General features: G+C 42.7%; 18 protein-coding genes across 31 annotated transcripts; 5 read left to right on the forward strand and 13 right to left on the reverse strand.

The window, feature by feature from the left end:
- Nucleotides 1-3784: 3784 nt before the first annotated feature.
- On the forward strand, nt 3785-42144 carry bgnb (biglycan b). The gene is made up of 8 exons (XM_036531094.1): nt 3785-3992; nt 28196-28480; nt 31995-32107; nt 33130-33343; nt 33796-33906; nt 34139-34232; nt 41247-41385; nt 41561-42144. Exons 2-8 carry the CDS (start codon nt 28237-28239, stop codon nt 41756-41758), a joined length of 1113 nt encoding a protein of 370 aa, XP_036386987.1. The 5' UTR covers nt 3785-3992; nt 28196-28236; the 3' UTR covers nt 41759-42144.
- A 7910-nt stretch (nt 42145-50054) lies between these two features.
- On the forward strand, nt 50055-56845 carry b4galt3 (UDP-Gal:betaGlcNAc beta 1,4- galactosyltransferase, polypeptide 3). The gene is made up of 7 exons (XM_036530383.1): nt 50055-50150; nt 51362-52076; nt 52551-52786; nt 53600-53790; nt 54076-54198; nt 55633-55737; nt 55968-56845. The coding sequence occupies exons 2-7, from the start codon at nt 51806-51808 to the stop codon at nt 56254-56256; spliced, it is 1215 nt and encodes a 404-aa protein (XP_036386276.1). The 5' UTR covers nt 50055-50150; nt 51362-51805; the 3' UTR covers nt 56257-56845.
- A 4037-nt stretch (nt 56846-60882) lies between these two features.
- LOC118778734 (death effector domain-containing protein-like) lies at nt 60883-67538 on the forward strand. Of its 3 annotated transcripts, none has more exons than XM_036530385.1 (5): nt 60883-61339; nt 62073-62732; nt 63438-63542; nt 64452-64589; nt 65185-67538. In XM_036530385.1, exons 2-5 carry the CDS (start codon nt 62165-62167, stop codon nt 65571-65573), a joined length of 1200 nt encoding a protein of 399 aa, XP_036386278.1. In that variant the 5' UTR covers nt 60883-61339; nt 62073-62164; the 3' UTR covers nt 65574-67538. The 3 variants fall into 3 exon arrangements, with proteins under 3 accessions (XP_036386278.1, XP_036386279.1, XP_036386280.1); XM_036530386.1 differs by having other exon boundaries at nt 62077-62732; XM_036530387.1 differs by having other exon boundaries at nt 60883-61124.
- Nucleotides 67539-68447: 909 nt separating this feature from the next.
- On the reverse strand, nt 68448-70490 carry cfap126 (cilia and flagella associated protein 126). The gene is made up of 5 exons (XM_036530711.1): nt 70464-70490; nt 70109-70171; nt 69881-69958; nt 69531-69722; nt 68448-68648 (listed from the first exon to the last, which is right to left on the reverse strand). Exons 1-5 carry the CDS (start codon nt 70488-70490, stop codon nt 68448-68450), a joined length of 561 nt encoding a protein of 186 aa, XP_036386604.1.
- Nucleotides 70491-76428: 5938 nt separating this feature from the next.
- On the reverse strand, nt 76429-96447 carry LOC118778914 (1-phosphatidylinositol 4,5-bisphosphate phosphodiesterase eta-2-like). The gene is made up of 20 exons (XM_036530712.1): nt 96249-96447; nt 93606-93752; nt 92894-93137; nt 89508-89637; nt 87894-88064; nt 87240-87333; nt 86718-86921; nt 86233-86353; nt 85688-85859; nt 84945-85049; nt 83775-83870; nt 83143-83246; nt 82324-82412; nt 81908-82093; nt 81667-81774; nt 81448-81572; nt 80577-80661; nt 78504-78650; nt 78044-78123; nt 76429-77829 (listed from the first exon to the last, which is right to left on the reverse strand). Exons 1-20 carry the CDS (start codon nt 96445-96447, stop codon nt 76429-76431), a joined length of 4008 nt encoding a protein of 1335 aa, XP_036386605.1.
- A 10092-nt stretch (nt 96448-106539) lies between these two features.
- On the reverse strand, nt 106540-138623 carry LOC118779107 (guanine nucleotide-binding protein G(I)/G(S)/G(T) subunit beta-1-like). 2 transcript variants are annotated; one of them, XM_036531002.1, is made up of 11 exons: nt 138518-138623; nt 119449-119557; nt 116428-116466; nt 115940-116046; nt 112904-112967; nt 112135-112297; nt 111264-111330; nt 110580-110781; nt 109081-109297; nt 107862-107977; nt 106540-107115 (listed from the first exon to the last, which is right to left on the reverse strand). In XM_036531002.1, exons 2-10 carry the CDS (start codon nt 119503-119505, stop codon nt 107871-107873), a joined length of 1023 nt encoding a protein of 340 aa, XP_036386895.1. In that variant the 5' UTR covers nt 119506-119557; nt 138518-138623; the 3' UTR covers nt 106540-107115; nt 107862-107870. The 2 variants fall into 2 exon arrangements, with proteins under 2 accessions (XP_036386895.1, XP_036386894.1); XM_036531001.1 differs by having other exon boundaries at nt 138209-138623.
- On the forward strand, nt 138408-149914 carry LOC118778915 (calglandulin-like). Its single transcript, XM_036530713.1, has 6 exons — nt 138408-138432; nt 138549-138613; nt 144707-144881; nt 148384-148528; nt 149229-149329; nt 149871-149914. Exons 1-6 carry the CDS (start codon nt 138408-138410, stop codon nt 149912-149914), a joined length of 555 nt encoding a protein of 184 aa, XP_036386606.1.
- Nucleotides 149915-155652: 5738 nt separating this feature from the next.
- LOC118779275 (kinesin-like protein KIF1B) lies at nt 155653-234885 on the reverse strand. Of its 2 annotated transcripts, XM_036531308.1 has the most exons (49): nt 234431-234885; nt 231264-231433; nt 210045-210121; nt 209357-209536; nt 209130-209195; nt 207229-207407; nt 205089-205200; nt 204492-204569; nt 202903-202968; nt 202778-202795; nt 202465-202540; nt 201720-201798; nt 201457-201599; nt 200311-200352; nt 196781-196992; nt 193520-193599; nt 192864-192939; nt 191496-191575; nt 190209-190315; nt 189550-189633; nt 188934-189114; nt 188633-188705; nt 179539-179635; nt 178622-178770; nt 177091-177269; nt 176366-176503; nt 174424-174675; nt 171960-172078; nt 170920-171005; nt 170372-170501; nt 169112-169262; nt 168711-168801; nt 168282-168400; nt 167769-167824; nt 167504-167612; nt 166830-166896; nt 166395-166479; nt 165723-165828; nt 162626-162740; nt 162390-162523; nt 162083-162144; nt 161661-161806; nt 160555-160794; nt 158805-158876; nt 158575-158696; nt 157855-158007; nt 157271-157463; nt 156590-156708; nt 155653-156224 (listed from the first exon to the last, which is right to left on the reverse strand). In XM_036531308.1, exons 2-49 carry the CDS (start codon nt 231367-231369, stop codon nt 156182-156184), a joined length of 5448 nt encoding a protein of 1815 aa, XP_036387201.1. In that variant the 5' UTR covers nt 231370-231433; nt 234431-234885; the 3' UTR covers nt 155653-156181. The 2 variants fall into 2 exon arrangements, with proteins under 2 accessions (XP_036387201.1, XP_036387200.1); XM_036531307.1 differs by lacking the exons at nt 200311-200352; nt 202903-202968; nt 204492-204569; ... (5 more) ...; nt 231264-231433; nt 234431-234885 and having other exon boundaries at nt 196781-196914; nt 202778-202864.
- A 1720-nt stretch (nt 234886-236605) lies between these two features.
- On the reverse strand, nt 236606-280612 carry ube4b (ubiquitination factor E4B, UFD2 homolog (S. cerevisiae)). 4 transcript variants are annotated; one of them, XM_036531394.1, is made up of 29 exons: nt 280386-280612; nt 268126-268354; nt 264624-264759; nt 263866-263953; nt 261785-261926; nt 260587-260809; nt 259192-259617; nt 257125-257244; nt 253901-254042; nt 253528-253628; nt 253265-253379; nt 251339-251422; nt 249362-249418; nt 248795-248911; nt 248229-248327; nt 247308-247421; nt 246757-246955; nt 245183-245321; nt 243983-244082; nt 243447-243574; nt 243140-243238; nt 241689-241924; nt 241094-241220; nt 240665-240809; nt 240118-240252; nt 239545-239736; nt 238980-239154; nt 237898-238044; nt 236606-237390 (listed from the first exon to the last, which is right to left on the reverse strand). In XM_036531394.1, exons 1-29 carry the CDS (start codon nt 280407-280409, stop codon nt 237332-237334), a joined length of 4098 nt encoding a protein of 1365 aa, XP_036387287.1. In that variant the 5' UTR covers nt 280410-280612; the 3' UTR covers nt 236606-237331. The 4 variants fall into 4 exon arrangements, with proteins under 4 accessions (XP_036387287.1, XP_036387286.1, XP_036387289.1 ...); XM_036531393.1 differs by having other exon boundaries at nt 263866-263956; XM_036531396.1 differs by lacking the exons at nt 257125-257244; nt 259192-259617.
- Nucleotides 280613-284379: 3767 nt separating this feature from the next.
- Nucleotides 284380-288607, reverse strand: LOC118779175 (retinoid-binding protein 7-like). Its single transcript, XM_036531138.1, has 4 exons — nt 288349-288607; nt 287270-287448; nt 286222-286323; nt 284380-286035 (listed from the first exon to the last, which is right to left on the reverse strand). The coding sequence occupies exons 1-4, from the start codon at nt 288419-288421 to the stop codon at nt 285982-285984; spliced, it is 408 nt and encodes a 135-aa protein (XP_036387031.1). The 5' UTR covers nt 288422-288607; the 3' UTR covers nt 284380-285981.
- A 4416-nt stretch (nt 288608-293023) lies between these two features.
- nmnat1 (nicotinamide nucleotide adenylyltransferase 1) lies at nt 293024-301917 on the reverse strand. The gene is made up of 5 exons (XM_036531137.1): nt 301833-301917; nt 295743-295874; nt 295373-295556; nt 294958-295082; nt 293024-293932 (listed from the first exon to the last, which is right to left on the reverse strand). Exons 2-5 carry the CDS (start codon nt 295855-295857, stop codon nt 293535-293537), a joined length of 822 nt encoding a protein of 273 aa, XP_036387030.1. The 5' UTR covers nt 295858-295874; nt 301833-301917; the 3' UTR covers nt 293024-293534.
- On the forward strand, nt 296870-298516 carry LOC118778917. Its single transcript, XM_036530715.1, has 4 exons — nt 296870-296943; nt 297257-297336; nt 297786-297916; nt 298427-298516. Exons 1-4 carry the CDS (start codon nt 296870-296872, stop codon nt 298514-298516), a joined length of 375 nt encoding a protein of 124 aa, XP_036386608.1.
- A 5109-nt stretch (nt 301918-307026) lies between the features above and the next one.
- Nucleotides 307027-349741, reverse strand: LOC118778864 (calsyntenin-1-like). 4 transcript variants are annotated; one of them, XM_036530641.1, is made up of 19 exons: nt 349466-349741; nt 331509-331631; nt 326317-326346; nt 324622-324817; nt 323157-323365; nt 322062-322211; nt 321406-321591; nt 320695-320943; nt 319630-319751; nt 318092-318254; nt 316896-316946; nt 314921-315078; nt 314452-314600; nt 312734-312960; nt 312041-312211; nt 310586-310731; nt 309929-310064; nt 308455-308639; nt 307027-307281 (listed from the first exon to the last, which is right to left on the reverse strand). In XM_036530641.1, the coding sequence occupies exons 1-19, from the start codon at nt 349545-349547 to the stop codon at nt 307093-307095; spliced, it is 2922 nt and encodes a 973-aa protein (XP_036386534.1). In that variant the 5' UTR covers nt 349548-349741; the 3' UTR covers nt 307027-307092. The 4 variants fall into 4 exon arrangements, with proteins under 4 accessions (XP_036386534.1, XP_036386535.1, XP_036386536.1 ...); XM_036530642.1 differs by lacking the exon at nt 326317-326346; XM_036530643.1 differs by lacking the exon at nt 316896-316946.
- A 29674-nt stretch (nt 349742-379415) lies between these two features.
- Nucleotides 379416-409222, reverse strand: LOC118779874 (beta-catenin-interacting protein 1-like). Its single transcript, XM_036532186.1, has 4 exons — nt 409034-409222; nt 399980-400094; nt 398362-398452; nt 379416-379528 (listed from the first exon to the last, which is right to left on the reverse strand). The coding sequence occupies exons 2-4, from the start codon at nt 400073-400075 to the stop codon at nt 379470-379472; spliced, it is 246 nt and encodes an 81-aa protein (XP_036388079.1). The 5' UTR covers nt 400076-400094; nt 409034-409222; the 3' UTR covers nt 379416-379469.
- Nucleotides 409223-412573: 3351 nt separating this feature from the next.
- Nucleotides 412574-456380, reverse strand: pik3cd (phosphatidylinositol-4,5-bisphosphate 3-kinase, catalytic subunit delta). Of its 4 annotated transcripts, none has more exons than XM_036532061.1 (23): nt 456315-456380; nt 435832-436000; nt 433046-433274; nt 431936-432147; nt 431125-431304; nt 430474-430629; nt 429483-429572; nt 427603-427824; nt 425340-425436; nt 424589-424719; nt 423926-423976; nt 423258-423425; nt 422143-422264; nt 421795-421938; nt 421364-421463; nt 420842-421020; nt 419083-419192; nt 418653-418731; nt 417845-418012; nt 416147-416270; nt 415555-415700; nt 414104-414236; nt 412574-413063 (listed from the first exon to the last, which is right to left on the reverse strand). In XM_036532061.1, the coding sequence occupies exons 2-23, from the start codon at nt 435967-435969 to the stop codon at nt 412929-412931; spliced, it is 3114 nt and encodes a 1037-aa protein (XP_036387954.1). In that variant the 5' UTR covers nt 435970-436000; nt 456315-456380; the 3' UTR covers nt 412574-412928. The 4 variants fall into 4 exon arrangements, with proteins under 4 accessions (XP_036387954.1, XP_036387955.1, XP_036387953.1 ...); XM_036532062.1 differs by having other exon boundaries at nt 435832-436003; XM_036532060.1 differs by lacking the exon at nt 456315-456380 and adding an exon at nt 440405-440646.
- Nucleotides 456381-457665: 1285 nt separating this feature from the next.
- foxl2l (forkhead box L2-like) lies at nt 457666-459355 on the reverse strand. Its single transcript, XM_036531520.1, has one exon. It carries the CDS (start codon nt 459290-459292, stop codon nt 458420-458422), a length of 873 nt encoding a protein of 290 aa, XP_036387413.1. The 5' UTR covers nt 459293-459355; the 3' UTR covers nt 457666-458419.
- Nucleotides 459356-465383: 6028 nt separating this feature from the next.
- Nucleotides 465384-496648, reverse strand: tmem201 (transmembrane protein 201). Its single transcript, XM_036532067.1, has 11 exons — nt 496454-496648; nt 493512-493632; nt 492973-493167; nt 489020-489199; nt 488252-488610; nt 487443-487646; nt 477215-477441; nt 469864-469926; nt 468851-469126; nt 467104-467247; nt 465384-465598 (listed from the first exon to the last, which is right to left on the reverse strand). The coding sequence occupies exons 1-11, from the start codon at nt 496558-496560 to the stop codon at nt 465501-465503; spliced, it is 1974 nt and encodes a 657-aa protein (XP_036387960.1). The 5' UTR covers nt 496561-496648; the 3' UTR covers nt 465384-465500.
- A 1558-nt stretch (nt 496649-498206) lies between these two features.
- Nucleotides 498207-509483, reverse strand: slc25a33 (solute carrier family 25 member 33). Its single transcript, XM_036531268.1, has 7 exons — nt 509296-509483; nt 505365-505538; nt 502641-502718; nt 501190-501290; nt 500497-500563; nt 499357-499637; nt 498207-499054 (listed from the first exon to the last, which is right to left on the reverse strand). The coding sequence occupies exons 1-7, from the start codon at nt 509334-509336 to the stop codon at nt 498852-498854; spliced, it is 945 nt and encodes a 314-aa protein (XP_036387161.1). The 5' UTR covers nt 509337-509483; the 3' UTR covers nt 498207-498851.
- Between the last annotated feature and the right edge of the window lie 67233 nt (nt 509484-576716).

Genomic DNA, 576716 nt, shown 5'->3' on the forward strand with positions numbered 1-576716 from the left:
AACAATAATCAAAATATCTTGAATCAGAACAACTGCAGTGTAATGAAGATCTTATCACTGGTGAGGGGTGAATCACAGCACTACCAGGCAGCTACAGTGATCGGTAAATCAGATCAGGTTTAGATCAGTAAATCATTTTAGGGGCGACTTGCAAAAGCCAAGCTTGCTGGTGCTGGGTGACTCACGCTGAGCAAAGTCAGTGGGTGCTGGCATGGCTAGGCCTAAATTAAAGGACCTCATAGAATAACAAAGCCAGCTGCCAAAGGGAAATGAGAAACACACTGCAGAAAAGCATGTCCCTGATCAACAGGAGACCTGCTTCATATTAAAGCTGAAACGGATCCTCGGAGCCGGGCACAGCGCTGTCATTTGCCCCCCGAAACAGCAGGAGAGCGAGGATCAATACAAAGAATTAATGTAGGCACAGTTGGGTGGTTTTTTTTGTTCCCGTATCTTAACAACCACTGCGTGTGTGTGTGGCCATTGGTTTGTATGAGTGTGTGACTGCATGTGTCCTTGTGCATGTGTACATTTGTAGATGTGCATGTCTGCATGTGTGTGAACATGTGTGGTCCAGAAATTGTGGCTGTCATCCCTCAGGCACCTGCAAGGACCTTCATGGTCTAAAAATGACTGGAATTGTTCAGCCAGAGAAAATACCCGCTCTGCAGGTAGCGATTCAGTCTGTGGTTAGGTTTATAGCTGAATAATAAATATAAAGCAGTGTCAAGTTAAAAAAACACCTTTTTTTTGTTGGTCCATTTTATTAACATCCATTACTTTAAAAAATGATGTGTAGGTCAGGACAATACTTCACAATGCTATAAACATATTGCTAAAGTTTAATGCCAAACAGCTTTGCAATTTGATTGAATTGCTCCCTCAGTGAACTCAGCTGTTTTCAACTCCAGAGGCACTCTCATCCCCAGGCATTATCCACAGATGAGATGAATGAGTGTTATAATTAGAGTGTTAGGTTCTTTTTTTTTTGTACGGGTCACATACCAGTGTTGTTACTATACTAATATGTGGTACTGTCACTGTAATTGAAGTGATTCACTGCTGCTGTCACCAGACGAGCTGATGAATGTGTCGGCAAACTGAGCTCACAGAAGGGAAATGGAACTGCTCCATATGGACTGAACATTTTGTAGGACGTCTTCAAAACCCTTTTTTATAATTAACAAATGGGAGATGTCAAACACGACCGGTGCAGTGAGTAATCCATCCCCTGACTAAACAGCTTTCCAGTGTAGAGTCACGCCCTGTGGTTTTGCCCATGGCTTGCTAGAACTATGGGCCACCTGACACAGACCTTCCCTCAAAACTCCACTGCAAGCTCCTAAAGTGAATTTGCGTGCGCGTTTCATCCCGCCTCTGAAGATAAAGGTGTGGTCCGGAGATGTGTGGGGATGGCTTTTTGAAACTCTGGGGAGGGTTTCTGAGCACTGGCAGTTTGCTCAGTAAGTTGTCTTTGACTGAATGCAGATATCTGATTCTCAGTGCTTATCTGTGCTAGAAAACCTAAGGAAACAGATTCGTCAAAGCAAAGTGTTTCAGCAGTGGACTGCTTTTGTTTGCAAGAGCTCCCCATGTAACCTCACAGATAATCTCACAGACACCAGCATCCTCTGCATCTTCAGGAAGCCAACACCTCACTCATAGCTGGAGAATGTAGGATGACTAGTGAACCACTGTTTTTCAACAGAAGCCTTAAGTATTCTGATATTCTGTGTTGACAGTATAGCCCTGCCACAGACACCTCCTCTATAACACCCCTCCTCTCCTCTCCTCTCCTCTCCTCTCCAGACACCTCTCCTGCTTGTATTATTTACTTCATAATTTCTACTCTCAGCATTTGGCATGTTTAAGGAAGACGAAGCCCATTTACACTGCAGCAAACACCACCTTTTTGCTGCCCTTTTGAAATCTTTGCAGCCATGTTGGACCTCATAAGCTTGTGAATTGCTGGCATGTGTATGATGTAGGCAGTTGTGTGTGAAACAATGCATTGCCTATATCAGAGCTCAAAAAAGTTCCTTACTAGCCAGCACTTCCCCCGTTTTGCCCTTAACAGGTGTGGTCAACTTGACCTATGACCCTGTGGACTGCTAGAACAGTTCCGGCTCTTCAAATTGCCCCCATATATACAAATATACACATAATACATCCAGTGCACACATACATATAGGCTTATATTACACACAGTAGCACATGAAAAACAGTGGTAATTTATGTCTAAAAAAATCTTAATTTCTAACAATACATTAATTATGGTAACATCACCTTCAAAACAATGACAGACAAATTGACTGTAAAACTCTTCTGCGGAGTGCAATTTGACTCCATTAGTGTTGTCATTTTGCTTAGTAATTAATTTTTATTTATTTCCACTATCAGATAGGCTCTTAATGCCATCTATGCCTTTTTTGTCTGAGGGGAAGGAATTTCCTTTTTTTTCCTTGGGCTGTAGGTTTTTACCTGCACGCATAACTATGTTTTCGGAAGTCCAATGCGGTAATATCTCTCCGACACCCTGATATAGAATGCATTTCTGGAATCCGACTTTTCCCCTAAGGTAGTTCACTTCATTGTCCAACCAAGGTGTGATTTAGTTCATGTCTATCACCTGCTGTCTTCAAAGACTCATGCACAACTTGATGTTGAAATAAAGTGACGGGGCATAGTCATCTGCTTTGTATATTGCGCAAGTACTGCGCGCGCGCACACACGTGTGAGTGTCTTTAATTGCAAAAGACCAAAGAAAAAAGAGTAAGCACAATGCAATATTGTAGAAAACAAAAAAAAAATAAATAAATAAATAAACAGCGTAACAAATAAAAAACGTTTTCATTAAAATATTAAATAAATAATTAAAAATGGAACGACGTAACAGGTTCCAGTCAAGTTTTTTTGGATTTCGTTTGGTATAGGTTTCCAGATTCAAAAGTTTTGGACATCTTTTTTTTTTAAATTCCGATGACGTTTACAGTTTCAGTAAACAATGTAAAATTGTTGAAAAATTATTGAAAAACGTTACACCCACCACAAGAGAGCAGTATGTTTGTTATGACTTTTTTCATTTTATTTGGCTTGTAATATATAAGTGAATCCAGTGTTATGTTGAACTTGAATCCAGTGATGAGACCAGCAGATTGTCTAGTGATAAACATATTGCGTATATTACAAAAATGTAGTATAAATTATGTCGTCAGGATGTTTTCAAACCAATGCTTCGTTCTAATTATAATTCAATTGCATATTTTAAATTTAATATACTATGCCCATCGAAACACTTCACAGCTCAAATCGTTTTTTTCATTTCAGAATATAATAAATTTAACTTGAAATATTAATTTGACGGAGCGCATTAACACCGCTTAACATTCTATATACAGTAATGAACAACTGAATGATGTGGTCTAGTTTTGTACCTCGGCGAAGGCAATAACACCAGATGTCCCCGTTTCACAGACAAGACGAGGATCCTCCGAAGGCACAATCCAAGAAGAGAAGAGGAAACATGACAATAAAAGTAATCAACGAAGGCATGAGAAACTATTGATCTACACTCAATTGCCAATTTGACGTGCGACATTATCTCCTTGCTATGCAATATATCATAAGTCTCCAATTTATTCATTCATTCTCTCTCTCGCTCTCTCTCTCTCTCTCTCTAGTGTGCGCACTTTAACTAAGCGAGCATCTTGAGGAAAGGAGGTTGGTTTAACAATTTTGGGCATGACTTTAGAATCCCCCCCATGTTATTTCCGTGGTCTGTTGGACAAGTTTAGTGCTCCGACTCTGCAGGCAGACACGGGCTCGAGGAACAGACTGCGCTTGGGAAAACTAGAAACATCAAGAAGCAATATAAACATTACGCAGATTTACATAAGTAATAAAGTTGTATTTAAACTTGAAAAACAACATTTAAAATACTTCATATAAAAGACAAAAGACTTCTTGGGGGAAATTCGTGATTTAGACTAAAGGTAGGATGGTGCTTGCTGATTTTGTTCTATTTTTAAAATAGTTGTGGGGTTGGGATTATGTAACAAAACAAATACATGCATTGTCTTTGAAGTTCTAAGTGTCTACGTACCGTCAAATAAATGCATGTTTTGGGATAGCTGTGTTGCTAATATTCACTCATAAAACACAGGAGCCACACAATGGTACAGGTTTTTTTCTCTTCACGTGTGGTTACTTGGATTTGGTTGTCTTTCGGTGGTCGTTTTATGATAATCCTCTGTGTAGAGTCATTTCAGTTACTGAATGGCTAATGTTATGCTTGCCGTGTTACTTTTTTGCTTGTCTCCGAAACAAGTCTTGCATTATGTAATTTTAAAACCCTAATGTTTCAATACATGAGACCTGCATTTTATTTACAGTTTTTATACGTGACATTAACTTTTCTGTCAAACTTGTGTGGCGTATTTGATTACGTATGTCTGCACCTGTCCCGTCCCAAACAAGTATCGTACGCATACAGTAGTTTCCCTTTATAGCTGTGTTACAGCAGTGGAGTCTCTTTTCTCTTAGTCTATTCCACAGCTTGCTACTTGCTACAGTGCATGTACGACAGGCAGACACTCACAGGGATGATTGGAATAATTAAGTTTGGTTGCAATAACTTAATATGGCAACAGGTGGCACTACAGAAGACTTAATTTGGGAATGAATTGGGGGAATTGAGAAAGTCGTTTGTCCTTAATTTACTGGAAAGATTACGTTTTGTCCTGACCTGTACAATTGATTTGTAATTTACAGTTCTCTGGCTGCGTAGATTGCATGTGACACACTAATTTTAAGTCAGGAAAATCATTATTATAATGTGCTTAATTGATCGAATACCTAAAAAGTTGTTTCCTAGTGAAAACTGAGGGGAGATCAACAATAATCAATTCACTCAGCAAAAACAGAATGCAGCTGGGGTTTCTTTGATGTCTGCCTTCATAATCAACAAGCCTGTGCTGGCACCTACATTTTGTAGGTGTAATTACTGTCATGCATGCTAGTCATCTCAGGCTACCTTTTACAGTGTCTGAGTCCTGTGGTCTGTTACAAACCCCCTTGAGCTGCAGCTACTGTCATTTAACTCTTTCTTTGAATAGAAGTTGTGCAGCCTGTTCAAATATGATGTTATGCTCAGCTCAGGCCCAAGGAATCAGTTAATCGCTGAAACGACAAGTGAAAGAACCTTAAAGACTTTGAGTCATAGACCATTTATTCATTCTGTGGGGCTGTGCTGTTTTATGCAGGTTACATGGCATTTGCTTAACTTATGCTCCCATCCAGAGCCACCTACATACTGTAGTTTACAGTTCTTATTTGTTACCTGTTTATACAGCAGGATATTTACAATAGAAATTCAGGCTGAGTACCTTCCCCAAGGTTGCAACGTAAGTGGTCCATCTGGAAATGGAACTGACCACCTGTGGGTTACGAGCCCTGAGCCTCAAACCTCTCACCCAGGCCCTCTGGTGTCTTAAGCTTGTTATCTAATGTTCAACAGTTTCGAGCACAAGCATACAGTAACATTAACATACATAACAGCTATTATGAAGTTTTCTTAGATATAAACTCCCTTGGTTCACAAATTTATGTGACTCCCATTATGAAAGGGTTTGTTTTTGGGTTGTCCATTTGTCCAGAGGTGATGTCTTTGCTAAGATGACCATTAATTGGCTCAGTGAAAGAGTGATATACCTCCATTTTTACCTTTATCTGTGTTATTTTACTGTAGCTGTTAGAGCAGTTATCATTTGTGTTTGCATGAAGTCATTGGTTATTTCTGCAATTTTATGTGCGCATACAACAACCTAGGCAGGATGGACTTGAATGAAGGTTGTCACCCCTGCCTGACTACAACAGATACAACAGTTAACATGCAGCAAGGAGGGGTGCGTTTGAAGGAGGCTGCAAAGTTAAGATTGATCAATTTTAAACTTTAAGTTTCAAAAATCAAGAATTAGGCAAAACAGTATGAAACACAATAAAATCAAGGTTGTGTGCTGGGATTAAGCTTTTATGTTTTTTTTTGTTTTGTTTTTTTTTTTTTTTGGTGTTCTCCTGTTTATGTTGTCAGGCTCTCCTCTTATATGTTTTTGCATGTTATGTTAAGGAACTCACATGCAGAAATACAACCATGCCTTTTAAACCGTGCAGCTAAAATGTGTGGAAATTATTGTTTATTAAGGTAAACTGTGAATGGAACAGGCTGCGATACTACTGTATCATTGTAAGGTTCCACCACTTCAACGCAAAAGACACTTTTGAAAATCTCAAAATGCAGAGGGAGGGCCAGATTAAATAAAAACCTTTATCCCCCAGCCCTAATCCCAGAGTTTCACTTAATGTTTCGAGTTTTCGCTGTAATAATGAAATGCAGACCCAAGTTTTCAGGCCGGAATGTCGTGGACGAGCCAAAGGACGTCAGAGCATGAAAGCATGCCTGGAGCGTCGCCGTGGGTGACGGGCAACGCGAGGGATTAGGGGCTTGCATCTGAAAGGGATCAGGCGCCACCGTAGGGTTGGGACCCAGTTTATGGAGTGTCAAGGCTGTGGTTTCTCGAAAAATCTGTTCCTCATTTTACGCAAGATATTGAAAACGAGTAGAGTCACATCTTGGGCTTTTTAGAGCATCAGAGACAGAAGAGAAGAAGAAGACCGAGAGGGCAGAGCAGAGGACGAGGGCCGGGGGGCCGCTATAAATAAACGTAAAACTAGACCTGGATTCTTTCTCGCCAGTGTTTTCTGGTAGCCGCCACATCCAAGCGGAGCAGCAGCCGACGGCCAGCCAGCGAGTTCCTTTTTTAGGGACCGAAGTCACCAAATTATAGCCAAGGCGTGCATACAGATTCCACCCGAGCGCACTGAGTCTGGACCCGCCCTGTGGTTACCATCAACCTCGGAGGAAGGGGAGGGAGGAGTCTGACCACAAAAAAAAAAAAAAACAAAAAAAAAAACACAAGGGAAGAGAGTTAAAGGAGGTTGAGGAGTTGCTCATCGAGATGGATCAAGTTTTTTTCGAATGATTTTACAGCTGTTTACGCTGAGGGTCATGCACCACAACAATGTTGTTTTTGTTCATGGATGGATGCTTGGCTAATTAAACACTGAATGGCATATGGCATGGCGTTTGCTACTGTGCTTCTCCAAATTGTGCCACTTAAGTGCCTAGCCCCCCCCCCCCCCCCCCCCCAACCTTTTTCTTTTACAAAATGCAAATCATGACAGTAAAACTGAATTGTTATACTGAACTCTTCTTCTTTATACATCCTCTTGCAGTCAAGGCCATGGTTCAGTCACTTGTCAGCCTTTTGACTGAGATGAAGTGTAGTAAGGAAGCACATCCAATTCCTATGGGTTTTTTTCCTTCGTGTTCACTGCTCCATGGCCAACGATGTGCACAGAGACATTGCATCTGTATCATCACCTCTGTGACAACACTGTCTGAAGGAGGGCCACCAGAGTGGCTTCTCCTTCCTTCCTGTGGTCAAGGCTGTGGGCGGTCATTTTCTCGAGAAGGACAGATGCTCTTCAAGATGCAACAAGGCAGAGGACTAAAAGAATATTACTGTGCTTACAGCAAGTGCTTACAGCACACCATGGCCCTCTGACTCAGCTCCTTTTCAAGAAAAGAAATCAGTCAGTCGTTGCACCTCCAAAGGAGAGGTCCGAGGCCAGATTTTTTGCATTCTTACAGATGATTTTCTTTTTCTTTGTGAACATTCATAATACATTAAGTACTCTCTAATGGGAGAGATCTTTACTTAGACAACATTCCAGTCTTTTGATGCTTTGCCCCAAGTCATGCTTTGACCTCTTGCAGAGTAATGTATCTAGACACCTCAGGTTATGGTGCAGGATGTTTTAAGCTGTCTGTGTTAAGGATTCTAATAGTAGTTGAATTGCTTCTGTCCACCCATTCAAAATGAGAGATTTCAACTGACTTCCCTGTGTGGGAGACATATCTCAGAGGTGTTTAGGAGACAGAGTGAACCAGGGGCAGTCGCCAAAGTGGCAGGTCAGAAGGCTGACACTGGGTAATTGCTTGGCTGGCTGTACCGCAAAATGAAGACGTTTCGTTTACTGGTGCTTGGGAGTGTGGGAAGATTAAACACCCCTGGTTGGTTTAAACCAAAATGTTTGCGTCTTTACTTTTTTTTTCCTTCACATTTTTTGTCTCCCTCCCTCCCTCCCTCCTCACTCCCTCCTCACTCCCTCCTCACTCCCTCTCTCCCCTCTCTCTCAGGACGGTAGCATTAGTGACATGGCCCCTTGAAACGGCTGTCTCCATGGCAATTTGTCTGGCTCTGCAAATTTTCAGTTAGCAGCTTTTTTGGAGGGTTTAATGGATAGTGGATCCCCTGAGACAGACAGAGAGACACAACGGTAAACTTTGTGGGGAATTCCCGTTGACTCTTATTATAATTTATGTGCGTTTTCCACCTCTCACTTGTTTAATTATGGCAATCAAGGCAAAGCATCTTACTCAAGGGTAAAATTCCTTGGTGCCCTCACTTTGTCATGCATTTAAGTTCACAGCCTTGTACAGACAGCACAAGACAGCATTACCTTCAGTCACATCTTATGTACTGTAAGAGCAGTTTTTTTGTTTCTGTCATCATGCTTGTAGTTAAATCTCCAAGGTCATTTTGCTTTGCTCAAATTCTGCATTGGGTCATGGTGATTTCATGCATGCATAAATCTGTACAGTGGAGACATCTAAAAGTAAGACAGATGGTTGGCAAACGGGGTTGTGGTCTATGGAAAAAGAGGAATGTTATTTATATGCCAATCAAAGGCAAAGATCAGCACCTCAAAGGAACATGGTAAGATGTATAGGAAATGTTGTTCATCAATTTGTCAACAAAATCTGTTTGAATAATTATATCCCAGGAGTCCTACTGTAAATTGTTCACATAACCACTTCACCTAAATTACAGCAAACGAAATAATGAAAGGTTAGGGAGTTGGCTGTTGCATAGGAGAATTGTAAGGAGTGATGTCAGTTTGAAAGCCTGTCAACTTGGATTATTGCTTATCAACGATGGGCGCCAATGCAAACGTGCTTTCAGACAATGCCTTTTCCACAGTGCCTGTTTTACAGAAACAGGCAAAGGCACAGGGGGAACCACAGTCCAGGTCTCCTCACCATTCACACTTTACCGTTGGTCCAGTGAGCTAATTCAGGTCCATCGTGGGTGAGTGTAGTTGGATCAGGAATTGGCCTGACTTTTCCTTAAAAGCTCTTCATCTTCGTAAGTACAATTTTCACCGCAGGAGCTGAGTCACCCACCAATCCCTCCCCTCCTGCTCCTGTTTCCCACCATCTTTTTCTTTACACTCCCTTCTCCAATCTCTCTCCTGTGCCCCACTCCACTGCCTCTTCTGTAAACAGTGGGATGAGAGCAATCTTCATAAATCTGAACAATATAATGTAAAAACCATGCGGAACTTGACACCCTACATTACATCTGCACTGAAAGAACTCTGAAAATTAGATTTTTGTGGTTAGATATTTTCTTATTTGTATCATATATATTCACATTCAGCATTGAGCAATCCCAATATGTACTGGGACCCTAATCCTTGATTTTCTTCCTCCAGCTGAAGGCTCCAGCCAGCCTTCAGTAGTCAGAGCTTTTCATTATGGTAACCAGGAAAATATAAGAGGTTTTCTAACCATCTCTGATCACTGCAAGTTTACTCACAAGGTCCTGTTTTAATACACAGCTGTTTCAGTTCTCTAGCTATGACCCAGCTCTGCCATTCATTAGCTAACTAATGAAAAATTAAGACAGTAAACTCTGTATGATTGTCTGCTATTTAGTTTGCTAACTAGCTAACTTGCTAACCTCTCACACCTATCGAGATCATGTACCTGCGAGTGGTTCAGTGTTTTATTTATGCTTAGTGATGATTTCATTGTTTAAAAAGTGTTGGAATGTGTGAGTACCTGTATGTATTCAAGCACACAAATACATCAGCAAATGTCAATTTTTGCATTTTTGACTGCTCTTCTTTGAAGACACAGAGATGGTCATACAGATGAACACAGTAGAAGGTAAATTAAAAGGTACCGGACAGAAAAGTGGTGAACACAGTAGAAGGTAAATTAAAAGTAGCACCAAAGAAAAAAGAAAGAAGACAAACCGCGGTAGGACTTTGAATGAACTGAAACCGCAAGAGTGTAAAAAAATTGTTTATGGGCATCCTCCAATATCAACCTCAATGTGTAGACAGGGGGAGAAAATGGCAGGATACCTTATTCATCACATAACTGAGATCAGATGAAGCTGGTTGACCACTAGAGGTACCCAGTCCAATTTCCATTGCAGCAGCTCAGAGTCAGGTCCAAGCTATTGTCCCCCTGCCAACCCATCCCCACCTCCTCCTGGCTTCTGCCATCTTTTCATCCCTCTCTCTTTCCCTTGCATTGCTCCCCTCTCCATTCTCCCACTTCACTGCCTCTTCGGTAAACAGAGGGATTGTGAGACACACAAGATATGAAAGAAAATGCCACTGTCCCCGACAGAAGGCAGATCTGGCCTCCTTGAATGGAAAAGAAAGGAGATCTTTTGACGGAGTCTTGCTTGGCCCCTTACCCCGGTCACAGAGAACTTCTAACAAACCCAAAATCTCCCCGTGGAAAAAGCCTATATGTTTTTCATTGAGCTGATTCCAGACCTCTCCTTCCCTGAAGAGCTCAGAACAGCATTACTTGCATGCCAGAGAGAGCTCTCTCAAATATGACACAGGTTGTTGGATATTATTTTTTAAAATTCTGATGTTATACTATACAATATTATATAACACAGTACACTGCAGTTACTTTCCAGCAGCGTTGGCTACACTGAGATTTCCAAGCGTTTCCTTATGTTTTTCCAGAATGTCCCAAAAGCTTCCAGTATTCACCCCAACACTTCAGGTGAGAGTCCATCAAAGCTGTAATCTAAAAAAACAAATACATCACTTAAGTTCTTACTGCATCTTAAGAGGAAAGACCAAGTGATCATTTCCGTTGCTGCAATGAAAAACATGCTTTGTCTTTGCTGGATATTCTTTTTGTCCAAATTGCACACCTCCTTATTCAAAAGTAGCATGCAGTTAATTCCTTTATGCACGCTTTGGAAAATACAGAAAGTCCTATCTAATTGTGCTGGGCTGCTCATCGCATTCCTCAAGTCCAACCAAAACCATGCCTTCTTTGGGAGCGTGGTATAATTTGGTAGTTATTTTTATAAACAGAGACCCAACTGCATAGCTGGGTTCTGCTTTCTGCACAGGGAAACATCGCACAAGGTTTTTGAGTTTCTCTTCTTTTTTTTCTGCCTTTTTCCATTTTTTATTTTCTAGCTCCTCTGATCTCTCTCTGTGTCGCTCCTGTGTGCTCCCTGTCACTCCACAGCATGCTCTGTCACCTCAGCCGTGACTCTTGTCAGCTGACCTGCAAAGCTATATGAGTCTGACATATGAGGTCGGGTGCCGTGGAGAGATGCTCCATGTAAAAGCCCAGGACAAGGGTGAATCCCCACAATGCACTGTTGCTCCCTTGAACTCACACACTGTAAAAAGCGTACACTGTAAGTCTTTCTACACGTGTCGTGTCACCTTACCTCTCTGATTGAATGTATGCTGTTTGACGTGACAGCCTTGAGGCACACATTTTGCGCAATAACTTCTTTTGGGAACCTTGTAGGTTCATTTGAAGGCTGCAAGGTTTTGTCATTGTACCCCAATCCTGCTGCCTTCCTTTTTCAACAATTAAAATAAAAGGCATGCATGTACTGTAGCTTACTGTTGTGAACTCTGTAACATTGCAATCTGAATACCAGAGATTTCAGTTTCCCATGGTAAAAACTGTAAAAAGGTTTGCTCAAAAAATGTTAAATTCTCTGTTTTTCATCACCATGTACATACTGAGTTGTCCAGGCGCTGGCAGCTGTGTTAGGCTGGAAGTTTGCAACAATTTTACTGTAAAAAGAACAAAGCTTACTTGTTAAAAACAGTTAAGGAAAGATTTTCATATATTTATTTATTTCTTTAGTAATGTTTATTTCACCATCAGTTAAGCCCTACCTTGCTTACTAACAAGACAGGAATGGGGTGCAATAGCAAAAACTCTGATTTGCACACAGATAGGATTTGAGGATAACTTAAGGAATTTAATATATACTGATACATGTATATAAGGCATACAACCTTAAGTACACACATTGTGTGTTTATGGCAAATATGTGGCAAATATGTGATGAAATGGTCACAACAGACACATATGTTTGTATTAGTTGGGGAGTTTACTTGTTTTAAGTGTTTTCTTGGCTCCTTTTAAAGGGGAAATTGGTACATCTCGGTGTTGTACTACAAGAACCTGACTGAGACATCTCCTGCACTGTCAAACAACTTCTTTCTCCTGAATTGGCTGTTTTTCATGAGTGTTCCTCATCATGTGCACATCTCCCAGGGAAACAACTGGATGTGCAGAAATACTTTATATCCACTTTAAGTCAATAGAGAGAGTTGTTACTGGCTTTTATTGGATAGGATGAGGAGGTAGCAGTACACATGGAGTGTCTTAGCAAAACTGATCTGAGATCACCGACGAGTTGCTGGTTTTGGCCGATCACACACAGGCTCTGTGGCCATGGTGCCTTTTAGCCAGTCGGGTCACTGCTTGTGTTTACACCAGAACCAGCACCATCACTCCTCATCCGCTGGAAAGCCCCAGGATTGAACAGCCTTGCTGCTGTGGGGTTCTGCTCCAGTTTTGCTAGGACCTGCTTTAGAGTAGCGTTCCAACAAATACCCCACTTCAACATAACACCCTTTTCCTTAAATATGAGAAACCTGCAAAGCTCAAGTAAAATTATACTTTCATTAAGCTAGGATATATACAATACTAAACAAAGACAATCTGATTCAAACTTTAGAAGATAGAGATAAGGCAGAAGAATGCCTTTTCATGCCTGGAGTTCATGCATGTTGTGTTTTTTTTTTTGACATGGGGGTAGGAGGGACACATGTAACAGGCAAGGAAATGTGCAGGCAAGCAATGTGATGACCCAGTGAACTACATGTTTGAAGTTAACCCTGTGGCTGCTCCGTTGTTGTCAGAGCAGAACCATGAAACAGTTCTCAATGCTGGACAAAGACAGGAGACAGTAGCTCTCTGGCAGGCACAGACAAAACCTGCCATTCCAGCCTGCCTGGAATTAGGGATTTAAAAGGTTACAGTTACAATAGTTTTAGGCTTCTGTACTCTCTTTTTTCCTCCCCTTTTCAGTCTTAAAAATAGTAGTAGTACAATTAAGAATGGTGATTGGAGGGACAGGAGTTTGTCAAGAAGTTAGTGAGGGACTTGAGAAGTTTTGTGTCTCATTAGTGACCTGACTCTAATCAAAAACATTCTAAGTGCATGCTTCAAAGCCAGGGAGAGACCTTAACGATGGTTAGAACTACTTAACAGGTTTTTTAATTACCTGGTTGCCTTAGAGGATTGCAAAGGCTTGTACAAGGAAAACTGCAGGTACTGGTTTGTGGCCACTATGTACTAGCCAGGATTTTATCGTTAAAAACAGGCCATCAAAATCAATCTGAAAAAGTGATTCCATATTGACCACACACCAAAGCATAGACTAGTCACTGACAAGCGCAGATTCTCAGAAACACCCCTTGTTAGTGGTCTTTCACAGCATCATCTTCTAGAATGAGAAAAGTCTGGATCCATTACATGGTTCCCATAAGCAGTTGAAACAACCTTCACAGGGTACAGCAGTGTCATTCTGTAAAACTGCCAGAGCCCCAGCAATCTTCTCTCTACATAATCTTCAAGGGAAACATAAACATCCTCCAGTCTATCTTCAAGAGAACATTAAGGGCAGATTGGCTTGTCTGTAGTCATCGCAGTATTTTCTCTTGTAATTAATAAATCTGTTCAAGAATTTTGGCATGGCTTAACTGCCTTGATGTGGTGAGAAGATCTTCTTAGCATCTTGTCTTGAGAAATAATCAATGTGTACAGAGTATATTTAGCATGCCTTCTAATGCATATAAATACAGACCTGATGTATTTATGAGACCCACATAGAATTATTCTTCTTTCAAGTTTATTTTTATAAGAAAAAAAAAAGAATTCCAGCTTTATGAATGACTTTCTCTACAAAAATGCTCTGTAACTAACAAAAACAGTGTAGCTCTCACTTCACAGTTAGGGAAGAACCATGGCAAGTTTTCAAATAGTATGTCCACTTGCTGGGATAACGTTGAGAACTATTTTAGAGATGGAGGGCAGACCTAACTTGTCCCACTATATGATCTATCCATGAATTCATGCCCCCTTCCATCCACCCCAGTTTTGGACAAATTTCAGTCAGAAGATTGGTAGTGTGAACTTCAGAGAGCACCACCCATTTTGCCTTTGTAAAGCAAAGGAATGTGATGCACACTGTGTGCTGTATTATATAAATGTGGACCCTTCAAAGTGCACCGCAGCCATTAAAGCTGGCAGAGCAACTCACATTATTTAAAAAAACACCTCATATTTTCTTCAATATCCATGTGTCATGTCAGTTATTCAAATATTTTAGTATATGTATTGTTTAGGGGTATCATTCAGGCTTGAATCATAGTTTAGATTCCTAATCAAAGTTAATGTTGTCTGTTTTTTTTCTTTAAAAAAAATACAGATACTTCAGCCCTTAATTTCCTTCCAGGAAGTATTACCACATTGCTTAGCCTTTTCACCTATTCTGCAGTCTCAGACATACAGCTGTTGGTAATGCCATGGTAATGCAATGCGTGCGTGGAGATATCTCGGAGGTGAGAGTTAAAACGCTTCAAATGTTCTTTGGGAGGAAGGCCACGACCGAGAATCATTTCCGTTGCAGATGGTACGCACTTGGAAGAGGCTACTGATGTTTGTCCAGGAGCAAAGAGCCAAACCCAGTGCCCTCATATCTGCGGAGTGACTCCTGGAATCCTGTTCCCCTCCCTCCCTCTCCACATGTCGTTTTGGCCTGGCCGTTCCTCCCGTTACTGCTGCACAAGTGACAACGGGCCTGCTGATTTTCGGATTACGAGAAAGAGTAGAATCGCTAATTCGTTACACATGGACCAGACAGTCAGATTGGTACATGTCACTTTGAAATTGCTGTCTCTGTCTTTGTTGAAGCTACAAGTGCTCTGAATTGCTGGCTTGACATAAATATTCTTAAAGAGGTGTGGTAGAAAACAGTTTTTCTACGGTCAGCATAGGGACACACATACCAATTGGAACCCTGTGGAGGATGGAAAGAACGTAGTAGATGAATATCTGGTCTCAATAGAACGTCTGTGGTAAAATTGTGACATAGTAGTGCTTTTGTGTGTCTGAATGGTTTGAAACCACAGAAGTGTATTCTGGTATTCTCATTTTTTTCACTAGAGTGAAAATACTAGAGTATTTTGAGGAAAAGTACTGTAGTTACAGTAAATGGAGGTGTGAATTTTTTATCTAGCGATGTTATTAGTGGTTTTTATTCATTTATGAGAACCTACAGACTTCTTTTCAGTTAAGTGCTATTCAAGCAAATTGCTATTCTCATGGGAACAGCAGCAGTAGTTGGAATTGGATTTATTTTTCTGATATTGATTGTTGAATACAATTTTCTGATACACCTAGTTTGAAATTTATAGATTTTGTTCTGATGATTACATATATCCAGTTTAACATGTAAAGTGTTTGTCCTGATACCTGATACATGCAGTTTTTTATTGATTTCGAGGTGGATAATTGTCAGGCTGATAGTTTGGCTTTGTGAGGACCTGAAAGGAAAATCAAATCCAGCTGCAGTACGTCCTTAAGAATCATATTCAGTGGTTTATACACTTACACAGAGCTCAGTGGTTTACACAGAGCATGTAGGGTCACATCCATGGTATGTGCTCCCACGTGTACATACCCAGCCATATGAATTATAATATGTAAACTGCATACTAAACAACTTATCCTAGTATGGACATCAGCTGGGGAAACAAATATTTCTGGTACACCCACCACTAACATTTTACCTTTATGTTACCAAGAAGTAATACTGCTCCCACCACTAGAATTTTACCAGTCAGTCCCATAGAGAAAAAGAATTTCTTTTGCACAAGAGACCCGGCCAAGAAGCCAGGTCTTAAGCTTAAAAACAGAACAACATCCAAAACAATCATAGCAAGCCATTACCTAAACTTGGCAGCAGCAAAATGGGATAAAATTGATGGTTTCATGTCATAACATCAAACCATGTGCATTTGTGCATAAATAATGATGAAAATAATCATGACCATAACAGCAAAACAAACAAAGAAAGGACAGGGTATGTTAAAAGGATAATGAATACAGTGTGCAAGGCACTTGGTAGACACTAAATATTTTATTACCTTTTAGCTTGATTACAGGGCAGCCAAAAGCTTGACACCTAAAATGTCATGATGACACATAAATTACTCACCGGTTATGCCCCTTTCAAAGTACTTGCAAATTATGCGTATAGAGCTTCCATGTTTTCCTGAAAGGCATCATAATGATGATAATAGAGTAAAATCCAAAAATTAAATGGGAAAATCTAGATCATCACAGCAAATAAAGGCAAACCTAATGAGTGAATCCATGTGTGGATATATAGTTAATATTATACTGGTCATTACTTCTGACACGTCTCACAGATGTGTAATACTTTTCAACATGGCTCCAAAACTTGTGAGCTAATGTCTTAATTGTTGATCCCAAAAGACTGAAACAAGTTGATGTACATTTCTTCCCTGAGTGGTGCTGTCAATGTGGTTAATGTTGAAAAATCTTTAACATTAAAACCACTGATCGTTAAAACAGCACAAAGTGGACAGTGCTTTCCATTCCTTTGAGGTCAACTTCTGTTTTCACTTATTTCCAACATCACATTGATTTGCCAGTGCAATCAACTCCACAGCAACACACTACCATATTGAATGTAACATCAATCATTTTTTTGAACTGCAAGGCTTATCCATTCGATTTGAGCCTATGCCTACTTTTTTCAGGCATGATTGAAAAAGAAAAAAAAACTTGCGTATCTGGTAATGTTACAATGTGCTCAGTGGCCACACTGAAAATTTCCATCTGGAAGTGCTTAATGTGGTTTGTTGAGGTACTGTTCTTTCTTTCACTTTGGCATGTGGGCAAAAAAATCTTGGATTCCAGCCAGTAACAGATCATTTCAATCCGTCTCATTTTGTGTTTTTTTTTTTTTTTTTTTTGTTATTTTTTTGGTACGTGGTGGTGAACCATTTGGGATTTCTGTACCCATGTGCCCATGTAGAGCGTTCAATGAGACCGTCTGCGCTTGTTTCAGAACGCCAGCCGATATTAAGCATGAAGCTGCAGGAAGGGAGGCACTCTCCGTGCCTCTCCGTCTCAGAAAAGGGGTTGACATTAGGCTTCCACCATCTCAGATGCTTTGGTCAGCTGTCCCTTTAAAACCGTTGCTCCCAATATTCTGTGTCGCACATGTGTGTTGGCGTAGTTACCAAGGCCACAGGGACCCTCACTGTCCTGCTCTTGGTCTATGCGTAGGATAGCTCCGGAGATAAAGCTGAAGTCTTTTTTTGTGAGAGAAATGAGCAGAACAACAGAAGCCAAATCCAGAATGCCCTCAGTAGGAGGCAATTTGTTCCCTCTCCAGTTCCAAGTACACTGTAACCCTCTGTACTGGAGTCCCCCAAAACGAGGAATGTTGGTTTGGATTTTGATGCTGAGTGTAAACAGTATTGCACGTGCAAAGAGTTTACTTTGAGAAGAAATATGGAGATTCTGAATAATTTAATGACTCGAGGCAAGTTGGTGGACTTCAGAAATGCTTAGCCTTAATTAGTCTGGAACACCTACTCTGAGAATGCAGGGTTTAGGGCCCTGAAATGAAAGTGCTCAGGACTTCAGACATTGCTAATTTTCATTCCACCTCTGCTCTTCTACAAACGAGCTGTCAAATCACTTGCTTCTTCCAAGTTTTAGGGGAGAAGACAAGCCCATGGATATCCAAAGAACCCTTCATCACTTAAAGACACAGGCTGCCATTGGCTGATGTCTGAACAAATACTTTTCAATAATGCTTATCCAGAACCAGAGACAATGGCAAAGGTCTGAAACGCCGTGTCTGATGGACTGGGTGACTGAACGGTGGGCCTTGTAATGCTTTTTTTTTCTCTCTCTCTCTCTCACTCTTCTTTAAATGGTGATCTCACCATCAGTTGTAGCGTATATTCGGCTATGACATCATCAGGGCCGTCTCTCCACCCGCATAGACACACATCACAGCGAAAGGAAACTAGAAAAAAAAGGAAATCGCCTTCCTGTCTGAATGAATGGCTGATGTGTTTCACCTCTGAGTACACATCTGACATTTTCCATGGGCGCTGCAGAGTCCGTGGTGAGGGAGTGTGGCTGGTGCAGACACCCTCACTTTTCATTGCAGTCTCCGGGTCAATATTTTGGGTGGGGCAGAGTTTCGCCTCACGGCATAGACAAACTATTAATATAGACTTTGCTACTCGCAGGCGTTATTATTAGTTTCTGCACTACTTTTCTGTGTCATGGACAGCATTATATTAGTGAGAGAATGCTGTGATTTAGTGTGCCAATAAAAGAACAAACGAGTTTTTTATAGAGATTGTAAGTGCATTTTTTACTGAGACTGAAGGCTACTCCCTGACTCTCTCATTTTCTAAATGTCCTGCGTTTTCTTCAGATCAAAATTACATCAACCACCATCAAGATGCCAAACACCTATTTAGGACATAAGAAGTTTAATGACTGGAACAGGATATTTAGCCCAACTAAGAGTCATTTTACTAACAGTTTAGTCTTTAGACCACATCTAGCACTGTGTCAGGCCTGGTTTTGAACAATCTAACGTTTTCTGCTTCTACTGTGAATAGTCGCAAGTTATTGTATACATTAATGGCTCTCTCCATGACAAAATAGTAGCCAAGGTCAGATTTAACTTTGAATAATTTGAATCTATGTCTTATTGTTCTGCTGACAGAATTCACCTTGAAATAGCTACTGTAATACTCCACTTAATTAACCCCCCAAGTGTCCTGATGTCAGAATGACCCATGTCTGGTCCTTCAAACCCCCTTCATGTTCACGTCAATGTGTTGACCTAGACTTTAGCGGCCGTCACCCCTCCATTTCCTCTGTGTAGTATTTTCCTAATGTCATCGTACTACATTTCATCCTGACCTGTATTGCCCTTGACAACAGTTTCCTTCCCAAGAATACCCAAGCTAATAAACGTGCCAGTCACAATGCCCTCCCTTATTTAGCATTCGGAAGCAGGGAACTATCATGCGGTTTCAACCCCCCGACAGCACACCAGACGACATCTGTGTACGCCCTACCGCAGATGCGCCAGTGCTGGCCACTGCATCCATGGGTGAAGTGAGACAGAAGGGGGGGGTGGGGTTTGGGGGGCTCCTTTAAGTGCACACAGATGCAACATAAACACGGGTCTCTTCTCCAAGAAAGTGTATGTTTGTGTATGTCGGGGAGCGCGGGCATGTTTCCCCCCACTTAAAGAGTGTGGTGTGGTTTTGCTCTGGCTGGGCCTGAGAAGTAATTAGCCCATGCTGAGGAGGGCCGATGTCAATGAGGAGACTGCAGGACCTGGGGAACAGACAGGCTGTGCGTCCAATGCATGCTAAACGTGCATTCAGACTGGATGAATAGACAATTTACTGCAGTGATCTGATTCATTCAGGTTTATTCAAATTACTGCAGTGCATTGAATTTTGCCCAATCTCCAGGATTCTTTAGAATGCAGCTGAATATTGTGGGCACCCACATTTGTGCCTGGAGCCATTTTATTTATTTATTTATTTATTTTCCCAAAAGCTTTTTTTTGGAGCTTTTAGTCTGGCTATGGATCAGAGGGAATCAATGAAGTTTAATTCAGATATTGTAATATTGGCACATAAGTAGCTAAGTTTTAAATAATTACAGTAGACATATTTTAAGAAATTGTGTTCAAAACAAATATCGGGCTAGAACTTTGCTTGAGTTGGTGAATTTCTGCCCGTTCGAGGTTGAAGTACCAATTTCAGTGCTTTGCCATTGGCTGAAGGCACAGTCAGATGTGGAGACAGATTCAACCTTCTGTCTTCCCTTGGACAAGCAGACACTTCAGCTGATATTTTACTATTGGGTAAGAGTGTGGAAAGGGAGGAGAGGAAGTGTGTAGCTCTAAAATGTACATCCGCATTGTCAGACATTGACTGAGGCAGCTGGCTATAAAGCTACTGTAGCTGGAAATGTGGGTCACCTGTTTTGCCTTCACATTCAAGTATCTAAAATAACAAACGCTTACATGGCCAGCATGCTGGCTGATGTCAGGAATGGAACAAAAAATAATGATTTGTATGTAGCGAAGACACCCAGTTAGCACAGGTGATATTTACAGCGATACTGTTGTTATGTGATGTGACAAGCTAGCTGTCTGGTTTGCTAAATGCATGACGCTTCAACAGTAATATCACTCCATTTAGAGAATCATAACAGCTAATTAACTATTATTCATTGGTGTACTTCAAAAAACTAAAAAAATTCTTAAATGAATGTATTGCCTTTACTTTAATGTATAAGACAATTAAAACGCAGCAAATGTCTAACTTTCTCAATGACGATGCTGCCTGGAGCGTAAGTGTTGTCATTTGCCTGCAGACTTTGGAACAAAAATCTTAATGGTAATTGTAATGGTAATCATAATGAAAAAAAATATTCACCAAAGTTTTTGAGTATGCAGCTTCGGGCAAGAGGGGCCAGAGAAGGGCTGTCATTCCAAGAACAAGCAGGTCAGGAAGTGAATGAAGTGCTCACGTGGAATGCAAACGACAGTGGATAACATCAGCCGCAGCATTAATGCTTTAGCAGGATAGTGGGCCCAACACACACTGCATGCTAATAGCAAACACAGAAAATATCATATTCATAGAAAGTCCAAATGAAGTAAAAGTGTTTCTTTACATTTTATTTTACTTAATAACAAAAATAACTTTCCGGACAAAATTTTGATAATATGGAAGGAAAAAACACAAAAGCAAAGCACAGGTAAACAAGTCAATGTTCTGACAGAAAAACTGTGAGAATGTAAAAGTTAAAAATTTTTATGATCATTTCAAATTTTTACAGACAAATTCAGCACTAATAGCTAATGTCTGCTGAAACTGAGATCTAAGGTGTACAGATGGTTCAGAAACTAGCTCAGTAAGCATCTGGTTTAAAAAGAAAAAAAAGAATATATCTGTCATGTTTGGGGTTTAATGTTGATGGTATAAATATGATCAGCGATTATCTGTCATTGTCTCTTCTTGAAATATACATGGCCATAATATATAATGAATATTATATTGCACATCATGCATACTTTGTTGACCACTCTTATTGCTGTGGAGTATAATTATGTGAATTATAATGACATAATAGCATAATAACATATTTATGGGAGCATAATTTGAAATACTGTATTTTGGGCTTTTTCTGTCCTTTATAGATGTGTCTGGTCTTCCGTTTTTGCTCCTATAACCCAAATATGATTTTTTCCCCCTGTGATTAGTGTAATTTATGTCAAACAACTGAAGCTCTTGAAATTGATTTTGATGGGGTTGCATCATGAGCCTTTTTTCAACATTACCCCAGCTTTACTTGTCTAATTGAAGCCTTTGTTTTCCAGCTGTAATGTTGCCCTCTCACACTTCTGCCTGGAGAGGATCGTGCTGTTAACATTTGGGATGCCTCGCACTGCACTTATATTTTACACAAGATTTCTCATCGGGTGTCATCCTTTCAGTTGCAAACGCATGTGGGCATGGGAAGAGAGTGACAGCATAGAGTGTACGCTGCTGTTTTCTACAAGTGCATGTGCAAGCCGATGAGTCAGTCTACCACAGGTAAACAAACCCCTGAGTGTGAGCAATAAACATCTACTTTACAACACAGCAGGCCAACCTGAAAAAAAGGAGACCCCTCCTAAAAGGGGGAAGTAGTATCCTATACTAAGCATCAGTCTGTTGAGCAGGCTAGTTCTGGATGAATGAAACAAACACATTGGACACCCTGAGAAGTCGTACGCAATCGTTTCATTAGATCAAGCACAAAATGATGAACTCTATAGTCAGATAAGAGGACAGAGAAAATAATTAACTTGGAGGTGCATCAGCAGCAGTTCAGGAAGACAATATTATGGCCTGCTTGCCCTCTTTTCTCGTATCTGTCTTCATCAACATCAACCTATGTGGCGAAGAAATTCCCGGATGGATAGCAGGGTGGCACTAGTGGAATGAACCGGAAACAAGGTTGCATGTTAAAACCCTTGGTTATTGTACAATTCTTAACCTGAAGAGACTAAATAATATCCAGCTGGCTAAATAATTAAAATTTCAGCTATGTACATTCCCTGGATAAGCATGTATGTCAAACAAACACCTCTAACAGGCATTTAATAGATGGTAGACAAGACAGTCCATAAAACAACTGCTTCCTATGAAGCTTTGTAGGTTTTGGGGACTCCCTGTACTTCATAGCAAAAGGGTGTCTGAGTGAGACTGGCAGAAACATGGGACAAGGTACATTGATTAAGTGAGCAGGAGAATGTCAAAAATTGCCAAATTTTCCATCATCTGAGGAGCACGAAAGAAGCAAGCAGTTATTCAGCAGCTGGTTTATAAATATTCCAGGTGGGGCTCGAAGGAAAAAGGCTGTATTTTTGTGCAGTGCTCCTCAGTTGAGAAAATGAAGCAGCTGAGGAGACTGCTTGGAAGGACACATTTTGTTGAGTCATGTCTGTGTTATTATTGATTTCACAGTTGCCATGAACCATCACCGTAATTTTCCTACACCGGGCCACAGCCACAGGCAAACAGGCAGTGTCCGACGTGTGCGGAAATGATGCAAAACTTTGTTATGACGGCTACCTTATTGACATAATTTGTCTGGTTGAGTGAGTTGCCTCTTTTACCGATTAATTGATGCCTTTTGGTTTGGTAAGCTATGAGCTTGGTAAGCACCTTGTTGGCGAGCAACAAAAACACCTCATGTCCGCTAACCATGGAATTTTCCACCATGGCCACACACTTTCAATATTGTGTTCTCCTCTGATGGGCCAAAAGCCTTTTTTTCAAAATCACGGGCCTTAAATTTCAGGGACTTTCTTAAAATCTTCAGACCTCACAACTGGTGCACCTTATGTTGGCTTATTTTTTGCATTGCAGATGTGATAGCGGGTTACTTTTCAGCCATTCGGCATGCGTTCCTGAAATGAGTCAAGTTCAAGCCCTTTTGTAGCAGCCATGTTTGCCACCTGCAAGTCTGTTTTTCCAGTGAGAATGGACCTGTTTTGCACTGCCATATTAGGCTGTCAAGCAAGATGGTAGCTAAACAGTATGGCATCTTTCTCTGATTGATTAATTCATGCTATTTTAATGATATGTGTTAAAAATGACCAGCAAAGAAGTTGAAGCAAAACACACGTTTTTCATAGTTAACAAAGATTTTAAAATGATTTATGGATGATGCTGAACAAGTTTATGTTGATATTAGCTGGCCAGAAATATTCCTACCAACTTCCCACTGACAACAGTAGTTAGCCTACTTTTGTTTTAGCAAGCTGAGGCAATATGTTGTAAACATCAGCATAAATACATTTCATGAGATTTTCAGTCATGAACATGAAAGGATGTTGGAAGTGTACAGACTCACCTCAGGTTTTCTGGGAAGCAATAGGTTTGATCACGTGATCGTTGAAATGAGGAATGTGTAGGTAGGATGTAGGGAAAGTAGAAGTAGAATTTGGATGTGAACAGCACTGCAACATTTTGAGCAGTGCTTTCAGTCATTGATCTTTTTTGTCAGTGCTGCTTTGACTTCAAACAGCATGCTGTCACACACTGCAACAAGAGCTGGATGCGAGTGCGGAAACACAAAACTTTATTCTAGAACGGGGCAGAATACAAACCGGGCTGGAACAGACTATCTGATGGGAGACAGGCAGGAATCGAAAAACAGGTTGCATTCAAAACATGAATCTGAGAACCCAGGCTTAGCATACCCTTGCACAAGTGTAGACTTCGTGAAGGAGAATTAAACACAAGGGTTTAAATAGGGGAACAAATCAATGCTTAACGAGGTGGAGACAGGCGAGGGAGATAATTGTTGATCAGACCGATGATTAGTAGATCGGCGACGTTGTTGAAGCCGGAGTGGGAAGAGGTGAGGTCTTTACGCATGTACAGGAATCAGAATCCTGATTTCTTTGCTACATTCCAGTGCTCCGTGGTGACTTTTATGGATGTATCTAGTGTAATCTACTGTATCTCCTGACTGTTTAAAATACCAACACATCCAGTTTAAATTAGTTCAAATCAATGATAAAACGAATCAAGCAGTTAAGTGGTGAGCTGGTCAGCATCTAAATTGCTTTCAGACAATGTAATCCTCTGCAGCCTCAGCTGAGAGGCCTAGACACAAAGCTTTGTATTGTTTTTGTTGTACCTTGAGTATATCATATGACTGATTCAAGCGGTTTTATTCTCATCAATGGTGAAGGAAGAAATTAATGTACATGTATAAATAACATGGCTGTAAATTATAAATAGCTGGTTAGCATCTACGACTGATGTGAACATAAGCTGGCAATCTTGTGAGATCATCAGTTTCTGTTAATTGCATTCGGGCGACAGATGATTAGCTCCATGTGGCACCCATCAGGCTGTGCGCAGAATGGGTGAAAAGGAGAAAACTCTGCACACTCACTATACCGTAACACCCTGCAAGTTAAAGAAAGCAGAGGTCTATGTTCAAAAGCTCCATTTAACACTATTATGCCAAAAACCTCCACCACACTGAAGGCCCTTGTTCCTCCAATTTAAGCAGAGGGGAAAATGCATGAAAAAATGATGTACAGTGTAGACAGTTAATGGTAAACAGCAACTAGTATACATTTTCAGATTTTCAGTGTGTCTTCCTTCCACTAATAATTGTATGTTTTAAATTTTACCCAATAGCCACATGCTAATGCCAGCAATGAAAGCACTGTCAATAAGTTTTAGTATTTTAGTCCTAGAGCTTCTTTACTCTGAGCCTTTGTGATACAGTGGTTGAGCACTTTTGAGAAAGGTGCAAGTGCACTGCATGGTCAGTTGTAGTTCCAGTGTTGTTTAATTAGGCACTGTTTATAGAACAATTAATATGTAATCAAATATTAATTTGCTCTACAGTAAGAAGTACTGTCTAGTAGTGATCTGCTATACTTGCCCTTAACAAATCCCGGTCAGGCTGATTTGAATCCATTGCCTTTTGGTGACACCCATGCCAGATTGTGGATGATCTTGTGGGGAGAACAGTGGTCCTCCTATCATCTGGGTTTTTGGCTTGCAGAGGTTAGATGGCATCTCTCAGCTCAGATGTGGAGTTCCACATCCTTGGTTCCCCATCATGTGTTCTTCATCTGTTTTGTTGAATATTTTGGTGTGTCCGTCTATGTTGTTCCAACTTTGGAATCTCTATGTTGTTGCAACTTTGGTGTTGAAGTCCACATTGAGTAAAGGCATACAATGCTTGGGATACTGTTGTCACATTTGTTGGAACAGGGCACCAGCCAACTGTCAGTTTGCAACATTTAGACTTGTTGAAGCTTACTCCACTGATTGGTTTCCATCCCCTGAGAGTCTTTGCTTTTGAATTAAAACTGATTGATGATCAGAGCTGTACGTCCTGTGTGTTGGTCATCATTCCTGACAGGGGTTCATCCATCTGCAGGTGTCAGTCTGTCAGTACCTACCTAAAGACTCTTACTGATGCTAATACTGCTAGCTGATACTGTACTATCTCCTTAGCCAGTCTTTAAGGTATGGTACACAGACCAGACGTTCCACATTCTTTAGCTTTGTTCTTTGTTTTGGGTCCAGGCAGATTACCCTTTGTAACCCCAAACTTTCTATTTTGGGCTTTCACCAGAGGCATTCAACCTGTGTGCTCATGGTTTGCAGGTCCATGCCTTCCTGAGGAAGAACTGGCATTAATACTGACGTTTGTTTCAGTTCTGGTGACATTCTCAATAGCGAGGTTGTTAGCCTCATATCTAGTCCCTAACAAATGGTTACAATGCAAAAACGCCTTTGCTTGCATTGCGCTGTTGAACACATCCCATACCACTGCACCACAAGCAACATCCCATCTCATACACAATTCAGTAAAAGCATGTATTTGGACATTAGTTTTTGTATTCAGACACAATGGGGATCTTCAATAACTATGTGATTACAGTGTTGAGCTTTTGTGTAATTGCTGTCACTGCATGCATTTCATACTTATGGTCACAGCAGAGCCACTATGAGATGTGTTATAAACAGATTTAGGGGGTCTTTGCCTTGCAGTGGATAGTCCACATGGTGCACTTTTATTCCAACCTCATCCCTCTGTAGTTGGGACAAGACCAATCCAATCAGGTGCCTCAGGCTCAAACACAGCTTCTTTCATTCTAAAGAGATTTCGATCTCTTTGAGGGGACCCGACACGATGGCCACTGCCATGGTAGCCCTGATAACGACAGAAGCCAGAACACAGGCAAAATGTTCCAGTGTTCCGTAAAGTTTATTGGGTGGTCTGACAGGGAGGGAGAAAAAACAAGCAGAGAAGAGCAAGACTAGAAGAGTACATACACAATGGGTTCCCGTAGAGGCAACTCCCTCAGATTGCATTTTTCTGCACAATACTGGTCATTTTTGACTCTTTGTAAACATGTTATAATATAATGGTATAATTATTGCATTTATCCATTGCTTTCCACAGAAAGTTGCATTTCTGTTCGGTTGTTTTCCTTTTAGCCTTATTGTCGGCAAAAAGTTGTTAGGCAGTCACCTAAAGTTTGTGAAGATTGTAGCCAGCTTCCGGTTTATAGAAAATGAAGGCTCCGGAAGAGATAAATAAGAGAGAGAAAGAGAGACGGAGACAGTCATGTCTGAGACATCAGATAAGCTTCCTTTCCTGTGTCACTAACTACTGTCTCCATCTTGTTTTAGTGTAGAAAAATAAAACAAGGAGCAACTGAAAGAAATCAGTGCATATAATGCATAAATAATGTTATGCTATTACATTTTTTGTCATCTCTGTCTTTGCTATTTAAAATCACTGTCAAAGACTTTACATTAATTGCCGAGCAGGTCCCCTTATCCAGAGCAGCTTGCACAGTGTCCATGTCATCCATTTGTACAGCTGGGTGTTTACTGAAAAAACGGGGGTTAAGTTCTTTGCTCAAGGGTACAACACCCTCACCCACCAGGGGACTGAACCAGCAACCTTTGGGTTGTAAGTCTTGCTTGTTTCCACTCTGCAACACAGCTGCCCTCAAGCTGTTTTTTTCCCATATGAAATATGTAGTGTCCACCCATGCAGTAGAGAGTTAATGGCACAGGAGGCTGGCAGAGGGCTGAAAGGGAAATGACCAGTCAGGAAGCAGGAGCCCAGGCAGCAATTTCTATGAGCTGCAGTGGTATAGCCCCCCCCCCCCCCCCCCCCCCCCCCCCCCCCCCCTCTCCCCGCCCCCCCCCGCACCCCCCAGCACCTTGCAATTTTTTGGGGGGGAGGCACAGTGTGGTTTCAAGCTGTTTTCCTGCAAATTAAAGAGTGGCCCTTAGGGGAAGCAGAGCAGGAGGAAGGGAGATTTTGAGCTAGTTGGTTTGTTTTATTTTTTTCCTTTTTTTTTAATGTGTGCCACGTGTTGGTGAAGACAGAGGTACAGAGTCATGGGAGCAACATTTTTGGTGTGTTTGTTGAATGTGTTTGAGTGGAATTGATTTGAGCTCTGCCCCCCACATTTTAAAGGACAACAGTGGCTGACATAAATTAGCAAAATGCCTATTTTATTGGAAACTCTACTTGACTCTATCAAACTCACAACAGAACTGAATTGAAACAACCACAGGGATGAGTGTGTTTTACAAGGATGCATTTGTTAACACTCTCAAAGCAATTTAGTTGTATTTTTGTGCTACTGAATCCTGAAGTATTTTGCAGATCGTGTGCACAGTAGTCAATAAAATCGGTATTTGCAGTTGTGTTCTTTCCCTTCCTGAACATGTCTTGAGGAGTTTAAAATGGAGTCATGTAAATCTTCTCCCTGTCGCCGCTCTACAGGTCACTGTGCTTCAGTGCTTGCCCCCCACGTTTACCCAGCCATGCTCCCGCACTCCTCGCTCTTCCTACTGCTGTGTGTCGCCCACCTGCCCGCCCCCTCTCCAGCCCTGCCCTTCGAACAGAGGGGCTTCTGGGACTTTGGGCTCGATGGTGACGGAGGGGGGATGATGATGATGAGGGATGAAGAAGAGGGCTCTGCCATTGAGGAACTGCTCCCTCCCGAACTGCCCATATGCCCCTTCGGCTGTCAGTGTGAGCGCCGCGTGGTGCAGTGCTCCGACCTGGGTGAGTACTCGTTCAGGGGAAAGTAGGGCAGCCTCCAACAAAAAACCTGCTCGTGCGTTTTAGCAGACATACCTCAGACAACCAACAAAGTAACCTGGGAGCTTCGTCAGGCAGGGCTGTGGAGCTCTCGCATGAGTGATGTGGGAGTGAGAGAGGGAATTAGCTAATATCACTCTGTGGTGACCTGCTGCGGTCAGACACTGCGGCCCCCGGGGTAAATTCTATTCTGTTCATCCCCACCCCCACCCCCACCACTCCCTTCCTCCAAAAAATAAAATAAAATAAAACACAGAAATGTCTTTGTTAAAAAAAGATAAGATACGTCTGTTTAATTTCCTTGATGGATTTATGGAGCTTTTTATGTTGTGTTTGGGAGACTGACAGGACATTTAATGAAAAAAGAAAAAGAAAAAAAGAAGGCACAAAGACATAAAGCCTTGGAGCAAAGGAGCCACAAAGGCAACAGGAAAGTTTTATTTATGTGTTTGTTTGTTTATGTAGTAAGAAATCTATTGATGTAGTTATAACAGTGCATAACTTCAAAATGGCAAGTCTGCAAGGGGAGCTGTTTCATATTATAAAGAGAAATTTGCCATTTTTGAAGACTTGTCATGGTTTGAAAGAGCTGATATTTAACTTCTCTCCTTCAGCTTCTTGAATTTCAGAAAGACATCCCGGGTGATTTTATAAAGGAATTACAATTTGCAACGGGATTAGCATATCTGTATGTACAAATCTGTTGCCTGTAAGCAAAGATAATTCCCTTTTCTCTCTCTCTGTTTTGTGTTGTTGTGTGTTGCATTGATTCTAGCATTGTCCTACTTAGATGGGGAAACATTTCATGAAAGCTCTCTCTCTCTCTCTCTCTCTCTCTCTCTCTCTCTCTCTCTCTCTCTCTCTCTCTCTTGCCCTCTCTCTCTCCCTCTCTCTATGTCTCATTCCACATTCACACACACACAAGAAATTACCTGAAGTTTCCCAAATTACAGTCTTGGGAAAAATCTACAGCTGAAGCAACAACTCAGGAAACGTGTGTTTATCATTTAAAAAAATGTCTGTGGTTTGTCCATACATGGATAAAATCATGACTTTCTTGACTCTCGAGTGAATGGATTGGGGGTTTTTTTAACATAAAAATGTGTTTTATATGTATAAATACTAATAGATATGACATGAATTGGTGTTGAAATCACCAAATCACCAAAACCAGAACCCGTTTAATTTTTTTATTTTCTGAAGCATGGTGTACATGCATAGATTTTAAAAATCACAGATTTTTTATTTTACTCTGAGAGAGATACTCCAATACAAACAGCAGTGAAAATGATAACTTTTACATTAGCAGTTTGATGTGATTAGAAAGAGGGGCAGTACAGAACTACTGTGTGTGGCTGGGATGGATAAGGCCTGGGAAACGCCTCAGTGATAGCCATCAGGAGTTTGCAACGATTATTGCTGGACTCAATGTGAGCACACTGAAATCACATTGGCTTAACAGGGTGAAGATTGTAATGTGTCATGTGCTTACGAGCTACAAAAATTACTCCTGCAAGTGTCTACATGACCAATTGACCTTTTCTGGCAGGTCAGAACGTGACAGCCAGAATATGATGAAGTTTTGGGTTTCATGAGCCAAGCTCACCTGAAAGACTATCAAAAACATTAATTAAATGATTATTGTTTCTGTAATTTATTTAAATGACTTTGACTGTAATGTTTCAGAAACTGTTTTATGCATTTATTTAGCATTAATGTTTAGTAGACATGAATTTCCACACTAACAAAGCAGGTAGGTTGCAATTGATGTGGGTATAGCAGTATTTTTATTCATTATTGACTTGAATTCCAATTAAGGGGTAGTACCTGGCCACTGGCTGATTTTGACCCTCCATTTGGACGTCATAAACAGGGAAGAGAAAGTGGGGGCAGGAGGGATGGATCAACAACTGATGTAGGAAGGAAGATTTTTGAGTTTGAGATTTTTGTAATCATGGATAAGACCAGTTTGTTTAGATTTGGTTAATTGCACAGAGATGGTGTCCCCCAGCCTTTATTTGGAAATATTATTATTATTATTATTATTATTAATGTTGTTGTTGTATATCACATTTTGGACAAGCTGTTTCCTGTAGAACATTAAGAACAAAGAAGAAAAAGAAACACAAGTAAAGAAAGCCACATTCTTCCACCAGAACAGAGAAATTAGCAAATTTGGTAATCCAGTAATAATCACAGTTTCACTGAGAAGTGGTGACACATAATACAGTCCTCTGATTTCAAATTTGATGAGATTTTTCAGAACCCAGCTGTACATTTGCTCAGAGAGAAGCTTGTGTGACAGGTGCACTTGCAGTACATTCAACTTTGATTTCTGAAAGTTATGTCTTGTGCTAAAGGCGAGGAGGGGGTGTATCAGGCGGAGTGCGGTATCCAGTAGCTTTTTTTGTGAATCACGCTCTTAACTTTTCTCTTTTAAAGTGGGTAGACCATTTCTGAGTCATTGAGTGTCTGAGAATTCAGACCACAGCATAAGGAGTTTCACAATGTGCTCAAACAAAAAAAGCGCAGTTGTGGTTTGGGTGCAGACAAAAGGGACGTGGTACTGGGTCAAATCACAGGAGTGCATCCATCAGTGCTGATAACAATGAAATCAGCACCAGCTGTCTCAATACAGGCTTGTTCTTTTTCCTGTTTTTGCACTTTTGGGGGTGGTAGTGCGGGGTTGGCAAGCCCTGCATAATACTGCCAGGCTTTCAGTCTGAGGATTTAATCAACATTGGTCTGTCTTACAAATAAATATAAAATAAAGCCTGTTTTTCCCCAACACAAGAACAATTTTTTCATTCATTTTGGTGACCTCTGACCTTGCCAGACTAGATTTGAGGAGAAAGAAACTAAGACTTGCATTTAATTGTTAGTCAAAGTTGTGGGAAAACATTCATTGAATCCAGGGGAAAGCCTGGCCTACTGTTGTGATGCTGTTGTACTGATGAACTGCTGGCCGTATGAGTGAAAGCTTGATTTATGGCTGTCTGTTGCTGCTTCCAGTGACAGTGTGATGTAATGTTCAGTGATCAGGAAGTGGTGGATTATGAGACTGACAAGCTCAGACACTGCTGTCCACATACTGTGTCCTGAACGGTCTAACACACCACAGCTCCATTTCTGCATAGCGGAGAAAGTCTTAAAAATATAATTATAAATGCCAGGCACTGTGTGAAGCTTATGGTGTCACATTTTCATTTATATTTATTTGATTTTGCTGACACTGAGACAGGTTTCTCCCTCAGAGATTCAGAGAGATCTACACCAGCTGTTGAGCATATGGTGCATGTTTGTGTAGATTGAGGATGTATTGCAGTCTCCCCTGAGATTTTGAATGCACTGAGCAACCTCCTTTGGCATAATGTCTTCATCGCTGTTATTGTGATTTGTAGAATAATCATACAATGGTACAATCAATATTGGTACAATATTCATAATGCTGGTGGTATGACTGTGCATTTGTCACCAGGACTGACAGCTGTACCAAAGGGCATCCCAGCCGACACCAAGCTCTTGGACCTCCAGAACAACAGAATCACAGAGCTGAAGGAGAACGACTTCAAGGGCCTCACCAACCTCTATGTAAGAGAGAGGGGTGTTTGAGGGCATGTAGTTAGAAAGATTATCTATTTGCCCAAACCAGAATACATTTCTTCACTCCTTGCTTTTTCTTGAATAAGTCCATGAGGGACCCTCTTGTTTCACATTTGTTTTTTTGGCCAAAATGAATATTTTAGTTCGCTTTCATTCTCAAAAAAAGGATTTCATTACTAACATTTATTCTGGAAAGATGACCAACACAATATTTGGCCTGGCCAGTACAAGAAATAGAAAACATGAAATTAAATAACTGCTAGGATTATGCCTTTTATACTTGTGTCTTAGCAGGGTTTGTGTGGATCCTCATGTGTGCTCCCAGTAGTTAGTCTTTCATGTTTAATTTCCGTTTGTTTCTCTGGGTCTCTTAAATATCTTTTTTTTCTCTAGACATTTCCTTCTGGTTTGTATTGCTTTAAGCTTCAGCTCAGACATTTATGGAAGAACCAAGTGCTTGTGTGAGTGGTTGTATCAGGCAAGAGCTCTGTCCCCCTTTCTTGCTCCCTCGCTCCAAAACGAATAGCCCTTATCACTCTTTTGCTCATATTTCTTCCTTTCCCCTCCAAATTCCACCCCTCCTTACTTCATTGGATTTTTTTTTCTATTCAGTGGACATGACTTTTTTTAAAATTCCCTATTTCACTATGACTTTTGAATTGACCATTAAGCTTATCAAACAGTTTTTATGTGTTTATATATTTTTTAATTCTCTCTTTTGATAAAGGGGCATCACCTTTTAAAAAGGGCCATCTTATGTGTGGGGCCAATATTCTGATACCCAAAGACAAAAATCAACAGTGTAGTAAAAGAACAGTTGAGTAAAACTGATGGAATTTTTTTCTCTCTCTCTCCTGTCTGGATTGCCTGTGTTGTTTTCATTACCCCCTGTCCTTTCTCTCCATACCCACTGCCTTCGCTCCTGCTCTTTCTCTCATTCTCTCTTCCACTTTCTTTTTCACTCTCTCTCTCTCTCTTTCCTTCCCTTACTACCTGTCTCCTGCCCCCAGGCCCTGTCTCTGGTGAATAATAAGATCTCCAAGGTGCACCCACGGGCTTTTGTCCCGTTGCGCTACATGCAGAAGCTGTACTTCTCCCGCAACCTGCTGACGGAGGTGCCCAAAAACCTGCCGCCCTCCCTGGTGGAGCTGCGCATTCATGAGAACCGCATCAAGAAGGTGGCTGAGGGGACCTTCTCTGGTCTGGGCAGCATGAACTGCATCGGTCAGTATTCTGCTCGCGTCGTAAGTTGAAACACTTGTTTATGCTCTGTGTACAGTATTCTAAGCCTCTTCTCTGTAATGTGCTTGTGGAGTCTTTTTTTTAAGAGCCTCAATTTGCCAGTCATATATATTGTTTTTTCAGTTTTATGTTTTTGTTTCAGATCCTCTTTCATCTTGTTTTCCATCTATTTTGACTTAGATTGAAAAGCTACGTTTTACAGTCCTGCATAGCACATGCATGATAAAGATCACGAGCATTGCTTAAAAGCAGCTCCATGAAGTGCGGGGTGCATTGCAAAAAAAGGAAATAGAGACTTCATGTGTAAAAAGCACAGTCTTGGTCTGAGAATTGTATATATACAAAGTAACATTATTATAGCAGCATAGGGAGTGAACGGTAAGAGAGTTCAAATGTAACTGAATGCTGAACAGTTGTGTTGTTGTCTCAAGCAGAAATGGGAGGAAACCCCATCCAGAATAGTGGTTTTGAACCAGGAGCTTTTAAAGGACTCAAGCTTAACTACCTGCGCATCTCTGAGGCCAAACTCACAGGGGTACCCAAAGGTATTAATATTTGATTGTATGTAATACACTACATACAATAAAATATACTGAAGTATACCCATATATTAAAATGATACAAAGACACTCGTTTACTGTTGTAGATCAGAACTAATTTCCCAGCATTTTTAAAAATAAGATCAGTAATATAGTGCTCCTCTCTCCTTCTCTCCCTCTCTTTCTCTTTCACACACACACACACACGCACACACACACAAACACATGTATATATAAGACCTCCCTGACAGTCTACATGAGCTTCACCTGGACCACAACCAGATACAGGCCATAGAGCTGGAGGATCTGAAACGATACAAGCACCTATACAGGTATGTCTGACTCTATCATCTTAGTCCCAGTCACAGAATGGATGGGGTGTAACCAAGTGACTGTGTCAGGTTCAGATAGTTGGGGTTGTCAGGAACATTTCAACTTCACGCATGATAAGCAACCTTTGCACATAAAATCTGTTGTAGAAGCATCGTGGCCCCGATGAAGGCCCAAAAGAATGTTTGGCTTGCTTTTAAAATGCTTGAATTATTTTGTAAGCACCACACCACATTTCCTCAGTAAGGACCTTTCATAAGAAAGCATCTTTTCACATAATATTTCATTATATGTTTGGATATATTCTGATTCCATTTGACGTTGAGGAGACGTATGCATTTGGCCCAATGAGCAAGCTACTGAGCTGAAAAATTTGGTCTGTACATTGGAACTGCACCCACCTTCAAATTGCTGGTCAGACATTGCAGGTGAAAGGACTGTGTTTAACCATTAACTACATGGCAAAGTATCAGAATACTGTAGGTAAACAGCTCAGGTTGAAGATTCTCCTGTTCATGAGGTGGCATGTGGAAAGCCAAATCTGATGTGATTTTTCAAAAGTACAAGTGCTGCATTTATCCAAATGTGAGCCTGCAGTGGCATTATTTTGAGCCTGAAACCTCTAATGGAAATCCCAATGCAGACTGCTGTTGACTGTTTTTTCAGGGACTTTATTTTTTTGCTTACATAGGTGGGTTGAAATTGTGGAGGCCTGAACCTGCCAAGGTTAAAAATAAAACAATAAACAAGAAGACAGGGGATTATGGGAGATTTTGGGTTGAGGGGTTTATGGAGAGTTTATGGGAGATTTTGATTCTCAGGAACATCTCTTTATGCTCTCAACAAATCCATCAACCCAAAATAAAACATAATCCATAGGATGACCATGACTGTCCAATTAATTAGCCGGTTGTTTGTAGCCAGAAATGTTCATTTTAATTACAGCAATAAATTAACCCATCTTTTGCACAGTAGCTAACAATAGAAAAGACGACAACCTGGGGTCTTTTCTTTTTTAATACTTCGGAATGCCCAATGCTTTTCCCCGTTTTTCTCCAAATTGGTAATGCCCATGGAGAATCAATTAATTACTGCAACCCCCAGGAGAGCACAGACGAACATGTGCTCTCCTCTGAAACATGTGATGCCGAGCACTGCTTCTTTCCACACTGCAATCCCCAAGCCAGGCTTACGCAGACGTGAGACAGAAGACATTGCATCTTTCTGCGCATCTTTCTGTGGGCCAACTGTACGAATCCGCTGGTAACTTAAGTGATGATATGGATGAACCACTGGCCAACCCACCGCCATCTATCTGTAGTTGCACAAAGCCAAAGCTCCTGGTCCTCACTCACTGATAGCATGGCAGGAATCAAACTGGGCCATGGAGCTCAGCTTACAAACACCTAGCCACTGAGCTACTCTGGAGTCTCTCCTTGAGTCTAATAGTAAAGTAAAAATACATACATAATTGAATACATTAAAAATAAATTTGAAAATAATGAAAAAATGCAGACATCATTAAATAATTTTATTAATTTAATTGTGTATATGCTCATCAATTTATTCTTGTATACGTCCTGACATGTTGATTCATTCTTCAATTGTTTATTTATTTTTGTTTTAATTATGGCATATCTGGTCTTCTACAGAAAATAGTGGTGTGAAGTCACACACAATTACAAAGTCAGTTGAGGGCAATTTAAATGGAATTTGAATACTGCTAGAATACTGCTACTGGAATGTGCAAATCCACTTTCTTAAGTAGCAATACACAAGGAGGCCTTCATCTGCTTCTGTGTCAAGCTCCAGTCCTAAACAATTTGCTGTTCATCCTTTAAAAAGTTACTTAGTGTAAGATGGTCCTCAGACTCACTGATGCTACGCTTTGGCTATGTTAACAGTGCTCCCTATTGGTATACTAAAAAATTGCAAGTTGAGATGAAAATGCAAAATTGAATTTGACCATGCATAGTTTGACTGTCTGGATAAGTTGAATATGCTGATTTCTGCTGTTGGTAACTGTGTGAAAAGTAGAGTACATTACATATGCAGGGAGTGCTTTAATACACAATTCATGTAGAACTCAATATTTGACATAATTAGCTTATTAATGACTCAACCATTGAAAGCACAAATCACTCCAGTTTATTTGCAACAATTCATCACCAGAACTGCACAGTCATGACAGAATAATCAGGATAAATTTGTTCAGCAGAATTTGGCATTTTTAATTTTTCATACATCACATAATTTCAGGGTGCCATTCAATGACTAGAGATGTTGCTCATCTTGAACGGCAGCAAACCATCAGGCCCTTCAAACTATTGCATTCTCTGAAAGCTCATGTCTGTTTATTCTGACAGACTTTATCAGCAATATTTCAATAAACTTGGGTTTTTGCAGTTTAAAGGAGATAAGAATAGTGTAAATGAGATTTTAAAGATGAACTCATGATTGATTTGCTGTATTTCTAGGTTTTAAGTACTATATACAAGAATGAGCTTTCCTGGCATGCCCAGCTACAAAACAAGTGAAGCCTAATACTGCATTATCAGACATGTAAGTTTATAGGCATGTTTTAAACACTGCTTAACAGGGAAATTATGCAAAATGACCATTATGACAAAAGAAAATGGGTGCAAATTTTATCAATGCTGTCATACAGTATCTGCACGACCAAAACCTAAAAATGCAAGTATAATTACATTAAAATCTCATCCCAAGCAACTACCAGCACAAAAGAACAGAAGTATATCCATTCAAGCTAAACGAGCAACAGTGTCAGACCAGGCTAACAACACTCCCTACCACCCTAAACACCTTTTTAACTTGTGCAACCTGACTAGACATGCGAAGCCAAGTATTCTACCATACATCCCAGTCACTAGATCACAGAATCCAAAACACACCATGATGCTACACATAAAACAAACAGCAAGTAACACAAGTAGCAGGTATTATGGGTTGGGGACTGAGGTGGAACTGAGATACAGTCAGAAAATATGACTAGTCTGTGTCGGAAAATTGGGTCAGATTCATTATCACACAATTTTCAGGCAACTGTGTAGACATTTCACTGTGGTTTACCACAGTCCCTTTGATACATGGTCCTGTGAACAAGTGCAGCTGTTGTCTGATTGCAAAGCCAAAGACTGAACTCCTCACCTAAACACCTAAAGAGGTGTAGATTTACGAGTATTTATTCAGAATAAATAAAAGGCCATGATGAGATGCATTCGGGGCAGCCATAGGACATGTGGGCTTCTCTTGTCATATGGGTGATGGGTGGATGGAGGATCTCTGAATACTAGGGACAGGCTCGGCACCTGGAGAAAATACAAAGGGGTGCACTTGCAATACAGTGCACCCCCAGTTGTCTCCTTATACCCCATTGGGATCCCATTGCAACTGGGGGTTCTCTGAGGTCTGCCTGAGCTCTACTCTCATAGTGCCGGCCCTGACTAGAGACTGTATTCATAGCAACTGAATGCAGAAATTTCAGAGAATAATTGGAGAGGACTCTCTTAAGTGTTATGACAAATACATTCCTAACTGCATAATATTTACATCACTTTGAAGTTTTTTGAGCCCCTTTTAGAACACTTAAGACCAGAATCTTTATAAATGCTGCCCTTAGTGGCTGAAAGTTTGGGGTTACTGGTGGACCAGTAGGGGTAGGCTTCCTTCAACACCTAGTATAACACCAGCAATTTATTGCATTGATTAGGCCACATGCTGTAGGACACTCTGCTGTGTCGAAGTAGATATCAAGCAGAGGTCCTCTGTTACTGTGGTTACTAAAAGCCACATGGCAGACATTAAATAAAGGTTGTCTCTCAAGGTCAAGTGGCACTTGTGATAAAGAGTAGGGTTTTTTCCTTTTCTTGGACAAATTCTCAATTAGACCATCTAATCATCCAACAGTATAATTTGGCTAAATAAATCCTTGTCTCTCCATTGCACTGATGCGTGGTCAGTGTTTTGAGGCAAAATAGCTGCTGTGTGTCACCCATGTGGGAGCTACGCATTGGTGATCACTAGAAAGAGTATACCTTCTTTATTGCAAAGCACAACAAGATCCAATAAAGGTGATATATAAGTGTAATTCATCATTATTATTTATGGCAGTAGTCACACTATTGACTGGTGGGATAACACAGGAGATGTAATGTGGATTTGCTTCTTCATAGTGTACTACTGATATTTTTATGTTTTTAAGGATAATACAGTTATAACTCAGATGTCAAATAACAAACCTTTAGAGAACAAATGTCCTTTATAACAAGACATGACATCTTTTCATCATTAAAAAAATACATGTATTAAAATATCTCCAGCAATAATTACATTACAGTCATTTAGCAGACACTCTAATCCAGACTGTCTTACATAGGTTACAATTTTTACATGTTATCCATTCATACAGCTGGATATTCACTGAAGCAAGTCTAGGTTAATACCTTGCCTAAGGCTACAGCAGCAGTGCCCCAGCGGGAATCAAACTAGCAATGCTTCGGTTATGAGGCCTGCTCCTTACCATTATGCTACACTGCTGCCCCAACCATGGGACACAAATGCACTTGCTTTTTTAAAATCATAGTCAACCAGTGGAGAGGTTTGTGAATTTCCCTTAAAATTTTCCTGCCTTTATCATTTCTCATGAATGACAGTGATTAAAGCAACTGTGACATCCAAAGGCCCATCTTAGGTGGCTGTGAGTGGCCTTCCGGGGAGAGAGGTGAAACGTGCATGACTTCGTCTAGGCACTGAAATTCAGATCATGAGGAGAGTTACAGTCAGGAAAAATGAAAAGTGAAGTGAAGTGCAGTCATTCAGATCAGCACAGCTGATAAGTATTTTCTAGCAGAAAAGGTGAAGACTTAGGACAGTGGAGCAGGAGGCTTAACAGTCAGTTAATACTTTAATAATCAGGGCAGTGGCAACTGCAGCACTACCTAGAGTACTCACCAGTGTGAAATGTATTGTGATGGTGACTTATATATGTTAGTTAATCACTGGACATGCTGGAACATGTATGCCTTGTTATTTATATGTTGGGTAACAAATTATAATAACAATATGACTTTGTGGAACATATCTAATTTGTTAACCAAGACACACCGGAAGCTGTTTTTGTAAAGGGTGGCAGCAACAGCTCCAATTTTTATGCTTATCTTTAATTAAACTACAATAGAGGTATTCCTGGTGAAATGTATGCATGAATCTAGGGAGGTTGCTGGTTCAATTCCCAGCTGTTGTACTGTTGAATGAGGCACTTAATCCAGAATTGCCTCACTAAATATCCAGCTGTATAAATGGATAACATGCAAAAATTGTAACCTATGTAAGTCACTCTGTTGCTAAATGACAATTATGTAATGATACAATTATGACCCAATGCTTATAGTGGGAGCAGCATGGATCTTTCTTTGTGTTAACAGGATTCATTCATCATTTTCCTTTCTGTATGAACACTGAGCTCACCTTGCTGTTCAGCAGTCCGCCATTATGTGGAGGGAAATGAACAGTGATCTGGGACAGTGCCTTCAGAATGAAAAACAAAAAAATACAAATACATTCTTGGCATAGCTTCGAGTCCATTATTAGTCCCCGTACAAAGCATTCATCTTTGTCATCCCACTAAATAATTCAAAACATGTCTGTAAAGCACAGGTATCTTTTTAATGAGGCTGTGTTTCTAAAGACTCAGATGTGCACAGGGCAAAGAATGTAACGCTGGGCAACATTTTGACCTGGACGAATGTGACTGATGTCTTCACCATTCTCAATGTAACTGGCAGCACCATTCAGGCAGACTAGCTGCATTGACACACATATTTCCGTACCACATAAGCGGCTACAGAAATGAAATGGCAAATGTGTCTTTTTATACCCCATGTAACTAATGAGTTCATAACTTGGCACAATCATCTCCTTGGAAGACTGCATGTAGGAACATGGCCACAGTAGTGACATGGATTTGATAAATGAGGTTGATGAAAACCAGCCCAATAACTAGAATGTTAGAGTTTCTGGAGAAACTTTGTTTGCATGTGAAATTACATCTCATACAAAACAGTTGCAACATTGGAGATGCATGGTTTATATACTGGAGACGAACTAATGTTCTGTGGTAGGATATGTTGGATATGTACATGTCTGTGAAAAGGACAGGTATACTAAAGGATAACAGGGTAGGCCTGGTCTGGAAAGAGTTAAAAGAGTAGGCATAGTATGTTGATGTTAAACAAAAAAAAATTAAAAACTCTTTTGATTTGAAGGTGGTTGCTGAACCTGTAAAATTATTAGCAAGCTAGCAAACTGTAAGCATCTTTACCAGCTTCAAATTATCCTTGGAAATCCATGAATGTTTGTTCTTAAAAAAATTAAAAATCAGAATTTTTCCCCCTTGATCGAATGACAACAAAGAGGATAGTGATAGTACTGATTAGGGTTGTTATAACTTAAACAGTAAGTCAATGATGCATTTGTCCCATGGCCATTTGGGTTTACTCATAAGCTGTTTTCTGAGACTTCATGTGGCCATGCAGCTTGAAATAGCATGCTGGTCATGAAACAACCCAGGCCACTTGTACCATTCTTTGGGGTGTGCTTGCACTTTTGTTGTGGTGGGTAAGGGATGGGTGCAGGTTTTTTGATAGCAGAACCACGTGAAACTGCTGTCTTGCTTAGCTAGCATTCAAAGTGAACGCCTTGAGGACTGAGCTACTCAGGAGCCCCCCTGTTGTGTTCTGAATGTTCTGTGCTGTCTGTGACTGACTAACTCAAACTTACAACAGAAATAAAAAAAAAAAGTGTGAAAGAGTTGTTTATTTTTCTGCTGATCTGGAATTTTTGAATATGGGGTGCAAAGGAGCTTGAATGCTTTAGAGTTTTATGATGTCCCATTTTGCCAGTCAGTGGTCATGGGTACTTCAATGCACACTGCCTACACTGCACATTGGTGCATGTAATACACTTCTCCTCCTGGTGTTTGTGTTTGCCTCTGTAAGGTTGGGTCTGGGCTCCAACCACATCCGCATGATTGAGAATGGCAGCCTGGCTTTCGTGCCCAACCTGAGAGAGCTGCACCTGGACAACAACCGCCTCAACCGGATCCCCAGGGGGCTTCCCGACATGAAATACCTGCAGGTGAGCTGGGACACTGTTGCACCGTTCATTGAGTTGTGATCTGCCATTGTCATACCTTTACTCCTCCTTATACCTTGGCCTTGTACGGCGCCACACTCGCACCTGCTCCCTCTCTTCCTCCCTCTCTTCCTGTTCCATAACCTAACTCCTCCGCCGCCTGTGTCCCCTGCTGCAGGTGGTCTACCTCCACTCCAACAACATCAGCCAGGTCAGCATCAACGACTTCTGCCCCCTAGGCTTCGGGATGAAGAAGACGTTCTACAACGGCATCAGTCTCTTCGGCAACCCTGTAAACTACTGGGAGGTGCAGCCAGCCACCTTCCGCTGCATCAGCGACCGACTGGCCATACAATTCGGCAACAACAAAAAGTAGAACCCAAGGAAAGAGGAGAATGCGAGAGGAGTAGGGGAAAGAGCAGGAGAAATGAAACTGGCCTTAAAAAACATGTGTATGTTAATGAGACACAAACAGAGAGAGAACAGAACAGAAAAGAACAGGTACAATAGATGAAGGAAGAGGAGATAGTGTAAGTCCCACATACATATATAAATACATATTTTAACCTCTGTTGATTTAACACAAGGATACAGCCCAAGGGATGAAGGAGGAGAGAGAGAATACCTCATTTCCTGATCCCGCATAAGTTTAAGAACTTTCTTTTTTCGTATTGCTATCTTAAATGACCAAAAAAAGGAAATTGAAATAGTAGTCATTCCCCTCAAAAAGTAAATTTGTGATCCTTTATTAAAGTTTTGTCGCCTGACTACCATCATCATTTGTGCATTTTTATCATTTTAGGAAAAGCATAAAAAGGTCAAGCATCAAGCTCTGATGCAGTGATGTTTTTCTTTATGTTACAGTATTTTGGCAAATATTGTGTTTTGTTATTATTATTATTATTATTATTATTATTATTACTATTGTTATTATTATTATATTGTTATTATGTTGTCCATAGTGAATTGATATGAGAACAAGTCTGTTAGAAAAGGATGCCTAAAAACAGATTTAATCATTACGATGATAATTACAATTTTTTGTCTCTATACTTTGTGTTTCTTTGGGTAATCACCTTTGACAATGTGTCTTTATCTTTTTTTGTTGATAATGGGATTCACCCTTGGAACAGTTAGGGAGGCGTTAGTAATGGAGTTTGCCAGTAATGCCCCCAGATCTCAAGAGCTTGAGCGCTTTGTCATTTCCATACACTGGGTCAACTGCTGTCAGTGTCTCCACTGCTAACTGTCTCCAGCAGGCTTTCTCCTAATGACTGGGGAAATTCCTGGGATAGCAATGGCAGATATATAGGCTATATATTATTTGCACAAATTTCACTCAAAATCTGATCACTCTTTCCAAAATGCTTTCTTTGTGGGGTGTCTCTGGGATTGGGACAATGTGGGTATTTGGCTGGCCTACCTAGATGCATATTGTGTGCTTTGCCATCGTTGCTGCATGTGAGAATAAAGACATTTTAGCTTCACTACTCTAGCAGAAACAAAGTATGAAAGTGGTCTGTAAAATGGAAAAAAAAAAAGAAAAATGGCTCAGACAAAATAAAATGATGCAGTAAGTAGACAGAATTCAAGAGGTCAAAGAAGCAAAACAACAATTGATCCAATCAATGGGTTTTTGAAGGACCTCTGGGTCTGTGTACAAGGTGAGTTTTTAATACAGTTTTTTCTCAACTCTAACTTGCTTCACACATTTTGTTCTTGCATTAGTCATAATTCATGATTGAAAAAGCCACAAGGGAGAATGTGTAATCCAAATGCTCCTATTTGGAGAAGAAGTCAAATGCTCCTTATTTTAGGTCCACAGTGGCTCAGTTAACCATACTTTACACAGAAAAAGATATACTGTTCCTTAGAGATTTAATTGACCTACTGTATTCCTACTGCAGAATCTAGCCCCTTATGTTCTATCAAAACAGTATTCTTAAATGCACTAATGCGAAAATGGCCTAAAACATAGCTTTCACAAATTGGACAAGCATTTAGTCATGGAGTATTGTCTGCTCCTTTGATCTGTAAATTGTTTGACATAGTTCCCTTCTGCATTTTAATAACTGAAGAACTAGTAAACACCATTGGTTATTTTAAACAATATATGTGTTCACCTGTCACTATGTTTGATTTTATTCATGCGATTAAAATTTCAGTTAAATTAGTCAATTACAGCAGCCTAACATGTCAATGATGAAATCCAAAAAAAAAAAAAAGAACCTGGAGATCAGCTGAGGTTACTGCTCCTGCTTACTTACTGTGCTTCACAGAGGCCTCACACTATAAGATATTGAGCTGAATGGTGTTACCCTGAAAAAGTCATCTGAGATGGACTCAAAACTTGGTCATTAAAACTCGACTGGACAAATGCAATTCAATCACTCACTCAAATGGCAACTTAGTTAACTTAACTTAGTTAAGGGAACCAATACTGAAATGAAGGAAATAATAGTTCTAGGGTCCTGAATGACTTTTTTTAATCCAACACCAAAGAAAAAAAGTGCTACCATAACTAGAGCATTCATATGTTAATGATATTGTGTAATTACACTATTCTTTATTGGGTTGATCATAAGGTCCTGTTGGTAGTTTTGTCTAGAAAAGAAGACTCCTTGAGAATGGGTTAGCATTTGTTTTAATAAGACACGACTGGGACATTGTTATCTCCCATGTTGTGAAAGTCTGACTGCCATATACACTAGTTAACTTAGTTGTGACAATTTTTGCAGTACTGTTTAAACAAATATATAATCATTAAGGCACAAAGGGAGAGCTGGACAACAAAGAGGTATGCAGTGTTCTTGTGGTGATGCTTGTCTCCTGGATCACTGAAAAATATTCTTGGCATGACGATTAAATCTGAATCATTTCCACTTTCTTGGCTCTGCAATTTGTTCTTCAAGTACGAGAAGGAATTTGTATCCTTCAAGACTCAGACTGGCAATTTCTTTATGCTGTTGTGTTCACATTCACTGATTTCCGGTAGATTCTCTCCTGGCAGTGGATTAGTTACCATTACTAGTGTATCCAAGAAACTGTGTGCCCACCAAAATAGTAGCCTTAAAATTAATTATGATGTATGATTTTTATTGTTCAGGTTTAATTTTTTTTTTTTTTTTTTTTTTTTTTTGCATGTAACCAAGTACACTAAGCAGCATATTGTAATAAAATTAAACAATTAAACTGTTCAAAAACACTTCTTTAATCCCTAAATAACCTAACATTAACATTGAAATACCTACATAAATAAACTAAGTGTGAGATATTAAATAAATGCATCATCTAACAATCTTAATGTTAGTAGCCTCATCAGAACAGTCTTCTATTAACATGTCATAAATTTACAACAGGCTGAACAAAAACAAATCCAAGCCAGGATTTCTCCGACACATATTGCCACCAGTCTGAGACTAAACAGCCTTCTTTACGCATAATAGAAGTTCACTCTGACTGTGGTATTTTTGAATAAATGCTCTCGTTTCGTGTTCAAAAATAATACTTTGAGACGAAATTTATGTTATTGGACTGAAATTGAACTTGCCTTCTATGAGAGAGGTAGGCTAAGCCCATTCTGTAACCTGTTTTACTTGTAGACTCTTTTTTTGTCCTCGGTCAGAGTTTTTTAACACGGTTTAATTTTAGTTAGTTTTCCTGTAGTTTGGTTGCATCGCATCAGTTTAGCTTGTGTTGTTTTTTCATACTTAAGATTTGTATGTTCAAGATTTGTCATCCTGATTGAAGGGTCAAATCGGACAGCTCCGCTCTGTAACGTTATGGACGTGCTTTCGCTTCCCTGTCATTTCCTAACAGCCATGTAAACGCTGCACTGTTTGACATCAGCCGACGCTACGCTGGAGCAGTAGATGTCATGATTTCGCTAGTCACTGACACATCTGGAGATAGTTGCAGGATACGATTCTTTATCTGTGTGGCAGTGATTTAAAATTGATGTGATTTAAACCTCTGATCATTTTTATCATACGCAGTGGCTTGGAATGGCTAGCTAGTTAGCCTTGCCCCGCAATTCACGTCATCTCTTTGCCCCTCAATATGTCGGTCACTGGGCACCGCTGCTCTTCTCTGCAAACAGAGGTACCCTTATAAATCGGAGATGTTTGATGTGGATCACCAGCGCGGATGGGAAAAGAACAGCACTGCCTGAAGTAATCGCGGAGGATTTGGCAGGAGTGGGAGAGAGCAGCGCAACCATCCGAGAGAGGTAGCTATAATGAGTATCCCACGAATACGTTTTAGAAACTGTGGCCTTTTCCTTTATCAAAGAAGCCTGGGGCTTGATTTCGATCTTGCATGAAGACAGGGATGAGTTTCAGGCTGTTAAGAGATGTTTTTTCCGCTGTAGCTAAATATGCACAGTGATAGGGGTGCAATAGACAAATCTTGGGTCATTCTGTAGCTAGTTAGCTCGTTATTCAGAGAATTCAATGTCTGAGTGACATTTTGTTGCTGCTGCTGATGTTGTTTTGACGTTTTGTATGAAATCCACACACCATCTGACATGACCCTCTGATCCTCTTGATAGTTTGTGCGTAGCTAAGATAGCTTAATACATGTCTACTGAAAACGCGCAACCAAGATATAAAAATTGTAATGACATGAAACAGTGCATTAAGGTATGGCTGATTAAAATGTTTTTATAGGTAGCAAGCTATTTCCTGTAGCGTTTCTGTTTATCAGCTGTAGCAACGTTACCGTTTGAAACCGTCGTAAACAATCTAACTTAATGGCTAGATAACAGTTCAGCTTGGTCATTTCGAAAAAGTGCAATAATGTGATTGTTATTCTGGGATGTACTTCAGGTTGAGCCTGTGCCTCTCTCATTACGTATCACCAAAAACAAATTGTTCACTGTCATCAGTGCCAACAACTGTATTAGTCTACTTCATCGGTATGCGCAGGCAGTGTGCTTTTTCATTGCTACGTAGCTGGAATCGCCTTAATTAATCATCCAGAGGAGTCCAGCGGTGTGGAGAGCTCCGTCTAAACTGGAAGGCTGTCATTCTAATGAGACTTCACTGAAGGCTGCTTCAAGAAATGAACTGATTTGGTTTTCTTGTGTGTCTGTGTGTTACATGTCAATTGTAAAATATATGCCAAATTCAAGGAAATAGTAAAGGAAAGTAAGAAATGCAGCACAGGAATTTAACAGTGTCATTCAGTCCCTTGTCTGTTTTTGACTCTTTTTCTGGAGAGGAACCTCTCCATGCCCACCCTTCTCCTCACCTGTGCTCTTCATGAGGTATAATTGCTGGGGACATTGGCTTGATGCTACTCATTGAGTGGCAACACATTTCTGTGGGCCTAATTTGTGTATTGACGGACTGCTTTAATGCTATTCCATGGGATTTGAAACTGGATTAGCATTCAACTTTGGTATGTAAATAACGGTTAGGAACATGTTCAGTCGATCCTTTGAGATGGTAAAGATTTTCCTCATGGTCTTTGGGAATAAAAGATATGAAAAGGCTCCCACACTGTAGGTCATGGTGGGTGTTTCAGCATTTTTGGAAATCCAAAATAGATGACCTTTTTTCTAACATTCCAGACAATGCCAGCAGTCTGCAAGCTGTGCATCAACAGCACCCCATGTTACAAACAGTGCACTGCACAGTTTTAAGTGGTGACATCGACACTGAGCATTGAATGCACAAGACAGTTCACTGAGCTCAAATTTTTGTGTCCATGGATTCGCTGTCAATAGCAGTACTTCTGAACGAGGAACCTTTGTGGGTAATTGATTTCTGTGAACTGGAGGCCTAAGAATAACTGTGATTCGTTTGCTTGTGTCGAAAAGCAGATATCTGCCTAATTTGACCCTGTCACTGCAGCCCTGCATGAATTACTACACCAGACAAGAAGCCATTTAGAGAGATCCAGCAAGTGCAGAGAGTTTCCATTTTGTGATACCTTGGTGAGACATTTTACCTGAAACAAACTCCTGCTGCTCGCTGCCGCTCAAAGGAAGACTGCATGTGCCCTCCAGTATGCCATCCACAATGATGGAAGTCGCTCTGGATAAGAGCATCTGCTAAATGTATGTAATGTAATGTCCTCTAGTTTCAATAGAAATGGCTCTTTGAGGGATGGATGGGGACAGCCTTGGGGGTTGCAATGAGCAAATATAGATCACGAGATGAATGTACTGATGTGTAAATGCAGGAAGTCTCATTTGTCCAACGACAGTAGCGATATTAAGAATGGCAATAACCTCTCCCTTACTCTGCTTTTACATAGTTTGCTTTACTAACTCTTTAAGCAAACCAAGAAAACAGAGAACTAAACAAAATCCAAATACATATTACCCTATACATAAAAATATTAGTGTAATTAATCTAGTCAGCTGAAACTAAAAAAGAAAAGAAATCCATATCCATGAAATGAAAATATTTCAAAGTGAAAGATGCAGTCATGCTTGTAAGCCTTCAGCTTCTTCTGGGACTCAGATTCATATTTTTTCTTTTTTTTTTTCTTCTTTCTCTTTATCCAGTTACATTTCAGAATGATGCAGATTTGACTTTGGAATGAGAAAATTTGCAGCCAGCCACAGCACAATCATTTGAATATCAATTTCTGTGGCTCTCTATGTCACAGGGGCAAGGAAAATTAGTTCCCAAATGCCTGCTGCACGTTTGCAAATAGTGTCGCAGAAACCAGAGTGAAAAGATCAAATGGTGCTAATTATCCTAAAGAAGCCTGGCACACTCTCTGGGATGCCAGACAATTTCTGCTTCACCTGCAAGACAGCGGTGGCCATAAATCCTCAATGGAAACATGAAACAGAACCCGCAAACACCATTTAGACAGTTGCAGCCAGTTTTTTGGAAACCCAAGGTGGTTTACGTGTAAAGCACAAAACTGGAGGGATTATTTTGGCTTGAGAACTGGCTGTTGTCATGCTGGTTCCATTGATGGTGGCAAGAGCTTTTGTCTCTCGCCACTTTTCCCCTCTCTGCGAGTCTCTTTCTTTAATGACGACAGTGGTCATTGCAGTGTGCGTTTCATGCAGCGCTTGTGTTTGTGCAACATTATTTAGGATTTCCCAGTCTGCGGCTGTGTGGTGCGAGGTGCTGTGCAGCCCTAAGTTGGACAAGACCAGAAGTTGCTTGTGATTGCAGTGCTTTCAGCAATGACTGCTGTGCTTCTTGTGAAGTGCGGTCTGCCGCTGTAGGTGCGTATCCCATTTCTGTGGTTTACCAGTTCTCAGAAGAACTGGCATAAACCAGTTTTTTGGCCACTCTGTAGGGTCTGAAGCATTTGCATATTAAATTGGGATTCGGAGTGGACCATTGTGTATCGGCTGAGCATTTTAAGCAGCTCAGGGGGGAGCTGTCTATTGGCTGAGCATTCTGAGTGGCTCACAAGAACACTGTCTATTGGCTGTGCACTCTGGGTGGCTCACAGGAACGCTGTCTATTGGCTGAGCATTCTGAGCGGCTCACAGGAGCATTGTCTGGGCATGTTAAGCAGCTCATTGGATTGGAAGAATCCACCAGAGCACTGGCCTCTTTATGCTGCACACTTAAAGTGTTCTAAAGCTCACCCCTGCAGGCAGAGAGGACAGCACTGGGTGGGTTAGAGTCCTCTGCCTGATATGCTGAAGGCCAGAAAATGGCATAACAAATACCACTGATTTGTACAGGAGCTATGACTGGATGAAGTATGTATTTCCAGTATTTCCAGTTACATTGCAGGCTGACAAACACCCAGGTATGCTATTGACTCTGCTGCACTTCAGTGGACAAGTCAGTACCACACTTGACAGTCTGCTGGAATGTTATCGAGTGGCAAATGCAATGAATTATTATGGCAAAATGTGCTCTTATTACTTATGGCTGGGAGGATTGACCATGAAAGAGCATCCATTGCTTTGTGCAAGCATTTGCAGTTTGTCTATTATAGTGAATGAACATTTAACAGAAAATAACCTGCCATGTTTAAGAATTAAGATGAAACATTCTGCTGTCGATTTTGTATCTGATCTAGGGGAACAGGACAACTGGGATGTTAGCCTGTCCACAATTACTACATTACATTACATTATTGGCATTTAGCAGACACTCTTATCCAGAGCAACTTACATAGGTTACATCAGTTACAGTTTATTAATTACCTCCCAGTATTTTCATGGATCATATACCATAGACCCTGTGCAATGCCAGTATGGACTACTAAGGAGTCCACGTACCCCAGTTTGGGAAATACTGCCTGTACACTGACTTAAGAGCATATTTCCAAAGAGAACAGAGAGCTCGCTTCTGGGGTTTATGCAGGGTGATTTAGAACTAGGTTAAGCAGAGGACAGCGTGTCTGTTTCATATTGCTTTCAATTGGAGGCTGTCGAAGTTGGTCCATAGAACTGCTGTTTCCTCATGGGGAAAATCTTGGGATTCACTTAGGGTGTACAGTGAGGTGGAAAGTGTCTGGAAAGTAATGAACTAGAAATGTGAACTCCTCAGATAAACAGCTTTAATTCAGGGGACACCTCATCTGCACATTCACACTTCAGTGACTCTTGGCTGATTTGTTATGAAAACTGTCTCTGCCCGTGTGCCATGGGTCTATCATGGCTGTTTCCATTGAAAATGCAGTTGCTCGAGGATATTGTTGCTGCTGAGTTTTTGACATTTCTCCATTTCCTCAGGTTGAAACATGAACCAGGTGAGAGAGACTGGGCTGGAGGAGCACTGCCACCTGGATGGTCGGCTTTGACACCACCCGGACTGCGCTGGACCGCAACAGAGGTATTGCAGTCTCACAATGCCGGCTCAGGCAATAATGACAGGAAAAAGGGTTACTTACATTTTCAGAAATGAAAAAGGCTTTTTCTATGCCACAAATCAATTGGAAATCAGAGACAATTGACCCTGCTCCCTCTGAAAATCAAAAATAGAGCCCCCCTCTCATTTGGGCCCCAATTGTCATTGCTGTGCAAGTAAATCTTACAGGAAGGAGGCCTCAGAAAATTGCAAATATGCTTGTCCTGCTGACTGTGAATAAGCTATGAGGACAATTACCATGGTCTATGAAATTTTGCCCAGACACTTACTCTCTCCTGTTTGAAGCAGGTTCTGCAAGGTTATGGCCTTGTACGTCAAACATGGCACATGGTCCTCACTTGCTTATCTGAACACATGACTATGGACCCTAAAACAGGAGCTTAGGATGCTTCTGTGGTATTTAATTGTATTCACCATTTAACAGTATTTTCCTTTCTACATCCATTGGTGAAGCACAACTACATGAGCAGTGTTTTTGTGGTTATAAACAATGTAATGTGCTAACACATTTGACATTAAAACGAAATACATTACAAAAATCAGACTTCTATGTCTTGTTGGTTTGGACTAAAGCACAGTGTAGTTAAACCCAAAGGTACGAATCACTGTTGGGACACAGGGAATCACCTGCTAGGAGTAATTATGATCATAAAGTGTTTTAATTACAGTGAAGCAAGCTGGCTTTTTATTAGCGTTCAACAGGGATGTCGTCATCTTAGAGAGGCCAGGACGCAGCACCTTCACAAATGATGAATCATGTTTCCTTCTGTTGACAGTTCGCTATTCTCTGCTTTTATGTTCTCTGAAAATATATATAATGTTCATCAGACTCATATTAAAAGCTCAGATGAAAGCTTTCTCATGCAGTTTTTTTGTTAGTGGCCCTGTAGCCTCAGTTTTATATGGAGAGAACTTTTACATTATATTTCATTTGCCAAACTCTCTGGTCATTTTTGTCTGCTTCACATCAGAAAGCCCAGAATCACATCTGAAAAAATGTTCAGTTGCATATGTGTTGAGGCTGACATGCAATGAGCTAACATCCTGCTCTAAATACCTTTTCTTTTTACTATTTTAATGAATATTCTCAGTTGGATGTTTGCCAGTATTAAATAATGTCATAATGTAAATCTCCCCTTTAGTGCCTAACCTCTTTTTCTCATTTTTTTTTCCAGAATAAATCACCGCCCCCCACCCCACCCGATAAACGCACCAGTTCTGAAGTTTCTGAAGTGGCCGGTTCTACTTTGCACACATATCTCGTGATGCGTTTTTTCGTCTTGTCGACCTCTCCCGTTATCCGCTTGCCCTGATTTCCCTCAGGCCTGCTCCCTCGCTTCCTCTCCATTATCTCCTCCTCCCCATTACCCTTCTTTCTCATTCGTTCTTATTTTCTCTCTTATTTTTCTCTCTCTATGTAGTTTTCCTAATTGACAGATCCGGTGTTGTCAGCTCAAGTCATCCTGCATCATCTGACACCCACTTCCCCATTTCTTTTTAGGCCCTGTCTGTAATATCGTTGGCCTCCATCTCCCTACCCCACACCTTGTTGTCTTTTCTGCCATTGCCCTGCTGGGCCCTCAGTCCCTCAGTCCCTCGCGCCATAGCTGTTTCACACCATGGTGTGTTTCGGACGGCCCCTCGACTCGCCCTGCACCCTCGCCTTGTTAGTCGGCTTCCAGTTTGCCTTCGTGGTCTACTTCTCCCTCGGGGGCTTCCGGGGCCTAGTCTCAGTCTTGGTGCACTCCGCTGAGCCGGAGTTTGACTACTCACGCCCCCATGACGTCTACACGAACCTCAGCCAGCTGGGGGCGCTGTTTTCCTCACACACCGGTGCCCCAGGGAAGGGTGAGCAACTGAAGGACTGCCACGTGCCATCTCCTCTTCTAGGTGGGCCTCTATCTGAGAGGTATTTGGTGTCTCTCCATTGTACATCACTGTCTCACTAGCTCATTCTCAGTGGTGCAGCTCTGCTCTGTATAGCATGGCATGTTGTCTCTGTATTTCTGTTGCATTGTTATGTTAATCTGTATAACCTTGTCTGTTCATCGGTCCTTGGTGGATTGAGAGTACTTTGCAACTAATCAAGGTCCTTTGCTCTCCACAGGGAATGGATTCAGTTGGTTTGACTATAAGTCTATTAGCAATGGTAAAACAATTGATTCACATAGTTTCATTGTGTAGCAAGTAGCTGAAATACTTTAGCTCAAATAGTTTTAGTGTTTTAGAGGCCTTGGCTTATTGTTCACAGCATCTGAATTCACCTCCCTCACTGTTGTTCTGCTTGTCCCTGGCATTCCAAAAGAAATACAGGATGTGTTTAAACTCACTCTGTCCCCGTCTCTGACTCCCCCTCATTTTCAGTGGGTCCTGTGTCTGTGCGGCTGTCTGTCCCCCTCTCCCTGGAGGAGATCCGGGAGAGGAACCCCCTTGTGACCCTGGGGGGCCGGTACCGCCCCCCGGACTGTGAGCCCCGCCACCACACTGCCATCGTTGTGCCGTACCGCAACAGGCAGGCACACCTGCGCACCCTGCTGTACCACCTCCACCCGTTCCTGCAGAGGCAGCAGCTCCATTACAGCATCTACATCGTGCACCAGGTCTGGCCTGGGAAACTGGGAGAAGAGCAACCACAGCAATATCAATTAAAACACTGATTCTCAATCCTGCCCCTGCGGCCCCCTTGCTCCGCACGTTTTCCATGCTTTCCCTGCTTTACCTACTTGACTGAACTCATTAGTGGCACTTTTGATTAGCTGAGCACACCTGATTTAATCAAGCAGCAAGGGTAAATAGAAGATATGCAGGACAGGGGGGCTCCAGGAGTAGGATTGAGAAACACTGAATTAAAATATCATTGGGACAGTTGATTAAAATGTTAAAATGTTGCACGTTGTTCCATATGTTCTTTTTCCTTCCTCTGAATGGTCTTTTTGTGTGTAAGTACATTCTTACAGTTTTACAACTCTGTAGCTGAGGAAGTTAGTGGATATAGAGATTACTTGTCCTGATTGCTTTTAAGTTCATGTTGAGTTCATAATATTCATTTCCACCAGAAAAGCTAATGATTGCACCTTGCAAGGGAGACCTGTGATTCCTTGTGGTAAATAGAAAATGAAGGAGCTGCTGTTGGGCAGAATCTCATTGCATGTGTGTCCACTAAGGAAATAAATCTGAGCCTGACAGTATTATTCTGTCCAATTTTAGAGGAGTGGCAAATGCACCTGAGTACATATTCAAAAGAATAGTGTTGCAGCCCAGCCCCAGAGACTTCTGTGACCTCCAAAAAAATCAGATTAGGAATCTTCGTTTAGCTCCAGACTCAGTGTCTCAGTTCAGGTTGGAAAGGTACCAAAGACAGGCTCCTGTGTTCGTAAGCAGCTCATAAACATTACGCTTCCTTGGCTGTGCAGATGGGAAACTCGACCTTTAACCGCGCAAAGCTGCTCAACGTGGGTGTTCGTGAGGCGCTGCGGGATGAGGACTGGGGCTGCCTGTTCCTGCACGACGTCGACCTGCTGCCCGAGAACGACCACAACACCTACACCTGCCACCCACAGCACCCCACTCACCTGTCCGTGGCCATGGACAAGTTCCGATACAGGTCACAACATCTACACTAGCTGTTCACAGCACCCCACACATCTGTGTGTGGCCATGAGCAAGTTCCGATACAGTGAGCTTCAATAGATATCACCATTATAGTCATACTGGGATGATAGCTAACAGCAGCAACTATAGACAGCATACTTGTTTTGCTTTCAAAATCTGAGAGCTGTATACAACATTGCTTCGCTATTAAAAGTAGACTGTTTAGCATTTACAGGAGCATTAGACTTGCAACACCCCCACAAAGTCATTTTCAACACCCCACCCCCTCAAAATGCAGGTTGCCATACTCCCAGTATTTCGGAGGGGTGTCAGCTGTAACTCCCGACCAGTACCTCAGGATGAATGGCTTCCCTAACCAGTACTGGGGCTGGGGGGGGGAAGACGACGACATCGCTGCCAGGTGAGGAACAGGAAGTGAAGCGAAGATGGATAGATATGACAAACGATCTCAACAACAGGAGGCAACGACCGGATGGTCGAGTGAGCAGAGGGGAGTGGACAGAGATAACATGAAGCATGTGTGACAGCATGTTTTTGGCTGCATCCCATTTTCCTTCTTTTCACCCCCCCCCCCCCCTCCACGTGCTAAAGTCAGTGTCTCCATGTGTCACAGCTCTCATTTTATTTATTTTTTCCTCCGTTTTCATTGCCTCTTTCCCACCCTCTACGACCTTGCTGCTAGCTTCCAGAAAGGTCAGTACACACTCGCATGTAAAGTCAAGTTGGTCCACCCACAAGGCTTTAACCTTTGACTTGTGTTTTTGTCCTCATAGGATGTTCTGTTTTTTCATGTGCCTTACTAACAAAGTAAAAATTCCATGTGAAGAAATAGAGTCTTACAAAAAGCTACAGACTTACTTGAGACAAAATACAAAACCTTAAGTGTTGGACAGGTGAATAACAAGAGTTAAAGCCTTGTAATTTGAACAGAACTAGACTGGTAGAGAGCGTGCTTGGCCTGGACTTTTGAAATCTTTTGCTTTCGGTTCGACTCAACAGCTCCCTCTGTTCACCCACTTTTTTTAACTGAATTTTCAGTTTCCGCTAAACAGGAATAGTTTTTGACAAACGTAGATTGTTTAAGCTGAATATAAATGCTCTGTCAATGTAAGTCTCCTGGTGAAGTGGCACTGGCCAAGCAGAACATGGAAAGACAAAAGGTGGTTCTTTGAATGCAATAGTTAGTTGTCGATAATGTCTGCTCATCCCAAAATGCCAAGCACTCTTGCGTCTTGAAGGCAAGATTTGTGCATTAGCATTTTATTGTTTTGGGTATCAATGTTCATATATACATTTTTTGACCAACCCAGATGACAGTGGAAACATGAGGACCAGAGATGGGAGCCAGTACATTAAGTGTTTAATATCTGGAGTAGAGTTTCAGATATTTTACACTCGTCTACACCCATAGACCAACATGCAATTTACATGCCAACCAAGTATGTATTTCCTTTATTTTTTCCTTTCATGAACAGGGAAACTAGGGTGTGTTTTCCCACTATGACCAAAATGGAGCCAGATCCATAGATTGCAGTCAATCACTGTATATCAGAGTAGATCACATGGTTTTGTTTTGATCACAGGGAGAAAACTTGCCCCTGGTTTCTTCTTTTTTTTCATGTTTTTTATCAGCAATGAATTTATAGGATCAGAAAAAGTCAAAGATCGCCTAATGTTATCTAGCCCCCCTCCTCTCTTTCTCCCTCTTTCATTTCATTCCCATCATGTTGCCATTTTTCTTCTCTGCCATTTGTTTTTTTGGCTTGTCTTTTTCATTGTTTCACACCCTGTCTGCCTATGTTTTTCGTGTTTTTGTCCCTGCCCCTCTCTCCAGGGTACGTCTGTCGGGAATGAAGATCGTTCGCCCCTCAGTGGCAGTGGGCCACTACAAGATGATAAAGCATAAAGGCGACAAGGGCAACGAGCAGAACCCACGCAGGTATGGGGGAGGCAGGGAGAGGGCACGGCTGCTAACCTCTCTATGTCTGTCCATTCAGGCGGATTCCTTTAACAGCTGTATTCCCCTGTCATTTGAGAAGCCTCAGGCCTGGACATAGAGTCAATTAAATGTACATGTGAACAACAGTGGAAAAAATGTTGTTACACATTTACAACCTTTTCTTATTGTCACATCCTCTCTTTTCTTCCTTCCCGTCTCTTTCACAATAGGTTTGATCTGTTGAAGAGGACCAGGATAAACTGGCGGTCTGATGGCCTCAACTCCCTCACCTATGAACTCCTGTCCAAACAGCTGGAGCCCCTGTACACCAACCTGTCTGTCAATATCGGGGAGGACCCTCGCCAGTCTCTGAAGAAGGCCACACCTCCCAGAAAAGTTACACCCCCTCCAACCAAACTCACAGAAAAGGGCATAGCTCTGACCAGAGCTGCAAAAACAGACCAAGCCCAGTTGGGAGGGGCGAATAAGACTTCTGTGGAAAGGGGAGTGGTTAAATAGGAAAGAGGGTATTCCGAGGACAAGGAAGATGTGATCATGCTGTGACAACTCCATTCAAAAGGGATCTCATGATTATAACTCTGTGAGTGTAATTCATGAAGACACCATTTAAAAAAACAATACTTAAGTATTAGTTTCTTCTTTTGGTCTGAATCTCTTCTTCACCCATATCTACATAAATGAACGGAAAAACAATGGGATATATGTACATTAACTGCATATACACAGGCTCTTTCCTTCCTGAGAAATGGGTATAGTAAGTCAACATTAACAATTGTTTGAATAACATTCAACACATTGTTTGACAGTGGAATGTAAGGCCTTCATGTCTGTTGGCCATTTTTGTTGGGTGGCTGCTGGATTTGACCTCATATTTTGTAAATATGTGCCCTAAATGAGTTGCTGTCTACAGGCCATCACACTGTATGGAAAGAGCTCTGTAGACTTGCGTCGACCTGTTGAAATCCTCTATACTCCTCCAAGGAAGCTGCTGCCAAATGCTGCTGTTTACCACCACAGTGTGGGTTTTGTTTCTGTGCCTTTTTTATCATAGATGTTGGTTTTATATTTGTGTCGAATCGTTAGCTCCCTCCAGATTTCTCAGATTAGCAGTAATATCAATATTTTGTTTTTTCTGAAAACTATCCAGAAACATACTGTAAGCTGTGGTGTTTCAGTGGATTGTGAATTTTAGTTAGAGACAATCAGAGTATTTGAAAAACTTAGCTGATTAAGCAATCAAAGTGATGAAAAAAGATAACTCATTTACAACCTTAGATGTATCAAATTTTAAAGTTCCAATCATTAGTGCTAGAATCTTAGAACAATTTTCTTTGATTAATTGACTTGGGTGTATATCTGAAGAAATGTATAGTTTTTTTGTAATGTATTGATTTAAGGGTGTTTTAATTACAATATAAACGTGCAATAATTTAAGTTATTGTTAATATCCACAGTACAGCAATCCCTTGCCATCAGTAACTATTAATTAATCATCACAAAACCTCCTTATTGAAGTTCCGCATTAAGAGAATAATTATGGTGTATGATATGATTGTCATATAATTGAGAAGAGTGAGCAAAAAGCTGACTGATCGCATGTTGTAGAGGTGCTCATCAAAATAGCACTGTATTGTTAAATGTGAAATCTAACAGTAATCTCATATAAACATAAGACAAGTTTATTTCACATTCAACCTTCCTGACAGTTTTTATTTTTCAATCATTCGTTCAAATGAAGTACTGTACTTTTGATACATATCCATTTGGGAAATACTACTGTGTTTGCTCTGAATAGCACTATGCCTAGTGCTATAAGCTTTCAATATAACTAAATACTGTGTCATTTGAGTTTTTGGGTTGTGAAGGATTTTTCTTTTCTTATTTTTGTAAAGACAAATCATTTTTAAAAACTACTTAGTCTGTAGGTGCCTCTTGAGTGAAAGAAGTGTCCATTTCAAATGTTCAAAGGTGAACATTTTCCCGATCTAGATTTTCATCTTTAGAAATCTAAACATATTATGTTACTGTAGTAATCTTGGTGGAAAATATCCTATATGTGTTTACTACAGAATTCCTTTAAATGCCTTTTTATTTATTAAATATAGTCTCAAATAGGGTGGAGATTACCATATGAGTTATGCTTTAGAGATGTGATGAGTTGTGGTATAATTTTTTATTCTTTGATTCTTTCAGTCAGTGTTTGGTATGGATTGTACTGTAGGTCTCATGGCATTGCTTTGAGATGGGGCGAAATGCAAAATGAAGCAATCAGATGAATGCTGACCATATGGATTGTTTTTCAGTTGTGCTTAGACTGAAATTGGGCCTTACCTTCCAAGTAAAAGGTACCATAGAAGGACCATAGAAGGATTCACGTGATGATTCCTGATATGTAAACAGTTCTGCACATGTAATTAATGCTGGGCCAAATTAAAAGGACTTTTTAAATGAGTGGGTTTCCATGTACTGTTTCTCTTACATAGTCTCATTCTAACCATTTTCATATAAATGGAAGGAATGCAAGCAAGTGAATATGAGCTGTATTTATTTGGCTAACCCTTCGATATTAATTAACTCCAGTGCCATGAATGGAGCAAGCAGAAGTGTAAAACATTATTATTTATTCTTATTATTGTCAATAATAATAACAAAGCATTTTATTTATAAAGCACCTTTCCAAATCCAAGATCCCTGTACAGAATGATTAAAATTAGTCAATCAAATACAGTGGAATAAAATATGTGTGACGCACAAGGTAAAAATATAAACAAGTTAAAAACAAACGAGTGAAAGGTGACCAGTAAAGTACTTTAAAATCATGAACAATAAGATAAAACAATTTGTTGTTAAGGCAGAATGGGTTGCAAGAGCAGAAGTAATCAACCCTTTTTTATTTGGTTTACTTTGCCATTAGGAAGCTAAATTTCTGTCCAAAGTTTTGTTTTTACAAGAAAAATAGTGTGCATTGTCAAATTTTGTGTAATACAGTAATACTATGGAAACGTCGCTGTAAAGGTATGCTTGTATGTACCGGAGCTAAATATATACATTCCATAGGGTGTTGTTTCAGGCATACAGTAGATGTGTTTATATATTTTTGAATATATATTGTGTTTAAAAAAAAATTGAAATTGAACAAAATCTGACATTCAGAGGGGCATACAATATAACTAATATGGTACTTTGTGCTTAGCTTTGGATATAAAACAAGAGTTACATTTTTGATGCTTACATCATAATCATGTATTAAGCAGCCAATATGTGTAAAAATAACAAAAATATCTGTAAAAATAAAGCAAATGTATGTCCCATAGTTGTCACATTGAATGGTTCTCTCAGTCCTGTAGTATGGTGCCATTTAAGAATTCAAACAGTTTTAGTTGGGTTGGTAAGTGACAGAGAGATCAAAGAAAGGTCAGGTCCTTTATTTGCCTTAAGGTTAAATTTGTATTTCTATGTGTACAGTACATGGAAATGATGCTGTTAAAAAGATGAAGTAATTAATAATTCAGCTCCTTTGAAAAGGGAGACTCAAGAGTGACAGAAATATAAGGAAATACACGTAAGGCAAGGATAATATTCACACAAATCACATAATTACAACAGATTATATAATGCTCTGTAATGCCAAGGAGGTAATGTTGCCATCTGATTATTGAATTTGTACAGTAAGATATTCTAAGATGTACTTTATAGCCAATGCCGCGCCTGTTATCTGTATTGAATTTATAGAATCAAAAATGTAACCCTGGAGCTACCTAACGGTAAGCGGTTATATTTTCGAAGTGTTTGGACTTCATTATCTCAAACATGTACAAATGTATATATATATTTACAGGTGGTTTTGTTGTGTGCAGTGATTTTGTGGTCACATGAAATATAAATGATGTATATTGTCTGAGACATATTTTATTAAGTTTGCGTCTCGAAATACATGTTTAACTACAGAGTATTATTTTACATTACACAAATAAAATGGCTATTTAAGAATTACTGAGTTATTCATGTATTTTGTCATTACTAAAAAACTGTACACCTATACAAATGTCACACCAATTATACTGCACCTTTCATCGACTGAAAGTACTTTACATGGGGAGATGATGACAGCTCATCATGGTATTTACATGTACATGTCTTACATGTACATGTACATGTCTACCTACGGGCACAAGACTTTTCATAATATTTTTGCTAGTTGATATGAATCCCAATGTGACCCACAGTATTGTATGTTTCTTTAAAATGTTACTGATTATAGCTGATTCAGCCCATATCCACAATCTAGAGTGGAAAAGCCAAGCAATTGCATACAGACATGTACCAGACGTCTTGGTCCATTTGTCATGAGGCTATAGTTTGTGTAGTCTTACTCCCTGATGTTTTTGAGGGGGTGGGGGCATATTTAGTGGGCATAAAGAGAGTCAAAGGAACAGCTGGAATCTCACACACCAGAACTGCCTGGCAAGAGAAACACTCCACACTGGCTGCACTGATGTGTGTGAATGAATCCAGAGGGCATAACACATCTATATGACGACAACCGCATTTATCATTATGTTCCTCTTAAGATTCCGGATTGTATTCTCTTCCCATGGGGGTGCCCACCCTCTGAGGTCACCTTCAGCATGCATGCTAATTCTTCCATCACTAGATACGGACCTCTGTTTCCTGAGCAGTGGTGTGACTTGCCCATCAACCTAGTTTGATTAACTGCATGAACTGTTTTAGTATTAATTGTCTCCTATACGCAGTTTTATCAATAGCAACAAAATCCGTATGCCATGTGTACAATGAAACGGATTTAGTCTAACTAACGAATGCACGGACTAATTGTACAAACATTTCACAACTCTTAGTGCAACAAACAAGTCGAGTGTTTAAAAAATGCAATACATTTTACTGCGACTCTTTGACAACGACATGGGACTATTCTGGTTCATAATCTGCGTCAAATTGGCCACCTCCTGGATATAACCGTGCGTTGATTAATCTCTACACCGACCTCCGCTAAGATGGTGGCAGCACCGCGGATCATGCACCCGAATAAAGAAATACGTCGTTCCCCGGATGTTAACCTCAGTTCGACCACTTCCCAGATATCGTTTTTTTCCCACAGGGGAACAAACATGGCCGTGTCTGTTTGACTGATTGCATAGTTTTTAGAAGAACAAGGAAAAACTAAAGAAATCGAGCCACTCATAAGAACTCTGTCGTTCCGAAGAGAAGAATATTTCAAGTTAAAGTGTTTTAGAAAACGAGGCCGTTGCTAGTTGTCTAGTAACAAAGCGTCTAAGCTGTCAGTGACACGCATTTTAGTCGGGCTGTTAGCTAAACCGAACATTGTTGCGTTTGTCGGCGATCTGGTAAGATAGCTTGTTATACATGTTTTTTTAAGTAATGATCATATACCTAATTAAACCTAGTCATCAAGGTAGTTAGCTAGATTGCAGGCTAAAAGCCCCGAAATTGAAGGAAGCTAGCAAATAGCAAGATAGCTGGCTAATATTAACTAGCAAGCTACTTAGCACTAGCAAGAAGCGACACAAGACACAAAGTAAACTGAACAATAAATTTACACGTAAGTCTTTTCATCTAAAATGTTTCCCTGTCTGTACGTATTGTTGTACTAACATGCGGGACCATTTTTAAGTTTTAAGGTTAGATAAAGTGTGCCGTTTACCTGTTTGGTTTGTTTTCCAGTTAGCTAACTACAACTTGGCTAACGTTAGCCAGCTGTAACTTACGTGTCCCGCAGTGGCATTGCTCAATGTGTTGTCAAAACCAGGGATTTTAGCCCAGAGAGCGTTTTTACCCATATTTGTTTATCTTTTCATTTTCGTTTCTTTTTTAGATCCAGTTAAAAAGTTCTGGTCGCAGGTTATGTAGGTTTACCCAAAGAAGGTGAAGAGGTTGACCTTAAATTTCAGCAACGCAACAGCCATTTGGCTGACAGTTTAACAGTACCAGTGTTTATTTATTTTTGTTGCTAACATTCTTTTCTTTAAAATGTGCTATGTGATGTAGCTCACAAGCAAGGTGAAGGGTCTGATTTTTGGATAAAATTACATTTTACCCGATAAACTGTTTGTTCGAATAAACCAAGTGTTATACTGCTAATACACCATGTGTGATATTTAATTAAATATTTAAGGTAGGGTTTAATGTCACGTTTCTGCCTTTACATGATCTGTACGTTGCTTGTGATATGCTGCCTGTCTGTATGGTTGTTTGACCAATCGATGTAACACAGATGCTATTTAAGGCTTTTTTTGAAATTGTTACAGAAGTTTTGACGGTAGTAATTTTTTTAGATAGGAAGAGTCAATGAAGTGACTTGCACTTCAGCCACAACTGGGAGTTCCTGGATGTCCAACACCTCTGCAGCCCATCCTGGCACAGAGTGATGACCTCACAGCAGCATCCTTCCCACCACGCCAACACCAACCCTCGCCTGCTCATCACCCGAAATCTAACGACCAGTCAGGCCAGGCAGCTCGCCCAGCCCGGCCAGTCAGACTCCACCCATAGCGGAGGTTCCTCGGCTCCCACTGCCGCCACGGGCGGGACGGCGTCCTCCGCTTCCCCAGCCGGCTCCTGCGGCGGGGGTCCCCACAGGGGCGGGCATGCATCCTCCTCATCCTTGTCACGCCGGCGGCCGCCGACGGGGCGCTTTGAGCCCTGGCCCGAGGAGGCGGCGGACGACTCCTACGGCCTCTATTCCCTGCACCGCATGTTCGACATCGTGGGCGCCCAGCTGACCCACCGCGACGTGCGCGTCCTCTCCTTCCTGTTCGTGGATGTCATCGACGAGTACGAGCGGGGCGGCATCCGGAGCGGGCGGGACTTCCTGCTGGCGCTGGAGCGGCAGGGCCGCTGTGACGAGACCAACTTCAGACATGTGCTACAGCTACTCCGCATCATCACCCGCCACGACCTGCTGCCCTACGTCACGCTCAGGAAGCGGCAGGCGGGTGAGTGCCAGCGCGGAGCGGGGGGGTTCACCATCCAGTGCCATCGCACATTTCCCTACCTTTGAAGCTTGAGTTTGTTCTCAGACATTGTGATGGAAATGGAGCTCTCAATTAAATTTTGCTTTCTGTATGTGGGGAAAAAAATATTTTTGTGTTAATACTTACACTTTGCCTAATAAGGCACAGGTTTTAGACCATCGAAGTGCATAAAATGTTGCTCTTGGTACAAGACAGGGACAGATGTGACCTCCAGACTTAATTTTCACATGCCACGAACTGCTAACCATGATTACTCATTCCTTTCACATCTCGCACTTACATGAGGCATGCACCGTGTGCGCAACTACTGGTGAAAGCTCCAGGTCTCGGTGTCCAGTAGTGCTATGAGTTACATTGTTTTCTACACATAGATGTTTTGCATAAATTGCATCATTCACTCATATGACTGATGTTTGCTGCATTTCTTTAACATAGTCTGTCTGTTCAACTCAGAGTCAGCAGACCTTCATTTTTAAGGCCTTGTGGTTGCCTCCAGCCTGTAGTCAGTCTGCAGTCATGTGTTCTGTATGCTCTGAGCAAAGCAAAATTCAGCAGGGTTGTATTAGTTGAATAGGTGTTGCAGGATGGGTGAACACAGCAGTATGGCAGTACAGTGTAGCTTTGTCCTACTTATTGACCTGTCAGTGCCTCTCTCTGGTTTTTTAGTGTGCCCAGACCCGGTGGACAAATACCTGGAGGAAACATCTGTGCGTTATGTGTCCCCGAGCTGCAGAGGAGAGAACCAGGGGACTACGCCACACAGGAGGAATGGTCAGACTGGGGCAGGGGCATGGGGTTGCCTTTCGGGGTATGTGCATGCACATTTAATTTGCGACAGCTGACATCCAGCAGGAGGTTTATTCTGAGGTGTTGCAAGTGGGAAATGCCTTCCCCTATGAAAGTAAAATGAAATTATTGAGATAAAAAGTTTAACTGATAATATTAACTGATGTGCAAATCAGGACAGCAGTAGAGAAACCCCACTGAAGCTAATTTGCTTTATATTGCAGGTGATACTTGAATTGTGTGTTGCTGTTTCTTACTTACTGCTATAGATGTGATTGTCATGCTTATTTACGTAAAATGAAAAGACTGTCAGAATGCACAGAACGGCTGAATGTTCACAGATGAGGTGTTCAGATTGCACACAGCTTTTACCTTGATTTTACCTGCTTTTACTCATGAAACCAGCACACTCCTCATTGCCCTTACCTCCATCTTCAGTTTTTATTATCGCATATTATCATAGGATCTTGATGTATGGTTTGCGGTCACTTTGTCAGCTAAAGAATCTTTGCTTGTTGCAGCAAACCTTTTCTATGTGTAAAATAGTCAGAGGTGCCTTCCAAGGTACGTTTCAATTTTTTTCACCTTTGCTTTTCTTTAATAGTACTAGCCGAATTGATTGAAGAGCAGTGATTTAATCACTTCTTTGTATGTGACAGCAGTATGTTTACTTCTGCAGTCTGGCAGATGGAAGTCATTGATAGATTAGTTTCTCGTCATAACACGTCGGTGGCAATGCATGCAACGAGGAGTATAAAACCGTTATAGAACAGAAGAGTACAGAGCACTTCAGAGTGCATGTGATCACATTTCGTATATGTCGGTTACTTCCTTCAGTCTTTGTATCCATTCATGTCACTCACAGTAAACCTCCTCCTCTGACCCCACCCCCAGGCTCCCAGCCAGTGATCTGCTGCTCCCCGTCTGGCCCCCAGGTGTGCCCCGCCCGGGCTAAGCCCACCCCTTCCCTCCCCAGCCGTAAGAGGAAGAGGTCCCACGCTGCCACAGACTGCCGGGAGAAACAGACCTGTGGTGAGTGGAGATAACGACCTCCTCACACTGGCACAGACTCAGAGACTGATAGAAAGGAACAGTATTTACCATGAGGAGTATCCTGACCTTAAAGTAATACAGGGACTAGGAGGGCTGTTATAGAACATTTTCCATTTTTGAAGTTGGTTGACTTGCCGTAAACATGTAGGCTGCTGTTGGTTGCCTCTCGCCTGCCTTGTGGCTGCAAATGGGTATTCATTTGTGTTTAAATCTTTTTTATATTTAAGCCTGCTGTGATGTTCATTAACACTTACTGCCAGCGTCTGGCTTTGGCTCCAAAACTTTTGTGTCCAGTGGCCAGTGAGCTCTGCCTACTTTGAGCTCTGCCTGTGTTGGATAGGCCTATGGTCATCCTCTAAACAACGTTATAGTAAGCTTTACTATACCGACATGCATGTTTTCAGGGAGCAGATTACTGGTTGCTAAAAATGGGTCACAATGTTGCAAACTGAATGGTAATTCTTTGCAGTGAGATTCAGAAGGCAAGTTTTTCAGATGTTGGGCCACAAAACCAGGACAGACTCGGGTGACCTTGACGCTTAAGCTAACATCGGTCCGTCCTTTTGTTCCGCAGACATCCGCCTCCGAGTGCGCGCCGAGTACTGCCAGCACGAGTCGGCACTGCAGGGCAACGTCTTCTCCAACAAGCAGGAGGCGCTGGAGAGGCAGTTCGAGAGGTTCAACCAGGCCAACACCATCCTCAAGTCGCGGGACCTGGGCTCCATCATCTGCGACATCAAGTTCTCCGAGCTGACCTACCTGGACGCGTTCTGGCGGGACTACATCAACGGTTCCCTGCTGGAGGCGCTGAAGGGCGTGTTCATCACGGACTCGCTCAAGCAGGCCGTGGGCCACGAGGCCATCAAACTCCTGGTCAACGTGGACGAGGAGGACTACCAGGCGGGCCGGCGCAAGCTGCTGCGCAACCTGGCAGCCGGAGGGGGCCGGGAGACGGCCGCGTAGGCGCAACGCCACCGGTCGCGGGGAAGAGGCGGCGCGCATCTCGAAGAGGCATTTCCCCCAGCGACGGGGAAGGGGATTGAGGGGACAGAGGCTCGAGAAAGACTCCATCTGTGGGAGGACTGAGCGCTGGACAAAGAGATGTCCTTCAGAATGTATTGCAGGTTTTGTGGAAGATGGACAGGAATTTGGGGGGGGGGGGGGGGCTGATGGGGAGGCTTCTGCTTTATTTGGTTGAATGTCCACATGAACTGAGAGGGGGAACGGCGCACGGAAAGCAAGCCGCTGTCTAGGTTCGAGTCAGGAAAACAGAGGATGCTGTTTTTTGTCGCATACTGACTTTAGCAAGTTAGGGGCTGGGGTGTGATATTTTGAAAGGTGGGGGGCAATGGTATGAAATTGGAGCAAATTGGAATTTTGTTTGTGAGCATGTGCAGTGGCCTTCCAGGCTGGCACTGACGGAGAGAGCAGAATGTGCATGCGCGCGTGCATGTGTGTGTGTGCGCGTGAGTGCGCACACATGTGCCTGTTTGTTGTGTCAGAGAAGTATTTATGGAGTGTGTGGCTCAGAACAGTTTGGACACTCTTTGATCCTTTTCGGGGGAAGAAAGAAATATGAGTGGAACTGCAAACACAGGTTTTTGAGTGCCTGGCTTTTTTATGTTTGTTTCTTTGTTTAGCACAGAGAGGCGTATTTCAGCAACGTTTTGTACAGACTCAAGAATGAAGATAACGGTGTTAGTGTTTATTTGCACCTGAAATGCCAGTGGAAGATGTCCTTGTGCGCTGTTTCTATCGCTAACACCTGTTCATTGTGCTGTGTATGTCAAGCTTCTCTCTGTTACATATGATTGAAAACCTGCATTCTCTCTCTTTGTACAATATGAACACATCAAAATTATATTAATATGACGCTGTGTTCGCTCAGTCAACGCATGAATGACCGGAAGTGTAGGAATTGACACAAGATTTCTCCTTCAAACTTCGTCAGTGTATATGTGGAGAGAAATATTTCACCTTATTTCTTTTTTTAATTTATGTGTTTGTGTGACGAATACTATGTTAATTGGAAGTTTGTGTGAGGTGCTTCCAAGACAAAATTTAAATGTCAGTCCATGTCAAGATAAAAATCAGTTGGGATGTGGCAAAATGCAGTTACAAAACTGTACACAGCCTGTTTTTTCCTAATGGAGTGAAATAAGTTACAATACTGGTATCTATTATATAGGTTGTATATGATGAATTTTAGTTTCTTTGAGCCTGTTTACATACTTTATTTGTTGTATTAGTATTCAGCTGTGGTCCTGGAGGGCAGACATGTCTAGTTTCCATTCCAACCAAAACCGTAATTATGCAGGTGAATCCATCAGGTTCTCGAAAGAGTAGACTTATATTCAGCCATTTTCCAGTCTATAAGTTAGATACTAGTAGGCCCTGGGAGGATAACTGAGGAACTCTGGTGGACAGAATATGGAGGACAGTTTTAATACTCAGAACATTTAATAGGATCTGTGACCATTACATATGAAGTACTGAGGTAAGGACAGGGAACGGTGGCCGCTCCTCAGCTTTGGGCTGCTTCTAAAAGTGTAAATATGTTCAAAAGTTATTGTTTTTTGATATTTTACTTCTTAGAAAAAAAAATCTCCTTCCTTGCCAAAGCAATCAAGAGTATGGTGGAGACATGAAGTTGAGGTTGGTTTTCAGAAGGCACACATTGCCCACACGTAAACAGACGGATGCAGAGCACTTTATTTTTTATGGAGTCCACATAAAAAGTCTCTTATTTGGTAATGGTGCTATTGGCTCTATCCACTTCTCAGTTAATAAAAACAATATGCCACCTTCAAGGATTGCTGGCCTTACGGCTATAATCATGTTTTTCATTTTAAAGATCCTTTCCGTTTTTGACCAAGAGATTGTGTGCAGTGTGCGTATTTTGTACCAGTGTATTACATGATCGGTACATTCAGTGTCAGTACAAATCAAAGAAATGTATTCTCAAAAACTGAATAAAATTGGTGGATAATTATTTCGGTAATTAGAGTCCTTCATTTTTTTGCAAAAGTTAGTGTGAAATATTCAGTGTCTTTTAAAAAGAAAACCCACACGTCCAAAATGTTAACATCATCGTTTGGCTCTTTTAATTCTGAAGTTTTGTTCCCGCTGTCATGTACCGCTGAATTGTGCTTTAATTTATTCTATAAGATCGCTGACATGAGCAGCACGATTTTTTGAGTGAGGGAGAGAAAGAAATACAAGACTCACGATCAGAAATTCCTGGAGACACCCTGCAGTAGTCAATTAGAAAGCAATGGGTTAGTTGCTGACCAGTCTAATGCTATCTGCTCACTGACCCTCTGCTCTTAAGAATTTATAACTAAACTTTAATTCACTTTATGGCAACTGTTCTCAGAAACTGGTTCATATGAAATCTGGCCAAGTGGTCTTTTGAAAGAGTATATACTGTCATTACTGATATGAAACAACCACTAAGATGTTAATGTTCATAGTCTTAAACGTGTTAATGTTAATTCTTGAAGTGAGAAGTGGTAGAGCAATAAGAAATCAGCCTAATTACCATGCTGTGTTGTCATGTAGGCCTAGTCCAAAACGGTGGGAACCATTTACGCATAAACATGTACACTAGTCAACTAGTGGATCCAGAGCTACCTACAAAGTATGTGGTAGGTATTCCTGAAATGTTTGTTGTCTGTCAAAAGCTTCACTGAAAAGACAAGATGAACCAAGGACAGATGCATGTTTTTTTATTGTTTATGGTATACCTCCATACTTAGTAATGCAAGTATTTAAAAACACTTAAGATTCTTTCAAAATTCTTCAGTCACAATTTGTTCATTTGATGGACAGAGTTGGTCACTGGGCCTGGATTGCTTCCTGCTGGTCAGCAGAGGTTGGCCTGGACTGGGATGCTGCAGACATAGGTGAAGTGGGGGCTGTCTCTGGCTTAGGTGAAGTGGGGGCTGTCTCTGGCTTAGGTGAGGTGGGTGATGCTTCTCGCCTAGGCGAGGCCGCTTCAGGGACCTGATCCTCCTCGGCTGGCTTGGCGAGTGTTTCCTTTATAGAAAAACAAGGTTTCAAAAATGTATTGTTACAATGTATGAAATTCAAAAAAGCCTATATATGTCTGCAAAACTAACATTTGCTAATATTTGCTTATCAAGGATATGTATGCCAGTCTCAGCTGACAGCTGAGATTACAGCTGATTACAACCATTTGTGAGTTAAGGCAGATACAATGAGGTAAAGCTATAATTTTAGCCCTCGTTGTGCACGTTGGGGCATGAAATTACATGGGTCAGGTGAAATGCATTTTTTTTTATCCAAAAGGAAAGATGAAATCATTGAATATTCCATTTACAACACATTTTAAACAACTTTGTAAGCATGCTTATTTAGGCTAAGTACAGGTAGGAAACAGAGGCACTTCTTCTGCAGAGAGACTTTATTGAGAGACTTTAACCTCATGGAAATATCAAAATGATCATGGGGGTGTGTTTGCAGAAAAATATTTAGGGAAATTGATCACTTCCACTGGAGAACTGTCATTCATGGTGTCATGGCGGCAGTGTAGTATAGAGGTTAAGGAGCAGGACTCGTAACTGAAAGGTTTATCCCCACTGGGACACTGCTGCTGTACCCTTGGGCAAGGTTCTTAACCCACAACTGCCTCAGTAAATATCCGGCTGCATAAATGGATAACATTGTAAAGAGCTGTAACCTATGTAAGTCGCTTTGGATAAAAGTGTCTGCCAAATGAATAAATGTAAATGTCATGTCCATTCATGTGATATCAACAATATTTTTGAAGACACCCCTTATTTAACACCATACAAGCATGAACAAATAATCTAAATGATGTTACATCCAAAACTACATGCATTTTGAAAGAGAGATACTGTGAATTACTAGATATGCAAAGGGCCCCGGGGTTCTCACCACATTCTCCGGTGACTTCGGGGCCGATTCCGGGCCCTTCTCTAAGCTCCTTCTCTTGGAGCGCCCCTGATCTTGGCTCCAGGATCTAAGTCTCTCCTGACCCTCCACTGAACGAGCAGTCGGGTTGATGGACGCGGGGGCAATTCTACGGGGCAGGTCCCAGGTGCCGATGAATGTGGACCGGAATCCACGCTGAGAGAAAGCAGACTCATACAGTACTGCTGGTGGCACTAGCATGTTTTAGAATAAATGTAGAACTTTGTTGTTGCTTTTGGAAGTAATGTCACCAAATGACATTACTTGTATATGGCTAGCTACTATGAACAGTCCGTGGAGACAGACAGTCAAACCTTTGCTTTCACGCCTGGGAGAAGATGCCCCCGGTCCGTGGCAATGAACGTCGTGTGACCCACAGCAGCGGAAGGTCTCTGAGGTCACACAGTGATTGAGGGTGAATACCATTTTTGAAAAGCCAGCTATAAAACTTAGACTAACATTACTGAACAGTTGACAACACACAGCAAGCATTTGACCACAGATTGACATGCCAGCAAGTTTGCAGCGCTAGACTAACTTACCTCTTTGTATTCCTTGGGTAGTGTCCAGTTCTGCAGTCTCTTCGCTTTGAAAGCACTTTCATACTGAAATAAATAGAAAAGTTGACTCACAGTCACAATATCAAAGGTAGCTGGAACCAGTCCTGAACACACTGCAGTCGTTTAATTACTCAGATGGCTAACGTTAGTTGTAGTTAGCACCCAGCAAAACAGTATCCAGCTAGACAACGTTAGCTAGCGTTAGTTCCAAGTCTTCTAATGTTAAATCGCAAATGTAAAGAAGCTGAAGTAAAATGATTCCGCTAGCTAGCTGATTGAAAACTTATCTTCATATCAATCAAGAAAACTATAGCTAGGCAGCACTAACGTTACGCACCTGATTAGCAGAAAAGTTGGTCGCCATTTCTGCCGTGTTTGTTGACGCCTGTCTCATAGCAACTGAGGACGAGCGACGCATTTTTCAAGGCAGCCACCGAACCGTAAGTTACACATCGCAGCATGTAATAAACCAAGCGTTTTGAGTGTGTTCGGTTTAAGTGTATCACAAAAACACAGCGCAAACACATTGGCCACACATCAAATAATGCCAAGCCATTCCAAGGCTCCATTCAACTAAACATGTCTCGTTAATGTGGTCACATCTTATCCTGTATCCTGTAGATCCCGTGTTTGTTGCACTTCTAATTATAAGGTGCGTGTCATTTGTATTTAGTAAATGTATTCATAAAATAGGTTATCTTCCGTTTGTCCTAGGAATAAAGATAATTGAGCACCTGTCATGAGATTTAAAAAAGTAAACTGGAGATTATATAAACTCCCGCACGGCGCATCATGCAAAATATCATTGCTTTATTTGACATAAGTGCTAACAGTGATGCGTAACGTGAGCTCCATCAGAATGCCAAATGAAAAATGGCAAAATACAGATAATTCAGCTTTAAAGGACATCAGCTGTCGGGGGGCGGGAGGCAAGGAGGGATGACACACCTGTCGTCTGCCAACTCAGTACACTCTCCATAGGTTCAGACAGGTGACATCCCAAGAAACTAAGGCACATTGGATTTCATTCGTCAGCACGTTGACAGACAGTGCAGTGCAATACGGGCATGCATGCAAATCAATACACTGCCATTTTGACATGTACAGATGAAATTTGACATTTAGACCTTATTTATATGCAGTACTACATATTTATATGACATATTTACAAGCATACAATAATTTTCATTTATAACATTCTACATCGTAATTCTGCTCCTACCTCGCCCCTAAAAAAGGACAATACATTTAGCATCAAAATATTTACATGGCAATCAGAATGCAGTCATATATTGAATTATTATTTTCAAAGTAATCTAATATAAGAAAAGATACTGATATCCCTAAACAAAAAACATATTTGTATCTCAAATGTATTATATACAATAAATTATATATTAATGAATTTGTATATGAAATTGACCCCAGGTATTGGTATTATGGTGGTGAATATGACAGTGAAACATAAGGAGAAATGGATATTTTAATGCTGATATTTTGTTGACAAAATCATTTGCTACTCATGTCACATCAAGTGGACAAAAAATGAATCTAGAACTAAAAAAATTTATCTAGAACTAAAAAATGACTGTGTGTGTTACAAATGATATTATTTTAGAACTGTATTCATGTTTACATTAGAGCATGTTATTCTTATACAGAAATTTTGTTGTCTGCCATTTCACTTTTGTGAAGAATCCAATCAGTTTATTTTTTAGTCAATCTAACTGACACACTGATCAATCTAACTGCTCACTGACACAGTGATGTTGGTTGAGTGATGTGCTTGTAGGCAAAGAGCACTGTGGTTACCATTGCTACTTTATATACTATATTTGGTCTCTAAAGGCACAGCAGAATGAAATGCAGGGGAAGGTATGGAGGTATGTTGTGTTATAAGGTGTTCAATAGAAAACATTATATAGGTGAGAGAAATTAACGTATATTTTCTGCATAGGCCCAAGGCCAAGAGGGAGAGGCAAAACGAGCTGAAAAGAGCTCACATTCAGTTTCACGTGTTTGTAATTGTGTGCTGTTTCATTTAATTTAGCTAAGTACAAGTCACTGCTAAATGTGTTGCAGCTTGGAATTTGTAGACAGATATAGATGAACACTTAAATGGCTGATAAAAATTTCGACAAAGACAGAAGTTCATGCTTGAATTTCAGGGCTTGATGTAAAAGGTAGAGAAATTGCTTATGTAGGCACCCAGTAAATGATACGTTTCCCTGCGTCAAATGAGAATCTATGACCCCCAGCAACAAGGGGACGATCTCTCTCAGTGAGATACATCGGGGAAGGCTATTCAAGCTATGGCCGTGAACTTGCCATCGGAAGAACTGTCCCAGCAACATACAAACAGATACCTGCATGCATATAAAAAAAAACTTCCAAAATAAAAATGTTACCTTTCATTGCATTTCTTCCATTAATCAAAACTGCATCCTTTATGGGACACTAGTGTAACAAATTCAATTGGATAATGTGAGGGAAGAACAACATGGCAGAAGGACAACTGTATATATAATGTAAAAAAAAAGATCTGATAAAAAAAAGAATAAAAACAGAATGATTTCAAATTACAGTAACAGCAACCCCAAGTTTAAAATTATATAAGGATGACAATAATTACAACAGAAAAGTGTACTGTGTCACACAGGTGTTGTAAAACCAATGGAAATTGGATTAACCAATATTCTGTCCAAATAATTGCATCATTTGCAAATATGCATTTGCCCCTTTTTAAATAGAAGCCAAAACTAAAATGGGAGGTTACATTTATTTACAAAATAACCATAATTAAGAGTGAATACCAGCTAACAAATACTCAACGTATTCAAACATTATGTAACAATGACCTAAAGTCAATCAGCATGTTATATAAAGTCAGGGCTTCAGAGTGGTTTCATATTGCCAATAAATTCAGCAACATGGATAACCACTCCTCTCATCAAAATCACCTACAGACTTTTGGACATAAGTATGGATGTCTTTGCAGGGCAGCATGAAAACCATCTCTTCCCAATGATAGTTAAAAAATTCAAACTGTTAAAAAGGAGTTTGTCCTACACCAAACTCCTTTAGTGGTGCAGCATAATAGTTCTTGTACTGTTGTTTTTAGTTGTGTGTCGTTTAATTGAATTTGGTCCTTTTTGTGGAATACAGAATTCTTCTTAGCTGTAGTAGCTCTCTTCATCGATTTCAGAGGGTCTTCTTCATTCCACACTGAAAACAAAATCTAAATTTTAGTCATGATATTCTTCATACAAAATAAACAGGGGACCATTCCAGTCTGTGCTGTCCTGAGAATTTTAAAATCATGAGGACCACCAGGCAGATAACAGTAAAAACATTGAAATAGGCATGCAGTTAGGAATCAGGCATGCAAGTTAAGAAAATACTTTAGCAACTGCCTGAATTCAGTACAATCTCAAGAAAGCCATTTGTAGCAGTATTTGTAATGTACAATTATATAGGGTATGTAAGATATTAGAGTATCAACTCAAAAGAGACTGATCTCCTGCCCTCACTTCCCCTACAGTGATCACTTAATTTACTATGGTATTTTCTTAAAATCACATGCATGCAACGTTAACTAACATGCTATATAAAAGCATGAGCTCCCTGGACAAATTCTGGCCAATTCAGATTGTCAATATTACATCTCAGATGTTATAATACCTAGCAATTGTTCTTTGTACTGTTTATAGCTACAGGATGGAAATCTGTTTGCCAGCACCAAGCTATGTGACTAGTCACACTATGATCCAAGCTGAAGACAGCAACACTATATCTATGAAATATGTATACAATTTTAATTATATAAATATAGATGTAAAATCACTATATAACTAAAGGATACTCACGCTTAATGAGGAAGACGTAGGTAACTTGTTCACTTCACAGGTGTTTGCTGTTTGTTCGCTAGTCAGCAATGTCAGTCTTCAAGAAAAATTCCTGGCTTTCACTGTCACCTCTTCTCAACACTTCAAAAGCCTCCATTTTAGTAACACTATCTGTAGATGTTTCTTCTTTTTCTTACAACATTGCATTCATATGCTGTCCACTTTCAGCTTTCCACTACAAACCCCCACCTGCTCTCTGACACTCTACCTGCAACAAGTCTTTGGTCTGCATGAGAAAATTTCCACTGTCATTCATTTGTGAATTGAAGACAAGATGTTTGTAAGAACACAATGGCTTCCTTGAATGGAAAGTTCAAAATGAAGTTTTAGCAGCATGCAGCCATTTCTTGCTGTTATGTGCAACTTAAGGAACCTTATTGGGTAGTTTGCAGACAGTGTTATTCTCCTCCGTTGCAAATCAGGTAATCATGACTTCTCATTAATGTAAATGAGTACAATCATTCCGCTATCAATCCTGGCTTAGAAGGGTCCATAAAGAGGAAGTTACAACCAGACAGACAGCTCACAATAAGTAATGGAGGAAAGAAGGAGGCTGCTGGGATTCGAAAGTCCTCTTCAACTTGCTCTTGGTCATCTCTGCAGTTCAGTATGAAGGGGGGGGGGGGGGGGGACCAAGACAAAAGAAAGATTTTAGCACTGAGAAAGAGAGAGAGTACATGTGACATTAAGAGTTTACAATGGTGGCAGTGGAGGCTGGGAGCTGGGGATATCTAATGGAAGTGGCTTACAGCTGTAAAGTGCACCTGCAATTATTTATTTTTATGTGGTACGAACAACAAGCCAAAACACAGGCAAATTATGTGCCCTTGGTGAAAGCTGATGGGAGATCATTACATAAAACTGACTCTATAGTATTGTGTGCGTCATTGCTCCTCTGGGGAGTCAGAAATTGCAGCAGACAATATGATCAGATCAGAAACAGGTTTCACCTCTTGTATGAATAAATAAAGCATTTCCCAGAAAGGCCACCAGAGGGCAATGTAGGGGAAAAAATCACATCACAGTAACAGTTTAAATGTAAATACTACTTTTAAAAGCAAACAGTGGTTGTCTATCTTTGACCCGGAAGAGGATTTTATACATAACAAAAGTAAAAAAAGAAACAAACAGCATTTTGTTCATTATGTCTTGCTCATTAATGAGGCCAACAAAATTTCAAAACAATCAATGAGTTGGCAGCCTCATCTCCTCATAATTATACCCATCCTTTGAGCTGCCTTGAAACTGCATACCACTCTTGATTCCAGAGTACCAAATGTTAAATATGATAACACTGAAACATTATTATATTAAAATGAAAATAAATGAGTTTTACTAAAACAGTCTGATGCCTCATATTATAAATGTGACCGTCAGATTTCAGCACTGAAAGTCCACATTTTTTGTCTATCTATATATGCCTACACACATATAATGATATATTTATATATTAGTAAATTTGATTTAGCTACTACCCTAAGATGAAAAAAGTAATGTATAAACTCAATGCCAATCATTTGAGCCTTGGAAATGAATTAAAATAATTTAAACAACTTCTTCCAAAAGTGTTCTCAGTTTGGTATCGCTAGCTAGTTACCTATTTCTAGTATTTTTTCATACTTTTTGCCATCCCTATTTTTCATGAAAAATGTAACAAAAGTTGGGCTGGCTATATAGTTTCCAGTAAAACAGTATTTTGTCACCATCAGTTAGCTAGTAAATAATGTTAGTGATAAATTAGCAACACAGGTCAGCAAGATTAATTGGATTACTTATATAAGACATTTTGTTCTTGATCTGCAGTAGTTCAGCTTCTTTGTTGTATAAAACAGTAAAAATGTATAGGTTTGTAAATGCTGAACATCAGTGAGTGGGCTATGCTTAAGAATGCCTTCTGCCTTGATTGATATTGATCATTTTATTCATGTCCTGTCCAGACAGTTTCTTGGGACTGATCCAGACACACATACACATGGACACATGCAAGCATGCACACAGACACACTTGCATAAGAACACACACAGACACACACCTTTGAAATTATTTAGTGGGAGGCTCCAGATCTTTCTGCTGTTAATCTTGAGCTGCTCCATTAGGATCTTCATCAGAACCAGATTCAGCCCCCTCTGCCTTGTCAGATTCTATAACAAGACAAATTTAACAAGTATTATATAATAATATATAATAACAATAATAAAAGCCCACAACAGTAACGAGTGGGCTGATGTATCTCTGATATACGTTTTAAGTTTTGAGACCACAAGTTCATGGTGAGGAACATCTTAGTTCAGAAAGAACAGTCCACAATCACGATGCATGCAGGTCTAGAGAGAATATAGGGGAAGCTAGGTCATCACAGAGTACTCCGCATGGATGGGTCCTGAGATCAGGCCCCCGTCAGATCTTACCTGTGAAAAATATTGGGGATTTATTGCGGATCTCCTCCATTTTCTTATCGAAGAGCGCGCTCATCTCACGCTGCAGCGTGCCCACCTCCCCGCGCTTGTAGTTCGGCCAGCGTGACGGGAGAAACTCGATGCCCTCCAGGCTATCCAGGCTGGAGTCGCTGTCAGAGAGGGTGTGGCAGCTGGACGTGGTCAGTCCAGGTCTAACGCTACGTTCGGAGTATGGGGAGCTCTGCCAGCTCAAACTGGAGCTGCTTCCCGGGTCAGGGGTCACGGGGGAGGGGACTCGCCGACGAGGAACACTCCAGGAGCGTGCATTCCGAGCTGAGGGATCAGCAGTGTGGTTGCTGCGTCTGGCGTCCAGACTCTGTCTGGTCCTCCCCAGTCTTTTACCACTGTTGCCATGTTCAGAGTGTGGTGCTCTCTGCTGGTCCAAACTGGACTTGCTGTCTGGGCTGAAGGTCACAGGGGAAGGAAACCGTCGCCGGGGAACGTTCCACGAGCGTGCGTTCTGAGCCGCGGGATCATTGGAGCGGTTGCCGTGTTGGGCATCAAGACTGCGTCCAGGTCTCTCCAGTCTTTCACCATTTTTGCAATGTTCAGAGTGTGGCACTCTCTGCTGGTTCAAATTGGGTCTGATCTCTGGGTCAGGGGTCGCGGGGGAGTTGAACAGTCGCCGAGGAATGCTCCATGAGTGAGCTTTCCGTGCTGAGGGATCAGTGGCACGGTTGCCACATTGGGCATCCAGACTCCTTCTGGTCTGAGGGGAGGGTGACATTTTGGGCAGGGGCCAGTCTTTGGGCCAGAATTCTGGGCTCCGTCTGGGCTCCGAAGCAGCTCTCTCCCGCCGGGGGCCGGTTGACCCCCCGTGCCGGAGCGAAGGAGACCGGAACTCTCGACTGGAGCCCTCCTTGGACCTGATCACCCACTTAATACAGCTGGAGGCCACCCTCGCCCTGCCAGGGCTGTCGTTGGACAGGCGGTCGAAGATCCCCTGCTTCCTCTCCGGCGGATCCCGGATCTGCACCCTGTTGGCCCGTTTCAGTGGCTCACTTTGTGCGCCTCTGTGCTGAGACTGGAATGTGCTGCCAGCTTCCTGTGAGGATCGCCTCATCTTGTTGGGATCCACGGTCGGGTTTCCTGCATGGTTCGACACAGCCTGGGAGGTACCATCTGGTTCTCCATCAGACCCGTTCTCGGAAGCGTGGGAGGACGGGCGCCGGTCCTTCTTGATTTTGGGCTGGTTTTTGGTGGGAACGCTGGCTGTCCTGCGGAGGAAGCTTTTACTGAAAGTGGGTCTCCGTTTCAGCTTACAGTCAGCAGTGCTGGTGTCCAGGGAGCCCTGCTTTTGATTTCGGTGGAATAACCCTTTTATGCCACTGGTTGGCTTGACCTGAAATCAAAGAGTGGCAGGCATCAATTTCAACACCCTGGAAATAAAATCTAATCTAATCTTAAAATCTAATCTTACCCACAACAATACATATACAACTGGTTATTACATTCTATTGATCAAAATGCTAATCCACTTAAGGACTTCTAGAATAGTTTTGTGAGTCTGGTTTCTGTTCTTTATATCCAGATCATAGACTTCATTAATTACCTACCTTACCAGTGATGTCATTCACAGCTATGTGAACAAAAATGGAGGCCTCTTCCATACCTTCCAAATACACATGCCTATAACCTGTAAAAGAAAATACAGGGCAAACACTTCAGAGCAGGACACAAAATGTCATCTTCACAGTCCATAAGAGCATACCTTACAGGGTACTCTATGGTTTTCTCAGCAGTAGGGTGTCTCTAAAACATTGCTGGGTCATTTCTCAGGTATGGCACTGTTGCCAAGGTACTTAAACTGGATTGTTTCAGTAAATATCTAATATAAATATAAATGGATAATGTAAATATTCTAAGAGCATCTGTTAGACAGCTGTAAGGTACTGTATGCATTAGTGGAAACAGGCACAGTGGTGAACTAATGTTATGGCAAATTCACTTAGTATTGTTATATTCCTATATATCACTATGACCTATATCAATGAGACCAGGTGTGACTGCACGTACCTGGCATCATGCTGGTGAAGGCAATAGTCCTTTGTCCGATGAAGTCTCGGCCAATGGGGTCGTGGTCCCACACCAGGAAGCGTACCAGCGCAATCTGGGGCATGTGGAGGGTGAAGACCAGGGTCTCTTCCCACATGGGATTAAACCCTGAGAGAGAGAGAGGAGAAAGAGTGCAGCTCTCTCAGGGGAGCTACGGAGCCAAACACCAGTTCTTGACTACTTCCTAAACTGGTGTGAGAGGTCAAACCTTCCCCTAAACACCACTAAAACTAAAGAAATGTCCATTGATTTTAGGAAGATTCAATCCTCAAACCTCACCTTTATCAATGAGGAGCCAATACAACCTGTCACAAATTTCTAGTACCTTGGCATTGTGCTCGACCATAAACTTAAATGGGACCTGTGGACTGATCTCATAAGCACTAAGACACAACAAAGAATGTACTTTTTAAAGAAATTGTTATCTTTTAATGTCCACAAGAAAATTCTCAGAATGTTTTACTGTGCTTTTATTGAAAGTGACAGCCTTCTGCATCATCTGTTGGTTTGGCAATGCTACTGAGGCACAGAAAAAGTCTGGTAAACAAAAGAAAAATGGTAACAATGGCCAGTAAACTGCTAGAGATTACATTACCAAGTATGGAAAACAGCATTGGAAAACAGCACTGTGAGTGACAAGAGGCATCCCCTTGCCTCCTCATTTGAATTGTTGCCATCTAGGTAATGATACTGCCTCCCACTATTCACAAAAAATAGATCTAAATTTTCATTTGTTCTACAAGCCATTAAGTTTTTAAATGGGTAAATAAGCAGGATGTCCAGCTGGTCTGCCCATCCTAATCTGTTGCAAGGTGCGAAGCACATATATGAGTACGTCTGCTGGTGACTCTGTATGTTTGTGATGTTGTATGGGTATGTGTATGAGTATGTCTCTTGGTTTACTGGTAACTCTGTGATATTGTGGTGAAATGCCTTGTGATTGTGCTGCAAACCAATTTCCCCACGGGGACAAATAAAGTTTCTATTCTATTCTATTCTAAAAAACACACACAGTAAATATTATCAGCGAAGGGCGAGAGCAGTGAGTGGAGCACCCTGGGGTGGGAGAAGTACAGCAGGTTAGGTTGACCCCGGTGTGAGGGACCCCAGAGATGGGTGAAGCACGGTGTGAGGGACCCCAGAGATGGGTGAAGCACTGGTGAGTGGGGCACCCTGGGATGGGAGAAGTATGGTGGGGGATGTGTGAGGGACGCCTCGTTGCATGAAGCGCATGGGCGCGCTTCCTGAAGGGGAGGGCAGTGTGACAGAGTGCTGTCACTACAGTTGAATATGCGCTTCCCGAAGGGGAGGGCAGTGTGACAGTGCTGTCACTACGGTTGAGTATGTGCTCTGACTGCCATACCAACGAGCCAGGCTCTTTGGCATTGCGGTCAAAGACGCATGGTTGGTACCTTGTAGACCCAGGTTTGAGGCTGGGTGGGGTGACTGCTCTCACCCTTCGCTACAAACGGTGTTAGAGTGGGATGGCTGGCTGCGAGGCCATCGGAGGCGTGCCTGGTGTGTGAGCCGTATGAGGGACCCCCAGGTTCAGTTGACCCCGATGTGAGGAACCCCAGAGATGGGTGAAACATGGTGTAAGGGACCCCAGAGATGGATGAAGCACTAGTGAGTGAGGCACCCTGGGATGGGAGAAGTACGGCAGGGGAATGCATGAGGGATGCCTTGAAGCGCATGGGTGTGCTTCTCGAAGGGGATGGCAGTGTGACAGAGTGCTGTCACTATGGTTGAGTATGTGCTCTGACTGCCATACCAACGAGCTAGGCTCTTTGGTGTTGCGGTCAAAGACGCATGATTGGTACCCTGTAGACCGTAAACAGAAAAGGTTTAAGTGTTTCTTAGGGCACATTTTTCATTTAAATTCTAGAATTCAGTCAAATAATGTGTGAATTTATGCACTGGAAAGTTGTAAATTTAATCAAGAAAATAATTTGTTCTCTGTTCAAAAGAAGTGTTTCCCCCCTCATCATATTGCTAGATCAGGGCTACTCTAGTTGTGGGTGAGGGCCTGCTCACCATTGTCATCCACAACTCTGGTCTGATTCTTGCAACAGTCCACCGGCAGGCCAATGATCTCCACCTCCACGAATGGGTCAATAATCTGCAGCAAAGACATCACCTTGTGGCTACAACACACCCCAAGTCACACCCCACCTACCATCACAGGAGGTGTCTAATTGGTTACCAGTCACACGTGCCTTAGGAAAAGCATGGGGCAAGGCAGAAAACCTAGCCATCGCTACTGGACTATGGCTCAGAAAGGTCATATTATAACAGCCTAAGGCTAAACTGAAAACATTAATTTAATGACACAGTCTACAGTATATCAGAATGCATGTTAGGATATAGCTAAGAACTACTGACCATTGAAGGCTGCACACTCATCTTTCTGCACTTGACTCATGACAGATCTGCGTGATTCAGGGAAATATTTCAAGGCAACACAATGTAGATTCACCCTCTCACAATGGGCCACTATGACGAGTTTATCCTCAAGTTAAAACTCGAGCTGGGATCAGCACCCTGGTCTTCCGCTCCAAAACTCAGTGACATTACTATATTTCTACCACATTACAAAATGGCTGCACCTCACATCAAAATAGAAATGTCCTGCTACCAGCACTCACAGGTGACATCACAGGGTCTGACAGGCATGATAGCTGCCCTATTCTCCCTTTAATGGAGCATGCCCCTATGTTCCTAAATGATGTGGGCATATCTACAGTTCTGAACAGAAGTTGTTACAGCAACAGGTTCACCAAATACACATTCGCGATTTCATACAGTCCAACAAACAATGACAACAAAATACACACCAGACATGGAACAAGACAGCATAACAAACACGCCACCCTAAAGGAGTAGGTCCTTTTGGAACTGTTCTCACCTCTCCTCTGTCACCGAACATGGAGTCCTTTGGCTTGGGGAGCTGCTGACCGCTGATTATCTTCAGCACCAGCTGTGTCTTGGCTTGGTCTGGCAACGGTTCCTGCAACATGGGGTTAAAGGCACCTCGGAGAGGAGAAGAGAAACGCCACGGAGTAATTCTGGCCGCTCACCATTCACAGTGCAGTCCACACCAGCTCTGGGATTGTCAGGCTCTCACCTTTACACATGCACTTTGGCTTCAGAATGTACCCACAGTTCCCGTTGCTGGAGAATTTGGCGCGGTTGAGCTGCAGCATGCGACCTTCAGACTGGTAGTTTAAGGCAACTGCACATACATACCAAACAGATTCAAAAGCACAACATATCAAAGACATAGCGGAACATCACCTGTGGGACTGTAATTCCATTCACTAGTTGCCCAAGGCTGAAGAATATGAGAGGGGAGTTCCGTTACACACCCAGGTGGCAGCCGCAGTTCCAAAAAGGCTGGGGGTTGTAGTTGCTTGAGTCCACACGGTAAGAGGAGGGGTAGATGCGGACGAGCTGCCTCTGGTTGAAGCGAATGAACTGGGTGGGCTTCAGCTGCATGATCTGATTGGCCTTGGTCTCGCTGAGGGATGACACCTGCCAGCTGCAAGTAATCGCTGTGAGGGAACACGCGCACACACAACCACACACATGGTTGTGGGGAGGTTCTCTCAGTGCTGAAGTACATCCTCTCTCAGTCTAAGAATATCGTACATTGTTCTGAGGATGAGCCACATGTGCTCAGTAATCATGGCATTAAGCAAGGTTGTACAGAACAAATGAGGACAGTATCCGCAGCCAATGAGTTGATCCTCCTGGCTCCTGCGCTGGTGATATTCCCCCTCACCTTGTGTCTCGATGTCATGGACATGCACGGATTTGGTGTACTTCACAAGGTCTGAAAGGGCTCGAGCGAGTCTCATGGTCTTCCTCCTCCTGCTGACAGCATGAAGCAGAAGCCAGTCATGTAGGGATTATTTGGTGTAACAGTTACACACATTGGCAGTAGCCTGGTGTAGCAAGAAGCAGAGGATTTTGTAGCCAAGAGGTTGCCAATTTGATTCCAGTGTGGGCAGTGTGCTGTACTCTTGAGCTACATACTCAAGCCCAGGTTGGTTCAGTAAATACCTGTCTGTATAAAAGGATGTTATGAAAGCCATGCACAGTAAGCTGCTAAGTAAGTAATAGTACAAGCTTGCTTGGTATGTACCTTTGTTCTCCCAGACATGGTGTAATATTTGAAGCCACTTGTCCATCCCATTTGAAAACATTTATGCAAGCAATTTGAAGCTACTCATTATTTTGAGAGCACACAGCAAAACAATCTTTTTGTACCTTATTACCACTTCATTTAATCAATTATTTTGAAAATCTACAATGATTTCGATGCAAATCACACACAGTATTAGCACAATATTATCAATTGTTCTCCAATGTCCACCAGACATGGACAGGCACTGGATTATAACGGTAAAATCTGGGCAATATTTATTTCTTTAATGATAAACAAATACGAAAAATGACCATTTTGTTCTAGAGACACTATTTTTGTTCTTGTCAGTTTTACCAACAAGATAAACTGTTATACACATGCAACATTGAGCCTAGCTGCAGGTTGCACATTTCTGTGGGGACTAATTTCATATTGTTGGAGGCTGGTCAGCACCTGCTGTAGTACACCACAGCTGTGCGGGTGGCACTGGACGGGCTCTCCTGATCCGTATCCGTGTCCTCAAGGCTGGACCTCTTCTTCACTCTGACCCGCCTCCTCTGTATGGGAGAGGAAGGAACAACAGTCCTTCACTGTGAGGTTCTCTCTCTCTAAACCACAGCTTTATGTGATAAGGGCACTTCTAACACTGGGTAATGCATGGACTGTGCTGCTTCAAGCTGTGGAACTACAGCTGACAGTGACAGAGAGACAGACAGCTCGATGGTCACATGAACAGACAGGTATGATAGTCCTGATAGGTCCACAGGAGAAAACCTGTTAAGCAGCATGGTCTTAAACAATAGTGATAACAGATGAGCAAAGATCACAAAACATTAAAGCGGACAACAATATTAATAAACATGGCATTAGGACATGCAATAACATCTGGTATAAAACTTCTTCGTGCTGCAATTCAGACAGTCAGTGACACAGTCACCATCACACCCTGCAGCATAAATGAAGTAAATGGCACTGTACACAGTGGATGGGGTTGTACACTGTGGCCGCAGTGTTTGGACTGCAAGAATAGAAGCAGAGGGGTACAGGGAGAGGAGGTGGGATGGGGGCCATGCAGATGGAGTGACCTTGCGTTTGAAGCTGCCCATGAGGGACCTGCCCAGGCGCTTGTTGGTGCTGGAGTTTGCTTCCTCCCCGGTGTCCGTGCCATCCTCACCTTTGCCCTGAAAAACAAAGAATGGTTTCCAAAGCCATCTAGCCCACTCAAGGCAGAGGACAAACACCCGCTGAGATTTGGTGGTTTCTAAAGAGTGGGGCAAACGGGGAGGTAAGAGCATTGTAAGGGTCTGTCTTTTATTTTGCCCTGCGTCTTTAAGAGATCTTATAAATGATGCTGTACATTTGTTAAGAGTGACACAAAACTATGGAATGTTGGGAAATTGTACTTCTTTCACTTTGGGTTGTTGCTTAATGTTTTATCCCTGCATGTACAAAACCATGGCAGGACCACAAAGTGGGCCGTTATTTGTAATTCCACCAATTTCTTTATTAAACACTAAGGTGCACCCCCACTCCATGGAGGCATCATCATTTCTTTATTGTCTTAATGCCCACTACAAGCTGGTATGTTTTCCCAAATCTCCTCACCTCACCACCATTACTGTGGAGGTAGCGAGGGCTCCCAGGCTAACAAAGACTGTCACACGAACACTACAGTGAAAGGTTCTGAGGCCATTCTCACATGTAAAGCTCCCTTCAACACAGCAAAGGGACTTATATTTCTGTGTCACTATTATCAAGTATGAAGCAATCAGAGTTTACTACAAACCAGTAAACTGGACTTTTAATGATTTTCCAGAAATTTGTCAATGGGACCAAATTCACCAGCCTTATCACTGACTCTCAGCTGTCAAGATTCAGCTGTAGTAACATTTAATGTTTCATGACTGTTGAACTTTTAAGTAGAGTATCACTTTAACTTTATATGAACTTTGAGCTTAATTTGGCTCACGATGGCTGACCATTCGGCACACAATGGATTTCACAAAATTGCTCTCTTGTTGCAGGGGAAGAACACTATGCAGACATTAGCAGAGAGAAAAATGCAAAAATGCACAGTGATATACTAAGCGCTGTACTTGAAAGGAGATCACCCATATCAGTTCCGACAAACTTCATATGGGATGTTCTATGAACTTAATTTCAGTTTGGATTTATAAAACGCATAGATATAAGAGGTTCCACACAGCCACTTCACGTGATCTCGCAGATAAAGCAGAAAGGTTTCACACACTCACATCTGCACTCATCCTACAGTCGTCCTCTATCTCATCACCGCTGTCCTCATCTGACACATCCCCTTCATCTGCATTCTCATCAATGTTTGCACCCAGCTTCTTGCCCTGAGGAAAACACATGAAAATTACTACCCCAGAACTTCTATTATTCTATTCAATTATATGTATTGTTTTGAATTTCCATTGATAATTTTTAAAGGGAAACAATCCTTAGACCAGCCAAGTAGAATGTGGGACGGATGAATAGTACACAAACTAATTCCTGTGGCAGGAAGAAAATGACTAATCAAGAATCTGTTGTTTGCTATAGTGTAACAATGAACAATTTCATATAGATGGTGTAAAATTAAAAATAATTATAGTGTACATTTTAAAAGTAAACAAATAAACAACATGCATCAAACATTTCCATCAATGAATTGTAGAACAGAATTGCACTGGTGTGGATATTAATTCTTCCTGTTGGCAATCACCAAGGCCTTAAATATGACTAGGGTGCTGGTTCCCTAAGTGTATGAGTTCACAGACCCCTTAATAGTGTTTTGAAATACAGAATATTCTGCTGTTCTTCATTTATTTGCTTGATGCTGTAAAAGTAATACTTCACAAACATGGCTTGGTCAAGCCAGCAGTTAGGCTAGTTGTAGCACAGATGCTGAAAATGACATGATCTACCTTAAGCACTAGCCTAAGCCTAAGAGCCTAACCTTTTGGCACTCCATTTTATGGAGGCACGGTTTTACCTTGACTAAAACTTTCCCTTTCAGCATCTCAGGAGAGGGCAGCCGTGTGCACTCGTGCATGTCAACATCGGACAGGTCCACCTTGTCCTGCAGCACTTCCACCAGGTACTGGGCCATCTTCTTCTGCTGGGGCACGGTGCAGTGGTTCTCAATAGACAGAATCACCGGGTACCTGGGGAAAAAAAGGGATGCAGCATCTTCACAAAATCCCACAATGTTAAAAGCATAAACATGTTGCTTACTGCATGCTTTGCTGTTATATGAAATTATGTACCATTTCTGGCCCACAATTCCCATGATTTTAAAAGCAAGTCTCACATTTTATAGCAAAATTTAATTGCTTAATGCATGCTTTGTTGTCATATGCAACTGTATGCATTGGTAGGGCACCACTGCTGCATAAATTCTTTTCTCAAAGTTATCTCTGAGAGATAACTTCCACTCTCTGTATTCATTAAGTCAAAGTAGCAACAGTGCCACAAAATGTATATATTGCTTATGTACGTCAAACAGCAGAGCAGAGCTACAGCTGGGAGCACACTTACTGGTTTTTGGCGAAGGCATATTTGTTGATGGTTTCAACGACATCTTTGAAGAGGATTTTTGAAGTCAGGGTGTACCCATGGTGCACAATAGGCTCCCCATCCGGACCATCCCAGCAGTCCACTGAACACAAAGATGCAGTCATTCAAGTCAACGGTTCTAGTTCAATATCCAGTATACAGTAGGTATAGTTTAACAGTTCATTTACAGTCAAGGGACATTTTCCCTAAACATTACCCATCCCCAAACAAGTTAATTCCTCAACATATAAACCCATATGAGAATGAAATATATTGCAGTAGAGTGACATTTATTTAATTTGACTCTATTTTGAAAGCCCAAGAATATATTGCAAATACAATTAAAATGTGTTAATGCAAACCACAAATATATTACAAATGAATGAGAGCTGAGTCTGTGGATCTATGAGCAGGGGGAGCTCATTGGTCAGAACCGAGGGTGGGTGTGTCCTGAAGGATGACCTGACCTTCCACGCAGCGACATCCTGCCTGCAGCACGTAGCCGTACATGTCCACCCTGGACTGGGACAGCAGCTGGTCCCCCACCAGGTACGTGTTGTGGGAGGAGTTGATGAAGTAGTTACAGAGGGGCTGGGTCATGTCCTGGTGCACCTCGTAGTGCTCTGGGTTGAAGATGTCACCTGCAGGGCTTCGCATGTAGTTGGTAAAGCCTGAGAATGATAACACTTCTGTGTAAATGACGTGAGGTCCTTAGCGAGCCAAACCATGGAAGTTTAGACACTCCCTAAAATTTGGCTGGAATTTGGCCTTTGACACAATGGCCATAGTTTTGGCTCACAGTTAAATTTTACTTTTATTCTTCATAAATACAATTCGGTGAGCTCAAGCAGTCACCAATGTTAATGAAAAAAATAACATTTGTACTGCAGAAAGTAACACTGGCCTTTATTTGTCATTTTGAAATAAGCACAAATGTCATTTGAATCCATTTAGTTTCAGTGGTGGAATTTTGTGGGGCTGCTTCTTACCATCAATGCCAAGAACCAGCAGCAACTGGTTTTCTGGACATGGCTCAAACTTGTTCACAATCTCCAAGCAATGATCTTTCGTCACATTGCTCATCTATAAAAACACACATACATACAAGATCAATTTAATTCTCTTTAGATGAACCAAACTCAAACCCAAAATCCCTTGGTTTTTGCACTCAGGATGGGAATATCCATCAGTTCATTAGTCATCATCATTAGTTAGTTACAACTTAGTTAATTTGATAAAATATTAATAAAATATTAATATAAAATAAATATAAAGGTTATTAAAAAATAATTTTAAAAAAGTTAGTTTTAATTTTTGTTTCCTCTAAAGTAAAAGGGATGAAATAAACAATTAAATTGTGACATATTTAATTAAAGGTTCAAAACTGGTATTGTCACTCAAAACATGCATGTAATGTAACGTAATGGATGCAAAATCATAAAAAAACTTTTTTGTTCTTTTAGTTTTAGTCAACAGGAAAAATACTTACTAGATTCCTCTGATATCAAAGTATCAATTATTTAATATAAAAAAAAACATATTTCACAAAATTATTAACACAAACTGGACGACGGCAGTGCTGCATCAATGTGGAACGACTGGAGAAGCACACCTGGACACATCCGCTAGCCTGGTCATCTTACCTTCTGCTCGATCTCCAGGAAGCGGACCAGGTCGTCCAAGTCCAGGTGGTCCTTATGGTTGCTGTAGGTGAGCATGAGCAGGTAGAGGTCGCGGCGCGTGGACATCGTCTTGTAGAAGGTGCAGAACTCCTCGAACCCCAGGGTGCCCTGGTTCTCATCTGTGTCTGCTTCCTGGGAGAGGGCAGATGAGGATGGCAAAGAGAAAAGGCGGCTTTGCTTTTTAAGGAGGCCTCATTTTTCAAGTGCCCTTGACTGCGTTGCTTGACTTGGCAAAACTCAGTTGGCCTTGACTTGGCCCAATTAACTAATCCCCTGCGTGGCCTGCCATGCTCACAAAAATGGCTGACAGCCAGGGGACAACTCAGAGGCAGACAAAAACAGTCAGAGAGTTCCCTGGCTGATCATATTAACTTAATGAAGGCATTTGGTTGCACCTGGTAAGTTTACACGAATCACCTTGTGCAGACCTCGTTTCTCATCTCGTGTGCAGCTGCTCTGGGGCCCCACGCCATCACCCGCACGATCTTGATACACGCTATCATCTGTTTTGTACTGGATAGTATCACGGCTCACCGCGCTCAACATTCTCAGCACCTCCTTGCTCTCAACATTGTAAATAAGTAAATAAGCAAACGTTTATAAACATGTCACTTTTCAATTTGTAGCAATTATTTCACAATAACATCTCTACACAATAAATGACAAAAAAGACAATACACAACTCAAGCACGTAGTAAGAAAAAAAATGCATCAGCATTAATGTAATTAGGTGGCATAGTTTGAAATTGCATTGAAATGCATTACGTGACATGAGTATAAACAGAAATGATGCACATCTGTCCAGAATATGAAATGATTGGGCAATACATGAATAAAAGCTTTGGCTTTACACCTTTCTGACATAAGATGGCAAGCTTCCGCACATTTAACCACTCAATTATTACCTGATAAAATACAGCACAATTTCCCTCCATCAGTTAAGCTTTTAAATTAGTAGCGCTATGGTGGGGCAGAGATACATAGGCAGAGACTCTGCTACCATCTTATATACTACAATGGAGTAAAGCATGGCTCTCAGCTCCAATCTGATTCCTATCATAATAAAAATAATACCATTATCAGCTGAACCAATCATATCGGCCGTAGCCACAGACTAAATCACCTCCTGGGAACCTAAACCTTGGACATCAATGCCCTTTCCAGTGTGACCAGTTCCAGTCAATAATGCAGATTAGTCAAAATTCATGTCCCTCATATAAAAAAACACCATCTGGCACCAAGTTACTTTAAGCCTTATCAGGTGTTAAGTGTTAAATGTGTCATGTCAAATGTGACCAAATTCAATTAAACACAGGGTCCAAACATGTAGAATTGCCAATACTAAGACTGTGCTAAGACTAAAAAACTGAAGTGCCCTTCTGTGACAGAAGAAACAACCAGAAACAACTATGAGAGAGACCATATACGATGGTGGGGGTGGTCCACCCCTGTGCACCGGTAAAGCTCCCTATCCCTTTTTAGCTAACTGGAATAGTTTACACTGACAGTACAGTTTTAAGAAGGCAAATGCCACATCACTGGAATATCTTTTGTAGAAAATCCAGGTGAGTATACCTTGAACATCTGCTTGACCTGCTGTCTGGGCAGGTTTACGTTCAGCTTGTGGAGAAGCTGCAGGACCTCCCCGATGCTCAGGCAGCCATCGCCGTTTTTGTCCGCCTCCTCGAACGTCTGCTTCAACCACGTGGCGTGAGAGTTAAGGAGCAGCAGCAGCGAGAAAGCATGCAGAGTTACAGCAGTGGGTAAACATTTCTCACTAAATCAGAACTCACATGTGAAGTTACATTATTTTGCTTAGCAGACACCATTATCCAGAGTGACTTGCATAGCTCTGATGTCATCCATTTTTACAGCTGGGTTATAGTGATGCTGTCAGGGCTCAGGCAAGGACTCAGGCGCGGACCACGGGAGCTTCGGGTTCCAAGCGTCTTTATTGAAATCGTCATGCAGAATAGCGAGTCAAAATAGGCAGGGTCGAAACCGGTAGAGCAGTCCGTGGGCAAAACCATGCCAGGAACAGGAACAGGCAGGGTCAGAAAATGGGAAGGCAGGCGATCAGGCAATCAGGGCAAGGCAGCTGGCAAGAACGAGGTCTGGATGCGGGCAGGGTCAAGAACGGGGAAAAAACACGCAGACAGAAACAACGGCGGGGAAGTAACAGGTGCTGCACAGTGTGACAAACTAGCAACAGGACAGAGACACACAGGGAAGATATAGGGCTGGGGTGAAGAGGAGATGGTATGCAGGTGGGGAGGCAGGTAATTGGAGGTGATCGGGCAATCAGGGGGGCGGGGACAGGGCGGAGAGCAGGGCAGAGCTAGAACACAAGGAAAAACAAAAGCACATGGACCGGGGAAAACAAAACACTACAGATAGGGGGCCGGAGTACTGACATATATATTTTGGGTAAAACTGGTGATCAAAATGGCAACCTTTGGTTTACAAGCCCTGTAGCTTACTGCTGGGCCAATGAACATAATACACTCAGTGGCCACTTTATTAGGTACACCTCTCTAATGCTGGGCAGGACCCCCCCTTTGCCCCCAGAACAGACTAAATTCTTCATGGCATGGATTCAACAAGGTGCTGGAAACATTCCTTAGAGATTCTGCTCCATGCTGACATGATAGCATCACACAGTTGCTGCAGATTTGTCAGCTGCACATTCATGCTGCGAATGTCCCGTTCCACCACATCCCAAAGGTGCTCTATTGGATTGAGATCTGGTGACTGTGGAGGCCATTGGAGTACACTGAACTCATTGTCATGTTCCTGGAACCAGTTTGAGATGATGTGTGCTTTTTGGCATTGGCATCCTGCTGGAAGTAGCCATTAGAAGATGGGTAGACCCTGGTCGCACATGGTCAGCATCAATACTCAGGTAGGCTGTGGCATTTAAACGATGCTCTATTGGTATTAAGGTGCGTAATGTGTGCCAAGAAAATGTTCCCCACACCATTACACCACCACCTCCAGCCTGAACCATTGACACAAGGCATGTTGTTTACGCGAAATTCTAACCCCACCATCTGCATGTCGCAGCAGAAATCAAGATTTGTCAGACCAGGCAATGTTTTTCCAATTGTCTGCCATCCAGTTTTGGTGAGCCTGTTCCCACTGTAGCCTCAGTTTGCTGTTCTTAGCTGACAGGAGTGGTACCCGGAGGGGTCTTCTGCTGCTGTAGCCCATCCACCTCAATGTTCGACGTGTTGCATGTTCAGAAATGCTTTTCTGCATAGCACTGTTGTAACGTGTGGTTATTTGGGTTACTGTCGCTTTCCTGTCAGCTTGGACCAGTCTGGCCATTCTCTTCTGACCTCTGTCATTAACAAGGCGTTTTTGCCCAGAGAACTGCCGCTCACTGGATGTTTTTTGTTTTTCACACCACTCTCCATATAATCTAGAGATTGTTGTACATGAAAATACCAGGAGATCAGGAGTTTCTGAGATACTCAAACCACCCTGTCTGGTACCAACAATCACCCCATGGTCAAAGTCACTTAAATCAGATTTCCTACTCATTCTGATGTTTGGTCTAACAGCAACTGAACCTCTTCACTATGTCTATGTCCTCAAGTTGCTGCCAGATGATTGGCTGATTAGATATTTGCATCAACGAGCAGGTGTACAGGTGTACCTAATAAATTGGTCACTGAGTGTATATATTTATTTTCAAATATGATTTCTCCCAATTTTATCATGATTGTAGATTGCCAGTTACATGGTCGCTTGCCCCCTGCAAAGAATTAAGCTATGTGTTACAACTGCAAAGGAGTTTACAGGAATAATGTTACAATACCAAATACAGTGTAATACATATACATCAAACATGTACAATTGACAATTAAAATAATTGCTTACACTTCGCCTTACTTCAGTTTAATTGTGTAATGATGATCACCTGTAGCTATGATAATTTAGCCTACTTCAGGGTAAATTTCCCTCAACAGGGCAGTGACGATGATGGATGAAGTGAAGGATAGGGACGATGCAAAGCAGCAGCACTGTAAATTTGGTGTAAATCTACCTGGGACCTGTGCTTTTTTTATTTGGAATGGCCAGTGATATTTACCCTTTTTCTCCCAATTTGGAATGCTCAATTGTATGCATTCTTCCCCACAATCCCCAATAACAATTTGGAAGAGCACAAACACTGCACTCCTCTGAAACACTGCTATGATGATATTAATGATATTGATATTGTATATCAATAATTGTAATAATAATGATATTGCCTGCCACTTACATTCACACTGCAGTCTCCTGCACTGTGTCAGACTGTCAGCATCCAATTAACCAGTAGGAGTCACTGGTAGCTTAAGCGATGAGACAGACAAACCTCTGGCCAACATATCCACCTATATCAACGGCAGAATGTAGCCAGTTTGTTTTGCTGCTATGGGTCCTGGTCATTGCCATGACACAGACAGGATCAAACCCTGACCATAGGACTCAGAAGATGCTTTTACCATCTGAGCCACTTAGGAGCCATCTTTGGGACCTGTTTATGAATGCTGAGGCTTCTGACACTTGGCCAGGCAAGAAAAAAACAGGCCCATGATGACAGTTATTGTTACACTAAGGGCCCTTTTCTCACCACCCTCTCAAGCAGATATGCAGTCCATCCTCTACAATGATGGCATGGATAAGTGCTGTTTAGTTAGTAACATTGTGATACATATTGCAGACAATCACTTTCATTTCTGCTTATTTTTTCCACAAACCTGACTAAACCTGGCAAGAAGCCACAATTGGCCTCTGGTCCTTAGTGTGGACATTCTGGTGATAAATTAGGCCTTTGACTTTTTCCTGAGAATTTTTTTATCCTGAATCCTCCACACTAATGCCACATACCCCAATACATACTGGGAGCCACTGTCCTACACAATGTTCCTATAGCCTCCACAATTCCCAACCTCCCCCAACAGCTGAAAGGATATTGATCTCGGGTGCGCTGTCTCTTGGCCAGACTGTCCTCATCACTAATGCCCGCCATGAGGTATTTAAGGCCAGTAATCCAGGTGCGCGCCTCCTCCCCTGTGGTGGTGACCAGGTCGAGCGATTCCACGTGGTCACCGTAGTAAACGCTGAAGCAGCAGTTGGGGTCGAAGTTGCCGCCCGTGTAGCGCTGGAACATCTCAGACTGCTTGCCTTCACACACCTCACGGATAGAGTCTAAGGGAACTGAAAGTAAGAGTACAGGCAGAGAGCACCTGAGCATACAAATACTACGTGATAAAAATCCGCATCAAAACACACTTAATGCCAATGCCAATCAATTAATGATCTTATGGTCAAATATTTAAAAAGCCCTACATTTTAAACTTCCTTTTGAAGTGCACCAAGTGCTTTGTAGCATCATCCTCCAAGTGACACAAACACTTTAAGACCATGCCATGGACAGGTTTAATTCTAGACATAATATAATGCACACCAATGGTTTTTGAAAGTATGGAATAAAATATCATATTGTGATTTTAGGTGGAGTTTTCCCATATAAATGTGTGCATCTCATATAATAAATCCTCCCTTGACCAAATCTAACCAATAAGTTTGGTCTAGCAAAAGCTTTGTCCCTATCAGGTTGGGGTGAAGCAACGAGGCATTTTCTCCTAGAGTGTGCAAGTATGGAACACGTGAAGCACAACCCACTTTTGGCCTTTTGGTTCTTCCTGGAGGGCCGCCACCGGATACAGGACTTGTGCTCGTCTAGATAGTAGTAGCGAGTTAGAGACTTGGATGACCCTCGCAGCTTGGTCATCTGAGTTCCAGCCTGCATGGAGCTGACGCATCTCTCCACTGTCATGAGGAGGGACACAGAGAGAGAGAGAGAGCGCATCATCAGATTTGGAGCACAAGTAACAAGCAAAGGGATACCAGCCATACTTATTAGCCAACTGCCTCTTTGCTTATGCTGTGTGTCAAATGGAGTGCAGTGCTCGAAGATCCTTCACCCAGACATAAAAGGGACCACTGGAGAAACATCCTGAGGACCTTTCATTGACCATTTGTGCTACCACACTTAAACGCTGCCCAGAAGACTGCAGCAAAATGCTGGACCTATACCGCGGTGTTATCAATCTGCGACAAGGTGAACATGGTGCTGAAAAAGAAATGGACACCTTCAGTGAAATTCCTCTCTGCTTCTTCTTGCATCTGCTTACTCTTACTCCCAAAGACCATGTTAATGGATAAAATGGTAATTCACATCCATTATCTAAGAGGACATACCAAGAGCATATGTAGTTAGAGCTACCTGGCAAATATATTCAAATAATATGCCAAGGTAAAAAAAAACCTCAGTTTTTGTCACTGTATAATACAGCCCCTTTCCAATGTAATATTTTCCCCATTCATCTCTTATTGCTTGAAACAACCACTTTGTTAAAAGCCATGGAACAGTAACCTAATTAATTGGTTCAATCTTTTTAGCGTTCACTTATTTCTAAAATTAAACTAACACATTTCAAAAACAAACAGCATAAAAAGCTAGCCTGTGACAACTGACCCATTATACATTACATTTATTTGGTCTAACGACTTCAGTCATTATTATGGAATAATCTATCAAAATTACAGAAAAATAGGCACCACTTTAAATTTTACAACAGTCCCAATTCTGCACTTATTCTGTGATGACTGTCAAAGGTGTGACGTTCAACTTCAGACAGCGTGTTCAGTACAACCATGAGATGAAATTAATAAAGCAGGCAATATCCTCATTACTAAACTATATCTTTTTCCCATGCTCCCTGTAAAAAACATTATCAAAAACCTGTAACTGGCAATGATTTACGATAACAGTCATATCCCACAAAACACAGAACGATAACAGACAAATATGTTTTAGGGTTTGTTCTTGTTTATTATTTCTTATTTACTGACCAAGTATGGCCAGTTGAGCATTTATTTCTCACGTACAGTGATAAACCGGGAAATGAAGATGGATAGAGTATGTGTAGCCAGTCTACCTCAATTATTTGGTGGCCTGTTGTAAAGTTTGGGAGTTTGACGAGGTAAGGACTGTTGACATCCCTACTCTGTTAAAAAGTGCTACGTGACCTTTTAAGTACTTTAAAGTAATATCACATCCTACAGTCCAGTTCCACCATCACTGAACTGGGACATTGGACTTACTTGGTCTGGATGGTAAAGTGCCCCCCACAGGCCCCCTAACACAACTTCCAGAAGCAATATGTTTCCCCCGAGAGGCCTCCAGTTATGAACCAAGCTCACAACACTTTGCCTCAGCTCTTTAATGCCAGAGCATGGCTGACTAGAGTGGCATGGCTGCCACCAACTGTTGACTAAGAACAGCTAAAAATATTTCTGTGAATTAATTGTAAAATATACTTATTTTAATCTTAATAATGCTGTACGTCCAACTAGAAAAATTCTAATTTATGTGCAAGACTTTGGAATCCCTCGTAATTTCATTTTTAAATTCTGTTTTTACTTGGAAATGTCGGGTTCAAAATAAACATGTATAAGTTACATCCTTGTTGAACCCCATTATTTGTACATTCAAAATGGGGGTCATGCTGATTATGAGGGTCTCCTGGTCAAGTTCAACTATGTGATTATTTACAAATATTGTTTGTTGTATATAAATATAATCAGGCATCACATATCTGCCAGGAGTCCCTTGTGGGGTTTGGTAGGCTGCCTTTGAGACTGGAATTTTTACTGGAATATTTTTACTGGAATGTTTCCTAACGTGTATATTATTTTGTGATACTTTAGGTTAAGCATGCATCCAACTTGATCACCTTCAAAACAGCCAAAACAGCTTCAGTGTGTTCTTGAAACCATGTTTCAGTCATATGTATTTTTGCCAACAAACTGTACTTAAAATACAGTAAATAAAAAGCAAAACGTTTTATTTCTTTTAAAATAGAGTTGGAGATGCTAACTGTATTGTTGTTGATTTCATAAATGCACCATTTTGACGAAATGTTTTCTTGATTATTTTGCAGAGTAAAAAAAATTGAATTTGTTGTAACTGATACATCAATAGGTGTTTATTGATATGACCTCCTTGTTGCTGTGTTTGTCCTGTTTCAGTTAATGTGCAAAATTTACCAAAGCAATGTTAGTGAGAATTATTGAATAGAAAATTGACACCAAGTATTTTTATTAATCAAACGGCAATTCTGCGTCGTGGCAAGCTAGGGTCTCTGGGAAATACACTTTGACTTTACAATGTCCTTGTCTAATACGATAATTAGAGGGTTAATAGGATTTTCAGACCAACTAGCCTATATGAACAAAATTTACTCTACTAGCGTGCCTTACCAATCTGCCCCATTCTCCATTTTGGCGTTGCCACAATGCTACCGCCAATCCAGAAAAACTCCTCCGCAAGCCGGGATATGGAAGCTTTCTGCCACAGTTTCGGGGACGTCATCATTACCGGAGTGGGCGACCTGAATGGAGAGGAGGGCCGCGTTCCCGGAGAGGGCGGTGGCCCCTTGCCTGGAGAGGACCGTGTCATCATGGGAGACAATGGCAACATTGTCCGGAAAGCACTCGTCTCCGTTGAGCTCACTTTAGTCCAATTCACTTTTTTCTCCATGGACAAAAACGACACCATTCAATTGATCGTCCCCACTGTGATACAGATCACCATGTTTTCCTTATCTTGGCAATAGCTTAATGACGCTTGAGATAGAAACACATTGATTATAGCCTACTTCACCAAAGAAAAACACAATTTTTAACATCTGAGAAATTCTCTGCTAATACGTTATTTAATGAAGGAGTTCCTTTAGATGGCTTTTAGTCGGTCTGTTAACAGTTAAACCTGCTCAGTGCAGTCCAGTGTTTATTTAAATTTACTCTACTTCTGCTCGGTAACACTGCCCCTTTAGACTGTACAGTAATATTGACCAAAGACGAAGACAGGTGACGCTTCTTAGCTGCGTAGTGCTGTCCATTATAGCGATGGCTACGAAACATGTCGAATTCACACCTGTGTGAAAACATATCCTTCAGAATATCCACCGGCCCTAACCAGGCTTCCGGACTCTTCTTTTGGAGGTAATGGCTTTGACGGGACCTTCCTTCTCCTGCGTAGCGTGAACACCATTCTCATATTTCGCTTTCAAGTCGCTTCTGTTGAACAAAACAAACCCAAGAAGAAACAGGCATCGTGCTGTGGCTTTGATTGCCTCCTTCCTTCATGGTACTTCTGCGAAGTTGTCAATTAACGGTTTCATAGGACCGCGGTGAGCTTTTGCGTTAAATCAACAGGCTACTGCGGGGAAACTGTGCAACACGTGTCAGTCGGATATCTCAAATCCCTTCTCAATCTGTGTAGTCTAATCCATGGCTGGGGCTACAGTCCTGCTCAGGCAAGAGGATTTAAGTGTTGCTTAGAACCGTTTGCAAGGAAAACAGTGAGACTCTTGGAGTCTTTGTGCTTTTTCACATAACGGCTAGTTTCAATGCGGGATACGTGTGTTTCTTTTGAGAACCACATGGCAATTCGTTGACCTTACATCCTTGCAGATACAAACGCTCTAGTCACAATCACCTCCGTCACAGACAACACTAAGGTGTTAGGGTCAAGCAGCCATTTCAGGGAAAGCGGTCAAATGCACAACTACCCAGTTTTGTGACAGTGTCGCTAGGTTGTATGCGAAAGGGTTAATAGAGTAAGCAAATTGCCAGACTCCAAGGACGAAGGGCTGTGCGCAGCTGGGCATTAATATAGTCAAACTCAATTTGGCAAATGTTTAAAGAAATGACACGTAGTTGCATCATTTACAAGTCAATATTAACGTGTTCAGTACTAACACATTGGTAGCTATCGTTGTTTTTAACTTTGCTGGTCACAATTTGGGATGGTTTGACAATGTAAGGCCTTTTGACCCATCGATGAAACATCCTGTATTTAAATAAATACGCGCAGTTATTACGTTGTCTACGTGACAAACCGTTTCAAGTATTTATGTTTACGTACAATAACATAGGCCGAGTAGTGTCACATCTTTTAGTGAAACTGTTAAGCCATGTGGAGTTTTAGAAAAAAGAATTTCCTTACTACTCTATTTGAGTGAATTATATCAATATTCGGGTTCAGATCAGTTCGGTTTTTAAATCATTATTGTAGGCCTAATATTGATAAAATATCGCTAGGTTGGTTTGCCATAATTCTGAGAACATTTTAAGTAACGTTTTTATTCATTCAAAACACCCCAATATCACACAGCCGTCTACAACTGAACATGAAGATATACTTTTCTGTAACATATGATTGGCTGCTTCAAAATTATAATGTAAGGAATTATCTCCAAGACAATATACTGAAGCTACATAATTTAACTTCATTTAAAACGCTGATCAATTTAGAAAAATAACAAACAAAAGGTGCAATTTTATGTTTGATTAAGTTATTTTGCTTCTGTATTAATTTTATGGAGGAATGGTGCTTCAGATCTGTTGTGCTATATGTTACAAAACAACAATGGTCATCAATACATGTCTTCTGAAGAAAGTATCATGATAACTGATTTAGACATGATATTTAGTATTATCAGTGGTGGTAGAATAGCATATTTGCATATAAGTTGCTCTAAATGTTTGTGACCTCCATCATTTCAGACATTTCGAATATATCGTCCGAAGTTGGGAAGTATTAGCATCGTGGTCTTTTTCGCCACCTTGTGGCAATCATTTGTTAACGTCTAACATTGGTGAGGTAGCGGTAAAGAACAAACCCACTGTAGCTCAATGCGTGATAGATTATCACCAAGACCGCGGACTCCATTGTATAGAACACTGGAGGAAAATAAATTTACCCCAGGACTTTCTAGGGAAGCATTGTTATTGGTCTCCAAACATTATCTGTCCGTTGTGGTACGGGTAGATTATAACATAGATAGATAGATAGATAGATAGAATAGAACATAGATAACATAGACTTGTTGACCATGAGGAGGCCTTAGCTATTAGGGTTTAGGGGCATCAGGACATTCGAAAGGGACGTGGCTAGCACTACAAACGCAGAAAGTAGTTGAGTGATTTATTGTGTACTCATTCCCCAAGACACAAATCTCCTTATTAGAGGTTATAGGTGTTTTCAAGAAGTACCTATTAATAAACATTAATTGTGTGATATTCATTCTCACTTTTACCACGCTAAATTTTGTGACATGCACTTTAAAATTATGTTTTTGTGTTTGTATATCATAAACATAAACATTCATCAAGTTACATTTTTAAAAACAAAAAAACTAACAACAATAATCAGTAACAAAATAAAGCTGTAACAAACATACTACAGAGTAGAATGTATGAAATATAGCAAATAGATGAATTAATATAGTAAAACAGTATTATGGAGTTCTGCAGTAGTTTTAGCATTTTAATATATGCCAATGCAAATGAAATTAGTCCGGCCCACAGGGATGATAACTGGTTATCTTACTAACATATTAATGACAATATAATTATTCCCATCTCTGCAGTGTCCCAGCATCAGATTCCCTTTCCTGTTTGTTTTCTTAATTTGGTAACTCTACCTGGTTAACTAGCTAGCTTGTCTAACTAGCATGAAATGTTGAGCTAAGCAGCAAGGAGTTGTGTGCCACGCTAATGTATTTGGTTTGCACTGGGTTCCCAATCATCTGCCCACCTGACTGGCATGAAGCCTCTGGTCAGTGGACACACAATGTTCTGTTACAATAAAGCATGACACAAAATGGATGGAGCATGACATCTTTTTCACTGTTTTCTTCAACTAAAGGCAGCTGTAAACCTGAAGTCACTCAACGCTGTATTTACCCGTACTGTACACCCAACTGTATTTATGACTGTACCACTTATTATTTCACAGCACTCTCACTTCCAATCCCTTCAACTGTGGTAATGGAGGCAATGCGTGCCATAATCATCTGCAAAAGCTGGAAAATCTTGGTTTGTTGCTAAACTGTAGCCCATAAACCATATTTGCCAAGTAATTTCTGTCTTACTAAAGCCACTTTTGTGCACAGTCAGTACTTGCTTTGCAAATAAATCTAACAAAAATGTCATTGTTTTATCAACAACTACCCCAAGGTTATAATCAGTCTTTGTATTTTAGTTGAAATAAAGTCTGCTTCTGTGTTTTTCTGTGATTTCGCTGGGTTTTTGTGAAGCTTCTGCTGCTGGTATCTGTGCCTTTGGCATGCCTTCCAGTAATTTCTACGCCCCTATTCATGTAAGTCGAAGGTGGGTAACTTTGTCCCCATAGGTCAGCCAGAGAGAAGTTAAGCAGGGGATTGACTTGTGGTAAGATAAAGAGTACCTTCATAGCTTCTCAGAAACCTGTGCAAATCTTTTCGACAGGGCTTTTCTGTCCAACATCAATGTGCTCATGAGTCTTTCAGCTTCACCATTGGCTTGTGGCCCGTGTGGTGTGGTTTTTCTCTGATCTGAAACCAAGGCAGAGTGCAAAGTTGCCGAATTCTTGCCTTGAGAATACAGGACCATTGTTGGATTTTAATGTCCATTGGGATTCCAAACATTGCACCTAGGCCGATCGCTCTTGCACCAGTAATTATGTTTGTCTCTCGTTGGGTTGAAGTATGGCATAGCTGGGTTGTTGACAAGTCTTTCTTTCAGCATACTGAGTGCTTCTGTGGGCTCTGTTTGCCAAGACCATTGAACATTGTTGTTTGTGAATTCTCACAGGGGTTTCATCATTAATGAACCCCTGAGGGAATGTTGTCGATGAGAAAGAACAGGATGATGTCCCTCCAGTGGGAAGAAGGAAATGGCATACTCTGTAGAGGAGGAACCACTCACCCTGAAAAATAAGACTTTATTTTTGTACTCAGCATTGATAGAAACTTCTCAAACTTATCCAGAAAAGTAAAGACACTTGAGTTTCTGACAGAAGCAGTAAGTTGGCAAAACCTACTGCAAATTTCCATAGTAGCACCAAAATGGCAACACTTATGCAACATTGAGATTTGGAGCATTCTGAGAAAATATTTAGCATTTTTTGGTTAATTTCTTGTTTACACCATATTATATAACATACTCAAGAGATATCCATTCCACCAGCTGTGTACAGGTCATGTGACTAATCTTTACATTTCAAACTGTGTGCAGTAGCACCAATATACAGGAGCTATCATCCCTCACACACTATATGGTAAAAATTTCTCGGAATGTATAATAAAGAACATAAGGCTAATAAATACTACAGCTAGCTAGTTTCAATACTAATGTTCTTGATAAGATTCATACCAGATCAAGACAGTTAATGTGTTGTAATGTGTCTTTTTAAATGTATATCTGGCCAGCTTGTTGTTTCCTTTTAACTGGGTAGCCAGCAATACTTAGTGATAATATTATAATGTTAGTATAGCGTTAGTAGGCTTGTGGTTAACAGTAAGATAATGGTTAGCAGGGTTATTAGCATCTTCTCTCATCGAAAATCTTTTCTATTGGTACTCTGTACCTAATAAAACAAGTCTGAAGAGTCATGAGCAAAAGGAGGTCAGGGTTTAATCCTCTGTGCGTTGCAGTGCAGAGAGTTGTAAAAATACCTTGCCTTTTGAACCTAAAAACACACGTTACCATAATTTTAATAATTTACAGCATACATATAGCATTTTACTTATTTGTTGGGTGACACAGATTTCAGCTGCATACTCTAATTGTGAGGCTTTCAGTTTCCAAGCATAGCAACAACTGTAATGCATTGTCTTGAGGAAGATAGCTCCTCAGGAAAACTTGGTACACACAGGTGATCTCAAATGGAGCTCTGGTCCATTTCTCCCAAAAGACATGTAATTTTCAGTTAATCTCAATTACTTAAAGGTTTTCCACAAGCAAGAGCACACCTTTTTTTTTAGATATCAGGCTATTGACAGGAATAAGTTTCCTGTCAGTTTCAAAATGACTGACACCTGTTGAATTAGAATCTTATAATATTAAAACATCGAATTTAAAGTCATTACACGTTTGAGGGATCTGGTTTTAAACCATGTATTAGTTCTCAGGTGTCGCAGTCATTATGATTGCATTTTCAAGACCTGTCATTCTTTATCTTATTTAAATAATGCTTGGCCTTGGGAGATGCTAAGATACACACTGACCATGCATGTCAGCAAAGACACATTTTTTTTCTGCCATATACTGTTGCATCATATTGATACTTACTGAAAAGTACTCAGCATAGATTTTCTTTCTGATCTCATAATAAAACACATGAGTCCATGGCTTCCTAAGCTTTGTTGTCCCTATCAATAAGTGCAATTTTCTGACTTTTTTTTTAATTGCTGGGGTAATGGCACCATGCTTCTCGTTGACTTCATTTTGTTCTGTCACTACTTAGTTCTCTTCTTAGTCACCCTCTTTCTTTGCCTTTACTTCTCCATTTGGTGTTTGCTGTTTTGGTGTGGCTTTTTAACACCTAAATTTACTGACTGTGGGCCTTACTCCTTCCCTCTTTGCCCACCCCAGATTGGCAGATGTCTTTCCTGACCGTGTACAGTGCCTTGGGTAAGATGTTTTCCAGTACCTTTCTCTGCAGGATATGCTCTCTGTATCTGTTTGTTACAGGTGCATGCTTTTTCCCGGTGAAGTGCTTTCCTGATGAAGGGTTGCTTTTTTTTGCCAGAGTGAATGGTTATCAATACAAAATCATTTCTCTATGTCACTGTGCTTGGGAGATGCAACACCCATAAAACGAGCAAAGAGAAAATTACAAAAAACTCCCCCAAACAATTTATTTTGCCTTGTTAGTGCCAAACTGTCAGCAGCCATACACCTGCATTTAAGACACTGCTAATCAGACAGGCAGGCATGACTTCTCAGCCAATGGCTGGCCTTTTCTCACACACAATCTTCACAATGACCAATCCTTAACTAATTTAAAATGAGGTTAGTTTAAAGAGATTTAAATTGTTAAATTTAGCAAGTGTAAGCCAAGAAAATGTATTAATATTTTTTTGTTCAGAAATGTTGGCTGTGTTTTTCCAAGTCTCTGAAGTAGCAGCTTTTACTCTGTGAATCCTGGTAGTGGACAGTGCCATGAGTACAATTTCATTAAACATCAGTAGCCATTGTTATGTTTGAAGATGATGAGGTGGAGTCCATCTCTGTGAAATCAAAATTTAGATAAATATGATAACAAAAGTTAAAAAAGTCATCTAACATGTTGCAGAACACTTTCTAGTTAGCAATTTTTAGTTAGCACAACTATTTTAATGATATGTGAAAAATCCTCCATCACACTCCACAGTTGGAATTACATGGTTTTTCCTCAGTGAGTTTGGGTCTATGTCCTTATCATTAAGCAGATTTTTTTCCCCAACTTCATCTTTCCTCTGTCTTACTGGACACTGTCCAGCTGTCAAGTCATCAGCTCATACCTGAGGGGATTCTGCAGGCCTGCTACCTGTAGCTTAGGCAGAATGCACATCTGGGGATTTTCCTGGACCACTCCCAGGTGATTTGTGTTGTCTCACAGGAGAATGTGCTGGCTCACTCTCCTGAACACTCAAGGAGATGTCTCTCTTGGGACAATTCTGTCAGCAGGCTGTTCGTGTTCACTTTTACTCTGAATAGGCTATCAGCCTTCACCTTCAGTGGGGCATTCACGTTCACATTCATATTTATTCATTTAGAAGGAAGCTCTTACCCAGAGTTCATTTTGAAAAAGTGCATTCAATGGAGATAGGTAAGTAGCTGCTCAGGCACTGAATAATTAATGCCACTCTTGAACTACAGTGTCACCGTGGGAAACATTGCTACAAGGGGAGTAAGTGCTGTTGTAGCGTAAATAACCTTAAGATAGTTTTCAGCCACTGGGTTTGAACCACCGTGAGCTTGTATCACTGACCATTTTGCCACAGCAAAAGCTTGAAGTGCCACCAGGCCTTTATCTTCCATGTTTAAATCATCCATTTTCCACAGTTTTAGGATGGGGAACCAAAATATCTGTATAGGTTTTAAATATGCCCCAGAAACTGGACAGTGATCCTGCTGTTCTGACAGTTGTGAGGAGCTCATTCTAGAGCTTGGAGACAAGGCTAAAGAAGAAATGTGAATGAGTTGAGCAAACTTCCCGTTACTACATTTGTTGGTGGTAATTTTCATTTATGGCTGGGATGAACAGCTGTGCTCAATGCACTGTTCACAGCCACGCTTGTGTTTACATGAGTTATATATTCCTTACTGTTCTTAAAATAGTGTTGGTAGAATTAAGCATTTGATCCAAGTACTAACAACCAATTATAGACAGTCTGTAGGGGGAAGGTAGCAAGCGGGGGATATTGCTGGTGTGAGCAGTTACGTAGGAAGAACCATGTCAGTTGGTAGATTATATAATAATATATAATATTATTATATATATTAGACTATATAATATGATAATCTGTATAGCTGGGAGCTGAAGGCATAGTTCTTTCTATGCATCCCCAGCATTGTACACTTGTTATTGGCAGTGCCCTCCATATTTACTCATACCACTGACTCTGACCTGGCAAACCAGCGTTTACAATAAAACATGCCATAAATGGAAAAAAATGTACAGATTGTACATAATTTCTCCTGCTTAAAATACTGCTGCACAAATGAAAGTTATATTTATTAATGGGTTTTATTCCAGAAAACAAAACTGTCACTTTAATTCACTTTCTTGTGATTAGTCTTACAATTCCTGACAAGATGCTTTTTTTTTGAGTTTCTGACACTTCAGAATGAGGTTTGTGCCCATTCCAGAAATGTTCTGTCTAGGTCTGAAACGTCTTTTGGTTTTCAGCTGTGAACTGCTTTCTTGAGTTTGAACTGTAAATGTTTGAATGGATTAGATTAAGATGAGTTGAGAACTTTTACTTTGTGCTCCATTAACCATTTCATAGTAGATGAATGGTTTGGATCACTGATGTGCTTGAATGTCCATGTCATATACAGGCAAAGATGAAAAATCATCCACTTGATTTGTAACCGGGTTTGGGTGTGGAGGGAATTCACAGCCTGAAGCACTGCATTCTGTGTTCCATGAAAATTGATAAAGTACTGAAATATACAAACAGGGGAAAATGCAAATGCATCCTTGCCTACTGGAGAAAAACTGAATAAGTTCTGACTCTAAATTTGAGTTCAAATAAAATAAGATCAAATAAACAACACAGACCAGAACTTATTCAGAACCAGAGAACGGGAAAAAAGTTCAACAATAAAACTCACAACAGAGAAACATCTCCAACTGCTTTTTATTACATCTTAAATAACAGTACATTTTAATATAGTTTCTATCTTGCATCCAGCTTTCTGTAGTACACTGACAGACTTTAAAATTAAATACAAAAGGTGATAAGGGTACAGTGGGGGTGCGGAGCTCTACAGTTATTTCATGGAAAGAGAAAAGGGAATTAATTGTATTTATTTTTTTTTTTACTCCAGGCCTAATGCACAATTACATCACATTTTTTGTACAGTGTTGCAGAGGGAAAAAAAAAAAGGAAAAAAATATGCCACTACTGCTAAAGAAAGAGCGCTTCTGTTTACAGTGAAAAGGGAACAGAAAGATCCTGCCATTCAGATGCTTATATTTTTTATTAAAGAAAGCCAGGGAAAAAAGTATTACAAAAATGAGTCTAGCATTTTGTAAAGTACTAGTTACAGAACTAAGAATCTTTTGTTCCATTTGTGTGCATTTGTATGCGTGACTAAGATCTGTTAAACAACAGGATGGACCCTTTTCATTGCTTTTAGAATCATTCCAAAGGTGGATGTCATAAGAAGGAGTTAGTGTGTCTTCACAGTAAATTTGGAGTTATGATCCCACATTTGCTTCTTTCCGCTGTGCATAGCTCTGCCAGTTTAATCGAAAGATGTATGCACAGAGTAGGCAAAACGAATATGGATACGACTGTAATGATTATGGTTAACAGGTTACCTTCTAAAAGAAAAACATCAAAAGGACTTAGTTCCATATGCACTTTTAAGCAATTCTACAGCATGCAATTCTAAGAGTTAACCCACCCATGGCAAACAACCAAAATTTAAAAAAAAAAAAAAAAAAGAAAGAAAATTATCTTGAAGTTTCAACATTATTTTCAAACATTGATTTTTACAACATTTCATTCACAGAGTAGTAACTGCATTTCCAAGCACAGAATGGGGACCTCCGTTTCAACAGGAGACGAGGGTGGAACCATGTAAAAATTCATCCACACCTCCCCTACCCTCCCCTACCCTGACCCTGTCACCCCCCGCCGTCCAAAACCAAATTCAAAAACGTAAAGTAAGAAAACGCACACAGGGGTTTGTCGTGACCCACTCCGATTTACCCAATAACAAGAATGATGAAACAAACCCGGTTAAAAGTGATTTTTTCCGTTTTGATTTAAAAACAAGCGTTGGCATTGTTAACAGCATGTGCTTGGTTAGTTTCCAACGTTACTCTACATCTGCAAAGTTTCTTCTTTTTTTGTGCAAACAAAGATTGGTGACAAGAGAGGAAAGAGGAGAGGAATAATATAATTTCAAAAAATCTCGGCCTAAATATACAGAACTGGCAACCCCTGAAAGCTGGCCAAGGACTCCTTGGTGAGGCTCTTGCTTTTTTTTCCCCGTTTTCGTGTTTTTTTTTTTTTTGCTTCGTCTCATCTCGAGTTGCGTTTCTCATGATAAAGCTGGATTTAAAAACAACGTTTCTCATCTTAGACTCATCTACGTACTCGATCCTAAAATCTTTAGACTATGAGATAAAAGAAAAGCTTTCGATCCTCATTTTAACAGAGTTCACCAAATAATTCTTCGAACATAAAAAGGAAAAACGAAACAGACAAAAAACAGGAGATAGATCATTTTTGTACAATTGCACTCCAACAGTTGTTTAAGATTTATGATACATTTTCATGGGATAGTAGTGTTTCTCGCTTTCTCTTTCAAGATTGTAACATTAACATGGTCCCGGGAGGAATGCAGAATCTTGCGTTTCGTTTGATAACACACAACTTTTTTTTTTTAGCTGGGCAATAAACCATTGTGCTCTTCTTTTTGAACGAGAAGGAAAGATGTCATTTTCCCTTCACAGTTTCGGGGTGTCTTGAGTTTTTTATGGTTTATGGAGTTTGAGAGGATTGGATATGCAATGAAACTTAACGTTTTTTATGTTGGAATGATCTTCCAGTCAACTTTGGAGTCCAAATGCCATCTAAGGAACAAGAGAAAAGGCATTAAATAAAGCTGAAGTCACAACTTGGGGTAAATACTTCAGTCATAAATGGATGTTATTCTATCATCTCTTATCCTATCATGGCTAACAGAATGATGCTATTACACCTCCTGAACCAGTAGGTGGGGGCAGTCTCCCATAAATATTCACCAAATGAGTGGTAAAGCTCAACCTTCCACTTTCAGTTTCACTTCTCTCGCTGCCATTCCCAGTACTACTTCACCTCCAAAGATGAAACATTCTTAAGGAGTAACCAAATACTTTTGTAGGTATATTCAGGTACTGGTTTTTATGATCATCATATGAGCCCACTGCACAACTGTTTTTTCCATCTCCACTGTGAAATGTTGTAAGTACACAAGGGTTTTTCTTCATTACATGTAATGGATATACATGTACTCTGTATTTTCAACCTTGTGCATATTTCACTATTTCACACATTTGTAAATATAGCTACACGCAAATTACTGAGGTCCAAATATGACTGTCATAAAGAACAAAGATTGCAGCCAGTGTATTTACACTGCCTTACACAACCATGTCTCCTAACACAAAACAGACCTTTCGAATAAACTAAACATTACTCCCATGAGAACCCATCACTAATAAGGCTCTTCCATGCACTAACTACACGAATGGTTGCACATTTGAAGATCCACATAATATGCTTAGCGTTTTCTGTTGCAAATCCCTCACTTCACAGTCGAATGGTGAATCATATCTACCGTAAGGCTTTAGTTCCAGATCTTGAGGAAGCTGTCCCAGGATCCTGTTGCCACCGCCATGCCGTCGCCCGTGACGCCCAAGCAGCTGACGCGGTTGTCATGGCCAGCCAGCACACCTGGAGCACAGCATGGTGTTGAGTGTGTTAGACTGCTGGACTGTGGTGAAACGCTGACACCCCCAGAATGGCTGTGTTACCAATTTTAATGACAAGAAGTTTTCTAAGCAACTGGCTTCTCTGAAACTAAGAAATTGTTCAAGGTATGAACCTAGCCTTCATGCTTGTTTACACTGTAAATTAAAACACTTTGCTGACAGTTGAGGATTGTTTCAAGTACAGAATTGAAAATTGATGTTACCATTAACATAGAGATATCTAGCAATGGCAATGTGAGGTACTTTATGCATTACAAAAAATATAGCAGACACTGATTCTGGCACAGTAAGGTACTGAAACAAAGAACTACCTGTACTGTGTCCTAAATGTGAGGCTTGCTCTTGAAAACTGATCGTTCAAATTCCAACTTGGGATAGGAGAACTGAAGAAGTTCTCCAACTATTTCAAGTATCCTGAGAAATTCTTCTAGATGGAACATTACAGTCTAACCTCTAAGCTTTATGTCTGGCTTAGTTACCCATTCTCAAAAGTCTTATCCTGACCTCCACATCCTTAAAAACAACTAGACTTTCTGTTGAATCCCTTCCTGTTCCAACACCCTTGAACAGGCTAGATACACTTTTCTCTTCCCTGTCTTAAGTCTGATACCTCTGAAAATATAAATTTCCACGCGAAGACGAGCATCAAGGTCAGTTCTGACAAAAGCATAAATTAATAATTATCTGCATTTATATTGCTCATTAAAAACACAGCTGCTGGCTTTGCCAGGGCTGGCATTTGCCGAGGCACATCTGGCATCAGTAACAAAGGAAATATGGGCGTAATGGGTGCCACGCTACCCTGGTACACCCACAGTTTCCTTCACTCTAGCAAAGTGAATACAAGGCAACTAAAAACCCATGAAGAACCTGAAGAAGAATTAAGTCACATGCTGCCATCCGCCTTTTATAAAACAGAGAGCTGAAGGAAATACCCAAGGTTCCAGGCCAATAGCGTCAGCGCTAAGCTGAGATGGTGTGCGCCAATGGGGTGTGCGGGTGCAGAGAGCGCGTGCGCTGCGTTTCTGATTGGTACGCCTCGCACAGCTCGGCTGGTTAACCCACCGGCGCGGTCAGCCTTGAGGGTGTCCCAGACATTGCAGTTGAAGTCGTCGTATCCGGCCAGCAGCAGGCGGCCGCTCTTTGAGAACGCCACGGAGGTGATGCCGCAGATGATGTTGTCGTGGGAGTAGACCATCAGCTCCTGGTCGGCGCGCAGGTCGAAGAGTCTGCAGGTGGCGTCGTCCGAGCCCGTGGCGAACGCGTTGCCGTTGGGGAAGAACTGGAACCAAAACACAAGGACACGCAGCTCCTTAAAGGATTGATCTCAGTGGCTGAATCTGATTTATCCAGCTTCAGCAGGATCCCTAAACAGTCGATCGTTTCCACACTTGTAAACAGACGCTGGAATATTATCAGTTGCTTTCGTTTATCTGGGTGTCCTTTATCTGAATGCTTACAGTGCGAGAACGCTCACTTTTAGACCAGGTTTGAAATGACAGAAAAAGATTATCAGAAAGCCCATGAGTCATACAGGGACATCTTGGATGCCTTTAAAAAAAAAAAAAAAAAAACAAACAATGAAAAACCCTGTAGATGTTTTCTTGGAAGAATCTGGAAACTGAGGTACTTTTTCTTCTGCTGGCTCAGAAGCATTAGTCCGCAGGCTGGACGCGGACGGCGCGCCGCGAGAGGAAGCGTCGGGAGCTGAAAGGAGAGAAGAGGCGCAGTGTGCGGAGCCGCGGCCGCTGTAAAGGGCCCATTGTGTCCGCTTCGCGCGGCGGCCCTCTCGCTATCTTGTGATCTGCTCCTCCTACATAACGAGCCCTAGACTGCTGCTCCCGTTTATCCTTCAAGATCGCCGGCGTCTAAAAATAGCACAGAGCCGGGCAAAATTACGCCTGTGCTCGGTTCGCGACGGCAAAGTTGTCCAAAATCACGTTCTGCACATTCAAGTGCACCCAGCGAAAGAGCTAAAATCCTTCTTTGAAGGTAAGATTAAATTCTGTTATCGTTTGGGGCCTGGTTTTTATGTGAAGTGTGTCCAGTCTTCTCTTAAACGTCTGGAAACGCTTGAGCGACTGTACATGATAAAGACCATGTATGGAACTGATGTGACGGGGAACCTTGCAAATCCATCAGGGCCATTTTCTTATCCTGTCTGTCAACACTGTTCATGGCATTAGAACAGTACCCACTACTGTTCCTATCATTTCGGACCTGGTGTATCATCAGAGGCCCTCAGCTTTAAAGTTAGAGTACACCCACACATGGTTGCATCGTGCCTTTTTCAAAACTCTTTTCATTAGGGGACAAACCATTATTATCACATTTGTGTGTTCATATGGCTTTACCAAACAGCTGCTGATCAGGACAAGGGAATTACCCATGACTCAACATCAGGGAACAATGTGCTGTAACTAACTGCAGTGTAATGTTCGCCTCTTGCATGAGTGGGGTTGCTTTCTCCCCCCCAGTTTTGCGGTTGTCCTCTGAAATGTCTTTGGCAGTCGACCTGCCTGGTCTATCACTGCACACACGCAGGAAAGGCTGGCTGGACTTACGCAGATGGCGTTGATGTCGGACTCGTGGCCGGCGAATGTCTGCCGGCACATGCCTTCTCTGACGTCCCAGAGCTTGGCGGAGGCGTCACAGGCGCCCGATACGAATAACGTGGTGTCCGGCGCCAGCGAGAGGCTCATGACGTCACCGCTGTGCCCGGCGAAAGTGGTCGACTGCTGGCCAGTCTCAATGTCCCAGAGAGCGCTGTGGACACAACACCAGAGCATGTGTGAGGCGGTGGCCAGCGCTCACAATCAGACTCAGCAATCAAGGATTCGTGTAAGCAGTGTTCACACATATGGATTCAGATGGGTAGTGCTCAAACTCAATCAACCAAGGATTCAGGGTGATTTTACACAGTAGGAGTTTAACCAAGGTTACCGAAGGCCACAAATTAACAAGACCTTTTATCTTTGACCCCTTCAAACTCCCACCCCTCATCAGATGGGCTTGCTTCTCAACCTAAACTGAGAAGCAAGAGACTTGCATGCAAACTTCTGCATGACGTGTATATGAATCTGCCCCATCTACTTCATTACGAAGTCAGTTTGAGTAAAGGCAAGACAGTGGAGGGGCATATGTCAATTTGAATTCATTACGCATCATACTGGATGAGGCTGCTGTGTCAAAGGAATGGACAACTGTCCACCCAGGTGCCCATAAGGTGGGACAGTTCCGTCACTCACCAGCTGGTGTCGCCAGAGCTGGTTACAATCCGGGTGTCATCCAGGAAACGACAGCAGGACAGGTAACCTGGAGAAGAGAGTTCAGAGTGTCTTTCAGAGGAGAACTTCATAAAAAGAGTCTTTTCCTAAAGGATTTAAGGAATACTGGGAAAAGAAAAAGGCACAGGAAAACGGAATGGAAAATTACATAACTTTTGTTGACAGCTTTCTATAATACAACAAGCTGCTATGTGGCAATTCTTACTACCAACTCCCCAGTTCCTCCCTTTGCTTGTGTGAGTGCATTTTTTTGTGGCAGGTTTCAGTTCAATCCATAATTTGTTAATACACAAACAAGACACAAATGTAGATTTTTTTTGCTGTTTTTCCACATGTGCATGAAGTTTGGCTGCAAAGTTATTCATGAAACCTCATATAAACTGGGTTTAAGGACAGTGCCTTTGTTGCAACCTAAGTAAAAAAACAGAAAATGCAATTCTATTCAAATTTTAATGAAAGCATATGTCCCAAACATACCAATGCAGACACCTCCCCTCACAATTCTACCAAGCGCTACAGTGAGAGAGCTCATTCTGGCTCTCCAGCTAAAATTCACCAGTAAATTACTACAGAATTTGTACAGACCAGTACAGACACTGAATGATATCAAGTTTATAGTAACAACCAGGATAGAAAATATTACTAAAGACCTAGCGTCAACCAGTACTATCAGTGAATACTGAACCTTCGTACAATTCTTTAACTGAATGAGCAAGCCCGGCCTTGGTAATTCTGATTCAGATATTCAGAACCATGTGGTAATGAGGAAGAGAGAAGAGGTTTTTCTGATGAATTTTCTGGATTGTGGGTACAGGACGGACGGCCCCCTCACCCGAGTGTCCCGCCAGCTCGCGGCTCACGCGGACGTTGCCCTCGCGGGTCTTCAGGTTGTAGATGGAGCAGATGTTGTCCAGGCCTCCGCAGGCCACGTAGTTGCCCGAGGGGGCGTAGGCGCAGGTCATCACCCACGAGGAGCGCAGGGGGATGGCATGGACCTGCGGGCACCGGGAGCGGCAGGGTTAGCGGCCGTACACAGAGACGAATGAAGAATTTCCAGCTCACGTTATCAAATAACCCCTAACGTTTTATAGCTTCTACTAGTGATGCAGCTGTAATCTCAAAGTCTCCATGTGACCTGGAACACAGCCCATCACAGCTGGACATTTACAGTATCCAGCTGTTTTTCCTTCAACCCTTCAGCCAGGTTAGTTCTTAATTAGAAACGTCATAACTTCAGAGAAATTTCACATGTAACGATTGAAACTGTTGATAGTTGCAACCCTGCTCTGACATCTACACACTGAAGACAGCTTTGCCAACACTCAGCTTCACAGTGGAGTCAGAAGGGAAAAACGCTTGTCTGAAATGATGCCCAACAGTTCCTTGCACTCAGAGTAAGTTCTGCTGAAAGTGTGGGTGCTTCAGCATTTCCATTATGCAAGGGAAATGTACTCAAAGTCCATTAAACATCTCTATTATTACACATATCACTGTTAGAGCGGGTCTTGGTGACAGTTATTAGAGAAAGGACTCCACTTTGGCGCACTTCCTGCACGGTGCAGCTAGAGCCGGAGTTTAATGATGCCTATTTGTGGTCTTACCTTATTTGTGGTGTAGCTGTCCCAAATAATGAGTTTGCCATCCTGGGAGGCGCTAACTAGGAGCCTGTGGGGCAGAGAAAAGAGGACTGTGAAGCAGGGGGACAGACACTTCAACAGCTAGGGCGAAACAGGGTGGTTCACTCCCTCCAGGAATGTACGGGTGGAACGGTCAAACAGGAGAAAGGAGAACGCTTGGGCATTTTTAAGGCGTAAATCTACACATATTAAAAAAATGGAGCAAAATCTATGCTAATAAGGATGAAATTGTTCATTCTGAAAATGCACAAGTACCTAAACGTAACATGCCTTTTCATATCAGGCAGCTAGCTAGCTACACACCTAAATCTGCAGCCTTAAAGATTGTTACATTATCAGGCATGGACATCTGAGCTTTACTGGCTCAAATGATGACGAGAACCAAACACTTAAAAATCTCTGAGAACATTATACAAATATTAATTTATCTGAAATGCAAAAACCCAGGACGTGAGAACTGGTACATCGTTGCAGTGGGGGACGGGGGTCGAGGAAAAATCACCTCCACCACAGCAAGACAACAAACAAGTCTGTTTGTGCTAGTGGTGCTGGTCTAAATCTCCTGAATGAACACCTAGTTGGCAAAACATGATAAAAAAAAAAAAAAGCAAGACGCAACATGGACCATGATGCCCTGTCAGACTGGAAAAACCGGCTGAGGCAGAGCTTGGTGAATGGGCAGATACCCGTTTGAGAACAGAGAAGGGCCTAGCTCTATTATATCTGCGCTACGTACTTCCGTGGTTCTGGTGAAGCTAGAGACAGGAGACTCGCAACCTATCAGGAGCCTCTGTGGCCTTCGCCTTTGACCTCATAGCCAGAAATTTATTAATTACTTTCCACTTTCCTCGGTGAGGATAACATTTCTGTCATGTTTCACCAAAATTGTTGTTAGCTGCAAACCACATCAGGAATGCTGGTCAATGAAAACCTTTCATATTTAATCCTATACTACCTTGGGAAAGGAATAAGGAGTAATTGAAACTGTGTGCATTGGATTACTGTAACTGAGAATCATTCCTTTCAATTTCATATGCAAATTCATGGTATTTGCAATGTTTTGATATCTTGGGAGGCAACAACTTGTGCACCTAAATAGTATATGCAAGAGACATGCAGGATATGGCACTGGGCTCAGCAGATGTTTGTAATATTAAATTTAATATTACAGACATCTTTTTGTCTCATGTGGTTGTTTTTTTTTTTTTTACTTTGGTGATTATTTTGTTATTTACAATCACATAAGCAACTATCATTTTAAAGGAGAAGACTATGGTGATGTGCTCTTATTTTATTCAAAAAAGCATGGGCTTTATTTAGTATTAGTCACAAAGTTTGCTCATGCTGCAGGTTCAGTGAGAGGGCAGCAGTAATTCTTTTGGCTTGTGCATCTGAAACATTCAGGAAAATGTAACATTTCCTCACTTGCTTAAAGATCTGACGTAAGAGGATAATTAAAAAGTAAAAATGAAACAGTAGTGATAAATAAGGAAGAGGAATACTAAACTAGGAAATGTACTAATGGAAAAGGTCTGTTAAAAGCAAACAGGACTCTGGAGCTCTCAAGAAATCCTCTTACAACTCCTTTTAAGTAGGACGGGCAAACTGTGGTGTTGGTCACATTCAGACATTCGGTCTCACTTTACAATCTGTTTAGGTACAGTACAGGTACTGTCTACAAACACAGTTTAATGTTAAAACTCTGTGAGCCTTGTGTATTACACTTGTATAATAATCTTGATGTATGTCTTAGTAGTAGCCATATAGTTACACAGTAGTACCTCTGTAGGTACAGCAAAGATAGGTATTAGTGTGACTTAATGTAAAGTAGAGGCCTAACATTCACTGCTGGCCTCCTCTCCTCCAAACACCGCAGATAAGGAGGGGGGAATGATTTTGAGAGGAAGAGTCAGGCCCGTTTCCAAGAAATTGAAATTTCAGAACAGAAAATAAATTAAAATCATTCCAGAACTACTCAATTTCTTGCCAAAAATAAATCACGATTAACCCCCCCCCTCGCATTGCCCCCTCTCCTCTAATAGAAGATGCTTCCAGGGAATCGCGATTTAAATTAAATTAAATTGCGATTACGTTTTACGTGCGCATGCTCACAGTGCGTTAATGCAACAGCGGGACAAAATCAAATCACTCCGATTACATGTTGCTACGGTTAACTAATTAAATTTAAATACAGTCAAGACCAATTTTCATTTCTGGTGAAAAACAGTTTGTACATTCAATTCCAGTTCAATCCCAACACTGAGTGAGGGGTTGTTATCCAACCCTGCTGCAGGATTCCTTTTAAAGTGGGCTGGCCTCCAGAGACCCTGCCTGCAGACTGAGGTATGAAATGGGAAAATTAATCAAATTTGCCTGGTAGTTCGTTTGACCCCTACCTTCAACCCCTGCTGCAACAGGAGTCTGGGAAACAGACACTCATTATGAACGGGGCTTTAATGAGAAAATCCATGTGCCCAATTAAATGCCTGGACAGGCTAAAAATAACTAATTAGGGCAAGCCGTATGTAAAAATACTTTTTTTTTTTAACTCTGAAATGAGCATTTGACTATATGGACAGCCAATTAAATTTAAATAACTTATAATTCATAAAGGGGCCTTTTCATAAAATGTGGCACAAAGACAAAAATGCATTGTCGACTCATTACCCCCAGAAAAAAAACAAAAAGACCAAACAGAATGGAAAAAAAAAAAATGACAAGACACTTTTTTTTTTTACATGATTTTGAGCATCCCTCCCTTGAGGGACCCTCATTACTCCTGTTGGTGATGTGATAAAATGCTGACTCCTGCTGTCATTTCAGCACTTACTGAGAGTAGCTTGCAGGTGGAACCTCTGAGCTGCCTCAAAGCATAAAGTACAAGGAGGATATAATATGTTCCAAGAGGCATCATACTTTCCTGGCTTTTTTTTGGGGGGGGGGGGGGTTTGAATGGGCAAAACAAAATTGAATTTAGTAACAATTCAGCTCTTTGATTACCTCGAATCACTGCCCCAGTGCATGGCATAGATTTTAGCCAGATGCCCTCTCAGTGTTCGTCTAGTGCGCATCTGAATTCGGCCAACGGGGTCGACATTCGCCGAGATCTGCAAAACAAGAAGCATAGAACACGTAACGTTTCCAATTCCTGTGCAGATGGGCATCAAGCAACAGCACTGTGTGCTGCAGACCAATGCTGAGCAACGCTATCACTGTACAGAGCCTGGATGACTGCAAGGAACTGACTGACCTTTCACCAGTACACTAGTATGTGACAAGTACAGCATCCTGTGGCTTAATATTATAATATCATCTTATATCTAATATAAAAAATATCCTCCCGTCACCGGGCATTGTGACCCTTATCACCGGGTTCACCCTCGTGTGCGTCACTCACGCGCCGACGTGCGGACAGAAATTCAGCTGCAGAATCCTGTTGCTCGTCGTGATCAGTCTCTGATCGGTGATCGTTTTCGTGAGGCTCTTACCTGAGATAAGGTGGCATCAGCGCATGCTTTCCTGGCATCCTACAAGAAAAGGGACACAGAGAATCAAATGAATACATTGCACATCATAAGTTTCCCCATTCTGAAGAAAGTGAATACACGAAACAATAAGGAATTAAGTCCACAATAGTTGTGCTTTGCATTACAATTTTGACGATATCCATTTATACAGCTGGATGTTTAATGAGGCAGTTCTGGGATATGTACCTTGCACAAGGGTATATCAGCAGTGCTCAAGAGGGGAACGGAACCAACAACCTCTGGGATACAAGCCCTGCTCCCTACCACTATACCACCGCTGCCTAGTGTACAATTTAAGCAGTAAAAGTAAACAATGTATGTAAAGGTATTTACATATCAATGAAAATTGTATATAAAAATACACAAAAGTTAAACACATGCTTACATGCTGGAATGCATCAAATGTGTAAAAAGTGCTACGATTTGCGTTATTCAAGAACAGTTGAAGACAGCCCCCCTAAACAGATTTCACATACATCTACATTTTCCTTCTTCTCCCTCCTCCATCTTGTTGCATGACTGTAGCAATTTAAAACCTCCTTAAACATACTTCTAATATAAAGCCTTTGTTTGGGTTTCTGTACCCATCTAGTCCTGCTTGGCTTGATTCCAGAAGAACACACACACACACACACACACACACACACAACCTGCAAGCAATCCCCTACCCTGGGCAAATCTGTTTACATTAAGGACGCAACCCAGGCTGCTGGCAACACATCTGTTCAAAGAAACACTGCTAAAGATTAATCCTAGTTTAAAGAACAACATGAACTTCCTGTCCCTCCTGTGATCTAGTTCAGTTGAGGTTATTAGTGTATTATGACTGGAGTCAGTCATTGATGAGAGGGTAGCCTACATGCATTTTTTTTTACAATGGAAGACCAAACTGAGGTTTTCCATGCAGCAGCCTCTCAGTTCAGTCCTGCCTGTGGTCACAGGAATCCCTCACAAACACACAGTCGTGATGAACATGGGGGAAAATTCAAATTCAAAAATGCACAATATGTTTCGTGTACGCCTCAAATGATATATTCAGGAGATCTGAAGCCATTGCAAAATTAAAATAAACAGACGTATATTCGCTTACCGCTAGAGAAGTCCGCTCTTATTCTAATCTACAACAATATACTGGATGGCTGTAGGGTTAGTTGGTTTGTTTTTTTTTTTTTTAATTGGAAAACACAGTCCACTCTGTCTCTGACCTGGCACCCGCTCTGACCAGCCATTAACAGAGCTGGAAAGACAACATAGCCATTAAGGGCCATTTCACTTTGGTAGCCTAAACGTACACTAGTTAAACCTAGACTATCCACTTTGAGGAGGCACACAATCTCACGACTGACCGATTTTGAGACATGTCAAAAAAAACACAAGGCAACCACGTTAACGGCACAACAGGCAGCCCGTAATCAATACTATGTCATATGTATCATCAAATTTGACCAGATATTTGGGGTTTGTTTTCGCTCAGTTTGCGGTTGTGGATTCCTTCCCCGTACCGCACAATTCCAAGCCAGTCTGCAGTTCTATGAACAGACATCCTGACGTTCTATGCCGCCAGTCTGTCGGCTGGTGTCGCACTGACTGGCCAGCCCCCGACGTATGGGGAGAGTGATCGCTTGCAGAGGAAGCACATCCTCGTCCAAACGACTGCCCTGGGTTTCTAAATCGAACGTTGCATTTGTACGTGCCTATCTTGAGCTATCGTGTGCCTGCGTGCCTTTTTGTAGATGGAAGAGAACAGGACAAGCTGCTGATGCTATGCGGGGCTGCAGCTCAGTTTCAATAAGGCAGCCTGCAGGTGAAGCCCACGTGCGGCCGCTCCGCCTGTCAGGTTGCAGCCATCAGTTCTTGACAAGCGTATTTATTCAGGTTCATATGTATGTTGTTGACAAAGATTCCAACGAATCGCTGACTGACCTGATAAACTAGTCATAGCTAAAACCTAATCGGTCATAAACCCCTCCTTGAGAAGGAATTAAACTCGTTCCTCGTCGTAATCTTTCGAAGTTATTTATAACATGCCCGTAGCAGGCTAATAAGTTTTCCACTGCAGTCTAGCTAGAGCGCAGAATTTTTCTAATTTTGTAACGTGCAAGTCGCATTTTTCTTGCAACTTGTGAAAACATGTAACTGTAGGACTAATAGGTAATCCACAGTTATGCTAGAGAGGAACTCTCGTGATCTATCTATGATACCATTACCATTGCAATTATTAAATACTTTTAAGAATTAGGTGATCAGGTATCATTAAATATTTTGGTAATAAAAATAATGTCTTAAAACCAACATCTCATTCAGTTTATATTCAGTTTATGAAAACCAAATTATTTCATGTAAGGTTCACAAAGGAGGAGCTATCTCTGATGCAGTCCAAGTGAAAATAATTTATCGCCAACCTGTGATGGTTATTTAAACTTACTTGCTTGTTAATTACGCAAATCCATCAACAACAGTAGCTCTCCTGTCACTATTTTCTCAGAAAGTCAGATCTAGCGCCGGGACTCTCAAGATTATTAAGATTATTTAATAATCTTGTACTATTTAATAATCTGCGTGTGTTCTCAGTTAATCAATTCATAAATCAAAATCTCTTCAATTGCAATTGCTGCTAGTCACCAGATCATATAACAAGATCTACCATTTTTAAATGACATTTCAAACACGATTACATATGAATACATATAGTTCAGGAGCCTTTGTTGTGCTTGTTTATTTTATTAATTATGGAAAATCTTGTTCTAAAGCACCAACAAACGAAGTGATTTTGGGATGTTTATCACCTACAAACTGAAAAACATCCTCTATGAACAAATGCTCTAATCTTTGCGGTAAAATCTCAAAAATGTGTTGGGGACGTTGGAATAAACTGGTGGGTACACGCTTCCAAAAGGGAAGCGCGGGACCAAACAGTGTGAATCCAGCACACTTTGGCAGCAATGTGCGGACAGCCGGGTAGGGAGCCCGGGCGAGACTCACTCTGATCTGGTTCTTGAGCTGATCGGCCTCCTGGCGCAGCTGGTCAAGTTCACTCATTTTCCTCTGCAAAACGGTGCGCTTCACTCCTGCCCCCGAAACACTGGCTTTTCTGAGGAACGGAAGAGAAGACAGCTTTAGTACACCACACTGGCATAGCAACTCCTACAGCTGCCGGGCGGGCAGTGAAGGCAATGGGACATGTATTACACAATAACAGACAGGCAATTTAAAAATAATACCAATAATTTAAAAAAAAAATCAGATATATAAACTCAAGGAATAGAAACAGGCAGTATCATGTCACCAACCATGGACAACTAATTTTGCTGATGCAACAAAACCACTTCTTAATAGCATGTGCACTCTCAATCTAATAAGTAAATCAGCTGATACAGGTAAGTGGAATTGGCATTGTATCAATCAGCGGCAACAACTCATCTTGCATCTGTGCATTCAAACTATTAGCTAGCATCCAATAATAAGAGAGAACTCGTTTTAGTTAGCTCGCCAGCTACATTTGTTGTTTGTTTTGTTGTCCCATACCTGTCAAAAAAAAAAGTCATTGTTAAAAGCCATCGCTTGTTCCTAGAGCAGAATGCAACCCTGCCTGCTCATATTCAAACCCTCAGACACAGAAACTAAGGTTACATGTTGTGTGAAATGCATTGTAGACACAGGATAAACTGAGTATTCAAGTTTTAAGTTCTCTGATGCCACGGAATGTATCACACAACAGTATTTTAAACAGTTATTTAATATTATGTCATGGGTTGGATTTGAAAGGATGCTGAAAATGTTAGACTGCTCAGAGACAAAAAGATGTACTCAAATAATCACCTAGGATATCTGATTTGAGCTATTTGATCAAATCGTTTTGAATTTAAAAGATTTGAAAACGAGTCTGATTTTACACTTCTGTAGTACACAGTACAATGCTCAGCTGAAGTATCCATAAATGTCAGTATGCAGTGCTGAATTGGAAAAAATCACTATTTCACTAATATTGAGTTATTAAATTAATGCACAAGAGAAACTGTAGATGTTTCCTGGTATCAAAACTCTACTTTCCAGTAACTTCATTTCTGGCCACATTAGTATTAGGTAGGTTACTTAAAGTAATTCATAAGAATGAGGCCTAAAGGTAGCCTACTTTTTGACAATTTCTGAACTGTGTTACTAACAGTTCAAGTAACACACAAACTAAATGCATTCAGAAAATTACTACATGCTTCCCAACTACTACTACTAATACTAATTTGTGATTCAGAATTGCTCAACAAAAAATATTACATTCCTACAGTCCACAAGCTGGCAGAAACAAAATGACATTAAGCGTGGTGAACTGTATTACTCTATTATTCTTCATATTCTTTAACCAATGGAGATGCTTAACAATGAACACAGGCCAGTCCATGCCCTTTATTATTCTGGAGTGATCTTTACTCACGATCTTATGTACTGCAATGCCCAAGTAAAGCTCATTTTGACATGTTATGATCAGCTTAAAACTGCAAGTTCCCTTCATAAAAGGGTGTGTGTGTCTCATTATTTATGTAGACAATAAAAATGCACTGCACCCCAGAAAATACTATAAACTTAACCATAATAATCAAAAGTACCAATTCTGGTGGTCCACATCCAAACTCATTGTTAAGTCAGAATTTTCACCAATACTTGTCTGAGCACAGTCCTTGCGCAAATTCCTGCTTAAGAATCAAAATGCCATTGCTGGTCTGTACTGGTTACCAAGCAACTGGATTCTGCTGCTATTCTGGTGTCCAAAACCACATTTTCTTGCAAGCAATGTGAAAACTGAAATCTTAAATCTGAAAAATCTTTTGTCATAAAGAGAACTGGAGGTGGACTGACTCATACAGACAGGTCCTCTATGGAATAGCTGTGGAGGGGGAAATCATTCCATGCAATATACAGTACTTCTCTGCCAACCAAAACAAGGATCACTAGGACCCAATGGCACTGATGTTGCCTGGTAACCTCTCCAAGAAAGATGCTGAGCGCTGCTCTACCTATTTCCCCCAGGTAACAGGTGAGGGAAGGCGGGTGAAAACAGTGGCCCTCGCCCGGAGGTCTCTGCCCTTGGTCCCCCCCCCCCCCCGGCTCTGCTTCGTCACCTCTCCTCCCAATGTCATTCGCCTAATCCCAGGACACAGTTGATTCAGCTCCTCCAGCCAAATCCGGTTAAGACCAGAGCTGCTGATGATCCTCAAAGCAGCGGCTCTCCTCCTGACCCCAATCCTTCAGATACGTAGATGCACCACTGACCACTGACACCAAGAAATTTAGAAGTAAACTTATGAATGCACAGGCTGCTGATGGAAAATGTGTTGGTGCACAGAATTGTAGTAAGTGAGGCAAAATTAATTGTACAGTAAGAATGACAAGATGCTACAATACTTTTTGCAATGTTTTGCACTGACGGTACAGTCAATGTCATACAATTTTGATATCAATAACATCAATATTAATATCACAGCTGCGAGGCTACAATTTTCATACCGTAAAGTTTTTCTGTGACAAAGTGTAAACTTTACGGAATCGAGAGGGAAGTTCCTCTAAGATAGTATGGTATGGACAAACAGTTCGACAAAACGTCTATCACAGCAAGTTGGAATGAAAAACACCAAGATGACATTTGCTTCATCTCTCAAAACACAAATATTGTTTTATTTTCCCTTTGATGTCATTCCACAAAGAAAAAAAAAAACAAACCACTGACGACCCACAAGAAATTATGCTGCGCAGCGCACACCACTTTCACCCCTAATTTCAACCAGATTAAAACTGTCAAGATTTAAAAGAGGATTTTCTACAAAGTTTGCACCATAGGGTGAAGCAGAGGTTCGGTCTTTTGCCAGTGAGACACTCACTGCAACCACATACTGATCCAGACAGAATTTCAGAAGCTACTGAAACACGAGTTGGCCAAAAATCACTTCCAACCACTTAAAATCTGCGATTTGAGAGTAGGACTGATTACTGGTTGTTTCAGGTTAGACTAACAAATTGTGCCTTACCTAACGCTCTCCTTTGAAGCAGTCCCCCAAAGTTCTCGTCAGCTGGACACCTTAATAATGAACACCTTCGCTAGTGGAACAAATTAGCCACCTCTCCGCTGCACGCTCCCTTCTGATTGGACGGCTCAGGTAACTGGGTCTGTGCCTAGTCGATGAGTCCAAATCCTCTAATCTTGTTGATAAAAATATGTCGCGTTAATGTAGTTAATTCTCCCTCTCCATCCTCTCCACACTTCACACCTACAGAGTCCACAGCATCAGGGCCAGCTAGCTTTCCCCTGCAACACGTGTGACCTGGATACAGACTTAATCTGTCCTATGGACAGGTTTGGATAGGAACGAATTAAACACGCCCAGCTAAGCACATTGCCCATTTCTATTCATCATGACAATGGTCAAAACACACTGCAAAACACGTCTTAACTGTAAAAAAAACGACCACAAATCACAAGTGCCGGCTCAAAATAGACCCTGATAAATGAGTTCTGCTGGGGAGAAAGTCCTTTGATTTGACTGGTGATAATGGGTAAACGTGACAATGGCACACAGCCACAGTGGGTATGAAATGGGCTGCATATAAGCACTTTCTGCCAGTCTATTTTTAGAGAGGAGGCGGACAGCGCTCGGGCAAGAGGGAAGCCGACCTCAGTCCTTCTAGTTCCATTAGTTCTGCAATCTCGGACACAACGCATTGACGGGGGGAAAGGAAGTGAAATTCAGCTGTGCTGAAATACTCAATGGGGGCCACACACCACAGCTCGCTTACTTATTTGCCTGTAGACAGCTGTGCACATTTCAGGTGTCATAACTAGCACAATATTCCATAACGAGCTGTGAGAAGCAACGCTTCTCAAATCATCTCCGCAGTTAGTCAAAGGAAACCCCTTAATTGTGCTTTTTTAGAATGACCAATTAGGACAGAGCAGACGTTCCCTTCTGCATGGAGGTGAGGTAAAAACAGTAGGGCCTGGCGTGGGATTCAAATCTGCTATCTTCTGGGTGGCATTCAGTTCATCTCCCATTCCTTAACTACAGCCCTGCCTGCTGCCCAAATCAGTCTAATTGAATCCTTATGTGCTCAATGGCCCAACTTCTCTCAGTGTTTGCTTGAGCGCTGTGTTGCGACATTAAGTGAAACTGTGGTTACACTTAATCAACAAGACAAAATGATTTATTAGTAATCCAAATGCCATCCTCGGCTCTGATCGAAATCAATCCCCCCTAAGCAGATTTGTGCTGCCGGGCGAGCGCTGAAATGTGGCTCAATCTGAACCGCAACGATCCATAAGCACAGCCTCTCCCGTATTTCCTCACACTTCCTCCTAATGGGCAGCTACTTTCTGGCTCTCACAGTCAACTTCATCAGAACTCTTCAAGGAGGGGGGGGGGTGTTGGTTTGAATAAAGAACTTGCTGTAACGTCTGTCAAAATTCTTCCCTTTTTTTCCTAGATCTGGCAGCCAATCAGGTCGAAGGGGTGGAGCTCGCTGGAGAGGACAGCGGTGGAAGGTAGAGCGAAGCCAGCCTCCCTTGGTTGGAGAGGGGACATATTAAGGTGTCAAGAAGAGGATCAGAGGCTTGGGCAGTGTTGAAGGACAGAGACAGATTAGACGACAGAACGTACAGGCAGAGGACATTTGGGAGGAGAGCTGCTAATTAACCCCCTAGGGAACGGGAAGAAGGTGTGGTAACCTGAGCATTAAAAGCAGCCAACACAGAAGTCTGTCAGTCTGAGAGCCCTGGCTCCTCTGTCTCTCAAAATGGAGTGGGTCAAACAGGGATCCATAAACCTGTGCCAAGTGAAATCCCAACTACAAAAGTGAAAGTGGTAAACGCCTTTCGCATCTTAGCAGACTATTGTTCCCTTCGAACCCCGGGTTTTCAATTCCCAAACCCAAGCATTAAGTTAAGGTTAAAAGAACACCTGCACAAAAAATAAGAAAGCCATTGAATATTGATTAGCTGAGACCATCAAAGTGTAAGGTGCGATAAACATGACATCAATTATCAAATTCCACATGACACCAGAAAGCATTAAAGTACCTGTCACGAGGCTAAGAGGTCTATAGGCAAAGCATGCTAGTAATGTTGTACCATACATTACTTTGCAGCTTTACTCATGTTGTGTATAGAGGTGAGAAAAGCGGACTTCACAGATCTTATAATGCTGTTCCTTTTACTTAACTATGACAGGTAACCATATTAAAAATCCCATTTGTTTAACAACTCAGGAAAGAAAAGCTTGTCTGAAATCCTTTAGTCTGATCTTGACCAGCTTCATGGTGTCTAACCCTCGTCCAAAGCCCACAGGCCAGGGATCCAGCTCTCGGTGCAAATCACAGTGCTGTTACTCATCTTTGAGAACCGTTGTTCTTCACTGTAAAGCATACAGGCACCAAATGCTTGGCTAAGCTGTACATACACTCTCCCTGCATGCTCAGCTGGCTTGTGTCTTACCTTTCTGCTGTGTTACAGGGCTTGACACTTTTCAATACGATGCCTGGCTGGGTAACCAGTTAATAGTTTCTTTCGGCCCAAACAGACAATATAATTGTCATGTTTTAACACTACAGCCCTCAACCACCTGCAAAGGTAAAAAGCCAACAAGAGAACACTCAGCTGAATTTGCCATTTGGTCAAATTCAGCTGTCATGTCTTATTTCTTGTTGTCTTTTTTATTGAAATATAAGTACATACAAACATTTTGATCCTTCTCTTTAGGCTAATAACATTAGCAACACATAAAATAATAACGTCCAATCGTGTCAAGACTGTTCAGGGGAAAGAAAACCGGAGGCTGGCAAGATTTTGCTCCTCAAGTGAAAATCTCTTTTTAATACAAATCAAGGTCACAAGGAGGCAGATGCCTGTAAGGGGAAAGTAGATGTTTAGCCCATTTCTTAGCCATTGGCCCACATGAGTGAAAAATGCAAAATAATGTGTATGCAGAGCTTTCTCTGTCAAAAATGTTTGACCATTACCTACCATTGTAGCCTAAATAACTTCATGAATATGCACGTTTCTTAAACATCAACAACAACTGAACCAAGGTAAATGTGAAGTAACTAGCTAGCTAGATAGCTAGTAATAAAACCAGGATAGCAAGCTAAATAAAATTAGTTTGCCCCATCGCAGGGCAAATCAATACACTAAATAATTCCTGTTGTCTTTCTTTGGGGAGGTAGCAAACTCTAGGCACACCTAGCTAGCTCGCTTGCTTGCTACTGCTAGTGGCTCACGAGTAAAAGATGCCACAGCTCAACCTCAAAACTGCCACAAGTACCAATTAGTGATACACACCACAGAGGCAGGCCAACCAGAGATATGTTGGCTGCTCCAGTCAGTGTCCGTGTATTGATGCAGCCGAAGAGCTATGAATTAGAAACCTGCTAGATGAAACAGTTACAATAAGGATTTTGCACAAGGGCTTCATAAGGGCTTTCGGATGCTGAAGTTTTTTCAGATGTAAATACAAACTGTCAGGTTTAAAGAGGACAGGAGGAGATAATATTGTGAGGTTGTCAGTGATGAAAAATGATATTGTAAAGACAGATCGCCACTGCAAGGCAATGTGAGAGGAGACAGTCTGACCGTTTTATTTAAAGGGCTAGTTTTTTTTGTTTTTTTTGTTTTTTTACTGATATTTTGGTTGCCAATATGGGCAACCAGGCAACACCTAATGGCTGCCAAAACCTTTTGATCAGTGAAAGTTGGCTGTCCCAGGCATGTGGGTGACCCTTGATGTCGAGCCCTGGTGTTAACAGGCAGGGGAGATGTGAATGGCTTCACAGTACATTCTAAGGATCGCAGGCAGACTGGAAGCGGAATACAAGGGAGCCCGGACTACGAGAACCGCCAACAACTGAATAAAAAGTGTACGGTCAGGTACCTGCTTGGAAGGCCTGGACAGTGTGGGACGAGGAGGCGGGTCACCTGCAGACACCAGACCATGGCATTCTTGTGTAAGGAAATGGAGATTTCTCCACAATGCAACCAGTTTCTTGCTTTGAAATATTATGACTATGGTACAGAATACCACTCTCAGAAGACCATTTTAGATTTTCACTGAGATTACCCTTCAAAGGATTGAAATGCTGTAAGAACACAGTGAATGTGACTTACCAGCTTAATACTTGATGCATGGTTGCCAATCTTCTGAGTTTTACTAGGTGGACAAGCACTAACACAGCTATGGCTGGACAAAAACCTGATTTTATGTTGTTATTGAAATGTAATGATGGCCTAATGAGTAGACTTCTACCGAGTCTTTTTAACCTACCACGGCATATGCTTTTTTCAAACATGTATTTTAAAGGGATGTCAAATAAGTCAAAAAAGTTCTTGAAGCTGGCAACTTCAACCAAAATTTGTATTGCACTTTAAAGAGCAGCAGGGTAACATTTCACCTGAGTATGTTTTTGTATGGAATTTCTTTCATAGATGAAACAGAGCAGTAAGCTAGTTCTAATGCAAGGTCCTGTTTATGAGGAAGACTGGCTTCGCCAGCCTCACCTCTTCAAGTCCTGTGGCACTGTAACCACAAGGCCTACAAGTTCTCATTTTCTTTCAATATTATACCTTATAATTACAACTTCTGCTTGGAACAACTTAAAATTCTGTATTAAAAAAAAAAAAACAAAAAAGACCATGGCCTGGGTAAGCACAAGCACTTTTCTGCCATGTGAGAAAGTGCAGAGGCTGAAATTTTGCAACCAAAACAGTCTTACGTATACTACAGCTCATCAGAGTGACAATGTATCTATTAAACCACAGAGGGACCTTTTTTCACTTTCCTCACCTGACCCCCTTTCTCTTCATTTCCTTTCGTTTTAACAAATGGGCAGGGAGTTGATTTTACCCATGAAGCATTTCACCCAACACTGAGCGTCTGCACACCTGGCCCATGACAAACAGGTTATACAGGAAGGTGATGTCGCTGATTGCAGCCCAGACGACAGTTATTTTAAATGCCACAAGGGAAAAAGGCAGCAATGGAGGCCGTGATGACTCACGACTCATACGAAACATATTAATCTCATATTAATCTCATTAGAATACCTGGCCATTATGTTCAACAATGCACTCCTATAGAAAATGATGGGCATTCAAATTAGAGATGAATGGCTTTCTATGTACTTCTATGATTACGTTTATAATTCACTTCTAATACACACGTCACTTGTAATGCACACATGTCATGTACTTACTTTTTATTTAGGAGCTTCCTGCGTGTGTGCAGGCATCAGGGTGGCGCGAACAGGAAACTCACAGCAAAGATACCGCTGACTTGTGCCCTCTTTAGGTGACATTTCACCAGTAACTTCAGCAAGTCTGGCGCAGAGGCCTACTGAATTATACCTTGCCTGTTCGTATCACATGACATTTATATTCTCCACTATAAAACTGTAACAAAGTGATAAAGTTATCTTCAAATGAACACTGCTAATGAATGTCAAGTGAGACCCCACTACACACGGACCATGGACACACACAGCCACTGCAACATTAATGCTGCCGATCTTTAGAATCTTGGCAGACTGCAGTGTGACAATCACACACTTGTACCTGCCCTTGTAAACAAATCAGCTGTCCATGTTCTAAGTGCAGTGATGGACTGTTGCTTGCTGGTGCATGAGCAAATACACCTGGGTTCCTCTTGCAACAAACACTTCAAATTACTGGATATGAGCAACACGACAAAGCAAAAAAGGAACTAGCTAGAAAATGGCTTTTCACGTGCCTTCCCTGTCTTGCTACAAGAAACTTCTGATCTCTGATATTAGGAAACCCTGGGGGGGGGGGAGAAGAAAGAAGAAATGGAAACTGCATTTGGACAAGGATTTTTATTTTTTTTCAAAATTCGGCAGCTGGCTAAATGATAGTGCACAGGTACTTAATCAGAACGTGTCTAGTTAAATGCCAGCTCTGACTGGCTATTCAATTTTCCAAACCAAGGAAGGGGAGGTTGGGGCTTCATAAACTCCCTTCATGGGTGGAGCTACCATATGCTGTTAATCACTTCTTCTATAAAGTTTTAAAAAAGGGACTATTTGCCATTGCAGACCACAGATCAGGCAAATAGCTGATGACATGATTTAGAGCTCATGAAAACTCATTCTCTCAACACCAGGGAAATCCTACAGTCCCAACAAGTATCATGAAGGCATTCACACGCTGCAGGTGGGCTGGCAGAGTTCGCGGCAGTGTGGCATAGCACTTAAGGAGCAGAGCTCGTAACTCAAAAGGCTGCCAGTTCAATTCCCAGGAGCACCACCGCCGTTGAACCTTTGAGCAAGGTACTTAACCTAAACTGCCTCAGTAAATATCCGGCTGTCAAGAAAGATAACAAAAAACTGTAAGCCTGACAATCACCAGGATCTCACAGCAGCACAGCAAATTGGCTTTGAATGTTATGTGTTATGTGGACAGTGACAGGAAGGCCGGCCAGGGATTCCTCATCTTACTCCATTTGTCAGGTGCCTGCAATTTGCGTGCATGACATCACTGGAGCAGCGCTTATTTTCCAAAAAAGCACAACAACTGACTGCGGTGCACTGTTTGACTTGCGCTAAATAGTTGTTGCTTAGCGTGAGAGCGCACCGGAGGATTGCGTTCAGAGCTCCTTCACAAGTGAAGCAGTCGTCACACTGAGACGCTATGATTATATTATTCAAGTCTGCACAGCACTTGCCATCTAACTGGCTACCGAGTTGTCCTGAAACGTGCATCCAGTTTACCATCTTACTTCTCTCGCTTGCTGCCTGCATGATAGTCCACCCCATGTCCAACTTGGAACAGAAGTAAACTGAATTCTGAGATTCTCTCAAAAAAGTCTGGGCCTTCAATAAACTTCACTGTAAGAGGTCATCGTAACTGTACTATTACTTACGCAAGTATTTGTCTTGCATTACTCTGACACTAGGTCTAACCCATTATCTAGCTAACAATTCACACATATTTTTGGCTTTATTTCTTCATTAAATTTTGGAGCCGCATGTAAAAACACTGTTGAACTTTTGAACCGTTTACCTAGCAGACAAAAGGTAAATATTTGACTTTAGACAGGGCTGGGACAAATGTGTTAGATTCTGAAAACTATTAATGGAACAAAATACAGACAGAGTCTTCAACAGCAACTTTGTAGAAGAGACAGAAGAGAGAGAAATGAAGAAAGAAAGGGGCTGAAAAGTGAACTGAAACAAGTACATGAGCAGAATTAATATACAGGCTACACTTGGAGCATACTTGGAGAATTCTGTGGAGCAGGGATGATAGAATTGCAACCAAACTAAATGTATTAAGTTGCTGAAACTATTCAATACTTTTCTAAATCAGCGGAAAGGACTCCTAGCCCATGCACACAGTTGGCCAGCAAGAAACCATGTCCTGTAAGGCCAGAACTTGACCCTCCTCCTTCCGTCAATGATGCAAGCTGGCCTTACTACAAGCGGCAGACAACAAAACAGACAGGCTACAGCTTCCTCATTTCCAGGCCATGGCAGTGCATGCCTCCCCTACCGTTACACTCTGAGCCTTAAAATGAGTTTGGACAAGCACAAAGTTTACCGGTGCTTAAAATAGCAGCATTCAAGCTCTGTGGACATCAACCTGTAATACGAAATGCAAACACTGAGACAGAGCAATCCGCTGACATCCTACGATAGGGAAGAAAACACCGGTGGCAACTGAGGTAAGCTGGAATTCAGCCACTGTATTCGGAAGGAACACAAAGCACAGATCCCCTGAACAAAATTTCCATCAGCAAGGCAAAAGCATAACTTGTTCACAATCTAATGAATGCAAAATAATGTACCTGCCACATAAATATTCATGGATTTTCAGATCTATGCACTGTAGCCACACCACTAGGAACAGAAAGTGGAAACTGACCATCAATATCATAAGTCAGTCCAGACAGAGGTGCATATGGATGAAATGAGCAGCACACGTAAAATGCAAAGAAATCATTTTGATTCTAAAAGCCAAATCGTGACCAGCTAACCAGGCTCAACTGGTAAATTTATCATTACTCAAATGTTTCATTGCAACGAGGACTAGCCTAAAGCCTTAAACCCATGCTCTTCAGACTCTTTCTTGCATACTTTCTCAAGCTAGGAAAACTGTATGCCATTTCTTTTCAATATTTCTGCTAGCATAAGTCTTATGTCTGTGCATATTTAGCGAGTGCAGTCAGCTGTCTGCATGGCTGTCTCAGGCATACATTTGTTTCTGAGGAAATCAGTGCTAGCGCTGTACTAATCAACTACCACAACAAATTCTATCAAAAAGGACTAGGGTTGAGATGCAGGTCTAACTCAAGATATCCTGCCCAATTTCAATGAACATATCCTTTTTTAGTCAGTCAGTGTGTGTACACCTTAGCCCTCATGGGTGATTCATAAGTACTTAACAGTAAGCTGCTGTCTACACATCCTGGGTACTGTTTCCTCACAAGGCAATCTGCCCAGCAGACAGATGCGTATTATAGGATACTTATTTCTGCGGCTGGAAACGGTCACTCTATTTCAGTTTTGCCTACTGTGTCATGATTAAACATTCATGATTCAGTGTGGCACTGCTCATCTGTGATAGGATTACCTCTTGGATGTATGTTTCCTTTACACAATCTTTCCATTTATACAACAGCAGCTAGCTAACCAATCTCGGAGCCTGAAACAGAACAAGCACTGTACATTTCAGCATTCGGTCGGACTGCCTGGCCTAATGACCAGCGGGATTGACCTCGCCTACCCACAATTCCTCGTTTTTGAAAATGTGACACACACTATGCCAAAGGCTAACGTGCAACACGCCACGGAGCGTCGAACAGGTGAGCTGCTGCCACCTGGAGGAGCTGCACGTCACTCGCTGACGTCAATTCATCAGGTGCCTTCGCAGTCACTAGGAGGCGCTGTTGTGCCCTGAGGGGCCTTGGCCCTTGTGTTCTGTGTCACGAGATGCGTGAGGAATTCAAAAAGCACTCCAACCCCGAAATTTACATCAGTGTTTGAGGATTTTTTTGCCGCTTTATTAAACTTTCAAAACATTTATTTAGAAGCTAATTAATAATGTTGGTTATTTTCAAAGATCCTCAGATAAGACTGATGCAACTGGCATTAATCTGGATTTTGTTTTTCTTTAGTCATACATTTAAACTACGCATTTCATTACAAATCTTCTACAGTGCTAAACAGACCCATTTATTGGTGTTACAAGGGAGACTGCACTGCAAGAGGAATTCCCTCGAGTGTACCACAGTCTGAAATTATGAGCCTTGTTAGTATGACAGCATTATTGTAAATTCCGTATGGCTAAAGTCGGATCATAGAAAAGACGAAAAATAGCACTATCACTGACCCAAGCCCATAATCCTAAAAGCCGAAATCCATGGACAGTAAGAATATAATCCCATTCGTGCCCGCTCAGAGGAAAACATCTGGCCGAAGCCAGCTTTGAAATGCAGAATCTCTCATATAAAGGACAAACACTCTGTGCAACTCTCAAAAGCTAGGTAATTTGGAACGCTTTCCTTTGTTTTAAGCATTCTGCCACTGCACTTTCTCCACCTTCCAAAAAAATATTTATTCTTTGCCTTGGTGTGCTGTGTTTTAAATGCATAAATCTGAAAAAAAAAATACGCTTTATAAAAATTTACAACAGGACACAAATCCTACCATCTCCCCTTGTCATTTGCCTATGAACACGGGTGAATTCATCAACACTGAAATGAAGGCCACAATGGAAACTGTCAGCATGTTTACTGGTGCCTTGACTTTCCATTTCAAAAGGCAAAATTCTAGCTGACTTAAAAGGCATATATTCTGTATTCTCCATTTTCATTCAGTGCATTTTTCTTTTTATGTAGTTTTGAACTGGTTTCTTATATGCATTTATTTTACAATGTAGCACTTTAAATAGAACTGTTCTGTGGGGAAAAATCTTCCCCGTATGGATTTATGCTTTCTTCACTGTAGTGATCTAACGCAGCATGTTAGCACTTCACAGAAATTCTTTAATAAACAAGCATTGCTTGCCTGTATGTACACATGCATCTATACTGCCACTATCACATAACTGAAAGCTTTTTAAACGATAAAAAAGTAACTGCTGACTGGAAGGTCCTTTGTTAGTGCACATTTAAACATATCACATTTCAAAACATTCCAACTTTCTATTCTATCGCAGAAAATAATCAAGGTAAAAGCCCTCGGCAGGCTACACTCGTGTTACTAGCTAGCTATCTTGTTGCGAAATATACAGGGTCCCCTGTAAGTTCCCAGCAACACAGATATTCTGACTTTATTGCGGAAAACTGAATAGCTATCCTACAAGACCAGGCTTTCAATAACTAGCTATGTGAAGTGACACGAAAAATCAACATATCTGTGCAAACTGACCGAACTATCCACTACTATGTCAAGGAATTTAGTATGGAAACAAACTTTAGCTAAAAAACTTTTGCAAGCTGTCATCTTCTTTACCTGCATTATAAATGACAGCTGAACAAATGAACTGTGGTGATGGATAGAAAACTGAGGTTACATTTGCCATCAGAACAAACAAGATGTTTAATACTGCTCACTCAGGCTCTGTGCAACCAAGGGAGTAATAGTTTGTTGTGAGAATGTGAACTTGTTTTGATGTTACAAATACAGGCCAACAAACTGAACATTTGGCTCTTTAGAACACTTTTGTTTTTGTTCTAGAGACAGATACTGGCAGTAACATGGGAACTCTGAGGCCCATGGGTTAAAATGATGTAACAATATAAAAATGCAAAAAATTGAGACTACAAGTGTCCACATACCTGAACCTTACCAAAGGCTACTTTCAAATTCAATTAAATGCAAGCTAGCTTACCAACAACCACCACTGAATACATACAGGCTTAAATGTATGCTAAAACGACACCTTTGTTTAAGAGTATTTTCAAGTACCCCTCAACAGTGTTGGGAGTCAGCTCCCTGCTGTATAAATTTAATGTGAAAACGTGACACCAAACCAAAGAGACAGGTCACAACTGGTACTGCTTCAAACCTTTTTTCTGCAAAGACCTGGTCTGAGTGTGAATAATCCTTGTGATAAACAATGATTTCCCTGAGGACACTAAATGACAATGCTGGCAAATTTTCTTGTTTCATTCATGACGCATGACGACAATACGCAATACACTTTTGGGAAACTACAACCATCTTGACACACCTGTGAAAGTTGCTAAGGGAAGAAAAAGGCCCATTGCATGCAGTTTTTTTTTTTTATACTGACAGTGAGTCCAGTAGATCGGTCTCTCAAGCAGACATTATATCACATACGAAATGTATTAAAAGCATCTTTACTGGTAAAAGTACTAAAACTGGGAATCATAAATGCAGATAGTGAGTTTTTGATCCATACAGACTAACCCTGCTTCATTTAGACAGTATGCAGTATGCACAGACATGAAAATTCAAAATGTGATAGTAGGAATAGCAAAGGGGTACTGACATCAATATCAGACATCCTGAAGCATGCCTAATCACAAATTTTCAAATGCATTTTTTACAAAACAACAAATCTACAGAACAAATAATGGTGACTCTTTGCCCTTTCATTGACAACTTTAAATACATGCTTTATGTGACTTATAATATACTATAGCAAGCTATGGAATTTCACAGGTTTAGATTTTCAAGACAATGTATTGGATGTTTAAGTAAAACAAACTATGTAATGCAACAAACAGATCGTTATGGCAGAAGTTTTTGTTATTTCATGAACTTTTATATTTTGACCATTACCTGTCAGAATTTAGTCCATGTGCAGTTTCCTGTGATAATCTCATGTGAAAACGTATGGCTGCTAGTGAGGGCACTTAAAGTGAACAGTTGGCTTCAGAAAACTGACAGACTGCCACCAGCCTTTCTGAGCTCAAAAGCTACATCTCAGCATGCATGGGCCGCTATTATTTTCCTTAAACAACCACTATTATGCTCATTCAGCGTCAAGAAGACAAAACACTGAGAAAGCAATGTCAAAGCAGGAGGTGTGCAGTGGTGGTGCGCTGCTCAAATTCACTCATGAGTGATGTCAAAGATGCAAAGAGAGTTACACCTTTCACCTCACTTAAATGTAAATTTAAAAGGTTTTTATTTGGGTCTTCCAGCTCCCATGGTATCTGCTGGTCCACCAGCTTTCCATCAGTAGTTTGGAAGTAGCGACATCTGAATATGCACAAAATTACCTTGAATGACACTCTACGATTGTGCTGTTGTGATGAAAATTTTGTGCCAACAATTATGAGTCTTTATTCAATGAGGTACCGTTGCATTACCTCTCTGCCAATTTGCGATTTGTTCACTGGCTTTAGCTAGTTATTTATCCATACATTATTACTTAGACAAAGTGTTCACTCAGGTTTCAATATCTCTGCCCACTTTACCTAGCCAAAAACTGCAACAAAGTGGACTCCATGTGCACCAAAACAGATTTTCTGTAACCATTTTTAAGTAATCAGACTTTTTTGTGCCTGCGTTATAGCATACAACTGGCTTTTATTAACCAACATCAGGTTTCAGGGCTAAACAAGTTTAGCTACCAATCTGAAGCAGCAATACAGAATATCATAAAACAAACAAGCACACGATCCTCATTATTTACTTCCTGTTCTCCCTGTTGTTATGGTGATAACAATACATGGCCCACACTCAACTCAGTGGGAAGCACTTCCTGTAAAAATGTGAACCTGGTCTGGAGCACTTTAGTACCACTGGAGCCAGTAGTACCTTTGGAATCATGTCAAACTGGGATCCACAGTGTGGACCATGCTGATTTACAACCAGTTCAGTGAAACAACAAGCTTCACTGGCCCCACCATCTGCAAAGACTCATATTATAAAGCAAACAACTCTCTGAGATGTCACCTGGAAACCCACTTTACAGCAAAGGAACAGACAATTTTACACTGTCTGAGGCACAAAGGCATGACAATGTCAATGTTCAATCACTTTGTTCCTGGATATTTAAAAACATTTCAGGATAAAAACATGTGTCTGAAACTGACCTTCTATTTTTGCAATGAGAATGTGCCACTGTGTCTGTTTATGGAAAGAGCATCTGTACTGTGACTGTGGTAAAGGCCTCATTATTGTACTTAAGAGGGATATTATGTCTGATGTAAGAGTTAGAAGTCAAATTAGAATTACATATATTATCAAAAAGTGACTTTAAACAAAATACTTTATGCACTGATATTGATCACTACTTTGAATTTGGAGTTCCATAATTTTCAAACAACTCACTGCCATTTAATACATTTTGCTTTGTGTCAGGCTTGGCTGAAAATCAGGCAAGCTATCTGAGTGTTACCTTACATTTTCCTGACTTCCAAATTAAATAATACCACAGTTTAAAGTGTGGTTAAAAACGAACATGTTGTGTCCAGCATACTGATAAGACCTAGACACCAGCCCTCTCCATCCGCTCTCTCCTGATCTTAACAGATGCCATGCTTATGTCTTGTACAGAGAGAAAAAATCCTATGAAAAAAGGCTGCAAACGCCATCTTGTTCGTTGCAGTTACATGGGCCCAGAATAAAGGAACCCATAAATTTATACGGGAAAAAATCAAAAAGAATGTTCGCATCTGAAATACAAGGCGACAAATATCGTCTTGCTATACCTAACACGGGTGTCTAATTTGCCAAACTAATGCCGACTGTTAGTAAGGAAACGTGCAACAAAAAAACCCAAGTTAACCATCATTCCCATGAAAAGGAAGTGTATCAAATCAGTGAGCGAATCCCGTTTCGGTTTCATCCAACCCCACCGACCGCAGCGCACTGTACTTAGCGAGCTGTCTACAACAACACATGCTACCAAGCCACCGTTCAAATGTATCAACTAGTGCAAGAAAATATCAGAATGGCACCGAGTACCGTGACTTTCAGTGGCTCACTCGGCGCTTACATCCTCTTAAGAATCCTCCCGGCCTCACCATCCTTGCTCGGGAGCTAACGTTAGCTACCCGGCTATGTATTCTAATGCTACATTCGCTCATATTGCATCTGGGAGTCCTCGAAGCCATTCAGTTTCAGAAGCTACCAGGTTGGCTACCCAGTCAGCCAAATGCGTTTCCTCTCAATTATAGTGGTAGCAAGCTAACCTGTTAGCTAGCAAGGAAGCTGTAAGATAAGGACAAGGTTGATTCACACTAGCCGGGGCAAAAACGGAAGAGAACAGTATCCACCGGTAATGGATTTCTACAATCCAATTACCTTGTTACTAAATAGTTCGTTAAAACTAGTAGCATCTATTTAATTCGATCAAACGAACCAAGTCAGGACAGGGCGCTACCCAGGCACCGCGAGTGTGCTACCTAGCTAGCTATTGAATTTCATAAGCGACAACTAGCTATGTAGCTATCTGGCTAATTACGATGAGCACAATGCCATCCCTTTCTACAACCACCCAGGTAACTAGCTAGCTCGCTAGCAAATCAGTGACCACATGAGGCAGCGCCCGTAACCACTGTAGCTGGGTTTGTTTGGCGTTAATCCTCATTAAATTTGTAGCGAAATTTTGATCACTATACTGCTTTGATGGCTTATTTTTTAACTAGCTACTTTAAGAATCCAGGTGTCAGTGTCTTCCTGCCTAGCTGGGTAGCTAACGTTAACTCCTTTAGATAGTTGATCTACCTAGCACTCAAGTCTTCCAGAATGACAGCTATTACAATTAGCTACCTAGTTAGCTAACGACAGCTAGCTAGGAGTTTAGGACTCGAAGTTCAGGAGGTAATTAGGTACCCATGTCTGTCATGAAAATCATTTACTAACGTGTTTAGTTTGCAACAAAGAAAATTAACCGTCTTTGACGTGGATTCATAAAGCTTATGTCGAGCCACTATTAGCCAATCTAGCTAGTTAGCCATCTTTGCACGGACTGAGGAAGAACACATAAAAAGGGTGGTGGTGGGTCTACGCTAGCCAACACTTAGCTAGTTAGCTTACCAATGTTCGACCTAATGCCCATCAAGTATATAGTTATTAAAACCAAATCCCCCGACTGCTAACTAGAATCCAAAATCACATGATAAAGTGTCAAGTTATGTTAGCTACCTCACTAACCATTTCCAGAACAGTAGCTACATTAAAGACTTGTTTAGCAAGCAACACTGAATGGAGTGGAGCCGACAAACATGAGACATTTCCTTCCTTGTGCCGTTTTTGCAACACTACAGCTGTAGCCATCTAGCTTGCAAGCTACATATTCAGACATAGCTAATTAAATTCAATCACTGGCAGACGTTGGACAGCTAATTGTAATGCAGCACCCTACAATGTAACGTCCGCACCACTGAGATGGTGAAGATTTGTTTTAACAAACGTTACAGCAAATGCAAATGTGTCATTTGCAAGCTAACTGTTAGCTAGCGTTAGCTAACCCACACGAAATAGAATACATTAGGGTAAATCTATCAGACAGTAAGAAGCAAGTGAAACCCTTGAAATACAAAAGCTAGCGATTTAAAACATTACAACACGAATTAGCAAGTTACGTCCTGGTAACCTAATTAGCTATTAATCAGCAAGATAGCTTGATAGCTAGGTTAACTACATATCAAGCTACCCCCACCCCCGTCGCAGCACACACCAACGTATCGAGTCAGCCAACCCAGTTTAACCCCTTCCGACAGGACTGAGATTACACATTCCTTAAATTTTTTCCCCACTTTTTATTTACCCTTACCTGTTTTCAGTCGGGGTGTCCGCTGTTTATATGGCATTGACTGGACACAGCGAAGATCTGGCTCTCCACTCCGCTTTAGCATCAACCAACAAACGGCAGACTTCAGCTAGCTAACCAGCTAGCTACCGAGGAGCGGCACTCCCCGAGCCCAGTTTTTTCGACACGCCAAGGAAAACACACCGGTACAACTGGCGCAAAGATGGTGCAGGGATCGCTGAAGAGAAGTCAGCCAAAACTGCAAATAGGAGTTTTTAAACGTGCCGATCTGTCTCGCAGCAACTTGCTTCCGCCAGTCAGTAGTTCCCTCACCTTTCAAATCTTTCTCGCTCCCCTTGGCCAGACTCCTCGATTCACTCCCGCACCTCAATCTCCTCTCCCGGCCATCAAACAGCTGAGATGGGCGCGGTAACCCTGCACTTAGCCCAGGGAAACCCCACGCTACCAGCAGCGTCACCACGTACAAGCGGGCCGTCGGCGCAAACCGCAATCGGCGTGTGCGCGTCTTTTAACGAAAATACGTAACTTTCCCTACGAAAGTACGTACAAGTCAACTTTTCAGAACACTGGCTAATGGTGGTACAATAGATTACCAACATGTACCGGGTAATGGATTTCAATAAAACCTTCAATAAAACATGTACATGTGTCTTTAGCTGTGGTAGAGCTGTTCAGGAGGTTATACAATGTTAAAATATCACATTCAAAGCCTAGTCTACATATGAAAATTCTTGAAAATCATAAGCAAGTGTGTTGAGAGTGAAGCTGACACACATTATGAGTGAGCCACTGTAGAATTGGGAGAGCCAGGGATGATACCCCATATGACTTTTTATGTGGATGCAATGTGTCCCCACTTAAGGACACTGCTAATTTTCGAGCCATATGGCATGGCACTTTGACCCCAAACATTACTTTTACAAGATACGAATCTACCAGTCTCGCCATATACCTAAGCAGAAAAAACTTTCACAATCAAGAATGTATCTGACTAATTATTAATCTTGCTGTACAGTTGGACATCAGAATGGACACATTACAATGTCAAACTTATTTTTTTATGCACACCAGCAGGATCTGATACTTCTAAATAATGTTGGCAACTCTGGCTACAAGCTATCAAACTTGTGGATTTGGCTGAGAATATTATTAGAAATACCTGTGAATGCTGTGCACATTCGTATCATGTAGAAAATCAGTAGGCCTATCATTTTGTCAAGTTATCTAGCTTGAAAGAATTGCCTTGAAGCAATTATTTATGCTTCTTAGCATTACTCTTCTCCAAGTGATCAATGAATAGCTAGCTACTGATGATAGTCAGGGCTTGAGCAATCTAATTAACTGACAACCAGGTTAATACATTTTCAGTCACTTCTGCAAAGTGTTTGTCCTCCTAATTCACTTTTTGTAAGTTACTCTGGAAGCCGTGTTTGTCTAATGAATAAATGTAAATGTACTGTGTTAGTGAGGAGGGACACTTTTTATCCCCCATTTCTGCATATTCATGTAGAGAATACTAGACACTGACTATCATTCCCTGTCATTCCTACCACCCAATCAATGCTGATTGAAAATTCTTTTGTCAACAAAAGCTTTTGTGTACCAGTTTTTTTTTAAATGATATTTTTTTACTGTTGTTCCAGGTCCTTCAGATCTTTTGGTTTTTATTTATCAACTGTTTTCCTAAGTTTGAACTACAAATATTCAATTGGAATGAAGTCTGGAAATTGAGATGTCCAGTTGAAAACATTTACACTTAATTAACTACACCTCTGTAGATTTAGATGTATGCTCTACATTAGCGTTTCTCAAACCTCTCCTGGAGTACCCCTTGTCCTGCATGTTTTAGATCTCTCCCTGCTCCAACACAGCTGATTCAAATGATCAACTTGTTATGAACTCCTGAAGCTGCTTAATAACAAACTGATCATTTAAATCAGCTGTGTTGGAGCAGGGAGAAATCTAAAACATGCAGGACTAGGGGTCCTCCAGAATAAGTTTGAGAAACGCTGTTCTACATTATTGTCATGATGGAATGTTCAGTTGTAGTGGGGCTTGAGTTTCCTGGTAGAGGGAACCAGGTTTTTGGCTGGAATATCCTGATACGTGTCAGAGTTCATGACTACCTCCCTCTCAACAAAGGCTCCAGAACCTGTCATCAGTTATTTTCCTTCTATTAGTGTGAAGGAGAGCCTTCACCACCTCTCCCTGAGTGCTAATTGTCAATTGTGTATTAATAATTGGTTAATTATGTGCACATGTTGGCAATGAGGGGGACCAGCCTATTGGATAACAAGCCACACCTGACTGATTTAGGCCTGACTAAATACAGGTGTGGCTGCAGAGAAGGGGAGGCTCACTTTGCCCCTGCTGTGGGTTTGCATAGGCTGGTTTCTTTGTCTGTTTGGGTTTTAAAATAACTTCTTGATTTTTAACCTTTTGTTTTTGGCTCATTTATGAGAGAAGTGGCTGCCAGCTTTTCTACAATCAGCTTTAAATTTCAGAAGATCATTCTAAATATTTTGAGCACAAAATCAATGTTTTAATGATGTACAATTAAGTAATGATGCAGTAGTCAAGGGATAAATATGTATATTTACCCAATACCCCCCAAAAATCAGAAATACTACTTGAGTTCAGAATATTGCAATCCATGCTGTTACATACTCAGGTAGAGGTCCACAACAGAAGCCAAAATTGAGGGCTGATGCCCATTGGCACCAGGGTGGGGGTGGGGGTGGGGTGGGGTGAGGGGGGGGGTATGTATACCCCAAATGTGGTTCAGTTCTATGAAAAAAATCTTGTTCAGCTACATCATAAATTAACAATAAAGACCCAATGGCTTCATAGCAAAGGACCCAATCTGTCTCCACCAATTCAACGATGCATTATTATATTTTTTTTGGATATGAGTTCATGGGCCATTAGGTGGCACTCTTTCTTCAGGGACTTGTGAAGGAAAGAAAATGTCAGTGATGGGGTATGTTTTGTCGAAGTTGTTGCTTTGAAATTTCTTCTTACTGTGACAGAGATCTCACAGCATTTATTGAAAGAGTAACCCAGTGATTTTCCAATCTGGCTGTCTGACCACCCACCTAACTATAATACCTACAATTGATTGCAATTCCCTTCCTCCCCAGGGCATTGCTGTTAAAGGCAAATTAGGTCACAGCTGACTTTGGCGAATAAATAAAGGTTAAATATAAAAAATAAAAACGAGGAGGGCTAAATAATATACATATTACTCACACAATGCTAAGACAAAAGCAAAAACAAAGAACAAATCATGTAAATTTGAAATCAGCTTCTCAAGCATTCAGCTTGGAAACTGACTCGTCAAAGAACAACCCAGAGGGGATAACCTTCTCTAACCTAACTCTTTAAGATATTTGTAGTAAGAGACAGGCAAAAGCGAAATGGCACTCACATGAACCAACTGAAAGTGGTCACCCTGTAGTACAGGGAGCCATGGCAATGACTGGATGTAGAATCAAATGTTGCCTAATAACCTTCTGTCTGTCAGCTCTTTGCAAGAGAACAAAACCAGTGCTTTGTCCTGTCAGACCGAAAGGCCGTGGAACTGCACACTCTGCTGCAGCTTCTTCCTGTAGCTTCTTCCTGTGATGGGAGGGCAAGATCAATGCTGTTTTCAATGTCCACAAATTAAAACTGGTAAATTTTCACATGAAAGTCAATACAAACAGCATTAATTCATAGAGTTCATGAATTGTATTGAGATTGTATTTTAATTGTGTGGATATAATTTAAGACCCACCAAAAAAATTAAATGTGGTGAAGTGCATAATTTCACCTCATCGTACTGCATACATATGACAGTCACACAGCTGAATCACTGAACGTGAACAGAATTGGACTATCTCTTTCCTGTTCCCACTGAGTGCTTCGGAGAGACCATATCGCCTGTTCCATTCACATATGTACACAGACAGAATCAATCAAACATGAAGTTTGATTGAGAATGCCAATCCTGAGACAGAGACTGCCAAGGGTTACACTTAGGGTTGGGGTTAGTGATGGTCTGCCAGACTGAAATAGGCTCAAATAACACATACCTTTCTCACAAACTAACTACATTTACATTTATTCATTTAGCAGACGCTTTTATCCAAAGCGACTTACATAGGTTACAGTTCTTTACAATGTTATCCATTTATACAGCTGGATATTTACTGAGGCAATTGTAGGTTAAGTACCTTGCCCAAGGGTACAGCAGCAGTGTCCCAGCGGGGATTGAACCAGCAACCTTTCGGTTACAAGTCCTGCTCCTTAACCACTATGCTACACTGCCGCCAAAGAGTGTACTAAACTAAAGAGGTACTAAACTAAAGAGGTACTCCTGGCTAGCTAACCAGACACAAATTCATTGTGTAGCTAGTCAGCTACAACTGCACTTAAATGGCAGACTACACAGATTAATGAACACGTTTTGGGAGAACCTGATCAATTAAACCTTCCTCACAGATGTATACACATGGGTTTAGAATGGGGTATACTTTTTTAACTTCAAGATGCAGCACAGCCCCTAAGTCTAGTGTCAAAATTTTCTTCAAAGTCCCATCTGAGCTCCCTTCCTCCAATCCCAAACCTTCCCCTCTTCCTCACTACTGTTAGAAATAACTCTTGGCTTTAGTTCCCCCCCTTATTTGGTGCACTGCTTTGAGGCAATTCACCTGGGACCATCCTGCACCTGTTGGAAATCTAAGCAACTGAAAGCAGAGAGCAGGTCTCAGGAAGAACACAGGGGCATTACGTTAAACCCTACATACTGGATGGTAATAGCCCGCTGCAATAGCTAAGCAACTACCCATAGTTGCACAGTTTTTAAAGTTGGATTCAAAATGGGTGTTTCCCAAAAATGAGCTCCATATTATGGTACTGTTTTTAAGTGATTTGCTCATCACTACACATTTTAAATGAAAACTCACAATTGTCAGCATAAAGTTCAGTCTATAATCTAATAACATTGTAAATTTAATCCTTTGGTACAGTATTTTTGTGACTTCTAACATTGCTATGAAATAGTCTAATTATATATATCATTTTAAATGACCGTGTACATATTGTAACAAGATGTTTCAGCCTCATCAAGAGGCCTGGTCCTTTTGTGCTTTAGTAATGTTGCTGCTGTAGTAGACCAGGATTTGGTTCCATTCCCTCAGATATAAGCTCGTTGCCTTCTTGTAAACATTTACATTTACATTTATTTATTTAGCAGACGCTTTTATCCAAAGCGACTTACAAAAGTGCATACAGCAAGTATAGCGACAGTATGGGGACAGGATGTGTACAGTTCCACAATGAGACAGTTCTCAGCTGAGAGCAAGGTCTGTTTGAGGACACAGTACTATCAGATTTATACAATTACAGCCTATAGGGCAATTAATACGATACACTTTCAAACGGCAAACTTCAACAACTTCAAACGGCAATGAGCGTCAGGGTAAAGGCGGCAACAAGAAACAATTTAAAAAGCACAGCAATTTACGACAGCACTGATTGGGGGGGGGGGCAGCAATTGTGTGCTGGGTCAGTCCAAGTAGAGTCTGAAGAGGTGCGTCTTCAGGCCCTGTCTGAAGGAATGGGGTGAAGGAGCTGTCCGTAGCGAGACAGGGAGTTCGTTCCACCACTGCTCCCTGCTCAACCCCTGCTCAACATAATATACACTCCCACACACTTACTTTACAGATTATAGCAGTTGCACTGGGATGTATCACTGTACTCTTGGCTATCTTAAAAATTCAGCTGAGGTATGCGATTGTGATACTCCCACAAACTTGGGGCACAAATCAGACTCCTCCAGAAATAGGGTCATCGCCATCTCTTGTGCTCCTTAAAAGGTTAATGTGGATCTTAAATCCTCAGAGACTGGGCAGCGTGGCTTCTTGAATAATCTTCAAGGTCAGTTTGCCATCTCACTTGGGGTGCAACTCTGTGAGCGTAAGACGACAACCATCACTCCTTCCAGCAGACAAAATGGTGAGTACACTATTACACTATAATTGAATGCAATGGAATATTTTCCAAAAAATCCAGAATGTTCATTGAAGTAAACAATTTACATGAATCATATTTATGCAGGTTCTGAAGAAAGTTCATTCTTCTCTTACATTATTGGCACGAATATGAAAAATATGCTGTTGACAACCGCAACATTTCTCAATAAATTCTTAAACAGATTTTCTGACCAATATTTAGGACTAATTAATTGTACTGACTAATTACTTCATTACTTAAAATATCAAGAAGATGCCTTGATAGTCTTGTTATTTGGATAGCTCATTCTCAGATTTTTGTACATGCTTAAATTACAGAATGAGTCAATCATGAGACACTTTCTTTAGACTTCTTCCAATATGTCTCACACTGACAGTATACAAACAAATACAAAATGAGGCAATTATACAAATATATGTATTTGGACGTTTCCCAGTATATGAGGTTAATCTTGAAAGGTGTGTGCGATAACTTTTTATCCCCTAGGCGAGCACTTTGACACCGGAGCAGATCACGGAGTATAAAGGAGTTTTCGAGATGTTTGACGAGGAGGGGAATGGAGACGTGAAGACGCAGGAGCTGGAGAGACTCATGAGTCTGATGGGAATAAACCCCACCAAGAGGGAGCTCAGTCAGATGGCCAAGGACGTGGACAAAGACGGTCTGTGTCCTTTCACCTTTTTTCTTCCACACTTTGGAAAATCTCCTTTGTTTCCAGTACTGACGTCCCTTCACAATTTAACAAGTCTGTTATAAGTTTTAAATACGCCTCTTGATAAATAAAAAATATAAAACTCTTAACACCGTTTTAAAAATTAAATGTGCTTCAAGGAAAAAAATATTTACATTTTTGGAAAGTTTTGTATTTTCTGAGCCAGTACAATACTGTTCGTGAGATTTTGAATTCTGCTATTTTTATCAGTGCTTTAAATATATTTTCATTGACGACAAGGTTTGCTATATTATTAAGTACAATGTATTCCGTTAGCTCTGTGCAGAGTAATTACAATTTATTTCGCTGGCATGTATTATTTGTACCTGACCCTCGGTGAAAAAGCTAATTCCTGTACAACACTCGTGAAAATTCCAAATAACTACACTGTAGTATGGTAAGTTAGTTAAATAGGGAAGCAAAGCACAGTTAAGTGATTATGTAATGTAATATTCAAGTTAAGGGTATTTTGTAAAAGTAATGGGAAATTACGCTTGTGCTCTCAAATAAAACACAACAAAATTAAACACTTCCAATACAGCAATATTGACAAAGGCGAAATTGACGTGAACGCTAGCGGTGGTTTGGTACCCTCTAGTGGCCGAATATAATACAACGGGGACCCTTGAATTACCTTCGTAGATATTATTCTTATTTTTACATCATGTGCTTTTTAAAACTTTGTTGCCAATAAATGATCTTACTGAAATATGACACACCCTACTAAAATACTTAGTCAGACTCAGCTGCATTGACTGTCCTTGGTTTTACTTAGCAGCAACCCAACAATTTTGCATACGTACCTTAGCTGAAGCTATACTTTTTGGTTAATTCTTTACGCATCAGTGACGTTCAGTGAAACTGACACAAACCAGTACACAACGACATGGAACCAGATGATCTCCTGGTGTAATTTTATGTTTTGGTAACTGAATTTTGTTCAAAAACACCAGTACCTGAATAAGGGACTGAGGGTGTGAGTAAAGTGCTATTCACAACAGAATTGCCTCACAAAGCTAGTCCTAAACGGCCCCCTGATGGGTACAGCTAAACTAACGTCACTATGGGGTCTGTACAAATCTGCTCCTAATGCATTCCCTGCTGGATTTACAGCAAATGTCACTGTCAGGCCTGCAAAAACGTAGGAACACCTTCACGACAGCTACACTTGTAATGAACCTATTGAAATAATCAGCTTGTTTGAACCAGTTTAGTCTCCCTCTCTGTTATAATGGATCATAGTTCATCTGATTAGTGTGTGATCACTAAAGGCTACAGCTGGTTGGAGTTGGACTCAGTGGTACTACCTGAATTATTTCACATGGCACCCAGATGGAATCAACCTAGTTTCTGCCTGGTTCAAATGTTAACATATACATACACAAACAATGACAATGAAATCCATTCAGATCACATACATAGACATCTTTTACCTGTGATGGCAATCTGAGTTCAAGAGTAGCAACAATGGCAACAATAGTACTAGTAGCTCTAAAGCTTTGATGATGAGTGAAGAATTATACATACTTTGATTCTATGATTTGTATGTCTTAGGCTTTCACTTTCATTCACCTCCCACAAAAGGACTGCCTTAAAATACCAGCTCAGATATGCTTTCCTGGCACACCAATGACTTCTTTTGTTATTGTGCGGGACTGGATTCCTAAATAGAGCATGGGGATTGTCATTGCATTTGGGGCTGATACTAGTTTTTTAAATTGACTTAATTTTACAGAGTGTGTGTTTTTTTATACTGAATGAAGCCTACTAAAATAATAAAATTAAAAAATAATGTATAATAAAATACACAAATGAATAGATAAATAGATTTACACATACATTTGGAAAGTAATAAATATAATTGCAAATGATTGCATTTTATTTATTTATTCATGCTTTGTTAATTAGTGCATTGTTTTAATGATTTGTTCATGTAGTATTTTTGAATTTGTTAATATTATGTTTTTTTTTTATTTTATGCAACCCTGGTCCTGTTTTTCATTTCACAAACATACCCCTTGCTACACATTTCATTTGCAGAGAACTCATGGGAAACAACTGTCAGCTGATGTCAAATCCACATTAGAATGAATTTAAAACAGCCTGATACATGGATCGCGTCTGTGGCTAAACTGGTCCACCAGGACCGGGAAGACGGGTGGCTGTGTTGTGCATTCCTTGCAATGAAGCCTCATTTAGGGTGAAAGCCGCATGTTAAGCATTGGTGCAAAGAATTACTGTTCTTATTTGACAAGTTGCTCTAACAACATCAATGGATGGCAGGGCACATCTAAGGAATAAGGAATGCATCACAATGCCAACTTTCAGTCTTAGCTACGGCGCTAAAAGGAAATCTGTTCATCTTATTCCCTTTTTATTCCTGCAAAACTGTATCACTTGCAGTGCTCTGCCAATGTTACCATGTACAGCCATGCAATGATTTGCCATCAAAGTTTGTTTCACATCTGGCTAAATGATGTAGTGTCTGATGTAACCCTTGATTCCAGTGACAGATGACGTGCTGTGATTTGACTGCCCCTGCTGTGTTATTGAATATACCTGGCTGGAGGTGTATGAAATATGCACATTTCCAGCTGAGTTTTGATTGTGCAAAGTCATGGTTCTGATTCCACACAAGCAAATGCTATTCATCTGTGATTTGTACTTCACAGGGACAAATTAGCATAGCAGATATGCTTGTTTTCCATTGGCCGCAATCCCTTTTCCTTTGATCCCAGATATTATTAAAAGAGGATTTAGACCAAAAGCAGCTGCCAGAGCTTGATTTGGCACTTCTCTTTTTAGAAAGTACATTGTGCTTTGCTTCCACCTAGTGTTTAGAGGGTAAATTGCAACAGCTGGTCTTACTACCAGTCAGTTTTCAATGTTTCAATTCATCAAATCAGTTACATTTACAGTTGAATGTTTATTCTGTCATCTCAGTCTCACAGCTTTGACAGCTAAGCAGAGAGGGGATAGTAAGCTCTGTGCGATATTTAAAGGGTTCATATTAACAACAACAAAAATAAAAATGATGGGGCCTAAAAAGTGCTTTTGCAAAGCTAGGAAACAATGTCAAATTCTGGTTCATCCATTGTATAGTTTGCCACACAGTTTACAGTCTGTTGTGCAATAAACAGCCTTTGTAAACACAATAGCCCATAGTTCCTGACAAAGTCTGTCAGGGAGACACAAATGCACGCAACATATAAACTTCATTTTTTTAGAATTTGTCATTGAGATACTGTAAATTGACACGTAAAACACCCTTCAGAGAGTATTTTGTGTGCGATATCTCTAAACAACTTACCCTTACCTTCTGGGATACAGAATGCATCTTAAATAAAATTGCTTCGAAGAGGGATTTTCCCCTAGCCAATGGATGCACCAAAACGAAAATTAAATCAAGGCTGTGAAAGACACATTCTCAGCTGTTTTTTTGTGGTTCTAGGCAAAGGAATCTTCAACTGTGACAGTTTCCTGGGACTGATGGCGCTGTACCATGAGCGGGCGAAGAACCAGGATGCAGAGCTGCGTGCAGCTTTCAAGGTCTTTGACAAAGAGGCCAAGGGTTACATCGACTGGGACACCCTCAAGTATGTGAATACAACGGAAAGAGGCAGTTAAAAAGTTTCAGACTGGGCTGTGTCATTCGCCAACTATTAGCAAGTATGCAGCAAAGAAAAATAACTTGCTCCATTCCAGGAGCTGGTTTACCTAGGGTCCTCCATTGCACCACTCCACAGCACCCTCTAGCAACCTACGAATCAATCAGATGACATTCATTCGGCGTTCACTCTCTTGTGGTGCATTGTGGGACATGTAGTGTGGAAAAAAGGCATTGGCTGTGTATCAGTGGATTGCATTGGCTCTGTTTTAGCACTGTTACGCGAGTATAGAGGATGTTGTGGTGAGGAGAGATTAATGCTCAACTGGCTATCCCAAAGTCAGAGTGAAATTTATTTCATGAGAGGCTTGAAAAAACAAATGATAATTCAAAGACATCAACAAAGAAGCTTGAAGTATTGAAGCTTGAAGTATTGACGAGGTTGCAGATGGCCGTAGGACATTGAATTGAGGAGTAGTTGGATATGCAAGCTGCAGTATCCAGAAAGGTTTTATTCTCATCTGGTTTTTGCTCTCAGCTTCCATGAAGCCCATTACCAGTCCAGGGACCACAGATGAAATTTAGCCTCATAGCCAATTGTGGGTCAGTGAAATGGCTGCCCACTGTCCCTGTTGCATAAACAAATATTATACATTGCATACAGTTACCTGTTTTTGCTTGCTTTACAGGTATGTGCTGATGAACGCAGGGGAGCCCCTAAATGCAGAGGAGGCAGAGCAGATGATGAAAGAGGCTGACAAAGATGGAGATGGAACCATAGATTATGAGGGTAATAAAAACAGGATCAGTAAGCGTGTCTTCCTGTAGCTCACCTGAAACCTTCTCCCTGTCCATGCTTATGCGACAGCCACATTACCACAACATCATTTATTAGCTTAGCTTACACTCTTGTGCAGAGCAAATCACACTGTTTATATATATCATCCACTTATATAGCTCAATGCTTAAGGGTACAGTAAGAGTCCCATCTGGGAATCTAACCTGAAACATCTGGGTTGTAAAATCTGTTCTCCAACTGCTCCAACCCCATTTTGTTCTCAAAATCAATGTACCTTAGCTGAGGACTGTGGGCAGCCAGTAGGTGTTACATATATCAATACGTATGTAGTTAGGTGCTGTGATGTACTTTTTACATTTACATTTTTGTTATTTAGCAGACACTCTTATCCACAGTGACCTGCATGACATGAGATGTAAAGTAAATATAACAGAATTTAGAATCAACAAAATGTAACGCAGAGCAGGTGGAAGTGAGTCAAACACTGAAACACAGCAGCATGATGCTAACCAGAGCATCTCCATGTCCCCAGAATTCGTGGCCATGATGACTGGAGATTCTTTCAAGATGAGCTAAACTGAGGCCAAAGAAACCCTGACGGCTTGAGCCACTGCCTTTCCACGGGACACCGCAAATGTGACATTCTGCAAGCTGCTTCTGTTCGAACGCTGCTGTGTTGACAATGCTATCGATGTGCACATTGTTTTCCTCCTCGAACGCTACACTTTTGCCCTGTCTTGCTCAGACGCTAAAGGTTCGAAGAAAATTGCCATGCTCTGAAAATCTGAAGAGGGAAGCAGGCAGCCCCATCAATGAAATAGACAGCAAGGGACATTAACAAGGTGTATACGTCTCATCGGCCGTCCTAATTAGCACTTACTCTTTGTTGCTTGTAATGAAAAAAAATGCAATGTCTTTCCAATGATTCAAAATGTTGAATGCGTAATAAACAGTGTATTGTCATTTATGTCTGCTTTTGAAATATGTCATATATGTCACTGTGAGGGGTGGGAGGACATTTTAAACATTTTAAGTATGACCCAAAAGTCAACATGTCACAGATGATAAATCATTTTAAGATACACGATTTAAAAAACATGGTGCCTCAACTGTATTGAAGGTAAAAAGTCACAAATCCATAAGCTCATGAATTCACTCCATTTAAATTTAGGCAGCAAACATTATGAGTAAAAGATTACACATTAAAATCTGTATTGCTTGCCATTAATAGGAGACAGAAAAAAGTCAGAAAATCTAACTGTTAGAAAATCTGTTACATGTTTGATGATATGGAGTAAATGGATACGTATGAAGTCATATATAGATTAAAAACTCTAAAATACAGTGGGGTGCTGCTTCCCACCCATGTACACCCTGCTGGATCACCGCGCTCATCCATAACTTTCGATGTTCATTTCTGAGGTGGATGTCCCAGACACTGCAGAGCCAGCTGTACTGCTTTTAATTTGCCCATAAACATTCTGGAAAACACCACAATCACACAGAAAAATATTTTGAATTATGCATCTCATTTTGTCATCTAGATACGTCACAATGATTTTCAAATTCACTGAGGGATTATGTGGTATCCAATTTAAAGGCTCAGTAATGCAGAAAGTTGACCCCTTGGTCTAAACAGGAGTGTTTCACTAGAGAGCAGGGCAGTGCCCCAAGTTTCACACTTGTCAGGACATTACGCTGGCAATAAATGCATTTTCAATATTGTTGATATCTCGATATTTGTTCATATATTTTAGACATTAAGCATCAGATAACTAATTGACAATGATTACATTCGCTGTGATCATTTGTGATGCCAATGGCTATGAAGCAGTGTCAGAATGCTCAAAATCCAAAAAAGAGTTGCGAAAAAGAACTCAAAAGTTGAGCTGTACTGGTCTGTGGGCAGAGGGAAATGTCCTGAAGGAACACCTTACAGTTACATATAGAATGCTGTCACACACATCATATGTTGTGACATTCATGGCTTTTCAGGTTGTCTCAAGTTTTCCCAAATTATTTTTTACCAGTTCCAGGTACAGGAGCATGTGTACAGGAGCCATGTCCCCAGATAACATCATGTATCCCCAGATTTTGAGGCCCTAGAATTTCAGCCCAATGTCTTTACTATCCAGGCTCTAAAAACTGCAACATATGTTTGATCACATATTAGAAAGCTTGTAGTAGTACTGTATATTCAGGTATGGTAAAATGATCTATGTATTACTGAAATATGAATTACTTGTTATGGTGTTTCTTAAAAATATCATCTCAATGATGACAAAAATTCATCATTAGTTAATACATGTGCAGGACATGCCTTCTATGGGCATTTCAAGGTCAAAATATGCCTCTGGCAGACTTTTATGTTCACCTCGATAATGGCAAGATCATACATGACTGTTGTACTATACATGAACACACTGTAACTCTTGATGGGGGTTTCAGTGGCCACAATTCTGAAGAGGTGGATGTTGTAAAAATAACAGCACACAGTTCTTGCCTTCTGCTAATGCACTGGTTGTGCCTTTATTGTTAGTCACCGAACAGTTGAATGGTGCAAGGTTACAATACACAGAGTTAATATATATTTATACCTGCATTACACATCTAAGCTATACAGCAAATGGATTATAATTAGTACAAATACATGAAACATATTTACATCTGAATTCAAGCTCCATACAACATATATATGTACAAAATAAGTATGAAAATGAAGTCAATCTGGCAAGTAATTAATGTACAGTTCAGGTCTGTTGTCTTCTTCACTTCTCAAAGAAAGGGGTTTGAGGAAATGTAAACAATTTCAAACAGAATTCTCCTGGAGGTGGACACGGTTTTATTAGACTATTATTACCTTTATTAACATTTTTATTATATTCATTAACAAGAGGCAGGGAGGTGTTGGAATGAGAACTCATATGGACATCAGTTAAAAAGTTTTTTCCATCTCCAGCCAGAGTGTCTTGAATCATTTTAAAAGATCATAATAAAAAAAAGTACAGGCCTTAATAATCTTATAGTTCAAAACATTTTGTCACTATGTTATATGTGAAGCCAAATTTCTGTTTTGAATGACTTCTCAAGGAAGGAGTCTAATAATTCACGGTTTGTAATTTGAATTTTTTTTCCCCAGCACAAGGAAGCACAGGATAATCTAGCTTCCAATGAATGGATATTATTTCGAATGACATTTTAACTTGACTGTCTCATCTTCACTGAAGGCAAAGCAGCAAGCGCGCAGGGAAAAGGGACAGCACATCCAAATATCCTCTCCTTTCAGCTTTAACATTCGGTTAGTTCTCAATACCGCACTCAATACACATTCTAATTTGGTCAACTTTATTTTTTAAGCAATTTAAATCAATTTAGTTCAAGTATAATGATTAAACACAATGTTTGTTAAAATGCTGCAACTGCGATGTTAACACTTTCACTCGTCACTGCAGCTATACTCTACTGTGTACTCTGCTAAAAAATCTACCCGTGCAAACAGGTTCAGACTAGTATACACTGCAATGAATTATATACAGCATAGTGTACGTGCTGTATGCCACTGAAGGTTGCTACTAGTTAGAACTTTAAAAAAATCCACTTTAATAATAAATAAGCCTTTTCAAGTCTTATAAATGTACAGAGCAGAAGAAAATCAAGTTTCATCTGTCCAAACAACTTGTTCTGTACCCTTCTATTCAAATAATGAGAAAAAAAAAATAAAACGCACATCCTTCTGACAGATTGTGACTTCTTAGTACAGATTGCTTGCAGACAGTTTCTACAGACAGGACAGGAAGTCAACAGAGCAGCACATTCTGGGTTGAGGCTGGCTGACCTCACAGAAATGGTGCTTTTACTCTTCACTCTTGTCTTCAGTCCTTAAATGTGAAACTACCTCAAGGAATCCAACTTAAACACGCATCCCATGTGCAGTCACTCTGACAGACTCTGCATAGTGGAATGTAGAACAAGCGACATATCAGGAGAGGTGCAGGAGTAAATGTGAATGGCTGAATATGTTTCTTTGGCCTGACCCCGACAACCAGCACCCTCTGGGTGTACTGGGGTGCAAGTGCCTGCTGGCTGGTTGGCCAGAGGCCTGCACAGTGTCATACATGCCATATTACCCTACTTACTCCAGAAGGCTGAAGCTGAGGGAATACAAATGTACACAAGAACTGTCCGTTTCATCCTGATGTAAGTTTGCCATGAACTGAGCTGCTTTTAAAAGGGCTCATTTTCCATTAGGCCAGCAGAGGGACACTAATTTCAAAACATCAGAGGATTTCCCTGTCCCTTCAGTCTTCCATGATTCTCCCTTGGACTTATTAGGAATCCAATCTGCTTACTAGCAAGCGCGCTTGGCTTCCCTCAAGAATAAAATTAATTCAATCACTACAGAACAACACTGGGCTGTATTTAAAATTTAGCAGCTATAGCTGTCTGTGGCCTGTAGTTATGTCTGTAACATTATATAGTAGGATTTGCTATTGACCATAGCAACTATAAAATAAATAAAATATCCACTCTTTATGTTCGCACTTGGCTCATAAACTGCTCTTCAGAAAGGAATTCTTCTTATAATTGCTGTAAACTGGCATAACATAGACATAATACAGTTAGACAAAAAGGGGCCATACAGAACAATGACCCAGAAATAAGGTTGTGAAGCTGAGAACTAAGGTTTAGTTTTCAGGATGCATAATGTTATCAATACGATTTGTAGGGTGTACAACCCCCTTCTGAGAAATGATATGCGTCAATAACTACACCGCATGGGCCTGCTGGATAAAATCTCTAAGTTCATTAGTCCCATGCAAAAACCTCTTTGAAACAACTGGTAGGTACAGTGCTTTGTACAATCGGTTGTTTTTCCCTTGGTATGTGAACTTACTGATGAATGCTTAATTCCCTTTGGTTAAACTGGCCATACTTTGGGAATGAGAAATTTCAATGGTGTTATAAGCCTATATGGTTTGATGAGAAGGCCTGACCACTGCATGTTAGAATACCAGCTCCTTTACTTTCTGTGCACTCAGGTAGTAAAAATTAATAACTGCTCCCTGATTATTATTCATTAATCACACTAATGTTTTATCCGTAGTGAAATCACAGCATTTTGCAGTTTTACGATGTTCGTAATCTAACCGATTTCACCGTTGTGTGCGTGGTTGAACTTTTAGTTTAACAGTTAAGAATTAAAGTTTAGTTTTCTGTTCTTAGGTGCATTTATCTTTCCAGTTTTCAGTTTTACTACTTTACAAAGTGAAAGGACAGGAAGGAAAGAAAAAGCTCTTCACAAAATAGTCAACAACTTCATTTTGTGCACTCATACCAGCCATAAATTGAAATATGAGAGCAATACGACAAAAATATTTACAGCTCAGATGAGAGGTCTGAATTGTAGTCTGTTTGACTGGGTTTCTCCCTTGTGTGTATTTCATGTTGTACTGTATACTCAAGCGTCGGTGCTTCCACCATCCCCGTCCCATCCTAGCTCCAATCCAGCACCCATACTAACACTAAATCCAGCCTGCCTGTCTCTGCATAGACTGCTGGTTGTTTGAGGACTTTGTCAAAGAAAAAAGCAGTCAAACCTCATAATAATATGGGTGGGAAGATTCAGCTCTTTCCATCCGTGTAACTAGGAGCCCACGGCATAAGTACGTTCCAGCTGTCCTGCGAAGGCGCAACAGCAAGACCATTGGACATTTCCTATTTCACATTCCTCTAAATTAAAAATCGCTGCCCCTTTTCTGACGATCACCAAGGCATGAAACTGCATTCTCTTGTCATAGATCCTCCACAAAAGTCATTTCCGTAGTGCCTGGAGCTATTTTAGCTGCACACAAAATGAGAACCCAAGATGGGCGAATGGTACAAAGCACAATTTTCCCGCTTTACTAGTTGTTTTAAAAATGCGGAATGCATCAGATGACAGCGTCATGCACATGCACACGGCTTACGTTTTTGCTAACCGCTAACACTTAGGGAACTGTGCAATGCACCACAGCACAGAATGAGGAGCTTCCCGCACATGCATCAGACAGGACTGGGACTTCTTAGGGATGGGAGGGGGATGCTGTGTCCAGAAATGAGGACTGGTTTGAAACTCACAGGTTTGAAACACACAGTATTTAACCATGATGCAATCAAAGGGGCTCTGATTTATAAAGGTGTGTAGCATCTGGCAGTAGGGCGGGGACAGTGACCTCTGTTGTTACAGGTGGAAATCACATTCACAGCAACCGGTGGTATGACAGGACTTGACTCCAACACTGTGGGCAATGGGGAACTGCTTAGTCATGTTGGTATTGTTTTTTTTTTTTTTTTTGCACTTTCTAGTTTAATTGTCCTGTTTGTTTTTGCTTTGCAAGCTAAACGTCTTCCCCTGAGGACAGCAAAAAAAAAAAAGATACCGAACAGCAAACAGAATGTTCCTGACTGACAGATGACATCGAATAAAGATGACTTTTTTCTTTTTTCTTTTTTTTTTTACAGACACTCAGAAACTCAAGAACGGCAGAGAAGAGAGACTGATTTTGAAGAACCGTGCACACACAGCTAGACTGCACTACAACATGCTACTAGTAGAACATTTCAGTCTGACAAAGAACGAACGGAACAGGAGGGGGCATGAAACTGAAATAAAGAAGACGGGGGGGGAGGCTTCTCAGGGGCTTAAACTTAAGTTGCTTTGAGAGGAGTTTTAAGCCACAGGTCTATGTACAGGAGAAAGCTGTCAAGAATCACAAAGGTTAACGAGAGTTAACGCTCGGTTCGCTCAGAGGCTTGCCAGAAGAAGTGAAGAGCGTTATTTCTTCCTCACAGAAAGAAGACGTCTTAGTTCTTTATCAGGTCTGAGCGTCTTCTAGCTGACTTCGACCTGGAAGAGAAACACCCCAACATTAGCACCCAATGGACAAAAGGTCGACTACAGAAATGCACATGCTCCCCTTAAAAACTAGAAGTCTTACAGACCTGGCGATCACTGTTCCCCAATGAATCATTACACATTGTTCTGCACATTCCTTTTCTTACTACTGCAGGATTCTCTCAGCTTTTTATAAAACCAGCACTGACAGTAGAAGAGTACCGAGCATCCAAACAGACGAGCATTCAGTTATATCAGTATTTTTACACTTTATGGTGCTACTTTGACAAGGGACATGACAACCGGATGAGTGGCAGACACCGCTGCACCAATCACAGGCCATGGACCGGCATTTTCCAGGGTAGGTTCATCTGTACCTTATGGTTCCAGCCAGCAGCGGGTTGAAGGCATACAGCCAGTCATTCATGTCTTTATCGTTAAGGGCCTGGAGCAGAATGCCTCTGTGCTTTGTGCACACAGCGAACGTGTAGGGAGTCTGAAAGAGAGGAATAACACCATTGCACTGACGTGTGTGTGCTATTGCTGGAAAATGTGAAGCCAAAAACAACTCTCAGTAAAGAACAAAACGACAAATGTCTGTTTTGATTGCTCTTACATGTCTTTACCTAAAAGGAATGTGGTCAGGTGAAATAAGAGAAAAGAAACCTTCAGAACCTGCTCTGAAACATGCTTTCAGGGGGCCAGTGTCACAGTGCAGCAATGACAACAGAAAAATAAAATACTTTCATAGCGCTGGGGAAATGGCACTTAGGGGTCTTCCTTTAAAACCCCCACATAAAGCAAATTTCAAAGAGATGCTGAACACTGCAATGTGACATATTGCTGCAGTTAGCCCTACCACTTTGATAGTACAAGCCTTAAGTAAGACAAACAGTTACTTTACATTTTACATTTGGGTAATTATGGCAACCTAACCTGACAAAAGCTGAGCCCTATGACTAATACAATGTGCATGGCAAATGTTTAGCCTTTGTTTTTAGCTGGCCTGAAGCAAGACTGTCCCACATGTTTGCAGACACAGATGTGTCTGGACCCACCTTGAGCACGGCCTGCTGGTCCTCGCTGTACTCCACCTGGGCCGTAGACAGGTTGAGGACACCTCTCTCTACGGGGTCCTTGTCGTTATTGTAGATGAGGACATAGGGCCTCCGCACCACCACAAAGTGCTTCACCCAGGAGTTGGAGCGTGGCTCCATGAAGTTCAGGTAGCCCTTCTTGGATACCACAGACCTGAGCAGCGAGAGGTGCGCAGAAAATCAGAAAGCTGATCAGCATCCAAGTCATGACACAATTCACAACTTCTAACAATTGCCAACAGACCCGACACTCTCAGCACACGCTGAGTATACGATCCCACACAATTTAATGTAGACATGCTGATGAGCCAGTGACGGCAGTGTCAGGTTTCACAAAATGGAGATGGAGCTGTCATCAGCAACTGACTGATTGGCTGAAAGCAGTCATAGTATTCTGCAGTTTTTTTTTTATTGGTTCTTGCAATGGCTGACAACACAGAGTGGTTCTGCCCATTGTGGGGATCAGGAAGCCTCATTTTGACATCAATCAGCAGTGCAAGTGTTCAGACCAAGGAAGAGAAAAAAGAGCAAGGGAGAGGACTAACCCTGGCCTCATCTCCTCGATGTCGGGAACCAGGTTAAGGAACTCGTTCTTGCCAGCACGGGCCAGATAGGAGGTCTCCAGCGTGGGCACCATGGGAAAGTTCTCATAATCGGAACAGGAGGGACTGGAGGCACGGGAGTTGGTCTCTGTCGCTCTGTAGATAGAGACAGAAAGAGAAACAGAGACAGTGTGGAAAAACATAGAGAGCTAACAGCCCTGGAATGACCTGTTTTACTGTGAGAATCTGCTTATATATTGCCCTATAACTCTTTTCTTCAGACAGTCTTGCATACTCATCAGATAGCAAACCTGAACTGGGTGAGACAAGCATACACAGATGCCTTGAACAGCAGGTAAGGCTAAGCCCATATCAGACTTCAAGTCTACATTACCATCAGACCAACTTCTGGGAGTGTCTGGAACAGCATTCTGGGGCAACATAGAGAAGAGTGTTCCCCCGGTGTCTTGGCTACATTCCTGAACAGACTCTTCCAATCTGGCCATGCAATACTCTCCCAATTTAATCGCCAAAATAAGTCTCTCCCTCTCTTCCTCATCTGATGGGTGATGAGCATTCTGGAGGAAAATGGCTGCCGCTGCACCATCCAGGTGGGTGCTACCCATTAGTAGTGGTTTAGGCAAGTCCGCCTCTTCACTGTAAAGCACTTTGAAGACCCATATAAATGCAATCCACTATCATCAATACTGTTGTCATTATTACTTGTGATCAGCGGAGCCGCACCGGGACTCATCCAGGGAGGGGCAGGTGGAGGAGGGGGTGAGGGTGGCACTGCTGAGGCTGGACACTGACGGGTCTCGATCCATTGGGGAGATATCCGACAGCTGGAGAGGGAGCCGGAGACACAGAGAGTGAGTGACCCTTCTGCTAGCTCCCATACGCTAATAGGGCATCACTGCTAGGCAGTGCTGGCACTTCCCCATCTCTCTTACCTTGCAGTCACTGATGCTGTTGCACACTTGGTTGTACTCGCTGTTGAAAGTGTGGGTCAGGAGCTGCAGGCACTGGATAAATGACAGAAGATGGTCAGAAAAGAGCATAAAAGATGTGCTATTACCACACACACCAGACTAGACCAGACCACCAGAGCTTACTGCTGGAGCTAAAGTGCCCTCAGAATTTAATTAAAGTCCTGAATGAATAGGAACATAAAGTGTGACATGATAGACAAAATGTATGCATTGGATCATTTTTCTGCTTGAAAAATAAAAATACTTATTAATCTTCGATCTTGATAGCTAGGGATGCCCCGATCCGATACTCAGTATCGGTATCGGTCCGACAGTGGCCAAAATCACCGCATCGGATATCGGAAAAAAAAGTATAATCTGATACGATCCATTAGCCTAAACTATCACGTAAATGCTTAACTAAACTTTGAGTGGCATGCCGTAAAGAGAGATGTGCCACGAGTAACACAGATGAGCAGCATGTGCCATGTGAACCGTAGCTAGAATGTGAGACCTGTCGGCACCGCTGTCATAATGTCAGCTGTGTGGAGTTATTTTAAGCTCAAGGAAGAAAAAAGCAAAACAGTCGAGTGCAATTTATGCAATGCAACTGGCAGAATCATCATGGAAAGGAGTATGCCAATTTTATACAGGCAACGAGTGCCAAGAAGAAAAGTGTGCCGCAACGACAAACATTGCTGGGAACAATTCAGAAGCGTGAGAAACTCCCAGACAGCAACAAAGCAAAGCTGATAATGGAGAAAGCCGCTGAATTCATTGTGCTGGATGACCAACCCCTTTCTGTTGTTGAAAATGTGGGTTTTCGACGCTTAATTGAACATTTGGAGCCTCGCTACACGTTGCAAAACCGGCATTTCATCTCCGAAACGGCTATCCCAAATAAGTACAAGCATGTGTGCGAATTCATTTCGAAACGCTTGGAAAACGTTGCAATGGTCAGTTTCACAACTGACATCTGGAGCTCAGACGTGCGTCCAATGTCATCACTTAAGTCTGACAGCACAGTGGATAGACTAAAGTTTTACTTTGCAAAAAGCAGTGCTGCAGGCTAAGCAGTTTCGTGGCTCACACATAGGAGAGTCCATCGCTACAGCAACGGGGGAGATGTTAAATGCATGGGAAACTGAGAAGAGGAGGGTCCATGTCTTTTTAAGAGACAATGCCAGTAACGTAATAAAAGCAATGGATCGCCTTCAAGATGCCAGTTTGGGATGCTTCGCGCATAGCCTACTAGTAGTTGATAATGCATTGCTGTGCACTTGATTTGTTCAAGTTTTTCAAGACATTAAAGGGGTTGTCATAGCAATTTGCACTCCTACACGTGTTTGTATGTGAAGCCTACTTAAACTACAGTTCAGATAAATTGCTTTGGAATACATTTAAATTTAATGCATTTTTGTATGTTTTTTGCTTTTTTAATGAGAAGTGCTGTGTGGTTTACTACAGCCTCATGTAACCTTACTCATAATACCAACAACATAATAATAATAATGATAATAATGATAATAATATTGAAGTAAAAAGAGCTCTGGTATCGGTATCGGTATCGGTAACAGCAGATATCCAAATTCAGATATCAGAATCGGATCAGAACTGAAAAAAAGTGGATCGGTGCATCCCTATTGATAGCATTATCCAGAGCAAAGTAATAATGAATTTTACTCCAGAAAAGCGCGTCATCTGTGATGCTGGTATGTGAGGTGTTGATCACCTTGGTGGCCAGCTCCTTCTCGCGATCCGCCAGGCTCTCGATGTCGGCCGAGTCGTAGCCGCTGCTCTCGCTGGGCGTGACGGCGCTCTCGAAGGTGGTGGTGGAGATCTGGGAGGAGATGCTGGTGGAGGTGCTGAGGCTGTCGCTGCTCAGGCTGGGGGACAGGGACTCGCTCGGGGACTTGGGGCCCGCGTCCCCCAGGCTCTCACGCAGCAGCAGCAGGTGGCGCGTCCTCTCCACCTGCGAGAGAGAGAGAGAGAGAGAGAGAGAGAGAGAGAGAGTGGGGGGGGAGAGTGTGTGAGAGAGAGAGAGAGAGAGAGGGGGATCGAGATCTTTTTCATCTGCATGTTTGCTACTATAGAACAGAGCAGTGTTTTTATACCTTCAACATCTGGGGTAATAGCTAATGCTAGGAACACTCTGTATCTCCTGACTATTTCTGGGGTAATAGGAAATTCTGGGAGCACTCTGTATCTCCTGTGTATCCTCTGACCTCTGATCCCTGACCCTGTGCCCACCTCCTGCAGCTGCTCCAGCTTGTCGAGATAGAGAGCGAGGATTCTTCCGAGGTAACAGTTAATTCTAGGAGCACTCTGTATCTCCTGGCTGTGTTGGAGTTAACAGTTAATGCTACAGTACATTGCATTCATTTAGCAGACACTCTCATCCAGAGCAATTCCCAGCAGGAAAGAACAGAAGAGTGTCCATTCAAGTTAAAAGAGCAACAGTGTCAGACCAGGCTAACAACAGTCCCAGACCAGTGAGTGTGAGCATAACACCATTCAAGCACTACCACAAGTTAACTTGTGCTGACCTGACACTAGACTGCCTAGTCTTCCCTAACTAAGGGAAGTCCTGTACATACACTTTCCATATATCACACAGTCCCTAGATCATAGTATCCATAATACAGAAAATGAATGGTTTTAAAGTAATACAATAATGTACAATAAAGTAGGAACACTGCATATCTCTTGACAGTGTTTGGAGTAATAGTTAATGCTAGGAACACCCTGTACCTCCTGACCGTGTCAGGGGAAACAGTTAATTCTGGGAGCACTTCGTATCCCTGAACCCTGACCCCTAACCCCTGACCCCATGCCTACCTCCTGCAGCTGCTCCAGCTTGTCCAGCTCCCATTGGTGCTCCAGAATCAAGCTGTCCCCTCGGGGCCTCCAGCCTGCCAGATTCTCCTCCCCCCGCACGTACGCCACTGACGTGTCCAGAACCTTCCGCCGGCGCCGCTGCATACCTGGGATCATTACATTATATTACATGCATTACATTACATTACATGGATTATTATATATATTATTATTTATTACTTATATATATATACTTATTTATACATATATGAATTCTTTTGGATGTATTGTGCTATCAACAATATTAAAATTTGTCAGAAAAACAAGGGCATTGCTATGTTGTCTTTTACGTACAGTTGAGATATTTAAATGAATTGAATTAGCTAATTCTATTGAAGAGAAGAGAATTATTGTATCAATGTAATTACTGTCCTGTAGCTCACCTGGGCTTCCTGTGTCAGCCATCTTGCACAAGCTCAGCTCATAGATCCCTGTCACTCTGTTGCTGTAAAACACAGCGAGAGGAGTTTTATCACATACATAAGGTGTTACATATATGTAAAGAGAGTGAGTGAGAGCATCATATGTTCATGTCCTGAAACGCTTCTGGAACATTGTGTAACTGACGTTCTAATAACATGGCATGCATACTTGACTCCCTAAGGTACAGAGATAGACAGACTGAAAGAGAAAAGAGAGAAAAGAAAGAAAAGGAAGACGACTGCCCAAGCTGAGCAACTGAGGTCGTACCACTCTGGCGTTTTGGAGTATCCATTTCCGAAGAGGGTCCTCAGGGAGCGGGGTGGGGAGATTTTGGCATCCCTGGAGTAGAACACCATGCACACATCCTTGGTGATAATGGCTGGCTGGATGCAGTGGTCCAGCTATGGAAACACACAACATGTGTTAGCGCTTGCACGGACCTCGGCTGTCCTTTAAGTTAATTAAAACATTTGAAAAGACAGGCTCTGGAGCTACAGATTTACCTCCAGGTAGGCAGACAGGGTCATATAGATCTTCTCGCCATAGGGGGTGACCCGGTTCAACAGGAGGGAGTTGTGCAGGGAGCTGTCCCACACTGTCTCAAACCGGTAGAAGGTCCTGAAAAAAAAAGAGAGGCCTTATTATCTACCTGAGCAATAGCCTGCACTCCCTTCCTGCTACAGCAATGATCAGCACACACCCACAGTATGCATACCTTCAAAAAGTATAACACATTGAAGCCTGCTTCATTGTGAATACAATGTAAACAGAGAGAAAAGGCATACACCACACATGGTACGGGTTTTAGATGACTGTATTTTTTCAAAATCCTTTTCTGTTTGGGGTTGAGAATCCATTGAGGGGAGTTAACTGACAACCAGGGTGCGTTTGTGCAGAACTTAATGATACAACAGTGAGGGCAGGCGGTTCATTACAGGCACACGAATGACTGTGGGGTGAGGACGTGGTGTCATCCTGGCGGTTTAGGTGTCCCAGTGGATCTCATTAAGAGAGGACCGGAAAAATGGGTCACGGCTCGGCCGCCGCAGCCTAAAACCTCCCTGCCATTCAGAGGCACGAGAGGGAGCCCGGAGCGAGAAAGCGTCATTCATCACCACAGCCCACACCGCTGCAGGGACACTCCATTGCAAAATATAAATGAGAACTCAAATATAAATGAGAAAGCGGTGTGAGGGAAGGCCTGCAAAAGTGGCAAAGACAATCAAACAGAAAAAAAAGGCGAAAAATATAAAGCAGCCTCCCATTTGAAGAGGAGCATTAGTTTTTGTTGTTCCCTTCTCAAACAGCAGTGCTGAATTGCTGACACACATATGCACTACTGCTATGCACACTCTCTATTCTGAAGGTCATGGTACCACATGTGGTGCCAAGCTTGGTTAGTTCTACTGACACCTCTGCTCATGTGCTACTCCCTCTCTCAGGCAGGGTTGGCATCAGATGACATCAACCTGCTCTGACAGACAGTTCCAAAAAACCTCCCAGCTATGACAGCTGTGGAAGGGAGGGGGGGGGTTCACAGCTTTACTCCTTTTCATTCCACCTGCATTACCTTATGGAAAGAAGTTCATTTATTTGGGGAAACTGCTGTTCTTAATCTATAAAGTATGAAGACTGCTGGATTGTGGTCGTGCAGGACTGGAATTCTGGAAGAAGATGGAAGACGCAGGCCACCCGGATAAACTCGAGTTTGCCAGTTGTCAACAAGACCCAGACCCTCATGAGGAATGAAGGGACCTGACTCAGCTACAACTGTCACATTGGTTATGTGACTCTGCATACGTGTGTTTCTGTGTAAATGTGTGAATTAGTGCATATGCTTGCGTGTGTGTGTATGTGTGTGTGTGTGTGTGTGTGTGTATGTGTTTGTGTGCATGCACAAGAAAGTGCATATGCATGTGCGTGTTTGTGTGGGTGTGTTTATATATGTGTGTGTGTGCAAGTGCACACAAGAAAGTACATATGCGTGTGTGTGTGTCTATAGACAGTGAGAATGTAAGCTCGCCCCAGCTCTCCAGCGCATGACTCATTCACACAGCTGTCACTCAGCAGGGTGAGCTGCTGTACCTGCTGCCCATCTCATATGGCTATCACTAACTCTCTGCTGGCTGACCCCGGTACAGTCTGTCACCTGCAGGAGCTGCCCCACGCTGAGGTGTGAACACACACACACAGCTGAGTCAGGGTGACACCAGATCAAGCACAAGACCCCCTCAGACTGAAAAGCAGGTCAAGGTCACTCGGGAGCAATCTCATTCACACAGACAGCCACAATAATAATTCATTGACTTTCGCAGCAGAAGGAATACATTCGATAGATTGTAAGTAGATATAAAAAAAAAAACAAAAATAAAAATAAATAAAAATACATACATGCATATATTTATGATTTATGATGTCATGGTCTGTAAACTTCCTAAAAAACATTTTTTTTGGAAACAAAAAGCATTCAGCTTCAAGACTCCTCCATAAGCGTTTAAGGAACACATATTAAACCACAAGAGAAATACAACAATGTTTGACAGAGACAAATGTTGCCCAGGCAGAACTGGGTGCAACAGGCTGGTTTATCAAGCCTCATAATGCACTTTTCCCCTCAAAAAAACCTAATGTATTAATTTTCTCATACTTGGCAATATCCTTATCAAAGGACAAAGGCTGAGAAAAACCAGGAAGTATGCAACAGCAGCATAAAATAACCACCAGACAAATAAGGGAGAAACAATCTGACAAAAAGTTATTTTTTTAAAAAGTAATCATGAATCAGCAGTGATAGTGAGTTCAAGCATAAAATTAACCTGCACAAGCAAAACATCCACAAAAAAGCATTCCCAGAAAACAACAGTTTTTGGCTTTATTCCATGCAAGAATGCAGCTTTCCTCCTTAAGGCATAAAGTCTGTAAATTGCTCATGGTTAATCTCAGTCAACACCTACATACACAGAAATAACGACTCAATTTTGTTACACAGCACATTTGACATCTGCAATGCTATTAAGTAGCAAATCCAAAGAAAATAATAAAAGTATTACTAAAAATAAGGTCTAAACTATCAGAATTCAGAGAATTGATTTAACATGCACGTTGTTAGGTTTCATTACGCTCAATTTAATGCCTGCCAAGTTTCTGTCTTGCTACCTCAAAAGGAAAAATGACAGTCGATTCACACTCGTGTTTGTTATGAGAAATGTCACTAATGACACTCTCCTTTTCTAACCATCCTATTCTCCTATTTCCTCTGTTGAAGAGAAAAACACCTCCCACCTATGAGAAATTTCCCAGAATCCCCCAATGCATGATGTCACCTGCTCTTCTGATTCTTAGGCCAGTCCTGACCTGCCCTCAATAGGTTTAACACTGGCAGAACACACACTGACCAAGCCAAGGGACAATTTTTAAGAGAAACACTCTCTCACTCAGAATGGATGAAACACATCATAAGAAACTCAACAATGGTAAAAACCTACAGTCCTGAATGAAGCTATTGATCAAGTCTATTTGACATGTTCTCTACTCCACAGCTGCACCCAGTGAAGACACGTGCAAGACATGTCTGGATTAGTGGTGTGCCAGGCTGCATACCTGTTGGAGTTATGGGACGACTTGATGTTTTTGGCTGAGATGATATTGAGAGACAAGACCACGTCTGCTGCAGAGTCATCGACCTCTGGCTTGTTCCTAATCCGACCTTGACAAAAGAAGACATAAATGTGTTAAGAGACGGCTAACAACAAAAATGCAGCAAAAATGTTTCTTTTTTTGGGGGTGGTGGTGGTGTTATACCTATGTGCACCTCTATTTTTGGTAACTGCAGAACCAGTGTCTTCCTCCTTATATTAAGATTGTGCAAGGGAAGCTGACTCAAACACATGCAAACACAAATGTACCAGGCATTGACACAGGTACACACACACACACACACACACACACACACACACACACACACACACATACACACACAGGCTGTGCTTGTATACTCCTTATATGCATTTCTCTGCCTGGCTCAGCCTGAGAGACAGTGGCAGCTATAAATACCAGGCTGCTGTCTTTGCAGCAGCATTAATCACTCAGTGGAAACTTCCACCTGAGGTGTCTAACTGGCATGAATCCACATCGCCAGAACTCAGTGTTCTATCTGTCTGCTTCATCCAGAGTGTATATGAACATTCCCACATTCACTTTTTTTTAGAAAGCATCCATTGCTTTAATTTGGGACTGACATGTCAGGCAGTGACTGACAGAGAGGTCACTCACCAACCACCAGCTCCCTCACGTCCTTCCAGTGCAGCTCGCTGCCCTTCTCGTGGATGATGGTGACCGTGATCCTGCGTTGGATCCCCTGCAGGGGACACAGCTCCGGAGTCACATCCTGTCCCCAGCTTTCATTGTGTCAGCACACACGCATTCCCTTAATAAGGCTGAATCTGTCAATACTCACAACTGAAGGATGATGTCACAATAACTTCAGTAAATCTACCAGGTATACCTACAGACCGCAAGCTCTACACCGGCATTTTCAGAGCACTAAATCTACAAGCTGCATACTCAAGCACGTTATCTAAAAGGGCTCCATGTTTAACAATTTCTCTCAGGCTTGGATTAGAGGTCTTTTCCCCTACACAGAGCAGACCTCCACTGTGGTAGATGCCAGGTGGCTGAGTAGGCACTGTGTTTGAAGCGCAGGTGTACCTGGTGCAGGAGGTAGGTGCCATGGCAGGGCAGTCCCCCTGTGTGATCCACCACAGCTGGGATATACCTGAGGGAGAACACAAGGACAGCGATGTCGACCGACAGCAGGGTGCTTTCCACTGTCCCCATCCTGACCCTACCTATCTATCTAGACTATCCCGCGCCTACTCCACAACACTGTGTCTGAAGGTTAGTGATCACATATGTCTCATTTAAAGTCACACTGTGTCCAATGTGTAAGGCTACTAAGCCACAGCTGTCTGTGGGTAAGGTGGGGTTGAGAGAGAGCAGCCCTAAGTATAGCAACCCACAGTTAGATTGGAGTGGCTTCATAACTTTTGTCAGAACCTGTTCTACTCCAACACTCTCTGCCAGTAAAGACATGATTATACAGAGCAAGCATTGTGTAAAGCTTGTTTTGCTGGCCACTCATCAATATCACATTATGAAATTTCCCAGAAAGTTACAGGAAAGTATCACACTTAAAAGTAATAAAAGATTGAAACCAGCAGAAAATATATGCATTGATGATGCACAGAGATGACTGGATTTGTTTGAATTAGATTTGCCTAGATGTTTTAGTGTGTGGATTTGTTCTGGATTTGATTTGCTTAGATGCTTGGATGTGTGGATTTGAGTCAGCCTGAGCTAACCCTGACCTGACCAGCACTTACTCTCCAGTGGGTTCCAGCTCACTGATCTCGAACCACACCAGCAGGTCGTACTTGCTGACACACTGGCCCAGGTTAGGCTTGCTGATAGCATTCAGCTTGGTAGCTGGCACTGCAGAGATATTCAAATCATTATAACACAGAATCTGACAAGTGTGCATGCTTTGAACCCTTTAGGCCCATGTTACATATTCTTGGTGTCACCACACAATAATGTGTGGAAAGACCAAACTCCAGTCACAAAATTATTGCTTTTAATGCACCATACCTGTTTTTGACAGTGGCATAGGGGGTGGGTAGTACTTCCTGGAAGGCTGAAGAGGACTGAAAATAAAACCAAAACCAAATATCAACCATAATTTTGCTTTGCAAAACATTCTTACTTAAACCTCAGTGTACACACAAAAAAATCTTTCATTGCAAACGTGTTATGTATAAAATTATTCATGAAAATATACTCCTATACTCCTATGATGATGTAATGCTCACAGTACTTACATAATCAACTCTGATCATTATTGAATGTGTTGAATGCAGTTACAGAAATTCTCAACACACCTGTTTTCAAAACCTACAAAATGAAATGAAAGCACAAGCCATTTCTGTTAAAAACATTACTGTACCTCACAGTACCCTCTCACTAAACCTCAGTGTACACAAAAACCCTCAAGTTTCTGCTTTCATGGCAACTGACTGACATGAGTTGACATTGATGAGATTGACTTCTTCTGTGGAAAGGTGATGAGGTCATAATCACTGCTGTACCCACTGTCCTGCCCACCTGTTCAAGTCTTGGCCCTGCAGATGCAGAGTGGGATGCTGGTAGTGGCCAAACACTTCAAACACAATGGGCTTGGTCCTGAGGTACTCTATGAAGGACTCCGTCACCTCCACTGCAATCTAAAAGCCATTGCACAATACAGAGGAAGTCCACACTTCATCACACAAACAAAAAACACTGCCCATATGGAATACGCAAAAAAATACAATATCACTGTACTGTATCACTTATTGCATATGACAACCAGTTTCTATTATACCACTGATGAAATTCAATAGGAGAGGTCACAGTGTGTTTCTGCTCTGACTGCATAATGAATTGCAGGCAGGCAGTAGAAAGACAGGAAATCAGCTGGCACACAGATCTAAGAGCATTTTTTCCCTCTTTCTTCCATCCATCTGTGGCATGCTGGGCCCTCTGAACACTCACGTTCTGCACGTGGTAGAACCCCAGTGGGGAACCTTTTCCCGAGTTCTTCAAAGGCTCTGTGGAGAAGGCTTCATCGTGACCGTGGAGGAAGCTGCCAACCAATCAGAGTGTTACTGAGGAGGTCCCTTCATATCAAGCAGCGATTGATGTGATTTTATTCATATTTACTGCACACAAGGAAGTAAATATATATTCACATGCTTAGTTTGAAAACAAAAACACATATGCACAGGTATGTTTTGTGTTTTTGTGAACCGTATGTGTGTGTGTGTGTAGCTAATAATCTGACACTGAGCGACAGCCAGACAGGATTACAGGTACTTCACGTTTTTCCAGTTATGTGCAGCCAGAGCCCTGTGGAGAGGTGGAATTGTGTTGGACACGTGCTCTCAGTCACTCACTTGAACTGGCAGAAGATGTCAGTGTAATCGGGCAGGATGCCGCTGGCCTGGAGGACGGTCACACGGAAGGTGAAGGTGCTTCCCACCACCAGCTGCCCCGCATGTCCCTCAGACAGACCCATCTTAGCGTCCTCGCCTTCCAGCTTCAGATCTGACATGCGCACACCACAGTCCGTCAGTACCCAAGACCCAAAACCCAGTAACACAATGATCACATCTGCAATGCAGGCTGAATTAGATCAGAGGTGTTAACAATAATGCACCAATGATGTATTTACAGCATAATCATTTCCAGTTGTCATTAATAAAACTTAGTTTTAAAGAATTCACGGTCAGTTCCCATTCACAACGACTTCCACACCTTGCAAACTTCAAAAGACTCTAAACTCAGCTCTGAATCCATATTCCCCAGCTTGATCCGACAGCACGCATCACAATTCATCCGTAGGGCAGACTGACTGTCATTACCATGTGAAAGAATGAGTCATACATACGTAACACATCTTTTCCCTCAGAAGTCTTCCTTTTATATGGAGTCACGGAATGATTACACAAAATTTTTCTTTTTTGTATTTGGTCTCACATGAGTTTTTGAATGATTTTGTTTTTTTTTTTTATTCTGCCTAGAAAGGGCACTATATATGTGACAAAGTGATTATAAAGAGGGTTATACAAAATAAAAGTATGTTGACTGGCTGATTGATCAGTGCACAGATGGATAATTCAACACACTCCACAGAATCATATCACCAATACAGTGGCAGTACAGACCACAGGTGGTAACTACAACATCTTAAAATAATATAAACTGACATAATTTACAGTATATTGATTTTTTTCATCATTAAAACCTAGTTGTAAAGAATATATGCACCATCCCTATTCCCCTATGGGTCTGACTGTGTTTACTAAACAGTGGGCCCTATAGTCCTCACCATCGACAAATTCCAGCACCTCCAAAACTTCTGAGCTCATCATGTTGAGTTAATGTTTGCAAGACATGACTACCATATCGACAGACCACCTTAATATGTAACTCTGTTCACAAGACAGGGTGATTAGCTGGCATTTGTTTACAATATCTAACGCTGGAAAATGGGGCTGTCCTTCCCCCTCTGATAGAAACCTCCGACTCATTCTTTCACCGCATGAAATGAGAAACCATTCAAAAAAAGACAACAGAGGGGGGGGGGTCATCTCATCTTAAAGGGCGGAATGTAGTGTGACAGGCTGCCACGTGGCTCCCGTGAGTCTTCCTACCCATGTCTTTCACTCTGGTCATCTCTTCTGAGGGTGTGTCGGCCTCTGAGCTTTGACCTTGGCCCTCCACAATGCGCAGCTCCTCCAGGGAAAGCCCAGAGTGGGTCATGGCAGCAGAGGACTGGTCATTCTGGAGGAGGGATAACCACAGTGGTGACCAGCACTCTTGCAATACTACTCTAATGAGGAAAATGGCACCAGATATAGCCAATTACCGATAAAGGCTATCAAGATTCCACCTGCAGGATTTGGGAATCAGGTTGCTGCACTCCCAAATGGAGCAAGCTTAGAGTATTATGATAGTTTTTTTCAATCATGCTATAAATATTCAATTATTCTAAACATGTAGCTGCACTTTTGAATCTGTATCCATACATTTCCATTTCCATAATTGCCTTTTGAATTTACTTGCTTTTAAACATTTAAATTATTCTCTGGAATGTGCACTATCATTATGGTTTAAATAATGGTCACGGTTTCACAAACCACATTTAAAAGTGTTCTGAATTTTGCTATTGGGGAACTTTATTTCAGAGAGACTGACATACCGCTTTGAAGTACTCGTCATCAAAGGAGATCTTTGCTGTGCCAGACTGCCGAACTCCAGACCCGTAGTCTGGGGCCTCTTCATCAGCTGCACAAGAGAATGAACAAAGCTCAAAAAAGGAACAGAGATGGTTTCTCCGCAAAGCCATTGAGATTTTACATTACAGGCTTACTGTACTCTAACCTCTTTAACTTACTGGAATTTATTTCTTTTTAAAGCACACAGGGATCCCAGTACTGTGGATCATTACTGCATGAAGCAATTTTCTTGCTTTTAGTACAGTTTTATTACGGTGGTTAGTTTCTTGGTTTTGTTACGGTAAAGTACAGCAGATATGGTTCCTTCCAGGGTACCTATTCAGTGCCTGAACATTTTTGTTCCTATTTGCACCTGTGCTGTAATATTGGATAGTATGATAAGACCGGTTGTATTACAAAAACAAAAGACCTGACATTTGGTGCCTTTTGTATCTGTTAGAGGTGAAGGACCACATCTTTATTATCAACAAATACAGTCAGTGGGAGGGGTAAATTAACCTGTCCAGCACTCAGATACAAAAGTACTCAGACCCTTGACCAATTCTCACATTTTACTGAATTACAAATGATACATTGACATTTCAATCTGTGACACTGGTCTTACATTAGAAAACATTTTTAAGGACAAGTTACTCACTCCTCATTCTAAAAAGGGTCACCCTATTGCTGTTTGGCCTATCCTGTCAAATGGTTCAGCCTTGCTTTGGGGAATTGCTTTCTGAAGTTATGATGATCTTTCTCAGACACTGAACAATCACAATGGTTGAATTTCATCCTTTTTGCCTTTCCCCTTTACTCTTCTCAGACATGTGGGTGACTGACACTATGATAAACCAATCAGATACCTGGTGTAAAAAAATTTAAGTGTGATGCATAGGAGACCAAATATTAAGAGTGCAACCCTTTCCAGGTGGAGGTGTACTGACGCGTGATGTCAGAGATGGCACCCTAAGGATAACTGCCTGCTTTTCCCGATCTGATTCCTGTGGAGAGCAGCACTGACCTGCAATGGCCTGGACCCCTACTCGAAGGAAGCCTTGCACTTCCCCCTTCTCTGTCACAATGGCTGCACGGTGCACCAGGGGAACAGGGTACAGCAGGTTACTCAGGTACACAAACGCCCTGCGGGTGACAGGGAGTCACAGAGGGGTCAAACGAACAGATCACCACATAGTATTCCTCTGTTCACCCCTATATCTTTTTTCACTTCCCTCTGGGACTGAAAGAAAAGGATCTAGAATTTTCTAGAGGCCTGAGGTCAGGGACAGCAATAAACTATCAGTCTACTCTACTATGTTGCTGTGAAACAGATTCTCCTGTCAGAATAGGCCGTACTCTTCTTTAGTCTCAGAGAATTCCCCAAGGAGGTGGGCATAGTGCACAACTCAGGCAAGTCAAGACAAAGAGGGCTCTAAGTAACATGAATCACACAGCGCAAGTCTTTCTTTCATTCTGTACACGTTTTCGTTGTCCGTGAATGTATAATGGCTCCAATCCCGTCAAAAGTCTCTTTAGCTGCTCACTACTACAGAAATACTTGATCAAATAACAACATGAAAAATTAGCACTTCTGATAGTATCTCAGTCACACTGTTTAAACACTAGCATTCAATATACTGTAATCTTAAATTGTTTAAAAAACCAATGACTGACAAAAAATGCAAACTATAAAAACATAAAAAGAGGAAACAAGAAATAAAATGTAACCCTGTTAAGAATGTTAATGACAAAAAAATGTGAAACTTAAACGAACACATTCACTTGAAGCCTCTTCAGTCTGTCAGTGACAGTCTGCACTGAAAATTTAATGCACCCAAAGTGAATGAAATGACCCTATCATGTTACAGGAACATAGTGTGTGCATTGTCCTTCACATTGTGGGAGACGCATCACTCATCCTGTTTCAGGTAAGCTGACTGTCATGCCCATGGTCCTCTTCCCTCTGACAGGGCTGAGGATGGGGAAGAATGCCCACAGAAGCTGCTGTTTCCTTTGTTAAAGATTCCCTTTATTACACTAAAATCATGTAATATGTCTCTGACCTGTCTCCATTCCACGGCAATCGTCTCTTTATCTTTATTCTTATATTGGTTATTTAGTATTAGACTGTTGTACACATTGGGACTTCTCCTATTTATTCTTAGGTTGCTGCTGTTTCTTCATTGTAGTTTATACTTCGTAAGTCTCGTCGCTATAAAACTATGGTTACTGTAGCACTATATATTGCCACTTCGATGTTTTTTGGACTTTTTTTTTGAACTATTGTTAATGTTTTTTGTTTTTTAGTTTTTTTGAACTATTGTTAATGTGGCTTTATTGTATTGGCTAATGTACTTTTGGCTCTGGCACAGAGTTTGCTCTGGATCTGAGCACCTGCTCAATGAGTGAATGCGCATCATCTTGGTGTCGCATGTGCATCACAGAACTGAAGAGGCTTGAAGAAGCTCTGAGGGAACATTCAGTCCTATTTTGTGACACCTCAAACCAAAGGTACGGCCAATAAAGATGATTGCATCTAGTAATAAAAATAAACAAACACATAAATAATGCAAATAACAGTAAACAACAACGTAACATAAAGAATTACACCCAGACAAAATGTAGAGCAGGGAATGTAAGAAAAAAAAAATCACAATGTATTTCAGTTTGTTAGAGCACAATCAGCACTGACAGGGGTTAATTATAATCTGAAACATGACACGGCATGAGGCACAACACACTGTTTTCATAGAGGGGGAGGAGAATTTAGACATTTCCCACATGCTCATACCTCACTGGGCTTCCCCTAATCATTGAACACAACCTGTCCTGAATGGCTCTAAATATTAGTGATGAGATTAAGGCTTTACAAACCCTACAGTGGGTTGAGCTACAATGTGCTGTACGAACCAATTAAAATACTTTGCTCTCCACTGAAAACCTATGGTTCATGCTAAAAGGTCCCTGGTACTGTAACATATGACATCATCAGCAGTTTTCAAACTCATGAAGCTTTCCAATCGTTACTGGATATGGAAGACTTGCATTGGACCCAGCTGATTAGATATTTGAGACTGACGAATGAAACTTTTACCTAATAATTTCAGATATAAGTAATAACTACAGCCTTGACAGGCAACTATCAAGGTATTATGCCATAGGACATACAAAAAAGTCAAGACTTTAGGGCTTTATTCAGAGAAATTATTCACCTTTCATTTATCAGATAAACTCCTACGCCTGGTCTGACACAGTCTGGAGCTGGAGTCTGTAACCTTCCTTCTTGCTCATGGGCAGCAGTAGTATTAACTAAACCTATATTTCTTTCAAAAACCGCTTCTTTGATCTGCAATACTAACTAAGTAAATCATAATCATAATTACAAAGCACATGACTAGCAGGTCTCTGGGGAGGTTCAGTGCTTTCACAGACTTTAAGGAGCTGACCCCCCTCTTGCCCCCCTCCCCTCATCAATAGCCTTCACCAACCTTCCCACCAGTATGAACCAGGGCGAGCGGTCATAGAAGGGGTCCTGGCCGTCGCTGAAGATGTCCGACCCCTCCTCGGTGCCGGCATCGGAGCCAGCGTCATCCACGAAGGCCTCGTCGTCCATCAGGTCCTCCATCTCGCTGGGCCGCCCGTCCGCCAGCTCGGTGATGTCGGAGTCGGACGCAGAGAAGGTGGGTGAGGGCGAGCGGTCCGTGATGTGCTCGTTCACACAGCCGTGGAACATCGGCGAGCTTTGGGGGTGGGGGGGACGGGGGGAGGGGCACCAGGTGAGGGGTGAGAATCATGTCAGCCGCGTTAAAACAGAGAGGAGAAGCGTCACACAGCTCCAGGCTGGGTGTAGGGATGCCCACTCAGGGTCAAGCAATCAGGGTCCTCATGTAAAAACCAGGTTACAACTACTACCTGCACAATTACTATGTGAAGCAGCAACAACCTAGGACAATGACTCTTAGAAATACACAGAAATGAAATATACTGCAATATATTGAGAGAGATATTGTTCAGCCACAGAATACATTGCAAATTCAATTAAAATATGTTAATGTAAATCAGAAATATATTACAATATATCAAGACGGCAAGATGTACATATTCCAAATACATTTTCAAAATATGTATTTTCAAAAATATATTCTCAATATATACTGTAATTTTTTGTATGGGACAACACACCACAGTTGTTTCTGGACATGTGGCAGATGTGCTGTGATATTGCAGTCTAGCAAACCTGTTACTGTAAAAGTTTTACATCCAGTACAGTACTGATAAATGCCTCAGGGTTAAAGCTAGCAAAGACTTCTTCAGAATGTGCTTCCCCAGTAGCAGCAGCCATTAAAACGACCTGTGATTGACAGCATTTAAAAAACAACACAAGGGTACACATGACATCACTAAAAACAAGACGATGGATCCCCAAAACCTGACAATGGACAAATTAAAGCCCCCAACATGAGTCGCCCAACTGACATCAATCTTACACAAACTGACATCCTTACATGAAATGCAAAACAAAACAGAAGAACAAAAACAGCACGCCACATGCAGAATGCGACCCCAAATTGAAGTGGAACACGAAATCCAGAGGCCAAAAATATGTGAGACAGCGAGTAAATAAATAAATAATGACAGCAAAACACGTTACAATACACATACTGAAATGGCAGCACAGCATTAAATAACCACAAACAAAAAAACCCAACCTCAACAGAAACATAAAAAAATGAATTACAGAAAAGCTGCACAGATAAGAGTTGTTCAGCCCTCTGACCATTCAGGAAGCAAACACCTCTTCTCTTTCCAAGCTCTCTCATTCAGCCAGGAGACAGACTCGGCAAGGCAAGACCCTTCAGCCAAATTACACACCATACTCCATATCCCTAATGCAGAATTTCCATCATTTCATTACAGCCCTTCATTCAGCCCTCCTATCTGACTAATTACAACACATAGAAATCATACCTCTAGCCTCCTCAATCACAGATAATCATCTCTTGTTTGAATAGTTTTCATTACAATGTCAAGAAGAAGTGCAGCCAGGTGGCAGTCAATGCACCTTTAGAGGTGACAAGCATGAGACCATCCCATATCAAAATATATTATATAATAACATATATATATATAACATATATAAAATATATTGTAATACATTGATAAATGTTGTTCAGCCCAAGAATATATTGATAATACACTTAAAATAAATGCAAAGCAGTAATATATTGCAAACATATTGCAATATATCAAAATGACAGTAATTTACATATTTTCACACTGATTGAGACAAAAATATACCCTCTAACATATGTTCTCAGTATATAAATTTTTGTATGAGATGAGACAAAACCATCAACATGGACAAATCAGGCCTATGCTAACGCAGAGCTGAGTACTGTGGTGACAGACAGAGGCTGTGGTGGGACCCACCTTCCCATCAGTTTGAACCAGTGGAAGCGGTCGTAGAAGGGGTCATTCCCCGTCAGGGCGCCTTCGTCGTCCTCCTGGTTTGGGGAGGTCATCTCCCCAGCACGATCGTACATCTCCCTCATCTGGTCCAGCCGCTGCCTGAAAGGACAGTACAGACAGTCAGACTTACTTCACTCGACCACAGAGCCAGTCAGGTCCATCACAGATTCATCTCACTTGACCCTACAGCCAGTCAGGTTCACCTAAACCAGCTGTGCAGAGGCAAGGTCATCTCACCCGATCTGTGTAGCATATTTGGGTTGTCTCACTTGGCGATAAAGCTTGTTAGAGTAATCCAACCATTAGGCTTGTCAATATCATATTACCTCCAGTACCCTTCTTACTACCATTGACTAGGACTTCACAACACCCCGCTTGACTCACATCAACACAAAACATTGCTGCTCTCTGCAGTGTTATTGCCTTAGTTTTATACATGTATTATACCATTTTGATCAGTCTGTTATCTGCCCTAGCCTCAACTAACTGTAGTGCTTTGGGAACACTGAACTGTGCCTGTCACTTAAGTAAATCAGGCAGTGTTGTGTAGTGGTAAGGAACAGGGCTTGTAATCAAAAGGTTAATGTAATGTAATGACACTAATGTAAATGAATATTGAACAGAAGAGCTTAAGCTTCATGGCTACATGTCACCCTCGTGGGTCATCACTGGGAATCCTGGCTTACTTCAGCTTCTCCAGAGACCAGTAGTGTGTGGCCCCGTTCTTCAGGTCCTGGACCTCCACAGCCACCACGGTGCGAGGGAAGGGCCGAGGGTCGCGCTCCTTCTCTGGCTCCGGGGGCAGGAGCTCAGGAGGCAGAGGGGAGTAAAGGGTGTCTGTGAGGAGTACAAACTGGAACTGCACCTGTAGGGCAGGGGAGGAGGGGTGAGAGAGGGGAGGAGGAGAAGAGAAGAGAGGATGTAAGAGAGAAGGTTTTGGGGGGGGGGGAGGGAGGGAAGAGGAGACGGGAAGGCAGAGGACAACAGGGAGAGGGGAGGGGAGGGATGGGGATTGTGGAGGGGCAAAGAGACCAAAGACAAAACATTGATATTTACAAACTATATACAATACTTTCACTTGTGTCTTCACAGTCTCACTATGCTCCACAGTATCCAAACAGAACATCCAAAGATGGCTTTCTTTCCTAACCAGAGCTTATAACATTTTCCCTGATTCCATGAAACCTAACATAAATCTGCCCTCTATTTAGACACTTGCTCCAAAGCTGTAGTGCTGTGGTATGTGTGGTATGTGGTATGCTGTGTGCATGTTAGTATTCTTATATAGATAGAAAAACAGACAGAGCAACTCTGAGTGTAAATAATACAATGCATAATGGATTGCAAAATTAACTAGAACTCTCAACACAAATTGCTTGTGTAATGGTAGTCTAAAGCACTAAGCAATCTGTCTCTTTTTAGTCTTTTTAGTCCTTTGTAGTACATGATGTTCCTAACCCAATGCACCCAGTGGTCCTGAAAGGACCTGAGTACTGTGTAGTGAAATTTCGCCATAGAAATTCAGTATGGAACAGCTGTATTTGAGCACTGCAACCACTATATTCATTCTGACAGGACTGCTGTCCCACAAAAGAGGATTGTCAGCCCTTTGTGAGCTAGATGATTACAAAATCACGGTGTTTTACATTGCCCAACACAAACAGAAACATGACTTGAACAAATATATCTGGAAAGAGGAACTGATTTTCACCTCACTCAGCACTGCAGTTTCAAATTCATTCATGAATTAAAATAGCTAATTGAATATGAATCTGAATATGAATAGAATCTGTGAATACTGAAATAACATACAGACTGTAGTCTGTTAAATCCAGAATCTACTGTAAAGCTAATTCTACAGAATCTGCCATGAATCTGTATCTTATGGCATCATCACACAACAACATGTGCTTGACATGAAAATTCATCGCTGGAGGAAGGTGTGGACCACACCCATTTCATTCCAAACTGCTGTCAAACTACGGCCGGTCTGAGTGTGAACCACTCTGCATAAAATTGCAGAACACTACAAGCACATACTTAGAGCCGAAGCCCTGCACTGTGAGGGGAACATTACCTTGTTCTTCAATAAACTAAGCACGTACTTATAGCTAAAGCTCTGAATGGGAGCGTGCTCTGAGGGGAACACTTTCTTCTGAACTAAACAGGTATTTAGAGATAAAGCCCCTGGATGGGTGTGTGCTGTGAGCACAGTACCTTCTTCTTCAGCTCCACGCTGATGGCATTGGCCTCCTTGAGGTAGACAGCATTTCCCCACAGCTGGTCTCTCAGTGAGGTAAACTGGTGGTACTTCCACTTCCTGAAGGCCCACTGAGCCAGCTCAAACTCATGCTGTGTCCATGGCACTGTGAGAGGACCACGAGTAGAGCAGCAGGGACTGAGCACCATATACATGCATATATACACACATATACACATACTGCACATACACACACAAAAAACACACATAAATACATACACTTCATACATACACACATATATGCAGTACATACATACACACATACAGTACATACATGCATGTATGTACACACGCACACACGTACACACATACATACACACGCACACACACATACACAACATCAAATACCTCTGGAGACCATATGGCACTCCCTCTCTAGTCACACAAACATCATGATTCACCTTATCTCACACAAAGAGTTAACTTCACAAGCACATATATATAAACCTCAACTAAATTTTCTGGGTCCAAACACTCTTTTCTCCCAGTTATCAGAACCTCTGGGAGAAATGTTTCTGCTGCTTCAGCAGCTGTGTAATAGTATATTATTATAGTTTTTCAGTTCTATTGAAATCACAATCCCATATTCACCAGTCCTCTACTTCAACCTGTATAGGAGTCGTCTGCCACATCATTTGTTAACAAAAGGATGCAACTAGCTGTACTTTGGAGAAGCTAGGTTTCAAATACTTGGTGAAATATTTTTTTGGTTTATTTGAGCAAAAAAAAAAAAACATTACGCACTGGTATTGTTGCTATTACATATCTACAACATGGAACCTAATGTTATATAGTATGCAAAATTCATAATAATCCATGGTCCTTCTCTGATGCCTCTTGTTGCAATCTGCCATTCACACTCAAGAGTAATGACCTTCCTCCTCTTCCTCCTCCTCTTCCTCGGGGGTCTCCGCTGCCAGCGAGCGTGTCTCCACCTGCTTCTGCAGCTCCTGTAGCTTGCTCTCGTACACCTGCGCAGCGACAGAGAGACAGTGTGTGCAGGGCAGGAGAGGAGAGGATGGGCACCACCCTTCCCGAAAGAGAGGGGGAGGGGGTGAGAAACACCATGGAAGCATCGTCATCCCAGTGCCAGCATGCCTCACCCCTGCAATTCACAGCCTCATCCAGACTGAACACTGAGGAGTGAAGGGACTGGGTGAGTGCCTTTTCTGGCCAGCGGTCTTCACACAGTGACTAATCAGTTATCACACTAGTGCATACATACTAAGAGATGACTGGCAAAATCTAAAATAAAGTCCTCCCACTATGTGTAGCAAGATATGATATGCTGCACATTAAGCTTGATATAGACTTTGGATACACCTTATTGATGACATGTGATGCTTCTTCAGGAGGGGTGAAAAAACCTGTTGTGCTGCCCAAAGCCCATGTAGCACTGCACACACCCCCCGTATATCTGCTCGTGGCCCAAATGCTGTGCAACAGGATGGCTGCACCTCTGCTGTACATCTCTATAGCTCTACTCAAAACCACTGTAGCTCTGCTTAAAGCCCCTGACCATTTAAAGCTCTAAGACCATTTATTTCTGTTCACACCCCTATAGCACTACAGAAACACCTGTTGCACTGCACTGAGTTCCTATAATTCTGCTCTGAGTCCATGTTAGTCTGCTCAAAGCTCTTGCAGCCCTTGCACTGGGATAGGCACCAAGGAGTCCTGCTGAAGATCTTCTCTCACCAAACAAACCTTCATTAGTAAAGAGTTTAGATTTTGTTTTTTTTTGTTTTTTTTTTTTTCAAAAACAATTTGTCAATTTAGTCACCACCAGCATAGGCGCCAAGAAAGGAAATCAGACTCAGTGTGGACAAACATATCCAACATACTTACCCCTCCCTGAAATAAAGCCTTTTCTGTCTGTTAGCACTACACATATTTGAAGTTATTTATTTGAAATCCTCATCAAATGAGGATTAAACTAGGTTATGTGACAGCACAGGATTTTAAGGTGTATCTGCTGCTCTGTGTGTGCCCCCACAAGCAAGCTCATGAAGGAACAGCTGGTCCACATAATTTGATCCCATTTTACAGCATTATGTGGGAGAAAACAGTAAACAACAGCAGTGTTTGGTGTGGGTGTGTGTTTGGCTACATACAAGTGTGCTAACAGTCAGTCTATATCTGATCCAGGCAAGATGGAGCATGGTTTTACATGGCTTTGGCAAGGCAGATGCCTAGCTGAAGGGCGAAGTGTCACAACAGCACATGAAGAGAGAGGATGGTCAGCGGCTGAAATGGAACAGCTTCTGCTAGTATTTCTCACTGAATCCAATACAGCACTTGAGAAGAGCCAAGTGTCAGCAAAACACGCCTCTCACTGCATCTGCAGCAACCATGGCTCACCATGCATCACCATGGTTACCACCATTAACGTTATTTCAAACGGACATAAATAAACTTCTGGAATGAGGCAACTCACTTCCTTTAGTGCACAGTTTCTGCATTTAGGGGTCACCACCTAGGTGCAAGCACACAAGACAAAGCCATCGAGCGTCTAAATGGAGAGGCTGTTAAAACAACCGTTCCACATTGATGTAAAGTATCTTAAAATATGCGACACATTTAACACATCAGGTTCACCTCTGATCAGTGTGTACAAAGCTAGAATAGGGCCTCCTTCCCCTGAAGTAAACAGGGACAGCTCAGCAGCTAAAATGTGTGCAGTAGATACTAAGTTATAAATACATAAATGGACAAAAATGAGTAAGAGATTTAGTTTTTACCCTTTAAATAGCTGGAACAGAAATTAAGGTGATGAAAAACTATTGTGACACCGTAATGCTGTACATGTCCCTTCTACACAAATCGGTAAAGTTCATTAAATGCTGATTTATCTTCCAGCGAAATTTTAAAGAAATTTAGCTGGATAACTTTAAAAAATTCTCTACGCAATTTTTACTTGAACAAGTATTATATTCCAGCAGTTGGACATTTTGAAATAACAATCTGTGTAGGGATGGCTTTCAGGAAATGGTGGCTACTTTTGGGAAAAGGACACCTATGGTATTAAAATACAGTGATATTGGTTGGGAGATGAGAGATCTTTAGATACGTCCCAGTAGTTTAGCAGACCCCTTGCTTCATGCGTCACTTCAATGTGTCAAGCACTGGCCTGTACCATGAGACGGCAGGAGCACGATGGTGAAATGTCCACCACAACTACCGCCCGCTGCCCATAGTTACACTGCCTTTAAGTGATCCTTTCACCTTTCACCAGCGCTGTGAGGAAACTCAGGAAGAATGACAATCCATCCGCACGTTGCATTTGGCCAGTTTATTTCGTTCATTTCACTCTCGACCTCGCTCGCTCGGCGAGGTCGGACAGCAACCCACGCCCTGTATAAACCAGCAAAAAGTCCTCGTGAGCACTGGAGGTTTCGCCCTCGAGCGCAAAGTGCTTGCTCCTGAGGTGGCCCCAACACCCTGTCGCAGTGACACGGGGGCCCCTCGAAGGCACGCGGTATTTCTGTGTCAGACAGCAAATGTACAACACCGAATGAGGATGTACAACACAAAAGGATCGATTTCCTTACATACATATTCAAAAAAATGAACCGCTAATACAATCGTCCATTTCAGTTTATACAGATTGAACCCTCCCCCCTATGGGAACTCTTGTTCGGTTTGCTGTTAGCACCATAACATGCTTTAAATGACATTTATTGGAGCAGTAGCAGTAAGCCTAAGGCATATATAGGAGATTATAAGAGGCTGGCAGGGCATGCAGATTATAGCTCGGAAGATCATTACTTGACTGAAAGTAATCTAACACGTGACTGGCACCCGTACTGACAGTATTATGCGTCTGGCAGCAACTGTAGGGATGCATCACTAACGAAAGCTAACAGTTTCTGATGTGCAACGTGTTCTGTTCCATTGCTTTTTTGGGCCTGGTATTTTGAAACCATGGCAACCTCGCGATAGGTTTCCTCCTTCCTGGAGAGCTTCCTTCTGCAAAATTCTAAGAGAGCTGGATCCCGGGGAAATGAGCACAATTTTCCCCTCCAAAAGCCTGATAGGAGCAGAAGTGCTCCAATGAGGGACACAGAGCATTTCACCATGGAAACACCAGGTCCCATTGTGAGGCAGCTCCAGCATTTCAATGACATAAGCTCGGACATGACGTGCAACAATGAGGTTTTAGTACATTCCAAATTCCTTGTATCTTAGTACAACATCCTCATGTCCTAAGAAACAAGTTCAGAATACATCAGGTTTGTTGTTATCCATTCATAAAAAAAATGGGACATCCTTGCTGCCCAGCTGTAGGCTGGCAGTCAAAGAGGAGATTATATAGGCATCCACCTATTCCCCCTCACACTATTTCAGCTACAGACATATCGTAAGGCATTGGAAGTTAGCTGCAAAATTAGGGAGATAGAGGGAAATGAGGAAGATGTTGCAGAGAGGTATTTAATACTAAGGCTGGATTGTGAATGCAGCGCTATGCTAATGCCGCATTAGCGAACCAGTAAGGCACTTTGCTTTCGCCACACGGAGCCAGCAACCAGACAATTGAGCGTCTCTTTTCTCAAACACTTCCTCTGAATCCTTCACAACTTACATAAGGCAGTCAAGGCACTGGGTACATGGTACAAGCCCCGTTTTCCTCATCTTCGTCTTTCTTCATCTAAAAACAAAAACCTGCAGCTTCATACGTATTACTCTCAAACCCAGCAGCCCACTTTCAATACAACCAAAAGAGCAATACATTTAGGCAGTAACTTGTTCGACCACAAAGCCATTTGTTCAGAATTTGATATCACACAAGCTAAAACTCATATTTTTTTGCCCTTATTAAAGATTAATGACCTGATTAAAAAATTAAATAGTCCATCATGGGATGATGTTATGGCTTTTACCCCTGATAAGCTTCACCTGAATTAGACTGCACACATTAAAATGGCTAAAACACACATCTGAAGGGCAAATGAAAATTACGTGACAAGAAAATTAATCAAATATGACATGCCGACATTCAGGCAAGAACAAAAAAAAAACAAAAAACAGTGGCCTCTCTACACAAAGCACATGTACTTCTTTAGTTGGTTTGTAGAGGTCTTGGTTTCTAAAAATATCTGACTATTGTGTTTTTATGTGTTTACAACAGTGTGGATGCATCAAATACGATTGGCACTCCCCTTACATTTCTTGCATTGGCTTTGATTATGTCTTGATTTCATTCAGTGGGTGTTTCAGAGCTCAAAGGGGTGATGGAGAGTAGCCTACACTCACGCAAGTAAAAACTGTGCTTTCTTTTATACATAGAATTAAAACTTGGATCAACCAACCACAAAACACACACAAGTGTTCCAGTGCAAAAGAGAGAGAGAGTCACAGTTTTAACAGTCTGACTGATTGTAGTAAACTGTCAGGTCTCTGCCGCCATCATGTCTGTGCAGTTCACTTGATCACATTTCATATAATGGTTCAGACCGCCGTCTCTCGCCCAGCCTTCAGGTTGGGCGCTGACAGCTGGCGGCGCATCCGCGGCGGCGTGACAAAATTATTGTAGTTGGCAGGCCGGTCGGTTTGGGCGTAATGCTGGAAGCCAGCGTGGTTGCTGGTCTCGGCGTAGGGGGCGCTGTTGTAATGGCAGGGCTTGCGGTGCTGCTGGTGCATGAGGTGGTGGTTGCGTAGCTGGAGGGCGGCCTGCTGCAGCTGCTGCTGCTGCTGCTGCTTCCCGCGGTCGCCACTGCACTGCAGAGACTCCATGGACCCGGAGGACTGCCACGGCAGGTTGCGTGGCGGCTGCTGCTGCTGGTGGCTGTTGTTGAAGGAGTTGCTGCGGCCGCGCACCTGCTGCGGTGGCCCCTGGCTTCGGTAACCCTGCCTGTGGCCCTGGCCCGGCTCCGCCTCCTTGGCCTTGCGCTGCGTAGGCGGGCTGGGTACCGGGGGCCACCGTTGGACGGTAGCTCCTATCTGCTCTCGGTGCTCCTCGCCATCGCCGGCCCCCATCGGCCCCTCCTCCTCCTGCACGGCCTCCTTGGGGACCTTGAGCTCGATGACCTGCTCGTCGGTGATGATGATGTGTGTGCCGGGGCTCCAGGAGTTGCGGTGCTTGGGGTTGCTCTTGAAGGGGAAGCGGAGCTTGCGGTCCTCGGGCGGGATGAAGCGGTGGGGGCCGCTCTGTCGGCGCAGCTGCCGGGAGATCTCCTGCTGCTGCAGGTTCTTCAGCCGCGCCTGCTCCTGCCGCATCCAGCGTATCTGACCCCGCCGGAGGGACGCGTCGTCGCCCGCCACCTTGGGCACCTGCTCGCCCTCCGACCTGTCCTCCGGCTGGGCCCGCACCTCCCGGGGGCCGGGCGGCTTGCCGGCGCCGTTGGCCGTCGGGGGTTTCTCCTGACCCTCCGCCGCCGTGCTGATCAGGGGCAGCACCTTCTCCATCTTCAGCATCTTGTTCCTGAGGGCGCGGATCTCCTCATCCTTCATGTTGTTCTGTTTCTTCACCTCCTGCAGGATGTCCTCCAGCTTGTCGATGTGCACCTTGAGGTCGTCCATGTCGGTGACACCCCGGCCGTTGGTCAGCACATCCTCGATGCGTTCCTCCCCGACCCCGACCGTGTCCCACACGTCCCGGGCCACCGCCCGCCACGAGTCCCGCTCGTTGGGGTCCTTCTTGCCGTACGTGGCGCACAGCTCCTTCATCTTGACGATGGCCAGGGCCTCGATCTCCTGCCGCGAGTGGCGGAAGTCGTTGAGCGCCACCTCGTAGCAGATCTCCTTCACTGCCTGGATCTTGAGGTCCGAGATGGTGACCCACTTGGAGTCCTTGGTGATGCGCCGGTGCTGGGGGATCTGGTACATTTTGATCGGCTCGCGCCTTTTCCCACTGCTGGGCAAGCCGCACTTTTTGACAATGGTTTGCAGCTTGCTGGGAGGCAGCTTTTCTCGCAATGAGGTGATCAGTCTCCAGCTCTCTTCGCAAGACCTCTTATCAGAGTCATCGCCACTATCTGAGTCTCCGTCCTTTAGAAAACAGGGAACAAACCAACAAAAAGCCCCAACAAAAAAGGAAAATTTAAATGGCAAACCAAAAAAAATGTAATGTGTTTTCTTTAAATAATGAATATAACATAATGAATATGCAAAACAGGATACATCCATGGCCAAAGGATACTTCATTTCATGTGGTTGATATGTATATAAATATTTATGTATTATAAATAATATACATATAAATAAATACGTATTTAACTTATAACTTAACTGTATATAACTCCAGAAAAACATATGTAATACTAGCATAAGAGAAATTAGATGGATACTACACTATTAAAGTGAATGAAAAAATCACTTCATCAAAAAATCATTTCATAATGGCCTTGAAAGCCATTTTTGAAGCAGTTTTAACATTATCTGGAATTTGAATAATATATTTTCCAAACCTTTTTAAAATGTTTTTTAGATTTAGATTTTAAATACTCAAATAAATGTTTTAGAAATACGTATCCAGCTCTGAACAATTGAAATATATTCTTAAATACAAACAAAAACCTGAGTTACTGATTTTCAGCACAGGAGACTATCAATCTACATGGCCTATGTAATCCCCAATTTTGCATATTGATGTAAAACGCAATGGCAAAACTATGACTCATGATTTAAAACAACAGAAATTATGGGAGAACATAATCAACAAAAAATGGGGGTAGATGTACTCTGTGGTCCTTTAAAATGTTTTTCCATGTCCTTTAAACTTTGGTTTTTGTTTTGTCAAAAGCTGCACCCCAAACATGCTCCAAACACATGCAAAAAAATGGCTGCAGATTTTGTGCACCCCCCATTTGAAGTCCATGATAAAGAAAGAGGGTTTAGAGTTTTACGACATTAGTAGCAAGTTAGTGGACACGAGTGCTATTGCAGGTTTATTACACAATCAGTAGACAGAGGACAAGCTGAAGTGGTGATTGAGAGAGTTATTACATTCATTGCTATCAGAGGTTGACAGAGGAAATGCAGTTTCTCATTTTCTGCACGTCATTCAGTACCAAGAAGAAGAAGATGTTAAATACCAAAGAAAGCATCCAGGTATAATACATAGATGATAAGCACTTATCATTTCACCCCAAAGGTCAGTGTTGTGTAGACATTTGTGTGCAGTGAGACAGCAGTTGGGTTGTGTTTATGAGACAGCAGAAGAATCAAAGCACTCGCCCTCCGCAATGGAAACCACAGCAACAGTGATTCTTTGTGCTCAAGCATGCCGAAGGTCTACATGCCCTACCCAGATGTGACTCGCAGAAAGAAGTGAGTAAATCAATGAGAAACCACATTATCAATAGGCTTAAACACACTACAGCAGAGCCTCGGTGATGTATCACAGTATATGAATCACTAACTGCACTACAGAGCTGAAAGACCCAGAACAAAACCAGCATGAAGCACTAATCAACTAAGCAGCTGGGCTCACTCACTATAATCCCATTCATTCCAAAGCAAATCTCGAGGAATTACTACTGCTATCACTAAAAGTACAGAACGTCACATTAATGATACTGTTAAGAAAAAGCTAGAAAATAACACAAAGACCAGAAAACCACAAACCATGCAAAAGGAACAAACGTTGCAGTATGTCTCCCAGGCCCAAGTTCACCTGAGGTAAGTTACACAGGATAGCTGCAACTGCAGCACTGTGTTCTGGGACAGGTCCCTTGCAGGGCAGAAATTTGCCCAGTGACAATATTTCACAGAAGGGAAAATGCAGCGTGGTGACAGCCAGGGTGGAAGACAGGGGCAGGAATGTGACTGAGTTCATTTTTAATCAAGTGAAAATCTCCTGTTCGAGTGTAAGAGCAGGAGCAGGAAGACAGATCTTCCACCACTTTAAATGTTGACTGGAAAATTGAGGCCAGTTGTTTTACTTTTGAATGCGGTGTTTTGCCTCGGATGTTGCTTTGCATGGATTCAGTTTGTAGGAAAATACAGAATGAAAAAAATGGACTAAAAATGGAAAAGGCACAGGGATTTTTTTTTGATTCCCTGTGATAAACCATTGCAGCGCATGGGCGAAAATTCTTTAATTACGTGAGACAAGGTGCAAATACTCCGCACCCCCCCCCCCCCCCGAACACTCAATCCTTTCATAGTGGACACCCATGCAAGAAGAGGCAATGCATGCAGACCATGTCGTGTCAGAGCTCAGAGTGCAGAATTAGTGTGGGCCAAAACTCCACAAGGCAAGCGGGAAACAAAAACCTCTTTTCTAATAAAAGACCTTCAACTTCAAATACCCATCTTTAAAAAGACTGCCATTTTTTGCTGATTTTCATATTCAAAAATTCATTTATCAGATATCAGGACACATTTCATGTTTCAGGCATTTCAAGTCCCTGGAAACATCCATCAGACGTGGCAGAATATTTGCATTAGGACTAAAATGCCAAGAAAGAACCAACAAGACAAAGGAGTAAAATCAGGCCCATTTTGAAACTATCCTGTCAGATCTTTCTGAATGTTGGCAAAAACTGTTCAATTGCTGAGGCAACCAACAAGGGAAGGAAATCACATTTGCATCTTAAGCAATTTTTGGAGTATGACCACTTGAGTTGGTTACTTTATGTTTTCTTCCGCCAACCTGCCTTAGGGCTATACATTTATTTTAGCATACAAAACACAAGTGGCCTTTGAGGTTTGTTGAGCTTTTTTGTGCATAACTTTTTCAAGAAAGAAAGGAAGCCTGGCCCGGCAAAAATCAATCAATTAATCATGCAGCCACTCAGAGAGGAATTAAGATACACAACTGACACTTTGTCAGGGGGATTAGCTCAACATGTGGACAAACTCTGAGAGAGCTCTGAAAGGGTCTAAAATGTCTGACTTTACTCCTTTGGCAAGCCTAAGAAATACTGCTGTTCAGTCATGAAAAGCACCGCGTCGCCACTGAACAGCACATTCCTTATCTTCTTTTGCTTCCACAGTTCTAAGTCCAGCAGCAAATTTGTGCTCACCAGTCTCTGCTGCTCAAGGAGTTGGTCGGCTTCTTCTTTCTCTTTCTTGTACAGGATCTCCATTTCGGTCAGCCTGTGGGAAAAACACAGGAAACAGATGAACATCAATTTTAACAAACGCAACAACTGGCACAACACAACAACCACTACCAGACACGTTTACTGTACAACTTGATAAAGGAGCACTGTATACGTTTGAAAGCCTACATCTGGATTTTATGTCTGTGCTGTAGGTGTAAGGCTTAATGAGGAGCACAGTTTTTGTACACGGATTCAGGGGATTCGGGGAGGGTGTCCCCACCTCTTCTCCATCTCCTGCTTCATGTCGATGCCCTGCTTCTCCAGCAGCTCCCTCTGGGCGAAGGTCCAGTCCACAGGCTCCACGGGCGTCTCCGCCGACGGGGTCTTCTCCCGCTCGGCCCGCGCCTGCTCCGGGTGGTTGAACCGGAACACGTGGTTCTTGCCCATGATGATGCGGTTCCCTGCAGCACATAAATGCACACACACACACACGCATGTGCATATAATCAGCCAGGGGTTTTAACACAGAAACACACAACACAACACAATATGTGTATGCACTGAGAAGTCAAAGTCAGTTTTTTCCCCTAATATTCTTTAAATAAGAACATAAGAACATAGAAACACATTCAGGACATCTTGGCTCACCATTTGCCTATGTATATCTCATTTAATGCCTATATATAAATAACAATGCATGTTATTGGCTGTTCATTGCATGTATGTACCAACAATAAGCCATCAGCTCAGTGAAACACATCAGGCATCATGTCGTCCTAAACACTCCTTCCAAAAATTAGCAGGAAATCCGTTATGTGGGATTCCTTAGGGAAGGCCCGGTCTCCTGCTGTCCACAGCTGCCGCCCTGGTGAAAGGAGCATGCTGGGAGGACTCACCCGAGCGCAGCTGCACCACGGCGCCCACCCGCTTGCCGTTCACGTACGTCTCCGACCCCTCGCAGGGCTCCAGCAGAACGATCACTGCAGGGGGAAAACACAGGGAAGGGGGCAATCAGGAACGCCAGCACTGACACACAACCCAGTCATTCACACTGCACAGACTGTAACTGTGTGTAAATTACATGATATCACACTATCATTTATTGACTGTTTATACAGGTAGATATTTACTAGAGAAATTCAGGCTAACTACCTTGCTCAAGGTTGGAAAGGTGGTGGCCCACCTTGGAACTGACGTGACACCCTTGGGGTTACAAGGCCTGTTCCCTTATGCTAGGCCATACTCTCACCCAACGGATTCAAGGCTGAGCCCTTCCACCATGCTTCAGACAATACGGGAGAGTCACGGCAGCCAATCAAATCCCACCAACAATTAAACTCATTTAAGGGGCAGGATATGTCAGCAACATAAAGACCATCCTCTGAGCCTCAACACTGAATACCCTAGCGTAGCAATAAATCCAGTGTAGGCATAACTTTAGCACTAAAACATATGCTACCTGGTCAACTCCAAGACACACTGGGAGCGACACAGACCTGTGGAAAGACCCGGCCCCCTTGACTGCTGACGCTGAGGCTCTCTCCTCCCAACTCACCGTCTCCGTTCAGGTTCCTCTCACTGCGGAAGATGCAGTGCTCCTCTTTGATGTGCGCTCCACTCAGAACAATGTCCTGCCGTCTCTCAGCGTCCGCCTGTCCGACCCTGCAGCCACAGAACAGCCGTGTCAGAGACAGAAACGCCTGCTGCTAAAATGCACAGCACTGCAATCGCCTACCGGTCTTACCAAATTTCCATTTATTTATATGGCATTTCATTATAGCAGTCACATTTTTTGTAACATAACAAGGCATTACCCAGGGTGCAAACATGCTTTTCCCAAATTTTATTTAAGAGGTGTAACGTAATTGTGTAATGTACAATGTAAAAAAATACCACCACCACCCCATTTTTCAAACATCTATTTCATAGCACTGTGATGGACTACCTCCTCAGGTGTGGAGTCATTAAAATGTTATGAAAGCATTTACAATTCAGCGCTAATTGCACTTCCCGGGGGAACACCACACCAAGCACAGCAGGTTGAGATCGACCTTTCAGTATAATGTTACATTTGTGCTTGTCAGAGATACTCAAACACGCGGACTTTGAACACTGGAATACATACTGATAAATTCCAAAATAAATTAGTTGCCTACCTAATAGCAATGCTTTCATAACAAACATTTGTGGTAATGGCAGATTTTTTTTTTTTTTTTTACCAGTTTTAACTACTGTAAAGGTTACTACAGGTCATGAAAAAGCCCTGGAAGCTGACATCCCTACTTACCAAAATGGGTAATAAATCTCAACATCCGCATTTATCAGTATTTACCCATTTCTATTAGTATTTCCCCATTTATGTTGGTATTTAAATATTTCCATCAGTATTCACTCATTTCAATCTGAATAAAAATGACACCCAGCTTTTTAGAAACAAATTTAGGTTCTTAAGAAAAGCAAATCTGGGTCACACCCTTAATGTTATACTGAAATCTACAGATGCCAAAAGACTAATGTCTCAGCTTTGGTGATTAATTCATTTGACAATGAACAAACACAGGTGTTTCCGCTGGGCATAAAGAGGCAAACAAGACTTCTGTTAGATTTACATTCCTTATTCATCATTGCTCTCACAAAAACACTGACCCATTATTACTGAGGGGATATAAACTCCAAAATCCTTGTCTTCACTCCATATAGCAGTGATAGATAAGTCTTAACATTGTATGGTCTTACTCAGCTATTTGAAACTGGAGATCCATAAGATGTATGACTAAGATGTACGAGTGGAACCCAGAATACGTTATGAATGTTGCACTGCATTGTGGAATCTGCCCATTACCTTGTAATTCCATCTTTGATGTAGTAAAGCAGACACTCTGACATCAAGGGGTCTTCGTTCAAGTTCACCAGATGAGGCGTCTGTTGAAAAGTGAATGCAGAGTGAGACAGGCCCAGACTGCTCATGTGCACATACTGTCCCCCTGAACTGCCACCTGTTGCACAGTCCGAGAACCCAAAGCAAAAGAGACCTCTAGCAAAATGAGCGATAATGGCTGCCTTCCACAAACCTTGCTAAACAGTTATCACAACAAATTTGCATCCAGAGAGATATAAATACTTCAAAATGTCTTTGAAATCAAGAAGGAAGAAAAGACAAAAGAAAAAAGGCCCTTGACAAATGAGTGTCATTTTAATCATGTTTTGGTTTAGCATGTAATTTCACCTACACACCTATGAAACATCAACTCTTCTACCACTACACGGCCAACCTTTACTGTATCACAGTGAAAAAGGTGACATATTCAAGGTTTTTTTTAAGTCCACGGGAAAAGTGATGATAACCAAATAACTAAGAAACGGCACAATTTGTGTTCAATCTTAATCTGTTTCTACCCTCAAAAACCACTGAATCTTGGAAACTTCCAGAAAGAACTGCTACTGCTTTGGCCCTGTCAGCTCTGGCAGAAGATGAACTCTAGGTAGCGCTGTTCCCTATTTCAAAAAATGTTCTCTCATGCACCCTACTGTTTAATTGGAAATAACCCAGCTATTAAATTTGGATGTGATAATAATATACTTTAACAGTATTTAAATATAAATTATCAGAGGTCTACAGTCTACAGCACCATAAAAGTTCTTAGAAAATTGTTCAAAATATTTAACTGAACAATAATTGTAGAGTGTCTACACCCAGTGACACTTTACAAATATACGTATATATGTATTACAAATACATATATCATTAAAACTATAACAATGTATAGGAAAGCTTTAATCTGGCAATGTAACTACAAGACTGGTCTTCTTCAGTTACTGCAAACAAGCCCATGTAGAACAACATGTACTTGGTAAAGAAAGGTGGCACTTAAGGATAAATCTAAAAGAAATCTTGTGACATAGTAGGAAAACAATATAATTAAAAGGAAAAACAAATAATGAAAACGATGTGCAAAAAAGAAGGAAATGAGAATTGAAAGGGAAATTAAATGATTCAGCTTTAAGATGGAGAAATGGATTACATCTTATTAAAAACAAAACAACAAGGTCCTGCTCTGGATAACTTTGTGTGTGCAGTGTCTAGATATGATTAAATATATTTGGTGAGGGCATATTTTTCAAATTGCCAAGAGTGGAAAGTTAAAAAAAAAACATCCGTGTTATCTTCTAAATTATTATCTGTTCTGGGCCCTTCTGAAACCCTCATTACCTTTTTAGGTGAAAAAACCCCAAGTGTACCCCCATCCTCCCGGATGGCCACGCCCATTTCAGCCAGGAGCGCCTCCCTGTGGGAGAAATTGAGTACAACATGATATTGTCACTCTTATATAATTAGTATTCAGGACAGCAGAATATCAATTAAGATATTGTGATGAATATATCAGTAAAGATATTTTAATGGTTAGGGACTGTCATTCATCCATTTATTTTGCCTGAAATTTGCCTGAGTGACCTGAAAGAAATCGGTTCAATTTCTTGATGAGGTTCTTGGTATTTCTTTCATTTAAAGTGCAACTGAAATGCTTTAATGACTGTCACTGTGCACAAGCATTCACACAGCCTTGGCTAATTTCCCATGAGCACACCTACTGCTATTCTTGTTCAAGGTGTTCAAGGGCCAGAGATGTCTAAAGTGGGCAGTTAATGCACTGGGACTTCCAGAAGGACGTCACAGGTGAAATGCTACTTTCTCCCTCCCACCCCCCGCCCCCCGCCGGAGGGTCTGAGTGCTGGATGATGACTGGGATAGAGATGCGCACTGGCAGGAACCCGGTGGGGCCCTCAGTGAAATTAGGGATTGAGAGAAGGACCCCTGCTGGGTGAAGCGGACAGGCAGACGCATGGGCAGGGCCCTGCAGCACTGACCTTTCCATGCGGATGGACTCGGTCTTCCGCAGTTTCTCCTCCCACGTCTCATTCAGCTCGGCGATGATCTTCTCAGATTCCTGTGGGGGGAGGCGGGGGGTTTTATTCACTGCTGCTGGATGAATGCAAAAGGAAGAGCAGCCTTATGACAAACCATGAAACTCAAGTGCCATTTGGGATGGTACGATCGTCATAACCTTTGCCATGCTATTTATAACAACTATCCCCACAGGCCCACACCACTCACCATCTCCCTTCCACTTTATGCTCTCAGACTAGTTCAATCTTCAGGCTGATATTGCTAACAATTTAAACCTGAGATCCATTTCCTTATATTTAATGTACAACTTTGTTCATCTCCTCAAGAGAACCACAAGTAAATTAAGCAAAATAAAACCAGTTCTGAATGTTTCTTTATTCATGCTGGGTCAGTGAAAGTCCCCACATGCCATTATCCCAGATCTCATGATAAAGAAGGGCTGACTGGCTGAATTTTGGGGCCTTGGTTAGTATTATTACATGATACTCAGACTGCTCTCTTCGGAGGAGTAACAGTGGGCCCCACATGAGTAGGCTTAACACCTCTACCATCTGCTGTTGAGAACCTCACCGCTGACAGAGCAGTCACCATCTGCATCAAATTCACGGCTTCTTATGCGCTCTGCGGAATGTTAGGGATGGGACTGCGTCTATGCAGTGGGCTTCTCGTCCTCCTCAAGTAAATGTAGCAATATTGGTGCTTGTTTAAAGCGGCCGTTCAGTGTCTCATATTCATTGCTCGAGTATGTACATTCCTAGAGGGCTCACCTGTGCTATGCACTGACTTTGTGAGCAGGCGAGGCCATCTCAGGTAGATGCAATTACATCTCAGCTGGCAGAGAGCCATGCCTCAGCCTTTGATGACAGGGCAATTACCTTTTTTAAATTGACCTGCACTTTCCAAACTAAATGAGAGTGATGTGTTCCGAAAAGACCCCTCGTTTACTGTGCCCACGGCAGCCATTGGAGGCTGCTCTGGCTACATTAGTCCTTCCTCCTTCTGCACCAGCCCGATGCTGAGTGACAGCTAGAGCGCCAGCGATCATGGAGGCGGTGATGCAATCTCCATGGAAACAGCAGATCCTACTTGCCTGACGACGTAGCCCTGTGTGGTTTCTCATAGAGAGAAGTGAGAGGAGAAATCCAGCACATTACGCACCCCCCCCCCCCCCACCTGGCCCCTGTTCCGTAAACCTGGTCACGATCTGTCTGTTCTTTCCTCTATTCTACAACAGACAGATTGATCGTCGTCAACTAGTCACTCAGAGGCCATGTCACATGTTCACAACTAGGATGCATTCAGGTGATATCACATCCATGTGTTTAATCCAGGCATTTAATGTGATCACAGATATGACATAAAACGACTGTGTTTTTTTCCCCTTTTTTCCTGCCTGCTAAGAAGGCTAAACTCTGGCAATGACGTGTATGTGGAACTATCGTCTGGGTTACCTTGGTGATTCGTGACACTAGTGCCATTATTTATTAAATATTGCACGTACTTCATATCAGCCCACCAGGGTTGGATGGGGCATTCATTTTGGGGGATACAGATATTATAGGGAAAGGCAACCCTCAGCTAAAACCATAGGCACAGATAGCAAACTGAAGTCCTCAACACAATTAGATGGTGGGGGGGGGACATGTGCTTACAATCCTATAAAAATGCTTTATTTACTTCATCAAGGTCTAATTAACATGGAATAATATGGACTAATCTGAGGGGAAGGTATAGACAGGAACCGTAATTGCCTACACACAAATACAGTATCATCTGATGGATTTTTTCCTGGAACTAGACAGCAGACAACAACAGCACAGCAGTGAAATGTGCGGAATTTGCTCTCTTTTGTTTCGCTCCGCTTTGTCTGCCATCATTTGCATTTCAATGAATTCTAATGAACTTACCCCCAAATTACTACCAGGGGCTTTAAATGGGCATGGGAAGGAGCGATCAGCAACACAACCCTCTGAGCACCCATACCCAGGGTAAGGTAGCATATGTTCACCCATGGGAAAACATACGCTACATTACCGAAAGAGATGGGTAGTTATAAACAAAACAAACGTTTTTATTCCAAGACATTAACACTGTGTTGGCTCGCCTTTGGCCTTACTGACCACTTTTATGCATTACGGAAGAGTGTCTACTAATTTCTGGGAAAAATGGTATTGAGCTCCATTCTTCCTATAAAGCAGCATTTACCAAACCTCTGCTGGTGGACCCCCTGTCCTGCATGTTTTAGATCTCTCCCTGCTCCAACACAGCTGATTCAAATGATCAGTTTGTTATTAAGCAGCTTCAGGAGTTCATAACGAGCTGATCATCTGAATCAGCTGTGTTGGAGCAGGGAGAGATCTAAAACATGCAGGACAAGGGGTCCACCAGGAGAGGTTTGGGAAATACTGCTTTAATGCATTAGTGAGATCCGCTACTGAAGGGGCCTTGGCCTTGCCCAAATTCTGTCTTCTAATTAATCCCAAAGATGTTCTGTCTGCCACTGCAGAGTTCTTATATTATTCTCTTCAAACCACGTGTAGTCACAACTGTAGTCACACCCATTTTCCTGCTATCAGATGTCCCATGACTTTTGGTTCGACAGTGTAGACTGTCTAGTGCTACTGATACCAATTTCTGATAAAAGCTTAGACACTTTGGAAAAAGAAATATTTTTCTGTGGTTGCTGTGGTGGGAAAATATAATATAAAAGGTAGAAAATGCCTGTCATTGGTGTTTTTGGGTTCTGATATTTCATACTGATGCAATCCGGGCTCTGCTTCAGAAGTGTCTGAGGATTAACAGCAGAATCTTACTTGGCTTTATTGCACAAGATGCATCAGAGCTCTACCTGTGCAGCTATGTTCCAAACAAAATATGCTGAGACATTGCAACCTAGCAGTATCTAACACTTATACGTTGCAACTTTAGTTGACCATCACAGTGCATTGCAGTACAGCATGCCCTACCCTTCCACAGCAGCAACAAAAATACCTTTCCCTCAAACTAAATCACAGTCATCTTTGCTCTGGTGTGGGGATTAACTGCAGTAGCAATTTGTGTCACTGAAAACTTTGCAAGACTGAAAACAAACATGACAGAAGCGACAGTGTCCTCCGCACAGGCTCAGTCTCGTCTCCAGCCCAGCCTCGGAGGCCTGGGCAGAGGAGGCACTGCGGAGGAGGGGTGGAGAAGGACACGGAGACAGGAGGACGCTGGGATACCTTGAGCCGCTCGATGGCCTCCTCCCCTCCAGGGGTGGACATGATGCGCTCCTGGATGCTGGTGACGGACTGTGGGCCCACCTGGCTGCAGAGCGAGCCGGAGGACGGGGAGGCGGTCAGTGAGCCGATGGGCGCTGTGGAGAGATGGCCGGGCCGTTGGTTCTCTGAGGCTAGCAAGTACCTATGCTTACTGTTGTGTATGTCTTTCAGGTCTGAGCGACAGCCGAGAGGTAGGTGGGTGAGCGGTGGGGGAGCAGGAAACGGGAAAACGACAAAAAAAGGTACAAAATGGACAGAGAGAGAGAAAGAGGAGAGAAGAGAGAGGGGGGAAAGGTTGGTGTAAGACGCACACGTCAAGTTAAAAGGACCACAAAAGACACAAGCGGTTAGCCACAGTGGGAGACAGTTTTCACACAACGGTTTGTGCTTGTCGAAAAATCAGTCTCTAGTTCTCTGGTCACAACACCTTGTGTTCAGATTTGTTTCTGAGGTGCCAACAACGGGAAAGAAGCTCAGCTTTAAAATAGGTATGCTACTGTTGGTGTTCTTTTGCCATGTTTCTGTGGTCACTTGGCCATTAAACTTATTACAGGACAAGATAACATCTCTGCTGGTATAACAAACCCTTGTGCTCACAAAGGTAAGCCAGGGTTCGTAAGGCTTTGTCCAAAAACAGACAAAAATGTTTTTATAAAACCTCCAGTTAACAAAACTCTTCACGAAAACCCTACTTAAGCTCTAAGATCAATGATAATGATATTGTCATTTATCGTTTTAATGAATATTGTCATTATAGACACATACTCCAAAGATATATAGTAGATATATAAGATATATAATGGCCAGAGAAGACTGGAGTTGGTGTGAAAACTGTGTTGCACAAACGTTAGGGGTATGGAGACAAACAGGTGAGGGAGTCAGAGAGCAAGGTGGGGAGCGACAGGAGACATGCTGCAGGACGATCTCTTAGTCTCGGGTCACCATACAGCAAGGTCCCAGGGGGTTAAGCCATGCCCCATGGGATATTTCAAGATACTGTGCAAACTCCAGGGATAGACCACTTAACACGTGCACATTCTCCTTATTGCTTTCCTCCTGGGGTCACAGAGGAGATGTGAAACAACCATAGGTCAAAACAGTGCTCTAGTACTGGGGCTTGCAAAGGAGCTGAGTGTGTTTTGGAACTCTGTCATAGAAACTTCTCTGCTAAGCTGCGGAGATGGATACAGTGATTACACATAAGATGTTTTCCATGTGATTCTTTCCACTGTTAAAAGCAGTAAAAGATCATTTGCTTTTTGATGTATTGAATACCTCAATGAATTTTCCCTACAATGGGTATCATTCAGCTTGTTTTTAACTTGACCTGCACTGAATTTCATCTCAATGGCACTAATGTAATCCCTTTTTGATTAATAACTGATTTATTTGTCACCAAACATTTTGTTTGATATTTTATTGGAGATTATATTAATATCCTGCACTGTGTATAAAATCTTTCTGGATAAGGCCATTTGCAAAATGAACAATTGATAATAATGATAATAAGTAATAACAGATGTTGAGACAGATGTTAACTATATGGTTTTCTTTGCTGCCAGGTGGAGTGGTGGGCCTTCCAACTTTAAGAGATACTGGACTAGAGGACAAAAAAGAGGGAAGGGGAGCAACACAGAACACAAAACACCCAAGGAGAGAGAGAAAGAGCCACTTACAAATGAACAGCATATTGGAACAGCACTAGCATGGTCTGCTATATCAGGTGCTAACAGACTGAGAGGTCGGGAAATGCACCCTTCCACTTGTGTATCCAGGCACAAATATGAGAACCTAGCACTATTCTGTCATTACAAATATTATCTCCTGAGCGGGATAATCAATAACACAGCAAGTAGCAAGAGAAAGAGCTCAGCAGAAACTTGTTCTTGGACACAGGGTCCATGAAGAAAACATGGCAGTAGGGAAGAAAATGAAATGCATACTAAAAAAGCAAAGAAACACCCAGCATTTGACAGATACAGTACACACATTACTCTATGATATGTGGCTGTCTGCGAAGATCTCCAGCCCAAGAAGGAGGCCATGACGGGATGACCATCACAAGAATCACAGCTACCAAATGGTCGGAGACACAAAAACTTTCAATTTAATTTATTTATTTTATGATTTTCTTTCTTTATTGTTTTCTGCTTTTCCTCCTCTGCTGAGAAATGCTGAATACAATCCTCTGATAAGGGCACATACGATGACTATTTCACACTACAAGCCCCACAGTGCACCAGGAGAGTGAATGCCAGATGGAGGCTAGGCACATCCCTCTGAGAGGACTCAGCCTACACTCAGACCAAAGACCTTAGTTAACAGAGTCACTATTTAACTTAATTTATTCAGTGAAGCAGTTAATAATTACACATTTTTCACTTTGTCTTACCAGAGTAGGCTTTCTCATCCAGTTTGGTGACCTGCTGTTAAATGTACATAGTACTACATAAAGTTAGTGTGTACACTATTACTGTGCTTAGAGAACTAGATTCTTCATTGAGTCTGTAGCAATCTCTACTATATGGCGATTACTCAGGCTCAGTTACACCTCAGTGCTGCTGTGTTTCTGTCACTATATAAAGCTGTTTGTATTACCTCCAGGCATATCTCAGCCCCAGCAGGGAGTGGTCTCTCTTGGGCCCCTTTATGATGCAACACTCAATGTAGCCAATCGTGAGTCGAGCGGAAGTAGGCATGTGTGTTTATTGTGATGTCATGGAATGAGGAATCCCTGCATCCACACAGGCCCGCCATCATTTCTTCCAGGTGGTTGAATACGGCAACAATCAGTGCGGTACACCTAAAGCCTGAGTGCAATGCAGCCACCATGCAGCTCATTCAACCACCACCAAGCCACAGGCTGGCACCCTTCATCTGAAATGAATCGCTGCCACATCACAGCCGCTGTGACCTGGCACTCACATGGTCATGTGAACATCATTTGTTGGCTAATTAGCTAAAATCAAACCTACATTTTAAATTCTCAGACAAACTGAAAAGATTTCAAACTAACTGTTAGCAAACTACACTCAAATACTAATTACCTGTCATTTAATTGTTGTCAAACTAACTAGTATTATAATTTGATTATGACAGTGGTCAAAAGTCTGTTGAATTGTAGCATTAGAATTTCCCCTCCTTCAATTTCCATGCCCCACTAGTTTTCTACCCAGCAATCACAAAGACGGCAGCACTTTAAATAGCATGCACACGCAAAAAAACTGCAAACAGTATTCTGTTGCGCTGCACTAGCTACACAGATACCCTTTCACAAAACACCCTTGTGGTAAATAAGGCCTTCCCTTTAATTTGGGTCAGTTCATTTTTCTCTGACTCCTTGCACTAAGCTTTGGGGTGAGCCTGGGTCATGCAAAGCTGAGGTCTGTTCAAGGTGAGCAGGGGTGCAGAGGGCGGAAGCAGAGGGAGGTCAGCTATCAGGTGAGAAGGGACGAGCAAGACACAGCAAGAACCAGCATGTGAATACACACATTTGCTTCCACTTCCCGGGTAATCATCCCCCATCGGCTCGACTGAGGGGAGGCAGGCAAATATGAGAAGGGTCAAAGGTCAGATTAGTGTCACACAGACCAGGGAGGACATAGAGAGATTCTGAGGTCTTTTTTTTTTTTTGGACTGAATGAGTGACACAGACAGTACGACACATAGAGATGAAACACAACACTGTATCAGGATGATGTGCATGCAGAGGCAAAATCTAGGTGCATTTCTCACATTTGTGCAGGTGCTGTGTTGTAAATGCCATTCATGAAAGTCACAGAGAACAGATGGCTGGTATTTTAGATCTTATGTAGTGTACTTAAAAACACAACATGGAACCAGTCACTCCATCTTCATCCTGTAGTACATTGAATTAACATGCAGTTTCAAGTGCTGAACACATTAATAGCTAAATCAAGAGGATGACTACCGTACACTTTCGTGGTTTTGTTATAGGCTGCATAACTGGCCATTAGATTTACTGCCATACAAGGCCTGGAAGGGCTTTTGTGTACACTACTCCTTTGAAAGGCATCAAAAGTGTGCTTTGATATAGTCAAAAACTATGTAAAAGATGACATACAGATTCAGCTAGTATGAAATGGTGCTGACAAAGGAAAGGTAAAATGTTTCAGTTAAACGAAAGCTGAGCCAAAATGGCTGGTAGTAGGCTATTTGTGAAGCTGTGGACCTGGAAGTTTGGTTACTAGCTGGATTAGCCTAGCCTGCCCGGCAGACAAACTGTAATGTGGTATATTTATGCATCAGTCTGGAAAGGGTCAGTCTTTTGTCGATTTGGCCTACCCCATCATAAATGTGCTGTTTATGGGTAAGCCCCTGGGGTAGCACTTGCCTGTGACAGGGTGATTTTTCTGAGGCACTGTCCAAGCACAACATCTAAATTTCTGCCTTTTCCACTGCCCAGAGGTAGGTGTGTGACTGACAGAACAATAACCAATCCAACAGCTCGAGTAAATTTAAGAGTGCAGTGCAGATGGCCAAACGTTAACAGTGTGACCCTCTCCAGTGCTTCCTTCCACCCCTAACACTCACATGGCAGGCTAGGAGCAGCCTTCCTTGGATATGACAGAGCACAGCCCTCCCGCCAACAGGCGGCGCTGTGTATGCTGACTTACTGTCCAGGATGTCGCCCAGGCCTTGGGCGCGCAGCAGGTCCTTGAGGCGCGTCACCTCTTCCTTCAGCTCACGCACCAGCCTGTTGTTGGGGTCCTCGTTGATGACAGCGTTGCACTTAATCTGCTTGGCCCGGTCCGCATATCTATGGAGACAGAGGGGGGTCACCTCTGGGCTTGCGTGGTGACCGCTGACTGACAGGACTAGCATACACGAAGGTCTTCTTCGACCTTTCATGAGACGTTTTGTAGGAGACGTGGCCTACCGTAGCGTGCTGAGGGTCTCGTCATAGTTGATGTCTGCCGGGCTGAGAGCCGCCACCATGGCCGTCCTGGAGTTGCCACCTGAGGCACACACAGGCACAGGGTCACTAGCGGCTCCCGTCACATGACTCGGCACATTTCAACACACAAAGCGGCTGATTAACTTTAACAGAAACAAAAGCCTTTTCGACACGAGGTTCCCAGCGAAGGGAGGCGAATAGCGGTCTGCTCAAAGGGACTTCAAACGGATCTCAGCTTTCAACAAGAGATGTGCGGGCTTTCCCGAATGAAAAAAGGGGTGAGGGGGCGGCTCTCGCAGAGGCACGCAGGCCGGTCAAAGGAGCCCCGCCACGCTGGGTTACGCAAGCGCGGATGCGCTGCATACTCCACTGCCAGGCGACTTTCACAATCAGTGCAGTCATGTATAAACATCCTCTCTCGCTCTCTCAGCGATGACAGAGGGGGAGGGGGTCTCACTTCATTATCACTCACTCCTCTGCACGGCTTTCAGAAGAGGAGGAGAGACCATCTTCCCTCAGTGCCAAGTCAAAAATCAACCAAACCAGACCTGCAGTTCATGGGCATTGCCTTTGTTTTATCCGCATTCATTCATGAAGCATGCCATATATGATGTAATACATCACATACTGATAGCTAACCATACCTGTATAAAATTCATTACAGTAAACAGTGGGCAAGTGAATTGAAACAGTTACAGTGAGCTCTACTGATATCTCTGCGCCTTACCTAAATTCTCCCTGAGCAGCCATGTGAGTACAGAGTCTCTGTATGGAATGAAGTCAGTCTTCTTCTTCTTCTTGCTCTGTTTTGGACACACAGAACACTTTCAGCGGGGAACAGAGAGCACTCTGACTGTCTGTTAGAATTAGCCTTACAACATGTTACCGGGAGGGGATGGAACGTGAGGATAGTTTTCGGAATGAGGACTGAAATGCAGATAATGAAAATATTATGCTGAATGGAAAAAAGCTGAATTCTACATGCATATTCCCCTGTGGTGGATGCGACAGGTGCTGGCTGAATACTGAATGAGGTTTACCTTGCTGGTACAGTTATCCTGATCAGGGAAGCATAGGCGGGAGAAAGAACAGGACATTGGACAGTGTAACATGGCACCAGGTTGAGATCAGACGCTCATCGCAATCTGAGGGTTAAAACACTTACCACCTCGGCTAGGGCAGAGATGACTTTGCCCAACGTGGTGAGAGATTTATTGATGTTTGCCCCCTCCTGAAACACAACAACGAGAAGAATGGAGCTGGGGGATGACACCAAAAACACGTGCGATGGCAGCCCAATTAATCTGAATGGCTAATTATTATGTAACAGCTGATTATCACGTCCCCTTGCTCGTGAGATAGTCACAGGCAGCCCCAGAGCTCATTAATTCCTTTCTCACTGGCCTGAATTTCCTCAACATCTCTTCCTGTTTGTCTCTCACTTTCTCCCTTTCCTGTGACGGGTTCTGTTACAGTGCAGAACCTCAGGCAGCAAGAAGGACACCTAGTATTGCACTCAGATACTCTTCATCGTTTGACAAAACAACAGAGAAGATGCCTGGACAGGCAATCAACGAGGACAAGGCCTGGCCTGGCCATCAACCTTAAGGACAAAATTACTGGGGGAAATGGGTACAAAAGGTATTGTAGGTTCCCAGTCTACTGGACCAAGAAGCCAAATCATGGACTGTGACTTGTACGTCACAGGGAAGGCATATTATATTGCAGGATGAAAGCCTCCTCAAACCACCGCTGCAACAGGATCTGCAAAACACTACCAATCAAGCAGAATAAGTAGAATTTCAGCTACGGAAACAGACTCTGAGAAATGTGGCACTCAGCATAAGTGTTCAAGGTGCTGGAAAGCCACAGTCTAGACGAGGCTACTCAGGCAACAGTATACCGGCGCTAACGACCGTGACTGAAACCATACACTGTCAAACCTGACAAATGAATAACTACAGCAGCGCATAGTGCTGTAAATAGCACACAGTACAGTACATACACCGTATGTGTACTGTGTGTGGGGGGAGATCTTTGGAATAAAATATTTAAAAGAATAATGGCAATCAATGTAATGTGTATGTGTACAGTTGTGAATATTATCAACTGCATATTTATAGTTACATAGTCACTTCCTTGTGCTATATGTACCTTATTCCACTGTTGCACTGCGCATTTTTGGGGGTTGTTATGACCTTTAAGAGCCCAACATGGCCTTTTGAGATGCATGTCCACCTTACCGTATCATCCACCTCCTGTCTTAACTCACTGGCTGACTTAACATCCTAATCTACCTTGCCATTTTACTACTTACCAGTGTAATACATGTAACATCAACTGGCAACCACAGCTCACAGCTAATAATGCAATCAACAACACGCAACAAGCCAAATCAGAAAATCAGTGAAAGCACTCAGTAATGAATTTATTGAGCAACATATGACTATGCTACATACATCTGTTTTGTATATCTAGAATATACTCCTCATTGAAAGGGGTGCACTGCATAAAATCCATGTACATCTATATCGCTGTCATGTTTTATTACATCTAAACACCTTTGCCATTCATAGATCCCAGGCACATAATCAGAGATGAGCTCTACTTGCGGGCGGAAAGAAATCGAATGAAATTAATGTCGTTAACTTCTGCCTGGCCTGCGGCGAGGCACCATTTCCGAAAATAAGGGAGCAGACCCCGCAGCCGGGTTCTTAGAAGGGCAGCAAATAGCACGTTTTAAATTAGACGCACCTTTAACCTTGTCCCTTTCGCCCCCGTCGAGTCAGCTCGCTCGCTGCCTGCCAGGTCCACGAGGCTGACTTTGCTGACCTGAAACCAGAGAACACAGGAGACTTGGAACTCCCCGCCGCAGGAACCAAAACCGCTCCCCAGGGGGAGAGGACGACAGGTCCGGGCAAATCGCCCACAGTCCTTTACACTTTCGCAAAAGCAAATATATTCTCATTACAGAGAACATGTACAGTTCTCTTCTTAGAATTGCTAGCAGCAACTCTGGAAGTGATACTTTGGCTTTGATGCACAAGGCAATGGTTTTACATTAGTTTTGCATTAGTCTGTATTAGTAAACCTTCATTGTAGGTACACCAGCAGCGACACCCTGCAGAATAGTTTTAACTCATTAAATGCATTTTATTTTATTCTGAGGTTAAAGTAATTGCTGTTACTACAATGGCATTAACTCCCATGTTAGTTTCCCAGAATGGCATTAATTAGACAGTATCTGTGCTGTTAATTGGCTATCCCTATTGAATGCCTTTCTCGTAAGTCACTCTGGAGAAGAGCTTCTGTGTCATGTTAGGGATGTACCAGGGCCTCTATGACTCTGACCTTTTCAGTGGAGAGGTCGGTCTCGCTGTCATGCTTCTTCTGCGTGAAGACGATGGTGAAGACGGCGTGGGACCGGCTGCTGGTCTCATTCATGTTTGTGGCAGCGACCGTCCTGTGGAGCCACAGTTCGAACACATCAGTGCATACACAGCAAAGGCAATGATGCTGTCTTCTGGAAAGCTGGCCAAGTGGACATGACCTAAAACCGCTAACCATAAACACTCATTCAGTGTGCTCTGACACTCAGCAAACAGTGAGGGTCTCTCTTCTGGGCACTGTATGTGTTGCCTCTTTGAAGAACACAGAGTAAGGCCTGGTGTGCAGTGCATGCTGGGTACATTTCACTCATGGTCTGTAACCCTGGAACATACTGAGGGCATACAGAGGCAACACTAAAAACAGGACTTAAAAATGGAGCTTCTACAGTAAATGCCTCTCCTCTGCCAGCAGGAGGCAGTGCTTCTCCTCAGTGTCCCAAGACATGGCGCTCTTGCAGCAGCACAGTGAGTCATAAAGTGGGACGCATCAATGAATCAGCCGACAAAGACGGATTACGGAAGATGAGTAATCAGCAGAGGAAGAAGAAACAGACGCAGGTTGGAAACGGTGAGCGGCCCAGCATCGCCATCTCTCCCCAGGGACTCTCTTTTCATCATTCACCGATCTGCAGGAGGGGGACGACGCAGGCACATTGCCCGGTTGGGACAGGGGCCCTTTACACCGCCAACGCACCCGAAATAGGCTCTCCGATTCAGCAGAGCCAAATTACAGCAGGGGCTGTTCTTCTCAAAGTCCCGTGGAGGAATATGCATAAAGCAGCGCATTGCAGGGACGGACACAAAACGCCCGGTGGAGTGAAAACAATCTATCTGTCCCAATAGGGGACAGACCAATCATCAAGCACTTCCTGGGTGACACAGCAGCAGGGAAAATACACTAGCTTAGAAGTTTTGCTGGGTGGCATAGCAGTTGGAGCGCTGTGCTTCAAACTGCAGGTTTATTCTCCAAGCAGACCAAAGTACCGTTTAGAAATGTGATTTCATCTCCTTCTTAATGTAATATTCAAATACAGAACAAAATTGGACCACTGTGGATGTAGTGGTAGGCAGAGGTTAAATGGAGAGAATGAATTGGATTGATTCAGAGTCATGCCCTAACAGCCTGCTTTTTTACCCAGTATTCATAAAACATTGGCAGCATTTTCACCTCTAAAGAAAAATCTTGATTGGTCATGATTAACTTGATGAGTCATGACTAACTGCAGTCCAATGTGTTTCCATCACGGTAATGTTTCAATTATAGTTCAATGGTCATCATGACCTTATATCATTTAGGCTGTCTTTCTGTGGACTGACCACCCAAAGACCGCTATCAGCAGTACTTAACAGGTTGCGATGCAAATGCAATCAGGGAACTCAAATTAATATTATAAAATTACTAAGTAACAGAAGGCTCCTCTTGTTTGTTATGAATCTAGTTGATATGAATCAACTTGTAGTTGGATCTAATGAATTCATTAATGAGTTAAACATACCACAAAAAGTAAGATAAAGATATCTGCTTTATGACGGAATTGTAGCCAGCTAGTTGCACATTTCACTCTCCAAGAACACAGGAGGGAACTCAGTGTACACTCACGTTACTTGCTCTTCCGTCTCGACCCCATAATAATGGCAGAGCCAGTTTGAGTGCCTTAAGCAATCTCACGAGTCCACATTGTATTCTTTTTAGCTCTTTTTCCTGCTGGCAATTTGCTGAATAGCTCGGCCTTAGCTGACGCGCATGCCAGCATCTGCTCTCTCTGTGAGCCGGATGTAAACATGACTTCTTCCAATTCAGGTGAAAATGTCTGCTTGACCTCATACATCTTCAGTATCATTATACAATCCCACTCTATGTGCCTATGCTATGTCACAAGTGTGTTAATTATAACTTATAATTATAATAACACTTATAATAACAATATTTTATCATGACTAAAAATGCACTTTCCATTATTCATTATTCTCTTATTGACTGACTCCTTGACAGTAATTTGCTGCTGACAACATTTCAGCTGGCTGTAAGTAATCTTCTGTTCAAATTTTTCTCAACCATATGTTAGGTACAGTTTTCCATGGGCTTGCTTTACGAGCCTCACCTGGCCTTGTTGCCGGCATCCATCAGGTCGGCAATGTCAGTGTAGGAGGTGACGGCCAGCTTGGACAGGTCCTCCACATAGGGGCCCATGAGGGGGTGCTCCCGAACCCGCAGGTGACCCTTGTTCTTGGGGTTCAGCAGGTCCCGCACTCTCTCACAGTAAATCTCCATGTAGCTGACCTGAAATGCATTCACTCTTTGTCACTTGTCCCTCCACCCACGCAGAAATGAAATCTACTCTAATATATTGAGAAATGTATGTTTCATCCATTGGTTATATTGCAAATACAAATAAAATATATTATTTCAAATCAAAAATATATTGCAGTATACCAAAGCAGCAACAATTTTTATATTATAAATATATTTTATACTTATATATTATTTTTTGCATGTTAATCTCTGCTAACTTTACTGAACCCTTAAAACCTTGACAATATAACCAGATTCTTAAGTTTTTTACCTATGAATATGCAATGCAAAAACACCTTTATGTAGCACCTTTGACCATTTGAATGGCTCAAAAACACACAACATGCTATTATAATTAAATTTGACAAAAGGTTACAGCATGACATGATGGTGCATGGATTCAATTAGATGAAAGAATGCTTGTGATTTTATTAGAAAATCCTCAATATAAATACGAGAATATGTGGCACACAGTCTTAACACTCCAATACCCTTTGTTGATGTCTATGCATCTTATCAAATTGGTCACAACAAAAAATGAGTACCTCTTCAATGAAATATAAGATAATAATAATGAACTAATAATTACTCTCTGCTCCGGTGACAGTAAACAAATTACTGCTGGCACTTCACCAAGGGAAATCACGCTGTATGATTTAAAGGTTTGTGCTGCATAACATCCCACGAGCTGTTTTGCACAGGTGTGAAACCATAACTGGGAAACGCGGTCTGGGCTGCCTCACCGGGCAGATGAAGTTTCACTCCGCAGACCAATATATCACTGATAACCGTGCGCATCACACATGGAGACATGTCCACATGCTCGCTGCACCCTTCTCACGTTCCCTGCAGTGTGAAGCGTGCCTCACCGGGGTCTCCTGTCCGGCATTCCTTCAGTTCAATATGAAGGTATGATGGAAAACGCCGGACGGGATGTGTTCCTTTGAGGTTGGTGCTGTGTACAATGCCGGGAAGCCTGAATTCTGAACACATTTGTGTAAAAGAAGTGGCCCACCCTGCTGAGGCTGTCTGTCAGAGAACCTAGAACAGGACTGCATGTCCGTGTGCATAAAACACCTTGTCCAGACTGCCTTGTATTCAGGGCAGAGACTTACATCACAGAGAGCAGCATTGCTTGCTACCCTTTCGTCATTTATGTTCTAAGAAATGCTTGCTATGTGTTGATTGAGTGGGTGAAACACCTGCTGCATTCAGTTGGTTGGAATTTGTTCATATATTATGTCGTTTTTTAGCAGGACTGTCACCAGATGTGTTGTCAGTCCCGATGAATGAAGCTACAGGAGGGATGGTGTGATGTCCCCTGTCATAGTGCTCCCCTCTCCACACAGCGGCTCTGATAAATGTACAGTGACTACGAGGAACTATGTTCACCGGGAATGTAATGAGGCTTTGGCCAGAATCTTTACGTTTGGTGTCAGAGTGACACTCGTACTCCCAGCAACTGAGTAGTGACCCATAATATTTTTGATACTGGCAAGCAATGACATAATTAAAGGAAGGAGAACAATCAAGCAAGGAAACCAGAGGCATTTTTAGCAGTTTGTTTGGTTGTGCCTTTGCTCAGGCTGGTTCCTTTGTTTTGTGTTGAGTTTCAAAATAAACTGTTCGTTTTTGTACAAAAAAATTCTCCTTTTGCCATTTTATGTGTGGCGTATTGGCTGGTACTTTTACATGGCACCAGGAGCTTACCTCCACTGAGTAAGACATGTCCTCTTGGCTGTTGTCATTGATTTTCTCAAAGAGTTCTTCACAGAGCTAGGGGGCGAGCGAGAGAGAGTACACTGCAGTTAAGTGAAGTCATTACGAAAGCAGTGCCAGGAGGCTATTAATGCTAAACACAAAGCTCTCCAAACCCACCACTGTTCTAGCATCTTGTGATGCTGACAGGTGACCAGGTATGGCGTGTGGTGGCATACCTGTGGAATGATGCCCTCCTGGCCCTCCTCTTGCTTGCCCATCATGGTGTAGGATTTTCCTGCCCCGGTCTGGCCGTAGGCGAAGATGCAGACGTTGTAGCCTTCGAAGGCATGCTGCAGCATCTCCTTCCCGATGTCATTGTACACAAGGGACTGTGAGGCGAAACAGGGGTCCTCCAGCTGAGGGAAACACGAACACACACGCACACCCACGCACACACGCACACACACACAAGCAATTACTGCTGGTGCCCTGCTCACCTTAAACCAATTCATTAGTGAAATTCTATTTGCCTTGACAAATTTTTTTAGCTTTATCAGCCACATAAGACAGCCCTGGATTCAATCAAGATTTGCCAATAACTCTTGACCGCAGGTGTTGTATTATCTCAATAAAAAATTCAAATTTTCCATTAATTCTGGTGCTTGCTGAACTCATGGAACTGTATTTGTGAAGAGAGAGTAACACTTGAATTCAATTGTGACAAAAATGCCAAGCTAGCAAAATAGCTGAGATGTAAGGTGCTTAACCAGTGACAGATTTTTACTTGCATTTTGAAAGTGGCAATGCAATGAAGTCCTGAAAGGTGTAGAGGGAGAGGATGACTGGCAGCAAAGGCATCTGAGGGCACTACCATCTGAACCACTGACCTGAGCAAGGGACGGGGGAACTGATTGACAAGCTTACCGAGGTGTGAGACCAGTAAGAGTAGTCGAAGCTGAAGGTCTTGGGTGGTTCCTTTGGACTTTTGGGGTTTAGAATGGCTGCAGGGAGACAGAAAGATCCATTTTCATTGTTTATTCTCCACTAAATCCACACACAGGCCAATAACCTCCATTGGTTTATGATATTTCCTGAAGGGAAGCAGAACCTGGTCAGTCTGTTGCATGTTCATCTTGTTTTGAAGTTTGTGCTTGCAATAACAATGTCAGACAGGCAAGTTATGGCACTCTGGGGCTAATCTGGATGAATCTTACATTTACTTACAGTCTGTTAGCCTAGGTAATAAATTTAAGAGCACTGCTAAGCCTTGGATTTTGAAACAAACCTCAGCTATCACCAATACACAATGTGGCCAATACAATAAAAACAATGAGACAAACAGATCTGATGTAAAAATCATTTGTATGAATATCCGGTAACAGATTTTGCTTAAATTATATGAATAACTTAATTACCTTTAGATTGTGTATTTTAATTTTTGGCACATCACAAACATTGCTATTTTACATTACATTACATTCATTCAGCAGACACTCTTATCCAGAGCAGCTTCCAACACAACAGAACAGAACTATCCATTCAAGTTAAATTTTGCATTTAATCAACAATGTATCTAATGGAGAGGTTTAAATAAATGTGTTTAAATATGTTTTTCAGTCAAAAAAAGATGTCTGAAATGCCCTCAAACTGCTGACTCCTGAAGCAGCTTTTTTTCACAGGATCCCAGAACTAAGCTCCAGTCTGTATGCCCCAGGAGCTCCAGATTAGGCCAAAGGGACAGGTTCTAAAGATGTGTCAATCAGATTAGATCGACCAATCCACAGGTTCCTGAAAGCAGGCCACCTCCCCAACCTATTGCGCTCGGCCCCACCCCTAACCCCTCTCATAGCTTTCATTATCTCTCCATATCCCAGTTCATAGTGCTAAGTATGAACGTGTAAAGTCAACACAAGATGCAACATAAATCACAATTCTGTGAGATCAGATGCAACTCATTCATTGGAGGGCATTTTTACAGGATGAAACTGAGGACATAATTAATGTAAACAAAAGACTAAAATAGCTCTTATCTGCACTTAGAGCACTGTGCTGAGACCATGGCCAAAATTATGAGCCCTAACAGGCATGCACCAGCAGCCCCCACAATTTCAGCACATTTCCTGTTAAACAGAGACTTTTGCCAAAAAAGGTCCCCTAATCTCCCGGTACGCCTCTGCACCTCTGAGCCTCCACGCTGCAATTTAGGCAGGAGGGGCCGTCACCTTTGAACTCACTGAGTCCAGCGTGCACTGCACCGTGGTGGATTGTGGGCGGCTGTCTGGGATTAGCGATCTGGGAGGGGGGGGGGTTGGACACACCAAACCACGCACCTGTTGTGCCGGGACATTTCCCCTGTAAAGCCCCCCACCCCCCCTTCTTCCTCTGCAGCGTCCCCATTTCTTAACAAATAGGAATCTGCTGCCAGGCTGGGCATGCCGGCCCTCCCAAACACGCCGCTGGGGCCACCAGCACAGATGACCCATCCTACCACAGACAGAAAGCTAAACCCTGCCGCAGACCATGGGATCAAAGGTAAAGGGAGTGTATTAATAGCTGCCCATTACTGCCCCCCCCGGAAAGACTGTCGGCCGGGTCAGCTGGGGCAGCCTCACCCGGTGAGAGGCCACCTCCACAGGCTCTCGGCTCGGTCGCACTGCAGCCATGAGCGGCGACAAATAAAGGGCTGGCGACGAGCGCGCTCCTGGCCTAGCAACGGCACAAACTGCGCAACAGCAGCGGCTGGTCTGCCAAACAATCATGGCACCTTTATGGGCTTTTAAAGCTATCACAAACGCCACACAAGAACAAAGCCACACGTGCACACTGTACATACCACAGTTTGAGAGGAGAACTTTAATTGGTTGTCTAGTATTCAAAAACCCATGGCATAACAGTTGGTGTAGGGCCACCTACCACCTTGTTCACATTGCCAGTATGCAAATGATATATCAAAAGATTCTGCATTTCAAATGATTCGTAATTCATAATAATTTGTAATTCATGATTGCCTTAAGTTTGACCTGATATCATTTTACAAAACATTTATATAGCACACATATCATTAGTAAGCAATCTTGCTAATACGTCACCCAGGTTTTTAAAGAGCGCTCTTTCACACTAGATTATATTACAGCTATGCCAGCTAAAGACTGGTCAACGTGAACTGTGCATATGATAACTATTCACCTTATTATGGGTAATGTCCAGGCTATTTTTGCCTTTTTAGGCGGGACGTAAATTTACTTCTGCAACTTACAACTGAGTCAAGAGTGTGTCTTTACAGTAACTTTTACGTGCTAGTGCACATAGCCAGCTAAGGAGAGATGCTTCACTGTCTTTATTAGATGTGAAGAAATACATACAACAAAGACTGTAAAACACAACCATAATTCACCTTATGTCCACAGAAGCTTATGATATACACCTTATCAGTCTACCAATTATAAAGACCAGACATTGTAGGATGTGACACTACCTTCGAATTTCAGTTTCAGAATGACGAAACATGCTATCGTTATCCACAGCTGCAACTATGGTATCAGCAGGAAATCTGACAAAAGACAGATAAATAATGTTGCAAATGTAAATACAAGGATAATATTATCCAGTGGTGACACATGCAGCCCAAGCTCTCCCCTAGAGCTGCACTGCTTAAAAGCAATTCCATCGCTGTTTCTTCACAAATGCCTGACCGACTGTGGCGCGGCATTATGGACCCTGGTGAACACGGCTCTCAGACTGGTGTCCAGCTTGGCAGCAGCCAATGCCATGATGTCATCTAACCTCCCGGTGCTTTGAAAAAAACGAGTTCAGCCGCACACACTTCCAAAACAGCACCACATTGTTACACCGACTCAACATTAGCGACTCTGTTAGGCCTTGGTACCACACTTCTACACTAGAAGAGTTTAAAATGTCTGCAGTTTATCAAATTCTGAGAACCTAAAATGCCCCTAGTGTTGCAGGTAATGCCCTCCACAAATGGCCTGGAAAATTTACACACTGGAAGTCTGCTTCAGCCAAGGGCAGGCTTAGTGTAGGCTTCTATCTACACTGAGAGGACATTTAAACTATAGAATATGTGAAGAAGAGAGACCAGCATCAGCCAAATGTTACAGCGTGATTCAATAGTGCAGGGGATCTGGGGCAGTGAGAGGAGGATCGTGGATTGAATGTAGCTGGCCTGGCAGGTTTTTGACCTTCACAAGGGCAGCAAGCGGCTGACGGCTAAACTGGGGCTGGGTGGTGGATTCTCAGAAAGATAGCATGCACGAATATGAGCGCACGCTAATATGTAGTAACGATTACGGTACATACACCACTCAGCAAGTCATCCCCATGCAATGTGTGGATGCTGCTGACAGACATATCCCAGGGCCTGCACGCTTTTGCTGCAGCCAGGCGTTTAACCAGCTGAATAAGCTTTTTGTGGCCTTGTTTGAACCAGTTTTCTTCACCCTGTTCTCAGCAGTCATTTAAAGAGAGCTGGAGAATCGGCCTGACCGCAGCCACGCAATGTGAACTCAGAACCTATGGGCCCAGAATGCCCAAATTAGGGCTTGTGGTATTTGTCAAGAAATTTACAGCCCGTGTTTGTCATCTGCTTTGGGTCAGTGGTGTGGTACAGTGGTTAAGGACCTGGCCCTTTAAACAGTTACAGTTACAGATTACAGGTTACAGGTTCATTTCATGGATAACGCACTGCTTTTGTACCCTCAGGAAAGTTACACAACTATAATTCCTGATAAAATTACCCACTTTTAGAAATAAAAAGTCTGTAAAATTGTGATGTATGTATGTAACCATCTAAAATAGGTTTTGCAAATAAATAGTAATGAGCTGTGTGTCACAGAGCAAGCTCTGCCCCACACACACCGCTGCCAAACTCCAGACACGACTCATTTCCTCTTACGGTCGGGACAAAGCCAAGGCGAGAGCCACAGGTTGGGCGCAAGGCCGCGGTCAGACTCCCCTTCCTGTGATTCTTCCACTTATTAAAAGCAGTGAGCTCAACACTGCAGTGTTCAGTGTTGACCCTAGCGATTGTTGCTCAGGAGCACCTGTGTGCTCATAATTTTTAATCCTCCCTCACTGCCACCCCTCCCCACCAAAAGCCACGTCAGCTGTGTTAATTTGGGGAAAGTCAAGCTGGCCGCTGAACCTGGACAAGAGATAGAGACCGTTTTAGAAAGAGGGGGACATTCATCTTCAAGAGGAGATCCACTGGATAAGGGAGACAGTTAACTGAGAGTGATCTTGGCTGACTTTTGAGTTGAGTCCATGTAGTGAGTTCACAGAGCTACTGAGCTAGCTTACACACTGTGTATTCAACAGCGAAAAAAAAAAAAAATCCAGTCCAGTATGACAACGCTTTAGCACTGAATGCTAGATTTCTCATATTAAAAATTCATTTCTCTCTAGGAACACATCTGCAGTTGATGTAAGATACTGAACAACAACAGCAATATACTATACATTCATATGCATATTCAATGCACACAGTAACCATTTACTCATCCATAAGAATAACAACAGCTGGCTGTTGACATGGCACAAAATGGCAGTGTTGTCTACTAGAGCTGATCTTGGACAGGTGACAGCCATGGTATATTTAGAAAGAAAAAATACAGATCGTGACAAAGGCATGCGAACCCGCCCGTGCCGCTCTGTTTAACGTCTGGTTTATAGACTATAATCTAGCTCCCTTCACTTTCCATGATGCTAGGTACTGCATCTGAATATTGGTCACCATGACAACCTCAGGAACTGCAAAGCAGGATGCTGAGCCTGGCTCATTCCAATGTACTGCTGTTCATTTCTGATTCTAACACCTTCCTATACAAGCAGGGAAAAAACCCAGACAATCAAAATTCACTTAATGATGGTATAAGGACATCAGTGAAACTAGAATAGCAATGCACTCTGCTTACTGTAAAATCACACCGCTGACCAACCTCTCAGTATTTAGCAAATACACAATATGTATTTCATGTTACAGGGACTATTGAATATATATTTTATTTTATTGGGACCATATATGAATGTTAAATGTAGATAACACAGTGGGTCTAGTTAGGCAACATTGGTCATATGAGAACAGCTTTTTTGCAAAATGAGCAGAAAATGTCTTCTACATGTGATTAAGATATGCAGACCTTTGTGACCAATGGCTCTTTCATCATTCATAAATCCTGAATTTACACACACACACACACGCTGTCTGAATTTCATTTTCGTCTTTGCTTTGGCTGTGAAACTTTTCTGTCACACACACCACATATTTGTCTTCGATTTCCCCAGACTAGTAACATGTGACATCTGTGTCACACAAGTGCACATTGTGTACTTTAGCTGTAAAGTCACAGCAATGATGGGTTAACTAAATATATTCTGTAGTATACGCATAAATAGACCTCAACCGTAATGTAGACATAAATACCAAGTCAAATGCCCAATAACATAAATGGGGGTGTTCATACTATAGCCCACAGGCCAAACATCACTCACGATATTGCTTAACCAGGTGCCCAGAACAATTAACTAACATCAGCAAATGTGGCCCTCTGAAATAGGTAACCAAAAAGAAACAGGGCAAAATTCAAAGTGGCAGCCAGTTAGAAAGTAAACACAGTCCTTCAGTGTGCCTGGCAATGACTCAGTATTGATGCATCCATTTTAGCAGACAAGGTGATACAAGACCACTTGTATTACATGTGCGAATGGTGACAGTGGGCCATTAAGGAGTGGGCTGCCTTGAGAAGTATGGGAAACCTCAAAGTGAATGAATATGTCACAAAATGCAGGGTAAATCCATGGTATCTTTGTCTTGTATCATCCTCACAGCTCACCTGCTTATGGTATTGAAGGATTGGTGCAGAGACTAAATTCTCAAATTATCATAGGTAATACACAGGTAAAAGCAAGTCACAGCTCTTATACAGCTACAAATCCCCAATTGGGACAAACTGATCAGTGTGTAAAATGGAAGTAGCAGTCCATAAGATCAGCATTATTTAGGAAACAAATAAAAAGCCATAGATATGGCTAAAGAATTTTTATCAGAATAAGCAAGAGGTATCCCAATTTGGAATAAACATTCTTTATTAAAAATTCTAAAAAATGAGTGAACAAGCAAAGCCTTGAAGACCACGTTTAAAAAGACATATTGTGGCTCCTGATGACAAAGCTGAAGAAATGGACTTACTTCAGCCCAACACTGTTCGTTCAGACTACCCATACGGCAGGCAACAGCAGTAAGACAGGTAACGGCTATCAAGTTTTAATAGACTCTTGAGTATAACAGTGGAAATGGAGCATGTGTGATCTGCGTTTCCTGAATGAAGGTATCGCTGTACTTGATCTACCATAACTAAAGCCCCTTTACCAAGCTGCATTCCTCCAACAGGACAGACAGGCATGTCTCAAATAAAAGGGGGGTGGGGTGAAAATTCTCAGTAACAGCTGTGTTGGGAGAAGAGGGCTGAGCTGTGTCCATTCGGCTTGTGGGGGGCATTGAGTTCCCCATCGGACTCCTCCCCATTCAGTTGGTGATAGGTTACCCGGGTGTGAATAGCGGGCCTAATGCGATGGAATGTGGTCCCAGTCCCTCGTGGGACCGACCTCACGCCTACAGCCTTGTCCCATCAACACACACCATGGCCTGGACAAGGCCAACCAACTGCCCTGCCCTGTGCGCTCTTTTTACACAGACATGGAAAAATAGCATTAAAATGACACAAAAAAAACAGGAATAAACCCCACTCTTAACTAAACTACAGAATTCTACATTTATTTCAATTTGATGTGTGTAAATTTCTATTGAGCACATACAGGCCTTGGGCAATTTAGTATCTTCTCTTAGGCCTGTGCAATGTAACGTTTCAGTCATTAGTGAATAATGTCATCATTAACAGTAAGAAAGAAGTAACTGAGAAACCCATTCTGGTTTTATTTTTGCATTTTAGCATATTTTAACATGCAAGCCACCTTCAGTCACTGACCACTTCTGGTTCAGAATGGGGCAATTATATTCAAGCCAGTTTGAGCTGTGGTTAGCATAGTTAGCATGAGAAATCATAAAATAGCCTGCACGCATGTATTTTTTTAACTGTCATCAAATGACAACAAACATGATTCATGTTAACAGAATCAATAATGGCTACAGACTGATGTATGGTTCATTTTTTGGAACCCTTTCTGAAAGACCTTCTATGCCACTGGGGAGTTGGGGGATTGAAAGCTGTTCCCAGGCCACACCTGGCCTTAAAGCCACACCTGTCTTTTGTTCTGCAATAGGAACCACATTAATGTAAGGATTGTATGACACTATAGGCTTCTACTTCTACAAAAAGGCTCAAATATACACCACACTGAATAACTACACAATTACCTTGTGATCATAACAGCAATGTTCTCAGGCTGCACAACAATAATAGGCATCAGTGGATTTTGATTTGGGCTAGCTTGCAGAATTGCTGTGAAGAACACTGTTTTATAACTATGACAGAGTGACAGTGTGAGTGAGATATCTAATAATCAACCTACTATGAATAATGACCTACTCTGCAAAATTCTACAAAATAACTAGTGTGTTTTCAGCTAACACATGCTGGCTACTCTGTAATCTTAAAAGCACTGCTTCTGCCTCTGACCTCAGTGGTAGAACATGAAGGGAACGCTTTCTAGTTCCTATGAAGAGGAAAAAGATGACAAAAATAACATACGCCTGTACTGGTCTCTATTCACCAAGCTATAATTGTCAAACCATCCATGGAACTCCTTTTTGTGTAATTAAGTTAAAAGCCTTTACTAAATCTGGTAAATTAAAAAAGGACTACTACCAATGTGTTTTACTGCACCTTCACTGCAGCGAGTAAAAGACAGCATTTTCACAAATCTCGACAAATGACATAACTGATAACAGGTAGGGTTCGGCAATTAGATTCAACTCAATGGCAAAAACATGACAGAATTACATTAAGCTGTTAGACTCAATTCAACAGCAAGTAAAACAGAGCTTTCTGGTTGCAGCTCTGAAATGCCGAAGTCATGGTAAACAGGCAGTTGTTGATGGGCTCGGAGGCAGCAGCAGTTGAGGGGGCTGCGCCCCAAGAATTCTGCCACAGGTGCTGAAGTTCTCACTGGTGGGGGCTCAGTCAGGCCGACCCTGCGAGCGGACGAGCCTAGCAACTGCCCCACAACAGTACACAGTGAAAAACAGCTGATGGCGTACCCTCGAGAGGCACGGGCTGCAACACTGCCCAGCCGGCCGTGTGGGGCCGCCTCTGCTGACGTCAGGCCTGCATGTTCCCGCAAAGCCTTTTACTCCTTCTGCAGTGGTTGATCTCAGAAGGGAGATTACGTTCCTTCCACGCTATTTCAATGATAGAGCCGCCTTCCACAGACACCTCATTCAAAGACACAGATAATACCACAGAAATACCACAGCTAGGCTAAAAGGTTTGACCTTATGGCCTCAATAATGACTGACTCATAACGCAACACTCTGAAAAATGGGCATTCATCACCAAAGCAATGCTCAGCATTCTATGATTGGTGAACGCTCAATAATAAAGCATCAAGGTCAAAAAGCGATGAGAAAATTTGTTTATCATAACTGATAAACTCTGATACACACCATTTATTCATATAGTAATATCATGAATGTCATTCACCCACCAATGGTGCAGTTATTGTCAGATCTACAGGTTTTGTACCATTTTCTTCCTCATTTTGTGAAATTTGATGACAGAAATAATGGCTACAAGGCTTTCTGCTTTCCAAACGGTATCTCAACTTGTCCGCTGTCAATGAAATTTCCTAAAAGGAACACCTTCAGTCACAAACCCTGCACCTCAAAGGAAAAGTATGCGTTTGTCACTTGTATTTAGTACAACAAAGCAGAAGAACCAAAGAGACCTGTTATTCCCAAAAGGAGGCTTTAACTTGTCCCAGAATGAACAAAATACACACTTTAAAAAAACATCTTATAAGCTGACAAATGAACCACAACACTAACATTCAGCAACCAGAGAGCTGTGTTCCCAGTACAGATTTATTTACACAAGTCCTTTCATTAGAGTAACTGAAGTTGCTTCCTGGGGAGCACTTAGTTTCTCACTTACAGTGAGAAACTGCAAAAAAGGTTTTATGTCATCGTATGTTTCACACTATTGACACATTACTGTTGTGACCAACATAACCAAAGAATTCAAAGAAGGCATTCATGTCCCTCGGTCAGGCTCTGTGCACAAAAAGGTTACAGTCATGACATTAACCTCCAAGCCCACTTTGAGACCCCAGCCTGTAGCAAAAGGAGCTCCAGTGTAAGGGACAAATGAGCAAGATAAGCTCATCATTCAAAACGAGAACCTTTTCACTTAACAGAGAAAAAAACAACAAAGAGGAAAGTAACAGGGAGGAGCTCCATGAATGACTGCATTCAGCACCGTCTTTTACCATCTAATTCTCTTGTTTAGACAGCAATACATTTCCCACAGTGTAACACTAACCTGCCATTATGACAGCTGTACACCCTGTCCCTTTTAAAAATATACAGTTTTGCTCCAAATCTAGACTAGGCGAAACCCGAATGTAAACTACTTCACATACACTGAGATTAGGGCTTTGCTCAACAGTGGAGAAAGTATCTTCTCTTAATATTTATCACATAACTCTTTTGGTGAGTGTAGATGGCTAGTTCTTTACAGAGGATGGAAAACTGCACATCGAATCTGCTTGGTGCTTTTTAAAACCTCTCTTAAACACCTCTAATATGCATCTTTGAAATTCACAAATCAAAGGCTGGGGTGAAAGAGGCCAAACAGTGTGAGATTATTAACCTATGACAAGATGCCCATGTGGAAAACATCTGGAAAAAACGCCCCATTCCCCAGCTGCTCATGAAGATAGCGCAGTCTATTAATATTGCAGCAGATGGCAGGTGGTGTTGCATATGCCAACAGACTCTGAGCGAAAGAGGAGACGTCTGCCGCTCAACCTTTGTGATCGAAATGGGCAGCACTGCCTGTGGAGGTGCAGTAGGCATACCGCGCCCCTCAGAGACACCTCCTGCACAAATGCACACACCTACACACAAACACACGCATGTACACAAGCACACACACACAGATACACACTCACACACACACACACACACAGATAATAATATACATCCACAACAGTAGGAGTCTTGGTCAACCGCATTATCAATTCAGTCAGTTCAAGAAATGAACTGAAATTCAGTTCATGAATTGAAAATCACCCTTCATATCCTTTGAAGATCTTTTAATTAATTCATTGAATTTCAGTTATCTGACTGGACGAGTGGAGGGCTACTAGGTCAAATTGTTAATGAATGTAGGGACTGTGCACCCTACTGAGCACCAGTTTAGCTTTTTTGTATCCGTGAGCTTGTTTGGTAAGCTGAAAACCACTGCAGTGATCCAGACACAGGCCTGACTGGAGCCGGCAGTGGTGAGTGCTGAATTAGAGCTTGAGAGCCTATTCCACCCTCTGCCAAGAATGACAAGCAGAGGACCAATAGTGCTGGCATTTGCAAACCTGGATTTATTAATGGATGCAAATTCCATTCCCAATTCATTCCCGGCCTACCAACATTTGACTGGTCACTGACCTTTTAATTGGTTATATACGTTCCAAGCCACACCACCTCAAGATATGACAAATACTGACAATACACTACGCTTCTGGGGAAACAGAAACACACACTGCCCTGATGCTGGTGTTTGTTGTAGCCTGGTGGAGCAGCGGCTCTGTTTGCAAGAGGCTTGTGGAGCCTGTGCAAGACCCGCAGACCCAAAGACAGAACAATGACAAAGCTGCAGTCAGCCATTTGAAAATAATTACCTGTTATTTTTTCTTAAAGAGCAAGACTGATCCAAGACCAACTTTCTAGTCAATAAGGCATTTCTTGAGAAGGTGACGGTATGATTTTGCATTCTGAGTGTTCTGAGGCTACATCGCAGAAGAGTGAGGGGCCTCTTCGGGGGCGTTTTATACTCTCAAAATAACATTTGTCAGCGGGGCTGTCAACCGATATGTTTGCAGGTCTTTTTTTTGGCACTGTGGTTGCATCCTATGATTAATATCCAAATTGATTTCTTAGTTTTAAATGAACACTCCTTCAGACAACTTACAGGCTTACAGGTTGTGTGTTATACTTGCTGCATATCATTTTCACTACCATTCTGCAATAATAATTGCATTTGGAACAAAAAACTTAATCTTTCATCACCTGGGATGTCTGCTAGACTTATCTAAGGCTCAAACAGTCACTCATGCAAAAAAATGCACAGCAACAGAAATGGAAAATATAAGTCTTTGTTTTTACAAACTAAAAATACTACTAAGAAATATTTCCAAAGGATGAAACTCATCTTCTACCTTTTCTCTGCTAAAAATTAAACGTGGTAGAGAGCAACACAGCCCTTCGCAAATTAAGTTTAACATATTTATGTAAAGGTTACCATTGCATTAAAGGCCAACAAGAGAACCGAATGAATCATATCAGCCTGCTGTTCTTTTTAAATTTGATTTAGCTCATTTGATTAGGTTCTGTTGAGACTTGCTCCCTGTTACACGACTCATGTCCGTCTCTTCAGCAGTGCCTGGCGATACTTCACGAGCCCAGCTGGTGATATGGAGGAGAAGGGGTTGCCATGCCCACGCAGCACGACACAGTACACAGCACTTATGGCAAAGTACCGTTTTAAAATTAGAACCTTGTCCTGGAAAGTTTTCCAAACATTAGCTGGCGATGCCCGTACAGTACGAAACTGGAGAGGCAAGCGTCCTGTCAGGACAGGAAGCCAGGGGTCACGATAAAAATGGCCCTGAGGGAATCCAAAGACTGATATCCAAACTGGGTCTGTAGTCTTGCCATCCATTTAGATTTTATTTCTGAAACTTTTCAGTCCTTTTAGATATCATTAATGATTAGCGGAGGCATTTCCAAAACACAGGAGCGGAGAGGCAGCTATGTAGCAGACAGAGAACAGAGCTTCTGAAGTCTTTATAAAGCTCTGCTTTTTAATGGAGGATTTCCCCCCAGTAACATCCTGCAATTTACATAACAAAAGCAATGGAGGTGTGATGACCGTTTCATAACATGCGCATCGCTGTCTACAATGTTAAATAGGGAGACTAAGTGTTTTAAGGAGCCCCATCGAAAACAATTATTTTACTACTTTGTGAATGTTTTGATGACTTTTTTGTCTTTTCACCCTCCAGCCTGAAACCTTTGGCCTGTACTCAGGAAGAGAGCCCCTTTCAGGCTCAGTGCAAGGAGAGGACAAATTCAATCCCCTGATGTCAGCATCTGTTTATATTCACAAATAAAGATCTCTGCCCGACAAAAGTCCGGTCTCTCGGTTTCTGCTCCATCACCGTCAGTGTGTCAACAGACTCCAGCGCGGACCGAGCCTCCACCCATTATATGTCGATTCGCTGAAAACAATATATTTGTAACCAACAGCAGAGATTCCAGCACTCATTTCCAGAGTACTCTGCTGCCTGGTTGAGTTTACAGAAGCCACGCATGGCATGAGGGGAACCCTGCGCTTACTGCAGACGCGATTAACGGCACTTCCTGCCCTACGAATAACACGAAGCGAGAGAGGCGGCCTGTCCGTTAGCCGCGCGCGAATTACAAGATGTTCCCACTGCGCTCCCTTTCAGTTTCCAGGGAGCGGATGGAAGACAAATAAGGTCAGGGCTGCACGCTGTGCGCAGCTTCGGCGGTGGACGTTCCCATCCTTGCCAGTATGCAGGGAGGAGCTGTGCCTTCCTCTGGAAGGGAAAACACCCAGCACTTTCGCCTTCATTCTCCGAGTTCAAACGCAGATGTTGCTGCAGCCGTGACCGGAGATGCAGACCGTACATTCCTGAAATTAGCTGTGGCTCAAAAAAAGAGGAAATGCTTTTTAGAAAATGCTTAGAGCCGTCCCTGTAAGACAAACATTACTACGAGGGACAGTGTCACAAAGAATGCGACCCCTTAAAAGGCGAAGAAAGGTTAGAATGCACACCGTTTAAAATGAGTTTTCCCGGTAATTATATTACATAAACTTACAGCCTCTGATACAACACTTACGGCTCAGATAAAGAGCTTGTGATCGCTGGTGAACACACAGTCATTTCTCTGAATGATTTAGAGGACGTGAGTCTTGTGATATTGCCAGTGGACATTAGGAGCACTTGGCCTCGCTGCATCGGCTTACAGTAGACAAAGGCATAACAATTTCCCGAACACTAACAGCACGGGGCTAAAAGAACAGCCAGCGGTTACACTCCACTCCTCATAAATAACAACACAAAAATAAAGCAAAACAACAACCGGCCGTAGAGGAGAGGCTGGCCAATAGCGGGAGTTCAGTTATTATCGGTATACTCGCGCCAGGCAGCACTCCTAGTTCCCGGCTTCACCCTCCGTTCTTCACAGTGCAATTAGTTCCGTTGTCTGGCCTACTGGGTGTATGTGGCACAGAATTTTATGCTTGCGGTTTGGTTAGTGTAGTTTTATTTAAACAAGAATGAATCAGTTCTGGAACACGGCCCAGCGTGCATTCTATTACAGCCTGCAGTGCACGTGATGGGTACTCCTCCTCCAACCCCCCCATGATCCCCCTCCCGAAACTGGAAACCATTTTAATCAATACAGGACTATGGGTGGTGAAGTAGAGTATGACTGGAAAAAGGAACAGCCATCGATATCCTAAATTATGCCCGCAGACATATCCATCTACAAATTCGCAGACTGTTTGTGTTTGGAAATATTTGGGGAAAAATTGCACTTCATTGCACTTCATCTGAAAACAAAACGTTCTCTTTTCACACTCAAGAGGATAATTGTTTATTGTGTCTGACAGATGGATTATTTAAAGCCGAGACCGTTTAATTTACTGGGTCCCAAACATGTTTAAAGATCCATTTAAGTAATCGTCTTTACTTCAGCTGTGTGTACAGCCTGTTTAACTGCATAGTTGTAGAAATCTCTTAAACCTCCCCAAAAAACTGCACATGGACTGTTGACCTCATGGTTGCCTGCTGTGAATTTTCTCCTTCATCTGTATAGGACAGGAAAAGTATTTCAATATGCAAAGATGCTGCAGTGACGTGTTTGCCATCAAAAGGGCTTGCCATGATATTTAAAAAGCTGTCATGCAATTCTGTCATACTTACCCACGGTCTTATTCATTTAGCATTTGAAAAGAATACTGTGACTAATTACTGAACCCAGTTTCTTTTATCTCCTGGCCTGTCACAGTCAAGTTCAAGTATGAAAGGCAGTCGTGTTCAGCAGAGATATCCTATGGACTTGCTGGTTTTTCCCAATCCCAGCAGTTTAAGAGAGATATCCTGGATTTTCCCCAATACAAATGATTTAGCAGAGATATCTCATGGACTAACTGGTTTTTCCCATTACCAACAGAGAATTTTCACTAAGTTGGAGGCTAAAGTTGCTATTTACACAACTGACTGTGCACAGCTCTCAAGAGAGCAGGGTCAGCAAATGAGAGGTGACACCATATTGAAACAGTTATAGAAACAGTTGTAGAAACCAGCCCGGATATTCACATCATCTGTGCACCAAGGCTAGATTAAGGCTGAACTTCTAACTATTTAAAAGTTTTAAATTCTAATGGATCTTGAATCTACTGATGGTAATATTTAAATGAAATCACACAGCTTGACTTCATAAACAATATAATTGATTACAGAGTAAAAAATATATTAGTTCCCTTACATAAATCTGCTACCTAGCTTCCCAACAGGGAAAAAATGTTAGGATTTGAAAACCTTTGATACTGTATTTGGTTCAGCTGATTTCTTAAATTGTTAAAATTGTTCTCTTTCAGTGTGACGTGACCCCAGATGCAGGTAAACTGTATTTGTTATATTTCACAATCTCATGTCACCTTAAACAGCAGCAAAAATCATGGTGTCATCCATCCGTGCACATTTTGCACGATTATTTTGGAATTTTCACTCTGCTAAGACATGGCATTCTCTCTCCATGGCTGCACCATGCTGTCGGTTTAAAAACAAAAAAAAATTTGGGTGGAGAGCTAAGCCAGTGAGAGCGAAATCAGTTCTGCACAGGACCCTGTTGTGCACTTACTGTCTTTTTTGCTTATGTCCCCACCTCAACTATATTCTTACTCTTTGTATATATCATAAAAACCAACTATTTTGTTGATACAAGGCTCCTAACATCTGCTTTAAAGAAAGTCCCATAATTCATTTCAACATATGAATACCTCAAACCATGTTCAGACTAAACAAAAGCCCACAGGAAAAAGAAATACAGAATTAATGAGCTGTATTTTCTTTGCTTTTTTTAAAATTCACTGCTTCTTTGTTTATAAGACACGGTGAACAGCTGGAGAGAGTCCCCATTTCTATAACGAGATATCCAATTTAGTCTGATAAGGTAATTTAGTGTGATACCACGGTGTACTGTACGCCTTCTCTATGTCGTTTTGGATTTACGAAAGGAGGCAAAAAATAGACTTCCAGAAGTCTTGCTAAGCATAGGGGGAACACAAGCTTGGTTGCTGGGAATAATGCAATGGGGAACCTTGGCCTCGTGTTGATGAAGTTCCTTGTGGCTGCTGGACTCCAATGGATGCATATGAGCTTTGCTTTTCCAATCATGAGCAACACATTATGGCTTTTTGTATGCACACATTGTACATTACGCTCCAATGCCGCTCCAAAATGAGCTAATGTCTCTGACTCAGCATCGATTAGGCTATATCCCTCTCTCCAAACCATAATGGTTGCTCTTACTGTTTCTGGATGATGAGTTAAATGGCCAAACCTTACACAGCCATTTTGAGTATTTACTCACCTATTCCTTTATTTGATATTTTATACACTATGAATAAAATGGCCTCTATGACGTTTACCACTCTTTTTTGTTCACCAGGGTTAGTTTGTCATTTTAAGTGCAGTAGACGCTGCTGTCTCGCATTCCTGCTAATAACGGTCTGTCACTCAAAACGACATGAAGTCTCTGTGAGAGACCAGGGCTGGCGTGTGCTCTCCAAACAGCAGAGTATATTCTATCACAGTGAGGAATGTGACACCCAGACAGAAAGGCCCTGTGAATTACACTAGCCCCGCAGTGGAAAAAGGTCACAGAGATTACAGTGCCAACCTACAAGACCTCGGGACCAAAACAGCGATTACTTCCCTAATCCGGTCAATCGGTCACAACCCCCACCCCCCCTCACCCCAAACCCTGCTGGTGACAGTTTGGTGACAGGCAAGATTGGCGCCCTGTCTGTCAATACCAAAGTGACTTTTGAGTGGGATTTCCACCAGTGGACATGGCAAAAATCAAATCCAGCTGGGCTACTGCTTAGCAGGGAGAAAGTCATGCTTTTCTGTTCTGTTTTTCCAACTCTTTCATGTCCAACTCTGTGTTTCTTCTCCACCCTATAATCTGTCTATAAACCTTACAGCAGAAACAAATTACCGACAGACACTCCAAAACGATCTGCACAGTTTTGTAGTTGATTCTATAAAATGACAGCGCGCTGAAGCATTACATTTATGTCTTCAACAGAGTACTCCCATCGGAGGGAAATGCCATTCATAATTCTTTTCCGCTATAATCACTTGCCCTGGACAAGACACCCCAACGTGGGATTAAAAAAAAAAAAAAAAAAAAACTAAAAGATACCAATGGTGTTGTAACAGCATTTTGAGCATTACCATCTATAGAGCTGTCTACCTGTCTGTTTGGTCCTCACCCTTCATGTTCTCTGATTAAACTTGACTCCCTAACTTCATGGTGGCAGTCCCTGTGGCCTGCATGTCAGGTCATCTCTGACATACATTCACGAAGCTTGACAGAAAATAGAGGGCCGCAGAAGTTGCCATACTCTCCAGCTGCTTGACTTGACTTTCACTGTAACTTTCACACTGTACATGCACCCATCACTCATAGCTACAGGCCCTTTTATAATTGTGTCTCACCATATTAAGGGGACATAACGTACAGTTACTTTGTACCTACATAAGTACAGTGAAACTATTTTGTACATACAAATTGTTACATAGCTCTTAACCTCGTTATACCATATGGTGCCTGTGTAATTACACTTGCATAACAACTATAATGTAAGCACACAGTAGTTATTACGTAGGCACACAATTATGTATATCCAGGTGCAGTGTAAATACATAGGTCTTAGGGCCATTTAATTGACAGTGGGACCAGTACCTGTACTGGAAAAATGGCTACTCTGTTTAGTAAAGTTCAATACTTAGTATGGCAGACATTTCTGAATAACATTTTTATTAGCTTCAAATGCCTTTAATATATAGCATACCATTTCAAAGAGAAATAAGGAAAGCGACAGAATAACTTTATGCTCTGTTTCTACTGCTGCATGTAGATGGATGTGTCCATTCCTGCTTGTGGACCTCCACACACCGTCTTTACCAGCATCGGGCTCTGTAAAGATGCTTCTAAGTAGGCCAACAAGATGAAATTACAACAAACTAATTTCATGGATGATTCTTGCGGGTCTGCAGCCAATCTAATCAAGGTCACCCCCCTGCTGACAGACTAAACCTCTCTAGGCCAGCCGCTTGTTGGCACCACGTGCCTAAACATCACGGCTTGAACTCTTGGAATATTTCTGCTGTTTATTCAGTTGCAGGAGGGCTTTCACAAGAAGGCCCAGTTTACGGCAGGGCTAAGTGACCATCTTGGCTGGGAATAAACTAGGCTGTGAAAAACAGCTCAACAGAATGCTGCAAATGCTTACGTGATTTAAGACTAAAGGGTAACGCAGTACCTAGATTACACAGTAGTGGCTGAGAGCTTGGAGTCTTGAGTGCTACATTGCTAATTCCTGTACACTGCTAAAATACAGACAGAGCTCTTCAGCAGTGTAGTTATTATTTAGCATCTGTATTCTGGCCCGTTACAATATTAGTAAATGGTCTGATGCGGCAACCAACAACAGACGGTGGTCTGGTAGACAGTGGTCTGTTTTTTGTTTATCCATCCTGTACCATGTAGTGAGGCCTGTACTATGGCAGTGTACCATAAAACCCTAACAGGGAGGTTGTCCCGAAACACTGACACTGTTGGAGACAGTGTAATTCATGAGGCACTCTGATATAGCACGTCCAATTCTGAGGAAAAGAAAGAGTCAGCTTTGGTGCACACCTATTGTACTCGTATATAACTCACTAAGGGCCAATCAACCTAAACGGCCTCCCCCCAAACTTTGCGTAGAGGGCCCCGGTATTTTGTGCTACGCCACTGGTCAGCTTCCCAAAATTTTTTTCATATGATGTTACCTGCCAAGACTAAACGTGTGTAATCTTGGATTGAGTTAACAATTGTTGTAACACCTTAACAGTTTTAGCCAACAACCAAACACAAGATTCTATTCTTTGTAAGCCAACAACATAAAGCAACTTTGTGATCTCTAACTACCTTACCTTAATTTGTATATGGCAATAGACAGAATCAGACAAAGTCTTGTGTTTACAAGTACCTAACATACCAATGGTAGGCTAATGCATAAATTATCCTGTTTTTTGCTCATTGGCCAGTGTGTGGTCAGATAGAATCATGACAGCTAAACAATAAGCAATAGACATGGCTTAACACATGGGCTGTTTAACACAATTCTTTCCTTTGATGCAACTGAAGTAATTGCTAATCACATCCAACTTCGTGAAAAGTAAGAGTTTCAAATTTGTCAAATTATTATTCAGTTACATGCATAATAAATACAATAATACATATTTATTGTATGATATGCATAATAAATACAATAGTACATATTTATTGTATGATAACAATCCATGTCTTGTATCACAGGATAAAACAAGTGTTAAATGGAAGTATGTTTCATTTCATTTCCTCATTTGATTTCATGTTAAAATGAGCATGACGTTGCAGATAAATCCCCTTGCACATCTGTAGAGCAGTGTTTTGAAAGGAAGTGATCTTTCATCTGTACACAGAGGAAGGAAGGAAGGAGATGGGTCTGATGGAGAGATATTAGCCGGGCGTACTCTGTCGGAGAGTGTGCGGGTTTGAGAACGATAATACAAATTAGCCTTTTATCCTTCAGATAAAATGCATCTCGCTGTGGATTGAGACAACATGGTGCTCGCAGGAGAGCGTTCCTGATAAACGATGCAACCCTCCTCGTTACGAGATTACGACATGACCGCACACATTTCTTTCCTCACTTCTATCTGATAAACAGCTCGAGGGCACTTTGCTAAATTGAAGCAGGACTAGGTGTTTTTGTTTTTTGTTTTTTTTTTCTTTGCGCTGTAATCCTCCTCCACGCCCACGACCAATAATTCTCCAAGTAACTGACAGAGAAAGACAGCAGCCACCATGCACGAAGCAGCCCTGCTTCAGACAAACCTCCCTCTAACACTGCGGTCATCAATTAGGCTGCATAAAGACATGTGTAATTGGAATCCGGGGATGCTGTCACTGCCCAGAGCACTGGAAAGTGCTGAGAAACTGTGCTCTCCTCTCAACAATAGCAGGCTGAGCAGGAAAGGAGTCAGAGGGGTGTGTGTGTGCTTAGAATGGAAAAAATAACCAGCCACACAATGCCGTAATGTTTGAAACAGATTACCACTGACCCCCCTTTTTAACTGTTTCTCTCACAAATTGTACGCCCTGATGACCAAAATGCAGAAACAGCAAGTACAGCATTAGACGTGGAGAAAAATGTGCCCTCTGTCCGAGACGAAAATTCATAGCCAGGCCCATAAGATTACACTCAGCAGACTTGCTGCAGACTGTTCTTAATTACACTAAATACATTTTAGCGCATTACATAAAATGCTCTTTAAATTTGCTTGATTACTGCATGAAAAACAGGAGCACAGCCACAAATTCAAATAATGTGACGAAAGCACTTTAGATGCACACCAAACAAAATCTTCAGCCTGAGCTCTCTTTACTTTCGAGCGCTGGTCAACAGCTTTGAGAGCCGCCCTGCCTGATAATGAAGTAATGCCAAGAAACTGCACGCTGGACAGAGGGGCAGATGAATGCAACTGGTGACCTCCAGGCAAACGCTCCTTCTCCCTCTCCCTCCCCCTCCCCCTCTCCACCCTGCCTCCCTCACCCTTCCATTACCAGCGCTGCGGCCGCAGCCTCTGGCTTCCGTTCCTCACCGGTTCGTATTATGGAAACATTCTCGGCATACCATCTGCGCCGGGCGATCGGAGGCGGGCGGGACCGCTGCCAGCCCCACAGTCTGCTCTGCAGTCTGCGTGTGAGGCCGGCGACGCAGCCAGCACGTCCTCTTTCTCCCTGCACCTTCAGAGCCCCGCGCGTTCGCGCGCCGCCTCCGCTGCGACTTCCTCACACGCGGAGGGCTGAGGGACAGAGAAAGCTAGTGCCCAGTTTTTATCCGTTTTAAGAAAAATGGTTCAGTGTGATCCGGCTGGGAGATGGAGGACTTTTGAGTCAGTTTACTGCACGGCCATGAGACATCAAGTTGGGTGTAAAGAGCAGTGCTCCACCGTGTGCGCCTGGGGGTGGGGGTGGGGGCTCAAAACCAAAAAGTCACCACAGCTAAAATACACCCTCATCCGAGGCATGCCCCATTCTTTTGTGCCCAAGGGGACAACAGCTTTCAGATAGCGGGCTGACCAGGTCATTGATCACAACCTCCTGAACGGAAGACATGAACTACCCACTCCTGACACTGAAGCTCCTCAAGACAGAGGCAGTTTTTCCTGCATGATTTCAAAGAGAATGACCATGACTCCTCTCCTTGCTTTCTTTTACAGTTGGTCTTTTTCCATTTCTGCTCAGTCACCTCTCATCTAGTTTAATTTCATTTCAGACGACTGCTGGATTTTACTGGAGAATTTAGAGTAGACCGCTTCCTGCAAGAGAGTAGAAATTCCATTCCGGCTTGGCCCTGAACCCACAAGCACTCCATCAAACGACAAAAAAGGACAAAAAAAAGACTAGTTCTGAACATACCTCTGCAGCCTTGCAAGCAGGCAGGCCTCTGAGCCAGCCGCGCCACTGCAGACTGAATGAACAGACACTTTTCATAGGCAAAAGTCAAGTCACAGCACAGGATGGCAAGGGGGTATACTTACTGGTGGAGTTCCCTTGCATCTGAATAATGCATTTTGATTCCTTGCTGACCTCCCTTGAGTTGAAGGGCCGAACTCTCACGGCGACTTTCACCGAGGCTCCAGACATGGCTGTTAAGTTGAGATTTCTCGTTTACTTCTGTACAATTCCACTGTCCAGACAGGTTTCGTTCCTGTGGGGAAAGCCACTGGCATTAAAACTTTCAACCACAGCATGGCTAGTACATGTCTTTGTTAAACTGCATAAAACTACTACAATGCGTTATATCAAAAATGTTACAGGAGATTTCCAATCTACAAAATAGTTAAATGACACAGCTTTGGTATATACACACATCTGAAAACTCAATGGTGCCTTTAATGTATAGACATTGTGCAAGACTGTTTATTTCTTTCTTAAGATCTGGACATAAAATACCAAAATCACTTGTTTTCAGTAGCATGTTACCCACTTCTGTGGGTACTACAAGGCTGTTAGTCTGTGCAGACAGCACTCCTTTCATAAGTAAAGGAAGCCCAGGACAAAATCAATGATCCACATAAAGTCACTGTGTGGTCCATTGTATGTTTTATCTGATAAAATGTCAAAATGACAGCCATCTGTATACCTGAGTTGAAAGGTCTTTTTCTCACCTGGAAATCTTGATTAACAGTTGTTTATCTGACTAGCTAGGAGCACCCCAAGAGGTAGGTCTCAACATTACATTACATGTCACACAATTTGGGTTTTAAGAAACATAGTTCCTACGTATAGTATAGCATTTTTAACACTGGCTGGTGATTTAAAGCAACCTGGTCTGTCTGATTGTTTTTTATTATTTTTATTTTATTTCTTGAAATAAAGTATAGGCCAAAAAATCAGTATATCGTGCCGTGCAAGCATTGTATTTTTATAGTCAGACGCTGATTTCACAAAACTGCTATACACCGATGCAGAGATAAGACCTGATACATCAACATCATAAGAACAAGCACTGCGACATTACGCTTCGAACGTAGTCTTCCGTTTGGCATGCAGTAAACAACAGGTTGGAATTCTGTGTGGGTAAGTTACTGGGCCAACCCAATTATCAGGAGTTCTGAGGTATAGAAGATACGTAAAAGCAACACGTGGCAACGTACACGCAATTGCGCTTCCTAAATGGTGGAACTGCCCAGAATTGTTGCGCTAAAATACGGCTGGCTCATGGTATCCGTTGTGTGGGCTAATGCTCTTTAAAACTGGCCACGATTACGTTTGACTGCACTATTAATTGACTGGATAATTCACCTGGATCTAATATTTATGTATTGCTGTATTTCGCCTGTGAGAATTTTGTCCCAAATTGGAGGTGTTGTAAATTCTGTTTACAAAACGCCTATTCGAGTTCCTTACGTTCGTTTGTGCGTCAATTTTTTTTAATACGGATTTCTGTCCCGTTCTCTTTCGATAATTGCCTGAATTAACAACCAGTTTGCTGAACACCGACAAGACTAATCGTGATAGACGCCCTAAGATAACTTAAAACGACTGGCATACTTAAACGATGCAGATAAATTCACATCAATATGAAATACAGATTGGTATCCAATTGACACCTCAATCAAGCCCCAGTGGTCCGAACCAAAAACAATGCGCCAGGACACCAGGACCAGGACGGGGAAAGGCCATGGTTTGCGTCACAACATTCTTTCGCGTTATGCCATGTCATTGCTCGTAATGAAAACATTTAAAGGTCTACAATTTCTCATTTTTGTTGTGAAACCCATGTGTTTTAAATATACGTACAAAACATGATTTATTTGTCAAATTCTCATTCAAGTCCTTACACTGAAATTTATAAAGATTTATAAAGACCCCTCTCCCGACCCACTTCCTAGGGGCACTCGCAAGTATTTTGCATTATTATTTATTAGTTTATCTAAATCCTGCCTCAACATGGCTGCCGCCAACCTGGTGCAGTAGTTGACGGTACATGAAGTAGTGGATATAAGATAAAAAGTAGGCCTATACACTTCGCGTAACCATATAATTTCGTCCCGCAGGGCACGGAAACATTAAGAAACCTTGCCTGCAATCCAGCAATATTTTCGAACGGCATCCACTTTTTTTCAGTCTAAATATACACGGTTCCAGTAGGAGACGATGTTTACGCATCATTCATAAATGTTTTTCCAACGTAATGACCGTATGGTTAGTCCACGCTTACCTCCGTAGTTTAATATGCGGAGAGGAAAAACTACCACATGAATTACATGAAAATAAACGCGTTTTTTTCTCAGCGCGTTACCACAACACAGAGGTAAAACAGTTACCCCTGGAACAAGACAGTGTGCAGGAAATTTGGAAAAAATAAGAGATTTCGCTGTGGCACGCCCTCCCATGACATTCTGGCTACAGAGTAGGCTAGGCCTGGCAAGGAGTAACATTACTGTGCAAAATATTTTACCGCTAGGCTAATTGATACTGTGCGCAGAGGATTATGTACACAATAAAACATTAACAAAGAATCGCTTTAATGTGATACTGAATTACTGCCGTGGTGGTTTCTAATGACGTTTTTTTAAGAAACGCCCGTTAACATGCAGTTCTCTGCATAGACATCTCAGATTTTTCCATGTAAAATTTATTTTGATAGAAAAATATCGCGATAATATCTAAATGCTGTGACGTTACACTGTCCCAGCTCAAAATAAACGACGAAGACTTGGCCTTACAAAATACGTTTTCGGTGGCACTGCGCGCGACTTGCTGATGTTGCGTTTTTTATGGGCAAATAACCGCTGGTTACATGGCTAACCTTCACTGTCCCTTGAATTGTGCTTACGTTAACACTGGATACATTCTCTTGGTTCAAAGAAACTAAGCGTAATGTGATGTTTAAGACATTTAGTGTCTTTTCAAAAGAATCGCATGTCCTGCGAACACAATTCCGTTAGTCACAGCCTGAAAATACTGCAGCTGATGCAAAGAATGGGCTCAACGGCAAGTATCTCAGTGCGTAAAATACAGACACCGTCTGCGAGGATTCCTCAGTTTGGGCCAGCCCCAAACACACAGACCCCCACCCCCTATCGTCTAAGTTAACCTGCGGTAGGTCGGATATTCTGTTTGCAAAACGATGTGAACACTGCTTAATCGCAACATCCATGCAATATGCAAAAACGATGACCGTTAAACGTTTACTTACTCATATACTGTAGATCCACAGGGCAACGACTGAAACACCATAGAATGGCAGAGAGCAGTGAGATCTGTTACGAGGAGCAATGTCACTGCTCAGTGTCGAGCTGCTAGAAACATTCAACAATTCTCCTATTGTCAAACACACCCATCATAGCGAGTTGTTTTATTTTCCACCAAAAGCGCTTCCACTGCATTCGGTTCTTGTGTCGATATTGAATCTTCCCGCTAGTCTTAAAAGCTGTAGCCTAATATTTCAACACCAGCATCGAAATATATTTTACATGCTAATCGGGGGGGAAATTGATGAAGATTCTTCTCCGGGTGGCTACAGAAGTTGAAATGCCTTGGGCTGCTGAAAAGGTGATGTCAACCCGAATGAGTCGTTCGTCACCATTCTGACTGTCGGCTAGATCGGCCAATGAAAGTGGCCTAATCCCGGAGAAAAGTGATGGTGGGCCAATGGAGATCCGGCGGAGAGCAAAGAGAACCTTAAGCCTCGCAGTGACGCAAAAGTGCAGGATTTCCGAGGCAACTGCTTTCGCAGTTACAGTGTGAGCGCAGCTTATGTCGTGGGGAAGCGGAGAAGATCGCCGCCTGGCAGTTTAGTTTAAACACTGTCCGCATGTCTCGAGATATTCATTAAAAATGAAGGGGCAACAGAACCGAGCAAGATAACTAGTGACACGGGGACAACATTTCCAATGATATGGTATAGAGCTAAATTTGGCACAGCTGTCGGAATGGATCTTTACGGACTCGCGGCAGTGATATACCTCTCTATTCAAAATTTGGTGCAAGGGATTTGAATTAACATACAGGTCGTGTTCATTTCAGCGGCATTAGTCAGAACTAACGTCTGTACCTCAACTGTTCCCTGCTAGTTCAGAACATCAGTGCGGGCGGTGACTGATGGTTTCACGCCCTTGTCTCTGCATGCTCTTTTGAAATGACGGTGGGGAACGGTCGGAGGGATGGACAGATCGACCCTGGGTATGACGACCTGATTTGGTTCTTCCTAAAATCCCAACATGCCAGGCATTCAGTTCACCTTGAACCTTACGTTCATTTACTCGGCAGTTATTGGGGAAAACACCCAAAGTTCCATTGTGTACCTACTTAAATAGATACCGTCTGTTCAGCAAGAGTTCCCATTCAGGTTATACACTTGTTGTCGCACGGGTTTTGTCAAGAAAAACGTAATGAGTTGATCAAAAAATGTATGCAGGTCTCTGCCAATGCATTATTACCAGGAAAAAATGGCTGTGTGGTCTTAATTCTGGCGATGAAACTAACGTTACATTCAAGTGAATGCATGTCCAATTTAAGCAAGCAGTTTGCACCTTAAGCTCCCAAACGTTCAGAAAAAAACACTTGGAAACACATTTGGAAAACACTAAAATGTTTGTATGAACTGTTAAACACCTAAAGTACACCATACTAGACAGTAGTTTACTTACATTTGTTTACATACAACCGATTGAATAAATTAACCCAGAGGATTTTATAATGTAGATCAACTGAGGTGCAACCTGAGGAAATGAATTAACCCTCCCCATCTCCCTGTATACAAAAGTCATGGAAACACTAACTGTGAATGCATGTGCATTACCGTTTATTAGAATTCAAGGTCCTGGATCAAAAAAAAAAAAAAAAAAAAACAAGCCTGTGGTAAATGAAACAAATTCCTGTACAGTCGTAATCTGAAAATATGATTATAAATGATATATTCATAATTCACAAGTCAGTCCAACAATCAGGGTCACGAACAGCAGGGCTTGATATTGTAAATTTGGGGTGAGGTGTCTCAGTAGCTGGAATGAGAGAGATTTTATGTGCTCCCTTTTGTTATAATGGTCTTCATGCTGTGTTGTCACTTCCTCTCAAGATGACCTGGCCTCTCAGCTCGGACATTACAGTAAAAATCCCCCCTTACAATGATCATCCCCATTTTAAAGAGGTGCTTCAAAGACCATCGGCAAGGCCAGGCGCACTTCCGCAAATCATTTATACGCAACATTAACAGAGGATTAAAAAAAAAAAACAAACAAACCTTGAAATACTTACCATTTGTTTCTGAAATCAAGTGTTTTTCACTGACAATATATTGAAAAGACAATCAAAGCAATCCAACAGCTTTTCTTCTTCACTAAGACAAATTAGCAAGGTTTCATTTCAGGCTCTACTTTCAAAAACATGAGTTGAACTTTGATATTTCTCCAAAGTGTGGCCACTTCAGTGCCAGAGAACAGGAACTGCATGGCGCTGACTGAAGCTTTTTAAGACAGTAAAGACTGTAGTTTACTGCATCATTTGTAATGTTGGGAGTCTGTTCACTTTGGTTTCATAAATACTACAATCAAAACAGGAAAAAAGGCCTGCCGGACCTCAGCAATTTGGTGCAAAACTACCCATTGTAATAAAATTAGAAAATTACTGAAGCAGACATACATTTTGCAAAAAAAAAAACAAAAAAAAAAAAACAAAAATAAAAATAAAATAATAAAACAGCTCAGGTGATTGTAAAGCAGTTCCTTGCACACATCCAGTTATATCTGCCACTAGTTTAGGCTGTGAAACCACAGACAACCAACTGTTTACTTGATTAACAGCTTATCCCCACACCTTTGTATAGAATTTTCTAATTTAAATATATGTATATATAGATATATACAAAGTCGCAAACAAAAACCTTTGAAAAGTCTATTCCTTTTATTATTTTTTATATGTTTAGAGCAGATGGCCATTGAGGGCACTGCCCGACAAAAAAAAAAAAGCAAAAATATCAAATCAAATGAATCGAATCAGGTCTTTATTCCTCCATCTTGATGTTGCTGGGTGTCCTGGTGGGGTGACGTCTTCCCTTACTAATGGCGGGTGGGCGGACAGTGGGTGTGGCTCACTGAGGCTAGCGCGCCCCCTGCTTCTCCCTCATCCAAGCCTGGATTCTCTCTTTCAGCTCTGGAACTGCGAGAGAGGTGGTCAGGGGTTACAGTCAGTGACACTCTGATCATGCACACACATCATACACACCACTGCCTTCACAGTGATCCTAGCCTATTGAAGAGAGAAGCGTTCACACAGGAAATGACTGCAGGAAAAGTGGGGGAATACTGGTCAGTCCAAGGGCAGGATGTGTATTTCACACAATGTCACATTTCAAAAAACAAAAAGAAACACACATTTTTAAATACACGCAGGAGTCACTACCTTAAAGTGTGACTCAGCAATAAAGTATTATACTGATTTCATGCAACATTATGAATATGGACCAATCAGAAATATCTGATTCATCCAGTGAGGCGATCAGCCCCTCCATTCCGAGGCCAACAGAGAAAAGCTGTGTGCACGTGTGTGTACGTAAGTGTATATGAGTGTATTTGTGTGTGTGTATGTGAATGTATATGAGTGTGTGTATTAGTGCGAGTGTGAGCGAGTGTGCGTGTGCGTGTGTGGGGGAGCTGCACTGCCTACCTGACTCCAGCATGTTCTCAGTAAGGGGCTGCCTGTTGAAGGGGTCAGTGGGGGAGTTGAGCAGGTGGCGCAAGATAATGGCCCGGTCCATGATGTTCCCAGAGGGAAGTCTCACAGGGTCAGTCATCAGGGTGTCCATCAGGGGGTCTGTTGTGTACACACACACACACACACACACACACACACACACACACACACAGGGGAACAGACACACAGACATGCAGAATGCATGCACACACATACACACACAAAACCTTAAGTATGTCATCCCCTTGGACAGCAGGCAATTCTTGCTGATGGCATTTAAAACACAATCACATGTCCAAACAAAGAGCCCACTGCCTCCACAATTGCTGAGAGTGACAAAGGTGCAAACAGCAGCCTGCAGTTTAAACTGAGGCTCGGCCACTGCTAAGGAGCTGGGACAATGGCAAGTTTTCTGCACAAAGTACACAACGGGATCAAGAACCATAAGAAAACCAAACTACTGGAGACTGACCCCACAAGATTTCTGTTATATTTTTGGATTTATGGGTAATATGCAATGGTCAAAAATGCAGATGCGTTTTGCCAACAATGCCTTTGTCAGAGTGTACAGCTGGACTATAAATGCAATGAGACTGCTGTTCCAACTGCTAACACTCCTGTGCATGCTGTTTAAGACACTGCTGCCCAGATGTGTCTGTATTACTGACTGCTATATCACACCCTAAAAATTAAGACACAACCAATGAATCCTGTGGAATCTCACAAGAGCTGATCTTTTATTGTCCTCCTTGCTGCTGCCTCTGGTTCCAGGACCAAGAGGCTCTCGTATGTTTGATCACTGCGGAGCTGAGCGCCGGTAGACTACTTAACAAGCGGATCAGGCCTGTAAAGCGGCCTGAGACATTCTCACGACTCGCTACTCCTTGAGCACCTAAGTGCTTTAAGCTTTAACACGGAATGGGCCTCATTTTTGTCCCAGACTGAAGCTGGGTCCACAGCGAGCACCATTTCTAGCCCTGCTGCACCTCGCAGCGCTGTCACGTACGAGAGAAACCTGAGGAAAAAACATCCGTAATGTCGAAGGCGGTGCTTGCCTTTGAACTCGTCAGGGGCATCACTGTAGTCGATTTCCGACTGCGAGTTCCTGGCGACGATCTCCTCGACCTTCTCCGATAGCAGCTTGAATTTCTCAATGGCGATGGTGGACTTGATGCCGGCTTTCTTCATCTTGGAGATGACTTCCTCGAAGAGCTCGCGGCTATAAGACCGCTGAAACAGGAGAGGAAGAGAACGACATTGCAAAACCAACCAACCTGTATTGGTCATGCTACTACACGCAGACAGGGGCCTTATCTTTGGAGCCTTTCTTGTAAGCAATGAGGGATCTTACAAATTAACTGATTGTATCTAGCCTTCCAGCTATTACGGGTACTAAGATAAGCAAAACAATAGTGAATTGACACCATCATTTCCTCTTCCAGAGTTTGTTCAACATGTACAGGCAGAAAGCTTCATGCTCTCTGAGAATGCTCAAGGACATTTCTTTGTATGTTCACACAAAGCCCGTGCAAGATCACATATACACTGATCTTGCAGACTAACGACAAAATGCGCATCATCCATAGGAGTTTAGAAGAAGGGGGGAAGAGAGACACTCACTTGATCATCAGCAATGGCCTTGGCGAATCGGGCGCAGTCCAGCTGCAGGTAGATGTCGGTCAGCTGATCCAGCAGCTTCTTGGGCTCGAAGCCGTACTTCTCGGGGTTCTCCACCTTCAGGTCTCGGCACTTGGGCCCACACAGCTGCTGGAGGTTAAAGTTCAGCATGGCAGCCAGGCGCGGGCCCAGCTCCTGCGGGAAACACCCCAGAGCGATGAGGTCACTACTGAGCCCTGCTATCGACGCCTGTCTCCCGCCGTTTTCCCCCACCTTGACCAGGCTGAGTCAGGGATCTTTTCTGCAAGGTAGCCTCTTTTACACCTCTACCGATACAAACCATGGGTCTGGTCAGATCTCACTTACAGTACTGTAAAAAGGTCAAGGGGGCTGAGGTCTAATATGGACACTTCAGTGTCAGCCACCTGATGACTTGAGTGGTAAAACACATGACAGCCCACTGTAAATACAAAGCCACCCACAGACTTGCAAGGACACAGTGGTAGCACCATTCATTAAGGGATCAGAGGGAATGGGGGGATGACAGGGGGTATTATGAGGGACGGGGGTACTCACAGGCCGCAGGAAGGGCTTCTGGACCTGCTTGGTGAGGATGTGGAACATGTCTACCGTCTCGGTGGCCAGCGCCAGGTAGGACCGCGACACCCGCTCGTCCTGCGTCAGCTGGGACTGCCGGCTCTGCTGCTGCTCCTGAGAGAGGGGAGGGCAAATGGCTAAAAGGCAAGTTGGGGGGCAGGGGGGCCATCACTGGGCCAGAGCCCTTCCGGAGCTGTTGGGTCTGCTCATAACAACTAGCACAGTAAACTCTCGCCATTTACAGACGCTATGGTCCAGAGACACAAAAACTAATCTGCAATACAAAAACAATGCAATAAACAAGTGAATAATGCGTGCAATAAACAAGTGAATAATTTACCCAACAGCACTATGAAATATGTGTAATATGTGGTATAAAAACACGCATTTATAGACAAGAGACTGCAGGTCGATGCAGTGCTGTGCTGTGCTGTTCGGGAACGCGGAGCACCGCCTGGCACGAACATTCGAAGGCGGGACCCACGAGCCCGCCGACCGTGAGGATCTCCCGTGATCGCACGCTCACCCTGGGCAGCTGATCCCACTGCTCCTTGTTCTTCATCTCCTCCTGCACCTCGTGGATGCGCTTGAGCGACTCCAGGCTCTCGTCCAACAGGAAGGTAGTGTCATTGATCAGCATGTTGATGTAGCGCACAAACTGCTTCCCGGAGCTGCCGGGGGGGAGCAAGAGCAGAGCAGAGGGTGGGGTCAGACCTTCCCGGATAACCGCCTTATTTCATAAAAATCTGTGGCCACATGTTGTTGTTCATTTGTAGTGCCAGGAGGTCAGGAAAGCACCTTGAGTGTGTATGTAAGGAGGACTAGGGGGATGGATTTTCATGGCTGTCTTTGTTTTAAGTGTACATCTTGTACATCACATCGGATAAGAGTGTCTAAGAGTGACAAAATATAAATATAAATGTGTGTATAAATGTGTGTGCCGCAGAGTGCTCACTTGAACTCCTCCAGGAAGGTGCCGTGATGGCCGATGTTCTGCCACAGGCTCTTGAAGATGGTGCTGATGTGGTAGCGGATGGTGAACTTGTCGTAGAATTCGCTGGTGGCGCCGGTGTGCTCAACGTCTAGGGAGGAGGAGAACTCGGTCACTGAGTGCAGAGGGGGCGGATCGGTGAGCCGCTCTGAGTGAGAGCGTCTGCAGAACGACTTAACGTAAATGCGAAAGTCGCCTGTTTACCGTTCCCTTCCGAGAAAATCCATTACCTCAACCAGCAAGAACGCACAGATCTTACTGTACTCGCTCAACAGCCGAGGTCACTTTACAGACCGCAGCCTGTTACTCTCTAAGAACAGAGACAATTATAGCTGGAATAGCACTCAGGGGAGCCCGAGATCATTGGGAACAGATTCAACAATAACTGTTTAGACTCTTAAGCCATGGTGAAGCTACCAGAGTCATTAACATTCTCCACGCTGAGCGAGCTTCAGTTCTTAAAAGGTCCTGCTTCGGTGGGCCCGTGCCAGCGAACCCATTCGGTGAATCTTGCGCTGCCCCTGGAACGCATCCCTCCCTCCCTCCCTCCCCCGCTCACCGGTGTAGAACTTCATGAGGGCGGGGACCAGCTGCTTGACGGACAGCGGGTGGTTCTCCATCATCTCGGAGAAGCGCTGGGTGCGCGGCTGCACGGCCGGGTTGGTGACGAACAGCACCTCCACCAGCTTGGCGATCAGGTAGGGGTTGCGGATGTAGTTCTGGCTGCAGATGAACACCACGAGGAACGTCACGATGTCCTGAGTGCAGGGCTCGTACAGAACCTGAGGGGAATACCTGCGATGAGGAGGAAGGGAGAAGTCTGTCACTGTCAATGGACATTATCAACTGAAAAGCCTATCAACGTTCTTGGATATTATCAATGGAAAAGTCTCAGTGTTCATGGACACTATCATTGTAAAAGTCCCAGTGTTTATGGATACCATTATTGGAAAAGTCCCAGTGTTCATGGATACCATTATTGGAAAAGTCTCAGTGTTCATGGACACTATCATTGTAAAAGTCCCAGTGTTTATGGATACCATCATTGTACCAGTCCCAGTGTTCATAGATACCATCATTGGAAAAGTCCCAGTGTTTATGGATACCATTATTGGAAAAGTCTCAGTGCTCATGGATGTTTTCAATGGAAAAGTCAATAAGCATTCACAGACATTATCAATGGAAGTGTCTGTCAGTGTTCATGGACATTATTGATAGAATAAACCGTCAGTGTTTGTGGATATTTCAATTATTGGAATGGCCTAGCAGTGTTCATGGATACACCCCATGATACAGACATTACAGTTGCATAGCAAATGCTGTTATACAGAGCAAAAAGACAGCTTGCACCTTTTATTTTACCCATTTACAAGGCAGAATATTTGCAGAGGAAATATCAGTTAAGGACCTCATCCAAAAGTATAATGGCAATGCCCCACCAAGGAATCGAACCAGCATTCTTTGGGTTTCAAAACCTCTTCTTTACCACTACACCACAATGCTGCCAATGTGTTACATACACAATGTTACAAACGGGTTTCTCTTCCATCTAACACAAATCCAACTTACAATGAGTTCCTCCCATGTCATTCTTTAGACTTGATATTGGCTGTAACAAACGGCTCTCCACAACTAGGCAGGTATAACACCCTTATATCCAGAGAACAGCACTTGTAGAACTGTAGACAATGGCAACAGTTGTACTGGTGTGTATAAATAAGTGTATAAATAATTCAAACAATATGGCTCTTGTCTCGTTAAGGAAGGGGCCTGTGAATCTTCCTAAAATCACAAAGCAGGCGGAGACACCACTTAATAAACGTGCTGCTAACCAGCGGTGTCTTCGCAGCTGATGAGCAGGACCACGCAGCTAGGCTGGCTCTCTGCTAAAAAAAGGGCTTCTACCGGTCACACATGCTTCTCTGTCACCAGTTAACTGCCGTCACTGTGTGGCACGCTGAAACACGGAGAGGGGTGAGAACCACCCCAGCAGGCGGGGACTAAACTTACTGTACAACAAAAAGCAGGAACTCGGCGACGTCCTCGATGTAAAACTCGGGCAGTGCTGCAAAGCTTTTGGGGATCTCGGGGTTCAGTGGCAGAGTAATGCTGCAGACGCACAAAACGGAAACGCAACAAACGGTGGTCACCAATGCATTCAAACGGCACTACATACGGTAACACCGCAACCAGTAGGAACGGTCTGAGAATGAGGACTACAGCCCAATCACATGCATCCAAACAGTGTGTAGCAATCAGCCATTTTAACTGAGTAACTGACTGCATAACGTAAAGAGCAGCCTTTCTCTTCACTCACTGCGGGTATTCGGGGTCCACGATGCGCAGGATCAGCTGGATGACCATGCTGTAGAACTGCAGACATCTGCGCAGCAGACTCTCGTCCAGGAGCCCTGCGTCTGCGCAGGCCTTACAGCGCACCAGTTTCTGGGTGCACACACAACAAAAAAAAAAACCTCAGACCACCAACATGGCAAACCTTCCTTTCACACATATATTATGCATGCCTGTTAGACAGCGGTGTTCCTGAAATTCTATAAACCCCAAACTGAGCAGTGAAACAGAGGGTGTTGTTATTACTGTTTTCAATGGAGCCCACAAGGCCACCATGGTGAGATGGATATCTCAGGAGCAATGAGGAAAAAGAACGTTGCCACAGAACAGCCACTGCCACAGCTGTAAAATGGTACTCAAATACCATACCAATTGTACCGATGAACCCAACAATGACTCAGAGGAGCAACACTACACTGTATCATGCCAGCATACTAATGATGCCCATTTATGATCTGCAGGGGCTACACCGCACTCCACCCAATATCTCTCTGTACGCACCTTCAGCTGGGTCTTGCACCTCTTGAGCATTTCTCTGTGCCGGGTGGCGAGGGGGGAGTCTTTCCACTGGCTCTCACTGTTCTTCAGCTCCTCTACCGTCCTGCAATAAAGCCACAGAGAACCCCCTCTCAGCTCTCAGTGCTTAGGTCAAAGGTCGAGCAAGAACTTCCCCCTCAGTGTCTTTAGATGGTACCTGTGCGCCACCAGTAATACAAGTGTGTGTGTGTGTGTGTGTGTGTGTGTGTGTGTGTGTGTGTGTGTGTGTGTATGTATGTGTGTGTGTGTGTCTGTGCCTATTACACTATTATACTACTGCACTGTAACTCGATTTGAGGTGAAATAAGGCCATTTCAAAACCACCAAAGCCACCGAATGAGACAAATACCTTTTTGAATTTGGAGCAACAAACCCAGCTGTTTCAGATTAGCTAGTTAGCTCACATAGCACATAGAAGTTAGCACATAGAAATAGAATATGGTACAAATAGCAATAATAGAGGGGGTAAGGTGGGGAGGTGGGGGGTTTCTGGTGAACCACCTGCGTCACTTCATACATACTTCTCACTCCCCCAAATACAACTCTACAGAAGGCTACAATGCCACAATGTCACAACTGCCACAATGTCAGGGTGTTATTCACTTTACCAACAGCAGGGGGAGTTTCTGCCATAGGAGTAAGAAATGCAGTAGCAAAAAAGCTTGATGCTTTCAGAGTCTGCGTGAGGGAGCTAGTGCAGGCCTAACCCATATAAGGTGTTACCTTAGGAGATGTATGGGAACAATGATATTACGCAAGATCAATGCTGCAAACCCACATGATAAGATAAGATAAGAGCCAAGGGCACTGATTATGTGCTTGGTTATGTGACTATTAAGTATTTATTAGGTGGTTGGGAACTCGACATTTTGCCCACCCCACTCTGTTTATTTTCCAACACTTCTGAGCTTACACAGCATGCATCACTTTGAACAGACAAAAAGTCTGTTACATTCAAGGGATACAATTTGGAGAGACTGAATCAACAAGGAGATCACAATGCATGCATGCGCGCACACACAAAAAAACATATGCACATGCGTACACACACTTGTGTTACAGACATATTAACCCAGTCAGTTTGAACAGACGGGCAGTCGGGCCCTGCGGTCAGGCGGCTTGGCTCCTATTGGCCGGGCAGAGAGAGGTGGGTGCTCCGCGTACCTGTTGAGCTCGCGGATGGCCCTCAGCCTGCGGATGTAGCGGCGGCAGCCCGGCAGGATGGACAGGTGGTGCGCGTGCAGCGTCAGGAAGAAGCACTCCGTGGGGAACTTGGGCTCTGAAAACCTGGACGGGTCATCATCTGCTCGGGGTGGAAGAGAGGGGAGAGGGAAGGTCGCTCTGTGAGAGGGCGGAGCGTTGAGGGCAACCGTGCGGCATCGTGAGCCGAACAACCCCAGCTGGCGTAAGCATTTACATTACATTTACATTTATTCATTTGGCAGACGCTTTTATCCAAAGCGACTTACATAAGCTACAGTTCTTTACAATGTTATCCATTTATACAGCTGGATATTTTACTGAGGCAATTGTGGGTTAAGTACCTTGCCCAAGGGTACAGCAGCAGTGTCCCAGCGGGGATCGAACCGGCAACCTTTCGGTTACGAGTCCTGCTCCTTAACCACTATGATACCCACCCTACCCCGCTGGGATAGAGCCAACTATGACCCCCGGTCATTTCAGCGAAGGACACAACCCGGATTCAAACTAGCAATCTCGGAGCTTACAGGGCTCAGCCATTTAAATGATGATTTTATCACCTTTAGCTAAGCATGACGGGATATCCAAGACACAAAACAGCCTGCAGCGGTTGCTTTCGGAGAGAAATCTTGGAGCCCTTCTGAACACCTACAGCGAGAGCGTGGTCTCCGTTAATGGGTAAATGAAAGAAAGGTCAGCGCTATTCTGGATGGCGTGGCAGTGAGTCACCAGGAGGATGGGGCTCGTAGGAGTGGGGTCATTACGCACCACGAGCAGCCACTCCACTCTGGGAAGGGCACTGACTCGCACGGCCGTCCTTTCATCAAACACGTCCACCGAGGCACACGCTTCGAGAAAGACGTAGGCAATCGAGTGCTTCTGACATCATTTAATAGGCTCCACTCTAAATCGGAGATGGAACATGGACGAAGCGAAAAATCTCAAGATGCACAAAAGATTGTGGGCGAAGTCAAGGGTGTTTTGACTCTGGATCCCCAACAGAAAGGATGGCTTTATGTATCAATAATTGAAAAACAGAACATGGCAAAAATAATTCAATTTTTTTTTTTTTTTTCTTGACATGTCTTTTTAAAAGAGTTCTAAATCCTCTGGTAGCTAACTAATGACATCATGTTAAATTGGCATTAATTTGTGAATCTACTAAAACAAGCGAAATGAACACATCCTCATTTCTGTGTGATCACGTGACACAGAGCATATCATAATTACAGCACGCCTTCTGAACGTCACTTAAAGCCCTACGGGGACGTCTCAGGATGGAACTTTAAAAGCGATCCCAAGCAGGATTTATCGCGAGACACAGAAACGGAGGCTGCGATCAGGAAAGGGCTCTCCAATTCAACGCCTGACTCAAAACGGTCGCGCACACGCATGCCTCAAGTTTCATAAAATACAGTAGATACGTTTGGGTATGTTTCAGCAGCGACAGAAAGAGTTTTATAGGTTTCAGAGTTCGGTCTGCGTGGGACGGGACGCCGTGCGTCGCGGCCGCGTGACGGCCCCCTCCCGCTACTCACGCAGCTCGGCCAGCCAGCTCTTCAGCTCCTCCATGGTGGCCTTGAGCCGGGTCTCCTCGTTGCTGACGCTCAGCCGACACTTGGGGTGGAAGATGTAGAAGGGGTCCACCGTCTCCAGCTTGATCTTCATGCTCAGCTGCTGCAGCACCCACAGGAAGTTCAGCATGAAGCCGTCCGTCGACACCAGCTTGTCATCCGTCTGGGGATGGGGGGGGGGGGGGGGGGAGTAAGGGAGACACCAAATGACCCTCTGCCACTCTCTGCACTCTTGCTACAGAGCAGTTCAGCTCACGCCTGTTTGTATAGTCATACCAGAGAGCCCTGTGTCCACTAATCTCCCCTGTAATCAAAACAGTATAAATCAATGGTGTTTCTATACATAAGTATCTAGGTAATGCCTGTTTGTTTACAGCTATAGAGCTTGTTATATAACACACATACAGCTGCATGCATAGCAGTGGATGGCACGCTGTTGCTCCTGCAATAATAAATGAGGAGACCCTCGTCTGCAGGCCTGTGTGACTCAGGGACGCTGAACGGCCATGTCTTACCTGCATCTGGGCCTTCTTTACATTGCGATTGACCAGCGCCGCCATGTAGTTGAGGGCAGCCTCCCTGGTTTCTCCGTTCAGCAAGATATTGTGAAGGATTTTAAAGAGATCGCCCTGAAAATGAATGCCAAAACTTAGTACAGACAAAGCCCTCGTTCCACCAGGCCAGGGCTGGCCGAAAACGTGAAAGCATGCCTGCCAGCTCTGCTTTTCCCAGCCTCCAAACTATATTCAGTACGCCCACATATTTCTTAAAAGTGCGAATTGTGAGTAAAAAATGCTTCCTCTTTGCCGTGTGGGAAGCCCAGGCATACCAAAGAATAAAAGGCACATTCCCGCACTGTGCGTAGAGGAACTTTATCAGCCCTGCCTGCCCATTAGAGACTGATGGGGGTAAAGATCTTGCTCACTTTAATTTCAAACAGGGTTTGAAACTGAAGTCAAACGGGATACACATTTGTGATCTCACTGTGTGTGGCACTGGTGATGGTTCATGTGTAGTTAGTGATGTCCTGTTCGTGCAACTTTTCATGACACTTTATTGAATGCACTGCGCAAGTCACTCCGGATAAGAGTGCCAGATAAATGACAATACTGTAATGTGATGTAATGTAGGGTAATGTTTGTATAGCTTTTGTGGCTTTGATTCGCCCATAACCAGCAGCCGGTTTTGAATAGGACTGGCCTTCGTGAGGCAAGAAGTACATGTGAGAAGTGTCTCCTCATCACTAACGCTTGTTGTGTAAAAGTCTCACAAGTATTTGTTATCATGCAATTTATTTTACCAGTCATTTCTGTGTTTGAAAAGCTGTGATGCTCTGCTGTTGTGAATAAATGAGCCTGTGCTCCTCTTAGAGGTTCAAAGGGTACGTAGATACAAACAGGCTCTACAGCTTCTGTGCAGAGGACAGGCAGACTCACCCGGGCTGACTCTAGGTAGTGCTGCAGGGACTGGCTGACCACTCGCGTGTTCTCCAAGGTGATCGCGGGCCCAGAGAAGTATTTGTCCCCCACTTTGGTCTGAAACATCGCAAACAGTCACGGCTACCACACAGGACTGGAGGTTTAACAGACACAGGACACCTGGACAGGTCTGGTAGAGATCTGAATCCTTCAAGAGTTTACGTTTTTTATGGAAACCAACCAATGTGTTTAGGCATGTTTATTAACTCCATTGCTTTGAAGTAAGATTTTCATCAGTTTTCCTCAAGCCTCTGGCTTGCTCATAGGAGAAAATCATAGGTTTTGACCCTGAAGGATATTTTAGTACGACCTGCGTTTACTTGCTCTTTGTCAAATATCCTGGCATATCTTGGACCAAACGAGACCAAGCAAACTTATGATGTAGGTTTACATAATTGATTGAGTCTAAATTATCAGTCTCAAAAAAATCTACAAACTGATGTTAAGCTTCAGTGAATGTCTTTGACGGTTTGATATCTTTGATGGATTGACGTCTTGTGGCTGAGCTGAAGAGAGGGACTCACATCGTCCTCCGCGAAGACAGACAGGCTGAAGAAGGCTCCTAAGTAAGACAGTCTCTGAATCTCTCTGCCTGTCCCAGGGCTCAACGGCTCTGGGCACCACAGGGGTATGGAGGTAATCTGTGCAGGACAACACAAGGCACACACATTATACACAACTCTACATTACAGCTGTATGCATATGCACACACTCACACATAAACACAAAGACACACATTATACACAACTCTACATTACAGCTGTGTACGTATACACACACACACACATTATACAAAAATCTACATTAGAGCTGTATACGTATGCACACCCACACACACACACACAAATACACACACGCATTATACAAAAATCTACATTACAGCTGTGTTTGTATACACACACTCTCACACTAATACACAGACAAACAGATACAGACCAATGTACAAAAATATACATCTGCAGCTGTATATATACATACACTCCCACACAAACACAAACACATACACACACATACTGACACAGCAGACAGACCTCACACAGAAAAATATACTGAGTCTTAGGAGTAGTTTTAATGGTTTTAACAGTGCTTACCAAATTGCACACGGGGTGAGTCTTCCCAAACTTTATTTCACACAGCTCTGCTAAAGCCTGAAAGACATGCATTCAACAACATTTAATATCGTATAACAGGAAACCCATTACACACCTTCTTATCCGTCACAAATCATTTAACCTATCATGGACCATCATCTCCTCCTTTCACACTCCAATCATAATTCACCATTAGGCCTGAAGGATTTCAGAATTTACAGAAATGCATTCAATTATTTATTTTTCAATCTCAGCATATATTTCCCATGGACTGATATGTTTATTTTGAGGACAAACAGATCCTAACAAATAACTTTAAAATGAACAAAAATAAAGCATAACCCTGTGTTACCTAAATAACTTAATAAAAAACTAAAAAATCTCATGCTATGTGTGCCTTCATAACGTGTAAATCTGTAAATCACACTATTCTTCACCACCTTTGCAATTACAGTGATGTTAATAACCGTAACTGACAAAGGTCCTTAACTCATTCTTTTATGCCCCTCAAATCCCTCTTTTATGTCCTCTTAAGTCCCAATTCATTTACACATCTTCACTAACAGTATTCCCCCATGTTTTAACAAAATGTGAAATTCACTTCCCTCCTGGAACTTACTGATTTGTGTGAAAATCACTATTTGTCCCACGTGTGCTACATGTCACTTCCAGGTGTCTCGAATGCCTAAGGATCCCATGTAGGGTCCATTTATATGCCGGACCAGTAGTTTTACCATATACAAAGCACCACTGGGACATTAACAGCTGTTCAGCATGATTTCACAGTTGTTGTCCTAGGTGTGTTTTGTCTTTTACCAACCTATGGTCTTCTTTATTGTCTGTTTGTTTAGTGAAATGGGATGTTCATTGAAAAACTAAAACTTGCATGCCAAATCATCATACCCTATGTAACCTCTTGCAAGGTAAACCATTCAATATGATGCAAGTCTATGTAGACAATGCAGAACTGTTTTGCATGTGACATGTAGCCTATCACCAGAGCAGACATTGAAAAAGTAAAGCTCTCTCTGCTTATCAAACATCAGAACATGGGGGCAACACAAATAACATGCACATCCTTTTCGAGAAGCTGGTATGGCTATATCTGGACAGGACCTTTTGCGCTAATTTTACTGAATGCTTTTTCCACCGCAGAAAGCCATCCAGTGCAATATGGAGACTGTTAAAGGAAGGAATGTGTGCAGTGCGGAGCTGGAAGCAGGAGTGAAAAGGGGGTTTATCCTAGCAGGGTTAAACTGAGAAAAAAAAAAAATCAGCTCACGTGGAGCCCATTACCATCAAGACATTCCACCAGACAAAGCGAGCTGTCTGAGCCCAACAATAACGGGACTGTGTTTACTGCTTTCCCATCACCCCTTGCCTGGCCTCCATCACAGATATACATACGTACACATTCACAATGGACTGAGTCGGTTTTCTAATCCTGGAAAGGCAGAGACACAGGCCTCCAGTTATACACTGTGTGCGGCGGGTGCAACATGGAACAAATGGGGCGCGGTAGTTCTCAGTCAGACAGAGGCGCTGTACAAAGGCTGAACAGAGGTAAGCAGTGGGGAGGCTGAAGGTGAAGGGGCCTGAAGCACTTAATCCCACGGTTTCTAACAATGCGTCTTTCAGGACACACACACACACACAAAATTAATTTTCTTTAGATTGGGATCGCTGTATCATGTTTGTGGTTTTATGGACAGTAACTCATTTACATGAGCAATCAATTAAAAAAAACAAAACAAAAAAAAAAACTCTTTTCAACTAAACCCGGCCACCACAGTGTTCTGAATTACAATGTCCAGCCCCTCTGCTCAAAACGAAGAGTGCCGAGCACTTTATTTGCACACTTCAATAAAACCCCTGGCCCCTCAGTCTGTGTGTTGATAATGGTGGTGTGGACATCCTGGTTCAAAGGAGGCCGGTTAACCCAAAACTGCATACCCCGGTGCCTCTGAGTTCTCTTACCATCAAGGGATATTTAAAATTGTCACTGTCGAAGGAGCATTCTTTCACAGCCAGAGCCAGCCCTTGAAGAATGGGAATGAAGATCTGTAAAAGTGAAAGGCAAAAAAAAAAAAAACCAGCTTCAGTTAAGGGGCACAGATCAAAGTGATTCTGTTGTCCAAACAGCCAGCCCAAGAATTACAAAGGATGCAGGAGCGACCACAGATTAACAGCGGGCAGAGCTTGCGGCTAATCTGACCTTGAAAACCATCCAAGGTGGTAATCAAGGTTCCAGCCGCGGCTCGCCATTGCCGTCAGCTCGGCTGGGTTTGGGAGAATAAATCTGAAAGGGGGGTGCAGAGCTGTACTGCGAGAGGCTCCTCGGCCGCGATCCGGAAGCAGGCCTGTGTTCACCTCGGGCTCGGGAGGAGTTTGGTGTTCCTGAGCTCGGTCTTTGCACTGCGCTTCCTCTCTCTCTCTCGCTCTCTCTCTCTCTCTCTCTCTCTCTCCCAAATGCTTTCACATCCAACACCCGCCCCCCTGTTTCTCACACATGAGGATTTATCACTCGGGATCCCAACTGCCACAGCAGAGCTCAAGTTTTAATAGGCCTCTGCTTCAATTCTACATGAAGCATCTCTCTCAAACAGTGCTGGAAAAACTACCAAACAAAAAAGGACAAGACACTATGTTTCTAAGGGCTCCCATAAACAGCATTTTTTCAATTACTTGGAGGGAAAACTGTCACCTCAGGTTATATGAAAAAGCAGACCATTCTCGAAAACTTTGGAAATTTTCAATAAATGGACTGAAGTTTAGATGGTTGTGTGGCAGACTACTGTCCAACTTGTCATCGATCCATTATTCTCTTATCAAAGCTGAATGACCATAGAAATCACAAAATCTGTGCTTTTAAATGATTATAATTCTGCGAAGTGACTACTGCATGCCATAATGGAAGTCTCCTGGTGGAATTAAGGTTTAATTAACAACACAGAATTAAAATTAATTAACCTCATGGGATGCTGTGACCTGGTATTGCAGAAAGACTGTAGCTCCTCTTGAGAGGCTTCTGTGTTAGTGACTCCTTTTGTTCTACTGTATTTTGGTCATCTGGTACAGAAATCAATACAGGGCTGCTTTTGTCATTTTAATGTAAAAATGTAACAAAAAAAGTGGAAAATGTGCAAGGAGTCACAAATGGGTTATTTTTCCATGTTTGATCATAAATAATACCTTAAATGAGTGCTGGAATAAAGAGATTCTTAACAACACTTAGAGAAATACTGACACTGATGCTGATAAAGACCCTGTGATGTGCCATCACTAGGAACTAACACCCTTCTGGAATGTGTGTTATAATTAGCTGCTTTATCTCTTATTAAAAAACTGTTTAAACTTTGACATACGCTTCAAAACAAAAAGGGAAACATCTTAATAAGCACTTGCACAGATTAAGTGATTAGCATGGCTAACTGGACACTCACAAGCACCTCCCTTCTGACAGTTTCACTGAAAACACTCCCCCATCTGTTTATTATGAATAAATGCATAATCATGACCACCCCTGAAATTTATCTGAAGGTACGGTAACTTAAAAGCTCAGTTAGGTGCACACATACATATTCCTATAAATAGCACACATTGACATTCAAATATCATACATAACATTATGCAGAAACAGTTACATTTTCTCTAATAAAGCTATTCTGATACTGCTGAAAATGAACAGTCTAAAATTGTCATAAAGACCACATCGAATGGAATTCCTCCCTGGTGCAGTTATTCTGTACAGGAGACTGAGTGGATTTCTGTTTGTTTCCCTGCATCTTTGACTAAGCCATAAATGGCTGGATCGCTCAATCTATGGAAAAGGCAAGCAGCCCCATGCTCACGGGCTAGTGCGACACCCAATTCCCAGCGCACCCCGCACCTCCCGATTCCCACCTGTTTGAACACCTCCTCCTCCTGGTGAGTCATTCGCACCAGCTCCTGGATGAAGCCATACGGCAGGTTCCTGCACAGCATGTAGGGGACCAGCAGGGACTGCTGCAGCAGGGACCTGAGCAGGGGGACAGAGAAACGGGGACAGGGGTACGGGGGAACGGGGACCTGTCAGTATCCTGGCAGCAGATTTTTTTTGTCAACCCCTCGCATTTGTTTTTGTGGCTCCTGGCTAACTGGACGTGGGGTGGGATTGCGTCACTCACCTGGGCTGTGTGAGGGTGCCCTGCAGCACCAGAGCAGCATGGGAAATACACTGTGAGCGAATGTTGCTGAGCAGCTGACTCACACAAGGCTGGCTGCACATCTGAAAGAGCCAGAGCACGTCGCTTAATTACACTTTTACAGGCACTTCATTACATCCCTACAACACAACAGAAACAACAGCCCATTACTTTCACTTTGGACTGTACTCTACTGGCTGTTAAGTTTCAAAGTGATATTGAGAGGGGGGGGACATCTCACATTTACGCCTAATAATGAGATTACTATTAAGTTAAATATGATTGATGAGACTGTGTGGGCTGGGGAACACAGCAGCAGCTAAGGCTTCGGGCCAATCTGTGGCTTATCAGGTACCTTAGGGGCCTTCCTCTCCTCCATGCCCACGCTGTCGAAGCGCTCGATGAGGTAGTTCAGCATCTCTGTCTCCTTGCACGCTTCGATGGTGAAGCGGTCGCTGCCTGAGTCGCCGGCCACGCCCCCTCCGGACGCGCCCAGGCTGCGGAAACAAAGCAGCTCATCATATGCTCAAAAGAAAGAAAAGAGGAAAGGAAGAAAAAAGAAAATGGAGCAATTCCGTTCTCCGTAGGGACTCGTTATGGAACGAGACCGAGGGGAAATAAACAAATCAGGCAAATTGCTCTGTCCCACTTTTCCTGAAAGAAATGCCATGCTTTTTAGTTTTCGGGCACTGGAACAAAAAGGATCCAGGAAACTATTTCAAGGAGGACAGTCGTAAATAATTAATCAAGCCAATGAAATATTCCACTGTACATATAGTGCCGCATGGAGAATGTTAATACAGAGTAATGTCACAGAGGGGGTCTCCAGGGCTGTTGTCTAAACGGTAGCTCCTGGCCACTCGAACAAAACAGGCCAGAAAGCACAGCGAACCTTGTCATACACAGACAGACATTTTAATCACCCGGGCCTTCGGTCATTCTTCGGCTCAGTGTTGAGCCGGTGTCTCAGAATGTGCGACCCCGGATTCCCGAAGCGGCGGCAAACAGCAGAAATATGTTTGTTTGCATTGTTAGTGGTGGCGATCCCCGGGGGCAGAGGGGACTCCTCTCTCGCTTGTCAATAGCCACACGCCACAGCAAACCTCTGGCTCTGCCGTTAGTCATGTTATTACTCCGCGGAATCTGAGGCAAATTAGGATAACACCCCTACCCCTGCTCCCCAGAGGGCCTCGGAATCCATATTTGCAGGGCGGATTTGGTGCAGGCTTAGTTATCAAAGCCTGAGGTTAATTACTCAAGCCCCATGCTTTGAGTGCATTGTTGGTCTCCGCAGGAAAGACAGACATTGGTCTGTCAGAGACGCACTGACCAAGGGCATCCGGTGGCATTTACCAAATAAACAAAAGGGTGGTAAATGACTGAGTATTTCCATCAAATAAAATGTCCTCTTTTGTAAATTATAGCAGTGTGTGGACTGCCAGACGTCTATGTACAGCAGAGCTACCTGTTTTCCACCTGCCCAGGGACTACAGATGAAGATAAGCATTATAGCTAAACTGAGACTCTTAGAGATCCATTTGCAGGTATTGCGACTAGTGTGCACAGGCCCTATCAAATAAATAAATAAACAAAAAAATAAATAAATAATAAAATATTGAAACAATGCTTCTTCAAAGTCCTTTACTTTTAACGTATCAGCAAAACTATAGATGCACTAACCATCACCACCTGGATAACCCTTTCCCCTCAAACTCTGACAACGTTTCTTCTTATATTCACATGCTGTCATGTTGTATTTCACACACAGGGTTAATGCAGTACATGCGCAGTTGTGAGGCACATAATCAAAATAACGAAATACGGCAACTGTATTCCATTATAACGACATATTCAGAAGATCAGCCTTCAGATTACTGAACTTTATGAAAGCATCTGCAGGACACTTTTGGGATTCGGACTGAAGAGTCTTGGAAGAGTCTGAGAAAACATCTATAAGGTTGAAATATAAGCCATGAAAATCACTCTCCTCTCCCTCTCCTCCCACTGCAGTTTCAGGTCCCCCGGCCCTTCAACCAGCCACATTTGTTTTTTTTTTTCCTCCTGCTCCACCTGCAGCTGTTCCCCTTCCATTTGGAAAGCAGGCAGTTGCAAGGTGCGCTTTGATTTTGTGCACGTAAAAGGTGCATCAAACAATAAAAGGAGAAAGGAAGAAAAACTGCAAGTCTTCCTGAGAGCAATGACATATTATGGTTACAACATCTTACATTTACAAATTAACAATATTTCAGCTGTCAAGGTAAAAACCTACTTTTAACCAAAATATCTGCCTGCCTAGTTAATTAGCAGTAGCCTACATTCATCTATCAGATTTCATTGCCATTACTGCAGCTGATAGCTAACTATGAAAATAGTCACTTGGTGATTATATGCAGAGCTGGAAAACAAACAGAACACAGAATCAATGAAGGATGTTTTGGCAGAGGATTTTGATGATTGCACATGTTGTGGTTGTACGCATCTGGCTTTAAGAGGAACTACAGGATTTGTAACTTAAGTAGCCAAAGGATCAGTGTTGATTACAAGAATCCAGGACTGCGTGGAAACGCCTTCCCCATCCAAGCAGTCAATGCTACTTTCCAAGTGCAGTGGATTAGCCAGCCTTGCTGATTTTACCTAACAGCCATGGGACATGCTGGATGTTTGCCCCAACACTAGTGCATTAAATGACATTTCTGGTCCACTCTGCAGTCAAGGCCTGCAGACTGTCAAATTCTGTTGGCTCGTCTGCCTCGGCATCGAGCTAGCTCAGCAATGCCCTGCCGTTTTTGTGTAAGTTCAGAATGCGCTCTTCTGAATTTCTGTGGTTACCAGTCAGAGCGAGTTCCAAGCTGACTTCTTGCGGTTTTCGCTTGGACGAACAGTGAAATTAGCTGCAATGTTCTGGCAATAGAAGTGTGCTTGTAAGCCTTACAATAACATAAGGCTATTTTTTAGGACCAGTAAAAAAAATGCACTTACGGAAATGCCTGAGGTTTATAGGGAAATGAGTCGTTGAGAAGAGGATAGCAAGCATTGTGTGTCATCTCCCAAAGGCTTGCGGCTTACCGGGTTTGCACCAAATACAAAGAACCACCAGATCGGACACAATATAATGACTTGCATGGCTTACATTTCCCTTGTCCATTAAACATCTAGATATTTGCTGAAGCTAATCAGTTCAGCTAATCATCAGCAAGTACACATAATCTATATACATAAAATTAGCATAGTGGAATACATAACCAACTGCATTAAATAAGCCATAAATATACAAAATCACCCCTATTCTATATCAGAGTATCCATCCAAATCCCACTGCCAAAGGCCCATGAGGCCTTTTCTTGCCTCTATCCCTGCAGCATTATCAAAGGGACAGTAGCCTCAGCCATCAACAGAGGCTTACGTGTAACCCTAACCCTTTTATTAGGACCTGGGGGGGCATGGCAGGGCCCCTCTCTTGGGTGTGTTAAAGGTCTGGGAGACTCGGCGCAGTGCACACTGTTAGTGGTCCGGGCGGCGCGGTGAGGCATGCGGTCTACCAGCACGCAGGCACGGCACAGCAGGGCACGGCACGGCTACCTGGACCCGAAGGTCACCCTAGAAAAATCATCCTCCTCCTCCTCGGGCTCTTCGTCGCTGCTGTCTTCGGACATGTCGGAGAGGGCGAAGAAGAGGAAGGAGAAGGGGTTGTCGTAGAAACTGGGCCAGCGCGCAAAAAGGAGGGAGGGGGCGGAGGGTGCGCCATTGAGAAAACATGGAAAGAGGGGGGAGAGGGAAGAGAGGAGGTGAAATGGAGGTGCACACTGAAAGAGGGGGGAGATGAACAGGAACAACAGGAGGAGGAGGAGGGGGCAGGAGGACATGGGACAGGGGTAGTAGTCATGCAACTGAAACCCTCATTACTGCATCTGCTACAGTGAAATGTCAGTCCACCACTGAGAGCAGCTTTCTCATGAAGCAAGTTGGCTGCACGTCAACCACATCTAGCAACGGTGGTCTTTGCCATTGTTAAAGCCAATGAAGACTAAGTCTGTCTACTACAAATCAGAACCCCCCTTTCTGTCGGCGCTGATTATGAGTAAACATGTTTAACTGGGCCAAAATAAACTGTACTACAAGCATTTGGTGGAGATCCACCTGCAAGGATAGCAAGAGACGGCTGCTGATTCAGGGAAACATCGGAAACCTTCTCGGTGAAGGTGGGGACCACAGGACACGCCGCGCAGAGCTGGAGACAGTTCACTACGGGCTACATTCGACAAAGCTCCCGATTCGCACGTGGACCGGTACGCCCACAGAAAAAGCCACTGCCACAAAGCTGTGCTCCGTCGGGCGGAAGGGGGGACTCCTCGGGGGCGACTGGCCAGTCTGATGACTTCGGTTGGGCAGCCGCTCCGTCCAGGACGCCCGTCGTCCCACTGCTATGCTTCATTAAGCCTGCAATCGGTGCCAAAAAGCCTGGCGACACTTCAGGAAGCTCCGATGAAACTCTAATACCCCTAACGCCGTGGACAAATTTATGTCCCCTGCTCAAACGCATTAAAAGACAAGCTTTAAATAGCCTGCGATACTGCGTTTGATATATGCCTATTGAGGATACTAAAGGTCGGCCTCATTATTCAGTGGTAACTGCCCTTTATCACCTAGGGCCGCACATCAGCATATATTTGCCATGATGCATTACAATCATGATACATTTAACAGTAACAGTAGGCTATATAACTTTATTCAAAACTGAGCACAATGCTATTAACACTGCACATTTTCATGCAGTGAAAAGGTATAAAACAATAAAATTCAATAAAAGTAAACAGTAAAAGTCCACTTATGTCTAAGCTACATATAATACAGTTAGTTTTCCAGGTATGGCATGTATGGAGTGATTCAGACAAGCCATTTTCTTACAGAGAAGCCTCTGATCACTTCAGACACCCGACGCATTGCAGATATACAATTTGTGCACGGATATTTCACTTTATCAAATATGCCACTGCTGTAAAACACGTTTTTCATGCAAAACAGTCAGACGCATGCACTTCCCATTGTCCTCTATTGACAGCTAAGAGCTACTGGTGCTAGCGTTATGTAATTAGCTGTGCGGTGGGGCATTCCACTCAGAGTCACCTGCGTTCTAGGGGCGTCTTTCTCAGTCATGATATTAACATTTCAGGCATATCACACGACACATCACTGAACTGACCGGCGTGCGCCCTTCAGTCCTGAAGCACATGATTAAAACGAGTGCCAAAATGTTCCCATTTCAACAGAGCAACACACAGACAGTGCAATCTGTGACTGATCCTAAGAGCGCTCTTAATGCAGGGCAACATGCACAGTCTAGCAGGATCCACTGCAGCACAAACTGCTACACAGATAGGGATTTGCAGGCTAACGGAATGTCATTAGACTTCACAGGTCTGAAATGCTCATTAGTTGCTGATGTCTGCAATCATTTGTTTGGGGACTGCAGGATTTGCATGATCCCTGTTGGTTAAACAATCAAAAGCAAACAGGAAAAAGTAATCCCAAACAAAGCTTAACGTTAGTGTGTCAATCCACACGGGGGTGGGGGGCGACCGAGTTAAGTATTTAGTAGGAGCTACTTTGGAGGGGAGGAGGGGGGGGTTCACACGAGCCGTTCAGTACCTAGACGGGATCCGAGCGGCCTGGGCGGTCCGTTGGGCCCCGGCGCCGGGCGAGCCGGGCGTCAGGGGGAGCAGCATGGTGCTGGGGCGGCGGAACCGGGGGGAGCTGAATGGGGCGGGCTGAGGGCTGGAGGAGACGCCCTGTGGGCTGGGGGGTACGGGCGGCCCCGGTGCGGGGCCGACGGAGCTGGACCTAGGGCTGGGGACCGGGGAGAAGGACGCCCCCCACGGGGAGCTAACCGAGTAGGGGCGGTACCTCTGGGATATGGGGAGGGGCGCGGAGGCGGAGCCAGAGGAGAGCCGGGGGGCGGGAGGGCTGGGAGAAACCGGCTGAGAGAATGAGGGCGTGGCGGGGGTTGTCGGGGCGGATGGGGAGGTCATCCTGGCCGTGCTCAGAGCCTGTGGATGGGGACTGCACCCATACAGGCTGAAAACAACAGGGCAAAGCAGGGCTGACCAATCAGCCGGACTCATTTTCCAATAACCTGGCATCACATCAAATAAAATCAAATCAAACTAGCTGAAGGAAAACAAAAGCACAGTATAAGTGGGGTGCTGAAAGAACCCCAATCAGTGCTCTGAACAAATCAGTGACAAGTGAACAAATACATCAAAGTACAGAAAGTGATGACCGAGGACATCATTTTGTTCCTGAGGTCACAGATCCTAGGAAATCACAAGATGCCCGTAGAAGCTTGAAAATTCCAAATACAAGGAAAAATTGAGAGCAGGAAAAAAGGTAAACCTGAACCATTTCTTGCATTAATGAATATGGTCTAGCGTTTCTCGTGAGATGGGTAGTGCCACGCCCTGTGGAATCATGCTTGTACACCAAGAGCTCTTCTAATTATTATTTTCTGCGTTTAAAAATATGCTTTGAGTTACACAAGCAAAGAAAAAGAATTCTGGTGCTGCCAAATGACACCAAAGTGACTACCAATATTATATGAGGAGTTATTCAAGAAGCGGGCCAAATGAATACTGTTTTTATAGAGTGCAATCCTATTTCAAGGAGAAAAGTAAGCTGCAACAAATTTCTTCAAAGTGCTTTACATAAACTTAAAACAAATCTTTTAGGTGATGTAGCATAGTAACCTGTTTGCTCAAAAAGCCCCCCTGTGCAAAACAGGCAATCTTGACTGTGCATCCCCTGATGTGGTTTTTTGTGTCTATTCCTAAGTCTAAAGAGGTTTTTCTGTAAAGACTTGCAAACTGACAGTGTCCTGCCTTTGCTGTTTCAAAACCCATGAGTAAAAATTACAACCACAAACCAAGATTACAAAAAGCAGTTTGATAGTAAGCTACATAGTGAGTGCATATGTGTATGCGAGTATGTATGTGTACTTGAAAGTGTGTGTGTGTGTGTGTGTGTGAGCGTGCAAAAGCTGGCACTTGCCTTGACATAGAGCTGGCCCCAAAGGAGCCCCCACAGGCAAACATGGGGCTGCTCCCCTGGCTGGAGGGCGGGGCCAGCGTCAGGTGGCGGTCAGGAGATTTGGCAGCTGTGATTGGCTGAGACGTGGCTGTCAGGCTGGCAAAGGGGTTGTCATCCCGTGACTGGGTGGACATGAGAACCTCCATCAGGATCTGGCCAATCAGGTCTTTGAAGTCAGAATAGACTGGGGGGAGGAAAGGTTAGCCGTTAGTGACAATGTTAGCTTAACTGCTGGTTCACACACCAAACACCAAAGAGCACATCAGTAACCTGAAGCCATTGTGTTGTGACAACTGATTATGCATACTGAAAATATTCAATTTATTCCTTTTTATTTCAATCCAACCTATCTGTGCACCTCTTTCATATTCAACTGACATATTCCAAATGCTTGCAGCACACACATCAATTGAGACTAGAAGACTATGATCAAAGGTCACAGATCTCGTTTAAGTTGTTCAGGCTGCCCTCAAAAACTGAGCATTAAAAATGATTACATGTAACGCATTTGGACCCAGGGCTGTTTTACCCCCTGCTTGTTCTCTGATCTTTAACTGCTGAATAGTCTATTAATTTAATTGCCAACTGGCAAACCTTGAAGCTTAACACGGTGGCTCACAGCTAGGCTCATACTTGAGTGTGCTGTGAAGGGCCCTAAGATTAACCAAGGGCCCACCGGAATGGAGAACAAGTGCTAATCCTTATCTGAAGAGCTGAAAGTCAGTTGTTCATTCTATTGCAAAGGGAGCCACAATGGCTGGAGTGAATTTACCATTATGTGTTGCGTGCTATCATTTAACAAACCGCAAGGCAGAACAAGCCAGTACAATTACACAAAGTCACAAAATATAAATTACGAATCCAACCTTTCTGGGAACCACATAAAATATTTCTAATGTAGGTGTGTGGGACAGGTGAATTATTTGCTAAATTAGTGAATATTCAGGTCCCCTAAATGCTGTATTTGCACTGAACACGCTTTTGCTCAGTCTCTTGACAGCCAACACAAATTCATTTTGTCATTCTACAAAATCATAGATAAAAATCAGCATCAATGGTACAGTTGCAGCAAAACACCATACTTCCCAAAACAAATTCTGCTCTTGGTCTGCGTCAGACTACAGGCTTATGCTGGCCAAGTCGCGCGTGGCCGCCCCACCTTCTTTCGGGTGCTGGTGGAACTCGGTGGCAAGGGAGGGGAGGAAGATGACGTCGCGGTCCCGCTCTTTCCAGGAGACGCGCAGAATCTTGCAGATGAGCTGCAGGGCCTGCTCCTCGGAGACGTCCTGGCTGGAGGCGTCCTGAAACGGGAGCGGGGTGGGTGAGACGCACTCATGTGCCGGCGCTCGCTCCCTGAGTCTGAGGCAAAACGCGTGGCTGGGGGGGGCAAAAGGTGCGCGTGAGGGCTCAAAACACGATGGCCTTCAGAGCGCTGCCTGGAATTACCTGAATGCGTGTGCTAATTTTACAGTTGGTTCCCTTTATGAGAAACTTAATTTGATTTGCAGACGCAGTTGTTTCTCATAAGCCCCAGAGCAATTTCTGCTGGTTTAGCCCAATTGGTTTTATTATGGGCTATTTATTCTTTTTATCTGCATTTATTAAAGGCAGAGCATGCCTTGCCATGTATTTTTCTGCTTCAGCCACTTTTTGCATATCTCTGTACATATATAATCAACAAGTCCAATTTAACAGAATAACCCTTTTAATGGAATTATCAAGGTCACCACCGTATGTGAATAGAGGTCTCAAGGGCAATTCATTCACTGTATGTATCCACCACTGTGCCTCTAAATTGGATGCACTGCAGATGCTGCAACACACTGAATGACACCGATGTAGCGGAGCGACAGTGCGTTGTCATGGCAATGATAATCCATTCTTTCCTGAGCCATGCCTTTAGAAAAGCCATCAATCCAAACCGTCCCTATGCTCAGTATTTACAACAATACATTCTTTTATTCTGTCTCTACGAAAGACTGGACTCTGGAGTCATTCATGTAACAAAATATCACATGAATGCCGAACATTGTCATTAATGTATTATGGCGGTCGGTTGTTCTGCACGGCATGGAATGTCTCTAGTAAATAAAAAGCAAAGAAAGGGTTGAGTTTGGATGCATGTTATTGTTCATCAACAAGCAAACAAGGCTCCAACTTGAAGCTGACTGAAGTTCATACCCTTATGGTTACAATTTAGACATTAACCCTAAATACATTTTATAAGATGCAATTACAAATTGCAGCCCCTTTTTGGACGTTCCCTTTATTAGCGACTGAGAATTCAAGAAAAAAAAAATGTTCCACACAAAACATACCAAAGCAGGACATTTGAAAATAAGGCTCACGGTCATAGAGAGAAAAAAAAAAAAAAAAACATTCAAGCGCAAAAAACAAGAAACTCTTCGCTAGGAATGGAACCTCATTATTATGGGAAATGATTAGATTTGCATTCCTGTTTCTATAAAATAAAACGAGGACTAGGAGCACAAAAGGTTCATGAGTTCACTCAACCGTATTTCTGTACGCTGAGCCAGCTGCTGAGACGGACGAGCCCGTTTATAGAGCTTTCTTCCTCTAAAGAATGCGGTATAATAGAGAGGAAAGCATGCAAATGTGGTGCTGTGCAAATATGGAGGATGCACGCACACACACATACACACACACGCACGCACGCGCACACGCGCACACACACACGCGCACACGCGCACACACACACGCGCACACACACACACGCTCACACACACTCCATCTGCAGCCAGGAGGGAACTGTCAGTTTCAGAGAGAGGGTCAAAACAGGGAACTAGCATTATAATTTTGATTTTTTTTTTTGTCTTTTTTTCCTTCGTATGTCCATGAACCTGTTGGCATTGACTGCCCTTTAAAAAGCACATTTACTGCATCACAAAGTCATGATAAATGTATGACTGTGCATACATTATTAACTAACCATTATGGCCTGGGTTTGAGAGGCATCAACCTTATTAAAACTCATATATGCACCTTTCTTTTTTGATTAACACACACACACACACAAAGTAACTGAATAAGTATGTGAGGAATAATATGTGTAATAAAAATAGGAATTGATCTGAAATGGCAGTCTTTGGTTTTGAGTCCTTGAGTTGTTGTATCGCTTTCCCTGTACCTGCTCTACAGTCTCGCTTGGTATGAATGCATTTAGCACCACACCGCCTCCCTGGTCTTAATGAGAAGGACACATCTGTGAACCCCACCCACCTTGTCAGCCAGGTTCCTCTTCTCCCTGCGGTCGTTCTCTTCCACCTCCATGTTCTCGATCCCTGAGTCCACGTCCACCTGGGACATGCTGCTTTAAGGGAAGAGGAAGACACCGTCACTTCCTCTGCTCGAGGGTCAGCCAGCCCCGTGGGGCCACATGGCCTGGCCTACCGCTCCTAATCCAGTAGCTCCTCAGCTGAGAATGTTAAATCCATCAATAAATGAAAAAAGATCTAGGCAAGGCAGCCCACTGAACACAGTCTGTATGGCAGAAGTGTCGAGGAAACAGCAGATCTGGAGGCTTGGAACAGCCCATATTCCCCAACAAGGTCAGTAGCTTAGTTATTTCAAGACCATTTTTGTCAGCTGTACTGTAATATTCTCAAATCTTGCAAAATCAAGGAAAATTACTGTTCACTCAGAGTAGCTCCTAGCTATTATTTGGAACACCACTCATCTGTAAAAGTTAGCTGAACTGCAGCTCCAAGAGAAGCACAGAAAGGACAATGACACATATTAACAGAATTCGCTTTCTGGAAACAATATTTTAAAACTGTGGTCATTTTGTACTGTCTTGGGTTTGACTTCACCTGGAACATAAAACAGCTTCTCACACAAAGTGCCAGTTAAACACAACTGAAGGTAAAGATTAGAAACGAATAAACAACTAAACGAGCTCATACGTTCATGCAGCCACGGGGGGGATCAGATAAATCGGGCACTGGGACCCCTGCTCCGGATCCATCGGGACGCCTCACCTCTTTTCGCAGGAGCCCGTGTCGATGTCCATGCTCTGGGATCGGGACAGGGTCTGGGACTGGGTCTCCAGGCTGTTTGACGGGGAGCTGGACAGGGAGCTGACCCCTTCGCTGCTCTGGCTGCGGTAAGCCACACCTGGGGGGGGGGGGGGGCGTGGGGGAAGACACCGTGATGTTCCGTACTTTCTCCCAGAGCAATAGCACTTACACAAGCAGTACCAGGGGTTCCACTTTCACTCATACGGTGACTGAGCCACATGCTCCACTATTACGTGCTAGGCTGCGACAAATGTAGCTGATACAAGTTTCGCCTGACAGACCATAAACTTCAACCATCCAGCTTTCTGGAAGTTTACAAACAGTGGTATGTTTCAGTGGCTTGGTATGCCAAACATCATCAGAAAGTGCAGTTGGGCTCCATACCGACATGCTGAGAGCACCTTGTGGGTGTGGGTATTTGACTTAATTACGATGTATCAAGTAAGCCTTGGACCAAACCTCCCTAGAAGCAAGCACTGAATAGACACCGTTCATACTGGCTGCCGTCTTTTTGCTCTCTAGTGGTAAAGAGATGTAACTGCAGAAGCCGCTCAGTCAGTTGGTCAATGAGTGAGCGGGTCAGTCCTCCACACAGTCAGTGAGTGCGGGGCCGCTTGCGGGGCTGTGTCCTCCGGTCACAGACGACAAGGAACACCAAACGGAAGCGCTACTACAGCTTTGAGGAGAACTGGACCAGAAGGAGTGATTACTGTCACCACGTTCTACAGGCAACAGATAAGGTGAAAGTGAAAGTGTTAGAACCTCAGGGCCGTTCCCCGCTCGGTTCAGCAGAAACCCTGAAGAATCTGGAGCGCGGAGGTAAACAATCTGCTCTCCTTCCAAAAGCGGCCTTGTGTTTCACCCAGGGACTGATTAGATCAAGCTCACACATGACAGTACGTGTGTAGCGTTTGGTATGAAAGCAAAAGGGACTTTCAGAGAGTAAGACAAAAATATTTCCAATCTAGTCAAGAGTCAACATAGCCCAGCACGCTACCCCCCAAGCCTCTTAACTAAGTTCAGATTCATATTCTTAAGTACTTAAGTATTAAGTAACAAATGTTAAGTCATGACTTAGCTTGCCATGACATGATTTATTTACAGAAATCAACATCTTTTGCGCAAAGATTGTTTTGTAGCCATTTTATTATAAGGCTCTGTAACTGTCACTTTCATAGCTGTTCTTAGCTTCATCACGTATGTATTAATGTTATGGGAAGTAAGTTGTGCTAGATAAGGTCATTGATGAAACTACCTGCTAACTATCTTGCGGTCAAATCAGACATCATTGTGGTGGATAGGCTATTAATCTGGTCGTATTTTCTTATGGTATCAAACAAATACAACCTATACAAAAGCAGCAACTGCTTTACCAGCAAATTAAAAAATGACCAACCCAAATTTTTCACACGTGTTACAGCACACACATTGTATATCATCAGTTGATCATTTTATGTCAAAAACAGCAACTTTTCTTCTAAATATCATACGATTTAGCTGCTGCCAAGGTTCCAAGGAGTCACATAATGCTACATATAGAGCACACATGAGGCTGTGAAACTGTACCACACAGGCCTGTGTTATGAAACACCTGCTGCATGGAGATGCATGAGCCCCTATTCTGTCTGCTCTCCCTTCCCTGTGTCTAATAGCATCAGCAGGCGATTGTTGCTGGGTTTAAAAAAGGAATGAAGCTACAGTTGTAGCTCTGTGGCATATCTCTACACCGTCCCCGCTGTCACCAAGCTACTTCCTCCTGTCAGCTCTTAGCTTCTTGGTTTGACTTTTGCTGTATAACTTGGAGAGCTCTATCAATAAACTGAGGACATGCACCCACAACTCTTGCTTTATATGACTGTGGTACAGACAAATAAATGCAGCGTTCGTAAATGCAGTACAATGGGCAAATGGTTTGGGAGCCCAGGCTACCTCGTTGTGGACCCGAATTTCAACCCTCATGGAGGGTGTTCTCTCCTCACTGTTCACTGGGAGATTTAATACTCAATTGGAGGGACAGCAGGAACCGGAGCAGCTGTCAGGCCGAGGGGGAGTCTGGCCAACCCCGCTGCCCCAAGGTTTCGTCCTCCTTTCTGCGCCGAAGCAACATTTTTGCTGACCTCTGCTGCCTCTGGCTCACTCCCAGGGCTATCCCAGAGTTCCCTCTTTCGAAGCCTCTCCACCTGCACTCGACGAGACCACCTGCACTACGATCACGGATTTGCCTGCTCAGATTCAGACTGGATCTGCTTCCAGCATCCTCCCAACTTGGGCCCATGTAGACTAATCACACCTATTGCATTTAAGGTTTTTAGTTGGTGCACTATTATCTCAAAATCTATTTCTAAGAACTCATTTCATTTTGTGTTTATGTCTTTACCTATTACGCATAAATACGTATACATTTATACATGCGTATTATATATATGTACACGTCATCAAACAATGTTTCTTGTAGATATAGATACATTTCTTTTGTTGCCATATGATAAGCTCATACAGTTCTCTTGCTCTTCAATTTCATGTTTTACCTTCCCATCACTTTTCTGTAATGCACTACGTTGCATTTGCTTTGTTCAGAGCTGAGTTTAGATCTTTTCTCCTGTCCGACTGATTAAGTGATTGCGACAGGGAGAATCACAGCTGATTACCTTGGCGGAAGAATGGTCCCTTCAGGAAAAAGTGTCTTTGGCTGAAAATACACTGCACTGTGAAGCTTGTACTGGAAGCCCCAGTCTTAACACCGCTGAAGACTGTAAATTTCAAATTCACACAGAACTGACAGGCAGCCTCAAAGGTGAAGAAACTGGCTTCTGTATCTCACATTAAATTCATTTGACAAGGAAACCTAAATGCCATGGGAAACATTCTTCAAATGTGACGCTGAGGAGGCTGGAATCTTCACTGAGGACATACGACTCAGGGCTAATCTCAGATACAAAATGATGGAAATATTCATACTGATCTACACACAAAAAAACACGTCTGCTGCAGAGAAAGGACACAAACGTCATGTCCAATGTGTGCAGCAATTTAGCAATCAATTTCTCTTTCAGCAGGGAGGCAGTGACCATGGTTACTGAAAGGATATCCGTGAAGGCTGACTTTTATAAAAAGCAGGAAGACAAGTCGCTCACAAACGACGCAAACCATCCTCGCAGTCGGAACCCTGGCATCCTATTCTTATTTTTGACTAACACCCAAAACATAAGAAAGAAAAAATAAACAGCATTTAATTACAGGGCTGGATTCACGTAGCCTGTTAGTTGCCTTGTTCTCAGGATTAGCTGCATGGCAAATACTCCCAGCCTCCATTAACACAGCGGTGAAAGGTAACCAAGAGCACAGTGAATTATTCACATTCAAAAAAGCCTGGGAGAAAGGTAATGGCTTAATGCAGGTTCTGTCAGCAGCACATGAGTGTGGCGTAAGAGGTAGCCAGGGCTGAAAAGCGCGGTTTCTGTACCTGAGGCCCCGATGGGGGAGGTGGCGGGGGTGACGCTGTGGACGTTGAGCCCCAGGTTGTGGGACGGGGCGGCGGGCGGCGGGTGCGGCGCGGGCGTGACCCCGGAGGAGGGCCCCGGAGGGGGGCCCGGGGGAGTCTCCCTCTGTGGGGACGTCAGGGGGGTGCTGAGGGGTGTGGTCGGCTGGGACGTCTGTCCCCCCGCCAGCCGGGCCAGTCGCCTTCTGCGGATCTGCGGTAAAGAGACAGCGGTGACTCCACCTGTGCAGTGGGATTCTGAGCGGTTTCTTCCTCCCCTGCCCCATCAGCTTCACAACAACAACGCAGGGGTGTAAAAACTTACCTTCTGGGCTAAAAGCACAAGCCAGCCAGTGGTGAAACAAGACACACAATAACAAAACTCGTGATCAAAGGCAATTAGTGTTAACCAAGCTTTCCAAGTAGCTAGCTCTGGGCATCCCCCAAAAACCACGAAGGCCATTTTCAGTTTTGTTTTTGTGTGCATACGTGCATAAGCCAGTAAGGTTCACCATCCCCAACTAAACTGTAATGAAGAAAAATGCGTTGGTGTGCGGAGAACATGCGTTCGTCCACTCTCTCATTTTCAGTTAACCTTATTTTGGCATCAAAGGACACAATTAACACTTCAAAGGGGTGCAAAACAGACTGGTAAAACTGGAAACTTTTCACTGACATACTGTAGTTCTGAGGGTTATGCTTTCACTTCTGGGTGTTTGAACTCCTCTAAATTACAAACACAATGTGAGCTATTGGGAGTCCTACCAGTTACATTTTGGGAGTTCAAACTCTGTAGAATTAGTGACACAATTTGACCCCTCTGAGCCTTGCCAGGTTTAATTACTTTAGATACACTGGTTACCTTCAGCAGATGCTACAGTAGTCCTTATCGAGAATCGGGGAGGGGAAAGCAGAACACGACAGAAGTGGAGATTCGATCTTTTGTCCAACATGGTGACCACAAAGCCACTACGTGCATTTTAGTATTGCACATGAGTTCTGATTTCTTTGTGCACTTATAATCTCTGCTCAGCTTGTGTGCCCAAGAATCAAAAAAAAATGTCAGCAATTCCAGGAATCCCCATATCGACAATGCAGGTAAGTATGATCAAATCACTGCCAACCACTGCCAAAACGTTTCATTACCCAGGCCTGCACAGCGCTGTCATATAAAGCATACATGACTACAGTGAAACAAGAACCACAATAGTGCAGCACGGTCAGTTCAGTGAGACCATGGTGACTAATACATTGGCTTGTGGATATTCACTTCAAAACTGCAGCCCACACAAAGGCTTTGTCAATACAATTTCGTAAATGGGAGGGTGCTCTCTTTTGCGGTCGTTTGTGATGGCACCGGGGAACTGAAACAAGTGCCTGCACAAAGGCATGCTTGCTTTTCTGCTGCTGCTGCAGGCATCTGAAGACTGTCTGGCTTCTGCACACCTCTCCGTCACAGCCAGCAACCCGGTTGTGTCTCTTGGTTTCCGTTACAAGAAGACATGGTTTACGTGAACAGCTGTGCATTAGGTGCTGCCAGGATGGGATATGCTATTTGTGAAAATTCCAAAGAAAAACATTTCGGGCCGAGTGAAATCAAACTTTTGCTCCAATTACACATCTCAGTCTCAGTCCTGATGGGAGGCCAGCAAATCTAACATCAGAGCAGACATTTTCACCCCTGTCAAAAGGATGGGTATCGCATTTGCCTTGGGTATGTCCTTCCCTCTGTCTGTTGGCATCAGTGGGGGCACTAGAGTGACAGTGTTGCCACTAGAGGTCGAGGATGAGTGAAGGGTGATGGTCTGTAAGCTCTGACCACACTTGGTGTTTATTTGCAGATGGTACAGTCGTAATCTAATTGGAGGGAACAGATTACACAGGTCTACACAGACGGGACGTGGTCTATTGTGGCACAGGAACAACTGAAAATGAAAGCCAGAGTAATCTCCTTAATTCAATCAGACTATTAAAGTCCAGACACGCTGAGGGTCAGACAAGGATGATCAAACAAATCCTTACAGCTTCTCAACTACCACAGCCTGTGATAGGAAATAGCGCCATAAAAAGTCATGATGTATAGTGATCATGATGGAGATATTCACTGAAGCGGATGTAGGCTTTGTACAGATGCTCCAACTGCTTTAAACCATACAGAATGTCCGCCTTGGTCGTCCTGGACAGTTGCAAAGCAGCGTCCTCTGCCAGTGCTGAGGAATGATCACTCGAAACTCAAATTACTTGTTACAGCTGCATGAACAAAAATGCAGACCACTGAGCTGGACTAGGTTTAAAAAGAGCAACTTTGGAGAAATGGGAGAAACGTAAGGAGGTTCATTCTGGGACCAAAATATCCATAGGGGAAAGGAATGATTCCACTAAGTATATTTTAACACATCCTATGTTATACCTGACCACTTAAAGTAACTGGTGTTGTCCACATTTAAGTTACTCTACTAATTTAAACAAATAGTGTTTGCGCTTTTAATTGAAATTCCTGGTTTTGACCCTTATAAGGACAATGTGATTTTGCTAGCAAAGCGAAAGTGAACTGTAGCTAGCTTTGAGAACTGCTACATGAGAAAAGAGGAAACCGTGTAGAGAGGAGGGAACACTAAAATATAGACAGGCTCATGTGTATGAGCAAATAAACCGGTTTCATACTGGTTGTAATTAGCAAACAAGACCAAGTAGCTGTGATAGAGGTAAGAGACAGGATCAATTCCATTTAAAGACAGTCAATTCAGGCAATGAACTGAAATTCATTAAACTCAAAATTGTCTCTCATTCTCCATGTAGATTTTTCAACTAATGAACTGAATTTCAATTCAGTGAACTGACTGAATTCAAAGAAAATTGATCCTGGCTGTGATTAACATGGCTATCAGTCACAATCATTGACGACTGGAAATCTGGCTGCCATCTTTAGTACAGCTTCAGGGTTACACCCATTCGATCGTGTCTCAGATACACTGAGAGAACTCTAAGCTGGCCAGATTCCTTGTGGTATCTGCATCCATTGCGGCCTAGCTATCCACCACTAACTGTGAAAGATCTTGGCTTTGTCAACCTGGCTTTGTAGCCGATTCACCATTGATCCGTGTAGCCTGCGCGCTTTCCAGCGGGGATGATCTTGTTTCATCAATGATTTTGCTTTTACAGGGAGTTTTTGTTTACAAAGGAGTCTCTGATCTACTTACACTCTCCTTGAGCTAGCTCCTCTTCAACCACCTATAAACTCCGAGCAAGGTTGAGCCAACATCATTTCATAAGGACTGACCCCCACATTGAAAAAGAAAGAGCAGCTCAACCAGACGCTATTGTGCCCATATTTATACGGGTTCTTATTTGCACAGAAAATCCCTCCTCAACAGTAGTGCAGCACAGACCTTTAGACCTTACTCGTCGCACTGAAGGACAGCCAACAATGGATCAAGCACCGCATGGCCCCTCTTAACAAGTGACTGCATCTTGCGAGCCCCACTCATACACTTTTTATGGAGGTGAAAAGAAGGAAAAGACACTGAAGGCCTTTGAGACGAGGCAAAAAGGTCACAGGAGTCCAACGTGCCAAAGAGTCGTCTCACAGCTCCCTGTTAAAACCTCAGGGAGTACCCAGGGCTAAATAAATTCACCAAAGGAGATTTGCTGGGATAACCCAGCGCACTGCACTCACCCCGAGTCCTAAGCTCTTTCTTTCCCTCACCTAGTCACATTGAGATTGCATGAACAAGCAACTCGTGTTGGACTGGAGGGAGAGAGACACAGATGCCCATTACATCACTACTGTTTTTATATTTAGAGCTATTTTATTAAACACATTTCATAATACTATTAATATATTCCTAATAAAGAGCAAAGACGATCTGCTCTTGACACAGCCAACCACAATTTTAGTGTAAGATCAAAGTAATAATGCAATTAACATGTAAGAGATATGTATATTTACTAATTAATGCTATAAATATGAGGAATATGTCTGATAAATTTAAGAGGACGTGGGCTGGCACGGTGCTCTGCAGTCCGAGAGTGGTGCCATGTTATGAATATTCAAATAAGGGAAGCGACAGACTGCCAACAGCGAGGGTCTCCCCTACTTCAGTTTCCCAAACGGGTTCTTGATGAGAACCTGAAATGTGCACCACACCCCAGTAATGGCGCATTCACGCCGGCGTGGAAACATCAGCCGTGTGAGTGCAGACATCTCCCCTCGCCCCTGCAACACTCAGCATCGAGAACAGGCTGCACTTCTTCCCCGCTGTGGAGTCCTAACAGTGAAACGCTGTCGGGGCCCGAGCGTTCTGACAATACGCTTTTCATTGCGAGCCTGCGCCCCTGGCCGAAGCAGGCCCCTCTATAAATAGGCTCAGACGCCGGGAGATGAGAGCTCGGGACGGAGGTCTCGGGATGGGCCCGGGGCGGCCCGAAAGCTCTCCCCCGCACCTGCGACGGGGGGGGGGGGGACGTCTCGGCGTCTCGGAGACCCGGTCACCGCTGCCGAGGAGCGCGGGGCCGCAAGCTGTCAGCGCCGCAGAGGTAAACCCCGCTGACGAGGCCGAGGTGATGAATTATCCTCTGCATCTTAAGGACGAGTCACGCTGAAATCTGATCCGCTGTGATGAGGCCAGATTGCGTCATCGACAGGACGGCTAGGAGGGCCTCGCCGTGGGCTTTAAAGGACGTGGTTCAGAATGCTCGGCTGCGTCACGGAATTACCCGACACGCCACACAGAACGTACAAAGACCTTAATTTAGCCATTTTCTTCATTTTGAAAACACTGCTATCATTCTGCACCGAATACACTGTGAGTTTAAAGGGAACGGATTCTCAGAGGCTGAGCATCGTGCTCTGAGGCTGTGTGTCGCAATACCCTGCTCCCTCTGTATGCACAGTTCCTCAAACAAGCCAATATATGTCTGGGTTCATACAAACCCTAACAGTGAATATTTTTTCAACCGCAAACGCTGGGAATTAGCACAGCTACTCAGCCACCAAGAGTCTGTAACCTTTGATCTACATACTGCAGACACAGTCCTTTTGGCATGTGTCCCCATTAAGCTCATGGATAGGAAAGAACCTGATTGCATTATTAATGGCAACAAAATAATGTGCAGGTTGCAGATCCTCTCCGTTTCCATTTTGTATACAGGGGATAGCCCGTGACACCCGACTTTGTGAAAGTCAGAGACCAACTGACCTGTGATCAGAACGCATGCTCTAGCTTTGTAAAAGTAAGAGAACAACTGACTCCTCATCAGTACGACTTCTGGATTTTTGTCCTTTCGGTATTAGAGGGTTACAAAGACAGGGAATATTGACAGAAATTATGCGGCTGAGGTCATTTTCCTTGAACATGTGCCTGATTTTCGTAGTTCAAAGTTAAGAAGCTGGCACATTTCAGCTAAGCATTTTACTGCTGCTCAAATGGTAGAGAAAACGACCCAAGCACCCAAGTGTAGCCTGCCAACAAGCCAAGATTTTCAGACCAAACGGCAGCAAGCTCTTCGCCGGCACTCAGTGCCGACTTTAGACCATGGGACAAACCTACAAAAATGTGCCGTATCTCAGCATCCGTCGTGCAAATCTCTGTTAAATGTGGTTTTTACCTTTTGAAAGACTTGTGCGTAAAAAACAGAACCTAAGTTTACTCAGGCCATTCCCTGCAATCTTCCTTTGAAGGCATTTATGTTGCGGCACAGCACGAGACCTCCAGCAACTCCAGCCACAGAATCCAGACAATAAACAGGAAGAGCAACTACCATCTTTTTCACATTCTTGTTGCACGACACAAACAACAAACAAAATGATTTATCACAAGAACACAGGCCCACAATGCCCTATGCAGGTGACAAGGGGGTGTTCGCACAGTTGTGATCAAAGTGTAAACCATCTTGCACTGAAGTAATCTGTCCCAGAGCTCGAAGATGTGAGCTTAATCAAAGCTCCCTCTGGAACAGGCCTGCATGTTAGAATACAACCCTAGATATTGATGACATCGCTGTGGTTATCGCCTCCAGATAAGTAGCTGACATCTGGCATTTCCCCGCTGGTCTTCTGCAGCTTCTGAAGCGCACATCTGAGACGCAAGCCTCGGACACCTTTCGAAACGCGCTGAAGAGCGAGTTTCACCCTCACACGGATTCTCCTCACCCCTTCCCCACCGCATGCATACATCTCCGCCTCTCTGTGAGAATTTCACCAGGCAAGTTGCTAAGCTACAAAGCTTCCCGCTCAGGAAGTGGCTGAAACCAACAGCCCTCATGAGTGAAGCGCTCCATCTGTGGATAATGTTTACTTTTACACGGAGCTCTGGCGCTGGCAGGCAGGACAGAAGGGAGCTTTGCTCGGATTAAGGAGTCACGACAACACTTCGGCCCTCTCGGTTTGGTAGAAATCTAAACGCAAATCACAGTCCCCTCTAAGAATGCAGTCGAATCATTCTGGCTTCTGATCGGGGATTCCGAGCATTCCCTGGGAAGTCCTGCTGCATGCCCCTGTCTAAAGATAAACTCTCAGATTTAAGCATTTCTTTTCCTCGTTTGCCATACTGAATGTACTCTACCTCTAAGGGAAAGGGATATAAAAGTCAAATGGGTTCAGAACGTAAACTGCATACAGATAATTGCATACAGATTACTGTAACATACAGCTTCCTGATCCTAGAGTGGGTTGACACTTTGATTCCCTAATGTTATTTTCATACCTCTACAAGTTCCACTTTTCTCAGGTCATCTGGCCATTTCAGACAACTGGGAATCATAACTTCCTGGGCCCTTCTTCCCTGGTGTTATAACATCTTACATCATCAACAAGGATCACAGGTATACAGGGACATTTTATGCCCCTTTTCCATTGTAGAGCTGGAACCAGGCCCCAAAAGCAGGAGCTGAAGCTGATTTACGCTGTACAGCATGAAAGTTTTACCTCTGCGGTGCACACAACCACTGCTGTAGCAATTGACATCATGCCGAATGCTGGCACTCGTCCAGATCTAGATGACTGCCTAGGCTTCGTCTGAAGTCCAAGGCTGAGGTTCTCCTCAAACACAGACTACTTCTTTCTGCCTCTGGTTGTTTGAGGTGACTGGCGGTGGCAACATGATCCTTTCCCCCCCTCTGTGTTGACCTCAGATTTTAGTACCAGCATCGATGGACGAACAGTAGCGCAGCTGTGGAGACTTCACCAACAGCTCATTCCTGAGCAAAGCAACAATGCTAGCTGGGTTAGCTGACACAAGTCAGCAAGAGCAACAATACAACAGCCAGCCATTCAGAACCTAAAATCAGCAAACCAGCCTGGTTTTGGTCTTAAAAAATGGGGTATCACTCTACCTAGAGTAATAGCACTGCTTTAGGTAGAAGGCCAAACTGTAAACAGTGACACCCCTCCCCCCACCAACAACCTCTGGTGTTTTCTAGTTGTCATCTTTCAAACTTTACAAAAGCGTGCCGCCACCATACGTGGTGTCATATGAATGGTATATTCAGTTAATTAGCCTATCCATCACTCTCATTTGTACTGATATTTAAAAGAGATGTCCCTTTTTAACTGGTCAACTCAACAAATGTTTGTCATGGGGACATTACAGAAATTAGTTTCGCAATACGTAACATTTTAAACAGCAACTGTGTGTGACATAAATTCGGGCCTTCATGAGCGCAGAGGCTGTTGAGGTAAGACGAGCACAATGCCCAATCGTCGATTCAAAATAAGGGGAAAAACAGGGGGGAAAAAAGCCCATTTCTCTTCAAGCCACACTTGTTTCAGTTGAATTGGCCGGAAAGAGTGTGCTATTCTGAACTGCCGTATCCTCAGATCCCCCTTTTTCAAGGATTTTGTCATGTAAATTGCCGCTGCTGTTCTCCGGAGGACGGAATCTCAATCAGCTGTTAATCATTTTAAATGTTAGGCATCGAAACGCCTCTTTTAATTACAATGAACACAGTGTTCCAGAGATCCCCAGGGGGGCCGAGTTAATTCTGACAGTTCTGAGACAAAGGGCTTGATGACTGGAGAGGTGCACCGGGCTGGTGGCAAGCGCAACCCGAACAACGGGCCGCGAGACGACAGGAGGGCAGCGTGCGGCGCTCCCCTGGGCAGGGACTCTTCAGGACAGCCGGACGGCGGGCGCGCTTCAGTCTGCGGTTCGCTTAAGAAAGAGGACACGGCCGGGAAAAAAAAGGACATGCCTACCTCCGAGCTCAGCAAAAGAAACAGGAACTAATCATTAAGGCTGTCCTCGAAACCAGTGTAGCTCACTTTGGAATTGGGGGAACGGGGGAGGGTTTATTGTTTCCGTGGGCAAGACTCCCCGAGTTAGGTGTAGCTGCGGCTGACGCAAAGCAGCTCTGCTGAGACGTAGCCTAGCCTCTGCTATTTTGAGATGTGAGCACACGGCATGTGAAAGCACAAAGGGAACCATCAACCAGGCCTTTAAGTGAACACATTAAGATTCTCTCTCACATTCAAGCACAGCTATGCCTGAAAATATACACTAATTCTGCAGACAACATTTGTGTTCTGTCATAATGTTTTTTTTAAAGACAGATCAAAACCAATTCAGCTGTAGTCTCTAATTATAATATGTGATCAAAGCACCCCATTAAATGAGTGAACAACTGTTCATTTAGCATTGTAAAAAAAATGCAAGACCATTTCTCTTCACAGTGATGAAAGGCTGGATCTTGCTCTGTGCTCCAGCAAGTTCAAACTGAAAGGTATAAGAAACTGTTGTGGACTAACAGCACACACAACAAAGTACCAAGCAGTTATTTTGGCATAAGAGCAAATTAAAGGTGCTTTTGGTTATATGACAGAATATGACAGATATGTCACAGGTAATATGACAGAAAAGCTGCAAGAAAATACTAGGCTGTAGTGAAAATGGCTGAAGGTGTATCCATGGCTAGACTGTGCTAATGGTGAAACTAGTTGCTCGACCTACAGTCTCTATCGAGACAAATAAAAAGGTGGCAAATAATGAGGGAGCACGATAAAGAAACAATGCTGATGGTGTAAAAACGTATAAAGGTGTATAAACTTCTACATGTTACTGCAAGACATGTTCAACATTTAAAAATACTGGAGGACTAGTGGTAATGAGTCTACGCTTAAATGATTCTTCAGCAAATAGGATTAGTACATTGATGAAGCATCAAAATGTTGACTATACTTTGCTATGTAATGGAGGATTATTTTTTGAGTTTTAATTGTGACATTTCAAATGCATGGAGCAGTTACAAAAGTACTAATTTTTTCATGACCATGAATTTGCAGTTTTGTTGACTGCCACCCCCGCTCCCCCACACAGGGAAACGTGGAAGGAAACCCCGTATTCACCAAAAAAAAAAAAAAAAAAAAAAAACACGTCCTGTCCTCTTCTGTCCTGTTTATTTAAAGAAGAATTCTAGTCGAGTCATGCTGATGCTATGTCTGCAGGGTGTGCAGTTTAATTCATCTTTCCTCCCCACAAATTAGCTGCGTTTTAACTCCATCCATCCACTACGGTGACCATTTCACCCACAAACCTCCCTGTTCGACACTTATTAGCTGTTCATCTGTTAATGCTTACCAGATAGGCCTTCTCCCATCATCTGTTTGCAACTGTTGGTGTTTATGGCCCGTCTATGTTGCTTTGGCCAGTTTATGTTCATTTTAATGTATGGAACTTTGCTGCACACCAAATTGCAGGGCTAATGAAGATATAGGCCTTTCACGGAATTGTAATATTAATGTGGAGCCCCAGTTCCATGACTAAAAGGCATCATCTATATCTTCCATCTTAACTGCAACTGGATAACAACGTATTCCACTGACCTCATCAACTTACAGGCACTATGCACCCCCTTTTGCATTGTTGTCCAGGTATTGAACTGAATCTTTTCAGCGGCGCACCTATAGCTGCGCGTTGTGTGGCCTGGAATATTCTTTTCCCCTTTTCTCTTGCTTCAAATTACAATATGAAAACAAGCGGGTCCGGCTCTGGTTATGTGAATGTACAGAGGCCTTACTGTGTCACAAACAGTATTAAAACCGATGTCTCCTCAGTAAGCAGGCCACATGCTGCTGCGGCAGGGAGCTAGTGAGTCAGAAGGGGACTCCGGTACCCAACATACGACTCGGAGCGAGGAGGCGGTAGGAGTGCGCATGCTGCTCTGTGCGTTCACCATCAGCCGCAGACGCACGCAGCGACAGCCGTGTAAACTTGCCGTTCTTTACTTTCACTTTTTCAGCACAAGGCCCAATTGCTAATAAAGCTCGCCTCAGCTGAACAGGGGCAATGGGCGCAAGGTTGCCAATCAAACGATCAGTCTGCAGACCTCAGCAGTGTATCCTTTTACAGAGGGCTCCCTTGTGTTCCAGACTCACTTAAATGTCACAGTGCCTCCCACTTTTGTGCTTTTTTTTTGATGAAACATTTGATAAGATGACTAATAATGAGTATCATTATACATCATATTCAAATTTTGAGGAGAGGACAGAGAAGGAACTCTAGCTGTTCTTGCCCACTAAGTGTTCCCACTCTGGCAACCACCAGGTTACCACCTACCACACTGGCTAACTCAGAAAAGGAATTACTCAACCGAACATCCCATTGAAACAAACACTTAATGTGATCTAGTAATTCTAATTTAGTAGTAATTCTACAAAAAGAATTTCAGCAATGAACAGTGTATCACAGGGGACTGTTTTCCCTGACTAGGCTTGTCAAGAGGCCAAGGTCAAAGGTTGCCACTGCTGAACAAACTCTGGAAACGGAATGCTGTTTTTACTTGACTATATTTTGCCTATTAATTAATTATGATGAACTATAATCTTTGGTCTAGACGCAATCCTGCCATCTTCTACACAAGAGAGTGAGCTAAGAAGACAGTTTGAAATGCAATGTGGTGTGATGACAAGTTTTATGTAGCTTGACACCAAATTCTGATTGTGAAGGTGAAAAAACGACATACTGGTCGTTAAGAGGCATTGGTGTGTTTTTGGCTCAGAATCAAATGACTGATGTAGAACCAGGCATTGCACCCAACAGGGGTCGTATCCCACCTCTTAAAGTAATGCGATAGTCGGCTCCCACCTCTAACCCAAAGGTGACGCCAAGGGGAACAGGACACCATCGGACCCAGCGCAGCTCTAACCCCTTGCAAGCAGAGGAATAATCATAGTGATATTTTTTCTCAAGTGGCAGTACTCTGCTGCGAATGTCAATCTCGGTAGCGTCACCAACATACAGGTGTCATCGGTCCAGTGTACGTTATCTTTCAATGATGACAATAGTGTGGGGGTCTGTGTATATTTTAGTATGAACAAAATTTCAGCAAGCTGGAACATTAGCTAATTTCTCAAAGCGATAATTTGCCTTTCCTGTGGAGCACTCACCGAACACCTAAATGGATGGACAATAACTACAGCAACTATATAAAAACTAACTGCCAGAGAGACAGAGCTGCCAAGTCAGCGCAGTGTTAAGGTTGAAACACGGCTAAATTAGTAGCGCTAACTAGCAAGCTTGCAAATAACCGATAAAGCTAGAGTTCACATACAGACTATGTTGGCCATCATTCTCTGTTTTCACATGCCAATTTTATCTTCGCAAGCTATAAAGAAAATTATGCATTTTGAATACGTAGCTCGTTAGTCTAACTAGGTACTGTCGAGTTGTTAGCCGTCGTAATCAAGACCAGCTAACCAGCTATCTCTGTCATTCAATTTACGAGTTAACTACTTAGTGTTGAACACGCAATGTTAACAGTACAAATCTTTATTAGGGATGTATTAGCGCCACATATAACGCGATCGCTTTGTTTCGTGGACAATTACTATTCGGAACTAGCTAGCCAGCTAGCTACACACAGGCAGATCGGATGAAAATGACTGTTCTACACAAGTGCAGAGCTTTCGCTTTAGAGAAGAGAACATCGGCTAGCTACCAGTCAGTATTTATGAAGACAGCTGATAAATCATTCGATGTTACTCTGATCAGTTCAACACAGCATACGACAAAGGAATTGTACTTCGAGCGATTACAAGCTAGCTAGCTATCTTAACATTAGCTACAATGGAAGCTTGGCCCGGCTAAATAGCTAGACCCTAGCAACTGTACCCCATTTGCGTTAGCCAGAGCAGCTAGCAAGCTATCGCGATAGCCACTTGGTTATCTTTGCTGTTGAGAACAGAGCTCCTTTACAGTGAGACAAATCACGAACTAAATACTAATGTCAAAATTGGAAATGACCCATCTTACCTCGTCGGCACTAAGCTCCTCCATCGCTTTTCTTTTAATTTTAATCTCACTCTTGTCGCTATCCTTCTCTTCCAATTTATCTAGCTAGCTAGCTAATACGACCAAAAGTGCATAGTCTTACACATATAACAGGCTGATAAACGTCTATCTTGCTCTAATATATATTAGCTGAAAAGGAAAGGAACGATAACTGTATATTTTTCCGTTTTCAATGTCTTTCTACTGGTTTCTATAAAGAATGAAACAAACACAAAGTATTATTCATCAAAACAACAACGCGGCCATTTTGGAACTGGAGTCACGTGACCGGGTCTGGGATATAGCGAGCTGGCAAGTCCGGGGGACCAATCAGCGAACGACTGCGCACACAGCAACAGAGCATTGGGCGGTGCTTCCGTCGCGATCGCGAGTGTAACCAACGGCCTTTTTGGAAACGTCATTGTGCACCCCGGAGTGTGCGTGTGTTGTAGTATTCTGCTGCAGGATGGGCTTGCTGACTGTAACTACAGTGCCGCACGGAAGCTATGGGGCTAAATGGTGCATCCTATCTAGAAATGGGCCTTTTCAATAGGGTAGCTAGTTCAGCAAATTTGCAGGTACAGTCGCTGAAAAGGGTTTTTGGTAGCACTGGAGTAGTGGGGGAGGGTGCAGAATTTGACCAGAAATTTGACAGAAATTGTGGGATCACTTGCAGCAGTGTCCTCACCTTTGAACTGTTACACAAATATTCGATTTCCATGCAAACGTAACGCATTACTTTAATAGCTGTTCCTAAAATGAGCTTAGATTTCCCGAGCATAAGCCAGTACTGCAGTACAATAATTTTACAGAGCCTGAAACCCAGTGGCCCCTTTGATTGATCCACATGTTTCCATGACAACATAAAATAGAATGGCGACTGTGGTGAAGGAAAGGTGGATAGTTTGCACAGACTACAGAGAAAAGGCCACTTTTCCCAGCAAGAAGCACTCGCTGACATTTCACAGTGTTGCTCCAAGTTATGAATTAAGATGACAGTAATTATATACAATAAAGCATTAACCCTTTAACAATAGTATTACAGTCAGGAACATTTTTTTGTATGATGCAGGCATTTCCCCAGCAAGAAGAAGGTTCAGTCTCCCAGGTTTTTGACAAGGAGAGTGAACCTCTGAAGGTGTAATGCCAGGTATTTCAGTGGGAGAACACGGCACAGGAGACTTATTGCCTTTGAAAAGCAGTATCAACAGACTAGGTTAAATGGCTGTTGACCTGCATGAGATGTCCTGTGACAAATAAGCATAATTCTTCCACCAAAACAGAGTGCATTTCATGTACCAGTGAAACAATAAATTGTGAAATGTCAGCAAATTAATATAGAGTAGATCAATATGCAGAAAGAGTCAGCTGCACTTAGATGCACCCAGATGGTCAGTGGGTCTGTTCTATGTTATCTGAATTTGTCCTAATCATATACAACTATACTGGAGTTTTTCACTACCAAACAGCTGACCATGCTGCGAGGACGTCCTCTCAAAAGCTTTTGTGTTACGTGTATCAATATATATGAGAAGCAGAACCTATGTCATTGTATTAATGTGTGCTAAAAGAAATAAGATTAAACCTTTTATGCTACAAAATTCGCATCAGAACTATGGTCCCAAACCACCACTGTACTTGGAGTTTTGAAATAAAATAAAACATTTTATGATAATGGTGACACGCCTTGTTCTGTCCATTATATCAAACAGGGCTGTATTATGGTGTTCCTTTTTTCAAAAAAGTAGAATACCTTTATACCAGTCTCCCTAGGTTCACGTGTAAGGGAAGGCAAAATATAAAATATAAAATATTTTGAGTTGAGTCAGATCCTGGCCTGCCCTGCAGAGCTGGTGGTGTAGGCCAGCCTAGAGAATCCTTCCCTGGGCACATAGCAGGCTAACCTGCACTGCTCTCAGCCTGAACAGAGTGGTTTCTCTTGACCTAACCTGACCACAAGACTTCAACTTGTTGATGTTTCTTGGTCTCTCAGGAGATTCTTACTTTGCCTACTTGCTTGCACAGTTTCATAGGACCCTACCACAGTTCTTTATTTATGTTGTATGTTCCACTAGTTTCATAATATCTCTCTGGGACTGCAGTCTGGGAACTGCATTATGAAACCTGGAACAAGATAGTGGATAGGATTGGATGTATGATATTCTGTGGGATGCAGAAATTTTGCAGAGGGTCCTGTATCAAGTCAGATTTTAATGCAATGTGCACTTCAGGTGTTACATTGCACTGAAATAATGATCTCTGGGTAGCAAAAAGTGCTGCAGTAAGTCTAACCATCATCCAGCAACATGCCTACAGCCAGCTACCATATCTCCAGTATCAATCTCTGAAAAAAACATCTCACTAATACTGCGTCATCAGCTTTAATGGTTGAGGGAAACCTAAATTCATACTCAGCTTGAATGTTTGATCATATTGCCAGAGCTGTTTCTTTGACACATCCCCTTAGTTTGGCATTTTACCAGAATGAAACTTTTTCTCTCAAATGAGTTCACTGAAAGAAAGTGAGGAAGCCCTGTGTCATTCTGCCAGTGGAAAGTGCAGTGGTAAGCAATACCCAGACCTTTATTTAAAAGTTCACGGACATGAAAAGTGATGGAATGGGGACCTCTAGAGTCCAAAATGTAGTATGCAATATTTAATCATCATCTGTGCTATGAAAGGTTATTTCAGGTTCACAGACATGGCATGGAACGCCAAAGGACATAGCAGAGCACTCTTTCCAGTTTTAGAAACAAATAATGGTAAAAGAGATGCCATCTGTAGACAAAGGGCTTGTCACATATTTGTGGATGGAAAATCTGGCATTGCTGCAACATGCAGCAGCACAATCATGACTTAAGAAATAAAAAACCGAATCACCATTTCAAATGAAAAACATTGAAAAGGTGCATTAAGTAATTATGAGTCACGGTTATGCTAAGTGCTTTTACATATGTCAGTTTTAGCTGGAGCTGGGTCTATTGATATATATTGATATATATATATTTATGGCTATATTGATAGATTCTGTTGATAGATATTGCTTAGCAACTTGTTTGAGGTTCCTTTGCAATATCTGTAATGCTTTCAATATAAAAGTAAAAAGACAGATATATTTAATGTGTTTTAATATGAATACTAATATTAACTACTGTAACTATGTCACATAAGAATATTCATATTTTAATTCCATACATTTGTTTGTGAAGGACCTCCCTTCACCTCCCTTAGAAACTGAATGGGTGTTAAATGTGTTGAAAAATGTTAAATGTCCAAGGGCCCTTTTTCTTCTTTTTTATTCAAACCAATAGCAGATCATATTTCATCAATTGCATCAAAACCTGTTAACTGTTAATTGTTTGCCTGTTGTCAGTTTAATTGTCTGTGTATGTGTGAAGCCAGCCACTGGTTAATTGATGACACCTGCCTAATCAGAAGCATATTAAACACAGGTGTATGGGTGCTGATAGCACACTTTTGTGAGCAGTTCGTGGTGCTTCTGTCCAAGGCTGTGTTTTTTTTTTGTGTAAGATTGTTCCTTCATTTCTGTCGTTTTGTGAGAAGCATTGGCCAGCTTTGTTACAATGAGTAGTTCTTACTAATGCCTTTATAAAATAAGAACTGCATCTTTTAAAGACATGCTTTACAAAGGATCCATCTGAATCCAAAACAAATTTTCTTTGAAGTGTTACCTGTAGATCACAAATAGCAAATGAATTTAAAAAGGCATTTCAAAATGCATGACAGAATTAATAAGGGGATTTGAGTGAGGTAATGACTAAATATTTTCCACTAGTAAGAAGCAGGAATCTCTAGTTCACTTTCAAATGAGAGATGAACTTTCAAATACTCACTTGAAAGTGTAATGTTTAAAATATCACACAGCTTCCAAGCTATACTATTTTGCTAACAGCTTTCAGTCCAACTGAATGAAACAGACTGAACAATAAAGCAGAATTGCAAAACAGATTCAAAGCCAGTTCAATAGATTTAAATATATTTATTACAACTGTATGCATCAGGTAAGCCAATGAAAATGGACTGGAACAAGGACTGTGCTAGTGTTCTGAGGTATTTTTGTCTGATGAAATAATCAACACAGGTCTGCACAGTAGTTTGCATAGTCACAGTCATTTTAGGTAATTGTGATAGCATTTTTGAATGTAAATGTGGTAAACTCTTTTTCCACCACAATAAATAACTCAGACAATAGACAGCAATTAAAAAACAATGCCGTTGTAGTTAAGGCCATTCTACGAAACGCTGTAATAGTACATTGTCTTACTGAGCAACACATTCAATATATGAAGTCCCACCTAAAACTATGACATTGATACTCTGTGCTTATTCGAGAACTTGCAGACTCTTATTTCTTGAAAAATTGGTCCAGCCATTTTCTGCATGAGAAGAAAAGCACACCAATTTCTTTTCTGCCAAGGAAATGGCAACAAAGCCAACACATGACCTACAGACTGAATATTACAATACTGAGAAAACACTCAAGTTAATGAGTAAAATATTGAAATATTTTTTTTCCATTGGGGATGTATGCAGTAAACCATACATTGCTGAAAAAACAACTAACCAGCGCATTATATAAAATTTGTACAGCCAACATTAGTCCCCATATGGGATTTTTGATGGTATGTGATACCAAACAGAAGCTACATAAAATTAAACAAGACAAAAAAAGCTGTTATGTCAATTACTCTCTGTTAACATGTTTCATAAAAAAAGGATGCCTCAAGACCATGTATGCATTTAAAAACAAGCAGAGTAATGAATAGAAAAGTCAATGCTTACAGTAAAGCAAACTTTTCAAATGATGCTGTGGTGAAACTCCAATGTTTTTTTCTAATATGTCTAAAGCTGAATTGTTAAGTGAAATTATAGGTCTAATTATTGTGGTGCAGTAAAACAGATGGGGAAAATCACAGCATGTAAACGGTTAAGCAGTGTGGGACACTAAGGTGTACCAAATTAGCTTAAAATGATTCAGATAAAACTGTCCTATAAATATTTTTGCCATGTTTAACAAAATTCAATCCTGAGTCTAAGCACCATCTTGAAATGTAATATCAGTTTCCACCTGGGTTGGATTTCCTTATTTTCACTTTAAATGCTTCAACTCAGATGCCTGTGGGATACAAAACCAGATATATGCTGTGTTCTTCATATCGAAAATGTGTCAGGCATCAAATTTGAAAGGCAATTGGGAAATTTATTCAAGATGTTCTGTTAAATTATCAGGTTCCATATTGCAAGCATTGGTTGGTACATATATATTTTTGTCATTAGCATACATTTGAACACCTACATCTGCACAGGTTTCAGGTATGTTGTTGAAATATAAAGTAAATGGCAATGGGCCTAAAGGAGGTCCTTGAGGGATTCCTTTTCTACTTGTAAAGTCCAGAATTTTACACCATTATTCCTACACTGTCCTACAATAATATAACAATCCTAAACTGACTAGTTTTAAGTTGTTGGTGTTCTACATCAAAGAAAGTGTTACTCACATGACCTGCCCCCACCGACCCACTAAAAAAACTTAAACATGTAAGAAAAATAAATTTGATCAAGAGCTCTTTTTATAAATTTGTTTGCAGACTTGATCCTCACAGCGAAGCTCCTTTGAGAGAAAAAGAGAGAAGGGACATTAATACATTTATATTGATTCATATTGTTTTTTTCATAACAAATAATTGTTTATAAAATGTATGTACTGCTCACTGTGCTGTTAATCTGTATTAAATCAACTCATTTCATTTGCAGTTGCTAACTGGGGTGTCTCCCAGCAGAGAGTAAATTAATGTACCAGATGGAGCTCGTCTCCCTCTATCCAGTGAGTCCAGCCTCGGTTCTTCTTCTCTCCTCTCTGCACACACACCAGTTTGCTATTCTCCCAGTTTACCACACTCTGAGGATGAGGCAAAAAAAATACATTACCCATATATGTCACTGTTCACTGTTACATATCACCATTAAAACTGTGTTACAATAATGTACTCACATGATCAACAAAGAAACTCTTATCATCTCAATTTAATGATCAAAGACTACCTTATTTTGCCCACCCTGACTTATTCAACAAGCATTTGGATTTAAAAACATAATAAATTTAATGACCAGTACAGGCTATTTAGGCCAGCTAGCCTCGTTACTCTGACTATAGACTAGTATGCCTCTAACACTGAGTCAAGCCTTGAGTGATCTTGAGTGGTCTTGAACAATCAAAGGGTCTCTGCTCCCACTATGAATCCTGATAAATTATGCCGTGTACTAACTGTATTGACTACCTACTGCTTGAACACTGATTGAGATGGAAGAAATTATGGTGAAACCAAAAAAAAAAAGGGGGGGGGGGGTAAAAACAAACTTTATACAAACACAGATGGATTTTCCCTGGGAAATATATTTAGGGCATTCACCTCTTTCCTGACCTCTGACCTTTTCTTTGTGACCATTGGCTATTCTTAGGTCTTTGCTGCTAATTGCTGTAGACTCTTGGTGAGTTTTAAAAATACATCTGGGCTTCTTATAAATATATGCTACACTTCTTAATGATAACATTGTTTTACTTCTTTGAAGTAAGTACAACTGAATTAATGTATGCTTCTTGAAATGTGTATACATATGTGTATATACTTCATTAATGAGTAATAATTAAGGCACTTGTGCACATGATGATGGGATTTTACAATGATGCAACACCTTGCCTGTTTGCTCATGCAAGCAGTCATCACTCTGTGACATCATGCAATGTGACTTCCTGGCCTGAAGGGGGCATCTCACAAGGGAAGCCACTGAGACGCACCATGAGAGTAACACAGGGTGTCTGTGAGGGCTCTGAATGTCATCACCACCTGGCATATCCTGTTGTCCAGTCCTTTGGTCACCTCCTCATACTCCTCCCCTATCTTGAATGAACAGGTGTAATTCCTGAAGGTGGTCAGTGTTTTAATGGTGAAGGAATCCCCATCTTGCTCAATCACCTTCTGTGGCTTCAACATTTTTGCGATCTTGCGCGTTGCAAAGTCAATGCCTAAAGAGACACAATTCTGAGAGGTCAGGGTCAACATACAGAAAACTGTGGGTCAACCCTGTAATCAGTGAATGACTAAAATTCGTCTAATGGAAGGACTTCCATATTCCTTAAAATGGGAGGACTTGAGGACTGATACCAATTAGAAGTGAACTGGTGTTTACACAATACTACTGTAGCCTATACTCTTTATAAAACCATCATAGATTGCATACAGAGTTTCGCTTTGCTTACTTATGGGGGTGTCATGGTAACAGGTGTCATCTGTGACGTTCTCAGAACAACTCAAATTCAGGGAAAGAATTATCTCAGAAGAGGTTTTGCACAATCGGCAAAATTAGACTTTCCAAGGGTACAAATGTCACCTTGGACTGAGAAACAACCACAACCACATTTCAGTCAATTGAGTACATAATGAGATGTGTCTTGAAAACAACTTGATAACCGGGATTTCTTTCTCTTTGGTTAACACGACTTTGATATGACAGCACATGACGGTAGCCTCTTGTCATCTTGTCAACACAATTCTTTTCGATCATGGTCATAAAACTAAGCTAAAATTCATTATGAAATGTTTACGTATTACGAAAGTCATAATAATGAAACGTGGCCTGTGCATGAGTTCGTTCGTTCACCTGTTACTTTTTTCAATTTAATGAAAGCGCAGCTATTACAATGTATTAAGCATAAGAGGTCGCTGAAATACTATCACACTTGATTGGGTTTACAAAATGGAACATGAAAATGATAAAAACATGAAAAATGCAACTTCTGCGCACTAAGGGATGGGTAAAGGCATACAACAACTGTGACATATAGTACCATGATCGTAAAAAAAAAAATAATAATTCGGTACATTAACTTTTAACGACCTAGCAATTATATTTCGCCCCCACTCACCCATTGAAACCATGTAACCTTCAAAGTTTTCGTTGCTGACGATGTCCCAGGTGCCACTGTAGTCCGCTGGCATGTTGAATATGAAGACGGACGCAAAGCTCGATGCCAAATTGTAGTATAGCGGTAGGTCGACCAGCAGCCTTCAAACTGAATCCAGTTCCTCAGGTCATAAGAGTTTTAAATAAGGGTGTGTGCGGGGCAGTCTATTCCATCTGGGGCTGTGTGGTGTTTAGAAATATGGGTAATAGGTGAACAACTGGTGAAAGGGTCATGCGGACCAAATGTGCGAGTGTGATTAGACGCGGTGAACTTTAACACATGTCCTAAAGCTATTTTGGACACAGCGACAAAAGGGAAATAAACAGGGGCGTACGCATGACTTTTTGCACGGTTCTGAAGGACAAGTAACTTAATTGTTCTCGCAATAATGTGGAAAAAAACTGATGCAATAAGCATATGGTGTTAAGCGTATTATCTGTCTCTGTCAACCAGTAGCAGCAATTCGTAAGTGCAGTATTTCTATAACAATGACCCATCTCAGACGATTTATATTCGCTTAAATCAGAGATCAATTTACGTACATTAAAAAAAAAGACCAGAGGTCTAACACTTAAGGCAAGTGAGTCTTCATGCTAGTTAAAGCTAATTTCAGATGCTCCATGTGGGCAAAATGACCAAGCATAACTATTTCATGCCAATATCCATAAAACAGGAAGGGCGAGTCTAATCATACACTTCTCCACAACTTGGTCAAAATGGCAGTAGTTGCTTGGATACCTCCTGCTATGTCCGCTACTGATCCAGCAAAACCCGAAGGTGTACAAAATCAAGCCTTAATAATTACATTCTCCACAAGGTGAACGTTAATCACAACCACCATCACAACATAACCATAGGCTATTACCAATTATTACACTGTTTCCATGTTGAGAGACTGAGATTCAGAGGAGAAAGACAAGAAAACATTTAGGGGGGTTGTGTAAGGAAACATACTGATTTCACATGCAAAGGTATTTCTCAAGAATGTGAGGACTTCCTGGCTTGACCTGACCGTTCAGCCTGAAATTGCAACAGATGTGAGCTGATTGGCACAAATCTTCCTCCATAAGGTTTTCTCTCCTCCTTCTGCATTGTCAGTACCAGATGGGAGATTGGGGTATTGGGGTTATTTATTGGCTTGATCATATGAAAAGTATGTTACGCTTACTGTGGTATTAAAAACAATGAATTTGAAGATATACATAGGGATACGGGATACAGGGTATGAAGTTGTTATAAAGCGCCCTCTAGGGGTGTCACTGATTCATAACCTGTAATTAGTGCAGCGCACCTCACTAGGACCTCACATGTAAACTCGTGCTGGATGCACCAAAATGAAAAATGTACAGCGGTGGTGTGTTTCTGACTAAAAAAATTATTTTGTCCTTTGCAAATTAGTCAACAAAGAACGATCCGTCTTGGTGGGTAGATATAGGTTACACATATTAGAGAGGTGGCATTCTTGCAGTCAGAGCGCATAGATGGGGTTATATCACTGGACACATCTGTTGTAAAGGTAAGACTTTTGTAAGTTACTTTTTGAACAAGAGTGTCTACCAAACAACTAATTGTAAAATGTAACTAACCCAATAGAATATGTCACTGGAGGGATAACCGCTGTGCTAAAGAATATGAAATCATAGAGGTAACATCTCAGCGCGGACTGCGATAATACAAAGGTCAGATCAATGATATGACATCATAGGGGTGATATCTCAGTGCAGACAGCTATAAGACAGTAAAGAGTTTCCATGCAGAATACTACATCATAGAGGTGATATCTCAGTGCAGACAGCTGTAATAGAGAAATGGTTTCCATGCAGAATACTACATCATAGAGGTGATATCTCAGTGCAGACAGATGTAATAGAGAAGTGGTTTCCATGCAGAATACTACACCATAGATGTGATATCTCAGTGCAAACAGCTGTAATAGAGAAATGGTTTCCATGCAGAATACTACATCATAGAGGTGATATCTCAGTGCAGACAGCTGTAATAGAGAAATGGTTTCCATGCAGAATACTACATCATAGAGGTGATATCTCAGTGCAGACAGCTGTAATAGAGAAATGGTTTCCATGCAGAATACTACATCATAGAGGTGATATCTCAGTGCAAACAGCTGTAATAGAGAAGTGGTTTCCATGCAGAATACTACACCATAGATGTGATATCTCAGTGCAAACAGCTGTAATAGAGAAATGGTTTCCATGCAGAATACATCATAGAGGTGATATCTCAGTGCAGACAGCTGTAATAGAGAAGTGGTTTCCATGCAGAATACTACATCACAGAGGTGATATCTCAGTGCAGACAGCTGTAATAGAGATGTGGTTTCCATGCAGAATACTACATCACAGAGGTGATATCTCAGTGCAGACAGCTGTAATAGAGAAGTGGTTTCCATGCAGAATACTACATCATAGAGGTGATATCTCAGTGCAGACAGCTGTAATAGAGATGTGGTTTCCATGCAGAATACTACATCACAGAGGTGATATCTCAGTGCAAACAGCTGTAATAGAGAAGTGGTTTCCATGCAGAATACTACATCATAGAGGTGATATCTCAGTGCAGACAGCTGTAATAGAGAAGTGGTTTCCATGCAGAATACTACATCATAGAGGTGATATCTCAGTGCAGACAGCTGTAATAGAGAAGTGGTTTCCATGCAGAATACTACATCATAGAGGTGATATCTCAGTACAGACAGCTGTAATACAGTTTTGTGTTATAGAGTCTGTTAAGTGTGATCAAATGGCAAAATTAATTTAGCATTTCTCTTAAAAATGGGCCAATTAGACAGAAACTAAAATAATGATCCATCTTGGTGGGTAGACATGGGTTACACATATCAGAGAGGTGGCATTCTTGCAGTCTGAGCGCATAGATGAGGTTATTTCACTGGACACATCTGTTGGAAAGGTAAGACCTTTAAGATTCACTCTGAATAAGAGCATCTACCAAACAACTATTGTAAAATGTAAATAATGCAATACAATATAACTTTGGAGGGATGACAGCTGTGCTAGAGTAGTGTTTTCCATGAAGAAAATGATGTCATAGAGGTGATTTCTAGAGTATTTTTTCCTGAGAGATTATGACATCATAGAGGTGATATCTCAGTGCTGTCAGCTATAAGAGAGTAGAGAGATCCCTATAGAGAAAATGACATCATAGGGGTTATGGCTCAGTGCAGACAGCTGTAATAGAGAAGTGGTTTCCACGCAGAATACTACACCATAGAGGTGATATCTCAGTGCAGAGTGCTACAATAGAGCGTTTAGATCCCTAGAGAAAATTACATCATTGAGGTGACATTTGAAGCAATGATGTCCCTACAAAATATGACATCATAAAGGTGATATCTCAGTGCTAACAGTTGTAATATAGTAGTGTGTTCCCTACAGAGTATGACATCATAGAAGTAACATCTTAGTGCAGACAACTGTAATTGAGTAGTGATGTCCCTGCAGAATATGACATCATAGAGTTGCTATCCTGGTGCAGACGGTTGTGATAGAGTGGTGTTGTCTCTAAAGAATATGAAATCATAGAGGTGATATCTCAGTGCAGACGCCAGTGCTACAGTAGAGCTATCCCTACAAAATAGGTGTCAGACAGTTTGTTCAGTGAATGTGCCAGGTTTTGTGTTACAGAGTCCATTAAGTGTGATCACACCACAAAATTTGTTGTTCTCTTTAAAACAGTCAGAAAAGAAAATAATGATCCATCGTGGTGGAATTTAAGAGTCCATTAAGTCTGATCAGTGTCTCGATTGCTGAAACTCATTTACAGCCTCTTTTCCTGTAAATGGGAAGAATTACATACATGATTACCACTAGATATGCGACTTCTGTCCAGGTTCAGCTTCCTGCGTTGTTTCTGGGTTCATCTTTGATATAGGGAATGATGGATATAGCTTGATGGTCCACCCTCTTCAAAAGCTTTTAATCTTTCATAGGAATTTCATAGGAACAGGACCATAGTGTGAATACTAGAATATGGTGAATGTGAAGTTAATGATGCTACATTGTGATTGTGGTAAAAGAGATTTATGCATGCTGAGGTCTTTTCATGATATGTAGCAAATAAAAGACAGGAAACCGAATTAAAACTGTAGGTGCAAACTTTATTTGATCAGCAGGAGAACCAGAAATGATATTGGATAGACATTGTTGTGGAAAAGCATCCCATTTTCCTTCTTTGTTCTGAACTGGAAATCCCAGAATGTAGTACAATCATATTAGATTATACTGACGATTAACTGTAACCCACAAGTCATCATCTATTTTGTCAAACAATTTCAATAGGACACACAAGAAACAGATCCTCACAAACAATTCACAGAGATGAAAAAGGATGACAGAAATGTTTTCTGAATATGTTCTGGTCACATCAAAATGTCTTATCTTTTGGTATTTATATGTAAAACAAATTCCCAATTCCTTTGTATTATTCTTGGTTAATAATAAAATATCAATATTGTAATACACTCCACTTCAATTAAAATTGAGCAAAACGTCAACCATGTATGAGAAATAACTTAATTTAATTCCTTTAAATTCAGCCAGATACACCTTACACCTACAAAAGAAATGTTTTCAATGTTCTAAAGAAACACCATTGCCACTAAAATATGATTAACTATATCACACACATGTTCAAATGATCTACTCTAGTTGTTCATTTTTTTTCAGCACAGATACAGATTTCCTGACATGCTGAGCTGGTATTGACTGAGGTGCTTGAGAAATGACCTTATTGGTTTTGACAAGAAGACAAAAACATTATCCAGACATGTAGTGCATAGTTAAGGCGTTTTATCACAAGTGCGATCTCAGTTCATCACATCCAACACTTACTACTAGCTAACAGCATACTTCACAGTAAAATCAACTGCTCACACACTGGTCCTCCACTTCAATCTATGCATTCAGGCTTTTGTTTTGTAAAACCCTCAAATTACACAACAGACTCACCTTATCTGACAAACGTGACCGCTAAACAGCACGCTCAAACCCACAAGAGGTCAATCGACCTCGCTGCAAACCAAAAAACAGGCTACAGACTTGCTAAGGCGATTCTGCTTGACCCTCCAGCTTCTAGGATTCAGTTGTCGAGGGCCTGTATAGGAGGAGACCTCAGCTGCTGCCTTTGACGTACTTCTGCAGTGGAGCCAGGATGACGTCGGCGTTCTTCTCCTCGCTTTCGGAGCTGTAGAGGCCATGCTCCTGGACGTAGCGCACCACGGGGTCGGGCAGGAGGTAGCGAACGCTCTGGCCCCGCCGCAGCGCCCGGCGCACGTGCGTGGCTGAGATCTCGTTGGTCACCCACTCCTTCACCACGTGGATGTTCTTGCGGTGGCCCCAGAGCACGTCCGACTGGTGGACGAACTTCCAGGCGTCGCTGCCGGCCCGCGTGATGCACACCAGGCCGAAGCGGCCCACGATCTCGGCGATGTCCTCGGACTTCCACAGGTTGGGGACGCTGAAGGACTCCAGGACGTCTGCTCCGCACAGCAGCTTCAGCTGCGGGACATCTGGGGGACAGTGGCAGGATCGCTCCGTTGACCATGACAACAACAACACTAACGAAGTCGAGGTCCATCCTAAACTTTTGAGAGCGAGTCAATATCGATATTCAGTGCAAACCCCCTGCCCACCAAATGAAACTTCACTGTTTCTGTTCGAGGTTGAATTTCAGCTAGAGGGTGGGGTTTTGGATTAAACCTTGGTGTTCAAATGACCACCAGCTTTTATTTAAATGATGTCAAGCATGTTTATCTTTTAATCCCTTTAGCTGGATTTCTCTGTCTTTGAAAAGCATGTAGAATAGTAGGCACCAAGTATCCATTTAACTGCTTTCAGTTTTTCACTACAAACATTTTCAATACAAAAAGCCTTATCAAAAAGGTCTTAGCACTCATTGACTTCAAAATCTAACTCATTATAGATCTTGTGAATATAAAGTGGCTTAAGACTGTAAGGGAACATATGTTCAAACAGCATTCAAAACCCTTGTCCGTTTGGGCTCAGAATGTGGAGGCTGGGGCTAACATGAAGGCCCTAGGCACCAGAGGTGGATGTGCAGTCTATATCTGAAGCAAATGCATTCTGGAAAGGAAGTACTGTAGTTCACTCCCAACTGTAGATGGCAAGTCTCAGTTTAGATAAATCCATCAAAATAATGGAAAAATTCTTCGCATGCTATAGCTAAGAACGTGAAAGCGTTATGTGATGTGGCCTGTAAAAGTATCCCCGTACAACTGGAGCCAACCTAAAGGTGCATGGTGTGCTTGAGACCTGTATCAAGTCATGTGACACTGAGTTCAAGCAACTGACATAAATTTCACCAATTCATTTTCACTGTCACATGAACTGTTAACATGCTATGTGACTCAGAGCCTGTAAGCCTAAATGCAAGTCTGTCTATTTCTTTTTACCAGCTGGACTGTTTTACCCCCACACTAAACTATCTTATATTTTATTGCAATAGCTGTGAAATTCATATATCAATACAAGTACAACACAGTGATAAAATGTAGTCTAATCTATTCCGTTGTACCTGCCCTCAGACAGTTGGAGTATGGAGCCCCCTCTCTTTCTTCGTGCCTCCTCTTTTTGCCGACCCTCACGGTGTCCACCTCATCGTTGCAGTGCTCCGCTGCCACCAGCTCCTCGTAGTGATGCCTACATGCAGCAAATGCAAAAATATCATTGAAAAAATAAATAAGATAATACAATTTAAACAATGATATTAGTGTCTGAGTACGAGGTCTGGCTCCACTGAGGTATCTGAGATTGGACATCTGAAAAGGTGCATATTTTCTAAGCATCTGCATCATGCGGTTTCACACAGAGGTATCAGGTACGGAGCACTGCAGTCTCTGCATGTCAAGAAACCTAAATCATACGTCAGACCTCATCTTAACATGTTAGCAGTGGGTGACATACCCTCCATATTTCAGTATTGCACTGACCTGATAACTTTCGCTGTCTCCACCCACTCGGCCAGCTGTCCCTCCCAGGGGTCCACTCTTATCCAGTCAGAGCTTTCAGTGGCTAGCCGTGCCATTTCAATGCGGTGGGAGGCTTCGATCAGGCCCTTTTTCTTATAGCCATCACCAACAGGTGATATGATCCCCCTGACAACTCTGTACTGTCCTGGCAACAAGCAAATATAGAAAAAGGTAAACTTTTTTTTTTTTTTTTTTACATATTATTGCATTTCAAATTAGATGAGGGCACCATTATTTATAAAGTGTAGAAATAAAGGACTGGTGGTGACGTTAGGATGTAAGGATTAACGGTACTGTGAATCGCAGATTAACATTACATTCAGGAATTTACCAGTGTCTTCCAGGTAGTCCCGGGCCAGTTCAAACATTCGCAGGTGCATGTTGGTGATGGGGTTGAACGAACCGCAGGCTAACAGCACCACCTTGGTTCGGTCTGAATGTTCCATCTTTTCGCATTGGAGATCTGATTCCGTGAGATCAAACGTGAAGAAATCAAAATTAATTATACCTATCTGCTTGTAACCGAAATAATAAAAAAGGTCATTCCGTAAAATGGATATTAAACTACTGTTCTGTCGGGTCCTGCTGGGTGCTCCACTCCTTACTTGTTGCAGACAATCGGAGGAATTTGTAAAACATGGAAGTGAGACGCGAGTTAATCACCTTAAAGTCTTAAAAGACGTACGATCTTTGTTTACATGAATGGCAATTATTAAACTGTCATTTTAAATGTCCTTAACCAATCAACATTCGAGGACCCGGCCATAGCAACGCGTATGGTGAAAAGAAGCATGTCTTCAGGAGAACGAGTTCAACTACGGATCGTATATTTGTATATTCGACTTTGTCTTGTCGGTTAAAAATGGCTTATCCTTGTGAAAAGGTTCGGACATTGTTCCTCACGGGATTAATACTAATAATATTCAATTAGTCTTTGTTAGTTGAGCTAAAGAAGTATCATCAATTTCCCGTAAAACTAAACTGAAAAATACTACAACTGCATTGTACAAGCGATTGTCAGTGAAGGTAAGGTCTAAGGGTTTTGAAGTCTATACGAACTTATATAAGATACTCTCCTATATAAACCTCTATTTTAAAACAGGGAACAAAATAAAGAACTTGGGCAGTCTTGGGAGTCTGACCATAGTGTAAGTTTTAGCATGTATATTAACGAACGGCCTAATGAATTTGCAGAGTGGTCCTCAATATTTTTTGTTTGTGTAGCCAGTTCGGTAAGGAGAGGGTTCAAGTTTGCAAACAGTTGTTTGAATATGATAAGCAGGGCATTCATGAAATAATTATCCACTAGAAATAATAACTTGTGCCAGTCTTAAACATACGGAACAGCCAGCTTCCTATACGTTATACTAAACCCAGTTCATATTCTAACTAACCATGATTTATACTTTGTATATTTACCTTTTCAGACGCATCGAATAAATTAAGGCTACCGAAGTTATGCTACACTACTGCTTAGTCCACACTGCTTATCATTTAAGCAGGCGTTTGCCAAAGCACCGAAGGCTGAAATTGTAAGCACAGCATTCTTAATATGAAAAGAGAGCATTCGCTTTACTTGGTGACAGTAGAATTCAGAATTCCTTACAATTGTTTTGGAGTGTCATCTTTTGTATTTACATAGTCTGATAAATATAACGTCGTTGTCATTTCTTCTCTCGCAGCCAGATCATTACTGTCATTTTTGCTACACTCGTCCTTGCCCCTCCGGTGTTTGTTCTAACGAGGCAAGTTCAAGTTATGAAACACGAAAATGAATGAAACATGAAAATGAAAAACTTTTTTTATGACAACTGTTGTCCTGTTAACCTTTCCCCATCTAAGCAGACCAAGATCATCGCGATACTGTCAACAGCCGCTTCTGAATAATCTCGCCTGCTTCATCATGCTGTCCCTCGTGGCTACCGGTAGGCTTAAACCTCAATGCCATACTTATAACATAAATTATGTTATGATGGCTGAAAGAAAGCAGGCGACGAGTTATGACGTTTTCATTGTGGGGAAAATCCTTGTCTCCAGAGTCACGATAAGCGGGTGTAATTATATTATGCAATTGTAAACCCCGTTACCTCAGTCCAAAAATATATGTTATCATTCTGAACCCAAAACATTTCAGACAAGCATTCTACTATTTTATAAACTGCAAGGTGTTCTGAGTCTAAGGGTTGCATTATTGCCTTATTGTAGACATTTTATTACACAGCTGAACCAATAATTACCATAGCTTACTCATGTCTACTTTGGATTTCAATTTGTTATGTGCATGTTGAGACCAAAGTATCAATTTCAGCCACAAGTTTGGACAAATAAGCCTGAACTTTCTTCACTGTGGACTGATGGGACAATGTCGGTTCAGGTTTTGCAGTGGTGGTCACCCTGCTGGACCCAGTCCCTCAGAGCTTCAAGGCAGCCTTCCATGTGTTTGGAGTGGTGTCATTCACTGAGGGTCTTTGTACCACCGCCCTGACTGCTACAGCTGCTAACTGTGTGAGTGGAATGAGTTTACCACAGCAAGCTAGCAGCCTCCCTAATCTGCTTTTCTTCAATGCAGTAAGACCTATGGCTGTCAGTAAATCAGATGGACACAGCAACGTAGATGAATATGTACAAATGTAATACAATTTCTCTTCCTAGGCAAAAACTACACCTGAGCTGTATTATATGTCCTACCTCTTATCCTGGGCTAGTGTCCTGACTACAGGTAAAATATGCAAAACACCTCCACAGTGACAAACCAATGGGGTTTTCTTGGGCAAAGTTAAAGTTGTGAAGCATGTTAACTAATTTTTACCTACAAGTCAGAACCATTTCGATTTCATGCTCTATTACGGGGATCTGTTCAACACTGCATAAATGGTAAGAACTGGGGCCAGTGCCAACAGATCGATCTCCTTTCAGTTTTCTTCCTGGTGATGGGAGGCTTCTGGATAGCTAACACCCTCCGACCAGGCTGGGCCCTGGACCAGTGCTCCCAGACTGGGGTGTGTTACGAACCAGTTGGCAGCTGCCCCTGCCTGTGGCACATCTGACCACATCGGATCACACAGCCGCATCAATAATGCAAGCCGAATCCATGGCAACGCCTGAGCTGAGGGCTGGAGGATTCTGCTTGGTTATCTACAGTGCGATACCCAACCGCTGTGGTGCTCAGCAGACAGCGTGAAAGCAGCTGACCACCCCGAGCCAAACCTCTTTGTGACTTGATTGCACTTCCCTTGAATTAGATCACTTTAACCAATGGACATGTTGTGTATTACCTTGCTTTTCTTAAATACGGTAAATGACTGGCTTCTCTCCCAGTAAGCTGAACCCACTGCAGACACATTTGAAATGTAAGCAATACTTTATTGCGGCCCTCTAAGACCATGATTAGACCTGTTTTACACTGGTATCTTATCCTTCTTCTACACAACTATAATAAGTTGATACTCATTCCAAATTAGTTACCTTATCACCAAATGCAAATATGATACTGTATCATTAAAAAATAAAACCAAGATGATCGGTATACTTATGGTCATTTAATTGGAGCACATACTTATCTGTGCTCCCCTTTACATATGTATTTGTATACGCTTACATTTTTTATGTTAATAACATTGTGAAAAAATAATCGTGGTAAAATTTCCTGTTGAGAAATCCCTGGACCTTGACAGCTATGTGGAATAATATTCTATGTGATCTTGTAAAATTTGTTTGTTAAACCCCACAATTATTAAAGTCAGACTCTGGTAAAATTATTAGGTTACATTTTGATTTGATATTCTGTATTGGTAGACTGAGTATACAGAGGTAAACTTGTTACTATTCCATTATTTCCAGAAAATTTATCAAAATAGATTTCTGATAACAGTTAAAATCAAAATTCCTAGAACTCTGACATCATGCTATCAGTGAGCACCGATGCTCCTCTGAAGGTGATACAGACCAGGCCTTGAGGTGTACAGCCACCACTGGAGTTGTGTACAGATAAAAGCACTGTGACAGACTGCTGCTGTTGGTAAAGCACATATGTGACCACTGCTTGACATCTTGTCTTCCTAAAACTACAAATGCATTGCTCATGGTTGCTCTGCAAGACAGGGTAGTTTACATGGTTATCCCACGCAAACCACCACTCGTCATCAGTGGCCAAAATTCACATGTAAATTTGTGGCTGAAAGAAGGGTCAGTGCAGTCACTTCACCCAGAAGGTTTCACTTTGGAAAATTAAAACATAAAGCAGTTGATGGTCATATTTACCACATCAAACCATTCCAGACAGATACTTAACTTGCCAATTAGCTAACATGTAAATTTGTTGACAGTTTTGGGGATAGGTAATTTACGAAATGAAGTTCTGGACTATTTACCTGGATATACCAGAAGTCCCCAAACAGCATATTTACCTAAAATGTATTATTTTCTTCGAAGTCCATCTTTACTGAAGCACTTTGTGTCAAAGGTAAAAGCACAAGTGATAATGGGGGTCAGTGGGGAGCAACAAAGACTTGAAATATTGGGATTCAAGTTTCTGTTAAGTCTGTAATGCCAAAAGTGTTAAAAAGAATCACATTTGTGAAATTGTAGTTACTTTTATAATTTTATCATACCACAATTGACCCTTAGAGAAATATACAAATGTGCTGTTTTAATTGTCTTTACAGCCACCCAAGCAAGAATGTATGAGTGATATGTATTTATGTGAGAATATCCCAGCAAAAATGTTTGTGCAGCAATGGCTTCCAGCTTTCAAAATAAAAATTTGTCACCTTCCTTTTCTTTCAGGATCTCCCATTCAACCTCCCAGAGGCCAAAAAATACATTACAATACCATTTCCTGCCTGATAATCAATAGAGACAATGAATCACCATGAAGGATTCCAGCTAACACATCTGAAATAAGTGGACCAGTTTCAAAGGAAACGGTTCATGTTGCACACCATACAAATAAGGTGCACTTGAAAGACCCCTTTGTACTCCACTCACCACCTAAATGGGAATTGAAATGACTGTGCCATGGCATTAGCCCAATGTTATCCATTCACAATTTGCTTGAGTGGTGGCATTTAAATACATAATGGGAACCATACTGTTACTTATTCAATAAAGGAAAGCATAAACCACTGCACTTTCACATTCCTTTAGTATCATGAAACATTTAGATAAGGTTATTTCACAATTACATTAAAAAATGTTTCTTAAAACACAAACACCAAAAGCGGTTTTACTGCTCAGCTACTCGACAAGAAACAGTTGGTTCTGGACCAATGTTATTCTTTATAAGTGGTACGGGTTTCATCTGCAACCGAACAGGAGCGGTCGGTGCCCACTAGATGTCATGATTTCGTGGTGAAATACATAAGGCAGGGGTGTCCAAACCTCTCCTGGAGGGCCACTTGTCCTGCATGATCAGAGGGCCACTTGTCCTGCATGATCAGTTTGTTATTCAGCAGCTTCAGGAGTTCATAACGAGTTGATCATTTGAATCGGCTGTGTTGGAGCAGGGAGAGATCTAAACATGCAGGACAAGTGGCCCTCCAGGAGAGGTTTGGACACCCCTGTCATAAGGTAATGTTTTTTTTTTTGTTGTTGTTGTTGTTTTTTGTTTTTATACACCGTGTGTGCATTTTACTAACAGCAGCCTTTGCATCTATGGAAAACACATGATTCCAGTAATACTGAAGCAGCCAGAAGTGGACGTTAAACGGAAGACGAGAGCAACTGCATGCATGTTATGCCAATCACTGCTGTTTGTTTTACTGCGTTGCTCAACTGTAAACAACTGCAGAAATAAGAATGATGGATCCTAATCTTTGCCCACGAATACACGCGTAGCACCAAAGTGATGCATATAATGTTTATATGCACTATGACATATGCGTAATATTAAATTACATTGAGCCATCTGGAAGGTAACTCGCGGGCGAAACTCTTGAGGTTTAATGTAAATGTAACACTACCATTGGCCGATACAGAAAAAGAAACCATCCTTGACAGCAGTAGTCGATGATGAAATATTCCGATGAACGCCTGTATCATGTACCTCTTTATAAACGTTCAGATTTTCGGTTTTTCTTTCACAATTTAGCCAATTGTAGCTCACAAGCTAGTTAGTCTACATATGAATCTTGTATCTGCAATAAAATAGCGCTCTGTCTAATTATGTAGCTGAATTCTTGCCTGTTGCAGTAAAATAAATATCGAACGCCGTGTTGCAAGCCAGCCTGCAAACTCTTACGACTGAGTCATTGACTTAGTGTGGCTTGCAACGTAGTTAGCTTGTCTAAAGTTTGCCAATTAGACCACTCGTGCTTCATTAAGTTACCTATTGGACAGCTCGTTCCTAGCTTTCCGATTTTGGATTGATCGATTAAACGCATAGAAATGTTACCTGTCAAGTCGGAGTGAGGTCAATACTTACATTAAAATAAAGTCGCCTGTTTGGAAAAGACTTGCAAAGTATTTCATCAATCGCGGTCCAGATGTTTCAGGTTCCTTTACCAATGTTCCTGTTACACCCGACTGTCTGTTTTCATTGGTCAGAATAACCGGAAGTTGGTGTTGCACAGTATCTGTCCGCCCGGTTATGACCAAAACAGTGGGAACTAGCAAGACTTGTGGAGAGTTATGTAACGGTAGTTACAGTTAGGGCTGTTCAACTCTTAACTTCATGCAATACAAGTGGTCTGAGTTTTAGCTAGCTAGGTCTAGTTGCATAGAACACACAATCAAACCAATGATTCCTGTAACTCAGAGGGGCTCATAGATTTGCTGGTTGGTGTTACTATGACAAGTGCGATGCTCGGTTGATTGACTGATTGTATGCTTGCTGCGTAAGAATATGGGGCCGGAATGTTAAATAATGATAATTCAGTTATGTAATTAAAAAAATAAATGAAATACCATTGCCCGTCTCACATGATACGATTGTTCCGATATGAGTGTTTTTATTTTATTTGTTATTTAAAAATCGGAATTATTAATCGGAACTCTATGAAATTCCTTTTCTATGCACAGTAGTTCCTTGCATATTAGTTGCTCTTTTGTTTAGCCATGTGCAACATGTTTTCATGTAACCAATGTAATTTTTTTGCATTCAAAATTTGCCCTCTGCCTTTTAATCAAGCATTGTCGACAAATAACAGACAATTGTTTGGGGTGAGGGTTGCACATCTGGAATTTTTTGTGCGCATGAATATCAGTGAAAAAATAGAGCGATAGTCGCCTCTCTTTCGGCTCTGGGGAAAAGATCTCGCCTTTTTCTACTTCCTGTCTTCCTCTAATGCTTTCTAACATGGTGATTTGCATACGTGTTGTGTGGGGTCGCAGCGCTATCACCATAGCTGCCTGAGAATGTCAGCTTCGATTAAGGAGAGGAATACACGCAAAACGCTTTTACACGGGACCTGGCGTGCTACAGTGTGTGGTTTGTGCCCGATGCCACACCTATTCAAACAATTTATACATGCTAGCAAGACCGAGATTCTTCACAGTTAAGTCTATATGATCCTCTCGAGCTGGAAGTATGTACAGTGCAAATATATTATATATGCAGATAGGGATCCGTTCACATTCCATCCTCACGCAGCAGTCTGAGTTACTGGCATTTTTATTTTTTTTTACAGATTTATCTTTTAGTTTGCTGTGTATTTTATGCATCATGATAGAGAATTTAAGAATGTTCTGCTTAGTGACTTTTTCATTGAATTCAGAAAGAGTTGTTTGATGTAAAAAGAGACCTGACACGCAATGCTTTTAAATAAACACTAGGTGGCACTAAAGTACAGAAGAATTTGTTACACACACCTTTGTTGCTACTTCTAGTTCGGGTGAGCCGTTTCCAAGAAGTGAGCCTCTTTGCAAGTGGGAAGTAAATACTATTTGATCACACTTATCAAGCTATATTGGTTAATATTAATTTGCTCAAAACAGAATGAAAGATGCATTTGAAAGTCTAAAACATTACTGAAGTAGACTTCAGTTTTATTTTTCATGACAGTCTTGATTATCTCGATAGCTCTACGATCAACAGTGAGACAAACACCACTGAAATAAGACTCCACAGATCTGGGAATCCATCTTAACATCCTTTATTTTGTTCACGAGCAAGCATCAACTTAACCATCACTGTTTGCCACAGACTCTGGTTGGTAGGAAAGTGAATGCAGCCCCGACAGCTCTGTTCATTCTTCAAACATCCTTTCCTTTCTCTTTTTAAAGAAAAAAGAAAAAAAAAAAAACAAAACAACAAAGCAAAAACAGAAAACACTTACACTAGGTGGTGCAATTGCACTGTGTGAGATGTGTACAGGAGACTATTTCACAATCAGTACTATATATACCATTATTTTGTTCATCATATTTTAAGCTCTCTCTGAGTCTTCCCAATCTCACAGTTCTGCATGTGAAGCGTACACAATACATTCTTACATGAATCATGTAGAAAAAAAACACCCCACAGACTTCCTGTCCATTTACATGACTCCTTGAAGGTCTCGGCTCAACTCACTTGTATTCATAACATTTCTTAGCCATGTTCAATTTTGAATTATCACCCAGTCTTAACATTTGAGATTCAGAAAAGTGCTCAAAAGAGTCCAATGCTGTAAAACAAGAGGGAAAGGTGAGGCGTTATGGTGTGAACATCTTCAGTGAATGATGATTTGTATGAGGTGTGACAATTTTGTTCCAAGGGGGCTGAATTTCCTGGCTATTCTTCAACAAATATGTGAATTCCACATTGCCCTCCTCTGCCTCCAACATCAATACAGTAGGAAAAAACACCTACAGAATATGTATAGCTGGAAATTTATTGTAGCTTCAAAGACTGTTCAAACTCACCATATACACATTTTTATGTTTATACCCACATTAGCTACATATAGCATTTTAACAATGTACATCCTTTCTCAAGTAGATTATTTTTCCAAACATGATTTAGTCTAAGTACGATATCTATAGATGATTTATGAAAGACCTACTTCTACACGTCACATGAGCACAAAACAACAATGTAGGACAAAATTTCACTTTTCGATAAAACCAGCAGTTATTTCATTATTATCATCATTACAACAACAGCAAAAAAGGAATTAAATAAAACCACGTCCCCTGACTTGTAAGAAATCTAGCATTTTTATAATTACAAAAATTACACACGAAAATGGCCACGACTAAAATGGTGTAGATGAGCGTTTTGTTAGTTCTGTTAATGTGCTGTGATTGGCAAAAGGCACTCCCAATACCGAGTCTGTGATTGTTTGGGCCTCTCTGCAGGTTCCCGGCAGAAAGCATCAAGAAGTATTCCGACTAACCTTTGAAATGTTACAATATTACTGACAATTACTTTGGGTATCCCTGTTCTTTAAATAGTCCTTTCTGACAGAATGACGTGGACAATAATTTTTTTGAGCAGACTTCTCACTCATTGGCATGTTCATGAATCATCAAAAAGAAGACATTGTTCTACACTCACAGGAATAAATAAGCTCAATTCTGTGACCTTCTTCTAGCAACTTATAGTTCATATTTTACATATTAAACAGGTGATCTATTCTTTTCAATCAAAGATGATGTTTGAATTGTTTGTTATATGGTTTAGTGTATTGTATGTTACTGTTTGAGATAACTGACAATATACTGTTTTCAGCAAGGGAAGGATTCACATTTTTAAAAAGTGACAGGTCATCACATCTGGAATTAAAACATCTGCTGTCAGGCCTTAAATTGGAAATTTTAATGACACCACAAGGTAGTGCATTTCTCATTCCATCTTCCAAACAATGCAATATATGACAAGACTCACTGGAAATAGTGTGGCGCATTGATATGTCAGTGTATTTGTTTGCAATAGCAAACCCATCCGTGCTTCTTCCCTAACATGTTACACTACATTGGAAATCGGGCATTCAACTGCTCTGGAAATGGTCGGTTACACAGCTGTTACACAGCACATTTTTTGACCTGCAAGTTTGTCTATGCCCCAATATCGTCCTTGTTCTGTTATTTGCAATTAAGAACTGGCTGGAATAAGAACCTCAGATCTTTCCTTTTGCTCCCTTCAAAGATTAGATATGTGAGTTTGTGTCGAGTGCTGGGAAATGATCATCTACAGCCCAGTTCCAGTTCAGTAATGAAAATAAAATGGTTATCGAGGAAAATAACGAAGATATCGAAAAGAAAAAAAACATCTTTCCAATTCACTGTATAATTTTTATACTATTTCAAAAAGGAAAACAAGTTTACCAAATGTAAACAAATATCTTAGAACAACTCTACAGTACAAACCCCTGTATGATAAAATCTTGTGTTTGTTACTGGAATATGCACTTTTTTTGCATTTAAAAGCTATCCCCAAGACAGGCAGTTTCCATTTATATCCACTGTACCTAGTCCTTGCAAAGCCCTGGCATCATGCAAACACCTGCTTCTCCTCCAGCAGTGTCTGTATAATTAATGTATGGTAGGCAACTTGAATTGGCATGGGCTCCTGAAAGAGGAAATTGTGATGGATTTCAATTTGTTGTGTGCACACACCAAGAAAACAGCAAGCTAAAAAAAAGACTTAAAAGTTTCAGGGCAGCAAAACTGTACAGCAGGTGTTCCGTAAACAATTGTAAAATTCCTATGCAACTTGTTTGTGTTCCAAAACGAGCAGCTGACTGAATTATTGCAGGCATCAGATACAACATCATTGTTATTGTACTTGCACAAGGAAATTATGAACAACTGTAGCCACAGCACTGCACCCCCCCCCAAAATCCCAAAAGACCATTATCCATTCCTCCCAACATAATTAAACTTAATAAAACCCAGAAACCTCATAGTTTTGTCATGGGTTTCTCCCCCTAAAGCAGAAATATTACAGAAGCATGACAGAAGAGCCCAGTTTTGGAACATGCTATACCCTTTGTGACAAATATTCTACAGTACACACTGTATGAATTTATATTTTGGACCCTGTTGTCTATAGTCTCGGTCATCGCTACCATATGGACTAATTACATCATTTTTTTATATTTACAAAATATTAAAAAGTTATTTCTTCATCTACGCGTATGATTTTGAGACTTTCTCATGCACTAAAAAGCGAGAGGAAAAAAATGCAGAGGCTTGTGATGCATCATCTCTCTCTTCACTCTCTTGATGCAAACAGAAACGAAAAGAAAAGCAGAGAGCCGAAGCTTTGTTCGGTCAGTCTGAAATTCGTGAGCTAGGCCTATCAATTTTTCATTCTCCGCTTTATCGGAGCCTTACAGCTGAAATGACAGTGAAGAAAAAAAGTTCAGCCTGTTTTCCTTACACAGCATAAAATAAACGCAAATCTAGAGGCCAGGTTTTTACACAGATTGAAGAAAAAAATAAAGGTCTGTGATTACTGTACCGTGACTACTGCACACTACAACTCGAATGACGACAGAGAAACCTTGGCCGGAAGCAGCAACATCAGCCACTACAAACACCAGATTTGTATTTATTTTGCTTTTAAGGGATATATATGTTTTATTCATATTTATTATCAACTCCACAGGTCCTTAGAAGGAAAGCTGTAAAGGGGGGAGAGGAGGGAAGCCCTGGAGTTTTGGGCTTGTGTATGCATGTATGTATGTGTGTGTGTGTGTGTGTGTGTGCTATTAGCGCTTAGCAGTGGGTGGGTGGGGGTGCGGGGGGTTGGGGGCGTGTCAGTAGGTGAGCGTCGAGTCGTCCCACTCCAGCTGCTGCTGCCTGCTGGCTGCCTGCCGACCCTCGGCCTCGGCACCCTCTTCATCCTCGCTGCTCTCCGATTCAGCGCTCGTGATGTCGTCCTCCTCCTCACCGTCCTCGCTCTCCTCCTCCTCCTCTTCCTCGCTGCTGTGCTGGTCCTCATACGTCTGTGTGGGGAGTGACGGCAGACAGACAAACAAACGGCTCTTTGGGCACATGGACTCAAACGTTAGGATTCATACTGCTTACACGCTTTATATGGGTGCCTTTTTAAAAATAAGTGCAGGTGGGTCTATTTACATACAGTGTACAAATAAATGGTATTTATATGTGGATCAACAAAAGAAACACATTAGCTATTGTGAAATATGCACAGCTATTATTTAATCACATTAAGAATGAACCATCATTACTGGCATTCTGTTTGTTTGTCAGGTTCTCAAATGATCCATTTAGACTAAGTAAATGCTTATTAAACAAATTCACACCGAATTAAATATTTAAGGCTCATAATCAATGACCATGAGGACACCAGACTGACAGGAATAACACTGCATTTACTGCACAGAAAACTGGGTGATTATGTTCACTCAAGGAGCCAGCATCCTGGACATACAGAGTAACGTTATTAACACCGCCCAAAAAATTATCGGCTGCCCTCTGCCCTCCCTGGACGACATATCCAGATCCCGCTGCCTCAGTAAAATTAAGGTGATAGGCGGGATGTGAGGAGACCCCTCACATCCTGCCTATCACCTGTTTGACCTGTTGCCCTCTGGACGGCGCTTCAGGTCAGTCAAGTCCCACACCACCAGACTAACCAACAACTTCTTCCCCTGGGCCATGCGGACTGCTAACAAACACTGACACCCCCCCTCCACCACCACCACCCTCTACCTCAATACAACTGTGCAATTCCACTGTGCACTTTAAGTAGTTTTTAAAAGGCCATATTTATTGCACAAGTTTTTCTTTATATTTAAAATGTGTCTTCTTTTTAAATTTGTATTTTATTGTTTTTAACTGTATCTATACCTAATGTCGTGTGCCTTATTTGTATTGTGTTTATATAAATGTTCCACAGTGCACTGTTGTTGCAGACCACCCACAATTTCGTTGTACCCCACCGTGTTATGATAATAAAGTCTATTCTGATTCTTCTGAACGTTATACTGGAGTTACAAGTAATGATATATTTGATGCATATTAATGGTGCATTTTTTTGTTTGTCTGTCTGTTGCTCACTTATCAAAGGGCTAACAGGAATTCCAAGGTGGGGCCATACTGGGCCTACAGTTCACTAACTGAATAGCTCCTGGCCGAGCTGTATTTTGGTATACCTCCATGGGGTTGACGGTGATGGTGAGGGCGGAGTCGTCCCAGTCCATCTCGTTCTCCTTGCCGTTCTCCTGGTCCCTCATGGAGCGCTGGTGGGCGGCGCGGATCCGGAACACACCCAGGATGATCATGAACACCAGGAAGCTGACGCACACCACGATGACGATGGTGGCAGCACTGGGGACCACTGGGGACAGAGAGGGCGATACCATGTGGGTATGCATCAGTGAAACGGGAGTCTGTTTAGATATTCAGTCTCAGATGACATCCACATGTGCGCGGTCTGCATATGCAAACTGTTGGACAGGAAGAGGTTTAACCCAACATGAAAAAATACATCATTGGCCAATGCATTTCACACTGCATTCTGGTGTAGCATGCAAGTCTACAACAAGTGTTGCTAATAACAAAAATAAAGCCAGTCTGTCCTACTTTTAAAATTGACTAATCCACAGCAAAGCAAGAAAACCAAAACCCCCAAAAAACCCCATAAAACAGACATTAAGAGGATTGCTTCAGTTACAGGGTCAGGATTAATTTGAGGCCTTGGATAGAAGTGTAGGTTCAGATGTGGACACTTTCAATGTGGGTGTGTCCACGTATACCCCTAGAATTCAAATGCGATGCTGATTGTTCTCTCCTCTTTGAACTCCGTATAATGTGAATGTTTGATTGCGATTATATGCAGACGGAAGGGATGGAAGGGCTTCTATAATTGGGTTCCGCATCTGAAGCAGGCAGTGCTGTCCTTTACTTGTCTGTGTGCAGCTACAGGAGGTCTTTGTTTTTCTGTCAGTGAGAAGCAGCCCTTCTGTTTGTGGACATGGGTTTAGAGCAGGTTCTGTGCACATCCATGGGTCAGTGTAATTATATCGAAAATTTACGATGACAAAGCAAGGCACTGGCATCGCAATACAAAAATGACAAGATTTTTTGATAGGTTTATTAGCAGTTGTGTGAGAGGTTCTATAGTTCTTCTATAGACTTCTTGTGTTCGCCCACACAAAGAGGACACTTCAGGCATTATGGGGATGGCATATGAACTGATTGGCAGTTTGGTAAATGTGCTCCTGCACAGAACAATATAAGAATTCACTCTGAATCCAAAAACAATAACCACAGAATGTTTTCAATGTGAGCACAGCCAAAGAAACGTGGTGTACAACAAGTTGGTCCTGATAGCCATGATTGTCAAGTCATGTTTCTGGCCCAACATTGAGTAGCAAACGTAATTTTGGGGCCATGTCCATGGGCTGGTCTGTGAGGCTGGCAATGGGTTCCTACCCTGGCGGGGGACTGCAAAGTAACAAGACACAACTTGCACCAAGCTGGGAGACTTTGCTGAATGTTGTATGGCACCAGCAGGGGGCAGTGCAGAAGAAGCCATCGAGTGGACCAACAGAACATGCCTGAATTCATTCTAAACCTGATGAAAACGGGCTCTTGGTGCGGAGGGCAGGTGGGAGTGGTGGGTACCTGAGGCCTGGTGAGCGTTGGCCAGGTTGTGTCCGGACAGGTCCATGGAGGCGTGGTGCACAGGGCTGATAAACTGAGGCTGCACCATGGCGTTGTTAGCGTGCTCCATGGGGTTGGCTGTGTGGATCACATTGACCTACAGCACCACACAAAAACGCACACACATAGAGCAATCTATAAATATACATAGAGATACTGATAACACTTCACACCACAGCAGCTGATATCGTGGTGAGGGAATACACTACCTTCAGCCTAATTTACCACTTGGAGGTTTATTGGTCAGTCTTAGTTCTTGGTGGTATTTTTGAGATGCACATTTAATTTAACAGCCATTCACTGGCATATGTGCACTTCAGTTATTTCACATTGTTTATGGATCTTGCATGTCTGCTGTATGTTTTTCCATGCACAGTGCACCTAACATGTGAAAATGTAGTATCTGTAACTTGACTGACAGAGATGTACCTCTGCTAAAGTTTTCAAACACAATGCAGAAACATGTTCATCATTTTTACACTTTTAAAACTGGTTGAGAAGAGAATATCATTTTTATAATCCACTGCACTGTCTCTTCCCTCTGGGTGCTCTTCCTCACAGGGCTCCCTATAAATATGTGATGAGAGCAGTTTAAGGCCAATCAATACTCTTTCCTACCTCAACCTTGAAGTTGTTGCTAATGTAGCGGCCGTTGAGCTCGGAGCACACCAGCTTGAACTTCCTGTCAAAGAGGGCCTCTGTGTGCCAGTTCCTGTAGCGGATCAGGTGCAGAACCTCTTCGTAGGTGGCCATTGTGTTGACACCTGAAAATCCAAGTTGAGAAGAGAAGCTCTGAGAGGAGCTTTTTTTAAACTGGCTACCTCACAGAGTTTCTGTGTGATGTGCCGCAGCATCACTGAACATCAAGGATTAAAATCTAAACATTAAAAAAAATTCTAATCTCCTACTTCAAATCCCAAAACAAGCTGAAATCGAAACTCAGATTTATAGTGTTTGGTCTGGGGTTCTGGTATGGGATATGATGATTAGCATGATGTGATCTGCATTGTACCTCTCTGTCATAGATCACAATCACTGCTAACGTTTACCACGCATAACAATTCAGAAACATCAATATTGATTTGACTATAAACTGCCAGACATTAATCCTCAAACAAATTTATAATTAATAAAAACCCTCCTATAAAAAACCCTCCCAGGCTGCAAGAGTTTAACACTCATAGTGGAACTCCCCAGAAGTAACCAAGTGATTAATAACATGCAGTAGCCTCAGCAAACATCTCTCCTAAGAATTTAAACTTCACACAGCAGAACTCTTATTCCCAAAAGTAACAATGATTAATTCCAACAGTGTAATAGAAATGCAGATTACTAATATTCCTGGAAGAACATCATAATGTACTGTTGCAGTGATATGGTGAACATCTCTCCCACAGCAGAGGAATTTAAACCTCACACAGCAGAAATTTTATTCCCAAAAGTAACAATGATTGATTCTAACAGTGTAACAGTAAAAGTCATTATTAGCATTATAAGCATTATTAGCATTAAGAGCATCATGGCATACTGGCTCAATGGTTCAGGTGAACAACCCTTCCAAATTGCCAGAATTTAAACCTCGCACACCAGACCTCCAAAGCTATACACAGTACACAAGTACAGAAAAGCATACACCTCCAAACGTAATAATGATACATAAGGAAGAACTCCTCAGTTTACTGTTGCCGTGGTTCCTATCAAAAGAATTTTCACCTGAAACTCTTATCCCCAAAAGAAACTATGTGTTCGATAACATTCTTATCAGAGTGACACCGTGTACCATTGCAATGGTTTTCCCCAGGTAAAAGAATTTCAACCTCACTCTCACCTTCAACCTTATCCGCAAAAATGACATTCTTTTTCATCATTTTGTTTTTTCTTTTTCCTTTCATTGTTTTTCTTTTCCTAAATATTAACCTTTTGGAAAAGAGGTAATTGTTCTCTTGAAACTTGATAATTCGTTTAACCAGCAGAACATTTCAACTGAAGATGCATGACAGAGAGAAAAAAAAACATTCTTACGAGAGCATCATACAGAGCCACGGGTTCTGCAGCTGGCCTGGGCGGTCTCACCTGTGATGATGAGGCCCAGGTTGGAAGAGCTCATCTCCAGGCCGCGCTGCTGGATCTGGGCCAGGTCCACCTCCAGGCTCTCACGCTGGCCATCGAGCTCCTCCCCCACCACCGTCACCTCGCACGTGTCCAGGTTGTGCATGACCTCCTCCGACACCACCGACTCTTGCGCTGCAGACAGATGGGGGCGGAGAGGGGGTTAAACCACTGGGGGGTTAAACCCCGGGGGGCTGGTGTTAGGGGTGTAGGTCTCGGGTCATAGGCTCATCGCACGCATGCACACCTCATTTAAGCTGTGGCTGAGAGCATGCCATCCGCTGTTTGCTTTTACGTGAGAAAAAAACAGGTGGCTCCATTTGATTCAGTCAGACAAGCGTGGGTACGCCTCTGCCATTCTTGCATGGGAGGCAAGAGAAAAGCAGATCTGGTGCAGCATTAAGTGGCGATCAAACGTGGGGGTTTCCAGAGCGCAGGTGTCCGACAGGCTGCTAAACCCCTTGGGCCATCTGTCCTACTGACTGACCGGACCTTTGAGTTTTAGCATCTCTCTCTCTCTCTCTCTCTCTCTCAGCCTAGATACAGCAGATGGCAAAGCTGTTCTATCCATGCACCCCCCTTCACCTCTAACTCCAACCTCCCACCCATCTCTCGCAACCATGACCCAATCCCATTACACAGGCCCCTCAGCGCTACCTGTGGGGTCGTCCTCGCTCTCGCCCTCGGCCTCCACCTCGCGGGTGATGGTGCTAACAATGCGAAGCTCGGGGAAGAGGGTCACACCCTCGGGGCTCTCAAACTCGGGGGCGCCTCGGGCGAAGTGGTCAATGCCGCTCAGGCTGATCTTGGGCTCCTCGGGCTGCAGCACCATCACGTATCCCTCCGCCTCCGGCACCGAGATGCACGACTCCTCGTTGAAGCACCTGGAGTCAGAGGGGTGGGGGGGGGGGGGGTTAGTCTGAGTTCTAAGGGGGGAGGCCCTGTAATCAGCCCTCCGTTGGCACTGGATTAACCCTTGAGACACCTGTCACCTCCTCTGCTGCCATGGAATGCCGCTGTCACAAATCAGGGCCTGTATTCTGAAAAACCCGATCCCACTGTAAATGGCACTCAAGCGTGGAAAATGTTCACCATTATAATAATCACAGCAATCTTCAGCTTCTCTTTCCTCAGCCTTTGGGAATCTGGTTGAGAGTGTTAAATGCAGGACTCAAAATTACCTTGTAACACATTTAAGCCTTAGAACAAATGCTGCAGGTTATGAACAGGAATGTTTGTGTTTCCCTGTATTTTCATACAGTAGTATGGAGCTAGGGAGCTACTGAGAAGGTACCAATTAAACTGACAGGTACACAGATCTGATACAAACCACAGGTTTGTATATGATTTAGGTCAGGATATTACAATCACGTCAAACTAAAAGTTGTGAAGCCCATTCATTAAATGGATAACACAAGTATTGTGCTGTAAAGAGATGGGGGAAAACAGTATTAGCACCAATGGCCCCATTTTATCGAATGATTTTAGGACAATGTGTAATACAACTTTTAAAAACTGATATTCTTTGTTTTTGTCAGAGAGATGTCTTTTTTCAAGTAGAAATTTCCTGTCTGGATTTAGTTCATTCACTGTACCATCGCTTCGAACTTAATCTCAATCTAAAATCTAAATTCTTGGATTTCCGTTTTAAATCCACAAAAAGGTTTTAGGATTAAGTTCACCTCCTGCCCACATATCCTCCTTGTCATGTTTTTCCTCTGCACTGCCAGTGAGAACCGTTCCTGGTTCTAACTAGGTTAATGTTTATGCTGGTGCTCATAATATATTAATAACAACAGCAGTTTTAAAGCATGTGCACTGTATTATATTTGAAATAATCCACTCAGAACATGCTCATGAGTATATGAACATTCCCTATCACACGGAATAATCATATACAGCACACTAAGTCTAAGAGACACACGACTCATCTTTACATTAAGAATGCATCTTAAAATGCACCTTTAAATTAATGTTGACGTTGTGAATGTTTCTATAGTTCTATTTTTAGTTCTTAAGTGTAATCTTACAATCGTAACACTAATTATTAAAATTTTTCTATAGTTCTCTACAATCCACTCTGAAGCACAATCCCCTTTCTCATCAGTACTTACATTCTCCTGTGCATGCCCAGATCTGCAATATCCATGGTCCAATTCTACATTTATCATTTAAGTATTTATTTTGAATTCATTTATGCTTGATTTTTTATTTTTGAAAAGAAAAAGGCTGCAGAGGTCAGCACTGACCATTGTGAGTCAGGACCTCAGTTTAACGTGTCATCCAAGAGAGGGATTCTGATTCATTTATTTTGAATTCAATCTCAATCGTATTCATTTCCAGTGACTTCGGTGAAAGGAAAGTTCAGCACGCACTTGACGGTGGTGGTGATGTGGAGGCGGCGGATGCCCGGCGTGGGGAACTGTCTGGAGTTGAGGTAGGAGACGTGCTGCATGACCTTGTCGAAGCTCTCGATGTCGTCACCCTCCAGGGTCAGAGAGGACTGGCTGGGGTTAAACTGCACCTGTTGGGGGGGGGTAGGAGGAAAACATGAGCCAATGTCTCATTTCTACTCTGAGTCCATACAACTGTTCCAAATGATTCAGAGCATGTCCCAGATGGCAAGGGGAGAGTTAGGCTTCATGAACACAGCCCCTTGAAGCTCCACCAGACTTGGTTCTGCAGGGGAACCTGGGTAAGCCCAAATAAACATTCACCAGGTCCCAGCAGGCATTTCAGCCAATGGCAATGATTAATAGCTAGCTATGCTTTCTCTTATTGGCAGTTTAATGGAGCTCCACCCATTCAGCGTTTTCAGCGTCACTATTGCCCCTCCCCACTCACCTTAATGGCTGTGCCCACTTCCTCCGGGAGCTGCAGGTCCAGGCCCTCCTTGCAGGTGTACAGGCAGTCGATCACCTTCTTGTTTTCCAGCTTCCCGGAGCGGATCATCAGGCCGGCCAGGTTGCCGCGGAAATACTGCGACATGTACGCGCCGCCCCCTGTGGCCAGCGGAGAGAAGGCGGCGTCAGCGGGGCAGAATCTCTCTCAGAGATAAGGTCTGTGCCGCTGCTGTGCGTCAGGCATGCAGTCCATGCGCTCACAGCCCACACGCAGGCGTTCATGCGAGGTTAGTGCTTCTGCCCTCACAAGGCCTGGGGGAGGCCTGTGTGAAACGAATGGATGAGGTGAAACAGGCCTCACCCCACATGCAGTCTGATTTCAGGTGGGTGCAGAAAGAAGAGTTGCAGGACCATGAACTGAAAAATAACTGGTTTTGGCAGGTGTTGTAGTATTGAACGGCCTATTACGTTTCCCTCATTTAATGAAAAGCTATCATTAGAACTGAACAGATCATATTTCCTTGACTGAAACATGCAATTTGTTTCTGTGGCTTCTCTTCTTTTCACGATGCTAAGGCATCTACAAGGCAAATCCTTATAGTAATACTATCATGCCATGTGAAACAATTAAAAAGGGTTGGTTAATATGCTTATCATTTTATAAGATATGCAACTGTCAGCATTTAGAACTAGCCTGCCTCAATGATGTCACATACCAAGGCACCTCCACGTGGAGAGGGTCATGCTGTTAACATCTGACCTACCACATTCTGCTCTCACATTTCACGTGAGGCATCTGGTCATTGTCCTTTCAGTCACACATGTGGCTTGTGAAAAGCTGTTGTGATTGGACCATGGCTCAGAAAGGCCATCCCACTGCAGGTAAGGACAGCAGCGCCCCCAGGGTGAGCAATAAGCATCTTATTTATAATGCAGTATGCCAAACCGAGTATCCTGCAGATCTCTCTGTTGGGCAGGCTAATTCAGAACTGAATATAGAGCCCCCCTCTATAAGGACACATTCTGCCTTGTTCTGTGGATATCAGGCGACGCACCTTTCTGAGCAGATACGGGAACAGAATGCCCAGAACATCTCTCAAGGTCACACTGTAACTTCAGCTCAATATTGATTGCTGTGCCAGGTGACACAACACTCTGGGACCCTTGGACGGTCGGCCAAGGTCAGGCAGAGATACACAAGCATAAATATTTAGAATGCCGCTGCATTACAGATGGGAAGAGAGCAGCAGTTCTGAAAGCCTCCCAGATGGCTTTGAACACGCCGTGCCTTCCTCGACAGTACATTTATGCCGTCTCATTGCGCTGACAGCAAACTGAAAGAAGATGTTGCCGGATTTGAAAACATCCAGAGAAAAGAAGAAAAACAAAATAAAGAGGCGCACAATGACGGGCAGCGGAGCACAGGCAGGGATGGCGACAACGATGACAAGGCACCATGGCAACGACGCACAGATCGCCTCATGCTTCGAATGTTTGAGGGTGTAAAAGTGTAAAGGGCGCCCAAACGTCCCACCCCACAGGGATTCTATTTCTGTAGCACAGCTGCCAAACGAACCCAAAAAGAAGGGGTAATTTTTTTATGCGAAAGAAAGAAGGTGCTACCTCTAACATAAGTCTGTTGCAGTTGAATTCAATGGACAAAATCGAACAATATCCAAGCTCCTGAACAGAGAAGCATACGATGAATAATTACATGGTTCCAATAAATGAGAAGCCTTCAGGCATCACAAATTCCGCCAATAGAAAAGTGGTAGATTAGTGGTCAACTGCTCAAAGATTTTTTTCTTATTCAAATCCCTGGGGGCGTGACTTTTGGCCTTCCCTTGTGTACTGGATGTTCACAGAGCTCTTGTGCAACAAATTACAAAAAATGAACAATCACACAAGAATTTTTTTCCACTCTTGTGCTTATTAAAAAATGTTGTCAGGGCAAGTTAGAGGAAGACTCCATCAACCTGTCAAAGTCTCTGAGACTGTCTCATTGTCACTGTCATGTCCTGCATTGTCTGTAGAACAAGGAAACAGGAAGCATGGATTAACAGAGGGAGAAGTTAACCATTTTAACACACAGGTTAAGAGAACAATGAGAGAAGGTGACAAAATCAGGTTAAGGTCTGCATCATTTGGCTGTGACAAGGTTCTTACACCATCATACCTACACCGCATCCATTTTTATTCTTTATACACTGTAGGGAGTTGATTGATTAACATCATAACCCACTGAGAGAAGAATTCAATCATTTATCACAATGACTTTGGTAATCCTGTCCTTAAAGCACCCTAATCCAGCTAGAAAAAAAAGTGTGACATGAAAACCACTGAGGGCTTTTGAAATTCTCTTAATCAAATATCCCATTGGTGATAAATGTCCATATTTTATCACATAGATATTGGCCCTCAATTACATGTTAATACTTTTAAGAACAACATTTACGCATATCAGACAAAGTTTTTGTGTGCATAGTCTCAAAATGTGTGATTAGTTCTTGTGTCCTCTGACTGGCTCTAGCTGAGCACGAGTTGTACTGACAAAATGGAGACTTACTCCATTCACAACAGCAAGTGACATGTAAATGTGGTGATGGGACAGTGAGCTTTCATGAGCCCCAAAATAGCTGGAGCTCTCATGTATTATCATTGACTTACTCATTTGAATCAATAACAGTACTTTCCCATTGAGAGCAGTCATTGAGCGATTTTATGTCTCCACCCATTACTGGATTAATGAACTATCATTATTCCATCTTGAAAATGCAGTATTTCATGGAAGTCTTCCTTGCTTGCTTGCCAAGTGTAAATATTTGAACAAAAATATTAATGTATGAAGATTAGACACTTGTTCTGAAGTTCTGCTTATACGCTATCATCAAAGGGGTAAACAGGTGATTATTACTCCCATATTGTACATATTTAGAATGAAATTTAGCAATATATACACTGTTGTATCTGTGGGAAGCTACTATCAAATATTTCCCCAGAAACCGCCACAGTTTTTAGATATGAGCACAGGAAAATTAGGTTTGAAAAATATCATTTTGTAGTAGCATATATCAGCCACTATTTAAAATAACACAATCTCTGGACTGTTGTTATGCTGCCTCCGTTTCACAACAGGCTATCTTTGGGAAACTGATCAGTGACTTGAGTGTACCTTGCCAGCAAGCGCCGATCGTGAGCTGTGTCTCAATTTTGGAGGCGTGCAGCGGGTAGTCCTCTGTGACCAGGAAGGGGTCGAAGGAGACGCCGTCCACAAACAGCGCCACAGAGGGGAACTCGACGTTCAGCACGTAGTGATGCCACTCTTTGTCACACACCTTAAGAGACAGAGGGAACATTTTCTAACATCAGTGTGCTCTCTCCCAAAATGCAAAATATATATAAAAATACCAACTAATCCATCTTTTCCCTTTTTAACACACTCTAGATGTCTTCTCTAGAATGGCATCATCAGAGGCCTCATAACTCTTTCACCACTAAAAGAATTATGAGGAAGTGTATCTCTAATGTAGATACACTGAAAAGAATAACACACTTCTCAGCACAGATACATTACATTGCATGCATTTGTTCTGGCAACACTGCACTTATCAGACAGCACTCAGCTAGAAAGTCTGCTCTTTCCTCTGCTGTTTCTGAGCACCATGGCCCCATGGCCAAAAGTACTGTGGAACCTTTCTCAAAGTGACAGGCAGGATGGCAAGAAGCAATTAAGCAGTGGTGTTCAGAAAGCACATGCCCACACCCCGTAACATGGATTAAGAGGCTGATTTTATTTAAAACTATAAACAGATCACTTTCTGTTATAACACCTACTACTCGATCTGGATTCCAGTGCAGCCACTTGTCCACTAATCTTTGCTGGCCTTAAAAAGAGGCTGCAGTCTGAGTAGTCCTAATTGGACACTATTTTTACCATTGGGTAAAGCGACCTCTGATGAACTTCTTTTGTTTGGGCTTCTTCACTTTCTGATAAAGTTTTTACTTTGAAAGACACTGGCTCAGAATCTGACAGAAGAAAGGGAAGTCAGCTAGGTCACTAATTATTTATTGCGCTGCTACACCATGAGGAATCAAGGCTTCACTCAGAGCTGCATTTGCCAAATCTACTTTGGAATTCAACTTTACACTGAGATCTCTGAGAGATCTGAGATCTTCCCTTACATCTCTATACAGGGATGAAAAGGGGAAAAGCCACTTTGATATTGCCTGCATCACATTTAAATTTCTATTTAAACTCATGTCCTTCCAGAGAAACAATTCTGTGATTTCTGTCCATTCTTAGCAAGAAAGTTGACCAACAGGAATCATTTACTCAAAAGGAAAGAAGATGGTAAAAGTGCTGTTTAAACTGATGATGCCTCTGTATAGTTGGGCACTGCCATCCCATACATTGCATGAATAAAGCTAGGACACTGGGCAAGAAAAACTCACATTCCTACTGACCATTATTGTCAAAGACTAAGGAACTGTACTACTGGGAAAATTCAATATTCATTTTTTTCCTCCCCAACAACAATTTTTTGTGCTTCCTACTTATATGAAATCAGACACAAGTCTTCAAAAAGGTTTTCTCCAGGCAGGCTTCAGAATATACTCACCTCACTAAAGCTGTATGATAAACATCATGGGCACATGGTACATTCTGTGCAGGAAAGGGCAAACAAAGACATGGGAGAGGCAGCGACTCACCTGGTCCAGTTTCCAGTGGAACTCGGCCGGCTTGTAGTTCTCAGATTCAGAGGGGTCCTGGCGCAGCAGGAAGACGAGGCGGCAGTTGTGCACGTAGAGGGAGTAGTGATGTCGGTTCATCTCTGGGGAAGGAGGCCACAGCAGTAAGCACTATGCAGTCTGGTGGAAAATGGCGTGCCAAAACTAAAGCTGATGGCCCTATTAAAAGCAGGCCAAGTGTGAACTTGAATGGCTGAACAGAATAAGGGGGGAACTCCCCATTAAGACTCGGAAATATGTTTACAGAAGCAAATGTCTCATTAAAGAATATGTAACGGATTTAAATAGCAAATGTAACCTTGAAAGAGAATATGATTGAGCAAGTGCAAAAAATAAATGCAGTTGGGCAGTCATTTAATTTAGGGTTATTTTTGCAGATCTGAAAGCACTGTGCATTTGCGCTATACCTTCAGTCAGAATATATGAAAGGATACAGTTCTGAGAACAGGTCTTGTTGCAGACTCACTTAAAATTGCTGCAACCACCGTCCAGGAATACCCTGATGCTGTAATCCTGCTTACATAACCTCAGAACGGCTGATGAAACAGCTCTGAAACTGATTGGGTATCACTGCCCGTGAGACACATTAAGAAGGCTGCAGTGGTTAAGGCCAATGGATTTATCTGGAGTGTTTCGTTAAGCCTTTATTCTCATCAAGGACCTCCACACAGACAGCCTGTCTGGAATACAGAATGTGTTGGGTGGGATTCAGAACGCCGTAAAACAGAGGTGATGGAATAGAAGAAAAAAAAGCCACCTAGACTCTCAGGCAGTCTGCGCATATTTTTTCTCCATAAAAATATTGTGTGGTGTGCTCCTCTTGTATGTGGTGATGTTCATGCATCTGCCAAGTGAATAAACGCAAATACAAATGCTAAAGTACATACAATCTGGAGTTAGCATGAATAATGAATACAGGGAAGGGGTTTCGGAAGGGGTTTGGGAAACTCGGCAGGTCACCTGTTGGGTATCCCTTATCTACAGGCGGGTGCACTGCATGCTGGGGCAGCAGGGGCCAGCCCGTACCTGTCCTGTCGGAGTTGCAGAGTATGGTCTCCTTCTCCCGGGCCCCGGGGCCGTGCCGCATCCACACCGAGACGGTGAAGGGCTCCTTCAGGCTGGTGCTGACCACGCCCTCGGGGACCTTGATGGCCTGGGTGCCGTTGAACTCGTACACCTGGTCGCTGTCGTGGCCGTTGTCCGTGGGCAGGCCCAACGTCCAGTTCGCCGTGCTGCTGGGGGCGGGCAGCAGCTCCACCGTGCCCGAGCTCGCACCTTCAGCCCACACAAAACAGCATTTTATTAAACAATCTAACATTTTATCAATATCTTCATGTTCAAAATTAAATAGAAGTAATCTGGGTTCATCTAACCTTGAACATTACATGGATCATGGCATCTTCTAAAATTTGTCACGCATTTTATCCAATCTGTCATTGCTTCTTACATAAAAATTATGGTGTGCCCCATCAAAATCTAACCTACTCTCTGACATTGTAGACTATGTATGAAACAGAAAATTTCTTTTCACAGCACTGTTATTTACAGTGCATATCTCAGTCAATCCCCCAACATCTATCCCAATAATCCTTATTTAACAATTGTTCTATAATTATAGTGAAGGTGTTGGTAAACAAATGGAAACAAATAATTTTGAAAATTACTTCAAAAAACATTCAGATAAGGCCTGTTTTCAGAGGTATGTGCAGCTCTTTTCACAGCCCTGTGCTTGCATACCACACAGCATGTGCAGGGATTTCTCAGAATATGTGTCTCTGTCACAGCCCTTTCCAATATGGTTGGTCTCTAGCTCGATGTTGGCCTGGATGGAGGTGATAGGCTCGTCGCAGGTCTCCAGGTGCATGCTGGGAAAGAGGGCCAGGCTTCCTGTGCCAGGCTCGTACTCCATTCTCTTACTCCATCCTGCACCAAAGAAGAGCAGCAGTGAGTTATCTGGCATAAAGAGACATAATCGGTTTCCATGCAACACTGTCAGTGAGGACAAAATGAAGAACACTCATTAGCTCTCTGATCAAAACTCCCAGTGCAATTTATCTTAAAATATTAATAACACATTTCTTTTTGCTACAGTGGTTGGGAGGAGTGGGGGCATTTACAATAGGGTTGCATCATCATTAATAGGTGGTAGACGCAATACTTCTCAATTCTCAGACAGCAAAACAACAGATGCTCTGTGGGCAGTTAAACACTGATCTCACTGTTGTGAAAGTGAGTCTTTTGGCTGCTGAGACCATAGCCCTCAGAGGGTTTCAGGTGCTATCATCAATGTACTCTTAACAGAGATATTTGTTCTATCACTGCAACACAAGGTTGCACCCAACCCGCTTTGCAGCCACGGCCAGAGAACTCAATATCCCAGGAGCCTTTGTCACCTTGCCAGCCTGGTTTGCAGGTGGGCTTGATGCTGATCTTGACGAGGACGTCCTCGGAGGCCCGGTTCTTCCCGCAGTCGTAGGCCGTCACTGTCAGCTTGTACATGCGCTCTTTGCTATAGTTCAGCTTCTCTGTGTTCTTGATGTAGCCTGGGGGGGTGGTAAATACCACAGTAAACCAAAAATAACAAAACAAAAAAAAAAAACAAGGAGAAACCTAGTCTCATATGGGTGGCTTCTTTTTGGTGGTGAGCGATATGCCTGTCTGTGGCTCTGTTAAAAGCCACAAATCTGTGGCTGAGTGGGCGTTGACCTCACAAACCATTTTCTCACATTTCCAAAGCAGAAAAGCTTAATTTGACACGATAATGCCACCGCAATGCAGAACATGGAAGCGCTCTTAATGAAGATCACATATAATAAGTGTCTACATCAGACTGAATTAGGATGTTGTAGCTCACTTGCTTGCCCACATTCATGTTGTTTGGCCTCTTTTAACCCACACAGTAATAGTGCATTCAGTGCCAACAGAATCAGCTAAGCGGTCTATTTCTGAGAAAGCATTTTTAGCAGGGATAGTAGCAGGGAGGGTAATTCAGTAAAGGCTTGTTTCCATTAGCCATGTTCAGCTACATCTTGGTGGCCCTAGTGAGCATAAGCCTGTTAAAAAAATAAACTACATTTCCATTACACTCTCTTGAGATGTAGTTAGCTCTGGAGAGACTTTGCCTATACAGTCACAAGCTCCTCCTTTTTCCATGCAACAATCAATGCCTGGACATGTTTGACATTCACTTTGATGTTCTCTTTCAGTCCTGATACCAAAAAGAAATTCTACTTGTGGGAGATCACGCTGTTGACATGCTGTTGTGCTGGGCTGTTTCACATGACAAAGCTCAATCAATACGGCTACTTCTTGTGTGACCGCGCCCTCCTGGCCACATTAGGTGGCTAACCGTGCCTGGAGCTACCCGCTTTCCACCCCACCAGACCTACAGCTGGCCTTAAGCGGCTTTCACAGCTTGGCCATGTTCAAGTGCACCTGGATGTGGCTCAATGGAAAAGATCTGCCACGCATGCGCGCCAGTGTCTCACCGTCCTTGTCGATGGTGAAGGGCACATCGGGAGTGACGATCTCGTAGCTGCAGATCTGGCTGAACTGGAAGGAGCAGTCGGCGTCCACCGCCTCCACCTTCAGGATGCTGTCGTAGCTCTTGCCCTCCATCACCGTGGCCTTGTATGACTTCTCCTTGAACACTGGCGAGTACTCGTTTATGTCGTTCACCTGGATGTGCACGGTGGCCCTGGACAGGTTCAATGACATTAAGGAATAAAAATACTTTAAGATCAGACCGCTAAAATTAGTTTGTTACGTTTTTGCTTGGCGTGGGATGAATGTAATACTGGTGTTACCCAAGTCAAGTAAAAGGTTAAGAGAAAACTCTGAGTAATTATGATCTTTATTTTTCAGTTTACGTGATGGAAAAGCTGTCAGTCAATAATCCATTGCTATTGCAGATCGGTACCAATCATGAGCCAGCAACTGGGTCACATTTTCACTTGGCATGACACGGATGCCCTTTCTGACATTAAAAAGCCCTGGGATTTCTGAATACCAAAAACTGTCACTGCACCTAGTGCAGTCAAAATCCTGATGTGAAATGTCTGAGAAACTAAACTGCTAAAACTACTGATCTCTGAAATGAATGAAACAGAACTCACTTGGGGCACCGTAAACAATAAGAAAAAAGGAACTGTAGATCTAAATATAACTACTGAAGCACAAAATGTATTCCACAACTGTCCATCTCTTGCTGCTGTATAAGTGCACACAGATTCTTTGCTGATGTTGTATTGTGATTTGATGTAATATTAATGTTAGTCCCACTGGTAATCATGTAGAACATGCAGGACATCCCAGCCTCAGTCCAGGATCCCTCACGCAGTATGTCATGTTTTTTTTATTATAACCAATGTGTTAATTTGTGTCTATACAAACAGGCAGTTAAGTGCCCTCATACTTCATTGTGTATTAAAACAATGAAATAAAAAATGCCGGTTTGGCTCAGTCCTATTCAAATTGTTTTGGAGGCATTTGTTTTCCCAAAGGCTGGCATTTAATTTGTCCACACTTGAAAAAACACTGAACAAATTCATCGAGTTTTACTGAATATTCCCTGAATATACCCTATTCACATGAAATGCCATTATGCAGTGTATGTAAAGTAAGTACTTTAGTACTCATAAGAACTGACTGATTATCTAGCTCTTGAATAAATAAATTTGGTACACATGACAGCATATACAGGGGGCCCAAAACTTGGAAGCTCCAATAGAAATAAAAGAGTAGCAGCAGGGGAAATGACATCTCATGAACACCAAACTGTAAGGGGCCATCTTGTGTTATAAGCGAGTCCCTGTTTCCAACCAATCACAGTGGTTTGGGACGGACAGCAAGGCTATTTATTGGTGCACATGGCAGCACCATCCATCACATCATGTGTGTCATGAAGCCTCTCTCCCATCACTCTCCTACTCCCTCATCGACCTGGGGGCTCACTTGTGGGACTTCTTCATGTTGGCTTCGTCGGGCCCCTCCCCGCAGTCGTAGGCCTGGATGGTGAAGGTGTGCTCCTTCTGCAGCTCGCAGTCCAGTTTGTCCTTGGCCCGGATGACCCCCTCGCCGGTGGACTTGTCCAGTACCACGGCCTCGAACGGAACGTTCTGCCCGTGAATCCTGAAGCCGCAAATCTCACCTGAGCACACCGACGAGAGCGGAAGAGGGTTACTCACGCGGGGCAAGCGGGAACCCGCCCAGAAACAAAGAGACGCCACAAAAACAAGCCATCAAAAGGTTTTTGTCAATAAAATACACAAACGATAATAAAACAAAACATGAAAAGCCCAAAGGGTTTGGCAGCCATGGGGTTGGTGTGGTAAGGCTGTGGAAGGAGCCAGAAGCGTTGTGCTGGAGAATGGGTAAGTACTGGGGTTGGAGGAGGTGGGAGGGGTGGGTGGGAAGACTTTGTTAAAAGGGAGAGTGTCCCTTCCAAGCCACTTGTTCACATTGCATTCAGTCATGCAGCAAGAAACAGAAAGATGTGGACAGGCATTTCACAGGAGTACTTGGGGTCCGACAGCTAAAAAAATGAATGTATAAATAAGAGTAAGTCCACAGCCAAGACCAGTGACATCTCTTATGTATTCGTAAAGATATGGAGGGAAGACTCCAAAGTGCAGCTGTGCTACTGGCTTATTAAAGCCATGTCAGTTAACAGAGGATGCTGTAATGTGTTTAAAGTAGAATTGATGAAAAAGCATCTTTTCAAAAGCTCTGTTGTTGGACTCAGTATTGAGGTACTGTACATCTTTAAAATTACTACTCTCAACACTTGCTCATCAAAAAGAGATTTTTTGGGGGTGAAAGCAGTCTTCCTGTGCAATGTTGTCTGCCCCCCACAACTCTCATACGACAAAGCAATAGAACCCGAACATTAAATAAGGAGTCAAACTAAAGCACTGGATGGTAACAGGTTAGAAATATCAACTTGGTCGACATCCACACCAACAACAGCTTTGGCCATGCCGTGGTCAACATCTGTGGTGTAAGACCTCCAGTGAAGGTGTTTCTAACAAATACATTAGATGAAATGGCATCTGAGTTCATACTTTGAGTAATTTTATGAGAAAAACCAAATAAAATGTGAGTTACCTATATTTGTCAGATATTTATCAACAGGCCTGTCAAGTCAATATTCTACACATTCCATAGGTTGCAAGGTTGCTATAAATTAAAAATGTTACATAATGTGACACAATGTAGCGTGGTGAAAATGGGATCAGAGTCTGAACCATTGAGGCATACTTTGTCATCTATGTCATCTGATGAACAATTACAAATGATTATCCATGGTCGCCCAGCTAGGCATTTTTTTATTCCTAATGGAAGCCCACATGGCATGTTAGGATATGCACAATACAGTGGATGTCTCATGCACGGATATTTCTAACAGAATTCTTTCTCCCTCCCCCACCCTGCATCACAGCATTTTTCATCCAGTTGGGTCTTTTGAAATTCAGGTGAAAAAAAAAAGAAACAAAAGCAAAAATCGGGATCATCCGATTACAAAGCATGACAGGAGATTTTGTGTGTGTGTGTGTGTGTGTGTGTGTATATAGAAGTGCTGATGCCCTGAAGTTAGTGGGTTAATAAATAACAACTGCATAACAGGCAGAAAAATGAACCCGTCATCACCTTCTTTGGTTAAGGTCACCTCAAAACTCTCTACAAGAAGGGAGAGAAGATAAACCCAAGTCAGTCGCAGAAAGACAGCTTGAGAATAAGAGTTCACAGACAGGATTCAGTGTAAAATACATGGACACATTCTGAAGCAGTTTGAAACAAAAGGGCAAATTGTAGACAGCCACGTATTGATCTGCAAAGGAGAAAGGTACAATTTCAGACAAGCCTTTCTGCATATCCACTGATGTCCAAACATGCATCGCCTGGTGCCACTGTTTCAACCTGTGGCTGTTAAAATGCCTTTTCCTCTGAGGCTGTCTTGCTACTACTTCCAATGCTTCCTGCATGTGTATTGAAAGGAACGCCACCTTTTTGAGCCTGCATGGCATTGTACTCAATGGTAGAGAATATTCCTTAATTAATCTGCTCCACTCTGTTTTGCAGAGGAAGGGGAGGTACTTTCGCATGTTTGGACAGCAGCAGTTATTCTAATGTGTCTCAGAATATAAACATTGTGCATGCGGTCCTGTAAGTGCAGGCAAAACAACAATTGCCACCTGTGACGTTCCCATTCATAGCATGGTAATCAAGATCAAAGTCATATTATGAGAACCATAAGCTATATGGTCTAATTTTGCTAAGGCAAAATTTCATATGCTGCTGTGGTATGGCTTTTTTTCTTTTTGCATCCTCAGAAATATTACTCTTTCCCACTACTGAAATAATACATAAAAAGGACCATATAGCTGAGGGCACTTCTTCACTCTCAGGCCACTTTTGCTGTAGCTATCGAACCCATTACACCCATTTTATGAACATTTCTGTAACGGTCCTCACTGGGTCACCCCAATTTGCAACAGTTTGTCTTCTTCCCATTCAATGGTCCTTGTCCAATCGGTGACCAGCATAGATGTCTCATTAGCAGATGCAGTTCAGAACAAACTTGGCATCATCCACTGGGTGGCTAAAATGGTGACTAATTTTGGCCAAGCTGCACCTTCAGGAATTCAAGAATCTCTCCCTTCAAAAATGTGGATGAATCTCTGTTACTGTCGATCTAAAAACCCAAAATGCTGTGTAAATGGTCAAGGTTTAAAAATTGTAAGCTATGCAAGTCGCTCAGCATAAGAGAATCTGACAAGAAAACGCAATGCAAAGTCTTTCCACTGAATGATAAAACGTATGACCAAAAGGAAACAATTCCTCAAATGTTACGTGTGCATGATGAGCATGGTAAAGCATCCCTCCCATCACCATACAAAAATGCTTTGAAGTCCTCAGTAAAAATACAGGGCTGCCCTGAGGTAACAGGAGTCCCTTTAAGGCTGAAAGGTGAGAAGCAGGTGTAGAGACAGGGAATTTCCAAGCAAATTCCACAGAGGCATTGGAATTCAGGTCCACAGTAGTTCTATGCTACAAGCTATTGGTGTAATGACATACCCCATCACACATGATCCTAAGGACTTTATTTCTATTCAAAAATGACTTTTTATCGTTCACCATCTTGTACGTTACTGCAATGTGCCTTATCATGATTGTAGGCATTAGAATATCTTGCAGAGAATCTTATTTTCAAATAGTTTGCCATTTCCTTATATAGTGTTTGCTAGCAGTCTTGTTACTAACTGTAGCCAATTACATCCTGGCATGGCATCATCAATGGCCCTGGGCCACAGTGATTTCCCATTATTTGCCTCAGTCATGACGCAGAAGTACTGCTGTGCATGAGCAAGGCTGCTCTTTTTCCACACTGCCTGATTAAGGCTCGCAGGGGACCAGGGGACTGCAGAATTGCCATCATTACCGCCACCCTGACCGTTACCCACAAACCTCCTAGCTCAGGGACCAGTGGCACACGATTCATCAGCAGTTCACCCAGGCTCATGCTAATGGGGGATTCGCTGGAGATAGCAGAGGCTGGCCACCCCCCACCTGACACATGTTGCCATGAAACTTTTCCTGGGAGTGCTAGGAAAAGGCTTGTTTACCGTGCCAACCATCCATTTCTGCCCCCACCTTCAGTCCCCATTCAGGTTGGGTACCACTTAGCCTGACACCACTTACCAAGGTGCCTAGCCAATTAGAGGCTGATGCCAAGTAGCTAGTGCTTAACCTGGCAGTCCTACGTTGTTTATATGAAACTATTTGGTCATATCTTAAACATTTAGTCACGGAGAGCGATAAGATGCCTCCGTGAAACTCTGCACGGATGGAAAATGAACTGGTGCATGGTGGGTACAGGGCTGCTGGCATTGCTGCTCTGTGCAAAGAACTGGGTGGAATGGAATGTGCCACCACATGTGCTGCTGATGATTAAGACACTGGCTCCAATGTGGCGTTACACAGGGAGCCTTTGAATGGAGGCCTGCATCATTAAATCTCACAGTCATTAAAATAGGAGTTCAGAGCCGCTTCTGGTTTGGCACGGTCCCGCTGATTGTTGCCCCATCTCATTAAAGAGGAAACCTAGGAATTCAATGGGTCTGGCAATAAGAGACAGCCCCTTTTTTGTGCAAATGGGGACCACCTGCAAGTAAACTAAAGCGGCGACAAAATTCAAGCACCAACATCTCCGAAACCAACAGCGTAATTGCCCTCAGATCTGAGAGTGTGATGAGATAAACCATTCAAAACTTCAGTTACGGTGAGTACAGACTCATAAAATCAAGGCAATAGAATCATGCTCTGTTAGTTGAACTAAATAATTCCAGGCTCCCATTCACAGCAACGCCCAGATTAAGCACTACATAGAGTAATATTACTATTTTTCCCTAAATCAATAGAGTTTTTTGGAAGATAAAACATGCTGTATGGACTAGAGGATTACTCAGTTTCGGTGCCTCCAATCCTGAGCGGATGTGTTAAGTTAAGACAGGAGCTACGTGGATGGACCAAACATTAATCCTGACGTGGCATGGCTGTTTCAATAATCGATCTGTACTTGTCACTTGGCTTCTTCTAATCATACTAACATAATTATAGAGAAGATCGTGCCATGTGTTTAACAAATTTAGCAGTATGTGGCTTTGTGCTGGCAAAGGCCTTGTGTATACCAAGAGCCTGCTTTAGTGTAGAATGCATCTGAGGTAGATTAACATTACATGCTAACATGCTAATTTGCAGTGAAATTGCGATTGGGGAGTAACCAAATAGTAGTAAGTAACCAAATTTGCCGCTAATAGGGATGCAAGATTTTTGCTGATATTTGATATGCCAATATTTTCAAACTCATTTTGGCCGATTGCTGACGCCAACACCAAGATTATATATATATATATATATATATATATATATATATATATATATATATATATATATATATATATATATATATATATATACACACACTGACAGTTATATATAGATGCCGTGTAATTTAAAAACGGTCTGTCTCATTCCCCATCGCATTCTCTCCTTATGGAGCCGCGATATTTATTTTGAATGACCAGAGACACAATAAAGTTACAGAAAACATTAGGCTAACACAAAAATTATGCAGCACCCTCTGTTCGAGTCCCAAAGTATGAACTAGGCGATCGCGGGTTGTCTTGTTTTATTTCCCATTGCCGTCTCTGCTTCCATAGCCACGTTATTTAAAATTTTTCTCACGCCCCTCCAGAAGCAGAGAAAAGCTTAGCAGCACACAGGTAGCATCCTCCCAGGGTGAGAAACTTAGCTAGGGGGGCGGTCAAAACCATTCGGCCCTCCGTTCGAGTCCCAGTAGCACGAGCTCGGCAATCGCTGGCTGTCTTATTTCATTTCAAATTGCATTCTCTCCTTAGGGACCAGCATTATTTAAAAATGGTTAGCTATACATTTTACCCCTCCTCGCATCACTGGTGCTTTACAAGCATTGCAAACAGCAATTTTGTTATCTGTTTCACATACTTCGAAATACTTCCATACAGCTGACATGCTGAAGCTTGTTGCTGGCGCTCATAATAAACATTTAGCGTCATCACGCGTGCATAGTTAATGCGTCACCTTGTCGGCCAGGCACAACGGTAGAAATTTTCATATATGCCGATGCCAATAATTAACTTACTAAGTTTTTATCGGCCAATAACGATGTCGTGCCGATATCATTGTGCACCCTAGCCGCTAATGTTCTAACTAACATCAACTTGTTGTTAAACCAACAACACTTAAAATTTACCTTTAACAGCTTTCTGCTAGCAGAGGAAGGACTGAAAAGGTTTGTAATATTTCAGAATCAGAATGTCACATGACTCAAGTGAAGAAAGTAACCACACTACCTGCGCTAAATTGTTTTGTGTATGGGACTGGCCTGTCCGGCCAGTGCAGAGAGCTGACATTTTGCAGAGACTCCAGTTCATTTCTAAATCTCAAATCCAACCTCCCATTTTACAGGGCTTGCCCTTCAGGGTCTCTGTGACTTTACAGCTTGTGTGTAGACCAGAATCTGGACTTTTCAACTCTGGACTGAATTTCATTTTCCAATAATGTCACACAGGTGGAATATCAGGGTAATAAACAGAAATGAAAATTCAATGAGCAGGAAAAATGACTTCTGTAGCCTGCAGGTGCACATTTTTGTGAAATCCTGGGACATGTTTTGTTCTCTGTTTTCATTCTTTTCAGATTTCACTGGGAATTCTTGATATAACTCATCAAATTTCTAAACAGAAATATAGCAAATCACAGAAAGTATACATATGCCTCGTTGAGGTACCATAATCCTTGACAGATAAACTGACTGGAATAAATCTAAATAAGGATGTTTTAGCTAATTCTGCTGCTTTTTCTTCCACAATATTTATATAGCAAGCAAAGCTGTATATGAAAGACAACGGTAATTATTATCTGGAAAGGACTTTTCTGTTTGCTATAACCATCCTTGAATAAACTTACAGAACCATCCGGTTTTCAAAAGCTCAGCACTTGACAACAGGATAGCTAATTTTATTTCCCCATGATTACAAATAATATTACAAAGAATATCCTGTAAAAAACTGCTTTCTAAATCTTATGTAAATATCTTATGCAAAAAAATACCACTTTAATACTTTCTTTTCAAACAAGTTCCCAGACACAAAATGATTTTGAAACCATGGCATGTACCCCAGATTTAACTAGGCTATGGGAAGAGAGAACCAACATCTGTGGTGAGGCAGGGAGTCAATGGAGATGAGAAGGCAATAGGAACATTTCTCATGTGGAAGGTTATAGCACCCCTTTCTTACCTGCATAGCGGAGAGGCGCATCTTTATCCAGTGCTATCAATGGAGGGTCCAGGAGCACTTTGTCATCGTTTTCTGTTACGATGCCGTGATACGTCGTCTCAATCCAAGGTTTATGCTTATTGACTGCAAGAGAAAGGCAGCAACTGGTGAATTGATCAGTTGGATACATGCTAACCAGAGTTTGCCATACCTTAGCACACCATCAGAGTTTAAACAATAGAAAAGCAGCATTTACATGCTAAGATATTGTACTAAATACAGTTACATTTGTTTAATATGACTGTGTGGATTGTAATGCACATACCACTTTAATTTCAACTAAGACAGTGGTTTGCTTCATAAGCCATAGTGTGATTAGCATATTGTTTGTGTGGAGGGGTTAGTTCAGCTGAACGACGCTTTTATTTTAGTTGTGTTTCTTTTTCCTGTGACCGCAGTTGTTTCCATATAATTGCTATCATTACTAAACGCAACACAGATGAAGTCATTCTAATGACGTTACTGCCACATCTGAAAGAACCAACGATATACTGAAGAAATGGTGCTGTGATACAGATGGTTTTGAAAAAACAGAAAAGCCACAACACAATGCCATGCACAACTGTGGCTTTTCAAGACGTTATTATAGAATAACTTATGTATCTTTGGCAGAGAATGAAAAGATCTCTACACATGGGATTGATATCTTCAGAAAATATACAAATATATAATAACAAATGCATAAGGGATATTTTAGACCAGAGGTCCATTCCAGCAGAAGTCTTTCAGTAGACATCAAGTTATAAATTCGACCCTTCCTTTCTAAATACATACCTACAAAAAAGTCCAATAAGTTTCTTTTAAAAGCATCCATAAACATTATCCATGTAAGTAAGTCATTTCTAAATATACGGAGGATAGGTACAGTTTTTGTTTAACATTGAAATCATTGAACATCTTTTCTTGCAGCTGTATATATACCATTTTGTTTTGGGATCACTCAAGTTATATTAACAGACATATGGGTGCATCCTATAAATATGAACAGCATGAACACTTTGGTCTTTTTTCACTGACTGCCACACTGAAATCATGTATGTTGTTAATTTGATTATTTTGCTGGCAATATTTTTCATCACGGGTTTCGAGTCTCCACGGCAGCTCCTTAGAGAAATGCTGAGGATCGTTCTGTTTCCTTGGCGACACTGACGGAGAAGATGGTAACGGAAGAGTGGAAGCCGGAGCCCCAGGGGCCTGCAACGTCGGTCCGTTCTCCATCTGTCCATGGACTGAGATTGTGTTTTTCAGATTCTAAGTGACGCACGTGTCAGTGACGTGGCGGTCACGCGCCCCGCACCCTGCGGTGTTGCGCGTCCTGTCCTGCATCACAGCAAGGCTCCACAACCGGCAGTACCTGCGTCCCAAAATGCTGCCGGCTCAAATCAGTTGTAAAGCATATCTCTGTATGCAGATGAGGAGGTCTCTGGTTTTCATTGTCTGTGCAAGCATTTGACAGTTTAGCACGAGCTCTTCTGTGATTGAGGAGGAAGCGTCTACCTTCTTTTGACAATATGAAAGACCACTGAGAAAACCTGATAAGACAACTTGTTTATAACTGTCATCATTTCAACTTCTTGAACACTAGGTTTCGTCTAATTGAACGGGACTGGATACACTGGATTTTGATGGTTCTACTCAGAACCCCAGTGTATATACACCATTCATGTATTTAAAAATCTGTTGGCAGACTTTTTGCTACGGCAATAATGGCACCATCTGGAATCAACCAGTTAGAGAAAAACAGGTGCAGTACAGAGCAGAGGTGTTCTTATCAACCCTATACATTTATACTAATCACATAACGTCATACATTAAACTAGTATTAACCCTTGTTGCTACCAGACAGAAGCAAAGGTAACGCATGTGAATCAGGAGAAGATGTTACAGTTGCTTAGTAGACACTCTTATCCACAGTGACTTATAAACAGTAGCAGACATTTACTAAGGCAATTCAGGTTAATTAGGTTTCCTTGTTAGGGTGTGACAGCAGTGCCCCACCAAGGAATCAGACCAGTAACCTTTGGGTCACAGGACCTGTCCCTTAGCACTACACGACACTACTGCCTTGAACAGATGATACAGGTCAGGGACAACAGGATGAGAGGAGGAGGAGTAAAAAAAGATAGCAAAAAGGGCAGGAGAGAGGGGAGGGAAGAGGAGCGTAGCAGCTTCTCCCAGGCCCTCTCTGATTAATGCGTCCACGGTTTGTGACCGCGAGGAATGCCTGGGTGTTCTTTATCTCAGGGCCCTGACAATGAGGCCCTGTGTAAGCCGCCCCTCTGAAACGCTAACACAGCTGTTCCCTGTCAGCGGAACAGCCGCACGCTTTCACAGCCGCCCGCTGCAGACTGAGCGGGACTCACCCTGGGGGGGGATTGCTTTTGTCCACCTTCCATTTTCTCGCGGTAATGACAAGCCGCGGCGCTTCCACTCTCAATTCGTTTTTACCCATGCGCTAAAACGCATTTACCGCATTCATGTGGCTGAGCTTGTCCCTGTTTGAAACTGCCTTTGATGCTGTGCGGGCCACCTTTCACTAGTGGCAGCTTTTTTTACTGGATCAACTGGAGCTGCCAAATCACAGCCCTCAAGTTCATCCTAAATGAGGGGACATTCTAGAACAGGGCCCCGGACAGGGCACACAAAGGGTGCTTTTCCACTGTCAGGTACATTGCAGGACACCCACTTGGGTGGCTGTTAGAAACGCAGAGACATTTTTGGATATATCATGCCATACTGTCAAATTCAGCAAGGGATGTCAGTCTGGGCAAGACATTTAGTTGAATGTCTCACTACAGCCAAAAATGCATAAGACGATGATTCAGGTTGACCTTTCAGATATAGAGGGGTATTCTGTTCTTAAAAAGAGGACCTTCTGATGAGACTGCATGCACAAAGCAACATAAAAACACCTGGAGAATGTCAGCTACACAAGAACACAGAGGGTTAAATGACATTCAAAATAACCTTTAAAATAATACACACAAAAAAAATACTACTCTTTAAAAATACAGGAGGTCACGTTTCACACATAGACTCTTTGGTTTAGTATAGATGTGCTGTTCATCTTACTGTGTTGTCAAGACTGCAATTCCATCATTGATTTCTGGCTTGCTTGTCAAACATCATCATAGCGCTATAACCTTTAGGCCGAATAAACATGTACACCACAAACGTGTGCGATAGACATCCAGCTGACGCTAAAATGTTTGTATGTAGCATCAAGCTACCGCTGTTCATTGGGAACAAATCCTCAGATCCACTTAAGGGCAGTCATCATAGGCTGCTGCTACTTTTTCACAAACAATACAACAAGTTAACTGAGGGCAGTCACTCTTGTGCACTGTCTGTAAGTTAGATGCAAAGCTTATAATTCTTGAAAATCTTCTTAATGGTGGCCCTTACATGACCTTAGGCATGAGGGGATGGCTCTGAGTATGCTGCAAGGCCAGACTACTGAGCCATCAGGATAATCAGATCGAGGCTCTGCACGTGAAGACCTTCAGAGGAGTGGCACTGTCAGCCAACAATGGATACGGCCACACTGCTGAAGGGGTTTCGCCTCCACCGTTAATGCGCTTACCTTTCTCTCACAATTCTGATTTAGGGGACGAAATCTGGCATCTTAAACGCAACAGGTCTCACACACAAAAAGGCTCTAGACAGTGCTCTCTGTCATCCACCATAAAAGCCATTGGGGAGAACATCTGGCATGCACCCATAGAGGGACACATGTGACAAAATGTGACAAAAAGGGAGGAAGTTACAAAAACATTCAAACAGAAACATGCACTTGCTCTGATACAATCATCTCCTTTTGTTCCTTGAACAGCTAAGCGAGCAATTTAAAACGTTTCAGGGTTTTAGATGGTTGCTGATGCCTTGGTGGTTACTGCCGCTGACCTGGAAGTCGGCCAAAAGTAAGGGGAGGGTTCTTCTGATAAGATGGCAGCGAGACTTGCGGGAGACGGGGGCGCAGATGCGGTCGATATCACTTCAGAGAGCTGTGCTGTCCTGGTGCAGTTTGACTCTTCGGGAATGGCGCAGAGCCAGATCTTTGCTATGTCACTGGCTTCACGAGAAGCCTCAGCATTGCAGACTGTCTCTCAATGAAACACCGGCCTCAGCCATCTCAACTCCAAGTGCTTTCCATAATCGTATTGCATTGCATACATATTTATTTACATCAGCCTGATACTAAAGCAGTACTCTAGGCTCATCAGTAATTTATACATGCCCAAGCAAGCTTCTCTGATACATTTAACGCCATTCATTAACACAATTTATTTGTTAACAATATTATCCCCCCTTCCCCCCATTATGAAAGACGGGTGAACTTATTTTACTTGATTCAGATCATCAACCATGACAAACAACAGTACAAGGTTTATTTATTTTCTTATTTATTTTAAACAAGGTTTAGTTGTTTCAGTTAGGGCCATCGCATTAAGGCTTTGTTCGGTTCACACATAATTCACCAGTTTATCTCAATCTCCTTTAGCAAGGTGTCAAAGAGATTATTAGTCAGTTTTTTCACATTCAGTTTCACTTGGGCCTCTGGAAATAGCACACTGTGAAGTGTTCTGTGACTGATTGTAAAGGGCACTGCACCAAATAAAAATCAACTGGATGATTGAGTTACTCAGGCCTCTGGGACGTGATTCATTTTTCGGGAAGGTTCTCTCATAACCTCCCCTGACCCGCCTCTGCAGACACATACATCCATATGTAAGGATGTATGAAGGGGTAGTGCTGAATAATGAATATTCATAGGAAAATGCAGATTGGGGTAGGGTTGGGAGTGGTGGAGACACATGTTGGGCGGGCGTTGCCTCCGGATGAACAAAGATTCACGTGGCGGGAAAAACGAACCCCTGCCAGAGGAGAGATGCGGTGTCCAGAACACCGGCTGGTCCCGTCTCGCACCCCCATCCCACACGCATACACACACACACACACACGCACACATGCACATCCCGCCCTCCTTCAACTTCAGCCTCCCACGACAAAGAAAGCAGGTTACATACGCAAGAGCCCCCATGTACCAGTCCGTTTATTTTTAAAATAAATTTTACTAATTAATGACTAATATACCAAATAAATTACTACACAAAATTACTTACTTACTAGTAATCCAAAACAGTGATGAAGGTAACTGCACATTGTTGTTTCCCCCCAAAATGCTTTATTGCATGGTAAAACAATTGCTGGAGTGACATTTTGACCTGTAGTACAGGGTTGTCATCACACACCTGACTACTCCTTTATCAGTGTGTCTCTCTTTCCTAGCACCTGGAAACGAATGGATGTATACACTTTATGTTTCCTGTTGGAACAGACCTTAATTCGGGCAACAATTCACAAACACAGTCTTTGGACCGTTCTCAGCCATGAACTCACTGAACTGGACCGCTGCAAAGGGGAGTCTTAAACATTTGCATGAAGTTGTTAGACGGACTACATCTGCAGACTCCCCAATACACAAGAACAGCACGACAGCATTGCAGAGCATCGTTTGTTGGATACACACGTGTTGACTTCACAGAACCTTTACGAGGTGTCACAGAAAATGGGTGTGAAGAGAAGATGCTCTGCACCCCATGGGTCCCCCCCCCCCGGCGACGTGCGATACCGTAACGGGTCGGCTCCTGTTCCATTCACAAGGTCACGGGCCGGACAGAGCACTTCAACAAAAGCACGGGGGGCGTCTGGCATATGCCGCCGTGACAGCACGAGGCAGACCGGGGATTTACGGCTGCGGCATTGTTCCGGGGCGACGGAGAGGCCGGGGCTCTGAGGCGCTTTCACCGGCAGTGATGTATGGCACACAAGGGAATGCGCGGCCCTCCCCACACGGCGTTCCACCATAAGCTCTGGTTACCCACAGCAATTTGGCCCCTCACTTACCACATATGGTTTTTATTCTCTTCACAGGGAAGGCTGAGAACTTTTAAGCCTTGTGTATAAAAGTCCTTTTTCTACTTAAAGATCTATAACTGAAGGGATAACCACACTGGGTGGCTGTGGGGAGCGGTGGTCATGCAACTGGAATTGCCACCAGGGGGTCGCAGGTTTTGATTCCTTGGAGGTGCGCTGTACCCCTAAATACGGCACTTCTCCTGAATCTTCCATATAGACGTATGTTGTGAAGTAACAATTTTTTTTCCCACTACATCTAAAAACACGCAGACAAGCCATCTCAGACTATGTCCTGTTTTCCATTGAGATTTCTTGTACAGGCCTATTTATTTAACCCTTAGTTAATCAGGGAGAATTGAGAATTAATTAATTGAGAATTCATTTCTTATTTACTGGGATGTCAAGGTGTAGGGAATGCAAGCCACTACATGGCCAGAAGGGGCAACTATGTATGTAAGTGTTGAGAGCCGGTCTGGGAAGTTAACACCCACAGTCTTTAGAAAAGCGCCATAGGATCTACAATGGACATTATGAGTCAGGCCCTCAGCTGTACTTTTCATCCAAAAAAATTTCACAAAAAAACCCCCAAACAATTAATACTGTAAAGCTAAGACCTGATTTCACAGGAGAGATCTGTGTGTCTGTAATTTGTCATACTCTGTCGTCATTGAAGGATGCAGGACATGCACAGGGAACTGTCCTGAAACATCGCAAGCCATTGTTTTCTGGAATGTTTACATTTGCAGTGGAATGCAGGAATTTAATCGAGCCCTCCGTGCCTGTTAGCACAAGGCCGCTTCATTGCTAAAATGCACATAAATTCAAATTTCCACACAGCAAGACAAAGCAGCTTAGTGTACAAAGAGCAGACTCCATCTACAGCTTAGTGTTTTCAGTCTGTATTTATGTGCTAAAGCGATCACAAGCGGTTTTTAAGGAATGAGCAACAACAACGTGATTTTAAACTAAAATATGCTTCAATTTAGAGAGACAGAGAAGCCATGCAATGTATTCAGGGCATTGTATATTGTTTTGAGAGCCCTCATTAGGTGACATATCCACAAATGGATTTCACCTTGAGCGGTGTTATTGTTCTAAAATAAAATGAACAGTGTTTCAATATGAGCATCCACTACAGTGATGGTAATAAGCAACATGCATTATTGCAGAGCAATTTCACAGTGAAGTTCAATATTCACAGTCAAGTTCAATATTCACCTTTAAATACTGACATCAGCAAAACAACAGGCACTTTCTCATAGCGCAGTTACAGTAGCAAAACACTGTAAAACAAGACTGTGCGTGAATAATTGTGGCAGCCTTCCCAAGCTAACGCACAGCTGGGTCAGCCACAGGGTCATCTACAAGAAGAAATGGATTCGGAGCTCTAATCTGCCGAAGCAGCACGGTAATCCATGAAGCATTTCAGCAGTCCGCACCATGGGTCAGCCCCCACCAGTGTCAAGTGCACTCAGATCATTTGAATGGATGCTGTTTCCGGATAGACAGCCACGCAAAAAAAAAAAAAAAAAAAAAACAATATCATGGGGAGGAGGCAGTAGGAGGGTCTGGAGGGTTACTCTAGACCAGAAACAGGCCGCTTCTCTGGCAATACATTCACAGGAGTAGCACACAAAGTCAGACTCATGGCCCCCCACAGAGACATGGAGAACCCTGCAACCATGGCTCCAATTCAGATGAGCATCTTCATGCTTATGCCAAACATTGTCCTTCGCACAACAACCACCATTACTGCTTTTAACCATTGTAATGTTAACAATATTATTCCCATTGCAACTACTGCTGGTCCTACCACGATCACCATCATGTTTACAAATACAATTAGTCATGTTTCTATAAGTGTTTCTTAAAAAACAGTATGTAGAATCTAAAAAGTTTCAGTAAATTGCTTACTTAATGATTAATATCTATCATGAGTGTTTCTCCCCTTTTTCAGTACTGTTCCCCTTCAAAGGGCAAATCTTTAAAGCTTTAAAGTAACATACCTAAACTCAAACAATGACATCATTCCAACCTTGTCCCCAGCTGTGCGATCTCCCTGCTACCCGGTTCGTGCCTGTGCTCTGCCTGGCCTGGGGCGGCTTTAAGTGGATTGGTGAATGATTAATTTCCGGTCACCACGGTGCGCTCCCAGGCGCGATTTAGCAACACCCGCGGTGTGAACTGGAACAGTCCCTGCCAATTAACACTCCTGTCACCTCACAGCTGACGCGAAGAGTGAAGTGCTGGCTGATGCTCATCAATGTGGGTCAACGGGATTCGCTGCAGCGACACACTACTGGGTACTGATATCCAATGGAATAGAGACTGTTTATAAGCACACCAGTCAGAAAACGCCCTAGGCCTCAAAAGACCTAAGGCCTCAGACACAAACATAGGAACACAGCCTTCATATCTTGACTATGGATCCATGTTTTCCATGTTTGGAGGACAACACTTGTTTCATTCAATATTAATTCAATATTGAACAATACATAAAGCTGATGTTTCCACAATGAATGTGAAGAGCACGACACAATGTGCTCTGCTTGGTTTTTAAATATCCAAATGACAGAGCAGGCAATGTACCTTTGTTTCACTGTTTATTGTAAAAGAAATGGGAATGGCATTCTCTGATGCTAAGACTGGAGAAGGTCATTTGACAGTTTCAGTTACCTAGCTGCAGACATAAAGGATACCTTTATGTTAATCCACAGTGACAGACACACAGGTAGCAGATTCAGAAAAGCACAAAATGTTCCCATGTTCCCAATGTACTAACCTCACTATCGCTGGATCTTTAGTATAGAGGTTGCATGTCACTGCAGGGTTTGCTAGCTGAATGACATTTCAGTGAAATTCAGTTATGCAGAACACATACCCAGAGCTGCTCCTGAAGCTAGTGTTGGAGAGTGAGGGTCTATGAACCAGCCTAACCAGGCTGAATCAGGCTGAACTAACCTGAATGACTCACCGACTTGAAACAATCCTACCGTTGTGCTGTGGAGTGCTTTGATCGGTTAAAACAAGTAAGTGATTCACATTATGTGATAGCTCCACTCATCGTGGGGTTCATAAGGTCCCATTCTCCAATCACTAACTGGCACCACAACTTCAGGGGAATAAAAGGAAGTAATCTATAGCTCCTTATGTTTTGCTGCCAGGCACTTACCTGCTTCTGCTTGCATGTGTGTATCTACTGTCTGCCCTGCAGTGTTAACACAGTCTTCAGCAGATAAGATATCACAGGCCCGTATTCACATCGAACAAACAGGGAGCAGAGCTAACAGGCCGCGGGCCTGGCAACGGCACCAGCTGTGCCCAGAGCCATTCACGCTCTCCTGACTGGTGGGTTAAAGATGCAGAGCCATGTCATTCGAGGGACATGAAAAGAGGCTATTGATGTTGAAATTCAAGAGCTCAGAGCCAGACATCAGTGAAAAGACCTAACGGTAAGATAAAAAAGACCAAAACACAGCTGGGTGAGGGGGGGACACTACATGTGTATTCTCTAAGACACCACACACACACACACACACACACACACACACACACACACACCAAAGCACTCCAAAGCACCATCCTCATTACAGCACGTCTGGTAAGCAGAACTGGCCTCAGTACACAGTCACCCGTTCCCCACACGTCCACCCCCACAAGCCACATCACTCAGCTCAAAGGGGAAAGGGATCCAACAGCAGCCGGACTGCTTCCAACTTTGGCACTTTGTAGAGAGAGGAACATTTTTGATGACTATTATCATTTTTATTTTCTTAGCAGACATCTCCAAGGACGCATACAGAGCCCACATGTCTTCCATTTACGGTACAGAGCTGGATATTTACCTAAACAATTGGAGTTGAGTATCTCCCTCAGGTTCATAACAGGAGTGCGCAGACCGAACCAGAAGCCTTATAAGCCCTGCCTGTCCTTACCACCATGCCACACTGACGCTCATGGAAGGGGGGGGTGTCAAGATGGCGTTAAATCACTTTTTTTTTAAAAAAATGTCCTTCACCACTTCCATCTGCTGCAAGCCACGGTTTGATGTTCGCATGTGCCAAAGAACTGGAAGACATGAGAGTGAGTGTTGCTCTGATTTCTAGCTGCAGATGTGAAAACAGCAGCTGCCTGGTACTGTGAACCAGCGGGATCACAGAGCTCTCTACTGTATGCAGGCTGACTATGTGGTGACAGGAATCCCAGCTCAGTGGCTCCCAAAGCTTTTCAACTGGAGATCCAACAGATGAGAGATGATAAAAACAATAACACAGATTGCATGCATGAATGGATGAATGGAGATAAACAGACAGACAGATAGATAATTTGTTTTGTAAAAGCTAACTACAGTAAAGTCCCACTGTTCTTGTAAAGAATCTACCACATATTCACATTTAACCTTTCTTTACCTAGAAAGGCTGGTTGAGGGCCCATTCTCATTTGCATTGATTAAACAAACTGCAATCAACAGATCAATAAGTCCTAAAAATCATGATTCAACCATACTGGTGATAGGGGGACAAGTGAAATAAAGCGATACTCCCAGAACTGGGGCACAGCTGCCTCCATCCTTCTCCAGAAGACAGAAAACGGAACGCCTGTAAACATTCCGCAGCCGAGCTCCCCACCGCATTCTTTAGCATCCGGGGTCCTCACATGCCAGGGTCGGGCCCTTTCATTGCCCGTGCTCCGGTTAGTCACAGTGGCCGCTTTGTAAAAAACGCTCACTCCACCCCTCTGCCCCGGGTTCACCACAGAACGGACCCTTTGTCTCTCACAAAGTTTCAATCCTATGAATAAATGGGGTAAAGAATCAAGAGTTCATAACATAATTAAGAAAAAAAAGACAGCAGGCATATAAAAGGACACTAATTTTATATGAAAAACCACACAGAAAATACAGATCACACCATACAGCATACTTTGTTGCAAAGATGTTATTTCCAGCAGGTTCTTTCTGAAGGACATTTATTGCTCTGTGAAGCAGCACAATGAAATGGTGACATTTTGGGTGGGAAAGCATGTAGCTTACACCTTTCCAGAGTCAAAATAGAGTGATTTAAACTATACAGCCAGCAGCCGCTTATCTATTATATTGCCTACCTTTTTAATGACCATTATGATACCACTGAAAACGTGAACAAACAGATGCAGAGTTTTTACATATACAATATACTGTAGATTTGTATTATTTAAGGTTTAAAGCAACAAACATAACAAAACAAAAACACCTTCTGCCCAGAGTCATCATGAAATGAAATAGCTTTCAACATATTTTAAATGTTCCAATTAAACAGCAACAGACATGTTAATTTATGCTATCTGGTACACGTAACGAAAATTGTGTCACAAGGTGGTCAAGATTCCAGACTAAACTGGCTCATGTAATTTGATGCTAGGTGCGAAGTACTCCCACTCCATCAGTGTTACCAATGAGGGACACATTTATTTATGTAAGGGAGCAGAGATGCCCGATTTGGTCTGTAATACTCCTTTCCCCCCGTCCCATGGACTCTGTTTATCATCTGCACAATAGTGCCCACATTAAATCTGAGAATTCAAAGTTTAAGGAGGATCCACATATTTTCTGTATTATCATGTGCCATACAGTGGATCATAGATGGAGAAGAGGAAATAGCCATTATGATGCATTTTTTTCTGACAGTCTGCTACTTAAGATGATTCACATGCGTTATTTTAGCTAAACATTTCAGAAAACATTAAACGTTTGTTCTGAACATAAGCAATTACTGTACAACATATTTTTATTCCTACACACAGGCAATTGAATGTTCTGTCTCAATTATCCCCTCAGTATGCAGCTGGAACTCAGCAGGGGATTATGGGAAATACTGTAATATCTCTGCTCACAGGTAGTAAAGTAAGGGATGTTTGTTTCTGTGAAAAAATCAAGTGCTGTGCAAGAAACTGAATGTCTTCCAGCTATTTAGGGGAGAAGAAAGTCATAAAAGATGTCTGAGATTTTTTGGAAGGATCAGCAAACGACTTCAGGCAAGTGGCTTTATAAGAGATGCTGAACAGTGCAGAACAAAAATAACTAATGAAATGAAAGTCTCAGTACATAAACTGGTGATGTTCGTTTAGAAATCTGACAGCTCCAATGATGTAAAATCAGTTCAGGACAAACATCATCTGACCCATAGTGCTATTCTGACTGAACAGCATTTTTCCACTCTGGTATCTGTCTAGGGTGACATTCAGGTAATATACATAAAACGCTAAATGTTACAAGACCAATGCCTCATCCGGAATTCACACCTGCAACCTTCTCCGAGTGCACTACACCGCTGACCCAACGTTCTCTTAACTTTTGAATTTTGTGCCTTTCTTTGTGCACTCAGAAGTGTAACCTCGTCATTTTTGTTTAACGTGCATGCATATATAATGTCAGTACAGCCATGTGTTTGCCTGCTGCCTGGTTCAATCGGCATGCATTGAAACTTCACTGCTGCTGAGGATGCATGTTTCCTTACAGCCATATCTTCGCACTGTTATCTTGAAAACAGGAGCAGGGGCAGTCACTCCATGCACCTCCCCTTCTTGACATTTTAGATGAATGCTCCAATCAGGAGGCGAGAGAGCAAACCTCCAAAAGAACAATTTAGACATAAAACACGTGTCACCATTCACTTGTTTACAAAACCACCCAACTGATCAGACATACCTATCAACAGTGCAGCATGTCATCTCATTTTAAAGTTGGGTCAAAGATGGGTCAAAATGATTCAGTATTCTTTTTTAACCATTCAAAACACTGTGAGATACCGCCGCTGTTTTGCTGGTAAATTTTAAGCACTGCAATAACAATTAGTAGTCATATTTTCAAATGGAAAATGTTCAGAGTGATAACATCACTAACATCTGAGGGTTCACAGCACCTTTAAACATTAGAGGGGAAAACTTGTTTCATTGTCACAACAATGACACAGCGTGCTTGTGACAGAGTGCCGTCACCACGGTTGAGTATGTGCTCTGACTGCCATACCAACGAGCCTGGCTCTTTGGCGGCGCAGTCAAAGTCGCATGGTTGGTACCCTGTAGACCCGGGTTCAAGGCCAGGTGGGGTGACTACTCTCGCCCTTTGCTACAAATGGTGTCTGAAGTGGGATGGCTTGCCGCGAGGCCATCGGAGGCGTGCCCGGTGTGTGAGCCGTATGAGCGGACCCCCAGGTTCAGTTAACCCTGGTGTATGAGGGACCCCAGAGATGGGTGAAGCATGGTGTGATGGACCCCAGAGATGGGTGGGGCACCCTGGGATGGGAGAAGTATGGCAAGAGAATGCGTGAGGGACGCCATGGTATGTGAAGCGCATGGGTGTGCTCCCTGAAGGGGAGGGCAGTGTGACAGAGTGCTGTCACCACGGTTGAGTATGTGCTCTGACTGCCATACCAATGAGCCTGGCTCTTTGGTGTTGCGGTCAAAGTCGCATGGTTGGTACCCCGTAGACCCAGGTTCAAGGCTGGGTGGGATGACTGCTCTCGCCCTTCGCTACAGTGCTTTTGCATGTCTTGTGGGAAACCCATGGGGACAAGCCACAAAGCTAGCAGCTAGTTCAGCAGCTAGCTACTAATGTCCATACCAATTGTGTTTGTACTGTAACCATGTTCTCTAAACTACTGTTATCTACATTGGTCTATTAGCCTCTACCAAATTCTGAAGGCAAGCGTTTAAAATCTTTTTCATTTTTTTCATTAAAGTTCACTTTGTGGAAAATATCCATACAAACATCTGTGCATCTGCTTTCACTGCTTTTGTTCATTTCAGTTTGGGTTTCAAATAACAGCTGGGTAATGGGATCTGACAGCCAAATGGCCACGGGAGATGTGGCTCTGTATCACCACTGCAAGAAGCAGAAATGGTGAGAAATAAATGAGATGATGAATGTAATTTGTTAACCAAAAAAGAAAATGCACATTTTTACTTGGAGGGTGCTTTTCATTTTCATGAGAGGCAGCATTTTTAGAGCCCTCCATGTGAGTCAAGAGAGAATGGTGCAAAATCTGCAAAATGGCTTTGCAAATATACAGTATATGGCATTGCTTTAACACTCTGACTTTGAACAGATGAGCCCTGCGTTCAGATGGAAGCTCCCAGGAGAGGGTGAAGAGCTGCTTGTGTACCCTGTAACGACCGCTCCTGTGAAAACTTCATTTATCACACCTTCTACCCAGCATTCCAATGGAGAAGGTAATTAAGCCAAAGATATTCAGCTCCAGTTAGTCAGCTCCTGCCTGCTAGGAATTTATAGTGCCGTCTGTGTAACTGTGATAGCTATGGATGTTCTGTTTTATACCATGTCCCTTTAAGAATGTTTATAACGAACAAGCAAATCAGAACGCTTTGCCAATGACAGAAACAGAACTTTCAGTTCGGAACACAAGGAGTAGATTCACTGTTCCATACATAGAACATACGTGGGTACACTTTAAGGACTGTAAAAACAGGAGTGCTGCTATGCAAAAGAATCATAAAGAAAAAACACAGAACGAAATGCAATGGTCCAGAACTCAAGCATTTTTAAATGTGTTTCTTTCAACCCCTTATCCTTTTTTCTTGTCACGTGCACAGAGCACAATAAATTATGAACACAGCAAAGCTCACTTAAAACTGCCATCTGGAACTGACAAACTGAATAATGCAAAGCCTGTACTAACTCTGTCTGTGGATTCCCAGGACCACATGCCCAGGCATAGCCTTCTTCAGCTATTAGTCTGGGGCAATGGACAGAATAAATGCCCCTCAGAATACATCCATGTGAATCTCACACGTGCCCTGCATGCTACACCAGCCACAGTTTCTGATCACAGTCCCACCGATCCATCACACTGAGGGAACAGCTCATTTGGCTGTACATTTTCGTGCTACGTCTTATCTGAAGAAGACCGCGGGAGAACTGCAAACACGATTGTGACATTTTGACTTTTTTTTTCATTACTCCGGGAAAGGATATAGTGTGCCACGGAGAAAAATATTAACCCTTCACATTCTAACTGCACACAGAGATCCTTCTGTGCTGTCAGCGTTATCTTATATCAGCAGCTTGTTTAATTAAATCTGAAGGAATTAGAAAAATGACACTAAATATGACATATGAAATCAAAACAGCTTAGGTTTATTCCTGGATTCCCATAGGCTGGTGTTCCTAAATCCATGTACACAGCTAGATTTTAGCTAAGCTTTAAGGTTAAGATCTTGTACTTTGCCAAGGAGAACAACAGCTGTGTCATTGTGACAAGGTAATTTAACCTTGAGAAAAGTGCAGACATCACAAGCCGTACTAAGGTGTGCAATATTCTACACACTCTCACTGTGTGTGTGTGTGTGTGTGTTTTCATAATTTTCTGAAATGTATATTAGAGGCAATTAGGCTGACTTTAGGAAGACAAATGATGTAAGTGTCTTTGTTGTGGAGTCAGCAAACAAGGTGTTAAAATTAAAAGTAACTTTGGATTGTATCTGGTATTGCATGTATTTGTTTTCCTGATAACAATGGGAAATTTAACAGCTATGCTGGAAAACCACATTTGTTCAGCCGACACTGCCAAGAACCCCAAAATGCTGGACCAATGCCCTTAGATATGAGCATAAGCAATGAGTATTACTAGGGGAAGAAGGGTAAGCCATCAAATATAATAATATGTTACATGTATTATGTCCTGAGAACAGCACAGTGACAGACCCCGGGGTTAACCATACCTTGTAATGGATCGCAACGCGTATTTAAAATTCGATGCATTAACCATTTGAAACCATGCACTGTTACGGGTGTGTAGTTGAAGAATCCTCCCCATACTCCCTTCTATCACACCTTGCAAAGCCAAGGGAGAATGAGGAATAGCGAAGGGAACAATTGATCAAACAGGCTATCATTCTGTAGTCATTTCAAAATTTTAAGTAGCCATGCTACAATCCATTAGCCATCGTGGAATTTTCCGTGTTATTTCTAGCCTCTTTATCACATATATACACGTTGCTGTTCAGGAGATTGTGCGTACATCATCAACAACAATATGGCCACTAAAATTAATGAACAGCCCATCTAGAAGATTCGAATTAATTAAAAGAGCAAATATGGACCTTGGACAGAAATTTGGTATATTTTTGTATAAATTTGCATTTCTACTGCGCAAACATTCTATCGTCATTTAAATGCGATAAAATGACACAAAAAGCGCGCAGGACACGGCAAATGGTGAAAACGTTCTTTATAACTGACAACACATTCGCTGCTGCCAGACAAGGTAGCGCATGCTTCGAAACAAACATGACTGGATACGCCCGGGTTCAACTAATCTGTCCTATAGAATTTAACAATACCAGTCACATAAATGATATTAAGGAACAGAAAACACCTACACATGTATTTTTTGGTTTCTCACTATCCGTCTTCACATTGTAGCAAACAAAAAAGTCTTTCAACCAAGTGCAGATTGCAGATTCTTTTCCATTAATTATACAACGCACCGTTATTCCCACAAACGCAGTTAGGTACAGTATCGCAGCCGAACGTTTTATGTCCGTGCGAGTAATGTCATGACGAATTCGAGTAAATTTGTACAGGTATATGTTGCATCTATCCCTTGAACTCGAAATGACAAAGGTGTCTAATCCGTATTCATCAATGAAATTTATAAAGTAGCTAATTATGAATTTGCTCCCACCGCCCATGGATATGTCGTACAAATTTATGTTTTCACCTATATTGTTTTGTTCTTTATCATTTTCAGTCTAAAACAAATGAGCTAGCTTTCAGACCAAGAGCTCAAACTTGCTTTCTGGCTTGCTACAGCGTTCCAATGCTGAGGTAAAGCCATTGATCTGTAGGCAATAATGCAAACTAGGGAAAACGGGGGAAGCTCAGACGGTTTGATAAATTTCCTAAATCCAAGCAGCGTTCGGTCAATTAACCTCGAAAATCCAGCGTGTACTTTTAAAAGTAGCCACTGTCAATATGAGAGGTACAAATTTTGGGCAGGTCGTTTACTGTAACACCAACTTTGTACAGGCATAACAAGATGCGCACATCGTATTTTGTAAAGATGTCATGAGACCAATACGCATTCTGGAGAACTGTTTCATAAGTTACATTTGCTTTAACTCACAGTTTGGGCGTATTCAGTTGTAAATCCCACTTTGCATGGGTGACGGTGAGTGGATCTGCAATGCGTACCTTAGCTTCATGTGTCCAAAACATCGACAGCGAGTAGGATGCGAACCGCACAGCAACAGTGATCTAAAATAACCTGCATGAAGTTCAACTGGACTGAGTTCTACATCCCGCAGCAAACTTACAGTACATATGAAAACATGTCTGCGATGCAGGTAGTCTCCGTAAATGTTTCCCGAGCTCGCGCCCTGATGCCCTGACGTTCCCTTAGATCGCTAATAAAGTACGCAGCCAACGAAGTGACAGGTGCACAGAGGCATCTCACACCATTTGCGATGTCTAACGGCGTGACACAGGCCTTTCGAGCGAGTTTTCAGAGACACTATGTAAATTTCCCAGCGACTGTCTGCTCTGAATACTACATTTTATGGAAAAGAGATAATAATGGAACACAATCTGCCCATTTATGTACCTAGCGCAGGGCCATTTACAGATACGCTTCATCACTGGAACAAGACTACATTTCTCGCTATTACTTATATCGAGCAAAATAAATCTCACACAGGCGTAGTAGACAACATAAAAGACATTAAACCATGATACAATGCCATTCGCTTCGCAGCAGTGTAGCATGAAGCTGGCAAGAAAGCTAAATATTTTCTCTGAGGACGGATGAGCTGCCACAGCATCCCTAAATAAATCGCTGCCACCACAAAGGTAAATATGGTTGAACATTTTATAAAGCCAGCTTGATACTTTGGGACAAAACTACAAAATCTGACAATCTAAGGACTATATTTCGGTGGGTATTAGCTATTCGGAGAAAAAACTATAAAGAGAAAATTTAAATCTCAGACGCTTTATGACATACCTTTAGCTGCTTGTACCACGCATAATAGTCCGAGGACCAGCCCTAATATAGATGCGGGAGGTTTATATCTTCCACGATGCATGTCGCCTTTCAAAAGAAAATCACAACAAAAACAGGGACGTCGTTGTTAATTCTGATCGCTGCTGATGCGTTCCTGGGTCGCACGGTTCAAAACAATCCAGGCGCATACGGTCGGTCTGTAAGATGGCCGCCACCGCCGCTTCGCTATCCCCTTCAATCCGCTCTAGCAGTTTTGCAGCTGTATCTCCGACGGGAGCGATGGCTGTGACGTCAAAGCTGTTATTGTGGGAGTGTTTGCAGCCCGGTGCTTCTCCGTACTCCAGAGGAGAGCGCCAGAGATGCAAGCATGCCGATAGCCGTGGGAAGGGTGAGGGATGCACGTCCTGCGTGTGGTAGAGGCGACATTGTCCGGTGCTAATTCTCAAATGAGTTCAGCAGGAATAAATGAAGAAAACGTTTGTTTTGTGTCATTCTCAGTGAAATCAACACAATGGCAATACTGTATTGGTGGTCCCAGATTTTTTCTTAAGCACTACCAGGTAGGCCTACATTTATCCTGCGAGGCACAATGTCACATATGAGAATTTATTTATTTATTTTGGGTTGTTGAAGGTCCTTGGACTTATCATTTGCCAAGAGCAGTGGAGGTCATTAAAGTGTATGCGGTGCTATATTCAGGCATATATGCTTAACATGCATTCTTTCTGTGCCTTTGAAAACACCTGCTTTCCATCCCACTGCACTGGTGCCATTGTGTGATAACCACCTTTTTACTGTTTAAGGGGCCACACTGGCCCTCAAACCTCAAAGGCCAGATATTACAAGAATACCAGTCCAGCTTTAGGTATGTCAGACATCTATCTGGGTGTCATGCATAAAAAAGGCTTTATGACACTGCATTTAATGATATTACATGTTTTTGAGATTTGCTGTCATATATACATTTTGTTATATTATTTGATAGACTTTTTATGGGTTTACAAGTATATTCACTTGGATAGTTCCTTAGTCACAAAATGAAGACGTACTGATGGGGGAGGGAGGATTCTGGCCCCAAATCCCCTTGAAGTCCCATTTGAAAGCGAAATTATTTTGTGATGGTAAGGAAATAGAGGGCCAATGCCCTTATATTTTGTAGATATAGGCAACGTATAGGCATTTAACCAAATCTGCCCTTACATCACATTTGCTTAGATAACGCTCTTATCCAAGGCAACTTACATGTTATCCACTTATTTACTGAGGCAGTCTAGGTTAACTTGGGGATCAAACCTGCTCCTTACCCATAGCAACAAAATGCTGCACATGTGCACCTGTAGCTTGGCATGCTTCCATTCACCTTCAGAATATCTGAGAATGACAAAGAGTATGCCAATATATCTTGAATCCATGCCTGGTAGGTATTAGTCTGGCCAAAGCATGCTGGGCGGAGGAGGGCATGATCCTTGTGCATACTGCTACAGACGGTCATACTCAGCTCTTAAAAAACAGTGTTGAACCCCCAAGAGTCAGGCAAAGTGGGAACATGACCTCAAATATCCAGGTGGCCTTACCTTAGAACCACATTGAAGCCCAGTGTGCTGCAATGAATACATGGGTAGAATGGGTTGACTGTAAACCAGAAAATACTGTCACATGTTATTAAATCTCCCTTGTTTTAATGCACTCTGGCTGCACAGTCTTTTATTGCAGACCATGGCCTACTATACAGGCTGAAGCCTACAGGGTTACAGTGCTTCTGAAAATATCAGGATATGCCCTGTGCAAGTACTGCGTAAATGGTAATGTTGTCTTTATCAAATAAAATTTTTGACAAGACTGTCAACTGCATTTCCTCATTAGCAATGGGATAGGGGTTTAGTGTGATTATAAAGGGTGATCAGAACAAGAGAGCTTCCTTATATCTCCTGATCTTCCAAAAAGTGATCATCATGAGCATTTGTTACATACTATAGACACTATACTGTAAACCGTTTACATGCCTTTTGATTAGTGAGGATCACTATTCACATATAAATCAAATAAATGTCTAAACCTCAGAAATTAAATGGAGCTACATACCACAAAAAACAAAACAACATTTTAAGAAGATGGCTGTTTTTCTCCTCATTCTGACCCTGGAACAGCAGTGGCTGGATTTTCTTTAATCCCCCAACTGTAGAGACAGCTGACTCATAACAATGAATATCTTCTAAAGAGCCACAACACTAATACCCACAGGACCCAACCTCCCCCTTTCCCCCTCAAAATGTCATTAAACTAAATGTTCCTTGGTGCAACAGGGTTCAGACTTGCCAGAGAGTGAAGTTATATTAATCACAGCTTTGCAGAATAAATAAATAAATAACACAGAACCTCACTAGTAATTAAGAGGTGAAATCAACACGTTTTTTCTTGCATCCGTTTTTCGGATTTAATTCAGACATCTGTTGTATGCTCTAGATTGGCTGTTATTGCTCCTACCTCCACACTCACACAGACACATACATACATTCACGCACATACATTGACAAAAACACAACACGCAGGCCTGCACATACTCTTTCTCTCTTTAGAACTCATACAAACACACACAAACACATGATAAATGGCATGACTAAGACTGCATTTGTATTGTCAAAGAATTTATAACAAGACAGACAATACATTTATGCATAACCAACACACACACTGAATCCACCAAAAAGAGCATCAAAAGGCAAACTAACAATTGTGTCACAATAACAGTTAGGAAGAAACCTAATGTCTATTCCCTATGATACAATCATGTGTAACAGAGGCAAAATGGGGTGGGTGAGGTGTTGGGGGGGGGGGGGGGGGGGTGCTCCGTTTGCGAAACTACAATAAACTGATGGGTCTATAAAACAAAGCCGTCTTTGGCCGGCAACAGAAGCTGAGGACAATGCACATTTGTTTCTCGCTGGCGGGAAATAAACTCTCGCTGGGAAAATGTCCACCTCCCTTCCACATGCCCGTCCTCTCCACCGAATAAAGGAGGAACAGAGAGCTTATTATGGGGGCACTGAAGGACAGAGGGAGACGAAGGTCCCATTGGGTGAAAACATGTACGACCAGTATGGGGACTGGCCAAAACACCACAAAGTTTATCGTCTTTGTGCTCAAACTAAATGGATATTTCAGGTTATTGAGTTTTGTTCTGATGTGTTTCAGGACTGGATTCCTGATTACAGTGACACTAGTGTTTTTTCAAGCAGTGAGTTGCAAGGAATAGCTTACCAGGAATCAGCATGGAAGCAGTGATCCTTAGATGGTTGAAGACCAGGCTTGAATTAGTGTTGGATACACTCTAATGGTTGAATGGGTTATTGTGATGATTACTTTTCTTATGGAAGTTCTAGAAACATTGCAGTGGGGTTTTTTCTACTGTTCTCAGAACACTTTAGGAACATGATGCTGCTGGATCCATTTTAGAGAGCCATCAACCCGACTAGGCTGGGAGTCTCCAAGTGCACCTAGGAGCCATTCTTTAAAAAAAAACAACAACATTTTACTCTTTTCATTTGAAACTGGATCTTGAAGTTGATTTCAAAGATATCTAGAAAAAAAATCAACAAAGAAAAAAAACAATACCGACTGACCGACTGAGTATTTTCTCAGATGGACAGCTGGATAGCCCTTGCATGCTGATCTTCATGTTCTTCATGATCTTCAAGGTCCCCCCAAACTGCAAAGGGGGGGGATCTTGCAGTTACTCATGAAGAGTCTACATGTGAGTTTAGCGACCTCAACAACAACTCAAATGGGTACAGTCACCAGGACAGACAGTGAGCAGAGTCAGGAACTGGATTTACATCTAGACAGACATTTAGCTAATAAGTATAATATGTATCGGCCAAAACCAACAGTCTGCGCAGTGGTTTTCAGAGGTGTATCTTGTAGGGTCTAAAGTCTCCCCGCAGAATACTAGTTTGCCTCAGAATCCCATGGGTTTCATATTAGTCCTTATATTTGCATTCTGAGCACAAACAGATGAGGGTACATATGAAAGATCCTGTACAGTCTAAACACCATGACATCTGACATTCATACAGATACAGATATCTTTAAGGCACCAGAAGATCCAAGTCTTCTAAGAACCGTGGTATCATGAGTGAGTAGCTCTGTTGATGTAAGGTTATTAGTACAGTGTCAGTCAATTGTCATGCATGAGATATTATGAGAGATTTTCTCCTTTTGAGCCACAAGTGATTTGAGGTAGTGATGGTTGTATGTTAAAAGTACAACATAACTCTTTGTTGAGAGTGACTCGTGTTCAGTGACTCGAGACAATTTAAGCACATTTCCCATGTAAGAATGGTTTACTAGGGTGATGAATCCCTCTGACAACATGAAAGATGAAAGAAAATGTTTGACTTGAATCGCAGCATTTTGAGTGGGATAGTAAGGGATACATAGTCTATGTCATGTATTCTCAACAAATGGGCCAAATGAGTTGATATGATCACATACCATTTTTTTTTTGCTGTTTGTAGATGGACTCAAATACAAGTGATGTAGCAAATGAGTTTTGGATGGATTTGCACAAACAATGCAACTTGATAATAAACACATAAAACATTAAGCTACAAACTGTCCAATGACAGCAAGACAGTTCAGTAATGAATATGGTGCTGTCTACCAACAGCCTTTGAGTTATATGGTAGAGTGAGCAAAAGTCATGTCTCATTAGTGCAAATTTAGGGGCCAGACTTCGACTTCTTTGATGCTCAGAGTTGAAAAACCCTACTTTCTTCTGATTTTTTCCTCAGCATTTCCTCTGGGTTTCAAAATTCATTAGAGACTGCAGTTGTTGTTCTCACACATCAGTAAACAAGCAATCAATTCAGGAAAGATTCTTCATAATTATTTCACTGCAATTTCAACAGGACTTTTTAAAGTTATTCATTTGTATTGGGGTTTGGAAAAATGCGTCCAACAATTGATTCAGACACACAATCCTCAGAGGCAGCTGTTTGTTTGCGGGAGGCCAAAAACCAGTCCCAGGAAAGGAGACAGAGAAATAATTGGATTATCTGAATCCGAGACGGTAAAGGTCCCCTGTATTTTCCCATCTCCCGCCCTACTCCCCACCCCCTACCCCCCAACCCCATCCCCAAGGCCACCTCCAGCTTACCATACCACTATGCTTGGGCTGTGTTTTCACCAAAACTCTTTGGGAGGAAGCAGAGGGGATTTGGGGCTGGGCTTATCAAGCTATGGGATGAGCGCTGGCCAGAGCTCAAGCCAGATCGATCTTGTTTCCTTTTTTCATTTCCCAGCCTTTCAGCTCACCGGCTCACCGCAGGTGTATTTCGCCGGCTCTGTCTGCAGCCTCTTTTCTCCCTTAATTGCCTCTGTATTGGCTGTCCTGGAAAAGTCTCAGGCCAGTCGGACACAGAAGGAGAGAGTCGGGCCCCTGTTGCTCGCTGACCACCGCACACAGCATCACAGAGCAGCACGCAGACCCCTTGCCACCCAGCTGCTGGCTTTCAAGCAAGCAAGACGTCTCGCCAGGAACCAGGCCAGCATCAAAGTAGCCAGTTGGGATCAGACGGGGAAGAAAGGCCTGTCTAGCGTGTCAAAGCCTCTTGTGATCATGAAAGGCAGCCTTGCGTGGGCCTGCCGCTGCCCCTGTTGGTTTCAGGAAAACGAAACCCCGCTCTTGCCCACAACGCGTGCCCATGGCGATCACAGATCGATCAAACGCAGTTTTGAGAAAATAGATGTAGCCGGCCCCTGCACCCATTCAGATGAGACGTCTAACAACCGGCTTGCTGTGTACCAGTGTGAAGTCCTAATTGCCTCATGGAATATCAATAAGATGAGAGTGGGGAATCAGTCAGAGTGCTATTTGTGTCTCGTTCGGTGGTGTCTGAGCCCGAAGGTTTGCAATTACCTTCCGTTATAAGGGTATAATGTAATTGCGATCTGAAGAGGGACCAGAGAAAAATAATTACAATATTGACTGTTATGGTTTTTGTTCTTCACCATTCCGAGGTACTCTCGCCTTTGAAGTGTTTTTTTTTAAATTTCCTAAAAAAAATCTATTCACAGTTCAGATTCTCATAATTCATGAAGCTGTAATGTGGCCACAGCACTGAAGCACTTGAAGAGGATAGAGACGGAAGGAAGACGCAGATTGGCAATTATGAAAGAGGGAAAAAACCTTTTCCCTGGTAGTGGTCAGTAATTTTATAATTTACTTTTTAGATTTTCCTGAGTCAAAAAGGAGAGGTTATACATGTATAATAATAATAATGTTGAATATGGTGATACCCACCAATGTGCTTGGCCAGTAAATATATTTTGATAAATGAAGCAAAGAGTGTTTTCATTTCATTTGTGGTTTGTTTGCACATTTTCTGCATAAAAGCCATAAAACATAATAAAACATTCAGTTGCCCATACAGCTTTTTTACTTGACAGTTCACTCTTAATATTAAATTCCTCTGCCAGTACTGTCCCTTAAGATTTTCACCTGGTCTCGTTTCCCTGAATTACTCCTTGTACATCTAACCAAAAACAGAAGCAATCAATAAACAACAGCAGCTCCGTAGCCCAAGCGAAACACACTGCAACCATCTGGTGATCAGCCAATCAGGGCATCTTCTCTGGAGACATATCCACCTGTACAAGAACACCAAATTAATAAAATCCTTCAGTGAACTGGGAAATTTCCTCACCCTTATGCCACTGGGAGAGGAAATCTCATGCCCCACCCTCAAGGAATACGATAGATTTCATCAGTGAGTGTTTGATCCTAATACAAGATCTATAATCTTTGCCATGCAGGAATGATGCATTTAAAAAATATTGCTTCTCTATGCATTGTGGTTATGCTTTTTGTCACAAGAAATATCACATTTATGTAAGTGTTCTTGCCAGACAGAGAAATTTCATGTCTTCATTTTACATTTCAATTTTATGTTACCTGCAATACTGTTTTTTTATTTGAACTTGAGTATGCATATGTGAATATCACATTGCTTTTTCATTGACAAAAGTGCTACTTGATATGCTGGTTGAATACAAAATTACTTTTAAAGATGCTGGTCTGTTGAAACAATCTGAACACAACCTTTTCCTAAAAACATCTTTAAAAATATATTACAATTATTGTTTAACAAATAAACTGACTAAGAAATGAAACACGTGGCTCTATTTCTGAACACGTTTAATACATTTTAGATTGTCCCTTCAAATTTATGTCCCCTCCATTAAATGTTGATGCATGTGTTTCAAACGAATTTTGCCATTTTTCTTGATAAAAAAGTGTGAGTTTTTTGTAGGTATAAGTGAAATGGCTGCCTGTGAACACCCCAGACGGTGAGCAAAAGCATGCTGAAGACCAGCCTCCACCATACAGATGGCATGAAGGCGTCATTGTTTTGATGAGTCGGGCAAATTAGCACCTTCCTGTGTTTCTCCTTCTCGGTTCCCATGAGGCCTTGACACCCAGAAAGGTTAAACTACCTCAGCAACTCATGTCACTCAAGTGCATCACAGTCAGTTTAAACTGACAGATAAATCACAGTGATGCCAAAAGCATTGAGTCAGTTTTTCTAATTGCTATGATTTATTTCCTTGGAAACATACTGTATGTGCATAAAGTGAGATATGTTCTTTGCACAGTGCTCAGTGTATCTGTAATTAGCAGTTGAAGAAATGTAACAAATTCAACAAAAGCCACAAGCATTTGAACACGCCAAGCAAACACTTCCTTTGGGCTCTGCTTCCTTATATAAGCGCCTAAGGGACCATCTGAATTAATGTCTTACTTGTTGTGTTTTCAAAGTGATGCTGGCTTGTGTTTCTGTTGGAGGATATTTGGTGTTCCTTTTTTTGATGTGTTGCTATGGGATTTGCTCATCGGGTTTCATTGGCCCAGCATACATTGGCCCATGCATAGTGTAGAGTTTTGACGGTGAGCACATGGAGAGCATATATATCTTAACTAAACTGACCTGTTGTCATGATTTTTGATATTGCAAAATGCCCTGATCTCAGCTTTCACCTTGTTAAACCGTTGCTGCTGGAGGTGTGCATTACCACACTGATTCTCACTCCTACTCCTGGGGGCCCCCTGCTCCGCACGTTTTCCATCTTTCTGAACTCATCAGTGGCACTTTTGACTAGCTGAGCACACCTGATTTAATCAAGAGCATGCACACTAATTTCAATCGGGTGTGTTTGGAGCAAGGATAGATAGAAGATATGCAGGACAGTGGGCCTCCAGGAGTAGGACTGAGAAACATTGCATTACCAGATGCCCCTCTGGCTGGTTTATGATGAAGCCTGGTGGTCCTGACTGGGTGGGTCAACAGCACACGGGTCAAGGCTGAGCCTTTTAAGGGAAAGGAATACCACAATCACATTGCAAAGCTGAAGCTACAGTAAGACCCATGGATTAACTCATCTACACATTTTCTTAGAGGGGGCTTGAAACTATTACTTTCTTCATCAAAGTCAGATACTGGAGCCGAGTTATTTCCTTTACAGGAGTTTGAAGATTGTTCTTTCGATGAGGGACTTTTATGGTGCAGTGGAACAGATTGAATGCTCGCACTCATTCATTATCTAGACACTTGGTAGTGACTATGGTAACCCTGTTAAGTTCACAGTCTTCTGATTTATAGGTGCACTAACGTATAGATTTCTTAGCTTTCTGCTGAAATTAGAAGATGACAGCGACTATCAAAGGTGTTAAAACACATTGCTGAGCCGCATAAACATTTTATACTCTTACTGCTGTATATCATGCTTATTGTCAATGGAATTTATTAAAGTTACAGCAGTTTAGAAGCTCTGAACATAAATGACTGTTGCAAGGCTGAAACATAACACATAAATCACTTTCAAAGCTGCTGCCCTGACGACAATAAAATGGACACAGTAACATTACATGTTACATGCTTTCACATCCAAAGGATGGAACTGACCAGTTGACGCTTACCTATTTTAGAAAACACCAAAACACTGTTGCTTGGCAATGTCAAGACCTCTTCCCCGAGGAGTCAACAGAAGGCAAAGTTGCTCTGGGTATTTTCCATGCTCACAACAGATTTCAGATCAGCTTGCCCATTCTGAGTTCTAACCAGAAAATGTTTAGTGTGATATTTTCAGTCTGATCCAGGATCAGTTGCTAAGGGCATGCATTATGACACTCAGATTCAGGTCGCAAGCTGTTTGGGAAGTGAAGGGGCTAAGCACCATCGACGACAGACTCTGCACACGCAGAGAGGCCTCCACAACATTCCCGTCAGGATGTGAGCAGTCAACACAGAACAGTGACGCGAAAGAAAGAGGGAACCGGACAGATGGCCGGTCAGGGGACAGGAAACGCTAAGCTGGATTTCCACCTCACCGGATCCGCCCCAATCCGCCCACTTCTCAGAATCCCCGTGATGACCGAGGCAAACAATAAAGAACAAAAAATGTTTGCACAAAAAACGAGTGCAACACATCACTGTGTTTACAGATTCAGTGCACGGTCTCTCCGTCTGACTTCAGATAGCACTGTCTTCTTGTTTTGGTGGCCAGAGCTCTGCTCAGAATATATGTCGTTGGTGTTTTTTTTCTCTAAAGGCCCGTTGCATTGCCGTCCAGGGACGGAGAGAGGTAATGCATTCCTACAGATCTCACCCTGGCCTCCATATGGCCAACATGCTGCTTTGACAGGGATCTTGTGTCAGAGGGATCAGGTTTTTGCAGCCCTGTTTTTAAAGACCTTAACCTCTGACCCTGACAGAGGGCCACCCTGACCTCCAGCCGTGCGACATGCGGTCATCCCCACCTTCGCCGCAGGCCCCCAGGATTCCCGTCCGCCTCTCCCGGCTCTTGTGACAGAGGGGGGAGTCTGCTCTTACTGCTGTCACACCACAGCCATCAGTCACCGGCGGTCATTATACCCATGGGACTCACAGAGCACGGAGGCTGCCCCTATTCAGAGCTCAGAGGCTGGACCCCAGGGACAGCTGATTTTACTGCTTAGTGCAGTGAGAGTCAGTTTCAATTGGTTAGGGCTCTCTGTCCCCCCCAACTGGGAGTGATCAAACCACAGTCTCTAACACTCCAATGACAGTGATAAAATGCCAGTGGATAACTGGCACTGAAGACATATTTTGGTAGTGATAAAACTGAATTTTACCTTGTTACTAGACTTTCCACTGTACAGAATGACACCCAGAACAGAAGGATAGGAACTTGCTGAACAATGGTGGGTGAATATGCCAGAAACATACCATTTCCTGTCTCGCATTAGCTTTCACTTAACTGCAGGATATGAACAAAAGTATTCGGACGCCTGACCATTACATTGTAATGACATGTATTCAAATACATATACTTTAATATGGAGTTGGTCCCCCTTTTGCAACTATAACAGCTTCCACTCTTCTTGGAAGGCTTTCCACAAGATTTTGGAGTGTTTCTGTGGGAATTTGAGAATTTATGAGGTCAGGCACTGATGTTGGATGAGAAGGCTTGGCTCGCAATCTCCGTTCCAGTTCATCCCAAAGGTGCTCTGTGGGGTTGAGGTCAGGGCTCTGTGCAGGCCACTGGAATTCCTCCATGCCAGACTCGTCAAACCATGTCTTTATAGACATTGCTTTGTTTCAGGGGCACAGTCATGTTGGAACAGAAAAGGGCCTTCCCCAAACTGTTGCCACAAAGTTGGAAGCATAGCATTGTCCAAAATGTCTTGGTATGCAGAAGCATTAAGATTGCCCTTCACTGGAGATAAAGGGCCTAGCCCAAACCCTGAAAAACAGGCGTGGCCAAATACTTTTGTCCATATAGTGTACCTAACTGAACTGATTTCAAATGCTACTAAAACAAATTGCATGAATTTGCTATAAACCTTGCAATGGACAACAGGTGGGGTCAAGGTTGACCCTCTCAGCCCCACCCTTTGCCATTAATTGGTCCTGCAAAAACAAGAGACACCAAGAGCCCCAGACCCCTCCTGTGTCAATCTGCTGTGCTCTCCCACCATGGGACAAAGGAGCTTAGTCAATACCATCACCCAGTCTCCACAAGTGCAACAGCTGCCAAGACACATAGCATTCGCCCTCTCAAAATTTGCTCTTTGATTATTGATCCCTACTCGTCACTAAGCTCTCCATTGCCCCCTTGCTCAGTCAACCCCCTGAATTCATGCATATGAAATTTCCGGCAACTGTGCACCTGCAGTGTCAGCATTGCAAACACTGTGGTGGGGGGAGGAGAGGGGAGGTGGTGTTCATGGAGAGAGGGAGGTGAGAGAACGTGGAGCTGTGCTGGTGGAGCACTACCGGCGTGCAGCAGCAGGTCGTACATCACAGCCCCAACGCACCTCTGAGCCACAGTTCTGTTCCTATGTGCAACCGCAGTGCATAGAAAGAGAGAAAACACATTCTCAGTAAAAACAGAGGTAGAATCTGGTGCAGTGGTTACAGAACTGCACAACAATTAGGGCACTCTTGTCTTTCCCTTAGTAAAGTATTTAACGTTAATTACGTCAGCAAATAATGGACGAAGTATAAAATATGAGTGGATAATATAACATTTGTAAATTGCCCTATGTTAGGGTAGCTGGTAAGCAAATAAACACTGTAAGGTATAAAACTGTGAAAATGTATGATGTGATTAAGACCAGATGTGTGATGAGTGACATTTATTGACCAGGACACAGGCCTGAATTTAATGTGCATATGTTAATAACTGTAAAATGTCAGCACAGAAAATTAGATTTATATGATGGGGGAGGGTGTCTACACACAGTCTGGAGTGCCAAAAAACCCATTCCCATTCAGCAAAGCCCTAACTCACTATCAGGGTCTTTGATCGTGAGGCAGATGAGTTAAGCCTGAAACTGCAGACTCTGGCTATGAAATGAGCAAAGCCATCAGAAAGAGGTGCTCATTGTTTGCATGGTTTGACCCAATGGTCAGTTTCACAGGTTCTCCCTGAGCACCGGGAATGATGGGATGATTTAGAACTCCACTCCAGAATAAGATAATCTGGGGCCAGCTGCCCTTTCATTCTAACCAGAGGGCTAAAGCTGTTCAGAGGCAGTGTGTTTGGCTCTTATTTTCTCCCTGCTTAATTCCGACTGCATCGTAATTCAAACCCAAACAGTACAGCCGGGGAATTGTTTTTAAATGGAGGCATCCTACAGTAGTGAAATATGCAGTGTGTCTTTAAAGATAAATAAGGAGTGAACGTGTACACCTTCCTACCACTCCCTGCTATAGGATGTGTGAACATCAATCCCTTAGAAAGTGGTAACCATGGCAACACTGCTTAAACCTGCAGAGAGATAAAGGAAGTGACCGCGATAAAAGAAACAGGGGTCTTGCATTCAAGGGAGTTTTTCTCACGGGGTAGACGGGTGGAATGTTACTGTAACATTCCCCAGCCTGCTCCCCACCCCTGCCCCTCGCCCAGGGCGAGCGTCTTCAATGTACTTCATAAAACCAGCGTTCCTGCTCCCGCCACCCGCGGCTGCTCGCCGCGCCCCGCCGCGCTCTGCGGGGACTGGGATGTCAGGTCACTTCATTTGCAAGTTCCTCTTTCCCCTCCTCCCCTAATTGCTTTACAGCAGAGCTCACAAAGTGGGAAAGAAGGCCAGCCATCTGTTTTCTAAGTGAGGGGATTGGGGTGGGGGTGGGAGCCCGGCTGTGTCATAAGACTACCGTGTCCCCCTGTGCCTGCCTGACCCACAGGCGGGACGCAAACCTGCTCAGGGCTCCTCTTGCAGCAGTGCACTGGGCCCTCACACAGTGTGGCACTTTCCACTCACAGGGAAAAGCAGCCCAGTCCTTTCTAAATAATAGTTTGTTAACCAGGAGCAAAAACAACTCACCACAACTCCTTTGACCTTGAACCCAGACAACAGGATTAATGGTACAACTCCCAATGACCCCAATACCTTTGCATTTCCAATGGCCATAGATGCAGTGTAGCATACACATAATTACACAGCAATTACAACTGTGAAACATGGTTGCAGCTTGTATTGTTATGCTGGTGTAACAACGAACTGTACGTACACAGTTATTATGTCAGTACATAGAACGAATGTAAGTACAGTGTAAATACACAGGTACTAGGGCCACTTGGAGTATCAGTTCAGGAAAAAACAAACACCGCGGTCAAATGCAAACACAAGGCGCAATATCCGAGTTTAGAGCAAGCTGGAGGGCATCGTCGTCCCCTGGGGTGACGCTGCTCCGGCATGCGGGTGAAATTAGATGCGAGACCCCTGCCATCTGAAGATGGATTAGAAGATTGAGACGTCTCCGCTTTTGTGGGCTAACGGCTTTAAAACAAATCCAATTAAGCTGAACCGCTCGGGGCTGCGCCGGTGTCACGGTACGGTGGGAGATGCTGCATTGTTTCCTCTCCGCCCGCTGCAGCGCAGGTCACGGAGCCGGCGGAGCCAAGTCAAAGGAACAGCGGGTCCCTGCGTCGATGGAGACAGCGGCTTGATGGATGCCCTGCCAAATCACGCTGAGATAGCTGACTCACTCAGCGCTCGGGAGAAATTCTCAGGACTCGGGGACTGAATCTGTCTGATTACTTTTGTAATGTGGACACATGCAACACCATAACAGAGCCTATGCAGATTTCTTTAGCCAAAGAGACCATGCGAAAACAGCTGGCTCCTCAGATTGATTTTGTCTTTTACTGAATAAAACAGACACTAGAAAATTTCATTATGGCCGCAGAGGAATTTTTTGTTTTGCTTAAGTGTCAATGCTACGCTCCTCCAGCCTGTATCTCACAGAGGGAAGACAAAAATAAATGCTACTCTGAACTTTAAAGCAGGCTGTTTTTTCATTATTCATTGCCATGGCAACTGCTGACAGCGCATTTTTCCCAACTCTTTTTCTTTTTCCCAAAAGAACTTTCATTCCCTCATAATTTTATTATTTTTTTTAATTTAAACAAACTGACGTCTGAGGCGCCTCCTCCGATTCCGTTTACAAGCTGCAGCCGGAGAGATTTAGCGCAGGGAAACAGGGGTTTGATCAATCTACTGCGAAGGCGTGGAGAGCGTATGAAAATAAACATCCCTTTCCCTCATTAACTCGGTTTGCCAGGCTCCGTGCACTCGGCTAGACGGGGAGCATAAATAAATGAATACATAAATAATCTTAGCAGAGACGAAACAGCATCGTCGCAGAGATGTCCTCGGATTTCGCCTCTAGGCACCGCATTATTGCGAAGCGGCGTCGTTTTGGTACGCTGCATCTGTCGGCGCCCGGAAATAGAAAATGTAAACTACGGCAGTTTGGGTCAAACTTGGTGGTGCCAGGGGAAGACCTTGAATAATCCATAATCAGGCCCTAGTTCATTTTTTTGCCCACTGTGGAAAGAGTGAAGTGCAGGTACAATTCCCATCGAGATGGAGGCAATGAGAAACGATTCAGAAGGTTGTTCATTTTGGCTCAACAAAGCCTGTAATTTTAAGGTATAAAAGGCAATAAGTGGAGGAAAATAAACTCTTTGAACAAGTAATTGGAATTCAAGCCCATGATGGGCCAATTCAAAAAGCTATATGAGATGCACTCCAAGAAAATAATTTATGTTCTTTTTCGTTTCATTTTCCTTAAGTTTTCAAACAGCAGAAGCTAGTATAGTGCTTTAGTCAGTTCATTCTATAAACAAATGTCTGTTTGCATAGCTCTAAAACAATGAAACAACTACACAGGTGTCTGCTGTTTCAAGACTGAAAAAATAATCAGTACGTAAACTGCTATTTTTAGAGTGGCTCTCATTGAACTATTTTAGAATGACCTTGATTTTCAAACAAATATGACAAGAAGGAAACAGACAAACCCCTTTCTCAGCTCCTACTTGCCTGTGTTCATTTGCTTCTCAGAATCAGTTTGGTTTCAACAAGGTTCTGGCCATCACCAGCACAAGAACTTTCCATTACTAAGCCATGTCTGGCACAGAGGAAAAAACATCCAAAGAAACAGGAAGAGAAAGACTGGGAGATGCGTCCTGTGGAAAGGGTGAGCAAGGACGCAGGTCGCATCAAAGCAGGAAGAGGATCCGAGGCCGGGCGCTGGCCCTGCGTGTTGTTCTGGGTGACTGTCACCCTTACAGGGAGACTGGTGGGACAGTGCTCTGTGTCTGCGATAGGGATGCTGAGCCATCAGCAGGAGAATAAGAGGGCATTGGTGGAGATTCATGAAAGGTAAACTTCACACTGATGCTAGGGGGTGTTTTTTTCGGTTAATAACACTGAACACTTTACCAGGACCCATAGGGGAGGCAAGGACCCTCATACCCATTTTTCACTGGCATGCTGTACTGTGAATATTTAGAAAAGGTTTCAGCTCTCATGTGACTCGGCGTCACTGGGCGTTACTGTGAATTTTTCCCCCGGTTCTCCATGTACAACTCCATGGCAATCCCCATGTTGATGTGCAGAAGCAGAAACATTTTTTCTCCTCTCTGCAAACATGTGGAGTCAGGGAAATACTTCTGATGCCCCTCACATTGAACTGAACGGTATTTTGCAAGTTTTCTAATGATGTGTGCCAGGCAGGCATTTCTGTGTCATAATTTCCCTGAGCATTAACTCCACCTGGGCCCTCAGTCATAGGTCCTATAGTGAAGATGCATGTCACTGCCTTTTGTGGTCCCTGCACACCTTGGAACAACATCAGTAAACTAAGGCAACCAACTGAAAAGGGGTATGAGAGACCAGGCTTAACAGTGCTAAATACACACTCGACTATAGGCTAAATGATGTAGCTAGAAGGGCTGAGTGGCCTGTTTTCATTATTAAAACACCCATGTTCTCATATAGCACCCTATTCCCACACAGCGGGAATCAAGGAATAATCTGCACTGTCAGGAGTTCAGAACCTCTTCACTGCCTGAGGCTAACTGGGGTGTTTCACAAACAGAAAAGCTGCTAACACCCCCTTTGTACAGTGTTGCCACTGTAAAGCAACAGAACGCTGTAAAAGGGTCATTAAGGAAGACGGGAAATACAAGCTGATGGTCTGTTGCAGGTTTTATCTTATGTTATGATTGTGGAGACCCTTGTGGTAATAATTGCATTCCTAAACGTCTCTCATCCTCTGAGTCATCATGTACAGGTCTATAATGCAGTAATAATTACATCGAATGAATGTTTTTATTATTACACCTTTTCAGCTTAATGCCTAGAGAACACTTCTCTTTCATTTAATGCAAATAGAACACATTTTCTTGACTGCCATTAGTGTCTGACTGGTAAGCACACATACCATATGAGAAACTCAATGTAATATGGCCTAAAAATGCATAACTGTGAAGTGGACTGTGAAGTGTGAGTACAAAGTGCATCTGATAAAGTGGCATGAAAAGTTTACAAGCCGGACACAAATACATAACCAGGGCTCAAAATGAACAGATAAACAAAGAATTTATGCATCAACTACTTGCACTCAGCTTTTTGTCCCATTGCAAGGCTGGTCAAAGCTGTTGTTCTGCTTTCTGCTCTGAGTGCAGTTAGCTGATCTATGAAGGCTTTGTTTGTTCATCCATCCATGTCTTGAGCACAGGTTGCACATTCAATGTTATGTTTTGTGGAAGTTTAGGAACCAACAGACAGAAATCCTGGATTATTCACCAAGGCTGCACACCTCTTCTGTGTAACTCTTCTCCGCTTGTCATTCGGCATGTGCCTCCTCATCATATTGAAGGCTGTATAAAACGTGGTGCAAGGCTGATTCAATATACACCAACCATTAAGAACAGTTTTTTTGTACTACTTGATCATCTTTTCTGTTTCTCAGATGGGCAATGGTAATGGCTCCTTTGACACCTTGTTGATTGTTTAAGATATTGTCACCTTCAAAAGTTTTTGACTGTTAAAAATCTTAGACTGAACAGCTTCTTCATGCTGCACATCTGTATGGTAGAAAGCAAATTTTACTTTGATTTACAAGCAAGCGCGTGATAAACTCCAATATGTCAATGAATCTGTCTGGCTGAAAACACTGAAAATACAAATATCCTGGTGGAATTCGAGCCCCCTGGGGCTTCTAGAATTACCAGAGGATGAAAAGACTTTGTGTTCAGAAATGGCAGAACACTGGAATATGATGTTGAAATGACATTAAAGCACAAAGCAAATTGTATACAAACTACCACTGCATTATACACTGCTAGAGGCATAAACATTTCAATACTTTATGGCAGGCAAGAAAGGAATATTTCTTGCATAATGTATTCGTTGCTTTTTATTTGAAATTCATCCGCCCCCCCACAAGAAAACCATTCCTCTCTTTAAAAAAAAATCACCCTTTCACAGCTCCTCAGCATTCATCAAAAATGAAAACCAGAAAAAGTCACATTTCCATACAGTGGAAGATATTATTATATTTGATTTCTTATGATTGTTAAACCTCATAATGGAGGAAAATCACTGCCACGTGTCAGTTTAAAGAGGCCACAGAGAGGTATTAAAATTGCCTGAGGTCATTCTTAACCCAAACAGTGCTGATCTCATTTTCCAGACACAGACATCAGGAAGGAGCTGATCCAGTGATAAAGTAATGACTCTGTCATAACCGTCTGTCTTCCTGTATTGTGCTGCATCTTGGATTCAGTATTATCCAGAACTACTAATATGCCCATTTTGCACAGATGGATATTTATAAAGGAATGGGTACATCAGCAAGGCAACACTGGGAGAAACAACTTCGCAAACTTCTGGTTAAAAGTCCACATTCATATAAGTGCCTGGTTGTGTGAAAGACCTTGAGTGAATGTTTCCCTTTTTTTTTCTTTAAAATTGACCTAAAGTTAAGTGGGTTGCACAGTGCGCCTTGGGATTCATACTTAAGCAAATTTAAAGGTCCACTTAAAAACAATGCCATTATACTCCACCGCTACACCAAACAGCTGCCTGAAGCTCTGGTTGCAGTATTCATTCAGGAGAAGTTTCCCTCCATTGAGGGACTAATGGAGGAGAATCCAGCCTGCAGCCCTATGAGTTCATTCATTCATTCATTCATATCTTTATGTATGTGAGTGTGGATGGAAAAAAACACCATTAGTACCTGGTTTCCTTCTATGTTTAAAAATGTTATCGGCTCCTGTTAAATATGTAAAATTACAATACGTCTTACATCCCAAACATGAAGTTATCCCAGTCCTATCATCCCTGTGAAAGGCATGAAATCAGCGCAGCTGCAATTTATGTTTGGCATTCCACCTCCTTCCCCTCATGTCAGGTATAATTAGTATAATACATGAATCTGGTATTTACAGTTTTGAAAAAACAGTAGTGTGGCCCCTCAGCAATGACACTGATAAATTATGGCTCCTACTCTGGGTCAGGCTGACCACCCCTGGACCAATGGCTTGTAGAAGACAGGGTTTCTATCCCACCTAAGACTCTTTTTTTGTACCATGAATGATTTAGCAACCAGATATTTTTTCCTCCTCTTATGTTCTGAAAACAGCAATAACAAATGGAATGCGCTGCCTCCGGAGCACAGGAGGGCAAACAGCAGCACGATTGGTGTGAGGAACCGTTTCTCGTCTACGCAGAGAGGGAGGGAAAATGAGCCACTAATGCGATCTAGCAGTCAGAAAGGCTGGTATTTCACCCCAATGACTCATTATAATTAACCCAGGCGAGAGGCCCGCACAGAGATAGACGGAGACAATGAGGTGGAGAGCTGAAAAGGAGCAGAAGTACAGTCATTCTCTCTCCGACAAAAAAAGCAGTCCATTTGTTGTCCCTCCGCACTGACTCATGATTAATTCAATGTTTTTATTTTGTTTTTATTTTTTTATGCCAGAAATGTACCCTATTTTTAGCCTTTTCATCTCTCCTTGTTGACCTAATTACTCCCTTGGCTTTCCTTGGCTGGTATATTGTTCATTCTTGTATGGCTTATCTACATGACTTCCCACCAATTTTCAAATAAGAGAAACCTTTCTTATCCATTTCAGGTCACTGCATTTTCTTGCTTGTTCAAGCATCTCATTGAACTCCACTAAATTTGAGAAATCCATAAGGCAGCCTGCACAAGTAAGTACCTAAATGGGTATGTATGTTTGGGAGGTATTATGTACAACTTCCCCTTCAGCACTCAAAGAAGTACATTATTAGCATGCTTAGACAGTACTGCTGTAGTAGAGTTGAGAGGAAAATGGAAGATGCTGCATGTTACTTTCTGAGCCTTATTGTAATGTCTATTTTTAATTACATTTTAAAAACATTCACAAATGTGCAAGATATAATATACATTTTAAGCACCCAGAAAGATTCCTTGCCACTAACTGCACATTCTGTCAAGCTGTGGAACTGTGCCTAGCACTTAATCAGAAATAGTTTAATACTCTGACGGTTTAAAATTCATTGTCAGAAGCAGCCCTGAATCTTTATAAATGTTTGCGATAGGCTGCAACTCTATCACAAATGAAGTTGTGGTGTTATTACATGTCTTTCAAACATATGCAGCTATACCATTTTACTGTTCTACTTTCAAGACTAGCATACTAAAACATATTACAAATAGAAAAATAAAGACAATATTGTCTGCATGGTTAATTCATCTTAAATCAAATCTAAAGATGAACAGAAAACCCAATGTGCATTGCTGTAGCGTTTGTGGTAGGCATTCGAACCAGAAAGTGTCAGATAAGCAGACAAGCTGGCATTAGCCATTAGTATCAACGTTAGCATCAAATTAGTATCATTAGTATCCAATGACATGCTATCAGTAGGAGAGGTGGAGTTAAGATGCCCAACGACAGCACCATAAAGGACTTTATTTAGAAGCAGGATGTCTGTACTGTAGCACTAATGTTAAAAACCCAAGTCTCATTTAACGTACCATAGCAACAAAGATACAATTATCACCTTGAAATATAATTTTGTTTTGGAAAAATTAACGCAGTTTTTCTCTTGAAATGTGACCCCAGCAAAAGAATATCCCTTTTCTCTCAAGTGTTGCTGAACTATGGCTGTTTTGTCGTTGTCTTTGTTGTTTGCATTTTATAAAAGACAGTAAAGTACTGTGACTCTCTATAGTTTCAGAACTAAAACTAAATTAGGTGTTGAATGGAAGACGCTTTGCTGAACGAGTAAGCCTTACTTTTAACTCAACATCTGAACAATGAAATAATAACCACTAAGCACAAATCACACACTGATATGTTCAGAAGATGTTCTATTACATCAGCTGAATGTGGTAGCTGTGGGACTGTGCACTTCACATGAAAAACTTTTACTTTCACTAAAAAAGGTTTCAAGAAGTTTTGGTTTTAATGGTTTTAAACATAGCTCATAATTTTTTTGCCATGATCAAACTTACATCACATGAATTGATCTCCTTGTTAGAATTAGAGTTACTTAATGTTTAAAACAACATGGCAAATGCTGCCACATAAAAACTAGGTCATGAGGATTATGTAATAAATGCCACAGCTTTACAGTGAAATGACATGAGGAATCAGCTGCTTATAAATGATATTGATTGATAATATTTAAACAGACTTGGGATCATTATATATAAGGTATTATTGGGATCATTATTGGGATTATTATCAAAAAGTTCTCTGCCTCCCCTGCTTGAAACACACCAGCCACTGCTTGTGAGTACAGTATGAACTGTATCTTTTGAAACTCAGCTGTAATACTTTAACTACAAAATATAAGGATTTTAAACTGACTAAATTTCTCTGTACACAGAACTATGCTCTGTGCTGGTTACAGGGTCTGTTCATGTAAGATTATTGACCCAATTGTGAAGTATTTTACAAGAATAAAATTCACACCCACTCTCCACAAAAATGGGTACATTGATACTTATGTGTACATTTCAAAATTAAGTTTGGCAAAAGGCTTCAGAACAGACAGGCTTTAGAACTCAGAGGAGATCTTAAGTCCGCATGCATGTACAGCAAACCGAGCCTCCGATGAATAATTCCAAATAAATTCTGTGCACTTAGATGAGGGAAAAGATTAACAATTTATACTAGCTTATTTACTTATATCTCTATCCAGCAGAGGGGGAAGAAGTGGAATGCCTAACACGTTCAAAGGTACCAAACCCCCTGAATATGCAGAAAACCTTAGGCACAGGAGCCAGTATCAGAGAGGCAAGGGAAGACTGATGACAATTATGAATATGAATACCATTGTAAATAATTCACAGGTATTTATGCGATTGATGAATAAAATAAGAGCTGTTGGGAAAAGTTCATATCATGTCCCCTGCTAAACCCACTTGGTTTGAAAGTCCTTGGTAAGTTCTTTGAAGTTATTGAATTTTGAAAACCATTGCAGAAATAAAAAATATGTATCGCTGATAGATAGAAATGGTTGTGAAAATCAAACATTGTCTGTTGGAAAGGCAATCAGCACTGAAGGTCTTCACCAGGTAGTGGTTGAAACATTATTGAGCTCTAAAATTACATTATATGGTCAGCTCTCACAGTTTCTTTAGGTACAAAAATACACAAAACGAGTCTCCAATTTCTATATCTCTATAATGGCATCATACAGTTATATAAATATTCAGGCTGACGCTGAATCAGTTGATTTAACAGCAGGGTTGGAGTAGCACTGAATAATTCATCAAATCAGGTCCAATGTTTTTTTTACCAGCAGACTAACTGCTGTTGCTGTGAGAAACACTTTTATTTTCCCTTTGTAATAAGCCACCCCCATTATAGCTGCCAAATACATTCATTAAATGTCAAAACCTTTTGAGAGCATTCTCTCATACATCTTCTATTAAGCATTTTCATAATGCATAGACTGTATATCTGTGTGTACTGTTGATCATGGGTCTTGTATGGTAAACCACCCAATATGTTAAACACACTTGCTATTTCTAGCTATCATTTACTTTTATAAAATAAATTCTTACAGACAGTTTATCAGTGTACACTCATTCAACTAAGACTTCCAACATTTTCAACTTTAGAACTTTAGATTGACTGTAGTTCAAAGTCAGCAGCCAGTCATTTTGGTGAATTCCATTTTCCATCTTCCCATTCTACACATCAATAAATGTCACTGCCAGGAAACATGCTATCCACCATAATGTTCAAGAGCGGGAAATCTTCAGGAAATTTCTAGTTCTGCCTCTTTAACTGAAGGGCTTAACTGGAAGAATGGAAAAGCAAAAGCTATATTGAGCTTGTTAAACGGAGTCCTTGTGGAAATTGCAGCTAACAGCCGGCCCCAACGGTGCCTTCTGAGGATAGCTTCATTCGTCCCAGAACGTGTGACAGCTTGACTTTTCTCCCTCGCTGCGTTGCTGATTGCAGCTGTAAATGTTGCGCGACAGACTGGGGATTATCACTTTGTTACATCACACCAGACACAGATCAGCAAGCTGTCACAGGCTTTTACAGATCGGAGAGTGACTGAAGCAGGTATAAATGGAAACGTACATATAGTGAGGACTGATTAGCTGAGCTAGGTCCAAACAGTGTTATATACTTTCCTTGTACTGTGACAATTTTTGCCCTGCAATTATTTTTTGGAATTCATAGGCAGGGAATCAACAGGTTTAGGGCACCTCAATTTTGTATGGCTGTTATGGCTAATTGCTGTAAAGCGCTATCATTCTAAATGTGTTCCTTAACTGTGCATCTGTAGTGAACAACACAGTATGTACCAGTAAGAGATGACACCTATAAGAACACACAAAAATTTCCACTCTGCCAACCTAATTAAAAAGTGAGTGTTTTGTTTGTCAGTCAGTCGTGCGTCGAGGGAACACACTGTCATTTGGCAGCGTTCCCTGATTGTCTCTGGTAGCCTCTCTTCTTCTTATTGTAGCTGTCCCTGATTAACTTTGAAAGCAGGCTTTGCTGAGGCACTGTGCTGTTCTGCATTGCTAATACTGTTTGGAGGCCTGCATCGACAAGATCTCGTGAGGGATCGATGGACTGCCTTCTGTTCCCGACTGCTGAGGGACCGGCTTTGGTCAAGGTCAACGCCTCTCCCAGCTGACGGGAGGAGGCCAACAGAGAAATTCCAGCGCTACCCCTAATGGGTTTTGAAACTTTGAAAGAAAGATCTGGATGAGGAAGAAAATAAAGCGGTTTTTGAATGACAGTTAATGCCTTCTTTGTAGCCTCAACTTCTCCAGTCAGTCACCTGATTGACAATAACACAATAAATCCACTTGATAAATGTTTGGTGTTAAAATCACACACATAATTTGCTTAGAAAACAACTGCTTCTTGTACAGAATGCCATGGATGTTAATAAAGGTCCAGAGCTCACAGAGAGGTTTGGAATCAGCAGGACACACCTTCTGCTTCATTGCCCTCACCTCAGACATTGTACATTTCCAACCAAAATTGTCTGCAGTCATCCGCATTACAGACAATACTTCTGCAAGGGTTTAGTGGAGAGTGTGATTCATGGTGCAGTTTGACTGTCGGCCTTCCTCTGACAGTCACTCACTTCTTTATAATTAGTCTGCATGTGACATCATTCAGATCTGCTGTTATCTGTCAGGATTATTTATGTTTTCCTACAAAAATTTGCTACTTCTCATCTAGTCGTCCTACAGCTTTGAAGCTATGTGACTCCATTTCTTTGATGAGACAAAGTCCTGTATGCATTTTGGTGTGCTTGATATGGGTTTGTTGAAAAACATGCTTTTTAATTTAGAGACTCAGAAATGAAGTCATTGACTTTATGAAGATGCAGTGCCAAGATACCATGTTCTGGCAGTTATAGTGTTTGACCCTAAATGGTGTCCTACAAAACACGTATAAAAAACATGCTTCATCTCTCCATGGGCAAATTCCGTAAGGCTTTGTGACTCTAACTTAACGTGTAACAAGGCATGCTGGCCTGTTGGCTCTAATGTATCATATGTTTAGCGAGCTAAAGCTAAGAGAGGTAATTTGAATTGTTTTACCGGCAATGCTGATGAATTGCATGGACTTTTTGTAACTTGGCATCATATTGGTGTCAGTCCTTTAAATGGCCGATTTCTGCAGGCATGTATGTACAGAGTTATGGTGAATATGTCATTTGTAAACGGTAGCAAGTTGCCAGTTTTTGTCTGTTGAAAGCACTTGAGGTATTTAATTTTCATGAGGGTATCGATAAACTTCGTCTGCTATGCAATTCACGCACCAGAGCTGGGACCATGGTTGCCCACTCAAGCGGACAACGTCAATTACCTTTCTTAATTACAGTGCTTTGGTGTCTCACAGAAGTAGACTAAATGAACATGTTTACCTTTGGCAGGAATAAACCACAGCGGTATTAAGCACCCTCTATCTGTAATAAGGCTGCAGGTTCTTCTGTTCCTGCACACTCAAATGTGTCTAACCACAGTTTACTTTTACTTCTGGAAAAACTCTCCCTGAACTCAGCCCAGACACACCTTTGCATAATTTGGTGTGCTGTGGGCAGCCACCACAAAGCTGGCTGCTGTTCAACCATCATTGCAGATTACTGGTGTCACCCACCCAATAGTTCGAGGGGTATCTCTGCCACTGCTTTGGCCACAACCTGTTTCCTATAAGCCTCTCTGCTTCAGTTTGGTCCTCTTTGTGAGAGTCGGCAGCGCCTCAAAATAAATTAAAACCGAATAATTAGAACAAAAAACTGAGAGGACAGCTGAGAGGACAGGCCACTAAATGGGAGTAAGTCATCACACAATTTTCTGTTTTTCTCTTATTGCCACATGTAACAATCTATTATTACTGAATACCTGTCTCACAATGAAAAGAAACATTAATACAGGCTAACAAACACATACTGCAATACTTGTCTGTCCATGCCCAAAATAGGTAGCAAACACAATATTAATAATATACTGGGTAAATGTCACCAGGTCGTAGGAGGTTTTGGCTCTTCCATCCACAGCTTGTATTTACAACACATTAATATTGACATTAGATATATGTGTCTGCCTCAAGTGTGTTGAAAAAGTTGTTCAGAGAAGACAAACAGACTACACCTAGACTGGCCAATGGTGTAGCTAAAATAAGAGACATAGTGACATCCCAAGAGATGTGGGCAATGAAGTCATCCTGGACTGTCATGGTCTGAAATATTCAGTGCCAAACCGATCGAAGACCTGTCAAAACATAGCTCATCTGGTTATGCAACCAAACTGGACAACTCGGTCCAATTGCGCTTTGCCATTAAACTGGGTAGGTTACGCTCCTTGGGGGGGTCCAGCTGGAAGGGCTGCTCTGCATTTGAAATCTGCAGCTGGGGCCTCAGTCCCATATCCCATCATGCACTTCAGGGTTTCATGCTTCTGCTGAAAAAGGATGGAGAACAATGAACAGATGTCAGCCATTTCAAAAACAAGTTTTAAAAAAGGCTGTTGCTCAAGCTGGGCACAACCAGAGCAGAACCCTTGATACTCCACTGAGGAGAAATCATCCTGCTGATTAGTATTGTATGAATCTGTCCAGTGCTTCCTTACCTGAGGGAAATCACACTCAAGGCAAGGTGTCAAACTCCCTTTCTTCGAGCCTGAAGAGCGCCTGAAGAAGCTTTGCATGAACAGGTGCACTAAAACAAGCTACTGCGGCTTCAGATTCTGAATGAGGATACTTTTAAAGGACAAACAGCCGGGGGTGCGGTATTGGACACTGGCATCAAGAATCCAAAAGAAACCACCTTGTAGTCATTAAGCATTGACTTATCCCAGTAATACATCCACAGGCTTATTCTGCCTCTGTGTCTTCACTGTGCATTGTGTCCTGTGTGTTGGTACAGTGTTCCAACAGACACCTTCTCAAATCTTAATTCAAAAGAAGTAGGAGGCAAGCAATCTCAAAAAGCAAAATGCAAGTCAGAAAAACAACTTCTTCCAGCTGCTGAGTAAACAGCGATAAACCTTATCTTGCGCACAGGGAAGTCTTCCCAGAGTAACTGATTTTGAGCCAGCCAGGCTACCTGAAATCAGAACTGCCACCGAGCGCTCCCAGTTGCAACTCCCAAGGCCCTGAGTGCAGCAGGAAACAATGTTGTAGAAGTTGTAGATGTGTGTATCACTCTCAGGGAGCAGTCCCTCTTGGACAGTCAAGTTGATCCACGCTAAGGACGCTGCGCTTGGTTTGTCCCCCGTGGTGCGATCATCCCTTCAAACATATTAACGCCTGTGACATGAGGAGTCCTAGAGGTAAAGTACCAGACAATTCTAGAGATCACAGCAGGGCTGCTGGAACATTCATTTCACCTCCCACGTGCCAAGTTGGACTACTTCACACCCTACATTACAGTGTTCCATGGGGACGGATCTTAAATGTTAACACACAACAAACTCACAACACTCTTAACACTTTTAACACTTATCTGTGTGACGCCATGCATTCAGTATGCATTCAGCACCATCTCAGAGAACACTGCCATCTTGAGAAACACAAAAGTCCTGATACAAATTTCATCAAAGACAAAGAACTCTGGAGACAAAGGCAAGCACTCAGAAGAGTGACTTACAGCACCTGTTTTTGCACATATTTAGCATTGTTATATATATATAATTACCTCAGCGTGAAGCACTTCCAAATGCATGGGTGAGAATTAAGAAGATTCCGTTAAAGTTATTTTCCCACAACTTCCTGGCGACAGGACTGAGACACACTGCCCAGCCACCACTACAAATACAGTTTGCCTTTACTGATAACTTGACAGGAAAGACACCAGCTTGATGGATGTGAATTGATGATAGATTGCTACACGACGGTAAATGCATTTTCTATTCAGCAGATCAGCGTTCTCCAAAACCTTGCCTTCAGAAGACAGACACTAAAGCATACTGGTTTTAATCACAGCTGATCTAGTAATCAGACTCCGCTGAAATAACTACTGTGAGCACATTGTTGGCAGTATGTTTGTGCTATCACAGAGATACACATGAAAAGATTTCTTTAACGGATTGTCACACATTTGATAATTACCAAACAGGAAATCCAGGTTAGCATTCAATTTATCAGATTATGGACCTGGAAAGATTAATTGAACAATTAAGATATTGAGTTTCCTTGGATGTGACAAAAGGGTAAAATTATGTTGAACAACCATCTTCCGCCTACTAGCACCTTTTTATTACCACAAACAAGGCTCTTTACATGCCTTTCAGAAAGGTTACCTGTCAAATACATGTAAGTGTTCATTTAACAGCCCAATCAAACCTAATTAAGAGGTCAAAAAAATCATAAAACCAGCAAAAACAAATGGTCCCTAGGACCAGGATTGGGGAAAAACTGCAGTATACCATAATATGCTTCATTTTGAAGGTAGTCTGCACAAAACACGTACGCTTCTTGTACATATAAACCTCTATGCAACTGATGGATCAAATAATATGTACTATCATTATCAATGCCGGTAGATACTGTATATCTTAGGAAAATCTTATATAATCCCTTTGAGATGTTTTCATGTTCAGAATATTGGAGAATACTTTCTCCCTCTAAAAGACTGGCCACTGTAAAAACAACCCTTTTTGCTACATAAACAGCTGTCTGTGATAGGTTCTGGCATGTCCTTTTGTAAGTAAGTAGGCTTTTATAGGCTGAGCCTAATTCTATGATTGAATTCAAACTGTCATGGCAATTAAGAGTGAGCCATTGCGCTTCATACTTGAAATCAATCTTAAATTACTACAAAAAAATTTCTTGAAATTTTTGACATGGTTGAGACCATATAGGGTTTGGAAGCATTTATTCGAGATGTGGTAAGCAGCCATCCAGCAGTTACAATCATATTATTAACATCAATATTCAGTGAAAATTAAAAACAACAACCAAAAACAGCAAAAAGCAAAAGAGTTTTAAAAACCCATACAACTAAGCACCTACATCTATGGTTCATTACATTAGAAGTAACACCTCTGTAGTGATACAAGGCATGCTGTCAATTGTATAGGCCAAGGAGGGAAGCAGGTTCACCGACAGCCAAACACAAACATACAAGAAATGTAGGCCACACGATAAAACTAACACTAGTATGGCATTTAACTTTTTTCCCCCAATTTGTTTCTGTTGGCAAAAAAATAAAATAAAATTTGCAAAAACATTATAAAAAAAAATTCAGGAAACAGTTCAAGAAATTTTGTTGAACTTTGTTATTTCTTGTGGAAAAAAGGCAATTAGCAGGTGGCCAAAAACTGTCACATTCACTATGCCTACACAGAGAAACAAAGCAAAACAAAATGAAATTTTTTAATTTCCAGAGTAGAACAAAAGCCAACATTCCGATGCCATTCCTTTGAGTGCAGCAAGCGTCTAGTGTGTATAAAACAAATCTTCTCAGGGCTTCAGGGAATCAAAAACAATAGTGATTGTAGCAGTCTTTAAAGACTATCAGAAGTCAATACTAATATATTCTGTATTCCACACAGTAAGAACTCAGGACCATTATGCCTGTTATCATATTATTAAATTAAGCAAGGCAACAAAGATACATATACATAGATTAGATACTGAGCATTAAGAAACTGGCTATCACCAAAAAAAGGACAACAAAAACATGAAAAAATAACTAAAACAAAAAATTTTTTGCATCTTTCCTCCCAGTACGCCTCATTTCTTGAAGGCAGCATGAAAACAAAATGAAAACTGAACGGACATGCTTAGCTGTGGTTTTCATGACTGTGCACCACAGTTTGGGTAATTCTTGCTGTGGATTTTGTGATCAAAGACGCACAGTCTTGGCAAAGGGTGCCCGTAGTCACTTTTCTTTCTAGAAGCATCTGTTGAAGGCAGTGTTCAAGTTGGAAGTTCTCTTCACTTGTCTATAGAGTGCCACTTTCCTAATTATGTCCAATGTTTGCACCAGTTCCCCGGCAACGACGCCCCAGGCACAGAACCTAGTTAAAATCAAACATTAAAACCTGCTCGCTCTGTAGAATTACGTGCTCCATTCCAGCAATTCACACATTTTAAAAATATTTTAAAAAGCTGTGAGAACACAACAGAACAGGCAATAAATTAGACCTTGTGATGATCTTCAGATATAGTTGTTATCCTTACTAATGCTGTTTTTGAGGTTAAGTGAAGAGTTACATACATTAGGACTGGCACACACTATTACACTTCCATGGTTTTTTGTAGTCTTCTATTCTGCACAATAAAAGATGTAGTATTTTTTACAGTAAGACAAAGATGGGGAGTGCCAGAGCTCTCCCCCGAGTCCATGTGCGTCAGTTGTGCTTCTTCTCTCCCCTAAAATAAGTAAAGCCATGCACATTCATAGTTACTGATATCTGGTGTTAGCTGGCAGTTTGGCAAAGTTTAAGGAGTCAGTTTTTCTTTGATGTGAAGAGGAGAGCGTCATTCTCAGCACCTTGTAGGAGTGTGAAGACGACCCGTGGATGAAAAGGGTGCCACTGGAATTCCCCATGAGCCCAAACAGGAGAAACAAGCAAATCTTACGGGGGGAAAAAAAAAAATACTTGGCACAATTCAAAAAATTTCAACAGGCATCTCCCCACTGACTGTTAAGTAAAAACATGACATAAAAAAAAACAAAACAAAAACACAAATGGGACATAAAAATGAAAAGTCTGTCTCCAAGGACATTTCCACGGGCTCTCTTTAAAAGCACTTTCAGAGTCCTTTGTCTCCTCTCCCACGCAACCCACACTCGACGTTCTTTGAATCAGCACATCCAAAAGACTGATGCAGCCACACGCGGAACACAAATGACTTTACACGGATTGTCTCTCTTCATTCGTCCTCACCCTCGTCACGCTCGGAGCGCACCAGGCTCCACGGGGCTGCTGGCAAGCCGCACTGCGTCAGCTGTTTGAGGAGGAAGAGGAGCAGGAGGAGGAGGAGGGAGGAGGGAGGGAGGGAGGACGGAGGGAGCGAAGGCAGACGGTTGGGCAGTTCTGGGATCCTCTTCCATTAACGGTGGCCCTGTGCACCCCCCTCCCCCCCCTCCCCCACCCACCCCGACCGACGGTCAGCAGTAGTCGCGTTGTTACAGTTGAGGGGGGGGTCGCAGGTGTCGCCAGGGTCGCATGAACAGAGGTCACTGCCTCCGGTCCTCAGTTTCCGATCTGGAGAAAGCCATCACCCCGTCCTCAGCACCTGGGAACAAGACGACACGGTTAGTGCATACGAGCCAGACTCAGCGTTCCTGACAAAACTGAACCGGGCGGAAGCTTCCAATGATTTATGTGTCCTAAAGATTCTAAATTTCTCAGAAAACAAACACATTCAGGCGAGACTAATGTGCTTTTAAGCGGCGCAGAGACTGCTATGATGTGATCCAAATGGCATGGCACAACTGGTCATGCTTATCTATGCTCCACTGAAAATGCTTCCGCCATCTCCAATATAACATAACTAGTTTTACTAGATTATATTCATTTTTATTTATTAATCATACCCAGTAAGTCTGTGATTCAGCTAATTCAACCCTGCATTTTTCCCTGAAGCAAAGAAATGTGCATTCAATCATACTTTCAGGTAGGAAAATTATAATTAAATGAATTATCTGTTGTTTCACACAAGGCTCTTCAGTGCTTCTTCGTGAATATCACCAAGAAAGAAACACAAATCAGTTTAATTAGCACACGCATGAAAACTGATCCATCTGAAGAATCAAGCATTTGCCTCAATATCAAACTTATCCAAGGTCCGGTCTGTGTGTCCAGCTATTTCTGTGAGCATATTCAAAGCACAGGTGCCCTACTGTGGCTCCCTAGGAGGTGAAAACCTTCCTGAGATTTCAGAGGGTACACTGGCACCTCAGCTGATTGGACTCACAGAGGGTAATGGCAGAGCACCAAAGCCTGCTCATTTTCCCCTCAGACAAACCGCTCTGAAACGAGCCGGAGCTAATGGGGATGTGAACGCCCCCGCTAATGCTCCTACAGAGCTCTGCCTAATTTCCCCCCCCTTCTGGACGTCAGCTCTTTCCAACGATCGAACCTTCATTTTCTCAGCAGCGCCTCAGCACTAGGAAAATGCCTACAGCTAGCCGCTGACTAGACTGGGGCTGTCGAATCCGACGCAACACCAGTGGCGGATTAGTGCAGAATAATATTGTGCTAGCTTTCATCTTGCACTCGTCAAGTGGAATTCATTTAATGGGGAAAAACAAGCAAAAAAGTTAATATGGGACAGACAGCTGCCACTGGGATGCAAAATGAGCGATGGTAATGATCCAAGAGTTGTATAGTACTTTTAGAGATATTACACACGTGCATAATTTATCCATAATGTACATTCAGGGGCATACAGGCTGTTTTTCAGAAATACACACAAGCTCAAGAACAGAGTATGTGCAGCAGATATAGACCTCTAGGACCTTTGGCATCTAAAAATCAGTTTTTTTCCACTTCCAACTTTCATCCCGTGCCCTCTCTCCTGCCCCGGTGTGCCACTGTCCTCTCCATTAGCTGGTCAAATCTGAGTCCTGTTCGGATTGGAGTCTGCAATTTGGCAAAGGCAGAGAGCGCCCAGAATGAGGGAAATGAAACCGAACTGGAGCGCCATAAAGATCAGTGCACGTCGGGGGGAAAAAAAAAACGCTAAAAATAATACAGCCGGAGAGGACAGCTGCTTTGGCCCAGCGGGGCGTCAGGCCTCAGACATCACACATCATTTCGCTTGTGAGTTTAGGCAGGTATGAGGCCGGCCTCCCGCAGGCTGAGCACTGAGGAAATCAAATCCTGGATTACTGAGCTCAGGGCCGAAGAAAGCAAACAAACAGAGCAGGTCTGACTGTTCCCAGCTTTCTGCCTGCCTCCTCCTGCAGTACGATATCTCGTGTCACTGGTCGACAACGAGCTTTCAAAGCACCAAAATAAAGCTGACATTTACCAGGGAAATCACCGGAAACTATGAAAACTATGTACAAAAGCTATGCATGTACAATGCGAGATGTACTGCACCAGCAGGCTGTTGGGCATGTGGCCTGGCAGACGTATTCTGTACCGAACAAGGCTAGTTCAAATTCTCATTCCAATAATGCCAGTCTTTACAGGACTATTAGTCATTGACATGTGTGTGTACATTATGTGCCAATGTAGTCACACTAGGACTGCGGCTACTGACAGGTTAATCAGGTACAGCAGATTAACCAGCAGAACATCTGAATCTGATCTAATGAATTCGAAAGATTAAAAAAGGTTTACTTTGCTGGCCCTGACTCACCATGATCTCATGATCTCATGATCTCATCTCAACTTATCGCTAAGATTACAGGGTTCCCCCACAGTCATGGCCAAATTCCCAACTTTCAATTTCACTCTTTCAATTCTCAATCCATTTTTACTAGGAGCCTCATGGATCAAAGTACTGATCCAAAATCAGTGTTCTGAAAAGCTGTTCTGGTGTAAACACAAAACGTGAACACACAACAGCTTTCACAAACTAACTACTTCCAATAAACCTTTGTGTAGTCCTCTGTAATGTGGCTGATATGACACAAATAATGCAATAATCAGGCATTGTAGATGCAATGTTGACCTTGTTATAACCGCTCAATGTGAAATTAGACATATGTTGGCATGACCCTCTCAGATTTTGCTGAAAGCTGCATGTACATTTCTACTGCCCGGAGTAAACACTGATGGAAGACTGTAGGCACTGTATTTTCATTATACTGGGTTATCACTTTGCGATTTTGGTGTTGTATTATTGCTGTTTGGGTGCCCCATCATGATAACATCAACAAGAGGTCCACCCCGAACACATTCCAATCAAATCTGCTAAGGAGAGAACCAACTATTTTGAATGACTTTAATTGGGCAAACCATTCCAAACCCACGCGGAAGGCGCCACTTTCAACTCTCACTAGGAGAGCGTGTCACATGTGGAATACGGCAATGTTGACAAAATTGACAATGACACGCCTCTCAAGGCCTGAGTGCTACTGCTGTTGCTTCCATAGCGTGCTTCATCTCCAACATCCTGCCAGACTAAAAACCATTATGCTGTTTTATGCTGCCATTATCAGACACCAGTGCAGTTTATTGACCGCTGGCACAGGTAACCCGATGCCCCCCCCCCTTCATTTGGTTCCTTCCCTCCTGCAGCACAACTCCGAGGCGCCGGCCGAGGCGACCGCTCCTCGACATCGTCCATGAGGTTTCCAGGGAGCAGGGGAAGATAACGCCTTTTGTTTTTCCCTCATCCACCTTTGCTATAAAAAGGCTCTTTGGGACCCCAGAGGAACCCCGGTGCCTTGGTGGATTTAATTAGAATGGGGGGGGGGGCAGGAAAAGGCAGAATGCGGCTGGTATTAAACATTCATCAAACAAAGCTCCGCTCGTTTGCCTTGGTGGAGAGCGCGGGCAGAGACGCCCGGCGCAAACCTAATTTCACAGGTCTGCCCAGGAGGAGGAGAGAAGGAGGGAGGGAAGGAGTGAGAGAAGGAGGGAGAGAAATTGCCTGACAACACCAGTGCAGCGGTAGCGGGGGAGACGAATCCCCGCGGCCCCGTGCTCTTTGAGGACCTTTCGTTTCGAAATGCTGCGCGGCCCGTCGGGCTAACCGGCTGAATTTCAAGGGGCCTCGGCTAAAATCCCGAGGCAGCACAGAGCGCGCCAAGATCAGACAGGACACCTCCGCGAGAAATATTACATATGAAAAATGCATTTCATAAATAAAGAAGGGAATTCTCAGGGTTGCCCTTAAGGGGAGTGGAGAGAGCTGGACAGCGGAATAATGGCGGCTAGAATTGCAGCTAGAATCACAACGTTACAGAGCAGAGAACTGGACAGACAGGCAAGGAGCAGGCGAACGGGGGAGGTAAAAAAGGAAAAAAGCTCCCAGATCCTACGGTGTAGATGCAGACCTTCTGTGAGCGCTGATCCAGGATCAGGGGTAAGGCCACTCTGGCTACAGAGCGGTGTCTATGAGGTCAGCAGAGGGGGGAGGTCAGGGTTTGGGACACATAGGGACTGGTGGGTTTCAGTGACTGTGAGCCTTGGACCGGCTTCCAGGTGAGAGGAGCAGAGGAGTGTGACAAACCAGGTCGCATGGAGCACCACCCCTGCGCCCTCTGCTCCTCCGACCCCCAACTCCGAGCGGACTGAACAGCGGTTTGGGATGACGACGGGGCTGCTGCCCAAGCCGCAGCCTCCTCCCAAACCCGGCTTTGTATTCAAGTCTATGGTCCTTTTCAGGCACAAAAGTCCACCGAGCACAGCCCGGTTCGCCGGTGGCTCGCGTGGTGCCTGGCCAATCATCTTTTCGTGGTGGAAAACGCAGGGAACCGCTCCTGCAGATGCTTACTAATCCCACTGAGAATCTCCATGTTGTCGCACACTGCAAATGCATTCCCCTAAACATGATCATTACAATATACAAAATTATTTAACTATATCATTTAATAATATGAATCTAAATGAATATACAAGAATAATATATAAATTAATCTATACACTTTCCGAGATCCTATACAAGCACTTATATAGAGGCTTATAAAAGCACCAATATAACTACTTATATCCTACATAAGCACTTGTGAATCTGGGTGATGCTTTGGATAAGGTTAGGGGATCATTCAAGGAAAGGAATAATAATACACTATCATAATATGCATATAACTGAACATACATAAATAATATTTTATATAAATGAATCTATATATATGAAAAGAATCAAAAACATTAGTGCTTGTGAATCACTCAGTCAAGAAAAAAGAAGGAAAAAAAAAAAAAACAACAAACTCACAAGGTGTCACCTGCGTACAGTTAAGGCGAGCACTTCTTGTGCTGTGTGTGGAGGCCAAGATTAGAATGGAAAAACCACCTCTCCGATCAGCTTCCTTCCCAAGTGTGAACCTTCATGCTCATCGAGCCATGCATGAGGATTCGCGCACGGCACAGAATTCAAAGCGGCATCACCATTTCGTTCCAATTCTCACTGCGTACACCAGCACACCCCTCTGTCACAAAAGAGCCATGGCCACGGTGCCATGACAGCACAGCTGTTGCCTGGAGACAGAGCAACAGAGGACCGCTCTCCCGAATGCGTCTTTAAAAAAAAAAAAAAAAGAATTCATCTTGCATTTGAACACCCAATGCCGAATCTATCTGGGTAAAAAAACACAATCAAATGGGCACTACAGCACTGATGCGAATCTTATGCTGAAAGCACTCAATTTTTGTCCATTTTGCTGTGGGTAAAAATGATGACTGACACTGTGGATATCTGCTCCTATGTGGAAGCACCTTGGCTCACCTTTTTTGGTGCTGAACCTTCTCTCCCCGTTGCGTAACACAGCTCATCCTTACGTAACAGGGACCTTGTGCCAAAAAATGACAGTACACCTCAAAGGTCAGTTGCCAAGGCCTTTACTTAGGGCTGAGCTTTTGGCTGTAAATGCTGTGTTCTTTGCTACATCCCAAGACCAAACAAAGCAAAGTGTACTGCCAGCGCAATCAACTTCCTATAATTTTATATTGGATAACAGCATAAATGTATGTTTTTATTGCACAGTATACTGCTTGGTCCATTAGTCCATTAGAGTACCACTGATTTTACTTACTCTTGTGCATACTCTGGTTAAGACCCTACCCTCACAGCAGCCCCAAACATGTGCAATTATCAGGAGTTCGCTATACCTCAAAGCGCTGACATGTGCTGTGATCTGGCCACACAGGTCTACAGCAGAGAGTTTTCTCTGCAATGTCATAATGTGTGAACCTCCAACAAACCTCGTATTTGGTTCAAACCAGTGAGATAATTCTGGATATTTCATTTTAGGATTCATGAAATCTGAGCCTGTGAACCAACAGATAGCCTCTTTCCTGGCTCTAAGCACATCTGCACCTCATACAATTTCTAATTGCTTTTCATGTATTCTCATCATTCCTCATGAAATTTAATTTTATAACTGAGTTTGTAGATATCAATAAAACAATGATTCATATCTTAATGAATACAGCTTTAAGCAAAAGTCTCAAATTTTAACCAGGTAAGTAGAAAAGGATTATATACTCAGTGTTAAATGCCAGCCTTACTCAAAAAGACAAAACGATCAACAACTCTGAGCTAAGTTTTAGTAGTACCTGAAACTGATTATAAGGTGGTCCAAAATGGAACCTCTCCATACCTCTCATCCAACCTCCAACTACCAAACCATAACAAAAAAAATAATTTGCATTGCACGCTATATAATGAATATCTGAGTGCTCTTTAGCCTATCATTTCAATAACATTATTCTGTCCTGGGCCAGAGCAAGAAACATTAGACTTATAAAATGTGACTTTGAAAAGAAAATGTCAGCACCTAGAACATAGTCATTCATCTTTACTGCATGCTACTTTATGCAATAAAAGTTGCAAAAACTATTTCCCATAACCTCAGAGAGGCTCAGGGGTGGCGAATTGTTCAAATCCACACAGATCAGACCCGTTCCATCGTGAAATTGGCCAGTGGCCGGCGGACCCGAGAACAGCCATCGCCGAGCTGTAAATTTCACAGTCTGGCGCACAGTCCTCAATGTGATCTTCACCCACAGGGCACAGGGGGTAGGAGGCGCTCCAGCCACACCAGGACGAAGGAGCAACCGCTCCGCTGGGCGAATAACAGAATAACGGCATGAGATGCCGTGGGCCCAGGAGGGTTGGATCGATGGGAATCTCCACATCAGTGGAGATTCCATTTAAGGGCTGCCACTGGTGTGGCAGGGTAGCATAGTGGTAAGGAGCAGGGCTTGTAATCGAAAGGTTCCTGGTACAATTCCCTCTTGGGGCACTGCTGCTGTACCAGTACTTAACCCACAATTGCCTGAGTAAATATGCAGATGTATCAAATGGATAACGTGAAAACTGTAACCTATGTGACTCGCTCTGAATAAGAGCGTCTGCTAAATGACAATAATGCAATGTAATGCCAGGCAAACATATTAAACATGCAGGAGCACTGATCCCCTGCACACCCAACAATATAAACTTTCCTGACTACCAAAGAAAATGGCCTGCTGAATGAATCTACCACTGCTCATTAAATGACTGCGATGGGTGGGATGAACCGACCACAGTACCAGACGGCAAAGGAAGTCAAGGTGACTCTCTACTCAGAGCTGAACTCAATGACTTGTTTGATCAAGAGTACAACCCAATATTTGAACCCAGAGAGACTCATACATCGGCAAATACCGCTCTTGAGCTAGGAACAAGGATGTTGAATTAACTCTTTGACATTAAATAGAGTATGAAAGGTGGAGTGACTACATTTGGGCTTTCAAAAAAAAGAGTCTCCTTTGTGATCATGTGGTCACTGAGTACATTACGACAAATAGTCATGTGGATCTTCGTGTCAGTTAAACAGTGAGAACAGGGTCCACTGTGAGAACAGGGTCCACTGTGAGAACAGGGTCCACTGTGAGAACAGGGTCCATGAGAACAGTGTTTTCTCTGTAGCAATAGGGAAAACTATTTTGAGATACAGGGTACATGCAGAGGTGAATCACGATTATGATCAAATCACGGTCAGTCTATTTTTATTTCCCAGTCATATAAAAATACTGACCCTCATGGTTCTTAAGTTCTAAGTTTTTTTTTTTAAGTTCTATTTTACAATATATCAAATCCAATTACAGGAAAATTCAGTGTACCACAAAAAAGCATCTGCATAGACCAATAGAACTTTTATCTACATTTTGGTTTGCATGATGCAGCTACTGCAACTATCAGTATTTCAGGCCCTCAAAAAAGTATTCAAATGTCATTTCACAGTATTAAAAATGCAATCTCATTTCACTGACTCATCACGCAGCTGGCTGCCTGGTGTGACCTGGAGTCTGCCGTGGCTGAAATGACCAAACACACCCTGCGAGAAAAGGGTCGTTTCAGTCATCAACACTGTGCTTTAGTGATCAGAAAGGTACATGACGCTAAAAACAGGGATAGGTTTAAAAACAGAGGAACCAGACAGCCATAGGAGCTATTCAAATTCTTTGCTCAGAGTCTCGCTCTCACTTTCAAACTGCAGCTCACTCCACAAAGCATGCGTCTTAGCCGAGGTTCACAGTTTACCCGGAGAAACCTTTCACCCTGAGACAACGGACTGAGCTCTGGGTTAGGGCCATTGAGTGACAGGAGTAACCTGCTCCCAGAGTCTGCACTGCATCCTTCATTGTTGGGTCTCCTTAACTCTTTTAGTTCCAAATCCTTTGAGACAGCACTCAAAACTCGTGCCCACCTCACACCTTTGTACCACCGCATTTTAAAACAAAGCTGCTACATGTCAATGTAGTTGTTACTGATGCTATTTAAACCGTTCTGCGTACGAGTAGGTAAGCAGGTTGCTATAGCATTTCTATAAATACCTGCACATGCATGGGGTATTTGTGCTGATAAACGGCAAGCACTGTATGTACCGTACACATCACAAGTCAGTCTCCGCCCACGCTGCTATCAGCTTGTTTCGGGGCCCTCGAAAGAGGATTAGTGGCTGTAATGCACTACACTGAGCCCATTAGGTTACACTCTGCAGACAAGACCTCTCGCACTGCTTACAATCCATTTGATTCCATTGCCATTTAAGAATAGCCGTCTTCTTTCCTCTAACATCTAATTTTCAGATTTTTTTCACCCCAGTTTAGCACCAAGCCCCGAGTGTCAGCTTAATCTCGTGTTACGTACCCTTGTTATCTAGTTGTAGAAATTGTAGCTCCTTACTTGCATGGATTTCCTTCCTCGAGAGCATCAAAGATCGGAGTATCTCGCAAGGATCAGGGCCGTTTCAGCATACTAAATGTTACACACCTGAGTTAGCACAGAGATACGGCATTTGAAGTACCTAAGAATTAAATGGCCTCTGTTTCAACCTACAATGCAAAATCTATGCGAGATGAGGAATGCAAAAGTACTGAGGCGTTAAGTGAGGTCTGGACCTTTTCTTCCCGAAGTCACCCAAGATCAAAAGATGTCTCCTCAGCATTCTGCAGAAAGAGAGCCCGGTCCTCTACCCAACATGTACACAATACAGAACCAAATCGACCCCTCAGACACCTCTTTGGGGTGAGATGTGACAGGGGTGTCAGCACAGGAATGGTCACTGCAGCACACCCCGGTGGCCTGTGGTTAACACCGCGGCTCGTCTTGGGGCTTCCAAATGAGGCCCCACTCTCGCTCTTCACTGCAGGGGCTCCACTGTGCCGGTGACTGTTAGTGTCAGCATGGTAACGCCCTCCGTTAGATCCCCTTCAGGTCCCAGGGCCCCTCCCTATCACTCTGTCCATTGACTACATCAGCACTGCTTGTGAATCCCGCAGGAAGATTTCGTGGGGGCGTCAGTGAGCCCGGATGCTCCAAATGATGTTACTCGATCATTTTCGGGTCCCCCGTCACCACCTTCACGATAGATGGGTAATGAAATTACCTTGACGGGAACACTGGAGTTTCTGCTTACCTCTAACACAATGAATGGCAAATGGACATCCCGTTTCATGAGTTACAGCTATTATTCAACGACGAACAGTCATGGCAGGACTCATTAAGTCATGCCCTGAAATCTGTCTGACTGAGCTGAAGAGCTCAAGAAAACTATACTTGAGAAACAATTTCAATTTTCACACCTGCACTGAGCTTTCCAGATATCACTGCAATATAAAGTGAATGTCTTTTCTTCTTTCTCTCTACTGTAAACAAAGTATGTGTACAAAATGTTTGTTCAGCTTTCTTATCTCCCCAGCAGCTCTGTACCAGCTTCTGCATCAACCAAAACTACATGTCCCATAAGCCTGTTCACAAGGCAGAGAGGTGCACTTTGAAAAGGCAAAAATGGCTCTTTTTGAATGCAAAAAATAAACCATGACCTGGTTTCTTAAAACTCTGAGAGATGCATGTGCAAAAACATAAACTCACGTGTCTGCTGTTCCAGCTCTGATGCTGATGATCCCCTCTGATTAACTTTATGTATCATTGTGATAGCCGAATATATGGTCAGACACACCATATATTATTCTAGGGAACACATTATGGACTACCTAGCTACCTAAAATGAGTAGCTAAATATGAATGCACAATCAGTTACTGAATAATCACCGTGTAACTCAGACACCAGTAAAGCCTTTCAGGTGGGGTGTGCTGCCATCTTGCACACAAAGCGAAACGTCAAGATTAGCATATTTAGCGAGGTGGTTAACAAGGGTTCTGTATGACTAACAGGCAGAAGGTTGAACGTTGTGAGAGCTACGTTTCCTCAGGGCCCTTTTAATGAGCCGGAAACAGGCTTCTGCTTCACGCTAGCTCTGTCCTTGATGTTACATCTTTAATAAGTAAACAAGGGCCTCTCCCTTCCCAAGCCTGCTCTGAAGTTCCACTCAGTGAATCCATAAAGCCATTTTATCCAGTTACAGCAGCAAGGAAGCCCCTTCCCCTGAATCACACACTGAGCTCTGCCTTTTGGAGACATGGCTGATTAAGACAGGTGTTCTGGCCCCTCTTTTATCATGAAACGTACTGCAGGTGAGGATTCTGAAGCCCACGCTCGAGCCAGAGTTCCAGCTCAGCTAAGCGTTTCGTCTCCCCTCTTCAGAAGCGATTTCACAACGTAACCTTGCGGTTAACCAACAGACGTTGCGTTTTACACGTCGCAAAGATGTGGCACCTTTGAATTTGCAAACCGGCTGTGACCAGGTACGACGCGGGATTACAGAGCCGGAGCGTCACTATCGGCATTGCCACCCTCTGACGGCTCCCCTCTCCTAACGCCCGTGAGCCGCGGGTCCATTAGCGTGCATCCGGCAGCGACGAGACCGCGGGCAGCAAGCGTATGGCTTCACAGAATAATAATCGCTTCACGCTTCATGTCGGCATCCCATTGTGAAGAGATAAACACAACAGGTGCTGCCTCCTTTGGCTTAAACAAGCTCTGTGACTCTGTCGCCACACCTCAGCGTCACAGATGATACATCTGTTCCAGCGGCACTCGGGCACCACAGGGGAGGCCAAGGCACAGCCACCTAGGATGCCAAAACAGCAGCCTTCGACGCATGAATATTCAAATAAAAACTGAAACAACACTACGAAAAAATGTCGTAATTAGGGCTGTGTAGTTCTGACTCATCTTAATTTTTAACCACATTTTGACCAAAAGAGAAAAAAAAAGAATTTATTTTTTCAAAGGCTTTATCGACTTTGATTTATCTTTGGAACATTTCACTTCTTTTAGCAAGCACAACAACCTGCAATTAGTCTGTGTTCGATGAAATGAAAATCAAACACTTCTGAGCCGCCCTGCCGGTTTCCATACAGCATGCCGTTAGAGAGGGAATTGTGGAATAAACACAGCGCTGAAGAGCCCCAATTACTCAGCTGAAGTTTGACACCATATTAATTATGTATGCTTGTTTTTGGCAGACTCTTAAACCCCATACAAATCCAGGGTGATAGATGTGGAACAATCACCCATCACAACATACTGATGACACAATAACGACTTCTCACAATCGCTCAGTGACAACAAATCTAACTTTTCAGATGTATGTCTCCAAGTTGTTAACTCGATACTTTGTTACACTCCAAAAAAATTACATAATATTATTAGGCCTCTCTTCTGAAATCCGGTGCTGTAATGAAAATTCAAAAGCTTTGTCATTTTCATGTGCTATGTGCTACTTAGTGCCAGGTTTGAGAACAGTATTTGGAAGTACAGAGCAAGCTTGTTAGCTATGGAGATGAATGTTGTGCATACTACTTAGATTGTGCCCACAGCAGCCGACAACATAGTTATTCCAGAAAGCCTCTGCTGTGCCTTTATCTGTGAGTGGATGATTCAGACAGATTCATTTTATTTAATGCCACCTTCAAAACTCAAAAAGTTGATATTCAGTAAGAAAAACTTAGCAGTCAATTATGTATGTTTTCCTGCACCACATAACACAATAATACAAGACCTGAAAAAACAACTGTACTCATGTTTAATGCCCTTTCCCGCAACAGAACCAATGCTTCAAAGCAAAACAAGCACCAGCCATATATATATTTTAGGCCGATGGGATACAACAATTTAAAATGTTCTATCTAGTCTCCTTACAGCTGAGGCAAAATCAACACATTCCAACATTAAGCCCCATCTACAAATCAAATCACAACACACTTTATTTTTAAATATGGCTAGTAACATTAAGAAAATGCTATACTTTTTTGTTAATTACACAATATTTTTGTTGATTTTAGCCACTGCGCTACTCATGATCTGGTATGGGAAATGAAAGTATTAACACCTGCTTAACAGCACAGCACTCAAAGCTGGGGCTGAAGTGCATTGTAGTTCGACTGAGGAGTGCTGTGGCCCTTCTCCTGGTTTGACTTTCAGCAGTCACAGATGTTATAGTGTAATTGCATTTGACAATAATCACAATGCGCGGCTCGACGGATCGGACGAGGAGTCCTGTCACGCCTGCTCTCTCTAGTGATAAACCCCAGAGACAGGGCTGCCGGCACTGTGGGCCGTAGTGTGTGTCCTCAACAATACCCTCACCTCCGTGCAGCGCCCCACCTATCCTCCGAATCCCGGGCCGACCCGTAAATCACACCTCAGATCAATGGCCAAATGTCCGATTTACGTTACCGCGGGCGAGGTAACGTTTCTCTTCGAGGAAGACCCGCCCACCCCTGCTTTAATCTGCGGATCGACCGCTGCCATCAGACGCCTCCTCCATTTTATGGAGCTGTACTGCCCCTTCTCCTGTCTGCTCTCTCTCTCTCAAGCTCTCATGCTAAAGCCACAGGCAGCCATCAGATCTGACCACTGTAATGCCAATATCTCATCTCACCGCCTCGGAGCGCTGCATGAGTAATATCAGAGGGTTTATATGAGATTTGATGCGGCAGCTTATTGTGGCTGGGTTTAGTGATTGGGTAACATTGGGCAGCTGGCTGAGAGAATGTGTCTGTGCTCATGAGGCCTGTAGGGCAAAAAGCATTGGAGCGCGATTACATTTTAATTACATGTTCAAATTATACAGAGGTGACTCTCTGTCTTACCACCGTTCATAAACACTAAATCTTACTTGTTTGAACTACTGGAAAGTATTCAATTTTTTCCCCCATGATTCACCTTTCCCAACCAACCCCATTTCACCTCCACTCAGCTCCTGTTCGCTGCAATAATGGTACACTGTGACTGGGTATACAGACCAGCTAAGATGGACCTTTACGGAATGACTACTTTCCATTTATTTTGAGTGGAAACCTGTAGTGTGTGTTACATCAAAGGACTGAAATCAAAATTCTTTCCTGACGGTCAGCCCTAGTTGTCAGACTGTGTCCATGCAAAAAGCAGTTCCCCAGGTTCACCCCATATAGCACTGTCTTTGGGGGTCCTCCCCTTGGGCATAGTTAAAGCATGCCTTCACACCTCTGCCTGCCTGCTCATTTATCACAGAGGTGAACTGGGGATTCACCTTTACATTAATCCAACTCCATCTGAAAGGGAAAACATCGTCTCTGTCTTTGTAAACTGCAAAAAACCCAGGAATCAGTTTAATGCACTGGGTGAAGTGTATGGATTTAATATAAATGTCTGCATAATAAATCAACAAGCATGCAGATTAACATGGCGGCAAGCTCATTTCTCTTTCCTTTCATCTTTCTGCCAGATCAGCATCTTCTCAACCCTGACAAATGAACTGAGGGGTAAAATAAGGGACAATTATCTTCCTGAATTACTGCTCCCCACAATGTTGGTGTTGGGCCCACTGAGGGCAGGAATCAGTCCTCAGAATGAATTACTGTCCAGCGGACGCTCATAAAACCTCTTTAATGTTCGCTGCGTTTCAGCCTTGAACTCATCCAGTAGACTAGAGAAGATGGATACTGGGCATGCTAGCTTGGTTAACTTTTATGATAAACATTTATTAAGACAAAATATGTCAAGACAGGCCACAGAGATAATACGTATTAATTGACCGTTGTCCTATCCTTGAACTGTGGAACTGAGGTACCTAGATCCAGCCCTCAGGAAGTTAAGAAAAGAGTCTCCTTTACACCAAAATACTGGAAAAAACCTCTCTCATCTTATGTGGTGATAAGGTCAGTGATTTAAGGACAGTCCACCATCTTTAAGCAGGAACACACATTCTCACCTCACCTCCCAGATCCTGGATTCTTTTGAATACTGATGCAAAACAACTACTGCAATGGCAAAGGAAGCTTTTACATCCTGTGAAACATTGCAATTCACTATTTATGATGCATAAGGCATCTTAATATTTTCCTACTGCAATCAACAGCTGAAAGTTATTGGACAGGCATTTTTCAGAGCCACTAACAACACTGGTTCCGAGTGGTCTGTATCCAGAAAAGATTTGCTTCAAATACTCAAGATGCAGACCAGCATCACTGAAAACCAGCATGTATGAAAAGCCTTTGGTAGCTGAAGTGGACAAGGGCTACGAAAGAAAAATATCAGGATTGATATCACACGGTTTTACCACACAACAACAAACAAGAAGAAAACACCTATAGGCTTCCCTGCCCATGCTATCAACAGTATTAAGAGTGGAAGCTTTGAGCTCACACCAGTGTTGTAGCCCATTGTTTGTTCTCGGCTCTAAAGCAATGCTCGTGCCATGAATAGCCTCTGTAAAAAAAACCTTGAACCATCAAACAGTAAAACTCATTTCTGTCTGCCTTCTTAAAGGCGACGCTCTTTCCTTTGTGCCAGGAACGAGTAATTGCTTCTTAAATCTTTTCATGTACTGATTTCAGCTCAAGGAGGTTTTGGCCTCTGGTTCTTTTTCTGTGATCAATAGCAGAGTGAGAATAACAGGCAGGGTGTTGTATTGCGGGTGATTTGCTGGTCCTGTTGTTTCTCCGCGGGGGGTTAGAAGAGATGTAACCCGACCGGGCCTTCAGCGTGGCAGGGTCGGCGACTGAACACCGCGGGAAGTTTCACCCCGACCGCTGGGACCGATTTACAGTGAGTCTGGGAAGGGTCTGATAAGCCCAGCCCAATCAAAGGAGCTTATCCCTGCAATGTGAAAGTGGTGCAGGCACCTCCTCAGCAGGAGCAGCAGCTGCCAGTGGGCCTCACCCAAATCTCTATTCGCACGTCGCCCCCTAGTGTCCAGCACAGAAAGTGAGTGGAATGAGCACTGGTCACTGCCTTACATTTGAGCATTTTTCTTCTGTACATGTACTGTATAAAGTAAAGAAAAGATTACCTCAACATATAATTCCATATTTGATTCATAGGTTTTCCTTACTGTTTTTTCAGTCTGTTTATTTCAGATGTCTGCATCCACAGACACCATCATAGGAAAGGTTTTGAAAATGACCACAGCTGATGTATACAGTTGATCAGTGCAGTCTTAAGTATACACAGTATTATCTGGAATGAAAGCTTATAAGGCTTAATGCCAGAAAGAGGATTACTGTAACCAGAGTAAGAACAATGAATCCCCATGGAAAAGATGATATATTGAGAATACATTTTAGAGAATTTTCAGTCAATATATCAAAAACATGTAATTCACTGCAATAATGGTGTATTGCGATATATTAATGTAAAGTAGAAATACATTTTGAAAAGATATGCATATATAATTGGGCTAAATAACATATTTCTCAATACGTTACAACAGATTTCATTTTCTTGTTGGTCCTAAGTCTAAAACCAAAATGATTGGATGGGATCTTGAAGTACTCTCCAAGAGGCTAAAGCAGAGAAGACACAGTAACAAATGAATGGACATGTGACTAGCACCAGAAACGGACCCCTGTTGGAAAGGTTATCTACATATCCAACAACTGTGGGCAATTAGGTTTTTGGACCTGGAGGAAGGTTGGAAAAGACAGATACAGATGGATGTAAATGTTAGCTCTGCCACAGAACCACAACAAAAGAAACGCTGAAATAAATGAGTGCTGATATGACAACAATACTTCTTTAATGAAAGTATCTTTCAAAAGCAATACAACAATGAAGTAATATTTTATCCATCCATATGGCCTGGATCTTCACTCTTTTACAACCTTCCTCCAGGTCCAGTAAGGCAGAGGCAGCCCTTCCATTTAAGAACAAAGAGGAGGAGGAGGGGCTTCCGGGAGCAATGGTGGCTCATCAACAGCCATGTCCTGGCCTGTGGCTAAGGTGCATATGATAATTTCTTCTTTACATTTTTACTAATCAGGAAAATTAGGAAATTATTGAGGGAGACTCAATGCTGCATCCCGTCTTTTCTGTAAAACATTTAAACAGTTTGGGAACATACAGGTTTCAATCCTTGTTACTAGATTAAAAACATGTGGTCTACCCAACATCAGACACCTTCTGTGGTTAGTTGGAAGATGCTTATTCTTCTCCCCCAGAGAGGTGCGCAGCGTGTGAAGCCACTGATGGCTGTGGTCGAGTGTGTCAGAGGACTCGTACTGGTGCACGCTCTGCCTCAGAGCTTTCCGGCAGTGTGGGAGGGTGTCAGCGTTGTGGCAAGCTTTATGAATAAAGTTACTGATTCACAGATTTTTCAGGCTGCAAAACAAAAAAGTAAAAACAAAAATGGCTTGTCCACGCTGTCCATTCTCTATCCAAAGGCATCATCCTTTGGCTATTTAAGAGTTAGCAATTAAGATGACTCTGTGAATGCAGGGCCAATTGCATTTTTAAAATTACATTTTGGGAGAAACAATCCCACCTTATATCTAGTCCATAACTACAGGTACTGTATGTATGTATGTGCGCATGTGTATGTTCATGCACGTGTGTGAGAGTACACACAAATAAAGATATATACACATGTACAAAGACAGATGGAAAGATATACAGTTTAAAGTATTATTAGGAAGAAAGAGAAATGAGGAAGCACATGTCAAGCAACGCCTGCTAATTAAGTGAAAGGTGGCTGCTGATTTTCAACCCTGCTGTGGTGTGAAGGCGATGCATGAGAGCTGAGGAACCTAATATAGATAGCACCACTGTCTGACTTGTTAGCACCACCGCCTGACAAGCAGCACTGCGTAAACACTCTTCACTGTCAGAGCACCAAACTCCCAGAATGCATCCCTGCTCGAGGGTGTTGTGCTGCACAAATTGAGCGTTTCCAGTAAGACTGAACCTGTCTACCACAGACAGACAGACTTTGTTTTCACAGTCTGATCTTCAAAGAGTTTTTCTGACCAACTGAAAACACTAACAGGATGTTGCAAAGTGAGGATTCGATGGTGCCAGGACCACATACAGTAGAACAGGCCGATACTCATCAGTTGACAAAAGGAAATGTATAGAGAGGCTCACATTCACACACACACACACACACACCCAGAGGGCCATGCACACACACAGACATACACATGAACATGAACACAGGCATGTGTGTGCGCATGCACACACACGCGCGCACACACACACACAGGGTGGATGCTGCCATTTTCCACACTAGCACTTAGAGAGGAAAGTGGTTTGATTGCTGCAGCAGCGCCTCTGTCTTGATGTATTCTATTTTATCTTCCACGAGTAAACTTCAAACAGCTGAGGATTTGAGTCATTACTGCACCGAAACACTTCCAGGGGCCAGACATCAATCAGGACAGCTGACAGCTTGTTAACTCGTTACTGCCGCTGGCCCCGGGCTGGAGTCTTAGCTAGCAATCATGGGGCCAATTTGCACTGAAAATGACCTTTGCATTGCTGACAACACAGTTGGACTTCCTTTCATTTAATTTTATGTTTGTTAACCCCAAAAAAACTATGTGTGAAATGACATTGAGCGCAAACCAAAGGTGAAAGAGGGAATTCAAACGAGGTGACTGTAGCTCTGACTAGACTTTACAGTGCTGTTTCACTGACTGGCACAGGTCTGTCTGGGGGTGTTTTCTTCAGACAACATGAATTCATCATTCGTTTCACTATGTTTTATGGACCACCCCTCTGTAAAACAATTATGTGCAAAAAGCATCACAATGTGCGACAAAATGAACAATTTTCAGTCTGTGTACAGGAACTGAAAAACAAGGCAAATGATTTTATTGAAACTTGGAAGGAAAAAAAAATCTCCCTACAGAAAGGAACACACAGGTTCAGACCAGACCGAATCGGTACTGAAAAGATTCCTCTGAATTTTAAGTTGAATACTGATGCCTGGTTCACCCTTTGCTATGGGGTGTCCAGCCTCTCATCGTCCCTGGAGGACACAATCTGGGTGGCAGAGCAAAAAGCCAATTTGACAAAATGACCCCCCTATACATGACCATAAGATCAAAAGGCTAAACAAGAAACGCACACACAACACACAAAAAATATGTAAAACAATTTTCAGAATTCATGCAATATTCATAACTACCCCTCTAATTACACAATTCCCTTTTTCTGCAGCTAAGAATCTAAATCCATAATGACGCACATTAGCAAACAGAGAAATCGACCACATTTTCACAAAAGAAGAATTTCTCCATAAAAACATCCATACTCCATCTTGCAGGAAAGAAGGAGTTGTAGATTTTAAATAGAGAAAGTGTTAGATCTCTGGACTTGTTTGAACATATGCGCAACCCAGTAATTTGCCTGTGAACTCGGTAAATGACAACTTGCTGACAGTGAAATGTTTTATTTGACACTTGCCCGACACCGCAAGTGCCATGTGGTAGTGATTAGGGAAGACAAAAAACGTTTTAAAAAAGCAATAGCAACTGCTAGACAGCAATTATGACAATCGAAACGACAGCGGGTTTGGTTAAAATGGAATTTAAATTACATTTCTTTAAACTGCGCAATGCAGGCTGACACGCACAGACTGAGGACTGTGTACCACTAATGGATTACAGCCTCAAATGCGGTCCAACCAAACCAAACACATGTCAGTTTTCCCGTCAGCATCCAAACAACTGTTGTAGGAGTGAATAAGCTGCTCCGCGGGTTTTCCTGTGCAGCGATCTATTAATCTGGTCCAAATACAGCAGCTACCCTAGCCTCAAACCCAAGTATGCATCTGCGCTCAACTAGTTAGGCCTACCTTGTTCGATGGGGTGCTGCGGCAGCTGGCTCATCTGGCTGTGCACCACACCCGCGTAGTTCCGGAGGAACGCCTCCTCACTCTGTGTCAGCTGGGGTCAGAAAGCCGGATAGAGCAGGAAAAAGGAAGTTAGGTGGGACAGGGGTACAAGTAAGGAGTCATAACTCAGGGCCCATGTGGTTATTTATATGGGACACCCTGAAATGGGTCTAATGCTATGGTTGTATGACACAACACGGAATGCTTTGCCAACCTGTGATCTGGCAGGCCGCGCACCTGCTGCCCTTATGGGGGAATCTGCCTTGTTCCCTATCCTTACTTCTACACCACATACATGCTGCCCACCATGGCCATGGTGCAATAAAATGGTGTCACACCGAAACAATAAGCCCTTCTACCCGACACTGGTCATGAAATGAGGCACAGTAGAGAGATACGGGTGACAGTGTAGCATAGTGGTTAAGGAGCAGGACTTGAAACCGACACTGCTGCTGTACCCTTGGGCAAGGTAATTAACCCACAATTGCCTCAGTAAATATCCAGCTGTATAAATGGATAACATTGTGAAGAGCTGTAACCTATGTAAGTCGCTCTGGGTAAGAGCGTCTGGTAAATAATGTAAAGTAATGTAATGTAATATAGATACAATCCTTCACCATCACAGGGCTGAGTCATTATGAGAAGGTGTAGTGGCAGATTCCTGGAAGAGGCCCACGATCTGTGGCTTAAACCAGCCAAAAACTGAGATTGGCTGCATACCACACACAGACTCAGCTTTGCTTGCAGATATGAATGTATCTGTGGCAGCAGTGGTTGTATGATTACGCAAATGTAACAGTTCCTAAATGATTACTTTAAAAGAGGAATGATTCTACTGGAAAACCCCTGGCACTTGGTGCTTTAGAGATGCCATATGCAAAAGCAACCACACAGTTTCCCTCCAAAAAGATGAACAATAGCAAAAGATTTATTTGCCCTTGGACCTCACTCAAATCTTATTTTTTTATTTGTCTCCAAAAATGATATAGCAATATACCATTTGTTACAGGCAAAAATATGCATCCAGACTAGTATTATTTCTTCTGAAGAGGAAGATACAGAAACGAAAGATATACAAATTGTACAAACATCTACAGTGCAGTTAAAAAGCATGAAAAGTGCTTTGCTTTTCATCCAGAATGACCTGCTGGAAGGAGCTTATTTACAGTACCATTCCAAAGATAGGACACACCTTCTTACAGTAAAAATAAAGAAAAGCTCTTCTACTTTCTACATTTTTGAATACTTGTAAAGACATCAAAACTATGAAATAACACAAATGGAATTACGCAGTGTTAAAGAAATCAAAACTTTTATATTTTAGAATTTTCAAAGTAGCCAAAAACTATTTTAAATTTTTTTTTTTTTTTGGAAAGAGATTCATACATAGGCATCAGCTTCACTATTTATATTTGTCTAAGAAACAAATTTCAAGCATTTAAGCATGTCTTTAGACGTTTCCCATTATCTTAATCAGGTGTGTCCAAACTTTTGACTGGTACTGTACTTGCTGTCCTGCATAGGGAAACCCTAAAGTCTCAACTATCCAACCACAGTCACGCAGTGGGGCGATACTCACATTGGATCCCATCTTCTTGAGCATGAGCAGCACCCGCACCTTCTGCTGGACGTACATCTCCTCGGGAGACTTCCCAGGGGCCTCTTCGCGGTTCATCCCCCCTGCTCCCGATGCCCTGAAATGCCCAAAGGGACACCGTCGCCTTGCGGCTTTGTCTCGGTCACTTCCTAGAGCTCTTCCCAGAGGGGCTCGCCCCAGCCTACGTCTGAAAGGTACCCTCTTGGGGCAGCCGTTCCTCGCAGAGGTAAGGTGCGGGCATCGTCATACAAAAGTGGCAGGCTGCACATACAGGACACCACTCATCATGCATGAACATGTGTTAGCCCCAAACCATGCGGAGGTAACTAATGTGAACATAATTTGGTAAGTACATGCAATGCAAGAGACCCTTACAGAAAACCTACAACATACCTAGCAGTAAAACTCCAATGTACACTGAAACTGCACAAAATGTCTCAAAACTCTAAAAATCGATTTTGCCAGGCGGCTGCGTGGTCAGCTGGGGCCCTCGTAGAGCACTTAATCAGTGCTTCCTCAGAAGAGACAAAATTCACAGTACAGGTCTACTAATGTCGGACGACGTCGACGCTTTGAGAACGTCTGAACTCAGAACAACAGGCGACGACTATTTTAAAGACAAAAAAAAAAAAACATGGAGCTGCGGCTTTTACAGCAGAGGGTTCCTTCAGTGCAAACCCTCTGCGTTACATGACACTTCAGCAGTGCTGATGGCCCTCATAAATATTTCACACTGCTCTGCACCACTCCCGGTCTGCTCATTCCTCCTCTCTCTCTCTGTCACGCGCGCCATCCCAAACGACCTGTTTATGTCTAAATTAGACAGCATGCTGTCTATGAATGGCTGCAAAAGAAGTGGCTCATGCTAATACAGGCAAATATAAAGGATAGGTTCCTCTATGACAGGGTTATAAATTAAAGAGCCGCCTCGGCTCAGACTTGTCAGCATCCCGAGAGATTAAAGCGAAGCAAACGCCCTCGCAGATCGAGCAGGCTGGCTACATCTCCCAGCCACACACATTCATCACTCAGGCTGAATAAGCCATTTCACGTCCCTGTAGATAAACACATTTGCTTTGTGCGAAAGTGTGTAAATACTCAAATAAGCCAAATAAGGCTGTGTTACCCATTACAAGAAAATGGTCGCACCTTTAAACCTTTTAAATCTTGGGTAATTTGAATGTTTTTTTTAAGAATAATGAGTACTGAAATGATTATGACGCAGGCTAATTAAGAACATTAAAATTTTTAAAAAACACTTTAAAACATTTTTTTTTTTTTTTTTTTTTTAGAACTCTTACCTACCCATCTGACCTGACAAATAACAATGCGACTCACACTGTCCTTTGAGCTAGCTTGAACTATGAGCGTCCGTTTGGCATTCTTAACACATAAAGAGAATGCATCAAAAAACTGGGGCACTTTGGAGCCCAATGGCTTGCTTTGAACTGGCGTCCTCTTGATACCCGCTGTTAGGATTCCTCCTGCGTTTCATCCTCGCAGTAGCGCTTTTGTGTTGTGGAACATCGGTCCTGCATACTGGGAGACGCAACTCGGGTTCGGACCGCTCGTCCTTGCAAACTCATTGTTTCACCCTCTTCATGGATTGGACTGATGTTTTTACATGTGCTTGGCTGCTTATTCTCCACAATGTCCAATCAAGTAAGAACTTCTCAGGTGACACATATGCAGATGCCATGTGCCAGTTTGTCATAAATTTGGTGGAATTTGGTGAAATATTACACGACTGGCAGGCATGTTGTGATGGACAGAGCGGTGATGAGTTTGGAGAACATGTTTGTGAAAACCACAGGAATGTGTATGAGGTTATTTATGCTGGGTCGTTCCATATGAAATCAGACCCATCCTGACATGTATCCCTACTCCTTTTTGGTGACAATTCAGCAGTCCAAGCAAGGGTAACTTCCTTCACCCATTGGCTCACTAAAGGTAATGACAGAACCTTCGTTTCAACACTAAAGGGTGAAAATCCACCAAAGTAGTTGCAACACCCAGACCGTGTTTGTTCTTGTGTCTTATTGAGATATGACTACATGAGGTAGCTATCTTTTACCATTTATTTTGCCTCAGACTAGTTCTCAGAGGGGATCAATGAAAACACGGTTTCAACTATTTGAAGGTACATGTGTAAGTATTTCCCCTTGACATAAATCCACATTTTGTGCTAACTCCAATTTCCACACTTCCTTGTTATCTACCTTAGACTGCCTTTGCATGGCACATTAAGAACACACCCATGGTTGGGATGTATGCCATCCGCCATGGTACAGGTTCACCGAGCATATGCCATGCCTACACAGCACCGAAATGTATGCCTGTTACCAAAAGAGAATGTATTTTGTTTCAGCGTTCAGTACAGTAAAGTGGCTCTGCAAATTGCTATTCCAAGGCTTACTCCAGTGCCCATGGAAGCCATAAATCAGAGGTGGGACAAAAGTTCACTCGAGTCCATCTGTTAAGACGAACTCCAGAACGTGGTCAGAGAGGAGACAGAAACGGCGTAGTGGCACAATGGGATTTCTGAATTGTGGCATTTGGTGCCCCTCTCTGCCACTCTGCACTGTAATCAGTGTTTATTGACCCCGCACTGCGACTCATCACTTCCTGTCGCTTGCCTCCGCTTCTAGGGGGAAGCCGAGGACACGGCGCTGGCACCCTCCCTTCTCAAGGCCGTCCTTCTCTTCAGTCCTATCTCTTTTGCCGGTCATCTTAGAGTTCCCCTAAACTACCTCAGGACCTGCAAGTTTTGAGGTTTTTTTCCCCAGAACAGGTATTACATGACCCAAAAGCTGACACTGAAGGGGATGTACACTTGCATTCAGAGACAAGGAGAGCACACCCCACAGGATGCCAAGTCATCAGGCTACATACCAGACTCAAAGACAATGCATACTATCTCTAAACTAGGGAAGCTCTGGACAAAGAGGTCTCTGACAGCATCTTATGATTTATAATAAAATCCCCTGTTTGTCCATCTGTGGTAATAGGACACCATTTTTTGTGAGCCCCTTTCAGTTTTGGCCATTGATCTGCATACTGATATTTAAAAAAAAAAGCAGCTGTAGAAAAACTGTGTTCCCATGAATACACAATACTGCATACACATACGTGAAACAGACTAGCCTTTCGGTGCATCTGAGCACACACACATACACAAGAATCCATTAGTCTCTTCACCGTAGAGGGTTAAAACCACAGAGGCAATCAAATACTATCCATCCCCATCACTCATCGTAATCCCTGTTAATCCGCCGTGATGCCTTAGTTACCTCTGCGGTCCGGGGAAAAAAGCACTTCGGCGAGTCCGTGTCTCTGCTCGCCTGACTTTCCTTCGCATGTTAAATCTGGGGCTTACACAGCATTAAAGCTATGGAAGCCTGCCACACTGTACGAGGCAGGCCTAATGCTTTTCATTTCGGATCTGGCCGCTGTTTACAGGAGATAATGCTCTAAAAACGGCAAAGACATCAATGCCGGTGCAAGAGATGGTTTTCAAACCAGGGCAATTCCATGCTTGTCTCCGCTGTGCTGAATCTTTTTGCCAGAACGAGCGTTACAGTGCAGACAGCAGGGAGCAGATCCCAAAGACTGAGTGGGATTATCATATGGCTGCTTTTTTCTGGGCTGCACCCACACAATATATAATCTGATTTGCTGTGGTTTCCATTACGAATAAGTCTTTTCTTTCTAAAGAAGAAGAAAAGGACATTAACATCCAAAAGCTGAAAGCTGTTTTTATTTCCTTTGTTTGAAGGAGTGCTGACATTTGGAGAGACTCATAGATCCCTGGATCACTACTGTCTGAGACCAAAACAGACAATGTCTCAGCCATAATAACAATGTTGATTCACTGCTCAGTTGGCACAGGTGGCTGACAAGTATTTCTGTTAACTGACAATAATGTGCTCTTGATGATTATTGTTCTTAGCATCTGATGGAGTCAAACTGTCAGTTTGATTGACTGGAGGAAAATGTTGCTTCCTCTCCAGAGTTTACTCTCCAATGGCTTCACAGTCTCCCCAAACCCCCCCAGCACACCCATTCAATCAGGAGTGCTGCATCTGTAGACACTGTAAATGATACTTGGTTGACGCTCAACATCACAGCACCAGGTGGACTTAAGTCTCATTTTGGTCATACGGGTGTTAAAACTGCGCACCTGCTAGGGGGAAAATGCAAGCCAGATGTAAACTGGCAAACTTTGTGCATGCAGAACAGAAAGTTCACATTATAAGTGGTCCTCCAATGCCTCTTTATACACACATGGTAGTGTATGTAGTTCCTGAGTGGAAAAGTTCATTCTGGGAATTTCTGAATCATTAGAGAGTCTGAAGGCATTGATGCCAACCTCTTTGTGTTCCGCTTTGCAAGGCACTCTAAATAAAATCCCTTTGTGATGGGCACAAAACTAAATACAGTTTGACTGAATGACTGCATAGCTGACTGACTAAAGCACTGCTTCGCTGGGCGCAATGAAGTGAACGAACAGAAATACAATGAATTAAAATATTTTATGACATTACGAGCTTTGTGAGGAATGTTTTCATGTGTACCGAGGCGGAGACAAAGAACACACCTCGCTGGTGACAACTGCGGAATAACACACTGACAAGACACGTAAATACACACACAGGGAGGAGAACCACGCCTCGCTACTGATCCCCGTGGAATAATACCTTCACCTGACTCACATCTGTGGAGGGTGTTGGCTGCTTTACACTGTAAGATTCAGGCATGCCCAAAGGCACAGCTCTACACAGGAGCTTGGAGGAGGGCAGAACTGTGTTCCGCTCAAGTTGCTGTGACGCTAATGTTGTGAGCAATGACTCGATTTGTTGCACCAAACTCCAGATGACACCATATTCTGTCAGAGCGTCTGACACATCAAGGAAACCAAATATCACGGCAAACGTCATTTTCCCGGCAAGCTGTGGCTTTGCACAGGCTTGTCAGGCAGCCGTTAAGACAGCCAAACAAAACATGTCCTTTAGCTTACACCCTTACAGTTATCATTTCCATATCAGATTCTGAGAAATCAACTTCCTTTACCGATCCTCACTAGGCAATGCTGCAAAAATAAATTGCCATTCATGGCACGTGTTCACCGCATACAGCCAAGTGGGGGAGTTGAGTATGGAAATACATGCAAGCACAGCTGGCATGAGTGAGAGTGAGAATTTCACTGCAGTCCAAACTGATCTTCATTGAGGCTATATACTAGTATCAAAGGAAACATTTCACTAATTCCTACAACAAATTCACAGAGGTTTTACTGCAAATACTACTAAATATGTTTTGCAGCAAATGCACTGCCATGTCAGTGAATGGGATGGAAGGAGCTGGGCACTCACTGCACAGCTGCGAGTCTCTGAAAATCCTCTTACACAAGCAGCATGGGGACTCCAGACCCAGTCAATGCAGCGATGAGCAGTCAGGCTGCAGTTACTCACTGAGAGTGGAGTTCTGTAGGGACTACCTGCCCAGACCATTGCTATTGGACCCCCCCCGGCTGATCTGTGGTATGTGAAAGCCGCCACCCCATCGTTCTGTGTGCATATGGCACACTAGCTGATATCCACCTGGTTCTTAACACAAAAACTTGATTGGCCGCTTAAGTATGCTGGGCTGCACTGTCCACTGCCAAATACTGGGACATCCTGAGTCTACACAGCTGTCCCGCCCGCAAACCATGACCACCGCCTCTCCTTCAGCTGAACCTCCGGCACAGCGGATTCAGTGGCGTGCGGGCGATCGTGAAAACGGAACACGGCTGTGTCTAAATCTTGGTGAAGCGTTGCAGCTGGGAGGGATTCCGGATCGTGCTTTTCCACTAACAGGCTGTTTGGATGTTGAGTCTTGCCGGTGTAGAAACCGCCGGCTGTGGACACCCCAGAGGGCGAGAGGCTGTGCGGTGACTCAGCCCATCCTCCCACATACTGACGATGTGACGGCGCTGCTCTCGAAAAGTGGGGCGGCGTTAGTTCCTCTCGTCTTTTTTTCCCCCCTTGTTTCTCATCAGGCTTAATGTGCGACAGACTGTCACCTCTCTGACTAATGAGGGGATCTGGGGCTTATGTCACCATTCAAGTTAGTGCATGAAAGTCACTTAACCCAACTAACAACACAAAAACATTTAATTGATGCATAAAAATAGTTCACTTTATTTTCTCACACACTGCAAAAAGTGGAATGTTTCTTTCCATGGTCAGACTTGAAATACACATATTTGCTAAATGTCAAAATTTAATCCCAAACCCTGTATAGACACCATATTAACTGCAGTTGTGTACATAGAGTACACATGTGTGTGCAACACAGCAAGTGCCTCTTTTTCTTACACTCAGCTCAGCAACTGGGAGGGCAGGTAGTGCCTCTCTGTAACATGCACATGACAGATTTGTGTGTATGTGAGGGACGCGGGGTGGGGTCACAGGTCACAAGGCACACAAAGTGACATCAACACAAGCAAGCACATCGGCATTCCCCACTGTGCAGCGGGGCCAAGACGTGTCAGCATCTGTTTGGCTGACATGACAGCACTAAAGGCAGTGGTCAGGAGAGACTTGGGAGAGACGACAGTTAGCTAACCCATTCTAAATGCTGTTCCGGCACAGTGGTCACTAATGACAGCCCTTAGTACAGCTTTGAGACCCATGGAAAACCACCACAGCACAACTCTGCCAGCACAGAGGTCATAACGCCTGCATCCCGCAGAGGCTACAAAAAAGGGGGACATCTTAATCTCTTTAACTCATTCTGACAGAAATAACCTTCCACTTGTCCGGGAAGGAGCCTATTTTATAATATTACAGATCTGCAGTCCAATTTGGAAAAGCACTAGCCAAACCAAGCTCCTCCCCACCCCCAAGGACTTCAGCTGGTGTGATCAGTCTTCTGGCACATTTGCCACTGCTTGTGAATGGGCTTGTCTCGCGTTTGCTTCATTTTCAGCTGCTTGCTCCACACATACATAGCACGGTAACAATGTGCTGTGGAATGTGGAAAGAATAATGTGCCATTTTGGTGACATTAGCATCCGTGCTTTCCATAAACGCAAGACCGCATGTCAAATCAGTATTCATTCTGAGCTAAATGTGCGCCGCAAAACTCATCAAATAGTCAAGCAGAATTGCCTCGCTCCTCATCTTGCTTACAAACAGCGCATTTTTTGTGATGCATTCAAATGAGAGAGAAGTCATACACAGTACGACCACATCTCAGGTTCTTAGATATGCAAATTGTTCCAGGAATAAATCAGCTTCAGTTCTGTTGACACCAAGCTGTCACGACGAAGTTCCTCAGCAATAATCCAGGAGGTTCTGCAACATCTTGCATGCAAGCCGAGTCAGGTGCATAAAGCTTTTATAGGCTAAGACAGACATTCTATACGTTTGATGTCACTTTGTATTAAGATGGAATTTATGAGCAATTGCAGATTCTACAACAGGCCCCATGAAACAGTGCACAAATGAAAACAGAGGTGCAACAAAGGCATATGCCCTGTGCTCTCTAGGGTTTGAACATTATGAATGTGATTGGGAGCCTGTGCCACAACAGACAGGCACCCTTCCCTCTCCAGGATGTCCCTTCGCGACGTGGATGTTTGCAAAAGCTTTGCCTTCTGCTGCCACGCTGGGGAGTGGACCACTTCTTTGTCCAATTCAAACCCGTCTTCCAGAGGAATGTGCAGCCAGGGGGCCAGTCCAGCACTAACTTTCAAGAGCCAACAGTCAGTCCCTACAACCAGCTGGCCAACTCTGGAAGCTTCTTCCATACTTTATTTTTTAACTTCTCCGTTTAACTACGAAGGCAAACTGGCAGCTGCATAGCATGCTAAAGAGTGTGACAGTAAGCAGCCTGACAGCGTGCGTACCCGTGCGCGCGCGCTGGAAGGGCACAATCGAGCCCAGCGTTAGCTTCGAGTAGGTGTGGACGGGTAAAAATAGACAAGCGTCATAGCGCTGCAGTTCAATATGAGCAACTCATTCCTGCGCGCTGACAACTTCCAGGCCCGAATCAGACCGTTTAGAGGGACGCGTGACAGTGCCAAGCATTCCAAGTTCTGATTGTCAAGGGTTTGTGGAAACCTTTGCTAATCTCAACCACTGCGATCATGAGAAGCGCAATAATGAATGTAGCCGGCTAGCTGGCTGCTGTGGTTACATTTGTATGCAGACAGTACATTAATTTAGCTGGCTAGGATAGGTCGTTAGCTAGTAACTTCACTAGCTACCTTGTCATTTTATGTCTGCCAATGAGAAAAAGATGTGAACTGGTAAACCTACAAAGAAAATCAGCCAAACAAAGCCTCAGAGATCATATTTTCTCGACGTGCTCCTGAGTTCCATCAAGCTAGCTAGCATGCTAACAAAGCATCACATCCACGCGCAATACAATGCCATGATTACAATACCAATTGGCTAGTTCGCGATCACATATAATCTTAATATAGAAAGACATGGCATTGTTGCGGGTAATCCAACGAATCGACTATCTGGTTAGTTAGATAATTACCTACCTAACACTACAACGAAAAAATACAAACTGACGCAAAATAGCCAGTTTGCTACCTCGCTAGCCAGCAAACTTGCTAGCTAGCTAGCTAAGTTAGCTGGCTAACAGTCAGTTTCCTGCCCAACATACAACTACCAGCAAACTAAAATCAGTCGAATTGCTACTAGCAGTCCAAGTGTCTACCTAAAAACGCACAAAGTATCAATCTCTTGCAGAGCGATTTTATACGTGTATCCTAAACTTTGGCAGTAGCGAGCCAGCTAAGTGCTATGTGGACGTCTGAGTTCAACAAAAGCCTGTAAACTGGCAGTAGAGGCTGGAGAGTAAAGCCTTGAATGAAGTTCTCATGACAGGCATTTAGCTACCGCATCATTTGATTTGAAACGTCCCTTGTTTCAATCCACCCCTTAAGTAAATTAGTAGTCAGATATTCTCGTGCCGGAGATTTTAGTTTGTAAGAAATAACAGAACGAATAGGAAGAGGGCGTTCGGGATGCTTACCTCTCCCGGTCCAGATTGAATGGTGTGTTTGTAGTCCTGAGGATGCGTCCTGTTCCGGGGTCACATCCCGACAGCGCAGCGGGTAGGACGTGCGGTATACCCGCAAAAATTCTCTAATGACGCCATATGCGTGCCTTTCCGTCTACTTCCGTCTTCGGCAGGCTTACTCAGTGGAGGTGTGTTTTGCCATCTGCCCCGATCCGGATCCTGGGTTGGAATCTAAGTATCACTTCAGATCGTTGGGGGCGTGATTCGGGGCTGAGACGCTGATCTTAAATCTGTTGTCAAGTGGGCTTGCAGAAAAGTACCTAGCACAAGACCATTTCGATTTTCTGTTATGAAAGATTTCAATTTCAATTTTTAAGGCGTCCTAGCAGGGTGCCAGAATCAGCTTTTTCAGCAGAATGTCGCCCTGACTTGCATGATTGAAAAGCCAGCGAATGTCGCCAATTTAAACGTGTAAATCTGGATTTAGAGAATTAATTTTAAAGTGACAAAGTGGACTCGTTCCTATGCAGAAATAATGATGTTTGTACTTCCTTAATGACTAGCCTGTTGTACATATTTTTAAAGATCTGGAGAGATTTGTTTGGTAATAATCGGTAATGACTATTTCATCTTGTCATGAGATCAGGCTATGTGAAGCTAATGGGTTCCGGTGATGGCAAGTTATGTAGCGAGAACAAATTTTCAGTGCTCCATGATGCAGTACAAAAAGAGGAAAACTCTCTTAGAAATGACAGCAAGACCGAGAACGACTGGGAATTCTGAAAGACTGTCAGAGGTCAGCCTAAGAGGGCTAAGAGTTGTACATCTCTATACATTAGAGTATCTGTGGTATGAATCGCAAGGGAATCCCTATTTAATCTGTACATTCGTCGCCCGCCAGGTGGTGGCAGTGACCAAATTTAGGATTTCAGATCGAGGCTACTGGGCTGTAATACAGTCACAACTGTCACAGTGAAATATTCACTGTTAACTGAGGTAGAAATTGTGTAAACAATCAGTAAAACACATTTGCTAAACATTTATGTAACATTGCTGCAAATTTCATTAGTTTTTAGTGTTATTAAGGATTTCTAAACGATTATTTTTTTATAATTTGAATACTTTGAACCAGAATCATCCTGATAAGCAGTAGAAAAACACCACTTTTTAGGATGTGCACTGGCACACACATCGCAGGCCCTCCAGAACTGATTTTATCGTGGTTTTTGTTCTGGCAGGGTGTTGAGGAATTAGAACCAAAAATCTTAGCTCCCTTGGCAGCTGGTGAGCTTCAACTAATGGAGTCAGAGAACCTACGTTTAAACTTTTAATGATATTAAACTTGTTTTTCAAATGAAACAGTCAAAAACACCTTTGAGTTAATTATCAAATTACGGTTAACTCTATATCTCTTCTGTTTGTAGCTAACTGGGCACAAAGGCTGTGCCTCTGGCCAAAGTCTATGATATTAAGGTGGTCATGTAGCATGTTCATAACTTCAAAAATTGTAAATTGTGTGACTTGCTCTGGATGAGAGCTGTTGCTCAACATCTGTAATGTAATGTTACTTGTAACATCTTGTAACATCAGTGAGAGTTCAGTATAAGGGCAGGAGTCTGGTCTGCTGTCTGGGTTTCCAAAATTACCATACTGTTTACTACCATACTACCCATTACATCTCATAGACTACATTAATTTTACTTTTATTCATTTGGCAGACGCTTTTATCCAACGCGACTTACATAGGTTACAATTCTTTACAATGTTATCCATTTATACAGCTGGATATTTACTGAGGCAACTGTGGGTTAAGTACCTTGCCCAAGGGTACAGCAGCAGTATCCCAGCGGGGATTAAACCAGCAACCTTTCGGTTACGAGTCCTGCTCCTTAACCACTATGCTACACTGCCGCCCATCTCAAGTGTTGACCCAACAAGGTTTCGGACTTTGTTATCTGTGCCTGGGAGCGCAATGGGGAAAAAAAGGACAATTAAAGCAAGCAAAAGCCATGCAGTTCTTCCTCTCACTCTCTATCTCACAAGCCCCAAATAACAGAGTTAAAAATCAGTCATTTCTTTAATTTGATGTCTTTACACACACCATTTTACACAGCAGGTATTAAGGGCATGGCGTTTTTTAACACAATCTCATGTAACAATCGAGAATGGTGCAGTGAAACATGGGAGAAGGTGCTTGAGCCGAACACGCGCCTGGCTTTCAGACCACTCTTACAGTACAGGCTTTGTAAACATTTCGTTCAGTCGAAAAGCTGCCCCCATTCCCCAAGGTCTGGAGCAGGCCACCGAGGGCTCCCTTAATTTTGTTCATTGTGTCGCAAAGGCACAAAGAAATTCACAGAAAAAAACATCAACGACTCTGTTGCTCTGCTCTCCGTTTCTTTCCTACATTTCTGTGGGAGAGTGGCAGCAAGACAGTGACTGGAGAAGGCTATCACTGGTGTCTGCCTGGTGACCGTACTGATGAGAGCGCTTGGAGCAGGTAATGCATACGGTATGGCGTTTAGCCATCAATCAGGAATTGTGGACGTCTCAACAGCTGGTTAATGCAGCACCAGCACTTAATGCCAGCCACCTCCTTTCCTTAGCTTTTGGTACCATTGACAGTAGAGAGCCATGTGACAAAAACAAGGATAAAAAAAAACACAAAAGGAAATGACCAATTTGGCTTCCACTTTCTAAATTTCAACACACACACACACACACACACACACACACACACACACATACATACATACATACATACATACATACACACACTCACACAAACACATTCCTAGCATTTAAAGCAAAAAATACAAAAAAACAAATCAGACCTGGATATACTGGGTAAAAGACAAATTCCAGTGCAACTGTGAAACATTCATCGACCCTATTCGTCCCTTGGCTGACTTGTGGTGCACGGCTCTTAACAGTTCTGACAGGATGTGTGCATGTGCTCTACTAGCACAATGCATACAGCTGTTTCTCAAAAAAAACTGAAGTAAATCAACATCAATAAATATCATTTTGTGAGTGAATTGATCTAGGCACACAGAATAAAAAAGCCACACTGGAGCAAATACAGTATATAACTGGTATCACACAAAGCCAAGATCATTTCAACTGATCTAATACAATCAAGTGCGCCAGCCCATAAGCAAAAGTAATTCAGTGAAACAGCAAACCCTCCCCAAAAGAGAAGGACGGCAGGGTCTGTTTTGGCATACAGTACAGGCAGCAAGATTCAAGAAAGCAGAATCGGACGTCTTCTTAGTCTTGTTAAGACTTAAGTTCTCAACACAAGTGGGTTCGAACAAGGACAATATAGCTTCATACAGCTCGGCTCAATTACAATTTCTTCATAAAAACATCTTCTTGATAGCATATATAACGTCAAAGTCATTCCTTTACAAACACTTTTAAAATAGTTTCCTGGTACCTTTTTCAAAAAAATCTTAAGTATGAAATTGAAATGCCAATGAATGTTGTTAAAAAATGAAAAAGCACACAAAAAATTTACAACAAAAAGTACAAATAAATAGAGATTAAAATGACTTCATCCTTAACGGATGTAAACAATATCAAACACCACACGTGTTTTTTCTTTAAGTCCACAGAGTATTGCCAATACCCCAGTCTTACTCAGCTGAAACTTTGGTCACTTCACATCCGTTTCGCCTCTCCTGGTGAAAGGTGCCAACTCCACCAACATCATATTGCCAATGTAAACATTCCTAAACATTGTTAAAGTGGTTAATGAGAGAGCACAACAAACAAAAAGGAAGAGGGCAATGCTGTGGATCTCTGTTCCTGCCCCCTCTAGTGGCGTGAGTCCATCTCCTAATGCGAGTCCTCGAGGGCGGTGTCCAGAACCCGCCCTCCTCCGGGAGTGCCCTCTGAAAGTCCTTCACCGGTTGTCTTTGGCAACACTGTGAACCATCCAGTTCACCTTCGTCTTCCAGCTCTCTCGTAGCGCCTCGTTAAATTTCACTTTGAAGTTCTTCAGGGCCTCTTCCTCCGATTTACCCAGAGCCAAAGAGTCCTGCAGGAGAAACGAAGGAAATACGGTGTGACCAAAACGTCTGGTCCAACACTGGTAACATTCTCATATCCAACAACACCTGTATATTGGAACACAAAGTTCCAGGTGAACACGTCTGAGCAATGACTATGGTGATGCATCACTGCGGCTGAGTATGACACCAGTCCTGATGCACTGACGGCACCGCCCTGTGGACTATAACTGTTTTTCTTAATGGGTCTCTGTATCTGATATCACAGTCTTAGCATACGGCTGATTTTGACAGCAAATTCTGAAAGGTTCTCTACTGCTGCCAATAAAGGAGACTGAAAAGTGCTGCTATTTAAACATAATTTGTGCGAGGAGTTAGAACAAATAGAGCAGTTTTCCATTGTGCCTTTTGGTCCACAAATACACAAGTACCGGTCTGCAACAGTACACTCTTATGGAGGACTGCAGACAACATTGGCAGTCCTTACAAAGACTGGTGATTGCATGAACCAGTGTTGTGAGAGAATTCTTCTTCTTATTCCATTTCCCACTTTTCACCCTTGCACCTGAAGTTCATTTAATAGGATCATTAAAGCAGTTTCTATCCGCTCCTGTAGACAGGAAAAAAACAACTTTTGTGGCAGTCCAACTCCAGAGGAGTTATTTTTACCGTCTGGTACATTATTATGCCATTACTCTAACATTAACCCAGGAGGGCTCTGGGTATGTGTTGGTATATCACTAGATTGGTACACTCTGGTCAGGTATATTGCGTTGCACTTCCATGTTGGGCCAGGTGCAAATTTCTGGTCTTGGCCTTGCGTTTCTGACACTGGCTCTCCGTAATGGTTTCCCTGTGCGTGTCATGTTTTGTGTCATTTTGCTGGATGCGCTTTGTGCTTGACTTCTGTAGTCATCCTGGATAAGAGCATCTAATTGATGTCAACAATGTAACTGGAATGTGTACGCATCTTGTCTGTCGCTCTGGATAAGAGTGTCTGAGAGGAGGCAACTGCTGTTCAGCATAGACCCCACATACTGTCTGAGACTGTGAATGCTCCCAGTCTTACCTTCAGGTACTGAATGTCCTTGGAGGAGCTGAGCTCAGGGAGTCCTGCAGCCCTCATGAGGGCGAACAAGTTCACAAACAGGGTCCCGTTCCGACAAAGAATTTTATAGGCCTGCTCACAGTACTCTCGAAACCTGAGGGCAAAACAGACTCAGCTCAGCTCATTTCTGCACTGGATTCCACTAGGCAAGGCCTGTTGAGTTCTAATCACTACATATGGCCTGCCATGCTGGACAGAACAGAAAACAGCACTGGTTAAATTGCATTTGACAAATCGCTGCATTTGATCACACAAGGATAGAGTCCTTAACACATGTGGAAGCTAAAATAGACATCTTTTTTGTTGAAAATCCTTTCAATGAGACAGCCTAAATGGAGACAAGCACTTATCTATTGGACAAATGAAAACAAAAAGCGGCCCCGGCACTACTTCTGGCCTGCTCTGAGCTTGCACTCTTCTCTGCTGTGTGAATGAGCCTCACAGACAGCAAAGTTACGGCCTTCACCCTTACCGTGTGACCGCTGTGCTACTGCCTGGAGCTACAGAAAGAGCAAACCCCGCTCTACTGCTTCACTTATGGGCGAACCCTCAGTCTACCCATCATGCACCGCTCTGCAGCTCCTCCCTGGCAGGAGCCCGTGGGGGGAAAGAGCGGAGCGCACGCTAGTCTCAACGCTCAGGAACAAAGTGTTCATAAACAGTCAGTGTGGGAACCCCGCTCCCCTCAGCTATTGTCCCTGACCTCATTTTCAGACCGCAGCCACAACCGCTACTGAGAGAGTGCGAGCAGTTGACCGCTCTTATACACTTCCAGCACTACCCATACTATCAAAGGCAGGAAATCCAAAATGATTGTGCGTTATTCATATTACTTTTAGCACAGACTACAAATGGGGGTTCAAAGATCAAAAGAAAACTACATTAGTAAATGATCTGTACCCCATGTATTTCAGTAAGGGTGAGGTGGGAGGTTCAAACGTTCGAGTTAACTGCCTTCTTAAGAAACACCCCAGAATAACTTGTTTCACTTAACGTAAGGGTGACCCGTTTCACAGAAGGCAATACACTGACACATATGAATCTTTAGCTAGCCTCATCCTTACTGGGAAAAACACTGAATATGGTTTTTAGGATTGTAACTATGAGGATGGGGCCCAAACGGCTGGTTGCTTTTTGTAATGGTGCCTTGATGCTAAACTCACATCCACAGACCTGGTACCACCACCATCTCCAGCATACAGCACACAGCTCAATGCAAGGGCAAATATTCTATGATACGACTGAAACCCCATCTTACAGCATAGGTTATTTTATCCTTCTTCCACCTTCTATTTGAGTAAAACTGCAAACAGCAAGTACAACAATATTAAAAGGAACTGATAATTTAACTTAGTGCGTGTAAGTAATGCAGCGGAAACTTGCGGAAAGATGGAGACTTTTCAAATCTTTACCTTTCAAACTTCTCATTGTTGTTGGTCCTTCCCTGCTGGATGACGTGGACAAAGTCATACGTCAAGATGAACGGCACACGCTCCCTGTTGATCCCAAACTTGCTCTTGAAGTTGCCCAGAAAGTGCCCGAAATCAATGTGGAATAGCTGGAAGGGAGAGAATGAGGGAACCCACGTGAGCCCTGAGCACGGCGCCAAGAACATGCAGAACACGCGAAACAGAAAGCCAGCTGAAGACAGTGCGGAGTTACAGCACCCTCTTGTGGTGAGTCCAGGGGAACTGCACATTAGTGCTCACATAAAGAGATGACTTGGGGGGATAACAATTAACAGATGACCCCTTTGCACTAGTACAGACTATTATCCTTCCACTACCACTGGCACACGGAGCACTGTAATTGCATCACTAATGATGGAAGTCGAGTGTGGATACACAGATGTAAATGTTACTTTTACATTACACAACATTACACTGCATTATGTTGCGTTGATCATCTGAGCAGATAATTCGCTAATCAGTGGGGGTCTGAACGTGCTGCTTCTGGATGCGAAGCCTGCTGGACTTGGGAGAAAGAGCAACTCGGTGGCCTCACCTGGCCCGTCTCCCTGACCATGATGTTGTCGCTGTGCCGGTCTCCGATCCCCAGGACGTAAGTGGCTACACAGTAGCCAGCGCAGGACAGAGTGAACTCCTCGATTGCCTGGTCCAGTTTGTCCCTGAAAGCAAGAGGTTGGGGAAGGCAGACGTTAGACCCCTCGCGATAACTTAGAGGTCAAGAGGAACATAAATGATCTCATACATAGGAGACAGCCACTGCTGATTGTACACCGGTGGTGATCGCCTGCACCACGTGACAAGGGACTCTGGTACTGTCTGCACACGGTGCCTGCACCCAGAACCTGAGCACCACTGCCATGGTGCCTCTGCCTCTGCATTACAGCAACGATGAACCCCCCCGCCCAGGGTTTCTGATGTCTGCTTGCACACCCACAATCCAATTAAGACTGATTTATACCTGTGCGTTTTCACTGGAGGGAAACTCCAGGTGATGATGTAGTCTTTGCTTTAAGAACAAGCATCCATGCCAGGCTTTTCCACAAAGGTGGCCTAATGATTACATTTAGCATTATAAAAAAAAAACCCACCATTGAAATTTTCTCTCTTTGCTTTGGTAATGAGCTTGTATTATTGGGCCTAATGTGTTACGAAGCTTGGCGTCATACAGTAATGCACCGTGGGACCAGACCATGCCATCCCAATCCAGCTGGCATGAAATCGCGCCATCAGCCAGTTCAGGATACCCCAGCACTTTATCTGATCTGGGTAACTCAGGGGCCTACGGTTTCTAAAGCGCTAAAGCAGGCCGTCACGACCACACGAGTGCCACAAGGCATCCGGTGCCCTCCGTTAGACGTGTATCACATCCGGTTGTGTCCGATACTGTGTCAGATACCACATCGGTCTCTGTGTCATGACGTCTTTCTCGCAGGAAGTGTCAGTCCACCCTCAGGAGCTTCACAAGGTTTTTCTCCCACGCGAGGATCCCGGCAATAAAAGGGTCTTGTGTGACGAAGTCGTAATGTTTCGATTCTTGGGGAGGGCAGCGGGAGCGGACCCAGCAACCACGGAGCATCATCTGATTTATCATTTACCCTGGAGGACCTGGCCGTAACCCCTCCTCGACCCCCATCAATGGGCCTGGCATTTAGCACAGCCAGATCCCCCACCCGCCCACCCCTCCACTGAACAGCAGTCCCATCCACAGCTGAAAGGTCACTAACAGAGAGGACACTCAGAAAGTCACTGCCAGCTGGGATGGGCATGACTCTGCACTTTATACACAGATTTGGTTTTATAATTCCCATGGGTGCTGTTTCACTGTGATGGAGGTGTCTGCTGTTTTTTTTCTATTGAGCAAAGCTGAAGCTAGCTACATTACAATTGCTTAAAGGATACTCTTACACAGACTGACTAATAGCGTGCAGTTATGACATTATCCTTTTATATGGCTGGACGTTAACTGAGGCAATTTGTGTTAAGGACCTATCCCAAGGGTACAACAGCAGAGTCACATGTGGGAATTGAACCAGCAACCTTACAACTATGCCATACTGCTACCTGCTGTTCTCTGCATTTTACAATCACATAAGCACTTGGTCATAAACTGCTTTTGGTGTTAAAAAACTGAGGGTCGGTTGGATGCACCTCTGCTCATTTCCAGTGTGAGTGGATTGAAGCGAGTGATTCAGCTGTTAGGGGAAACACAATGTCACAGGGACAGGGAGCTCACCCCGGGTTCTTTGACTTGAGCCAGTTGAGCAGGGCGTCCTTGTTGAAGGCGGCGGTGGCGGCGCTGTTGCTGTTGTTGCGCTGGATGTTGGCGATAGTGTCCGAGTTCTTCACCACCTCGATGAGGCCCGTCTTGTTCCCGGTGGAGAGGCAGCCGTAAGGAATCATTCTGCAGACAGACACGCCCACAGAGGAAGGCGGACACCATGAGTGAAATCCACAGAGAAAGAGACAGATATCGCCAGTGGCACACACAAAGACAGAAAATATGCAGGGAGACAGACACCATGTGCCACACCCACAGAGGGAGACATACACCAGCAGCCACACCCCCAGAGCGAGAAAGTTACCATTAGCCACACTTACAAAGGAGGGCAGATATTACTAGTCACACACAGAGGGAGACATATACCAGCAGCCACACCCGCAGAGGGAAGAGGGAGAAAGATACTACTAGCCACACCCACAAAGCAGGACAGATACTATCAGCCGCACCCACAAAGGGAGAAAGATACCATTAGCCACACCCACAAAGGGAAACACACACCAGCAGCCACACCTATAAAGGAGACAGACACCACTAGCCACACCCAAAAAGTGAGACAATCATTAGCCACATCCACAGAGGAAAACAGATACCACCAAACACACTCACAAGGGGAAGACAGGCCGGGGTAGAAGCACAGCACCATGGGTTACTCATCTCTTGAATATTAATTTGCTATATTTTAAAGGTGAATGGCGATTATTGTCTTAGGGTTTAGTCTCTGAAAGGTGTTGTCATTTCTATGGCGATGGCCAGGACACACCTTAGGTCTAGCCCCTCTTTCTTCCACAGAACCTCCATCAGCTGTATCATCTGGAGCGTCAACATGTCCTGTCGAAGATCTGAGCCATGGAAAAAGCATGTGTCATGTTACGCTATAACAATACCCACACATCAAACATCCTTCTCCACCCTCTACTCAGCTATAAATACCAAATGATTATAGGAATAACCACCCACCCAATTACATAAAAATGTAATTACCAAATTGACAGAAAAAAAGTTTTATATTGGTTTTGTAATTCCAAGTTATGCTTAATGGATTTCTGTGTCCCTTCAACTCATTTCATTTCGTTTGAAGAAATAAATTAACGGTAAAAAATGCTATGCTGTCAGAGCAGTTCCCTTCACAGCATGGCAGGTGCGGGCATGCTGCACGATTCACTCGCCCATCACTGCACCCCGTCTCTCACCGTCTCCGTTTTTGAAGATGATCCCCACAGGGTCCCCCTGCACCCTGTCGTTCTTATACACCAGCCAGAGGGGCTTCATCTTTGAGTCCATGTACTTGCACCTGTCCGGACTGAGACAGACAAAGCATTTCACTGTGAATGACAAGGCACACTTAATGAAACACATTACATTATTTTCAAAAACATTTTTTGTTTAATTTGCACTTGTTCAGAGTGACTTAGTTCACACGTCATACATTCAGACGTATGTATATATACTGTAGCAATTTGGGTTTAGGCAGGCTACAACAGGAGCGCCTCACATGAATAGGATCAATAGCTACACTGTTACACTGTTCTCAGAAGGTTTGCTCCAAGTTGACTTCACTATCCACTGCAGCAGGTTCTGTACCACTGCACACCTGCATGACCATTTCTGTGACAGTAACAGTTTCAAATGACAGTCACAGTAAAATGTGTCAAATGTAAATTTTAGGAATTTTTGTCCACAATCCCACAAAACAATTTTGCCCTGAAACACAGATGACCTCTGCTTTACAACCGATGAACAATATGATGATTACCCAGAATGCTTTGTGAGTCCAGGATGACTGGCAGATGTGTGCGCTGATCCCTGACCTGTTTCTCTGATGTCAGCTTGGCCAACGACTGACAGTTAAGCTTGGTGTAGATGAAGGCCTCACGGTGTGAGGCTATTTGCCACTCACAGCAGCCACTCCCCTAACACTGCGCTTGCTGGTCCACACGGTCAGCGTGGACCAATTGCTTTCTTTAACTGTAGACATCTGTACTACTCTGCCCCTCTTTGCTGTGTGTGCAGATAAAAAGAGCAGCGTTACATCAGCGGAAACACAACTGAGATGTTACAGAATTTCATCATATGGGTTTTTTCTGCTTCCTGAACACCTTGTCAAGGTTCAGTGAAAATGGCCGAGGCGCTGCTCGGAAGCTAATTAAATCAGCGAGTTCCCAAAATGAGCGGGGGACACGAGAAACGCCGAGGCGACCATGCATTCCATCTCACGGTTGGAGTTCCGCATTCCCGTGAGAACGCGGCCACCGTTGGGCGCCCCCCCCCCCCCCCCACCCCCGTGGCTTTCACTTATAGTACACCGCATTAACACCATCTCCTGACCTTGGTTAACATTGCACCATTATGCAATGTTGAGAAGCACATGTGCCTGCACAGTCAGCATGACTTGCTGAAGTTCCCGTGATGGGCTTAACCCGTTAAAGACACTGCAAGCGCCACAGTGGCACTGCCACTGAATCGCACGATCTCTTATGCGCTGGCACTGATCCTTATGAATACTTGGCTGTGGTACTGCCAGGGTGACAGTAGGAACTCACCACTACACCATGAACCACCAACATCCACTGTGTTGGGTGGGTTGTGAAAAGCAACAAGACCATGCGATCAGCTGTGCGAATGTATGAGTGTGAGATCGCCGATCGATTGCAAAGGTCAGACTTGAAATGCTTGTCAGTGAATGACAAACGAAGAAAAGTTTTACTTTCTAGTCAATGTTTGCAAGGGACAGCCCTAGAGCCTTACGTCAAAACAGCACATACTTCATTGATAATTGTTTCCACTGGCTGACTGCGTGACCGAATGCATATCTCTTCACAGATCACCTTTGCTGACATAGAACTGGACTTCCACACTAGGTAGGGGTAGGGGGTAAAAAAGTGGGATTTGATAACGTTCCCCTCACTGTGAGAAGGGTGAGGACAGAGCGAGGGGTGGGGAGGTACGCACCAGATTTTGCAGAGGATCAGGCTGGGGTTGAGCGGGGACAGCAGGTCGGAAAGTGCCTCCTGGTACGCCTCCTGTCTCATGCACACCTTCATGTCCCCCGTGGTCTGGGCGCGAGAGCTCTTCTGGGAGCCCGACTTTACAAAGTCGTTCAGGGACTTCATCTTGTTCAGCGCCTCGTTCTGCAACAGGACAGATGGAGGTTTTCAGGGAGAGTGGCACAAATTCAAGAGGTATCCCACTTAAGACATTGTTCTCTTCGCAACAGGCAAATCTGCTCGCACCAGTATACTAACACTTTCGTACACTTTGCCTGTGCATTAATGAAAAAGAACACACCGCCTCTGCTAAGGCAACGTCTGGCAGGGTCCCTTCGATAAGACCTTGGGTGAATTTTACTCCACACCAAGCTGTGATTGGCTCTGAGCCATGGAGTGGATCGTTAACCTTCCCGGGTCGGCCCCTGTCTGTACATCGGGAGAAGCCCGCGCAGTCGGGGTCATGCCTTTGCTTTCCGGGTCTCACCTGCTTCATTAAGCTCTTCATGTGATTGGTGCTCCCCCGGCAGTAGGCCTCCAGAATGAGGCCGAAGCGCAGGCTGACAGAGGCCACGTGCATTTCGGACCTGCGGAGAGCACAGGGGGTGGACTCTCAGCACCCAACACAACACTCCAAAAAAATCCCTCTTCTAGCTTCTAAGAAAGAGTATGAAGGTAAAGAAATAAGAGTAAAGAAACAGTAGGAGTATGAAACTGATTTTCTTGTTTTAAGGAAACATTTTCAACTGACTGAATACTGAATACAAGGAAACAAATTGTAAATCTTTTTACTGGAAAATTTTTTTAGCAAGTGCACTAAAAGTTCATTATATTACATGTAGCTATTGTGTACATCATTGACTTCACAGAACTAATCATGTAAAGAAGCCATCCGAGAAATGGTTTGCACAAATATACCTGAGATGCCAAAACAAGAAATGCCCGATCTTCTTGTTGGAGAGGGCCCTTTCCAGAAGAAAGTTTGTCAAGTCGCAATCCAAGTAAGACTCATATTTCAGAACCTGGACAAGCTGTAGCAAGTACTGGAACAGTTCACGATCACTGTAGGGTAAAAAAAGGCAAAGAAACATAGCACTTCTGGCTCCTTTGAAAAACCCTGAAGAATGGTTGTCTCAGTCCATGACGCACCAGGGGCTCATCAACCATAAAATGGTGCCCTGCTTTACGTTAACATGTTATGAAAGCAACTGCAGGTTGTACACGTGTGTACAGTGACTGAAGCAGTACTGGGTCTGGGGGGCCTACCTGAGCTTCCTCAGACACCTGATGGTGAAGGAGCGGACGCAGCGGTCGGGGAAGCTGTAGTCCAGCAGCTCCAGGGCATGCAGGGCCGGCAGGTCGGGCCACGTCCTCAGCAGAGACACCATCTGAGGGGAAAAGAGAGAAAAACGCCGTTAAGCTAAAGCTCATTTTGCATGCAGGAGAAGCAAGCTGGCAGCTGTGAGGTCCTTTGCAGGCTCAGAGATACTCTGTTCTAGTTCCTCTCCTCTCTTTTACTTCCCCTGGCCCAGGTGGTGCCTCAGTGACCCATGGAAAATTCAGGGGGGGTGGTCTATCCAGCTGCTGTTTGTCAAATCTGGCAACATGGACCAAAATGTCCCAGTTCCTGACCTGCATGTCATTAAGGTGATGCATAAAAGTAACACAATGCTACAGTTCAGAAGACATGATTTTCCATACAATCAAAACACAAATGTCATGTTTGATGTGGTTCTGGCAGTACTTTTATTTGGATAGGAGTTTGACAAAGGGATCACACCTGGCCACAGGGTGAGGTTATTGACCCCCCATGTGGACATCAAAAACAGCAAAAAGGAAGGGGGCGATGGGGTGGAGGAGCTGTGAACAGCTGATGGGGAAAGGAAGTGATCAGTGGGGAGAGGTTTGTCTATGTTTGGTTAATTGTGTAGACGTTGTCTGAAAGTTCTCCTCCTGAATCTTTCATTGGAATTACAAGTAAACTTTCAAACCTTGCCATGTGGAGAATAATCTGAGCATCTGGCCTGGTCTCTGGTGTCCCTTGTGCTGTTTGTGGAACATAAACCCTTGGCACTATACAAAAGTTCACTGCAAGTTCTCCCAGAACATTTTGTGCATTAGCTGGAAATACAGATCGGAAGGTAACCCTTTCTCTAACAGACATAAGGCTGCATGAGAGGATAATGGTGGGGTCAGAAATGGTGGGGTGGGGGCTTTGTTTGTGAATGATGAGCCTTCACTGTCACAAGGGGTTATCTGCATATTGCTGCCCCAGCGATCAAAGAGAAAAACAGAAAAACAACACAGCTCTACAATGGGACCCCTTGCGCTCATACACTTTCTGCTGGAGGGACGTCCGCGGTGTGCCGGCTGCCGCCCACCTGCGCCACATCCTCGTGCTTGTTCCACTTGGTGACGAGCAGCAGCTTGGACAGGCTCTCGGGGTACTTGTCCCGCAGCTCGTAGCGAAGCTTCCACAGCACCTCCTTGTCGTCCTCGAAGAACTCCGTGTAGTTCTTGTTCTCCACAATCTCACTCAGCTTCATGTGCTGTGGAATGACAGTTAATATGCAGGTGAGGGGCTTCCAGCCAGATGAAATGGGGAAATGGGGGGTTTTGGCGATGTGGCATAGCACTGAAATCCCTGATCAGTTTACAACTGTTCAGATGGCAGAATGAGGCTTTGCAAACACCTTGGTTGGTGGAGCTACCATGTCCATTCCTTCCAATCACTTGCTTGTTTGAAGAAATCAAAAGGAATTCTGCTCAGCAAAACACCCTTAATGGTTCAAATCAATGAGTCACTGATGACCCATACTGGCTCCATCCATTTTAAGGGTCTTGGAGCCTTGCCCTCCCATCACTAGTGGAAACATGTCATTGCTTGATAGGGCTCATAGCAGAAGAATGAAGGGGAATTTTACCATACTGATTTTTGTCAAGAATAAATAGGAAACAAACTGTGGGATGATGTTTGCTCATACTCTTCCCTAAGATAACCGGTTTCTGCTCCAACATGTGACTAAATGAATAAAATTCCTTTCAGTACCTCCTCTTTAGTGGCCACTATCTTCCTCCCATTGATTCCCAACTCATAAATCTGTAGAGAAAGAAGCAGTTTATTATTGGTAACAAGGATTTTACAACAATGAATATCAGCTACAACTTTGACAAGACATTGGTCTCATTTGACAACCCACTATACAATCTATCTACTACTAATACTCTGGTAAAGTCAGTGAAAATCATAACATAACGTTTATATAGTGTTGCTATATAAACATTATATAGTTGTTGAGCTAGAATCCACAGCCACAATTCACAACCCCTCCTCACATTAAAACATCCCACGGAAAGTGCACTCGAATGTACCGGCAGACTGCAGCACAACCTTGCGCAACCTCAACACCAACGTGTCTTGCGTAAGTGTACCCGTGTGACCCCAGAAGGTTTCTGAAGTGACAGCGCTGACTGCACCCCCTCCCTGATCCCAGCGATAAGCATTTTTTTCAAAGTTACTCGGTCTTCTAGAGGAGCTGCTTCAGTTCCTCACAGCTCCCAAATCTCACAGAAATGATCTTGGTGGGGACTTTGTCGTTCAAACGGCCAGCCATCGGCTCCCAGCGGCCACAGATTCCTCTGGCCCGGTGACAAGACAGCCTACCCTGTCGAAAGAAAGGCAAGCCCTAAAATGCGACGCGGCCGGACCTACCTTGTCGAGCGGGGGGTAGTAGATAGGATGGGGCCGTACGTTGGGGAAGCGGATGAGCAGGCCTGCCGTGCTGTCCGTGTTGGGGTTGATCTCCACGGTGCCCATGGGGTTCAGCAGGTCGCCTTTATCATCTGTGAACACACCACAAAACTCTGAACCAGGTGTCTCCCGCCACCCTGACCTTCCAGGAGGACTGACACGCTGGGAGATGGGCTTCTACGCATCCCAGCATACAGCAGGGTTACTGTAATGGTGTTTGTAGTGTAGTTCATTACAGTAAAAAACTTGTGTGTGTGTGTGTGTGTGTGTGTGTGTGTGTGTGTAAAAACACATAATGTTCTGTTTCCGCTTTTTTCCTATCGACTTCCCTTTCCCTATGACCTCAAAACCATTTTGAAAATGGCTAGATTTTTTGCTTGGTAAGTAAGCATGCCGAAACAGTGCTTATCAGTGCTTTTTCGTAAAGGCACCCAATAACAACATGCCCTGCATATCAGTAATTAGTAAAAAAAAAAAAAAAACAACTACAGATATGATGTGTTCCAATTGTACACAGTGACACAGAGAAGCGCAGATGGATCGCTGTTAGACTGAAACATTTCTGTTTACTGATTACTGTACCTCACAAGCATCATATGAGAAATACACACATTAGGTGAGCTGGAATGCACACTACTCACATGAGGTAATGATGACATGCTGTGAACACTGGGATTTTGGAGGATGGCTTGCTCTGTGTGATTGGACCTACCTGGGACGGACGGCCAAGTGGACAAGGAGAACTCCCCCGTCTTCAGCTGGTCCTTGTAGTCGAACACCATGGTGTTCACCCAGGACAGAGGGCAATCCTGCAAGGGACAGAGACCGTTCCCCCGTTAAACACGAACCCCCTCCTTTCTCCCAGGCGCTTCTCGAAATGACCGTTCGGTGCTGACTCAAACTGCTATTTGTCTGGCGAGACAGCTTTCCTCTCTAGGCCCGGCGAGTAACCTCAGACGGGGTTTCCAAATGAATGCGAACGAGCGAAAACTGCACAAACTTTCAATAACAACAAGAACGGCTTGCTCCTCCACTGCTACTGGCGCACATTCCTCCTGCCGACCCTCCGGGCTGAAAGGCCGCTGAGAGGCTTTCTCCTCTGGGAAAGGGGGACTTAAAAAGCACGGCCCTGCAGCTGCGTTCCAGTCTGGTCAGTACACCACAGACCCTTCAGCCCCCTTTTCACACGGTTCAATGAGGCACATTTTAACTGCTTCTGTTTTTTGTTCACGAGCCAAATTGACAAGCTTGCGAGTGCTATGTGAAAACTACTAAAGGGTGAGTGAATGAATTTCGCAAAAATTAGTTTAGGCAGAATTTTTTCACATCTTCTCTCTTTCTATATTTGAGAACCACGTTCTAAAAACTTGGAAATGGAAAGTGAGAGAGAACGGGTTCAGCCATGGTCAAATGTAGCCCCCACCAGCAGTGTGTGTGGCATGACAAACAGGGCCACAAAAACAAAACACTGTTCGCACGCTTCACAGGTTCTGCTGTGTTGGCTGGTGCTTTGCCCCCCCCCCCCACCCCCGGACTTCTCCTCCGCTTCACGGTAAGCGGAAGCAGCGCAGGGCAGAGAGCGGGCTGGACTGGTGTCTGTGGTGTGCTGAGGTGCCATTTCTGTCACACTGCGGTTCCATCTGTCACTTCGCTAATTTTTAGAGGAAATAGTGAAGTGGGGGGCAGGCGGGGGGGGGCTTGTTTTGATGTAGGCGACGCCTTGCAAGACCGAGCCGGGGAGCCCTCGGCTTCGCTCCCACACTTCGGCAACTCCCCACTCCTCCCCTGTCCGGAGGGCGCATACTGGCCTCTGGGGCCACTCAGAGATCGTGCAATCCTTGGTGCTTTCGGAGCCATCTCCGTAGAGAGACTACACAGGTTTAAGCCAAACAGGTATGGTGCTCATGTCTGACCAGGAGTCTTGAGCACAGTCTTACACATGTACGTGCATGGAAAGAGAGAGGGGGAGAGAGAGAGAGGGAGAGAGAGACAGAGAGAGAGAGAGAGACCCACTGTCTGCCTCTCTGTGAACTCTCTCTTACTGATCCACATAATCATGGACTGTGCAGCTGTCCCTCAACAATAGACACAATGGCACACAAAGCAGAGAGCACGTATTGTGCCAAAGCTCTCAATCATAAGGCGGCTGGCAAAGTTTGTCCTCTTAACGAGGCCGCACAGGCTTCACTTTGTCATATCACAAATGCCCTCTGTCTTCCTGCCTGGTGTCAAAGCAGCTTTCTTTACAGTCCCATATCATCATGAAGAAGACCTGACTCCTCAAAACACATTTCTGTGTACTAGTGTGTGTACGTGAACCATTTGCTCATGAATTTGCTGGACGTGTTTTATAACATGTGTAACAGGCAGCAATGCCAGATCATTCATCAAGAATCCTTGCCTCTTCTGCTTATGGTTTCAGGATCCTTGTGATGTTTTTCACTCTAAGCAAATTTAAAATGCAGGCAGGGTTTTTATGTGAGAGAAAAGAACTGAAGATATGTCTTGGTTGAATGTGCCAGACATTCATAAATGGAAGGGCAGTTGAATTTCCTTGGTAAAGTGAGCTCCGATATGGGCATTAAAATGAATAAATGTGGATGCAATTGAGGAGTAGCTAGGAATTCCAGGAATTGGTTGCATCACATTTTTCTTTTCACAGCCCTACAGCTCATGTCCGATCCCAGTCATCAGCTGGAGCAGGAGCCCGTAGGGGCAGAACAAACTAACTTTGTTCCATCTGGGATAGGTGTGAGTAGGTCAGCCGGGGGGGGGGGGGGATCCTTCGTCTGAATGCTCTCCGGCAACCTGCAAGCCATCAAGCGCTTGCGAGTTGCTCAGATGACATCAGTCAGGCAACGCCTATTCTCCAATTGGTGCTCACTTCGCTGTGGTGCACCATGGGACTTGTAGTGCAAAAGGGGAAAGGGTTGTGTAAAGCAGGGAAAAAGCATTACAGAAACAGAGGGACTCACAGCCTTCTTGTTCTTCTTTTTGGTGGAGCGGGGCTTCTTGCTCTTCTCAATAACGGCATAGAGGGCGAAGCAGAGGCGTGTCATGCGGGGCAGGTCGCTCACGTTGATTTCAAACTCCAGCTTCTGGTCCCAGACTGGCTCCGAGCACACGCTCACCTCGCTGCTGGTCACCATCTTGCAGAGCAGCTCGCTGCCGTGGAAGAGGCCCGCTGTGACCACCAGCTGAGAGAGGAGGGCACAGAGAGAACCTTCCGTCACCATTGCGTTGTGAGGCCCTGCAGTCACACACTGCCCGTCGCGGGGTACAGGGGTGTGGGGGTGAGAACAGACAGGGGCAGCAGGTGTTGCCGTCGCGGTATAATGCGTCACAACCCTCACGGTGTCCATCCATACGAGGCAGGACTCAGAGAATGGGATGGAGAGCTAGACAACTGGATGGGAAACCCTAAATACACTAAATACACTGTTTTATCCCCTTGAAACTTGAAGCAAACATAACCGTGGCTGAACCTGACTCTTCATATTAAAGTAACCCCACAGGTGCACTGTAACAGCACCTTCCAGCTCTGGACCCAGTTTTCAGTGCATCCACGTAGCCTTTCTTCCCTGCCTTTGATTCCAAAATTTTGTTGGTGAAAGCGGACACTTTCCATAGCTGTTGCATGCTAATCGGGACCCCACAGGCAAGCAAATGGACAGCTTCTTATATGCACAATGTCACCGTAGTTAGGGGACCGCTCAGGTCCACGGCGGCCACGGCTGCATGGCTACAGGATGTTCTGAAATGCGGACGTCTTAGGAACACCCCGCCGCGGTCTGCGACAGACAGAGTCCCGCCAAGCGTTGAATGTCTCAATCTCACACCATGTTTCTCAACACCCCTCCTTGCTGCTCACGCCACCCCGGCTGCTCTGCTGGCTCTGCACAAGCGTGAAGCGCTCGGGGTGCACAGCGCAGCGTCCCTCTCCGGGCTTAGCGCCGCTTTGACCTGCTCACCTGCTGGATCAGAACTGTGCAGAGCACGAATGCAGCAAAAATCTGGACAAATGGACAGTTCCAAAAATTCCTGCAAGCACGCTCCGGATGACGAAGCGTAACGCTTACATGTGAGCAGCCAAACACTGACCATCAGCCACCGACTGCAGCATATGCACAGCGGGGTTCAGCCTGCCCGTCTTTCTCCCGCCCGACCCGACCATCTTCTGTCATGCACAGTCAAATTTATGCAGTAATCTATATTTTCCTAGGACATGACAATGGCAGTTTTGAGTTAGATTGGAATTAGGCTCATAGAGGTTATTATTATTATTATTATTATTATTATTATTATTATTGTGATCTCATACAGAGATACATTTCCTACACATCTCACAGGGACCGAGTTGCAAGCCGGCAGCTTTACTCTTAAAGCAGTCATGTTTCTTCAGTTTATGTTGTTTATCTCCTGCTGCTTTCTCTTGTCATCTGTCTGTTTGACAGCTGCCTGCACCTCCCCTCGCCTCTGCCCTGTGCGCTTTCCTCTTGTCTGTCCCCTCCCCTATTTTTTATCTTTCAAAAAAAAAAAAAAAAACTGTAACCGCAGAGAAGGGGTTATAGTGATACGGAGAACTAGCGACAAAATTCTACCCTTTTCTAAGAATCAAGGCCCCACGTTGAGGCGCGAAGGCCAGTTCCTCCCCACTTCCTGTTTTGAAAAGTTTCACCAAACCGCTTCTGATGAATTATGGGAAATGTGTGGTTGGGGGGGGTTTGGGGGTGCGGGGTGGAGGTGGAGGGTGGGGGGTGGGGGGGTCACATCATTTTGAAAGTGTACGTTCTGCACCATGTTCCTCTCTAGACGCCGGCAAACAACCTGACGCAGCACTAAAAGTGGCTCTCACCTTCATGCCCTCATCGGCGTTCACCCGGCTGCCCTGCACCAGGTGGATGGTGAAGGACTCCTGGATGGACCAGAGGGAGGATGTGGTTTGCTGTTCAGAGAGCAAGAGGGAAATGTTTTAATGGCTTTCGCCCCTAACCAAATCATTTACTGAAAATGTCTTCTTTTTTTAAACATTCTTTATCACTGTAAAACTGCACACTTCTTTTCGTAACTGTAGAAACTGTAGAAAATCGGTATCGCACAGCTGACTTGTTTTTTTCCTTTTTGGCACCGTGACCTCGGTTACGCAAAACAAAACCAGAAAGTGTATTTGGGTTTTTTTTTTTTTTGCACCTTTCAATTTGCTAATCCAGTAAAAAAGGTGAAAAGAGGAACAGAGGCAAGCTTTAATAAACAAGGCAAGCTCCTTTTCACCTAGCGTATAGGGCTAGGGCACTCAGTTGCCTTTATATTCCTTGCATATTTTCTAAATATAATATCCATCGCAAACCCAGAGACACAACAGTCCATCGTTTCCATCAGCTTCCTGAAAACTGCACCACCAACACCACACAATGTTCTTCGTACACTACATTTTTAGAGCCGCTTTCCCATGATGCCTTGGTTCCTGTGGGCGGCCCTCAGTGCCATCTGCTGCAGTGCTCTGCAGTGTGCCGTGTGTGAAATTCCTCACAAACACAGCCATCCGCATCCCCAGCGGAGGTACACGCCTGGCTTCTCGGCCGGCATTATCAAAAGGCTCAGGCCACCGCTTTACAAACCCGGAACTGCTCGTCATCGTGGCCAGCGTGTAAATGAATAAACGAGGTGGACGCGGATGGACGACCAGGTTCTGTTGGCTCTGTGCCACTCCTCGGCTGTTTCAAAGTCCGCGGAGGAGGGCAGCCTCACTGGTTGAAATACAAACGCAGTGGGGAAAGAGAAGAGCCAAGCGAGTGGCGTTATTTTTTAACAAGTGACCGCCGTGCCTCTGAGCCGGGGCCTCTCACCTTCTTGAGGGGCAATGGGGGAGGCTTCGATGAGGATCGGGACTTGCACACTTGGCTGTTGAGGCCCCCCTGCTCCTCCTGGTACTTGGTGATGGTGGTGTGGTGCACCATGGTCAGGTGGGGAGTCTGGCCGCTGTGTATGCAGGAGAAGATATACTGGGAAGGGGGAGAGAGAGCAAAGGAGAAGGTTACCCCTTTTGGAAGTCAATTCAGGATGACAAAATCACAACACACTGGACAGGCCTGGCAGATATAAGCCTTTTCATTACAGCAGTGTACTTCCAGCAGAGCTCCTGATCGAATTTTGGCTACCGTTCAGCTGTCTGTGAGGGTCGGGTGTCTGGGTTGTCACTAACACAATTCAAGTATGAAAGAGATTTTTTTCTAAAGCAAGGAAAATAAGCTGCGCTGGAAACAAAATGGGCCAGCCAATGAAGTTTCATCACTTCTGCGAGCTGGTAGACATATGACTCATCACTGCAGGTAACACAGTTTCAGTATCAACAGCAGCGTGTTGAGTGGTGGGGGTGGGGGGTGGTGGGGGGGTCAGAGCCAGTGCAAAATGGCACAGCTACTACAGTGAGCCGAGCTGGCTTGCAGCTGTGTGGTTAAAAAAATACATACAGCGACTTTAAGGCGAGGGTTACTCACCTTGAACTGGCACAGGGGGTACCTCCCATAGATGAACTCCCATCTGCCGTTGACCTGCAGGGTGTAGTCCTCGGGCTTCTCCAGCTTTGTCGGCCGAAAGACAGTGGCCTTCTTCTTCAGGGCGCTCCGCATCAGCGCCACTGGCTGTTCCTGAGGTTCCAGCTGGAGCATGAAGCTCTCCTGAAGAGTGCCGGTCCAAAAAAACACATATACACACGGACAGAGAACACAGAGACTGCATCACACATGAGTCAAACCATCCCGACAAATGCAACACTTACAATCGTACAGGACATTTAACTGTTTTACAGCAGCTGTGGGCCACAGGGAAATTTCAGCGAATCAGATGCCTCAGACAAATAGTGGGAGGCATTTCAGTGATGCAATTAGTGCTGTGCTCTGGACACACAGGTTCAAATCCCACAAGGGACAGTGCTGTGGTAACAGCTTCTGAAGAAATCCAGACACATAAATGGGTTACGAAATGTCCACAACTGTGTCTGAAAGGAAACCACATATAGCACACAATGTAATGGAAGCCTTGGGGTTACATTTAGCACCATGGTACAGTCATGCTGGCTCTGGTTAAGGACTGACAGCGAGCAGGTGAAGGTAAGAACAGAAGGTGAACATAAAAATCTCATTACAGTTTCACACACAGTTACTTCTATGGAATCATGATGAGGTTAGTTAAGTGGAATAAAATAGTCTTGGCAAGAAAACTGAAGCCAGGGGAACAAGTTTAGCTGGAAGCTCGGTGCTGAAGCGGAGGGGTCATGGGAGTAAAGGGTGAGGTCCGGGTCTGACTCACGTCGCTGGCCTCGAACTTGACGTTGACGATGATTTTCCTGGCCCCGCGGGCCGGCCGGGCACAGGGCTCCAGGTCGCAGGGGAAGCTATACTCCATCCACTTCTGCCAGAGCAGTTTCTGCCGGTCCAGCGCCCGCTCCTCGCAGAACGTCCGCATCTTGGTGCGGAACTCGTCCACCTCGTGGTTCTTCAGCGAATCGAACTCGTGCAGGCCTGGGAGGGTGGGGGGGGGGGGGGTGTTCAGGGTAACACACGTCAGTTGTGAGGTTGATGCATTTTTTCCTTGCACAAACAAGGAACAAATAACAGCTGTGCCAACGGCAGATCCTGAGGTCACACTTTGTATTCATCACTGTGGCTTCAGGAAACAACATTTTATATACATATATATACACACACATAGATGTGGTACTTTCCTTTGCTTTGCCCTTTTCTGTAGATATTTTCTGCAGATAACTGACTGAGGACAGTGCTGTTCACCTGAAACCAGGTATTAATTTACAATGGGGCACTGACACTATTTCTGTGCAGCATTACTTATATCTGACTCCATTAAATGACAAAGCATAAATAACACCATAATCAATCCCAATTAAATCACATGTACTGCCCTCCATTTTGCATGGCCTAGTCAATCTGCTATTGCCAAAGCAAAAGCCAACAGCAAAATGAATTTCACAACTGATAACATTAACAACTGACTGTCAGTGGTGATTCTATGGCAAAAATAAAACCCTGAAGGAGTTTGGATGCATCGAGCAGTTATCGCTCAACCTTGGCAATGGGATTCATATGGTGGATGCTTGGCCAACTAAACACTTTCCCTGGGATTCAATTTTGACTTTTTGATCACAGAAATTATGGTATGTGCGTCAAGCTCCAATTAGGCATATATGGTAAGGGACACAATCAAGTCAATGCTATTGACTTAACGGATGTGTCCACCGTGTCCAACCAGCACTGTTCACAAGTGTTGGATTTGGTTGGATTTTGAAATGACACCAAAGGCAGTATGTGAGGCAGATGTGCAGCTCAGTTACGTGAAGCAGAACCGTGGGGTCGGGGCGGGTCGGGGCGGGGCGGGGCGGGCGAGCGGGTGGGGGGGACGTACCTTTCCCGATGAGCAGGCTGATCTGGGAGTTGATGAGCTTCTCCACGCGGTCGCCCTCGCGGGCCACCAGCCGCAGGAAGGCCAGGAAGGGCCGCACGTCGCTCAGCCGCCGTTGCTCATCCTCCAGCTCCTCCTGCTCTGCCGTCTCGTTGATGCAGGTGAACACATAGGCGTCCGGGTCGCCCAGCAAGCTGAAGAGGGGCTCGCTTTTCGCGTTCCTCCACACCGTCTGAGGAGAGGGGGGTGCATGCGTGAGCCGGGGGGGGGACAGGGGATGAGGGTTGTGTGCTCCCGTTTAAAGGAGAGCTGCAGTGAAAGAAGCAGGCAGACAGGCTGCAAAGGACCTGCACAGTTCCCCTGATCCTGATGTTCCAATTTAAACTGTGCTCAGACCAATGGGTGAGGAGCTCAAAGCCCTCTGGTGCACCTCTCCCAAACCCCTTCCCATCCATCACTTCTAACTCGCCTGCCTTCGCACTAGAAAGTACAAAAGACACATAATAGAAAATACACATTTAAAAATATACAGACACAGAACAGAGATGACTGGGTACTCTGTGTTACTAAGTAACTACATCAGATCACTTTTAGAATTCTCTGAGATGATCAGCTGACCTGACACACATACTTTCAGCTTCCTATCCCCCTATTTAAATGGACAATATGAGACACGCAGGAATTGTCGGTCATTCTATTGTGTTCACCTGAGAATTTCTGTATCAAAGCTATTCAGTCCCGAGCCCTCTCTGAGGAGCACAACCCCATGCTGTCTTACACTCACAAGCACTGCCTTGTAAAGTGAAGGCGTATCACCAGGCTGGAGGAGTGTTTCACGGTCAAACCGAAGCAGCAGCGCGGTATTCCGAGACAAAAACTCAACATTTCGATGAAACCTTTCAGCGCACTCAGGCAGTAAACACACGATTGCCAAGAAGTCAGCTTGGAACTTGCTTTAACCGGTAACCATGGAAGCTCAGAGAGCTCTCCGCACTTACGCGAAACAATGGGCCACCGCTGGGTGAGCTCGACGCCGAAGCCGGCGAGGAACAACACATCGGCCGACGTCTGATAGCCCCCGCAACAGAGCGGACCAAAAAAATTGCCACTTAACGCACCAGCGTTAGGGCACAATGCTATTAAGTACGCAACGTGTCACCAGCTATCATGTGTTGGCCATTAGCAGCGAATCTGGCGAGCGAGCCGGCTGGCTGGACATGCTTCTGAATGCGCTATTCGCCGCTTGAAAGACAGAGGCGGGCCCACATGGTCCTGCATTCCCACATAAACAAATTCATTTGAAAATCCTTTAATCAGTTTGAGGCCAGATGCATGAAACCACCAAGCATGCCATCAAACTATACAGCAAAAACATTTTTCTTTCGGGCTCTCTTTTTTATTAATTTCCAGACCTGCGTATGATTTGATACGTTTTACAGCGATGCCTGCAGGGAATGAGTGTAGCTTAAGGCTAGGTTTTTTACAGTTAGATGAGTTGAATTATCTATTAATGTATTCATTTTGAAATGTAAATCCTTGCAATAATATATCTGATTGACTTCTACCTTACAGGTGGCCGTCATTCATTCAGATGTCCAATTCATAGTACAGTGATTATCAGTTGTTCAGATTTGACACTTTCAGTTCTAGGAGAAACAGTTCACAGCAACATTTCTTCTTTTCTTCATCCATTGTATAATATGCTTTGTACTTCCCCAAACCATCAGTGATACTCCACCAAAACAGAAAAAAGCTCAATCACACTAAAAAAATTAACTTGCAAACTGCAAGCCTGGCCAGCTGAAATGCTGTGAAGAATGAAATGTGATTTGTAAATACGCTTACACAAACCACACGCTACTGTTCTCAGTGTGTAACAATGTGGTTATTGGGTAGCAAAGTGCTATTAGACTGGTCTAACTCAGACTAAGTGTTTCTTAACATGAAGAAACACTTCATTTTTACATTTTTTTTTTCCCCTTGAAAGAATAATTTTTTCTGGGAAATTCTCCACATCCCCCTCAAACAGTCCTGTCACTACAGACAGGCCCAAGAGAGGCATGCTGAGGCCAGCCACCACTTAAAAAAAGATTCATCTTCACTGCGACAGTCGTACCAAATCTTAGCAATGCCACACAATTGATAAACCCTGCCCCTCCCCCGACAGATGACAATACCAGAACTTAAGAGCAGTTGCTGGGCCGATTCATAATTCATTAGAACAGGAAGCACATGACACCACTTCCTGTCTGATTAGGGTGAAATTAGATGATGGTGAAGGCAAGGAAATGGGTATCAAAGGCAGAATCTGTCCTGCAGCAGTGCCAGCGCTCGGCGCGCCTTGTCATTTCCAGACTATTTTTAACCTATTATTATTTGCCTGATCAAGCTGAGCAAACAAAGGGCCATTCACACCGAGCCGATACAGGAAATGCAGCCCGGGGACGCAATGTCGAGCGGGTAGCACTGTGACCCCAACCCCCCACTTCTCCTGCTGCAGCTACCGTTCTGTTGGGGCCTGCACCCCCAGCCCCCCGTCCCACCCGTTCCCCCCCCCCCGGGTCATACTTCCTCCAGGTTTAAAACAGCGAACACTTTTATTATCATTACTGTTTATTTACTCGGCAGATACCCTTATCCGGAGCGACTTTTACAGTTCAGATATTATCCGTTTATACAGTTGATTGTTTACCGAAGCAACTGAATGGCACAAGGCGGAGGCAGGGGGTGGGGGCAGAACGCATGGTGTCCGGGCAGACGGGTCCTAACCGCCGCTGGGGCTCTCCTACCTTTTTTATGGCTCCGATCGTGTCGTTGCGTGACACGGGGAAGTGCAGGTAGATCCCGGTGGGCAACAGGAAGTCCAACTCCACCTGCTGGCCCTCTTCCTCCCAGCTATCCGCCATGGCGTGGACCCCGGGGGGCATGGTGACAGCCACTCATCTACCGCCGGCTCAGCTGCTGGACACAGGAGGGGACAGAGGGGGACGGGATCAGGCGGACGTACTGCGAGGCACTGCCGACATAGCTTCACTGGGAGGTCACCCTCATCCAGAGGGTATTAGACAGGTAACAGAGCTTAAAGAGCTAACACAGCTAACACGTCATCTTTTTTACAAAGCCAGCACATATTATACAGCTAACACAGCTAACACATCATCCATTTAAACAGCTAGCACACCTACAAGGCAGACACAGTTGACACAGCTAACACATTGTCACAGCAGTACATTTGTTGATGCAATCCAGGTTGAGTGCTTTACCTAGGGGCACTGCCAAAGTGCCGTACCCGCAAACAGAACCCGCAACCTCCCCCCTTAACTCTACTGCACATTGCTGCCTTTCTACATATTCTCCATTTAGACAAGAAGGTTTTAAATGAATGAAAAATTTAACGTTCAGATATGGTATAGAGAGCGTGTACAGCGTATCTTATCGTGTTTTTCCAGGCGGTTTTTACCCAGTGGAAATGCAAGCACGGGGGAAGTCGGCCTGTTTTTCTTCCCAAACCCACAGCATACCTCATAGATGATACTGTATCAAAAATGCAATCTGTTATGCAGAGGGTGTGTGCCTTTGGGGGACGGCAGGGGTTCATAAATTACTGGACATTGCAGCAGTTTCTTTGGCCTTTGCGACACAACTTCAGCTGTGTGGCCAGCTGCCAGGCAGCTCATTTACAGTAAACAGCACGTCTGATTGGAAGAGAGAGAGCACTGGGGCGTGCGCAGGGACGCAGAGAGGTCTCCGACATGCCCCGACACCTCTGACTGAAAGCTAGGAAGGATAGGTGCACACACGCACACACACACACACACACACACACACACACACACACACACACACACACACCACCCCAGACACTGGGCTCCCACCTCGTCACATGACAGTGAAATTCCACGGTCCCACAGGAGAGGACGCGTTTCCAGTAACGCGCGATTGTTTCCCATCCCAGGACTTTTCTTATTAGCTGATTGCCTCTCGGGACGAGGGTTGTCTGGAGGGCCGAGTTTCATAACATCGTCTCCTCTCCCCGCTCCCCATCACAAGGCCTCTCCCTCAGCGCAAGCCTCTCAGAGGTCGATTTCAGGGTGTAAATGTGTAACCTCCACCAGTTTAACCAACAGACGGACCGCACTCTACACAGCCAAAAGGAGGATAGCCGATTTAGGCAACTTAGGGAACCTTGGCTCTGTTAACGGGAACTCAAAAGTCACACCAGTTGGCAAAGGGGAGAACCAGTCCACAGCGGGGGAGTTATCGAGATCGAGAGTTATCGAGAGTTATCGAGATCGGCTAAAGAACAGCACCACCGGAGCGGGCAAGACGCGCATTTACATTCTGTCACTTGGCAGAGGCTCTTATCTAGAGCGGCTTACAAAGGCAGACGACAAAAGGGTACGTAAGAGAGGTGCGGGAACATGGGTACACACAGAACACAACAGACCACATCCCATCATGCGTCAGTTCCCCACACAGTGCCGTGATAACTAGTGCTATCGTAAATACATAAGTACCACAAAAAAAAAATTCACAAGCGCAACACGACACAACCTACAATGAGGAAATCAACAGAAATATAGGCTATCCACACAAGTTGTTCACGCTGCTTTCTGAAGATGCAGTTTAGGATGCTGCTTTAGCCCATTAGACTTGTGCAATGTTCAGGCCAGGGTGGCATTTAAAGGCAGCTATTAATGAAAGCCAGCCCTTAAGCCGGGTATAGAGACTAATCTTGTCATGTATGTCTGGGGGAAACAGAGCTGTAAGACGAAAAAACAGTCCTGGCACACAGTCCTGTAAAGACTCTTCCCTAGAAACCTGTATTCTTTCAATCATTTAATTAAAGCTTGAACTGAATTTGAAGCTCCCCTGTTTAATATGCGGTACCTGCCACTGCTTGCTTGAGCTTCGCTCTTCCTTTTACTGTATATCTTCCTCCCCCCCCACCCTTTGTTTCTGTTCCTTCTCAATTTCATTCAAATGGAAAATAATTTACCCCAGGGAAAACTGAGATGAACCCCCCCCCGGTTAGACGCATCGATCACAAACCAAGTCAAAATGCCCCTAAACAGGCCGATATTCTTAAACCAAGGCTGATTATCTTAAACCAGACACATAACCTGAGTTGAACTTCCCCATATACCACCCACCCACAATATTTTAATTTCAATAATAAATTACTGGCTGCATTCACTCATTAGCACTGCATTTTCACACCATCCCAGAGCATGCTGGGAAAAAGCGTACACTATTGTGCTGAGTGAAAAAGGAAGAGTCCGTGCTGTCCTTCAGTGTACTGAAGCGCTCGGCAGTAACCTTGTCTCGCTGGATGCCTCTGCTGCGGCAGTCTCGCAGCCCTCCAAGGCTCGCTTTGACCGCTTGAATGCTGAAATTCATCAGCTGATTGCTGACAAGGGGAAAAATCTCATCGCCAGCACAAGCCGGAGAGAACCGTTTGCCCATGAAACCGAACCTGGTGCCTAGAGGCAAGTAGGAACATTTGGCATCCCACAGCGTTCCCAAACAACTGTGAGAAAATGACCATTGCAAAAAAAAAATGACAGACTTAGGAACCATATCCGCTCAGTAGGGGCCCTTATTCCTGGTGACCCACACAGTCTACGCTTTACGTGTTGTCCACTTGTGCAGCTGGATATTTGCTGACACCTTTCAGATTAAATCACTTTCTCAAAGGGGCATGACAACAGCCTCCCACTAGAGAATGAAAAATCTCCGGCCTTTGGGTTCCAAAGCCCATCTCCTTAACTGCTGCACCACACCACCAGAACTTCACACTGTACAAACTATCCCAGGGTGAGTGAGGCTGCTCATATAAGCAAGACCCCAGACAGAGACCTGACAGAAACACAGAGGTGCAGAAGTCTCACCACAATGGCAAAGGCGACCGTGCGGTATTCTGCCAGGGGAGGAATACTGGTTTCTACTGGCGAGTGAAGCTCCTTTTCCCCTGTTCGTCACCACTCCAGTAGCCTCGCTGCCATTGAATTTGTCACTCGAAAGAGCCATCTTTGCGCTCTCTCGCTGTGCATACAGGCCTCAGTTTTTCCGAAACATTATGCAACACAGCCAGGCATGCTCCAAGACACCACATGGTGTTTGCAGCCATGCCTTTACAATAGAGGAATTTGCAAGAATCTGCTATCTGTTCATATTTCGACACTGGGTTACGCTCTCTGCCACAGCAGTGCAGAGAAAAAATATTTGCTGAGGAAGTTTGTACGCTGATAACAAGACTGGTGAGAAAACAACAGCAGGCAAATGGAGAAAGACAGAGAGATAACAGAGTGAGAGAGAGAGAGACTCCTGTTTCTACACAGAAGAGGAAGGCAGTCTCTTTTCCCTCTCCACACCCTCTTAATAAACATTGCTGCTTCATTCACAATTCCAGGCCAAACCATCAGGAGGTTGTGGAATTCCCTGCAGTGTATTGTCCATGCGCAGACTTAGACTTCAGCTCCCGGTCTAACAACACCGCAAGCCAATTTAGGGCTGCCATGACGAGCTGTACCCAGAGATACCGGCAGTACACACCGACGTTGAAACGGGGGGGAAATGCACCTGATTTTCATGCTTGTTGTACAACTTAAGCACACAGAATTTAATGGAGCACAGAATGACAAAAATGCAAATAAATACCTAAAGAAATGCGAGAGATGTAACGTTTCTGTTTCCCTGAGCGTAAAATCATTACATTTTATTTATTTTTATTTTTTTTGATAAATACTGGGGCAAGCGCTTGTTCCAGTGGAAAAAGTGAATCGTCGTGTAGAGAAAACTGCCACTGAGTAATTGCATTTCCACCATTTTAACAGATCTCGGAAAGTTAATTGTTAGTGTCAAACGATCAGCTTCCTACCACCCAAGTGAACTACCGTTTTAGCACCTAAAAGAAACGGCTGGGAAACATGTGTCTAGAATTAAGTGACAGATCTGCAGCAGCACTGAGACTTCTACCACAATAAGAAATGGCTCGAACAAGCGACGCATGAACCGCAAATGGAAATACAGAGTCATTTGAACTTTAGCATGAACCGACATCACAAAGAGCTCCAGAAATCCATTTTTAAATTAAAAAGAAACGAACGAGAGACACCAAGACACGCACTCGAAAACAAAACAATGATAAAGAGGCGACATCAGGTTCGCAATAAACTGCAAGAACATCCGATATTTAGAAGAAAAAAAACGCGTAATAATATTTTTACATTTTAGCAAACAGAAATTTCGCTGACAAGCAACAGCCTACGAATTTACAAAGCTAAATAATATATTGTTGGCAAAAACATCAACATTCCGCAACCACAACGCTGTAATGTAATAACGCAGATCGTCACTTGCCTTGGCTCAAGATGATTCGCAAGCCTTACGGTCCATTTAGCTGGCTGTCCATCGCTATACAGCATGTAGTTCCGTTGCTTAGCATTCAGTAATAAACTCAAGACGAGACACCCGACTGTATGTCAGGGAAAGATGATTCCCCGCTCCTTCGATAACAGAGGAATTACTGCAGATTGTTCGATTCTAAAGCCAAGTACGTGACAGAAGGAACTTGACTCGGGCGACGTTTCGTTTCTGGTCAGCCAGGAGGGGAGAAGTGCAAAAACTGCGGAGTGCCGACTCAATTCGCTGCTGCAACCACCAACCCATTGAACTGACGAATTCACGAGTTTGTAGGGACCGTCTCAAAAGTTTCGGTCACAGATCCTCAAACAGGGAAGGGAGTTGTTACAGTGGGTTTATGAAATGACCTATCCAGCAAGCTCGCAATGATATTAAAAAGCTAAATTCAACAAAAGGAAACTGCCGATTGATGTATATATGTGTAAAACTGCACATAATATACACATACAGTCTAATCAAAAAGGACTTGTCCAAGAAATATTTCACAACTTTATAAAAAAGGTGTATGTATTGTCATTGATCATTTGTGCAAAAATCATATTATATGGAAATATTTCTTTATGAAATTGGATAACGTTAGGGTTAAATATCAACAAGAGTATAGTCCCGCCCATCTTATAAGTGTCTTGGTTTAAATTACTTTTAATGTAGAATTAAAGGAATCGAAGAAAATTATTTAAGGGACATTGCCACACAGACATGAACTAAAAAAAAAAATCAGACTACAGATCAGAGATAGCTCCCAGAAAACAATTATTTTAGGTACAATGAATTTCCATGTTTACTACAGGCTTGGATGGAAAAGGTTTGTATTTATAGAACTGTTGGGCTGATTGCCAAAATAATATTACAAATTTATAATGTTAAATGACATATTAGTTTAAAACACCCAAAGGCCCATGAAATGTAATAATTAAAAGCTTTTTCATTGAACAAAACACTTGTTTACAATGCTGGGAAGAAATGGGTGTCATTTTGGGCAAGGCCACACATTCTACACAAGCAGATGTCAGATATTAGCATACATTAAACTATTTGACAATATCCTGAACTAAAAGCCAATACAACAATGTTTTAGTTGCTTCAGACAAAATACAGTCTGAGTCAATGCTGAGAGTATATAATTAGCAAAATTAGTGAATGAGTAACTAAATCATCTTATAAGAGCACATACTATGGACTCAAAATATTACACATACTAGTTATAAACATAATAATACATATAAAATGAAGTCCTACAAAATATTAATTATCCAATAAAGTATGCTTCAAAACAGACAAGACATATAGAGTATTAGGAAAGAAATCAACAACTGTCATTGCCACTGCTTGCACACACTGGAAGCTGAATAGCATCAATTCCGTTTTTTCAGAGACAAGGCACAGTAGAGACGGTCCCTTACGCATGAAATACAGCCCTGCTACAGAACGTAGATAAGACGCCTGACCTCACACTGTACGTCAACGGCAGTCTTCACAGATCATAAGGGATCATATTTTCCAATTTCCTATGACTTTCTCCTGCCTTGTCTAAAAGCTGTCCCTCTTATCGCCAGGGAGCATGCAGTATATCTGCCACATCCCTGTTTAAACCCTGTCTTGCATTTCACCCATACAGGATGACATAAATGTTTTCCTTCATTTGGATCTCTGTAACAGTTTACTGGATACAGTAGTAAAAAAAATACGCAATATATAAAATATGAGATAAAAAAACTCCAACCATCTCACTTTAGGGTCTACAAAGCATAAAATTTCCCTTGCTTATTACAGAGGGTTTTATTTGCTATGCTATTAATTCCTATATTTTAAAACCCTGGATGCAGGTCTCTCACCAGAAGTAATCTATACCACTGTCCTAATGCATGAGCATTCTCCTTTTTATAGATGTTCTGGGAAGCACCTTCCCATGAGTCATTGCTCCAGCAGGAGCTTTTACTGGACAGAGGATATGACTCTATACATTAATGATCCTACAGAGGTATCAATGTCTCCTTCTGCCAAAAAATGGGTGTATCCTTCTCTCAGAGTCGATTTATTAGTTGCCAGCTTGCCACAGCTGCCACATGTACTATCCATTTCCAAAACAAAATTCAAAATGCACTTTAATTTGGGGACGTAATAAACATTTACATATACAGACAACAATGTACTGTGCCATGGATTTTAGGCACATACAGGCTGATGTGAATGCACAGCACAAACAGACAAATGGAAAACTTTCAGCAGTCCCATTCTCAGTTAAGGTTTCGCTGTCATTCAGAAAATCCTGAGTGTCTGATCCTCAGTGCTCAGCACACATCCTGTCACATTGCCTAATTACCAACAGGGGCCATTTCCGGGTTCACGTGTGAGAGCAGTACATATAAGACAAGGTTGTAAAGGCAGTGGAGACGCTGTCACCATCTACAGCGATGGGATGCAATCGATGAACACATCGTTTGCGCTGCCGCGAACCACACACAGCGAGCAGGCTATATTGTGCACCTCCATTAAGACAGCATCTGAATCCATTTTTTTCAGGTGATAACAGAGCTGGTACTTGGAAGGAGCCTTCTTGGAACAAACCTCCTTATTTAGTCAGAGTTTGTCCTTGAAGATGACTTATGGCTAAATGCAAGCGTTCTCAAAGCGAACACTCAAACGTAATTCTGGTGAATGCCAAACCCAATGAAAGGGAAGAAACAGCAACCCTTTCTTAACCCTTCTGAGTCTCTGAATCGTTGTTGAGGGCAATTACGCATTGACTCTAAGAGGAAAATCTACGAAACATAAAGCTAAAAAAACACACACACATACAATTTCCACACACAGACTAATTTCCTTCAGTAATCAAACTTTTTTGGTGGTAGTGGGCTGGGGGTTGAGGGGGGCACTCTATCGCTGTGTTTGACCATGAGAGACATGGCGTTTCTGTTCCATTTGTCGCAGTGCTAGCTAACTACTGTAGCGGGGGGTTCTGAGTCTGCACACATTGTCTCATGGTCTCTGTGTCCCTGAAACCCTCTGACTCCGATGGGAGAGATACACGGCAGGGCCGTGCTCTGGGAGAAGGATGCATTAATTAGATATTCCCTTTCTGCATGTCAGCCCTGCTTGATTCATTATCTGCTTCAAATAACCCAGTGCAGCAGATGGTTCTCTCTTAGCTGGAGTTCACTGAGTCCAGCTACTGTGGCTGATGCCTTTGGTTAGAGAGATATCTGAACAGTACAGTACTGCCAACTGCATCTAAAATTTAGGAACTGTTCTGCAGAAAAATATTGTCAGTTCAAGCATACATGTCCAGGGTTTTGCCATGAAAACATATTCCTTGTTTCTAATGATAGCTTGTTTGCAGTACTCGGTTCCCCTAAACTATATGTAGCTCAATACCATCTACAGTAGATGTTTTCCACCAAATACAAGAAGTAAGCAGGAATGGAGAACTACTGAAGTGCACAATACATATTTTTTGTGAATGGTTCTGCCTGATGTATACTTGGGGGGAAAAAGTATTTTCATATTGTTTCACTAACATATGCGTTTTGCAGTTACTTTCAGAATAAAGATTCCCATCCACTTTAAAGGAAAGAGGAACCTGACTAGAGCAGCCTGAAAGAGAAACTATGCAGTCAGTCACTGATGTTCTAAAATTGCTTCATGGGGAAAAGTGACATTGGATTGAATTGAACATTTTGCTTGTTTTGCAATAAAAATTTCAGTGTTGACAAGATTCATTTGTTGGGGGTTGGTATTCACAATTTTAAAATACATGGTCAAAAAGATGAGTTTAAGAGATTTAAGAGATTAAGATGAGTGGACTTAGGCTGTAACATATTAATGTAAATACAAACTGTTTGCATGAAACTGTCCTCATATTCAGCCCAACAGGCAGAATATGGAGTTTACAAATCACACCTACATGCCTCTAGACACCCACTCAACAGCATAACAGCAGTCCCCACCCACATATAACTTCAACTTCATAAAAAAGATAACATGAAAAACATTAAAGCAGTGAGATGCATATCACACTATCAACTAAGTGTCACTGGTTCTATGCATTGAGGTTTTTGGGTAAAAGGGAACTAACATAAAGCCAGATGAGTTCAATTCAATTAACTCTTGATGCTAACAATGGTTAACATGGACATTTTTATACCAATCCCTAAACCTTTATGATTTACATCTATAAGATGAGACAATGTTTATAGCTATTCTTCAATAAATGAAATGGAAACATTGAAGCACATACACTACTTTCCCTCCAACTACATTTAAACATATAGTCCTTTATCCTTAGCTATAAGAAAGCACAAAGTATTTTAATTTTGTAAATTTTTTTTTTTTTTAGTAATTTCAATGAAAAAATAAATGTTGCCTAAAAATCCAAAAATGTATATACTACTTCCTTAAAATCTTTAGTGGCAGCAAAGAACAAATACCATAACAAATCTTTTATAACACTGAAAGGTGCACATACTCCTTCAGATAATAATAGTAATACTGGGTCTGCATGTTCCCAATAAAGGAAAATCTGGAAAACCCATTTTATATGTTCAAGTGTCCAAAGCATTTATAAAATAAAAGAGTAGCGAACGTGACAAAAGCATTTCCTAATCTGGCTATCCTTGAAGCTGCAGAACAGGCCTACAGTAACAGCTGAGTGCATTACTGCATCAGGGCTGATATGGTGGCCATGTCTATTGGCATGGAATGTTATCCTGACACTGGCGAAGCATTTGAGGACAGAGGGGACATATCCTTACAACATACACTGACTTGCCATTAGCGAACTACCCACTAACACAATATTTCTTTCATCCAGAATGTTGTATTTTTGTCACACCAGGTTGAGGGTATCAATAAATGATAAATAAGTGAGTGAGTGTGAAGAAACAGATGCCTAGCATAAACAGATGGACAAGGTATGATTGCGGCTGGTATGGCAACAGCACCAGCTGAAAATGAAAAGCCTGGTGTGGCTTAATTTCTTGTCCATTGAGGAATTCAGTTCTATCGTGGTGGTGGCCCACCATCCACATTCAGTTGCTTTTGCTGATTACAAAAGCAGATCGACACTGAGTGCCTCAGGCGGCTGACTGGCGCACAGCAGTAGTACCTTTAGATAGAGGAGGTAATTCCTATGTTGTTCACCTTTTGTCTGTAGCTTTTGGAAGCGCAAAATGGTCAGTTGGGGAGAAATGGTGCGTGACTGATTCTACAGAAACGTGTGAAAGGATACTATTGTGAGAGTTTAAACTGTGCTACTGACAACCTGACCCAAAACAGGCGTCAGACGCCAAAGTCCCGAACAGCCGTAAGCGTCTGCGGTCGGGTAAGAACAGCAGCGAGCGTTCTGAAAGAGCAACAGCGTGCTTCTGGTGAAAAACAAAACAGGAAGTCAGGGTGCAGAACAGAAACTCGGAGTGTACAGAGCCAAATAAAGCTGCAGCCCCCCCTCCCCCCTTCCCCCATCCTCCTCCCACCAGTCACCACAGAGCAGCGCGCAGCACAGATGAACCACTGCCACTTACGGTAACGAGTTTCGAAACAAACAGCACTGAGGGGGAAACCAGGGGACTCTGCACAGAAGTGTACCAATAAACCAACCTCCTCCCCAAAAAAAAAAAAAAAAAAAAAAATCACTTCAGGTGACCACATTCAAATTATGGAAGCTGTTTTTGTAGGATAGTTACAATGACCCGACGCTGATATCAGGAGTCGAGCGCTTTTATTTAAATATTATTTGGATCGCGCCCATGTTTCATGAGCCGAGGAGAGGAGGCCGCCTCCGAGGGCTTCACACCACTTTCACTGTCCAGCAATAACACACACAAGAGCAGGTGTGCCCCTTTTCATTTTTGGTGTTGATAATCTGCAATTATAAATAACGGCGCAAAAGGCATATGTTGCATTTAATCAAACCAATATTTAAATAATAATTAAACAATAATTAATCAATCTTGAATACACCAATGTACACAGACGTGGAAATGGTCGTTCAGAACAAGTCGCTAGGCACCCACATCAAGGTGCTATGATTAAATTGCATATAGATTGATTGACGTATCATATTCCGAAAATAACTGAGCCCGGAGACAGCAAGAATGCCGATTTATAAGAAATTCTCCCGTTAAGAGCGAACTTGAGAGACTATATATATATATATATATATATATATATATATATATATATATATATATATATACAAAACCTTCGAAAATAGCAGAACAGCGTTTACGAAGATGAAATTGAACAGCCCTGGTCTGATCGTTTTAGAGCTTTAGAAACGCTTGATACCATTTTACATAACATTATGTGTGCGCAACTCGTCAACCATGTCATTGATTTTCCTCACACCCCTCCGCTTTCATGAACAGTTAAGCAAATTCCTATGAAAACGCAGTGCACATTTCCCTCTAAATTCAAGTCAGACGGAGTAATTGTCCCTGCGTCTCGAGCTTCAGTGCCACGCAGGATTCCTATTCGTCAGAACCTCTCAGCTGGCTTCACCTGCCTGACCCCCACCACTCTCTCATCACCATAGCAACATCTTTCAATACGAGCCACTTATCTGTCCTTCAGATAAGGAAATAAACATACACTTTCACAATGAAGTAATATCCACTCTGTGATCAGCATCTCTTTGAACGTCTTATTCCTGATGCCTTTCACAAAGCCACTAACTTGAAGTGGGGAAGGTTGTGTATACACATAAAGAGCATCACATAAACCTTTTGAACAGGACCGTATGTATTACATCTGTATAAATTACAAAGTATTCCTACAGTTTCAGGGTCCTGTCCAGAGATGACACAATGATGAAATGCAGGTTGGTATTTTTGGAACGACACAGACAGGGAAACAAGACACTTGCATTGAAGTTTCTATCCTCTTCCTTGCTCTTCTGATGTTTTTGCCAAGTGGGTGTAACAAGAACATGACCATCTATTTTGGGGTACAGACTGGCACAGCAGCATTGGAATGATACCAAAAGTGCGCCAGGTAGAAGGTGTTTTGTACCACAAAGAAAAATAAAGATTTATTGAATAGGGCCATGTGGGAGAGGCATCCATAGACTACAGACACTTCTATAGTGGCAGTGTTGTACATAAAGCAAATATAGGAAAGTGAATAATAGCAACAAAATGGTTTCACATTAACTAAGGATAATGGCGAATATACAATTTCAATTAGGACACAGAACACTGAAAGATCAGTAATCATAAGTTTAGTAAAAACCTGACAGACACTCAATGCATGCAAGAACAGCTGGCAAGTCTCTAAACCTATCTTTCATGGAGAGTGGGCTGTAAAATTTTGTGATCTGGAGCACTCAGCTCTGTGGTCTGGACCAGTTAATTAGTGGCTAAGAACACTTGCTGGCCAGTTTATGTGGTCTGAGAATCTTCTCTTGACAGTCGTGTGAGCAGTACCATACCCTTCCTAGTGAAAATGTTAAGCCTTTTTCTTTGCAGGTGCTTGCATAAGTTCTTCTTATGATGTTGGTGGTACACAAGCCTATGTATCATATTCATTGTTTTATGATTCCCTGTATTCCAACTTTAGCTACTGCTAATATTACTCACATGTTGCGTTGATATGTCTCTCCCCTTTCAAGCATGACGTAAATGAAAAAAAAAAACAAAACTGCAGGTTACAAGTGTCCTTTAATAAGCAGTTACATGTCACAAAGAAGCTTATTAAAGCTTATTAAATGAGATTTGCAAAGACCTCTGTGGAAGTTTCACTATAAGAATATTTAATCTTGAAAAACCCCTGTGCAGAATTATGTTGGGTGTGAAGATGTTGTCATTTTCATTTATCTATCTATCTATCTATCTATCTATCTATGTATGAGAAGAGAGCGAGAGATGAATATATGTGATGATGTCAATCTATTTTAATTAAATGATTCTCAAGACAGAATATTTTACAACATCCAGCAAGTTCTATTTTAAGTATAAAACCATGCAGAATCCTTATCATTTTAACAGCCAATGTCTTCCCTTTATTCCTTATAGTGAAATTAATTCTCTTCAAATACATTTGTTGCGATGGTATACACTGCTTTAGTAGCTCCAGCTGTAATACAAAGTCTCATGCACTGGGGCAGTGATGCAGCACAATCAGCAGCCATGTATCTCACACTGATGTCTTTACCTTTCTTCTCTCTGCAGAAGATCACAATTCAGAGTGTCTGTACTGTTAAGCTCTTCCACAAATGGCTGTACAGTTCCCCCAGCATCAGACTCAACAGTACACATAGCAAAACAGAACAAGTATGACTGGGAGGTTCAAAGACAAACACTGATTGCCAAAATGATACTGATCACGTTATTACCATTAGTAGTATTAGGAAAGTAGATGTAGTAGTGGTAGTAATAGTTGTAATAGTGGTGATAATGGTAATGCCCTTGTCTAGAGCAACGTAATACAGCTTACATTTTACCCATAATCCATTTATATAGCTGGATATTTTTCACTGAAGAAACTCAGTATTAAGCAGCTTTCTCAGCTTCAGTGTCCCATGTCGGAATAAAACCTGCAACTTTCCGGATTCAAACTCACCGCCATCTCACCGCTCACTGCTAAAATGGTTCACTTAAAATGTTCATCTTAAAATGTGTTTCTTTATTTTCTTATCCCTTCAGTTTGTTGCTGAGAGACTGAGCAGAGGCACCATTGCCATAATGCTGGTCAGTCTGCATGCAGCCTTACAGAAAATGCCCCCAAGAACATGTGAAATCCATCTTACTCAATCCTGTGTGTTCTTCGTATGACCGTCAAGAAAATTGATCACTTGAAGCAACACTTGATAGAGTCATTATGCGAGTGGCTGTAAAGTAAAGGATGCCCATCTTTTCCTTGTAGGCCCTCAAGGTTACAGACACCAAGGAGCATCCACAGCTCATGTGGACTTTAGCTTCCTTAAAATCCCCTTTGCCCCAAAAACACTCCAGCTGGGTATTGTTATTGCCCCCATTGTTACGCACTTCATGCGCTCACACAGTCAATTTCACTTGCTGGGTGGCAGAGATTCCGCCATTTCAGTCTCCATTGCATACGTGACAAAAACTGAGGCTCACTTTTACAACCCCATCTCTTCACGGGATGCCAGATAAATAAGATTTAGATGTTGATATTTGTGACGGTTTTATTCGTACGCCCAGTACCGCATGTAAACCTTTATCAGCAGGATTACAAATGCAATTCAGCCCTTTGCGCCTCATTTCCACGGCACCATTGTTGTTCCACATGCCTAATCTGGTAGCTGAGTCATTTTAGAAACCTACCGCACCCCGCTGCACTATTTTGCATGATATTTTAGCTAATTGAATGATTTTAATTTGCTAAAATTAAGAGTAGAATTAAAAGTAGTCAAGCCATACACTACAACCCCCACAAAAAAAAATATAAATATAACATAAGTATAATTTTTGCCAAGCTGACGTAATTGGCCACCTAATGCACACCATCTGCTCCAGACCATCATTACCACCTGGGAAATAACACCTGCCTTTTTCTTATATGTCAGCTCTGGTATCCCCCCCTCACCAACCATGCAATGGGCTCAAATTTAATGCCACAAAAACCCAGCGCAGACTGCAAACGCACCAAGCACAATTCTCTGTGGTAAGTCAATATCACCACAGTCTGAGAAATACCAGCGATGCAGACTGCAATTTTCCCCCATTTGTGCTGGGTGTAGGAGGGTGATGGATGGTGGCTGAAAAATTAAGGGAGTGGTTGTGAATATTTGGGGCACAGTGGTATTTTGGCACAGGGCAGTAGGCGTTTTTCTTTTTTTTTTTTTTGCATGTGTGTTTATTCTTTTCATGTTAGGCCACCTGAGACCTGGTGGAAAGTTGCAGCGTCTGCCTCCACAGTCTGACGTGGGATTGAAAAAAAAATGTTAAACTAGGCGAGACACGTGAGAGGGACCACCATTTTGTATTTGACAAAATTGACAGCGTTCCTTGTTTTTAAACTGGAGTCTACAAACATGCAACAGTTGCAGTCAGCCCCCATCCAGACAGTATGGAACAAATAGAGGATGGTTTAGTTAATTAGGAGGTGAAGTAAACAGTACGACTGTTTAGTTAATCCTGTCTTTTTTATGAACAGCAATTAATTAAATGGCCTTCATTCGTCAAACACCAAAACAAAAAACAGTGACAGTCAAGTACAATATGAATATGGTTCAGGCAGGCACACCACACAGCCATGAGCAAGAGAGGAGGGAGAGAAAGAGGTGCTACGATGACTACCAAGAAAACACTAAAGAGTACTTACTATAATAAGTGATATCTGCTGCCATAAAACATTCATTGATTTTGTAGTAAAGCGGCATACATTTGTCATTCGGTGGAGACAATAGTGAAGGGGTTTGTGGTGAGAAGAGTCTATGAAAGTGTTTTCTTCTCAACTGCAGAGGGGGTATGTCCAGTGTCCAACATCTAACCCATTCCCCTACCTGACGTCCCGATCTGTCTTCTCCCTACCTGTGAAGGTGGAAAGCCACCCTTTCCTTTCATGCCGCAGGGTTATTCCAGCACAGCGTGGGGGTATTTCCCAGCTGGCCTTGCAGTTCTGCTCTCCGCAATTTCACATCCACTGCGCCCACATGCAGCTGCAATCACTGCCAGTCAACAACGACCTCTGTGCAGCTACCGGGGGGATGGATTTACACACTGTCCCAGGAGCTCGCAAATCCCAACCGTCCTACCACACAAGTGCACTGTGCACCTTTACAGGAATTAGAGGAAAGATCAGCATCATTAGCGTGTTGCTTTCCAAACAGTTGAAGCTCTGAGTAAAAAAAAAAACAAAACACCAGTACCAGAAACAAGATAAAAAAATAAGTGGGGAATTTCATGATACACCACTCCTAAAACCACACAAGCCAAAGATAGCACCATCCTAATAACAGCAACATGATACAACATTTTACCAGTTAACATTTTTATCCTAACACGACTAGCTATGTATATTCACGCGGTTAACACGTTTGACAGACACAACAACCTTTTTTCCCCCTAAAGTACACTTTGTGATGGAAGTGCAGTACTTTAATGCTGCTGTCTCCCTCTTACCTAATCTCATTGCTGTTGGTGGTCCGTTGTTGTTAGAGCGCCATTGTGCCACGTGCTGAGGGCGATTGCACTGCTCGTGGCTACGCTCTGGCCAGCGCATGCTCACACCTTTTTCACACCTACAGCCTAACAGTGCTTGCTGGCCCACTTTCTGCACACACCTCCCTCTGTGCCAGGTGTTTTGCTCTGTCAAAACACCACAATGCTCCAGACGCCGCATGTTGACCACTTTCCACTTGACCGTTGCACACTGCATCCGAGGCTTATGTCTGGGGCACTAAAACGGGACCCAATATAGTATGTGCTGCCTCCGAAAGTACAAGGGATCCCATTCTGTGTAAGTGCAAAAGAGAACACCATACCCCCCACCCCCCCCATCCCCCCCCAAAAAAAAACAAAAATTAAAATTGAAATGTTAATATTAATGCTTTATGAATTTTGCGGGCATCTTTTCCCAGTGAAACTCCTTCAAAGCGTCTGATATTATAGGACAAGCAAGGGGCTTTAATACTGTATCAGCAGACAGGGCGCAGATGGTGATATCAATTAATCATTTCACAAAAATGATTTAAGATACAAATGAGAAATTTTGCTTGATCATCCAGTCTGGGGTAATCTCAACAGTAGAAACAGAAACAGTAGATAACAACTTACCAGAAAATCTAACAAGGTAATGACTACCATGGACTCTCTGGTTTAACTTGAAAAGATAATAACAATGTCTAAAACAGCTTTAAACAACATAGACTTTACTGGCAAATTTCTGCATTGCCAAGGGAATAATTAAATTTTGTATTTGTTACTCTGAATCCTCAGGCTGATAACCATAATACTCATTGTGACACTACTTCATAATAACCAGTACAAAAACACCAACACACACATACACACACACACACACACACACACACACACACACACGAGAGAGTTTTCTAATATATACTTTTGTATTATTTTAAATTTTTTACATTTTTAAATAGTTCAAAACAAAATGTAACAAAATATAAACAATTACATAGTATAATAAATTAATTCTGTTTTTAATGAAAGTGAAATTTAAAAATTCAACTTAACAATTAAACATTCTATTTGTATTAATTGCTTTTACATAAAAGCACTTCTGTGCTTGTGTGTGCTGATTTTATATTCTGTGACACCAAAGAACAAAAGACAAAAAAATCTTTGGTAATTCTCACAGCAGGAACACACTCAAATGGACGATAAAGCAATGTAAAAATGTTAGACTCAATATTTGCATCTATTAAAAAACCTTTTCAGTCATGAACATATCCCCAGAGAAATTCAACATATCTTTCTTACATACTTTTAACATTACAGTTGCTCTTATTCAGAATGCTTACAGGTTTACATCATTTATTTACACAGCTGGATATTTAAGGAGGCAGTCTAGGCTAAGTATGTTGCCCAAAGGTACAACAGCAGTGGCCAAGGGAATAGAACCAGCAAACCTTGGGTCACCAGCCCAGTTCCTTACCACTACACCACACTGCTGCTCTCATGACTGGGAACTGATCCAAAAGGTGCAGAAGTGGAATAATAACTCAGCTACCAAGTGCTGGCTAGGTAAACACCCACGACTGCGATGATATCAACGACTTTCTAGTTAACGTTAGAACAGCACATTCCCTGTTGCACGTACTCTCCAACAAACACTGAAGGAACATCAACAAGTTTTTGAACAGTCATTTCAAATCAGTCACACCAGATAAATTTTATTCATGGGGTCTTGGACCATTTCTGTGCTGGAGTGAAGCAAAGTCAACATTTATTGTCAATGGACATTAATCTGACCCTGGCAAGACGTTTTTTTATTTTCATTTACGGAAGATATGCGGTGTTGATACATGTAGAGAGCATAGAGACAAACACATACTGAGCACCAATCTTATTCAGCTAAGACAGTGGCAACATGGAAGCAAGTAAGACACTAACAAGACACCTCAGATAACCCTGCAGTATTCAGGGTGCAGGTGACATCAAGCAGCACCACATGAAGATAAAGACAGCGCTCACACTAAAATAACTTCATCCAGCCATATGGCAACACCGAAGAGGAAGTAAGACGCCAACGAGACAGCTGTAACTAGACTTCACTGTAGAACAGGGCTGAGAGCAACACAAGCACAGAAGATACATCTGGTTGCACACTGTGGCGTTCACAAGACCGGCGATACGGCTGACGATCTGAGGGATCTTGATTTTGCGACGCGGTACCAAACACTTGTTGATGTTGTGGCTGACGTGACAAACAAATATAGCCATCGACACGCCGAGCACAGACCTCTCCAAGCCGCAAGCTACAACTGTACAGTTTAAATGGCAGGGATTTGTTTTGCCTTCTCAGAAATGGGAAAGGGTCACCTGTCTGCTCACTGATCGCATCTTTACGCTGCATGTCTATGTCACTTCCTCTTGAGCACAGCCTGTGGTGTCAGTGCTGGCCACTGCACCGCACATGAAATGCAAACAGAGCCATTTAAATAAATAAATAAAGTGAAGAACTCGACCATGAATACAGCTGACCAAGCAACATCCCAAACAACCAATTGGACATCTGCCCTTTCAGCAGCCAAACACACCTGTATTCAACCACTACTAATTAGTGTCACTTCTTAGCCAGTGGCTGGCCTCCTTTCCCCACGTGTCGTTAATGGAATACAGATCTGCCATGGCTATGTTTCTGAATGGAGGATTGTTCTGAAGATCTTACAAATAGCACATATTGAACAACCATTAATTTCAAGATTATTCCATTTAAAGTCATGACTGCCAAACACATTTTTGCATTAATCAAGGTTGTGTAGAGTCATGCTAAATAGTCTCTTTGTTGTCGCTTCAAATTATCTCGTGACTTGTTCCTGTTCTACTTGTGGAACAGGACTTGTGTTCGCAGCTAAATACAATGTGATATATAAAATCTATCAATAAACAAGCAATACAAATATGGCGTAGTACTCAACAGCCTGACTTATAATGGGTATAAATACTGTACAATTATCCATAACAACAACACCAATAATAATAATAATAGCTATAATAATATGATGTTTTACTAGCAGTAGTAGTTGTAGTGTTGTTGTCATTTTGTATTATTATAAATTTATAGCACTTACAATATGTGTGTACTATCATCACAATAATAATAGTGTTATTATCTTTTTTATTGCTATTACAGTTGTTGTAGTAGTACTAGAAGCAGTGGAAGCTGTAGTATTATTAGTGTTTATAGGGTTTATAACATACTCACCCTGACTCAGCTGAGCGACTCTTACAAACTTAGAAGCTGTAGAAGACAGCGCATGTTGTATAGGCTACTTAAGGAGACACTGGGACATAAGTGAATGAATTTATTAAAGCACGCGTAATTGTATACTGAACGTCGCGGTAGGTAAAATTATTTTTTTCTGGCAATCTGAAGAAGACACCAGCCCTGATACAAGTTAATTGAGAAAATCTTAAGGTGACTCTGAAAACCACAATGCGACCTGAAAAAAAAAACACTACGAGGCAAACTGAGGGTTTGGCAGAAAAAAAAACATTACATTGTGATATGCGCCATAGAAAGTTATACCTGTATCCCGTGCGTTCAAAATGTGTTTGAAAATAAGTCTGTATGACTTTAAAACAGAATTCTTTTAACCCACAGAGGGTGAGTGACACCTCGAGAAACTGCTATAGCACCTTGATTTGAAGAAAATAGGATATTATTTGTATTTTTACATAATTTTCGTTACTTTCAGTGACTGCTGACATGGGTAAGCTTATGGGTAAGAATAGAAAAACAATATAATCCTTCAGAGAAAAAATATCTTTTTCAAGATCACGTTCAAGATCACATGGCTCAACACCAGCTTGACCCAAAATAATAGTGGACAATTCTAAAATAAATGGAGGAAAGAGTGCTAATAGATTCAGAAAACTGCCGATTTAGGAGAGATGTTAACTGTCATTGCCTAACAATTCCAAGTAATTTCAGTTGGTAGTTTTTGCCAGAGCCCTCATATTTGGTTGCGCAGCTCGCAGGAAGAAGACATAACAGTTTCTTCAATGAGTGGAAACAGTGCAAAATGTGTAGTAATTATGTTTCCTGACAGTTTGCAATGTCACAAGAGTCGCTCTGACTTGCCCAGTAGGGGTCATGTCTATCAAAGTTGATCGACATGAATGACCAATCTGAGGTTTGCGCTGACCGTAAAATGCGGGAACTCGTTTGCGGGTTTTTTTTTTTTGGCAGTAAAACGGGAGCATCGTTTTGCTGCAAAGGCAAGGGGGCATAACATGAAACAGTCTGTCGTTTTAGATCACAACGATTGCATCGCAGCAAACTCTGTAAACAAGTGAAGGTTACTGGTGCATGTAAAAGCACCCTAAAAATACCTAGAGGGGAATTTCTCACGAATGCAGTTCATAAGAGTCAGAGGTTGAGTGAAACATATAAGCCCACAAGAATCAGGCAGGTATTGATTGGAGTATTACTGATGGATCATAAATTTACCAGAATTAGACAATGATGCATACGAAAAATCGACAAGCACATAATAAAAAGCAATATGATTTGGTTGTTGATGAAAGACAAAAATATACCTTGCAAACGTCACACATTGCCATATAGTACCGATATGGCATGTTCTGTTGTAATTATTCGTGTACTTTGGTCTAAACTGTGTAGCACACAGCAACAGAAAAGAACATGCATTAATTAAGGTTCATGTGTAAAAGTCTCACTTAAGAATTAAGCCGCTCACCTTATACATTCGATTGGTGCAAATTCAGACGTCCTTAGCAGATGTTTTGCTGCCGCTGAGTTTTACACACTTGCTTCCTGTGCATTTTTTTGAGTTCCTCTTCAACCGCTAATAACTTCCCATGCGACTGTAACACCAAACCCCATTAAGATACACCAGGCGCACTACCTCAGTCACCAAACTCCTTCAACGGAAATACTACATGTTTGCTTCGTGCGTGCAACAGTGTCACCTAGTGAAAAGCGTCGGGTGCTACTGCGCTCTTGCTTAGATTGTCTTTAAATAGTGGACAGGGTCTAATGCAGAGCATCGCGCCGAAACACATAGACATATTTCAAAATGTTCTTTTGCGTATAAGAACAAGGCTAAGCGACTCCTATCATCAATACCGTTGCAAACATCATTGCATCATCTTTGCGCTGGTTACGCTTCATGCAGGTGATAGATTGGGCCAAGCAAGAGAGTCCGAGCAGGTAGATACATTTGGTTACATTTGATGACAATAATTTCAGATTGTTTTGGGTTGCAGGGTCCAATACGTCTACAAATGTCCTGTGGAGTTAAGGAAGTTTGCGAAAAATATAATTAAATAGTTAATGACCACCAGGTGGCGCTTTCAACGTGTGGCATACGTTTGCAAGACAACAGGTTACCAATGAACCGGTCACAAGATTTACAGAACTTTTTAAACTTGTGGCTAACTATATAACTTAAAATGTTTATTATCACCTAATCGATTGGTTTTATTGTTCTTTAAGTAATGAATTTATGTCGTGCTCAACGATACTCTTACTAAAATACGAAGAGCAAAAATATAGCCTACTACCAATAATAACAATAACAACGTTAAGCATACGAATTTGAAAAGATATCCTTGTGTGGCCAACGTTCATTGGAAGAATTAAACCATTACTACCTCATAATGTCTCTCCCAAGTAATATTATTGATTACGTTTACAATATACTTGTGTTTTTTTTTTTCCAATAAACCATCTTAATTGTGAACACCCATAAAATCAGCAGCGTTAATTTAACTCTGTAGTGTGTATCTCAAAACAACTAAAAAAAGTAAAAATCCATTTTAAAGAATCAAATTATGCCGCGGTAGTACTTGCACCCGAAAAAAGGAACAGTTCCAGCTTCTATTTCACCGTCTACTCTATGAACGGGCTACTTTACCGCATATTCTTTGTCAATGCGTAAAGAAACCATATCTTAAGTAAGAAACAGACAAATTCATTCAAATGTATTGACAAAAGTTTTATTGCAAATGTTTCAAAAGGTAACATTAATTTAAACATGTATAAAAATGCACAATTAAGTGAACCGTAAAGTTTTCTTAATTTAATTCACAATTCTAAATTCTGAAAGTCGGGAACAACGAAACACAAAGGAACAATGTTATTGCTGGCAATTCATCCACAGTCCTACATATCAAGGTTTGCATGTCAGAATAAAAGTAGTTGCACTTTAATGTGCTAAAACGTGAATAAAACGTTTAAAACAAAAACGTGATAAAACGTGAAAAACAAAAACTGAAGAGCAAGCGAATCTGGCACTATTGTCAGCTTTGCGACAACATTGGCAATGGTCATTGAACGAGTTTTTAAAAATACATTTTCAAACAAATAATAACATTTAAACACAAAGCCCTTAAGTTTGTTCGAAAAACATTTTGTTAAACTAAAACCTGTCGTTGTGATTCAGCAGGAATGTGTCGTTTTCATTATAAAGACCTTGCCCTTTATAACACGTCTTGAACGTCAATTTATAACAGTTAGTTACTTGTACATGCCTCCTCAAAACACGAAATTGTATAACACCAACATGAGAACCTCGTATGTTTCATTTAGCCTTCAAGACTTTCTTTGCTTTTATTAAAGCGTTTAGTGTCTCTGTGGATTCAAGGATCTGATTTTAACATCCGTACACGTCTTAAACGAGTCGCAAAATAAGGGTGGCCTATGGAACCTTCGTTTCCCATCGTTTCAGCCTCCCATGTGAAATTCGGTTTTGACTGCCATAAACAGAAAAAACGTTCAAACAAATATATACATAGCTGAATGCACTACTTGGCCAAACAGCTTGAAGTCCGATATTGACCTCTAGTCATAAAAATGCATCAGGGACATGTCTGGTTGCCAGGCGCAGGAAAACTGGTGGTAGCTTCCAGTGGACGCTGCACCACCAGGGCTGACTGATTGGGCGATCCCGGCGTAGGGGCTACCGCTATGGGGCACTAGCACATTCGGGTGTCGGTGATAGGGGCTGTAGGACGAATGGAGATGGCCATGGCAATAGCTATCTATGGAGACAGGGCTGGAGTCTCCGCTGGCGGACTGCGGGTGCTGATAGTTCATTGATGAGGACTGACTCAAATGACTTGCCTGGGAAAGAGACCAAGAGCCACTTACGAAGGGCGCCTGCAAGTACTTCGGATTCTGGTGCAGGTAGTATCCGTCAGGATAATTCAAGTAAGGTTTCCCCGCCAAATACGGAGCCGACGGGGGTCTGTAGGGTCTTTTCACCCGTCTCCGACGTCTGTAATTCCCTTTATCGAACATATCCTCGTAGGCAGGGTCCAACGTCCAATAATTCCCTTTCCTTTCACCGCCGCCTTCCCTGGGAACTTTGACGAAGCATTCGTTCAGGCTGAGATTGTGGCGGATACTGTTCTGCCACCCCTTCTTATTCTTCTCGTAGTACGGGAATTTGGTGATAATGGACTGATAGATTCCGCTGAGCGTCAGCCTCTTCTCCTCGCTCTCCCTGATAGCCATCGCTATGAGGGCCACGTAAGAGTAAGGGGGCTTTTGAGAAATGTCCACTTTGTCCGGTTCCTCCCCTTTCCCCTCTCCCCCATCGCTCGAGGCTGGGCTAATGCTCACCTCAGCGGAGTCCAGATCCAGGACACTCTCAGAGCACTCCGGTTTCCGCTGGACACCGTAGGTATCCGTGCCTACGAACTTTTCCATCATCACTGTGTTTTCGTCTCCAACAACCGCTCAGGAGACATGCAAGCGGCAGCAAAAGGGTTGTGCGCCTTCTCTGGATTAGTCGCTCCCGAGCGCCAATGAGACATTTATCTCAGGTGGTAACATCTGTGTGGGTAAACCCCTCCCACGGAAAATCCTCGGAGTAGGCGAAAACTTGCGGATTCTTTTATCTTTGTTTAGGTTCACACGGAGGTCATCGACAGCTCTTTTTCAAAATCACATATCCCATTGGATTTTTACCGAACCCCACTAACAAATAAATGATTTAATATACAGCTCTACATTACATGGAAAAACTATATAGGGAGAAATCTAGTTTGGTTTGAAAAGTAGTTCAAACTGCTTTGTAAAAATGATCAAATTGACAATGTACATGTGATACGAAACTATAACAAAATATGATGATGACATTGTCGCTGTGTGAGCACTGAGCAACGGCCGCCCTTTTGCACATGCACTACACACAAAGGTCAAGTGTGTGGTGGTGGCCGCCTGACGAATGCATTGCCTGGGCATGCCTTCACAGCGGTCAGGATGAGAGCAAAAGGGGGCGGGGCTGGTCAAAGGGGGTTCAATTACATTAGAGAAGCAATAGTAAAATAAAAATAAAAAAAAATATTCCTTTCCTTTTATGGCCCGAAATTGTTTGTAGTTTCAGTAGTTAACTACACAAAAATGTAGAATGTAAAAAGTAATTTAACTGCTTGAATCACTATGCAAATATGAATGTAGTTGAACTACCAGTAAGCTACTGCAAAATGTAGTTAAACTACTAGTTTAATTACATGTAGTTCACTACTCAAAGACAAAATTTCTGTCATTTCGTTTCAGGAATATTCCATAGCCCAGACTGTACCCCCGTCATCGATTAGCGCAGTATCACTCTCTGTGCATGCCAGTTAGTATCAGTTAGTATTTGAATGTGAAAGCCTGCAAAATGAATCTTCACAAAATTACAAAGTGCATTCAAAACCATCTGACCAGAGAGTAATCTGCAGAGCCACTATGCATCACAAGTAGTGACCTGCCAATTCCGCAACCAGGAAATTCCCACACACGCACATGAGCTCGTATGCACTCACGCTAGCAGCCTTGCGCACAGCACAATCCCAAAATGACAGAATGTTCACATATCAATATTTATGGAAATAGTGGGCCACTGTCGTACAATTTTTCAAGTTGACTACTTTGTTTTCTTTTTTTAAAGCACGTGTTCAGAGTGAGCTATGCAACCAAGGGAAACAAAATTGTAATTAATGTCATTCAGCGTCTCATTGATCAGCCAGCTACTTCGAAGCCCAAAAACCAGAACGATATGATGAATGTACCATTTTTCAACCCGTCTGTACTTTAGCATGGATCTGAGTCTGCCCTTCAAGAGTACAGGTGTGCTAACAACATTTGACACACTCATTTCTGTGTATACCCTCTATTCTGTGACACACTGTATTACAAACGGCACGATTCCTACGGCTTCCCCAGGGGTGGAACAATAACCAGTTGAACTGAATTGGTGGTTCGGGCTGAGTCTGAGAATCAGGTGCTTATTGTGGTCACTGGGTAATGTTACAGCGCCGCTCTCCACTTCTGTTCTTCCTGTCTCCGAGGGGAACTCGCTCCTCAGTTGAGATTGAGGGGGGATAAACGCTAAACTGGCAGCTTCGAGATCCCCACCCACATACCGCGAGGCAAGAAAACCTTGGCTGTGGGAGAGCAGCGATAATCATCACCGGGTCTCAGCAGACAGACTGTCTCCCTGGAACAGGCGATAGGGCAACCGGCAGAACCAACCAGAAACAACTCATTCATCGCATCCACGTCGCTGCTCTTTCCAGGACCTCGGTGGGTTAAATCAAGCGTCATTTTCTTATACAGCCTACATATATCTCCCCATTTTCTTGTCTGAAAATGTCGATGGCAAGCCTTTGCAAGCTGATACCAGTTTACAGAATGATACATTACGCATCGTTATGAACCAAATATATGTATTTTCGTTGGATAGAAAAATGCCATCCACTTTAATTCTTTGCACTGCAGCATATATTAGGTGCATAAATATAGTCTAATCAATTGTAGCATTGATAGTGGCCTTGTTTTTTTATTGCAGAGGTGAGTCCCCCCGCCCCATAAATAACTTTTTTATGAAGAGTTACACATGAATGTGTGAATGAGGGGGAAAATATGCATTATTATATAGTCAATGGGATAATAATAATAATAATAATAATAATAATAATGTACACCATCTTTTCTCATTGATTCTCAGTGATTATAATATCATGCGCTCGGCCACAATCTTAGGCCTAGTATGTTGTTTACGAAGCAAATTTACTCAAATTTTAAATCAAAATACAAACGTCAGTTGTTTTTTTTTTTCAGGTGAGAGTGAAGTGTAGGAATTATGGTGCTATTATGTCTGATCTTTACTTTCCGCTACCTTTTAAGTGTAACGTGTAACTATGTCTGCATCATGAGAACCACGCGTCACCAGTATCCTCCAATAAAAAACAGTGAAATGGGTATATTACGTCAGGTATTTTACATTTACATTTACATTTATTTATTTAGCAGACGCTTTTATCCAAAGCGACTTACAAAAGTGCATACAGTAGGTACAGCGACAGTACGGGGACAGGATGTGTACAGTTCCACAATGAGACAGTTCTCAGCTGAGAGCAAGGTCTGTTTGAGGACGCAGTACTATCAGATTTTTACAATTACAGCCTAAAGGGCAACTAGTACGATATACTTTCGAACGGCAAACTTCAACAACTTCAAACGGCACAATGAGCGTCAGGGTAAAGGCGGCAACAAGAGACAAAATTTAAAAGCACAATTTAAAAAAGCACAGCAATTTACGACAGCACTGATGGGGGGGGGGGGGGGGGGGGGCAGCAATTGTGTGCTGGGTCAGTCCAGGTAGAGTCTGAAGAGGTGCGTCTTCAGGCCCCGTCTGAAGGACTGGGGTGAAGGAGCTGTCCGTAGCGAGACCGGGAGTTCGTTCCACCACTGGGGAGCGATGTAGGCGAAACGCCGATGTCTGGCAGAACGAGCACCTCCTGCCTTGACCATGCAGGGAGCAAGGCGTCCAGTTGCTGCTGAGCGTAGGGGTCGGGCTGGTGTGTAGGGCTGGATGAGTTCTTGGAGGTAGGCAGGGGCTGTCCTGTTGACTGCAGAGAAGGCGAGGGTCAGGGTCTTGAATCTGATCCTGGCAGCGACAGGAAGCCAGTGGAGGGATTTCAGCAGGGGAGTAACATGGGAGAATTTGGGGAGGTTGAAGATCAGTCGGGCAGCTGCATTCTGGATGAGCTGGAGAGGGTGGGTGGTGCATGCTGGGAGGCCTGCAAGGAGAGCGTTGCAGTAGTCCAGTCGAGGGAGAACTGTGGCCTGGATAAGGAGCTGTGTCGCGTATGTGGTTAGGAACGGGCGAATCCTCCTGATGTTGTGGAGGAGGAATCGGCAGGTCCGTGACGTGCGAGCAATGTACTCCTTGAAGTCCAGGTTACTGTCGAGGGTGATGCCCAAGCTCTTTGCTGTCCGAGAGGATGGTATTGTGGTGCCATCGAAGGTGATGGAAAGGTCATGCAGGGGGGAAGGGCCGGCTGGGATGAAGAGGAGATCCGTTTTACTGAGGTTCAGCATTCACTATTAAGTGAATTGCTTCACTTTCTCTAAAATGCGTTCTATCAGGTGATCAGAAATTCTTAAACGAGTGTAAAGAAAAACAACACCTACCCTTAAAGCGGCTCTTTCAGTTAAAAAAAAAAAAAAACAATAGGACGAATGGAATGCTATTCATAAATAAATAACTTTAGTATGGGATAAAGAGTGCCTACAAGTTTTGGCTTTGTCATTTAAAAGCCTTGACATAAAGTTTTATTTCAATGGAGCTCAATTTGATATGCATCGTTTGAAAATTACACATAAATTTTCTGGATGTTGAACATTATTTTGTTGGCTGATTTCTGGAGACCCGGACTGTTTGTGTTCATTTTGCAATGAGCCGTTGTAGGAAAAGCCACAACGGAGCAATCTGATGGGAATACGTTTGTTCCGTTCTGAGTTAAATCCGGCGTCACCGTTGTACACCTGTGACACAAGAACTGATTTACAAACGTATTTAATAGGCTACACTTAAATTACAACTCTAATATTTACAGTATAGCTATTGTAGGGACGAAACGAGTGAATTAAAAGACGAGACAAAAACTGCACTCACATGGATTTATTGCAGCAACAAGTCAAACAAATCCGTATGACACTCTCAGAACAGCAGGACAATACATGCGGATTTACAAACCTACCAGTGTATAAAAAAGATAAATATTGGTATCTTTGCACCTTAAAGCAATTTTTGTACACACATTTAAAAATATTACACAATCTGTTGATATATCCAAGTAAAGTGCTTAGTCCGCTTATTAAAAATGTCGGATTTTCTTTCTTTATAAAGAATAAAGGTTTCTGAACAATTACAGCATTAATATTTCCATGCCTTAATTGGATGCTTAAAGAAATGCTTACAGAAATAAACGCAGAGGCAAATGTGTCCTTTTTTGCTGTCTGTTCCTGGGTGGAAGTATCTAGCACTAGGCAAGTACCATCTTACAGTACAGTTGAACACTGGACATTAAAAGCTAAACCCAAACGGCATTTGACGCCACACAAGGGTATCTGGAACTGGCACAGGCTTTCCATTACCACTGCTTCTTCCTATCCTCACTGGGTTTTTGCGAAAAGCGTTTAAATCAGGGAGGCAAGCATCCCTGTTGTACCAGTCTCATTTCGGAAGATCTTATAATGGTAGCCGTTCCAGACCGTTCCAGGGATCACTTCACGACATCAGCGAACGGTTTATTTCGGTAATAAAATAAAGATTTCTCCTCCACCGACTCGGAGGGTGATAGGACTGCATAGAGTTGCTAAGGAACAGGCATCCCCAGACTAAACGTCCTCTGCTTCAGCCTGTGCTGAAATAGTTCTGACAGATACACACCATATAAAACTATGTAAGTGCTAAGATGCAAACCTTTTGTTTACTGTACTTGAATAAGTGCATTTAGTTTCACTAATCCATCACTTTCTCATACCGAACATTACTAATAAAGTTCTTTGTGCTTAAATGAGAAAACCCTTGCGATACGAGAGCATTTGAGTTCACTATAGCAGAGTGGCATGCATGTATTATATCTGGAAAAACGTCTTCCACCTATTAAACATGGCAGAGTAAGAACATTTGTAATTTGTAAGTAATTTGTTTATCATAGCAGTGGTCAAGTAATTCAATTCAATTCAATTCAATTAAAAACCATTCTGTCATAAGTCACAAGGTAACCTCTTGCCTGTTCAACAAATTAAAAAGGCTCAAATGTGCAATACCTCAGGATAAAGCTTTTCCCAAAGACAGTCTATCTTACAGTTTAAACTCTAATTTATAGCACCTACCATAATGTTGTTTCAAGTTGAATCAGACAGGCACTACAAAGCTCTGCACAGACTTCAATTCTCAGCCGAACAATAAACTGAAGAACTGTGTCTTCAACTGAGATTTTGAACAAAAGTCAACCTTGTGCATTATCTTAAGACACCACAGATACATACAGTTCTCCATGACAAAGAAATGCTTTTCATTCAAGTAGCATAAAATGGAATAAAATAATCTGTTTCTGCACTTGAAATAACACAGAACACAAATTAGGGCTAACACACCAACACACACCCACACACAGACACAAACACACATACAGCATTAAATGGCGCCATTACATTTTAGAGGCATTGTAGGAAAGTTTTGGATTTCTGTACATAAATCTAAGGAAAACACCTTTTCAGTAAACTCAAAGACACCATCAGCAGCAGTGAGACACCTAAAAGAACAGACAGGCAGCAGCACCAGGTACCCATGTTACCTAGGTTTTTTAAAACCCATTTTGGGGTTCATTATGCTTCAATATCTTTTGCATACAATCAAGTATTTTTCTTTATTCTTTTAAGAGTTGGTTTGTATACAGTTTGGTTGAGCAAGGCAAGGACCCCAACGGCTGCAAAAGAGGAGGAGAGAAGCCGCGGTCTTTGCCGTGGCACTGGCGCGGCCCAGGCGGCGGTGACTCCGGGCGGTGGTGACCCCGGGCGGCGGTGACACGTGAGCAGAGGCTTGGGAGGGTGGTCCGCTTAGAGTCGGCCAGGTGGCTCACCTCCAGGTGTGGTACAGGTACAGGGAAGTGAAGACCAGGTTGCCGCTGAGGCTGGCGCACAGGAGAGCCGGCCACAAAAAACGACCCACAAGACCTGCAGGGAACACAAGGCGACACCATTGTTGGAAGAGCACACACAGACCCCAAAACACACACCCCTCATTGGCACAAAGGCGTTCATCTCATGAAATGTCACCTCTTAAAAAAATTAAATAAAAACAAACGCCATTCTGTGAATTTGCTTTTAAAAAACACCATTTGCTTGAAATAATCATATTGAGGTGAGAAAAGTAGAGACGCAACACAGATCCTTGGATTTTTGTAAAAAGGAAGCAGTGGTGAGACCTAAAAAAAAGCTGGTTACTGAATGATACCACTCAAAGGGCCCAGGACCCGGAAATCTTCTGAATGACTCAATACATGTTCATTTTCATATACAAAGGCTGTCAATCATAACACAGTACATTATCCGTTATTGTGCCTGACTCACTCATTTACAAGCCGCAACAGAATACTGAGCCGTCTCGAATTACTCCTTTGTCAGTATATACACGACAGGAACACATTTACAAATCTAGGCCCTTGTCCTCAAAAGGAATCTGAATGAGTGACGCATGTTGGCTGACAGCAGAGAGGGTCAGTAAATCTGAATTAAGTGAATCTACCATATTTTTCATTAAACCAACAACTTCAACCCTACTCGGACTCTCCCTGGAAGTCCCTAAGTAAATGCTAATCATTGTTTTTTGGTATTATTTTGCCAGGCAAATACTGTCAGTGTTGTATTATTTCTACCATATTAAGTGACTTAGGGTTACCATCAAATAAGCTTGTGAGCTGTAAGGTTAATTAGAGTTCACAGTTTAGAACAAAAGGCTTGCAGCTGCCCTTATTTTGATACATTTTCATGGCAACAAACTGTCACAGGCAATTGAATCAAAGGTAAAAGGTTTACATTTGCATTATGTCTGTTGTTAGTAATGTTTTGTCTGACATTGAATAAATAAAAAACCACATATGACCAAATCAATGAAGATCTGGAGAGCAGCTACTAAGCTGGTTTTGATACATTTTCACATGGAGGTCAGACAGGTCAGATGGAGGCAGACCAAACCATGTTCTCAGCATACATGGGTGGGACAGCAAATTTTAGACAGCTTATGTACAGGAGGGTTTATGATTTACGCATACAAGTCCATAAAACAGCCATATTCATTAAGACTACTTTATACATTAATCTGTGCATTTTGAGGAATGTACTTCAAACTATTGGCCCTCATTCATACAACCATTTTAGGGATACTTGTATGGATATATCAAGTTTTATCTAGCTTGCATAGAGGGAAATTCCTGTGGTGGCGGTGGCTTGAACTGAAAGTATGACTCCTCCTGCCTCCAGCAAAGAGGAACTGAACGCGCCCTTCTGAGGAACACAGCACGGGGATGGAGAGTCAAGAGGAGAATGCAAATGTTTTGTAACCGATCCTTGCGGTGAGTGTGGACGCGTTGGCAGAGGTGCCGGGATAACATCGCCTCCCGTTCTGCTCCGGGGAATCCCTGCTCATGTTCAGGCAAACGGGGAGCGGTGTATGCGCCTACCCTTCCATCCGGTCCGGCCGCCCGCTCCCTCCCCCGTGGTGGTGTCCACCAGGCAGGCCGCCGAGCTGGAGCTGCCCTCCTTCTCCTTCCTCTTCTCCTCCGCGCCTCCAAATGCGATGCCGTCGTCCAGCAGGGACCTCAAGTCTGCAATGGAACGACATTTCCCTTCCTGGTTAAATATGGGCGCTTTGTGCAGTGGGCATCCAAAGTTCCCCACCGGGGAGCAGGGTCACATGTTACACGTGTCACCGGACCCACTTAGGAAACTGGTTGCACTTCTATTATTTATATTTACTTCTGTTATATATGTTTCTACAGATATCAATAAAAGATTTCATTTTCTCAATAGGTGATGTCCACTGTATAAGCATGTTGCACTTTTAAACAGACTTTAACATTTTTTCCTAAAAAGCACAGTAAGAGCATCTCATTTCTGCAGTGAAGTTTATTCAGAAGGCAGGGAATTTATCTCGACTTGAACTGAAATGGAAACAAGACAATCAACCAAAAAGGGATCAAATGGCTCTATGTGGAAATCTCTGATACTCGTTATGTGACCTGGCTGTGTAGGAGCCCGTGAGAAGGCGAGCCTGGAGCGGGGGTAACTGGTGACCAAATATTAATCTCCATCATCAATTGAGGCGGAAAAAACACGAGAGCACTTGACAACCTCAGAATTGAAAAAATCAGCATCTGTGATTAGACCACGAACAGGCAGAGTCAAGATAAACAGGCACAGTTTAAAAAAAAACTTACACCGTTATTACCATTATTAATACTGCCTTGACTGAAATTGTGGATCTGAACCTACAGGACTGCATTTCCTTGATAACGTCTGATCAATGTAGCGTCCGCAGACACAGCTAACCACCCAGTTTATGCGCTCTTCGTACCTGCCCTGTCCAATTACATGCCTTGGGTCGTTTCCTCTTCATCAAAGGTACTGGGTGGGCTTGGCTGCACAGCTGTAATTCTGCAGTCTGAGGAAGGTTATAATTTCTCACTTTGGCAGCGGGAGTCTACCTGAGACTAAACCTTAAGGTCTTACCTTTTTAAAGCTTTAAATGGTCAGAGTTAACTGCTGCATCTGCCTCTCCACATTCACCTGTTTGTGCCACCTTGCTTGTACACAAAATTCTAGTCGAGCAATACATGTGTACTGGGGCAGGTGGCACAGGGCTAAAAGACAAGTAATGCCAAATCTTTTCAAAGTCTGAATGGTAAAATTCCTACGTTCCTTCAAAGCTTAGCCAGAGGTAAAGCTGCAGCCTAAACATTTAAAAGTGACAAAGGATTCTTTACTCTGACCAGCTGTACTAGATGTAGTGCAGTAGTTCTAGAATGAAATTAGTCCTCTGATGAAATAATGGATGCACAGGAGCAGAGGCTAAAAGCACATGTACATGTTTATGGGCATGACAATCAAAGAGAAAAGGCATCAACTCTGCATAAGCACAGCACTGCATACACCATGGTTCAGTAACAGGTGTGGTATGGCTCTACGGTGTGATAGGCTCCATAGTTGTGTGGTGGCTAAAGTGAGAAGGCTGCAGATACTGTGTTCCACAGTAGGTCAGGATTTGTTCAAAACCTGGTTTAAATGCTGGTGAGATGAGAATGCAGTTAGAGCTATAATATAACTGTGGGTGAGGTTGGAATGTGGTTCATGATAGAGATCAGGTCTGTGCTGTGATTCAACGGTGCAGTGAGAAAGGGGTTTGTGCACTGGCGAGAATGTGGTTCCTACCGTGGTTGTGTGGTCGATAGGGCAGGACCTCTGGCTGGTATGGTCCACTTGGAAAGGGGCTATGCTCTGATGGACAGGGGGGCGGAGCGAGGTGGATGGGCTCTGGGTGTGAGAAGAGCTGCAGCCTCTGTCCACCCAGTTTGAGCCTGGCAGGGCTGATGAGTGGCCGCCGCTGCCGAGCGGAGCTGGAAGTGGACGTCACCGACCCTGCCACAGAGGGCGTGGGAGAGGGCCCCGGCGATGTGGGGCGGCTCCCACACCTCTGGGAGAAATAGCCTTCAGAAAGAAACACATCACCCATGCTCAAGAGGAGCGCCATGCTCAAGTAAGCAGACTCTAATTAAGTGCCTTTGGGGAAAATGAAACTACAAAACTACCCAGCCCCTAGGGGAATTTCAAAGATCCACCGCTACACAGTAGTGACAACATCAAAGCTAAACTATTAACATTTGCAGTATTTCTGCTAATAGTCAATAAACATAAGACAACACTTTTGATCCCGAGACTTGTTACCAAACTTGCTTTGATACATTTTTACAGGAAAGAACCTCTCCAAGGGTCACAGACAGGTCAGACAGAAGCTAACCTACCAGTGCTTGACTATGAATGTGTGAAAAAAGCTGAATTTATTATCTGAGTTCACAAATCCATTGCACCATCCACCACAATCCATCCAACTATTGATATTTCTCCAAATGGCTTTGTGCTTGTAGCCATTGTATATGTATTTATATTAATATCAAATTACATTAATTATATATATCAACAAAATCCTTTAAATTCGATGATATACTGTTACTCAACCCATTAATAAGTGTATATTAATAACTCTGCATCTTGTGATGCGTCTTTGATATGTTTAAGTATCTGAGAATTTAGTCATTATTTCGAAAATGTTTTGGTAAAGATGACCGCCGTATCATAGGCATATGAATAAGGGGCCCTTGTTCCTTCATATCTGAATGCCATAAACAGTAAAATATTCAATACTATGGGAGAAAGCAGCACAGTACCTGAGGAAGGAGAGTCTTTACATTGCGAGGAGGGTCTGCTTCCACTGAACAGGTAGCCTGAATCTACAATAAATGAAAAACACACAGGGCACATAAGATATGTGTAACAGACACATCTGCCTGGGCAAGTAATGCAGATTTGTCTGATGCATCTTAGCTGCACATATCTGGCACTGTGAATTACACAGATACAGTAAGGGGTAAGGCAAGCGCAATTATAACAATGTTTGAAATAACATCTTCAACATCATGAGGTGCAGGCTGTGGATGGCAATCACAAAGGCAGTGAAAGAGAGAGAATCCATAAGGGAAGGCTACCATGTCTTGGGTCAGAGGAAATATCAACGCGCTCACAAAGACACCGGAACAATGCCTCCTGAACACCTGTGAGGTTTAATATCAGAGAGGAAGTCTTTAAAGGACCCATCCGGAAGACTAAGATCTAAGCATTGTCATTGGTCCAAAATTAAAATCAAAGAGTGTGGTCCATATAGTTTACCATTGTAATGCATACTGCATACAGGTTTTCACAAAAACAATTCACTGAACTAACACAATAATAAAAAAATTCCACAAAACATTTTCCACAAGTGACAATTCTTATAACGGCAACATTTGATCTCACATTTGAGATATGAAGTTGTCTTTTGGCAGTGTGTTGGAAATATCCTTTTCCCTGGATCCCTCCCCCTTTTCTCCATTTAACAAATCCAAAAATAAGAGTTGTAAATCGCTTTTCCTGAATGAAATCTTGCTTGTGGTATACAAAAAATGAGCTTCAGTGCAGTGGGTCAAAACTGCAAGCAATACACATCTTTTTTCACCATGATGGTTTTGCAGCAAAGCCTATTACCACTGTGACATGCGTTACATATCGTCACAGTAACAATGCTCCTCCACTACCCCAGAGACTCCAAAGGGGAAAAAAACATTCTTAATGAGAAGAACAAAGGGACATGGAGCACTAGCTTTCTGAAGTGCCATACTAGGGATTACTTCCTTGCGATGTCTACCCATGAACTGCAGTTTTCATTAGACTGCTAGAGAAAAAAAGATTGAAAAAAGATTTTCCCTGCTTCAATTCATAATTGATCAAACAAAAATTTACCAAACTTAAAAAACAGCTTTAATTATCTGCTTATGCACACTCCATTAACAGGCAAACCAAACACTGCAGGGTAATTTTCCTCTTTATTCAATTTTACTTTCAATCAACATGTAAATATCCTCCAATCAGAGAATGACAAAACTTTAGCTGGACACTCTAGCTTACATAATTCAATTTCAGCACAACCAAACACAGAGCACACACTGCAGAGAGTACTGGCGAATGCTATGCCAATAACTTAAAAGGGGACGCCGACAACAGAAGTGAAAATATTATGCATGTTCAGAATGGGATAAGCTTTACTTAAAAGATAAGCACCTGCCAAAAACTGTTCTCGGGGTGAATAGTAATAGCAACCTGGATGCGGCCTGGCACACAACAACTGTAACTCATGTTACTTAATGTAAAAGCATAACATTAATCATTGCACTGTGACAGATGGTGGCAGGTTGAAACTTGGGTGGAAAAAAGAGAAGTAGAAAGAGAAGTTCAGGGGAACTGGAAAAACTGAAAAAAAAAACACAAGAGAGTGTGAAGGGCTTTCCTGCACAAACATAGCCCGGTGGGAACACAACTCAAATCACTGGCAGAAAGTAATGGCATCTACTTTCAAACTGCACTCATACTGTGACAAACAGTTTTACCGGTCTCTCCCAGGTGCGTATCAAGCATTGAGAGATTAAAACGGTTCTCAAGCAGAGTTCATACTGCTAAGAGATGTCTGCAAAAATGTGGAAGAAGCTTAAAAAGGAGGCACTTCTACACTGTTCCGACAACTGAGTGCCAGCCCAACTCTCACTCTGTGTCTAAATTAGTGGACAACAAACTAATGTAACCAGCAGAAACAACAATATGGTTTAATGGTACCTGACAAATAATTATAATGCTCTGATGATGCAGTTCCAGTGGGGTTTTGAAGCAGAACTGCTTTTATAATTATGCTTTTCTTTAGACAGATCACAGGCTTGAGTTTCAGTCCTGTAACCAAAGCAACAATTAAATGGCAGGGGATGTTTTCTGTTGCAGTTACAATGAGCGTCTTAGATCACTTGACTTTATTCTTATGCCAGTTTATAAAACAAATTCTTTTGAATGAGAAGAAAACCATTCATTTTATTTTTTCTATCTACATACGTGAAAAGTATATATAAACCTTATCAGAGTCTTATGACTTCACGTATTGACTCTTATTGATCATGTTCATTCAAGGAAGGCAGACACAGCAAACAATCACACAGAAGGGACCACATTTCCCTCATATGCTTCAGTTCTAAATACTGAGAATTTCTGGTGAGGAGTCACAAAGCAAATGTTTTTGTTTCTTTGTAAGTAAATCTCTTAATGTCACTGAAATGGAGGACATTTTTCAACATGCACACAGACAATAAACAGCCGGTGACTTCACTGGAGCAGCTGCCAGGACGGCACACTGTCATTAAAGGAAATGGCAGCGCGAAGCACAGGCCTCATCTTAAGCCATGTTAGTGGATTCGGCCCTGCTCCACCCACGGCTTCACAATGGTAATTTACGGAAGGGGAGATCACTCCCCACGCCCTCCTAATCTCAGACAGGCACCCCTGTCTGCCTTGGCTATGTCTGACATTCCCACTCACCGAAGACCTTAGTATGAGGGTTTACACTGTGAAGTCAGACTCACTCCCCCATGCGATGTCCCTTGTAAAATGATGCCCGCTGTAGTAAACCAGAGGCAAGGTAACCAGCATGTCAGCATGTTGCAAAGCTGAAGCGAGGAATCGTTAGAAAAAGCGGGAACGTGGTGTTGGCTGTCATTCTCGTTGGCTGGTTCAGTCAGTATATTATAATCCTATTCCTGAGAATTCCAGAGAATGCCCTGAACGCCCGAGAGCATGAAACAAAAGCAGAAATCCAGCTTGACTCATATTTCCCTGTTGTCAGCGTGAGATTGAAATGCCTAACTGACAGCTCAACATCTTGATATCTTGCTGCTTTTCTCAAAATGCTTTCACTCTTGCTCTTGAAGTGGAGACCTGGTGCACAAGGAGTCTTAAATATTCTATAAAAAATAAAAATTATTACTACTATATCATATTTAGTTGTTGCATAAAACTGATGTACAAAGTGATGTATGTGTGTGAGTAGGGAAAAAATGTGTGGGATCAAAGAAAAAAAAAATAGCGACTGGTCACAAAATAATGAATGGTGACAACAGCACCCATTTCCTTTTGGGACAGTTTTTTTGAAATTGATTATACTGTTCCCTCCTTTTCTGAGCTTCAGATTAATATTAGCTGACATGGTTGCATTTGCGCATTATGAAGGCAAGGTGTTTTTACCAGGCACAGACATGGCTGTTTAGTGCCAGGTGCGATTCAACCATCATTGTCCTATTTGCTGCATGTCATATCAGTCCCAACATACACCTGCCCTCTTTTTCTGCAGTGAATGAAAGGATGCTTGGAACAAACATGTATTAAGCTCCAAGGGTACTGGATTGGTTTTGTGTTTTGTACAAACTTTCTAGGATTTACACTCATTTGACAGGCCGAGACCTCCCAACCACTTTCTACAGAGGTGATTCCTCACCCTTACAATCTCTTATACTTGACAGTAAGTTCCACAGAAAATGGTTTGTTTTAGCACACAGATGAAAGCAAATGTAGAGGTTGCTTTCAGTGCCCAGTATGATCTCAATGAAAGCTTGCAGCTAAAAGTGGTCTAATATGAAATTGGCAATTCCACTACATTACACTGTTGTCATATTTCAGATGCTCTTAGCCTGAGTGGCCTACAAGCACAAGCACAAAGTGCGTCTAATAAAGTGGACAGGACAGTGCCAGCCATATTTGAACATTCGCCAGGGCCAAACACAGTGCTGGGATCACTTGGTTCAACACAGAGGTGCAACACAATACACCCTACAGTAGGACTACACCATTCCAAAGGTACTACATGCACTATAGTAAAAGCTACCACACATAAAATTATACAGAGGGGGAAATGAAAGATCACGCTAGGGTAAGGGGGCTGAAATGCAGTCAGAAGAGGTGGGTCTTCCAGAAAACAGGGTTGCATAAATGAGAAAAAGTGTAAAAAGGATGATGGCAGTGAAAGCACAGCTTGTACTCAATGCCAGGGTGTCCCCCTTTGACCAATGAACCCAGACTTTTATCCATACAATGATTCTAACAAGACACTACAGGTAAGGCATAAGTAAATCTGGAATTTAAAAATGTGTTCGACCTCAGACAGTTTGACTCCAGTTGACTCCACGCCCCCTTATGGGCGTGGCCCCGTTGGCCAGCCCGTACCCCCCAAGTACACCCAGTTCCCTGTTCAGCACACAAAACCATTGAACCTGAGACCCTCCCACAATGCACCATTCCACTGATTCTTCATGAAGGCACTTAAAAGGTTCCTGCACCAGCTTGGCCCGCAGCACTGGAAAAAAAAAAGTTACAAAGCTGATGACAGATCAGGTAGTTGATCCACCAGAAAGGTTCTTTTACCCACTGTCACCTCTCTTCTCACAAATGCAGACAGTCCAGTTTGTCAGCACAAGCTGATACCCTTTTAGCTGTACACTGGCAAACACGCTCACAGCTCAACATTTGCTTATATTAATAACATTACATTATTGTCATTTAGCAGACACTCTTATCCAGAGCAACGTAGAGCTGGACACTTACTGAGGCAATTGGGGATCAAGCGCCTTGCAGTGTGCCGGCGGGGAAATTGAACCGGTTACGAGTTACAAGCACTGCTCCTTTCCACACTGCTGCAGGTTGTACAGTAGGTTTCCTGGGAAATACCAATTCCCAATATTTTGTTTAAGCATACCACAGCTTATAATTGACTTCATTAATCACAAGATGAAGTCTATTTGGAGGAGACACTGCATCTGTCTGAGCTTAAATCAGCATCCAGGTCCACACTGGTTCAGCCAATTATGCACTTCTTATCTTTCACCTGCCATCCAAGCTCCACCATTCCACAGAACTGTAAAAATTTCCACTGATTTTTCTCTGTCACGTTGTTGCAACCATCTGTGAAGCTGTTCTTATTTTTTTGATTGAGAAGGTTTCACCTTTCCAAAGACAGCTCCTCAGTGGCTGTCAATAACCCCTGTCACACACCAATCACGCCTGGCACACACCTAAATGCCAAGACTGAAGATTAACTGAAACTGGCACAGAGGTTACCGTCCTAATTTAAGCTTCTTAACCCTAAAACCAGAGAGACTATGCCATACAATTCTACGCTCAAATAATTGTTAAAATAGCCATTATAAGTATTTTGTTGTGTTTTTCCATGAAAATACAACAAAAACTGAAACAGTCATAATACTTAGATGCAGCTGAATTTTATTACTACCACTGAGGTAAAAAAAGAACTATAGCCTACAGCTGCTGGAAAGCCCAAGATGTATTGACAGAATCACTTTAATAGTTTCTTGGAAACGTTATGTCAATTTATTTTCCCAGAATCTACGAATAGTAAACATTCTGAGCATTAAAAAAGCATGTACATTTTTTTCTTAAATAAATCAACATAATTTTGGGGACTGGTTTCATTTAGTCTTGCTCAACTCATACATACATTGTGTCGACTGAAAAACATTTCCTCTTTAAGCATATTTTTATTAACTCACGTTTGACACAGGAGAAAAGACAGGATTTAGAGGCATACCATTAATAACATTACTGATATGGCTTACACTTGGATTAAGCAGAGGGATAGAGTGTTGTCTGAAGATGCCAGTAGATTGATTTCACATCTTTCCATTAATTTTATCAGAGGGAAAACGTAACACAAACATTTTTATAAATGCGTTTTTTTTTTTAGACTTAGGTGCACAGAGTCTGAATGCTACTTCCAGGGAAAACACAGAATCAGAAATCCAGATTTATGTGCAAACTTTCTAAACACAAAAAGTCTGTCTAAAGAAGGCATCTCTCACATGGATACTGTGCAGCACATCACGCACTTATTGCTACTCATACTTCAAAATCTATGAAAATGAAGGTCCTCACGGTTTTTTTTCTATTTTGAATGCCTAAACTAAATGTGTAGAAACATGCAAATACAGTTTCAATTCCACAGAACAGCATGTACTTTTGGGCTGTTTGTTGTGGTTAAACCTTTCAGCCAAACATTCTGTGTTGTACCTTGTGGATCTTAATATTCTCCAGAACAACATTTTTGTTTTTGAACAAGAACTGTAGGTAGTTACTGAATCGCACCTACCTTCAGAGAGACAATTTCAGTAATGATACTAACGATACTTTGTTGATTTCAGAGTAAAAGGAGGTGACGTCTTTTAAAACTGTTAAAGAAATATGTTCTGCATTTTGGGGACTAATATTTCAAAGAGCATTTCAGTGATTTTTTTATGACTTACTTCACTGAGCACGGCAATTGAGAATTGCCTAAAAATTATGAAATAAATGTCACCAATAGAGGAACCACATTCAGGAATGTAGCTGCACTTTCATGAGGGGGAAAACGTTTAATCTACTGCAAAAATTTCTTTCTGGAGGAAAGTTTTTAAATGATTTGTTCCCAGCACTGGACAAAAGCCCCTGCTCTGCTACTAGATGAACAGACACTCTCTAAGCGGGGCAGGTTCAATTACCTATCTATCAATACTGTATATATACAAGCATCTGTATTGTGTTTCCTCAGCATTCCACACAATGGAAAAAAAAATAACTTTAATAATTCCATCATTTTGATACTTTACACAAATTATGGTAACCTAATTTACCTTACTGTGTATGTAAGAGTAACAAAAAAGCTGATCAAAAAAGCAGATCATTATTATTACGTATTGATGATTACATCATTCTTCAACTTTATTTTAGTACATATTGATGATTACATAATGATTCAACTTTATTTTTTCATAAAGGTTTGTTCAAAGTGAGCAGGAAAGACGTAAACAGTTAACAATTCATAGCTGTAAAAGTGCTGCAGAGCTTTGATTTAGACAATAGATTCAAAACATTTCCAAAGAACATTGATAAAAATAAAACCACAATCTTCAAAAGTATGTATTTTAAAGAAAAATAAGAAACATACTGATCATTATCAGTGGCCATTATCTGCAAAATTATGTATGGGAAATTTTGAACATACTGTTACCAACATAGTTTCCAGAAGTGTGTCACCTCAACTGTAACACTGAGCATTTCATGTTGTGAGTGTCACTAAGCAGTAAGGGGAGAGTAAAGGACAGCTGCCTGCAGTAGAGGGACACTCACCTGTCCGGGTGAAGGAGGGGCTGGTGCCCAGGGACAGGGCCCGATTCAGACGCCCCGGCAGAGAGGAAGGGGAGCACCTGCAGGCTCGCTGGCCCGTCCGCCAGTCCAGGAGACGCGAGAGGTTGGGGGGAGGCGAGGGGACGAAGGCAGAGGCGCTCGACAGGGGCGGGGAGATGAGGGGACCCTGACCGCTGTAGCAGGAGCCCGGGGAGGAGGGCGGGAGGGACCTGAAACAGGGGGAGAGACAGGAGTAGATCCACCACTGTTTCCACCTCGGATTGAATACACTCTGCTTGCTTTCATTAAACCTGGAGCACAGCGAGAGAGAAGGGTGGTGATGGGAAGGAGCAGATGACGCTGGGTCCAGGGGTTTCCAATCGGGGCTTAAAGTTTGCTCAGAATCTTTTTATGCCGTGCCAATTTATGTATGAGTAAGCATTGACAAATATATCAAAAACATCTGACATGTCCAAGAGAGCAGCTGGACTATTTTTATAACTTTTATTATAATTTATAAATGACATCAGCAATTAGATATGACTAATTATTGATATAATGTTGTTTGTTTTAATATTATTTGTAATAATATTAACAATCATATGTTTTAATATTTCAAAACATATGGCGCATTATCATTAATGGAAAAAATATTCTAAAAAAATCAGGACCATGCACAGGTGTATTCAGGACGTTCAGTTGTTGTGGCCATATTTCATAATGAATGCAATGGATATTCCAGGAAAAATGGACAATCTTCACCTCTTTCAAATGTAGAATACTATGGCAACATCCTCTTCAGATGACATTAAAGGCCTCAGAACACCCAGCATAAACAAGGTTTGAAAAGACAGAATAGGACATAAAAACATCATGGACATGGTTATGGTGTCATTCAAAATGTCTTACCACTTACCACGAGATAGATAGGTTTTTTATTTCCCCTCTCTACCCCTAAATTTAAAATTGGCAGGCATTCTCATGTAATCATATTTCAAGTCACCAAACTAGATCACAGGAAATACGTTTTTTGCAAACCTCACTTGAAAAAAGCCAGAACCTCACTTAAAACAGCTTGTTCGGAGAACAGGTACAAAGTTCAGCAGATGTCCAGCGAAATTAATGATGCTGCTCAGAACTGACTTTGAAATGAAACAATTGGACTTATTATGGGGACCTGAATGTACAGTTACCTTAACGCTTTTGAAAGCCTGGCTGACTCTGAAAGGAACAGGATTTGAAAACTTTTAACACCAATTGAAATGACCCCTGTTTTTTCAGCAACACATACTGTGAATGTAGTAGTCAACAGCATTTTGTTAAGATAACATTCGTGTCTCAAGAATGAACTCTATGGGGAAATAACTGTGGAATTTAGAACAAAGCACTTCTAATTTACCATAAAATTTGTGGCATTCAGTAGCACTGAGCCAGCTACTTGAGCTTTTTTCCTCCCACAGAACACCCAAGTGATACTCATCCATCAAAACACTATAGAAGCAAGCCTGATTGACAGAACCTTCCAAACCTACTGGTGTCACCATAGCTACCTTCAGATGAACTTTGGTATCACATGATCAGTCACAATACATTGTGATTGATGAGGACTCCACAGTGACATGAAAACAATGTGGGACGCAGTTGGCTGAAACCTTTAAAATAATAAATGACAAATAATGAATAAGGAATGGAAAATATGAAATAATAAAACAAAGCTTGTCACCAAAAATTACACTACAAGTTTACATCATCTGATCAGAGTCAAAAATTTTACATCTAACATTACATGGTCCCCATTCCGAGAACTTTCCTTGACTGTCTCTAGAGATTTTCCAGGGGAATGACAGTGGAAAGTAGAGGGGTGTACTGAGCAACTAGCAGGCATGTCAGTCATGTTGCTCCAGATGACAACAAAACAGGCTACTACAGCAACACACTAGACTGTCTTTCCTTATTTAAGTACAGTAAGCAGTGAGCTGAAGTTTCCTTCACACAATATTTTTTATAGAGTAAAACATCTCCTCCTTTGGCAGCATGCAAAACATTCTATCCATTATATGTATTATATATATAATGTATCCATTATATGTACTTTATGTATCTAGAAAAGTCCACACCTTACCTGACTAACACCAAGCTCCATTCTATAGAATGAATTCAGTGAAAACATTCAGGGGTTATGGTCAATGGTCATGATTACAGTCAGAAGTGATGGCCAGAGTGAACTACAGCCAAGACAAGGACAAGAAGGCTTATATTCTTTTTGAAAAGGGAATAAAGTTGTCTTTAGATGCAACTTTATTAAGTGTATATATCTGCAAACTGAATAACCTCACTCAATACAGGGTTCAGCTATGAATGAGAGCAGTCATTTCCCAAATTTTAGGTCTATTTTCACTGTTGAGGTGTATGACAGAGAACAAACACCCTGTGTTAGATTTTCAAAATAAAGACAAATCTAGTCTAATGAGGCGATTAACTAAAACCTGTGCAAATAAACTGATGCAGAAATGCAAAAGAATGCCTAAACAACACATGACTCTTGGGAGGCTTGCCAAAATGTTTTGTATACCAAACAGCCACTTATTTTCCCACAAACCGTTCCCTTTTATCAGTACTCCCATATACAAATAGTAAAAAAACTTAAGTGCATACTTAACGTAACTCATTTGCAAATTAGAGGACCGCAGTTCCCCCCCATTATACCATTTGAAACCTGGGGGAAAGTATGTTTTTGTTCAAGGAAAACAAGAAAGGGATGAGGTTGGACTCATATGCATAAGCATGTTACAAACAACACCTACTGACTCTCACAACTGAGCATCAGAAGAAGAGACAGACTGGAAAAAGTGTAAACATTTAAAATTGGTATTTTACATATGACTGTTGCAAGAAAGTTGTTGCAAGCCAGTCACACATACCCGTACACACATAAATACCTTGGCATACACAAATATAAGATTATTTCATTGTATCAGTGTTGACTATGAAAAGACACCAGTTATAACAACCACAGTCCATTGTACTCTTAACAGATTCAACTCCCCTGTCCCCGTTACTTTACCCACCTGTTCATCTTAATTTCAGAAAAGCAGACATAACGGTTTATTTGATATCCATTTGCCATTTTCGTAATATTAAAATTTTTAAGACCATTATTGCACCGCATGTTTGTTGCTTAGGGAAACGTTTATATTCCTTTCAACATATTTTAAGTATTTTCTTACGTAAGATATTATTCATGCCATCTTAAAATGACTTCAGCTGTAAAATTTAAGACTTACGATTGGTCATAAGCAAACTTCAACAATTAGGAGTCCAGACAAAATCAAATGCGTAGATAAGAGAACAGTTACTCTTGGAATAGTAAATCTTTTTTATGCTGAAATGAATCATATAGTAAGTCCCGCCTCCCCAGGTCTGTGATATGTATCCACTTTGGTTTCAAACTAAAATCTTCTCCGTCTTTGCCATATAGCCCTCGTCAGTTCATCTGCCACCTTTCCTTAATCAAATTGTTCACAGAATTTCAAAATTAGACCACAAAAATAACTGGACTCTATTACCTGGAGTAATGCGATCAGCTTACTTTTACCGCCTGTGTACCGTTCAGGCATTTGGTGTCCGACCGCAGGGGAAAGGTGGGGTTTTATTGGACACAGAGCAAGCAGGCTGATGCAGAGGGGCCGCTGGACGTGATGTGGATGTGATGCAATGAAAGAACGTCAGTCATTCAGCCAGTCAGTCGAGCGACAGCGATGCAGGGAGCAGCATTCTCTGCACTGCCTCCTAATAACTTCATCAGAACACACGGACGTTATTTCAGCTGTTTATTTGAATGGTTCAGGTGACAGGGATCCAAGAACACAGGGACATCAGGAAACACAACTGTCAATCAAACTACCAGCACACTGGGGGAGACTGAGCAAAGAACACGCGATGCGGAGCCCCAGAGAGAACTTGTGCGATGCACTCTGCTGCGCCTTGAGCAGTGCACGGGGACGGATCAAAAAACGCTGGCCTCAGTGAGAAGTGCTATCATTTGGAGCAGATCTTGTCGACTGACTACACTGAGCCGGTCAGCTTGAAACAAGTGATTCTGCATCTACGCACCCTTCAGTGCTACTAAGCTTTTTGAGATGGTCTCAATCACGCGAACTGAGATTGAGCATCAGGTGAAAACATCTGGCATTTCTCTGGGGTGCAGCATCGACTCTTTGTTTTGCAGCAGAAGGCAACATTGGAAAGCACATGTGGTTCTTCAATGGATCTCTCAAAATACAATCAAGGAACAAGCACAGCACATACAAAATGTCACAATGTGGAAAATTCATGTTTAAAAAAAAAAAGAGGAAATCACAATCATTTAGCAGTTCTATGCACACTGCAGTATTGGCACAGTGATCTTTTGCAGCTATGCTGTTTTATCCAATTCAGTTTTAAAAAAACAGTTACAGTCCCTACAATTTCCATTAGTGTGCATTTGAAACAAATACATTCTGAATGTAAAAAAAAAAGTGTACAGTGATGATGAGCTGTTAACCAGCAAGTCATGTGAAAACACGATTTACACGGGTAAACAAATGAATGGCGTACAACCAAAGTTCAGAGCGATCTCGGCCGAGACTGACAGCGTAACATGCAGTAGCATAAGCACAGGTTTGCATGGTGGGGTCTGATCCGAGAGATTCCAGCGCAGGCGATGGTTCGAGAAACCAAATACACCAATTCGACCATCACGTTTCAGGGAGCGGTCTGCAGTGCAAGCAGGCATTCTGCTATTTGGATTGACCAAAAAACAGCGGCGCTTCCCCCTGAAACCTTGGGACAAGACTGAACTTTGCATATATGGGCAATTACTGGCTTTGGCAAAATACTATAATTAACCTATAGTAAATTCACGAGTTAACACATACAGTAAAACTAGGAAAACACTATAAATAACAGACAGGAGAGGTGTCTTTGTACCACTGTCACTGCCGTTCTTCTCCCTACAGCTCATAATGCGCAAGCCCAGAATATGTTGGGTTAACAGAACGCATTTTCTTTAGTGTGTGGAATAATTACAGGCTAAAAACGGCTTTGTCGTCTGTATCACAGCACACGTAACAGACGAAGACGTGCCTTCAGGCAAGAGGGGATTCCATGTTATAAAAAAGGAAGAAAATAGAGCCATGAAAAGCCAGATGCAAATGATAAAATCCTTAGCATCTGTCTGTAGGGAAGACAAAACCTCTCCCACCAAACGCTATAGCTCTTTAAAAATTAATACAATCTGCAGTTCATTTTCACATTCTGCATTTCATAACCATCTTTCAAAATACATAATGCTTACAAAGACAATAGATAAATACAATATGGTGAATACATATCATTCAAAACAATACATAAGATACAAATCTACTAATTACTGAAGGCCTCTCTACTTACAGCTACCTTAAGTATGCGGCCTCTAATAAATAAAGATTAGGTAGATCAAACTAGCAAACAAAACTACTCTACGCAATATACGGTCCTCATTTCTCCTTGAACAGGATGAATGATGGTCTGCTTCTGTCAGTGCTCATTGCGGTTTGTGATGGCTGTGGTGTTAGTGCATGCTGAAGGAATGGAGGAAACCTGTTAAGCCCGATTTATGCTTCTGCGTCGAATCGACGGCGTACCCCCATTTCGCCCTCTGCGTCGCCGCATACCCCTCCGCCCTCGCCTGACGTGCACTTCCAAAAAGCTGTAACTTCGCGTCGAGGCGACGCAGACCACAAGGGCTGTGATTGGTCCGCTCAGTACATCATTTCCGGCATTTAGCTTTTCCGGTTTCTCCCTCCCGCTATGCCGCCATTTTTAAAGTGCTCGTATCGGAACACTCTTTCCCTTTCGGTCGCCATTGTTCACTGTGAGCGGAAAAAACGAAGCGGGAAGCTAAACAATCAGCGAGTTTCACAATCGACCCTTCAAAAACCACACATCCCCTAGCGTTATGGCGGTGAATTGCACAGCAACGCAGAGCAATGCATTCAACCCCGATGTAGACCTTCGAAAGGTTCATGACGGTGTCGAAGTGACGGCGGGGGTACGATGCAGAAGCATAAACCAAGTTTTAGTGTCCTCTCCTCTGTCCTGTAAGACAGGAAGACTGAGAAAGAACTGGCCTTGGTTATTATGGGTAGTGTTGCTGATAAGCCATGTGCATTCATATGCAGACTAGTCAACAGACTAGTGCCAGTATAAATGTCCAATCACGCTAGTTTTATATATTGTAGTGTGAATGGTTAACAAACCATTTTCATTTTGGATTGCTTCATCACAAAAATTTGTAATACTAACAAATGATGCTGATCATTTAAAGAAGAGGCTTGAGGCCAGTTTGAGGACTAAAGGTCAGACCATCAGCCAACCGGGTGGTGTATGGATCTGTCCAACACGCTACAGGCCCTCTGGCACATGCAGCTGTGGTTTTGTGTGGGTAGATGGAAATGTTAACATCACTGATGTGAGCACTAAGAGAAAGATACTATGGTATTATTCATGTTCCATTAGTTCCAAAGAAGTTTAGTTAAAGAGATGTTGGGAGTTATGCTGCCATGCAAGCCTGAGAAGAGTAATGTTAAGAGTTTGGCATTTTCAATGAAGTCTACAATCAACACAACATACATTTCAATAATTTTACATATGTAAAATGTTTCGCTGTGCAACTGAAAAGAATATGCTCATTTCAATCATGTCAATCCTATAATCAAGCATTTCATATCCTGTACTAATGGTTTGGTGACAAGTATGTGATGCTCTTAAATGTATGCTATTGTTTCATAATCCTGCCAAATGCATAACAAATAGCATTGTGTCATTGCTGCATCAATATTTCAGCTTTGCTCAAGTAGTTTTCACAACAAGATGATCATCAGTTAGCAAAATTATAAATTGAGTATTTTTATATAGCTGCACGATCACCTGGAATGTATACAGACTTAATCTTGGGAAAAAAAACAGGCCCAAAGATGCTTATGTATGAGATGATAAATTCTTTAGTTAAGGAGATGCTTAAACAGGGATGATAATTTACACTGAGTGCTAACATTGCACATGAATTTAACATAACTACCTTGATTGATTTTGTTTCAGGGAAGAACACAAAGACTTATCTGATCAGGAAGAGATAGGAGCCTCTTTTTGATCGGACAATGTCTATGGCGATTGCATTCATAACCTGCATTTCCTGCCTCCTCTGAGAAAGTAAAAACCAAAACTATGAGGGGGGAAAAAAGCCAAATCAACTCTCTCGCTTAAGGCATTTTATTTCACTGGACACTGAATTGAGTGCATTCATGCCGAAAACGACTACAAGAACTCCAAGCAGTGTCCACGTATGGACAAGGAGACTAAGGAGACTAAGGTGAAACTGTGATACTGACTTTGAATCTGAGAAGCTTGGAACAAAGTCTGGCTTTTTGTGGGCAAGATAACTTCTCAAGCCACTCTGCTGGAGCAACACTGTACAACCATCTATGCTACAGTTAATTAACAACCAAACTGACTTCTAGACTCTGGGATGCTCTTAGCTTCCTTTGAGTTCAGGATTAGGTCTAGTGTTTGGCCTCTGAATTAGAGAGTTCTGGGTTCTAACATCACGTTGGACACATACAGTGTACTAGATACAGGACATCAAAATCGATCGTGGCTGCGGGTTTTCTCAGGCGATAGCCGTCTTTCCAAGAAAAACACTCATTCCACTGTTACACCCTTCCAAGAAGCGTCTTAATACGTGATGTACTTCCCTCACTCCAGATCCATATCTCAGACACACCTGACTGTACATCTGTCACACACCCCTTGTTTTAATGGTCCATTGTTCTCTCTAGCTTTTCATTGGTTAAAATGGTTTAAGTTCTAACCTTCATTAACTTAGATCTTTTAAAAAGAGAAAACTGTTGAGGTGGGACAAATATTTTGATCCTTCCATGTGATATTTAAAATGTACACAATGGGCAATACTAGTTACACTGCTTATTGTGACAACTAGCTGTAGTATGAACAATGTTTCAATCACTGAAAAGAAAGTGTCAAAATGTAATCTGATATGCAGTTTTCCATGAAACCTTTCACTGACAGTGACAGCTGTAAAAAGTACTCCAAATTACTGGAGTACTTTTTACAGCTGTAAAAAGTACTCCAAATTACTTCCACTGAAACTTGTAGGGTGAATGGGAACATATTCATTAAAAAAGATACAGATTTCTGAAATGGTTCAAGATTTGAATTAGCTCAAAACTGAATCCGATCACTTGAAATTAACAATCAAAAATTTAAGATTTGTTACAATATATGGCAAACAAAATGTGTCAACGGAATTGTCTGATTTAAGTGAATTGTTTCTTTTGAAGAACAAAACAGTATCTCTTTTAAACCAATTATTAATCATTTCTTTAAATATTTCCAAAACGAGGTCTGAACACATCTACAACTACCTACTGATCTCATACACGATTAAAAATTTTTGTTATTTGAAAAGGCTTAATGTTTAATACATTATTTTCAGTTTCTAGGCAATCTGTGGCAAACTATCAAACAAGAAGTGTTTTTTTTTTCCATGCAAATAGAGTATGGTTGGCCTAAGTCTGACTACCTGAAATGGGATAAGTGCTTGAACACCCCTGCTCCACTGCTGAAAATAGACTGATTTGATTAAATAGGTCAAGAAATACAATTTGATTTCATTTGAACAACCCATGTACATAAACATTCAGTCTTCAGAACTGACGCCACACGAGGAGACACAAAGGTACACCACACTAATGTACCCTCATCTTTTACGAACCTGCTGTAATGATAAAGAGCAGCCGGGGTTGAGAGTCTGGGGTGTGACGGGGTCTTTTGGGCATCTCACCACGGTGGCAGCAGTGTGGTGTAGTGGTTAAGGGAATGGGCTTGTAAAGCAACGGCTGGATTCCTGCTGAGACAGCCACAAAACCGCTGGCTCATTGTGTCACCAGCTCAATAATTTCAGGTAGCAGCCGCTGGAGGAAAGCACCTCTCCCTTGCTGCGTTCACAAGTACAGCCACTTCCTGGTATGGCCCTGCTTGTTTGAGCTTGCTGCTAAGGACATACTGTTGCCCAGTTTCAGTGATGGTGCAAAATCCTGCACTTGGCCCTTATTCAGCTTTTCTCCGCAGAATCGTTACATTCTTATTTTCCTTCTGTGTACACATTGCAAGGCAAGGTAATGTTACTGCCAGCAGGTAGTGTAAGGTTTCAGTACAAAGTTTCATGTTATTAGTAACTGCTGTCTTTTGTTACATTAATTAAAATCTCAATGTGAATAAACCAAGAAAAAATACCATAACATCACAAAGGGTCCAGCTAGCAGTTGCTCTGTCTGGTAAATAGTACCATTTCACCATGATGCTGTCATGCAATGATGATTTTGATTGGTATTTCCATACCAGTTTGTACTGAAGTTAACCAACTCCTAAATCTGTTGTCAATAAAAATTCCTTAATTATTATCTATGAGGACTGACATCGGTATCTTTTTGAGGGATGTTGCTTTGAAATGTTCCAGATGGTACTAGACGAATGGCATTTTATGGACCCGATTTTTAGAATAGGCCATTGTTTGAATGCAAAGTGGATTGATTGTGGTTACATTTATACATTTACATATGTTGAAAAGCATTTAACATACTACAGATAAAACACATGTTGACCAATCCACCCCCAACCCCAGAGCACTATGGTTCTGAAAATTCTCTGAAAATTTCTCCTTATAGTGAGTATTAGGGCTAGAAATGCTAAAATGCCCATGAAAAAAGAGGACTGTAGTGTTTTAAATGCTCACCCTCAAAACAATATAGTGCAACACTGCACACCGTCACAAAAGAAAAATAGTGTTGATTTTAGACAACTGAAAATCCTTTACAAAACAAGCAAATGTTTTGTGGCTAAAAAAAGAACCGTTTTCATTTTTGATAAGAGGTAAAAAAGTGTTCTAGTGTGCACCTGTGCACATGCCACTGCAGAATTCCCAAAGCAGAATGGTACTGATTATCCACTAATGAATTAACTGGTTAATTGGTTAATCGTAGCCAAGGAAGAGGGAAGAGGGGAGAGATGAAAGGGAAGCCAAACTCCACACAGACCTCATTCACAAGCGGATCCTACGGTTTCTTTGTTTGCTTTTCTGTCTGTTTCTGCTTTGTTGTGGGAACGGTTTGAGCGTCACTGTTCAGACTCTGACCTGTGACCTCTGGCTCTCCTCTGGCCCGTGGTTGCGTGCGACGCGGCGGCTGCAGCGAAGCCTGCCAGGCAGCACAGGCAGGTGGCGCTCAACTTGACCGTGTCCAGCCAGCTGGGAGCGTCCTGCTTCAGGTAGCACTCCGCCAGGTGCAGGCCCATGACCGCGAACCAGAGGATGGAGGCCGCAGCGTCGATCCGCCTCAGCCTGCCGTGGATCGCAGAGCGGAAAAGGTGCGATTCTTAGGCCCAGGATATATCTAACTGCAGTGTGCACAGCCTATATGCTCTGAGTAAAGAGAAATGTTCAAAATGTGCTTGAATTCATTACTGAACTGGACAAAGTGCATTGTGATGAGATTTTATCTGGGTCTGAGACAGCGATCATGGTTTTCATTTTCCTTCCTTTAAAGTTGTAGTTTTTAAAATAATCTGACAGCAAAGAGAACGGTCTTAAAAATAAAATAAAAAAAACATCAAGGCACAAATGCTATTTTAGTGAAACCACACTAGATTTTGAAGGTTTATTTTAATGTTTGTATTAATGTCTAGTTTTCACTTAACTGACAGATTGCTTTTCCCATCAGGTGATCCACAGGCAAGAGAAGCACTGGCCTTATCCTGTCTGTAGTAGTTTGCCATCTGGAGAATGCCAACAGCTGGCATGTGAAAGCCTGCTGAACTGTGTCCTAATGTGTCTTTCTGATTTGGTACCATAAGACACTAGGGTTTCCAGTGCAACTCCTTGTGTCAGGACTATTCTGCAGTATGTCATCTCATTCTCATTTCTTACGTAAGCAGGAGGAGGGTCACCTGATAGGCCCGGCCAGGAAGATGCTGGTGACGCAGGTGAACAGGCCCAAAGACACCACGGCCACCTGGTGGTCCCTGCCGCAGTTCCACAGCAGCCTCACGTTCTCCAGGGCCTCGTCCGGCAGCAGGCCCAGCAGCTGGGGCCACGCACGCCTGTCCTCGGTGCTGCCGTTGACCGGGCCGTGACCGGGGGTTGGTTTGGGAACAGACACTCCCCCGCTCTGGGTCTGCGGGGGACTGCTGGAGGCGAGGGGCTCCCCGGGTCCATACAAGGCCACCGCCAGCAGGAAAGCGCAGGTGAGGAAGGCCAGCACCCGGAGGAAAATCACCCAGCCGGGTGTGGTGGAGGTATACGGGCTCTAGATAGAGAAGAGATGGTAAAGAAACAAGATATGCTTCTAAAACGGTCGTTTCAAAATGTGAACATTTATACATTTGTTCTGTTACTGTATTTGCACCTTGTTAGATATGCTTATTAAAAACTGAAGAACCTGTCTCCATTTCTCTCCATAGCTTTTGCTCACTCTGATATCAGTGCACTACCTACCCCACTTTCTAACACAGAATAAATACAAGGACTCTATGCGTGCGTTTGAGTGTATGCCTCTGTGCTGAATTGCGTGCATGTGTCTATGACTGCACGCCTGTGCTGGACTCTGTGTGTGCGTGTGGCTTTGTGGTGGTGTCTGTGTATGGGCACGTGCGTTTGTGCATGTGTGTCTATGTACACGCATACGTGTGTCTCTGCGCCGGACTCTGCGTCCTCACCTGGATGAAGGCCGTGTTGCCATCACGGCTGCGTTTCAGCTGGTGGTTGAAAAGCAGAGCACGGAGCTGCCGGTTCTGGTGCTTGATGTAATACTCCACTGCTGTCTGGCACGGCCGGCAGAGCTTGTGGGTCTGCTCCAGGTGATGCTTGAACACCTCTATCTCCTCGTCATACTTCTCCTGGTTGTTAAGAAACAACAGTCAGCCTGGACCCCCCACAAGCCACAAAAATCTACATTGTGTGAATGCTGTAGAAGCCAATCACTTATATTAACAACGTACCTGTCAAATGTTAACAGTTTGACACCAAACACTTAAAAAAAAGAAAAGTTCAAGGCCAAACAGTGCATGGATTTGATCAACCCCACTACAGACAAACAGCAGTGAGAAATAGCTCTGTACTTTAGGATCAATCTGAGTGTGCAAGTCTACATGGCAGCCTCCACTCTGAAGCTTTGACATTCTGCTATTGATTACCACGCCTTAAACAGACCACATCTCTCTCCTAACAGCAATTCATCTGAACTACACCTTGGGTGAGAGGTATTGTGCAACCAGATCCCTTGCCTGTCAACAAACAGGCCTTTGCACTTGGTTATCCTGGCAGGCACTTAACCTGAGGTATTTAACGCTTGATATTATTTGAAAAGCAGTGGTGTTTTTGATGGCTGTACTGGTGTTAACGTGTCAGAGCTGGCTACCACACCTCTGCTTAGGCTCCTCATCTCTACAGCGACCACTGAACACCATTCATAAACATGATATAAACGACCTTATAAGTATCATGCAATCTAAAAAACAAACCTGATGTAGCATTCGGTGTGTTGATATACTGAAACTGTTAACTGTAGGAACAACATTCGTTTCAATGGACCATGACAAAAGATGATATTTCCTGATAGAAAATTTGACTTTGTACTGTAAGACACCTGAGACATAATGTAGAATCTAATGTGACACAGCATAAGGTGATGACTATACTTAATACTATACTTAAAAATATATTTAGTCCTAGACCTAGATCACATTCTAGATGTGATTCTCATAAATGTCACTAATCTCTCCACAAGTGCATCAGTTTTTGCTGCAGGTCTGTGACCTGTGGCCTGGACAACACCTGTTCTTTAATAAGCCAGGAGTGTTTTTACATATATACCAAATTTCCGCACTGATATAAGGAAGTATTATTTTACACAAAGAGTTATCATGGAATAGGTTGCCAGGTCATGTAGTTGAGGCAGAGACCCTTGCTGTGTTCAAGTCCAGACTTGATGCAGTCTTGGATACTCTTTAATTGCAACGGCGAGCTTAGGCCAAATGGCCTGTTCTCGTCATAATATGTTCTTATGTTCTAAATAAACAAACATCCCTATGAAATTTAACATGGATTTGATGGAAAGTAACAAAAAAGGCCACCAATCATAGGTACATCAATTCCACCGAAGTCGCTCCCATTCCAGATTTTATCCATCATATTTAATATGCATGTTGTGTGACAAAGACAACACAGGGCTACCAGGTGAGTATTGGACAGGTGTACACAGCGAGACGGAGAGTGGAAGGGTTAACGATGTTTCCTTTCACCATAGCAAGGCTCAAACTTTTAAAAAATGTGTCAAACAAGACCGTATTCGCAAATGTTCAGCAGCTGCACTGAAGGGAAAGTCAGCCATCCGTGAGGACTCGCCTTCCTGACTGTCATTCCAGCCTTGATTTTTATCGAGCGAGCCTTTAGCTGAGCTCACCGTACCTGCGGGAGCGAATCGTACATTTCTGGTAAAACCACTCTGCGCTCCAACAAACGGAAGAAAAAAAAAAAGCTCCCCAACCACAAGCACGTCCCATCACAGGGGCGGGAACAGTAGCAGTTTCAGGTGACCTCGGCGTGACCCCCTGCTCTCGCACAGCCATGGCGATTGATATTTAAGAGGTGCCGGCCCCGCACAGCTGGCTGAGCTTCTGGCAGCACACGGGGGGGGGGGGGGGTGACTGAACACAACACATTGCAGCTAGCCACTGAGACTGAAACCAGGCAGAGGAGCGGGCTGGCTGCGCCCCTTACGGGCGGATGGACAGACGGACATAGGAGCGGGCTGGCTGCGCCCCTTACGGGCGGATGGACAGACGGACAGAGGAGCGGGCTGGCTGCGGCCCTTACGGGCGGATGGACGGACGGACAGACAGACAGAGGAGCGGGGACTTTCCCGCTGATGGATTGAGCGTCACGGAGGCAGGGGTTGCAGCAGCTGCGCAGAGTGCGACATCTCAGGTTGAGGGTGAAAAGCTGCACAGAGCCAAATCTGGGTAGCGGCCGCTTCATGGCCTGAGAGGCTGCAATACCTTAACATAACGATTTCTATTCATGTTTCTTAGCTACATACACCTGCCAAAAACTCCAAAGGCATTTCGAACCCCGTTGCTAGGTATGGACTAAATATGGCGGTTTTCATTCCCTCTGAACTCTTAATGAATTAGGCCTAAATGAGCTATCGAGTACTGATCTGAATTTGACTTCTTTTCTGCAGTTTCTTTTGCAGCTTATGGTTGGAAGAAAGTCTGCACTACTAGAAAGATATAAGTTGTAGCAAGTTCACGTAGTGATAAAGGCTATTAGTTCATAAATTAGGCCTCAATGCCATGTTTAACATTTAACATAACAGCAAAGTTTAACATTTATGGTAGTTTAGCAAAAACACATTTCTTAAATGTCTATCAAAGAGAAGAAATACCTGTCAAACAATGTATACAATCGACATAAATGACAAAATATGACAAGACCAGTATTCAATTAATAGCTCTATGGAGAAATGTTTTCACTTTGTAACAGAAGCAGAGCGATTAATGGCCAAATCCAAATGTGCGCACACTGCGCCCCCTGGTGTGCAACATGCATACTGCACTACATCCACCCCAAAGTTTCCATTTACTGTATATATCATTGGTAATGAGAGGGGTCAAGGCTGGTCATGAGACACAGGTCAAGAATGACACATTGGATCTGTGTGTATTTTAACACATAACACATGTAAAGGAAGCACTGAGACGTAAACAAAATAAAACAGTGCATTTGATAAATATATTGTTATTCTCCATTATATCCATGGAGAAATCCAATTCTCTCTTAGGGTTCTATTTCATCAAGCTGACTACACCTAACCATTCAACGTAATGGAGCTGCTGAAAATGAACAGGACAGTTTTAACCTAGTCAATTCTCCATTTAACATTCTGAAAAATTGGTGGGAATGCCCTAGTCAATCAGAGATGTGAGGCTCATTCACAGTCTCAATGATATGCAAGCTGCGAGTGAGGTTACCAGTCAAATTTCAGCTCAGGTAAGTTAACAGAATCAGAGCATACAACAGCACTGCATCCTAAGGGAAACGACCATGACCTAATTTATGAAATCGGTTCTCTAGTTCCAGAGTGTTAATGTTGCTCCACTTGTGCACGCTCACTGGGACAATTCATTGGGACTGTGAGGATAGATGCTACATGTCCATCCTGAAAGACACTAAAAGGCCAATTTATCACTTCAAATTGGTGGTCAACTGAGTTTCCCCTAGTCGGCTCGACACAACAAAGCACTCGAACTTCTGAGTGTTAACAGCTTTCCTACAATCAAGGGAGTGCGGCACATGCTGAGTCAAATAAAAAGTTCAATGATTTAATAACTAACCTGCACTCTGATGTGCGATAGGGAAAGACCAAATTGTCAATCGTCAATTGAATACACTGTGTGGGAGGCAGGGATAACATAAAATAGGTGGATTGTTGATTTTTATGGTCTGGGAGCCCCTAACCAAAGGGCAAACTGCTACTTGGGCAGAACATCAGGCTTCAACTCAAAGAGAGAGAGAGACAGGGAGAGAGCGAGAGAGAGAGAGAGAGAGAGAGAGAGAGAAAGAGACAGACACAGAGACAAAGAGCAGGAGAGACAGAGCCGCCACATACATCTTCCCTGGGCACGAAGGAGGCCAGCTGCTTGATCTTCAGGGTCTGGTTGTTGTTGCATTTCTTGCACAGCAGCATCTGGCAGTTGACCCACTGCAGTGTCTTGGTGGCCTCGGGGTGGGGCAGGCCTGCAGAGACGCCGTGGTTCAGGTGCTCCATGTACTGGGCTGGAATGGGCTTGTTGTAGTCCCCGTTCTAGAGGGTGCATTCAGAACAGTCAGAAGGTCAAATGACATGTCAGACATGTTGGATAACCTGACAATGACCCAGTTGTTTTATTTTCATAAATTCTAGTAAACCAGCTGAGCCTGTTATATCAATCTACACTTTGAAATGACTTGACTATATAAAACATAAATAAGTACATAAATACATAAATACTCTGGGTGGCCACTGAGTGTACAAAAACCTGGCACCGCTGTCCTGCTCAATACTATTACTTGGAAGTCAAGCTAAGCACACAAAATCACCAAGCATAAAACAGCAGAAGTCTAGTAACAAGGCAAACCCTGACGGTTTCTGCCCGTGTGATGCCTCACCTCCTGAAAGCCATTGTACTGCTCACAGTTGGGGCAGTCCCAGCAGTTTCGGTTTCCATACGGGACCACCGTGTCCTGGTTGCAGAACCAGCAGTTCACGTTCACGTGTGTGGGCTTCTTTCTGTCGGATGAAAACAGGCCCTTTAAAAGGAAACCGTGCCCACTACAAATAAACCCTCATCTTACTGAATCCTACACCACAGCTTATTTAAACAAATCTGCTTGATGTGCCTCCTTTCTCAATCCCCCCACCCACCATGACTGACTTCACAGTAATTTTACTAAGGACCGCTCCTGATTTGAATGTGGTTGAGCTGGCAGAGATGAAATGGCTAAGAGTCAGATGCCGTTCTGCTTGTCAGTCCACATTGACTTAACCCTCTCCGGCAAAAGGCACGGGTGCATTTGAACCAGTTTGCAGTGTTTGGTCTTAACCTAGAAAAGCTTCGGGCAAGTACAGAATGCCAAAATTGCTACTGTTAATAATGTATAAACAAAATGTTTCCTTCATGTGGTTTGAGATGAGTAATAAAGAGTAATTAATCTGCCAATAAGCAAATGCAGACAGAGGAGTTACTCTGTTACTCAGAGGAGTTAAACTTACTGTTTTTTTCTGTTTTGAAACACTACTATGAAGCAGGATGGTTTGAAACTATGCATTTTACCTGGAAACAAGGATATATTTTTTCTCCTGCCCGAACACACAAAAAGTCTGTGTGTCATTGAGATTTAATCGGTTTCCTTTTATAGCGAGGGGGAATGCCAGTACGCCTCCAGTTTGACGCTTGAAAAAAGGGTTACAAAGTTTGGCTTCAGTCAGATTGGCCGAATGGTCACTGATTTAGTATTGACGTGTGCAATATAAAAGTCATCTGAAAGTTAGGATTTTTTTATTTAAGATTTTTTTAAAAATACATTTGTGAGTTTCAACAGAAACATGAACCTTCCTATAATAAACGTGTTTCCGTATTGACGGTGTAAGAAGCTAGCTTACAGTTTTGTTTTTCTTTATCCGAAACGACAGAACGTTGCCCCGGGATTTTGAATTCCGGGCTGGCGACCCTGGCGCTCGGAGAGAGCACGTGGTCACATAAACAGCCTTCTCATTTCAGCATTCAGCACTGTGAAAGTGCTGAGGAATTTCTCATCTCCAAAACAGAGGCATGGGACCGCCAGACAAGTACAGGCTATAAGAAACGTCAGCATTAGCCTGATAACGTACTTAAGTTCCTCTAATGCGGAATCTTCCAAAACCAGGCATCCTGAAAGGCTGTGACCTTAATACACACGGACAGTGGGCAGCGAAATGGGGCACGAAAACACCAATCGCTGTGCTGAGCACAGCAGGGAAACATCAGGTCCTCCATCTTTCATCACGACTGTGTGGTTCACGCCCCAGGACCAACAAAGAAAGCCCCCAAGATCATCCACCCCGTCCACTAATACTGTCCCCTTTGTGTCACTAAACCCTGTACGTAAACAACTGACTAGATCTCAGCTGCTCCTGCCACACAGTAGCCCTGTATAATCCAGCTCAAAGCCATATTGTCTCCCTTTTCCAAGTAACCGTGTCACAGAACAAAGACATTTCTGTGCGTGCGTATGTCTCTTCGCAAGGCCACATTTTTCGAATACACGTTAATTTAATTATAGACAAAATATACAATTGACCGTCAATATGTTGCTTCCTTTCTGCTGTTCGATTTAGACTTGAGTGCGTGTGGCGGATCTTCTGACAACACTGATGAGGGTAGTGTGGTGAGGACCGGGACTCCTGTCCAGCAGTTGTTCTCTTGCTCCTGCGCGAACTGGACACTTGCCCCAACAGCTGCTTCTCGTGAGCGAGTCATAAGCCAACTGCACTGGCAAAACTCGGCGTACAAAGACTGAGCTAATTCCTCAGGCGGGTGCCGGCCACGTCTGCCAGTGGTTATTGGCTTGAGAAAAGTGAACTGAAGTTCTACGGACAGCTAAACATCGTAATTCGTACACAAATTTTTCACAGCTGCTGTATCACGTACATTACACTTGCTGATCTGGTACATAACAGGCTAGTGTATTTCAGGTCCCATGAAAAGTGTAACAGAGGAAGAAAAAACGTCAGACCCCATTTACAAGTGTATGTACTGCAATAAACAGTGCCATACTGAAGAGAGACATTACTAAAAGCGGTACCAGAGTAAAAACGTCAGTAACAGTGTCAAAGTGTCTAGAAATAAAGCAATGCTATGTCTGCAAAAAAGAATGATACTGAGACATTATTTGGGGGTGATCAGAAGGTAGCTGTCAGAGCAAAATATGTCATTCATTGGAACGATGCTGAAAATAAAGTTAGGTGGATAGCACGCTAGGTAGCAAGTTACCTATACCTAATGCGAATGCTTTAACTTTTACTCCACCCTATGTCCATATTATCTCGCTAGCTGGCTATGTTTAACTACGTTGACTAGCAGCGTTAAGTTACCGGGTAACCACTGGGGCATTCATTTGAATGTCCGGAATTCGCTATTCTGCATTACAAAATGTTGAGCTATCGTAACCAGCGAAAACGAGATTTTGCGATTTAATCCTCTAATCGAACTAAACTGCAGGCATTGCTTTAGCTACCCGACCAACAGCATTGCTAACGTAAGGACAGACAATATGCTTCGATTCAGAAGCATTTCGGTGCAAAAGGATGACAGCTGAAGGCGGTGCAGGCGCCGCACAATGTGAGTCACTGTGCGAGACTTCGGACTGCGCGCTGAGCGTGACGAGAAAGCAAACAAATTCCGTTACTGCAGTTCTGCTCAAAAGCGATCGCGCTGACAAGAAGCCGCTAACACGAGGGCGCGATGTGCACCCGCGCGCCCGCAACTCCGGCTTCGAACCCTCCGTTCCAGCGCGCGAGGCCTTTGTTATGACGTGCTTCGCTAGCTGCAGCGAGCTAGCTGGCCACTTACCGCGTCGCTACCTTGTAAACCAGGGCCCCGGCGGCGCAAGCCGTCGCTCCCACGCCTCCGTAAGTTGCATGGGGATACTCTGTTAGCATCTGGTTAAAAAACTCCATTCTCCATTCGCCGCGTTTTCTCTCGGGCGAAATATTTTTTGACTAGCTTGTTAGCAAGCTAGCCGTTTTACCACAGAGTGACCAGCTGGATGATTTACCGCTGTCGAGCCCCGCCTGTGAACCTAGAAGACAGCCAATCAGAGCTGAAATCTCACAAAGCCCCCCACGTGGTCGGAATTGTTATAATAATCGGTGTATTTTAGGAATATATTTCAGAGAGAGATGAGTAAGTGAGGCGTTTGGTGATATGTAGCATATGGACTGCACTCCAGACTGCTTTCTCACAATCCTTTCCTCATTCCGGTGACTTTATGCTGCCATCAACAGGTCTGGAATGAGCTCACCTATACCAAATCCTTACACCAAATATTTTGTTTAAAAAATGGACACTGATTTAGAAGCAGTGGTTGGAGGGTTAGTTTCTTCGGCAAACGACACAATAGTGACGTGTAGTCACCGAGGTGGCAGCTGTCTACAGACTTAACTTGTCATGTTCATTTTCAACCAAGAGCAGCAAGTTGGAGGAAACGAGTTGCCATCCCAGTCACTTTGCATTATAATGTCGTCTGAAGTGTATGTGCACTCTATACAAAACGCGTTCAAACTGCCATTAAAGAGAGAACATGGAGGAATGTTACAAACAAGTTTGCAAATTGGTCTGTATGAATAGGTCTATTAACAAGCATGAGCTTGATGTTATTTTCAGAGGAATGAAAAAAAAAAAAACACAGGAAGATAACATACAGCGAACCTTATCTTTTCAAAAGAATGTACTGGCTTCATCTACACATTAGACTGCAGCCAGGATGTCGCCACAAAGATGACATAACTCATGTAAAAACTATGTAGAAGACCGAAAACTTCTCAGAAAAAAGGGTGGACTGAAGACTTGTTTGAAAGGTACTGAGCAACTGTGAAACAAAGCTCCAAATTACAGCCATTAGAAGACAGGACAATCTGCTCTGTGTACCTACCACAAAGAAAATAAGGCATCTCCAATCCACCTATGGTTCAGCAACTTCACAGTGCTTCTGAACATGGACAAATTCAAACTAAATACATTTAGCACACCATTAAGCAGAATGGTCTACTTAATACGATGATGAAAGGCCTGCAACATGTCTGCAATATCCATTATGTGGCTCTCAGGCTAAATTAGCAATTCAAAGTCAGAAAGTTAATATAATGTTGAAGTAATGGGCTTTCATTTTTCAGGTTTTTGAAAGGACCAGTTGCGCTCAGCGTTAATCTAGATGCAGAAAAGCATAATGCTCCACTGGCAGTCAGTGGTCTGAATCAGTTGTATGACTGTAAATGTTTATTAATGCATTTTATTATGCCACTTTAGAATGCATTTAGGTCCTCCGTTTCTTTATCCACAAAAAAGTATTTTCTCCAAAATTAATAAAAATAAAATCATTAAAGCCAAACTTAAAGTTCTGGCCAAGTGCAACAACACTGTGGCCATGACTGAGCAGAACAATCAGCTTCAAAGTTTCAGACTAACCAAGCACCCCCATTAAAATAATATTTAACATGTAGCATAACCTGGAGCCCAAACCAGAGGAAAAGGCACTGCATGACTGGAGGGATGTCAAAACCATTTCCTGTTTGGGCTCCAAAGTAAGGTCAGGTGGTAAACTGAATAATTATTATAAGTGGGGCCTTATAATAATTGGTCAGTTTATATAAGGCAGTGTAAGTATGGTGGCCTAGAAGAACATTCTGTATTCTGTATACCTTCATGTGCATGATTTCAACAGGAAATTCAGACAGGATCACAGACACTGTTGTTAAAGTGGCAACCCATTTCTTCGGAGATTTAATAGTTATAAAAAAAATAGCAAATAATGACAATAACAATAAATATCTTCGCAGTGCTGTATGGGTTATCCGATGACCTGTTCTATTCACTGCACTGATTTACTGTGCTACATAATGATCCATTTGGAAAGAAAAACAACCTGGAAATAAAAGTATTTCCAATCACCCTCTCTGGATGTCACTCAGTGGGGAGACACAGATATTTTAGTCCACAAAGAATACAATAACTTATATTACATATTCTTTAAATAAAATAAAGGCAGGTTTAAAAAGTCTTTGGATCAAAAATCAAATCTGTTCTCCCCCCAAACTCCCTCAGGAAAATGTCTTTGCACGTGCTAAGAATGCGTATGGAGCACCAGCTGTCCGTCTCCGTGGCATGTCGGAGTGTCCCGTGTGCAAATCGCTAGGGGGGCGTCGTTTCCCCGCCCCCGTCCAGTCCGGGTGGCCCAGCCCCTCTCTTCCTGTCACTGGGAGGCGTCCCCCAGCAGGTGGACGATGAGCTCGTAGGTGGAGAGCACGATGGCTGTGTTGGGGATCTGTCGGATGAGCTGTGGCACGAGTCCCCTGTAGAAGGCAGCGTAGCCTTCCTCTAATGCAACCAAGCGCCCCGTCTGGAAAAAGTATTTGTACTTGCTCCCTTCTTCCCTGAGTCTCGTCCGGATCACCTCTGAGGATTGAGAGAAAAATCGCTGAGTCAGAAACAGACCGACACTAAAGCAATACCGCCATGCACATGCATTCAAAGTCAGCGCACTCAAAAACAGGCCTACTTTGCTCATTACAGTGTGGCAGTGACCTGCAATACACAGTCAGCAACCCTTATGACGGTAGAGGTGTTTCCTGCACCACAAGGGGGCAGAGTTGAGCCACCGATGTGGTACAAGGTGGCACAAGGTCATTTGCTGGATGTCGTTCCAACTATAGCAGGCGGTTTTGACCGGATTTGACCAGAGGAACCCCCTCGCTCACCGTGTGGGTAGGCTATGCAGGAGGCGCAGCCCTTGGCGATGGCTGCAGCAGCCATGAGGTTGAGGAAGTCGGACGGCCTTTTGTCGGTCCCACTATTGGCTGGGCTGAAGCGATTGTCAGCCAGGTGCTTCTTCAGCGTCTCGTAGATGAGGAAGCAGATCATGGTCTCCGAGATGCCGGCGTACGACGCCGTCAGGCCCCTGTAGAAGCCGCGGACCCCCTCCGTCCGGTACACGTACCGCGCGCACTGCAATGCGTTCATCTTCTTCTCTCCTCGAGCCCTGAGGGGAAGGGGGAGAACGAGTCAGAACAAGGGGGGGAGACACGAACCAGCTCCACCGAAACCCACTGTTCTGAGAACAGCAGTCTGAACCCCATCCTTTGGAATGAGGCCTTCAGTGTGGTTTGGAATAATATACATATTCATCACAGCTTCTTCATTTGCCATGATTAACTGCCTTGGTTTTGCATTTCTGACCATGTTTTTCAATGCATCATAAGGACAGTTTTAAAAAGCACTCACAGACATCAATTACCTTTCATTTAAATTTCAAATGACATACAAGCAAAAAATTATTAAATTGCACTTAAAAATGGCATGATTGTAGTTTTTCCCCCTCGAGGAAAGCAAGCAATCCAAAATGTTATTCAATTTCAAAATATCAGATTTGGTGATGAAGGTTACATTGGTTTCCTCTGCAGAACCCAAAAGGGTGACTGGGGGCTGAGTGGTAGGGGGCAGCCAGAGATATTTTAGAACGATATTCACATGCCGCACAGTTCAAACATACTGTTCTTTTGGCAGCGCGAGAGTGCTGACCTCTGCTCATTGCGGAACACGTAGCCGTTGCCTCCGGGGCGCGCACCGGCACTCTAAGGTTGGATATTTATAATCTGGCTCCAGTCATGTGCTTACAGTTGCACAGCCAAAGAGCAATTCAAGTGCAACTGTTCTGTGTGGCGAGGGGGCTCCCTTTGAAGCCACACAGAGCTGCATGTATTAAAAACCTCAGAACCTGATTGCATTAGCCTGCTCAGCCTCTCTGTCAGCATCTCACATCAGAATACCTTAAGGTGCTACATGAGTGTGACACAAGGTTCTTAGTGGAACAGTGCATTTTACACATTCTGAGACACTACCTTTTCTCCAGCTGCATCCTGGTCTTGACCATCCAGATGGGGTTCATCAAGGAGTTTGTAACAAACGCTGAAAGAGAAATATACTGGTGAAACCTACTTTCTTTTACCAAAGACAGAGTTTATAAGGGACGCTTCATCATGCAGTGCTACTAACCAGCAATGGCAGCTGAGTTTAAATGGAGTCCCTGATGGTTCCTCTAAATCCTAGCTGGGTCAACCAAATGCTCAGCTTGTTTTTGTGGAAACTAACATGTATGTAAAACAGAATTTCCCTAAAGATGGACCTGAGTGCAGATGCTCATGGGGTTTTACTACACAGGCATGGTATCAATGCAAATCTTTGACAACCCTCACACGCGGTTAAGCTGTGTGAGGCATCGCAACAATGATCTGCACTCGAGTGCATGCGCAGCTCTCCAACCATGCACTGTTACACATCTGCTGTCACCGGCAGCTGCTAAGCAAACAGCACTGTAACCCTGCCAGCTGGTGGATGAACCCTGTTCGCCTTTTGCAACAGGCAGTATGGAAAATGGACGTTGCACAACGTATTCACCTTCACCCAAGGACAGATATCCCCCATTTTTCCCCCAGTTTGCGCCCTGTGATAAAGTCCCGCTGTTCGCCGTTTCTACATATGCCATGTTAAATCGGCCACACCCAGGGTGCACGTGCCCGCTCCTATCGCCTCACCTGCGAAGCCAGCTGAGGACATGTGCACCAGTCCGCTGTTGGGCACGAGGACGCCGTTGAACATCTCTTTCGACTTGGAGTACGCGGCGAAGTAAATGGCCCTGTGAGTGGCAGTGGAGAGAGGGGGGAAGGGGGTGGAGAGGGAAAAAACACAAGGCAGGGTCAGGACCAATACGGCGAGGGCTGCACCATTTCCAGGTTTCACCGCTTCCACGTGTACAGTGCTGCCTCCCTGTCCTCGCCCCCCACGTGCAAACACAGCTCACGATGAGCTCCCTTGTTCAGCACTGGCCTCTCTCTCGTTCTCTCTCCATTACACGCATTTCTGGAACATCCCGTGTCTCGCCAGTGGAAACGACCAAATAAGCGGCCAGGCACAGGGCTGATGCTGCAGGTCTCCTCAATGGGGGCTTTGAAACCGGACACCAGAGTGCTGGGACCGCCAAACTGCTTACAATAGACCTACAGTGCACCTACTGTACCGCCAACCCCATCCCTAAACCTCCCTCGCAGTGACCTTTGAAACACTGCCATTTAGGCCACCAGTGGGCCTCTGGCTGACTTATTATAAGGATTCAGATCTGGCAGAAAATTAACACTGCCTCAAGCACCCGTTTCAGTTTTTCATCAGAGGCATTAACTGTGAAGTTTCTGCAGCTTTTGTTAATGAAGGGTAGCTGTTGGTAAAATGTTACAGATTGCACAAGAAAAGGCCAGCTAAATGTCAACTCAAAACACCTCACAGAGGAAACGCACACACCCCATCTCCGTTTTGTGAATAACTGGAAAAAAACCGTTCCTAAACATTGTGACACTCTGGAGGTGTGGCGAGGAACAACGAAAACATCAAATCTGGTTAGCCGCAGCTCGTCCGTTCTGTCGCAAGCACGAGCAGAAAGCCAATGTCACCTTCCCGGCCCACTCAGTTTATCATGTAAGGCCTCTGGGATGGGCTGCCTGCTGTTTTTGCTCCCTGATCTGCCTGGTGACTTATCAACCGCGTCAACAAAATGTTTTCAGCGGTTGATGTAGGTGGAAGGGAGGGAATTTCTCAATAGCTCTTAACTGTGACAGAAGGAGGGAGACGCCAGTGAAGAAGGTCACACAAACACCATTGCCGCTCTGTCCTGTCAGACAGGGGGAGGCTAGACAGGCAGAACAGCTACTGCTTTCCTTTTCACATATCCATATATGTGATATGCACTGTGTATTCAGGTGCTTTCGTGACCAGGCCAAAAACAAACAGGAAACAAAACTTATGTCCTGTATTCAGTCCGAACACAATAACCTTTGTTCTTAACCTTGAATAAACAATAATAGCAAGTGTTTCGTTTTTTTAGCTAGAATTAAATATCCGCCTCAAATCTTGCTTTTACAATAAGACACTCCTTTGCTTTGTCTTTATGTAGAAAATGAAAAAGTGAAATGGAAATGGAAAAGTTTTGCTTTACCTCGAAGGCGCCACCCCAACAAGATTTGGCCCCAGGCCACGGAAGAGAGATCTTGGTCCCTCTTTTTCCAATATTGACCTGAAACATAATCAAAAAAAGGACAAAACAAGGTGCACTGTTAGAATGGGTATGTTCGAGGTCACTGCACCACTTGTTGTTTGAGCTTTAGACCCATTTTCTTTTCACCTGGTAAATGATATGTGTTGTATAATCCAACCACCTGAAACTCCGACATGTCAACACACAAAGGACAGGGCATGTGCGTCACAGCCCCCACCTCCCACCGCGGGGAGAGGTCATTGTTCCCACTGACCCCTCCCTCTTATCATTGCCCCACACACCAGGCCCTCTTCACAAACGAGTTTGTTTTCTTCCAGCGCAGACCCCCGTCCCTTGTCCTTTGAGCCCTGCTACCTCCATCTGCTGCGAAGGGTTAGCGACCCTTGGGGAGTTGACTTGACCCACACAACCAGTACACACATAACGACACAAGCAAACATCAGAGGACTCCGTCCCATGTTTGGAAAAACAGTCTTCAACCTTGCGGGGACCTGTAAGGATTTTGGTCTGAAGTCCATACCCGTTTCCCCCCCTCTAGCCAGATAAACCTGCCGGGGTAATCACAGCTGGACTGGGTTTAGCAGCTGACTGGAGACCCGGCAAACAAATGGGACTGCTGCTTTTCATATGTGCTGTTATCAGGAAGCAATAACAGAGAATGAGAGTTACTTTCAGAAGCTCCTGATCAAAACACAGCATGATGACCTGTTTTCATTCCTACAGTCAAATGCAAGTTTGGCCTTCTCATTTCTCAGGAAAATCAAGAGGATCAAGAGGATGGCGCGAGTGCAGATGCGCAGACAGGGCTTGCCCCCTTTGTATCTGACGCACGTTGTGACACTGGTAAAAGAGCAAGTCCACCCCCACAGGAGGGGTGGGGACCCGAGGCGTAGTGGCGCAGCATATGAGAGGGGTGTCAGGTGTTGGGTGTCAGCAGGACGTAGGGATCCCATGCGATCATGTTCGAGGATAGAGGAGACCGCTGTGGGAACCCCACAGAAAATATGAGGTCACAAGGAAATGCTGAAAGAGCATAATCAGGCTTCTGGGGAAAATTCCCATGAACATTAGTAAATGTGTCATTCTCTTATGCAAGGGTAGCACTTTCTCCTTCCTCCTCAGCTATATGGGTGAAACCTTAATCTATTCATATTAATTCATTCACCTCACATTTGGCAAGTTAATCAGGCATGGACTATAAAAATGCAAATTCATGGCCCTCGGTTACCAGCCACACCTAACATAACACATGATGCAGTTATCTCTATATCTATGTCTGTTATCTTTTGTGAATTTTATGAGTCAGCTCATATTTGCCACATTTTTCAAACACGTTGTCTCTCTGTATGCACTTTTGTAAGTCGCTTTGGATAAAAGCGTCTGCTAAATAAATAAATGTAAAATGTAAATGTATGTATTCATGGCCATAACTAACATCAGTCGTTTAGCTTTAAATCCAGGTTGTTGCCTCTAGTTCTTAGGAGTTTATGTGATAAGGCATTTTTAAAACATCTACTACAAATGGCCACAACCAATCCGACTGCCTTAAAAGACGTGAGCAGGGTTCCATTTTCTTCTTCGTGTCTCAGAGTCCAGCTTTCAAAATGTTGCCATGCTAAACAAAACGAATCTGACCTAGCACACTGTCCGGATCTGGTACAGGTGGCAAAAGCTTCAGGAACAGCTCATGTCCATGTGCCAGAAATTTTCTCCCACTGCCAAGGCAAACCAGTGTAAATGTCAGGGGGTGCAGAGTAAAGCACTTACAGTAAATACACAACAAATGCATATTTCTGAACACGGAGTTAAACTACTGTGCAAAACGACCCCTTAACAACCACTTAGCTGAAAGAGCATATATTCTTTCTTATGCGCAATAAATTAAACATTGATTTTTTTTTATTTCTTCCGATAAAAAATTACAAATTGTTCACACTATGTTGACCTGTGTGTGAACAGACATGACATGACATGACAGACATGACTCTGTGATGTCAGTGCACCACAGCAGCAACTTCTTGATAGTCTTGACACTTGATACATGTCCCAAAGGGGTAACACCGGTGCAATGTGATGCCACCCTTCCATACCATGGGGGTCGCACCAGACTGCAATACCCGCCCTGTGTCCACCCTGGCAAACGGTATCGCAATGGCCGCCGTGCTCAAAATAGTTTCTTCCCTCTACCCTAGTGATGGGGCCTTCCTGTGTGAATGTGTGTCCCACCCGGTTTTGACTGGATCAGGCCACAGGCAGGGCCACCTTGAATTGCTCTATCAAGGCGTTGCCTCCTTAATCCTTTTGTTCCTCATAACACGAGACCACACAAAGGCAGGCTGTCGTCATGGGAGTGGCATCAGAGGGCAATTGTGTAAGCTGTGAGAGTGGAGCGTGACAGTCACCCATACACGGGGGGGGGGGGGTTGACACTGCTTGCTCATCATGCCCTGTGGCCGCCGAGGGCCCCGTGCTCCCTGACTCTGCTCCAAACAGGAAGCAAAACCGGGTCCCTGCGACATCCTCGTTTTCACACGGGCCACCAGACACTCGGACCGATCAAATGAAGTGAAAGAGAAGCAGCCTCACAGACAGGACTCCCCGTTCCCCAGCCTCCCCCTCCACCCCCTTCTCCCCCCCCAACCCGAAACGAGGCGACGGCCTCACCTCAGCACCTGCAGCAGGCCGGGCGTGACGGGGGCGGGCCTCAGGACACTGGTGCCACTCAGCGTGCCCAGCTGGACCTGGAACACGGGCCGGAGCGTGAGCCCGGACGACTGTAGCCGGGTCTTCAGCACCTCCAGGGGGCAGGTCATGATGGCCCCCACAGTACCGCCACACCTGCGAACAGACAGAAAGGCCCTCAATATCCATACACACCACTGTGCTCTACAGCCTTCACCCATCCACCCCCGCCCCACTCCCAGCTCCATTCTGTGAGAAATCAGAGTAATTCACAACAACTTCATAACATTTTGTAACAAAAACAGGTTGGCTGTGGAAAATGCCTGGCAGACAATCTAGACGCATGCTATTCCAAGAGCCATGCCCCAAACGAAAACGGGGCATCAATCTTGGATGTACCCAAAACAAAGTCAGAGCTATGCTAGATGACAACCAAATTTGGAAATTGTTATTTCCACATTGCTTTTAATTTCTGCAATGACTGACATTTTAAACATATGTAACATCATTGCACATCTATCATGCTAAAAAGCATGTGCATAGTTCTGTGCATATTCTTGTAAAAGGAAAAGCAACTATTTACTAGAAGGAAGGCTTTTCTAGAAGGATATTGCAGGAAGTAATTACTTTTGCAACAATAGATCTTTTATTCTTGAAATTACATGTGGGAAGGAATGTGAGCTCATTGTTTTAAAGTTTCATGTCATTTCATTTTTTGCTTCCTCATACTTCCTGGAACCTTTGTTTGCAAACTCATGAATCATATGTTTGTATAGCTCTTTTTATAAGAAATATATTTTGGCTGTAATATGATAATTTTGACCATTTTAATTTACAAAAAAGAAGAGTTAATTATTTTGTTTCACAATGAGTCACATGCAGAGACGTTTGCACGCGTCTGCAAGTTTCAGGCCAGGTATACACCACAGCTCAGCCACTCTGAAGGTCACTCTAGTCAAATATGGACACAGACTGACCCTCTGAGTCCACAGTATTTGACGTAGAAGCCTTCGATCGGACAGGCAAAAGTAATTAGCCAATAAGATATGGTGGTCAGCACTATGGGAGAGAAGATGTTGTCTCCAATTAAACTGGGAGCATTCAAGTTAAATTAAACATAAATAATCAAATATGGCCTAGTGTCATGCAGTTGTACAAAGATCTCTGATTCAATACGACTGTCAAAAAAGTCAAAGGCAAATGCCTGTACCACCTTCATAATATGGGTGTACCCCCATTCATCATATTGGGAAGCCTGCAAGTGAAAATTGCACCCAGGTGCATCTGAGGCCCTCTTGGAAATTCAGTGATTAACAAACCACAGCTGTGGCCAACAAAATCTACATGTTTCTCATTTGCTAAAAACCTCTTAGTCACCAATTCAGCTCCTCACTTAATCTGCTTTTGCAGAATCCCAGGGGAACAGGAAACACAATCAATAGGACTGGTGTCCTTAGAAATGGTGTTCTCCATAAGGCAAACCTTGTGTTTCGGTGTGTTAGTAGGGCTTATTGTGGTGTATCAGCATAAGTGTTTACATTTTTTTGGCAAACCAGGGTTAAAAATAAGCAAAGCATGGGGAAGGTAAGCGATGAAAGGAAGCACTATACAGGGAGTAAAGTCCCAGACTACAGACGCTGCACGCCTCCACGTCTTACAAAACATGTCTTGCCAATGTTATCCATTTATACAGCTGGACATTTACTGAGGCAATTATGGGTTAAGTACCTAGCCCAAAGGAACACATGTCTTGCCAAGCTCCAGAAATGCTAACCCTGGACTGCTGTGCAGTGCACCCCTGTGCAACACATGCTGGGTTTTTAAAACTGGCAGCCTGCACATTCCCCTTATGGTGAGAACATGTCATGTATTATGCAATCACCACAAGCTTGTGCTAATAAACTTGAGTTACTATGCAGCCAACACTCTATCTTGAAATATTCATTCTACTCATAAAATATATTTATAGCTAGACACACATACATATATGTGTTTACATATATTTCAGTTTTTTATTATGTACAAAAAGAAGTTTGTATTTCCACACACATAAAAGTTATTTTGCTGTGCTCAGGTGACTAAGGCTTAGAATATATAATGTTTCCTCAAAATTAAAGGATAAGAGTTCAATGGTCATGCAAAAGCAAGAAAAACTCTTAGCTTCGTCCTGGTGCTTGAGTGCAAAAAATTCAATGAAATAGGCGGTAATGTTACACTCACAACTAACACCCCCCCTCTTCTCGTAGGCTGGTTTGACTACGACTGCTATATCTGGCCATGGAAAAAGGAAGCTTTGGGTGTTTGGACAGAGCCAAAGACACCCAAATGAGGCAGGGTTTTCGATGCAGGGAGGGAGGCCACGGTCCTTGAGCAGCTGTCTTAAAATAACACAGAGCAGACAGCCCTTGTCATGGGGCAGTCATGTGGGTGCAGGTGGCTATATATTTATATAAATATATAAAAAGACAGCAGCTCTAATTCCCTCACCGGGAGTGCTAAAACTGCACCGGGCAAATTGTGCCAGCAGTAAAGCAGGCATCCTCCCAATAAAAAAGGGGCTGAAACTTGAAACGCATAGAGGACTACTCTGAATTATAGGTCAGCCAACAGCCTCTGCTTGTATTTTGGTTTGGCTAGTTAAGTTACATCACACCTTCACTTCTGCACCTCCACTTCACTGACTGCAGCATGCGGGGGTATAACTTTACTATGCTAACTTTAACTATAAGCTATAACTTTACGTTTAAATCTCGTCCCGTGGTGGAGAGGGCTTTCAGTCAAAATACCCCCTTCACTCAAAGGATGCCCACTCATGGGGCATCAGTGACACATCTGGCAAACATTCTTATCCAGCACAACCTACAATGCAAAGGTGAGCAGCTTCACATTGTAATGCCAAATGAACATATACAGGATGTGTCAGACCACATTGGAACAGATCAATCTGCCCCACAGTGCCATACTGAAAACAGTTACCCACATTAAATTGCCTTCCATTTCTGAAAATTACGTTGAACTGGAGATGAGAATGGGATCCTACATTTGATTAAAATGCTGGCATTGAGAGCAAATTGCATTACTGTAACTACAGAAACTAACAGTTTAATTGAAATGCATGACGATATTTTAAGACAATTCAAATGACAAAATATGAATGACATTAATACACTTAATTCAGTTCAGACGAACAATGAGCTCGAAATGATGCTTTATTGCGTGGTTTCATGTCACATTCTACAATACACCAGCTATATCAAGTTTGCAAATTGTTAATAATTCATGCGTGTTCTAATTTATATAACCGTGTGTAGAAAACCTAACTCGCTACCTGAGTGATGTCGATGTGGGAAGACACTTCAGTTAGCATTTTCTCTTGTGCTTGCCAGCTAGCATGCAATTAAGTAGTGGATATGTCAGCTATGTAGCAAGCTGGCTAACAAGCTAAAATCAGACAACCTACTATCATCCAGCGGCCAGCTACATATGTTTTATCATAACTTATTATAATTAGTTCTATTATAATAGAGTAGCTCTTACAATGCCAGCTAGCTACCGAGTAGACTCATAAAATGAACAATGAAAGCCGGCGCAAGCGCCCCATAGAAATGTTCGTCCTTTTTAACCTTGCGTAACGTGCAGCACACACGTGCATCTTGTGCAGGCTTCCTTGTCATTGAAAGGCGTGCTAGCTACGCATACAGTTAACACGTTACATGAAACTTTAATGAAAAGGTTACACATCACAGCTAGACTAATAGGTCAAATGGCGCCCCGGCTAGCCAGCTAAAGAGTGTAGTGTTACAAATCGTCACAATCAGGTCCTAGACACCTAACCATTGCTTCTATGCATGACTGACCCCCTACCTAGGTAGTTGGGAAGGAAAAACAAGAACTTAAAAGAGACGCAACTTACCCTCCAGCGAACAGATGTAAGAACGTATCTTTCTGCGCCATTTTCAAGCTCTCATAGCAATCTGCGAGTACGTTGGGGAAGAAAGTTTCTCCTAGTTGTATCTCACAACGTTAGCTAGCCAGGTCTTTCTCTCCCTCCTTCGGCCACCCGGCTTTTTCCACACTCGCAAACTTGTACTGCGCCGACTCCGGGAAGCGCCATCAATGAAGCTCACGCGAAGTGACGTCAGGGAGGAGGATCGGGGGTGTTGTCCGTGACGCAGTATTCGAAAGTGATACTCCACTGATTTAGCATGAAAAAAAGCGTCTGACAGGCGTATCGGTGTCCTGCTGCGTGATGCTCACACGGAGGGGTGTGAAGTTGCAAATGTGAAATTCATATGATTAGAACGTATGTTGTGAGCAATTATAACTGTAAAGCATAACCAAGGTTTTGTAAGGTTTAATGCTCTGCCAAAGTAAAACTTTTGTTTTGAAACAATGTGAGAAGTGATATGTCCTACCTGATTGAAAATAAACGGCCAGCACTTTTGTAAATCAGACACAAATGCGTGCAGTATATAAGATACTATATATTTTTAAAATTCTGCATGAATGCAAATATATATCATGGCAATGACCTCAAAGAATATGTTGCCCAAAAAACTGTAATGAATATATTAGCTTGTACATTCAGTCCGTATCACAGTGAAAAGTGGAATAAGATAACTCTCATTTGTTGCTGTTCTCTGCAACAGAATTTTGCGTTGAAACTTTTAACGCTAAGTGGTAAGCCGCATGATATTATTGCTACTCCAGGTTTTTTCCATATTCAAATACGATGTCACACCCATCTTCCGTAGCACACCCCCAAAACACGCTCTGTGAAACCCTACCCGCAACCTTTCCCGTTCTGACCCGCTGATGGGGAAAGCAAACAACGTTTAAGCAAGCTTCATATTTAAAAGCGCGTGTGTGCTCCTGACTGAGCGTGTTCATATTAAATGTTTTCCGCAGTCAACATTTAGAGGAAAGGACAGAATATAGCATGGCACATGTCATTTATCATTCCTTGTGTGTCCTCCCTATTTGTATATATATATATATATATATATATATATATATATATATATATATATATATATATATATATATATATATATATATATGTCATACAGATATAGATAGGTATCATAAAAGATTCCTGAACTGTGCCCGTGTTTCGTGGCAAGGTGAACGTGACATCAGGACATGTAAACAGGGCCCATACTTGCTGTGGCATGGGCCAAGCAGGCTGTAGGATAAGGGGTGAGTGAAGGGAGAATGTTGGGTAAAGTGGTGACCCCATGGCTAAAGACACATGTTTTCTTTTTATGCAATCCTGTCTGTACACAGCACTCATTGAGCCATATTATCACGGCTCATCATACTCCAATGACGTATATTTGACGATTTTGATTTTTAATGAACTTCCTACTAATTCCTTGTATGTCTTCTCCTTCATGCTTCCAAAGAATAAAAAATATATATGTGTCATACTGCCTGGGGCACATTACAGATTACAACTACAAGATTCCTGCACTGTGACTGTAGTTAATGACAAGGTGAACTGACGGATGACTATCATCACATGTAAACACAGTGCACACTTGCAATGGCATGGGCCAAGCAACCTATAGGATGAGGGGGTGTGCGGAGGGAGGTGGTGGTGAAACTAGATGAAGCAAATCTTGTCAGTAGCATATCTGTTTATAAACTCTTGACTGACTGATAACCAGTTATTGGTTCCCACTCTGATATTGTGTAATGTACAAGCAGACTTGTTTTTTTCCGGTGCAAGGATCTGAACAATCCATACACGTGCTTTGTGCAAAACGTGTTTTATGAGTGTGACGTCATTGCTGTTGTTGAAGAGTAACATCATGGTGCAAAAATAACTGAATGCACAAAGGCTCTTTTTTGTCACAAATTAGGCATGAGTTGAGTGCAGATTGCCTTTTAGTTCATGTTTAAAGAGGGAATGACTGCATTTCTGCAACTGATTTTCTCATGAAAGAGAAACTGAAAGAGATTTCGTTTTTGATGTGAACATGGTTGCTCGCTAATCTTAATATTTTGGCTGTACAATTGTGGAAACAAGCTGTGGAAAGATCACCTACATACAAGGAAGATGTTAAATCTATCTGCCTCCTGCTACAAAGTGACCCCATGGGCACTACAGGCACATCTTTTCCTTTTCATGCAATCCAGCTCTGCACAGCACAGTACACACCTCGCATTGAGCCATATCATGAATCATCATACTCCAATTACATATATAACTCTGTCATTATTTTTAAATTAATTTCCTGTTAATTCCTTGTGTGCCCCCCCCCCCCCGCTTCAAAAGAATTTAAAAATTACTTCCGCTCCACTATCTGCTCTGTACAGACAAATGCTATCATTTTCTGATATTGAAAGAACAGGCTCTGAAAGAAACATGCAAAACAGTGTCAAAGGCATCCTCATAAATGTGAGGCCCAGAAAAAAACATGTGTCATCTATTTTTATCAGGTTGTAAAAATGAGAAGCAGCAAGAGTCATTCTGGTCAGAGTGTGTGTATGAGTGTGTGTGTGTGTGTGTGTGTGTGTGGGAAGACAGGTGATACTGAACTCATGAAAATATTTACCAGAAGGGCTGTGTTGCGCAAAGGATCTCAGGGAGGTCTGATACCACAGTGCAACAGGAACACAATACAACCTCCCTTGGAACGGAGTTAATATCACACATACCAGCGCTAGACTTACAGCCAAGGTTCATGAACGGGTAACCTTCAATCCAGATCCAGTTACATCCATGATCGCCATTACGTCACAAGTCTCTGTCCCACAGTGAAGGTACTTACTGCACTTATACACAAAAATAGCACTGCCTACTTGAGAATAATAACCTTTATCCTCCAATGTCTGTCTGAACCAATTGCCCTCTGAACTTTATCTGCGAACGAGCTGTACGGTACAAATGTCTCAGACATATTTTGCTCAAGCATTTTTTGCAGGGAACTGGTCAAAGCAGCAGCCATAACTTGAAAAGCACTAAAGCACTGCAAAGAAGTGCATGTGGATATTTTCTGTACACACTCATGACTACTTGGGCAGTTTGAAGCTTAAGATAATTATTTAATAATATATATATATATATATATATATATATATACATATATATATATATATATATACATATATATATATATATATATATATAAACTAGGGACCCGGAGCTCACACAACCCTTTAATCAGACCACAGCGTATCAGCAGCATTCAGCCAGGAATCTCTGTGGTGTGATGCCCGTCCCCCTGATAGGATATAACAGTTACAGTCCATTGACTCATGCAACGCACTACCATTACAATCAATCCGCAATCTGTATTGTCTGTCTGGTGACAGGTTCGGCGACCTGGCTGAGGTGAGTCCCAGTTTTCGTTTCCAGCTTCACCATTCCAGGTCAGCCGCATTTTGGTATAAGCGAGAGTCTATCCCCTAGACAGCAAGGAAGCCGTAACACAATCCATCTGTTGTTATGCTGTTCTATTACAATCCATCTACTGTATGTAATACAGTGGTACTATAATCCATGCATTGAAGATAACATACTGCCATTACAATCCATCTTCTGTTCACAATGCATTTCTGAATACATCCACTGCATATGTTGAGTGGCAAACAGGTTGTGTGATTTACATTTAAAACCATGACACCATCTGCTGATGTCATAGTTGTAAATGAAATCACACAGACACTTAGTTTGTGTAAATAATGTGACTTTGAAAGCATATGCTAATTAATCATACTGCATATGGTATACACAGTGTAAATATTCTTTAATATTTTTATCTTTTTATTTCTCATAGAATTAACATGATTAGCCTTTATCAATAAGTGCAATACATGGTGATGGATAGGTTAAACTATTTTGATGCTTAAACATTCATGAAATGAAATATTACTGTGACTGGATTGTCTGAATTTCATTCATAAAATGAAATATTGCTGTGACTGGATTGTTTGAATTTCATTCATGACTTCACATGAATTAGCATATAATCCTATTCGATTGTATGCTTTTATTAATGGGGTTGTAAACAAATCACAGTTTGTAGAAAACACTCAAGATTTCCTTCTAATCACAATCTCTTTACTTGTAAAGTGTATTTCAGTGATTTGTTAAGATGGCAGTCCTCTTGTGTTACTTTCCATTGAGAAGGAATGCATTGTTTTGTAGAATGATTAATTATGCATTTCTATGAGGCTTACAGTTTAGTCTTGTTTCAACATCACGTCATGTTACGCATCATTTATGGTATGGAACATGGTCATCTTGGACTGTGTGCTTGCATCTTGGTGTGTGTGTGAGGGGGTGAAGGTATCCAGTATCCATAATGGAGGAACAATAGGAAATTTCATGGGGAAAAGTCAGAAAAGTACCTGACAGCACACTCACCATGGGTGGATTAAAAAAGAGTTATCTGTTGACCCACATATATGCAAGTAAACTAGATGACCATCTATTTCTTCAATAGGGTGCTTTCTTCACACAAGCTGCCAATGAATGTCATTCAATGAAATGATCAGTTTCCCTTTTGACATTTTACACTTGGCATCACCAGTTAAAGTGCATCTGAATACATGTCCTAACTTAGCAAACATGAAATGGACCCCCTGTGCCCTGGTGTTGCTGGCATCCTCTGATCCGAGTGGGAACGTCCAATGGCTGTGCTTTGCAATGGAGGAGACTATTAAAGTGCTTGGATTAACTTTTGCCCCTGAATCAAGTCCCTCTAGTTTGTAGAGGACTGTTTGATTGTTCCAATTGAATTGATGCCAGGTGGGAGCAGGACACTGTGAAATCACTTTTATCGATCTTGGACGCAAGGTGGGCTGTCGAACCCACCTTTCTGGGCAATCCCACCCCCAAAAGAAGGACTCATCAAAGCAACGGCTGAAACCAATGCATCTGGGTGCATGTCTACTAGTGTGTTCCTCCCTCAGGTGGAGCCCGCGAAACGGGTGGGGTGGTGTGTGGAGGAGAAGGTGGGAGCATTGGGGGAAGGGGGGGGGGGTGGGGCAGCGCACCAGTCAGGGGTTAGAGAAAAAATCAGGCCTGTTTAATGCGCATGGGGTTACGTCCGCCGCATTAACGATTTGATGACATCATCAGTGGGGAGAGGACAGCAGTTTCTCCTTGATAGTTTCACTTTGCTCCCATTAAGACCCTGTGGGCCTGTTGCTGCTGGCAGGGCCTTTGTACTTGTAAAGGCCTCTCAGATATCAGTCAGCAAGGAACGGCCACTTCCCCGCAGCTGAAGTGGGTCTCAGGGGTTCCTCATAACTAACGCTAGAGCAGTTTAGATTCCTAGCCTTGCAGCTCATATTTGGGCCCGAGTCAGAAATCAGTAAAAGCAATGTAGTAACTAGCTGACAGTGTATAAATCCTGCACAGTCAGAGTTTCAGGTTGAGTGGACTGTGAACTGAACAGCACCCTCATTGGTTCGCAAGAACCAGAGAAGGGTCTTCTCCCGTTCCAGTACATAAAACAGCCACCTTCACCTGTGGTTTCTGGAAATCCCACGTAATCCTGACTCATTGTAATCTGTGGATGTGCAGCTGACATCATTTCTCAAGACACAGTGGAATGACAGAGTTATCAAAACCTGTCAACAAAATTTCAACAACAATACCACGACGGGCACTAAACTAATCACAAACTGATACGCTTGTGTTGCAAAATACGAACATTCGCCACATGTGAGGAGCACGAGGATGCGGTCAGATCAGGGGGAGTGCAGTGCGTGTCTGGAAAGCTGACATCACTAGGAAGAAATTTGTAGAAAGACATTCCTGTCTGGTTCTCTCTAAATTAGGGGTATTTCATGCACAACTGAAGTTAAAGCTCAGATATCCTTCACACAACTTTCTTCACAAAACTATTTCTCTCATTTTACCACTGCTCCATCTCAGCAAAAACTACACTGTGTGGATAATATTACATATTTTCCCCTTTACTGAACTGGCACCTTGATGTGAACAGTAATTTTAAAAGAGTCTATGTATAAACATATATACTTGCATCAGATGAAGCAGGCCTGTGTACAAAGTGTTTCCCACAAACGACATGCGCCCCGTTAAGAGCTGTTGCTTCCCGCTTGCTGGAGCTTCTGCAGTCCTGGAAGCAAGCCATCATTTGTAGTGATTATCTACCGCCACTAGATGTCACCATTGACACATTATCCAGCAAAATATTTCCCTGCTGTCATTGTCAAAGCATTAGTTTCTAATACAGGAAACTAAACGTGTAAGGTATGCAAACTGTAGTAACTCATTACATTTCTGAGGTCAAGCCACACGATGTCAGCGATAAGTCAGATAAATTTAACCATCAGTCTACCCACCTAGGGCTATACATAGCTGTAGATAGAACTATATCAATGTGTGAGGCCGTGCCATGCAGAGGAACCGCATTTTCGGCAGTAGCCACAGCTAATAAGATTATATTGTTAATAAGATTAGCATAAATTAGTAATTTTATAAATATAAATTAATTTTTATTCAACGAGTTTGAGTGAAAGCTTTTTTTGGTGAAAATTCCATTCATAACGTCACATTCTAATATAACATACGCTACTATAATATGAATCGAACGGATGCCAGTCTTGCAAGTACCAGATCCCATTGCACACAGCAGACAAGAACATACAAATAGCCTACGCTTAGTTAAACAGGTCCATAAGCCCATTGCGCACAGCGGACAAGAACATATCCAAACACACACAATATTTTAACTGGTCCAAAAGCCCAATTTGCACAGCACACAACAACATAGCCAAATACATTTTTGCAGCAAAAGTACCTTTGCCAGTTTCTGTGCCATTGTGATAGCTAAGCTACCTTGAATGAGGCAACATTACTAGCTAGTGGATGGCTAGGCTACGTTGACCATGATGCTTGGCGTTATTTTAATAATTAATAATTATTCCGTATTGCTAATTATTTCTCAAAACTTCCTCAAGCATTAAATTCGTAGGTAAACAACAAAAGGAGAATTATTTAAAATGTTTTAATACGGTTTATTTTTTTTGCATCTGGCAGAGAGCGCTGATGTCTGCCTTTTCCAACAGGGGGTGCTGCAGCACCCGCAGCACCCCTACTTCCCACGGCCCTGGTCAGATTTGTCACTTAAAGAATATTTACTCCATGCAAGAAGAATGCTGTAACTTCTGAAGAATCTAGCCTGTGTGCTGTTGCATCAGATAAGAAAGCCACTTTCATCTGTCTTTCTGTTTTTGATTTTTCTCGCCTTTGAAAGTTGTTCCCCTTCGCTTGACTACATCCTTGGAGCATTCTAGGTAGTTTTTTCATTATAATTGTTAAATACTTTATTCCAAGATATAATCAGAAGGCACACAATGTTTTTCATGCTTGAAATGTGACTCACGTGACTTGTCGATACACTCGAAACTAAGTTAAGAGATATTTTTCAGATGGTTTGGATGTGAAAATTAACAAAAGCATTGGAATGAACGAATGAATCATAGTGACGTTATTAACGCCTATGATTATACCACCTGTCACACTCACAGCATGTTAACATGATATGTTACTCATGGGAAAGAAGATTCAAATGGTCAGTCTGTGTGGCATATGTATGGGGGCCCGACAGGCCGTTGAAGACTCTGACACTTTCAGTGTGGTACAAGAACATGTGCGGTGAGATTTTTGCAAAGCGTGAACTGAGCAGGAATTGCAGCATGATCACAGCAAAAAAACAAAAAAAACTGCATTCTTCTGTATGGTGCTGTTTTTATCATTTTTATTAATACAGATTATATTTGCCTCCACTACACTGCACTACCGTCAGTGCAATCCTAAAAGTCCTAAAATCCTAACTGCAATCCTAAAAGTAGCACTTCAGTTTGTTCCTGTTGTTTATTTTGATTCCTTTTACTTAGTGTTACATGCATTTCAAAACAGGAGGAGCATAAATGTACTGTATATATAACTGTGCAAAAAGACCACAGTTGCCCTGTGTCCCAGACTGCCTGGGTGACTGCAGTTAACAAAATCATATGGACCAGAAGTTCCTTTTGCTTTCAATTAAACGCTAGGTACACATTTTGTCATGTAGTCACATATCATACAGTACATGGATCATAACACTTAGTGAAATCAAACCGCAAAAAGAATGTCAGACATTTTCCAGGTGTCTAGACAACGCCATGTGTGCAAGCGTACCCAAAGGTACCTGTACATATGTGATGTTATCAGTGCTGTTCTGATCTGATGGCTTCACTTAAAAAAAACGTACTTTGAGCTGGATGTTTTCAAAAGCAACACATCCCAGTTATCGTATTCTGCTGAGACACTTTATTAAGAGCTGGCCAAACACAGCCTGTATATAATTGAATTGATTTCTCCTGAGGGGCAGTGATGCTGGCAGCACATTTCACTTTGAGAGGCTTACCTGAGGTGCAGACTCAATCTGATCCAAAGCACAGTTATTGGGCCTTTGCTCAGTTTTACTGATACCGACAACATGCACTTGTTTGAGGTCAGACAATTACTCCAGCCATTTAGGAGATGTATAAAGTAGCCTGCAAGAAAGTCAGATGTCTTCCTGAAGTTCCATCAGTTCAGCTAATAATGGTGGCAACCTCCAAGCAGACTCTTTTATACCTAAATTTTTAGGTTACACTTCACAATTCAATATAAAAGGGTAATATCTGGTAACATTGCAATGTTAAGTCACAAGTACTTTCTCCAGGAGAGTGCATGTTGTTATAAAAGAACAAAGAACAAAGTAAAAGCTGAGATGGAGAGGCAATAGATCTATAGGATGCTACCCATAATTCTCCACTTGCCGTGTGACAGTCACTGTTATTCAGATACCCTTGCAAACACGAAGTACAGCAAGCTGTAGCTTTGGAGAAACCGTCCTCATTTGTTTCTTCTGCCGGCCCAAAACAGCAATGTTGTGCTTGCGTCTTGAGTTCAATCTCTGTGCTGCCTTTTTCTGCCCTCTAAACAGGACCCTGCTGTGGTAAATAATGATGTGGTAGGTGCTAATTAGGAGTGTCCTTGAAAAACCTGTCTTACTCCAGAACACTATCACATCCTCATTAAAGAGAAACAGTATAAAACCATGGACTTGTTCAAGATGGAAATGTGATTTGCATGTGAGACACTGACAGCACGCTGAGCAGGTAGCAGTGGGTCATGGCTTTGAGTGGGTTCAGTTCCCCTGTATTATACATCCAGATTCAGTGAACGCCCCACTGAAATACTGTGGAGCACCAAGTCACAGGATATGAGGGGTACAGGCCCAGCTTGGCCAGGCTGGTATGTGGACTATGCGCATTGGCTGTATGAAAACTGCAGGGCTGTGTGTTTTTTAATACTTAGCGATCCTGGCCTGGGGCCACATTAAACTGGAGGCCCTTTAGCCTCAGGCACACATTCTGATTGAATCTGGATTCATAGGGGCAGAACTCTAACACAGAGAACTCACTTCCCGCAAATACAGTTGCAGCTTCTGTTGCAATCACCGTTTGATTTGTTCGGACCTCTTTCTTCCCATGCCAGTATTACCAGACAGTTTGAACACCACAGCTCTCGTGAGAGATCCAATCAGGAAATCTGATTTTAAAGGAATGTGCTCTAGAGAAAGACTGAAAAAAATGTAAAAAAAAAAAAAAAACTGAAATGAAGAGTCAGCTTCCGTGACAATCTGTCACTCTTCTGGCCCACATTCCAGACTGAGCAGTTGAATCTGTTTTGCAGCTGGGTGCATTTATGTATGTATTGTGCTCTTCATGATCATTTATACATATCCGCAAATGACAATACCCTGCAAGTTTGCAAAGTGGCTTTCACTCTACAGTTCGAGAGAAAGCCAGGATCCGAAGCCCCTGGAAAGCCACATTTTCTATTCCGGTAATGCTTCACAATGTGCCGAGGAGGAATTCTAAATGCATTGCAACGGAGGTATTACGGTGTGGAGTGGGTCTGAGTGGGCGTTAATAACGAGTGGAATCCCAAGCACTCTCACATACGGCCGTTCAACCCTTAGCCGTCCTGCGCCTGTCTAATGTTATTAGCTCCACTCTGCAGATTAACCTCGGCCCAAATTAAACTAATAAGGGCCTCTCACGGGGGACGGCCAGCGTATGCCCACCTCCACCTCTCCTCCACCCTCCCTGTGCCGTGAGACTTCCTTTATAACTAGCAGGCAGTTCCCCTTCATCAATCTCTCCACAATAACAGCAATAATCTGGCACAGGGCCCCTGGTACAAACGCAGTACAATTGGGAATGACTTAGCAGAGGGACTGACTGAAATGCAGCTGCAGCAAAGTGTTCAGGCACAGGAACCAAGCTGGTTCATGTACTCAATGTTATTCCTTTCTAGAATATTGTATTTGTCATTCTATTCTACTCCCCATTCTATTGCAGTCTTTTAAAAATATTTCCACACAGAGAGGGTTGGAAATAAAAGAAAGTCGTGAACACAAGTTACAGATCTTCTGGATGTAAGTACATGTTTTTCATAATAGCTTACCAATAACACTTTTAAAAAACGTCACTTTAGCCTTGTTCATCAAATTACATCAATATGTACAGTACCTCTTCGTTGCAACACAAACCTTATTCCCTTTTAAACTTCTATTGTTTCCCATTAGAAAACTGGATATCACCTACAATATCCATGTTGAGAAAAATCAAATAGATTGAATATTGTTACCTCAGAGGCTAGCTCTTGCCAGTACATTTGAAGTATGTGGGACAAGAACACGAGCACTTTCTAGATATATAGATAATGACTCTTAGGCCGTGAGGTTTTGGGAGTATGAGATTCTCGGGAGAAATCATGTGACATGTGAGTCTTTGGATTGCTTCACCATCTGATTCAGCAGCATGGAAAACTGCATTGGATTTAAGAGCCTAAAGATGACAAGTCTGGCACAGTGCGCCTCTGCCTCAAAACAGCACAATCTTACGTAACCGGATAGAGGGCTACAGCTGTGTATAGGATGCTGCAGACTGTTCATGGATATAGCCTGTTGGTGCCATAATCTTTTCTGTCTATTGGGGATATAATCATTATGCTCTAATTAATGTAGATTACCCTGCTGAGAGCAATGAGGGCTTTGTATGAGCATACAGGCAGCCAATCCTTGTGCTTATTCAGCCAGGAGTGGCAAAAATTAGGATGGAAGTGTCAGCTTTGGGGGGGGGGGGGGGGGGGGGGGGATAAAGAATAAAGACAGAATAGGTCTTTTGAAAGTGATAGTTCTCTGGCTTATTACCTAGACTATGCCTAGTATAGATGTTAAATTTTGTTCTAAATCAAGTGTGCTGTGAGTGAACTTCCATATAAGTGAGCTGCTGTGGAATCGCTCAGTGGCTCGCTGTGATCGTATAGTGGTTAGTACTCTGCGTTGTGGCTGCAGCAACCCCGGTTTGAATCTGGGTCACAGCAGGTAGAATACTGAGGAGGATGCTTTTGGGTGGCAATGTACCATAGTGTTTAAGGAGCAGGATTTGTAACTGAAAGGTTGCCAGTTCAATCTCCCACGAGGGTACTGCTGGTGTTCCCTTGGGCAAGGTACTTAACCCATAATTGCCTCAGTAAATATCCAGCTGTATAAATGGATAACATTGTAAGAACCTGTAATTGATGTAAGTCGCCCTGGATAAGAGCATATGCTAAATGCCATTAATGTAATGTAATGTAATGTAGGAGTGTGGAATCAGTAGAGGCAAGGCTGAAATATCACAAAAGATTGGTGTTGTGATACTATAAGTTTCTCCAAATAGATCATATGAACTCTTTCTCTACAGGTCAATGGCTTCCTCATCTTTATCTTCTGTCCAGGGTGTGTTTTTGGCTTAATATTTGTGCATTTTTCTTTTTCCTCCTTCCTCCACAGCTCTTCCTCTGCTTCTTGCTGTGGTTCTACAGCAATCAGCTTACAAGAAACGACCCTTGAATGTTTATTTTTCAATGCTTATTTTTCACTGGTCGTTGGCAGTCCCTCACAGCTCATGAAACCTGACAATGATCTCGATTTGGTGAAAATGTTTGGCCTTCATGAAATAAAAGAGCAAAGCCATTACACTGAAATATGATTTCAGTGTGCACCAAGTGAATCTCAGCCAGAATTGTTGCAAACTTGGAGCAAATTTGTGGTGGCTATTAAAAGAGCTAAACTGGCACTAGAATTGTAATGTGCGTACTAGGTACTAACGTGATATGTGCCGTGAAAACAGAGGGAAACCTTTTACAAACCTCCCTTCCTCAGAATTCGCACCCCATGCTTTTTTACTCAATGTATCAACTCCTGTTTGCTCCAGAAATTGACTCATCTATTTGTATGTCTCTCTGGTGTGAAAGTCATTGTTTTGCTTAAGTGGGATGCTCCAGTTAATTCGCTGCTTTCTGTCTCTGCTTAATCCCACCACAGGGAAGGGAAAATTACTACTGCCAACGTTTTTAATTCAGAGCCAGTTACCCCATAACCAATAATTTAATTCTATTTGCTGATGTTACTCAGAGAAATAACTAGCTGGAAATAAATAGCTGGAGCACATCTCTATTTCAAAAGACAATTGTCTACTTCAATCTTCAATATTTTCAATGAGAAATGTCACTTAAATGAACATGTTAAACAGAAGACAACACACAACATCTATTCCTAGATTCGTTATTTGTCACGATTCCGTGAGATGCTTTCCAAACACAGCTGACGGAAACATTCACAGCAGAAATACAAAAATAGCCGTGAATGGGATTTTCCATGGCCTATGAAATTATTCCCCATAAGAAACCCCCACAACATTACTCGTTAGTTATGTGTGAACCGCTGTAACCAAGGAGAAGGGCAGCGGGGTTGTCATATCATGTAGGGCACGTGTGATTCTTTTCACCAGGGAGAGAGGGGAGCAGCCCGATTTTGTCTCAGGGGTTCAAAGACTTACCAGGGGACGCTGTGGAGCTCCTCACCTACAGCTAGAATGTTGCATGTGAGGTCACTCTGCACATCAGGTCCTAATATACAATGAAGCACTTACCACAGAGAATAAATAAGCACACAGATATAATGCTGAGCTGTTCTATGTAATGGCAAGGGGGATTAGCATGAGAATCTGTAGTGTACCAAACTGGAAAATAGATCAAACTCTTCAGTCAAGACCCCATAAAAAAGTTGCACACACCTGATTAACATAATGGGAAACATGTATTCGAAGTCATTTTGATCTAAAGATAAGCTTAAATGCTTGAAATATGTTTCTGAGACTAATATAAATACTAAAGTTGATGCCTATGTATGAATTTCTTTCCAAAAAATATGTTTTGGCTACTTTGAAGAATCTAAAACAGTAAAAATAAAGAAAAAACGTTCATGAGTATGTATGTCCAAACTTTTGACTGGTACTGTATGTTAAATGAGAAAATCATCAAAAAATTATGTTATTCTAGCTCTGAGCTGAAGACTGTGACAGACACTTGTCGCTTCAAATAAATGTTTGTAAAAGCTGGGACAAAATGCCACTGTGCCATGTAGTCGCTGCAGGCCCTCACCGCAGGAGTGAGTTTGTGCTCTTCACCTGCGCTCTGGATTAGCATGTTACGTTTCAGATGTCCCAGGGAAATTCCCTCTCTGTAGATTCACTCACCAGCTGGTTTACTGTGCTGAACAACATGACTTTTCTTATTTTTTTTTTCCAAAAAAAAAGAAAGAAATGAAATTGCAGCTGCGCATCTGTCGCATGAAATCTCGGGCGGCTCAGACGAGGCTTTGAACCGAAATAAAATGTGTTTCAGAGTAATTGCTATTGTCAGAAATGCGGGCCGCCATCTGCTTTGCAGCAGAAAATGTGAGAAAATCGGCATGCCAGAAGGAAGGCAAATCGGACGCGACAGGGAACACTGAAATTTGCACGTCTGCAGACAGAAACGAGAGCGGAAAACATTTTAATCGCAGGGCTTCGGACGTGACCTCAGTGCAGCCCTGCTCCCCGCCCACCCCGCCCACCCCGCCCCCCCCAACCCACCCCCCCCCCCACCATTCTCGCTGTAGTCCTGTGACGGGCTGATGCAAGGACTTCTAGTGCATGCAGACCGCTCGCAACCGCAGCCTGGCTGCTCTGCCAGAACCTGGGGGCATCCCTCACCCGCTGTGGCCAGGGCACACATCCAGGTAGAGAGCCGATTAGTGAAGGGCCCTTGATGTCTGGCGGACTTTTTTGGCAACCAATGTTGATTTCCAGGGCTGAGACAGGAGTCTGTTTGTTGCATTTTAATTTCAGGTCTGAGGGGCAATCACAGCCCGAGTGGAAGAACAGCGAGACCCGTGAACAGACACATTGTTTCCCTCCGACTGCACAGCCAGGTGCAGCTGGGAGGTATAGGCCCGGTGGAGGAAGCCCCGTTCAGGGCGTTGTGCACTACTGAGGGGCGGGTCACATTTCTGTGGGGGTGGGAGTGAACACCAGTTACATGCCCTGTTTCCCAAATCTGGTCCTGGGGACCTACTGCGTATGCAGATTTTAAGATGCCACCTCAGGTGGTGAGGTTTGATTGAACCGCTGCTCCGAACACTGATGGGAATTTTGCATCTCTTTCAGGCTTAGCTGCTAGACGTGCTTTGCACAAAAAATATGTTCTAATGGGTGAGTGAAAACATAAAGGCAAATGTATGTGCCTTTGACTTTTGTCCATTTTTACCTCATCTGTACCTCAGTCAAACTAATAATATTCCATTGCAGATTTTTATATAACAATTTACAGAGCTTAAAACAATTAAACAACAAATAAGCTGTATTGAGACAGAGGCCCCAGACCTGTTGAAGAGTCAGATATTAGAATGAGATGGCACAATGCTTTCATATTTATGACTTCAGGAATACAAACACAACTCTGACCATACATTTCTTTAGTTAAACAATGCTTACATGAAAACTAGCATTCACAGTGGGTCCCTTAGACACTGCTGTATAGAGAGATATGCATTGGGAAGAGTAAACAATGCTAACGTATTATGATTTACCATTGCAGAATAACAATGATCAGTTTACTCAGGTTTAGAACCTGGATTTGTCTTACTTGTTATCACATTTCAGATATGAAACTGATGCAAATGAATTCCCACAGTGCACATCAAGTGTAATGAGCTGTACTTATCTCAGGCAGCTCCAATCTCTGCGTCTCTAATTCCAGCATTTTCCAACAACCCCAGCTAAACGGACCTGTAATTTGGATGTCCTGTTCAAAGCAGGGAGTTTAATGAGGAAATTATGAGAGCTAGCCCAAGGAGGTCCCTGTTTCTCCCTGTTCATTTGTTTCCTGGTCACGCTCCACAGACAATAAAGAGGAACGGTTGGTCCAATTTGCTTCATTCTTATTTCTTACAGGTTCATTTCAGTCTTCAATTAGCCTCGCCTCCCAACTGGCTACGCCTCTGCATCTTAATGGCTTACCTGTTTTTTTTTTGTTTTTTTTTTTTGGAGCGGAACAAACCGTTTTCCTCACACAAAACGGATATATTTTCTTTAAATGTTAGCAAAATTACAGTGATTTTCCACTTCTGATGTCACAAGAATGTTCATTGGGAAACACAATAGCAGGATGAACACACATTGGGAAAAATAATGTTGCTAGGTATGCCTGACTGATGAACACACGCTGTGGAAAAATAATGTTGCCTAGCATGCTGTGCCTGAAAGCTCCCAGCAGTACCATGGAAAATCCCATAAGAAGGGAGCAATTTGCATAACCAGGCAAATTAAGACAGGTAAAAAATTGTCCTCATTATATGAAGTAGTCCTCTGTGAGAAAAGCAAAGGGCTTAAGGTGGACCAGGACTTGGCCATTATATTCACTCTCTAGCCTTTCGTCTCTCTTCTCGTCCTTATCCTGTGGAATGAAACTGCTCCCAGCTGCTTGTCTTTACAGCGGCTTGGCTTGAAACAAGAGAGAAGAGGGAGGAGAGAGGGAAGAACTTGTGAATTCCAAAAAGACAACCTTGTTGTATTTAAAAGTAACATGCAACTACAGTGTAACATTCAGTCTTGGGCTTTGACTCCACCTTTCAGAGTGACCCCTATCAAACAGGAGGAGATTCAGCAGAGTGGCTGCTGTCCAGTGAAGCCAGGAAGCAGGTGGGAAGAGCTGGGGCGGAGGGAGAATTTGAGACCACATTAAGCATAACGCTTTTTGGGGCTCCTGAGCAGCTCAGTGGTAAAGATGTTCACGTTGAACCCAAGCTGAGCTCTGTGGCCCGGGTTCAATCCTCAGCCGTGTCATCAGCCAATGATGGCCAAGAGCCAACAGCAGCTGAACAAACTGGCTTTGTTGAGGATGGGGTGGGCAGGTCGGGCAGGGCTTGTCCGTCTCATGGCACACTGGTGACCCCACTATTTAATTGGGCACCCACAGGCACCCATTCATTCCCTTAATGATTAGGCCCCACTGTCACCTAGCTACAAAGGGCATTCCACCCATGTGGGCTTCAACTTGAGCACTGTGAGTGATGTAGTCTATACAGGAGCACCGTTATAGCTCAGTACTGCGTGGGAACAAACAGCCAGCTATCTGAACTGCTTATCCACTGTGCCTCTATGCCCATTCTCACCCAGAGGTCCCACAAAGACATATTAAGAGAGGGTCAAACCCAGCCAAGCATTGGATCTGTATCGTGTCTCCACCCCCACAAGGTCTGACTCCTCCACGGTCATGTTCTGTCCTTCTGTGCCCCATAAGTACACATTCTGCTTGGGGAACATTACTCTCTCCTCATGTGATGAATTCCATTGTCAGAGTCCCAAATTACAAGCCTTCAGGCTTCATTTACATTCACTGAATAAATTTTAATAATGATGCATTAATAATGATGACAATGTAAGGCCAACAGGAGACAAAGGAGAGGAACTTTCATCATGTCACGTGCATTGGTGTTGTTCTTGTTGAGATTTAAATTGCAGCTGGGACAGAACGAAAGTGAGGAAAAGATAAATGGCACAATGAAGGAATGTGGAATTAGCCACACATCACTGAGCTGCAGAAAGGGTAGGAAAGTGTCACAGCAGAAACCATCTGTAATGTACCTGCAGGCAGAATGCTTATCATTGGGCCAGTGTCAGGGAGGGGTCATGCCAGGCTCAGGTAAAGACAACACTATCTGATTAGAAGCTGCAGTCTTGGCTCTGCAGAAACACAACAGAGCAAAACAATCAATAATCTTATGTTACCATTTTCAAGTTCACAACCCAGAGTGGAGTGTTAACACGTTGAGAAGACTGAGGGGACAGTGTTACTAAAAGTGAATATGCACAGGTTCAGAGCTGCTGTGCCTCTCACCTGCCCTGAACACACGACCTGGTCCACTGCCCCTGAACAGAGTAGTCGATGAGGACCACGGCTCTGACGAGGAGTGGGTCTGTGTCTGCTCACCCCAAAAGAAACTCCAGCTCCACAGCATCATTGCTACACGGCGCGTCCACTCTGCATCTGTTCTCACGTATACCAACCATGAGAACCGTGCCACAATGGAGCCCAGCCAAAACACAGAATGGACCACACAGAGTGGAGCACAGAATGGAACACAGAGAGTGGATCACAGGACGGAACCTTGAGTGGTTAACATGGAGCGTAACACGAGGAGTGTAGCACAGAGAGTGGATCACAGGCCAGAACCTTGAGTGGTCAACATGGAGCCTAACACGGGGAGTGGAGCACAGCGTGGAACTCAGATACTGTAGCAAAGAATGCAAGATGGAGTGGAGGACACAGAGTGGGACATAACCTGGACCACAAAACAGAACACAAAGAGTGGAACATAAAATGGGTCACAGTGAAACAGAGAGAGTGAAACACAGAGTGTAGCAGAGAATGTAGCATGCAGAGCGGTGCACACTTAGTGTGAGAGTGCCCATTGTTTCAGATCATTAACTTTGTTCCACAGCACAAAATATGTGTCGTGCCGAGCCCTTGTTTTCACATCCACTGCAGTGTATGGGGGCTTGAAGCCAACTGGGCCCTGACACAACGCATGACCACTGCGTAATTCACACCAGACAGGCTCAGCTGCTGGTGACAGCCTGAGTCACGGACTCCTTTATTTAGCCCTGTGAAGAGGATTAAAACATAACTGCAATAGACATTTGTCTTACATGTGATCAAAACAAGGCTTTAAACCATTCGTGAGCAGACTAAACAAGCATTCCCTTTTCTTCGTAATAGGCAACAAACTTTTTTGTCACACACGAGAAGAAACACGTGAATTGTGTGAAGTTATATCGTCCCTTGCTGAAGGTCAAAGTAATTTGTTCTTCGCAGCTTCACAACAGGAAATCTGCAAAGTCAATGTGAATTCAGACATTTCTCTATGGGTTGTGGAACATTCAAGAATCCCAGGAGAGACCTCCATGTCAAAATGATGTCATAAACTTCATTGAAGAGCCTCATGGGGGCATTACAACAGCATGCAGGTGTAGATTCCTTTCTTTAACAAGCTATATGGTCCTATCTAGAAGCTGTTAACTGACTCCAATGGATTCCTTACCTTCTGATTATAGAGAGTAAATTTAAGACAAGGAAAAGTTGCCAGAAAATGTGAAATGGTACTAACATTAGATATTTTATTAAAACAAAAGCCCTTGAACTTTTTCCAGAAAGTTGCCTTGTACTGTTTTGTGTCGTGTACATTAGTGTTTTCCTCTAAATCTAGACCTGAGCTACATCAGATGTAGATCATGAACTGGTAACAGTAATCTTTCCCCGGTTCTCATTACACTCTTTTTTGTATTTATTTAACTGGAGCCATTGTTTGGTTTGGACATCAACACACCTGTCTTTCCAGGCATAAATCAGTCCTTAACTGAACCTTCAGCACACAAGCCCTGGCGGTGCCCAGCCACCGACCATTTATGAATGCTTATTTCATGAAATTCAGACAGACAGAACGTGACGGACACGTCATGTGGGTGTTGTGGCCGCGACAGGGAACACCAGCCTTCATAATGACGCAGTTCCAATGAAGCGTTGCCAATGCATCACCCTCACGTGCCGTTTCCGGAAATTCAGGACACAGCGCCCCCTGAAGGCCCTTTGTGTTCCGCGGGGAAAGAAACAAAACAAAGCAAAACATGAGGTCAGGCGAAGCATAAGCGTCTCCTTGTAACATATTTCCGCCAACATGCAAATTAATACGGTCAGACAGACAGTGAGCAATGTCTGGCTTTTCCCATTTTTCATTCTGAAAGCGTGCCGTCACTGCAGAATGCCTAGACTCCATTCAGGCTGTACTGGAAAGGCCCACTGCTTGTATGAGTATAAAGGCTGCAGTATGAGGGAAATGCCTGTCTCATATTGCCTGTTTGTCCAAAAATACATGAGATTTTTCTGTGACTGTTCCCTGAACTCATACTCTGTCCTGCTTTCAATATTAGAAATGCATATCATACAGACCTTATATATATATATATATATATATACATATATATATATATATATATAGTTCCCTCAAACATCATACAGGAAGTATGCAGACTACAGTTCCTGCCAAATCCTGACCTCCAACAGGGAAATACATCATATTTTAATACATACACTGAGCAGACAGCCTTCCTTACAGCAAAGGAACCGTTCATTATTCAGGAATGAGAGGGAGTCTTAGACTTAAGTCTTGCTAAATATAGATAGGTGGGTAGATGTTTTAAAGGCTTACATAAGAAAATAAAGACAGTCTAAGCGCTACAGACTAAACACGTCGAGGAGCAGCACAGAACTCATTTATAAATGTTAACATATGGTTGTACAGTGCAAGGAGACATTAGTAACGCTATGCTCCTCTAAATTTAAACACTTCAATGACAAAACAAAATCTGCAACATCAGAAGCAGAATTTTTCAGAAAACTGCTTCACATTAAAAATGAAAGGAGAATATATGGTAATTATTTGTTTCTCCTCCTCGGTTTCCTCCTCCCAACAAATACAGGCAAATTTATTTTACTCTCATTTAATTTCAATATTTTAGTTTACTCTCATTACTGTAATGTAATCAGAGTAATCGGATGAGCCGAACAAAATCAAAGCTGACAAAGTCACTGAGTGGTCCTATGAAACACTAACCGCTCAAAGCGATTCCAAATGAGGAAATATTCTAAACAATTATAATCATTATTAATAATCGTGAGTTGTTATAAGTGATGATGAGGGAAAAACACATTTATAAAGTAACTAATATTTTAGAAGATGCAACAAAGACAAAAACAAACTGCAAGTGTTCTGGCCTTTTGGATAGTTGATTTTTGAATAAAATAGTAACTGTCATTAACAGTCCGGAATCCTTGCAAGACAAATGTATAATTAAAGCAAAGGTCTTTGAAGGCTGCTGAGCTATAATATCTAAGAGGACCGTTCTTTTGCCCAATTAACAGCCTTCCTCAGATCCATGCTGTGATTTTCCCCTGACAGCTTCTCTCGAGCTACACCTTGTCCATGTGTGCGGTCTAGCGCATGCCACTTGTGTTTTATTGTACTTGACAGAGGTGAGAAACCAAGGCTTTTCTCAATGAGCTACTTGTGGCTGTTTAGGAATACATGAAATATATTTTCATTAGTGTGACCAACTTTTGTCTGCCTTGCTTCATGGTGCACCATCTATGCAGCCAAAATGAAAATAATGGACTATGGGGAAGTGTACAATTATAACCCTTCAGTTTAGCAAAGCACACTTGATTCAGTCCATTAAAAGTGGGGACATGGTCATATGAGATGGCCAAGCTGAAAGAGCCAGATGGGGTTTTTGGCCAGGACATCACGGAATCCCTCTAATTTTTGCCAGACACCCCATGAGATCTATAATGAGTCAGTTTAACATCTCATACAAAATCTCCTGCAGTTCAGTGTCCCCATCACTGCGCAAGGGCTTTAGTTTTCTGTTTGGTTCAGAGGGAAGACTGCCCTCTACTGTTCTACCAACACTACATCCATCAGCAACTGGGAATTCCCAGGAGGTCTCCCATCAAAGTACTAACCATGCTCTTAACTTCTGCCCTCAGGCAGGAAAAAGTTACCGGGTGGTATGTTTGCATTTGTGTCTGTGTTGTGCTTGTGGCCTTCAAGAAAAAATCCAACGGTTCATATGAGTTTATACATCGGAAATGTTTACAGAACCCAGAGAGCTACAGAACCTGATTAATGGAGTGTCAAGGAAAGAGAGAGGAGGGGGAGAGAGAGAGAGATGGAGGGAGAGGGAAAAGAGAGGGAAAGAGAATGATGGAGGAAAAGGGAGAAACAGAGAATGAGAGAAGGAAGGTAGAGAGAGAGAGAAAGTAAGACAGAGGGAGTGAGAAACATGTAGTTGGGGGAGAGGAGAGAGAGAGAGAAAGAGAGAGAGAAAGAGAGAGAAATAGGGGGATGGCTCTCAGAGCTGGAGGCCTGAGCAGGAATTCTCAGCCCTCTCTCAACAGCCTCTCTCGAAGCATGTGTGGAAGCAATCAGTGGCCCAGAAGCGCGGGAACATTCCCACGAATAAAGATTTCAAAGTTTCTTCATGTTGTTTCACAAAATATGGAAACCGTGCATGAAATTCCTCCTGAAAATTCAGAACATTCCATACCGCTTGGACGGGTCTTTTTCTCTGTATCCTGGAAAGACCCTCGGCAGATTCAGCATTGCTGTGGTGACAAAAATAAACAAACGCTTTTCAGTGTAGTTCACCACCTACAGCATTTTCAGCATGCTTAAATGTATTCATGATGAATCATGTAAAACCAGGATATTAATGGACGACTAGGCGTGAAAAAAAAACTCTACTTTGGGACATAACCATGGCCTTACTGACCCTCAGACATAGGTTAAGCTTGTTCTAAACTTTTATCAAGCATAACACCATTTAGAAATGAAAGTACCTGGGGAAAGCCTAGCAAAAGTATTCATCTGAATTTGAGAATTCATCATCATTTAGATTAATGTAGATTTATCTAGTGTGGATTCAGATTTACGGTGTACACTTGGGATTAATCAGAACTGTCAAGTAATCTTAAGGGAAAGCATAATTCATCATTTCATTATATCATATACTGCATTATTACCCTAATTATATTCATTCAAACAGCAAAACAAAAAATATAAGATTAACCACGTCATCGTAATATGGTGGCAGAATAATCTTGGAAAGTTTTTTTTTTATTATTCTTCTTATTGTTTTTTATTAAAATAACACTTTCCCCTTCTATGAATTCACAGTTTTGATTGAACCTAGGGGTCAAAGAACCAAGATACAATTTTGGAATCAACTTGCTGTTTTATTAGCTGTCTACAATATTGTTACAGTGTTTGTGCTGTGAACACTTTTACCTTTACATTTATTCTTTTGCCAGATGCTTTTATCCAAAGTGACTTACAAGTGAGAAACAAGCAAATAGAGACATGAAAACCTAGGATGACAACTTCACATGAGAAGTAGAGTTGGATTTCTAAATGCGAGAATGAATAGAAAGCAATTGAACACAATTTTTCAAATGAACGTTGAAGGAATAAAAAGATGACAAGTAGAGTGAACCTGTTCTTTTCAGTCTTTCTGCTCATTTAGCATCTTTACATTGTGGCTCTGCATCTGCAGGAAAGACATCCAAATTTTGCAAATTAAACTAAACCCCTAACCCTGCCCCTAAACCTAACCTGGATTAAATCCTGAAGGCTAGCCCGACATCCCATGCATGGACAGGACCGCATGAGCTAAGTTGCCTGTTTGCTCAGAACTGCCTCAGGCAGCTACAGCCAGCAGCCATTGCGTCAGGTGCTTGCTCTGAGCTCAGGACCAGGAACAAGCATGCAGATGTTTGCCGTGACATGGAGAGGCCCCGCTGAAACCGTGGCCAAACTGGGTCCACAGCGCTCCCAGGGTTGTGAACAGAGAACAGCTGCACATTTGGGCCAGCCCCCTTTCCCATCCCACGAAAGAGTGGACAGGTGTTCTGGTCGCCAGGAGACGTCTGTCCTACAGCTGGTTCTCGACGCCAGGACCTTGACTCTGAGTCCTCCGGGACACTGACAGGAGGTGCTCAGGTGCGTTCTCTATCCAGATTGCCACCCTCCTTTTTTCCGGGATGGAATGCCTCTCGCACCGTTGACGGGAGGCTTGTAAAGCCGCGTGTCTGGCTGCTCCCGTGGGCCCCCATGCACTTCGTTCATCTATGTCTCCCACATCAGCTGGTCAAGAAGTCTTTTTGTGTTCTCCACTTGGTAGCACACTGCCACTCCCAGAGCAAGCAGGCTAGAGTAAAAAACTCTCCCTTATGGTTACCAGTGATACTGAGTAAGGCCAGTCTACAGAGCGAGACTATCCTCTTTTCACAGTCCTGCAAGTTCCTATGTAAAGTACTGAAGCTGAGCTGTAGAGAGTTCAGAGCTCTGAAAAAGGTCCAATGACCCGAAGCTTGCAGCTCTTGAAGAAGGCCCCACTCACTCATGTGTATTAGAGGGTGCAAAACCAACAAAAAAGAAAAAGAGAGAGGGGGACAGAGAGAGAGAGAGAGAGAGAGAGAGAGAAGGGAGGAATGAAAAGGAAATGTTAAAAAAGGGAAAAAAGAGCAAAACAGAACTGAAAATCAGCTCTCTGACACTTTTTCATCTTGACATTTTGGAGAAGAGTCGCATTTTTTGGTTACTTTTCATCACTGCTTTCTCTCATTGTAGATAACCTTTCCACAGAGTAGGGAGGTAAAACAGGCGGTGATCTGTGGACCCTGGATGACGCACTGGAGCACATTCACAGTCACACAGCAGACAGGGTGGACTTCAACATTCGATTGACATTTCTCTCCATTGTGCGTCAGCCATTCCAATCTCAGGGAAAACACAAATAATATACAATTTGATGCTATGGTCATTATTGCTTACTTCTGACCTTCATTTATTAGCTCATTAGCTCAACTGCTTTGACCCCTAAAAATGAGTGAAATGAAACTATTCTGATTTTCTTTGGCTTTAAAAGACATCCAGCGTTATTTTAGAGATTGGCCATAACAGACATTTAGAAGCCATTTAATTGGTGTGTGCTTGGAATACCAAACTTCATGCTTCATTTGTAGAAGCTTTGCAATCTTATGGAGATTTTAATATCCAGATTACATAAATATGAACGATAAACTGGTACGATCATTGTAAGACAAACCTCTGAATAGTTGGCTTGTCCTTCAAATGCAACTATCACACCTGCTCTTGTGTAACATCATTTAAACATCAGCACACAACTGTTGCAAAGACATTATATTTGAGTCTTTATTACTTCAATTAACATAAAATGGACCAATGAGAAACAGGCAGTAAAATTCTGTCTCTTAACATTTTGAGGCCTGTAAAACTCATTTGAGACATTGACATTTGAGTTAAATAACCCTTATTTTATTCTCTGCTGCGTGAGAAATGTTGCGAGCTCAGTTTGTTTTGAATGTAACTAAGGTTAATATTGCGAGGGTCTCTGAATATACCCCACAAGGATTCAGAGAGCTACAAGACTGTTGACGTTCAGCTTCCACCATCACCATTGGATTTCCTTGCATTTCATTCATTGAATGGAAATTCATCTTGAAGCTCATGTCCATGTGTCTGAGAAGAAGTGTCCATAATAGTAAGTGTAACGTCACGATGTGTGTTCTCCCTGCACTATTTTGCTCTGTGTTACAATGTTTAGATGGTGTCGTAGCCCATTAACACTGAGGAGATCCCCATGCTCTCAGCTCCACAAATGACTTGGTTTTAATGATGTGCTTGTTCCAGCATTTCAGCTCACCTGCACCTTCATCGTTTTCAGTAAAAACAAGTAAGTTTTGGCGCTGAGATAATTCAAATATGGGAGGACCACCAACAGCCTGGCCAAAAAAGGAGATGGACAGCTGTGAGTCTGAGAGAGTATCAGGGGTCAGAGAAAGGGCTTGTTAAATTGAATGGGATCAACAATGAACCATGTACATATGAGCTGGAAAGATTGAAACCAACATACTAATCATACTCATCACAGATGGGCCGTCACAGACTGGAGACAACGAGAAGCTGTGGGTGGTATAAAAAAAATCAGGTGGGGTGTTTAAAGCCATGCTATAAAAATCCTTGCGAAGACAAAGGTTTCCACAACAAGGCAGTCACATTAGCTGTCCAATACCACAGAGACAGAATTACAGATAGACAGACAGACCACTGAAACTCCTCTGCAGGAGACAGAGATTGTGTGGAAACCGTTAGTCATTGTGGCCATGTCTCAGCAGTCAGGGTAGTTTGACGAGCGTGAGACAATAGGAAAGACAGAAACAATCTGAAGCCAAAGCTCTCTCAAATGTGTGGCTAATTTACGCTTAATTTAATGAAACAGACAAAAGCATCTGAACAAAAGCAGTAAACAAAAGAAGTTTTTTCACGAAATACCACTTGTCACCAGAACGGTTGAAGTAATCCAGGGACAATACAGCTTATTTTTATTATCGATAGACCGGTTTGTGTTTCACTATCATTATTTTCCAAATTTTGCTCTGCATAAAGAGCTGAGAGCAGCTCTGGAACAGCCCTGCAGGCAGAGAATGACAGCTCTGGTGGTGATCTGGTAATTGCTTACCAGTCTGGTGCTGACACCATAGCACTTAACACCTCACCAGGCGTCACGCTGGCACCCCAACAACGGCTTCTCAAAACTGAGAGTGGCGCCATCAGAAGGCGTCAAAAACATTTCCTTTGGGTCAACCGCCTCCACCAAATGCCACCCCCCTCCCCCCCCGGACCAACTGACACCTACATTGACACATTATGATTAGGAGACAGGGGAAGACAGCTTGTTATAACCTAGTTTGTCCTCGTCCAATAGTAGAGAAATCCCCTGTCCCTGACCTTCAGATACCTCCATTGATTGACAGTGTCATGTGACCCTAACCTTAACCCTCTTTTAGTTTGTTACTGCTTTGGTCAAACAAACATGGGACTGTGGGACAAATCCCTGTGTATTGGTAAAGTACAGAAACATCCCGGATATGCAAGGTTTTATGCCAACAGGGAAAGTGTAATGAAGATTGATCATACTAATTATTTAACTCTGTGCTTGGAGAGGCAACTAGGCTGTCCTTTTTTGTCTTCAGTCCACAAGGGGTGCTGTTAATTTAGCAAAAAATTATATTTGTAAGTATATATAAAACACAAGAATAAAGCAGACAGGCATTAATTCTGTGGTCAACTTCTGAGCAATGTGACCTTGAATTCACATACTCCTATTCAAACTGGTTTATTATCAACAAGCATTAAAAAGTATATTTGTTGAATATTTGTTACCAAACCTAACCCTAAATCTTGAACTTAGGCAGTCATCTTAGATGACCCTTGCTATCTTCAATCCACAAGGGATCCTATTAATTTAGGAAAACGTAGGAAACTAAAAATTGTTACTTTAACTAACCTCAAATTCACCCCAGTCCAGTCACCTCAACCCTTTCTTTTTGGTTTTTCTGCTGGCATCCTTGCATACTGACTCAGCACCCACAGGAAAGATATCCAATAACCAGCTGGATCATTTTTCTTTTGGCCGTGTAACTCTGTCACTGTTAAAAAGTCTTCGCGTGAGTAAACAGCTGGAATATTACATGGGCTTGGTAACACTTTGCATTTTTCCGTGCTATTCGCTGTTCACGCGGAGAGGGATCAGACAGTTTTCCAAGTGTCGTAATCCCCACATCAAACGGGCAGCCGTTTTATGGCTGCAGAGCCAGCCGTTAACATGAAGATGTGGCCTCAGCCATCAGGTGTGGAACAGCGGTCTCCTTGGTGATGATTTCCTGGGAAGGCCAGACAGAGATGGGGCAATGACCTACAGGAGAACAGAATCCCACCACCTGTTGTCATGGTTTTCCAAGTTTGCTGGAGTCAAATGATTCCAGCAATTGCTGATGCACCGTGCACCGTAACAATTGTCAAGGAGATCTGCACAGGCCAAATGAGCAGCTAGCAGAGCTGCCTGCACCCAGCTGCGAGCACAAGCTGCAACTCTCACTGGCTAAGGAGAAAAGGTTGCCAAAGCAAGCGTGAACTTTACAGTCAAAGTAAATATGTTCATTATTAAGATTACTGACAAGGAGAGGAATTCTGCAACATAATGGGATATGCCAAATCACCCTTGGCCTTGAGCCTGGTTTTAGGTAGATAGAGAAAGTAATGACATCAGATTTACCTCAGGCTCAAACAGGATAAGTACCATGGAAAGATTCTCAGGGGCTAGGCCATTTAGTGCCTTAAAACCTACATGCTATGGGTAGCCAACGACATCCCACCAGGATGTGTGCTGTATACTCCCAGGAGCATGAGTTATCACGGGTGGAGTGAATGTGTCATCATGAGTCACTGCTTTTCATCAATCAGTTTCTTTTGCTGTGGAGAGAAAAGGCTTTTGATTGGTTCAATCAAGTCCCCCATTGACAGCACAGAATAGCCCCACCCACTATGGGATTCATGCATCCTCACTCTCCAGCTATGATATGTTATCTCGGGTTACAATTCCAGCTGCAGTGTTTTGAATTAGCAGTGCTGGCATTACACTGATCCAATCAGGTCAAAACAAAAGCATGATGACTCTCCCAGTGTCATTAAAAGACAAAAATAGAAAAAAAGAGAAAATTTACATCTAGAGATATTTAATTACCGGAGAAAACATGCATGGGGTTATATTTCCCATACCTTTCTCTAAGACAAAACTGACATCCATGATAATTCTGACATTCCTAATTTCATGTTTTACACCTGGAGCTAAACTGCCAAGGTATAAATGCAGCTTACAGAGTAATAAAATGTCCTAGTTGTCTCAGCTGAACCAAAGGGCATTCTACAGAATCCAGCTTTTAATATGTACAAGGCAGCAATTTAGTGTAGACAGTCTATTTGTGTTACCAGGGTTCCACACACCTCAGCCTTCAGCCCACACTCACCATCACTCATGCATGCAGCATGGGGTTATTATTTTTCATCCTATCAGCTTGCTGAAAGAGCGTGCAAGCGACCATGACTGTGGGAAGAGAAGTACCAGCGGGAACAGATTCATTTGTGGAAAATGTGAAAAGGTAAAATACTTTTTTTTGTTGGAGACACATTGAAGTGTTCACCCCCCTGTCTTTTGCCTTTGCTATTTGGCCATGCTATAGTGGTAGTGGTACAGTGGAGTGATTGGCTGAACCAAATTGTCAGTCACTCTCCTATAGGGACTGACCTGACAGAAGTGTGAATTAATCAGTACATTCAGAATCAGTTTGTGTTGTTGAGCGTTGGAGTCACGACCTTATTAACCTCCCTGACAATCACAAACACCGGGCTCATCTGACAATTCTCTGAGAAAACTGTAGCATGACATTGTTCAGGAAATGACTGTGAATATATTGGAGGAGACATGAGCAGTCTTGTTAAACTCTCTTGCTGAACTTCCCAAGTGGAATATAAATTTAATTAGATGTTGATTTCAAAAGGTTGGAGCGTTTTGTAGAATACAGAAAAAAGTTGCCACAAAGAGAGATGTTTGTTGGAGAGAAAAGAGACTTTTAACCACCAAATAAATGAAATGATTTCAAACCATTAATCTAACAAAATCTTGGAAAACCCTTCTAAGAAAATCTTGAAATAAAGACAAATTTTGATATTGATGTCTGGCAAAGCCTTTGTTTTATTCAAGGTATAATTTCAAAATTACTATAGCCATATTGTATTCCTTGTAAATGGGAGTTTTTGCCAGTGATTATGGGAATGCCACTGTTTAGCCTACGAGCCAGCTGGAATGATTTTTACATGTGAAACGAGGCTTATTGTGGTAACCTCCTCAGTCTCTTTTTAGACTGTAAAGCGGAGACACCGGCGTCCCCAAACACCCAAATCCGCAGCCCAGACGTGGGGAAGTACCCGAGACACCATCCAGGAAATGTGCACTACAGGGGTATGGGGGGCTTTTCCCTTCACATGCTGTAAATTCATCTGTTATTCTTTTTGCAGGCAGAGCCATCTCTCTACTTGCACCTGGTTCCCGTGTGCTTTATGTGGCAGTGGCGCCTATTCTAAATTTTTCGACTCTTATTGTAAAAGCAGGCTCTCGGCTGAATTCTGTCTCGGAGACAGAAGAAGGAAGGCGACCTGCCGCCACCTCTCCGCCTCCCATCAGGTTTAATGTGTCTGGCAGAGTGGTCAATGAAGGCAACCTCAAAATGGCCCCCACACCAGGTGGCAGTTCACTTGAGCTGAGGGGGTCAAAGGCAACCACAAGTCCATCTACCTCGATAGCTCACAGAGGGTTTGAACAAAACCCTCTAGGCTCATGAGGCTTGACAGCCTTGGTCACTTCACAAACCTGGAGAAATAGAACAACACAGAATAAAGCAGACAGGCATTAATTTTGTGTTCAACTTCTGAGCAGTGTGACCTTGAATTCACATACTGCTATTCAAACTGGCTATTATCAACAGGCATTAAAGATGAGCACATGTATGCAGCAACCTAATTTGTTTAAATTTTAGATTGTGTGTGACATGCCTTCTTTATGTAGGTCAGTACTTTATTAACCCAAGCACAGGAACACTCTATCCTAAGCTGTAAAGTGTAAATTGGATGGGATATCATCATGCAACCAGGCTGTAAATCAAGTCTCCCTCACAGGAAAAAGATATAAGAAGAAATGACCCCTTTCAATTATTCTCAAATAGCACCCGTTTATTAGCAGTGTTCCATGCTTAAGCGCTTTTACAGGTATGTAGTCTTTAGAAATGTACATTGTGTTCAGCAATCAGCACTTTCCAAACCCTATTGTCAATTTTCTACCCAAGGCTACTTGTACTACAAACAGTTTCATGATTCATACCCTAGCACTACAGGAATTCACCCAGTGGTACTGAAAGAACACCACTCAAAGTGAATTAAAGTTACCAACCAAAGGGTTCTGCCTAGATATTTCTCAATATAAGCCTAGCTCCCTGGATACCAGGACTCCTGAATACCTCATTTCTAATTTTGAAAATATTTCTCAGTGTTTCTGAACCTTTACTATTGGCATTGTACTATATTTAAGATACTGTGGTAGAAGCATTGGAATAACAGGCAAAATCCCCATTATTTCAAGGACAACAAAAAACCGATTTACAACATACTGTGCTAGATTTTTTACATTTTTACATCTCGCTACAGGTGTGTGCCATTGTTTGAATTAATGTTCATTCTAGTTTTAAAAACAACAGGCATAATACATAATGTATCATTCTTCTTTAGTGGCACAAGCTGAAAATGCTGAACTGAAACTTAGATGGCAATCAAATAAATGCCTTTGCGTTGAAAGTGACCTAAAACAAAATAATTGCAATGATTACATAAATGATTGGACAAGCACCACTCAAAACGTGACTGAAAAACTTAGCAACTGTGTTTTTTTTTTGTCCAGCCGAAAGGCTGTTTTAGTCTCCCTCCTTGTTAGTAGCTTCCTTTAAAAGTTTTGGGGGTTGCCATGGTGAGCTTGGGCAGATCAATTCCATTGAGTGGAAACTGGAGACCTCCAGAGCCGTCATGATGTCATTCATGCAGGTGTTCCTTTCAAGGACGAGGTTTTGGACAGAATGTCACGGCCATTAAAGCTCTGGTAGCAAGGCAAGTTAAACCTCACAGTTCACAGTTCACAGTCAGAGAGATTTTATTGAGATATTATTGAAAGATACATTTATATGTTCCATGGTGTTTCATGAGGTAATGTTTTTCTTAAAGAGCAGAGGCTTATGTTTGATGAGTTAGGGTATCTTTTTAAAATATAATACTGGTTCTCACTCTTGATGGGCACTTTTTGTGATTTGGTCAGGTCTTTTCCATCATTCCAATCAGAATGAAATACATCTATTATCTGTTAAAAGACTGGATTGTATGTGCTGCAGTGATATGAACATCTGAATTTTATTTCAATCCATCACTGAGATATTCTCAGTTAAATCCCACATAAACATATATAAACGCAGATTAATGCACTGCTCCCCTTTCGCAAATGGGCTACGGTATCTTAATCTTTGCAGTTCTCCCATTCATTTCAGCAGGGAAAAATGATACATTAGAAAATAGGGGATTTAAGCTTTGTAACTATGCCTGTTTGGAGATTGTGTTGCTAATAAAAGATTATACACATTTGGACCATTTTAATGGACAGATGTTAGTAAAATTCTCCATTTTCCCAGTTGTGTAATGATTTTCTTCCATAAATTACAGTGTAAATGTAAAAATGTGAAAACATAATGTGAAAATACATAGCTCATTTCATGCTGAAATTGTTCAATCTGAAACAAGGGCTTTCTTTCCTTTCCCCTAAATTCTTAAATTTTCTGACCCTTTTTTTGTTGAGATCTCAATTGTGTGATATCAGCAACAAGCTTCACTGAAAATATATAAAATATGCTAAAAACAAATCCCTGGATTCAATCAACTTTAGTCCTTTGACTCATAATTAAATTCAAGTGTTACTTCTGTTCAGAGCAAATACAGTTGAGGGAGTTCAACAAAAAAAAGCAGAGAGTTGTGTAAAAAATTAACACTCGGCATTAAGACAGTTCAGGGCGAGTGTTGATTGAATCCAGGGGTAGATGTCAAAAGTCCTGGCAAGCCTACAGGTTATAACATACTGCACATACTTCACCTTTTTCTCCTAGTATGAAATATGTATGCTTCCTCTCTGAATTAATGATCAGCAAATTAACATGTTTTATAAGCTTGGCAAAGTATCACGCTTTTTCCTTTAATCAAGCACATCAAAAGAGTACTTATCGTAAGCCCTGCTTTCAGACAGGATCTGCTTTCTGCAGGTCACATCTTGACATTGATCATGCAATCAGTGCCCTTTATCGTGAAGCACTCTACACCTGCATAAAATTAGTAATAATCCCGCTCACGCAAAGAGCAACCAAACCATCATTAATGCTGATCAAAGGGGCAGAGGGGAGGGTTTCCCTTTCAGCTCCATCATCTCGCACCAATCAGGTTCCACCATTTTGCCCACGGTGCGAATCCAAAGCAAGCATTTATTTCAATATTCTCTCTACCCACATCCTTAAAGTGGACAAAGAAAAGAAAGGCCTAAAATCCCAAATTACTGCAGTATAGCTCAGAGTAAAGGACAACCAAAAAAGTGAATGATCACTCCTCAGAGAAACAATAATAAACCGATATTATGATCACAGGAGGAACTACTCCACCACAAAGTACTTCACACCTACTCCATAACCGTTATAGATATTAAATTTGTGTCGAAATTAGGCTGTACTATTGACATAGATTTTCTTCAATTGCATTTCATGGTTTGAATATTATAGGAAAAATGCATGACGGCATACAATAGAAATACTGTAGTTGCATTATTTCTGTATGCAGGCAAAAGCTTGGCTTTTTTGAAAGCCTTCAGGTTACAAATTGTCAGCTTTGGCCAGCTGCTATTGAGACCTGACTTTTGAACCATATGAAATCCTTCAGTTTGCATGTATTTGGTTTCCACATCTTTAAATATTTAAAATGATTCATGGTCACACACACACAGTACGAGTACCTAAACGAGCAAAGCGGAACTTCCACCAGTTATAACATGATGAAATATGTGAGAACGGGTAACAGTGAAAGGAGAGAAGTGTAAGGCGGCTGGAGAACATTTGGATCGCGTGCTCCACCAGACGCCCGGCCCACGCTGCACCTGAAACCCCTTTAGCTGCGGGACATGACAGATGCAGCCACACTTAACTCACAGTCTGCTGCAGGCAGAGTGAACGATGGCCCTGCTAACCAGCAACATGTCAGACCTTCTAAACTGAGGTAATATATGCGCAAAGGCCACGCAATCAATAGCAGCGGGTGATTCATGTTCTCAGTCAGTGTGCAGTAGGTGTGTCTCATTACACAAAGGAAAATTTGGCAAAAAGCAAGTGATATTTGTGCATAGTTATGTCAGTTATAAACACAGTTGTCACCAGACATACATAAAACTGGCTGAAGGAGGTTGGTTAATTAAGGCTAAGCGAGCATTGGCCCCATATCTGTTCATCTGTCAAATCCCCCATTTTTTACTGGTCCTGCCCAGGAAATGCACACAGACAAAGAGGCCGTAAAGAGGCCACTGCAGTTTCTCCAAGCACCCCACCTCCAGGCGTCCTGCATCATATTACCGTGCAGGTTCAGGCAGACACACACTGCAGTTTGGATGCTTTTAGTGTTCAGACATTTGGCTTCCTTCATAAGACCTGAACTTCGCCACCAGTCCAAACATGCAGGGCTAGTTCAGTTTTCTTTTGTCTTGTTCAATGCTTGAGTTTGTGGGTTGTTAATATTCAGAAATGAACATTGCTGCACACCCTCCACTCTCTTTGTGTCACCTTTTAAGATCCGCTATTACAGCGTGGAGCAGCAGGGGGCAGTCCTACACTGACTGGATGAGGTGGTGTCAAATGGCCAGCAGGTAGGCCAAATGTCATTGGATCTGTGAACTGAGAGAGCAAGGAAGTATATTGCATGCCAGCTTTACAGCATTGGGCCATTTTCAGTTCTCCTTAGAGTATAGATCTTGTAAACTGTTCAGGACACCACCTGGGATGGCCACAATCGCCTTAGTATGTGGAGAGACCTGTTGGGGCTTATTTATGCCCTCCAGGGGAGAGGATGTTACTTTTACTCCAACCTGGAATATGTTAGCATGTATGTACATACATACAGTATGTAACACTTCAAATATCCTGAAGAGTGCCATCTGTGGAGTTCCAACATCTGTATGTCCAGTCAGAGTGCCATGTAATGACATCATCGGATTGTGCCCACAGCATAATGACTTCATCACATTACCTTGTCGCCACCAAAATGCCGCTCTTGCTAGGCTTCAGTCTCCATTTCATGTGAAAAGAGTAGCACAGACTTGCCACGGCAGCATAAGGTAATGACTCAGAAATCACATGAAGAGTAGCAAAGACAAGCTTGCAATGTGATTATGTGAATATCCATAATTTACAGGACATACTGAAATGGACAGATTTTGGTAAAAAGATCTGGTATTACCATACATGTTTCTATTTTCATTTATTTCATGACATCTCCAAAATAAATAAATAAATCACATTTGTAATATTTGCCTCTTACATGCTTTCAGTCACACAAATTGCCTTTCCAGGAAAAAAATCATGATTTTTTATTCTCATCATGGGACAATTTATTATTAAGTATTACAATACAGTAAGTATTTCAGTTAACTTGGTATTCAGTGAAATAATTGAAACTTGAACTATTGATGCTCTTCAAGAGCAAGACATTTCCATAAAAGCGGTGGGTCAATGAGGACCACATGGAACAGTCCCAGTTACTGTATGTCAAAAAACAGAACAAGGACCTGCTAATCTTTAAAACCATTCAATGTGCAGCCAAAAGGCAAAGTAATTGTACCATTGTGTGCAAACGTGAAAGGTTCCTGGAGTGTCCCCTTTTTCACAACACCAACTGCCTTTTAAAGTTTTAGGTTCCTGACACAAATCAGACAGCACGGGCTGAGGGCAAAAATTGGAATCCCAGCTCTGCCAACTGCACATCAAGAAAACAGTCGCTGTATTTAACTAACTGGGTCTTGCACAATATCACAGCTGTGAATATAAATAAACCTTTTACTTATTTAACTTCACTGCAGGAAACCAGCATGGAGTGACATCACACCTTTATTGAAATTCTGACCTTTGAAGCAAATATCAGTTAGACTTCAACGCAAGTAGGCCTACATACAGTGTCCTCAATATTTGTTCATAGTCAGGATTAACTTGGAACAATACATGATAATATTCATTAATTGGGAACAATGTGTAATACTGTTAAAATTAAAGTATAACATTTTTGAAAAAGTAATTTTATTGTTTCTATTTAATCAGCGGTGTATATACAGAAGACAATATATATTTAATCTATCTAATATATGTTAGAAAAGAGTAATCAATTTATTCATCCTTAAAAAGTGGTTTCTTTGCTTTGATTATATTTTGACATTAATGACAATGAATGTAGCTTGGTGAAAGAAATAGATACACTTGCTTCTTCTAAAGTCTAAAAAATGATAGTTTGCCCATAAAAATTATTTCCCTTGTGCACGCAGATTGCCAGACTGTTGGATCGGCTTGTGGTAACAGGCTGAATTGTTGACTCAATTAAAACCTTCTGGCTGGTTTAATCCAACTCCAGGCCAGCAGAGTGTTACACATATTATATTATAATGGGTATCGCACATAACCACTCCAGCATGAACACTCCCAGTTTGTCCCTCCACCTATCGGGTGTGGACACTGAGAGATAAAATCCAACCAATCAGTGTAATAATGTATTTAGAAAATGCAAAATGTCTTTATTGAAACACAGAAAAGATAAAAGTCCAGGAGAAGTTGATAAGAGGGATAACTCCTATTTTTGTGCTGCCCATCAGAGCAGCGATTATATTGCATAACATATTTGCTTAGTAGACTCCCTTACCCTAAGTGACTTACCCAGCTAGCATTTTTTTGCAGCTGCAACCTAGTTCAAGTCATTTCAGGTTAAGCACCCAGCTCAAGCATACAGTAGCAGTGCCCCAGGGAATTCTCCCTGCAGCCATTTGGGTCACAGGCCCAGCTCCCTACTCTGTCACATTGGCGCGCTGTGCTGGATTTCTGGTAGCCTCTCTCACTGTGGCTGCTGCTCCGCCGGCTGTCCCAGCCCAAGTGCTGTGTCTTGGCGCCGTGGCCGTCCTGGTGTTTACCCGCGTCTGTTTCCTCAGCGCCCCGTGCAACGTTCCAAAACATCTCCCGAGCCAGCCTGGCTTCGTCCCACCCCCGGTGAGATCACTCGGGAAGACCTGACAGCCCTTGCTCAGCCCCGGCCAGCCTGGCGGCGGGCACAGATCGACGCCTCTATTTCTGTCTTTTTCGCCACCTCAGCAGAAGCGGCGGCCGGTTGAGGCCCAGCGGGCCCGGGTCAGCTGTCGACACCGCCCTGTTACCAGGGCGGGCCGGCGGGGAATGCGCCGCAGGTAAATATGAAGACGGGGCGATGTCAGCCCCCTGAGCGCGGGTGACCCCCCGAAATCAAAGACCGGCTGGCACGCAGTTACGCCTCTTGGGAGGGCCAAGCTCGTCTCTTTTCGCCCAGAAAGGGCTGCGCCAGTGTTTTCCTCGGTTTTTGAAAATCTGAAATGCAAGTTCCATTTTGTGCTTATTTAAAAAAAAAAAAAAAAAAAGAAAAACCCAAACCATCTTCTGCATTCTTATATGGATTCTCATGTTTTTGTATCCAAATGGCCACTGTGGTAAGAAATATCTGTGTAATTTACAGTGTTATACAAAGCCAAAAAGGAAGTGCACATCATTATGGGTATAAATCTCAAATACTGCAAAACTTACTGAGCCGGGGTGGTGAACCTATGACTCTTCAGGGCTTCATGTGTGGCCTCTGAGGGGAGCATGAGGGCAGAAGAATCACATCCATTATGAATTTGATCAATCCTACGATAACAAACGTGAAATGAGTAAAATCCTATTATGACACAGGCAAAGGTGTTCCTCAGCATACAGTTTTCCATTTCAGGTCCAATGCGTTGCTGTCATGTCACCAGACCCATGAAATCGGCAGAGCTACAATATATGCTTGGCAATGACCCTTGTAAATGGTGAATGGCTCCTACTCTACATTAAGCTGGCCACCCGTGATGTATACATAAAACGGTTTCTCAAAATGTTTTGATAGCTGTACTTTTAAATAGCCCGGTTATTAATGAGCACTCTCACGTCACTCCAAGACCAACACTTTACACAACTCGCACAATGATGTCCTGTTTCCTTGCGTGTTTCCCCTTTTGTTGTTTTCACTGACTTCTCTTTCGGAAAATCCCTTCGTTTATGCTTAAAAAGCAAGCTCACAGTAGCACTGCTATTACCCTGTTACAAATCCAAAAAAATAACAGCACCTCATAAGCAGAGTTGAATGGCATTGGCTAAATGTCATATGCAGTGCATGTTGCCAATTAAAGTTAATGATCACTAATACATCCAATAATGAGCTAGCCAATAAACACTTAGGTCAAGCTTAGGTCATCGGTTTCTAGCAGTATGAGATAATGTTTTATAGTTACTTTTTACATAATTTACTTACTTGGTGGACACCATCATCCAGGGCATATTACAAAGTTTACACTTTGTTTGTACTTTATTATCTGTTTACACTGCTGGGTATTTGCTGAAGCAACTTAGGTTTAGCATCTTGCTCAGCTGTACAGTAGCAGTGTCAAACCTGCAATCTTTTGGTCATAGGCTCTTTAACAGCTTTAAGCACAACACCAGACTCGATTTTGCTGACAAAAGTGTCTGTCACAGATCAGACAGTTGGAGGAGCATTTGTGGTGTGGTAGTGGAGTAAGGCAGAGATTTTCAGAAGTGACGCCATAGACAATAGACTGAGGCTAAGACTAGACTAAAAAGGAGTCTTGTACTGACCACAGCAGGTTTAAGTGGCTGACAATTTTCAGCAGTGAAGCACACTTTAAAAGTTATTCTTTCTCCACCAACCCAAAAAGATTTGAAGCAGCTTGAAGTGACATTTTAAAAGAGCAACCTGTAAAATATACAGCCTGCTCATTACAATGACCGAAGTAACCTCACACAAATTTTAGAGTTTGGATTAGGGAGCCCATTTAGACAGCTGGTTTATTGCTGCAGCAATCCGCGGAAGAGTGTTAGGCTCACATATACAGTAGCCAGCGCGGTAAAGAGCCAGGATTCAGTCCGAGGTCGGCCCTGCCGCCGCATGCAGAGTTTAAAAACGAGGTCGTTTCTCTCGCCAGCTAATGCACTCATTCATCCCGCGGAGCTCCGGTTCCAGCACTGGGTGGTCCGTGCCGAAAAGGGCGGCTCCGCACAAAGAAGCACTGTCCCGCCGAGGGGTCTGAACTGGCCACCGCGCACTCACGGGACAGGACAGGGACCGCCACTCCATGAGCACAAGGCGCAACAGCGAGATTAACCAGAGGGGAACACGTGGTCTAAATGACTGGTTCGCGGGGGAAAAGCTAACAAATAAGCGGAGAAACCTGCCTGTGGGTATAGGCTATCGCTCCGATGCCTTCGCGAACGATTCCGACTCAAATTTCGGCATTAGCTCCCTTCTGAAAGCGCGGCGCCGGCAAACCGCTGCAGCTCAGCCGGTGACGACATCCCCCGTTTCCGTGCCAGAACTGATTGAGTTAAACTGTTTACTGTATAGCCTGTTAAACCCATCACAGAGGTAGGCTTTGTTGCTGGACGTCTCCATTTGGGCTACAGTTCACAGCTAATTTGTTTACACTCCACTGCTGACCCAGTAGTCTCCATAGACTCGTCTGAACAAACAAACTTGCTGCCACTCGCGTTGCTGTAAGCAGGACAGAGGTGGAGGGATTAGATTCGCAATAAATGACTCCCTCATACTCCCGAGCTGTTCTCGTAATGGTCAATAAGCATTGTACGCCGTGTACCACATCACATCAAATGTGATGCTGGAACTCTGGAAAGTCCCACAGCAAGCCGTGGAACATTCCGGTAACCATATAAACGAAGCCTTAATCACACTAGGGTAAATCAAGGGTAAAGTTTCAACAATGGTCCACATCTCAGGGATACAAATTTTATAGAATGTCATGTGTATATTTAACGTATTTTGCGTTTGCTTAATTGGTTTTTACGCTCCCAAGAAACATAAAAGCACAGCACTACATGGAATCGAGTATTTTCATCACATACCTTATGTCTCTAATCTAAGCAAGAAACAAAGTGTACTGTTTGACTATGGACATGCCTACAATCCCACATAAAAGTACATTGTCCCCATACACAAATATCCATTATGGGAAATTGTTATTGCATGTTGTTAAGCATGTGATAAGATCTGTCTGATCTTTCAAGAGGTCTTCTACAACTTTGACCTCTAACCTCCAACCTCAAAGTCATTCATGGGACAGATCGATTTGGGTTCGATTTTAGATCAAATGATTTTAGATTTGGGCCATATATTAGCTCTGTAGCTATAACAGGTGTTATGAGGCTAATCATCAATTGGCCTGACTGAATATTTTGTGTAGTCATCTAGTAGTCATCCTGTGCTTTTAATACTCTGCTTTTAGTAGTCTCATCATTTTTGGAATTTGTCGTATAAACTTTTTTTTAAAAAACCTGTTCACATTTTCACCCTTTTTTCCTCATAACTTTCTGTAATCTGAAATAGCTTGTCTCACCACAACAATCTCTGCAGTCACACAGGAACACACAGTTACACTACAAATCCCATAGTGCACGAGGAAAGCAGTCAAATGACATCTCTCTGACATCATTTGAGCATAGGTGCCCGAACAAGTTACAGGGAGCTCAGAGCAGTTTGACAAGGGAACCCTGGACATACTCAACCCTACCCCTGGCAAAAAAGCCATCTTGTTTCACCACTGTGGGGTCCTGGTGATCATCAACAGAAGACACAATTGAGCTCAAACCCAGGCTGTAAGCACTTGGAAAAAGGACCTTAACTGACTAAGCTAATCAGAACCTTCACAGATTACATGACTGCCCCCTTTCAACCGATGAGTCGTGCACCTGTGTAATGATATGATGGTACAGTGGTGTAGCTGCAGGTAGCATACAAGCTTGAAGAAAACCCTGAGCATTTTCCATGCTGGAAAGGTAGCAAATAAACACATAAATAGTATGTCTGTATTCAATGGTGTGAGTGCTAAACATGTAGGCAGTTGTTTGACCTCCACTTTAAAAACTAAGAGACATATCTCTTACTGCAACTCTCTCCTCTCCTCTCCTGTTTCTGAAAATGGATGGGACTATTAGGAGTTTAACTGCTGTGATCTGTCACACATACACACACACACACACACACACACACACACACACACACACACACACACACACACACACACACACACACACACACACATACGCGTGTATGTGTTTACTTGCGCACACACACATACACACACAAACATATGTACCCACATTCCCACAGGGAACGGGAAAAGATATAGCTCCCACTCACTAATTAACACTCATTATCACATTAACCCCTTACTCACTGGCACTCCTGCCCGGACCACGGGACACATCATACTCCCCAATTACCACAGCCAGCTTGGTGCCAGCATATTTGGCTTCAGGGCAGAGGGGATATTAAACAGATCATACTGCGCTCCCACTAATTAGTCTCACAGACGAAGCTATATCCATCATCAATGTTTATACTCCAGGCAGAAACATCAGGATCAGCAACGCATGAAAAAATAAGGAAGATTTCATCTCAGGCCCTGAATTGATCTTCCTGACAACACCATTGCTTTGCAACTGTAACAGTAATACTTGTGTGCGCTCAGGCAAAGATGATGTTTGTCTATTTGTTTTAACTGCAGCGTTGTAAGAACAATGTTTTCTTTATAGATGAAAGAGCCATGGTAGATCCCGCAGCTCGCTGTGAGCTCTCTCTCTCCATTTTATAATTTGATGTACTAACTCAGCAAAGCTTGTTTGTCTTTCACGCCGGGAATTTGGAGAAAGTGCCTCTATGGAAACAAGATGAATATCTCAAAATCTGCTCAGCCAACATTCCATGCTGAAGCGCAGTGGCTCTGTGTGAATTTAAACCTTGACTGCAAACAAGTCAGAAAGCACATGAAACACATTCCCTGCTAAGAAATTAATTTTCATTTTAGTTGTGTTCTTTTATGTTTCTTGTATATGAATTATTAAAACATGATAAGTAAAAGCAGGATAATTTCAATAGCTGTGTAATTACGACTTGGATATTTGTCAAGGCATTTGAGTGTTGTGGGTTTCGTTTTTATGATAGTATAGCAAGAGAGTGTCCGTGGTGTCAGAAATTTTAAAGTAAAATGTGCATGCTAATCATAGGGTTGTAAAATATTTTTTTTGGACTATTTTCTGGATTCAGTAAACATTTTCCCTCAACTTTGTCTCACAATCAAATGCAAGCTTCACTTTTTTTCTTCAGTCACACAGTTCAGTAAAATTAATTAAAAAATGGGTTTTCTTTTTATACAAATAATGCTTGTGCTTAGCAGCACATCAAATTTAAGGAAAGATGGTGGATGAATCTTGGGGTAAGTCAATGCAGCCTTTAAAAAACAGCTGAATTAAAGATTTTCCAGTCAATCTTGAATACAATTGTAAACTATAAGTACAGTAGGAAGTGTGCTCCAAGGTGGGGAAGACTGCAAGTACACATGCTTATGTGATCATATTTGCACAGCAATATTACTATGTCATGCTTATGACATGCATCATATTGTGACCTTTGTATCAGGATATGTATTGTACACTGGGGAACATGCCAGTACACAGCTCCAATAATTACTGTATGTAATTGTAGGACATAATAATAAGTGGTGGTCTTCATTTTATTTGACTAAATGACTAACCTCAAGCAATAAAAACTACCATTTCCCAACTTTCTTCCAACTTCAGTGTTTGATTAGCAAGTGGGTCGAAGTGGGATTTTGCAGTGAATTACCTGAGATAATCTATGCACAAAGGCTGAGGAATTAAAAGCAGCGGGTGATTCACCTGCTCAGTCAAGATGCAGGTAACAAGCAAAAATTGTGCATATGTCATGTTTGGTGTATTTAAAGTGGTTTATGTCATATTCAAAATTAAATTCAAATAAAAATATGTTTTTCAATGTGCAATTCCATACGTATACACAGAATCATATTTACAGCTGTATATTTTTATTGCAATTATTGTGTGTATTACCATGTGTTTTTCCACGAATGTGAATGTATGTGTGTGTGTGTGTGTGTGTGTGTGTGTGTTTGGGTTGGACTGAGGCTAAAATATCCTGAAAGAAATCAAAGCTCCCCTTTGAGTGGGTGAGGGATTTTGGAAGGTTAACATTTACGCCAACAATATTTCATGTAGACATCTGAGACGCTGCTAAATGTTTTCCCCACTGACTTAAAAAGCACGGAGATTCCAACCGCCCAACCCGGCCCCATTCCACGGTTCTCCGGATTGACCTGGAGGCACCCAGATTTGTGAATGAGCACTGGGAATGATGCAGCAAGAGGAGCCCAGAGAGTCTGCCTTTTGCCATGCTGAACTGCAGCATACTATAATTTGCATACTACAGTTATACACATAAGAGTTTCAAATGTTCAAATGTTTTACCATGCTTATGCATGGTGCGAGACAGCCTATGTTGATACCCAGCATTGTTTATGAAAAGATTACCTAGCACCATTTAGCCTTACGCCACCCAAAGTCAGAGTTGGAATGCAGTATGAAGGCATAACTCAAGACTCAAGGTGAAACACTTCTTTTTTATTTGTTGCTACACTTTTAAACCTGTTCAAACCCTTCTCCGAGAGTTCATCTGTTTGATCTGAATCTGCAAAATCTGAAAGGTGTCCGTTCACAAAGGGGCCCCCGCCATACACACGCATGACTGCTTTCTCAGTAGACTGGGAACCGAAAGAAACATTCTAGAGAACTTCAGATTCAGCATGTCGTTATATGAAAAAACCCAAACAAACGAAAAAAGCCTTGTTTAAAAAACATAGCTTTTGCGAAATGTGTGACACTGTGAACCACAGCACAGTAACGTGCACTTTGCACAGATAAGCTCTGAAAACGGCTCTTCTGTTTGTGTCGGTTGGTCTGACCACCGCAGCTGTTTGTTTATGCCGTCGCTTCTCCGCTCGTCCTCCACAGCGGATGCTTTCTTCTTGAACGAGAGGGTGAGGGGAAGAGGGGAGGGGGCTTTGGGGAGGCAAGGCGCGGAGGACCCACCAGAGCGTTCCCCAGCCTGGACCAGGCAGACGTGCCTCAGTGTATCTCTTGGAAAGGCACCCTTGGCCTTGTGGGTAAAGGATACCGCAAATGTATTCAGTGCAGAACACCCCTGCTTTTCACAGACTGCGCTGTGTGCACAGCGTCCCTTGGGGTCGGTCGGGAAACAGGAAAAGGTTTTCCATTTAAGTATAAGGTACTTCAACAGGACCACGTTGCGTCCTCCACCTCCGCCATTAGCCTGCAGGGTATTTCAAGGGTTTTATCCAGTTGTGGGCAAAGCCCTGCATTTTGAAAAGCTGTGGGTGAACACTCTGGCTTGGGAAAAACACAGGGTTCTGTGTGCATTGCTGTGTCTCCTCTTGTTTTTCGCCCCTCTCGATTTCATCGGGGTTCTTTTTGTCGTTTTTCGAAAACAGTCACAATCCAGCGGACCACATTTTTGTCACAGGGATTTCCAAAATCGTTTGATTCTTTCAGTGGCTTCTTATCGGGTGCCAGATGTTAAAGTGCAACATGTGTTTTAAATCTGGCATTTTTTTCAAAGGTTTGGGCCGAATGTTAGTGTTTTTTCAAAGAGTTAAGGTACACTCTGAATGTATCTGTTTTTACGTACCTCATCAATTGCATCACAAATAAAAAAACCCTAAACATAATTTAAACCTTAAATCTGGTTCTCAAAAACAACCATTTAGTGGACTATAGATATTTAACTTGTTAAATTCCTCATTAGAGCGTCTTTTCTGTTCACTGTACTGCCATTTGTGTTGTGCCTTTTCATTTTAAAGGGCAGCCTTTCTTTGGCTCCCTGCCATTGCAATAATATGTTTTCCTAAAGGATTAAGGTGAGTGAAACCGGCTCTGACAATTACCCCTCGTTAAGGGTCTGCACATTACCGCATATGTCTTTTGCACACTGTAAGGTCACAGGGAACCCCTTCACCCCCCCAGGCGCTGCCTATATTAACTAGCTGGCAATGAGCGTTAACTCAAATCTAAGTTACCCTGTAAATGCACAGGTGATGCAGGGCATTAGACTCCTAAAGCAGGAGCTGGCACACAAATGAAGAACAAGATATTTAATTAGCTCTGCTTGGGAATACCAAAGAGCTTCAATAAATAAACATATCATGTCTTGAGCTTCATCCCAAAAAGAAACATTTAGAACTTAAAGTTGATTACTTTCATAGAATAGACCCTCTCCTTTTGTGGAGGATACATTATTGACATCCTCATGAATGGGGAAGTACACAAACACTTTGCTCATAACAGACTTATCCACAAAAGAGGATTTGGGCTCAACACACAAAAATAACACATTTAATGCAAATATAATTATGCAATAAACAAGTGATGACTGTGTGTAGTCGCATAACAATGTGATAAACATGATTGATACATTTAATACGTTTTGTCCTGTCTTTCTTCGGTTTCATCTAACAGTTCAGTTCATTGTTGTGACAGAGAGCCATCAACCATGCGTCACCCCCCTGCCACCAACATCAGTGTTCTGTTTCCATTATGTCATGAGGGAAGACCATACGTCCTCTGATGTGCCTGCGTGACTGATAACTATCCGGCCGGTGAAACGTATAGGGCTCTGGAGATGAAGGGTTCTATCACGAGAGAAAATGCAGCGCCATTCGACATGCTGGCCGCGGGGAAAGAGAGCGCGCCTGGAACGCACCCCGACCGAGGGCCATGCGCATCTGGCGTCCCACAGAATGCACGCTGCACCCTCGAGTGAGACATTCATCATAAAGCCTCGCCGCGCTTCCAAGAAATGAAAACAATTACGAGTTCAATGAACTGCGCCAGCCCTGTGCTGACCTCCCTTTATATAACCTCCAACGTACATATTTGTCTTCTTTTAGAGATGGCAGTATAAAACTGTTACCGCCACCCGAACAAGTGTGAACTGAGGTGACCACAGTAATCACAGCAAAGCCAGGTCACTATAGGACAAACCTTATCAAAACAGATTTACAGCAGTCATACATATAACCTACATTGCCTTCGTAAAATACATTTTCTTAATGGCTGCCCTTATAAAGTACATAATATTCTATAGCATTTTTTCTCAGAGCTTACAGATACATTTGAGACATTTGTAACCTACTATGTCCCAATAAATGAAAAAAAAAAAAACTGAAAATATTTCGATCTTGATACATCATTTTAAATGGTGCTCCACTGATAAGTCATTGTTGAACACTCATGTTGTTCTTCACATTTAATATAGATTTGTATTCTAATTCATATCCTTTGGATGTTCGGGACCTGAAGAATGTCCTCGCCTATAGTCCAATCTGTGCAGACTCACTGCTGACCTGGATGGCTCACCTCATGCTCTGTGCTTGCAGTCAGATCCTCCATATACTGTAATTCCCAGTAAATGTGGTGCAAGCTTAGCCTCCCTGAACAGACTTTGTCTTCAGGTAGTGTACCGTAAATGCACCGGAGACTTGCTTTTGTATCGGGGCCAGGTTTAATATTAGAAATGACCGAGGGTAAACTGTCTCAAAGGTAAGCAACAACACCTCCAACCATGTTTTTTTTTTTTTTGTTTTTTTTGCCCTTTTGTCGTTCTGTGGAGTTCCCCTTTTATATTGTGACATTATACTCTCAATATGGCACTTAATTCAGACCTCCCAGAAAGACAAGTAAAGTCTGTACTTTACTTTCAACTATGGGTTTGTTGTAATTTTGCTTTTTGCAGTTGGAAATGGAATTAAAATGTCAAGTCGTGATAAAAAGCAGCACTGCCTTAATTCAGTTATGGAAATTTAAAGCTAGACCACTTCACGGGAAATTATGATAAGTGGAAACCCCTTAAAATGCGTAAGACGCAAACAGTTTTGTTTTTAATCAAAGATTAGGCCTACCTTATATTTAGAAGGCTGAAGTGGATTCTCAACCAAAATTTGTTTTAGATGGTTTGAAGAATTTGAACTAATTATTTCAATACTTTTCATAACCAGGGAAAAAGTAAGACAATAGCATGTGTGTGCCTTCATCACTGGACTTCTTCATCACTGGACTCGTTAGCCTGTGATTGGCTCCGCCTTGCCCAATCAGGAGCATAGGATCATCGCTGTCATTACTGCGGCTAACACTCAGGCACCACCACTCTATGATAGATCGCCACTTACTTCATATTGTTCTTTGATCAAAACTTGATTCCAGGTCAGTCAAAGCACTGGCTAGGTGGGCTTTTTCATTTGCATGTCCTGTTTTCTTCCAGGTGCTCAACAGAAAGAAGTACAACAGGAAGAATCACCGTCACACCGGACACCGTCTGCTCCGGAAAGCAGATTTCCTCCACATTTATTTCAGAAGTGCACACAGCCCTTAAGCCTCTTTCATTTTTTTAATGCATACTTAACTTTACAGGACATTTCATGATGTCACATTCTTGTCATGTGATTGATGTTTGGCTAGACACAGCGAGGTTACTAACATTTATTTTTGCAAACGCACATGTTGCTTCTGAAACAGTGATAAGTAACCCCTCCACAATGAGGAAAAACCTAATGCAGGACTACAAACAGATACACTAGTTGTCAAAACTGTCATATGGGTGATGGATTGCTCAAAGGGCTTACATAGTACGTCATACGGTTTTCAGCCAAATCAAAAAATAGAACATAACGGACATCACTGGCTACTGTATATACACACACACACACACGCAGTTGCGAACTGTCTTGCTCATGCATTTGAGAAATGACTCGATCAAGAAAAACAACCGTCTGACACACTCCTGACTCAGAACTGAAAAAAGAGCCCCCGGGGAAATGGCTTTTGCTCACAGGCTCAGATGTGTGTCATATTGTCTAATGTCACTGACTGGGGTGTTGAAGAAGAAGCACCGCTTACAGTCATAATCACAGCTGTCATCAGTGAGGTAATGTTCGCACCGGTGCTCATACCCAGAAATATAACAGGAAGAAGCGGGGTCATTCTTCCATGGGTTAGCTGCCAATAACAATAGCAAAAGATAACTGCAACACGACCTGATATTAAAATGAGCGAGATGACGCAAGAGCACCTTTGATCACATTCTGATGAAATACCATCAGAGAAATGCAATCAGAGAACAATGAATTTTCTAATGAGGTGGAATAGGCTAAAAGCATACAGCAAACGAAAAATGTACTGGACAGAGTTAGTTCAGTCACTAGCTAGTCAGCCATTTCTCCCATAGTTTTGATAAAAGAGCTGGTTATGATGACAAATCCTCTTCTTTTTACTACTGTCCATACCTCCCGTTGAAGGGCTCCATTGTTAAAGTACAATGACCATTGCCCTTTAACAATGGAGCCCTTCAACGGGAGGTATGGGCATTTTGATAATATCTTAATATTATCAAAATATTTACAATGACAAACTGGCTGCATGAGAAGGCTTGCCACAAACTTGTTAAAATACCAAAATATTATGAATGTTATGAGTGAGAAATATGTCTTGTTATCATTGCACATAGTCAAAACGATAATGTGTTATTTTCAATGTAAAAGGGGCTGGCAGATAACCAGGTTGGCCTGTGATTCATTGATTTCTTGTTGTGCGAAGATATGTCAATGAACAAAGACAGACACTTACTTCAGCCTGCATTCCTCCACCGCCATGTTAACTGCACCTCCCAAAGACATTAGCACATAACAGTGCCAGTGACTTCACTGCCTTAATCAGACAGCTATGTGCTGATCTGGTCAGATGAAAACATAGGTGGTGGGATGACCAGACCACAGGAGCGATTATGTCAGTAAGTAAATGAATATGATGGAGGAGAAGAGACTTACGCACTCCTGAATCACCCTTTAAATCAGCTAGTCACTGATAGCTAGTTGGCTGTCTACTGGATTACAGTACAAAAAAGGGATAAACCAAATCAAAGCCATTTAGTGACACTTAGAAAGCCTCTCTTTATGGAGTTGTGCAATTCATGACAATGAAGAGAACGGCCGCTTTACCTGCGCTTGTACCCATCAGGGCTTCCTTCTTACTGGCTTTGTGTCTTATGGACACAAGGTGACAATGATTCATAAACTTTTAATAACATATAGGCTGAGGTAACAGGATCAGTGTATGTTATTTCAGTCAAACCTTCAGTAGGCTATGATTAAACAAATAAGATAAGTGTGTATCTATTCAAATGTTCAATGATCCATGACATCGGTCATTCATTGTCTATAGTCTCATATGACATAAAATGTTTGTTACCTGCCACCAATTACTGTAAACTATGACCTTTGATCCTGTTTGATTGACTGTGATAAAGTACCTGGATCTAGCCCTTTTCTTTTCTGTTTTTTTTTTTTTTTTTTGCTAATTACTCATTTAGCACTTGTGCACAGAGATTTAGCCAGATCAGTAAGGAATACTCATATTTACTGTGCACTTGCGCATCCCTATGCATTGGCTTGCTTCATAGAGTTGGCCTCTAATACGGAAATTCTATATGTCCAAAAACAATCTTTTACCTTTGAAACCCACTGGCGAAAATAAAAAACACTTCTCTTTTTCTCACAGCGCAGCCAGTGAACTTCAGCCCCATTACAAGCTCATTTTGACCTGATTTCCATCAGCTAACATTACAACAGCTCTCACATGTGCAGAGGCTGTCCTATTTCTGTAGCTAAATGCGTTTCACCCCGAGAGCAGAGGAAGTGTCCGCGAAAGCCGGCACGTGCTAGTTTTCACGACCTGGCGCGGGCGGAACACGGGCGGACGGGTCTGCCATTTCGGCATCCGCCGGCGTTCCCAGAAAAGTTTCCACGGCGTGGCCTGGCCACGGTTCCTCGTCGGCTCATTAAGCGAGATCACCTCACAATACTGCCCCGCTCCTTCGCCTTAATTGGGGAACTCATTTGTCCCTTTGCATTTTCCTCTGTTACGTTCTCACCGTCATAATGAGGGATTAAGGAGACGGAGTGTGCGTTTCGCCGATTCTGTCAGCCCGTTTAATTTTTTTTTATTCAGTCAAATCAATTAACAGGATTTACAACGGAGAATGAACTCCACGCCCCTCCACGTCCGTGATCCCAACATGAAACCTGAATGCAGTATGGAAATTTAGAAATCGTTACTCTCTCATTTCAATGAGCTGGACAGACTACAATTTGTGTATGCTGGCACTCTCCAGGTTGACCGAAACCTATTTCAGAAATAGACCTGAATAATGGGGCTGGAAACCAAATGAGGCTGGCGTGACATGGCTCGATATAGGAACCTTTTAAAAGAAGGACAGCAATGACGTGTTCAGAACGGCAGGGTAACTTCACTTTGGGCTTGCCTGCATTTTCTGTGAAATTAAAAAGCATTATGGGAAAAGAGCCATATTTCAGGGCAGTGTCGCAGGTACTATCATACATGACATTTCAAGGAAGGGGTGTGGCTACCCTCAGGAGATCAAAAATGACAGCAATGAAATTATGTTTCTCACAGCTAATCTACCACTCATTTAATTCAGAAATGGTCAGTCCACTGAGAAAGAAAGGCTGCTCTGAGACTGAATGGCCATGTAAGCAATAGTCCTCTCTACTCAGACAAGCATTTATATTTTCAACTGACATAACATGGAGCACTGACACTGGAATATGACATTGAGGCTGATGCAAGAACAATATGGGTTAGTCTGCAGCTGGGCCCTTTTTGGAAGAGCCTGCCACTGTATATTTGGATAAACACACAGGGACAGAGGTGGAGGTGTAGCTAATTTGTGTTGCCACAGCGGCTTCAGGCTTCCCTGCCCTTTCCTTCCCCTCACACCTCTCGCTACTACCAGTAATCGGAGTCTTCACAACGGCCACTGCTGAACCCACCATGTGCACAGGCATCAACTTACCTGCACACCTGTGTACACCTGAGGGGGCAGGTAAACGCATCAAAGGGATAACATGCTTCCTCCACAGTGAACTGATAATACCTAACTCCATTCCGCCATCAGATACGCCATCTGTTACAGCTTCTATATACAGTTATGCAATGCACAGTCTAATTAATCACAGAAGAGGCATCAATATAATTTTTATGTGGTGGTTTTTTTCCTGGCTTGTCGGCTGGCAGCCTGTTTATTCTGGAGGTTTCTCAGATCCATCACCCCTTTTCATTGAGATCTAATGAATTCATCCACAGCCAAATGTGGCTCAAACAGGCCAAATTGAGCAGCTAATGAGCACAGTCAGATCAAAAGGTCCTGTGTGGCTGGCAAGACCAGAGCCCAAGCCGAAGCAGGAAAGCTGTTCAGAAACTGGGCTGTTTGGGCCAAAGCTTTTGTACTAAAAACAACAAAACAATGGCCCGTTTTATACATGCCCTTTAACAGTTGCATTTTGGGTAATTAAACTAGCAACATAAAAATGTCACATGGATAAAAAAAAAACAGACCAGAACAGTTGTTTCCCACATAAATTGGCTGTTCATGTTAAAATGTTAAAGTTGAAGAATTTAAAAAAATGTCCCTCGTGCTATAATAATCAAGGTGAATATGGTGTTAGCCTCAGGGGCAAAAATTTTGTCCTGTCAGTATTCTTTGTGCTGTATGTATGCTAACTCAAGTCAGTAGTTGTTTTGCAGCATTGTGTGGGCCTGCTGTTAGTCACAGAGTTTTCAGTTATACTTACAGGACAGCAGAAGATTTTTTCATTCTTGTTTCTCCGTTGGAAACATGTGATGCTTCAGGCTCAAACAGTTTTTTACATTACTATTTATTTCAAAAGCACTACTTGCTGTAATTTAAATCTGGGGACTTTATTTTGTAATCTTGAAAAATGGTGTGTATTTCTATGTATCTCTGTTTATGGTAATTTAAAATACTGGCAGAAACTCACCCAAAACACACAAGGAGGGGAACTCCACTGATGAATCATAATTTGATACTTTGTTTTGTACTTTCTGAATAACTGTCTGCTCTCAGCCCATGCATTAAGCATAAGGATCCAAAGATCCGCAGAGGTCAGGCCAACCTTTGTCTTCGGGTAATATACTCTGAGGATGTGCATTCCTTTCAGCTTGGGTTTAACACGGGACATTTGATATTGGCTTTGGTATGAGACATGAAAGGACATACAACCAAGAATGGGAACTATGTTAAAAGTAAAGGCCAACATATCAAATGGTGATTTCATCAGTGGAGCCCGTGTTTCCCATGAATTCTTACATTCACAGTTCAAAACTCTCTCTGCTCTCTGCAGAAGAACTGCAAGATCATTGGTTTAGGAGTCACAAGGATACTCTTTCAATCCAAAGGAAAACATCACAGTTATCTACTCCGTAATTATTATTTCCAGAGTACAAGCGCACAGATCAAAGATGATCGCTGAAATGACATTGTAAATGCCACTACAGTTACAAACACAAGGCACGTCATCCTTGGTTAACTTCTCTTCAGTTCCCAAGTCCATGGTTCTTGTCCCAGAATCCTCTGCAGGCCGTCAACATAAACCAGGGGTCTCTGACAGGCTTCACAAGGGGCCTCACACCCGTAGACAAAACCACCGCCAATTTATTCTGTTGTCCTTGACAGCAGTGCTAAGCTACTCTGAGACCCCATGCAAGGCAATTATTAGAGCCCCTCGACTGCTCCTCATCCATATCCCCAAACCCAGTCAGCCCTGCAAATCTGCCCACCAGGGAATATTACATCCTTAAAGGGAAGGCAGCACTAATTTGTTTTACTGTAAAGCCCTGAACAAAAAATAGACTCGGGCTAGCCTATTTGTCCATATGCACACATATAGAGCCACAGATGAAATTTCAGTCAACATTTTTATGCCCTTTTGGAGGTGTCCCCTTGTCATTTGGGGTCCATGCAGTGGCTTGGTTTGCTCCAGTGCAAATACTGGCCCAGCCCAACAGCTATAATGTACCAGCGGGGCACTCCAGACCACAGAGCCTTTCAAAATCAAGGGATCCTTTCCTCTACAAACTGTCTCCCTTTCAATGTGGGGCAATATGAGTCGGTCGATTGCCATTCCACACTAATTGGATAATCACACACAGAATGGAAGGCTGGGACAAAATGGCATGGGCATGGCAGAAGCGACAGATCATCCCAGAGACATATGATGATAGAGTAGAGCAACACAGAGGATCTTTTCACCCAGAACACCAGCATGAGTGAAAAAGAACATGCTTTCTTCCTTTTCTGAGAGGATCAATTCTGCTAAATTACAGCATGTGGCAAATGCTATGAAAATAGCAAAAAAAAAATCCATGTTGTGGTGTCTGGCTGGGGCTTGTGATGTCTGGCCAAGGGAGAGAGCCATGAACCGCCTGGAGCTGCAAATAGTTTCTTGACAGGAAGCAGGCTTGTCGACATCAGCTGGAGTGGCCTCGCAGTGCTTGGGTTTCAAAAGGAGGAAGCTGCGGTTGGCACGGTCACAGGGCGAAACTTCCCAGAAATGAAGAGGAAAAGAAATAGGAAACGACACAGTGAGTGAGCGTGCCATTCACACTGGTAAGGACAGCAGTTTCCCCCCTGCCAGTTCAACGGGTCATTCAGATTGGGGGACAGCCGGGGATGCTAAACACAGATATTGTACGTTTGTTGAAGAAGGTCACAATGATGGGCTCATGCACTTTCTTAACAGCGGCAGGATTTGTACCCTTTGGTTTGATCAACCTCTGCCTTTAATTTTTAATTTTTGAATATTTTTTTGAAGTGTAAGAAACATTTCAAAACATTTTTTCTGTCACATTCACAGTTCAGAGAGTTCACCAAAATTACCATCACCAAAACTAATGCCAAAAACTACATTTGGGTTGAAAAAGCAACAGATGCATTTATTTGTAGGTCAAAGTTAAGAACACATATTTCTTACATCCTGCTGTAACTGTTGCAAATTATCAAGGGAAAAATAGAGGGGTGCGTCGATGTTGAGAATAAGGAACTGAATTGGCAATTCGCAATTCATCATCTTGGAAACTGCAGTGTGACAGAAATTAAATGGGTAGAAAGTGAACAGCTAATAGTTCTGAAAATGGTAAAAGATCGCTGGTCCGACCAATTTCCCAAATCTCGTTAAAGTCAGTGTACTTTGGCATTAGTGATTTATTACCCACAGGGGGCCCCTTAACTGAATTTTCTCTGTAGAGTCGCTGAAGGCCGCACACCATGTGCAATTCATCCACCGCTGGGTCACAAGTTTGTTTTTCAGTCATTTCCAAATAGGAAGTCATTTTTCAGTCCTTAGGTCACAAACACCTCTTCAAATGCTGGCACAGATCCACTCTCATTGATGGTTCCTTTTAAACATCCACTCATTACACTGGATGGATTACTAATGGCTAAGATTGTGAATATCATAAGGCGGGATGCTGGAGAAACAGTAAAAAGTCAGTCAAACATAAACTGAATGTCACAAACCACAGAAACATAAAACACTTAACGGAATGAGTCATGGAAAAACACACTCTTAAAGCAAAACTCACGGCGTCATTACAAAGGATTCAGAATTGACTAGAATTCTTATCATGTCAGTTCTACTGATAATATGTATATCATCGCTAAACCCTATCATTTTCAGCTCTTATTTATGGTCATATGCTGTTCTCTTAACAGAAATTTGAGCTGAGCAAATGTTTAGATGATTGTTGATGATTGTTTAATCGGTTCGGTACTTTTTTATCTTAGTGGTATCTTCATCTGAACAGTGATTAATTGCCTTTGACTGAATGTTCTATATGGTCTAACCAGCTTGTTTTTAATTATTTTTATTGCACATTTATTTTTATTTCAAAACCAATCAATCATATCTTTGGGGAAAGTTGTAGTGATACAGTGTATAATTCTCCTCTTGTGATTATCTTTCCCCCGTTCTGAAACAGAATTTTGCTCAACATAACCAAATAAACCTGAAACGTACACCTATCATCCACACAGCTTTATGAAAAAAAAAAAACTGACAGAATTTTTCAAGGGCTTTTATTAATACCTCAGAGATATTAACCTGTGATCACAGGCGTTCACTTTGAGCTGGTTTGAGGATCAAACAATCTTTCAAAAACCAATAGGTACAAGGTGAATGAAACTTATGAAACCAATCGCCTGGGTTTCAAATGACTGGCAAATGCTCATCGTACATAAGAGCCTTCCATCTCTCCCAGACGCAACACGCGCACGCGTGCAAACATAGTGCGGCAGCAGCGCACAGGCCGCATAGGAGAAGAACAGAAACCGAGAAAGCGGTTAGACCGTGTTCATCTGTTACTGTAGTCTCTCGATGAGTCACGTTGTCTGGCTGTTGAGGCGGGCTGGGCCCCAGCTCCAAACCCCGCCCCCCACAGCGACACTCACCTGCCGCCGAATGCGATGGAGAAGCCAGACGGCTGCTGCTGTCCCGGGTAGGCCGTGGTGAATCGTCCGGCAAATGAAACGGGATGCGTAAACCAAACTGCATCTCCGGTCAGCATCGGTCTTCCCCTCTTTTCCGCTCCTGAGTGGATTTTGGCCGCCGCTCGGCGCGGTCACGCTCTTTTCCATGATCGCTCTCGGCGGTTCAGAACTCAGCGGTTCCAGAGTTTTTGTTTGTTTGTGTTTTTTTTTTTTTTTGCCTTGCTACCTGGGTGGCATTTGGGCCGGGCAAAGCCACGTACAATGAGTCATTCCTTCCAGTATAACATGGTGCCACAACTCTTTCTGTGTAAGGCGCACATTATAGACACCACACCATCTCCACAGATACCCAGATACTGATCTTCCCACAACTGAAACTATCAACTAGATAAGCTATCTGTCAGACCGCCCCGCTGGTTCGTTGTTAGCAGAAATAAGACTGGAATTGCTTGAGTAAACACGGGAAGTGCCGTGAAGAGGCTAGTCATTCCCCCACTTCTATAACGATGCGTTCTATAGTTCGCTTTTGAACTTTTTATGTTTTGAGGGGGTATAAATTGTGAATTAAATAAAAAAACTGCTTCTTGAAGGACATTCAGAGGTGTTCCAATAATTTCTTTCTATCATGTGATAGATACAACTGACACATGACAAGGACGCCCCTAAAAATTTCGTGAAGCGTCCAGGGTAGATTTAGTGTTCAGCTCATAAAAAACATGAAACACCAGCAGAGTTCAATTTGGGAATTAGTTTGGGAATTCCCAGTTCCTATGCATTTTAAAAGAATGAATGGTGGAGAGGAAAATCAAGAGCTAACAACTATGTGAATTGGATGCTTTGCACAGTAAACATGCAAGTGAACTCGGTGTACTGCTGTTCGTTTCCATGGCACCACACCCGAAACATCTCATCCGCCTTCACTGGGTAGTTTTGCAGAGGATTGACTCAGCTCCTTTGACCTGAGTTTGAAACCCCAGTCGGACGACGGCCGCCAGAGCTCATGAGAGAACTGAGATGATGTAATCGCCTAAATCTGAGCGCCGCAGCAGAAAAGGTTCTTTATGGCGGCAGGACGTGTGTTCAGCCACATGACGTGGTGTGCGTGCGTCAGACCCTGTTATGGCCTTAAACTTCAATGCAGGTCACCACACACACTGGAAGAAGGACCCAATGTACTGTTACACGTACATGTACTTAAAGTGCGATTTTTTATTTATTGTTATTTATTATTATTTTAGAGGCAACACCAGCACAGAACGGCAATGTGGGAAATCATATGACTGCCAACAGTGCTTTTGTCAGCCTAGACATGTTAGCGTCACATCTTTTGCTTAGTAATCAGCAAAGTTTGCTTTTTTGATGAGTCAAACAATCTGAGAAGGGCACTGGCCCTGGAACTTATTTCAGATCCATGTTTGTATAAACTTGTCAGGATGTTATTGAAAGACTGAGAGCATGAAAGAATGACACTTAATTTTAGGCTAGGGATGCACAGATCTAATAGTCAGTCAAGGTGCTCCAATGCTATAGTCAGTCTGGGCAATGTTGGAATAATATTCTCACTGACAGGTAGCGCCGATTCTACATGTTGAAGCGGGAACAACTTCCATCAGTAGCAGGCAGCTACAGACTAAGTTTGGAATGCACAGCGGTGACTACAGGTGATTGTTGCTACCAGCATTTTTTGATTGACAGTCGGGTATGTGTATCCCCTTTTTCATAGGCACAGAATTACTTGTTATATCTTATTAGTCTAAGAGCAATTCCAAATTGCAAGAGTTCAAATATAACAAACACCTGTGCCAATAGCCCTCAGTGCTATAATTTTGACAGACAACAACTCCTGAGCTATTAACCACTAGGTAGCAAAACAGATGCAGATTTACAGACAGGCTGACATTAAAAATTAAATTATTTGCATGTTCATTGTTTAATAGAGGAAAGGAACCTGATTGCGGAACTCAAATAACAAGACCCATGCCTCAGCTCCTTTCTGTATGAGTGTTAAATTACCTGTAACGGACAGACACTGTATTCCTTGTTCCCTATCTTCGCGCCTACAAAATATTTGCCTTTGGAAGCAGTGTAGCACATCTGGAAAAGAAACACACCTGCCAGTGTGTTTTCAGGGGTAAGCCATGTAGCTGCGCAAGGCTGGCTTTCAATGGATATGACTCCCACGTCTCGTTGTGACCACTGTTTATGTAAGTAAGCTCTGCAACTAATGCCCATTTAAATAATGCCTTTTTCTGTAGTACTGTAACTAATGAATGTGCACACTGTCTACTAGCATCACTTGAGCCAATGGCACTGCCTCTTGCTGCTTAGCATTAGGGTTAGAAATTTTAACAAGTCTGTGAATCTAGGGCAAGTTGCTTTCCCTGGGGAATAAAACCCCTCCTTATATGTGGGACAATATGGTAATATTGACATATTGCTGCTCTCTTTGTAATTACACCCAGTGCAGGGTTCCTCCGTTTTTAATTTTGGGATTTTGAAACGCTAACTACAACAAAACACAAAACCACCTCTGACATGGCTTTTATTATTCTATTTACACCACAAAGGCATAATGCAGTGTTTCCCAATGATGGCCCTGGGGGCCCATCGTGTGTGGTGGTTTTCATTCCAGCTGGGCTCTCACCTATTTAGAGTAAATACATATGTTTATTTTTTCTGTGTTTCCTCTCATATTATTATAGATGTAGATATAGATTTAATAGGTAGAATTAAAGATACATAAAATAAATATAAACGCTTTGTGAATGAAATATGCTGTTGCAGACATGTTTGAACTTGTTTGTTCAACACATTTTTGTGAATATCTGCCCCTGCAGCTGTCCCAATTAAGTATAATTAGTTGTTCAAATGTTGTGTCGGCCTCATTAAACAGCTAATTACACTTTTCAATCAATTAGGGTGAACACTTGTAGGTACGACTGATGTCTAAAGGACTGACATGAATTGAAATAACTTGCAGAAAAAATCTCACGTTTACTTCTGTTAGAGTCAACACATTTTCAATAAGCCATATATGGAACAAAGAACTGACAGCTGAAGTCAAATAGAGATCAGGACTCATTTAGCTCAATAAGAAATAATAATCTGAGAGTTCAGCGTGAATGAAAACCAGCTTTCAGAAGGGGTCACAGGAAGCCATTTGGGGCATGGGAAGGAGAGCCTTCACCACCTCTCCCTGAGTGCTAATTGTCAATTGTGTATTAATAATTGGTTAATTATGTGCACATGTTGGCAATTTGTTTGGGGAGCCAGCCTATTGAATAATGAGCCACACCTTGCTGATTGAGGCCTGATTAAATACAGGTGTGGCTGGGGAGCAGGAAAAGGCTTACTTTCTCCCTGCTGTGGGCGGTGTATAGGCTGGTTTCATTGGTTTATTTGTTTGGTTTTAAAATAAATTATTGGTTTTTAAACTTTTGTTCTTTTTTGCTTGCTTATTGGAGAATATTGGCCAGCAACAATCAGGAAGCAATTCTCTCGCTCTCACACACAGAGCAGGGATCGAACCAGCAACCCTTTAGTTATGATTCCTGCTCCATAACCACTATGCTACACTGACTGAACATAACGATGAAATGAATGGCTCTCAAGTACGACTCGGATCTCTTCGTTCGTACCAAAGAGCCGTTCAAAAGACTCGGATTGGTCGTGAACGTAACATCACTAAAAAGCTGAGCTACAGACTGAAACACATTTGATAGATGTGATATGATTATTCTAATGTCCTGCATTAACATCATCCTTGTTGTCATGTCATGCTCACTGATATGATCTTTTGTACAAGAACTGTGGGAGGGGCTGAAGTCCAGCGGGGGATTTTATTACACATATACAAGCACATGATATCACAAAACATATTGTGCAGAGGGATGGACCAGGGCAGAAGGAGGGGTGACCAGGGCACATGGAGAGGGGGCCAAGGCAAGTGAGACAAGGCATAGCCCCCGCCCCACAGCTGCCCCATTGTTCCCACGACCCCTGTGCCACTGTGCGTGAGGTCTCTCCCATCAGTTATGCTCACTGGCCACGGCACTGTCTCCTGCACCTGTTTCTGCCCACCTCCATCTTTTCTTTCCCTCTCACTCCCTCTGCCAGTGCTCTGCTTCCTTCTCCGGCCAGGGCTCACGAGGCTCACGGCTTCCGCTCTCAGCTTTCACACTGTTTACGTGTTGGCAAAGCCTTGACATCTTTCTGCCATATAACATACAACGCTCTTACCCTCAGCTATCACCTCTGTGGTTGGGTGAGGTTATTTGTACTGAACTGGAAATGGCACACACACACACGCACACGCACATACACATGCATGCACACGCACAGATTTTGAAATTGCAGATATTCCCAAAAGTGGAAAAATATCAGTGATTTATAATTCAGTACAGCTTGTACTTTAGATCATGTTCTGTTTTGCCTCAGAAACTATATTAAAAACGAACCCATGCATTCTTACATTATAAACCTGACTAGCTGGATGCTCACATTTGACATTCACAATTGCAGGTTTTCAAAGCTCGCAACTGCGGATTTGAAAATGTAGCCAATATTATTGGAGTGCTTGGTTTCCTTAGCAAAGAGTACAAAGCAGTGCTTTTAAACTATCCAACTCTCTGATGACAAGAAGAATACGTGTGCCATGTTCTTCTATTTTGTGTGTGTATTCTACAAAATCCCACCTACATTTACAGCCTTCTTATACTCTTTCTGTGCATGTTATCATGTAACCTGTTTGAAACAAATCAAAAGGAGGTGCAGTCACATTTACAAAGTGCTTCCAAAGTGCTGCCCTCAGTAGTGCAACGTCACATGCTGTTAAGTGCTACAGTTTTCTTTTGCCAAAATTAGTCATACGTATTTGGCTTTTTACAATCATTATGTGATTACGCAAAATGTTTTCATTGTTTTCTGGTGACCACTGTACCTGGTTATCCACATCTGTCTCAGAACATGTTGTTTATTTTCATTTTATGGTTGGCTTTACAATGTTGAGTCATTATAATTTTCTCTGAATTGTTCTCACAGGAAATATTTGCTGTACCGTTGAGCAATAACATTGGCTCACACTGAGATAAAAAAGTGTTGACAGACAAATATGTTTATTTAGTCATACTAGGTTTCTAAGCATATACTTGTTTCTGCAGATTCTTGGTGTTAAATATTAATATCCTTATCAATGATGTCGCCACCTCTCAGGCTTGATAAATGAAAAGTGTTATCAATTCCAAATTACTGGCTCGATTAAAATGATTAAGCGGGAAAATAGGCGGCAGTTAAATTTCAGTAACAGTTGACGGCGGGGTGCTGAATCACTCCACAAACAAGCACATTTCAAGAGCCATTTTAAAACCCTCTCACCTTCAGTTGTTTATTCCAGTGTTTATTAAAGCCTTTCTCCTTATGGCACTTGACCATGCAAACCTGCCTGACTCTCAAGGCTCTCCACCTACTCTTACTGTGGTTTAACATGTGCTGGCTCTGTTCCCTTGTGAACACCCTTTTTTATTTGTTTGGCTTTGCCGTTTATTTATGAGCTCCTGCCAAAACAGAGCCGAAGCGTGTCGCCACGCGAACTCGGCCTCCTTTTCCCTGCACCTCACTCCGCTCGCACCCCTTGCTGGGTGGTAACAAACGCAGTGAAGAGGGCCATAGGGTCATTGGTGCCCCCCTGCCCCCCCCCCTTTTTTTTTTCTCCTGCTCAGTGAGGCTCGTTCAGGACCACATCTGGGACTGTGTCCGACACGGTACAGTAGCTAAGAGGCCGGGGGGGGGGGTTGTTCAGGTTTTACAACCGGGAAGGGAAAGCAAAGGAATAGCGATCAGACACGAGGCCTTTCGACAGATGCATTTGTGCGCCTCCGGTTTGATCGATTATCCCTTCTCTCTCACACTTGGTTGCTTCTCTGGAATGGTGTGTGGAAAGCGTGCGGGGGGGTGGACAGGCCTACAGTAGCATGGAGAAATCCTGAGACACGTCCAGCTATGAGTCCATTTATTTTCCGTGCTTTTAATCATAACTCCTCCGGTGAGAGGAGATTACTTAATCAGACAGTCCAGGGGCAAATTACATAACTCTGAAAAGTTGTTTGATCCCCCCCTTTTTTCACCCAACTATGTGTTCAGCTTGCTTCACTGTGACATCTCCAGCACTTACACAGGCAGCCCTGAATAGAGACATGTGCAGTCCTCTGATACACTCGCTTGCAGCTTGAAGCTATTTTCTGCACTACAGTTCCCACAGTGCACTACAGCAGAGTCAACCCCCATTGGAGGATTGACTCATCTCTCACTGATGACATAGCAACTGCAAGCAACCTATTGAGCTGTTAGAAGGGCGCACATGAGCAGTGAGTTGATAAACCTTGGCTGACATTAACCCACCCTACCTCAGTGGGACGAAGCCAATTGTGTACCCCCATTGCAGACCCTTGGCAGCCTACAATGTTTAAGCCCTGAATTTTGTGTGTGTCATAGTTGCTATCAATGGTGTAGTAACAGTGAGCTGTGTCTACAGCTACAGAGTAATCTGAAATTGTGCAGGCATGTATAGGGAGTGTAAACTGTGCAGTAACTACCTAGCTGGCTAAACAAACGGTCATGGCCATAGTCACGCCTACTATGGTGCATGGCACACTACTGTTGTCTTAAGATGTGCATAAACTAATTTTCTTAAAAAAAAAATAATAGTTACTTGGCATCTAGTTTGAAAGCATTTGGTTGCGTGCAACCTTCACTTTTACATAAAATGACATTAGAACTATTACACTATTACACACATGCAGGGAAGGAATAAATCAGACAAGGTTTACTGACCTATGTATTTACAATTAATATGTCTGTTCAAAAATTAGCAGCCACGTGTCCAGAATTTAGAGACTTGTCTACTCCTGTCTCTGTACTGTAATTCAACAAAAATAACGTTTAACTGCAGTTGAGAGACTTTCCATTAATAAGGCTTAAAAACACACCCAGCATGAATACTTGAGCTCCCTCTATTAAGAGCCATGGTTTTATCTATAAATCCAAATTCTTGAGATTAAATGGGTATATAGCAAGTGACTCAATTGTTCGTGTCTGAATTTTCCTTTCCAGACAGGCAGAAAAACCTGACCACCCTTAATTGGGGCAGCAGTGTGAAGCTGTTAAGGAGCAAGGCTCATAACCCTAAAGTAGCCAATTTGATTCCCAGATGGGACACTGCTGTTGTCCAAACGGGCAAAGTACTTAACCCAAATGGTCCTAGTAAATGTCCAGCTGTATAAATGCATAACATGTCAGCATGCAAGAATTGTTAGCTACTAAATCGCTCTGGATAGAAGCTTCTGCTAAGCAAATGTAATAATAAATAATAATAATTTAAAAAATTATTTTCACCCAACTTAGTTTGGACAGAAATTCCCACTGATTAGTTAGTAGAGATTCTGTGCTTCACATATATTTATCTGCCTCAGTATCTGTTTTAATGCATATTTGTGCTCAAGTTAGGAAGTTTTCCTAATGGATGTAGAACCATCAAACTCATCATCAGCAGCTGTAGCGTTACATCGTGGTTCCTGCCTAACAAGGGGGAATTTTCCTCTTTTTCTTCACATCAGAGGTTTTTTTTGTTTATTTTTTCACCCACTCAAACTCAACTCCCACTAAATGGTGAGTCACTACATAAAATATCTTTGCCTATAACCTTTTAAACTCTAGTTTACAGTATGCCTTATTTTCCCCAGTATCACCCCATTTCCATTTCTGCTTTGATCCTTTTGATTTTGCCTTTGTATCATCAAAAGAGTTGATGCAAAGGCAACACCACAAGATTGCTGGAGAGGCCAACTATCACTTTGAAGGAGCTACAGAATTCATTGGCTGAGAGTGGAGTAAAGGTGTGCCAGTCAACAATATCAAGAGCTTTGGATAAAACTGGCCTTTCTGGAAGGCAAGAAAGAAGCCATTACTTAAACAGAAGCATGTCAAAGCATATCTGGAGTTTGCCAGAGAGCATGAGAGTGACCCAGCTAAGATATTAGAAAATGTCTTGTGGTCAGATAATATTGAGAAACAGAATGCTTTTTAGTCAAAGCTTTCTGTGTGGTGCAAACCCTGTTCATGCCTCAAGAAACACCATCCCGACAGTGAATAATAATAATGTGGTGTCAGCATCATGCCGTGGGGGTGCTTTTCATCAGCAGGGACTGGGCATCCCAAGCACAAGGCCAAAGCAACACTGGAGTGGCACAAGAACAAAAAGGTGAATATCCTACAGTGGCCTAGTCAAAGTCCTCATCTCAGTCCAACTGAGAATCTGTGGCACTATTAGAAAATTGTCGTCCAAAATCATCATCCAACAAACCTGAACAACCTGGAGCAAATTTGCCAGGAAAATGGGCAAAAATCACTCCTGAACAGTGTGTAAAGCTTAAGTACCTAACCCATTAGACTTAAAGGTGTTATCGCAGCAGAAGGTGGCTCTACCAAATATTAATGTGTGGTGGTTGAAAACAGCATATTTCTGTTTTTTATTTTTCTTAAAAACATTTTAACATAAACCAATGTCACCTTAAAATAATGACGTTTGAGTTTTTAAATAAAATATGACTGAAAATTTCAATGTAATTCATTGTAATTCAGTAAAATATGAGAATTGGTCAAGGGTCTGAATACTTTTGCAAGGTGCTGCAAGTACATCTGATGGACAGACATTGCAGAATGGAGAACTGCAGGTGGCAACACATGCAAACCCTTCACATACCAAACGGGCACTATTCCTGTCAGACTCGCAGCAGTGTCCTGCTTGCAAAAGCAGAGCTGGACAGAAAACACAGCCGAGGGTTAACGGGAGGGCGAGCGAGACGAGAGCGGGTCCTTTTACGCCAGTCTCGAGAGCGGAGGTAGTTATTTCCACCCGCTCTGCAGCAGCGTCATTACTCCCACATGGATACAGCGGTCTTCACGCGTCGGAGGAGAGAGCGCCATGGGAGCTCCGGACCTGTGACCACGTTCCTCCTGCCCCCACCTTCCAGAGCGGGCCCGGCGTGTGAGGGGAAGGGTCCGAATCCAGACAGCCAGCTCCACCTCTGCTCCTCACAACCATTCTGAGCACTTAAAGAGATGTATTCACAAGCAAAACTGCAGAAAATGTGGGGAAGGGTGAGGTGAGAATTACCCAAGTGTTTGGCAATATTTATAAACCTAATTACAAAAATAATCCCATACATTTTAATTCTTAACATAACCTCCACAAGAGAATGTTTGTGTGGGGAGAAAATTTTATTTTGCTGTGCAGCTGTGCCATCTTCTCTCCTCCTCTGTTTCACTGATCCTGGTTACAGTGCACAGATTCTGCGGGCTCATTGAGAGATGAATGGAGGATAAGCAGAGATTTGCCTGTGTGGATCCGAGCGGGGGTGATATTTACAAGGGTAATCATCTTGTACCGATGAGGATAGGATACTTTGTGTTGATTGTTGTCTGTTGCAGTTAGCAACTCTGTTGAGAAACTACATGCGGCTTTAGAAGATACAGGGCATTAAGAAGCCAACTACCTCATTCTTCCCACCTGACCTCACCCAAAAATATTCTTAAAGATCAATGCCTGAAATGCATAGGTTGATTTGCAAGCACATAGTAATTTTGGCTTTCTAATAGTGGAGACACCTTTTTGGAATTGCATTTCACCAATGTAGGCAATTGGGCAAAATGGATGCGCTCATCTCCACTAAATTCTCTGTCTAGACAGGTGCTGCAAACGATAATCTTATTAAACGCAGTCTGCCTTTCTTTTCTTAAGGACAACAGCAGTTTCAGATGTTCATCTTCTGGCCTACAGTCATGTTAAGTCCTAACAAGTGAACAGACTCTTTTTTTAAGGTATTTCGAGGTCTGGTTTTCAATAAGTTTTTCATGTAATTATCAGAAACATCTTTGCAGCTTATGCAGCAAAGGATTGCTCCCTGTGTTTTGGAAGGACGCCCTGGACAAACAGAAGAACCATCTTACGATGTTGTCATATTTATTCCTCCTGCGAAAATGGGGTGTGTTTCCCGTTTTCAGTGGGAATGCAACATGAGCATGGAGATTGGCCATTTTCCAAAAGTAGACCAGCAGACATAGTAGCTCGGTTATTATTGAGTCAGGCCTGACGTTTGGCGGAGGCAGTGGACATTTTAAGCTGCTTGCTGGCATGGATATGAACTCAAGCATGCCAAGATACCAGCTTGTGTTTCAGGCTTTCCACTGCTTCCATGACTACTGGCTTGCTCTTGAAGCAGGAAACACTTGATGCTGACAGATAATATTTGGCCCTGTGTCTAGGACACGAAGGCCTCACCGACACAATTAACAGATACGTGCTTTTGTGGCACATGGCTGTGCCAAGTTATTAATGCCAGTCTATTCACCAAAGACACGGAACCAACATCTTCTGACAGCGCTGGTCTGCTCTTATGCTTCCTGTTGCAAGTGCGTAGGAGCATATGGCGCATATGTGCAATTGGACTGTCCATAAACCGCTGGACAGTATGTTTTCTAGAGGGAATCGAAAGACCAGCTGGGGATGGAACAGGGACATTGTTCCCGGATACCAAGAGAAGGCACTTGAGACAAGAAGGGGGTGAGGGAACAGTGTCAGTGGAGCGAACTGTGTGGAAAGGCACGGGATGTGTCGAGAAACTGCACAACATGGTGAGCCTCAATCTCAGAGCACGTCTGGAGTTTGCCAGAAAGAATTAGAGTGATCCAGCTACGATGTGGGAAAACGCTTTGTGGTCAGAAGAGCCCAAGATGGAGCTTTTCAGTCAAAATTCAAAGCTCTATGTGTGGTGCGAACCTAACATTGCTCATGCCTCAAGAAACAGCATCCCTACAGTGATGTAACATGGTGTCAGCATCATGCTGTGGGGGTGCTTTTCATCAGCAGGGTCTTGTGGATGGAGAAAAATACAGAGAAATACTGCAAGATAACCTATTTCAGTCTGCTAAAAAAACTGAAGCTTGGGTGAAAGTTCACCTTTCAGCAGGACAATGACACCTCTGCCATCTATGCATGAAATGCAATATACAGTACCAGTCAAAAGTTGGACACACCTACTCATGGAAGGGTTTTTATTTTTACTATTTTCCACTTTTTAGAGTAATAGTAAAGACATCAAAACTATGGAATGACACAAATGGAATTATGCAGTGACCAAAAAGTGTCAAACAAATCAAAACTATCTTATTTTTTAGATTCTTCAAAGTAGCTGTTTTTTTTTAAAGAAAATAGGCATCAGCTTCTCTATTTATATTTGTTGAAGAAACAAATGTCAAGCATGTAAGCATAATTCTTCAAGATTCAAGATGTCTCTGAATGCATATTTCCCATTATCTTAATCATGTGTGTCCAGCCTTTTGACTGGTACTGTTTACTGGAAATTTCCATATGTAGTTTCTACTCAGTGGAATTGGAGGCTTGTTCCAGATCCAGTTACTTTACCTGTCTGTTTTTCAGAGACCCTGAACTGACCTAACTTGCAATGAGCTTAAATGCAGCATTATCCGTTAATGCAGATGGGTGTTGACTTTAACCAAGGAACACGAAGATTGTTCCAAGGCCTTCTGGTTGCTGGTTACACGCCCAGTTCTTTCACCACTACCCACATGTAGAAAATGTTGCAGTCATGGATGAAAAAAGCAAAACACTTTGTGGAATCATTAAAATAACTTTGAGGAGACAGCCAGCATTAAGATGACAGGATGACAGCTCAAGCACGTTTCACATGAAATCATTTATAGACAAAGGAAAAAAATCATATTACATGAAAAAAAATCTCCAATCTCTTTGGTAGAACCAAAAATATTTCATGTATCCCATGTTCTTCATAATAGGCAAATAAGAACTGAATTCCCCTACTTCTAGGGTATGGTAGGCTCACAGAGACATCATCTTAGCACATGCCTTGCAGAGGGTACCACAGTAGTAACCTCTGCTGTATAGCCCTCTCATGTCTCATGTAAGGTCAGGGTAACATAATGGTTCATGAAGTGCCCTCAGTCCTCTGTGGCAAAAGGCTTTTATGGCTCTGAAGGACGTGTGCAGATCAAATTTGAGGCACTGCTGCACTTGCTTGCCTCATAAAATTTTGACTTTGAAGAAAACGCCAAGTAATGCAGTCATGCAGTTGCAACGAGGTAACCTCGTTTCACAGAAATCGCCCCTCTTGCGCCGGGGCAGTCAAACGCGACTCAGTCTGCACCACCCCACCCCACCCCCCACCCCCCCCGACAAACCCCAGGTCGCCATGAATAGTTAACCATTACAGCCCTTAATCATGGCGTGACGTTTCGGGTCGCACCGGGGCGTTCCAAGCCGAGAGGCAAATGTGTGATCCTGAGAGTGGAGGTCTTTGCTTTCAACTGGGTCAGCACCAGACCAAAACTGTCCTTGTGCCTGCGATTTCTTTCAGTTGGAAAAAAAGAATGTAAAAAAGCGTGGTGACGGTCGAGGTGTGTCACACTCGTAACCCTTCCCTGCTCTCTGTTCATATGGGATTTAACACTCACTTTCTTCTCTCTTGTTAGTCCTCTGGGTGGGAAGGCTGGGAAGTACATCATGATGAGCGTCTGGGTTTTCACCCGCTCCTTTTCCTGTTAGAAGGATGGGCGAGCTCATGGGAAAACTGGAGCATATTAAACTCAGGCGCTGGCTTGCTGTGGTTGTTTTAAGACCCCGTGTTGCTTATTGCAGGGAGTAATGGTGCTCCTTTGCATTGAAGCTAAGTTATTGTGCTTTTGTCCAGTTGGTGAAAAATAAGTCCTTGCCTCCTACCTCAGCTCATATGTAGTGAGTGTTTGGGTGTTGCTGTGAACCAACCAGGTGCACACAGCAGAACAGTGTATGAATATAATAGTAGTTGTTAGTAATATTGACAAATTATTGTTGGTATTAATGTTATTACATTTTGAACAGCTGGGGGTTTTAAGGAGAAAACCAGTTGAAACTGATGTCATTTCAGAGAAGTCACATGTACCAAGGTGTCACTCTCTAGCAAGTGGAAAAGGTTGTTTACCTCTCACCCATAATCAGCATATCAGGATGTGTTTTGTCTCACATGTTTGCTCTGACACATTTTGTCGCGTCTCGGGGCTCCAAAAACCAAGCGATGCCTTCAGGTAGGCAATTCTCCCCAACAAACACAAGCTGCCAAAATGCCTGGGGCTCATTCCTGCAACATTCCGAAAT

Source organism: Megalops cyprinoides, chromosome 6 (assembly GCF_013368585.1).
Source record: "Megalops cyprinoides isolate fMegCyp1 chromosome 6, fMegCyp1.pri, whole genome shotgun sequence".
NCBI lineage: Eukaryota > Metazoa > Chordata > Actinopteri > Elopiformes > Megalopidae > Megalops > Megalops cyprinoides.

Coding starts and splice junctions, on each gene's coding strand:
- bgnb (XM_036531094.1), top strand. CDS start 28,237: ATGCTCCCGCACTCCTCGCTCTTCCTACTGCTGTGTGTCGCCCACCTG. Junction 28,481..31,994: donor GGTGCAGTGCTCCGACCTGG/GTGAGTACTCGT, acceptor ATTTGTCACCAG/GACTGACAGCTGTACCAAAG. Junction 34,233..41,246: donor CGATACAAGCACCTATACAG/GTATGTCTGACT, acceptor TGCCTCTGTAAG/GTTGGGTCTGGGCTCCAACC.
- b4galt3 (XM_036530383.1), top strand. CDS start 51,806: ATGGTGTGTTTCGGACGGCCCCTCGACTCGCCCTGCACCCTCGCCTTG. Junction 52,787..53,599: donor GCATCTACATCGTGCACCAG/GTCTGGCCTGGG, acceptor TTGGCTGTGCAG/ATGGGAAACTCGACCTTTAA. Junction 55,738..55,967: donor AACGAGCAGAACCCACGCAG/GTATGGGGGAGG, acceptor CTTTCACAATAG/GTTTGATCTGTTGAAGAGGA.
- LOC118778734 (XM_036530385.1), top strand. CDS start 62,165: ATGACCTCACAGCAGCATCCTTCCCACCACGCCAACACCAACCCTCGC. Junction 62,733..63,437: donor GCTCAGGAAGCGGCAGGCGG/GTGAGTGCCAGC, acceptor CTGGTTTTTTAG/TGTGCCCAGACCCGGTGGAC. Junction 63,543..64,451: donor TACGCCACACAGGAGGAATG/GTCAGACTGGGG, acceptor CCCCACCCCCAG/GCTCCCAGCCAGTGATCTGC.
- cfap126 (XM_036530711.1), bottom strand. CDS start 70,490: ATGGCGACCAACTTTTCTGCTAATCAG. Junction 70,172..70,463: donor CCAACTTTTCTGCTAATCAG/GTGCGTAACGTT, acceptor TATTTATTTCAG/TATGAAAGTGCTTTCAAAGC. Junction 68,649..69,530: donor CGAAGTCACCGGAGAATGTG/GTGAGAACCCCG, acceptor TTTTCTATAAAG/GAAACACTCGCCAAGCCAGC.
- LOC118778914 (XM_036530712.1), bottom strand. CDS start 96,447: ATGACACGGTCCTCTCCAGGCAAGGGGCCACCGCCCTCTCCGGGAACG. Junction 86,354..86,717: donor AGGATGTCGCTGCGTGGAAG/GTCAGGTCATCC, acceptor CTTTGTGTTCAG/TGGACTGCTGGGATGGTCCG. Junction 82,094..82,323: donor CCATGACATCGAGACACAAG/GTGAGGGGGAAT, acceptor GTTCCCTCACAG/CGATTACTTGCAGCTGGCAG.
- LOC118779107 (XM_036531002.1), bottom strand. CDS start 119,505: ATGAGTGAACTTGACCAGCTGCGCCAGGAGGCCGATCAGCTCAAGAAC. Junction 116,047..116,427: donor CTGATGCCACCTTATCTCAG/GTAAGAGCCTCA, acceptor CTTGTTTTGCAG/ATCTCGGCGAATGTCGACCC. Junction 112,968..115,939: donor CACTGGGGCAGTGATTCGAG/GTAATCAAAGAG, acceptor TCTGCCCCACAG/GCTCCTAGTTAGCGCCTCCC.
- LOC118778915 (XM_036530713.1), top strand. CDS start 138,408: ATGGTGCAGGGATCGCTGAAGAGAA. Junction 138,614..144,706: donor AAACAGCTGAGATGGGCGCG/GTAACCCTGCAC, acceptor TTTATCCCCTAG/GCGAGCACTTTGACACCGGA. Junction 148,529..149,228: donor ATCGACTGGGACACCCTCAA/GTATGTGAATAC, acceptor CTTGCTTTACAG/GTATGTGCTGATGAACGCAG.
- LOC118779275 (XM_036531308.1), bottom strand. CDS start 231,369: ATGTCTGGAGCCTCGGTGAAAGTCGCCGTGAGAGTTCGGCCCTTCAAC. Junction 161,807..162,082: donor GGCTGACACAGGAAGCCCAG/GTGAGCTACAGG, acceptor TAATGATCCCAG/GTATGCAGCGGCGCCGGCGG. Junction 156,709..157,270: donor ACCAGCAGGCCGTGCTCAAG/GTGGGTCCAGAC, acceptor CCTCTCTTTCAG/ACTCCCTACACGTTCGCTGT.
- ube4b (XM_036531393.1), bottom strand. CDS start 280,409: ATGGAGGAGCTTAGTGCCGACGAG. Junction 239,155..239,544: donor AGGCCATTGCTGATGATCAA/GTGAGTGTCTCT, acceptor CTCCTGTTTCAG/CGGTCTTATAGCCGCGAGCT. Junction 238,045..238,979: donor TGCCCCTGACGAGTTCAAAG/GCAAGCACCGCC, acceptor TGTACACAACAG/ACCCCCTGATGGACACCCTG.
- LOC118779175 (XM_036531138.1), bottom strand. CDS start 288,421: ATGCCAGCGGACTACAGTGGCACCTGGGACATCGTCAGCAACGAAAAC. Junction 287,449..288,348: donor AGGTTACATGGTTTCAATGG/GTGAGTGGGGGC, acceptor GTGTCTCTTTAG/GCATTGACTTTGCAACGCGC. Junction 286,036..286,221: donor AGGGAGACGAGCTCCATCTG/GTACATTAATTT, acceptor TTTCTCTCAAAG/GAGCTTCGCTGTGAGGATCA.
- nmnat1 (XM_036531137.1), bottom strand. CDS start 295,857: ATGGAACATTCAGACCGAACCAAGGTGGTGCTGTTAGCCTGCGGTTCG. Junction 295,557..295,742: donor GGACTACCTGGAAGACACTG/GTAAATTCCTGA, acceptor GCTTGTTGCCAG/GACAGTACAGAGTTGTCAGG. Junction 293,933..294,957: donor CTCCAACTGTCTGAGGGCAG/GTACAACGGAAT, acceptor ACTGTCCCCCAG/ATGTCCCGCAGCTGAAGCTG.
- LOC118778917 (XM_036530715.1), top strand. CDS start 296,870: ATGCTACACTACTGCTTAGTCCACACTGCTTATCATTTAAGCAGGCGT. Junction 296,944..297,256: donor AAGCACCGAAGGCTGAAATT/GTAAGCACAGCA, acceptor CCATCTAAGCAG/ACCAAGATCATCGCGATACT. Junction 297,337..297,785: donor GCTGTCCCTCGTGGCTACCG/GTAGGCTTAAAC, acceptor ATGTCGGTTCAG/GTTTTGCAGTGGTGGTCACC.
- LOC118778864 (XM_036530641.1), bottom strand. CDS start 349,547: ATGCATCGTGGAAGATATAAACCTCCCGCATCTATATTAGGGCTGGTC. Junction 324,818..326,316: donor GGTGACCTTAACCAAAGAAG/GTGATGACGGGT, acceptor CGGTGTGCTCAG/GTGAGATTTGCGGCTTCAGG. Junction 312,961..314,451: donor CACATCACCACCACCGTCAA/GTGCGTGCTGAA, acceptor CTCTGACTCCAG/GTGCTTCAACGAGGAGTCGT.
- LOC118779874 (XM_036532186.1), bottom strand. CDS start 400,075: ATGAACCGCGAAGAGGCCCCTGGGAAGTCTCCCGAGGAGATGTACGTC. Junction 398,453..399,979: donor TCAAGAAGATGGGATCCAAT/GTGAGTATCGCC, acceptor TTCTGACCCCAG/CTGACACAGAGTGAGGAGGC. Junction 379,529..398,361: donor GCAGCACCCCATCGAACAAG/GTAGGCCTAACT, acceptor TCTTGTTCCCAG/GTGCTGAGGACGGGGTGATG.
- pik3cd (XM_036532061.1), bottom strand. CDS start 435,969: ATGCCCCCCGGGGTCCACGCCATGGCGGATAGCTGGGAGGAAGAGGGC. Junction 432,148..433,045: donor CAGCCTGCTCATCGGGAAAG/GTACGTCCCCCC, acceptor CCACCCTCCCAG/GCCTGCACGAGTTCGATTCG. Junction 413,064..414,103: donor AGGACATTCAGTACCTGAAG/GTAAGACTGGGA, acceptor TTTCTCCTGCAG/GACTCTTTGGCTCTGGGTAA.
- foxl2l (XM_036531520.1), bottom strand. CDS start 459,292: ATGATGGAAAAGTTCGTAGGCACGGATACCTACGGTGTCCAGCGGAAA.
- tmem201 (XM_036532067.1), bottom strand. CDS start 496,560: ATGGAGTTTTTTAACCAGATGCTAACAGAGTATCCCCATGCAACTTAC. Junction 493,168..493,511: donor AGTACAATGGCTTTCAGGAG/GTGAGGCATCAC, acceptor TGCACCCTCTAG/AACGGGGACTACAACAAGCC. Junction 465,599..467,103: donor CGGCCGGACCGGATGGAAGG/GTAGGCGCATAC, acceptor TGTTCCCTGCAG/GTCTTGTGGGTCGTTTTTTG.
- slc25a33 (XM_036531268.1), bottom strand. CDS start 509,336: ATGGCGCAGAAAGATACGTTCTTACATCTGTTCGCTGGAGG. Junction 505,539..509,295: donor TTACATCTGTTCGCTGGAGG/GTAAGTTGCGTC, acceptor GTCTGTTCGCAG/GTGTGGCGGTACTGTGGGGG. Junction 499,055..499,356: donor CTGCATAGCCTACCCACACG/GTGAGCGAGGGG, acceptor CTCAATCCTCAG/AGGTGATCCGGACGAGACTC.